Raw genomic sequence first — 507,758 nt, 5'->3', positions numbered from 1 at the left:
AAAAATCCTTTTTGCTATGCAGTAGAAGTACAGACTCACAGAGGAGAAAAGCTGCAAGTTACCCAGAGTCCACCCATTTCTCCTTAACTGGTACTTAAAGTCTCAGTAACTCACTCTGAGATCGTTGTTGTAGGATTTTCGGGCTGTTTGGCCGTGTTCTTAAGGTTTTTCTTCCTAATGTTTCACCAGTCTCTATGGTCGGCATCTTTGTTGACCTTTTGCAGGCTGTATTTTTCTGTGCTGGGTGTCAGGCTTTGTTGAGTTTTAGACTTTGAGATATTTATGAGTATACTTTGAGTTTTAGATATTGAGATATCACTCAGATATTTATGGTAGAAGGAATGAAAAACATTTCTTTATTTACAGTTGTTTGAAATTACAGACTCGTGCATGCTGCTTTCTTTACTGCACATATACTAGCAACCAACTCAACAGAGCAACAGCAAACAAACAATTGCCACCAACCGATGAAAGAGAAGGAAAAAAAAAACACTCAGCAGAGAGACAGAGATCTCTTTGAAATAAAAAGCTAGATTAATGAATGGTTAGTGCTGGATAGACTGACAATCACACAACAATCAGCCCAGCCCAGAAAGGTCCATCTGAGTCACACGAACTGCAGACTCAAGGCAAGATTACAAATAAAACTCCAGCACAAATCACCTTTGCCATGCAACTGAATGTAAACAGTAACCCCACTGCAATTACCCCCTTCCCCAACAGTACTTGAAAGGAGAATGTAACACATGGATTTGTGAAACATTTAGACACCTGTGCTTTATGGCTCTTGTTTGAAATTGTACAGCCTGATGAACCACAACCCTTGCTGTATTTAGCATGGCTCTAACTGGGCTATTTTCTTAAGAAGTCACAAAATAGCTTGATTATGTCTGAGCTCACTTTTAAGCCTCTTACTTTTCCAAATATACTGGAAGCACGAAGGTGTCCGATTCGACATAATCTCTTAACCCACAAATATATAATGCGGCTCTCTTTTAGAGCAGTGACCTGGGAGACGTGGGAAATCCATGTTTCTAATGGAAGTCTCTAAGAAAACCTGTAGATGTCTGGGTGGCAGGGTTAGAAATTTAAGAGGCTGATGATATATAAACTAGTTTAAATCAATGGCATAGTTATATTTTTAGTAGCTGTATTAAAAACGGCACATCAGCAGCTTCAACTTTTCACTCTCATAAAGTGCAACTTCAGATCAAACTACATGTACACTTCTCTCTTGAACCGCACGAGTTCAAGCAGCGCAGTTTTTTGTTATATGCAGATTTTAAAAATTAAATAAATATTTCAACCAACCAATCAAACAATGTTCACTACATGCTGTGCTGCTATTCGTCTTCAGAAAGCGGCCTGAGAAACTAGAGTCTTGAACTTCTCAAGGCCCTTGTTATTGGTGGTCCATCGTTCCAATGGTGGTGGCCTGGCTGGCCTCCTCTCCTTGTATGGCGGCTCCATGTGGCAGCTGGGAAAGGTGCTGGGCATGCTAGGAGGCTGGTGCAGGTTGTGGGGGGGGAGGTCCCCCATGGTCCACTAGAGGCGGAAGAGAGAGCACACCTCTGTTTCTCCCCTCTGATAGAGTATAGAATAGTAATCAATGATCATAATGCAGTAGTTAATAAACTAATCTGTTCTGTGTGTGTGTGTGTGTGTGTGTGTGTGTGTGTGTGTGTGTGTGTGTGTGTGTGTGTGAGAGAGAGAGAGAGAGAGAGAGAGAGAGAGAGAGAGAATCAGCAGTTTATGCCTTGTAGTTATGTTTTGGGGAGCATAACCATTATACACAGACTGTGAACTATACGGGGTCGCGTGTCCCTAACCCCAGTGTCGTTGAAGGGAGAAATGTATTGAAATTGCTCCTTCTGCAGAATAAGGAAAAAGAAGAAGACCTCCTTCTTTTACATGCACCTTTAATTTTGAATCATCTCCTTCCCTACATGATTTCTTGTTTTAAACTTTAGGGTGATCCAAACCTTGCAACAACAACAAAAAAGTGATCTAGTTAACCAAAGAGCCAGATTACTCTGTCATAGCTGCATTTTAATCTTCTCAATTATGCTTCAGCTTGTCTCATCAGCATCCAGGACAGAAACCAGCACCAGATCTAATTAGGGGAAATAATTGCATCTTACATTGCTCCAGACTGTTTTGTGTTTTGCTTAAATGATAATGCAGTCATTAGCATGCTTACTTGGATCTGAGAGGGCATGCAGATGTTTGGCTAATAGGCTGTAATGATCTTGGCAGCCACAAGATGTCAGCCTTTCAAGAGCCATGTGGAAGATGGCGAGAGCAAGCGAGAGAGCGAGAGAGAGAGCTGTCAAACTCAGGAAGGTCACAAACACACACACACACATACAGTACATTCATAAAAATATCCATGACACTTAACAACAAGAAGTAAAATTCCACGAAAAGTACCATTAGAAACCATATTACCAACTAGAGATTGAATAAGAGAACATGTAAAAATAGAAGCCGGAAATAGAAGCCATTTAAAACATCATTAAAATAAAACACAGGTGACAGAGACAATCCCTGGAAAAGACCCTGATGTTGGGAAAATGTGAAGGCAACAGGAGAAAGGGACGACAAAGGACGTGATGGTTGGACAGTGTCATCGAAGCTACCAACATGAATTTGACCCAACTCCGTGAGGCAGTGGAAGACAGGAGGGCCTGGCGTGCTCTGGTCCATGGGGTCACGAAGAGTCGGACATGACTTAACAACTATAAAAAAAACCAACAACACAGACAAGCAGAAGAAACAAAGTACTGGTAAAATCCAAACAAATAAAAAGTGTCTGCTGCTGGCTGGCCATCAAGAATGGGGCTAGATCAGCCCCGCCCCACCCCCAGTGGAGACTTCCAAACTTAGAGTACAGCCACTGGGAAGGCCTTTCCTTGCGTTCCTTCCAAACGCACATTAGACGTTGGCAGAGGAGGCAAAATGGTCCTGCTGAAAGGTCTGAGCACCTGAGCAAATTCATATGGAAGCAGATGGTCCCTCAGAGAATCAAAATATTTTAGGCCATTATAGGGCATAGAGCAGCAACTTTGCACAAAGCCCAGAAAAAAATGGCAGACGGCTGTAATCGTTGTAGGTTACGAGTCATGCCCTTGCTACAATTAGCCTAACCATCTCGTTGCAGCCTTCTAGATCGGCTTAAATTTCTAAACAGTCTTCAAATGTGATCCCCACATAGAAAGTTTTTTCAGTGATCCAAATAAGATGTCACCAAATTGTGTGTCACCATGTCCAGATTAGATAGGTCTATGTATGTGCAGAGTTTATTTATGTATTTAAAACATTTTAACTCACATTTTTCTTTAAAAAGGACCTAACAATTACAATTAAAAAACAGTGTTTAAGTTAGTAACAATGAGTATATTATACTAAAAAGGATCAATGAATACAATACCAAAAAACATAAGCAACACCAAAAGACATTCAATGCAGTAAGGTACGACAATCCATATTAAAAGCCCCCCCTCCTCAGCAGTCATTTACTCACGGAAAGCTTGCATGATGAAAAAGGTCTTTGCCTGCTTTTAGAAGGACACCAAAGATGGAGCCAGCCTGGCCTCTTGTGGGAGGGAGTTCCAGAGTCTGGGAGCAGCAGCTGAGAAGGCTCTTTCCTGTGTCCCCACCAAGCGCACCTCTGAAGGCAGCAAAACTGAGAGTAAGGCCTATCCTAATGATCTTAACACTTGAGCCGGCTCATAAAGGGAGTTGCGGTCCTTGAGACAGCTTGGGGCCAAGCCATTTAGGGCTTCACAGGTTAGAACTTGCACTTCGAAATTGATCAGCACCCAGTGGAGTTGCTGCAACCGGTGTGTGTGTATGTGTGTGTGTGTGTATGTGTGTAATCCCTGTGTTCAGCCCCAGTTAACAATCTGGCTGCTGTGTTTTAGACCCACTGGAATTTAATGGTTGTTGTGGGTTTTTTGGGCTCTTTGGCCATGTTCTGAAGGTTGTTCTTCCTGACGTTTCGCCAGTCTCTGTAGCCGGCATCTTCAGAGGATTGGAGTAGGAACTCACACTTTCTCACACTTTTCCCTAAGCAGCCACAACATAGAGTGCATTACAGTAATGCAGCTGGGAATGTACAGTCGTGCCCCGCTTTATGATTACCCCATTTAATGACAAATCCGCTTAACGGTGAGGTTTCTGCGATCGCTTTTGTGATTGCAAAACGATGGCTTGAATGGGGTTTTTCCACTTTGCGATGATCGGTTCCCTGCTTCGGGAACCGATTTTCGCTTTACGACAATCAAAAACAGTTTCAAAATGGCCGCCGGCTGAAGAAAATGGCCCCCCACTGTGCTTAGGGATGGATTCCTCGCTGCACAAAATCCAGGAGTACCTCCAGGCTGCACACTTGGGTTTTCAGGGGCAATGCAACTCCATCCATGACAGACTGCATACAATTGGTGCACCAGCCTCATTTGACAAGAAATACTTCTCATCAGCTGCTGAAACTTGGTGTCCAGGTCTAGGGACGTATCCAGGTTTTGCAGCAAATGATACATTAATACATGTCAAGGGGAATCACAGCCTATTCCAAAGTAAACTGAAACTTGATTCCATGGTCTGTCTTTCTCAAAAGCACCTCTAAATTCAAATTTACTTTGTTTGCCCCTATCTGCTTCATTAGACATATCAGGCATGAACTGAAATCATTAACAGCTTCCTAAGGCTGTCATGGAAAAAACAGAGTTGCATGTCTTTTAAGGGGATCAATCAATTTTTTTTGGCCAACATCCCAGTAGCTTCACAAATATGTTGAACAGAAGCTTATGGGACATTATAAAAGTAATGGCTACTGTGTCAATGACTGACCTCCAGCAACGTCATCATTTGCTCATTCCATCATTCCAAGCTCTTCAGAAACTCAGAGTGTTTGATTCTGCGTTGGAAAATGTGCTAATTGGGTAAAATACAGTGGTGCCCTGTATAGCGAGGTTAATCCGTTCCGGATTAACCTTCGCTATACGAAAACATCGCTGTGCGGGGCAGGAAAACCTATTGGAACGCATTAAACTCCAATAAGTGTGTAAACTTACCCCCTCCAGCGATGTTTTCGCTCCGGCGGCCATTTTGGAGCCGCTGATCAGCTGATCGGCGGCTCCAAAATGGCCGCCGCATGACCCGAAATGGCCCCTATCAGCGTTTTCGCGCCCTCCCCTTGCTTACGGAGGTCGCGAAAACGCTGCGGGGGGGCATTTCGGGTCATGCGACGGCCATTTTGGAGCCGCCGATCAGCTGTTCGGCGGCTCCAAAATGGCCGCCGGAGCCCCAATCGTCGCAAAGCGAGTGCGGCGATTGGGGCTGATCCGTATAGCGATCCCCCAAAAGGGATCGGTATACGGATTTTTCGTTAAACGGTGCACTCGTTAAGCGAGGCACCACTGTACATGGAACTTTCTCCATTCCAGAAATCAACAAGGCGTTTGACAGAATTGCCATCAAAGTGCTACACAAATCCTGAGTTGTTATAGGAAAACCATTTATCTCCTGCAGCAGGCATTTCTAATCAGTTCTCCAACCTTGCTGAATTTCAGAGGTCCAATAAATTTAACCCTTACAAGTTGTGGTCTTTTTATGACAACAGGATCATCCCATGCTTGGTTACAGTCATATGATAGAATATGATATGATACGATACGATACGATTCGATTGATCGATTGATCAATTGATCGATCGATAGATAAGATAGATATAACCATGGCTATTTAAAAACATTGGAGGGAAGTTCATATAATTGAGCAGCTTCCAAGTAACTTGGCATGGTAAAATTGGACCACTCTTAGGGAAGGCCCAAGACATTCTGTGACCTGGAGTGCAGCCCAATATAGTAGCCATTTCTCATTCCATGTACAGAAGATGCTTAGACTGGCAGTTGAATTTATCACACCAGATAAAGCATGCTGGGAGTAGGGCAGGGTTGAGGTGGCATTCAAACTGCAGAAGCCTTTGTGTGCTGCAGGGTCAGAAGACCTGCTGTCATAAGATTGAATCCACGCAATGGAGTGAGCTCCCGTCACTTGTCCCAGCTCCTGCCAACCTAGCAGTTCGAAAGCATGTAAAAATGCCATTAGATAAATAGGTGCCACCTCGATGGGAGGGTAACGGCGTTCTGTGTCTAGTCGTTCTGGCCACGTGACTACAGAAACTGTCTTCGGACAAACACTGGCTCTATGGCTTGGAGAGGGGATGAGCACTGCGCCCTAGAGTCAGACACGACTGGACTAAATGTCAAGGGGAACCTTTACCTTTACCTTACCTGTAGCATAAAGGAACATCTCAAGAAAAGTCAGGAGACTGTCCTGGTACTATCTTATTGTGCCTTATGGTGGGGCCAGCTGCGACCATTCTTGGATATGAATGGTGAGTTACCAAGCTCATGTTCAAGAAGGTTCTTGGACCATTGCATGTTTCATACAAGAAAAGAATTCTGCAAAGGGCATCAGCACAATTCCCTAGAACACTCTGATGCAACGATCAGCTGTTGTTCACAGTTGCTTTTGCTGAGACACTTAAAACTCTTTCAATATTGAATTACTATGCAATCTTGGCTGGATCACTGATTTAATTTGTTTCTTGTTTGTTTTGTTTTATTCCATTTCATTTGTTTTACTTATGATTTTATTTGTTGTTTTGCTTATGGTTTATTCCATTTGATATGTTGTAAACTGCCCAGAATAGTGCTTTGTACTAATGGGGTGATAAATAAATAAATAAATAAATAAATAAATAAATAAATAAATAAATAAATAAATAAATAAATAAATAAATAAATAAATAAATAAATAAATAAATAAATAAATAAATAAATAAATAAATAGGACATGAGTCCACTCACACCTGGGAAGGGCAACCATAAATGGCTATCTCTAGAGTTCTAACTACTGCACATTTATTAGACAGTGAGGCTTATTGAGCTCAGTTGAAATCAATAGGGATGGGATTTTTGGAATTAAAAGGACTTCAACACCCGTACTTCAGTGAGAATTCCCTATACTGAATTATGGGAGTGAACGCCCTCAAAGTAGCAGGAGGCAGAACAGCCTCCTTACCTCCATGACATTCCTGCACCTTCTTCTTCTTCCATTCCTTAGAAAAGCCCCCACTGTGGGAGTCACAAGATTCTCTGAGACTCACAAAGGGGCATGGGACAATGTGTTCTGACTGGGGTTGCCTCCATATAGGCTCTCATAGTGCAGGGTGCTCTCTTGACCAGTGGAAGAAGGCAGTGGCACAGGAGCGGCATGGAGGTGAGGTGGCTCCTCCATTCAGTTTGAGGGTTTCCACTATCTATAGGGTGCTTGTTGAATTATGGGAGTGGAAATCCTGAAAATCTGAAAATCCCACCCCTGTGTGTAAAGATGGTAGAGATACACAGCTGCAGTGCAGAAACACAGTGGGGGTGGGAGAAGTAGACAGTTCAATTGAGACAAACAGCAATTGGTTCCAAGCAAAACAGAAAGCCTAGATCATGAATTTATATGACTATCCAGTGCTTGGAATGTTTCTTTTAAAAGCAGTTTGTCACAGTTCCTACAAAAGCAGTTCATAACATCATAATTACAGCTGAAAAGTTTTGGTTCATTTCTAAGGTTGTAAAAAGTAACTTGATTCTTTTAGTTACTTTCAAAAATCTTAATGATGCAGGTCACTGGAATGTGGTATCTAACATGCTCTAGCCACCCAGGGACCTTTGGGTAGTGTGGGTGGCATATAAATTAAATAAATAAATAAATAAAAATAAAATGCTCTAGTGGTTTGTAAGCATAGCACTCCCATATAGCACATACCACCACAATATACCTGTGCATTTTACTGGTGTAAGCACACATGATTTGAGGCTTACTGTCCCATTTAGTGACATCAAAGATCCTCATACAAAGAATGGAAGGAAAATCTTTAGAACCTGGAATTTTACAGTTTTAATGTGAAAAAAGCCTGGTATTAAAGCAGAGGCTTCATGAACTTTGATAAAAGTTTATGTGCACTAGGAGACATTAGGGAACACAAGAAAAGGATATGCTTTATTTAAAGCTGGTACCACTGTTGGCATCCCCACCCTTAGCACAACTTTGACAGTTTTGCAAGACCTGTCAGGAACAGGGTTTCCATTTTATGAAATGATATTCATTGTGAAAACATTGATAAACATGTTGTAAGAAGTAAACATGCTGGCCAAAATCCTGTTTCTTAGCATAGTAAATCACACTAAAGGAAGCCCACTGAATCAATGAGGATTTGGTGAGTCAGCTATTCTGTAGGTTCTTTGAAAACTGCTGATTAGCATAGGCCCATTTGAGTCAACGAAACATATGGAGGAGTTAACTCACAAGATCCCATTGATTCAAGGGGCCCACTCTAGTGCAATCTGCTACATTAAGCAACAAGAATTTGGCCATTGTAAAAGAATGTTTCTATCTCTTGAGTTGAACTGTAAAAATGTTATTTGAGAATTTCAAGTATTGGGGAAAGAAATGGCTGGTAGATATGAGATTAGGACTAGCTGAATGTTTTCTTCTGTCTTATGTTAAAATAAGACAAAAATATTCATGTTGCTGTCCATCCCATCATTCTCTCAGCGCCGACAGAACAGGAAATAGCACAAAGTACAGCATGAGCCAGAATTCAGACTGTGTGAATATTTCTCCTTTATCTTTTAGTGAGGCGATACCCCTCAGACAATTAGTTAAACCACAAAAAGGAGTGATGTTAATCCCTTGCTGAATTACAATTATAATATAGGTCCTTAAACCTTCATCATGAACTGCTTACATCCAAGCTTCTAGATCACCATGATCTATGGTAGCTCGATCGTGAATAACAAAAGAAGGACTTCACATTGGTTTTGAACGAATCCCAAATAGTGGGTTGAATCAGAGTTATTTATATAAATTTGGTGGCCCCAAATCAAAGTAAGCAGCCGTGTTCTGGATATGACTGGAATTACCCAGATTACAGTGTGAAAAATCAATATTTGGAGTGTGAAAATTCACTGTATTAAAAATGAAAAATGTATTTAAACACAGGGAAAGGGAAAAAGAAATTAACAGTACCATAAGGCAGAGGCTGAGGTGACATCAGATAATGAAAATGGAGGAGACTGGTAGCTTCGCTTTTACTCCAAGAATACCAAACACTTCTTGCACTCCCCAGTCACTCAGTGTGTGAGTAGGGTTCCCAAGTGAGATGACCTAAGGCAGTGATGGCAAACCATTTTGGGCCCAAGTGCCCAAACTGGAGAGGGGGCAAAAAAACTAGTGGGTGATGGGTGGTGGTGAAACTGGAAGTAGCGGTGGTGGTGGAGGAACCAGAAGTGGCGGTGGAAGAAGGGATCCAGGGCACGGAGGTGCCTCAAGACCCTACTCTGGATCCGCTGCCAGCACCAGCTGCTCTAGATCCTGGCCCACCACCTGCTGAAATGCCTGCACTGCAGCTACAGCCGCCTCCCGAGGTTTGCCTGCAGGGGGGAGTAGCGATCCGGTGACTTATGGCTTGTGTGCCCGCAGAAAGGGCTCTGTGTGCCTGCTGTGGCACACGTGCCATAGGTTCGCCATCACTGACCTAGGGCTTACATATTCTCTCGTACACCACATTTTAATATATATATTTTCCCACATTTGGCTTAGCTCCTCAGTAAGGGTAGGGTAAGTGTTGCAGATTCATTTGGTTTTTTTTTTCCAGGCCTGGCTGTATATGTGTGGACATGTGTTCTGTACGTACATGATTTGGATGTTTGTGTGGGCTTTGTGTGTTTTTCTTAAGTTTCGGCATGCTATGGACTCTGTGCCTCCTCTTTTCACACAGCCACACAACCTTTAGGCTCTTGTCTTCTGGTGCGGTTTGAGCTTCCCCAAAACCTTCTGCACCTCATACTTATCATTGTCCTCTTCTAGAACCTCTTCTGCTTTCCTCTTATTTTGCTTCGCCCCCATTGTGCCTGCCAGTTTTGCAGTTTTAAAAGGAGCATTATTCAATTCCATCAAGTATGATTAAAAAAACAAACAAACAGAACCCTAAGATTATATAACTGCCTCATATTATACAGCACAACTACCTCACACAGTATGGCGAGATTCTGTGAAGCATCAGCATGATAGTATGCTGTCTGGCCCTGAGCTCCCACTTCCCCTGCAGCTAAGCAATACTGCTCTAGGGCAAGAGTCATCAACCCCCAGTCCACAGTCCGGTGCAGGTCCATGGGCTTGCTGGAACTGGGGCGCGGATACGGATCTCCACTACCCCACATGCACGCATGGTGGGTGTGTCGCACGCGTGGTGGAAATATCAGCTCACGCAGGGGGTGTTGCGCCCACAGGGGTCTGTGTCACGCTTGCACAGGGGTGTCACACCTGTGGGGGAGCGTCATGCTCGCATGCTTGCATGCGAGCGTCATGTGCCCCCGTGAGTGTGACATGTCCACCATGAGTGTGACACACCCACCGCGTGAGCGTGGGGGTGCCCCGCCCCCCAGCACATGGGGCTCGCTCCCTGCAGCCAGTCTGCAGCCCCAAAAGGGTTGGGGGTCCACTGCTCTAGGGAACAACAAATGGTTCTGATGTTAATGGCACACTTCCCCAGTGCAGTCCAATACCAAATTGCATTGGGAAACAGATTCCTCCCTTACCTGTCCTGAAACATTTCTGTCTGCTACTATGTGAGGAGAGGCCCTTGTTCCACCCCCAGGTTATGGAAAGGATGTCATTCTGGCATGAAGCAGCAGCAGCAGCAGAGAGAGAGAGAGAGAGAGAGAGAAAGAGAGGGAGAGGGAGAGAGAACAAGCAAACTTTGAAGGTGGCTTTCCTCCAAACTGAAATGCTGTGTATATGTAATTTGGCAGGGTGAGTCCTTCCTTCTACTATGGTACCAATTTGCTAAGTTTCACAGTACCATGCGAAACTGCCCACCCCCCTTATAACTGCTTGTACAGCCCCATTCAGACAAATGAGGTGTGTTTCAAATGCAGTGGACCCTTGACTTACAGACGGCTTGACTTACAGACTTTTTGAGTTACAGACTTCTCTGGCCGCAAAATTTAGGTTTGACTTGCAGACTGAGATTTGACTTACGGACCAGAAAAAAACCAAAATGGAACAAAAACTGCCTGTTACGGGATTAATCGGTTTTCAATGCACTGTAGGTCAATGGAGACTTGACCTACAGACTTTTTGACTTGAGAACCGCCTTCCAATATGGATTAAGTTCTCAAGTCAAGACCCCACTGTAGTGAATCTGGGTCTTGGTCTGGCTGTATCTGGAGGGAGCCCAGGCATCAGCTATGGCAATCAAGTCCACACAAGAGGATCCAGATCAGTCCCTGAATCAAATATGGGGACCCATGCACCTTTTATTAGGATGCCTAGTAAGGAAGCCTGAAATGTAGTCTCCTCATAAACAGGTGCTTTTTTCCTATGTACATTCTTCCTCCACATGACAGTGTTTGGAGCAAGGCCTCAGAATGACTGAGCTGCTGAACCCTCCCCCAGATGCCTGCAAGATGAAGGAAAAGAAAGTACAGCACATTATATATTATATTTTGCCAAATTGGGGGCCTCCTTGCGGCAACCATTCAAATGCTCCTGAAAAGCATGACAAATTAGAGAAAATTAAAGTCTCTTCTTCCTTTTCCCTCCCTTCTCCGTAGCAATACAATCTTAAATACGGTGGCTCAGTTAAACAGATTACATACTCAAATGTCTTATCCTTTCAGCTATACATTTGATTCACAGTGAGTTCATTTAAAGGGTTGAAATGTGACGAATTGGGCCTGAAAGCGAGAAGTTTGGTAATGTATTTGAGAGCCAGCTTGAAATGTCATTGTTTTTCTAACCTCTGACCTCTTCTTGTTGTTGTTGTTGTTTATTTTACATTTCCTTGTGAAGGACACAGATAACAAGATTGAATCAAATGCCTCACTTTATTACAACTTATAGGTCAGTGGTATTGCAATGATTCTGTTTTCCCCCATAATACATTCCCTCCCTTTTATAAGGAAGAATGTCACCACGTTTTTTAAAAACTAGCTGTACTCTTGGATATGTTTTAAATGCTGTTAAAGTTATATATGTCCATTGACATACATCTTTCTTTCTTTAAAGTTAAATGATGAGGGAAAGTGTGTGAAACCAGTAATGACAACAAATACTGCAAAGCTACTGGGCTTAGGTTTATCAGACCTAGAGTACATCCTGTTTTTGGCACTTGGGTACAATTCTTGACCATACTATATGAAAAATAATGAAGATAATACAGTGGACCCTCTACTTAAGGAATTAATCCGTATTGGAATGGTGGCTGCAAGTCGAAAAGTCTGTAAGTTGAATCTCCATTGACCTACAATGCACTGAAAACCGATTAATCCCATAACCAGTGGTTTTTATTCTCTTTTTATTCCATTTTGTTTTTTTTCTGGTCTGTAAGTCAATTCTCTGGCTGCAAGTCGAATCTAAATTTTGCAGCCAGGGAAGTCTGTAACTCAAAAAGTCTGTAAGTCGAGCCGTCTGTAAGTCGAGGGTCCACTGTACCTCTAACCATGTTCTAAATGTCCCTTCTTCCTGACCGAGTAGTCTAGGACTATCACATGCTTGTTCTTTTTGTGGAAGAGAGACTGCTAATTTTGAAATCTCTGTTCATAATGATTGAAAATATACTATATCAACAGTGTAATAAGTAGGAAAACAGCTATGGAGAGAGTGAGCATCCTTGTCTGGTTTTGAAAGCCAAAATACCTCTCTCATCCAAACTTAATTTAAAACTAATGCTTGAAAGGAACAAAAAACCCCCACATGTTTTTGTTTCCACTTGGGAGAATCAATAGGGAGTATTCCTATTCTTCATTCCTTGGAGAAATATGATTTAAGATTGTTGACATTTCTGTTAGATCAGATCAGAGTATTGGAATTACTGCACAGAGTAATGAAGGGCTATCATGTTCATCAGGCTTTCAGTGATGACCTGTTTTCCTCCATATTTGATAATAAAGATGAGTGGATGTGCTGTGGCTTCAACAAGCAGACTGATGATTTATTTCTTTTGCACTACAGATGCTACCTACATCTGTCCACAATTTCAAAAACTGGAAATTCTGTAAATCTGCACGGTAACACAACATGTAGCAAGTGATGCAACAGGTTATTTCTTAAATATTGTAACAAGTAACCACAATGGTTCATTTTTTTAAAAAAATCTTATAGTAAAAAATTAATTACCTTTGAAAAATAGTCTTCCACATTCTAGGTTATCTTATCCTTAGACCCTCTGGGTAATTTAGTTCTTGTCATTAATAAAGTTGTTATTGAATTAATATTTGTGCAATGTCTTTCAAGTGTTCCAGGTTAAGGTCAGTTCTGTCATGAGACAGGCTGAGGCAGCCATCTTGGTCAGCTGGTCTTGAGTGTTGTGAAATCATAATTATTAGTTGTTTAATTCATGAATAATATAGTATGTAAAGCCATGTGTGTTAATTCTGACTTAGGTTCCAAAATATGTTTGCCAGCTGTCACTATTCTGCATCCTGGTTGTTTGTTTGGCTTCAGGCAGCAAAATCTGTTGGACCTGACTTGTTCAAAGTCCAGTGCTTGTATTATCACAGAAACTTTTCAGTAGCCCTAAAGGCTAGGCTCATGTTGGTGCTTTTCCCATATTTATTTATTTCACATGGCAGATGTGGGAGCCTACTGGTGATTTTAGACATGGCTTTTATGCTCGTGTCACTTTGTTCTTTTGGCAGTTTTTCATGCAGCCTTGCCATGAGATCATTGCCAATTTATGTACTGATATATGCCTGACACTTGTCACTCAGTGCATCAAGGACTCTGCAAATCTTATCAACATATGAACACATAGGGTAGATGACAAGTTCATATGGAAGCATCTGGAAGTCCTTCACAGAAGCTTCCTCTTCTCATATCTCTGTTTTGTATTAAGTCTCTTCTCAGCTGCTTTTGATTTGTGTCTATTGTTCTGTTATGATTTTAGCAGTCATATTTGATATATTTTTTAAAAATTGACTCTATCCCATAGTTTCCCTTTACAGGAAAATTGTATTTTTGCCTTTGGAAGTTGCAGTGCATTATGGGTGTGGCAAGAGCACAGCATCTTTGATGAGGCTTTGGAAGCAGAGGTAGTGTGATTCATTTTATTGTGGAGTGTGTTATTTCATAGCCGCCACCGCACCACACATATATACCCCATTGATTTCTAATGGGAAAGGGAACGGGTATGAGCAGTACTGTCAAAAACGCTGTGTTTTAGAAGATGGTACTGTTTAAAATCTTCAGTTATCAGTCCTGGGTAAGGGTAAAACATTAAACGTCAAAGCATTAACCGAACTTATGTAAAATTGGGAGATGCAATCAAGGATAGAGTCCGTTCCTCTGTTTTATGGATAGTATTTTCATTTGAAAGCAGCTCACCTTCTCTGGAGAACTTCTCAACTATAATAATGGGAAGAAGGAGAGAAGGAAGAATGGTTTTTCCTCCACTTACATGAGCACATCTTCTCCTCTCTGGAATGAATGGGAAAATAGGAGTTTAAACCAGGGCTTAAAAAGTCCCCCCCCCCCCCGGTTGGACTACAGCTTTCAGATTCCCCAGTTACTATTGTTGGAGTTTTTTGCAACCTCGCATTCTGCCTTTAGCAGGTTTGGCTGGGAGGGACCTTTCTGGGCTGGGGGTGACTGTCAATCTATCCAGCACTAACCAATGGTTCCCTCCCTGCCTCTGAATTTAAAGAAAACCCAGCCTCTTTGTTCAGTGCTTTCCCCCTTTCTGTTGACAGCCGTTCTGTCCCTTCAGCGCTGCCTGGGGACCGTACTGCAATGGATGCAGGAGAACGGGCTGAGGCTGAACCCGGACAAGATGGAGGTACTAAGGGTGGGTGCCCCCACAGTCGGGAACTTGGGAAACTCCCTCTCTTTTGGGGGGGTGACCCTTCCCGCCAAGGATGGGGTCCGCAGCTTGGGAATCCATCTTGACCCAGCGCTCACTATGGAATTCCAGGTGACGTCGGTGGTCCGAACCGCCTTTTACCATCTCAGGCGGGTGGCCCAGCTGCGGCCCTATCCTGATGTTGGGGCGCTCACCACTTTGGTGCACGCACTCGTAATCTCAAGATTAGACTACTGTAATGCGCTCTACGTGGGGCTACCTTTGAGGCTGCTGCGGAAACTTCAGGTGGTGCAGAACGCGGCGGCCAGACTCCTTAGTGGGGTGAGAAAATTCCAACATATCTCGCCCACTCTGGCCGCATTGCACTGGCTGCCCATCTGATTCCGCATCGACTTCAAGGTGTTGATGCTCACGTACAAAGCCCTAAACGGTTTAGGGCCTCGATATTTGGCGGAACGCCTTCTACCACCAAGTTCTACCCGTGTCACTCGGGTAGTGACACGGGTAGAACTTGGTGGGTATTTTTAAAAAGCTGGGTATTTTTAAAAAGCAATTAAAGACAATGATGTTTCGGCAGGCCTTCCCCCCACCCCCCCTTAGCTAATCCTGATTTTCCTTTTTTCTTTTTCTTAGTTTATAATTTCATGGTTGAAAGTTTTTTTCTTTGTAAATTCGTTTTTAGTTATTGTTGTACCCCTGTTGTGAGCCGCCTAGAGTGGTCTATTGACTAGATAGGCGGGATATAAATTAAATAAATAAATAAATAAATAAATTGTCTGATGGAAGAAGAGAGTCTGTTGAGGACTGTTGCTGAAAGCAGTTGTGTTTGTGCCAGTGTGCTCCTTGATCTGTTTGTAAGTATTGAAAATGGTTTTTATTCTTTGTACTGTTAATATCTCAAAGTGAGTTAATGAGACTGTTAAGTGCCAGTTAATGAGAAAAAGGGGTGGACTAATCTGGGGAATTTGGAGCTATTCTGCTCTGTGACTCCCTGCACTTTGTCTGCACAGCTAGAGGAATTTAACGAAAAATTCAAAACTCTGCAAGATGTATAGTCTGTGGCCATGATAGTTTACAGATGCTGGTCACAGTAGATTGCAAGTGTCACTTCCCCAACCTCTGCAGGGAGCAACAGAAAGGTATAGAGAGCCCATTACAAGGGCAATTGAAGGAGTGGTTTGCTAGCACTGGGACTGGAACTCTTCATCTGAAAGAGCCCTCAGGGCTAAGAAATTGAGATAGGATTAAATCTGCCTGCTGAGAGCAGCCAATGGGCTTTGAAGCTAGCCCTCTCATTTCCAAAACCCTAGGCCTCCTCTGGCTTCTGTTTCTACTAAGGAGGGATGGAAAACACAGTTAACAATGCATCTCTCTCTCTCTTTTTTTCCAGAAAGCAAGCAAACATCCCGGTTGGCTGTCTATAGTTGTCTAACAATAATGTCATAAATAACGAATGGTTCTGTGGGGGTGTGGAGGAAGCTTTTTATCAGATAAGAGGCATTCCAGTGAAACCGCTCAGTACTAAACGTTAACATGGATTAAATGGTGGGAACAGCAACAACCGCTGCTGGCAAACAAACGGCAGGTGAAACCAGCTCTGTTCGGTTTGCCCTTGCTTTGAAAAGCGATGGTGCCCTTGCTTTGAAAATTAAGATATTTGTCACCGGGGGTGCTATAACTATCCGGACGTGTGAAAGAAGCTCATGTCTGAGTCACAGTGGTATAATGCACAATGAATAGTTCAAAGGCAGCTGAAGAAATGTATTAGGGAGGGGAACTCGGTGGTTTTTCTCTCCTTTGTCTCTTTCCCATATGGAATTATATTCCACCTTTTCTTTGTCAAAATCTATTCAAAGTAAATGGGGATTGTTCATCAATTGAGGAAAGTTACTGTTGTTGCTTTTTCACCTGGAATTGTTTGCCTGTGTGGGACAGAAAGGCCTGGAACAGCAAGAAAAGATGAACTGGTTTGTGATTTTATATATATAACTACAAATTCAGATTTCTCAGCATCATATTACAAAAGGCGTCTGCCTTCTGCTCGAGGAGTCCGAAATGTACATTTCTACTGGGATTGGCTACTGGCCCATCTACTTTGACAGGTTCAGTACATTTGAGTGTTTAGTTTATGATGATGATTTTAACTGTTTGTAGAATTAATGTTTGATGTCACTGGATTTTAATTGCTCTGTTCTGTTTTGGATTGGTTTGTCATGTTGTTTTCAAGGTCAGAAACATTCAGAAATGGTTTATTATAGTCTTCTGATGTTCCCTACTAACAAGAGTTAACTTGAGTGTCATTACTATTGTTTATGAAAACTCATCCACCAGTATCCTCTTCCACTACTGCTGCCACCTTGTAGCAAATCTCCAGGTGTTTTGCTTGCCCCATCACCATTATAACTATCTATTCTATTCTGCTGATGTGATTGTTAATCCTAAAATGGGTGAAATGGAACAAAAGGTGCCCAGTGTTCATGCTGGCTTCCATTAAGAAACAGAGACTAGAGATTATTTGGCTACTGGCGTGTACAAAAGAATTTGGTACACGCCAGTAGCCAAATAATCTCCAGTCTCTGTTTCTTAATGGAAGCCAACATGACAGCAATACAGCCAGTAGCTGTATTGTAGAATACAGCAAGACCTTTGTGTGTGTGGATCATAGAAATTTATTATTTTATTTATTTACTTGATTTTTATACCACCCATCTGGCAGTCAAGACCACTCTGGACAGTTTACAACAATATAAACAAAAACAATGACAAAACAACAAGATATAGAACAGCTATCAAATAAAATGTAAGAAGAACACTGTAAAACATCATAAAGTAAAATCAAATTATGACGAAATAGAATAAAAACAAAAACAAAAGTAAAAACATGGCAGTAGGTTGGATGTTTAAGTATTAAGGTACTATTGTATCATGTTGCTATAAGATCTGAGAAGGCCTGTCTGAATAGCCAGGTTTTTAATAGCTTTTTAAAGGTTCCCAGTGAGGGGGCCAGGCGAATTTCAGGCAGGAATCTGTTCCATAGTTGCAGAATGACTGCCAAGAAGGCCTGGTTTCTGTAGTCACTTTTCAGGCCTCTCTCAGGGTCAGAACTTTCAACCACCCTGCCTGCCACAATCTTACTGGATGGACAGATCTAATCGGAAGGAGGCACTCTGCCAGGTATCAAGGTCCTAAACTGTTTAGGGCCTTGTAGGTTAGCACCATCACCTTGAAATTGGTACGGAAGTGAACAGGTAACGAGTGTAAGGCGGCTGAGGTGGGGGAGATGTGTTGGTGTTTTCTGATCCCACTCAGCAACCTGTCTGCTGAGTTCTGGACCTATTGAAGTCTCAGTAACAGCCCCAAGGGCAGCCTCACATAGAGAGCACTGCAGTAGTCTAATCTCGAGACTACCAGTGTATGAAGTAGTGTGGTGAAGGACCCAGTGTCAAGTGAGGGCTGCAGCTGGGCAACCCGGAATGGACCTGATCGAGGGCATTCATTTCCGCCAGAAGTGCCTGAAGCCGATCGGCCACCACCCTCTCCAATAACTTGCTGATGAAAGGAATCTTGGCAACTGGTCGATAGTTGGTAACATCATCAGCTGTTAAGTTGGGCTTTTTCAGAATCAGCTTAATTGTATCCTTGAGGGCAAGGGATACCCTGCCCTGAAGGAGAGACCCATTGATAATAGTTTCTGCCCATTCTGTTGTCAACGATCTAGCCATTTTCAGAGCCAGGCCACGCAAGGGTCTAGTGAAGAGGTGGTGGCCCTACAGTGGTCAAGCACCCTGTGAACCTCAACTGACGTCACGGGTTCAAACTGTGTCAAAGTCACCAGGCAAAGACAATGAGCTGGATGTCTTGGCTCAATCTATTGATGAAGAGGAGAGATCCAGGTCTTGGCAGATGGTCTCCACTTTGTGTTTTAAAAAAAGATGCAAATTGGTCACAGGAGATGCTACTTGGAGACCTATTACTGTGACCAACTCCAGATAAATCATGTACTATGTGAAAGAGTTCAACTTGATGGTCTTGGGCTTCACTTATCTGGAGTGTGAAGTAGGATCTCCTTGTAGTCTTTACTTTGTCTAGATAGATGCTAGATGCAATTCTTGCGGCTTTTAAATTGGCTATCATCGGGGCCCGCCTCCAAATGTTCTCTAGCCTCCCTAGCCTTTATTTCGCATCAACACCCACAGCTGCTGGTTGTATCCAGTGGCTGATCCAGTGGAGGGGGTGTTTAGGAGCAATCATGTCAGCTGCCCTGGTGGTGGCAGTATACCATTCATCCACCAGAGCTTTCACAGGTGAGCCAACTAAGTCTGCCGGTATTCCCTGCATTGCATCGTAGAAGCCAACAGGATCCAATATCCTCTGGGGGTGGACCATCTTAATGGGTCCCTGCTCCTCGTGGAGGGTGCATGCCACTGAGAGGTTCCCATGACAAGGGAATTGAAATCAAGCTGGTTACCTTCAAATCACACTCTCCATGACCAGTTGAGAACACCAGATCCAGAGTGTGATCCACCATGTGGGTGGGGCTGTTAACGAATTGGGACATATCCAAGGAAACCATGGTTTCCAAGAACTCAGGAGCTGGACCTGTGATCCCAGAATGGACATTGAAGTCACCCAGGACAATTAGTCTGGGGGACCTCAGTGCCGTCGCTGAGATGAAGTCCGCGAGCTCCGAAAAGAAGAGGGCTGGGTCATGGGGAGCGTGGTAAATCATCACCATTCCAACTCTGTCCCTGGCCCCACCGACATGTGGAGGGCCTCAAGGCCCGGGATACTCAAGACAGAGAGCCTGACAACCTCTAAGGTATTTTTATAGATAATGGCAACTCCCCTTCCCCAACCCTTCAGTCTACCCTGGTGTTGTATGGAATATCCGGATGGGCAAATTAAAGAGAGGGCTCTCTTTAATTTGTCCATACTGTCTTCTGTGCCCACCCAGGTCTCAGTGATACAAGCCAGATGTGCTGTTTCATCCATGATCAAGTCCTGGATTAGTTGGGCTTTGTTTAAAGCAGATCTGGCATTTGACAACATCAAGGTTAGAGTGGAAGGTTGGCTGAGCAAATTACCTCGATTCTGGCCACTGATATCAGAGCTAGAACAAGGGAAAGCCTTCAAACATCTGACCCCCCCATTCACAGAAAGCAGTCAACTGTTCTAAAAATAAATGGGTTTGTCATCACAGCACTTTATTGTCCTGATGCATCACCTATATTTTGGATAAGAAAGTATTGTTAGTACAGAATATGGAGAAACAAAATGGTTCCCCACAATGGTAGGTGTTGGAGAAGATTATAAATACTGGTTGTACAGCAAGAATAAAAGGTCCAGTTATATCAAATGTTGAAGAAAAGTTTTTCTGTACCCATATGTCGGTGTATATGCCCTGTTGTGCTAAATTGTTGAATAAAAATCTAGAAATATTGAATATCTGTCCAATCTGTTTTCAGAACATATACAGAAAGCTGGACTAGATTCTTTCTTTCTTTCTTTCTTTCTTTCTTTCTTTCTTTCTTTCTTTCTTTCTTTCTTTCTTTCTTTCTTTCTTTCTTTCTTTCTTTCTTTCTTTCTTTCTTTCTTTCTTTCTTTCTTTCTTTCTTTCTTTCTTTCTTTCTTTCTTTCTTTCTTTCTATCCTGCCTATCTGGTCAAACGACCAGTCTAGGCAGATTCTGATGAAAGTGGAGTAAATATTGGTAGAGAAAAAATGAATAATTTAAGATCTGCATATGATAACATATTACAGGCAGAAAGCAGAAATGACTTGAATCAATTCCCGAGAAAGGATAGAAGAGAAAGTATAACTTCAGCTGAACATTAAGACAACGAAGATCAGGACTACAGTAGAGCTGTACAAATTTCATGTTGACAATGAAGAAACAGAATTGTTAAGGTCTTTTTATACATTGATTCAATCAAGCCAAATGGAGTCTGGTGGCAAGAAAAAATAAGAAGACTAAGAACTGAGAGGGCAGCTATGAAGGAAATAGAGAAGATACTGAAAAATAAAGATGTGCCACTGGAGTTCAAAGTTAAGATCAGGAACATAATTGCAAATTACTGTGTACAGATGGAAAGCAGGAGAGTGAAGAAAGTCAACGGAGGGGGGGGGAAGTCTATGCATTAGAAATGTGGTGCTGGAGAAGAGCTTTGTGGATTCCTTGGACCACCAGAAAGACAAACAAGTGGGTGCTAAATAAAGTTAAGCTCAAACCCTTCTTTAATGGCAAAATTAATGCAGCTGAGGCTACTGTGAGGTGGGTGCAACACGAGAAGACAAGGCTTGCTAGAAAAGACAATAATGCTACACAAAGTTGACCATGTGGCATGAATTTTCCCCAGTATCTTGAGATGTCTTGAATTCCTTCATCAGTTACTACCGTTCTCTGACTCTTTTTTACCGTACATTTTATTCTAACCAAAAGCATGGAATTGAGAGATTCCTTAGTGTGATCATTTCGATTTATCTCAGTTTTCTTTAATTGTAACATTGCACATTCAGCTCTTGCAGTTACTATGATTATTTCCAAATGAGCACCTATACATATATGCTTGTCTTATATAAATACGGTGGTGCCCCACATAGCGACAATAATCCATTCCAAAAAAATCGTCGCTATCCGGATTCGTCGCTATGTGGGGCAAAAAAGCCCATAGGAATGCATTAAAACACGTTTAATGTGTTCCTATTGGCTGTAAACTCACCGCTATGCGGAAATCCTCCATGCGGCCGCCATTTTCGCTGCCCAGTAAGTGAGGAAAGGGCACGAAAATGCTGCGGGCGGCCATTTTCTTCACCCAGTGGCCATTTTGGAACTGCCGATCAGCTGTTCTTAAAACATTGTTATGCGATAAGTGAAACGCTTACCGATCATCACAAAGCGATGTTTTGCCATTTAAAACATTGTTATACGATCGAAAAAAACGATTGCAAAAAAGCAGTCACTATGCGGATTCGTTGTTAACCGAGGCGCTTGTTAAGCGAGGCACCACTGTATGATGTACAGAGGTATTGTCTAAACCCAGTTGCTTTGAATGGACATTGTGCTGAGTTTTTTTCCTGGGTTTTCTTTCTTTTTGTCTCCCCCACCACATGGCCTGAAGGTGGGGCCTAGAGGTTGGGGCTTTCTGCTTTAAATGAGCATGTCCCAGGACCCTGGGCCTTTTTCCCTAGGACGCTGGGCTGAGGTTGAAGGCCAGGTATGTTTGAATGGACATTTTGCTGAGTGTTTTTTCCTGGGTTTTCTTTCTTTTTGTCTCCCCCACCACATGGCCTGGAGGTGGGGCCTAGGGGTTGGGGATTTCTGCTTTAAATGAGCGTGTCCCAGGACCCAGGAAATTCTCAAATTCTCTGATTCTATCTCTGGCCCTAATATGGTAAATAGGAAAGCCAATTAGATTTGCATATACCTGGGAGGCAGGAAAGTTCTAAGGGTTGGATCATAGGTAAAGGTAAAGGTTCCCCTTGACAATTTTTGTCCAGTCGTGTTCGACTCTAGGGGGTGGTGCTCATCCCCGTTTCCAAGCCATAGAGCCAGCGTTTTGTCTGAAGACAATCTTCCATAGTCACATGGCCAGTGCGACTTAGATACGGAACACTGTTACCTTCCCACCGAGGTGGTCCCTATTAATCTACTTGCATTTACATGATTTCGAACCACTAGGTTGGCGGGAGCTGGGACAAAGTGACTCCGTTGCATGGATTCGATCTTACGACTGCTGGTCTTCTGACCCTGCAGCACAGGCTTCTGTGGTTCAGCCCACAGCGCCACCACGTCCCTGGTTGGATCATACTTCAGCACTATTAAAGAGCAGGCTGGGAAGGCGGGGCTTATCAGCCATGGAAGGCAGCCCATCAAGGAGAAGGAAAACTCCGATTTCAAATCTCCGCTGCCTTGCGGCTATATCCACACATGGAAAAGGCTTCAGGAGTTAACCTAGAGGCAAAATCCGGAGCTGGAAGTCCCGAAGGCAGTTCGTGTTGTTCTGCCAACTCCTGCGACGTTGCTGGAACCAGTTGTATTGGCTCTTGCCTTTCCATTGGACCATTTCAGCAACGTGGAGAGGGGGATCTGCTGCTTGGGTAACAGTCTATCCTCCATATTCCTTTACCCAGGCTTCATGCTCTGGAGAGAACACTCCTCAATTCAGAGCATGTTACCATATGCTCCCAAAACTGAAGGATGCCTATGATGATGAGTTCCTTTATTTAGATAATGCATCTCCTCTCTTTTTGGGCACCTTAGAATGGGCTGGAAGTTCATTAAAACAGCGGTCCCCAACCTTTTTGGAACAGCAGACCAGTTGGGGCAGGCTCCGTGTGCAGGGGGCAGGGCATCCCTGTGCTCACGGGTGGTCATGTTGCACTCATGGGTGGGCATGTGCCATACAAGCATGACATGTCCCCATGCGAGCATGACATGCCCACCCATGTGGGTGGGCAGATATCCGTCTCCGCGGCCCAGTCCTGGGAAGCCCATGGACCGTTACTGGGCTGCGGACCAGGAGTTGGGGACTCCTGCATTAATAGATAGCTTTGTCTGCTGACTCCTGTGTGAGTCTCAAGATACAAGCACAGACCTCTTGAATGTATTCTCCCACGTAGACATGAACAAGGCCTTTGACAACATCCTTTCCTATATGCACCCCAGCTATTCACTGAAATGCCTTGACTACAGTAGAGTAGTCATCTACACTACATTGTTATAGGATCTTCATAGCAATTTTAATTGATAGGGCTGCATCACACAGAATCCTGGATTTCCTTAGACTGGTTAGTGTGACATTGCAAAAGAGCCTGCTCTGGCCCCTTCTCATCCACCATCCTCCAAGAGAAGCTAGGGTGGGATTGAAGCCACCCATCAGGTCTTGTTAGCCAGTTTCCAGGCAGTGCAGGTGCTAAGCCACACCTGTGGCTAGCTGGAAGACAGGGATGGAGATAGAAAAGCAGAAACTATTGTTAGAAAGGGAAGGGATTCTAAGGAAGAAGAGAAGGGGAGAGCAGTTAGAGAGGCCTTTTCTCTGAGGGGCTGAAGTGGAGAGGATCATAATTGAGTCATGCTGCCAATGCCTGTAGGAACAATTCCAATTTGGGGAATGGCTTTCCCCACTTGCCCAGGGCAACAGAGCTGGGAGGAAACACAGACACAGAGAAGAACATACATCCTTGTGAGTGGCTGGTAAGAAGGTGGTCAAGGAAGCCTGATTCAAATTTCTGTAGCCAGTGCAAGAAGAACAGGAGTCACTCTCATGAGGCAGCAAGTAACACCCAGAGTTCAGGGAGATCTGGGAGGGAAGTTTGGGACCCACTGGGGCCAAGAATAAAGCCACTCTGTTGGATCTTCACTTTGTTGCATATCTGCAACCCATTAAGGGAGACAGAGAGAGTGGGGCAAGTGCCCAGTAGCAGTAAGAGGCTGATCCTGCCAGTACGTATGGCCATTCTGCCATGTGTCAACCAGCTGGCCTGAATCCAATGTTGATTTACCATCAAATGGAGTTAGATCATCTCCTAACTTACAGTCTTCCTGGGCAATATTTACAATTGCCTCTGACTGTTTCCTGCTTCTGCTATTTGGCAGAGAATTCTAAATGGAATTCTGAACTCTAAATTCTAAATCCCAGGGTTCCATAGGCTGGAGCTACAGCCTGGGGCAGAAATCAGTAGTCGAGGTCCATAAGGCAGGGGGAAAATATTTCTTCTGCATTCATATGAGGACAGGAGGGACTGAAAGAACTCTCTGACTGCCTGTGTTTCAGTTTGCAGGGGAAAATATGGCAGAGGCACATCACAAACATCCTCACATTAAGAGGTACAGACCTGAGACCTCCAGTGCTTCCTTGAAGTTACACTGAGGTAGTTAGGCACAAGGAAAGACAAATACCAGGAATTTTCTTTTACATGGTTCTAATATTGCCTTATATTTTAATATTGTCTTTTAAGAAAAGGCAATAATGCTAGGAAAAGTTGAAAGCAGCAGGAAAAGAGAAAGCCCAAATATGAGATGGATCTTTTGGATCCACAAAAGAAGCCTCACTTTAAAGTTTATAAGAGCGGAGCAGAGCTGCTGAGTTTATAAGAGTGGAACAGTGTGGTTGAGGGCAGGATGTTTTGGAGAAAGTTCATTCATAGGCTCACCATACATTGGAGGCAATGTATTGACTCCCGCTGTTCATCAGGCAACAGTGAGAAAAGCTGTTCCTGCAGACTTTCTCCCTCTTCCACCATCAGGACCAGTGCAAGTCTACTCTCCCGATGTTCATCTGGTCACCCTTCTTTGTAGCACCATGACAGCAAGAGAGTTAAGCATGGAAACAGTTCAGCAATTAAAAATAATAATAATAAATAAAATAAAAAATTTACATTTTTGTGTTTTGAAGGGAAGCCCTACCCTCTTCTGTGGCGTATCAGTAATAAAAAAAGGTTAACCATTCACTCTTGTGCAGAAGATCTTTGGTTCTACATTGAAAAGCACCATATTTGATTAGGGACATAAAGGTGATTCGGGAGGTGTGGTGCCGAAACGCACAGACCAGATGAGCCAGGCTGAAAGGAGAGGGAGAGGGGGAAATAACCTTGCAGACAGTGAATTTTTAGGGAGCAGAATTAAAGCCTGCCCAGTTATTGCTAAGTACTTAACTAAATTGCTACAGAAAAGTTAATAGGCCGAGAAGAAGGGTGCATTAGAGATAGGTAAAAAGGTCTTTAAAGCGCAGTTATAGGCACAGCCATTCACTTTGTACTGGCTTTAGGGTAATCTGCATTGTACTTAGACACGTTGATTTATGAACTAATTAGCTCTGTACAAGAAAAACACTTCTAGAATCTGTCTCTCCTAACCAGCCTCCAAACCACCTAAACAACTGGAAAATGGGTTTTACATGCTGGAAGATAAAATTCAATATATATTTATGAGGCCATTCAAAATGTAGAGTCCTTCAAGAGCAAGTTTCTGGGAAGCAGAAATATCCATGTATCAAAACCCAAAGATGTCAGAATCCCAGGCTGCTAAGAACAAATTTATGCTCCAGGTGCCAGATTTTATAAATTAATTTTGGAGGCTTGATATAGCAGAAATTATATAGGCATTAATAAAGGTAACGAAAAAGGGGGGGCAAGGTGTCAAATACTTTATAACTCTCTAGTTTCTTTGAAAAATAACACAGGGATGTTACTGCATTTCTTTTTAGCAGTAATATTTAATGTTGCGTTCACTCAAAAACTGGTAAACTCTAAATTGCATCGACCTCAGAGATAATGGAACCGTAGAAAGACCTGTGCAAGCCAGCTTTGCAAATATTAATTCCCTGCACGTGAGCTTAATTAGTACGCCTGTTTTATTATTATCTTTCTATGTTTAATCCCTAGAAACAGAGTGTTATTGCTACCGAATGGATCCATAATGAGAAGGTAAAAGAATTGGTCCTAGCTACCTAACGAACAAAGCAATCTATTGAAATACCGGTCTTGGCCATATATAGTAGTTTTAGAAATGGGGGAGAAATATCCCCCAAGACCTGTGAGGATGCAGGGACAGGATCACCATTTCCTGTTGCTCCCACCACCCAGAGTATGATGAACATTAAGGGAACCGTTGTCCATCTCTGTAGCAAGAAGTGGGAATGGATGGTGACATCCATAGCCCTGTTCAGGTTATTGTAATGATCCAGGCTAATCTCGTAAAGAAACCTTATATGTGGCCAAAAGGACACCTTGTAAATGTCAGGAGTGAAAAGTGAACACTCACTTTATGCCAGGGATGGTCCTCTGGGTACTATGGGATTGAAATTCCTTCATCCTTCACTGGGGGTTCTGCTAGCTAAGACTTATGGGAAACAGAGTCCAGAAACAAATGGAAGGCTACATTTTGTTACACCTTGTTACACACTTCTGGTGAATGTGGATTAAGAAACCCAAGGAGAAAAGATGCTGACAGGGCAATCCTACGTGTGCTTGTTCACAAGTACATCCCATGCATTGAAAGAAATTTACTTCTGGGTAAATGTGTATGTGGTTGCAGTATCCACAGTTTCTAAATGTAACTAGTACAGTCATGTGTTGCACAATCATATGGTGATATCTGCCTTTTTTCCTTTTGATTGTCTTGTCAAGGTGTGAAATTTTGTATGAAAAGTAAGACCCATTTATCCACAGGGGATCAGTTCCACGATCTACCGTGGATACCTGAAACTGTGGATATATGAAGCATATATATAATACAAGGAGGAAGAACAAAGGCCACAAGATGGCACGTATATAAGGATGTAGTACATGAGAAAATGAAACTGTGGATACCAGTCCCACAGATACAGGGGTCTTACTGTATAGAGTGTTAAAATAATAAAATGTGTGTAGAAAAAGTAGTCCTCAAAGTGAAAGTGCTTTTCAAATTGAGGCTTGAAGAATAGTTTACTGTAGTCATGGCAAAACAATTAACTGGCTATCCAGCTGAGCAAGTTCACTGTACAATAACAATCTTGAAAATTGTTACAATGTGTAAATATGGAAATAGAGTTTGTAGGTCCTATAGTGACAATATTCTGGCATTCCAAGGCCTTGGTGTTTCAACATCCTGGTGTGACAGAGCCTTTATTCCTCCAGGCTCTACAGAATTTTACTCAAAGCAATGCCATTATTGCCATATTTACTCAAAGCAATGACATTGCAGCTTGCTAGTTCTTAAGTTACAAACTCTTGGAGTTATAAACACAGTGGAGACAATTGAGATTCCTATTGAATTTATTTTTTTTTTTGGATCTCCAGGCCCCTAGAAAGAGATTGTTTACAAGTGTATGTGTGGGGAGGTGAGGTGTGAATTTCTGAAAGGAATTATAAATATAGGGAGAAAAGACATTTCTGTTTAAGTATTTGTGCCTATGTTTTTTCTCATAACTGTAAGGCTGTTTTCAATACATTTTGTCACTCTTTGAACTATTTTATAAGTATATAAATAAGTATATAAACAATGTACAAATAAAGCTTGTACAACTTGGACAAGCGGATGTTGCCTGAAATTATTGAAACACTGAACAGTTTTATACCTTGATACCCAAATGCATGTTGATATGATTGGAAATGACTGTCTGGTTTCATTATGAAATCAACCTTTTTGGGGGGATCAATGCCAGCTGTGAGAAACACAGGCTTCTGATTTTTCCTTGAAGGTCTATAAAGTTCTATAGGGATCTTAGGGACATGGTCAGGCATCAGAATACTTGACCTTACAGTCTTCTTTGTTTAAAAATGCTGGTGGGAGAGTGGAGGTATAATGGTCTTGCTTTGCCATAATAACAGTAATTGCCGCCAAGTCGATTCAGATTTATGGTGACCCTTTTCAGAGTTTTTCAGGTAGACAGTATTCAGAGGTGGCTTAACATTGCCTTCTTCTGGGCACTCTGTGGACTGTGCAGCTCATCCAGGGACATGCAGGCTGGTTGTCTTCCTGGGAAGTATTGTAGGGAATCAAGCTCCTAATGTTTGGCTCCCAGCCAGCTACCTAAAATGCTGAGCTATCCAGCTAGCTTTACAATTATACATATATTGTAATTATACATAAAACACTTCAAGTAAGTCTTTAACTTGTTTCTGAAATACTTGCCATAATATTCCTATTAAATGCCTATTCTCCACCAGTTGCATCCTAATGTTGTTGTTGTTTAGTCGCTTAGTCGTGTCCGACTCTTCGTGACCCCATGGACCAGAGCACGCCAGGCATGCCAGGGCATTCCAAGCCTGGCGCGCCTGGCATCCTTATACCTTTGCCAATTATCTTTGCATCCCAAGTAGCAGTTAGTTAGCAGTCGCCCCTTTGAAACTTTTCCTCTGTTGCGATTCTTTAGGATTTCCTCTTTGACTTCCATAGTTTGATAGTTGCTATACAGATTGTTTTGCCTGCAGTCATCAAAGACATTAGTATGGCAGAAGCCTATTCAATGAAGCCAACAAATGGAAATTGTTAGAGGCTTGCAACCTTACTCTTGCTAAAGAGTAAATATCTCTAGTTATAGCCACTTGTTAACAGTCTGGAATCTTAGGTAATAATTTGAAGCTGGTGATTTTTTAAAACATGTCTGCCTGATTTCAGTTGCTCAATAAATGTATGCCAAAAGTCAGATATAGCCATGCCATTGAGTGTAACTGAAAATGGAGACTGCTTATACCCTGTGATGAAAATCCATGTGGACTCTGTGAACTGGCGCATTAGAGAAGCTGCTATCCTAATGCTAGGGTGTGTTGGAGAGAGAATCATTGGCTTTTCTCAACAAAAATATAAGTTTTGAATTTTCAGGGTCTTAAGACAGGACAACACATCTCTTGATTTTGAAATCCCTATACTGTATTTCTGAGCTTCTGATCCATTGGTGAATTTTAGAAGCATATAAAATAACACATACATTTGAACAAGGCACACAAGATGAGATGCATATATGTGGAAAAAGTGCTTGGACACAATTCAGTCAACAAGGCATAAAATATATACAGATTTCCAAATGATAAAGAGCATGAGGTCTCCCGGCCTGATATAGAGAAGAATGGGATGGAAATGCCAGTGTGATTCTGAGGAACACAATGAAAATGAAATGTGCTATAGTGCTCTAATCCATCCAGAGTAAACAGGCCAGTAAACATGTAGTACTCTTTGTGTTATCTCCAAGGAGAAAAGCCAACTTCGGGAATCAGAGCTATGAACACAAACATATCATAGGTGCCCAAGGAATGAAGAGTCAAACACTTACTTTGTGTCCATGACTTTTTCCCTTAAACATACCGTAGGTCTTGAAAATGGTGCACAGCAAATTTTTTTCTACAATTAGTTTGCTGACATTTTTTTCATCTTTCTGAATAGTTCCTCTATTTGGAACCAAAGGCACAGATATGGCTGGAATCTGTCTCTAATTCTTCCAATAACCCTGATGAAGTGAGAGCTACTTTTGATGCCTAAACCCTGCCCTGGGTAGATGTCTTAGGGATTATGTAGATACAAATGGGATGTTCACATTTCATTTTCATAGATCACTCTTCTGACAGAATTCTTAGTTCTCTAATGAAAGAACAGTAAAAAATTACATCTGAAGAACAAAATGGTCATTATTTTTACTTTAGAATTTTCCCTAATTTCCCTCAGCAAGTCTGAATGTTACCATAATTACATATCATAGAATAATGGCCTATTTCAGTAGCAATTATTGGGATGTTAATAAAATTATCAGTTAATTTTGAATGTTACTTCTCTTGAATTTGCCATCGACTTTTTTCTTTCATTCACCCAGATTACAGGGCAAAGCCAAGATGGAATTAAAGCATTAATTATAAACTAACCTATTCGTTTCATGTCAGAGAAATAGAGGAATACCATGCCTGCTTATTTGAAGCTCTTTTTAAAAAAAGGATGGCCATAAGAACTGCAATGTGAAACTTTTATTAGAAGCAGCAGCCAAATTCGAATTGTTAGTTCAACTAAAGCTATTTTTGTTACCAAAGGGTAAATCAAATTGCTGGTTCTAACTAGAAAAGATCTATTGAATCAAGAGGAGGCTGTTAAGTCAACATTCATGGGAATCCCACTGATTCAATGGATCTATTCTAATTGGAACTAGCAATTGGATTTAGCATTTAGTAACTAAAGGACAGCATACTGGCAACTGCTTACAATACTGTACTTGGGATGTCTCATCTATGAGTCTTCATCTAAATATAAAATGAGTAATAGCTATGTAGTTTTGTCTATCTTCCACAAGGGTCAAACACAGAGTAAGAGAAAATTACAATGTAGACACAGAGAAGCATTTAAGGAACATGGCGCTGAGAAAACTGCGCACAATTTTCTTGTTGAGGTCAATCAGAGTCGTTCACTTTATACCACATTCAGTATGTACTGAGCTTCCTTTCGTAAATTTATTCAAATGCTCCACAAACATACAGTTTGCTATCTCGTAGGCTCACAATCCACCTTTTCAGAGATACAAGTGCATATTACTTAGGAAAAAAAATATTTTAGAACAATTGCAGCACTGATTATTTTTCATAGGAATTAAAGTAATGCAAAGATTTATTAAAATTAAGGCTAGCTATACAGTACTTTTTTTCCCCAAACGGAAGGGGAAAAAACCCTGCTAAATGCTTGCAAGACATTGAAAGTCTCTATAGTTGATTGATCCTGGTTAGAACCTGAAATGGTGACCCCCAAATAGTTGTGTAGCAGGTAAATGTTTTTTCCGTAACTGGAAATAGATACATAGTTGTAAAGGCTGCCTTTTGCTAGTAAATTTCTTGAAATTCCTTTGTGTATATCTGTTTTTCTTTTGTGGCTGCAGAAAACTCTTCTTTCATTAGGACCGGGATTCCAAGTTAACTGAATGTATATGCTTGCTCAGAATCCGTGTCATCAACAGATGCCACTATAGTGATTATTACTTCATTTTCAGAAACACCATCTGTTAATTTCATTAAGAATACTCGCAATGACTTCCAAGTGTATTTTTCTCACTTTGCCTCATTCCCAAATTCTTTAACGACAAGAAGAAAAATACCGTTGTAAGATTCTCAGACTTTGTAAGACGCCTTTCACTTAAAGCGTTAACATACTGAGGAAAATAGAAAAGAACAAGAAAAAAAATCGGTCACTTTAAAATGTGGCCCTTTGTTAGACAAAACATTGATAAGGTCTTTCCTTATTGTAAATAATGTGGTGAAAAAACACATTTGGCCGATGAATAAAGGGAAAAGGAGTATTTTACAACCTTATAGCACCATCTTTTGGAAAATGTAAGCCCATAAGATATAAGTTTTAAGACTGTCATGGTAGTGCTTGACTAGCATAGACACACACTAGGGTAGCCAGAAAGAGTCAAAACATAGATGCTTGCCAACATCTTTATTCCTAGCCCAGACGTTAGAGCAGATGCAAAGTCTATGAGATTTTACATTATGTTGGAACATCGTGGTGTGACATACTACTGTAAAACCTGAGCAGAAGAACTTGTTCATGGCTGGCGAAGGACAGATAAAGATATTAAATAATTGGGAACAGCTAGCCAGGTGAAGGAGCAAAAACAATGCCAAGCGAACATCGCTAGAGGGAAGAAAACTCTGCTGGGGAGGGCAAGAATTCTTTTATTGATATGATATGTGTAACCTGTTTATGCTTTAGTTTTAATACATTTTGTTAAAGTATATTTTAAGACATGTTATAGATGGGACTTAATAAAGAGTTTGTTGCTGAGGTATTTTTCTATCTTAGAAAGTAATGTAACTTAGAGAATAACTTTTTATAACATCAAAAAGATATCTAACATTTTGTAATACATTAGCTACAGTTTTTCCAAGTAACATATTCAGTTTGAACATTTTAAGTTTTATTATTCATGCATTGACTTTCATATATTCATCTTTGGTTTTTAGAGTTTATTAAGTTGAGGACTTTAAAGTTTTTCTCTAGTTTTTAAGCTCTTGAACATTTATTCAGGCAAACATCCATATATTCTCTTGGATCTGCTTGCTTATGCTTGTTGAATAAAAAGAATGAATAGAAACCTTTTGGACGTTCAATCTATTTTCACTCATGGACTTAAAAAATAGGTAAAGGATATTCAGAAGAACTATAAAGAGAGAATTATAAAGGGTGCTAGATACCTTTCAGGGTCACACTGGGATTTCTTTTTTGAAGTCAATGCCAGCTGTGAGAACACTGGCTCCTTTTTTTCCCTGGAGGTCTCTAATTCCAAAGGACTCTGAGACAGGAGTGCAGGCCACAATTCATCAGGCTGATATGATTGGACTTGTTTTCCTAATTGTTTTGGTAACATCTGCATTATTGAGCTCCTGCAATTTTCTGTCTTCACAGTAGACATCATGGAAAATGCCGCCATTTTGAAAATTTTCAGCTGTTTGTATTACTGAACTGATCATGGCTACAGAGTCCTTCAATTCTATTTCTTGAAAGATCTTATTGGAATCTCAATATATTTTTTCACGAACACTAGGCAATACCCAAATTTAAGTGCTTTCAAGCAGCTCGCCATTTAGGGCACCATTATTTCTCTTAAATTTTTCAGTTTCCATCTTTTCTTTAAAAAAATTGCTTAATTGTTTTCTTAATTAGAATGAACAATTTTGGTTAATTTTCAAAATGACCTGATTGACCAGGGGCAGTTCAAGGTCTTCCACCACTAGAGATGAGAACCAAACCACTGTCCTGTTACATTGTGTGGAAGGCAGAGGTGCCACCGTGCCGCGTTGCCTCCTATGAGGCACAGAACTGGAAGGCTCCCTGAATGTGACCAAAAGACGTCCAGGCCTTGTTGTCCAATTCTGCCTTGCTTCATTCAGCTCTAACGGTATTGGGTAGCTTCTTCTGCCTTGTTTGGCTAATGGAAGGATTTGCCACATGACAACATGGTTCCAAAAGGGGAGACAGATTTTGACCTTTGTTCAAATATATAACTTTTCCACGCTTTAAAAATGTATGAAGCTTAGTATGAATAGTGCTTGAAAGGTTGTATAATGTCCACAGCTTTTATAAGACCTAGTCGGAGACAATGACTACTACAATGGCCATATGTTCCCAGAGGAGCTGTGGCCGGCCCTCTCCCTTGCAGCCTTTAAGAGGATGCTCAAAATAAGGTTGTTTACTGAAGCCTTTGAGAGCATCCTCTGTAAGCCATCTTGATGTTGCCTATTTGCAATCGCTTCAGTTCTTTTATTTATTTATTAGATGGTTGTTTTATTTGTTTATATGTGGGGAACATCTTTCTTAGTATATGAATTGAGGTTTACTTCATGTCTATTTTACTTTATTTATTTATTTATTTATTTATTTATTTATTTATTTATTTATTTATTTATTTATTTATTTGATTTATACCCCGCCTATCTGGTCTACTCGACCACTCTACGCGGCTTCCAGTATAGGATAAAACAATAAAACACAAAAACATTACATAATCATTTGATACAGTTACAATAAAATAGAGTTAGAATAAAATAAGAAGGAATAGAAAAGAAATCAGGTATTGACTGGAGGGAAGGCCTGGACGTACAACCATGTTTTTAATTGCGTTTTAAAGATTCCCAGCATAGGGGCCGCATGAATCTCTGAAGGGAGGTTGTTCCAGAGGCGAGGAGCCACCGCCGAGAAGGCCCGGTTTCGTGTCTTCTCCTTCCGGGCCTCTCTCGGCATCAGGCTCCTCAGCCTCTCCTCCTTACTCGCACGGGTGATCCGGGTAGACCTTGGTGGGAGCAGGTGTTTGGATGTAAACTGCCCAGAGAAGTGCCTAGCACTAATCAGGCAGTACACAAGTTAAATAAATAAATAAATAAATAAATAAATAAATAAATGAATGAATGAATGAATGAATGAATGAATGAATGAATGAATGAATGAATGAATGAATAAATAAATAAATAAATAAATAAATGAGAATAAAGGAATGAATGAATGAATAAATAAATGAGAATAAAGGAATGAATGGACAAATTGAGAAGTGTGTATGTGTGCATGTGTTTTTGAAATTTCTGTTGAATTAGGGTTTGCACTCCAACCTTTCCAACTTGCATAGCACTTGCTCCATCACAAAGTTGGCTTAACATGGATCAAACCTGATTGTTTTCTTCAAGCTCATTCAATAACTGCTCTTTAAAGAATCTGACATCAAAGTGGTTACTACAGATAACAAATATTCCTAATCTTGCCATTTTTCACATATGAATTTCCTAAAACAGCCTATTCACATTTTTTCTTTGCTAATGGAATCTTCTAGAATCATATACTACAGGATATTTGAAGTATGTGTAGTCCTATATCTTCTCTAACCACTTGTGCCATTATGTCTCCAATTACATTCTGTATTGCTGTGTAGGCAGATAACTTGCATTACCTTGAATGCATTTGCTAATTTCTGCCACCTTATCTTCTATGAGAGTACAATATTTAAATAAATTTTGAAATTAGCCAGTGTTTACTTTCTCTTGAGTGTAATATGTTCCCTGCATACCTGGGCTTTGATGATTAAAAACTAAATAACACCCATAACTGATTTTAAATAATATTTATTGCCTTCAAGAATTGTAATATTCACCAAAGGGGACACAGATGTCACTGGTAAGAGTTTCTTTCATTTGCTGAGCATGTTTTAGAAACTCTCTTGACTTTTCATGTGCTGTCTTCCAGTCAAAACATCTTGAAGTAAAGGCACCATATTTTTACATTTTTGGCTTGAAACTGAGATGGAGAATCAGCTGACGAAGAATGGTCTGGCTGTTCACATATATGGAACCCTTCTTGCGTCATAAATTATAGCCCTCACATTTTAGGATATGAAAGAGGTTTGATCTGTTGAATTGTTTCACCCCTTTGGAGAAGTCCCTTGGAATACCAAATTCAAAAACTTGACTTTTCCTATAGTTACTGTTTTCTCTCATCTGTGTTCCTCAGATTTTATTCTTCATGAACTGGTAATTACTATGACCTTTATTCACAAGATCATGGCTGTTAAGATGCTGATTCTGAAGCCTGGCTAAAGTAACATTCACCTATCAACAGAACACCAAACACTGTGTAATATCATGTGGCAGGCTCAAAGCATTACCACGAGGTTACACATACCTATCTGGAAAACCCATTCATTTCTAAATCTTTTTTGCCCGCTGAAATGTTTCCAACTTAATAAATGCTGAAAAATACTTGGATCTCCCCAAACATTATATAAACAATTCTTTCTGTGTGCCTTAACATAGGACCAGTTGAGATTCTACATATGGAACAATTGAATGCATACCTTAAATCAGTGGTTCTTAACCTTTGTTACTTGGATGCTTTTGAACTGCAACTCCCAGAAACCCCAGCCAGCACAGTTGGTGGTGAAGGCTTCTGGGAGTTGCAGTCCAAAACTCCTGAGTAACCCAAGGTTAAGAACCAGTGCCTTAAATCAATAGTACTGTTTTTGCTGTTCCACTCATAGCCATTACAAATACTTGCTGTATAGCAAGAATAAAAGGTCCAGTTATATCAAATGTTGAAGAAAAGTTTTTTCTGTACCCATATGTTGATGTTCATGCCCTGTTGTGCTAATTTTTTAAATAAAAATGTAGAAATGAGATCAGTTGAATATCTGTTCAATCTGTACACATACAATATCACACGGAGAGCCAGACTAGATTCAGATGAAGGAAGAGTGAAACTTGGTGGAAGAAACATCAATAATGTGAAGATGACATCAGACTTCATGTCATACAAGCACTGGAACTATGGAAAATTGCAAAGGAACAAGATATAAAAATGCTACGAAAGGAATTAAAAGTTCTTATGTTGTTGACAGCTTGTAAGGTGACAGATAAATGCTGGAACACAGCAGAGCTTTTAAGAGTGAATGTTTGGTATCTGGAGCTCTAACAAATTACCATGGCAGAAAAATGGATCCATCCACTTCAATTAGATAAAGGTAACAATCCCTTCATGGGTTGCTGCCTTGTCATGGTGAAGGGGCTTGAGTAATTCAGAGAAGCTACACTCTATGCAGTGCAGGGACACCCAAGACAGACAGGTCATAGTGGAGAGTTCTGACTAAACGCGATCCACCTGGATACTCCAGTATCTTTGCCAACTAAACACCATGGACAGAAACAAAAGGCTGGAAGATGAGCCCCTCAGGTTGGAAGGCGTCCAACATGCTACTGAGGAAGAGTGGAGGACAAGGACAAGTAGCTCCAGAGCTAATGAAGTGGTTGGGCCAAAGCCAAAAGGATGCTCAGCTGCAGACGTGCCTTGAAGTGAAAGGAAAGTCCAATGCTGCAAAGAAGAATACTGCATAGGAACCTGGAATGTAATATCTATGAACCTTGATAAGCTGGGTGTGGTCAAACAGAAGACAGCAAGAATAAACATTGACATCCTGTGCGTCATTGAACTAAAATGGATGGGAATGGGCGAATTCAATTCAGTCGATTATCATATCTTCTACTGTGGGCAAAATTCCCATAGAAGAAATGGTGTAGCCCTCATAGTCAACAAAAGAGTGGGAAAAGCTGTACTGGGATACAATCTCAAAAATGACAGAATGATTTCAATACGAATTCAAGGAAGACCTTCCAACATTACAGTAATCCAAGTTTATGCAGAAACCACCAATGCCGAAGAGGCTGAAACTGACCAATTCTGTGAAGACTTACAACACCTTCTAGAACTTACAAGAAAGAAAGATTTTCTTCTCATTATAGGGGACTGGAATGCTAAAGTAGAGAGTCAAGAGATAAAAAGAACAACAGGTAGGTTTGGCCGTGGAGTTCAAAACAAAGCAGGGCAAAGGCTAATAGAGTCTTGTCAAGAGAACAAGCTGGTCATCACAAACAATCTTTTCCACAACACAAGAGGAGACTCTACACATGGACATCACCAGATGGGCAACACCAAAATCAGATTGATTATGTTCTCTGCAGCCAAAGATGGAGAAGCTCTATACAGTCAACAAAAACAAGACCTGGAGCTGATTGTGGCTCTGATCATCAGCTTCTTATAGCAAAATTCAAGCTTAAACTGAAGAGAGTAGGAAAAACCACTGAGTTAGTCAGGTATAATCTAAACCAAATCCCGTATGAATATAAAGTGGTAGTGAAGATCAGATTCAAGGAACTAGATTTGGTGGACAGAGTGCCTGAAGAGCTATGGATGGAGGTTCGTAACATTGTACAGGAAGCAGCAGCAAAAACCATCCCAAAGAAAAGGAAATGCAAGAAAGCAATGTGGCTGTCCAATGAGGCCTTACAAATAGCAGAGAAGAGAAACAAACTGCAAGGGAGATAGGGAAAGTTACAGAAAATTGAATGCAGACTTCCAAAGAATAGCAAGAAGAGACAAGAGGCCTTCTTAAATGAACATTGTGAAGAAATAGAGAAAAATAATAGAAAGGGAAAAACCAAAAATCGGTTTAAGGAAATTGGAGATATTAAAAGAACATTTAGTACAAAAATGGACTTGATAAAGGACAAAAATGGTAGGGACCTAACAGAAGCAGAAGACTTCAAGAAGAGGTGGCAAGAATACACAGAGGTTGTTGTGTGTTTTTTGGGCTCTTTGGCCATGTTCTGAAGGTTGTTCTTCCTAACGTTTTGCCAGTTTCTGTGACTGGCATCTTCAGAGAACTGGTGAAACGTTAGGAAGAACAACCTTCAGAACACGGCCAAAGAGCCCGAAAAACCTACAACAACCATTAGATCCTGGTCGTGGAAGCCTTCGCGAATACGATACATAGAGGAATTATACCAGAAAGATCTGGATGTCCCAGACAACCCAGATAGTGTGGTTGCTGACCTTGAGCCAGACATCCTGGAGAGTGAAGTCATGTGGGCCTTAGAAAGCATGACTAAAAACAAAGCCAGTGGAGGTGATGGCATTCCAGTTGAACTATTCAAAATCTTAAAAGATGATGCTGTTAAGGTGCTACACTCAATATGCCAGCAAGTTTGGAAAACCCAACAGTGGCCAGAGGATTGGAAAAGATCAGCCTACATCCCAATCCCAATGAAGGGCAGTGCCAAAGAATGCTCCAACTACCATCCAATTGCAATTATTTCACATGCTAGCAAGGTTATGCTCAAAATCCTACAAGACAGGAAGCAACAGATAGAACTGGATATGAAAGAACTGATTGGTTCAAAATTGGGAGAGGAGTAGAAAAAGGCTGTATATTGTCTAACAGTCGTGCCCCACTTTACGATTTCCCTGCATTATGATGAAACCGCATTACAATGACGTTTTTGCGATCGCAAAAATAAATAAAATGGCTCCCCACTGTTTTCTGGGATGGATTCCTCGCTGCACAGGCACCGAAAATTGGCACCCTATGGAGGATCTTCGCTGGATGGTGAGTTTCCATCCCATTGGAACAAATTGAAGGGGTTTCAATGCGTTTCAGTGGGCTTTTTATTTTCGCATTACGACATTTTCATTCTACAGTGATTTTGCTGGAACGAATTAACGTCGTAATGCGAGGCACCACTGTACTTATTTAACTTATATGCAGAATACATCATGCGAAAGTACAGACTGGAGGAATCCCACGCCCGAATTAAGATTGCCGGAAGAAATATCAACAACCTCCGATATGCAGATGATACCACTCTGATGGCAGAAAGTAAGGAGGAATTAAAGAACCTCTTAATGAGGGTGAAAGAAGAGGGTGCAAAAAAAAAAATGCTCTGAAGCTCAACATCAAAAAAGCCAAGATCATGGCCACTAGCCCCATCACCTCCTGACAAATAGAAGGGGAAGATATGGAGGAAGTGACAGATTTTACTTTCTTGGGCTCCATGATCACTGCAGATGGTGAGAGCAGCCATGAAATTAAAAGACGCCTGCTTGCAATGACAAACCTAGATGGCATCTTAAAAAGCAGAGACATCACCTTGCTGTCAAATGTCTGCATAGTGAAAGCTATGGTTGTTCCACTAGCGGTGTATGGAAGTGAGAGCTGGACCATAAAGAAAGCTAACCACCGAATAATTGATGCTTTTGAATTGTGGTGCCGGAGGAGACTCTTGAGAGTCCCCTGGACTGCAAAGAAAACAAACCTATCCATTCTGAAGGAAATCAACTATGAGTGCTCACTGGAAGGACAGATCCTGAAGCGGAGGCTCCAATACTTTGTCCATCTGATGAGAACAGAAGACTCCCTGGAAAAGACCCTGATGTTGGGAAAGTATGAAGGCAAGAGAAGGGGATGACAGAGGATGAGATGGTTGGACAGTGTCATCGAAGCTACCAACATGAATTTGACCCAACTCCGGGAGGCAGTGGAAGACAGGAGGGCCTGGCGTGCTCTGGTCCATGGGGTCATGAAGAGTCGGACACGATTTAACAACTAAACAACAACAACATAATATATTTCTACAGAATATGGCATGATCTTATTTTGTATGCAAATCAGGGCCCTACACAGTAACATTTATCAAAGAGTTCACTCAGATTACAGAAAAGAGATTAAATTGTCATTATAAAGCTATAGGCACACAACATTCAAACTGCCAATATAGTCCACTTACTGTTCTTTTAAAACAGAAAAATAAGAGAAAAGCAAAACTTTAGAGGCATTGCCCTCTGTAAATAAGTATATCTCTGAGGAGAGTATAAAATTAGGGATAGAAAACATTGAACACCTGGACTTGATCCCAGTGTTAGCTTCCAAACTCATCTTGGAGCAAAGGATTGCTCAGATAAGCTCTGAATGTAAATTAGAATCAAATTCATAAATGTTAACAGCAGCAAAATTTAAATGGAACTGAAAGGCTAATTTGCTTAGAACACATCAATTTTATATTTCTGTGTTGGACTACTAAGAGCCAAATTTAGTCATGACACAGATGAAAAATTATGATGCCACAAAAAATGATAGAATGTAGAATTTTGCCATTGTAGTGTGTTGGGGGGGGAATGTATTCCAGGTGCCTACATGTTGTTTAAAATGCTTTGCAAAAATGCTGCATGTCTTCAACAAGGTGAATGAATATACTGGGCTAAACTGAGTTTCAAGAAAGGTCGATCCATGGAGCCAATGGGATTTACGTAGCTGCTGACATAACAGGTCTAACTGATATTGTAAATCTGCTCTAGTGAGACCAAAGTGTTCCTGGAAAGGAAGCTATGAATTTGTATTATCCTCAATTCTGTGCTGATTTTTGGCTGATTTGTAACAGGAATGATATCACAGTGGACCTTGGAAGTAACTAGTTAACATGATTGATAGCAATAAATTACTTGTGGGATAACTAGAATTAACTACATGGGATTTTTAGAAGCTGCATAATAAATGCTAAGTTGCTTTTTGATGTAACAAGTAACATATTATTCTTACTTACAACAATAACCACAAATACATTTTAAACATGCTAGTTCATCATTTTAAAACACTTTGATACAAAGTATTTCAAGTTTTATACCTTTGTCTTACCGTTTGGGAGTGGTAAGACAAGTATTGCTTTGTTTCTTGACTTTTGTAGCATTTTGAAGGTGCAATATTAGCATTAGCCACTAGAGAGAACCAGAAAATAATCCCCTGAAGTTTTCTGGTTTGCTTATAATGATGCAACACAGCAAACTGATTGACAGGAACAATATTTGATTACCCCAAAGTAATGAGGAATGCTCACTGGAAGGACAGATCCTGAAGCTGAGGCTCCAATACTTTGGCCATCTCATGAGAAGAGAAGACTCCCTGGAAAGGACCCTGATTCTGGGGAAGTGTGAGGGCAAGAGGAGAAGGGGACGACAGAGGATGAGATGGTTGGATAGTGTCATCGAAGCGACCAACATGAATTTGATCAAACTCCGGAAGGCAGTGGAAGACAGAAGGGTCTGGCATGCTCTGGTCCATGGGGTCACAAAGAGTCAGACATGACTTAATGACTAAACAACAACAATGAGGAATGGAGTGGATTCATGTCAAAAGATAATATTCCATGCTGTGGCCCACAATATTGCCTCAACAAGACCCTTACTTCAATATCCTATAATAGCTATATGTTGAAAATGTATTGCTGCTTATGGTATATAAGCCAAAATCCTGTTGTGTATCAGAGTAAATTGAATGAGAAAAGACCCATGGAATAAATGGAGATTTAGTGAGCCAACTCTTCCGTAAATTCTACTGATTCAAATGACCCTACTCTAACTATGACTTACTATGCTAAAGTAAGTTGCAGTTAGAGTAAGTCCATTTGACTCCATGGACCTTCTATTTATGTAACAAATTTATGTAACAAATTGATTCAATGAGCCTGTACTCGTGTGATTTTCTATGCTCAGCGACTGGATTTTGGCCATAACATAGTGCTTTTATATAGCCTTACTGTAAAGCATTGTTTATAGTGGACAAGAGCACACATGAATTTGCTATCAGTGCTATTTTCTATGGCTCCTGTTGCGTCAGGAGTCACCTCATTCAATGTAAAACAAATACATTCTGTGGTTCACATATGTACATGTGACATCTGTAATAAATTTTATTGCACCTTTTGACCTTAAGCATGCAATATTCGAAAATCTATGTCATGGTTTTGATTGGGGCAAAAAAAACCCCAACAACAACTGATGCAGAAGCTGCTAAAACAAATTCCAACTCTTGCTTTAGCATGAATGAAAATGTTTTATTTCGGTAGATTCCATGTTAAGCCCCAATTACTATTCATAGTTAGGGAAGGCATTAATTAGGTTTGAGCTGCTTTCATACCAGTTTGCAATTGGGTTGATCTGGGGTAAAAATTTGGAATTCACCCCAAAATAGATACAGAATTTGGAGATGGATGAAAAGGCTTACCTTATTTTGAAAGGAATACTTACCACAACAGGAAGTACAGGAATACCTCTCTCTCATTCTCTGTTTCTTGATAGGTTAAGTAACAGTGTATCAAATGGATTATTATGAAGGTAAAGAAATGGAGCCTCAGGCACCATGATGGTAAGTGATTCCTTCCCCCAACATATTGTAAGTTGAAATGCAGTTTCTGAAAAGCTATACCTGAACGTGTCACTCCATTTTTTCACCCATGGCTGGGAAAAGGCAACCTGTTTTCAATTCAGTCCTAAATATTAAATTCTTCAAAATTCTTCAGGTCCAGTTTATGAATGTGGGATATTGTGCTTCTTTATCTATGATTCAAAATGCCAGGAAATGGCCCAATATTGCTGCACAATATTGTTGCCAGCTGGAAAAAAGATGCCAAGCTTTACATAGCAAAGGGCATCCTGAATGTTGACAATACCAATGGCAATAGTCAAGATGGTCTACAGGACACCCTCTTGCCATTTACAGAGAGACACCAAGCAGAGTAAACTCCTGGAAGCAGACTTCTTTTTTCATCAGTTAACCACATCTCAACCAAACACAAAACATTTCTCAGGGCTGTTTTTCAACAAGTTTGCCACTACAGGAAGTTTTAAAGTTATAATTTATTGCCCCTGTTTTTCAGAATTGTTTTGTAAAATGCTGATTTACTCTGCCGCACGAGAACATAGAGCTGTATTATTTATGGCTTCCAGTGGGGATTCCCTCCTACAGAATCACATTCGCCAAATTTCATGCTCATTGGGAAAAGCAGTGCTAGCGTTTAAGCAATTAGGGGCATTGGGCACACAATGCCCAACTCCCCAGTTGGAATGAGACTTTTTGATACAGTAGGAAGAACAACAGGAGGGCAAAACTGGAAAACGTGCAGGAGCTTAGAGACAGGATGACCCAGCCTAAAGCAAAAGTTAGCAAATGTGCTGAGAGAATGACTCCAATGACCAGGCTATTAACTCATATACTGAATTTTGAAAGCATTGTGTAGGAATGCAAACATTGTGTGGGAGACAATGAGGTGGTTCACACATAGTGGCTAAAGTATTCCCTAGATTCTTCACTCAGGTATAGTTGGAATATAATTAAACACAGAGGAGAGCTCTGAGTGTAGTGTGGATGTAAGTAAAGAGGCAGTTTCTCATAAATTAGAAGTTTTAAAGAAGAGGCTATGACCTCCACCATTACGCCAGGGATACTATGATGGTGGATTTCTTATATTCATAAAAAGACTAGATGGTCATTGAGGTCTCTTCCATTTCTGTCAGTTATCCATTTCCAAGGCTACCTACAAATCTGCCTTCGAAGCAACATGATAATGTCTACCACATCAGACTATACTATAAATTTGCAGCAATATCTACAGTGCCGGGAGAGTATATATGAGAAAAACATGTAATCTCCAAGTTTCACACTGTCAATGTTAAGTTATTGATGGTCTTCAAGCCAAACAGATGGAACAAATGATTAAATAATCAAGTTGTGAGCGCACACACACACACATACATATTGTGGAGAGAGCAGGGGAGAAATATGCTCCCAGCATTTAAAATATTGTTTTAAACTACACTGTAAAAATACAATCCCAAGGCATAAACAGGAGCCAAGTATCTGATATTTATTTGGGTGCTGTTTGTAGTTAGGGTATCCACCTCATGACTGATAGAAATGTATTTCACTTTATATATATTTTGTATATTGGTCAACCTCCAAAAAAGACAAGTCAAGCATGCCACAAGTCTGAGGGCAGATATATGGCTTCAAGGTGAAGGAGGAAGGGGGGGGGGAAGAAAAAGACCTTCATACCAAACAGCATCCTGCTCAGTTTTAATGGCAATTACCTATGAGAAGGTGTTGTTACAAAAACACATGCCTAGCATATCTTGGGTATATGCCACTAACAGAGAGCTTCTTTGCACTGCAGCTTAAGTAAAATGTCTTCGGTCTTCAGGGAATTAATAAAAGGGCTCCACCATAATAAGAAGGTGGGCTGTGGCAGGACGACTTTGGCTCAGGGTAAAAATGATAATAAACAGTAACAACTTGCATTAGTTACCTTGCAATTTATGATTTAATACATATCCGATCTCTGTAGATTATGTTGGTTTTGTTATTACTGTTGCACTTCTTAAAATCAACACAATAATTTTATTTTTTTTAAAAAAGCAAGCTGGCATGTATTGTGCTTATCAATACTTCCACTGATAAGCACGAAACCCAAACCAACCAAGCCCCTCCCAAAGCAATCAAGATGGTGATGATATGAAATTCTCTGTCATTTGCCATTGGCTTGCCAATTCCTCTATAACCCAGCGTTCACAATGTACCTCCTGAGTATTTCTGCAAACTTTTGAGTACATAACGACGGCTGAAGTGCATCTTTCTGATAATTACACAGCCTGTGTTTTTGGGGTCCGTGTTAATACATTTGCAGGCAGCTTCAATTCCACATTTTAATATTAGAAATCCACTTTAATTATAAGTAATCCTTGGTGCCATGTGTCCGTCAGCTGTATTTGCATCTCCCCTCCTTAGTGAAGCCGCAATATCATTTTCTGTTTATTATCATGAGTGCGCTTCTGGAGTAAATCTACGGTTTCATGTGAGTTGGGGCTGGCAGTAAGCCAGCACTTTAATTTATCTTCCCCTTATCTTATTGCTCTATGCCCAAAGAACCTGGTGGTTCGCATAACAAGCAGTCCATCAGCTGCGCCGCTGTGAAGGAACTCTACAAATGTCATCGTTTGCTGCTGCTGTCATTCTTCATATCTGCTTTCTGAGAAACAAAACCAATAAGGCAGGCTTCTCCCCTGATGATTGTCCCTGTATTGTATTTGCCAGCCAAATTATTATTCTCTTGAGATAGGGGCAAGTCTATCGCACAAGGTTCAAAGACTACCGAGTCCCTGATTCAAAGTCTACAAAGCCTGGAGAGAACAAAATAACTGGTTTCCCCTGGGTTTTCTGTCTGTGCTGATTAATGGTTTTCCATTGAAGGCTATTATATAGGTAAAATATTTGCATTATGTGTGATAGAATGTATGCTCCTAAGCAAATTCACCCTACGTTGCCATCTTTTGATTCTTTCTTGTCTTTGAAACATTGCTGCAGTTGGTGTTTTTGCCTCTACATTTTGCTCTGTTTCTTACTGTCACAGGCAGTAATTGGGCTAATCAGAGGCAAAAAGAAGAATTTATTACACCTTGGGCATTACTTTAAAACAAACTTTATTTGCTGGAGCAGCATTTTCCCTGTACATGCCGCTATATATTTTGACACTTTCCCTAAATACTAACTCCAGCTTTATTAAAAATGAAAACACGCAGCTGTGATGTTGTGCATGCAGTAGGGGCTGTTCATACACTGTCTTAGAAAGATCAACATTTGACATTTATATAAATATTTCTATTCAAAGGGACTTCCAATGCAGGACAGTTATAACAGGGTGTGCAGCCAGTTCATTACTGTGGAGCCCTGGATATTTTACAATCAATTTAGGGGGGAAAAGCTTCTCTTAGACTTTCCCAATCAATTGCACACTTGAAAATTGTTCCTTGCACATAGCTGCATTTTCATAATAAATGCAGATTGCTTTACTATAACAGTTCCCTAAATTTGTTTTAGTAGCCTTCCATAATCTGACAAATTAGTAAGTAAGTCTTCCCCAAGTATAACTTTGTGAGAAATTATATAGAAAAGAATGGTGCTGGGAAAGTGGGGTAAAACTGTCTTTAGAAGTCTTACAAGATTGTCAGAGGGTGGTACATTTTAGCCCCTGCATCTCTTTGTCTAATGGGTTCAACTTGCATCCTTGCTGGATGAGAAGTTTTCCTACTTTGGGCACATCATGAGAAGGCAAGATTCTCTGGAAAAGAAAATAATGCTGAAAAAGGTGAAAAGCAGCAGGGAAAAAAAGGAAGACCAAATATGAGATTCTCTAAAGGAATCCACAGCTTGAGTTTACAAGAGCTGAGCAGAGCAGAGCAGCTAAGGACAGGACATTTTGGATGGCACTCATTCATAGGGTTGTCATAAACTGGAAGCGATTTGTGGCACATAATATCATCCTTTCTGGATGTGATTAGACCAATTCGTATCCCAATCAATCAAACAATTCAGTGTCAGACTGTACCACAGATATGTGGCATGCATAATTATGCTTGGATTTTTCCCCAGACTAGATTACCACCAACCCAAAAGCTTTCCAATGCCTTTATTTTCAGCATGACTATATTTGACTCATGCACAGAAGACTTGTCGTGGGATAGACCCCAGCATTGAAGCAGTGCATTGAAGCAACTTTCTAACCAGCACTTTTGTTGTTGTTTAGTTGTTTAGTCGTGTCCGACTTTTCGTGACCCCATGGACCAAAGCATGCCAGACCCTCCTGTCTTCCACTGCCTCCCGGAGTTGGGTCAAATTCATGTTGGTAGCTTCAGTGACACTGTCCAACCATCTCGTCCTCTGTTGTCCCCTTCTCTTCTTGCCCTCAAACTTTCCCATCAGGGTCTTTTCCAGAGAGCCTTCTCTTCTCATGAGATGGCCAAAGTATTGGAGCCTCCGCTTCAGGATCTGTCCTTCCAGTGAGCACCCAGGATTGATTTCCTTTAGAATGGATAGGTTTGTTCTCCTTGGAATCCAGCACCAGGCCAATAGAATATGGCAACCTATGCTTTCATACAAATTGACAAAGAAAGAGCACCAAGGAAAGAATTCCAATTTCCCTAAAGCTGGCAGCACCATGGTCACCATGGAACATTCTACACAGAAGCCCTTCTAGTTTCTGATCACATTTAAGAAATTAAAAAGAAAAGAAGAAAAAATAAATGCATTTTTAAAAGTTCAGCTATATAATGTACATATGTGAGACAAGTTGTTTTACCCTCCTTCATAAATGTAACCATGCTACCAAACTCTCTAATTTGATAGTTTCTCTCTCCTATTTTCAACTGCCAGGTGATAATGTTTCTCATTCAGAGATATGAACCTGGAAAGCAACTTTGCACAGACAGGCAACATTCCAATGGCTACCATCCGGTCTTTATTGTGTGTGTAACACTCCCTTGCATGCATGGTTGCACTCCCACCCATTTGCAAAAGGAAATCTCTATTAACTGTTGTGCAAGCAGAAGTCCTGTTGCTCCGAATGGCAGGTCCGGGGAGACGGGCATACCTGGCTTGTACAAAGGTAAGCCAGAGACTGAATGGCACTCATAGCCACAGAACAGTTGTGCTCCATTTGCTCAAGAGGATTCAGGCCCTTTCTATAGTCAAATATATTGGGCATTTTTCATAACTTCTACAAACCAGATTGTGGAAGGTCTTTCACAGAATGTAGTGACCCTGCGGATGATTATCAACAATCCACTAACTGCCATTTGCCGGTTGGTTCAAATCATGTTCTCTTTTGCTAATTTAGGAATGCCATCTCTTATGGATTAGGCATTCACTAAATAAATAATCATTGCAAAATGTATTAAAAAGAGGTTTAAGAAATAAAGTTTATAAGCTTCTTATGCTTTCATCTTCTCATTTTGCCTGGTCTTCAAATAAACTTTTGCCAAACAGACTGTGGCTACTAGTGTTGTGCCGGCCACAATCTGTCGTACCTGGAAAATTATTGAGGCTTTCTTCCACTAGCTCTGCAAAACAAGGCCAGTTTCATCAAACCATAGGGAGACAAAGAGGTCATAGTTAAAGTGAAACATTAACACAGTACAAGTGAATGTTGAAAAGAGCTTGGCAAAGTTAATTGTGGGGGTTACAGTCACCAGAACCAACAATTCTGAGAACTAGAGTAAAAAAGAATATCTTGCCAAGCTCTGCTTTAAAGTATCTACAATAGAAAGGGCCATATGAAGCCTTTGTTTGTTGATCTCTAGCACTGACAATCAGCACAATCACGGCACAAAACTGTTAATTACAGAAGCTACCTGGATCTATCTTGGGTAACTGTGTGCATAAATACATTTGACTATGCAAAGCTTGCTTTAAAATAACCTTCTGAGAATGTAGACAGTGAGTGCTAGTCACCTGTGCAAATATTTGACAGACTCTTGATATTTAACATCAGCACTTGACATCCAGAGGTTGTGCAATAGCAGTTGACATACTGGATATCTCATAATTGGCATGCCACATCAGTATGTAACAGATATCACTCACGTCTTTGGCAGTATTGGAGAGCTGGCATCCAGGAGCTATCAATGGCTGGCAGTTTTAGATACCCAACAATAAATCATGTCCTAAGCTTCTGTTAAAGGCACCAGCCTCTGTTCTCCTGCCAGCACCTTTAATATCTGCTGCGAGGTGAGTAGTAAGCAGAGATGAGGCCTTCATGATTGTGGCACCCTGCATTTGGGAAGTTCACCCCCAGGGCTTTTCCCAATAACTTCTTGGTTACCTTTTGGCACCAGTTAAAGACCCCTTTTAAAAAGTTCTGATCTTTTAAGAGGAGAGCACTTATTTGATTCATTAACAATTGTTTGTACTGCAATTTATGCTTATTAGCCATTCTGGAAATGTCTCTGCAAGAGCAAATGAAAAGCAATTCACAGTATCTGATAGTGGGCACAGGGACCAGTATCCTGTTCTATTATGCGACTATGGAAGAAAAAAATGCAGAAACTTTCCCCTGACTTTTACAGGTTTCCCTTTGCATGGCCAGTCTCACACTGCTTGCATGATGGGCTCGGTGACAGGGACCACTGGAGCAAGAAAATATTTATGTGGTTGTCTTTCTGCTCTGAATAGGGCATTGCCCATTAGCAGTTATTACAACACTTTCTCATAGATGGTTTAATAAAACACATAGACATATTTTACATTAACTTCATTTGTCCAGACCAATAAGCAGTGGAATATGAGAACTGTATAGCAAATTTTGATTTTGAAAGTCAGCTGCTGATTTTAGAAGTAAAGTGCTGACATTAAAATAGTTGTAGATTCTGAAATGGTTCAAAATGTTGTTTCAGCACACAGCACAGTATCTAGTCCACCTCTTCCACTGATTGAACAGCTTTCCTTGGTGAAAGGAGAGGGAGCAACTCCCCCCCCCCGGGTGGCCTTCAAATCTGATCAGGATGTTTAAGGAATGGTGGGGGTACCACAAAGGAAAGGTGGGGAAAGTTTCATTGCAAAAGTAAAATTCATTAGTGTAGTGTTGGATCTCACCAATATATCTTAGTGAATAAATTAGACAAGTAGATATTATAATACATTTTTTTTACTAATGCAATCTTATAGGTATGTAGTCATAGGTAAGTCTCACTGAATTCAGTGCGATCCACATCTGCAATCTAGTAGGGATGGGAAGCAGTTACTTGGGCAGCCAACTCTTAACTTTCCTAACTAGAACGATCACATGTTGACCATCCTGGAGAATAGGGTTGCAGTGTGACTTGAAGGTATTAAATGGATCTTGACCAGTACCTGCTGGTCTGAAAATATCTGACCTCGGCTTGTCACTTCTAAGTACTACTTGTGCCTCCCACCAACATTGTCCGTCTACTTTGAGAGCCTCTGGTAGTTTAACCTAAAGATTTACATATGTTTCATTCCATCTGCACCATCTGAAGCTTCGGTTTTTTTTTCACCCATCTCCTACAATATTGTTAAGAAATTGCAGTACTAATTCCTGAAATAGTTTACGCAGGAATTTTTATTCTCTTAAATCTTCCAGTGTTAAAGCAACAAGAAAACATTTAGAATGTCCTTTGGTGGAATCTTATTACACTTGCTATAATATGTAAACTGATATTCTTTGATGCCAGCACGTTGCCCATACAGAGAAATCTCTGCACAATTAAATGCAAAGGAAAAGAAAGAAAAGGGAAAAAAAAGAGGATGAACTAAAAATCAACTTCCCCCCTTATCTGATTAAGATTAACGTACATTACTAAATTGTCTGTTAACACAAATTGGCAATAATACAAAAAATCTACGTCTTACGTTAGTCAAGAAAAATAACTTCATTTGAATACAAAAGGATAAATACACTCCCTTTTTTGTCCTATAGCCACTCTTGTACAATAGATGAGCACTGCACTGACTTGGTGCAGTACTGCTAACATATACAAGGGTATGACTGGCTTGAAATTTATTGAGGAGGGACTGGTACACGTGTGCGTTACTAACATCAGACAAAGAAATCGTTCAACCAACAAGGGTTTACAGAGCAACGTTCACTAAAGCACAGTTGGAAGGGGACTGAGGGGCAGAAGCAAGCCAATATGGCAGCTTTGAAACAGATTTCCTTATACCCACAATGCACTGACAGCAAAGAATGCCTCTATTTGGTTGGTCCACACACTGGGAAGAGGTACAGTTGCGCACCAGATTGAAGGAGCCAAGGTTTGGTGGTTTTCGGTCTTTGTGTTTTGTTTTGTTTTGTTTTTGTATTCCTGTCCAGGGGGCGGCGACCAAAACCTTTTCGATCCTGTGAAAGCTTTTGCAGCTGAGGTTGTGAGTAATAGTGATAGTATTGGCAGCTGCTTGCTGAAGCTTGAGCCAGAAAGTAACAGTCTTGACTTGCTGGGTTGTCCACAACGGATAGGTATGGCTTAGTTCTGTTAGGCCTTTTTCAGTCTATATATGTGTGGAGATTTTTACATTCCCCCTTTATTATTTTGTAAAGAACTGGTAGCATTTGCTGGCTACTTCTGTTGTCATTGCTTCCTTTCTTGCTTTTCCTGTAGTACATTCCTTTGAGAACAGTTGAAGTCAATGCCTCCAATGCGGTGTGGCCTAGAATATGAAAAAGCCACTGAGTCCGAATGGAGCAGCCAGTGGTAATAGAAGTATCAGGTGTGATAATGTTAATGCTCCTTGCCCGGAGTTGCAACCTTCTGGATCCATTTCACATCGCCGCTTCTCGCACAGTACACCAGTGTATGCTGGTGGGCACAGGCAGCGTATGTTCTTCTCGCACGTTCCCCCATTCTGGCATATCTGAAGTTCGTTGTCACATACGTTTGCTGCAAGATGGAGCGGGAAGGAAAGAGGAAAGCATAATCAGTGTCAACAAATTGGTTATAAAAGGCAATGAAGGAGAACTAGTTCCACCGGTGATGGGCAGTATCCTGTTGGCGCTCATGTCAGATATGTGTAACTTGCCATGACTAACCGAAACTAATTGATGCGGGGTCAAAGCTACATCTCAGTCACATGCCTAGTTACTTGCTTGACAGGGCAACTGAGATGTACCCTGGCACTTTGTCCATTAGCCACGTCAAGTAACACAAACTTTACACAAACACCAATAGGATTCCATCCACTGCATTCCCTTGGAAGCAATTTCATAAAAGCCAGAGCTTGGAGAATTTACCTGTTTAGACCAGTGGTTCTTAACCTTTGTTACTCAGGTGTTTTTGAACTGCAGCTCCCAGAAGCCAGCAGAGCTGATGGTGAAGGCTTCTGGGAGTTGTAGTCCAAAAACATCTGAGTAACAAAGATTAAGAACCAGTGATTTAGACCATGGTTCATAGAATCATATGACCACGGTGATGTGGTAACACAGTGCTATGACTGTACAGTATAGATACAAGTACTACTCTGCACGGCACTGGCCACACTGACTGGAATTATGTGATCCAAAAAAGTTACTTTTCCAAACTCTGAAAATATATGCGGTTACTCATCAGCAAATAGACCAAAGGCTGCAGCAACAGAATAGGCCAACCAGTCTGGCCATTTCCCTGTACAACTTCGTCTCCCTCAAAAGTGTTAGTTTTAAAATATATAGACCAATTTAGAGCTGAATACCTTTATCCATATGGTGAAAACAAACAAACAAAAACACACAGACAAGAGAAAATCTGGCTGCACAACTAAGTGATCAGATGAGTGCTTTGTTACACAACCATCTGTACTCAGAAATATCGGTGGTAATTAATCCACACATAGAGCTAGCAGTTGCACCCTCCATTACCTTCCCATGTTCAAGTCACCAGGATTATGACCACAGACATAGAAGTGGGGGACAAAGATTACAATATACTAACCATAAAAGGTCTGTGGATGGGTAGTGAATATATGAAAGAGTTTCTGAGAATGCGTCTAGCCACCCTTGCCCTTGTATGCTACTGGGCACCACTTTCCCACCTAACATACAACCAGCACAAGTCTGAAGACACCCTAATGTACAGGAACTCAAGAAGGTGCAGAGGGAGATCCGCTCAATAATGTTAGATATGTGCTTGGCAGGAGCCTGTAGAGTGTAGGGCTAACTAGGTTTCTGTGCTCAGATATCTTTTAATGACCATCCAGTATCCACAGGTACTCATGTATATGGATCACCTGAACTGGGTACTGAACACCTAGGCTAAGGCACCTCAATGGTCTCTTTGATATTACAGGGCACCTGAGGCATGAAGTAGCACATGAGGTGGCAGCTTCCCAGAAAAAATCACTCCTAAATTCAGGAAGAACCAGATGTATTGTCTGCACAGTCCATGATCTTCTGAAATGTTCTGTATCACCTGTATCTTCTAAGAAGAAACCAATCTAGATTGAAGATTTTTCACTTGTGCATTGTGGAGATCAGGTACGGTGAAACACCTGTTCCCTTAACCAAGTCACACAGTCAGAAAAATCATACTATGGTATTTCTGGAACTAAAATATTTTTGTAGGAAGCAAATCATTTTACGCATTTCCTTATGTTGGGGTGGGGAACATGTGGCCCTCTGCTACTCCCATCAGGCACAGCGAAAGGTGAGAGATGATAGGAGTTCTAATCCTGAAGCATCTGTGTGTGTGTGTGTGTGTGTGTGTGTGTGTGTGTGTGTGTGTGTGTGTGTGTGTGTGCGCGTGCGTGCGTGCGTGCATGTGTGCGTGCGTGCATGTGTGCGTGCGGTCATATGTCTCTTACTTATGCCACTAGCTCTTTAGGAGCAGGATACTAGTTCACTTGTCTAGCTGACAAGGCTGATATTCCAGATGTAGAAAGACTGTGACTGCACCACACTGTTTTGGGAGAGCTGCACTAAATGAATGTTCGGAAGGTGTAGAGAAAGCCTGGACAGTGGGATGTGTCCTGAGATCACAGTGCCAGTCTCAGGGTGGAATCCCAACTAACCATGGTGGCTGAGGGCCAGCTGAGCTGACAGCACAGCAGCTGAAACTTGGCTGAGTACAAACCCCTCCTAATCTAGGGATACTGGAGATCACTTAAAACTATCCTCACCGTAGCCAAACTTTGTGCCAGCATAGAAGCTAAGTCCCTTGGGCTGGCAGAGATTTGGATTTGGTGTAACCTAGGTCCTCCCTCAGCCTGCCCCTTCTTAGTCCCCTTTTTGGCTCTTCTTCTGGATGATTCCTCTGGATGATCTTTAAGATCAGAACAGCACAAGGGCGGGTGCCAACAGAAGAGGCTTCTGCCCATTTCAAACCTACGATAGCAGATGCATCTTTGAATTAAGCCAGCGCTGCAGCACTGGAAACAGTGAACATCGCCCATAGAAGGCACTTTCATGAAATAAGGCAAACATTCCTTAACAACAGTAACGCTTTCTGAAGATTTCCCTATAGCGGCTCCCATTCCTTTGGCTAAATGGTTCTCTCTTTGATAGGTCAAGTGTTCTGAGCACCCGTATGATTTCCCAGCAGAGGCAGCTCATGGACAGAGCTGGTGGGGCACCTCAGCCTGGAATCTGAAGGAGGTTCCTGCTCCTGTCTTGGTCATGAGCCACTTACAAATCCAGATATTGCTTGCATTACAATGATTGCTTTGAATTTCAGCTGAAAGCTTTTAGCTGCAGCCCAGTGTACTCTGTTTAGGAGTATGCCCCACTTAGCACAGTGAAACTTAAATTCTGAGAGGAAACACGCACAGGGTTTTGCTATCAATACTGTTCCCAGTTAAACTGACACAAGTGTCATTAGAATATGTTGTGATTTATACTTGTTTAATTTGTTGTTGATTTAAAGGATCACAGTAATTTTACATGGGTATGTGGGTATGTACAGATGTAATGTTCCTGATTACAGACATGATCAAGCATGGAATCAGTGTGTCTGTATAGAGTGGCTATGTATAATTATTATTAAACTGGAGTTCTTAATTATTTCAATCACATTAAAGGCAGAACTTGTACATAACATAAGACATTATTGCCTGACATTCAAGACATTTTTCTGGAAACATAAAGATATTAAGAGATTAGAGATCTTTAGGTTGAGAAATCTTATGTGCAAAAGACAAATTAAAAGCATAAGTGGGATACAGCACAGCAAAATGAACATGCAGATGGATGACTTGTGACTAAGCAGATCTAGAAAGAAATGGCACAACTTTGTTTTTTAAAAAAGATCACTTCTACATTATATACAGTATATGTATATTTTAAATATACAAAGGACCCAGATGAAAATTTATGGCTAAAATCATGTGGCACAGTTAAGCAAATGGTGGACCTTTTGGAAGCAAATTGCAGTTAGTTAAGAAATCCCTGCGGGCCTTATCTGTTACAGGCTGAGTCACAAGACTTGGCATGCAACAGACAGTGCCTATGGATATTTCTTAACCTACGGCAATTTGCATGGAAAACTTACACCATTTTTCATAACTGTGCACCAGGATTTCAGCCATGGAGAAGTACAACAGAGAATTTCAGAAGATCTATCAAGAACCACTTAGAATATAAATTAATTAAAACTATACCACCTTAATCTTTAGATGTATTTCAATATATTTCCTTATTCTTTTAAATCACTGTTTCCCAACCTGTAGGTCATGACTCCCACGGGGATCACAGAGTGTTTTCTTGGAGTGTGTGTGTCATGGATTGCCTTATATGTGTTGTCACCCTTGTTAAATAATTTCTTCCTTGACCTTTCAGAGCAGGGTATTAAAGTTAGCATATTATGAGAAACAGGCCCTTGGGGGGGGGGAGAGAGAGAAGGAAGCTCCTACTTTATGAGAAGACATGATGTTACCTCATTAAATATGCTTTTTAATGCAAATATAGTGGAGGTGGGGTCGCAGGTTACTTGGCTAACATAGAAGGGGGGGTAACAACTCAAAAAAGGTTGGGAACCACTGTTTTAAATGTTGCCCACTCTTCCTCCTCTACATCCGTTGCCCTACCCATCTCCAGTCCTTTATTCTTTATAAGACTAAATCCAAAATTAGTCCAAACATGAGTGCACCCACCGAAGTCGAGGGAAACTAAAATTATTTATGACTAAAACATACCATTCTTTTAATGGATCTGCTTCAGATAGGGCTAATGTGGGATTCAGTTTATAGTCTGAAACAGGCTAAATATTTAAAAACCTCAACCAAAAAGCTCCCGTATTCTTCTTTCTCAGAGGGAAGGCACAGGGGTTGTAGGTAGAATGTCCTGGATTTAGTCCCTTCCAGTTTTAGTTAGAACCTTAGGCAACAGACCTCAGAAGGATGCCGGAGAACTGCTACAGTCAGAAAGAACCAGTTTCTGACATTGTTCTTTCATTCATCTTTTTTCTTGCAGCTACCTCCATCACATTCACTTCCCATGCTCTCCTTATTCCACCTTTTCTATTCCCTTCATTTTATTCCTTCTCTTGTTATCTCTCTCAATCTGGTACCACTTTCTCTTTCCCAAACTTAATATAACAGCAATACTAACCCTTTTGTTGCAGATGTGAACACACCGAAGATTAGATGGAAGATCGAACAATAGGCAGCCAGGGAGGACTTGTTCTGATAATTGCAAATTTGCAAATGGAGGTCTTTATGAACAATTTTGATGAGAGGATATTAGCACTCATTCATTACAGCGGTGGCGGGGGGGGTGTGTGAATACAAATACCATAGCAAAATTACCAGAGTTTGTAGGCTGATGGATAAGACCAAATACTTAGAAGTGATTTACATATTACCACATGAGTGACACGAAATTCAGAAGTTGGACAATGATTGAATGTTAGGTAATGAAAGATTCAAGGAATGGACTGGGGTTGGTAGAAAGGACCTCCTTTATAGACATAACTGAAGAAAAACAGTGCCCTGAAAGTATCCTTGACATTCAATGCTTTGGAACCAAGGTCTAGATTATTACTATTGTATTTGTGAAATGAGTTGTATTAGCATAGTACACATTTTAAAGATGTCACTCTGTCTGACAACAATTCAGTAGAACTGGGAGATGTTATGAAAGCTATCCATTTATCCCTCTAGATAATTCTGCCTTTGTACATATCTAAGACAGTTCCTCACAAAAATCTGCTATTTACAAAACAGATCTTAATAATACACATTCTACAGACCCATAGCTTAACTGTGCATACAAGTGCCGCTATTATCCACAGCCCCTAACTCAAAAATGTTCTACTTAAAAACTGCCAATTCTAACCACAGGTTATGTATCCATATTTAATGGAAGTTCCTTAAAGACTAGCAGCTTAATCATGATGAGTGAACCTTATTTAAATGACCAGAGGTTGCACAGCAGCTATGCCTGGTGAACCTGCTTCTCTTACAATTGTCTAGAAAAGCATGGCCTTTGTTTCTGACGTATAGTTGACTTCTAACTCTGGGAATGCAAATGAGTCGCATAATAATGTACTTCCACTTCCTCTCCATCATGCCGTGCCATAATTAATATGAGGGCAACCAACAGGCACCACATAAACATGTTCCTCCTTCGTCACCTTCCTCTGTGATAACTTTCACAGTGCTAATGTATTTTTTATGACCCATTGACACAACATTGAAATGCATCCACAGTTCCTGATCTGTAAATGTCACAACTGCATATTAAGTTGTAATAAATGTTGCTTGCTCAGGGAATTATGATGATGATGACCATATGTCTGCATTTTAGTCTTCTTTAATATAGCACACAAGATGAGCCTAATTGGGCATATTTATGTGGCAAATATAAACCAAGAGGAATAATAAACCATAAAGAAAATCTGATGAGATTTTCAAGACTGGGAGATTTTTTTTGCAAATAATAACAGAAATAAACAGAGCATAATAACAAAACAAGCCGGTTCAGATATTTATAATTTCTGAAGCCCACATTTACTTGTCTGGAACTCTTCAAGTGGATTCAAACCCATCACATAACAATTATACAGATACAAAAGCCCTGTTTCAGTTAAATATCAGTTTGCTGTCCTCAGCAGCCATCTGGAGGTTTCTCTACTTCCTGTTTTAAATACTGGGGCAGCAGCGAGAGGAAGCGTCTGTGCCACCCATACTGATCAGTGCTCGATTTAAATAGCTGAGTTGAAATCTGTAATTAATTAAATTCCCCTCAAAAACAAAACAAAACAAAACCCTAAGTAAGATCTTGTGCCTGTTTAGGCCCTGGAAAATAAATTAGAATTTCCCCCAAGTTTGCCCATTTTCATGGCTAATACATTTTATTTCAGTTTTTTTTTAAGTTTCAAATAATGTTTAACTTGTATTTTCTCTTTCAAGGAAGAAAGGCAACTCCAGACGGCCTGCAGCCATCATGGGCTGAACTAGTCCAGAACTATCCAGAAATTAGTGAAAAATCCAAATGAGAAGTGGCAACAGTTTTCCATTTGTGGGTGCTGGTGGTAGGGGGCCCATACCCTGCTTCAGTGAAAAATTTCTCATGGGCTACAAGAAGGGGGAAACAATGCTCTTAGTAGGGGAAGGGAGGCAGGGGCTCAAATAGCCTTGGCTTTCCTATATCCCATGGGTCATGTTTTGCTGAACTGTTCTAAGGAGTACATGAGCCTTGTCTATGGGGTTTCAGAGCCCCACTATCCCATAATAATAGAAAATTTTAAGAAACCTGTTATCAAAATTTTGGGAGATGCATCTTAATCATTGGTGCAGTTATTTATACATTTGCTGGTATGATGACAATTGTCATGATGTCCCACAAGAAAGCAACTTTCTGACAAAGAGCCCCTGCTAGAAAGGTGGAGGCTGTACGTGTGAGCCCAAACACGGAAGACATTACGTGTATAACCTCCATAGTTACAAGAGAGTTTCCGCTATAGTTTCTTTTGCATGAGAGAAGTGATGACAAAGAGGAGATAAGGCTACCATATTCACTCAGTCTTTTCCTGAGCCTGAATTCTATACTTTGTACATTTCCAAATGATTACACTGATTTAAGTACAAACCACTTTATGCCTAAGTGGAAAAGCTTCATAAGCTATATCCTTTTTGAGGCTCTGCCTTGAAGTGAGGCAGCTTTCTGAGCTTTTAAGGCATGCTTGGCGGACTGTATAGCTTTGAGGTGGGGCAAGGAATAGTTTAAATAGCCAAAATAAAACACTTGGAGGAGGAAGTAAAACAAATTGTAGGCATTAGGTATCTATGACTGATAGAAGGTAAATATACAGGCAAAACATTTATGTTTTGTTGCTGCTATATGGTGATGACCTATACTTTTAACTGATAAAGCTTGTTTTTGAGTTTAAACAGCAAGTCTCCATATGGAAACTAAACATTTAAACACACACACATGTGCACACATATGTACATGTTTCTATTGTAATCTTTGCAGTATTTTGGTTAAACTGGTCTGTCAATTATATCCTCCAATGAAATGCATTCCTTCCTACATGACTGAACTTATACCATCTCTAAATAAGAAGGGACACAAGTGACATTTGAATAAATAGGCAAGTTTTCTGAGGATTTTCCACTGTGAAATGTTCATGACAGACCAGCAGAGATGAAAGGTCATACCATAAAGACCAAGAAGACCATCCACATAAAATCTCTAACAGCTGTACAACAGTACAACGCTGCACTGCAAAATGTTTTTTTTTAAGGTAGCTACCTAGTTGTATCTTCTGGATCCCCACTAAAGAAGCTTTGCAGCATTTTTTGAGTACCAGAAGAAGTTACTCTGTAGCCATACGTCACCACTAAATGCTATAACTTCAGGCTTGTCTGTCAGATCTCATTGAATTCTTGTAAGAATGGAAGACCTTTGGGGGATAGAAAGCAACCATCTTTGTCTCAGGCTTGATTGGCTTAATTGTCTCGATAAACATCCTCATAGTCTTTGCTATAATTTTCTCTACTTCCTTTCCTCTGCTAGCATCATCTCTATTTCTTGTGTTATTCTGTAATCTTCCACTGCTCCTTCCACTTGATCCTGGAACTGATATGCCACTGAAGATTTTAGGAACTGCTGTTATCTGCCTTGTAATTTTTTAAAAAATTAACAGAATTAAAAGGCTACACTGGTTCTGAATATCACTGTTCATCAACAAAATGAAAAAATGTTCTGGCTCTCATTCCTATAGGGACCTTCTTATTGATATCCCAACCTGCCAAAGTAAGTTGAGCCTGACAGGAAAGGTGCTAATCTTTCCAACTAGATCTCTGCCTTATTACCATCGGTACCAAACCATCTGTGTTAATTTGCAGAGTTCCATTCATAGTCAGTAAATGGCTGCAGCAATGGGAAGAACCCACTGAAATTCTGGAGTGATTCTCCCTCATCAGCGTGATGCTTGGTCCTATTAACCATCTGGAGAATGATACAGCTGAAATAACCTGGGCAAGAGTAAGTACAGACATGACAGAAATACTGCCTAGAAGCATCTGTTCATACATAGCGGGGGACAGAGATCATGGTTGACACTTGTTATAGTCACAGAAACTGTCTTGCACTAATCTAGAATACTTGGTATAATTGTGATCATGAATTAAGGATGGGCTCCTCAAGCCTATTTCTGTTACACATTAATTTCACATGTGTTGCGGTGGTTGAAGGATGGCTTTTAAAGTTTTATGTCCTTTAATAAGCAGAAAGAAAGAAAGAAAGAAAGAAAGAAAGAAAGAAAGAAAGAAAGAAAGAAAGAAAGAAAGAAAGAAAGAAAGAAAGAAAGAAAGAAAGAAAGAAAGAAAGGCTGGCCCATGTGTTCCTTGCAAGAACTTTTATAGTTCTAGCAAGGAATACATGGGGGAAGCCATTTTTTTAAAAAGTATAATCTTCCTGAGGCTGACAGCACACCATTGTGTTCTGTTACTTTACTTCCACAAGGGAATTTGTAGACCTGTTTTGAATATACCAGCCATGCTGCCAGCTGGTCTTTCTGATCTGTGTGGTGTGGACTGGGTTTATTAACTTCAGAATGTGGAAAGACCAAATTCTTCAGACAGACATAACCACAAATGAAAATGGAGGTCCTAGTCTGTCATGACTATATCCTGTCTTTCAGCAGACAATGTCTGTCATCTTATGATGCAGAACATGCTGTGGAAGCAGCTGTTCTTAGCCATCAAACATCTATAATATCTGGTGTGTGGCTTGTACTGTTGCATTCACGGATCACTTGACATTAATAGACTGAAAGAACACACAAACATGGTGAGAAATTTCTCAATTTTTTTTTACTCCCCAAACACATTTCAGTTGCTAACAGAGAATTAATACTCTTGAGTAAAGCTAGACTTTTCCCCAAAGTGGTAGTCAAGAGAATGGCAAAATTTTCTGAGGGTCAAGATCTCCTTTAAAAACACACACACAAATAGAACTTTATCCACAAAGAACCATTCATTTCCTATTTATAGTGTTATTAATAAATGCAGATTTAGGAGAGAGGGAGAGAACGAGAACAAAAGAAACTCCACCTTGACCACTGTTCCATTAGGGACATTTAGCAGTGGAACAGCCTGCAGACTATGAAATAATGGTGTGGTGGCGGCAGGGAGAGATGTATAAAGGGAAGTATAAACTCATATTCAGCATTCCACAAAATGATGACTGAGGACTCTGCCTCAATAGAAATCATAATCTCACATCATAGAGTCATTTTGACAGGCCTGATAGAGGATAACATGAGATTGCTTTCTAAAATGGACCAAATTGAAAATAAATCCAGGATTAGTCATTTTAGAATTACTGGCGTTCCAGAGGAGATAGAGTCTTTCAATCTCTCTTCATCAGGGGAAACCAAGTAACTAAGCTTGTAGAATTGTCTGATTTAGATCAAGCATTTTCAGGAAGAAGATTCTTAAGGGTAAGAAGGAATCCTCCGCTCCATCCTGTTATAAGCTCTTGTGATTCCTTTGGATAGCAGGCCACTCATAATAAAGTTCCCCAAAGCATCCAGAGTTACTTGAGGGGGTAGAAACAATTGAATTGGAGAAGACAGTGGAAAGCCATAAATGTAACAATCGGTTTCAGAGACATGAGGCCAATAATGAAAAGCTGAAGCAGCTATGCACGTTTTTGTAGAGATCTTAAAAAAGAAGAGAGGATTGCTGTTTTCAAATGGGATAACAGGCTTCCATAATGAAGGAGACTCATTTTTTCCTCTACAGCTTCAGGTTGGATTACATATATATAAAACTCAGCAAGGTGTCGGCTGTAACTATAATGATGGGCATAGTGGGGGTGGGGGGTGGGGGTTGGGTTAAAGCAAAGATTTCATTTGCTGCTTCTCCTGCACCTAGAAGCATTTAAAAACAAGAGGAAGGGGAGTGTGTTTTGCTTGGTGCAGTAAGTTTGCACAGAGGGCTTCTTGGCAGCCCTGGCCCTACTTTTTGGCAAAGTGAGGTGGCTGCCTCAGGTAGCAAATGTCAGGGCAAGGAGATGGTCAGGCTGGTTGACAGAGCTAGATGCAGGGGGCTGCCTGCCTTTTGCTCCCTAAGCTAGCCTGCTGTCCTCAGCTACAGCAGACATGTTAGGAATAGTACAAGTGAGGTGAGAACATATAAGGTAACAGAGAGAAAATATTCACTGTGTCTTCTAAATGGGCGAAAAACTTGGTATCCTTATTATTTATAACATTGCTGCTAGCCCACTCCCTTATAGTGGGCATTTGCTCAGGAACAGTTCTAAAAAAATTGCTTCCATCAGCATGGTAGCATGCAACTCAGCACTGGATATGCAAGCTGATCCCTTTGATTATTGTGAAATTATTCAGTATGGGAATAGCCAGTCCTTTCCTCGGGAACAGTGAGGTGGCCATGTCAAATAACAAATCTGGGATGTCATGAAAAGGCAGCACATTCTTATTTGTTATTTTTTAGGTGCCAGAATCACTTGGCGAAGTATAAATCCTACATAGGGGTGGAAAAGTAACTTGTTAAATTCCCTGTTTCCACTGACTTTGAATATGACATCTCTAATAGGCTTTCAGTGGCCTTTCCCTTTGAGAAGCAAAACTTAGTCACAAGCACAAAAAAACTTCCTAGTTTTAAAGAAAGATGCACACAACCCACATAGTTGTTGTGGATTTTTCGGGCTCTTTGGCCATGTTTTGAAGGTTGTTCTTCCCGACGTTTCACCAGTTTCTGTGGCCGGGATCTTCAGAGGACTGGAGTAGGAACTCTGTCCATGCTCTGTTGCTGTTTGTTGAATAGTTGAGTATTTGTAGCTGTGGGAACAGCTTTTGTCCTTTTTTTGGAGATAGGGTGATCAGTGTGTTTTTGTTGTGGATGTGGCAACTTCGACCCAAAGGAAAAACTAAATCAGTGAATGGAGCATGGAAAGACCATGAATATGAACAATAACTTTTCAGGTGAAAAACCCCTCAGAAGAGTGAAGCAGTATAAATGCTTGCCGTGTAGAAAGTTCTTCAGCCAAAGCAGTCAACTTAGTACACATCAAAAAACTCACACAGGGGAGAAACCATATAAAATGCATGGAATGTGGAAAGAATTTCAATCTATTCTATTTCAAAATACTGAAGTACTGGACAACACCAGCAAGCATTATGTTAGACTGCACAGGGAAGCCATTGAAATCCATAAACATCAGCAGGGCTTCAACAAAAAAGAAGAAAACCTAAAACTTAACAATGCCTGGATCCCAGCACTGAAAAATACAGCCTGCAGAAGGTCAATGAACTCTACCCAGCCACAAGGACCTGGGATCATTGCACAAAAAAGACCAGCTAAAGACACCCATCAACCACAGTGACAGATAATCTCTCCCCTTATCACAACAATACATCCACAACAAAAACACACTGATCACCCTATCTCCAAAAAAGAACAAAAATTATTCCCACAGCTACAAATACTCAACTATCCAACAAACAGCAATAGAGCATGGACAGAGTTCCTACCCCAGTCCTCTGAAGATCCCGGCCACAGAAACTGGTGAAACATCAGGAAGAACAACCTTCAAAACACGGCCAAAGAGCCCGAAAAACCCACAATAACCATAAGATCCTGGCTGTGAAAGCCTTCGAGAACCCACATAGTGCTTCGGATTCTCAAATCAAGTGGCAGGGAATTCAGTTTCACACAATTCTGCAGTTGTACAACTTGTGTAATTTTGCATTCTTCTATTTTGTGGGGGAAATGGGCATTTTTGTGTACAATGTTATTCCCAGCAATGGGCGAAATTGATGAATCAGTTTTCCTCCTGGTCAGGAGAAGGCTATTGCAGTTCCTCATTCTCCCATACAAGCACAAGATGAGCAAAGATTTAAATACTACTGCATTTAAATACTTGGCTTGGGTGAGCATCCCTTTGTGGAGGAGGGAATGGGGTGGGATATGGGATTATACTGCAGGCCTGGGCCTATAGTATGATCATGGAGTACATAGCATCACAGCCAGCAGTGACAGGTTTCTCTGGGCCTTTGAAAATTATCCTGGACTCTGTAGTCATACACACTGGGATTGTTGTTAAAGAATGATATTTGCTCAATACTACACTTGTAAGTCTTATATCTTCCTTAAAGGACAAATTTGTTCTGGCTGGGCTCCACGTATATATTGCAGTATCTGTTTGGGGGCGGGATGGGGGGGGGACCTCAGCCTTACACATTTTAATAAGTAGATTAGAATGGATCCAAAGAAGTAGCCGAGTCTGTTATGTACATTTTCATGTGAGACACCTGCTGTGCATAGCAAAATGCTTAAGAAAATGCTTTGAACGGAATTATTCCACATTTGGCTAGCTCAAGGAGAACCCTTTGGATTTGGATTTCACACAATGAGAAAGATATTAGATTTCTCTCTGGATTATCCATGCCAATTAAAAACTTTAATTGCCTCTTCTCATTAGTTATGTTAGTACTGGAAAAAAAATCATTGAAAGTTGATTCTTTTCTTTTCCTTCGGTAGCTTAGCCAAAGTGACTTGATTATTTTGACAATTTGTACAGAAATCTATTCTTAGAAGTAACATTTCAAATTGTTAAACAGAAAATTATACAAAAATCTGGATTGCAATAGATATGTTAATAGGAACCCTAACAATAATGTCATGAGCAGCATGAAAATTACTTCAGGTGCTAGCAATTAGATTTTACAGGAGAAACCTGCAGCCAACCCTAGTATAACCATCAAGGAAAAGGACAAGATTGTGCATACATATATGTACATTGAAATATATATCGGGATACTAATGTCACACTTCTATATGATCATTGGGGGGGCATCTAGTTTTTAAACCTACTCCAGCTTTCCAAGGTGGTTGCTCCTCTTAGCTTTTGATTAGTTTTACGTTTATTGTTTTCTGAACTAAGATAAAATAGTCCACGTGCATGGTGTTCAGTATAAAAGTACATGTTCTGTGGTTTGTGACCTGTGACAAGGTGTTAAATGTATTGCAACCATGTATCTAGTTCTCCTCTGCCTTTGTCAACAAATGCTACTTACCCCTACGCCTGATTTTACCCGGCTGTGCATATTTCAGGGATGGCACAAGTTATTTTGGAGGTACAGTCAAAGGGAAAAATGGCACCCCCATCTAGTTTCTCAAACAGAAACCCAAGAGACTGGCAACAGAACTCTATTTCAACACTGACAATAGGGCAACATTTTGCATTGCACTGAATAGTTTAGGTGGTGCAGGCAGGCTGTGGGGCACACACAGCTTCAAGACTACTCCATGGCCCCCCCAGTCATCCTACAGCGGCTGCCTTGTTTTATGTAATGGTAAGACAGCCTGGCATTTCTTTGCCTCACTCCACATCATAGATTATGGCTGGCCAGACACAGGAAACCCAAAATATAACATTTTACTGGCCAGCTTTACTTGATGTTATAGAAAGAGAAGCGATGAACTAGTCCTGTCTCTGATGGCAACACTCTGTGGTACCAATGTCTACTTCTTCTAGTCCAAAATTCCTTGATTTAAATGGAGATGCTCAGATTAGGGATGGTCTGCTGTAGAGATATTTCAAAACTAGATCACATGAGATATCAAGCTGCTCAGCTGCAGCAGTTTTTTAATTGATGTCTTAAGTGATAGGTATAGATTAAAAAAGACAAACTTCCATGCATACACACACACACACACACACACACACACACACACAGTATATACACAAACATACATCAAGCCATTCACTTGCTTCTCACCATGTAATCTATAGCAATGTAACATGATAGGCATCGAAGTGAATGTGTTATGTATTTTGATATTTGCAGTCCATGCAGCAGATTCCCTCCAAGGGGGCTAATAAAATCCACACTTTTCTTAGCAGGTCCCCAACTCATGCAGAGAGAGTTTTAAATGGTACACCTTAGTTGGGGAACTGATTATGCCAATGTTAATGTGCATCCCAATGATACTATCTCTTTTATCCAAGTAAGGTACAATATAAAATACCTGCCATTTCTCTATGTCTGTACTTTTGTCATATTGATTTCTTATTATTAATCCCTAAATTAAGTTTTATTTATAAATTAGTGACAATTATGGGACAGGGGCAAGACGGTTATGTTTCAAGAAGCATGTATCTTCCCCTTTGATTTCTGCACAATTGGTTGAAATTGTGTTTTGGGAGGCAAATACATCAGGTTTTCCTTTTCTTACTCTGAACCAGCATTATGGGGAAAGATCAATTACCCAGTGATTCCATTATGCAGGCTCTGATTATATTTAGAGATGAAACAAATTTTCCACTTAGAATGTGCATATTGTACTCAGTGCATCTGAATGCTTGAGCAAATATATGAATTGCATCTCATAACTCTTGTGAAGTCTGATAAAATGCCAGCATTTGACAGTTCATTATTTGCCCTTCATCATGTCAACTGGACTAGCCATCAGAGGTGTATAAATTATAACCACCCAATAATAGATGGATAAAGCAAAAGCAGCAATAACTGTAGACGTACATGCAACCACCCAAGCAATGTACGTAGGTAATGCACTAATTATTTGGTTCCGCATACATGGAAAAATTACCTTGTTACGTAGGGTAAAATTACTTCAAATCTAAAAATTTATTTCCAGCACAATAAACTGCACAAACCATAATAAATTATAGAACTGCAAGGCAAGACATTTATCTAGTTTGACCTCAACCATAGCATTAATACCAAAATGGTTTAGCATCTTAATTTATATTATAATTCAGTTATGACAAGCCACACATAACAGGCATGTCAAGCCAGTTGTAACCACAAGAAATGACTTTACTGATACATACCTAGTATGTGCAACACCAAAAGATGAGAATCAAATCACATCTTTGACAAGCTAATCTCTGGAAGAACTTTGGCCCAAGAAGGTTCTGTCCTTCAGTAATACAACTCACTGTCTCAACCACCTCAGACTGGTGTAAGTCGTGTGTGCTTGGGTGAGATGCAAAAGTGTGTGGATGGGTTTGTACATGATTGGTTGTCCAACAGAGGCATTTCTTATAAAAGTTACTCAAAATTAAGTTTGTCAGGCTTCACTGGGCTCCTTCATCTATTAAAACAGTGGTCCCCAACCTTGGGCCTCCAGATATTATTGGACTTCAACTCCCAGAAATCCTGGCCAGCAGAGGTGGTGATGAAGGCTTCTGGGAGTTGTAGTCCAAGAACATCTGGAGGCCCAAGGTTGGGGACCACTGTATTAAAAGACTCACAAAGAAACAACAGTTTCTTCCTTATCACAGTGCTGTTGGAAGCTCCAAAGTATAGGGGCAGGGCTATTTGCACAGGTCCTTTCCACCTGGTTCTCACCTTCATTTTAGTTAGGTGATAACTGAATGGAAAAGGTCCACAGGAGTCTACAGTTCAAAATGTTACTATGGCAGTATGGGAAAACACCAGAAGGGAGGTAGTCCCGTGTTACTGCAATACATTTATAACAGACATTTTCAGACAAACAAATTCAAGGTTATGTCATAGAGAAGTGGCAACATCCAGCGGTGCATGACCAACTTTGCTTCCTAAATGTATCAAAAGTGAAAGTCAGAATTTGGTTTCAACACTCCTCCCTGCCCGCCCTGCACTAAATCAAGGCATACAGACACAGGTGTGTCCTTGGTTTTGAAGGTGAAGGAGATTCTGAAAGCATGAGTCTCCATCTTTTTGCACAGATTATTTGAGGATGGTTAGGGACTCCAGGAACCACAAAAATGGAGGCAATCACATGCATTAAAAATTGAGCCAGGCTTGGGCTGGCAAGCCTTGAAGAAATTAGAAAAAAAATGCAGGGGCCAGACAAAAATTACAATATCACCTCTATTAACCAGGCTAACAGGTGAAAGTAGATTTACAATCACAATGTTGCATATATGCCATTTTAAAAATATGTATATCTGCCTCATGTGGGGAAAAAGGTTCATACTTTATTGCTGAGCCGTCACACCAGTGTTATAAAATTCATGATGAAAATAAATAATCTCTTTATTGGAAATATCTCTCACACATACAGTAGTGCCTCTTTAAAATATGGTAGGATATGGAAGATTTACACATTTCCTTATATCTTCAGTGAAAGAGCTTTCATTAAGAAGCAAAGGGATTTTTCTTTTAATATAGAATCAACATCAGTGTTCTGCCTTCTCAAGCAATTACAGTCAAGTCTTAAGGTTATAATGTTCCAACACACACATTAATAGTACAAATTTGTTTCTAGTTTAGTCAGATCACATTAAAAGGATTATGGACTCTGATGTAAAAGACAGAATGATTTAGGTATTAAAATTTTACACAAAACAAAGATTACAGGTTCAGAAACGTGTCAGTGCAACTTGGAGAAATTCAGATTTCCCACTGAACTACATCAGGACATGTTTCTGTATTATTATTGTGAACTAATCATATTGATCATTTAAATCAAACTAAAGCTTAACCAGACAAGGTGACAGAGATGCAGAAACTGTTATCCCAACACTTCACAAATAGCAACCTCTCTCTCTCAGTCTCTCTCTGTGTAGATTTAGTAGGGGTACCATACTATAGTCTTGATCTAAATTCTTCCTGCTCCTGCCCCACTCATAGTTGGCATTTGCAAACATTTAATGCTCCCCACACATGTCCATCACCAACTCTTTTTTGGCCCTCACTCTACTTTCCAGCATTACAAGATTTAATTTGCCGTTATTTCAAGTATCAATGTCAAAGCCTTGAATTGTGAAAATAACCACTTGAATTGCATAGTTTCTAGTATTACAGCACAGTTATGTTCCCTGACTGGAGTTTTAAAATGTGAAGTGTGCATTTAAACACTCATGAAAGGAAATTAACAAACGAGGGATGCCTACTTTATCTTAGTATCTGTATGAGAATGTACAAAGGGAGTTATTTTATGGCAGTACTGGTGAAGATAAAGCCTCTGGTAGTAATTTACCTGGTAGGTGCCTGTTGCATAGCAACCAGCTATGGAGAAAAGGCCTCTAGCTGCCATTACTGGGACTGGGTTCGAAAAGAGGGAAAGATGCTGGGAAAAGAGGTACAAAAGAAGAAGAGACAAAGGAAAGCAGGCAGGAAGATATACGAAGGAGATGGGAGAGTAGAGGCAGATTTCTGATGAGGGCACAGAAGGGCAAATGCTTGGGAAACCCACCAGGACAGATGCCAAGATTATTTTATTTATTGACATGTCTATGTTATAAATGTAAGTACATAGCTCTGAAAGGAGTAGATTCAGGCTAGGACTCTGCAGTGGCTTTCACAATCTTGTCAATTGCTTCTGCACACACTTCTTGGTACTGTAATGTTCTGTTAGGGTCCTTCCTCCAAAAACATTTGGAGGAAGGAAGATGGCAGTCATCACAGTCACCCAGCCCAGAGGTTTGCTTTCAGTAATCTTCCTGTAAAAGAAAGTGGTGGTGGAGGAGTTGTGTCACTGCGACAACCTCATTGTGCCACAAACACAAGTGTTTGTTTCCTTTTAAAAAGCCTAGCTGCAAGGAAGGCACAATTTCTCCCTGCCATTTGTTTTCGTTCCTGCCTGTCTCCATTGTCTAGTCAGTATCCAGGTGATTCACTTATCCACAATCTGAAAATATTAAATATATTAAAATAAACACACACACACACACACACACACACACACACACACACACACACACACACACACACACACACACACACACACACACACACACACACACACACACACACACACACACACACACACACACACACACACACACACACGGCATTCGCAAAATAGCATTCCATGTTTTTCAACATCCATGAGTGGGGGGGCTTGGACCCAATCCCCCATCCCCTGTGGATACGGGGAGTCCTACTGTATTTTGAATACATTCCTTGGGGAGAAACCTGAACAGCAACAGTTGGGATGTATAAAATAAAAGACTTTGTGCTTTGCCCTAGTATTTGAAACTTGAAAAATGTGTATGGCCAATGTGTATGTCTTTTGGAAGATACGTTTTGACTTTTGGGTCAATAATTCTGGTGTGCTGACTGATACAAGCCTAATAAAGATGGCCCCCCTTCCCCTAAGTCTCCAGTGTACTGAAGTCAAATTCTGAAAAAGTTTGCATTAAATTGCTATATTTGGGTTGATATTCGGCATTCCAAGTTCTGAACATATAGCACAATTCTACTTACCTCAAAGTAAGTTCTGCTTAATTGAATGCCACTGGCTCTCTGGTAAGGGTGCATAAAATTACAACCTCAGTAATTTTGTCCTTATGGCTATATGAAATTTATACAACTCCAGGGCTATTACTAAGAACTTAGTAATTGATTGAACGGTCTCACCCTGAAATAGTGCTTTTGTTTTACTCTTTGTGTTTAGTCTTAGTCTGGGGTTTCTTGAGACTGAAGGATCCCTACTACTAGTCTGGGATGATGGTGGAGGAGGAAAGGCTACATATGATAAAACTAATTCTTTTGCTCCCTTAAAACCCATATTTTTAACAGGAAAAAAAAACCCAATCACCGACATTATAATTAATAAGAGTATTGGTTCAAGGACACTTTTTAATCTTTTAGATTAAAGAGAAGTTCATTTCAAATAGCAGAATGGATAATCATCATTATCTTAGAACCTGCGGAGCTGGAAGGGACCCTATGGATCATCAAGTCCAGCTCCTGTCGAGGAGGCACAGTGGGGAAACGAACTCCCAACCTCTAGCTCTGCAGCCAGATGCCTAAACCACTGAGCTACCCAGCAGTTCTCTGCCCAATGTACTCCAGTGCAACATCCTATTAACATAATACCCTGCTGAATCATCTCATATACAAATAACTGGATGCTGAAAAACAAACAAACCAGGACCTCTGTTTTCTGCCTGTCTGGGGTAAGTGGGAGAGTACACATGTTTGCATTCATAGTTGGAATTGTCTGTCTATATCTGCAAAAACCTCACTCTTTTGCTTCATATGTGTAATGTGAGGCACCACTCTACATACATTTCTGTTCAAAGCAATTAAGCTTTACTAGGTTTATAGGGTTTAACTCCAAGGTAGGTGTTAAGAGAGGTGTAGCCTTAAGTGGTTTTTCACACTGTCACCGACATTCCTTTATGACTGAAGTGACCTTGAAAAAGAATATAAATTCATAAAATAATGTGAAATACACACAATTGTATAACATTGATAAAATACATGCAATTGCATTCAGTTGCAATTCTATATCCACTTATTCTGAGTAGACACATACAAGATTGCATAATAACGAGCTTTCATGCTTCCAACAGCTTTGGTCACTTGGGATACTCTACATGTTTAATTCCTTGAACACATGTTGTACTTGTGTGCTTTAACTGTAGTCTGTAGCTTGGCTCACTTCCTTGAATTCCCTGCTCTGTGTTTTTTGCTCATGATTTCTCATGTCCTCTATATTAAAAAAGGAAATATTGTCTGCTTATTTATTTAAAACATTTTACCCTGCCTTTCTCCTAAAAAAAATGCAAGGTGGCTTACATAATTAAGAACAAAATATTACAAGCTAAAAACAGTTTTGTTGTTGTTGTTGTTGTTTAGTCGTTAAGTCGTGTCCAACTCTTTGTGACCCCATGGGCCAGAGCACACCAAGACAAAAACAGTAAGTTATTCAAATATTTAAAATGAATTAAATAGACATATTCAAAATGTGAGGTAAAAGCATTACTAAAACAGATTTAAAAGCAACAAAAATGCAAATCATTCCATTTTAAAACCTCTCTTAGACAGCTGACTACTAAGGAAAAGCCTGCCAGAAGAGGAATGTCTTCTGTGCATCTGATTTATATACTATACACGCATGGTTTTTAATTGTGGCATATCTGTAGTCTGGATTGTATATATTAAGACATGATAAATGTTGTGCAGAATTTGTGTTATTCAGTGGTAAAAAAGCTCTTGTGAAACAAAACTGGAGGTGAAAATAGACACTACAAACTGGAAAAGTTTCCTTTTTGGATTACAACTTCCATTGGGTATGCTGCACAGAGGAATCTGGGAATTTTTAATAAAAAAAGCAGAGATTCTTACATGTAGGCACGCCAAGTTTAGGTAATGCTGGTTCAGAGAAGACCTTATGGGACTTTTATAAGCACACTCATTATTTTATGTCCAGCTCTTGACTACCATTACAGTGTTCCATCCTGAACTGCTGTGAACAGGTTACTACAGTGGTTCCCTGTATGACGATGATAATCTGTTCCAGGAAAATCGCTGTTAAGCGAAATTGCTGTAATGCGAAAAACAATTCCTCATTGGAATGCATTGAACCTTGTTTAATGCATTCCAATGGGGAAATTACCTAGTCGTCCAGCAAAGATCGCCCATAGGGGAAGCCATTTTCTGAGCACTGATCAGCTGTTAAAATGGCTGCCCTACAAAGCATGAGTCCGGAAAACACAGGGCAGCCATTTGCAGAGCTGGAAAAATCATCGTTTTGCGAACAAACAGTTATAGCAATCTCAAAAAAGTCATCGTCATGCAATTTTGTTGTTCTGCGGGGTCATTGTCATGCAGGGCACCACTGTATAGATTATCTTGTTAATAAACTATTAGTAAGTAGCCAGGGAGATTAAGAAGGGCCAGTTCAACAATTATCATTTCTTCCCCTCTTATGTGTGATGGATATGTAGGAATTGTAGAGGACAGGTATGTTCTAGGACACATTCCCATTTCGCACTGAGACCGAACAAGCTGATGATGCTCCATATAAGCATATTGTGAATGCTAGTATATGTCTCAGTCAGAACCCTCTGCTGCATGCTGGGATTTTCAACAGAGGATTCTATGTGGAAAGGGATCTATGTGGGAAGGTACCATGGGTCTTTCCCTGGTTTTACAGCCTAATTCACAGTGGATAGGCCTGTGTGAGATTTGAGGAAGGGGTGGAGAGTAAAGGGTGGGGTATAACCTATTGGCTTAGTTTGTGTTACTCCTGGAAACCACTGGGTAGCAGCCGCCTTTTCCTTTCCCATCCTTAGCCTGGAAGAAAGGTCCTTTGCCTTCTGAAACCTCAAACGGTGTTTCTTTTGAGTTGACATTTTTAGAAGTCTCACTGTGTGACACATGCAACAATTTTTTTTTTAAAAAGTTTTTTAGTCTACCAAAAAAAACACACACATCCCTAGTGCCCTCTAGAGGGTGTGAGATACACCTTGGCCATGCACTGCCCCATAGCACCTCTGTCCCTGACTAATTTTGATTTATTTTGTGTTTATTTAAATAGGCTGCTATGGTGGGATCAGCAGGACTAGGCCTTTGCAATAGAAGACAAATATTTGGAATGTGGGTGTGGAGCAGGAGCAGATCCAACCCTCCACAGGCTATAGATGAGCATATGTGATCCTTGGACCTCTGGAGGTTGTCTACCTCATCTAGCCTGACACAGCTACACAGTAAAATGTCAAAGGTTTTCCTTTCAACTCTTTAAAACTCTCAACTGATTTTTTTTGAACCATGGTATTAGCTAGTCCCTTGTCCCTTATTTACCAGTTTCAGTACTGGGTTTATATATTGCCATAATTTCACCTCCCCCCCCCCCCGCCAGCTCCATTCAAAAACATTGGAGGGAGCAAGAGATTCATACACAGCTATAAGCTATAGATCAGCTCCAAAAGGGAAATAATGTCTAAGATAAAGCCTGCCCACCTGTCATTTCACCCTAGCCCAGCCTGCATTTGCACAAATGAGCAATGAATAATTCATTTCAATTAACAACATTATAAGCCTTCGCTTCAGTAGATTTGTCATCAAACATAGATTAAAATGGCAATTGCTATCAAGTGGTATGTTTTATTCCATGCACCTAATAGACATTTCTGTCTCTTCCTTTCTAAATTCACTTTACATGTTCATAGCAAGCTATTTCTAACTGATTACTAAATCGTGTATTCAAATATTTATTATCAAGCCATCAAGTATTAAACACTTCAAAATTATTCTGACTAAAGGAAACAAATAAGCTACTTGTTTAACATTTTATGCATTTCTTAATGAGTGTATGCTACCGATTGTCAGCAGCTCTCATGTAACTTTACTGAAAGGAGCTGATAAACCAAGACACGGTATGCCTTTCTCCTCAAACTGTGGGATCATCAAACAATTCTTACAACAATGACAAATCACTTAGGGATATAATGTCTACACAAGCAAACGTTTTTCCCATATGTAAACAGCCCTACAAACTATGTAATATGGCACAGGACTAAAATTCTTTTGGGAAAAGCCAGCAGTATTTTGGTATGCTACAATGTTCATTAGTTTATACACGCATGGAGATTGCTACTTCCCTTTAGGTAGTATAATACAAAGAGATGCTTATGTGATGACCAGGGAATAAGGCCATACCATAGGAGTTGGGGTGGGGAGTCCATCGGCCCTCACCAGAAGATAATAGGGATGTGAACATCACTGTGTCTTGCTGTAGCGAACAGCCCTGCCCTCACTTGTCTGTCACAGCTGAACAGTGGAGAAGGAGCCAATGTGAGGACGGAAGGCGGAGCCAAGGGGGGAGGGGGCTGGATATAAAGGCTGGTGTATGGAGTATGAGGAGAGATTCTGGTAGTGAGAGACAGTGTGAAACTTAAAAGTGAACTAAGAGTGAGTTAGAGATCTGTAAGAATGGTGAATGGAATAGAGAGTTAAAAGAGGTTTAAAATTATAGCAGTTCTGATTCAAATACTAGTGATTATCAGTCTGTGATTTACCTATTGAATATTAATCACATATTAACTTCCTTGATCTAATAAATGAGTTAAGTTTTAAAACTACACATGTCTCCATGATTAAATGGTATTAAAGTAGTAATACCTGGTGGCAGCGAAGAAAAAAGAAGAGCGAGAACCTCGTGAAGACCTGGGGGGATAGAGGCTTCAGAGGAAATCACCACACTTGCATTTCTCTGAACCCCACCTCTGTCCTTGCTTTGTATGACAGTGCAAGGCTATTTCTTCTCTCATACTGAAGTACATGCACACTTTCTTAGAATCTGAGTTCTGTACTTTATCAAATTACACACTTCCTTCATTGATTAAAGGGTATTTGTGAGCATTTTTTCTATGCTATACATTTCAGCTGTCCGCATTTTCATAAGCACACACAGTTTTGTGCATGCCTTACTTCTATATAATGCCATACTTTTTCTATAACTCTATACTTCAAATTCCCAAAATGGGATACAGTTTTCCTCACAATATGTTTCTGTAAATCTGAAGAGTCCACTTCTCTTCTGACCACTGAATCCAACAAAATTGTTTTTCGTCCCTACTGAATTGTCAATGTGTTGGCCATCTGGATATTTCTGCATCATCTGCCACAAGGAGGACCCTACATGGGAGAAGCAGCTAGTGTGTAGGTTTCTATGTGATGTAGTTTTTGAATGACTGGAAGTCACATGTGTGAAAGCTCATGTGACATGGGCTCAAAGAACAGACAATAACATTCTTGATATCAGAGGCAGGGCTGTTGATCACACAGAGGTAATAATACCACACCAGGCCTAGCCAATCCAAGCATCTCCTTACTTCCTGCCAATTATAGAAGATGATGTTGCCTTCAACATTCATTTGGTAAGTGCAGCCTTACTTGATCAGGTAAAAGTACCTCCCAAGTCGGAAGCAACTGAGCGAACCAGCCAGTGGGAGCCATTCCACACACAACAGACCAATATATAATAACTCCATTAGGTTTGTCTTCACTTAAAAGATTTAAGAGCATTCATCGGTTAACAAATTCACAAGCACAGCTTCAGGGCATCATCACATTTCTACAATGCTGAGTTTATTGTGCACGGTGTTGCAACAAGTGTCAGACAGTGTATGAAAACATCTTATGTGGCTACATTTTTGCTGATCTGGGTCACAAAAAAAAGGAGAACTACCCAAACCAGCTCTTTTTCTATGCTCATGAAAAAAAAATCCTTCAAACTGATATATGCCCAAATAAGCCATAGTCAGGTCTTTTTAAAAAGAGAGGTGTATTTGAAAACGACACAAATTTAATTAAAAACATAAAGTCATATTAGGGATTATTGTTCATAACACTGGTTAAAGAAACTACATAGGCACATTACCTGGATTCTCTAGTGATTTGTAACATTAATTCCTAAGGGTAACATTAATTCCCTGGTAACTTCCAGATCAAAAGAAACAATATATAAAAGAAATAATACTCAATGGCTGACACCTTTTCTAAGATGCCGAAGCAAGATAAAATAGGTGCTGTGTAGTTAAATCAGAATTTTCACCATGGGGTCATTGAGTTCCTCAATAGTTCAGGCGCACTGCGTTTCATGTCTCCCCAATTTACCTTAATTGGGATTGAACTGATATCAGTGAAATCCTCAACCTTGTGAGAATAATGCTTAAGGGGGAAAGGATGTGATTTGAAACACCGCTCAACAATAGACCTCTCTGCCATACATGGAACTGAAGTCACATAGGTTACAGGGCAAGTGTTTTACATACTCTATGCACTTCTGAGGACATCACATTCTTATGTAGCAGCTAAAATAATTATGAAAGCCAGGGTGGTGTGGTAGATGGAGTAATGGACTAAGTGTTAGATCAGGCTTGAAGTCCCTGTTTGTCCATGGAAATTCATTGGCAGTGATGAAATCACACCTTAAATATTCCACATACCTTGAAAAACCCATTCAGATCAGTGTAAGTTGGATGTGACTTGATAGCACATAACAAACAAAACAGCTGCTATTGTGTTGTGACTATGAGAACTGACCTGGTAAATGCTGGACATAATTTCCCCTCAGCCAAACACTTAATTATTGAGCAGCTTTAGACTTACTGCTATTTCTTAGTTTTGGCTACTGTCGAAGCAGTTGTGCAAGCCAATCCACCTAATGGTGTACAGACAAATGGATTCTATGGAACTGGGTTACATTTCATTGGGCAATGACTGGAAACCATTTGTATCAAGTGAAACGAGCAGGCAAAGCAGGAAATAATTCCAAGAATGCCCATTTCTCCCGTTTCCACAGAAAGCTACTTCCTCTTCTAGGATGGGCTCTGTAGGTATATTCTGGTCAGGTGGTTCACAATGTCAGAAGTGAGGATTCTGGAAAGCTCCCTACAGGGCAAGCTTCACATTTAGGCCAGATGGGCTCACTGAGAGAAGCTGAGTAATCTGGCCATGACTGATGCTTCATAAAATTGGACAGACAAATCTCTGGTTTAAGCCTAGCTTCCATGGAAGAAGCCTGTTAAGAAGTTATAGCACATTGTGGGAAGATGTACTCCTTCAGATGCTTTGGTACTGAAATGTCCATCATCCTGCATCATTGTGTTGGCTACTGCTATTGGCGCTAATGGCTACCAGGGCCACAGAAGGCTCAGTGGACATTGGAATCTACATCTCCTGGTCCCAGTTTGATACCCTTAACACAGCCAACAATAGTTCTTGACATGGATTTGTCTTCGTAACTCTCCCAAAGCAGTTTCTTAGATCTTACATGAACCAATAAGAACAATAAGTACAACTTGGATCTTGGTAAAGTAAGACTGAAGGTGTACTGATTTTCTACCAGAATGATCACTACAACATTGGGCTCTTTCTATAGACAACTGCTTCCACTGAGCAAGGATGCCCTGGCCTGTATAGAAGATGAAATTTCAAGCTGCATTAGAACAGGGTGACCACCAAGGATAACTTTTCTACATGAAAATGTTAGTCACAGGTACAACCTGCACCCCACCACACACAGAGAACTGATTGTAATGCACAACTTGCAGGAGTCCCAGTGCACCTCCATTTTTCTCCTGTTGTTAATTTTCTCACTTGAAAGGAGACAAATGCTCCCCTCCATTGCCCCTCAATAACACCAATCTCTCTGGTTCTCTCTTTATTAACTTGGTGTATGCTGCATGTCCCACTCTTTATCCTAATGGCTTAGACTCAGCTGCCACAGGGATTTATCTCAAGTATGTGCTTTGCATGCTCATGGAAGTCATCTCCAAGGAATCTTTATGGTACATTAGAGAGATGTTGCTGCTGTTGCTGGTCTTGTAATTTTCTCCACGACAATAATAAATTTCCCTGAGAAATAAATGATGGAACCATGAAAAGGAGTCTGTATTATAAAGGTACCTGGGATGGAACAATAGAGAAGTGAATAGAAGGTTTCTAGTTAGCCCAGGCGGAGTTTGAAGCCCTTAAATTTATGCTGATTTCAAGGTTGCTACATATTAAAATATACAGTATAGGAAGTTTCCACATTTGAGAAGTGGGGGGGGGGGGGAAGCCAGCTCAGATTTTAGCCCATCCAGGTCTGTTTGTGATCCTTTGGCAGCTTCCTTTGAAACCATAGGACTGACATTACACTAATCTGACTTGTTTTTCAGAGGGGGTGTAACTTAATTTCAGCAACAGGCATTGACTAACTAAAAATATAAACATGAACAAAAGCAAAAGAATATGTTTAAAATCAACAGAAAATGACATAATATGTGTTAAGCCCCTCCTCCATCCCACTGCCATTGTACATATAACTGTTGTTGTTGTTTAGTCGTTTAGTCATGTCCGACTCTTTGTGACCCCATGGACCAGAGCACGCCAGGCCCTCCTGTCTTCCACTGCCTACTGGAGTTGGGTTAAATTTATATTGGTTGCTTTGATGACACTGTCCAACCATCTCATCCTCTGTCGTCCCTTTCTCCTCCTGCCTTCACACTTTCCCAACATCAGCGTCTTTTCCAGGAAGTCTTCTCTTCTCATGAGATGGCCAAAGTACTGGAGCTTCAGCTTCAGGATCTGTCCTTCCAGTGAGCACTCAGGATTGATTTCCTTTAGAATGGATAGATTTGTTCTCCTTGCAGTCCAGGGGACTCTCAAGAGCCTCCTCCAAGACCACAATTCAAAAGCATCAGTTCTTCGACGGTCAGCTTTCTTTATGGTCCAGCTCTCACTTCCGTACATCACTACAGGGAAAACCATAGCTTTGACTATTCGGACTTTTGTTGGCAAGGTGATGTCTCTGCTTTTTAAGATGCTGTCGAGGTTTGTCATCACTTTCCTCCCAAGAAGCAGGCATCTTTTAATTTATATATATAACTACCTGTATGTAAATGTCCAGTAGATCCATATGGCAGTAGGCACCTCTCTTTGTATTTACCCAATTTTCCACCTCTCTTTGTATTTATCCAATTATCCAAGCTGCAAGGTAGGCTTAAGATATTTTGCTGCCTGAGGCCAAGTACAGAATGTAACTTCTTCCTTTTTAATGTACAAAAGCTGGCTGGACTGGCAGTTGATTCTTTCTTCCAAACAGAAGGTGGGGCAGTGCCCTGCACCACACTAGAAAGCAGAAGGCTAGCTTAGAGCGCAAAGGGTGGGCCACTTGGCAGATGACACTGTTCTCCAATGTCTTGCTGCCACATCCAAGCATCTGCTTCCTGATGTGACTGTCTCACTTTCTCATATAGCAGGCCTGGCCCTTTTGTACAGGAATGTGGGACTGTCAGGACAGATACTGTATAAACAGCATCCAACACAGTGTTACTGTTTAGTAGCTCCCAAAGCTCTAGGGTAGGTTCCTTAATCTGATCTCCCTCTAGCTGATTTCTACCTTCATCTAGTCCTATTTCTTTGGTGTAATACCAGCCAACCAATCAACCAACTAAGCAGCCACCAGCACCAAACAAACACAGTAAAAATATCCCAAATTCTAAATGGTCAATGCTACACAATACTGCACTCACTAAGATCACAATGTTTAGTTCACTACATTGAGTTGTACCAAGTAGACCAGATGAGTGCATGGGTGTGTCACCCTGGGTTGGTGCTACTGTGCCATCTACCTCCACAAGCAGTTTCATAGTACCTTTGTCTTAATTATTCAAGAGCAGTGAAAGAATGTGGGAAATAATATGGGTTTGGGGTACACTGATTTGATCATATGATGCAATGGGAAATATAATTTTACACAGTGTCCTACACTCCCAATCTGTATTTTTTCCTCAGATTCTTTCACTTTGGTTCAAATTGTATGATCCGAAATCCTGGAGCTGACACTGGAAAGTACACTTTGGTACACTATGGTAGATTTGGGGTGTATCCTAACTATGGAAGATGAAATGGGATTGACATGTGTCCTACATGATGAAGAAAAATGCGCATGATGATCACACACAACCCATAACCATTGAGAAGTACTTACAACCAAAGCACAAATGGAAACATATTTGCATAAATTACACAGCACCAGATAAATAAGTACATCAAATCAAAATTGGTTCCTGCTAATAGATAATTGGATATATTTTGTTCCATGAAATGTTTGTTCTGAATATCTCACTACTCCAGAGATATCCACTGCAAACCTATGAACGTTGACCAATCCTAATTGGGTAATTGCATTTTACCTACCTGGAAGTCCATTCTTGTTTTTTGGCTGGCTATCTTGTAATACAAAAACACTGTGATCATCAAGAACCTGGTCAAGCAGAACACTAGCATATAGGTAACATTTCCCATTGTCTTTACCATAGTTATGACATGGAGAGCTTTCTTTGGTTTCTGTCTCCTCTGCCTGCCTCCTCTCCCTCACTCAAACTGCTTTCCCCTTTCTTTTCCAGCACTTGTCACGGTAACCATTATGCCTACACTGAAGTTAACAGCAACTGCAGTTACTGAGTAACATTTACAAACGTGCTTTCAAGCATTATTTTCAAAACTGTTTAATGCTAACCATAATTTGCATGAATTTTTGTGCAGACAGAATTAATGCTGATTAAGGTGAAGAGGCTGGGAAACGTGACATCTGCATTGGGCTGTGTCTTGGTGGGTAACTTTTGGCTGATGGTAACTTTTCCAAAATACTCCAGTTTCAACAGTGAACAAGCACAACTATGTTACCTAGAAAAGAAAGATTGCTGATACAGATTTGCTTCATAGCTTTCACCCCAATGTTTTCATATTTCATTCTTGGTGTTGGGTTCATATGGACTGAAAATAATGCACAGTGAGCCAGTACAACCACAGCATGGTTTTACAGAGACAAAGCTAAAATTATGGATTCAAATTTCCAGTGCCCAGGAAAGAGCAGTGCAAGCTTTTTTTAAAAAGGCATATGCATAACTCAGTATCATCTTTAAGCTTTTCAGTATGCATCAAGAAACCTGGCCATTGGTGGTATACCTTGCCATAATTTAATTTATTATCGCTGGTGAGGCATAGATGTGAGTTATTTTCATTAAAGGTTTCTCCAAGCATGAGCTGAAAAGGATGGAGAAAGCAGTATGCAGCATATTGAAACAAATGGATCACACCACCAATTGGCTGCCTTCGTTTGAAGGATCTCATTAAGCTTCAAGCACATTGGAGTGTTGAAAGCTTGTAGAAAGGGTGCTCTTTTTGAAAGTGGCACTCACATACCAACATGAAGAAGTACAGGCAGCAAGTGGTAGAGGGAGGAGGGAGGGGTGAAGTAGGGAAATTACTTACATTGACAACCCTGGTTGTGCCAGTAATATCCCCGCAGACACTTATCACACTTAGGCCCTGTTGTTCCCTGCTTACACTCACAAATTCCTTTTTCATTACAGCGATCACGGACTGAGCCAATATGGCTACAATTACATTCTGCAGAAACAAGACAAGATGTATGAACTCAGGATAGGGAAGAAGAAGGTAAATCATTCATCACTGAACTATAACTATTAAGGAAGATCACCTAAAGATGACAGAAAAGGAAGGACTGCTTGAAAGTCTGCTTGTTAATCGAGTAACATGAAATAATTAATATAATATCAATCAGATTAATATTAATAGGGATATTAATTAAAAATTAATACACATTAATATTAGTCATTACTATATTATATTGATTATATTTCACAGCTGAGCCATGCCACTGATCTAAGATGTGGCACTACCAAAACAGAATGCCACAACATCCATCATCATCATCATCATCATCATCATCATCATCATCATCATCATCATCATCATCATCATCATCATCATCATCATCATCATCATCATCACTACTACTACTATTGCTATTACCTTTTAAAAAAAGAGAATAGCAAAGAAGAAGAGAGATATCATATATGGGTAGAATTCTGGAAGTGGGTTGCATTTTGTAATCTGGAATTAAATGTAGGTCTGAAAATGCAGGAAATGAGTGGAGATAAAGCAAAGGATGAAGTAATCAAAGCCTTCACAAGCAACTGTGGCAGAGCTTCCAATTCATGTTTTTAGATCTAGTAAACCATTTCTGAGTACTCTATACCTTGAAAACCCTGGAATGGCTTACTCTGGATCTGACTTGACTTGACAGCATGTAGTGATTATTAATGAATATCAGAAAAGCTTGGTATTTCAAGTAACATCAATAAGCTCTCAATTAAAATATCTTAAATTATTAAAATAGGCGTGTAAGACTCTGTACTTGATGCATCCTGCTGCATATTTTCTAAATGGACTCAAAATGCACACTAATTTCCAAGATGATCCCACTTTATGTTTGCGACCATTATCTTAATATATTCATGGCATTTTAGCAGTTGGAGTTTACAGGTTTTATTTCTTTGGGAGATAATAAGGCATTTTTAAAGTTATCCCATTTCATACAAGGCGAGAATGCACAGGGGGATCAGAGTCTCCCAGAACCATCCTTTACAGTGATTTGGACTTGAGCCTACCATTCTCATTTCATGTCAGAGATAAGAATATAGAGGTTGGTAAATGGTGCAACAAGGATATTTTGAAACTATGTTTTTTTAAAAAATATAAATAAGGTGCATTTTTAATATACTTGACCAATTATACTGAATTGACTTTCTCCCTGCCTTCTTTTTAGTCTCACAATTTCTTGGACAGCTTCGTGCAGGAAGGTGGGCCATTTGATAATTCCAAGTGAGGTCTTCAGTGACACTTCTTAATGCAGGGTGCTGGCATAGTCCTCATAGATGGCAACTATATTCTATATTCTATCTAGCCAGAGGCTGTTGAGGAACCTAACCTGGCCACAGCTGAAAACTGCTAGCTCTAACCCAAAATTGTCGTGCAGATAATTTTTTAATTTGGTGTGTCTCTCTGTTTTTAATGTAGGCTGGGATTGCCAAAAATGCTATGCTGTTGTTTACTTCTGAACATTATTTTCCTGCCTTGTTTATCTTTCTCTTAAAACGGGTCCTTCTTTGAGGACCTGGTTTTGATTGTAGATGCACATGCGCAGATGGAATGTTTGACTTTAGGTTGAAAGTACGGTCTCCCATACCCTCATGTCTCTTGTTATCAAATGAAAAATACTGCAAGCATTCCTTTTGAATCTGGACAGCATGCTGGGTGAACAGCTCTGTTTTTCTTCTAATCATCCCATCTGCAATTGTCTCCTGGAATTTCATTAAGAATCAATGAGATCAGAAAATGATAAAACAGGAGGAGAAAACTTGAAAATATATTAACATTGCAAATAGAAAAAAAGAGGCAGAATTTTAGGAGCAGGTGGGAAACTTAAGGGGGAAATGGTATGAATAGCAAATATCACACCTGTAACTCAGGTTTTCAAATCTTACAGATGTCCTCCAAAGAAAAGAGAAAGTTACAGTTCTATGTCTTACCTAACACTAAGTCCTATTGACTTTAGCAGAACTTTCATCCGAGTGGGCAATTATAGGAATACACATTAAGTCCTAATGGAGATAGGCTTGCCCAAATGTACACAGTAATTGTCCTTGTCATCACCACCATCATCATCAGGTTTTCAAAGACAAATGAATGTATTTCATATCAGATGTTACGTGTGGAGAAAAACTTGTTATAAAGATAGCATATGACTGGCATTTTAAGAAAACATCAGAATTCATGTCCTCCCTAAAGTCAACTATAGTTTGGCATTGCCTTTTAATAACATTTCACTAGCTATAATGCATTCCAATAAAGTAAGGTGAGCATGTGCCAAACAAATATTAAGGATTAGACATGCTATCCATGTAGGTAAAGGTAAAGGTTCCCCTTGACAATTTTTGTCCAGTCGTGTCCGACTCTAGGGGGCGGCGCTCATCCCGCTCTTCAAGCCATAGAGCCAGCGTTTGTCCAAAGACAATCTTTCCGTGGTCACATGGCCAGTGTGATTTAGACACGGAATGCTGTTTACCTTCCCACCGAGGTGGTCTCTATTTATCTACTCGCATTTGCATGCTTTTGAACCGCCAGGTTGGCGGGAGCTGGGACAAGCGACGGGTGCTCATTCCGTTGCGTGGATTCGATCTTATGACTGCCGGATCTTCTGACCCTGCAGCACAGGCTTCTGCGGTTTAGCCCACAGCGCCACCACGTCCCTTCTTATCCATGTAGACTGAAGTTGAAATCCTGTTGCGCGGTTACACAAATAATTTTACATGTGAATTGCCTAACATTCAGAAATCTCTAATGCACACCAAGTCACACAACTTGGTATATATTAGATCATGTCTACAGAGATCTTGTAACTTACAGCAATTTGCTTCCAAAAGTTACACTATTTGTGTAAGTGCTCCAAGAGATTTCAGCTAGTATTTCTAAATTGCAAGCAAAGGCAGAAGAAGGTCTGGTTTTACAGGCTTTCCAGTATGGCACAATAAATATATCTATACAAAAGGCTCCTTAGAGTTTCCTGTTTATAAAGATAACTCCTGGCATGATTCATGGTTCTCGCCTTGCAATCACCTTTCCCTGGCAGGGAATGGGTAATTCTGTTGTATCTTTTGATCATTCAATCAGCCTGGATGTAGAGAAAGTGCTGCTAAATGTTCAGATGGGGTTGCCTGCTGTGCCTGAACATTAGTCACTAGACTGAATTTTACTTCTTTTAATTAGAAGGCATAACCAGAACAGTCATCGAAGAAGAAAGACAGGCGGATATGTTGTACAGAGATTCTTTACTCTTTCAGAATATTTCCTAGAATTTAAAGGGAAAAGTGCCACCACTTAAAATCCGGGGGCTTAAAAAATGCATTCCCAAACTGTCCAGTGTTTGAATAATTTTGGAATACAGTATACTACTATGCAGAACAAGGACCTCATGTAAACCATTTTGGAAATTAGTGGAAGCCTGTGCTGTGACAGTAGAGTGAATTGATGGGATGTTACCCAATAAACATGATTTCAAAATGCTGGGTTAAAAGATGTACTCAACTTGATTATACATGTGGGATGGCTTATCTGCATGAAAACCACTTCTGGCATATTGGAAAAGTAGCAAATCAGGAAACAAAGGTTCCAGACTAGCTCTTTGCCTGAAATGCTCATTTCCTACTTGCAAGTACGTTTCTTTTTAACAGTGAGAGATAGTGTTCAAGCAAGGATGTCAAGATTCACAGTCTAGAGCACAGGTTCACAACCTGTGGGTCATGACCCCCAAGCAGATCACAAAGTGTTTTGTGGGAGATCATCATGTTATTTTTAGTTGCAATTATTTTTATAGAAATTTCACCACAAAGGTTTTTAACACTTAATTATTTCAATTGATTGACAAAACATATGTGCCAATCTTGTCACAGAGTCATGGCTGCTGCTGGACCAATGCGTGCCTTCTATTTCTATTCTTAGTGTGTTTCTTTACCCCATTAAAAATGCCTTTTTATGCAAATGTGGTAGTGGTGGGTCGCAGGTTACCTGGCTATTATAAAAGAGTGTCATGACTCAAAAAAGATTGGGAAACACCGGTCTCGAGAGTTTATAGTCTGAGCAGTGTGGTTGCACATGATTATTCCAAATCTGTTGATTGGTTCTTAATTTTTCTTCCCTGGGACAAGAAAGCAAAAACAGAGTAAGCCAAGCATATGCTTGGGTATTTCCCTATATTCTGGAAATGTTTCAGGGAGTAATGCATACAACCAGCTTCTCAACCACTGCTGTACATTCTGCTTCTGCTGCTCACACCTGTGATGAAAAGGAGCCTCAGCCAGCAAAAAGCTTTCCCTCAAGGATAGTTTCACATCTTGCTTTTGTCACTTCCTCAGTTACCTACTTGTCTGACAAAATGTTAGCATGAACTGGTGGAAAGCAGTGAGGCACATGAAATAATTCTTCCACTGAGGATAGGACAATGTGTGACTGTGATGTTGGGTGGGTGAGTGGGATGCTGCTATCTATTTCTATGAAAAGCCTGTGCACATGGAGGAGTAGGGCCACAGCTGCCTTCCTGCAGACGAAACCGGAAGCAGACGTGGGCTATAAGGCTGCTGTCATGGGTGGGTCCAGGGGAAGCTGATCACTTCAGTTTTATGAAGGCAGTGAATCAATGCCTGGTTTTACTGGGGATGAGGTTCAGCACCTTTGATAATTTCTATAAAGTTCAGATTAAAGCACAAATTCACTGCCCCTGAGAAACAGGAGTTACCAGCATCCAATGGGGAGGTCATGGTATTGGACTGAGCAGGTAGGGCACCTCCATCCTAAATTCTAGGTGACACTCCCCACTCATTAATCATGAGTTGTCTATGGCTGCAATGAATGGCATGTATTTATAGATCAGGGCAAACATGATTAATACATACAGAGGGAGTGTACTAAATTGTAAAAATATTTGAAGAAAATCTGTCAGCACTGATTTTAATATTGTCTTATTTCATGGCTCCATGAACTCTAGAGCGCCCAGCAGCCTCTATAATGAAATCTCCAGCCTCATGCATCGTATGTTGCTTTCTTGTAATTTCAATGGACAAAATCCTCTTGTGTAAATTGTGCCACCAGGAGCAGATCACTACTAATTAAAGAATCTTGTCTTTGATACCTCATTGCTTAAATGCATTTGCATTTGAATTGGTGGCTTTCTGCAGGACCCAGAACTGAAGTCCCTCCCCCCTTTGATTTGGGGTTATGTTTGAAGCCACCCAACTCATGTGCAATGAGTTTGTATTTAAGCAGTGAAAAACAAAAGAAGCTTTTAAACCAAAACGTTAATGAGGAAGGAGTCACATAATGCATACATTAACTCAGTTGGCTGAAAATTAGGGAGGGATAAATCCCTTTCTAGCCATTGACACCTAAAAATTGCCTTTGATGCTTGAACTGCAGAAAAAAAGTCAAGTGCTCCTTTTGTGTGACTAACATACCTAAGTTTGGGAGGAAGACAGAGGCCATGATTTCCAGATAGATTTGAGCTGTGGAGTCTATCAATTGGACACTGCCAGGAATACAGAAGGCACCAACCTGAAAACGTCAGTAAAGGCTATATTTTTCATCCCAAAGGAAAACTCTAGTCCTGGATTTGATGTTAGATACAGAGTAAATCCAGTGAAATCAACAGGAATTTAGTAATAGATAATTAACTTCTAATGATTTCAAAGAATCTGTTCTAAGTATGGCTAAGTCCAGCTCTAATCCTCTTTCCCCAAAGGGTTCAAAATCAGTTAAACTATATTCATATTAATGTGTCTACATTAGTAAGTTTAAGCCTGACCCTCTGTATCTAATTCCTTACAAACTACCTTAGTTTTACAGCTGAGGGAGTGATCTACAGTGTCAAAAGGAATCCATCATAATCTTTCCTGGGCAGATGACTACCATCCTGATTCACTGAGCTGCTGAATTCATGGAGTTCCCCCCTCTTCCTGTCAAAGAGCTAGTTTTTAGTATCTATATTTCTTTACTTCTTCTGCCAAAAGGAATGAATCTAATGGATCTCTAGAGCCAGGCCCATATCTTTGATATCAGAAAGACAATGTTCCTTGCTTGCATCAAACAGGAATGATCAAATGAGTGTTTGGTTTAAAAAAAAACACACACTTCTCTTTGGCATATGTGTTAATTGTTCTGATCTGGCCAATATGAATGGCTGTCTTGCCACATGTCTTAATGTAGACTGTATTTGCACAGCATAATTAAACTCAAAGGAATCAAACTTTTGATTTTACTTAGCACCAACTGACATCAAAAAGATAATGAGCAACCCATGGTGTGTGCATGAGAGGCTCCTGATGATGTATTTATGAAAGAAAATGTTTGAAAAGTTATGCACTGGACAACAAACTAGGTATTAGTGGATACCTCCCCCCACTGCCAAATTATTTGAAATTGTCAATTAATATTGCTCCATTGTGTTTCTAAGTTGCTACAACCATGTACCACTCTACAAGCAATATAAGGCATTGTGCTAGATAAGATGTGGCTCTAGTCTAGGTATTATATATAGGCAATACATGCAAAGACCTTAGCTGTGCAATTTAAAAAACCCTACAACACTAAACTTTTTCTGCAGCCCAAACTTTTAGAGACAATTTGATAGTTTCTGAGTAGAGTGAAGCTATATTTTTAATGTACTATATGATTTATTTACTTAAACATTTATGAATTGCCTTTTTGCCTGAAAGGGTTCCCAAGGCAATATACAACTCAAATATAGTAAAGTTTACTTTGTGAAATGCACAATGTTGCTTTCCAAACAATACTTGAAGACAATGCTCGAAGATGGGTAATTTACATCTCTTCGTATGTGGTGGAAGGAACTCCCATCTTTTCACTAATACAGCCAACAATTAGAGATGATGGGAGTTAGATTGTACCCACAATTGAAAGGTTGCATTTTCACCACCTCAGCTTTTGTATCATCAAATTTAGTACAGTCTCCAGGATTCAACAAAGGCATTATCCAACCCAGACTTTTGTTTTAAAAATCTGGATCACATGGTTACTTTGTGTGTTTTCTTAAATTTCACTTAGCTAATAGCATTCTGTTTCAAGAGAAGGATTGGCAAGCATGTACCAGGTAGACTTTAAGTGTAAAGATTCTTGGCTCAGCAAAGAACTAGAATAGATGATTGATGATGAGGATTTAATGGATATGTATGTGAGTTCTGTAGAACCTGTGACACTCTACCCCTTCCCCTAGGTATGGCAGTCTACTATGGAACATATGTCAGAATATTAACAGCACCAATAATGGTATACTTTCATCTGCTCTGTAGGAGAGATGAACAATTTCTGGAAATTTAAAACCACTAGGGCAAAATGGGATTTCCCAGGGGGAAAAAACAAAACAAAACAGAAATTTGGGAGAAAGGGAAAAATGTAGTATTTCTTTTTTTAAAAAATGCTGTGTACAGAATTAAAGATATTTTGTTACTTTGGAACATAAAATGTAATGGCAGAATTTTTATATTCAATATAAAAGGATACTTTATTCAGTCATTAATTTCAAAGTGATTGTTAAATGCTTGAAATATCTGCTGCAACTGGCACTACAAGCTGTTGAACTATATGAAATACAGCATATTTTAGTTTTTGCCATTTTCTGGGTAGTAGGCAAAAGAATAAAAATGAAATCAGAGAACAAAACAGCATTCTCTTATGTAAATTACACTGGCATAAGGGAAACTGTGTAAACTGCAAGTGATAGATTGCCATTTATTAGAGCCTCGTGGCGCAGTAGTTAAACTGCTGTACTGCAGCCAAAACTGTGCTCATGACCTGGGGTTCAATCCCAGGTAGCCAGCTCAAGATTGACTCAGCCTTCTGTCCTTCCAAGGTTAGTAAAATGAGTACCCAGATCGCAAGGGGAGGGGAATGTGTAGCCTGCACAATTAACTTGTAAACTGCCTAGAGAATGCTTGAAGCACCATTGGGCGGTATATAAGCAGCATGCTTTGCTTTGCATGCTTTTAATTAAAGAGTTCCTTGCTTTTATTCCTTGTTCTATAAACTTAATGTCATTGTGTATGAGTTGGGTAGCTTGGTGCAATGACCCAGAATCAAGGCAGGGACTCTTTCATCATCAGCAGTCTAATATATGCAAGAATTCAAAAGGGATACAATCTTTTGGCCACCCAACTTACATGCAATGAGCTGAAGTTCAAGCAATGAAGAATCAAGATAGGAAACTCTTTAATTAGCACCAATCTGTCACTGCCATTGATGCCACTCTTCTTACATTGGGATAACATGCAAAAAGAAGATTTTGACCTATATGTTTTGAATTCTCATCTATGGCATCCAGCAGAAACAGAAAGGACTCATTAAAAAGCAAAAAGCTGACAAAAATTAGGAGTCCCCTAACTTCCTTTTGAATGCTAGTTTAAAGATTTGAAACTTGTTCCAAACAGCGCCCCTCTCTCTTTTTGGGCTCTCACTATCAGGATCAGCAGTTTTTGCTCCTGAATTTCTGAAAACAGAAGCCAGAATCCTACTGGTGTCTACGTAAGTGTTGTGCAACTTGCTTCAGCTAATCGAGGTGAACTGACAAGATGCCAGGGTGCATCTGCCATGGGGTTGGTCTCAATCCCAACTACACTATTTAGATATGCCCCAGCATGTTGTCAGTTAATCACAACTAGCTGTGGCAAGTTAGGCAAATCTTAGGGAAACACCAGTAAGATTCTCTCCATAGACTATGACAAACTTCTCTATCCTTTTGCATGCCAGTCCATTTGTTGATTTGGTGTGTTGCCCAATACCGGCCGATTTTATTCTTATGCTTCTAAAAGACAGTGACTTCCGAGGTAGGTGAGAAGCAAGAGGAGCAAGGCTGCATTGTGCAAAAATCCTGCCTCCTTGCTTCAGGGAGAAGGTCAAATGCCTTATTTGGCAACATTGGAAAGTTTCTTTAAAAAAAGAGAGAGCAAGTCCTTTGAAATCATTCTTGCAAGTAATGGCCAAATACTTGGACATAATTTGTTTAAAATTATATTCAACATTTTAAATTACAGTCCTTCAAAAACCATTTTCTCCATTTTGCTTCCAGTTCACATAAAGCAAAGCAAAAAACAGCCCTGGGAAGAAATGGGAATAAAGACTCTTTGCTCCCTCCAACATTCCCCCCCCCATTTCTTCCCACTAGCCCTTCATACTGCTCTGCCAATGTCAGCTGCAAAGAACAAGCGGGGTGTTTCACAGACCACAAAGCAGGGCTGATAGGCTGAATGTGGTTTGGAGATCTACATGTGGGCAGGCTGGCCCTCAGGGTTACTTCAGGATGGATTCTGACCCTGATGAATCTTTTGTTAAGGACACTAAACTCTATGCTGAATGCACAAGTGTCCATTTGGACATTTGTGTACAGTAATAAGTCACATTAAACTGACAGCAAAAAAGATATGCATGCGTATGAAATTGTGTGCATGTGGGAGCACACAAATTAAATTTTGTTCATGAGTAAACAGGCAATCCAAAAACTTGTGTGGACTCTTCTCATGGGAGGATAAACATCTTCAGTGTGAATGAAAGGATCCCTCATGTGAGAGATAAAATAGATCACACTGAAGATAATAACCTTCTAAGCGCGAACCAGACTGCTCAAAATCCCCCTATATGGACAGGCTCATGGTCTCCTAGATGAGAATGATATTTATTCAAGATATTCTTTGGAATTCCCGTTGCCCTTTAGTTGGACTAGACTCCATGGTTTCCAGATTTTACAAAAGTCTGATATTTGTGGTTTGTTGATACCAATGTAAACCACAGAATCTATTGTGTGTTGAGCTCCTTGAACAAATGGGTTGCTTGTACAAAAGCTACTTTAATAGGAAAAGGTGGGACATGACTGGAAATTTTTACATTTCACTTCAGAGGTTTATATACTGTATATGAGTGGGAGAGAGATATTCATTGTTAGAATATCTTATTTATTTATGTTTAGGAGCTCACTGTTATGTTTGATAGTTTCCTATGGTCAATAAGATTTTGATTTTCCATATTATGATCCAGTCTGAAATTCCTTAATAAGGGGGTAAACATTAAGGAGTACTTTACTCTTGATGGGTGTTAACAAACTAATCACTACCTCTTATTTGTCATCTGATTAGATTGCCCTGATCTCTCATTAATTTGAGGGCCTCTGGCCCAACATGTATTTAATTTTCTGGCATTATTCTTATAATATATGCACTGAATTAAATCACAGATAAGTGCAGCGATGTGTGAATCATCAATTTGGTTATACAAAACATTCAGTGGAACTTCACAGTGGTGCTTCCAGAGCTGTATAAGCAGGATATCTACTGTTTTTATCTTTGTCTTGGCATTCACATGATTTCCTAGGAATAACAGTACTTGAACAATTAATATCAGAATTAATGCAATCAACAAGTATATATATTTATATAGTCCTTAGCCAGGGCAATCATAGCCACAGGTCATTCTTTTTCAATTATTCAAACTTGAGGATCATGATTCAAAAGAGACACATGTAAGGTGCACAGATCTCCTCCATGGACAAAGCTCCTTTTGGCTCAGTTGCTAAGAAGAAGGAAAATGGCGGAAATGGCCTGCTTATGTACTAGACCGTCTGAAAAAAGGCAGAGAAGGAAATGCCAGAATTAGAATGAAACTGACCTATGCATACATTTTCATCGTCCAGCTTTGCAGAAGCATTTCTGTAGTAGCCCAGCCTGCACAACTCACAGTGCTGCCCTCTAGTGTTGTGTTTACAGCTCACGCAAATGAATGTACTGAGCACATCGATGTAACTGCACCGGTTGGAGTGGCCGAAGCATTCACAGTCTTGCAAGGAAGAACAAAAATGTACACAAAGGGTATTCTGTAGCAGAGTCATAGCAATTCACATGCTCTTTTTCCCCTCTAAATATGAAGCATGAACAGATTATGAATGAGAAGCAGCACAGCATGTCTAGTAACGTTACGGCAGCATACATGGACAACAACAGATGTTTGACTGCTATGAAGGTGGTGTCTCTTTTCAGGCAGGTTAAAACAGTTAGACATCCATCACATAGCACTGAGGGTAGCTTTATAGTCAAGAGGTCTTATGGAACAGAAGCATGTGCAGTTGTAAACCTTTCATTGGTTTGCAGGTATGTGTCCAGTTGTACATTTCACAGAGTGCAGTGGGGCTCTCCTTTCAAAACAAATCCAGATGCACTCACTAGACACTGAAAATTTTTCCTGGACAATGTCATGTGTTTTATGTCCACCATGATGGGGCATATTTTGGATGAGATATTCCACTTCCCAAAACAATAAGGGCATGTTAATTGGCCCAGTTTTATGAGATGAGGCTCAGGAGGCTTCTTGGGCCAGAGTGCCTTCCGCTAACCATTTTTAGCAATGAACCCCTTCTAGATGAGAGACAGCAGGATCACAAGCCATCCACAGTTCACCTTAGATTCCTACCATGGCTGGGGTTATGTTCAATTCATGCTGTGTAAATGAGTACTTGTGCAAGCAAATCTATCTGCATTGCTAACCAGCCATCATGGTGCTCTGCTTCCTTCTGTCAGGGAAGTAGTCACATGTCCACCAGCATGTGCAACTGCACAATGGAAGGGAAGCAAAGAGGGGAAAAACACTGCCTGCCTGCCCCTATCACCCCTCGCCCCAGTTTTCCCCCACTAAAATTTTGGCCATTGAGTTTTATGTGGGGCTACCTTTGAAGAGTTTCTGGAAATCTTAGATAATTCAAACTATATACCATCTAGAATACTAATTTGGACCAGGCATTCAGTTTGTATCTTGTCCACACTTAAATAGTTGCACTGGATCTGTGCATCAAGTTATTCGTTATGGATACCATCTCCTTAGAAGTTGAATCATGTTACGTGCTCCAAATCCTTCATTCTGGTACACTTTTGTGTCTGAGAATCCATACTTGCAAATGGAGCCCATGTCTACTGCCCAATGAGCAATAACAAAGCAAAGAAAACTAATTGACTATGGGAGATATGCAAAGCTCATGCAGTGATGATCAGACAACTACTGGAATTACTTATAATACACAGTTTGACCTCCACTTTATTTTGAGCCTTAATTCAACTCATAGCAGCCGTATAAAATAAGAGCCATATAATACTTGGGAAAAAGGTACCTGAAAGATCACTACCATTAAGACAATCATTAGAAAGGTGGGTGAAAATGGGAATATGTACAGACCTTGAGAGAATTGTTTGGTACCTACTACAGTGTTTTGAGAGAACAGATGAGCTTCTTTTAATTTTTTTTCTGGCGCTAAATAGTTTTTTTTCATTCCTGTTGATTTTGGTTTTATAATGTTTTCATCCAATGATGTTTCTTAAATTTGTGTTTTCTATCTTTATTGGTTCTATTCCATTCTTAAAATATGGTTTATTATTGCCCTAGAGCAAAGAAGTAGTAGGATTTTTTTAAAAAAAGTTTTAAATAATGAACAAATGTGGGATATGATTTAGGATGTTCTTTAGTACAGTGGTCCCCAACCTTGGGCCTCCAGATGTTTTTAGACTACAACTCCCGGAAGCCTTCACCACCACCTCTGCTGGCCAGGATTTCTGGGAGTTGAAGTCCAAGAACATCTGGAGACCCAAGGTTGGGGACCACTGCTTTAGTACATAAGGTTCCCATCACATGTCCACACTGGCTGTTCTCACAAAATTTCCCATAATAAATAAGGTGCATCAATCAAGAGTAAATTCACTGAAAAGACCTGTTATATTCAGTTAACGCTTTATATACATGCAGCTATCTGGGTTAGACAATTTTAATCTTGGAGTACCTTGGGGATGCTTTCCTTCAACAAACCAAGTTCCTGATGCTTGAAAGTAAACTTACAACTTGGGAATTGGCTTAGCTATGGTGGGCTATGGTGAAATCAAAGATTATGGATGCAATTAATCAGAGAAGCATGGTCAACCGCTAGCAGGGTAAGGCATTCAAATAATAGTTTTATCATCTCTTGCTAACCAACACACCCCCAAAAAACCTGCAGATAACTGCCTATGTATATTTAAATGAAATGTGCAGGAAACAATATGATCCTGGATGCTCTGTAAATTCATAGTTTGAGCCATGAGTCTCAGATAATATTTGTTGTTTAGTCGTTAAGTCGTGTCTGACTCTTTGTGACCCCATAGACCAGAGCACGCCAGTCCCTCCCATCTTCCACTGCCTCCCGGAGTTTGGTCAAATTCATGTTGGTAGCTTCAATGACACTGTCCAACCATCTCGTCCTCTGTTGTCCCCTTCTCCTCTTGCCTTCACATTTTCCCAACATCAGGGTCTTTTCCAGGGAGTCTTCTCTTCTCATGAGATGGCCAAAGTATTGAAGCCTCAGCTTCAGGATCTGTCTTTCCAGTGAGTCCTCAGGGTTGATTTACTTCAGAATAGATACATTTGATTTCCTTGCAGTCAAGGGGACTCTCAAGATTCTCCTCCAGCACCATAATTCAAAAGTATCAGTTCTTTGGCAGTCAGCATTCTTCATGGTCCAGCTCTCGCTTCCATACATTACTACTGGAAAAACCATAGATTTGACTATGTGGACCTTTGTCGGCAAAGTGAGGTCTCTGCTTTTTAAGATGCTGTCTAGGTTTGTCATTGCTTTCCTCCCAAGAAGCAGGCGTCTTTTAATTTCATGGCTGCTCTCGCCATCTGCAGTCATCATGGAGCCCAAGAAAGTAAAATCTGTCATTGCCTCCATATCTTCCCCTTCTATTTGCCAGGAGGTGATGGGACCAGTGGCCATGATCTTAGTTTTTCTGATGTTGAGCTTCAGGCTATTTTTTGTGCTCTCCTCTTTCACCCTCATTAAGAGGTTCTTTAATTCCTCCTCACTTTCTGCCATCAGAGTGGTATCATCTGCATATCGGAGGTTGTTGATATTTCTTCCGGCAATCTTGATTCTGGCTTGGGATACATCCAGTCCAGCCTTTCACATGATGTATTCTGCATATAAGTTAAATAAGCAGGGAGACAATACACAGCCTTGTCATACTCCTTTCCCAATTTTGAACCAATCAGTTGTTCCATAGCCAGTTCTAACTGTTGCTTCCTTTCCCACATATAGATTTGTCAGGAGATAGACGTAAGGTGGTCAGGCACTCCCATTTCTTTAAGAACTTGCCATAGATTGCTGTGGTCCACACTGTCAAAGGTTTTTGCATAATCAATGAACCTGAAGTAGATGTTTTTCTGGAAACCTCTGGCTTTCTGCATAATCCAGCGCATGTTAGCAATTTGGTCTCTAGTTCCTCTGCCCCTTCGAAATCAAGCTTGTACTTCTGGGAGTTTTTGGTCCACATACTGCTGAAGCCTGCCTTGGAGGATTTTGAACATAACCTTGCTAGCGTGGGAAATGAGTGCAATTGTACGGTAGTTGGGGCATTTCTTTGGCACTGCCCTTCTTTGGGATTGGGATGAAGTCTGATCTTTTGCAATCTTCTGGCCACTGCTGAGTTTTCCAAACTTGTTGGCATATTGAGTGTAGCACCTTAACAGTGTCCTCTTTTAAGATTTTGAATATTTCAACTGGAATGTCATCACCTCCACTGGCCTTGTTGTTAGCCATGCTAAGGCCCACTTGACTTCACTCTCCAGGATGTCTGGCTCAAGGTTAGCAACCACACTACAGGGTACCTGGCTTGTCTGGAACATCCAGATCTTTCTGGTATAATTCCTCTGTGTATTCTTGCCACCTCTTCTTGATGTCTTCTGCTTCTGTGAGGTCCCTGCCATTTTTGTCCTTTATCTTGTCCATCTTTGCACAAAATGTTCCTTTAATATCTCCAATTTTCTTGAACAGATCTCTGGTTTTTCCCTTTCTATTATTTTCCTCTATTTCTTTGCAGTGTTCATTTAAGAAGGTCCTCTTGTCTCTCCTTGCTATTCTTTGTAAGTCTGCATTCAATTTTCTGTAACTTTCCCTATCTCCCTTGCATTTTGTTTCCCTTCTCTTCTCTGCTATTTGTAAGGCCTCGTTGGACAGCCACTTTGCTTTCTTGCATTTCCTTTTCTTTAAGATGGTTTTTGTTGCTGCCCCCTGTACAATGTTATGAGCATCCATCTATAGTTCTTCAGGCACTCTGTCCACTAAATCTAGTTCCTTAAATCTGTTCTTCACTTCCACTGTTTATTGAGATAATACTTACCTGGAAGGAAAGTGAGAATTCCTTACATTCCACACCATTCTGAGAGATTATAGTTACAGAAAGCAAATTTGGATGGAGACCACATCAGATGAATTCTTCCCTCATTTAATTGCTGCCAAGGCTCAGATGGCCTCATCTGAATGTAAAGAAATCACACACAAAATGTATACCCCCAGAATGGTATGGGAATAAGCTCAAGAGAGGCTCTACATATTAGATAAATGTGTACAGCTGACATCTTATGTCTAGTATATTAAACCCTTTCTTTAGCATTCTCTCCTTCCTTATATAAGTTCAGGATTGGGAAAACCTCATATTTATTCCTGCCTGTTATTTAAAATTTATTCTCACTTAAATTAAATCTCAGATTTTGTCTCAGGGATGGAAAGATGGGCCCATCAAATATTGTTGGACTGCCGTTCCCCTCAGCCCCAACCAGTGCACTCAATGGTGAAGGATGATGGGGGCTGGAGTCTAAAAGTATTTGCAGGAAGACCCTTTAGCTTCATATAATTAGATAAAACCAGATGATTTTATCGGTTTATACCCCCAATACACAGAAAACCATTGGTACCTGCCTTGCATTAAGGAAGAATTAACAATTCACACAGTTTATTCCATGAAATGGCCACCATAGACCACGTATCAGCTACTGAAGTTTCATGTCATGTGTTCAACTTGTACACCAATCATGGTAAGCCCATCAAGCCATGAGCTCATCACTGGTTAGCAACTGCCTGTTCTGTGCAAATGATGACGATGACAAATACTCTTGAAAATGGCCTACTGATAACAGCTATTCTCAGATCCATCAAGATGAAGCACCTGGAGAGAGGGGAAGGGAACAGAATGCAAGGCAGCTCCTCCCACCCCAAACTGCATTAGGTTGGCACTCCATAGAAAAATAAAGTCATTTTCATCAATTATTTAATTTCTTAATTGAAGCTTTATGAGTAAGAGGCACACTCCCTTTCCTTCCTTCTAGTTATGCCTTTGATCATCTGCTGTGCTGAATTTTTTAAAAAAATACATTTGCCTGTTAGCTGTTCAATAGCTGCTGGCCAAGTTCTTCTGGACACTGAAGTAATGCAAATAATACAGGAGGAGATTGAAGAGTTTTCAATGACAGCCTTCCACTTTGCTTTTACAATCATAAGAGAGTACATTAACAGTGCAGTTAAAGAGGAAAAAAACCCTCCACACAATGGATTATAATATATGAAGTCAAATACTAATTAACGGCATGATCTTTCAAAAGCCAAAGCTGCTTGGTAAATTATAGTACTCAATGTATCTTGGCCTGCTAGGTGACTCTGACTTTTCAAGTGCACAGCTCTAACTGTGATGAAAATACGGCATATCACTCGTCCATTTATTTCCACTTCAGGATGGTAGTACTTTTTCCGCTTTATCTGAAAAGATTCTTCCACAAGGGAGTCAAAGGATTCACGGTGGGTGAGGAAACTGCTGAATCAGGCCAATATGGAAATGTTTGCACATTGGGTTGACCATATTCCATTCAACTCACCCAAAGTGGGATGTCTCCTAAGAGAAACTGGCAGTGTCATCTTTGGAGATCATCCACATCAAGACATTTATACTCTTTTGTTTTAATGGCAAACTATATGGTGCATGCATGTATTTGACACAGCATGTAACAAGTACTTGCAAAGTCTCTTTTTTTCACTATTGCCTGGGTTTCACCATGCCCAGAATCTCCACTGAGGCTTCTTTTTGACTGAGCAAGATTTCCCAATTTTCTGTGAAAACAAGACCCTGGTCTTATCTTCCTCTTAAAATATTTTTTTTTTCCTTTTTGCCCATTACTTAGAACAGGAAACCACAATGTTGTAAGCATTTTAATGCCCTTTCCAGAGCAATGACAGTCTGTGCAGGAATTGTAACAATCCTATGCACCTTAGTGCTCCTGCAAAGCAATGATAAATCCTATACAGCTTGGTGTTTCTTCTGCCCTTCTCAGATGAATCTTGTGCAGAAAAGATGAATCTTGTGCAGGAAGGATGACAGTCTGGGCATGAAATGGAACTTAAGAATTTCTTCCAGGGAAAAAAGACCACAATAAGTTCTGTGAAATCCCACGAGTCTTCCTATGACACTTATCAGGCAGAGAAACCTTTCTATGGGGGCTGGGGAGAGTGATATTTTCATCAGCTCCTCCCTGAGGGTGAGATGCTGTGAGACTCACATCCCTAGTTTGACACAGCCTCTCAGTCTATGGCATGCAGACATTGTAGGCTCCTCTTCCTTTTGAGCCATGATCCATAAGGGAAAGACAAACTCGTCCTCTTGAAGCTGCTATCTGCCTCATAAACAAAGCTACCATTAGGGGCAAATAAAAAAATGGAGGGAGGCTCGTTAGTCTCCTGCCCCAATTCTACCCTCCCTCCGGGCAGATATTTTTCAAATAAAGACAAGGCATGTGAAATGCACACAACACAACACACACCACACACCACACACCACACACACACACACACACACACACACAGAATATATTCTCACATTTAGCCCTATCCAGTGTGATCTGAGGCAACTGCAGCTCTTTTCCCTCTTCTCTGTCTTGTTTTCCTTTGACTTGCCTTGGTGGGTGAGACTCTATGTGACCACACAGCTGGTCTAGGAGGGAACAGGTAGGGGGAGCTGTTGCTGCCTCTTCTCCTGTTGTTTCAAGAGGTTTAAATTAAAAAGCGTAAGATCTAGGTTGCAAGATGACATCTTGGACAGACTATGCCTTCAATCTAGTACTCCTGGGCATGGTCACTAATTTGACATTACAAACAGAACATTCTGATGGCCTACTCTGTTCCTAATTACCACAGACTCTGTGTGAAATCCAAAGCTAACATTACAAGGTGCTAATAAGAACTACAAGCAGAAAAACCACTACATTTGCCATAGCATACAGAGGAAGAACACCAACTTTCTGTACATGCAGGACATTCAGCTTATTCACACATATTTGGACTATACCAAGCCTTCCTATTTATGTACTGGATGAGGGCCAATAAAGAGAGACAAGATGGAAGTCCTCCTAACAGAAGATCAAGTACCTAAATGGATAGCATTGAACTAGTTCTGGAACTGATTGCACTATTTCTTAAAGGATAAATGACACATGTTTTTTTTGGTTCATTTGTTGCAGCAAAGGTTCCCACAGTAGCTCTACAGCTACTGTACTTTATCTGGAACAGAATTTCTGAACCTTTAAGAAACCCCCCACCCAAATAAATGACAGGTGAGTAGGTGTTATCCCTTCCCTCACTGCAATGCTGTGTTGGAGGAAGTTATACCTGTGGAACAGCTATTAGGTCCCAGAGCCCTTAAAGGTCACAATACATGGTCCAAGATAGAATACAGAAAAGCTGTTTATGATCCAAAAGAAATCCAGAACATACACCTAGGCTGTCATTGCCCCCACACCCATGGAGTCTGCATTTTGCTATACAGTGCAATGGAATGCAGTTTAAGGATTTCCTGTCATTCTGGCACGATTCATGCTAAGCCCACACTAAATCCTGTTGGGCAAATGCAAAAGCCATATTACAAATCATTTCCACTGCTTTGCCAACTAGCAACAATCTGTTTCATAATTTTAAATTAGGAGGTAATTAAAAGATGTTCTTTAAAAATAAAAAAGAGGTAGTATATTTTCAACATCCAGAATATCCTTATAGAGGCATCATACGTGACAAACACCACATGAAATTCTACAACCTCCGCTCATGTGAGAAAAAGGTACAAAAATGTAAATTCATAAACAGGGAAGAAAATGACATATAGATATGCTACTATTGGGACTATGTCATCAAAATAATGAGCATATTGGGTGCAATCCTGGCAAGAGCACAAGATCAGGTTCTACTGATATCAAAGTGAGAGATGTACAAAGCAGTCTTATGCATGTTCAACGAGAAGTTGAGTCCTGTTGTCTTCAGTGATACTGCCTCTCTGTGGAGCACGTTTGACATAAAAGTTGGTCTCCCACCAAAACTCACAGGATCTAAAAATATAAACCACTATGGTGGGATTTGGCTCTTTGGCTCAGAATGTCACATCCCAAAATAGAAGAGCTGTGTTTGGCTATAGGCAACAGAAAACACACCCCACAGAAGCAGGTACACGTGCGTTCTTATATTGATTGCAATAATATGAGAACATTTACTTCACTACAGCAACAAGAATGCACATATTGCAGGGATAGTTCACTAAACCGATTAGTAAGAATGTATACTGAAATGCAAAAGCTGGAAATACTTGAAAGAAAATGTGAAGAAACAACATTACAGGCCACGTGTACGGGTCACTTGGGATACAGTCCTGGCAGTTGAAACCCAATGCCGCCTTTTGCACTATGGCAGCAGCAGGTAGGGACCCATAGGTAGCTTCACAGAGTTTCTTAGCAGCTGAGGAGAAGCTCCTAAGGAACCCTGTGAAGGTAGGGCTTGGAAGGCATGAAAGACACAGTGAAGATGTTGTTAAAAGCTGGAACTGTCTCTACAATATGTGGCACTTCCACCATTCACTCTTGGTGATTAACAAGCACTTCAGCCCAATATCTAGCAGACTGCTTTTTGCCATCCTGTGCTCTAGAACTACTTCTGAAATTACCTTAGTGCATGCATAGCAAATATCTGGATCGCGGGTTGAATACAACCCATGTAAATTCTCCATCAGAACCTCCAGCTTCCTCCCTAGGATCAACTAACTCTCCTCAGGCAATTTTTAAAATCTTTCTCAGTTGATTAGATATTTTTCCCTCTGAAAAAGTCTCAGGTGTTGCTGCCTTGTATGGAATGGAAGCAACAATCAATATAGTCTGGATATGCAAGAAGAGCCGATAACCTGCTTGTTGCCATGGTTGTGTTCTCCCAGTTGTTGAAAAAAAAAGATTGTTTTTTGGAAGTGGCCACTTTTTGTGTCCCTCCCATGTGAACTGGAAGTTTTTGACCTTCCTGCAACAGCAGACCTGTAACATCAGAGAGTTTCCTGTATGACTGTTGGCCTGCAACACTGTGTTAGTGAAACTGGATGTCAAGGATTTGAGGATTATGTCTCTGCCAGGAATGGGGTGTGTGTGTCAGAGAAATGATGCCACTTTGAGCTATTAGTAATAAAGAGATTGTTTAAAAACAAATGTAATGAGGATATGATTGTGTTCTGACCAGCTACAATAATAGAAGACCAAGCTGGGAATGGATAAAATGAATTGGCTTCATATTTTGGACATTTAGTAGATCAGAGTATGTTTCATGACTTATCTTTACACAGGGCAACGTTTTTATTATTTAGTCAAATTTCACGGATGCATACACACACTCTTGATCTCTTAGAATATAGACTTCATAGAACCTTTATCCATGTAACATTTAGAGATGGGGTGTGTGAATTTAATTCCCATTTCGAGGGAAACTGGCCTAATTCATGTGGATCAGACAAAGTTACTGTTTGGACTACTCTAAATTTTGCAATGAAATACAAGGCTCAAACAATTCATAGGAAAAAGGTGTATATTAGGGAACCTGCAAACAAAATGCACATTTTAATGGAAATTGTGCACAAAATACAAATTGCATACAAAACTGTAAACAAAAATACATACTTTATAGGGGAAGTGTGTATGAGGTAAAAAAAAAGTTAATTACAGAAAATGGGATGAAACAGATGAACAATTAAATGCATGAGAAACCAATGTGGAAAAGAAAGTAAATAGAGTGATCCTTCCTCTCCCCCATGATTTTATGGCTCATTTGCAAATATGATGCAAAATTATTCCAATAACCTCTGCAAGGTGCAGATTTATAATGCTAGCTATCCCATTTTGTTGCCCCTTCTGATTCAAACAGTGCCCCACCATTGCCTAGACAACCAGGCACGTCACTTAACAACACAGCTGTGGTTGTGAACAAAATCAACGTTACCTTTTCTATCAATGTGTGGAATACTTACCCCCTTTCAATTTTGCCCTGAAATTCATTTTATTCACTGGTCTTTTATTGCTATTCTATAATTTATAATTTATTCATCACAAACAGAGTAGATCCAGTGAATCAATAGGGATTTGGTTAGTCAACTTCTTTGTAAGTTCCATTGATTCAATTGGCCTACTCTAGCTGTGAGTTACTACTGAATTTAAGTGATTTTCCACACCAGGGACATTGATGGGAAAAAGCTGTTTTAAAGAGAAAAATGTTGCATTGTATATAAAAAGAGAATCCCCCCTTATTTTGAACAAAGCACAAGGCTCATAGACAAAGCTCAAGTTTTTTTTTTCCTGATAAAAACACTTCACTGATTTTTTTCTCAAAAAAAAAAAAGCAAAAAGGCACAAATCTTTTTAAAAAAATCTTGAGTGGGGAGAAACTATTGGAATGTTTCATTCTTAGTTGTGACACCTCAGTACACCAAGTTTTAAACCCCTATGGTTGTTCATAGTTTGCTACCTGAAGATACCACCTCACTCTGCCTAATGGGAAGGTCAGCCCTAAGAGCAGTTACGCAATCTGAGCCTCAGAGATGTCAATATTGTGCAGTGCCTCCAGCCCACCAGCTCCATGTCTCCTTAATTCTCAGAGAGAACCCTTCAGTCCACTCTATCTGCTTCTGAAGGCCAAAGATGGCTACTATTCTCCACAGGGCCACATCTGATAGCAGGTATAATAAGTCTCTTGCAATACGATTGTTTTCCTCTTCTGGAGAAGTTGAATGAAGCAGCAGAATTAGGGCTTTGAAGTGTTCTCTCTGCTAAATCTCTGCTGTTCTAAAATATTTCAATATTTAAACTACATTAGCATTATTCTACAACAATTAAAAATATGTTGACCCACCATCTCCTTTTCATGCACACATCTCACCTTTCTCCCTGTATAATAAAAACTAGGAAAAAAAACTTTAGTTTCACTATCAAGTCAGCATTTCTGCTTTAGTCCTAATTTTCTGCAGTTTTGCGACACACAATATACTTCATTATCCACCCCCCCGGGGCAAAACGAAGGCCAGTTTTTTGGTTAATCAACCTGTGTGCAGCTTGGCAATTCTCATTACATAACTAAAGACATTTTGATGACAATACTATGTGTATGTGTATGCACATGCACACAGAGATACACATAGCAACTTTCCATTCTTATGCTTAAACGGGTAAAAAGACTCAGGCAAAAATGTATAAACAAATGGCAAATATATTTTCCCATCTATGAATGGCAGATGCTCAGCTGGTGCAGGCTGTATGGGAGCTGTCAAGGCAACTGTGCTATGCTTTCAAAGTGTCAGTATTGTTCCATTATTTTGGTAAAATATTGAAATCATTCCAGTGTGTATAGAATCCAATGAGTGCACATCATTCATGGGAAGGCTCAAAGCTAGAATTTTTACCCATTTGGTAGTGGGGGCAGCACGATGTTGTCCAGGGACAACATCTGAAGAATTCCAGATATTCAAATAGCTAGAGAAAAGTGGCAAAAAGGGGGCTACATATACCACTTAAGCCCCGTTGAAAAGAGTGGGATCTATAGAAGAATGTTGTACCCATGTAGTCCAATGTATTTTGTGAAGGAGAGCCAGATTGTGCCAGTATCTAAACTGGTTACCGAAAAGTTATGCTAGAGGGAACAATAAGTGCAAATTCTAACATTCAAATACAGTGCATGTGCAATGAATACAATGCAAAGAAATTGGGGGCGGGGGGTGTTCTACACAATCATAGATACCAAATCTATCATCTCTGACGTATCTGCCATAACTTTACTGGGAGATAATTCCCCATTTATAACATGAAGCCAATCACATTCCTAAAATGTTGAAAATCTTTTTTTTAAGTGTTGCAACATAATTTGGAGCATGTAAAAAACAAGATTGGAGGCTGCTCTTTTATTTTTAAAACATACCGTCTAGAAATTGTATTGATTTACTCCCTTTAAACTCATGTCCCTAGCAATATCCATTTGTGTGTGATTGTGTGTGTGTTTATGCATCTCTCACTGATGGGATAATCCTAGGCACACACCACAGTTATTCTGGATTCATACAGTGCAATCTTTTACACAACACAGGACAAATGCTAGGGAATCACTGTATGAATGCAAGAATGCCTACCTCTCTTGGGAATGGCAACTTGAACAGAAGAAACAGTAGACATAGCTAAATTTGGAGCAACTGAAAGAAAGTATTTGAAAGGTTATGCACTGAAACAAACCAGGTTTTGAACACTCTTTTAAAAGAGTATTTAAAATGTACATTATGGGGTCTTTGTCAACATTTTTATTGCCCAAAGTATACTTTAAGTTGCTATGACAAAGCATCTCTCCAGAAGCAATAATGGCAAATAATTATACTTCTATGTAATCAAGGCACACAAGTAGTAAAGAACATTTATAAGCAATATGAAACAAGGCTTTGAGATACTCTACTGAAAAGCAATATAAAAGCTCTTCAACAGGCTATATTCTTGAGACCATTTGATAGCTAAGGAATGACCACAACGTGTAGCTATATTTTTAATATACTGTATTAAATAGTAATTTGGAAAGTAACACAATATTGCTCCTTCAATAACATTTAAGGAGGATGCTTGTTGGTCTAGTGCAACATTTTAAAGGTAGGATCTCTAGTACACTGCACTTAACTAATGGCACTTTCTGTTAAAAGAAGAATTGACAAGGATTTACCATTTATAGTTTCAATCTACAAAATGCTGGCTTGGCAAGAAACTGGAGTAAAATTACTTATGCTGACAGCCCATCTGATTGACTGACTGAATTTATGGCAGTCTTGAAGAATCTCTCTCTCTCTCTCTCTCTCTCTCTCTCTCTCTCTCTCTCTCTCTCTCTCTCTCTCTCTCTCACACACACACACACACACACACACACACACACACACACACACACACACACACACACACACACACACACACACTTTTTGGCAGACTATTACAGAACTAAAGGTGGGAGGATAAAAATGAATGATGATATATGTTTCTTTACATATTTATTTATATATTTCCAGCCCATCCTATGTATGAAATTCTCATCCACAAAGAGGTTTAAAATAAATTGAAACATTGTTATAGAATTTAACAAAATTTAATGTGTATACATGATGGGGTGTGTGTGAAAGTGTACACAATATCTGGTACATCAGTGACACTTGGGTGTGAAATTCTTCATAGATTATGTGGACTTGTTCCATGGTATTCTCCTTGGTTTGTATTTGGACTATGCCACATCATAGAAAGTTTGAACTTCACAGCTTGCCTAAAGCATGATAGCCAATAAAATCAATCATGTGTTGCTACATTCGAACAATGAGCTCTAGAGGATCTGTTTCATGATGGGAAATAATTTCTACTTTGCACTGTTAACCATGTTAAGCAGTGGCATATTTTTTAAATTTAACCACCCAGAGTGGTAGAATATACCAGATGGGTGGGATATAAATCAAACAAATAAATAAATAAAATAAATCTTTTATTTATTAATTAAAATTCAGGAACTGGACGTTCTGCTCCTTAATGTCCAGCAAGACTCAACTTTTTTTGTGTTACTGTGTATTCTGATGTTTCTTAAGAACTGAGCACAGTCAAGGAATATCAACATTGTTTTCATTACAATGTAGTAATAATGTTTTCAATAGAACCAAACTGTTTGGTAATTCATATGAGGGGACCTAGCTGAGCATATGTTTTAATATCCTGTCTGTTCCATGTACAAATACGGCCAGCTTGTTATTATTCTACATTATGACATTTACGTGATGCTCAACCTCTTTTGTAATGACAATAAAGCTCAACTCTAGTTTCCTCAGTATTCACTGGGCGGTCATGTTTAAGATTCTTTGCCATTCATTTGTTCACCAATAAAATCTGCCTAAAATGCTGTGTGAGTCTTATTTCATCTGGTATCATCAGCTATCAGCTGCTTGTATGCAATAAATTAATGTGTTTTAGAATTCAGTACCAATCTTCCTGGAGGGCAATGGTACGACATACTTACGGTGAGCAAAACGTAGATCTGAATCTACCAGTAAATCTCTGGAATCTGCAATATACAAAGAAGGAATTCTGTTTCCCGCTGTTTATATATAGAAGCAGTGAACTTTGACCTGTCCTGCATCGGACTGCTTAAATATTGGAGAACCAGACATGGAATGTGTTCAGGGATTGTGAACTCTTTCTAGTTGTAGTACTTTGTACAAATTCCTTTTGCACTAAGCTCTGGAGTTGATCTTGGAGTACTAGTACCCACAAAGGGGGTCCTGCAAGTATGCTTCTGCCTGTTTCTCTGTGCTCTTCAAGGAACCTATAAAGGAACCTATGAAATATAACCTGGAACTCATGATTAAGATATTTCTAATGGTTAGTAATGTATGTATCTAGGGCAGTCTCAATTGCATCACTATGATCAAGGGCTAAGGCTGCAGCCTTTCCAGTCTTCCTCTTCAACAAATTGCTAATACATTTTGTTTCGTTTAGAAGCTATTTCCTGGATCCTCTTATGCTCATTTCCTCCTCCATCTGTATTCATCAGAGTTTAAAAGGAACATCCTGTGTATAAAGATAGCAAGCTGTAGACCCATACTGTTTGCTTTAAAAGTAGGAAAAATGAGAGGATTCCATGTCAAATTATGAACAGGTTTACATGATGCCGACTAGACTGGCCAGCTAATAGATTTGCACAAATGCTAACTCTGAAATCCTAGCATTTTAATACACACACTCATACTCATCTTGTTTTCCATTTTAAACCCACTCCACTTCTTTCAGAAATAATAATCATGCCATAGTCTGTCAATAAATTCTCTGTGTGAATGTCATTGGAATTTAGATGTGGAAGTAGTCCACTAGGGATTTCAGAGAGGAAGTCTGCTGTCAGTGGTGGAAGAAATGTAAAGCTTTAAGCATGCGCACACACACACACACACACACACACACACACACACACACACACACACACACACACACACACACACACACACAGAGAGAGAGAGAGAGAGAGAGAGAGAGAGAGAGAGAGAGAGAGAGAGAGAGAGAGAGAGAATATGGGAAACATCCTGCAATGTGACCTGACCTCCTGGAGGATGGGGAAAAAATGATAGAAGCAGGGTGGGAAAGAGAATAAGACTTTGTTGTTGTTGTTGAAAATGCTGTATTGTTCAAAGAAATTCCCTATGAAGATGGTTTTCCATCCATCCATATTAGTCTGTATCACTGCAACCTCAGCTCTGAATACCAACTAAAATAAAATTCATTTCAATTAAGAAAACAAAGCAGAAAAGAGAGACATTAAGAAATGATTTGATTGAGACAAAGGGAATTGCTGGCACTCAGAAACTCTTAAAAGTCCAAAATCAAAACTTAGTTATCATGCAAAGCCCGATGTCTATACAATTCCAGTCTTCTCTAGGGACTCATATTCAGTTTAAGCTACAAAAGTGCTTATAACTCTGGTGAGGAAGATCTGTACATGTTATATAAAGCCTTTTCATGCAAGATTCATTTTTATGATAATAATTCTCAGTCGTTTGTTTTGAACAGTATACTTCTTTTTCTGTCCCAAGAGAGGATTTTTTTTTTTTTTTGGTCCTTTAAGCCATCATCTGAGACTCTCTGAAAGCAGTTATACTTTATAGATCTGTAAGAATTTTACAGAATCCTACCTTGATTTGGGTTAGAAACCCCAAGGGAAGATATATTCGGCCATATCCTATCAAACTTTGGAGGAGCTGCATATGTCAGGGAAAAATCAGGATTTGTTATTTACATCTGGTGATCGATTTTTGTTTTGTTTTGTTTCTAAACAGATGTGTATGGAGAAAAACATAAAGCACAAACATCCATTAGTGGACTTTGTTTATGACAAACGTGAACAATACATCACTGTCACATTAAACAAGAACAAGCAATTGATGATTCCCAAAACACTGGACGGACATTTACATATTGTGTCTCCCTGTGTATCACATTTTCTCTTATCACTGAACAGTAATAATCTAATGTGTAAGGAGGAATGAACTCTGATTATCTGATTCTCCCCCATTCTATAGCTTCTACAGAGCAGAACTGTCTCCTTCTTCTCCAAAGAATACTGTTTGGGGAAAACAAATGGGTGCTTAAGATCACATGTGACTATTGCTCAGGATCACCTGCAGTTCACTGGTTATACACATGGTATGATATTGTGAGATTCAGTTACATGAGTGAATATACTTAGCAAGACATGCATGTGAAGGCCCCAAACTGAGGGAAAGTGACATTGATAACACTGAAAACATTGCTAGTCATTCTGTGATGTATGAGGAAGAAAATAATAATTACAAAAGCCTTTTAAAGACTTAACTTTTTACAATTTGATCTTGAATCTATCCATTTCTTTCAAATTTCCTGTCAACTCCTGAGATGACTTAGATTTGCACAATCATCTTTGTTAACATACGAAACACCCGTCTTGTTCAGATACATATTGCATAGGGGTGGGGCCCAGAAAAACCAAATTTAAAGGCACAGAGATCTGCCTTAATTGCTCATTGGTCTCCGATGAATGTTATCAGATCTGGTCTAAGGGGTGACTACATTGGCCACTTACCCTGTCATTTACATCCAGTTGGGTACTGATGAATCTGAATTAAATCCTGGTGACTACATGATGTAAACCTAAGTGTGTGGAAGCTCATTGTGGTATCATATTTTATGAGTGAGAAGCTGCCTCTTTTTTTTGCCCCCAGGGCTGCTTTAAACTTATTCTGATTAATTTGACGTAGTTTTTGTCTGCTTTCTGCCAGTGGGATTGCCTCATCTGAAGCAAAGAGGCCCTTGCAGAGGCATCAGCTCTCCCTTCCTGTTTGATCTCAGCATTGGAAGAGACTTTGCTAGAGCACTTATGAGATCAACAGTGAGGTGGAAACGGCCGATCAGCACTTATTAGCACCCTATTAAAACAGCTCCTGTTGTTTGAACTTTCTGCCTCTCCTGACTCCAGCCAATCTGGAGGGCCCAGGGAAACAGGATCTCCCTGAGGGTGAATCACAGTGGATTAAGCCATATTTCTCCCATAGTCACACCCTAAATGCGCATTGCTTAGACATTGGGAAGCAGCGGGTTACTGGGTAATTTTGTGAGGCTGGGTGTAGCGTTCTCCACCACCCTGGGGTACTGTTACCCTTGGGCTGTTGAAAAAAAAATAGTGTACATGTATTTAATTTTGCATTGGTTGTGTTTTAGCCATGCTGACATTTCCACAACAGGACACACTAACTTACTATTATATGTGCTTCTATACATACCTCTATGGTGGTTGGCAGAAATCTGTCCCCAAGTGAATGTCAGTGTGCACAGAATCTATCTGCATAAATATTTATGAATTTCAGTCCACTTCATCAGATTCAAGCATCAGAAACAGGCTGCATTTTCCAAATAAAATGTGTACGTTTTTAAGGTGCTACCTCTTTGGCTGGGTGATAGTTCAGTTGCACTGTTCATGCAATGGAATGTTGTGTGAAGGGTTTGGTTTTTTTTCTTGCTTGTGCAAGGTGGTTTTGAATATATCCTTGTGTAAGTTGAAGTCCCAGGTACTTAAATGGTGATCTCTATTTGTGGAGTTAGAAATAGGAGACCCTGCATTAGAATCCTAGTTGAGCTGTCCACGTGGGTGGTGCTGAACAGGATTTCAGTCTTCTGTTATTTTCATTGCAACCAACCTTGCACACTTCCTTGTCGTTATGTGCTTTCAAGGAGCAACTGATTTATAGTGACCATAAAAGGGCTTTCAAGATATGCCAAATATACTGTAAATAAGTTTACATGACTGAGTGGAGATTCAAACTCAGGCTTCCTGAATCCCAGTCCATAATTCTATCTATTAACTCACACTGGGCATCTCACACATCCCGAAAATCACTGCTTCTTTGTTAATCCAGAATTTAATATTTCTGTTCAGATGGTGCTCAAAATCCCACTGACTTCTTTTAAAATTAAGTTGAAATCCCATTGCTTTGTTACACATGCAGAAGGCAAGCATAATAACATTTCACTGCTACTAACTGACAATTAATTTGCTGCTGGGGTTCTTCATGGTATGCAAGCCTGCTGGCTTGACACACACTACAGAATTATAGTGGAAACTTGTTAACTGCTAGCGAAGAAATAAAGGAAGTTACACTATCTTCCTTACACAAAGCAATAAAATTCCAGCATTAATATGTTAACTTTACATAGTTGTGCTTTGTATCTGATATATCTCACAGCAGATGTAATTTTTTTTCTGACTCAGTGTCAGAGCTTTATTTCCTGAGATTCTGTATGCTGTATTACCTGCAAAAACATATGGCTGATGCAAATACACCTATTGGAAATCAATTGAGAAATTTTAGAGATAAATTGAAGTAACTTTTAATGCATTGTTAGCAACTACGTAAGGATTTTAAACATATCTTAACCTAGACTTTGGAAGGAAGCAGTCTTAATGGGAGTTGTTTTCCCCTAAGCCAAACTGTCATATACTTTTGAGATGGAAAATTCAACTCTTTATTCCCTGTCTGCCACAGTCACACTGAAATCAACCAATGTTCAGCACTACAGTTTTTAAAAGACTGTGCCGTAGATCTTAATAAAATCTATAGCATCATAGGTAGTTTGGCCCTTATATTTTACAAAGATTCTGTACAGTCTATTCAGGGTGAACAATACTGAATTTTCTTTGTATTTACAAATCACGGTCATGGAAGAATACCTACTCACCCAGGAAGACATAATGTCATATTTGGGACCACAAGCTATGTGGTTTGAATAGAAAGCTGGTTAGTTAAAGATGGCCCAGTTTTGCTCACTACAAGCAGATTTTGTAAGTGGGGCCTTTATTTTTCAAAGCTGTTTTGATTCTGATACATTAGTATAATAAAATTGTAAACAAAAATATTAAAGATTGCCTTTGATTCTAACAATGAAATAGCTTTTGCTGTTAGTCTGTAACTTGCCCTTCACTTTCTTCAGTATCTCAAAACAAAACCTTCACCTCCACAACAAAGCAAGTGAGGCTGTGGTAAGAGGCATCATAATTGTATTTGCATTTAATGGGTTGACTAATAAAGACAGACTATCAGGGATGGACCCACTGTTATGCAAAGTGAGGTAGCTACTTCAGGAGGTAGATTATATGTTTTTTTGCTTTTGCTTCATTTTATTTTTTTCCTGCTAGGAAGAGGGAGATGTGTTTTTGAGGTTTCCTGTTTCAAGTGACTGCCTGTGGGTACTATCTATTTTGACCTTGGGAGTGTGTGTGTGGGGGGGTGAGTCCCATTTGCTGCTCTGCCTCAGGCAGCAAACTATCTTTGTCAATCTTTCTGCCAGTGGGTCCACTAGAACAGTGGTCCCCAACCTTGGGCCTCCAGATGTTCTTGGACTACAACTCCCAGAAGTCTTCACCACCACCTCTGCTGGCCAGGATTTCTGGGAGTTGAAGTCCAAGAACATCCGGAGACCCAAGGTAGGGGACCACTGCTGTAGAAGATTAAAAATGATGTGGTCAGTTATTGCAGCAGTCTGTGTTCACTCAGAAGTATACCAACTAAGTCTAATGGAATTTGCTCTCCATAAAGCAAAAATAGGATATGTTGCCGTCTGGGTATGGCAATAAAATTCTAGATAGCTGCCTGGATAACTCAGTGGTTTAGGTATCTTGCTGTGGAGCCAGAGGTTGGCAGTTCGATTCCCCAGGGTGTTTCCTAGAAGAGTCAGTATGCGTGGCCTTGGGCGACAGTATCCAGGGTGCCCTCAGAGGAAGGTTATGATAAAACACTTCTGAGTATTTTCTACCTAGAAAACACTGAGAAGAGTTGTCATAAGTCAGAATTTACTTCACAGCACATCATCATCATCAAATGCAGAAAATGCAACATTTTCCCTGACTGCTAGAAAGTATGGTTAGAAGTGCAGCCACTGTGGGCTTACTTTTGAAGTGATATGCACAGAAGTTGCAATATTAGCTACATTTGACATTTAAGTTGTCGATCACATTTTCCCTTGTACTTTCCACAAATACCCATCACACTGAACAAAGACTTCTTTTCCTTTTTCCCCTTTTTTTGTTCCCAGTACATGGCCTGATGAATGAGGGGATTAAAGCTCTGTTTCCACTGAGCTCAGCCTTGAGTTCTTTCAAAGCCCAGTGACACCACCGTTTCAATTATTAGATTTTTCTCTAAAAAGATGTTCCCTCATTTGAGACACTAAGCTTTTTGTATTCTGCCCATTCTTGGCAGGATACCCTAGGAACATCACCCAGCCTTTGCACATTTGTCATTTTATTTCATGCCTAAATTGTGGGATAAAAAACTTCTGAGTCACCTAGAGATTCTTCTGGAGGCTGCGTGTGAAGCCTTTAGGTAACTGGAAAAGATGAGTCATTCTCACCAGGCTTCAATCAGAATCCTTTAATAGCCAGGGCATATAATAGCCACTCATTCATTTAGTGCAATTTGTTAAGAACTCCCTTTTTCTGAGCAGCAGGAAAATAACATAATAGTTCTGAGATCGCTGCAGGGGGATAGGTAAGGAGAAAGACACAGAATTCAAAAATGCAGCCTGTGAACTCAAAAATCTCTTTTTAAAAAAAGTGAGAGTGAGAGAACCATTAAAAAGTATAGGAATAGTTTATATAAGTGGTCTGGGATTATACATATTTGTGAAAGGTTCATGCTTTTAAAATTTATGATATTTATGCAACAGAATTCCTCCAAAAATTTCAAGTGAGCATCAATAAAGTTTCACACATCTCTATCATGGAAGTTATCAGACCACACACTTGCTCAGTTTTAACAGTCTGATACTGTTGCCTTTACTGGCTGGAAGTTTTATTTGGAGTCAAATGAGTAGGCAGAGTAAGGTGAGAACCTCAGGAGGCATATCTTGGAGGTGGGAGGGAGTGGCAGAAAGTTTTGGGGAGGACAGAGCTGTATATGTACAACAGAGTTTGTCTAGTGTCTCCAAGCAGCCACCTGCCCTCAAGTACAGCCAGCCAGCACTGAAGTATGATTTAACTGGTCTTCTTCCATATATTGAATGGCAGTAGAAGAGTCATAGAATCATAGAATAATTAAGTTGGAAGGGGTCTAGAAGGCCATCGAGTCCAACCCCTTGCTCAGCGCAGGAATACAAATCAAAGGATATCTGTCAGGTGGCTTGAATGCCTCCAGTGTTGCAGTGTTCACCATTTTGTTCGTTACCAAATGTCTTCAGCTGGCCCTGGTTTTATTTTATTCTTAATATGTTTAGTACTCTAGTGCGATTTACTAAGCTAAGCAATAGGGATTTGGTCATTGTTACAAAAGCTTAGCTTACAGTGCATACCATCACTATCGTTGCCACCTCTCTGGAATTTTCTTAAGATTGTTACATTTCTTCTTTTTCTTCCCCTCCCCTTGCTCCTTTTCCTTCTTCTGCTGTCTTATATACTGTCCCATAGTGTTAGAGCACTCTTTGGATTGTTTACAACATAATTATGCAAGGAACATTGCAATACCCCCCACCCCCCATGAGCTGGGCACTCATTTTACTGACCTTGGAAGAATGGAAGGCTGAGACAACCTTGAACTGCCTACCTGAGCTTGTTGGGATCAAACTCAGGTTGTGAACAGGGGCTTGATTGCAATACTGCAGTTTAACTACTGAACAATGGGACTCAGGGTTTTAGGTCAGGCCAGCACAACCTATGCCTCACATTAACTCATTATAGCAGGTGCTTATTTTTAGCCAACAGGAAAACTGGTTGTTCTAAGGATAATGGCAGATGATACAGTATATCCCGTGAAGAAAGGGCCACACATACAATGCATGACACTATGGTTGATATCCAGTAGTGGAATTTACATCATATAAGGCTGGCGATGTCATCAGCTATGGCAGTTTTTTGGAAATTAAAAATTTCCAGTGGCTCCCCAATGTTCTCTTGGGATTCCTTTCAATGTGGGGAGGCCATTGTGTGATGGGGATTTCTGAAAATTGCTACTGGCAGTAAAATAATCCCAGTGATGATAACTTTGATTTTGAAAATCAACAACTTCTCCCATGCCTCCCCACAGAAGAGAACCTAAGGGATATTTGGGGCTTTTGGGAGGGTGTGTGTGTGACCATAATATTGTTTCATTTTATGAAAACTGCTGGAGTTTTTATCAGTTATCATCAGCCTAGCATGGTGTATGTTCTGTTAGCTCAAGGAAATGGTGAATTTCACATCTCTTTTTAAAGTGACTTCCCAGCTCCTGATATAACTCTCCACTTTTGCAGCCTCTAAATTTACAGGGGCTCTTTCCACTCACTCTAAATTTTGACTACAGATCTCCCACATCTCACCTGAAATTTTCCATTCTGGAAAGATATAAAAGCAGAGATTCACCTACCTGAGCAAACAACACTACACATTTTCTGGAAGGACATCTGCCCTCCACATTCATCCGAAAGTATCTTCAGATTTTCAGCAGTTATTATCAAAAGAAAAAAAATGAGGTCTCTTATAAAATCAAACTGATAGCTTCACATCATTTCACTGAAGTAGAATTCCTGAAACTATAGAATTGATCTATTTACAGATAGAACATTCTGACTCCCCAACAGTCTACTGCTCACTGAAAATCAGCAGGTCAAAGAAGCTATTTCCTGAACTGGGCATGATCTTGTACATCTAGCCTCTTCCACTAATGAATGTAGGGAGATCATCCTTTAAAGGGTAGTGGCTCTGTAACTTTAACAGCTTGAATGGTCGACAAAATTAAATTCAATAAAAATGTAGTAATGGGGGAAAGCTTCACCCATAGATTAAATCTACAGTATATCTATGCACAAAACTAAAAAGGTGGCAACATATAGAGTAAGAGGTGACATCATGAAGTTTTCCTTCCAGTTTTGGTCTCGCAAATGATGGTGACTCTGGAGGCATCCACTATCATGGATTTTCCAAATTTTCACTGGAAAAAGTTCATGATAATTTCTGCAAATCTTTCAAAAAATGTGAAATTTTTAATATATGAAGTGAGAACTCATTCACGAGATGGCCTGAGTAATAACTTTAAAAGAGCATCAATTTAATGATAATCTCACAAAATCTCCACAGGAGATGGATAAGCAAAATCAGTTGATAAGCTATAAGCATTATCCACAACTGGTAGGATAGCTCACTTAGCTGGGTAACTGGCTGCAGGTCAGGAGTTCCATTCCCCACTGTATCTCCTGGGGGATGAGCCAGCCTGTGTGGCCTTGCACAAGCTGGACAGTCCCAGGATGTCCCCAGAAGAAGGGAATGGCAAACCACTTCTGAGTACTCTGTACCAACATAGCTTCTCCACTCTGGCCCCCTTGCATTGGTTACCTCTCTTTGCCATCTTCAAGATAGTGGTATTAATATATAAGATCCTTAACAGTTTGGGACCGAGATATCTGGCAGAATGCCTTCTTCCAATGGGATTTGCTCGCCCTACTCACATGTCCCAAGATGAACGGTTGAGAACATTGACCCTGAGGCCAGGAAAAAGACCAGGAATTGGGATTCTTTAGTGATTGCAACATGCCTTTGGAATAAACTCTTGCCTGATATTTGCCTGGCCCCTTTGTTGTCTATCTTTAAGAGATTGCTGAAAAGCCTGGCTATTCAGGCAGGCCTTCCAGAATATTCTGTCTACAGAACAGAGTACAGTACTTACCAACTCCAATTCCGCCATCTTGACTGTTTTTTGTTAAATGTTTATGTTTTATTTTTAAGTTATATTTAGTACATGTTTATTATTTTATTTTGTTGTTTATTTTGTTATAATTTAATGTTGCTGATTATTGTTCTTGTTTTATTGTGAATTGCCCAGAGTGGCCTATGAAGCCAGATGGGCAGTATACAAATCAAACCAACCGACCGACCGACCGACCGACCGACTGATTGACCAACCAACCGACCAACCAACTCCTGAGTACTCTATAGAATTGTTGTGTGTGTGTGTTTTTTATAGAAAAAACAATATTTTAAAAAAACTAGTACTCTGGTTGCCATAAACTGACCTGACAACATGTAATTATTATCTTTAACTTTATCACTTGCATATGAAAATGAAAGCACTAACATCAGCCATTAATAAAACGGGACACATACAAGGAACATTAAACAACACTGCAAATCATTTCAGGTTGTTAAATGCATGGTATGGCAATTTAGGTTAGATCTTTGCTGTCAAAAGGGTTACTGAATGAGAAGCATTAAGAGACTAGCAGCACTTTGTCTATATAAATGGAGGAAGGTAAGTGATTCTACATCCCCTCAGGTGAAACCCGACATCTCACACTTCACCAATTTTACAACTGCCATCTTGCCATTTTATTTGACAGAATGTAAAGCCTCAATGTCTGGTCAGGATGATTTTTGGACTTTTCAGTCCTTGCCCTCACAAGCTCCTACAATACTTGGGCTTGAAGAAGGACTCAAAGTTTGCCTGTTTTTTGCTATTTTAAAGGCATTACTCACCCATTTTGGCAGATGAGAGAACTGATCCTAACAACACCTAAGAAAAAAGCACTTGGGCTTGGAATACATGGTCCTTCTCTTACACGTCAAGAAAGGCACCCTATGTAGAAATTATTATTTTGCATACAGGTAATAATTTTAATGATGTGTCCTGAGAAGAGAAATGCCACAGCAACAGGCAGCATGAGGTACATTTCTCAGATGTGCATCATGCATGTAAATCAGGGGAAATATGTCTGCACTTCACAGCTTTCATACCAGAATATTCATCAACACACCTGGCTTGATAAATCTGGTAAGAGGAGGCAGATCTCACATTTGATATGTAATGTTTTTCTTCATGTAACTCAAATTTTGTTGTATCTGCTATGTGCAGTAGTAATGTACTGAAAATACACACTCTTTAAACAGTCTCTGCTTTAATAAATAATAAGTATAGGGCTAGCAAACAAAGAGACTTTTCCCTGTGGAAATCTACAGTGAGGTGATTTCCCACACCACTGTACAGTGAAGTAAGCTCTCCATTTTCACAGATCTTGACTCCTGCCAAAAAAAAAGGGGGGGGGTTCTTCCCATGCTGTAGCGCTCATAAGTGGAGTACTTTGGTTTGTCAACAGCAACAGTTTTGAGATAGATAGATAGATAGATAGATAGATAGATAGATAGATAGATAGATAGATAGATAGATAGATAGATAGATAGATAGATAGATAAATAAATAAATAAATATTTATATATATTTATAATTTATTTCTAAGGAGAAAGGCAGGGTAAAATATAAATATATATATTTTACCGCACCTTTCTCTTTAGAAGGACCCAAGAAGCTAAACACTTAGTGAACATTTATTATGCATTATTAAGCTAAAATAAGCTAAATGCATACATTTATTATAAACAAGGAAGAAAGGAAACTTTGAGTGTTATGTTAAAAATACTCAGACCTGGCTACACCTATTCTGGAGCTCAGAATATGATGCAACTGTGTTTATAGACCAGGAATGATGCATTTGCGCTCACAGATCAGTGAACCACTGGTCATACTGTAATCAGCGGGTGGCACTTTTCATAGCATAGTGGCAAACATTCTTACTCCTCATTTTTCCAGACTGGTCACCAGCTGCAATCCATGTTCTAGGGAGCCATATAATCTATTTTACAGAAAATAATCCTCTATTTTAAGGGATGTCAGGATGAAGTCCTCTATTTGAAACCTTCTTCTGCTTTGTGGGAGGAATGTTTCGCCCCTTCAACTCTTGCAGGACTTCAACTCTCCACGTCTCTCACCCATGGTGAAGATAGGAAACATCTTTAAAACTAAAACTCCAGAATATCCCAGCCAACATGGCCAATGGCAGTCCAAAAACGGCCTGAGGGCTGAGTACTTGCCATTCTTAATCTACTAAGGCCTATGTCCTCCACCCCACCACTCCATGCTAATCATGCAAGGTCTCCAATAAAATCCCCAAGATGATATGTAGATGTCAATTGACAGTTCCAACAACACATGACTGAGAAATCACATGCACTGCCAAACCATGCTGTCCACTATGCATTGCATTTCTATTTAAATTACAGTTACATTTTTATATTTGTGTCTATTCATATAAATTATCATAGACCATTTTGCCACATGGTTCTTTTTTTTTTTGTCCTGTGTGGTGATGCATTTCCTGTCTTATAGGGGTATAGTCTGTAAGTGGCCATCTTACCATGCTTTTCTGCAAATGGTTGTTGTGGGTTTTTTGGGCTCTTTGGCCGTGTTCCTTCAGAACACAGCCAAAGAGCCCGAAAAACCCACAACAACCATTAGATCCCGGCCGTGAAAGCCTTCGCGAATATACTTTTCTGCAAAGTTTCTTCTGCTCTAAGCTGAAGCCCCTGTAAATCCAAAAATGGCTAGGCAGATGGGTTTCCCAAAGGTCATTGTGGAAATAAATAAATGAACCAGTTGTTTTTGAAAGAGAAGATCTAGAGTGTTGCTAGGGTAACAAGGTACACAGGAAGACAGGGCTCATGTACCTTTAACTATCCTATAGCAGAGGGATTTCCAGCAGGTGTAAAACTGCTCACCTCCCTTTGACAACCTGCACCTGCTGAAATCTCTTCTCCACAACTATTAAAAGCACAGGAGTCTTTTGCATCTGGTCACACTAATTGCTGCTGCCCTTAGGCCTCTTCCAGGGAAAGAAAATGAACACTGTAGTTGCTAAGCAACTGCTGGTTTTCCCTTGCAGCTGTTCCAGGTCTAGTTATTGTGATCGCAGAGAAAACAACAGTAGGAAACTGTTCCCAGATATTGTCTTCAACCCACGAGAAATCTAATTATGAGGGCCCTGTAAATGCACATGAGAGGGGCTGCTGGATCTTCAGCCAGATGTCTGGGACCTTGAAGCCCTGCAACTCAGGAGCAGGAGCCTCCACCCTAGGGTGGCTTCCATGATGGCCAGTGTAACCTCTCACCAAAACCTTGAATGTTCAAAGAAAAGGGAGGGGAAGCTTATTCAAACTCAGGGGAAACTGAAGGCGTGAGAAACTGGATCTCAGTTCCTTCCTAATCCTCAACTTACTCTATTTGCTGGCATTACCAAATTCAAACTGGAAGTTGCCTAACAAAGACTCTCTCATCAAATTGCACGCATGGCCTGTGGATTTGAATTGTTTTAAGAATTGTCTCCTGTCTTTCTTCTTATGCTGCTCAGCAAAAATGGGTTTGAACACCCCCACCTTTGTTTGCCTGAAGGGACTATTTCTGGGCTTGGGAACATATGATCTGCTGGACTTCCAACTCCTACCTGTCATTGCTGAGAAATTATGGGGTTTGCAGTCCAACATGACCTTAGAGATACCCTTTCCCCATCCATGAATTAGAGTTCATGCATTACCCATAGGAGCTGCTTAGGCTTCACAGGTTGAGTGGCTGTGGACAGTGACTGTGGCAGTTGTAGAATTTTGGGAGCTGTAGACTTTAAAAAGCTAACTTTTCCCATTTGTCTCCATCTCCAAAAAGTGTCCTTATCTTACTATTTGATGAAGAAAAAAAATAGTGTGATGAACTGGTCTTAAACTCTGACTTCTCATGCTGTATCTTTCAGATCTTGTGTTTATCAAAAGATAAATCTCACTTTTTTATTTCTACTTAGTTCTTTGTCCACAATGGTCTAAAATTACAATTTTGTCCCAAGAAAAACTGCGCTCTCTTATAGTCCTGATTTTGAACAAAGTCTGAAAAGCACAGATCTAGACCGGTAGCCTTATCCTGGAGTCACTGAAAAGCCATGGACAGTAGCACGGTGCAGCCAAAGAGAGTGTTGCTGCTTCTGGTGGTGATGCTTCTGGAATTTAGCCATTGTACTATGGGCAGGGCAAAAACAGCACAGCACACCTCAGGGGAATGCTGTCCTCTTTTTTCCTGTAGTATATAATATGGATCATAGGGCAGAACAGTGCCAGGAGAGAGAGAGAGAGAGAGAGAGAGAGAGAGAGAGAGAGAGAGAGAGAGAGAGAGAGAGAGAGAGACTCCACTGCCTACAGCAGAGCTGGAGTCCCTGTGGCTTTTCAGACATTTTGGGGGCTCAAACTCCCAGTAGTACAAGCAGCAGTGAGAGATAATGGGAGTTTTATTGAGCAGCTAAAGGACTACCTTCTTTCCCATCCTTGGTATAGATCAGCATTTCTCAACCTCTTTTGAGTTGCGATTCCCTTTTGTAATAGCCAAATAACCTGTAACCCCCATCATATTTATATAAAAAGGTGGGACTCACACTGCTGAATGCGGGATAGAAATAAGGAAAAATTCTCCTGGTGGACACTGGCTGACACTGTAGCCCAGGGAGTGTGGTGAAATTCTCCCCTCTCTTACAGCCTATGATTTACTAACCTATAGGAAGGTGTGCAAATTCCAGAAAACTGGGGGCCACTCCTGCACTTTGGAGGGTCACACTTCTCCTTTCTTCCCTAGCCTCCCAAGTTTTTTAAATTGAAAAAAACCACACCATCCCACTATATCTGCCAGTGGTTGCAGAAAACAATCGAACCATTTTATTTTATTTTTGACTGTTCTCCAATTGTTCCAAAAATAGAGTGGAGGGCAAGCATGGTAAAATTTCCCTTATGTCTCCAGACAATATTTCCCCAGAAAAAAAGGAAAAAAAAACCGTAGTAGTAGTGATGTTACCACTATTACTGCAACTACTAATAGAAAAAAAAATATTTTGGGAGTAGGGATGCCGGGTGTCCACACTTTGGCCCTTGGACATAATCCATCAGCCGCACTTTGCACACCTCTGCTTGACAATGTGAAGAAAAAGGAGGAACCAGCCGGTCAACTGGCAAAAGACTCTCTCATTCTCTTTTATTGCACTGTACGGCTAGCTGGATTAATTTTCCAGAGGGCCCACTTTGTATGTATGTATGTATGTATGTATGTATGTATGTATGTATGTATGTATGTATGTATGTATGTATGTATGTATGTATGTATGTATGTATGTATGTATGTATGTATGTATGTATGCATGCATGCATGCATGCATGCATTTATTTATTTATTTATTTTCTACAATGTTCAAAAGGTCCCAATTTGCCTAAATTGTGGAATATCTGATGTTTTGGCCATTGTTAGGTATTGACATGCCTTACAGTTAAATAATGTCTAAACATTTCCTCTGAGACTTGAATTTTCATCCCAAATCATCTGAAAAATTTAAACTCCTAATCAAGCAGTCTGGTGTTGTCTTCCTTTGAGGCACAAGCTCGTGGTTAATATGAATTATTTCTGGATCATCCTCCTTTTGTTTTCTGAGCTGGGTGGAGCTTGATGATGAACTTATCTGCACTGTTATTCCAGTGGCCATGCTGGCAGATGGGTTTTGGGAATTATATTCCAAAGAAGTGACTACAGTACTGAACGCTCTGCATTCTGGCAGGCTTATTTCATTGTAGTAGCAAGCACCTGAGCTACACTGGCCAACACTGTCTAGGCAACCATTTAGTGTCTGACAGAGCCTCAGAATGAAATTAGGCCAGGGATTCAAAGGGGAGTTATGAATGTTTACCTCAAGTAAATCATACATTACAGACAGCGTATTATTAGAAGATGGAATTACTGTATCTAAGCACTGCAAACATCTGATTATCATAGCAAGGTCCTACCTGCCATTTCCAAACTAGTCTGTTTCACTTCGTATTTGGTGATTGGGAAGTGAACACAGTCTTTATCGGCAAGTATGAATGCCCAGTCATTATGGTTGTCCTGCACCAAATCTGTGGAACATGAATAGATTTCCTCTTCTAAAAAGGTGCTGCTCATAAAGAAATGTTAGTCTATAAAAAGGGGCCTTTCCTAAAAAAGAAAAAAAGAAAAAAACCCTAGAAAACAAGGTTTATTCTAAGGTGTGCTTGCACACCTCTGCCCCCCTCCGTGCAGGGCTCCTCCTCCTCTGTGCGTCCACAGTGACTGTTTTCAGCCCCTTTGGTTCTGGTCACGTGGGGTCCGGAGTTCTGAGTGTGAGGGGCAGAGCCCCACCCAGTGAGGCTGAAATTTAGATGGAATGTTGCTAGGAAAGTTTATTATTATAGGATAAAGATCACTTTTGAGTATCCCACTGCCTTTCTTTGTAAATTACTCAACCAAATTCAAGTTCTTTTCTTACTGACAAAGCTAATGCAGGAGAGGACGTTTTCTGTCGCTGCTCCCAGACTCTGGACCTCCCTCCCACGGGAAGCCAGGCTGGCCCCATCTTTGCTGTCCTTCTGCAGGCAGGCAAAGACCTTTCTCTTCAGGCAGATTTTCCCTTAATGACTCGTGGTCTGAGAGGGGTTTCTAAATGGACTTTTGTGCTCTGTTGTTTTAAATGTATTTTAATATTAGTTACCATTTTAATATAATACTTTTAAAAGTATTTTTAAAATATTTGTATACTTACTGTTTCTAACTTTTAAATACTGTTTTAATGTTATAAACCGCCTTGGTTCCTTTTGGGGGGAAAGGTGGTATAGAAATATTTTAAATCAATCAATCAATCAATCGATCGATCGATCGATCAAGCATCTTCACCTAGAAACATTCAAAAGGCTCATGTATGTTAATGTGTAAAGAGGCAGAAAGGGTAACCAAAGTGATCTAAAGGCTGGAGATCATCTATGGGAAAAGGATGTTTGAGTCCTTTTTAAACTCAGAAAAAAAGGCAAAGGAGGGAGGCATGAGGAAGATGCATAGTATTATGTACATTGTGGAGAAAGAGAGGGAGCACCTTTTCTTTCTCCCTTATAAAACCAGTAATTACAGTATGTTACTGGAACTGTCTGGCAGGAGAACTAAGACATCAAGGTGAGGCTCTTTTTCACATAGTGCATAGTTCAGCTATGGAATTTGCAACAACAGGTAGTGATGGCCTGGGGTCAGATGATACCTTATGTGAAATGCACATTCCCTAAGATTAACCCTATTATGATGCGATTTCCTTAGATGCATGTGCTTTAGCAAAGAGACATGCAAACTGACCCATACTTATCTTCCAATGACCAATCATAAAACAAAGCATGCTAAATAAAAGAACTGAAGGGGAGGAAAACCATGTGCTACAACAAATAGGTGTCTATTACCATTTAGCGGTCCTCCGTATAGAGCACTTTACCTTTCAAGACCGAAGGATGCCTAATGCCAGTGGTTCTTAACCTTTGTTACTTGGATGCTTTTGAACTGCAACTCCCAGAAACCCCAGTCAGGACAGCTGGTGGTGAAGGCTTCTGGGAGTTGCAGTCCAAAACTCCTGAGTAACCCAAGGTTAAGAACCACTGCCTAATGCAACCATTTAGGGGAAGACATCTTTAGACAAGGGAAAGAAAAGTTTCCTGGGGAATAATATTAACAGTTCTACTAGTCATGGAAGGGGTGTAAATCTTTGCTTATTTCATTGTCGCAGATGAAAACAAAATACATCATAAACTTCTCTCTGGTGAGTGATGTTACAAGAGGTTTTGTGCTGTGTGGGTTTTTTGCTTTTGCATTTTGCAAATAATTAATGGAAATGTATTCTGTATAAAAATGTTGTATTTCACACACAAACAAATTGTGCAAAAGACCAATGCAGTGGTGCCCCGCATGACGATGATAATCCATTCCATAGAAATCACTGTTTAGCGAAAACATCATCTTGTGAAAACCTTTTCCCCATTGGAATGCACTGAAACCATTTAATGTGTTCCAATGGGGAAAAATCGTTGTCATTTTGCGAAGATCACCCATAGGGAAGCCATTTTGCGAAGCGCCGATCAGCTGTTAAAATGGCTGCCCTGAGAAGCATCGGTCCTGAAAACACCCGTTTTGTGAAGCACCGATCAGTGTTAAAATCATCGTCTTGCAAGAAACGGTTTGCGATGCAGGGACCCAAACATTGTCCAGCGAAAATCGCCCATTGGAATCACTGTTTTGCGAATCGCTATAGCGATTGCCAAACCTCATCATCATGCGGATTCGTTGTTTTGCGAAGTTGTCGTCTAGCGAGGTACCACTGTGTTTTTAAAATGCACAAAATACTAGATTTTCTAAAGCAGATCCACAACACTGGGCTGGACACTTTTCACATATTCTGCATTCTTGCCCTTTTTAGGCAACTGTGTTTTATTAAACCTTTATTTGATTTATCGGAAGCACCTTTCTCTGAAGACCCTGTCCCTACACTCTTAGAAGATAAGAATCCATATTTCTCTGTAGCAGTTGCTAAATTTGTTGCTGATATCCAATCCTCCAAGATGACTGAACCCCCTCTTGCTATTTAAATATACTGTGTTTGTTTGTTTATTTTTGCTCTTGCTGCTCAAGGGAGGAATAAAAAGGTAAAGCAAATACCAGGGTTTTTTTTTTCCGGAGGAGTGGGGCTAATGCTGCTGCTGCTGACAGAAAGAAAGCCCTAAATGTTTTGCTCCAGAGAATTTCACTTTAATAACTAAAGGCAGCTGTTTGTTAGATATATACAGTATTGAGAAGAGGAAACTCACTGGAAGATAAAGTGATTCTAGGAAAAGTTGAATTTTGTAGGAAAAGAGAAATGTGAGATAGATTTACTCCATAAAGTTGTAAAGGAAGTGCTGCAAGTAAGCCAGAGTGCCTGTGTTTTTGTTTTTGACACACTGGGGGATACAATGATATCAAAATGAGAAGTTTTTCCTCCCCACTTCTTCTTCCTTTAAGAATTTACAGGGCTATTTCAGAGATCGCCATTATCACCGTTGCCTTCACTGAGCCAAAGGCATTTTGCTGCCTGAAGTGAAAGACAAGATGGCACCCTCACACCATTCCACATAAGGAAGCAGAGGTTTTTGCGTCAAGCGTTCTAGCCACATTCCTTCCTCCAAGAAATTGGCTCTGATGGCACATGGTGGTAGAGATAAATAAGCCTCTCTTCCTCATCTACGTGAGTTTTTTTTTTTTTTTTTTTTTTTTTTTGGTTAGGATTGTTCCCATAAAACAGTGCTGAACAGGTGGAGAGAAGTCATGAGCTTGTGATCAGGTAAGGATAAATTATCAAGCATGTAGCTGCAAGCCATCTGTCGAGAGAATGTCTAATTTGGCCTTCAGTTCAGCAATGGCAGCAAGTTAAGCTCAGTTCTGGTCCTGAAAACAACTGCAGTTTGAGTGTGTGCTCCAAGGCATCAGTGCTCTTGAATACTTAGAGCATACTGCCTGATTCTTCTCCTTGTGGCTCTAAATGGTAAGGCTTGAGTTTCTAGTTAAAGCAATTAATATGGTGGATACTGTTTGTTTGTTTGTTTTTTAAATTCAATTGCCCCATACATAAGGGGTACAGAGTAGGTTAAACACCTGACATGCAGTATGTCAAAGAACTCGGGTACACGGAATTTCTTGTGAATTATCTGCTACAGAGTTTGGACATGTTTCTTTTTTGGACTATAGCTTCTGGAATTGACTAGCCGCATGGCCAATAATTTTGATCCCAATTTATGCCACAGCCTTGCTATTGGACTGACAAAACAGACAGCTGTGCATAAGTGCCGACTTTCCTGCATTGCAAAAGAAAAAAACCCCTGCAATTTCTTAGTACACTGTAGGCTATTTTTTAAAAAATGCACCAACCTACATTTTTGAGCAGGCTTCCTTTCAGAGAACTAATTTGGAAATACAAAATAAAGGGTAGAAAAAAATTTCTTACTATTGCTTCACGCTAGATTTGGCTGGTGGCAAGAACGGTTTAGGTGGCTTGTGACTGGTGTATGTGTGTGTGTGGGGGGGCTATTTTATTGCTCCAACTCTGGGAGTGAGTTTGAATCAACCCCTGCCTCAATCTACAAACTGCTGCTACTATTTGAGCTGCCCTATGACACATGACCTTACCAGATTTTTCAGATATTTTTGCTTTTAAATAAAACAGGTACAAGGACGTGTCCTCAGCATGAGCCAGCAACTTTCCATGCTCAATTGTTTTCTCTGAAGGTTGTTCAACACCCAGCCACCCCAGTACTATGTGCATGCATGGCCATTTAAGATAAAAAGGAAATGAAGACATGAAGATTGTTTCTCGACCACACATGTTTACACAATTAATGCAAAGCCTTCTTTAGACAAGGGAAAGGACACTGGAAAGGGTTTCACCCACAGACACGAACAAATATACAAAAATATATGAAAGCAGTTGTTTCAAGGAAAGGATTCTTGCTTTCTACCCTGCCCCCCCCCGTAAACCTTAAATGTGAAACATAATGTTGTTTTGTTTAGTAGGCTTTGCTATAGTAGGCCCACTGAATCAGTAAGTATTTGGTAAGCCAACACTTTGGTACGTTTCATTGATTCAAATGAGCTTACTCAGGTTGTGACTTACTATGCTAAGCAATAGGATTTCAGCCAACAATTGGTAAGTGTTGTCCATCATCAGTCATGCAGTGAAAGGATTGTTACCCTTTATCACATGGTAAGCACGAAACTATATCACTAAACATTGTGAGAACAATGTTCTGAGATGATTCCTATAAGGTCTGGAGCACTGGAAGCTTACTCCACTTTGATTGATCATAAGTGCTTATTCTTCAGCAGCAAAATTCAGGCAAGGGCATGATTCTGCACAAACTGGCATTTCTGACTGCTACTGCAACTAGTCCTACTAATAATATTTTCTCTCAGATGACAATCATCATTTGTCCTGTTTACACAGAACAAGAACACTATCATTTTGGAAGAGCGAATGATGTCCGTTACAGTTAAAGCAGGCACAATAAGGGAGATCTGCATAGATGATCTTTTTAATTTACCTGCAGTGATGGGTTGGTTGGTTGTCCACTAGGTCAACAGCTACTTAAGGGGAGGAGAAACAGTATAACAGAAAGGGGTACAGCCTGCCTACCTGAGCTTGGTGGCTTGGATCCAATTTGTCTCCATAAAGCTTTTAACTTTCTTTATATTAAAAAAGGCATTCCTGTTCATAAATCTGTCAAAGCTAGTTTAAATACCAACATCTCTTGAGTTCAGATAATCAATACATGATTTGTTAAGTATGTATGGGTGTCATTTGTTCCTTTGCTGACTATGATAAGGAGTGGGGTTTCTATTTAATTCTTCCTGAATACTGAAGAGAGAGAGAGCTGCAGAGCTGGAAGGACTCCTATGGATTATGGAGTCTGGCCCTCCCAACCTCTGGCTCCACAGCCAGAGACCTAAACCAATCTGTATATACCGTATGCACTTAGTACAATTCTCCAGTATCCTAAGCTTGCAAGGAAACTGGTCACATAAAACTGCAGTGAAGCATTCTACTCTTTGACGATGTGCAGAATATACATCACATCTGAAACAGGCAATTAAAAGAAAAACAATCTGGCAAACAAGGTACTAGAATGGCTGCTGACTTTGACTGTGTTTTCTACTTCAGTATATTGTTTATTGTACTGCATATTGTTTCTAAACTCTGACTCCTGTTACTGACAGGCTTCAGAGGCGGTAATCATCAGTGCCACAAAGCTCTCTGTGCCTCGTGTCAATCCTATTTTCTGCCTAACTGTACTCTTTCGAGCAAAGTACTTAGCATAATTAGTGACACGATAGCGTCCTGGAATACAGATTACATGCCACAGTTTGCTATGAAACAGCTCAAATAAAACAAAATTTCCAAAGTAGGTCATCGTCTTCCCATGGGGGATGTATGGGAAACCAGAAGGAGAAGCAAAAATACTGAGTGACAATATACCTACCTGGCTTTCTTCTAGCACAAGAGTTTTGGCTACAGAGATGTGACAGGCAGTGACAGCATAGAGATGGAAGGCAGAGGATCAGATAAGGATCCTGCCCATGCAGGAAGAGAGCACTGCAAGGTATGACCATGGCTCTCCCTTGATCATATTTTGTAGAACAGAAGAGTGCACAAGTTGCATAACTGTGTCTTGTGTAGGCTAAAATACATACTGCAAAGAATGGAATAATGGTGTGGGGCAGATGGTAGGGGCAGAATTCCAGACTGTAGAATTTCTGCTATTACAGAAGGAGGTGCCTTATTTAGAAATATCACATTCTTGAGCAGACCCTTCCAGGAAAATACAGTCATGTAACTTGCTGGTACATTGGAAAGACAATTTTGGAATCCGTGATGTCCTAGTTTCCTAGGTTTTTCACATGGAATGGGAAAGATATGACAGCCCACCAACCGCTAAAATGATCCAGTGGAAAGTTCACCTCCTCACTCTGCACATGGTATAACAACCCTGCACATCTGAAATGGTTGACTGCAGAAAATGTGTAAAAGGAAGGCACACAAGGACAAGCTTTAACCTCTAGTGTTCAGTCTCAAAAGTACTGTTTGACACATTGTTTTTTTTTTTTTTGCTGTGATCATTTAAACTTGGTCATCATATGGTGCTTTGTAAGAGTAACTGATCATAAAAGGTCACAGTATTCTGAAATTGGTTTTGGGACTCATTAATTGCTAACCATCTCACCATTCTTTTACAGCCAGTGCTGAAAAAGTGTTGAAAAGATCAGCTTTGGAATCAAATCTGCTTGAAATGTTGAAAGATCTTATTACAACAGCAGGTACAGATGACCTTAATGGGGAAAGCTCTGTTTTAATTTTCCGACAGATAATCAGAAAGGATGTTTTTGTAAAAGAAAAACAAAATAACCACTCTTTGCATTATGCTGAAACATTAATGATGGCCTGCTTTAATATAAGATCCTTGAAGATCAAAGAGAATACAAAATTATACGTATATGTACACACATACATATACATATTTTATTCTTTCCTTGGCATGCTTTTGATCACCCGAATGTTATGGATGTTATATGAACGTCTATTGTAATGGGTATTCTTTTTATGTAGAATGTTTTGTTTTCATTTTTCTCCCCCCCTTTTTTTCTAATCCGAGCAATGATCCAGGTGTAGCAGAGCCAGTCTGTCCAATGCGGTGAGTGGTAAGCCAGCTAGTGAAAATTGATGCATAACCTGAGAATAATCTATTCTCAGATGAGACACCTCTCCCCTGAATGAACACAAACATTGCATTAGCATAAATAAAGGAAGGAATCACATAATCCATTAAAGCAGCTTGGTGTTATTAATTTTGCTTGGCATTCATGGGGATCCTGTCTGTCTGTCTGTCTGTCTGTCTGTCTGTCTGTCTGTCTGTCTGTCTCCTACCATGATTCACAGGACTACCTCGCTCTCTCTGTTAATATAAATGTGTATGCTTGTGTGTATGCATGCATATATCCCTGCACGCAGCATTGTGAGTTGCAGTAGGTCAGATTTGGCAAAACACGTCTTGTCTAAATCCAGGGAAGTATTACTGGAGGGAAACACTAGCAGTTCTTTTAGTCCTTCCAGTTTGGCAAGAAACAGCATGTTTGTTTTGATGGTCCCTGAGCATGCTTACTAATTGCACAAGCAATTACACAACTGGAACCTGGTTTCCCCACTCGTTCACAGTGTATGTGAGGGTGACTTGATCTGCTTCTATAGAATGACACCACTGAATCCTGGCCTCTGTACTGGAAAGAGGATTATACGTTTTTCATTTGAGATAACTGGTGAACAATATTCCCATTACTCCAACAAGTAAGCTGAGTAGAGTAACTGATGTATCTGCTATGGAAAAAAAAAGAGTGGCCGTATTTGAAGGGCAAATCTATTCCATATTCCCTCTTAAAGCAAAAGGTACCTCCAAGCAATCATGTAGGGCTGTTTCTTTCTCTTCCACTCCCTCCCTTTTTCTTTTAAAGGTATAAATAGGTAATGTGTGCAACTAGTCCACTTGCAAAGCTCATAATTTCATAGTCTTATTTGCATGGCCAGCATAATGTACTAAATCAAAAAACTGCCAAATTTGAAGAGGTACAAAAGAAAAAAAGCATCCTTTCAGATTACCTTTAATTAATCCAAGGATATTTGAGTTTCCCTATTAAGTGTTCAAAGGCCAACATCTGCTGATGCTCAGAGATGGCAAATGCAGTGAAGAAGGCTGTATGGGAGTGTAAAGTGAACAAAACAATCACAGACATGCATGCAAGACAGTATCGACAGTCTGTAGCACAAAAATTATATTTTTTTGCCATTTATCTATTTCTGTTCAGCTATGACAGTGGGTCTTTGTCAATGTGGAAACAATGGGATATTCCTCCTGGCTTTCTTTTGCTCCCTCCCAGTGCATTAAATAGCACATGCAAATTAATGGTCAGACCTTCAAAAGGATTACAATATTGTACATTGGCAAGTAGGCAAATATTGGAAAAAAAAACACAAGGGCAGAAAATAATGCATGATTAAAAATGGAAGTCTTTTATCTGGCATTTCACTCAATAAGCCTGCCAAAAATGGCTCCCGTCCCATTAAAAACAGTGAAAAAAAGTGGTGACGTACCACTACTTGCATTCATGCCAAGCCTAGTTTTGTGGGCATTTAACATGCTGTATGGTGCTTAAACAAATCAGCCCTAAACCTATTTATGAGCTGAAGAAAACTGACTTGATTTATAAACGGAAAAACCTGGCTGTACATTTTTAAGAAGCAATGCAGCTATTAAATTATTAGGGAATTGCTTTTCAGCCGGATGCCAGGTATTGCAAATCTTTTGTTGGTTATTAACACATGTGTAATACCTGTGGACTGCATGCAACCCAGGCACAGTAAAGCCAATTTCAATCCCACTGATATCAAGAATTTTTTAAAGCAAAGGAAGGCAGCTTGGATGGGTGTGGGAGGATTTTGTCTCTGCAGTACCTCCTGCAGGCCTCACTTCCTCTGCCCAAACCCATTGCCAATCAGAGGGGGAAATATGTATAAGCTGTTTGCCTGAGCTGAACACACAGTTGTTATTTATCACTGAGATGTGTGAGCAAACTATGAAAAGCCATTTAAATTTCAATGGATGTTTCCCTCAGTTGCCACTGAAAGTTCAGTGGTGTGTTTTGCCACTAAAATCTGGCACCATTCTCAGGGATGCTGGTGTATACGCTAAAATATCCAAGGCCTGTATGATTCCTGCCTCTGTGCTAAGGACAAAAAAAGTCTTACGTATATAAGGGAGTAAGCCAAGATAGTAACTGAACTTTGGGCAAATATACATAGAATTGCATCATATCAGGAAAGAAACTATATAACTCTCCAGTAGAAACCAGAGGCATTTTCAATCTTGCTTAAGAAAGGCTGGATCATGCACTCTGTGTTCATGGCTTGTCCATGTAATCCCTTTAAAGCCCAGTGGAACTCTGTTTCTTCCCTTCCTTCTTTGGTTTAAGGTCAGGCAGATGGCCAGAATATTATGGGAAGGAGGATGTCCATGCAATTTCTATATCCTCACATACACATTTATGTGCCATGCTATTTTTTAGAACTCTAGGAAAATCTACCGCACATAGAGTGAAAATGGGGAATTAAGAAGGGCATACAGAATTTTCAGTCTTCATAATATTCTAATGCATCGCTGTTACACTAAGGAAAGAAGGGAAGACATGGGGCTCCAATGAGCTCTGCAGGGATTATTCTGCTTGGAGCTGGCGCACTTGTATCATGGAAGATTGTTCGCCATTTCTAGCACAACCACTTGCATCCACTTTGTTGGGTTACCTGTGATTAGAATCAGTGTTTGAAGGATGCTACCCAAGTCTAGTTAACTGGGTCATATTTGATCATTTGGTTTATACTTGTCTATGTATCCTCTACTATAAACTTTGATTAGTTGGATTTTATATGTTTATTGGTTTTTCATTTACTATTTTATTCTATTTTATTATGCCAATAAAGGTATGATGATTATGATGATAATTATCGGTGATTGCACAAACTTTCAGCATTTGTTGTTATAATATTCTTCAGCATTCCATTGTTCCATATTTATTTAAAGACACATTGTCTTTCTTTAAAAAACTCATAGTGATTTGTACAACTGAACATGTCACTTTGGAATAAAAAAGATGATTATTTTGTATATGTAGAAAAAGCTTGTGATTGTGCCGAATGGGAGTATTTATTTGAGGATTGGTTTTTGTTTTTGTTTTTTTGCTTTGGGGCTTGGTTTATTTGGACAATCTATAAATCTAATCTATAACAAGAAATAGTTAATGGACCTTGAGCCTCTAAATGATGCTTCTCCTTGTTTTCATTTAAATTAGGAGCCAACTGAAATAGCTGTAAGGAACAATTACTAATTCTAAGGGATTATCAAATGATGGATGATAATAATGATATAGCAGTTTTCAGTATATGTCTAGACCAGACTTCAACTCTCAGAAGCCTCAATAGGCAAAGCAAGTGATCAGGGATTCTATGAGTTGTGGTCCAGTGACATCTTGGGGCCTAGGTTTGAGAACAACCTGTCTAGCTACAACTGCAACTGAACTTACTAAAATTACAGAGCAATATAGAAATGTTACAGGATATCAAGTAGATGATTCTAAAGCTGGGATTTGAAGGGTTTTCTCTCTTATGTTACAAGAGGAACCCGGACTAGTTAAACTACTAATTTTCCAGCTTCAAAAGTCACCCATCTGATTTTTAGATGCTACAAATTTTAGTAGGAATACTATGGGATTGAAAATAAGTAAGTCTCAACTGTAGCATGGACTGTCTCTTAGCCATTCTCCATTTGAAAGCATTAAAAACGAATATTCTATGGAAAAATAATGATCTTGCACACAATATACGGTACTATTATCTCAAAAAATATTAAAGTATTGGCAGTGAGTGATAAATATGTTTATTGGGGGAAAGCCTAGAATATAAGACAACACACAAGTTTATGCAAGGTACTGATTTAGACACCAAATATTTGACAGTACCTGTCAAGATGTACATATTCTCTGGAAAATTCTTTGCATAAGTGATTAGATGCTTCCTCAGGAACACTTTTAGGTTTATTAAAACTGGCAGACTACATTACATTTATTAATATGGATGTCATCTGAGGAAGGCAATATTAAAGGTCTGTGATTAAAGATGGGCATGAACCACTGGACGAACAGGTGTTCAGCAGTTCCCAGCCTTCTACAGCAGGCGCCACTCAGAGACAGTGACCCAGCTTTCCTGCCTCACCTCCTCTGAGCATGGCCTCTGAATGGGCACCCATCAGGGGAAGCAGGGCTGGGAAATGCTGAACATCTGTTTGTCCAAAGGATCAATTAGCATGAACTGCCAAAATGACAGTTCACACCCATCTCTATCTGGGAAACTGTTATATATTTAGACATGCAAATACATTGAGATTACTTCACATTGGATTGTCTTTAAATTCTATAAGAATTTGGTAAGAATAGGCAACTGGGTTTTTAAAAAATATATACAGTTCTTGGGGAATCTATATATCTATGGACGGGATCGCTATACAATGCCTGGATAAAATGTAGGAGACACAACTATCAAAGCAGATGTGTTCAGAAATATGAATCATACCTGTGAAAAGAGACCTATTTAGGTCTAGGAAACATTTTGAAGAGTGGAAATAGCTCAAAGAAGAAAGTTTTAATTAATATTTGGGAAGATACATGGAGGAAGGTAAACAAATATGCTTTTCTCTACGGGTATCTCTTCCAAAAGAAATGCATAAAGATTTAGATCTATATGTATATCCAGGGTACTCATGGAAATCATGAACACAGATATGTCATGTCAACAAGTGACAAAGGAAGTATGTGCTTTTTATGGTAGTGCTGGTTAAACGAAATGAGTAAATATTCTGAATGTACTGCCAATACGGAATTGAATGCTTATGGCTAAACCAGTTCTGGATTGTAAAGTATGTAGCTTCATAGATTTTAAAGGTTTAGGCTGCAATTCTACAACTACTTATCTGGGATTGTGCCATTTGAACCCAATGGGACTTCCTGGGCAAAATTCTGTTGGTGTAAATTTACACTGACATAACTCAGATTGGGCACCAGAAGTTAATAATTTAAATTAATGGAAAGCTTCCTATACCCTCTTTCAGATTCTGAGTGTCTCCAGCCTCCCCTCCCCCCTTGTCCTGAAGAAGGCTTTGGGAGCCTCTGGATTGCAGGAAGCCTTTAACAGTTAAAAAAAAAAAATCATTGGTAGCATTTTTTTTACCATTAAAAGCTCTCTCTTGCATCCTGAGGCTTTCAATACTTCCTCAAGGCAAAATGGAGCCCTAGGAAGTCCCAGAACCTAAAAAAGGGGTGGAGATAGGAAACTTTCCAGTAGTTCGTATTAAATGTTTCTAGCATCCAATGTCAGTTAAAATGGCATAAATTTAAGCATGGCCTTTGCCCAGCATTAACATTTAAATGATTGTACGCAGTTTCAAAATTTGTAAAATTTGTAAAATTTAAGAATGTGCATTTTAATTCTAAACATGTTTAAATGCAGACGTTTTATTATATAAGTTAACGGCCACAGGATTATTTTATGATAAATATTGGTAAAGGCATAAGTGAAAAGGAGAAATATTTCGGGTAATAAAATGTTGTTCTTTTGCTTGTATTGTACTCCAAACCTTTATTCATTTTCTCCTTTTGTACTTGTGCTGGTTTGCATATGTAAAAAAAACACACATCATTGAAATCCGGCTCTATACTCTTCTAATTTAAATAGTGTACTATTTGGAAAAAAACAGCTGTGTATGATTGGAATCTCATAATTCACAGTCACTTTTGCTGGGTGACCACAGAATCTGTGTTTGCCATTCAATGCAGTGATGTGAGGCATATAATCCATACGTCCCACTGAAGCTAAGTCTCGATGATGTGCAAATACAGGAGGAAAAATGTCAGCAATAGTTTGCCAATTGCCAGGAACCCATATTTTAGAGAAAACAGAAATAGATGATGGGAAAAAAATAGATGTCTGAAGAACAAGCAAAGCTGGCCTAATCGTGCTCTTTATTACTTACTACCGATGCTGGAAATACTGGGCATACCTGAAAAGAAAAAAGAGATTTTTGGTTAGGTATGCATTCATCTCAATATGACTCTCAAGTCCAGTACAATTTATATTTTTGTCCTGATAATGTACAGAGGTCTTTATTCATAAAGGGTAAATGGAAGGATCTAGATAAAGTCAAGCATTCTTTATGGCCCTGCTAAATTCAATGGCAGACTGAAGCTAATGCTGTTGAACTTCCATAGAAATCAATGGGTGCTTTAAAATGCTAAGTTTTTAACATGCTAAGTTTTTCCAAGTCCTTCATAGGTAAGATTTCATGAAGGCTTATTTCTAAAGATCCTGGTTTCTTGTAGCCTTTTTATCAGTCCTACATTTAATTAGATATACAAGGAAGGAAAAAAAAAATCTTGTTAATGCCTACAGACAGGGGAAAATATGTTGAAGTGAATATAGTAAAAATGCACCATCAACTACTTTGGCCAGCTGTTGAGAACAACTGCTTTTATTAAATCAACATAATCTACATGTCACTTTTTGTTTTGTATCCCTGATATCAGTGATGCGTGTGTGTCAGAGAAAGAGAGGGTTTTTTTTTTTAAAAAAGCTCTTTATTATCATCTTAAAACTTCAAAGCTCGAAGGGACCCTCCATCCTTCATTTTCCTTTCCTTAACTGGCATTTTGATGCTGAAAGACTGGACTGTTAGTGTAAGTGAAGTAAGTTCCTAAACTTGTAACTGCTTGCAGAAGTAATCAAACTACTTTGTTGTGAGAAATATCACACATGTTGATTTTATAAAGCATCAGTTGAGAAAAAATGTATCACCTGAGGACAGTTAGATATTCCACCTCCAATTTCTTCACACTGCCAGGTGATCTTATGACAGCAAGATAATGATGTCATGAAATAAAGCATTTTTTCCCCAAACTGATCTTATTTTTAAATAAGCCCATGAACTGTGAGAGGCTCCAACAGATGCTGATGTGTTAATACATGCCAGAAGCTGTAGGTGTTGGCAAATGTTACCTATGTCCAAACACTGAAAAGTCACTGGAAACGGCAAACAAATAGGCTTTCTTTTCATGAACCTTTATATTCTGTGTCAGAACTATTTGACTTTCTTTTTCTGTAATTCAGTAGTGATAACAGCAAATCTCCCAGTGTGGATTAAGAGCATAATTTTACTTGATTGATTTGGCCTCCAACGTATTCTATTCGAAGATACACAACTGTGTCTCTGAACTAGTTTGGTATTTTACACTAATTTTGAGATAAAATAAATTTTGAGATACCTCTTTTCAGCTTCCCATGGACTTGTTCAGTCTACAACATGAGACATTGCTTCCTAATGTTTATTTTATTGAAATGTGTTTCTGTCCACAGCCATAGTAAAATGTAGCATTATTTGGCACAGAAGGTTCAGGAATGGTTGGAAAGCGAAGACACAATATTTAATGTCATCATTAAATATACTTTCATGGTGGGACTGCAAAAACAAAACACAGACCTAATTGAGTATCACTGCATTAAAAGTTGTCTTAACTACTAACAGATCTTTGCAATGTGTTATAAAAACAAATGTATGTATACTTTTGCTAGGATGTCAAATATCCCAAATACTAGACAAGTATTATACGTACTACATTCAGTAGCTGCCTAGAATTGTTTAAATATTCTTATTTTGAATTATGAAAATTCTAAATGTACCTCAACCATTTTCATTGTCAGTATAAAAAAATTACACTGTATAGTGATGGTAAGAAGTAAGCCAAATGGAGACATGTACTTTAGCACATTAAAATTGTTGCTGTGTAGGTATTATCTGAAACACTTCCCTTTGGCAAAAAAGTAGCCTTATATTAGTTAAACCCCAAGTTTCTGCGAGTTTATTTACAATGCAAATACTGTATGGTCAGGGTATTTTTGTCCATAGAAAAATACTGTAGTGGTTTGCCTAGTCTAAAGGACAGAGTAACCCGTTTACAAATGAAAGCCTTCAAGGCCAGATCCAAATGTTATATAAATGGGAATGGAGTAGTCTCTGTTTGTGACTGGGGATGTAATAGCTGTATGTGTGTTCTTATAAGAGCTAATACTTACATGCCAATACTGACAAATAAAATCAAAGACAAGTCAATTTAAGAGGATGATATGGAAGCAGATAGTTGAATCCAACATTGCATAAGAAAATGTCTGCTTGCATGATACAATTTCTGTATGCTCGCCTTTCCTGCACCCCTTATGCCACCTGAAATCTTCCCCAGAGTGCCCTCCAACACTTCAAAACAGAATGGTTGGAGGATGAATCCATTCTGCTGGTGGATGATGAATCCACTCTGCTGGTGGATGCCTTTTGATTGGAGGCAAAACTGGATGTCTGCAATCAAGAGGTTTGTTTGTTTGTTTGTTTTTTAAGTTGCATTGATTAACAATTGTTGGCTTCTGGTTGAATTCAGATGCTCATACTTAGACTAAAATGAATCAAAGAGACCAAAGAAGAGCCCAGAGATGCTAGGGGGTGGGGTGGGGATCCACACTCTGGAAAATGTTGCTAATCTCTTAAGGGAAAATGCTGTGATCTCCAGACTTGTTAGCCATTTCCTGTAGTTTTCGGAAGTGTAGCTTTTTCATGACCTCATCCTAACGAATCCCGAGATTTGTAGTTTGGGGAAATACTTCAGTTTCTCTACTGTAGTTCAAGGGAGTACACCCTTTAGCAAAGAATTCTCAGTGAACTACAAATGTCATAGGATGGAAATAAGTCAGTTACAGTATCAAACCATGACAATGGCATAGTATTTATTTATTTATTTGATTTATTTGATTTATTTGATTTATTTGATTTATACCCCGCTCATCTGGTATATTCTATAGATATGTATTAGATAAAATGATCCCTTCATCTCTCTCAGTGTAAGAGGCAGAGGGTAGGCACAAATAAAGGAGTGAGGGTAAGCACACACAAAAAAAGAGGACACATTTTCTAGGAAAAATCTGTGCAATTGCCTAAAAGAAATGAGATGCGAGATCTTCCAAATCAAAAGCCAACAATGGAGAGGTAAGAGCAGAGCTGGTGTGTTTTCCTACCGAGCATCACTCAAGCTGAATTTTTTCTGAGGCTGTGAATTCTCTGTGTATGAGAATGGGGGGGGGGACAACAACAATCCAGCGAATTTCAAAACCTATCTTGAACACAGCTTTAAAGCATTCACTCTGTGATCCAAAGGTCCTTTTTTTCGTGAAAATTAATGCTCTTACAAAATGTTTTTCCCTTCTTTTTGAAGGTTCGTTTTTTTCCTTGCCTGGTAGGAATTTTATCATAATTTCATGCCCCCCCAGTACTTCATGGTTTGTTACTTGCTCTATTACTTTCACATTAAACTTGATAAGGTCCTGCTTCTTGTGATATTCATTTTGGAGGTTTGATTCCTCACAGCTGCTGCTTTGAAGTGTGAGATAACATTTGGAACAGGGCACATTGCTGCTGCTGTGTGTTTTTAAACTTTTCATTTAGCTGTGGCACATAACCCTGTTTCTTCAAAATAACTTTTCAGTGAATGGTTGTTTCCAAAGCCATCTCTCTCTCTCTTATTCTCTCTCTCGCTCTCTTTTAAACCGGGCAGAACTCCAGACTTCCGTTAAAAAAACAACGAATAACTTTGACTACAAAAAGTCTGGACAGCTTATATTCTGCTTGTTCCTTCTGACCACCCTCTGAAAAATTTAGAACAAAAGTCAAATGAGCAAGAATTCAAGTTGATGCAGACCTCATTTGCAAGCATGGCAGAATGGATTCTTGAATTTCTTGGTTTTGGTGCCCTTTCCTTCATAGCACACCCTGCTCCCCAGTCTGAACTGGGCTGTTCACAACACCTTTAGCTAGAAGAATAGGCATATAGGAAACCATCCAGCCATAAAGCGAAGCACTGGTAAGATTTCAACATGAGAGTAAGCACCAGCTTTAATGTCTCTCAATGAAATAGTCAGGACTTCAAAGGATTTAACATTGATTGCATCATGCCAATTGTTCTTCACTAGCTTATTAATAGTTGTTTTTGTTCTCCTGCTACAGCAAGATGCACGGAAGGAAGACTTCCACAAAATTCCCAGGGTCAATGGCACCCACAATGCACAAAGAGATATTTCTGGATGAGATTCCATTGTGTGTGAGAGGCACAATATACAAAATGTGAACCTAACAGATGTCCTTTCCCTTTTTTTCTGTGACCATACAACTCTTGAATCTGAAACAGCATCTAACTCTGACCACAGTCAAACAAAGAGGATGAGGAAGAGTAAAAAGAGTGACCCATGTATACTTACCTCTTGCATGAGCAGTTATGTATTAGGGACAGCCAGTTGCAACAACTTCTGCATCACTGGGTCTTATACTTTCAAGATCTCTAAGATCCTCAACATCATGAATGCTAAGCAACAGATAGAACCTCAAACCATGGCATTTCTGCACTTTGAAAGAGCACAAGCCTGTGTTATACATAAGCATAGCTCTGGTGCATCACTATGTGTGAAGTAGGGATGTAAATCTTCACTTATTTTATTCTTGCAGATGAGCATGAAAAAACATATTAAAACCATTTATCCTTGCTAGCAGAGATTATGTTAGGTTTTGTGTGTTTTTCCCATTTTGGGACTTTGCAAAAACTTCCCAGAAGTGGTTTTTGCACCAAAAAAGTTATATATATTTTTTTTTTACAAAAACCTTGCATTTTCCATTAAAAACTGTTTGTGTGTGAAAAAAAAAATTAATGTACAATTCGAGTTCTTTTGTTTCATGAAATGCAAGATTTCTTGTGCAACATGCAAGGGTGGCTTTGTTTTGTTTTGTTTTGTTTTAATAAAGCTGCTGCTGACCAAAAACATCCCTGGCTGTTTTGATCTCATGTAGCGTCAACAATTCTCAAAATGACCGACAGTTTTTTGAAGGGATTTCATGATGTATCAAGAAACATTTCTTGTCGAGGGCAGAAAAACTGTGAATTTCAATTACATCCTTAGTGTGAACCAGTGTTGAGCAGTGCTCAGAGTGTTGGCTCAGGATTGGTAAGAGCCAGGTTTACATCTCTGCTTTGTTGTGAATCTTACTAGAACTGGGGATGCATCACAGTCTCTTAGCCTAACCTATTTGACAAGGTTGCTGTGATGGAGAAAGAATGGGAAGTAAACAAAATCAATTGTTTGTTTATATGCTGATTTTCTCCCAGAGCTATAAAATGATTGCCATATTATAGGCTGTTAATATATGTTCCTCCCTTCCTTTATATGTCTAGCATTTGTGCACTGTAAAGAGGATATGAAAAATAAGAAGTTCAGATGACTTGAATTGTCATGTGATAGAACAAAGGGCAATACTATTATTATTGGTACATGTTACGGTGCACATAAATTAAAGCAAGAAGGAAAGCTACTGCACTGGTGGATGCACCAGTCATTCCCTACCTACTGCCTTCCAGATGTGATAGCTTACAATTCCCATCACCATAACTAGCATGAAATGGGAATGCTGGGAGTTATAACTCAGCACATTTGCAGCTAGCAACAGGCTGAGGGAAAGCTGCTATATACATAGTGATTTTGCAACAAGTCCCAGTAAATGCACTGGGGCTTATTTCTGGGCAGACATGCACAGGATGGTATTGAAAATCTGATGAAATGCTTCCTGTGAATGCATGCCATTATTTTTGGCTAATTATATAATAATGATCATCACCATTGTCTAAGAACGGCAGAGCTGGAAGGGACCTGATGGATTATTACTTTGAACAGACTTAAGATTCCAGGCTAAACTTTAAAACCTCAAGCCCTTGACCACAGAGGGACTTCCTTTCAAGCCAGCAGGACTGCACAGCCTGTAAGCATTTTAGTTTTCCACAAAGGTAGGATAACCCATGTTTGCTTTGAGTCTAAGCCACCTGTTCTATTGAGATCGTATCACTACCGTGGCACCACCGTTGTGCCCAAATACTCACAGATATTTGCTGTGCCCCTAGGAATGGGGAGGTAGGAGCCTGGGCTCCATGGCCGTCCCTGATAATTCTTCTTACATTTCCCACAGTCTGGGCCTGTTGTGTTGTGCTCACATTCACATAGCAATCTTTTGTTTTCTTCTCTGCAGCCAGTGGCATGAAGATTGCACTTGCACCTGACAAAAGAAAGGGAGAGAGAGGAAAGGGGGGGGGGAAGAGAGAACCAAGGTGTTATCACAAGTGAAGATCTCATTTCAACCTGTTTTGCTCCAACTGAAATTCTGCTTTTGGCAAGAAACATCTACATAACAACAACAACAAAATGCCCAAGTATGTTTTTCTTGTTGCTGTTTTAACTTACTTGGTTTAACAATAACAAGAACCACCCAGAACCATTTCAAATTGCTTTCATGCATCAATGCTGTGACGGCTGGATATTGCTGCCTGGTGTATACTAAATCAAAAAAGAAGTAACTGCATGAAAACTTTTAGGGTCTGATGCCTAAACCCTTCCCTCAAATCAACAAAGCCAGAATAATTCACATTGGTATATTATATTCCATGGACAAATCTATAGAGTAAACTGTCATTCCTGCTTTCTCAGAACCTTGGCAATTGGAAGGTACATACACACACACACACACACACACACACACACACATGTACCTTCAAATTTTTTTTGTGTGTGTGTGTGTGTGTGAGAGAGAGAAAGAGAGAGAGAGAGAGAGAAAGTATACAGGAGCTGGAGATTGCAAACAGAAAACTCAAACCTCACCCAGCTATCCTTGTTTTAGGGGTTAGCTGTATTAGTCTCTCACAGCAAAACAGAAAAGTCTGCTGGCATTTTAGATTAAGTGGGTGACTAGACGAGTATATTGTTCATTATTTGGTTCACTTTTGGTGTGGTTTGCATCATCCTATTTTCTGACAACTACATTTGTTTAAAGTAAGAGTGATCCAGCCTGCTTCCTTCTGGCATAGCATTAGGGCTACAGCTTATTTGGAGAGATTGGGATCACTCCTGATTACCTTGTTCCGCAGTTTGTGTGCTTGCTTAATTCATTCCCAAATAGAGCTGTGGGCAGCCTTCTCTTCACTTACCGCATTGTGACATATGCAATGGGCTGTGACAATAGAAAGGATGATGGAGAAACTCTCTCCTTTATTTTCCTCTTCTCAGTTTTTTTTTAAAAAAACTCCTAAATCATGCAACACTATTTCAGATATAAGGGAGTATCTGTGCTAGACTGATGTATTGCAGTAGTGTTATGCCACTTAGTAGATGAAACAAGAACAACAAAAGTGAAGTCACCATGGAATGTAGAATGACAACAGCAAAAGGTGGAGAAAGGGGTAGGAGCATCAATCATTGAAAAAAGGACAAATGGGAATGATCTGAAGTGTTGTCTGGATCCTTCTCATGGGAGAAGAAATGTCTATGTAAATGGAAGGATCACTGAAACATGAGATAAAATAGACTGCACCAAAGACAAGTCTTTAAAACATGGCCTGGATTGCTCCAAATTTCTTTGTCTAGTTGTGCCCTAATATATTTTATTCAACGTAAGATTTTGGATTGAAGCCCAGTTCCTCAGCTGAATTAGCTCATATGTGTGTGTTTTTTAATGAAGACATGCTTGGTGAAATGATATTGAACTAGAATGACCACTTACATATTGCCAAGATAGTTGCACAGATTTGCATTAATTCCCTTGCATGCCTCATCACTGCCTCAAGGTTCACAACACAGTATGAGGCAACAGCACAATCTGGGATTTGTACCATGTGATATTCCCCCCTCTATTATTTATTGAGGGTATGCACTCACAACTAAAAAAATTACAAAAAATTATAGTCTACTACAACATGAGTGAAATAATTATTTGTTACAATGACATCCCAATGTGACAACCTTAATGTAACTTGGTTATATGCTTGCTATTGGTAAAAAGAACTCATTAGAAATAACTGGTCATTGGTAGCTTGTCATTTCTCCATATATAATTTATGCCTGCTTTTGAAATTTACTTTTCTCTAAGCCAGCTTATCAGCAACAATTAAAACAAACAGAAAAATCCAAAGCATTTTTAAAAACGTATGTATAACCTTTCCAAACATGAAAAAGCCAAAACAAATTCAAAATACTATACTAATCTCCATCCCCCCTTCCTGCCCAACTTTTAAACTTTACACAAATTTACAGTTGCATGAACATAAATATACCATGCTTTTTTTTACAACCCTAGCTGTCTATATAGACAGAAAATTCTATTTTACAAAAAGCCAAACCAAGATATTTTGCTGCCTGAGGCAAAGCCAGAAACAGCACTTTCTGCCTGAGTTAGGTGCATGGCTTCTACATCCAGGCAAATTATTTTGGTACATGGGTTAGCAAAGCTGACAAAATCCTTTCTTTAGCTCTGAGATTTAAAAATGTGATACAAAGCTTGCTATCTTTTCAAGACCGCTACATATTCTTCTAACGGTAGTGATGCCACTGACATACAACCTAGGTTAAGATCTATTGAAGCTCACAGCTGTCTTATGTTGAAGAGGCCCCCACAGCACTGTATAGAACCTGAATTACTATTGTTGCTTTCCTCTGTTTCTGTGTTTAGAAATCCCCCCCCCCTTTATGGTCTCTTTCGAGATGAGGAACATTCCGTTAAAAAGCGTGCAGACAACACTTCAAAAGTCTTGAGTGTCAGAGGACGGGGTTAATGTAGAGAAAATCACCACAAAGCATAGCAAGTGAAGAAGAGGACACATTATTCCAAAACACATTCTTTATCCTAGTGCCCCATTCCTGAACCTGATGCCCTTCTGAAGTGTTGGACTATAATGCACACAATCCTCAGCCAACAGTGACGATGCTAGAGGGCATCAGACTGGAGAAGCCTGCCTTAAAACTTGTACAACAGTCTTGCAAATCAGCTCATTTGCTTTGGGAAAAGCACAGAGGTTTTATGAATCTTACTCATGTGCTCTTCTGGTGGCAATTCTACGTTGTTACAGGCACCTGAGGTAACAACCACAACAGGCAATTATATGAGGGGCTGTCATGCAAGGGCAAAGTGCAGTGCAAACGTGGTACCTTTCTGATACAGTTATATATTTCTGGAGGCTACTATAGGTGAAACAGCAGTACATAGTAAGAACACCACATTTTTTTAGCTGCAAAATAAGTTAAAGTTGGATTTTCCAAGGCAGCTAATCTTAAAAAAATAAGGATCATGTTTCCAAGGCATGTGAAATGTAATTTGCACTGAAGCATTTACACAACTACTTTCCCTATGAAATTCCACCACAAGGTGATCATGAAAAGTAGAAAAAAAAGATCAGATGAGTTTACTCTTTAACACTGAGTTGAGTTAGCAGAAAAATTTGAAAACTTCCGTAATAAAAAGAACTGCCTTTGATCTACTCTTTGTTCTGAAGGAAACATGAGGCTTTCCAGTTTTATCTTCTGTGTTCCACAACAAGGGATGCTAGAAGCTGGCAGCCGAATAACACCTGGAAGTCTACACATCCCCCTAAATCCCTGTCTGTGATAGTTTTGTCACTACTTCATTTCACATAATCATATTCTCCAAGGAAAAGAATTTCTATGAGAGCTTTGTGGATACCTTGGACTGCCAGAAAGACAAACAAATGGGTCCTAGACAAAATCAAGGTTGAATTTTCTCTGGAGGCAAAAATGATGAAATTGAGGTTGTCCTACTTTGGACATCATGAGAAGGCAGGATTTTCTGGAAAAGACAATAACACTGGGAAAGGTGGCAGGCAGCAGGAAAAGAGGAAGGCCAAATATGAGATGGATTGAATCCACAGGCTGGAGTTTACAAGAGTTAAACAGGACAGTTGAGGGCAGGATATTTTGAAGATTGCTCATTCATAGGTTTACCATACGTTGGGGTGAACTGATGACACAACAACAAGAACAAATGAAAATGCTTGTAGCTTGCAGCTCTGCAGATGTCTTGATGTGGCCATGTGCAATTTCACAGTATATCACCCTGTACATATGGACTTAAGCACTGATTTAATGGAGCTATTTCAACCAAACAGCATAGGATTGCCATTTCTGCTAACTTATTATACATATCTAAACTGCATTCCTATGACATTACAAGGTCTTCTCTCCCAAGGTTTTGGATTATGTACTAAACTCCTTCCATGAATTGAAAACCACTTTCTAAACATTCTTCAAGGAACTGAAAAGGCTTTCTAGATCAGGGAGTGTTTTTCATCAGCATTAAAGCACTGCGATTTCTTTCCAGTAGATGTCAGAAATGGTTTAAAATCACCACCAAGTAGATGCTGGAGAGGTGCCCAGATATTTAAGCAACTATGCTTGATTATTTTACTCATAGTTTAACATTGGGTGGTTAGACAGATTCTACTTCTGTGGGCATTTGTCACCTGTTCCATGGAATGATGAGTAATTAAGGCTAACCAGCACAAGGCATGGGCAAGATTATAATTTATTTAGTGCAAATGAAGAAGTGCCATTTCTGGCTTTCATTAAAGGATGATGTGACCTAGAGCAAATGGCAACCCAAACATACATCTCCACGGTAAAGCATTTTTCTAGTGGTTCTAAGGAATTTTTGAAGACAAACAGTAGCCAGGTAAGTGCAGTATACATCCCCTCTACAGCTGAAGCTCATGACAACCCATGACAAGCTGTTATTTAAGGAACTGCTCTTTCAAGCTGGAAATATTAAAAAGCAACTTTTATTTTTAATCAACATTGGCATGAAGAAAACTCCTCATCAATAGACTTATAAAATGGGCTCTGAAAAGCAGACAGTTTAATTACTCTACATTTATGGGGCTAAATGTCCTTAAAAAGACTTCATTTTCTTCACACACTTTAAAATATCCTGGACTGTCATTTGATTATAATTCTTTTTTTAAAAAAATTATTGGGATAAGAAAAGCTGAGTTTAATTGTTAAAAAAAATAGAAGCTCTGGAAAGGGGAGAGGTTCTACTCTAAGGTATTAAGAGAGTTGCCATGCCAGTGCCATCCCAAGACATTACATGTCATGAAGGCCAAATAGTGCCTGTCTTGCACTAGTCAGATACAGGTCCCTCCTTTCTCTGTTTTACCACATCCCCGTCTTAAATAAATTACTTCACTCTGTTGCATGGTGGTTTCAGCCTGTTAGAAGCAACTTCATACCACAGTCTTACCTTTTGCTGGAATTCTCACTTCACTCTAGTTTGACTGTTGCCACTTTATGCTGAATTTATGCATTTCTGGGACAGCTGAATACTCTACTGAATGTGTGTATTTATGGGACAGCTGAATACTCTACTGTGTAAGAGAATGTGACACAGTTGTCCCCTCCTGCTGAAAGAGCAGGTAAGGCGGGGGAAAACCCTCCCTTGACTTATGGGTTTTCCCTAATTATAGGCCATTCATGACTAAGATGGCTGAAACACAGCAGCATTGAAATTCATTGGATGATACTGATTATCTGAACCTACTTATATCAGGTTTTCCAGTACAATTGGAGAATGAGACAAGGCATGGACGGATTGATGGCCAAGGGCAGAGACTGAAAGGGTTGTGTGTGGTCCACTTAGTCCTCCTGGACCACTTGACAGTTTTTGAACCCTTGAAGCATGATATCCTTTTGAAATTACTTGAGGGACTGGGCACTGTGGAGCTGTATTGCTGTGAGTCCAATGTTTCCACATGGATCATACCCAGTAGATGGTGCTGGAGCATCCCTGTTTGACTCAGCTGGATGTAGCAGCAAAGAAATGAATGCAGTACTAGGCTACACCAACAGAAGTACAGTATCTAAATCCAGGGGAATAATGGTACCACTCTATTCTGCTTTTGTCGGACCTCATCTAGAGTACTGTGTTCAGTTCTTGGCATCACAAACCCAGGAAGCTAGAGTATGTCCAGGGGAAGATGCCAAAGATGATGAACGATCTATAAACCAAGCAAGCCCCATAAGAAATGATGGAGAGAGTTGGATATGTTTAGCCTGAAGAAAACTGAGAGGTAATATCTGAAAGGGTAATATCTAGCAGATGAAGCAAGACTGCCTTCTACTGCTCCATAGTGTAGGAACAGAGTCAAATGGATTCAGTTAAACAACAGGAAGACCATCTTGATGGTAAGAGCTGTTTTAGAACAGACAGGGAAGAAGATGGTGGAATCTTCTTTGTTTAAGGTTTTCAGAACTTGCATGGCTATGTGTGAGGGATACTGTGGACTTCCTGAACTTGTGGTGACTTCGATGTATCTTTTAGCTCTAGATTTCTATGATTTAATGAGCTCACAGTCTTTGGCATATGATGTTCTACAGACTTCTGGCTTACCTTTGATACTATTCACTATCTACATGAAACTAGTATATTTTAGTTATTTATTTAAAATATTTTTATCCTACCTTTCTCCTTAAAAAGAACCCAAGTTGGTTATTTGCAACTTTAGACTATCCACTATACCCAGTAACCATAACTATGAATAACCCTATAAAAATCTAGAATTAGTTTTAAAAAATTTGTTATGGATCATCTTTCTAAACGCAAAGAAGGGACGAAGCCTGGCATATCTTTGTCAGCAATTTATTCCAGAGATCAATTCCACAATCAAAAAGGGACAATTCCTCATTTTCACTTTTTTGCTCTCTCAACTTTTAACAACATGGATTGAGAGCAGTGGGTGAGATGGATAGTTAATTTCTGGGAGAGAAGGTCCTAAACCATTAAGGGCTTTACAGGTCATAGCCAGAACCACAAAATGAGGATGGAAAGTAACAGGGGGGCAATGAAGGCATGCCAAAACTGGAGAGACATGATCAAATGTACTAGTCCCAGTAATCAGTCTGGTGACCACATTTTCTTAAAGAAATGGGAGTGCCTGACCACTTTATCTGTCTCCTGAGAAACCTATATGTGGGACAGGAAGCAACAGTTAGAACTGGTCATGGAACAACTGAGTGGTTCAAAATTGGGAAAGGAGTACGGCAAGGCTGTATATTGTCCCCCAGCTTATTTAACTTATATGCAGAATACATCATGCGGAAGGCTGGACTGGAAGAAACCCAAGCCGGAATTAAGATTGCCGGAAGAAATATCAACAACCTCCGATATGCAGATGATACCACTCTGATGGCAGAAAGTGAGGAGGAATTAAAGAACCTTGTAATGAGAGTGAAAGAGGAGAGTGCAAAAAACGGTCTGAAACTCAACATCAAAAAAACTAAGATCATGGCCACTGGTCCCATCACCTCCTGGGAAATAGAAGGGGAAGATATGGAGGCAGTGTCAAATTTTATCTTCCTGGGCTCCATGATCACTGCAGATGGAGACAGCAGCCCTGAAATTAAAAGGCGCCTTCTTCTTGGGAGGAAAGCGATGACAAATCTGGACAGCATCTTGAAAAGCAGAGACATCACCTTGCCAACAAAAGTCCGAATAGTCAAAGCTATGGTTTTTCCTGTCGTGATGTATGGAAGTGAGAGCTGGACCATAAAGAAAGCAGACCGCCGAAGAATTGATGCCTTTGAATTGTGGTGCTGGAGGAGGCTCTTGAGAATCCCCTGGACTGCAAGGAGAACAAACCTATCAGTTCTAAAGGAAATCAACCCTGAGTGCTCACTGGAAGGACAGATCCTGAAGCTGAGGCTCCAGTACTTTGGCCATCTAATGAGAAGAAAAGACTCCCTGGAAAAGACCCTGATGTTGGGAAAGTGTGACGGCAAGAGGAGAAGGGGACGACCGAGGATGAGATGGCTGGACAGTGTCTGCGAAGCAACCAACATGAACCTGACACAACTCCGGGAGGCAGTAGAAGACAGGAGGGCCTGGCGTTCTCTGGTCCATGGGGTCACGAAGAGTCGGACACGACTAAACGACTAAACACGACCACATTTTGGACCTGCTGAAGTTTCCATACTGTTTTCAAGGGTAGCCCTAGGAAGAGCACATTGCAGTAGTCTATTTCTGAGATTATTAATGTATGAACCACTGTTGCTAGGCATTTCTTATCCAGGTAAGGGTACAACTGAGCAATTAACCAATGTTGATAAAAGGCACTCTTGGCCACAATAGATATTTGAGCCTCCATAGAGAGTACTGAGTCCAAGAGTAGAGCCCAACTATTGAACGAATCCCATTGAGGCCTGATCAATTTCCCTCCAACCATTCTGATGACCCTGCTTATAGCAGGATCTCCATCTTATCTGGATTCTGTTTTAGTTTATTGGTCCTTGTCCAATCCATTACTGAAGATAGGCAGCACTCAAAGACCTGTGCACCATCACCCACATATGTAGAAAAGGAGAGACAGAGCTGTGTGTCATCAGTGTACTGGTGACAGCAAGCTTCCAATCTCCATATGACTTCTCCCAGAGGCTTCATATAGATGTTAAAGAGCATTGGGGAGATGGTCAACCTCCATTGTACCTCATAACAGATGCCCCAGGAGATGGACAAAGGATCCCAAAGCTGTATCATCTGGGATCAGCCATCAAGGACTAGAACCACCCAAGTATGGAGCCCTCAGATCCTAAACTCTGTTTCAGTATCATGTCGTGGCCTAAACTCCAACTGAAGTGGATCCTGACTACCAACTTCTTCCAAGAATGCCTGCAACTGGTTAGCTACCACCCTCTCGATCAACTTGCCCAAGAAAGCAATATTAGGTTTGTAATTGATCAAATCATCTCTCACTAAATTAACTTTCTTAAGAATGGGTGCTATTATACTTTCATTTAAACAACAGGGCACAAGGCCTTCCTGGAGAGAAGCACTGTTGACATGAGAGACCCATTCAACTGTTGTGCTCTTGGCAGATTTAAATAGCCAAGATGGGAAAGGATGTAAAATAGAGATACTTTAGTAGTTTCACAGCGTGCAAGTGCCTCGCCTACATCCTCAGCCCTTACTAAATGAAACAGAAAACCCGACTAGACAGTACACTGGACATCGCAATCCGATCTACAGGGATAAGTAAGGAGTCAATGTCCTGAAAAACAAAATAAAAATGCAAACAAATAAGCAAACAGACCACTGCACTCACAGGAGTTAAAAATATAGTAGGGCATCCCCATCCACAGATCAATATTGTCTGATTAACTTACCCGCTGCCAGAAAATACTAAATAAATCTCCTCAGAAATATGGATTTATATGTTTTTGTAGAATAAATTTACCAAAACTGGCTATTAAAGGGAGTCAGAGACCATGCAATGTATAGCATTCAATACTTCCATGTTTTCCAGCATCTGCAGGGGGACTCAAAACCAATGCCCTGCAGATACAGTGGTCCTACTGTATGCAGGAATTCCATGCTAAAATCCTTCTTTGTTATCTGCTAACCTTCCATATGTACAGAATATTTGAATGGAAGAGAATTAAAATACAGCATTCCATAAAGGTGTCTTGTTTGCAAAGGCTTGAAAAGAATGTCCAAAATTGAAGGTGGGGAACAGTAGTCTTCCAGATGTTTTTGCTTTAAAACCTCCAGCAGATGACCCAATTTAGCCAACAGTCAGGGATTTGGGGTTACTGTCAAAAAATATCTGGAGGACCAAAGCTGCCCACCTCATTCTATATGCTTTGTAGGGGCTTTCAACAAGCTTTTGTTGAAATTGGAATACTGTGAACCTTAAAGTTCCTTATCACTTTTTCTTCTTCACTGAACCACACAGTTCTTGAATGTCTTTAATATGTGGCCTGATATTCTGTTCAGCTAGCATTCCCGTTTTTTCATCCCACAAGGCTTTTAAAGAGCAAATGCATTTGCTTAAAAAGAGGAAGAATTGAATGTATCTGCCTGTATGATTCCTATCACTGGAGAGCAAAATCAAAAACAAAAGAATGTTCAAAAGAATTTTCTAAGTCTTTTTTGGAATGCTTTGACATACAGTACTGTAGTTAGAATTCCAGTTAATACTAGAATTCCAGTTAATTCTAGTTTTACAAAGCACAATAGGAAAAAAAAATCCCAACAATAAAACAGGAAAGCCAATATTATCATGAGCTATACTCCAGAGTATAGGACATGCTTTGCATACTAGAAGCCCCAGGTCCGGCTCCCGACAGTTCTAGTAAAAAGACAGAAAGTCATACCACTGACCCTTCTAGGGAACAGATGATAGAGATAGCTGAACTGTCTAAAATGGGATAATGCAGGTCAGTATATTCTACTGACAGCACAATTTACTTCCTTCTGTATGTCTTTTTGTCAGGAAAGCTGGGTACTGGGGAAAAAAAGGATGAATTGGGTCTAGCTGATCGATATAGATAAAATGCACATTTTGGACCTTCATGGACCTTAATTGATTGCAAAGTACTAATGCTTACATATAAAGACCTAAACAGTTTAGGGCCTCGATAACTGGCAGAGCGCCTATCCCCATCTAGTTCTACTCAGGTCACTAAATCAAGCCAGACGGCTGAGGGGTTTAACCCTGAGAGAGGCCCGGAAGGAGAGAACAAAAAACTAGGCCTTCTCAGCGGTGGCCCCTCAACTTTGGAATACCTTACCACTGGAGATTCGACTAGCACCCTCGCTGGCAATTTTTAAAAACAAGTTGAAGACTTGGTTCTTCCGGCAGGTCTTCCCCCTTCCCATTACATAGCTTCTTTTCCATCTTGGATCCTGTTTTATTTATCAATTTTTGCTCTTTGATCAAAGTTATTTTAATGTTGTTTTTATCTTTATACTCTATAAGCTGCCCAGAGTAGATTCCAAATAAATAAATAAATAAATAAATAAATAAATAAATAAATAAATAAATAAATAAATAAATAAATAAATAAATAAATAGATAGATAGATAGATGGATGGATGGATGGATGGATGGATGGATGGATGGATGGATGGATGGATGCCAAGGAATGGCTCCAAATTATCTCATCGACTGTGCCAAAGAACAAGAGGGCACACCTTTTCTAATCCCAACATACAGAAGCTGACTAGATAGGCAGTTGCATCAGACTCCAATGGATAGTGACAGAACAGCATCCTGCGTTACACCTGAGGGAGAAGGGTGACTTGTGGAGTGTATCGACAGGGGAAAATGCAGAATTCTCTGTTCATGCTGGCTGTCTACTAAGGTGCTTTATATTTTCATATGAATGTGCACAACTCTGGTATGTATCTGAACAATCATTTTAGGGAAAGTTCTCTCCAGGCAGCTTGGAGCAATAGAAAGATAAAAATATGCTTCTGCTAAAATACTACCAATCTAAACAGCTGCTAAAACACTTCAGGAACTAGCGCAATACATCTGTAAGATTTAAACAGCTTTTTAAAAATCCCACACACTACTGGTTTACAACTAGTACAAATGCAAACCATTAAAATGGAAATGAGAAACCTCTGGCTCTCCAGATGTTTTGTGGACTCTAGTTCCCATCATCCCCATCCAGCAAGTCAAACAGACTGGGAGAGCTGCAGTCCAAACATTTTTCAAAGCCAGCTTTTAAGTGGCCAGTGGTTATCCATTGGGAAGGACTTTTAGAAATAAGGAGCCACTTGGCAAAAAGACCCTTCGGATCTGCTTGTATGCATTCTCCCATGTTCTTAAATTAAGTACAGCAGTCACAGCTGTCTATGTAAGCATCCATGTACTGGTGACAGTCTTTTACAGCCTTATATAGAGATGCAACCAGAAGGGGCCCCCATGTGATTTCGTACTATCAGTTATCTTCTTCCTTCAGTTTGTCATCCTTTGAGACAGATAACCATTAGGAGTCCAATCTTGCCTATTAACTTGTAATGCAATCTTAAAAATGCACCAGGTAAAGGGACTTTTGAATGGAAAGAAGCCTCTTCCTAGCAGAAATCCATGTACACTGGCATATCGCCTATGCTATGGTGACAGAACCTACTTCTGCTGGCTGGCGTCACAGAACAAAGCACAAAGGGATCTGCTAGCAGGGCTGTTTTCCTGGCTAAGGATCTCCTGGTGGTGAGGTAGAGAAAGGAAAAATAAATTAGTCAACTTATGCCAAATCCAGACCTAAGGATTTGACCACCAATGTGCCTGTATGGCCAAGATGGAGACAGCCCTAACTGATTTCCAACACCTCCAGATTAGGATGAGTTTGGATTCAGCACAGCCTCAGCTGGCCCAAAGCCACCTTGGTTCTGAAATGCTGCTCTTGTATTCCAACACGGCTTTCTTATTGGGTCTCTCTCAATTGCACTGGATTCCTTATTCCTTTTAAAGACCAATAAAGGATAAAGGCTAACGTTGAACTTTGTGAATATTGGTGGTGACTATGGTTCCTTTGACCTCAACAGCTTATTTCATCATCAAGAGTCTTAAGCATAAAGTACAATAACCCTTATCATTTGAGGAATATAAGCAAAGGAAAGCAATATATATGATTTTTCTTAAGGCAGGGATTACCGGGTAAAATAGCATTCTTTTGATGATGTTTCTGAGGGTTCAGTGTGCGGGAGATCATGCTGTTTGACCTTAGAATCCATGAAACATAGCAAGAGATTCGCACTCGAAGAGATAATAGAGGACAGCGATGGCATTTCGCGCTGCATACTGAGCAGCCTCGCCTTCTGAAGCACTGGCATGGGATTCTCTGTATCTTTATCAATCTAGTGAGATGCAATTGAACTACTCTAGTATATTCTGTGCATGTCACTGTGAGAGAATTCATTCTAAAGCTACCCCCAAAAAAGGACTTGTGCACTGGGAGCGAATGATGCATAATGAATGGATAAAAGCAGCCTATGGATGTTCAGTGCAGTTCAGAAATGTTCGTACAATGATGGGCTTAAGAATGGTAGGGGAATGCACACAACAAAAAGAAGAAGCTAAGAATTGTGCTTCTGAAATGCAGGTGGATGGAAAACACAAAAAGGTAAACATCTATCAGCTTATCTTGAGGAGGGAAAAAAAACCCCTCTAATGCAGAGCACGTGAAAATAATTTTACCGACTCCGCTCATTAAAAATGAAAGTTTAGGTTCAATTGTACTTTAGATACTTTCTGTCTTCAGTCCTTTTTTTAAAATGTAATCCCACTCTAACCTGTGGGTTATTTAATTTTTTTAAAAATTAAATGTGGGAAAGACTATGGAGTGCATCTTGATTCATACATGATGACCTGCAGTCAAAGTCCTGCTTCTGATTTATGCAGGCCTAAGAGTAAGGATCAAATTGCTGCTCATTAACGAGGAGCTGCTTGTGCTTCTGTGCATGTTCCTGATTGTGCAATCAGATGTATGCTCAGGAGCAGAACCAACACCTTGTTAGTAAGCAACAAATTGCTACTGTGACTGATGCAATTTCCTCTATGCAAGCACACATCAGCACTAGAGTTCTGACCACTAGGGTTGTATGTCTTCTCCCTGGACACTGGAGAAAATTAAAAACAACAAACACCTTATAGTAAATGGACAACAGCTGCTGATTCAGATTCATATAGTTGTCATTCTATTTCCCCTTCCAAACCATGGAAATAATAATTCTTTCTACTGTATAAGGGCAAGTCATGTAAAAGTTCCAAAAGTCAAAGTCAAATCAGATGTGCACCTCAGGCACCCAAATTAGCTGTTCCTCTATAGTCAACATCAAACACCAATCTAAATCCCAAATAGTGCATTAGCTATGGAGTTCAGACCAAGTGCCCATCAACACCCCACCTCACCCAGGCCCAGGCCCATATTTGAACAGCTTAAGTCACTTGGGGATATTGGTTGATATAGCATTGTTACTGGAAATCAAAGTAATATCTACAGCACAAGGAGCCATCCTTCAGCTGGTATGTCAGCTGCAATACTTCTGGGACAGAAATAGTCTGGCCACAGTGGTCTAGCAACTTCTTGACTGGACTATTGCTAGTGTTACTGTATAAAAAGTACACAAGAACAATCAGTGTAAATACCGCTGACAAGTTGCTAAAGTGTGTTGGCTACAAGTAAGACATTTCAGCAGTACTTGAACACTTGCACTGCATGAGTTTTGTCTATTTCCAGTTTTGTTGTCTAGAAAAGCCTAAGCAACCCAGTGTTCAATAACACACAGGACCACATTCTTGCATTGCCTGAAGCTATCTGAACCCCTGGTCTTCACCTGGGGCTCTCAACTGGATCCTCTGACATTTGATGACAGGCACTTACATGTTGCCCCTTCATGGATTGCTGACTTGTCATGACGAAGGGGCTTGAGTAATTCAGAGAAGCTACAGGCTATGCCATGCAGGGACACCCAAGATGGACAGGTCATAGTGGAAATTTCCGACTAAACACAATCCACCTGGAGCAAGAACTGGCAAGCCACTCCAGTATCTGTGCCAAGAAAACCCCATGATCAGAAACAAAAGGCTAAAAGATAGGACCCTAGAAGATGAGCCCCTCAGGTCAGAAGGCATCCAACATGCTACTGAGGAAGAGCGGAGGACAAGTACAAGTAGCTCCAGAGCTAATGAAGTGGTTGGGCCAAAGCCGAAAGGATGCTCATCTGTGGACGTGCCTGGAAGTGAAAGGAAAGTCTGATGTTGCAAAGAAAAATACTGCATAGATGGTTGGTTCTGTTCCTGAGCATATATCTGACTGCACAATTAGGAACATGCACAGTTCCTCATTAATGAGCAGCATTACTTTGACTACACAGATTACTTTGACCAAATTCCGGGAGGCAGTGGAAGACAGGAGGGCCTGGCGTGCTCTGGTCCATGGGGTCACAAAGAGTCGGACATGACTTAACGACTAAACGACAACAACTTGCTTGTGGACATCAGAGGCCTTTTTAGAGAAGTTACCTTGGTTGTTATCATAGCAGTGCTTCAGCAGTAGGCAACACATACTTTCTATTTGCCCAGAGGAGTGGACTTGCCTATTTGCCCCGTGGTTTATCTTTTTCAAAAATATTTGCTGGATGTTAGTTTTTACCATGGGTCTGTGGCCTTCTTGTTTTTATTGTATTTGTTTTTCATTTGAAAGCTCTCAGAATGTTGTCACTGAAGGTCAGATTATAGATAGACAGAAAAGAAATAAACACGTGAATGTACGAATAAATAAACTAACCCAGCAACACTTGGAGCTCATTTGACTGAGGCCTGCTACTTATTAAAGCAAAGCAAAGCAAAGCGTGCTGCTTATATACCGCACCATAGCGCTTCAAGCACTCTCTGGGCGGTTTACAATTTAATTATGTAGGCTACACATTGCCCCCCTCCCCAGCGAGCTGGGTACTCATTTTACTGACCTTGGAAGGATAGAAGGCTGAGTCAACCTTGAGCCGGCTACCTGGGATTTGAACCCCAGGCCGTGAGCACAGTTTTAGCTGCAGTACAGTGGTTTAACCACTGCGCCACGAGGCTCCTTGTTAGACTTGGCCTAACCAAAATATCACCAAATTAATATTATCTCAGAATTTAGTTCAGGTCAGGTACCTGCCTGAGTTTGAAATCTCAGCCTGCTCTTTCTGGCAAGTTATTCTGAACCACCAAGTCACCCTACCTCTTGGGCAAAGCGAAGCACCTATCTAAGTCAGGTATTCCTTTGGACAAAACCACCTTCGTCTCCAAATTCATCTCATCTTCTTGTGCAAAGCCAGAAGTCCAACTGAACACACTAAACGCCAGCACTGCATGGGAAGACAGTCTTTTCAGGTCAAAACTGAACTACCATGAAAAGTTGGATCGAATTTGCAAAACAGGAACCTATCTTTTTCTCTGTCCCCCAGCGCTGACTTTCTCCCAAACCCCTGTGGATCATTACTGTAAAACCAATTCTTCCTGCTTTCCCCACCACCTGAGACATCTGATTCTGTCCCCCTCCACTCTTTCCTCAGTTGGCAAGACAACCCACAGTCCCAGAGTGAATCTCTGAAGCATCTGGTGTCCCCCTTTCCCCCTCTTCCTCCCTTCTCTTGGCCACCCAGAGCCACCCATTCAATTTCCTCTCCTCCCCATCACTTTCTCCCTCCTCCTTCACTTCGCTCTGTCAAACTCCCACCACAGAAGGTAGCTCTTCTTCCTCCATTGCTTCTCCTGACCCTGCATGGCTCAAGTGTGGCCGTGGGCCACTCACTCACAGCTTTAGCCATGCCATGAAAGAAAACCGAGGCTGATAAGCAGCTATGCCTGTTTGTGCTCAGGGTGCCTTTGCCAGATTATAAAGAAACATTACAGCTTGGGTATGTGTTATAAGTAGAGCAACTGCTAACCTGAAGCAACAACACATTCCCTGGATAATTGCAAAGGTGGTATTTACGTCCCCTCTGCCCCAATCATGGAACTGTTCTGACAGGGCGAGATGCCTATCTAACGTCCAACATTCACTCCCTTGCTCTGTGGAAGCCCAGATGCCCACCCAAATCCCCAGTGCCATTCCTCTGTGAAAAAAAGATAAAAAGCTAGACATGTGTACTTCTTTCATGCCAATGAGAAGAGAGAAAAACAGTCAGAAAATATGGAGATATGAAAAAGAGAACATAAAGGCTCTTTACCAGCTGTTAACAAATTGAACTCAGGATAATGATGAACATGTTCCACAATTAGAGAACATCTTCAGACTAAAAATGGAATCCAGTTCACTTTGATAGCACTCTCTCTTCCCCTTCCCATCAAATTAGTAAGTGACAGAGAGAGAGAGAGAGAGAGAGAGAGAGAGAGAGAGAGAAGACTGGAGTAACTACAGGACAGTGGAACTCATGATGGTAAACAACGAAGAAGGCAGGCTCCACCTATCAGAGAAGACACAATCCTTCTGTTCCACTGCACACATCTAGCAAAACATCAGAGGCTTGGGGGACAACAGTAATCATTTGTGCCATCCTTACATGCAAGGGTGAGGAAGTTTACCATTTTCTGGATCTTTTCATAGATTACTTCCATTGGAAAGAATGATGTTTTGTGCAAAAAAAAAAAGAGAGAGCCTATTTTGTTCACAACTGCCTGTGTTTTTGCCCAAAACAGCACAATTCAGAAACTGAACAATCTGTCCAAATTGAGGATAATTGAGGCTTTATTTAAAAGTTGACGCACTGGATGGCTTGTTGACACCTTTCTTTATAAACAGCCACACCTTCTATGTTTTCTGTGCACATTTGTGTTTTGCTGTTCAAAAGGAAAGGACATTGCAGACATTTTATACACACTAATAATCTTAATCTTAGATAGAACTGCAGAGCCAGAAAGGACCCTCTGGATGATCGAGTCCATGGCTGTCAAGGAGGCACAGTGGGGAATCTGGCTCCACAGCCACAGACCTAAACCACTGAGCTATCCAGCACACCACAGGTAATGGAGATGGGATGATCTCTTTCTTTGTCTTGCTATTGACTGGAGGGGGGGACTGACAGGAATTTCCTATTCCTCTTTCAGGTGTCTCATTGTTTCGAGCCAAGCAAAACAGGAATTCAGTGAATATTTCTTCCACCTCTATTGGGACTGTCCTGATTAAAAATATGTAACCGAGCTAGCTCCCAGCAGGCAGATTATTTCTATGGGTCATCCCTGCCTTGCTACTTTTTTTACCCAAATCCTAAACCTGGCATTGATTAGTGGCAGTAGCAATTGCCTGTGTGAGAACTTACAGGAAAGAACTGCCAGGGTAAATGCTGTTGCCAATCTGCCAGCGGGTATGTGACAAAAGAAAAAGATAACATATGTTTGTGTGCACAAATTCTTCTCTGGTGTCTCTCACTGGAGTAGAGTGAAACAAACTATGAACATGATAACTGGGTAATTAATTGCTTTCCATAAAACAGGATACTGATTTCTGAATTGATCTCTTGATAAGGGACTGGTGTCTTCACAGAAAATAACAATTAAAACAAAATATGTATCATTGTAGATAGATAGATAGATAGATAGATAGATAGATAGATAGATAGATAGATAGATAGATAGATAGATAGATAGATAGATAGATAGATAGATAGATAGATAGATAGATAGATAGATAGATAGATAGATGGATAGATGGATAGACAGATGATAGGATGGGAAAACCCAATGTATATTCTGTATACAATACTTTGTTCTTTGTCTGAATGGAGGGCAAGGCTGGGACCAATCATCCATAATTATCCCCATTCCCATGTACTGGAAGGGCTAATTTTGCAGCCTTTCACGTGTGGTAGTCTACACCTCACATAACCCACTGGCCATGATAGCTGGGGATGATGCAAGAAGGCTCATCATCCCCAGAATGGGAGGGGACCACATTATCATACATCCAAACATGAGCTGTGATGCCTGTAAAGTGCAGTATACACAGTGTGGGACTAGGACTTGAAAGACCTGGATCTGAATCCCTGTTTGGTCATGGAAACTCACCAAAGGTGACCACGGCAAAACCATGCCTTAAAAGTCTTATAAGGTCCCCATAAGTCATAATATTGTGTTTAAGGTGGGATAAAAATATTTTAAATAAATAAATAAATAAACAAATAAACAAACAAACAAACATATGGGCACATAAGGTAATACAAACATTAACAACATGGGAAAGCAAGAAGTAATCTCAGTTTTCTCCCTATTAGTTCATACCCATTAAATCTACAGTGGTGCCTCGCTTAACAACGATAATCTGTTCCAGGAAAATCGCTGTTAAGCGAAAACATCGTAAAGCAAAATTAAAAACCCCATTGAAACGCACTGAAAACCGTTCAATGCATTCCAATGGGGTAAAAACTCGCCGTCCAGCGAAGATCCTCCATACGGTGGCCATTTTTTGCTGCCTGTATAGAGAGGAATCTGTCCCTAAGCACAGCGGGGAGCCATTTTAAGCACCCAGTGGCCATTTTGAAAACCCGACAATCAGCTGTTTTTGATTGTCGTAAAGCGAAAATTGGTTCCCAAAGAAGGGAACCGAACATCGCTAAGCAGAATTCCCTCACTTAGACCATCATTTTGCAGTCGCAATTGCGATCACAAAAAGATCTTTGTAAAGCGGATTCGTTGTAATGCGGGGCAATCGTAAAGTGGGGCACGTCTGTACTTCAAGAATTAAGCTGAGCAGTGAAAAGGCAAAAGAAAGCCATTGGCATGAATGTTAGATAAGGAGCGGATTTTTTTGTGGACAACTTAATACTGTTCAGTTCTCTTGAATTCTTAAAACATTCTAACAAGCGAGAATTCTTGCTGAGGGGGTTGTCATCTGTCAGCTAATACATCAGATAACAAAGCATGAGTCTCAAACACTTTCTCTGTTGGTCACTGTAAGCCATCTTGTCATGAAGAGACAGTGAAAGCAAAAACTGGCTCACCACATTGATGTGCATGTAGAACCTTGGCACTGTCAGCTTCCACAGCTCAGCTGATTCCCAGCATCCCACTCCCAGGGAGAAAACCTGTATGTGAAAATCTTGCTGATGGCAGGCACACTCTATTTTTTAATTTGCTGTGCCTTCCGCTTTCCATCTAATAACCACAGAGTTCATCTCTTCTTGTGGGGGAGGATAAATTTATTTTCTAGGCCACTCATCTTTGCTATACTCATTCTTTGGCAAAGGAAGCCTTTTAAAATGCTCCATCCATAATTATTAATTAAAAAAAAAAACAGTTACAGAACATGTAGAAAGTATCCTGGTATATCTGAGGAAGAGACAGAGGGGAAAATCATAGGTTTCTCAGCTCTTGCAGTTCCTATTTACATCTACGTAACTGACATTAAAAGATTGTAAATACCACTGAGGTAATTGCTAATAGCAAGTTGATTCACTTAGTGCTAACCAGCAGACGGGAGGTCACATTGTTCATGCTGACAAAAAAATAAAAAAATTCAAGGAAAGAAGAGAAAGAGTAAAGCCATTCTTTGGTACAATTCTCACAATAAGGCATACATTCCTCTCTTAAGACATCTCTAGAGATAGGCAACTGGGACAGACACAGATTTTCCCAATTCCAAGTGACCGCTTTGTTATATACTCTAGTTTCTGTCTCCTAAGCTGCCATACAAGTAAGGGCTCTTGAAACTTCATCTTGCAGCTTGAGTTACTCAACTGGCTCAGAAAAAATAACTCATATGTTTCCCCTAAGAGTAAATTAGATCATTACTTAGCTAATCTGAGGCAAGACTCAGAGGCTGTGCTCATTTCTATGTGGTACTGATAGGTTACATTTATATTGCAACTCACTGAGTCTAAAGGAACGTCTACACACAAAAGACTTTGTTGAAGTTCATAGCAGGCAGAGAAGGAGAGTGTCTGTGCCCCACTGTTTCTTTTTGTAAGACTGGGTCTCTAACAAAGCCACTGTTCTTTAACCTTTGTTCTGTAAATATATAGCCTCTGTCATTGTTGCTGACAGCAGATATCACTAACATTTCCTATGAATCTGGAACATAATTCATATGAAATGCTATGATTCATGGGAAACTTCTGCTAGGCACAACTGCCTATGATGGGTAGAGCTATAGGCAATGATAGGTGCAGCCAGAATCCGCAGTGAGCATAGTCTGTATTAGCCTCTGTCCACATGGGTTTCCATTTATCATTGGCTGAAATCTTCTTGCATTTTACTCTGTGCAAGTAGGATATCAACCTACTTGATGTCATCCTCCCAAGAATATAATATTTAATTTGAATTAACTGAAGCCTTACTAGCTCTCCTCCAACTTCTGGTTCTGAAACTTCCTAAAGCTTCCTTGCCTTTCAACCTGAGGAAGCCAGTGGAACTTGGGGATTGAGTGGGGGATATAAGTGACACTAGATTGCCACTGCTTGAATTGGGGCTGCTGCTGACAAGCTGGTGGCAATTTTTGGCTCTTAAAAGCTTCCTCCATCCCAAGGCTCCCTAAGGCTTCTACAAGTTGAAGGGAAGCCCTAGCGAGTCCCACAACCAGAACCAGAAGAAACAAAGCTTTCAATTAATTTAGATTAAATGTTAGTTTGAGGAATTATGATGTCATCCTAACTTGTACAGCTTATGTTATACCAAATCGACTGTGTTTTTTCTTCTCTTTATTTTTCCCCACTCCTCACAATCTTTGCCACTTTCTCTCCCTGTGACTCTCCATCAAGTTAAACTAATGTGCATTGGGATAGAGTAAGCCTGGATCAAATTTGTGTGTTATTGTTCTGTCAAGTTGTTACCTTATTTATGGTGGCCCTAATGTGTTTTCAGGGTATGTGAGATGGCCAAAGAAAGTTTTACCCAATCACTGCCACACACTACTGAGTTTTCATGGCTGAAAGAAGATTTGAACCCAGGACTCCTGAGTCCTACTCTGATGCTCCATCCTCTTCATCATTGTTGTTGTTGTTTAGTTGTTACATTGGGTCCGACTCTTCGTGACCCCATGGAACAGAGCACGCCAGGCTTCCCAGGTCTTCCACTGCCTCCTGGAGTTTGGTCAAATACCTAAAAGACTCTGGAAAGGTTAATTTTAAGTCAGAAATGTCCTGACAGCTTGCGTAATTAATTAGTTCATTCTTCTCAGTTCAGTAGACACTGTCTAGATAGTTGTTGTGGGTTTTTCGGGCTCTTTGGCTGTGTTCTGAAGGTTGTTCTTCCTAATGTTTTGCCAGTCCATGTGGCCAGCATCCTCTGAAGATGTGGGATTATATATAACAAATAAATACAGAATTGGGGAATATAAAAATTAAACTTTGTTCTATCTTTTTGTTCAAATTGAAATAACCACATCTCTTCCTTGCACTGTTATTTGCCCATGCCCAGACTACTTAACGTTGTATAAGTTTTGCCACCAAAATCTTTATGCCATACCTCTAAAGTAAAGACATCCTGGGTTAAAAATTTCCTAATTTTGGTTTATGATCAGATCATATGCATTTCCTAATCTGGAGGCACGTGAATCATAGTAGGGTTCAGATTCCAGTTCTCTTATATCTTTTTTCTGGTAAGACCTTTTGTTTGTCACCACATCCTTGAAGTTAGAAATTCTATGTACATTCTAACTGGAACAATTCCGTAGCCAGCCATCTTGATTAAACAGAGGATTTCTCATTACTGAGAGAAAAGCTGTGAAAATCTTAAGCCTTGTTTTTAGTTTGTTTCATTTTTTTCCAAAATACACTGGCATTTTTGTCCTGTCCTTGGCCCATATCAAGTTGTGAGACTTTATTTCTTCAGTTTGCAAGGGATTTTCCCCTGAACATACTTTAAAAGAAAGTATGTGTGTTTTGGGATGCATTTTTAATGTATACCTTGTTGTAGGCATTTCTCTACTGACTACAGTATGTTTTAACTCATCTATCTGTTGTCTATACATGCTCAGCTGTTTCCTACTGGGATCTATCACACAGTTACTAAGCTGCCACCAACCATTCCCTATAATAAGTCACACAGACCAGGGATGGATTTTTAAACAATAAAAGAATAAGGTTTATTTTAAATACAAACAGGGTAAATAAAACAATCAGGTGAATAGAATAAAGTAACGTGGCTTATTCTCACACACACAAGCATACAGTTTGGTTCACCTAGAACCTTTAACTTAAAGCACAGACCCTGAACCCATCAGTTCTGGCTAACCCACAGACACCTGAACTTATCAGGTTGGTACTCTGACACACAGTAGTACCCTGTCAGACACCCAGACTCCCACAACAGCTTCTTCTTCCCCAGCTGCTGCTTCGTCCCAACCCAGTGTCTCACAGTCTGTCTCAGCATCTCCCTCTCACCACACAGGCATCACATATTTATACAGTACAGCCCCTCCTCCTGATGTCCCGCCTTCCACTCCCCATAGGGTGGAACTTTCCCTCCAAACCCATGACAGACAGGTAACATCAGTGCTGTTATGTAACACCTCCCCTCTTTATAAGTTGTTTTGTAGGGGGAAAGCTAACGTGCTTTTCACCAAAAAACAACCTGTATAAAATACACAACAACAGTTATACATACCATATTATACTTACATAACCTTACACTCTAAGTTAACCATAGCAATTATGCATTTAAACATTTTACCATATACAGTACATCAATTTACCTTTATTCATACAAACCAAATTCTAAACCAGGTACATTTTACTTTTTGTCATCATTATATACACATAGTCCATGTTCTTTCGCCGTCTTCATTCTTCAGGTCTTCTTGATAAGGCGTCAGCAACACAGTTCACTGACCCTCTGACCACCTTCACTTCAAAGTCATAGTCCTGTAAGTTCAAAGCCCACCTCATAAGTTTGCTATTGTGGGTTTTCATCGTCTTTAACCATTGCAATGGTGAATGGTCAGTACACAGAATAAAATGTCTTCCCCAGATGTAAGGCTTGGCCTTCTGGACCGCGTAGACTATGGCCAAACACTCCTTCTCCACGGTTGCCAAATGTCTCTCACCTTTTTGAAGTTTCCTACTCAGGTAGGACACTGGATGTTGGTCACCATTCTCATCCTCCTGGTACAGAACTGCTCCTACCCCGGTGTTAGACGCATCGGTGTAGATGATGAACTCCCGGTCGAAGTCTGGAGCACGCAGGACAGGATAGTTGATTAACGCCTCCTTCAACCTCTGGAACGCCGCCTCACAGTCGCTGGTCCACGGGATGCGGTCATCAGCCTTCTTCCTCGTCAGATCGGTCAGCGGAGCCGCAACCTCGCTAAACCTCGGGATGAACTTTCTGTAGTAGCCCACCAACCCAAGAAATGATTTGACTTTTTTCTTGGTGTTGGGTCTGGGCCAATCACGAACAGCTTCTATTTTGGCCTCCAGGGGTTTTATCATTCCTCCCCCTACCATGTGACCCAAGTATTTTATTTCTGGGCTACCCAGCTGACACTTGCTGGCCTTTACTGTTAGCCCTGCTGCACTTAACCTCTGCAGCACTAACTCCAGGTGTATCAGGTGATCTTCCCAGGTATTACTGAAGATCCCTATGTCGTCAATGTAGGCCACTGTAAAGTCACTGAGCCCTACCAAGGTCTGGTCCATCAGCCTTTGGAATGTGGCTGGTGCATTTCTGAGACCAAAGCTCAGGACTCGAAACTCATAGAGACCAAAAGGGCTGCAAAAGGCAGTCTTTTCTTGATCCCTGGGATCAATTCTTAATTGCCAATATCCCTTTACCAGGTCCAATGATGAGATGAACCGACAACCCCCTATGGTTTCAATCAGGTTGTCTAGCCTGGGCATTGGGTAGGCATCAGGAGTGGTTACACGGTTTAATTTCCTGTAATCGACACAAAACCTAATGCTCCCATCAGGCTTGTCCACAAGGACTATCGGAGAGGACCAAGGACTAGAAGAGGGGACGATTATGTTCTCCCTCAGCATCTCGTCCAGCTCCTTCCGCACCTTGTCCCTATAGGGTCCCGTTACTCGGTATGGGGATACTGCCTGCGGGGGTGCATCCCCTGTGTGGATCCGATGCATCACTCCCTTCACTATCCCCGGCTTGTTGGAAAACACCCGTTGATATTTACTAAGCAGCATTTTTAGTTCTTGCTGCTGGTCTTGGGTGAGTGCAGGACTGATCTTTACCTCCTCTGGGTTGTATTTTACTTCCCCTCTACCCTCCCAGAAGGGTAATTCAGCTTCCTCACTCTCAGCTGCTTTTATAGCAAATAGAACCCTCTGTTCCCCTCTGTAGTAGGGTTTTAGGGCATTCACATGAACCACCCTCCTTGCTTGGTTCTCCTCCTGCTCTATTAGGTAGTTCAGGTCTGACATCTTGGAAATGACCCTATATGGTCCTGCCCATTTGAGCTGCAGTTTATTCTCTCTGCAGGGCCTAAGCCAAAGCACTTCCTCCCCTGGGTCAAAGTGCCTCTCTCTAGCTTTGTGGTCATACCATGTTTTCTGTCTGACCTTCTGAGCTTGCAGGTTTTCTGCTGCCAGCTCTAGATTTCTCCTTAGGTCATTCATCAAGGTGTCTATGTATGTCACAACGTCTTGTGGGTCATCCTGGGTGATCTGCTCCCAATTTTGTTTGATCAAATCAAGGGGCTCTTTCACCCCTAAGTGCGCAGCAGACATGTCAGAGTGACCCCTTTTTAAGATCATGGGGCGATACTTTTCAGGTACCACCAGCTGACTTCTGATCCCATCTCCCCCTTTTGAGATATTCCTCAGGGTCTCTCTATATAAAATCCCCTTTTCCTCCAGAAATCTCTCTGGGGTTTCAGGTGTTAGCTGGGCGTCAGTCACCTGTTCAAAACACTTTTGGAGAGTGGCGTCTGCCTTTTGCTCCTGTCCAAATCTGCTGTCTGTGGTTAAGGTTTCCACCACAGCTTCTGAACTCCCCTCTGCTTCCGTCTCTGGCTCATCATTACCCCCCTGAACTGTCTCTGTGGTGGCTTGTGAGCGTGTAATCACTAGCACCCGTTTCACATGTTCAGCCAGGTCATTTCCCACGAGCACGGCTGCTGGCAGAGTCGATAAAATCGCTAGCCGCCAATCTCCCCTCCAGCCTTGAAAGTTGACAGGTACCTCTGCTACTGGCAGAGAGATTACCTGCCCCTCAATCCCTGCCACCTTTATGCTCTCATTTGGGATTATAAACTCCCTGGGAATAATATCTGGATGGCACAGGGTTACCTGGGAACAAGTGTCCCGCAGCCCCCTATACTGACGGTCAAGTATTCCCACGTCCACCCCGGCTGTCTCAAACAACTGAGAATCTGTTTTTATCAGCAAGCAGCGCTTTACCTCCATAAGAGGACCATTTTCCTCAGCCTGATCAGCAGCGGTAGCTGTTCCAGACTGAGTAGCCATGGCAACAGGCTCCCTCAGTGACACTGAGCCTTGCTCTTTCTGGACACAGAACACAGCTTTTGGCTTGGTCCCACTAGAATTCTGAGGCACCATTCCTTTTAGCTGCTTTAATTTCTCACACTCTGAGATTAGATGACCCTTTCCCTGACAGAAATAACATTTTCTGGTGTATTTTGATTCTCTTTCATCTTGTCTTGGTTTTCCCTCCAAAATCTGAGGTCTTGGTTTCAGGTCTGAGGGCTTCCCTTCACCATGGGCCCCTCCCCCTTGCTGGCTTTTCCCTGGTCCCTGAGAGTACTTGCTGTAGGTTTCTTTGGGTTTACCTACAGATTTCCCCTCACCCAAGGGCTTTCTTATTTGGGAAATAAAATCTGCAATCTCTGCGGCTGCTGCCACAGATTTCGGTTTCCTTTCCCTCACCTGGAATTTCAATTCCCCATGCAGGACTGAATAGAACTGTTCCAGTGCTATCAAGTCTTTAAGCTGCTCATAGGTCTCTGTTCCCTCCTGCGACAGCCATTTCTCAAGCAGCCTCACCAATTGGGCCCCCACTTGGGTAAAAGTCTGTTCTGGCTTCTTGGTGAGGGACCTGAACCTTTGTCTCAGCTGCTCTGCATTTATCCCATGTCTTGCGAACACCAGTTTTTTAAACTCTGCAAAATCTTTCATCCGTTCCTCAGGCATCTCGGCATAAACCTCAGCCAGGCTACCACTGATTAAAGAACGCATGATGGTCATCTTCTCAGTTTCCCTCACTGAGAAGTCCACAAACGCTCTTTCCACTAAGGAAAAGAACACCTCAGGACAATCTCCCTTGTGGTACACAGGGAATTTCTTCAGGTCAGCCTTAGACAATTGGCCTCCCTCAGAATCCCTATTGTTATTATTGTTCTGGTTCATCAGTTCCAGTTTTCTTAATTCAAACGCCATTTTCTCTCTCTCCAATCTTTCTTCTCTTTCCAATCTCTCTATCTCAAATTGCCTTTGTTTCTCTCTTTCCCTTTGCTCCATTTCAAATTGCCTTTCCCTTTCCTCCCTTCTTTCTCTCTCTAATCTTTCCTCCATTTCCCTCACCCTCAGCTCATGCTGTTGGGCTAGGAGTATTTTTCTGAGTTCTGGGTCCTGCTCTCCTGTGCTGTCACCTTGCACTGAGCCAAATTCCTCCTCAGAACCTTGGTCAATCTGGGGGTCTTTCACTTCACTCATTTCTGCTACTTGGCTTCGAGTCAAGGGCATACCCCCCCTCAGAACAGGCTGCTTTAAAAAGTCAAGCCTCAAAATAAAACGACCACTTTTTTCCTTTTACCTCAGAACCAGCTCTCCCTAGAGATTGCTGCTGTTCTTCAGCACTAAAGTTGCAACAGTATCGAGTCAGAGCCTACCCCCCTCTGCTGGGCCTCTCAGCTGGCAAGCTAGCTCGCTGTTGCTACGCAGTTTTTCCTCAGCTTTTCCCGCCAAAACTAGGCTGCCTCAGAGCACCTTAATCTAAGTCTCCCCAGTTGGCACGTTCTTCTACTAGCGCACCTCCCCGTGAGGTACACCTAGAAGATTACCTACGCGCCTCAGACTGTCCCTGACTAGACCCCCCTTGCTCTGGGCACACCTGCCAAGGCTTTGCTGGACCGCTGGACAACTGGACCAGTCGTATCCCACACGCTGGACACCAATCAACGTGACAAACCCAGACCTACTGGGATCTATCACACAGTTACTAAGCTGCCACCAACCATTCCCTATAATAAGTCACACAGACCAGGGATGGATTTTTAAACAATAAAAGAATAAGGTTTATTTTAAATACAAACAGGGTAAATAAAACAATCAGGTGAATAGAATAAAGTAACGTGGCTTATTCTCACACACACAAGCATACAGTTTGGTTCACCTAGAACCTTTAACTTAAAGCACAGACCCTGAACCCATCAGTTCTGGCTAACCCACAGACACCTGAACTTATCAGGTTGGTACTCTGACACACAGTAGTACCCTGTCAGACACCCAGACTCCCACAACAGCTTCTTCTTCCCCAGCTGCTGCTTCGTCCCAACCCAGTGTCTCACAGTCTGTCTCAGCATCTCCCTCTCACCACACAGGCATCACATATTTATACAGTACAGCCCCTCCTCCTGATGTCCCGCCTTCCACTCCCCATAGGGTGGAACTTTCCCTCCAAACCCATGACAGACAGGTAACATCAGTGCTGTTATGTAACAATAACCACATCTCTTCCTTGCACTGTTATTTGCCCATGCCCAGACTACTTAACGTTGTATAAGTTTTGCCACCAAAATCTTTATGCCATACCTCTAAAGTAAAGACATCCTGGGTTAAAAATTTCCTAATTTTGGTTTATGATCAGATCATATGCATTTCCTAATCTGGAGGCACGTGAATCATAGTAGGGTTCAGATTCCAGTTCTCTTATATCTTTTTTCTGGTAAGACCTTTTGTTTGTCACCACATCCTTGAAGTTAGAAATTCTATGTACATTCTAACTGGAACAATTCCGTAGCCAGCCATCTTGATTAAACAGAGGATTTCTCATTACTGAGAGAAAAGCTGTGAAAATCTTAAGCCTTGTTTTTAGTTTGTTTCATTTTTTTCCAAAATACACTGGCATTTTTGTCCTGTCCTTGGCCCATATCAAGTTGTGAGACTTTATTTCTTCAGTTTGCAAGGGATTTTCCCCTGAACATACTTTAAAAGAAAGTATGTGTGTTTTGGGATGCATTTTTAATGTATACCTTGTTGTAGGCATTTCTCTACTGACTACAGTATGTTTTAACTCATCTATCTGTTGTCTATACATGCTCAGCTGTTTCCATTTTTTGAAGTGTTTTCTGTGTATTTATTTCTCCACTGTAAGCCTCGTCAAAGTGCATAATTCAGATGCAAGGTGTTCTTTGTCTTGGTCATAGCAGTACTCAGGGGGTGCAAAATGGATATATTTGTCACAAAACCTCAAGACAAAAAAATTCTTTTCCACTCCAAGAGATATCTGTTGAACTTAATACATCATTGTACTTATATCATGCTTTCATGTGCTACTGTGCAATCTGTTTAGTGGGGCCCACTTAGGGCACCATGCCTGAGGCTTCCATACTCCTGGAACAAACAATGCCTTCCTTGATAGCCCCAAGGGATATGGCTCTTCCCTTGGAAGCTGTTATAACTCTGGGAAATATGGAGCATGACAAGATATCTTATGTATCAAGAGCAAAAAGACAAGATAATGACTGTAATTCGCAAAGGCTTTCACGGCTGGGATCTAATGATTGTTGTGGGTTTTTCGGGCTCTTTGGTTATGTTCTGAAGGTTGTTCTTCTTAATGTTTTGCCAGTCTCTGTGGCCGGCATCTTCAGAGGACAGCACTCTGTGCTCCCTCTGAAGATGCCGGCCACAGAAGAGTGCTGTCCTCTGAAGATACCGGCCACAGAGACTGGCGAAACGTTAGGAAGAACAACCTTCAGAACACGGCCAAAGAGCCCGAAAAACCCACGACAACCATAATGACTGTAACATAGATTACTTCCCTACTGGACATACTGGATTTTCAAGGATCAAGGAAAAATTGTGGGTAAATGTACTCCCATGTACTACTGGGATGTACGACTCAATGTACTACTCAAAAAGAAAAGTAGCATCAGGAAAGGATGATTTTGAGTGGAGAAGCAGAAAACAAGAGGGGGTAATTAACAATTTCTTCACCATTTTTTCCTGCTCAAAATGACTCAATTTAGGGGTGAAGTTTCAGATCCGTTTAACACTGCAAATATATGTTTGGAATCTTTTGGTGAAATTTGGAGGAGCTATAGAAAGAAAACAACAACTGGTAGTATAGATGCAAAAATTTACATCACCCCACTTCCACTCTGCTTGAAATCACATTTCAAAATGTTGTTGTTCGTAGAAAGAAACAAAGTGAACAAATGAGTGAAAAAAATGCTACTGTGGTTAAATTACACATGGATATTAAGGCTTTAGTATGAAGAAATATGTTTCCTGAATAATACACACTGTTTTCTGTTTCTATAGCCCTGTAATACTATCTACCTGATTGACTGTCTGTCTACCCCTCAATATCTATCTATCTATCTATCTATCTATCTATCTATCTATCTATCTATCTATCTATCTATCTATCTATCTATCTATCTATCTATCTATCTATCTATCTATCTATCTATCTATCTATCTATCTATCCATCCATCCATCCATCCATCCATCCATCCATCCATCCATCCATCCATCCATCCATCCATCCATCCATCCATCCATCCATCCATCCATCTCTGTCTGTCTGTCTGTCTGTCTGTCTGTCTGTCTGTCTGTCTGTCTGTCTGTCTGTCTGTCTGTCTGTCTATCATCTATTTATCTATCTGTGGTTATTTAAGTTATTCTCTCTTTTCACTGTGCTGATGATAAAGGAGAAAGCAGCTGGAGGTGTGTAACACTTCTCCCGTCTCCAAGGATAACGGCTCTAATTGTACATTGATAAGATCTGTGTACTACTCCCAGATTTGGCCTTAGCAGGAATCCAGAATGGAATCTTGAAAGTGAGTTGTGGTAGAAGTATTTTCAGAGTGCTGTACTCCCAACTGCATGGCCCAATGGCATTTAACATTGCCTTGGGGGCAAGACCTAGAACATGTCCTAGAGTGGCTATAGAATATCTCTGGGTTGCATTTAGGTTTTCACCGAACACAATCCAAATAGGATGTGAAGGAAAAGACTAGTCAAGCTCTGTGTTCATACCAAGACTGAACATTAGAATTTATTCGAAATCCTACAATCCACCCTGAATTTGGGCAGGACAGACTAGGCCGGGAACAATAGAGTTCTGCTATTCTAGGTCAGGAACAAGAGAATACTGCTATTCTATTACAGCTTGTTCTGAACAGCTTCTGAAGGAGATATGCCAATCAACTGACTATAAGTGACTCATTTAAATGAAAAAGCATTAGGAAATGTTTAATAGATCACATGATATCATTTTGCTTAGCGAAGGATGACCTAAATGCATTGGGCAACATCTGTTTCCTTGCTTGACATTTATTGGGAAGAGAGATCAAAAGAGATGCAATTTATTTGGATTGAAAAGAGCTGAGCTGTGACTTTTGCCATTCAGACCCTCAAACTCTTCATGAATGCCCTGAGGACTCAGAGACAACGTTTTGTAAGAGTACTGCCAACATAATTTCTAAAAGCAAATGAGGAATAATATTTGACAAGAGACTAAGTGACAGAAAATATAGATTGCCACTGGTTAAGAACAGCTAGAACATGTGGTATATATCAAGATGTCTTGTAACTGAAAGAATCCTTGCAGAGGTGAAATTACAGTCACAATATTAGATCTCCACAGAAGCCATAAGGCATTTCCTGGAATGACATGTCAATTGAATTTCTGGGAAAATTAAAATCAACTTGCTAAGAATAATTAAAATTATTATATGTGTAAGATTTGTAAAAATTCCAAACCTTGCTACAAAGACAGTAAGAGGCCCAACCTCATAAGAAGACATGATAATCTCTCCCAGATGTACAACATCAATTTCTGGACTTCTTCATCTTCGTCTTCGTCTTCTTCGTCTTCTTCTTCTTCTTCTTCTTCTTCTTCTTCTTTACCATCTATGAAGGTTGTGTGCTTAGAGCCTGAGGAAGTGGATTTCATCCACGAAAGCTTGCTATTTTATTTTATTTTTTAGTGGTCCAATAAAAGGTATCACCTACTCTTGTATTTGTGTAATCTTCAGGACGACACTGGCTCTTCCCTTTTCCCTTTTCCATGTGTATGTGTGTGTATCCCACAAAACCCTTTTGAAGGGTGACATTTTTCTAAAGCAGAATCTGAGGAGAATGCTTGATGAAAACTTCTGAGGAATGTTGAAGGAAGCTACAAGAGAAGGGGAGGGGTCTTATTAACCTGTCAAACTACCATACATAGCTGATGGGTTGTGTTTAGCTCTGTGGATCACAATTTACACACAATTCCTTTAAATACAAGAGACAGGAAGAGAAGATCCTTCAAAATTTGAACAGGTCAGCATTTGCAATTAAAGATAAGTGTTTCACCAAAAATAAATGTAATGTTAGGACATTATGGGCATAGCTAAATTGTTCCTTAATTTACAAAGCAAGGACTAATGTTGGATAAGGTTTTTAAGCTTCTTAAATCTGTAAGTAGCTTTGTGTCTGGGGAAAATGTTAACCTGTACTGGACAATCCTCTCATATGTTCATCCTTGGAAATCATGTACAGAATGGAAGAATTGGTTAGTTATTCATTCATTCCTGTTCTAGCAGGATCCAGATTTTTATTTTAAATTAACATAATCCTATAAACACTGATGAACAGGGAGAGAAAAAGCATATATGTGTACGATGTCATACATGTGGGCTATCACAGGGCATTTTGGAGATGGTAGAGTAAAAAAAGTTGTATTTTCAATTCCTGGTTTGTAAGAAGGAGTGAGACAGAGAGACCCCTCTCTCGGGAGTGCCATCCCTCCTGCCGACCGCTGAGAAAGAGAGCCAGACCCCACCAGTTCCCCCACCCCAGAAGACGAGATCTCCTGGACAGGACCAGGGGAATTTGGAGGGAGATTTGAAAAGATTCATAATTACAGAACCCAGGACTATCTTGGCGGGCACGGGAGAAAAAAGGCAGGAGATAGTGGAGGCAGGGTTAGGGGATATAAAAAGGGGGAGAAGAAGAGTTACCAGTAGGCTGGGAATGGATCTGGGTAGAAGATTCATGGACAGGGAAGATACAGAAACTGCATGTCCCCAAGGAGGAAGCTGATGCCTGGAGGAGGAGTGAGTTAAACCTCCAACCATCATACTGGGGTGAACGAGAGACTAAGGAGTGGAGGAGGAAGTTGAGAGAGGAAAGAGAGAGAGTGGAAAGAGAATGAAGTGAGAGGTTAGAATGGAGAATTTGGGAGAACCTACAGAGAGAGTTCCTGGAGTCCTGTGGGAGATGGAGGAACCCCCTAGGGAGTGTGACTGGGTGGACATTCGAGAAGAAGACACTATCCCCCTACTGGTAGGAGAGGAGGGGCTACTACTGAACTCTGATACCTCACCGGAGTGGCCTGGACCCTGGAATAGCCAGGGTAAGAACCCTTTCAAAGTCGAGGACTGGAACCCTCAGTCAGACATGTTGTTGAAGGGGGAGAATGTTTGGAATGCTTTTGTTGACACTGGACTGTTATTAAATACCCCAATAAATGTTACCCCCATTTCTAAACCAAGGAGAGTGGGTGCATTCTTTGAAAAAGAGTTGGAGCAAATTACTGAACCCTCACATGGTTGTCTGTTGCTTCTAGAGTGAGAGGAGGTGGGAACAGAGCTCCTTGTAAAAAATCATTAGTTATAGCTACAATTCCTACTCCAACAGTTAATTACGGTTACAACTTATTTCTAATTAGTTAAAAAAAATCAGAAAGTAATCAGCCATTAGCTTTTTAAACAAAACACACACCTGAAACTATAAAAGGTGGGGAGATTTTTGACCGGGTGGTATCATACTCCAAATTTTGGGAGCTCTTCTCCTAGGCATAACCTAGTTATAAAAGTAGTTAAAATACAGTTATATTACATGAGGAATAAAGGTTTTTCTCATTATATGCATAGTGCAACTTAGCTGCATCTCTGTTACCAGAAAAAGGAATTAATTATAAATGACTCTCTGGAAAAGACCCTGATGTTGGGAAAGTGTTAGGGCAAGAGGAGAAGGGCATGACAGAGGACGAGATGGTTGGACAGTGTCATTGAAGCTACCAACATGAATTTGACCCAACTTCGGAAGGCAGTGGAAGACAGGAAGACCTGGCGTGCTCTGATCCATGGGGTCACAAAGAGTCGGACACGACTTAATGACTAAACAACAACAATTTCAGCAGCTCTGATGTGGGGGCCACTTCACTGTTTCTTGACAGCCTCAGCTGTTCCACATCAGCCAAACGCAGAGCTGGCAACGAATGTGATTCAATTTTCTGTGGGCGTAGATGCCAAATTCCCTTGAATAAAAATTTACTGAGTTCCTGTTGATATCCTTTGACATCCATGATACTTGTTTAATCTCTATTCCAAGGACAGCCTTTAGGGAAGCTGTTCAAGGATACAATTTTGAACACTGAAGTTCATAAACAAGGTTTATCGATTCCCGATGGGATTAATTGTAAGGGAATGATTGATTTAGTGACAAGCAAGTCATTTCAGGCCTCTGGTGTGATTTGTTCTCAGGACATTATTTCCCAAAGGTCAAACAGGAACTTTCTAAAATATTATAATAATTGCAGGAGACTTTTTGTCATTTTCATTTACTGCACTAGATTAGATTAGGCATCCTTCAGTCTTGAGAGATTATGGTAACATGCTCTGTATGGAGGACTTGGAACAGCATCTAGTGTGGCTGAAAAGGCCAATTTGAGAGTGCCAATCCCTTTCACACTGGAGACAAATACAATCTGCCCCCTGTCCAGCTCCCTGATTTTGCTGCTTTCGGGACTGCCTCTTTGCCTCGGCCTGCTGGACAAGGGTCTCTTCAAATTGGGAGAGGCCATGATGCACCACCTGCCTCCAGGCTGAATGCTCAGATGTCAAAGTTTCCCATCTGTTGAGGTCCGTTCCTAAAGCCTTCAGATCCCACTTGCAGATATCCTTGTATCATAGCTGTGGTCTCCCCCTCTGGGGCAATTTCCCTGCATAAATTCTCCATGCAGGAGATATTTTGGAATCCAACCCTCAGCCATTCTCACAACAGGCCCGAGCCAACGTAGACGTCACTGTTTCAGTAATGTATAAATGCTAAAAATTCCAGCTCGTTCTAGAACTACTCTATTTGGAACTTTGTCCTGCCAGGTGATACCAAAAATGCGACGGAGACAACACATATGGAATGTGTTCAGCTTCCTCTCCTGGGGTGCAGGAGAGGAAGCTATGGTATACTTTCAAAGGGTCCATGACTCATTGCAGTACAGGAGTGTGCTCAGGACACAGGCTCTATAGACCTGGATCTTGGTATTACTGCACTAATCAAATGAATATTTTATTAAATGTAGCACTGGAAGATGTAGGAGAGAGAGGATTGGATTCTGAAAGGTGGCATCACAACAAGCCTAGGTAATCGGCTTCATATTCTGGAGTTTACTTGTTCTTATAGAAAAAGGTAGATTGTCAACATATAATCTTTTTTTTCAAAGCTTTATTACTTGGCGATGCAGAATTCACCCTGGACAGGCTGCCTGCTTTTCCTCTAATGAGGGCAGTTTCATCAAAAACTGTTAGTGTTATTTTAAAAAGGTAAAGATAAAGGTTCCCCTTGACAGCTTTTGTCCAGTCGTTGTTACCTTATTTATGGCGGCCCTGCTGCGTTTTCAGGGTATGTGAGATGGCCAAAAAAAGGTTTACCCAATCACTTCCACACACTACTGAGTTTTCATGGCTGAAAGAGGATTTGAACCAAGGACTCCTGAGTCCTACTCTGATGCTCCATCCTCTTCATCATTGTTGTTGTTGTTTAGTTGTTACGTTGGGTCTGACTCTTCGTGACCCCATGGAACAGAGCACGCCAGGCTTCCCAGGTCTTCCACTGCCTCCTGGAGTTTGGTCAAATTCATGTTGGTCGCTTCGATGACACTGTCCAACCATCTTCATCATATTGGGCCTCTAATTTAGTGAGATTTAGTCAGTTTCCCTCCTACTCCCATCCTAGTGCTTCCCTTTAAAGAATAAAAGCTATTTCCTCTGATACATGAAAGCATGATAATGTAAAGGTAAAGGTAAAGGTTCCCCTTGACAATTTTTGTCCAGCTGTGTTCGACTCTAGGGGGCGGTGCTCATCCCCGTTTCCAAGCCATAGAGCCAGCGTTTTGTCCGAAGACAATCTTCCATGGTCACATAGCCAGTGCGACTTCGACACGGAACGCTGTTACCTTCCCACCGAGGTGGTCCCTATTTATCTACTTGCATTTGCATGCTTTCGAACCGCTAGGTTGGCGGGAGCTGGGACAAGTGATGGGTGCTCACTCCGTCATGTGGATTCGATCTTACGACTGCTTGGTCTTCTGACCCTGCAGCACAGGCTTCTGCGGTTTAGCCCACAGCGCCACCACGTCCCTTAGTGTTATTTTAAGGGTGATGCAAATAACAACTAGCCAAAATTGGCAAGAAGATAAAACCATGCCTTGAGTTAGCAAAGGATGACTTGATGAATGCTCTGAAAAGTGAGATATCCTTTTATAGATAGATCTTACACACTGAATACATTTGGAACCTTTAGCCAAACTTGATACGGGGGAAAGGGAGAGATCTGGGTAAGACTAGAGGAATTGTTGAGCTTCTGGTTAACAGCTAGTACAAGAATGGGCACACAATGAGCAGCCTGTTAGGGAAAAGGTGCTGATTTGATGTCCCTTTTGCTCTGTGTTTTGGCAACAGGACAACTAAATTTAGTTTTACACATTATGGTGACATGTATTCTCTTCCTATTTAACATACAGGATTTCTTAAACATGTAGCAGTGTTAGTTTCAGTATTTCAACAAAGAAAAAGAAGTGTCTTGTGATGCCTGAGAGAAAAACAGACTTTTTATTTCACTTATAACAATTCTTTCCAAAATAACACCAATACCTATAAATTAGCATATGCAAAGTTTATGCAAATTAGCAGCTCACTTTTGTGGTGATACATAGCCCCCACAGACACTACTTCTGTATCATGTCAAGTTTGGACCGAGGACCGGGAGGATGAGGCATGTCTGGGGAACCTTGACGCACACAAGAATAACAGCAGTGTGTGACTTTCGTCTCCTTGGAGTGTACAATTGCATTAGGGCTATAGAAAGTGTAATATATATATTTATTTGAGAAAGAAGGAGAGGAAGCACATAAATTGTAGGTATTTTATCACTGATCTTCAAAAAATTACTTCCCACGAATCTACAGGGATTTCCACTTAAATACTGATAGCATGGTGTGGCCCATATGTAGGATAAATGCTACAGTGCACAGAGAGGCCACAATTCCTAGAGCAGGTACATTCTGGTCTCAATTTTGAAAATTATGTTCAGGCTGAACTATTTGAATAGAAAGAAGCCAAAGTGGAATGGATAGCACTTCATAATACAGATATAGTACAGCAGGGTATGAAATTTGTTTGCGGAATAACTGTCCTTCTCACATGATTTCTCCATCTCCCTCCCTCCCTTTCCCTCTCTCTGTTCATAACTGCTGGATCAATTACACCCAAGCCCACTAGCCTCTGGAAGATCACAAGAAGAGTGTAAAGGGCAAGTCCTTTTCCATTTGTTACTCAGAGATAAACACACTGCCTTGGAACATGGAGGTTTGCTTTAAGTATCATGCAGAACAGCTATTTATAGATCTGTCTTCCCGCACAACTACCTCCGTGTGTGCTCAAATATGATAGGTGAGATCATGACAAATTATACCAAACAGGGACAGGAAGTCAGTAATACCACCTCATCTAATTAATTAGCTAACTAAGGGCCTGTCCACCCGGGCATACAACATATGGAATGCTAAGGGCATGGTTTGGATTAAAAAAAAAGTCCTGATCTTTTTTGTATTTCTACTTAGATTGATCCAGGCTTCCCCTTTAAGAGCTGCTGCGGTCCTTTCAGCCCAGTGGCAGGGCATGCATTCTTTTTGGCATGCAGATGATCAGGTGAAGTGCCCAGCTCTGCTCCCCTGCTGGCTCCAGGCACCCAACCAGCACCTCCGTCACCGAGGGCATCCCTTTCTGCAGAGGCTTCCACCTTCTGGGGACAGGCACCGTGAATAACATGCTGCAAGTGGGTGAGTGAAAGACTGAGTGAGTGCCAGTGACCTCAATGGTGGCAGCAGTGACTTTGCATCCAACATTCTGCCTTCCTGTTCCCCTCCTCCTTTCTTTTCCTCTGTTTTCTATTTCTTCCTTTCTTTCTCACTTCCTCCTATCTTTTTTATTTCCCCTTCTGTCTGTCCATCCCTCCTCTTCTCTCCAGGCAGTTTCACTTGCTGTTTCTATACTCTTTGCCTCCTCCTGGCTGCTCTTCCATCTTCTTCACTCCTGTCCAATTTCATTTCCAAGTCCTTCCCCATCCAAACAGTATCTATCCACTTTGCTCTCTCTTTTCTTGCTTCTTTCTGTGGTAGATCATTTTTCCTCCCTCTTCCCACTCCCTTTCCATCTTTTTTTTTTCTCTTCCCCTTCTTATTTGCTGTTTGTACTTTGGTAGGGCTACAAGGGGCTGTCTGCTGTTCAAACAGGAGAAGCAAGCCAAATCGCTCCTCCCCTCTGACCTCACTAGACACTTTGTAGCCCAATCCACCCCACACCCAAAACAGCCAATCTGGACAGATCCCAACTAACCATCATTCTTCTACTGCCCCTCTCCGAATGCATAACCTCAGGTAGGTTACAATGTAAATAAATACAAACACGGCTAAAAAAAACCACACACGCAAAAACACAACTGAACAAACGAAAAACAAGGACTAAATTGAAACAACTGAAAAACAATTTCAAAATAAAACAAAGCAGAAAATATGCAACTGGGGTGGGGTGGGGGGAGAGCACACAACAGGCCACCATTAAAAATCCACTACCCGTTATTAGCAAGCAAAAGCCTGACTAAACAAAAGAGTCTTTGTATGCTAGTGCAAGGAGAAAAGCTTAGTCACCCTCAAACAGGAGGTCCACAGCCTGAAAGCGGCATACAGTACTCATAATGCCAGAATTTCTCTAGTAGAGCAACAGAAAGCAACTGCAAGTAACTGGGTAGAAAGTTGTGCTTTCTCTTACCAAGCAGATGGTCTAGAACGCTCTCTCTTCAACTGGAGTGCTGAGTTTAGAATCTAAGTCAGGATGTTGTGCTTAGAATCTACACTTACTGTTCTGAAGTTCACCTCACCCCACAGACTGAACTATGTCAGAAGGAGAGCATGGGTAAGGCTATCAGCCTTGCTCCTTTTGCTATACCTTGTCACCTACCTTGGTAAAAGAACTTTTGCACTGTTTGGACAACTATGTTCTACACAACTTAGGATCCTGGTTTTCCTAAATCACACTGATGGCGAACTTCAGAACAGTAAGTGTAGATTCTAAGCACAACATCCTGACTTAGATTCTAAACTCAGCACTCCAGTTGAAGAGAGAGAGTTCTAGACCATCTGCTTGGTAAGAGAAAGCGCAACTTTCTACCCAGTTACTTGCAGTTGCTTTCTGTTGTTCTACTAGAGAAATTCTGGCATTGTGAGTATGCTTCTTCCCTGGCCATCAGTGTGATTTAGGAAAACCAGGATCCTAAGTTGTGTAGAACATAGCTTCCGTAAGTAAGTCCAACTCTCTGCTTCAGACATTGGGCAACACATGATGCATTGACTGTAGAGACTGGCAATGAGGATGTGCTTGGTGAGAGCACTTGGTGCTTCTCCCTCCAGGGAATTCTAATCATGAAGGAGGCAACTTCTAAATAGGGCTACGTGAATCTGGAAATAAGTTAGGTGACATGTCAAGACTTCATGTAGACAGAGGCCAGAGCCAGGCAGACTGAAGCTACTGCTTCAGTGAACAGGTATGAGTGGTAGCAGCTCTTGAGGGTGGAGCTCCAACTATTTCCATTAGCTGAAGGACACCTACGCCCTGCATATGAAAGTACAGGAGCTTTCCCTTGGGCTCAGGCTAAAAAGATCTTGAGCTGGTCCCAAGGCAGACATAACCCACAGAAAAAGAATACTTCCTTCAACCATCAGACCCTGCTCATAAGGGGGAAAGCCATAACCAATGCAGCTTGAAAGCCAAACTGAGGAATCTATGACAGAAATATAATCATGTGCTATCAAGTCAATTCTGACTTACGGAGACCCTTTTCAGGGTTTTCCAGGGAGAGAATACTCCCGGGGGCGAGGGAAGAACGAGCTGATACAGAAGGCACAGTTCAGTTCATATTGTGACTCCTCCGCTGAAAGACCCAGTGACAATACCAACAAATGCTCAAAAGAGAAACACAGATTAAAAACCACAGACCCAGAAAATTGAAAAGATAGGGAAAAACAAGTTACCTTTGTGGAGCTATGCAGCATCCCACAAGCTATATTTAAAATGTCTGGAAAAGGCACTTCACTGTAATCTCTATAAAAACCTGGTAGTGAATTGAACCAATGATTGCACCTTCGGTGACACAACATTGTGTCAGGTGATGAAGACACTGATTATGTTCTACCAAGGTTTATTTACAAATTTAAAACATACAAAAATTCCTGCATAGCTCTGTAGGTTTTTTGTCTAAGTATAAGCAGTTTCCCTTCTTGACTGCCATCTTTTCTGCTTTTTTAATGAACAACTCCCAGTCCTATTATATGTAAGAGCACTACACCTTGATGCCCTAAGATATAATATTTAATATTTTCTGCAGACCACAAGAAGGATGTGTGGGACACATTTTGCCCATCCCCTTGAACTTAATTGAACTGTTATCTACTTCTTTAAAATTCTTTAGTTTTATCCAGAAAAGCCTTCCTACTTTAGATCACAAGTGGGAAATCTTTGTTCCTCTAGATTTTTTTGTACTTCACAAACTAGAAGCCCAAACTAGCAAGCCACATGGTTAAAATGGAGCACAAACCATGGGCCAAACATTCTTCACCTTTGCTTCAGATGATTGTTCCCTTATGTAAGTTGAGCAGCTGTGATCACCTCAGTGAAAACTGAGGTATTTTTCTACATTTGAGAAAAGTCTTAAGGACTGTTGGTGGGGAGGAGGAAGAGATTTTTGTGAAAAAGTGAGTGAGGAATTCTGTAGGTAGAAGGAAGGAGGGCATTACGCACCTCCCCAAACCCATTACTCAGGTTCTGGGACAATTTTTTTTTTTTTGTTCCTTGATCATAAGTTCCTACCACTTGCAAATCTCTTTATGAATTTGACAAAGAGAACTCAAGATCTATAAAAATTGAGTGGAGGAAACACATTTGCACTTTTGAGCATCTAGTTCTGAAAGTGTGGAATTCATAACTATTGATATTTGTGATACTGGATTGGTACTTGACACTCCCTCCCTTTTATATATATATATAAAGATGCAAAAAATCTTACAGCAAAGGGAGGGAGTGTCAAGTACCAATCCAGTATCACAAATATCAATAGTTATGAATTCCACACTTTCAGAACTAGATGCTCAAAAGTGCAAATGATGATGTTATATATATACTGTATATAAGATCATCATCATCTAGCTACAGAGTTGGGAGGGACCCTATTGAGATCATTGAGTCCAGCCCATCAAGTTGGGTTGCTGCCTGACCCTAAGGATTACCATGTGAGGGGTGAAGACCTTGAGCCCCTGGAATGGACCGTGGTTGTGTACCCACACAATCAGCATGGGTGGAGGAGGGGGTTCCGTCCCAGTCCCTTTTTACCCCATCAACCGCGCGAGGGGACTGGGCGAGACACCCCTGTTGTGGGACAGCTTGTGCCGTGAGGAGTACCCCGCTGAGGCCGATGACAGACAGAGAACGGTTTGGTCCGGCCCCTCTGTGAGGAGTGACTTGATCTACAGATGTTAAGGTTAAAAGTTACAGAATATTGCCAGAGTTGAGTTTGATGGATCCATTTGAGACTGTTGAGTTGAATTTGTTTAATGATAAAAAGAAGAATGTTCAAACCACTGAGATGCCTCCGGCCATTTTTCTCGTGCAAACTCAGGGGCCGCCTGGGTCTGAAGCAGAACCCAGTCACAAAGATCTTAAAAACTCACATTGCTTGAGAAAGTGAAATTGACAGATTTACCCATATCTGCTGTCCACCTTGGTTCTGCTCTTTCACACTTATCTGTATTGGCTTTGCTCACAGTATTGGCCTTGCTCACAAGGACTTTCTATAATACTTGAATAGGTCTTAGGTTGTACGTTGTATGAGGACCTTAATGAAATACAGGCTAGCCCCTCTTCCAAAGTTACCATACAATGCAGAGAGGCCTGTGGTGACAGTGATGAAGAGGGGGAAGGGCTAACAGGTTTACCCCCACTCTCCTCCCCAAACACCTTTACCTAGCAATTCACAGAGTCCTAGTGACAGCATCAACTTGACAAAACAACATTTCTGTAACAACAAGAAGAGGTGTATTTGAAGAAATCAGTACAGTAGTAGGTTCAGAAGCACACAGCAGGGGATCCTGCTAACTCCTCCAGAACATTTGTTCATTTTCAGTTGGCAATGAGCCATTTCCATGCTCAGGACCCCCCAGAGCAGTTCTAAAAGTTATAATTATACCCTAACAATTTCTTAGTTACTTGCATTTAGCAGGATAGGAGAATCTCATATATTCATGATCAGAATGATTTAAGATTTTCTAGAGATTCTTAAATCTCTCTGCTGATTCTTGATGCATCCTACCAAGCTTTCGAGGAGAAAGTGGTGATGACAAAGTACTGTTCCCCATGATGCTTCCATTCATTCTTTCTGACAATTATCATCTCTTGCATGTTTTACATTTATATCCACAGCTAAGCATCACTGGAGGCTGAGGGCATGAATACTGTACTGCATTCTTATTCCCCCACCACTGAATGGCAGGGAGTTTATGCAGGTGACATGTTCATAACTGAAAAGCAAATCTGGAGGTTTGGCTAGTTGCTATTATTAATTTATGTGTTCATTCTCCTCCTCAGATATGCTGTTCATGTTCACACACATACACATTTTTCATAAAAGTTATTTTCTATTATAGTACTTTGGGCATATCATAGCACAAGATTCCTTGGAACAGACAATAAGAAAAAAGCAGCAGGAAAGGCGAAACACAAAATGTATGATGGCTTGACTCAATAAAGTCAATCGTGGGGCCTCAAGTTTTCAAGGCCTGAGAAGTACTATTAATGACAGGGCATTTTAGCGGCCACTCATTCATAGGGTCATTGGAAGCCAGAGGTGACTTGACATTACAAAACAGTAATGACTAAATGCATTTACAGTATTTATGAGGTACACTTATATTCGATTTTTCCTTCAGTGAGCTCAATATAGTGTACATGGATCTCCTTCCTTTTTATAACCACGACAACCCTTTGAGGTGGTCAGCTTAAGAAAGAGTGACTGACCTGAGTTCTCATGTTTAATTTCATGGTTCAGTGGGAAGTAAAAGCTGAATGTCTCAGGTCCTACTTCAAACTCCACACACTACACCACATCAGCTCCCCTTCCACAAAAATATTAAATTGTTTTACACTAAACCCAACTGCCCCATCCCCTACCCTGTTTCTGTCTTGTATTTGTGGAGATCAACACCTGACATTTTGCATAGTATGGAGAAAAGTCTTCTAATTTCTGCATATTGTTCTGAAGGCACAAGAATAACAAAAAGAAAAAGCTGTTAACTCTATAGCTTTAAGGCCAACTCTTCACTGAGCTATACGGTCTGGGCTGAAAAGGAAGGTCACTTCTGACCTCAAAGCCTTGAAGGGGACTAAATTCTTAAATATAAGGTAAAGGTAAAGGTTCCCCTTGACATTTAGTCCAGTTGTGTCCGACTCTAGGGGGCGGTGCTCATCCCTGTTTCCAAGCCATAGAGCTAGCGATTGTCTGTAGACAGTTTCCTTGGTCATGTGGCCAGCGCGACTAGACACGGAAGGCCAATTGTGTAGTCTGACCATACATTAAACAAAATGTGGTTTTAAAAAAGACACATTTGCAATCATAAGAAACCCTATCTGCGTCAGATGGAATGCAATTCAGATGTAAATTTATCACAACAATGGGAATCAGGGAGTTTAATGCAAGTGAGGATTCACAAGAATGGAGGATGGAAAACCGAAGTCATATTTCTAAACTGTTGTATTTCTAAACTGCCAAATGAGCAGTTTATAAATACAATACAATACAATAAACAAGATAAACAATCACACCTAAAATGACCAGTTAATTAATTCATGTCACAGTGAGTCCTAGGAAAATATCCAATCTGCCAAATTCAGCTAGCCCTATGTTAACAGGTGGAGAGAAATAAATGACATGCCAAGAAAAAACAGACGGAGCTGGTGAAGAAGGACAGAATGAATGCTGCCAGCAACTGGAGAGAAATACTGCAACTCTCTTCCAGGAATGGCAGCCAGAAACAAAGCTTGTTAAACTTAAAACAGCCAGTAATGATTGCATGGCATTAGACACACACACACACACACACACACACACACACACACACACACACACACACACACACACACACACACACACACACACACTTTTACAGTCACACAACTGAGCAGGATCATTCATCAGGTGTGCTAGTACAGAAAAGCACCATAAAAGCCAATCACCTATAAAAGTTAGTACCCATAAAATCTGTTTAACAAGCAGAAACAAGCTTGGAACTGCTGGCTTGGAAATACAGTGAGCTAAGAGAGTGGTAATCTGAGTTTCCCTTGTTTCTTGCAGTGAATATAAATGTTCAGAGTTTTATTTTATTTTTTGGAGGGGGCAGAAATTAGTAAACTGGCTGTTTGGCTGTATTACAAGCCACTTTGACAAGTGCAAACTTCCCTGTTTGTTGTGGCGGCAGTCAAGAGCCAGCACTTTGAATCTAGCTTTTTAAACAAAATCTGAGATATTTTCCTTCTGCATATTCTTATCACTAATTCCATTCCATTCTAAGCCCATATTAACGCATGACTTAAAAAAATCTAAAAGTTATATCTGCATACGTATTTCAATATTTTGGCCAATGTATATTTCCCCAAAACGTATATGTTAATATGTACATTAATATGTATTTTTCCTTTCAAAATATGTATTTAAAACTTCATTTTAATATACTTAAAACCAGTAAGAACTTTTAGAGCGAAAAAAATGAAGTTCTGAGGGATAACAAAGTTCCAGTCCACATATTAGACTGAAACATGAAGATCAGATCATTCTCTTTCAAGTTTAAGTGGGGCTAAATCCCTTAAACATTTCAGAATTTGGTTAGCATTGAAGATCAGAATCCAAGCAACTGAAACTGATGAGTTTATCTCAGTTTCTAAAACAGTCCACCAGTAAGTCTACCTTACAAAGACAATGAGATGCAAAGTATAACAATCTTTGTTTGCAGTCCCACTCACACTTAAGGTATATATGCATGCTTGATACCACTTTAACGATCATGGCTGTATCCTAGGACTCCCAGGAGCTGCAAGATTAATTATCTGGTGTAATTGAGAGAGGGAACACAGCTGCCAAAGTCTCCTCCTCACCAAATTACAAAATCCAGGATTTTCTAGAATGAAGCCATGGCGGTTAAAATCATGATGACTGAAGTCTTGTTGCTCTCTCTGTAACCTGCCATAGCTAATTGCAGCTAATTGTGCATCTTGGTGGCATAATCAGGTGAGCCCCCAAACCTTGCCAATTAGCTGCACTTAGCTGTTGCAAGTTATGCAAAGCTTATAGGCACACCAAGAGGATTCTAACATTGTTTTATTCTATGTATATCCTAGGTAAAGGTAAAGGTAAAGGTTCCCCTTGACAATTTTTTTGTCCAGTCGTGTTCAACTCTAGGGGGCGGCGCTCATCCCCGTTTCCAAGCCATAGAGCCAGCGTTTGTCCGAAGACAATCTTCCGTGGTCACATGGCCAGTGCGACTTAGACACGGAACGCTGTTACCTTCCCACCGGGGTGGTACCTATTTATCTATTTGCATTTGCATGCTTTCGAACCACTAGGTTGGCGGGAGCTGGGACAAGCGACGGGCGCTCACTCCGTCGTGTGGATTCGATCTTATGACTGCTTGGTCTTCTGACCCTGCAGCACAGGCTTCTGCGGTTTAGCCCGCAGCGCCACCACGTCCCTATGTATATCCTACCTTTTCTCTAATACTGGAACCCAAAGCAGTGAAGCAATATCAGACTGATACAACTGTGTAACACAGACACATCTTTACTAGAGAATAAGTCTCAGGATACTCCATGGCATTTACATGCTGTGAAGAAATATAAAGTTGTTTGCTAAGGATGGCTTTCTAACTTTCAGGAATACAGAAACAGATGGATCTGTTCCATTCTGTTTCACTTGTACATGTTTTAAAAGGTATGGTTCCTTTCTATTATTATGTGAATCTAGAAGTTATTTTCTTAACCCTCATGTATCAGGATGGGATATGCTAGTACCACAGGGTTGTATTTTACTGAAGAATCCATATGGATCTAGACCTACAATGTCAACTAGACTGATAATGTACAACATGGTCACTTAAGAATTTTAAACTATGTCATCAAGTTTCAGTAATTTGCTACATGCATTCTTTTTTAACTAGAAAAACAAAATTAAAATATCTCTTGAGCAAAGACTCACAGTCCCAATTTTTGCCCCTAAAAACCTACTGCATGCGTCCTTAAGAGTATGTTTTCATCCCAGCCAATGCAAAACATTTGAGATTTAAAAAATTTCCATGTCTTCCCTCTCTCGCAAAATATGATACCAAGAAGCAGAAGGTACATGCTCATCAAAGTGGCCCTAAATCATTGGGAACAGTGGAATTTTCAGTACGTTCAAATGACACAAGAGGTCTGTTCTGAACCCTAATCACAATGCTAATGTTACTGCTAATCCTCAATACAGAAAATGTCCCACAACTCATTCAATACAAGTTCTTTTTTTAAAAAAAATCAGTTTATGGGATTTAAATCCAGGTTTCCCCCCTAAAAATATGTAGTTAAATCCTTATTTCAGTAACCTTAAACTGCTAGAAAGTGCACCTTCTTTTATAGAATGAAATGGGAAATCTTTTGGTCAGCTGAGTTGAAGTCCACACATTTTTCTAAGCAGTATATTTCTCTATAGGAATTCATAAATATCACATTCAACAAGCTGTACTGCTTGGCAGGGTAAAATCAATAGTGTTGCTAAAGCTGTATTTCAGGAATCCTGCCTGCTATTCATATATCCTCTTTGATCAATCCTGGAGAGATTTCTAAGGAGTCTATCATAGTTGCAGGGGCGTGCACAGTTGTTATTATTGCCTCAAATACACACATTAATTTCTTCTGCCCCCCTAGGATATCTAGCATTTTGCAGTTTTATATCACTTTAAGCTACATTTGGTGAAAGCCTAAATTAGCTTCTAGTAACATGGGGACGTGGTGGCACTGTGCGTTAAACCGCAAAGGCTCTGGGCTGCAAGGTTGAAAGACCAGCAGTTCAAATTTACATGACAGAGTGAGCTCCCATCACTTGTCCCAGATACTGCCAACCTAACAGTTCGAAAGCATGTAAAAATTGCAAGTAGATAAATAGGTACCACCAGGAAGGTAACGGCATTCCCTGCCTAGTCACACTGGCCATGTGACCACGGAAACTGTCTATGGACAAACGCTGGCTCTACGGCTTGGAAATGGGAATGAGCACCGCTCCTAGAGTTGGACATTACTGGATAATTTGTCAAGGGAACTTTTACCTTAACATGATTAGCACTGCTATGCTACAAGTGTATATGGCTATCATAGGGACAGTAAACTGAATTCTTTTGTAGGAACCTGCAGTCTTGAGACCACTGTCCTTCTTTGACTCTTGTATTTTCCTTCTTTGACTCTTGTATTTTCTTTCCTACATGGAAATCCATACAGTTTTCCCAAAGTGCAAGCTCTTGTACATATATTTTTTCCAAATGTATGCCCTTTTGTATGCATTTCCCCTGGTGACATAAAGCGTCCTCATGCATTCTTCTCCAATGTATGCATTCTTACTTCCCACTGTATGAATGTATCCATCATTCTGTGTACTTTTCATCATTCCAAAATTCAAAGTAAACTGCACAACTGTGCTCATTTCTAAGGCAAGGTGCCTCTGTTTTGCAAAAAGCAATGGGAGGAGAAAATTCATATATTTGTCAAAAATCTCCACTCCAGCAGAATTCTTTGGAAGTTTAATTCATTCTAATTTGGTTAATCAAGGCATAACTTTGTTGCTGTGAAATCTGGAATTCCATGGACACCCCTCTCCTTGTGCCATATACAAGCTGCAATGTTCAATTGAACACTGGCTTTATTAAAGCCTGGATGACACAGTGGCTAAAACCCTGTTCAGCCAGGATTTGCAGCTAGAATAGGACCATTTCAATCAACAGAACTTACAAAGGAGCTGGCTCACCAAATCCCCCGATACTTCAATGGATCTACTCTAGCATGAATTACTATGCTAAACAAGAGGATTTTAGCCATGTTGTTTCTTACTGCAAAGGCAGTAAATTGTTGTTGTTGCTGCTGCTGTTGTGTGCTGTCAAGTCTGCTTCAACTTGTGTCGATCCTATGAATGGGTGACTGCTAAAATGTCCCATCCTCAACAGCCCTGCTCAGTTCTTCTAAACTCAAGGATGCGACTTCCTTTAGGGAATCAATCCATTTCATATTGTGTCTTCCTCTTTTCCTGCTAGGTAACAGTTCCCCTTGACAAATTGTCCAGTCATGTCTGATTCTAGGGGGCGGTGCTCATCCCAGTTTCCAAGCCGTAGAGACAGCATTTGTCTGTAGACAGTTTCCGTGGTCACATGGCCTGTGTGACTAGGCATGGAACGCCGTCACCTTCCCACCGTGGTGGTACCTATTTATCTACTTGCAATTTTTACATGCTTTCGAACTGTTAGGTTGGCAGTGGCTGGGATAACCGATGGGAGCTCACACTGTCATGTAAATTTGAACTGCTGGTCTTTCAACCTTGCAGCCCAGAAGGTTTGCAGTTTAACCCGCAGCGCTACTACATCCCAATCTTTTCATGCTACATCCAACCTTATTGTATTTTCTAAAGAATCTTGCCTTCTCATGATGTGCCCAAAGTGTGACCACCTCAGTTTCATCATTTTTGCCTCTAGAGATAATTCCAGTTTGATTTGCTCTAGGACACACTTCTTTGTCCATGTATACAGGGTCTCTGCATGGGATGGTTATAGGATTGAGTGTAACAAGTCTATTCTGGCATAAATAGAACCAACCTTAGCTCTGAAACATACCAATACATTTCCTCATCTTGTTCTTTTTTTTAAAAAAATTATTAATTAATTCAAAGGCAGATGGGAGTGGATTGCAATTTGCAACTTAGAAAATTACACTGTTCATTAAACGTGGATTCAAAGTATTTTTATTTGCTTATTTATGGCATCTTTTCTTTCTCTTTCTTTTTCAGTGGGTTGGGTAAGGTTGGTCCCTGCTGGTCTGCTGAATTTGATTCAATTGCTTTAAGACTCCCTCTTCCAGGAGGTCTAAACAACTTCATTTATATTTCAAATGCTTGAAATCAATATATCTTCCCCCTGCATTCAGGATCACCCTGCTAGCAGCAGACGCAGCAGGGCAACAACAACAGCAACAACACAACATTTTAAGGAATAGATTGTTATAAATAATGGATAACTGTCATAAAAGAAAACAGACTGCGAAATACTGCTGACAGATACAATGTGTATATTAAGGGACAGAAACTTTCTGACTTTTGCCTTGCCTAACTTCACTTTAGGGCAAAATAAAATCCTGTCACCTTCCCCCTGCCTCCCCCCCCCCCACACTTTTAAAATGTCATTCAGGCTTCCTACACAGACCCACACTCATGAATGAGAAATGCAAACACCACTTCTGCTTACAAAGAAAAATACTGGATATAATCTGAAAATAAGTAAACAAATGGGAATAACCTCCCCCAAACCCCATCCCAAGGATTAGAAAAGGCTTGTGTGAAGAACAGAAATTTGCATCTGAAAAACTGGGTTAGAGTAAGCATCTTATGCAGCAGTTGAAAAGCAGGACACTGGATAAAGACCAGTAAAACTACAAGAGTGGGTTGAACTTAAAGCTTCTGCAGTCCAGTAGAGTTTAATACAGTCTGGGGATAATGGGCCAAACAGGCTGTTGTCTGACTGAAGTCAATTAAGGATACAGTGAGGTATTCATTCTGCATGTCTGCCCAGGCTTTCTGAAGAGTTTGGACCATGATTGCATAGGCAAAATAAATGTTGTTTAGAATGCATTCTAGTTCTAGTTAGGCATCCTTCAGTCTCGAAAGACTGTGGTACCGTGCTCTGTATGGAGGACTTGGAGCAGCGTCTAGTGTGGCTGAGGAGGCCTATTCGAGAGTGACAATCCCTTCCACACTGAGGACAAATACAATCTGTCCCCTGTCCAGCTCCCTGCTTTTGCTGCTTTTGTGACTTCCTCTTTGCCTCAGCCTGCTGGGCAAGGGTCTCTTCAAATTGGGAGAGGCCGTGATGCAATGCCTGCCTCCAGGCTGAACGCTCAGATGTCAGGGTTTCCCATCTGTTGAGGTCCATTCCTAAGGCCTTCAGATCTCGCTTGCAGATATCCTTGTATCGCAGCTGTGGTCTCCCTCTGGGGCGGTTTCCCTGCACTAATTCTCCATACAGGAGATCCTTTGGAATCTGACCATCAGCCATTCTCACGACGTGCCCAAGCCAACATAGACGTCGCTGTTTCAGTAATGTGTTCATGCTGAAAATTCCAGCTCACATTTAAGAGTGTTTTCATTACGCAAACACAAACCCAGATTACTTTGCCAGAGAAACATGTGTTATAGGTGGAACACAAGCTAAAATAGGGTTCTGCTAGAGGGTTGTTTAAAGTAGTACACATGTTAAATTTGATCCTGTATGTCTTATTCATTTCTGCATATGTGCACCCCTGTTGCTGCTGATTGAGCCTTGGGATAACCATCAGAGGAGGTAGAAGAGGTTGCAGGAAGAAAGGAAGGAGAGAAGGTCCATCGGCAAAGATGTTTGTAAAAAGCCTGGCAGCTTCTATGCCTTTGAGAATGTTTTTGCTGGTCTCTGAGAGGCGAAGAGAAGGGGAGGACCTGAACAGCAGACAGTGATGGGTGACAGGAAGAGGGGAGCCAAGCACTTTGCTGGGGCTCTCAGGTAGCAGGGGTGTGTGCACATGCATGTGTGTGAGAGGCTGAGTGAGCGAGAGAGATTGGAGGGGTCTAAATGGGAGGATTAGATGGAGAAAAAGGTGGTGGTAAGCGGGGAGAAGCACATCACAACCAGAATGTGCCTTAGGATGCAGCCCATTTATCATTTATTACTGACCAGTTTCTATACTTTTTTTTTTTTTTGGAGGGGGAAGAGACTGAAATACACAGGGACTGCTGATGCTAACCATCTCCTAGGTGGGAACACAAAACAGAGTTTCAAACAGTCACGTAATTTTAAACCAAATCCATTTGGAAGAGTGCTTATGGGGGGGGGGCAAAAGTAGATGTAGATAAGCGCTTAGGTAAGAAAGGAAAACACTGTGGATCTCCTCTGTTTGCTCACTGCAACCCTGAGATGGCTGCCAAGATTATAGCTTTTGGTGGCAGAGGATCTGAACATGGGGAAGCACTTCTGGCCTGAAATCCCTGAGACGCGGCTAATGAACTTTGCATAAAAGCTGAGAACAGTGATTCTTGCACCTCTGATATTTGCACAGCAATATGAGAATTTAGGAGGCTTGGGCAGGGCTGAGAGAAATGGCAACATTCCCTCTTCTCCACAAATCTCCAAAGAAAATATCCCAGGTGAAGGAGCCATGTTGCAGAAAGAAAGCAATGGTGGCAATCTTAAAAAAGGAACACAGCTACTATGCTATATGCTTCCCTGGGCCAGAAATACTTTATAGTACAGTGGTGCCTCGCAAGACAAATGCCTCGCAGGACAGAAAACTCGCAAGACAAATGGTTTTGGCAATGGCGTTGATGACTTGCAAGATGAATGTTCCTATGGTCGTGCTTCGCAAGACAAATGTTTTCCGTTATTTGTTCCTCCCTCATGTTTGCTGATTTTTAAATATTTTTCTATGATATTTAAAAAGTTAAAGTTTTTTGACTGAAATTTTAAAAATCATCTGCACAATATGCATGGCTTTAAAGAGCATTTAATAAACCCTTTGTAAACCAAAATTGATTTTGTTCTGACTTTTTTTTTGCCCATAGGAACACATTACAGTGGTGCCTCGCAAGACGGGTGCTCTGTTTAACAACGAATCCGCATTACAACGAGGTTTTTGCGATAGGAAATGGTGGAATTTCGTTGCGTGATGATCGGTTCCCTGTTTTGGGAACCGATTTTCGCTTCCCGATGATCAGAACAGCTGATCGTCGGGGTTTCAAAATGGCCGCTGGGTGCTCAAAATGGCTCCCCGCTGTGTTTAGTAACCATTTTTCGCTGCACATGCACCCGAAAATGGCCACCCCTATGGAGGATCTTCGCTGGATGGTGAGTTCTTAGTCGATTGGAACGCATTAACCAGGTTTTATTTTTGCTTTACAGCGTTTTCGTTCTACAGCGATTTCACTGGAACGAATTAACGTCATAATGCGAGGCACCACTGTAATTAGATTTCAATGCATTCCTATGGGAAAACATGTTTCACAAGATGAATTTTTCGCAAGACAACATTAACCATGGAATGAATTAAATTCATCTTGTGACGCACCACTGTAGATACAAAATGGATAGCAGTAACCTTATTGGGGTAATCATTGAGTGCAACGAAAAGAATAGAAATGAACACTGGTGTCAAATATCCAAAATAAATGAGGAGTAAAGATCCATCCACAGAGATGGCACAAGCCGTTCTGGTAGTCTGTGTGAAGGGCAAAATGGCACCACCCCCATGTCATGCAGGCGGGGCAACAAGAGTGGTAGGTGACTTTTCCTTCAAAAGGGGTGAAGGGCAACATTCGAGAAAGCTAGCTGAGCCTGCACTGGGTAGGCTGCACAGTGGACAGAGTTCCGTCTCTCAGCACCTCCCAACACATTTACATAACCATCCAAAGATAGCACAAATCCCTAGTACTAAAGTTATGCCTCCAAATGTTACATTTTCACATTGAAAAAAAGGAGGAAAACTTAATTTTGCACCAGATTCCCTTAGATTGGCCTAGAAGATACCATATTCAGCTTAGGAAAGCATGGAGAACAAGGGGCAACATCTAGTCCCAGCAGGCCTTGAAGAATGCCTGTATGGCGTGATGTGACCAGATCCATTTGGGGATGTAACTTCTGGATTTCTCCTGCAAGAGTAGAAGAAGGACAGGTGGCGGGCCGTGTCACATTACTACAGGGATGAAGGAAAAAGATGCTTCCACTGACATTCCTCCCAGAAGCAAAGACTTTTTAGGGATTTAGGCTTCTAAATGCTGTGTCTATGTATATCCCAGTAGTAAGATGAAATAAAACAAGTTGAAAAACTGACAAGAAGATCCTGCAAACGTTCCATATGAAGCCCTCCCCCCTGGTGCTCCCACATCAAAGCGCCACTTTCAGAGGCTTCCCCGGGGACAGGGGAAAAGCACCATTTTTAAATTTCCAGCTCTTTTTCCCTGCCTAGCCCAGGGAAGCCTCTAAGACCCAGCGCCGATCAGCTGCGAAGCGGGAAGGGGGGGCAGGAGTGGAGAAGAGCACAAAATGGCTGCCGCCTCCCTGCTAGGTCCAAGCTCTCAGCTGTTTGGCGCTCTTTTTCCAGCTTTTCAGGGACTACCAAGGCACTGTGAGGAGCCGGGCTCAGTCTTCAGTACCTGGTAAGTGACTTTATTTTGACTTTTTTTGTTTGTTTCTGGCTCCCCCCCCATAGGAACACATTAATTAACTTTCAATGCATTCCTATGGGAAAACGTGCTTCGCAAGACGAAATGTTTGCTGGATGGCATTAACTGTGGAACGGATTAATTTTGTCTTGCGAGGCACCACTGTATTAAGTATGGAGACTATTGTTATTTACAGAAGGAACGTTATAAAATACCATGAAGTTTAGAGTAGGGATGTGAATATACACTGGTTTTATTGATGCTAAGTTTCTCAATTGCTCATGAGCATTCCTGTTCCATTCTTGCATGGGGCAACAGGACTCTGTTTTTGCCCTGTATGGGCATTTCTGTGCATTTTAATGCACATTTTAAAAGTACACATTTTTCTAATGCATGTATTTTCCTAATACAGTAGGATGCTGAAAAACTCTTGATTATAGTTGTTCCTATTTTAATAGAGAACATTATACACAGCATGGTCTCTGGCTCCCTCTAGTGGCCAGTTCTGGTAATGTAATCTTTAAAAATACATATTTCTAGGATTTATTTTTTACACACTACCTTTCTCCCAACAGAGGGGCCCAATGCAGTTTGCAACCAAGTTAAACAATGTAATCAACACAATGAAAAACATAGTGAACGATAATATTAAAAGCTACTGAACAAATAGTAACATATAAAAACACTTAAATCATATAGGGCTATCACTGGGCGGGGGGAAGTGTATGTACAGCATCTCTCCACAACAATTACTTGCCCAAATCAATTATAAAGGCTGCTTTTAAAATGTAGGTCTTTCCCTGCTATTGGAAGAACAAGAAGGGAGGGGAGCAATCTGGCTTCTTGGGGAGTGCATTACACAGCTGCTGAAAAGGCTCTCTCTTGCATCCTCTATTGCTAAAGATCTGCATCATCATTAGTACATTGCAATGACGTCAGCCGCTTGATGTCTGTGTGACTTGAAACTCTCCCATGCTTGCCTTTGTTTGTTTCCAACTCTACACTTGAATTGCATGTGTTTCCTTAAAATAAAAGGAAAGCCGTTGAAATAGATGACAGATGTGCCAATTTCCCCTGAGGCAAATGTACTCTAAATCTAGAATGGCGACAATGTGCTTGACAAAAGTCATCATGCAACTTGCTGTCACACTGTCACCTGCTCATACGCCTTGCTGTGCCCTGAGCAGCTGCCTCGGAGCCCAACTGGTGCAAGACAAGTCTCATGTATTTCTCTTGGGCCAGTCTTTCTCTTTCTGTTGATCTGGTTATAATTTCTCTGTTGCATCTCTGAGACAATCACACTTTGAAAAATATATGGATGAATACACACCACAGCATTTTTATTATATTCCTAAGATACCTGAAAGCATCTTCATTTCAAAGCACTGAATTTGAAACCTGCCTATCATGTCTGCATTCAGTATTAATGACATAAGTGGAATGCTTCTGAAAACAGCATTTTGCTTTGATAGAGGTTGACTAGTCTAGAACATACACTATTTTATTAGAGATAGCAACTGAGAAACTGTTTCACAAAAAGATTTAAATGGACTTATGCATGGTGAGAAGTCTCCAAATGGTTACAGCAGATACTGGTTCTTTCATAAAGAGAACTCTCCCAGTCCTGTTTGAACACTACAACCTACCCAGTTTGGCTTCAACAGCAGCCAGATTCTTCCAGGAGCAGCAGCAGAATGAGGAAAATATAGACTTCAAATGGTTGTTGTAGGTTTTTTGGGCTGTCTGGCTGTGTTCTTGAGGTTTTTATTACTAACGTCACAGTCTCTGTGGCCGGCATCTTCAGAGGACAGGAGTCAGAACTCTATTTGTGCTCTGGTCCTCTGAAGATGCCGGCCAGAGAGACTGGTGAAACGTTAGGAAGAAAAACCTCAAGAACACAGCCAGACAGCCTGAAAAACCTACAACACCCATAGGATCCCAGCCATGAAAACCTTCAAGAATACATAGACCTCAAAGTTCAAATACATCCTTGCAGTGAATTCCTGAGGATGGGGGTGATGGTTCTGCTTCTAAAGGACAAAGCTGGGGGGCGATTGAGGATGAGACAGTAAGCAGGTATGTGGGCAACAGATGCAGAACCAGTAGCCACAATGGCCACTTGGATATGTCACACCACATGGACATGGCCTGTTTCCATGCCTATGACACCATGCTCTGTGTGAGAGAGACATAAATTCTAAATGCATCTCTCAAGTCTAACTTCCGCTCGGGAGGGATGAGCAGCTGAGAACTAAACCTCCACATTGCTGATATGGTAAACAACTTTTAAAATGCATTTCTTCCTTCTGAAGACTCCTTTTTTCTGCATAAACCTTTGGAGGGAAAGATAAAGAATATGTACAGCTAGTTAGACTCTTTAAAGACTGTGTTGTTATAGAGTGGAATACTGCTTTCGTTGTTGAGTCTGATGAGCTGTTCGAGTTTATTAGCACCCTGCTTTTAAAGAAAGTTCCCAACAGCAATATTCAGTCCTAATTATTCTTCTCTATGCCAAAGAAGAAGGATAAGGCTTTTAAAATTCCTGCTTGGACAAGAAATAAAGCTTTAGATATAACTTCTGACAAACCATCAGATTGCAGCCTGGAGTGCTTGAAGAGGGAGGAGGTGGTAGTCCCACCAGCCCAAGCTGTAGATAACCAGGAAGCAATGGACGAACTGACACAGATTGTGAAGTACATGTCCTGTAAAATGAGTCAGGGGTTTGAGAAAGCAGCAACACGAGCCAGGTCTATTGAAACGAACATTTAAAAACTTCAAGATCAAGTTGTAGGAATGACACAGGAGTTGAAAATTGTCAAACAGAAAGTTAAAGAACTGGGAGACAGGGCAGAAGCAAATGAAATCAGAATATGCAGCTTGCATGAGAGAATCAGTGAAACACAAAAAGTTGATTTATCTGGAAGACAATTCCAGAAGGTCCAACATTAAAATACAGTGGTGCCTCGCTTAACGAGCGCACCGCAGAACGAGGAAATCGCATAGCAATTAGGTTTTAGCGATCGCATACCGATGGCCCCTATGGGCAAAAATCGCTTTGCGAAGATCGGTAAGCTTTTCGCTTACCAATCTTCGCAAAGTGATGCCGTGGATCAGCTGTTCGGCGGCTCCAAAATGGCTGCCGGCAGCCCCGAAATGGCCATGCGCAGCGTTTTCGCACCCTCCCCTCGCTTACCGAGGCCGCAAAATGGCTGCCGCAATGCAGCAACCTCGCGAAACGGTGAGTTTTGCAGCCTATTGGAACGCATTAAGTTTAATGCGTTCCAATGGGCTTTTACGTTCCGTACAGCGATGTTTCGCCATAGCGAAGGTTAATCCGGAATAGATTAACCTCGCTATGCGAGGCACCACTGTAATGAATTTTCAATTGCAACATGGACAAGACTGAAAAAAGAGATTATAACTTTTCTTCGAAGTGTTGTGTACCATAATGGTACACAACACTTTGATGAACAGGACATAGAAAGAGCTCATTTTGTTGGTAATCCTAAAAGCCTAAGACCAGTGGTGGCGAAGTTTTTTAATTATACAAAGAAAGAACAATTTATGAGAGAAATTGAACAAAAACAAGACCAGCTGGTCTACAGGGGCACTAAGCTGCAGATTTTCCAAGATTTAAGCAGTGATTCTTTGATTTGGAGAAAATCTATGAAGCCTGTTACAACAATAGTGATCAAAAATAATCTTAAATACCAATGGGGTCATCCTGTTTTTTTGAAAATTTGGAAAAACCAGGTTCTATTTAAAATCCACTCATGTGAAGAAGATAAAGACCTGTTGAAGGTGTGGAAACTCTGGAAGGAGGAAGAGGGAGGCCAGGAGTTAACCCTGACTTCAAGCAAAAAAACAGAAGGTTGAAGCAGAAAGGACCAGATTCCTGAAGGGCTAGAAGATGTACCAACTATTGTCTCCCCCTTCCAAGTATTTTAATTTATTTTTACTTCTACTTTTTCTCTCTCTTTCTTTCATTCATTTTTTTCATTGATTTTTTTCTCTTTATTTTTTCTAGGTTTTAGTCATAACTACACTAATTATATTAATTTTAGATATAAAAAGTAATAACAAAACTAAAATTACTAATAATTTTGAACTTTAATTATTTCTTTACTAATAATTATAGAGGAGAGAGGGGTGGAGAAGCGGGCCTCAATGTTATCAAATATTAAGAAGAAATGTGAAAATTTAGTAAAAAGAGCAGAGGTGAGGTTTTGATTGTAGTTCCGCCAAATGGTGTTGGCGTTCCTCCCCCCCACCTTGTGCCCTCGCTAATAGTTATGGCAGGGGAATATGGTGGGGTGGGAAAAAGATAAATGTTCAGAGGGTTGTTAGGGATAAAATACTGTATGTTGGGGTAATATTGAGATTAATGTTTAGTGTATTTTTGTTAGTTTGTTGGGGGAGGGGTTGCACATGGGGCCTGTTAGGAGGAGAAATCTTGAACTCAAATGGGAAAGAGAATAAGATTAGCCACTTTAAATGTGAAAGGCCTGGGATCAATAGTGAAAAGAAGAAGAATAGAAGCATAGTTGAAGAAAAATAAGGTGGACGTTGCCTTTCTGCAAGAGATTCATCAGTTAGAAGATGGAGTCAACAAACTTAAGATGAATAATATAGACATTTATGAAAAGAAAACTTTGGAACGTCTAAATCTAGATATGTGGCAATCATAATTTCTAAAAATTGTGAATTTATAGTGAAACAGGTAGTACACTATTGTAATGGTAGATTTATAATAATACCGGGTAAAATGGGTTTGGAAGAATATACTTTGGTTAATGTGTACACACCTAATAATAAACAAGGAGATTTTTTTATGACACAGTTATTAAAGAAATGGAGAAGGTGAAGAAGGGTTATGTTATTATGGCAGGGCATTTTAATATGGTTATGGATAAGATAAAGGATAACACTTTTTATGACTGGAATGATATTCTTCAAAGAAACACAATATTGAGCAAGAAGGTAAAAAAAATCACTTGAAGGATATTTAAAGGGTAATAAAAGATGATGAAAGAAAATATACTTATTTTTCAGCAATATATAATAATTACTCCAGAATAGATTTTATATTCACATCTCAAGATTTAATTTCTAAGACAGTTAATACTGAGATCAATTCTACAAAAATAACAGATCATGCTGTGATGTCAATGGAGATTGAGATTTAAAAAAGATTATAAAGACTCTATAAGATGGAGAATGGATATTACCATCTTCCAGTACCCAGAGGTAATAAAAAAGATAAAGAAAGAATGGTTAAAATTTTGGACATTAAATGAAGCAGGAGGTACAAAATCAGGCCTGTTGTGGGACATAATGAAAGCAATATCAAGAGGAATAACAATAAGGGAATCTTGTAAACTGAAAAAAAATTAAGGAGAAAAACATGAAAAAAACTGGAAGAAGACTTGAGAAATTTGGAAAACAAGTTTTTTTAAAGAAAGAGATAGAATATTGGCAGAAAGTCATGCAAAGAGAAAGGAACTAGAAAACCTGGAGACAGAGAAAGTCCAGAGAAATTTGATTTATATAATGAGGAATTTTTTTGAATTTAGCAATAAAAATTCAAAATTATTAGCTAGAATGTGCAAAAATGATTAAAAACAAATTGGGGTAATTAAAGATAGAACAGGTAAGAGGTGTAATATAATGAAAGATAAATTGAAGTTTTTATCAAGAATTTTATCAGAAATTATATAAAGGAAATAATGTACTGAAAGAAAATATAGAAAACTATATAAATGAGAATTTAAAAACCAAAATATTGGAATGTGATAAAAGAATATTAGAAGAAGAGATTAAAGAAGAAGAAATTGCTGAACTTTTTAATAAACTGAGAAATGGTAAAACACCAGGCCCTGATGGATTGGGTCCAGAATATTATAAACATTTTAGTTCCATTTTGATACCTAAACTAAAAATGTTTTATAATAAAATATTGGAAGGAGCGACAATGCCACTTTCTTGGAAACATTCATTAATGATTCTTATCCCAAAACCCAACAAAGATCTAACAGATCTGGGATCTTATAGGCCTATATCTCTAATAAATCAAGATGCTAAGATTTTTACTGCTATACTAGCAAATAGCCAACATTCAAGCTGTTTATAAAAGGTTGGGGATTTGGCAGAAGAATTATAGGAGTTATAGATCAATTATATTCAGATAATACTTCAGAAGTAATACTTAATGATGGTTTAACAGAGCAGCTTTTTCTAGGCTGAGGTACAAGACAAGGCTGTCCACTTTCATGAATATTGTTTTGTATGGTTATAGAACTGTTAGCTAATGCAATAAGAAATGATGATTTAATTAAAGGATTAGTTAAAAATGATACAATCAAGTTTAATTTATTTGCTCATGACTCATTATTGACCATTAAAAACCCATTAGAAAGTATGGATATTATTAAAAATCATTTACAAAAATTTGGGAAATAACAGGACTAATTATTAATTGGCAAAATCACAAATAATGATGCTTAATTATAACAGATATGAACAAGAAATGTTTGTAAACAAATATGGTTTTAAAATGTGTAATTATAGTAAACATTTAGGTGTAAACATAATTAAAGTGATTCAAAAATTAAAGGAGCAAAACATTAATAAATTAAAAAGTGATATTAAGAATAAATTGCAGGAGTATTCTAAATTGAAATTATCACGGTTTGGGAGAATCGCCATTATCAAAATAAAAATATTACCAAAAATTACTTTTTTGTTCAGGATGCTCCCAATTCAATTAGAAGAAGATTTTAAGTATTGGCAGGGATTAATTAATGGATTTTGTAATCAAGGTAAAAAAATCAAGAATAAATAAAAGATTGGTATAATGCTCAAAAAAATGGTGCTTTAGGTATTCCTAATATAAAAAAAATTATTTTATGGCAAATCAGTTAAGATTTATTGGAGATATTATATACAACAAAGGCAGGTTAATTTGGTGGGATATGGAATCCTCAGAAATTAATGGGAATATTGAAAAATATTTGTTTAATGTAGTCAAAAGAAATACAATAAATCAGGTGAACAACTCTTTTTTTAAGAATCATGCTAAATATCTGGAACAGAAATACAAAGAAGTTATATCCCTTTACTTCACCACTAAAATTAGTGACTGAAATAGATTCCCAGCAAACATGAAGGGTTTAGCTGATTTGTTTATGTACAAAAAAGTTGCCAGATTGAAGGATTGGATGATTAAAATGAAATTAAAGGATCAGATTACAGTTAATCTTCAAACTAATAACTAACATGGTATAATTATATCCAATTAGATAGTTGGACAAATGAGTGGTTGAAAACTAATGGGAAATGTACTAAATATGAACAATTTCTATCATCACATGAAGACATGCAGAAAGATCTTTTGAGGAAGGGAGTAGTAAGTAGAATTTATAATCTAATTTTGGAACAAAAGGAAAAAGAGACAAAAACAGATGGTTTGAAATCAATTTGGGAAAATGATTTAAAGACAGAAATTAAAACAGAGGATTGGACAAAAATTTGGAAGATAAAAGTTTTTTAAGATTAATGTTGGAAAGAATAAAGGATTTTTTAAAAAAAATTAGTTTAAGGTGGTATATGACTCAGGTGAAATTGAATATAATAAATTCAAACTAATCTAAGGCCTGTTGGAAATGTGAGGAGGAAATTGTCATGTATTATCATATGTGGCGGGAGTGTAAATGGATTCAGAAATTTTGGAAACATTTTTAAGGAAATATGTGATATATTTGGAAAAGATATCGAATTCAATTCTAGAATTGCTTTGTTATCAATTTTAGATAAGATAGAACTTGAATATTGCTCAAAGAAATTGATTTCCAATTTTATGACAAGTGGTAGAATATTAATAGCTAGATTCTGGAAAGATAAAAATGATATACAATTTGGTATAATGAAGTACGGTACATTGCTTTAAATGATAAATTGACTACTGAATTTAAGATGAAAAAAGGGGAAATAAGTTCAAATATTTTTATGCTATTTGGGGTAGATTTGTTGAATTTGTATTAGTGAAAGGAAAGAGGAACGCCTGTAAACAACAATCAATACAATTTTAGAAAGGAAGTTTGTATTAAAAGTATTGTTCCAAAGGGTCCCATGGGTATGGGGGAGCACTGTGGTTTAGACTGTATTAGTAAGTATTTTGTATTTTTGTATTTGCTTTGGATTTTTTTAAAAAAAGTCTAACATAACAGAAATCTTCAATTGCAACTGCGCACTACAAGGACAAATTTCCTTGTTACTGAACACAGTAAGTCTAAAACGAAAACTGAAGAATCTATCTTGGTCAGAACAACCTATCCAAGTATATCAAAACACACACATTTGAGAATGTCATCAGTTTTCAAGGCTGCTAATCTTTGCTTATTGCAGTCTCACAGATGAGAAAATACTCATGTCTCAGTATTTTTGAGCCCTACACATTTTCAAGCTTAACTTTTGAACAGGTCTTGCAACAAAGGTGGCATTTAGAGAGATTCAGAGATTATCACATCCCTATCTTAATAATCCAGCTTTGGAGCCAGAGATGGGTAGAAGAGCCAGCCTGTGCAGCCATGGGCAAGCTGCACAGTCCTAGGATGCCCCCAGAAGAAAGGAATGGTAAGCGACTTCTGAATATTCTCTACCTAGAAAACCCTGGAAAGGGTCACCATTAATCAGAATTGACTTGACAGCACGGAATTATTATTATTGCTTCACCCAAAATTCAAGTACAATTTGCAAGCCGAAGCCTGGCTCCCACATGCACCAGGACATGCAGCAACCTCCTTATGAAAAATCTTCAGATGAGACAGCTTGTGCAAAGTGAATGGAGTCAGGTATGGTTCACATTTCCATTTACACCACTGCATTTCTTAACTGGAAGTGTGAATCAATATGATCACGAAACATTATATTTTAGAGAATGTGGTGTCACATGACTTTGAAACATGTGATGGACATCTGGTTGATAGGTTTAAACACAGATGCATTGGTCTTTTTCCCCCCATTCCCCTGATTAAAAGAGATGCCATCTAACGGGGGACACGAGAAGGAGTTACAATATATCTCTCGTGACTTTAGCAAACACACTTTAGCGTCTCTGTACCTGTATCATCCCAGATTGCTGAATAACAAAAATGAACTAAATCAGGTTTCTCAGATATAAAAGTCGGAAGCAATCAACAATCCTGCCACCATCCTGCCACTGGTAGCTTACATTAAAAATATATAGTGTTTTGGCAACTGCAGCGGTGCTGCAGTTCAGTAAAACTAAGAGAATTAAAGGGAAGAGATTCTGGTTTATTTTAATCCCCCCCATCCCCCTGAGAGCTTTCTGGGCCTCTTGACCAATGCTGAGATCTAATTGTGGGCCCAGCTTATCAGATTCAAAGCTGAAGCTGCATTGCTCCAATCCTTTCAGGGCTAAAGCCCTAGCCAAAAACAAACAAATAAAAAACAAAAACAAAACAAAAAAACACCCCCCTCTCTCTGCCTTCTTGAATGATTCTGTATGCTTTCAATGTTCAGCTGCGCTGTCATGAAACTCAGGTGTGTTTCCTTCCAAATCAAAAGGGAGTTGTCATCACATGTGCAGCCCTTGGTGTTTTTGTTCAGGATGAGGAAATAAGGCTAGTTTTACTACAAATAAGACAACCCCCCCCGTAAACACACAATACAAAAAGCTTGTATTTGAGTGCAGTCCCACTGACAATTTGAACTGATTCTTTTTCCAACATTTTAAAATCAGTTCAGGTCACATGCTACATAAATTGGTAGCTGCATTCACTTTAACTGAAATTAAATCACTCTAGTTGTGGTAATTAAAACCAGTTTTTGGCATCTACATTTGTGACACTGACTCATTTCCTTTCTGTTTAATGAGCATGCTTTTTGTAAGCTTTTTGACTTTTTAAAAAAATAAATGATACTTTGCTTTGTAATGTTTTATTTTAAATAAAATTTTACTTGTAAAAAAAGTGATACTGTGAATTGTCAATAAGGCACGGAAAGGAGCAAATGGGGAGAATGTTTATAATATAGATGTATGGAGGATGTTTATGATATAGAATGTATTGAATAAGCGATGCGTGGTAAGCTCTCAACCAAAGCCCACCATGTTTGTGGTAAAAGCACACTAACTGATGCATCGCTAAACATTCAGATAAGATTTTTTTTAAAAAAAGGAAAGGAAAAAGCACCGTTCACAGCCACCAAACAATACTGAATTAAATCGATTTAAATGTGAAGTATCTTAAAAAGGCCCTGCTGGCTAATTAAAAAATTAACCTTGCTTTGCAGCCCAAATAAATTGATTTCACCTATGCGTTGTGTGCAAACGATTTAATAAACTGATTTAAATAACACTTACATTGATTTAACTGTGGCTCTTAATGCCAGTGGAACTGCACCCTTTGTCTACAAGCACTGCACCTTGCCCCAGGGAGGGGCACCCAGGTTTCTGCTGTTTGATTCATGCAGGGAGACAGCATATTAACAGTGCTGATCTGACAAGTGCGCTAGCCAAGTACAGCCATTCTGGGCCTAGAAACATATGCAATCAATCCTTGGGCCAGTATAAAAAGACAATGTTGCACCAATCTGAAATTGTATCTGTGCATACCCTATCATAACTAAGCATCGTTTGTAAATGCCAAAGCATGTAAAACTAACTGTGTCTTTTGTCAGGGCATCAAAGTAATATGTTAATGATCAGCATCATCATAGTTACTAGAGTTATCTAGTGTTTTATCCATCACATTTGGGGTTTTGTTTGTTTTGTTATCATTAATGTTTTGGAATTTTGTTGTATGTTAATTATGATTGCTTTTTCCTGCCTCTGTAATGTATGATCACCAAAAAGATGGGATGTAATTTTTGCTGTCTGTAAGCAAACCAATCAGTTTTTGAGCAGAGCTTGGAATCGCCACAGGAATCTCTGCTATCCAGGACATGGAGAATTCATCCTCTTTAGAATTTCATCAACTTTCTATGTTTCCCATCTACAGAGACAAGTGGCAGGATAGAGTCCATTTTCCCAAAATGAATCAGCCCAAAGGTTCAGTCTCTCATCGACAACTCTTTGAATCCCATGCTAGCTGGAGGACATGCCATAAAGGGGGCATCTGGTAACCTAGAAGAGTATCTACTTCATCCAATTACAGCAGTTTGATATCACTTGCCATGCACCCATCCTACAAAATCCTGGGAATTATAGTTAGGCAAAGTGCTTAGCATTCTCTGATAGAGTGCTCCTGTTCCCTCCCTTGAATTGCAGCAAAGAATTATAAGTAGCTCAGCGAACTACAAAATCTAGTATTTCTTTAACACTGATGGCATCAAAGTGGCATCAGGCTGTTGTTAACTGTATAGTGTAGATTGATTCCTTGAGTCGAGCTGATTTTTAAGCTATGAAGCAAAGGGGAAAGCATTTGAGGTATACGTAAGATGTGCAGATTGGGATCAACAGCTATAGCAGCAGATAAAACCCTGCTGGATTTTGATGCCTCTTGATCCCTACTAACCTTGGAACTAGAATACCACTTGCAGTGAAGAGACTAAGGTTAGCACAGCAAATGTTCATAGCTCCCTCCTCTGTCCTTCAGCAAGGACGGCATTTGGCCCTCTGCTATGGAAGTCCCCAGTTTGATAACTTTACTGACTCACAGACTGAAGCAAACTCATTTCCCAAGGGAACAAGAGCTTGCTAAGTGAGAAGCAGGAGCACATCTTGCTTTCAATTTGGAGTTGAGATTGGGGGGATGAAGTGGGGAGGAGCTATGGAAGAAAAACAAGCAGGATAGAGAATACCTACAGCTTATGGGCAACCAGCTAGCCTTCCTTGCTTCAGGTGACTGCAGCGGCAGCTTATGTCTGAGGCCAAGTTCCTATTGTGGCGTCATGCTCATGCAACTCATTGCCCAAGTGGCAGCACTTTCGTGGCCCCCACATTCACACAAGTGGTTCTGCCACCTGAATAAGTTGTGTAAGTGCTTGCGCATCAGCTGAGTGTGTGTAAGTCTGATCCCTAACATAGCCACCCAGAGTGGTAAAATATACCAGATGGGTGGGATATAAATCAAATAAATCAAATCAAATCAAATCAAATCAAATCAAATCAAATCAAATCAATCAATCAATCAATCAATCAATCAATCAATCAATAAATTGTGCAATAGAGTTGGGCAAGGGAACTTCCCAGCTTGCAGTATTTGTGGGTGGATCACTTCCACAACCCAGCATAGCAATACAAGGGGAGATACATCCTGCGTGAATACTAATTAGGATCTTGCTGGTGACCCAAGGCTCAAAGAAGGTGGGAGAAAAGAACAAGCCTCTCCTTTAAAGCTTGATTAGCACAGCTTTTCGCTCAAGCAACTGAATTCTACAGCCTGAGTATCCCACTGGTAATTTCCTAATGCATTACTTGTCACTCACAAGTCTGTCTAGCAATGTTCATTAGGAAGGTATGTGACAGCATCCACTAATGTATGTCTGGGGCAAGAGAATCGATTCCACCTCCCTTCCCTTGCAAAGGAGAGATCTTTAATAGTAATACTGTAGGGGAGATTACAAGATGGAAAGTGCTCACGGATGGAGTCTACTGTAATATATTAACGGGCAGGAAAATGTCACAGATGTATCACTTACTGTACATATTATCCATTTTTTTCTATGGGGTAGAAGGTAGCTACTATAGGGGAAGAAGAGAGTCCAATTATATTTGTGGATGAGAAAAGTCCTGGGGAGTGTAAAAACCGGCTCATTTATTCACAGGCTATTCAAAGTCAATGAATACAAGTCAAGTCTTAATGACTGAGCAGCAATTTGGGGTAGCCTAGAATTGCTGCAACACAGGATGTATCCTTGAAGTCAAGATCATGCTGTCATGCAAAATACATGGCTGACATGGGAAAAATGGAAAAAAGTGGGAGAGGTATGGGCAATCTTTAAAACAATAATGTACATATTTTTTCCTTGGAGGGGGGGATTTCTTCCTTCCCCTTCCAGATGACGATGGAACAGTGTTCTTTATTCAAGGCAATGCTGGCTAAATTTTTTCTACAAAATTTCCAGCATCAAACAGATGGTTATCCTATTAGCAACCATTTGCATTTAACATATTTTGTAATGATTTATGTGCCACATGTTCCTGAACACATCAAAAGCAGTCAGGGGCAAAGAACTGCTCAAGTGTGAAAGCACACATCTCAGGGTACATATGCTTGTGGTAACCAAATCTGTGTCTCTTTGCATAATGTGCTGCAGAAGATAGCGACAGCAATTAAATCTGAACCTCAGACCCTCCTGTCTCCACTACACCACTACCATAGCTAATTAGACTTGGGTCAGGACTGCAAATATAAGCCTGGATTTATAATTGTACCAATATGGGGAGTATCTCAATGGCAGAAGTAAGCGCTGTCTCAGCAGACAAATTTGTCTGTTTTCATTCTGAGCATCATTCTTTTTTTTTCCCAAGCAGAAGTTCATTTTTTCCTCCTTCTGTAGCAGTTTGGATTTTTCACTTAAAATATAGATGCATTTCTGTATCTATGTCTTTTTCTATACACACTAAAATTCATACACATGGAAATTCATATGCATTTTGAATGTAATATTCTATATACAGTTTCTTTCCTCCAGTGTGTTATGATTTTTTTGTATTAGCAGGAAACTGTATACACAATTAGTATGTTTGGAACATATTTTTCATCGGACAACTGCATGGCAAAATTTAGAGAAATGTGGAAGACTCAAGGATAAGTTTTAGAACATGTTTCATTTCAAGAACTGCAAATTATGTTAATTTCTCTCTCATCCCAACAGGGATTTAAATTAACATCTGTGTCAATTTTAGTGCATTCCTTGTGCCATCCAGGTTCCTCTCAGGGCTTGTTCATTGGGGTCAGGGTCTGACTCTGAAGTCCACAGAAGAATGTACAATATGAAATTCTGCAGGTCCAGAGCAGAGCCAAGGTGGCCTGCCAACAGAGGTGCCTGTGCTACTTTCCCCTACCGCACAAGAGCCTCCCCCCCAGATGAGCTTCCTCATCTTCCGGTGCCCAGGGGGCCCTGCCAAGAGAAGTAATCTATGTTAGCATGAACTATGCACTTCCTATAGACCAGTGGTCCCAATCACTTGCGTACTCCCTGACAGTCCATTTCCAAAAAATGTAATGTCCATATTAGCAAAATGTCTGTAATTAATATGATACCTGTTATTTCAAGTCATAACTGTAAATAAATAGTCCCATAATGGGATTAAAAATCAATGGAATAATGTGAATAGACAGTGCATATATATTTACATTAGAGATGGGCATATACAGTGGTGCCTCGCTTGACAAGGGTAATCCATTCCAGCAAAATCGCTGTAGAATGAAATCATCATCAAGCGAAAGTAAAAATCCCATTGAAATGCATTGAAAACCGGTTCAATGCGGTCCAATGGGCGAAATACCTCAGTGTCCAGCGAAGATCCTCCATAGGGTGGCCATTTTCTGGAGCCTGTAATGTGAGGAATCTGTCCTAAAACACAGCGGGGAGCCATTTTGAAGACCCTACAATCAGCTGTAAAGATCGTCGTTAAGCGAAAAATTGGTTCCTGAAGCAGGGAACCGATAATCATAAAGCGTTTTTTCCTTATTAAAACATAGTTTTGCGATCGCAAAAGTGATCACAAAAACTTCATTGTAAAGCAATTTCCTTGTCTAACGAGGTATGTTATGGAAAAGTAAGGCCCCATAGTGAACAAATTTTACTTATAATCAATAGGGCTTTCTGACTAACAAAGGCTGCTGAAATTGCTTACAGTTGCTATTGCAAAGGATATTTTGGGAAATTGCTTGACTAACAGAGAAAGGGGAACTGAACTTAGACACAGAATAGGAGACAGGATGTTTGTTACAGCAGATATGTTCTGGGTGGTCTGAGCAAGGGTGAAAATAGGAAGCTAAGTAAACATTGCTGCTGTCTGCTGACCTAGTATAACCTAATGTACTAAAAACATACAGTTTGGAAATAACATTTGCTGATTGTTGAGAATTATACTTACAGTAATCATAAACATAATAGAAAGGATGATCAGGGGGAGGGTTTTGATTCGGGTGGTGAAAGGGGTGGAATAAAGGGAAATTAATTAGTTAGACTGTGAACTCATTGGCCAACTGGTTGATGAGGCAGATAGAAAATTGTGGTATATAAATCAATGCTGCTACCTCATTTATTCGGAAGTTCTTGGGGGAATTTCCAACTTGAACTTCCCCGCTGCTGCAGTGAAATATAAATAAAGCTGCTTCCTGCTTTTACCTCAGAATTTGGCTATGAGTTATTATTTACTCTTAGGTAGATTTTTCTACACATAGCAGGTAATCGTCATGCGGGGCACAACTGCTGGATTGGCAGTCCATGACACTGTCCTTTGGACAAAGAGGTGTTTGGCACTTCCCAGTCCCACCTCCTTAAGTGGGCAATCACTCAGAGGCACTGCCCAGAGGAGGAGGGACGGGGAAGCCAGGGTGCTGCCTCTGAGTGGACATCTCCTGGAAGAGGCAGAACTGGAAACCACTGAACACCTGTTCATTAAAAGGGCAAACCAGCATGAACTGCCGAACTGGTGGTTTGTGCCCATCTCTAATTTACATTCAAAATTCAAAAAAATGCAATGAATTCAAGTAAATACAGCAGAAGATCAACAAGAATTCAGTCACTGAACACTGCTCAAAGAACTGACTAAAATGTTTGCTTATATATACACTGGTACCGGTGCAATAGCATTAGAAGTGCGTGAGAGTGAAAGCTGAATCTGTGAAGCATCTGCTGCTGACAATGCACACTGTAGTGGCATGTTTGCAACATATTGTTTAAGGATGGACTCCCACCATTCAGCAAAATAACAAAGTGAGGGAATGGGGCTTTTCCCGAAGTTAAATAATGAAGAAAACCTGCTCCACCACTTGTCATTAATTCCACAACTTTTGATGTGTATCTTGTCTTACATTATTGTTGTATATACCTTTCCCCATCATTCAGGTTTCTTTTCACATATCCCTAAATGTCCTGGTCCGTACCTTGGGGGGTACATGTACCTCAGGTTGGGAATCACTGCTATAAAGAGTCTGAGAGCTAAGTATCAGCGAGTAAGCCTAGGATTTGAAACTTTCATCTGTTACAATCACAATGAAAGGTCACAGAAGGTACATGGGGGCCTTTGGAAACATTTGTAAAATTGGATACTGCTTTTTGGTGAGCAGTTTACTCACTGAAACCCCATGCTGCTTTTTTGGGGGGGGCGGGGGTGATACACTGAATTTATATACCTGGTCCAAATTAAATAGTAATAATACTCATGAACCGTCAAGTCAACTCTGAATTATGATTACTCTTTTTAGCGTTTTTCAGGTAGAGAGTACTCAGAAGTGGTTTACCATTCCCTTCTTCTTCTGGGGGCGTCCTAGGACTGTGCAGCTTGCCCAAGGCCACACAGCCCAAGGCTGCTCTACTCAAGAAAGGCACAGCGGGGGAACCAAACTCCCAACCTCTGGCTCCGCAGCCTGATAAATAGGCTACCCAGCCAACTCTCCAAAGTAAATATTGTGCCTTTAAATAGAGTAGCCCCTGGAAACTTCACTACTCATTGAGTGTTTTTGAAAATAAACTCATTTTAAAGCCATTCTGTAAATATTAAATATCCTCAGCTGTGGTTAAAGTGTTATGCTACCCACTTTATAAATTGTTATTATTCACCACAATATGCACATTGAGAATATAAAGCTTTGGTCCCGCTTGGTCTCAATATTGTTACCAATCTTCCATCTTCAGGGATTAGCACGTAAGCAGCCTGGGTCCAAGCTCTCTCAAGGGCTGCATGTCCCTTTATGAGCCTGCCCAGGTGTTAAAGTAATCAGAGGAGGCTTTTCTCTCAGTCCCACCACCCGCACAGATGCGCTGGGTGGGGACACAGGACAGGGCCTTCTCTGTTGCTGCTCATAGACTCTGGAACTCCCTCCCACAGGAGGCCAGGCTGGCCCCATCTTTGCTGCCCTTCTGGAAGCAGACAAAGATCTTTCCCTTCAGGCAGGATTTCCCTTAGTGACTGGCTGTCTGAGAGGGGTTTTTTTTAAAAGGATTATTATGCCTTGTTGATTTTAAATTGTTTTTAGTATTGACTTTATTTACTGTTTTCAATACAATATTTCTCTGGTTTTAAAAAAATATTTCTGTACTTACTGTTTTTAAATTTCTTTCTTTTTTTTGGAGAACCTCTTATAAGGTTCGTTATAGGACTTATACAATCCTGATTCAGCCTACAGTATATTTCTTTCACACTGTGTTTACAGTTGTGGCCAAAATATTGTTAAGAATGCCTGGTCTAGGAAATAGCAATGGGTTCTTCACCAAAGATAGGTCAATCGACCAGTCAATCAATGTGTACATATTAAACAATTTTTTTTAAAAAAATCAACTTATAGTCTGGTGCCTCTGGAGCAAATCCCCCTTTACATTTACATTTTAAATAGAATGTATATACCTGAAACTACACTGGCCATTTCTTACAATATCAACCTATTATCTTTCAACAAACACATAAGTTGAACTACTTGAAATGGCTCCTGAAGTGAGACATCTACAATGATTCCAAAGCAAGTAACATGTTAGAGAACATTTTTAATAGTGACAAAAGTGACTAATACTGCCATCCTAATAGTGTATGCAGGCAGCCTCATAGCTCAGTGAGTTACATTACTAGCTGCAGAGCCAGAGGGTGGGAGTTCAGTTCCCCAGTGTGAATCTGAGAAGAGCCAATTTGTGTTGCCTTGGGCAAACTGCACAGCCTCAGGATGTCCAAGAGGAAGGGAAAGGTAAACTACTTCTGAATGCTCTCTACCTAGAAAACCCTTTAAATAGGGTTGTCGTAAGTTTGAAATGACATGACAGCATACATTTATTATTAATATAGGAGCACCCCATATCCACAGGGGATCAGGTCCAAGAACCCCACACATCCTGAAAACCATAGATAATAGTGGGCCCTATACACAGCATGGTCTCTGGCTCCCTTTAATGGCCAGTTCTGATAATTACATTGTGGAAATATGTGTTTCTGACTTTTCTTTTAATATTTTTAATACAGTGGTGCCTCACATTACGACATTAATTCGTTCCATGAAATCGCTGTAGAACGAAAACGTTGTTATGCGAAAAAAAAACAATTGAAACGCATTAAAACCCGTTTAATGTGTTCCAAAGGGCTGTAAACTCACCGTCCAGCGACGATCCTCCATAGGGTTGCCATTTTCACTGCCTGTGCAGCAAGGAATCCGTCCCAGAAAACAGTGGGGGGCCATTTTGTTTACCCAGTGGGCATTTTGAAACAGCTGATCAGCTGTTGGAAAATCGTCGTTTTGTGAAGAATCGGTTCCCGAAGCAGGGAACTGATCGTCACAAAGTGAAATTCTGCCATAGGAAACATTGTTTTGCGATCGCAAAAGCAATTGCAAAAAGTTCGACGTAATGCGGTTTCGTCGTTAAATGGGGCAATCGTAAAGCGAGGCACCACTGTACTTTCAGACTGTGGATAAATAAAATTGCAGAGAAACAGCCAATATCAATCTTGTGGATACAGGGGTTCTACCATAAAGTATGCTAATGACTTCATATTAGAATCCTGTATCCTCTTTTCAAGTGGCAATAAAATGTTGCATGGAAACTAACTCTTAGTTGTTCTAAAATGAGTTGGTCAAATGTTTGTTGTTTAAGTGACACACTATTAATTTATTAGTAGTCCTATTTCCCCATTTGGCATATGCTTAACTAAAATCTCAGATTAACATTTGGAATGCTAAAATAAATAATATTTTAGGTACCGTATTTTTCGCACCATAAGACACACTTTTTTCCCACAAAACAGGCGGGTGGAAAGTCTGTGCGTCTTATGGAGCGAAGAAAACAGATTATATTTTCCTGTTTTCTTCTCCTACTTGTTTCCTGTTTTCTTCTCCTACTTGTTTAATTTCACAATTCCCCCAAAGCAAGATTGTAAATTGATAACTGATAGTTGGATGTTAATTCATTCTTATTCTCTGTTGGAGTTTATGAGGATTATATTGTACAATACTGATACAATTTGCAGGTTCAGTTAATATAAGGATTAGGTCTCTGTGTTCACACAGATGTTACATTTTTGCCTTCCCAAAGTTAAAATATGTTCCATTTGCTTAACTGACCAACCAGTTAGTATCTAGGTGGCTGGATGCACCAAATTATGCAGTAACATATATTGTGCAACACAGAAAATCGGCACACCATACAACTGTAAAAGTGGGGGGAGAGCAAACAAAAATTTATAACTTTGAAACTGGACCCTGGATCATGTTAAATTTGGCACAGATGTAGCTTTGTTCTGTACCATATTTGGAAACATTTGGATAAACAGTTTTCAAGTTATGATTTTTTAAAAATGAAAGTTGTCCTGTAATGAACATCTTGGCAATCTTTTCTGTCTGCAGATTTTAAAAAATCAGATATTCTGCAAAGACCCAACTTGCTTATCTTGAAAAACAATGGGTCTTCTCTGCCACTTAAAAAAAAAAGAGAATAAATCCAAATTTCAGGCTGGTGGTCAAAGTGAATTTGAAACAAGCTATTTCAAAATGTGGAAGCTTTTACTTTCTGGCTGTTTTATAAGCAGGAAGGTTCAAAACATTAAAAATGTTGCAATTTAGAGAGTCAAGTACTTTTGATCCTGCCAGTCAGGCCCAAAATACAGTGATGCTTCGCAAGACGAAAATAATTCGTTCCACGAGTTGTTTTGTATTGCGAAAATTTCATCTTGTGAAGCACAATTTCCCATAGGAATGCTTTGAAATTTAATTAATGTGTTCCTATTCGTCTTGCGAATCATGGCAATAGAAAAATTTGTCTTGCGAGTCACAAAAATCGTAAAACACTTTTGTCTTGAGAGTTTTTCATCTTGCGAGGCATTCATCTTGCGAGGCATCACTGTAAATGACTCTCAAGAGGAGATTTTTTAACTCCTTTCTAGCCAACCAGACATTAAAAAGAGTTTCTATTTCTGATGTGAAAATATTTTAAAATATTTTTTAAAAATAATAAATATTCAGAAGCACACACACTTCAACTGTGAAATTACTGTTTTTTGCTTTATGGCTGGGGATGGTCTTACTTCATGTAAGCAGACCATCTTGACTGCTGCCATTGATGTTGCTAACATTCAGGCTGCCCTTTGCTATGGAAAGCTTGGCACCTTTTTTCCTACTGGCAATGCAGACATAATATTGTGCAGCAACATGAGGCCATTACCTGGGTTTTTGAATCGTGGATACAGAAGAACATTCGTAAATGAAGAATTGAATTTTAGAAAGCAAGGTGATGGTTTCAGTGCTGGATTTATGCATAATTTAAATAAATAGTAGTTTATAGAAAATAACACTAAAGAAGAGGTAAATTTAATGTTACATTTGATGTCATGAAACAGATAAATGTTTTAGACAGAATGTGATTTTTTTTCCTTCAGTCATATCATAACTGATAGATATGTGCACATGTACTGAGATCTCTCTCTCTCTCTCTCCATTATCTTCATCCTTTCCCTTAGAATAATGCACATTTTGGGAGTGGTACTATGGGCTTCCTAAATCTGACACACCTCTGAGCTTCGGCACATGTTAATCTGGCCGGCGGTGATGGATCCATCTGGGCTGCTAGGGCCCTGCTGCCACTGCTCAATTACACGATTAGGTCCCATATGGGGAGAAAGACAGCATATGAACAAATGAAGTAGGCTGTCCTTCTCAGCTCACTCTCAAAAGCCAATGGGAGAACCATTTCGTATTTGCTCTTGGATAACCAATATAACATAAATTTTTCATGACTCTTGGGATGTTCTCAAGAAGTACTCTATCTCCCGCTTTCCAACACACAATGCAACTTCAATCAATTACAATACAAACCAAGGGCTGCTTGTCTTTGAAGCTCTCTTGATATCCATAAACAATATTTATATTTAATGAAGACAGCATAACTTGGTACTGAAGAACAGGTCTATTATTCCATTTAGTTAAACAAAGTGAACAGATACATATCTTAGTGGGACCCTTTGATGGCTGCATTGCCCTCAACAAGCCATTCCAAGTAGGTTGATTGCTTTTGTCTGCAGAATTACTGGCAATGTTAACTGGGACCTATTATTGTTATCATCAGCATCAGCATTACTACCATGGTAGGAGTCTCATTTTACCTTGCTTTCAAACTTCAGCTGACATCTTGCAAACTTATTTTGTCATGATTCATCAAATGTACTATTATTTTGTTGGTTTTCCATGTTTTTTAAAAATTAAAATGTCTCTGCAGCCAAAGATGGAGAGCTCTATACAGATGGAGAGCTCTATGCCAGAGGTTCTAAACCTTTGTTACTCTGATGTTTTTGAACTGCAACTCCCAGAAACCCGAGCCAGCACAGTTGGTGGTGAAGGCTTCTGGGAGTTGCAGTCCAAAACTCCTGAGTAACCCAAGGTTAAGAACCAGTGCTCTATACTGCCAAAGATAGAGAAGCTCTATACAGTCAGCAAAAACAAGACCTGGAGCTGACTGCAGCTCTGATCATCAGCTTCTCATAGCAAAATTCAAGCTTAAACTGAAGAGGGTAGGAAACCCACTGGGCCACTCAGGTATAATCTAAACCAAATCCCTTATGAATACACAGTGGAAGTGAAGAACAGATTTAAGGAACTAGATTTGGTGGACAGAGTGCCCGAAGAATGTTGGATAGAGGCTCGTAACATTGTACAGGAGGCAGCAACAAAAACCATCCCAAAGAAAAGGAAATGCAAGAAAGCAAAGTGACTGTCCAACAAAGCCTTAGAAATAGCAGAGAGGAGTAGGGAAACAAAATGCAAGGGAGATAGGGAAAGCTACAGAAAATTGAATACAGACTTCCAAAGAACAGCAAGGAGAGACAAGAGGGCCTTCTTAAATGAACAATGCAAAGAAATAAAAGAAAATAACAGAAAATTAAAAACCAGAGATCTGTTCAGGAAAATTGGAGATATGAGAGGAACATTTTATGCAAAGATGAACATGATAAAGGACAAAAATGGGAGGGACCTAACAGAAGCAGAAGATATCAAGAAGAGGTGGCAAGAATACATAGAGGAATTATATCAGAAAGATTTGGATATCCCGGACAACGCAGACAATGTAGTTGCTGACCTTGAGCCAGACATCCTGGAGAGTGAAGTCAAGTGGGCCTTAGAAAGCCTGGCTAACAACAAGGCCAGTGGAGGTGACGACATTCCAGTTGAACTATTTAAAATCTTAAAAGGTGAGGTTGTTAAGGTGCTACATTCAATATGTCAGCAAGTTTGGAAAACTCAACAGTGGCCAGATGATTGGAAAAGATCAGTCTACATCCCAATTCCAAAGAAAGGCAGTACTAAAGAATGCTCCAACTACCATACAATTGCACTCATTTCACACGCTAGCAAGGTTATGCTCAAAATCCTCCAAGGTAGGCTTCAGCAGTATGTGGACCGAGAACTCCAAGAAGTACAATTTAGATTCCGAAGGGGCAGAGGAAATAGAGACCAAATTGCTAACATGTGCTGGATTATGGAGAAAGCCAGAGAGTTCCAGAAAAATATCTACTTCTGCTTCATTGACTATGCAAAAGCCTTTGACTGTGTGGACCACAGCAAACTATGGCAAGTCCTTAAAGAAATAGGAGTGCCTGACCACCTTGTCTATCTCCTGAGAAACCTATATGTGGAACAGGACGCAACAGTTAGAACTGGATATGGAACAACTGATTGGTTCAAAATTGGGAAAGGAGTACGACAAGGCTGTATATTGTCCCCCGGCTTATTTAAATTATATGCAGAATACATCATGTGAAAGGCTGGATTGGAGGAATTCCAAACCGGAATTAAGATTGCTGGAAGAAATATCAACAACCTCTGATATGCAGATGATACCACTCTGATGGCAGAAAGTGAGGAGGAATTAAAGAACCTTGTAATAAGGGTGAAAGAGGAGAGTGCAAAAAACGGCCTAAAACTCAACATCAAAAAACCTAAGATCATGGCCACTGGTCCCATCACCTCCTGGGAAATTGAAGGGGAAGATATGGAGGCAGTAATAGATTTTACTTTCTTGGGCTCCATGATCACTGCAGATGGAGACAGCAGCCACAAAATTAAAAGACCCCTGCTTCTTGGGAGGAAAGCGATGACAAACCTTGACAGCATCTTAAAAAGCAGAGACATCACCTTGTCGACAAAAGTCCGCATAGTCACAGCTATGGTATTTCCAGTAGCGATGTATGGAAATGAGAGCTGGACGATAAAGATGTTAGGAAAGTGTGACAGCAAGAGGAGAAGGGGATGACAGAGGAGGAGATAGCTGGACAGTGTCTGCAAAGTAACCAACATGAAATTGACACAACTACGGGAGGCAGTGGAAGATAGGAGGGCCTGGAGTGCTCTGGTCCATGGGGTCACGAAGAGTCAGACACGACTAAACGACGATGACAAAAATTAAAAAATATGTACTCCAAAAACAAAGGACATTGAATTGTGAATTTAGTACAGAAGCTGTTCACTCCCATTCCCCTGATGAAGTCTGCAATTTAACTGGAATAACTGTTAGATGCAGTCACTCCAAACAAAAATCTCAAAGGAATCAAAGAAGCTTATGTAAGTTTTCACATATATAAAGGAAACTTCAGGGGCTGTAACTAAATGCTTCAAACCAAGACAACGCTCTGGTCTTCCCATAACAGTTTGAAGTAGCTGTACTGTATTGTCATTAGGAGACTCTAGGATTTGCATTCTAACATAAAGATGAACATTCTTGATAAACGCAAAACAATAGAGCAGTCCTTGTTATTATGTTAATTAGCACTTCATTAAAGACAGGGACATGAAACACATTGAGGAAGGAGAGGAATTGTGGCTGCTTCTCTCACCCCCAACAGCCTGCTCATTTGTGTAAAGCAGGCCTATGTCTGTTTGTAAATAGGGGCCTTTTACGCTCAGTGGTCAGGACGATGTACAACACACATGTGTTGGAGTAAAGGGGACATGGCTGCAGAATATATCCCGGTTAGCTTTTCATAGCCATGACCCTATTGCTTTTTTGTCACATGCAGAAGTGAAGTCATAGAGGTTGCCATGGCTGACGGACAAACTGCAAATCACACGATAGCTACATGTCCAATCATCTCATTGAAAAACAGAGATTTTCATTTACAGTATACAAAAAGTTATGGGGTTCCCCTTGTGTACGTTGTGAAAAAAAGAAGCGGATGTAATAGGCATTGCTTTAAAAATGACAGACGTCCTGCTTGAACTAAAATTAAACTAAAAAGTTTCTCTTTTTCTTGTCCTGTTTGAGGATACAGTGGTGCACCGCATAGCGAGGTTAATCCGTTCCGGATTAACAGTCGCTATGGCGAAACATCGCTATACGGAAAGTAAAAATCCATTGGAACGCATTAAACTTCGTTTAATGCATTCCAGTGGGGCCCAAACTCACTGTTCAGCGAAGTTTCTCCATAGCACCACCATTTTTGCGCCCTCGGTAAACGAGGGCAGGGCGCGAAAACGCTGCGCGTGGCCATTTTGGGCGTCCGGTGGCCATTCTGGAACCGCTGTTTAAAAAATCGCTATGCAAAAATTGGTAAGCAAAACGCTTACCAATCGTCGCAAAGCGATTTTTGTCCATTGGAAACATCGGTATGAGATTGCATTAGCGATTTCAGAATCCGCATCGCTATCCGGATTCATCGTTAAACGGTGCACTCGTTATGCGAGGCACCACTGTATTATCAAACCATTTGACACTGGAAAATACATGAAATATATCTAAAGCCAGCAAACTGTTCCTTCAACCATTTGTCCATCAAGGACTTCCGTTGTTTTATTTTTACAAATCACCTCATAAGCTATGAAATGAGGAAATAAGCAGCTGTTAAAGATCTCCTGAACAGTGAGCATTTAGGTAAAGGTAAAGGTTCCCCTTTGCAGTGTCAGATTTTACTTTCTTGGGCTCCATGATCACTGCAGATGGTGACAGCAGCCACAAAATTAAAAGACCCCTGCTTCTTGGGAGGAAAGCGATGACAAACCTAGACAGCATCTTAAAAAGCCGAGACATCACCTTGCTGACAAAGGTCCGCATAGTCAAAGCTATGGTTTTTCCAGTAGCGATGTATGGAAATGAGAGCTGGACGATAAAGAAGGATGACCACCGAAGAATTGATGCTTTTGAATTGTGGTGCTGGAGGAGACCCTTGAGAGTCCCCTGGACTGCAAAGAGAAGAAACCTATTCATTTTGAAGGAAATCAACCCTGAGTGCTCACTGGAAGGACAGAACCTGAAGCTGAGCTCCAATCCTTTGGCTATCTCATGAGAAGAGAAGACTCCCTGGAAAAGACCCTGGTGTCGGCAAAGTGTGAAGGCAAGAGGAGAAGGGAACGTCAGAGGACGAGATGGTTGGACAGTGTCATTGAAGCTACCAACATGAACAATGGGAGGCAGTGGAAGACAGGAGGGCCTGGAGTGCTCTGGTCCATGGGGTCACGAAGAGTCAGACACAAATTAACGACTAAACAACAACAAAAATGTTTTTCTTGACATTTACTCCAGTCGTGTCTGACTCTAGGGTGGGGTGCTCATCCCGCCTCCAAGCCGTAGAGCCAGCGTTTGTCCGTAGACAGTTTCCATGGTCACATGGCTAGCGCGAGAAGACACGGAATGCCGTTACCTTGCCACCGAGGTGGTACCTATTTATCTACTCACATTTACATGTTTTCGAACTGCTAGGTTGGCGGGAGCTGGGACAAAGCGACGGGAGCTCACTCCGTCGCGTGGATTCGATCTTATGACTGCTGGTCTCCTGACCTTGCAGCACAGAGGCTTCTGCAGTTTAACCTGCAGTGCTACCATGTTCCATGCAAGCATTTTGAGTCATGGTTAAATCAGAGGCATGCTGACTGAAGGGAAAAAAACATTGGGAACGCTGATTTCCCCACTCTCCGCAAGGGTAATATATTCAGACTCGGAGGTAGATTAAATTTAAAACTGATAATGTGAGGGACAAAAACTGAGCCGCTGTTATTGCCAGGACACAGTTGAAAAGCCCTAGGGCTCAAATGCAGAAGATTCCAGCGGAGGAGAATGTAAAAATAAAATGAAAGGCTTAGTGGTATGTATTGTAAAGGGACTCACAGATATTTTAAGTTTCAGAACAAAGCAGTGGTACGTCTATTGAAGAGCTGAGCAAATGGTCCCTGGACTTTATCTTAAGAGTCCCTTATGAGCTCACAGGAGCAAAATGTCATCCACAGCAATAGAAGTTTCATCATCTGAACCTTAAACATCCAAATTCTCTCAAGTAACCACATAGCCATAGGAAATAATAACAGAAACAATCCTGAATGTGGCTTGAGACATCAGAGAGCGGAAGGAAAAAAAGGAGGACAAGTGATTTGCTTTTTCGGCTCTTTATTTTTCTTTCTAATGCCTCATTTCTCAAGTCCCCTCCCCACCCCGTGCTCCTTTGGAAAATATGGGAAACCGAAAAAGGTAATCACTTCCTACGTCTTTCACCCTGGCTGGGTTTATGCTTAACATTAAACCATGGTTTAACATTCTGAGGATGAGCTGGAAGGAGCATTGTATCTGAGTGCTCCTCTCACTTACTTCCTCCAGCATGGTTGCAAGCTCAGAAGCCTCTGCTTAAATTCTGTATGAACAGAGATCTGCCATGTCATCCCAACCCAGTAAATTTGTGGTTTTATTTTCACTACAATTAGAGAAAGTGATTTGACCAAACTCCAGGAGGCAGTGGAAGACAGGAGGGCCTGGCATGCTCTGGTCCATGGGGTCACAAAGAGTCTGACACGACTTAATGACTAAACAACAACAAGAGAAAACAGGGCAACTTCAAATTGCAATTTACAAAGGAGATTTCCCGCCATTAGCCAGGGTTTAGAGTCTGGACAACACATTCGAATGTGCTAATCCAAAATGGAAATACCAAATGCTGATCTCCTATTGGTGGTGCCAGAGAAACAGAGTAGAACTGGAACCACATGATTATGTTGCTTGTCACAAATTAGTCTCATAAGTTTTAACATTTGATTTCAACATTGAGTGCTGCATGAAATCAAGAATATAATATTCTGAATATTTATAAATTTATGATTTGAATTTAAATAGGAATGCAAATACCCTATTACACTTTCTCTCTCTCTCTCTCTCTCTCTCTCTTTTTTTGGCAACCCTTCATACAATCCCAGTCCAGAGTGTTTTGTAAACTCCAACAATGACTTTTTAGGAGAGCCCAAGCAACAACAATGGGAAGGAGAAGGGTAAAAAGCTCTACTGTGTACGTGGTAGAAGAAAAGATGCTTTTTAAAAAACCTCATCCCATATAGTTTTAATCTTGAGCTTCACTATACTGATATACTGTTTTACATATCTTACTGCTACTGAGTGATTAATGAAATCTGAATACAATGGTGGGAATTTTGTCGGGTGGGTTCTACCTGCTGAATTCAAAACAATGCAAATCTTCTGACTGAAGACTTATTTTTCCAAGTTTGTCTCATTACATGTGAGCTGTGCAGACTCCAATGTCAGAAAAAAATAAGTTTTTAGTCAGTGGGAAATCCACTTCTGCAGGTGGAGGTGCATGACAGGATTTTGGCTATTATTGGTCAAATTATCTTCATTTAGATTCCACTGTAATTAGCAGGAAAAAATACACATGAATTTAAATTATACTGATTGCAATGAAAATTAAACGAATCAAGCAATGTTTGTAGAAAATATTATAAAACAATTTAATGTGAAAGTATCCCTACAAAAAATGCAAAACTATTACAATGTACCCCATTCCATTTTCCTGACCCTATTTCAATTCATATTACTGAATATTCAGAAAACAAGATTCAGGTATTTTAAATAGTTGGTTTTACTGTGATTATTAGTTATAAAAATGCTTTAGATACTTCTCGGGGCGTATGGCTTAAGTGGAAGCATATTTGTCCAAAACAGCTAAATAGCTAATTTATTATTTTATTTTAAAATAACTTACAATATATTAGCATTTTAATGAAATCCATTACAGTGGTGCCTCGCTTAACGATTTTAATTGGTTCCAAAAGAAAAATCGCTATGTGAAAACATTGTTAAGCGAAACACCATTTCCCATAGAGATGCACTGAAAACCAGATAATCCGTTCCAATTGGAATGGATTACCGTCCTTAACCGAAAATTGCCATAGGAAAAAACGTTAAGCAAAACGCAGTTCCTCCATTGAAATGCAATGAAGCCTATTTCAATGGCAGAAAAAAATTCACAAAAAAATCAAAAAGACTCGGAACAAAGCCAAATTAAGTTAATGAAGGTTTTATTAGGTGCACTAACGATTCCAAGCATTTTAAACATTTTTTAAACATTTTAGAATATTTTAAAAATAGTGAAAACGGGGCCGTAAAAAAAACGTTAAGCGAAACAAGGGGACTTAAAACCAAAAACGTTAAGCGAAGTATGGTCCCGAAATCGTTAAGCGAAAACCACCCATAGGGAAAATCGTTAAACGAAGCGCAAGATCGCTCTGAAAAAATCATTAAGCGAATTTTTCGTTATACAAAGCAATCGTTAAGCGAGGCACCACTGTACTTCTCTTTGGATCAAAATCATTTGACGGTGTACAAAAGTGCCAACCTAAACACAGGTACACATGCTTAATTAATACACGATAAATAAAAGATTTCCAACATTTAAAACGTGTTCATGTCATCAAATATGAAAATAAAATTTAGTTCTTCAGGATGAGTCATTGAATAATAATGCACTAAACAGAATTCATTCACTCTCTCCACTCTTAATTTAACTACTCTTTCAGACCTATTTTAAAACTGCAGCAGCAGTAGTAGCAAATTACAGCTTTGTTATTTTTCTGATGATTAATAGTACCTCAAACCTAAACCTCTTAAATAACAACTAAGAATCAACCTCTGAAGTAACAAAGGCTTAATCTGCTACATTTACAAGTTATTGTACAGATGAAAATAGACAAAGCAGGGTTTGAGAAATGCTGGGGAAACACCCAGGGAAAGGATAGTAACTGAAGGTTTCCTGCTAACATTTCCTGCTTAAAACAAATAAAAAGGATTGCTTACTGCCTTACTGGGGTTCTGTTTAACACGTAGCTATTTACCACTAGGTTTCAGTGGCAAAGTATGACAAGAAATGTTGTAAAATCATTTTTGTCGGGGACAATGAAGGACACTGGGGATTGCTGAATAGGGCTTGGGGACAAGTTTGTTCCCTGCTCTACAGTCAATCCTTTAAAGGAAGCCAAGGCAATTAAGAACCCAAAAGAGTTGTGATCAGTGTAGCAAAGCTTGAAGGAGTAAGTGGAAGATCCTGCTCAGGTATACATCTAGGTCTCTTCAGTCCCAGATAGTCTTGGACTACAACTCCCAGAAATCTTGGCCAGAATAGCTACTGGTGAAGGCTTCTGCAAGTTTTAGTCAAATAACATCTTGGAACCCAAGGTTGGGCCTAGTGAATTCTGAGGGAACTCTAATGAGATTAGTTTCTCACATCTATTCCTGAATCTTTCTGAGAAAGAGATGTATCTATTAACATGTAGCATAATGACATAATTGCAACATACAATTAGGCTCATGAAATCCTTAATCCTGCAAAAGCAGGACAGAAGTTTCTGGTTCCATAAAATATGCACCCAAATATGAATATTTTGTTTTTAAAAAATCACAAAAATAAAATACGGTTTACAAATGGAAACGTGAAAGTTAAATGAACTGGAAATAGACTGATCCATCTGTCCCTGTCCATGGCTTAGAGTAACAAGCCAACTTCAAACATGGTTTATGATCTTGGCATATTCCCCGGCTTACACTGTAGTTGACTGAACAAACTTGAGAAATATGTACCAAACAAACTGTATTACAAGAAGAGTAAACTGCTGCAAGAGTTTTCATTCCTGCATGAGAGCAAAAGGATTAGAATAATAGGAGCGGTAGTAGCTTAAAAAATATCCCTGTTTTTTTCCCAAACCTTTTCTACTTTACATTTCTTAAAATGTGTATTGTATAGAAAATGTTGGCTAGTATCTGTGCAATATTTATAGGCATGGAGAGTTCCAACTGTAGAAACTGCTGGGGTAATCTCATGAGACACCAGTTATGTGTGACCAGACACATGACTAGAACCTCAATAGACTGCTGAGACAGCTTCCACAACAGGAGTTGTGAATGTATAAATATGGAACAGGATACTGGCCATGTATTTTCTGCAGAATGTTGAGGAAGGGGTGCATACCGTCCCACCAACTCCCCCCCCTCCACATTTCTGTGACTTCTTCATAGAACGGTACTATTATACAAAAAAAAAAAAAGACACAAAAGGTCTCATAATCTATTCTGATGACAGAAAACTTGAATTTTTTTAATTCTCGTGTATGGCAGTGAAATATGTGAAGATTTACATCCCCTATTCCTGAATAGCGCTTGTGTTTTCAGGAATAGGTGCAGTGTGGCAAAGTGTACCTATGTTTCTGAAAGCAGCATTTATAGAACATTTTTTACTACTGCCATCGAACCAAATAGCTAGAGAACACTTTTGAATTAATCAAGGGCATTCAGACTGTAAAAATGCCTTTTCTTCAAAATGGCACAATAGGAAAGGCTTTAATGAGGCCTATTCACATTGCCTAGTGTTTAAAATTCTCCCTATAGTTAGTAAGGAACAGAGTGGTCAAAACCTTCCCAACCTTCTTACCAAGCAAGACTTTATTTATGCATTAGTGGACCTTTTTAGACACTACAGCCATCTTGCTTCAGAAGTTAATTAACACAAGTGCCATAATTTAATACAGTTAATGCTACTTGATGCCCTTTAATGTACCTTCCATTAGTGATATTATTGTAGTATTACCCTGTAAATTAAAACAAGATCAAGATGAAGGAAGGCTCTCTTTAATTAACGTGCTGGCACACGGAACATGTCCGTTATTCACCTGAGAAAATTGCCATGATTTAGTTAAACAGGCCCTGCATAAGTCAGAATTAGTTCGTGGGATTATTAGGTTTCTCAAATAGCAGCAGAACAATAGGGCTGCCAAAAATGCTAACAGCCACGTTTCCTCGCTCCCACCTTCATTATCTTAATATGCACACATCGCAAGGTAGAAAATGGAAGTTGAATAAACAACATGTAATGGGAGAACTGAACTGTTTATCATAAGAACGCAGGGCTTCATCTCTGCCCTAATATACATTAGACTCATTTCACAGCAAAATGCAGCTGAATGAGAAAACACAATATATATTAAATGGATGGGTTAGCCAGCTTTAATTCACTGGAACAGGTTCTCTGTAACAGTCTTCAATGAGGTTGCTTTCATACCAGAATCTCTCATTTATTTGTTGTACATCTTCAAAGGCCGCAGGAAGCAAATAGCATAATTTGCAAATTTTCTATGTTGTTCCTGGATTGTTTGATTGTTATTGGGCTTTCAGATGAATTTTGCAGACAGAAGCCTTTCACAGATACTGAGTACTGCTGAATTTCAAACACAGCTAATTCAATTGCCACTTCCTTTTATACACTGAGCTGTTTTGTTGTGCTTTTTCAGGCTTTTATTCTGGATGCCCGTTTGATGCCATGGCCAATTCCACCCTCTGACAGGTGATTATCAAACTTCTTCCTCGTAATCAAATTGAACCTCCAGCCATCTTTGCATTCTGAAGACAGGCCATAACCTGTTAAGACATACACTTAACAACAGCTAGCCATAACTACTGTGTGTGGTTTTAAGCCAGCTGAAGAGCCCAAGTGGATAAGAAAGCCATTCTTGTTCATCTTGCAGGGCAGCCTTCTGTCCCTGGGGATGTTTAAGAAGCAACCAGAGATCCACTTGGGACCTTGTTTGAAGAGGTAGGAGAAGCAGGAAAGCTATCTTCATGACGGGTTATTTGCTGAAGAGGAAATATGCACCACAAATGTGCAACTGCACATAAAACTAGTATGAGTTGAACCATAGTTCATGTGTGGATTGCGTCTTCAGACACACTGCTTAATGATGGTTTTTAAAAAATCACAAACAAATACTGTAGTATTATATTTGCACCGAAACAAGTTGACCAAACCCTTCCTGGCTGTGACTACCTTGACGAATACTTGGGGATCTGCTCTGCAATTAGTACAGGCAAATTCAAAGTTTTTTTTTAAAATGATCACATGGTGCAAAGGCCAAAGGGCCAACCCTTTTGGCTTCTGATTTGGAGGTTTTTTCCCTGCTGCTAGAGGCTTCTACTTTTAAAAAGCTGAAAAGATTCAAACAGTGTTTTCCCTGTGTGAATATTTGTTTTGTTCCATAAAAGGATGAGGTGTGTGACACTGGATGAAGTTATTGTGGTGTATTAAGCTGGGGTAAATTGTTTGAGGATAGTGGGAACACATCCACCCTCCACAATCTTTCTCCCTAATAATCTCCAAGTGTTTTTTTTTTAATTTTTAAAACTAGGTTTAGCGCTATTATCATCTTATCACGGCACTGGGATATTTGTTTAGCACTAAATCACCTCTGAACAGAAAGGAAAGCCAAAGGTCACCACATGGGCAATATCAAAAGAATGGGGTGGTGGACTGTGGGCATGTATCAAAACTATCCAGGGTCTTTGCGTGATTGCCTAAACTGAATATTGTGGACCCTTGACTTATGGAATTAATCCGTATTGGAATGGTGGCTGCAGGTCGAAAAGTCTATAGGTCAAGGCTCCATTGACCTACAATGCATTGAAAACCGATTAATCTGTCACCGGCCATTTTCGTTCTGTTTTTGTTCCATTTTGGTTTTTTTCCTCGGTCTGTAGGTCAATTCTCCGGCTGCAAGTCAAACCTACATTTTACATACTTGGAAAATATCTAATTGGAGCTGTCTCTAAGTCGAGGGTCCACTGTACAACCATAAAAGAGACTGCAAATCAAGCCACAACAAAGCCAAATCATTCCAATTCAGCTTATCAGTGTAGTCATACCCTTACTACATCAACCATTTAAAACTGGAAAGGACATAAGATGCTGGCACTGCTGCCTTTTTGAGAAGCTCAGATGTTTGTTTCATCTTCTGCTCCCAGGTGTGAGACAGGTGTCGAGAATGGTAGCCCTCTCGCTGGAGTGCTGTCTTATTGGGGAGAAGAAGAAGCCAGAGAGTGGAGGAGAAAGCTAAGAGAAGAAAAAGAGAGAGTAGAGAGAGAAAGGAAGGAGAGGCTGGAATGGAGGGTAAGCGAAATGAGGATGAAGGAGTACAGGGAGGACCCTGGAAAGACACACACACCCGTTGGATATTCCGTGTGGTTGGATGGCTGGGACAACGACACTGTACCCCTGCTGGAAGGTGAAGTGAGACAGGCGGTGAACCTGAATTTATCTATAGATTGGTCGGTCCATGGAACGCAGGTGAAGGGAACCCGTTCCTTGATGAAGAGTGGAAGCCCCTGGCTGACCCATTGTTAGAAGGAGAAAAACTCTGGAATGATTTTGTTGACACCTGTTATTTGTTGAACACACCAATAAACATCACACATGTTTTCTAAATTTAAAAAATCTCCTGATTTATTTGAATGAAGAAAGGAGCCTCAAGCTGAACCCTCAGACCAGGTTCAATTATAGTCTGTTTTACAATAGGTTGTTTAAAGCTTTATAGACGTTGGAAGTTTTTGCAAGTTAGTGGGCAAATCCTGTAGATTTGTATGATGAACCCTGTGATCAGAGCTGGGAATGTTAATTTTCTGGACAATACTTCTCAGAACCCCCCACCCACTTACCGCTCCTAGTATTCTGGCAACCCCTGAGGTCATGAGAAAAGCTTTGGGAAGGAAACTGGTACTGGCAACAGCACCATTCTCCCCATGCAGCAGGATGGGCAGAAGGGAAGGGAAGCAAATAGGCTTTTAATTGGATTATAGTGGAGCAGCTCTTCATGCACTTTGATCCTGATGCTAACCATACAGCTCATAGCTATGAGGGTGGGGGGTGGGAAATCAAACATGTTGATTACATACAACCATACATTTCATATAATAAGTACTAGGGCTGGCCCAAGATATTTTGCTTCCTGAAGTGAAGAATAACGTGGCAGCTACTCCCATTCTAGATTAGAAAAGACAAGTGGATTGGTAGCTAAATCCTTGTTCAAAACTGGGAACAGACATCCTCTACAACAGGGGTCCCCAAACCCTGGTCCACAGCCCGGTGCCAGTCCGTGGGCTTCGTAGGACCGGGCCGCGGAGACAGATCTCCAGCTCCCCGCATGCACGCATGGTGGGTGTGGTGTGCTCACACACATACGTGACACACCCATCTGCAAACATGCCACGCCCACGCACAGACCCCACCCCCAACCTGTCTGCGGTTCCAAAAAGGTTGGGGACCACTGTTCTACAACACCTGAAACAGCAGGCTAGATGAAAACATACACACCAGGTTGTTCAGCCCATACCTCTCTTGCAACACCTTACCGTCATCTTCCACCATCTGATGCTTGAAGGGACTGCATCACTTTGCCTAACATTAAGACCAGCCCTAACATGTTGTAAGACTAGCCAAATACTGCATGATCAAGGTTCTCGATCAGAGGAAGATCCTACGGAAGATCCACCAAATGTATGACTCATTGGGGCTGGGGACATCAGTTACCAAATGTGGGACACTTATGTGAAGGGGAACATATGAAAATGCATTCTGTGGAAACAGATTAAACTTCTCAGGTCTTTTCTTCTTCATCTTGAATTCTGATGTGTGAATGCTGAGTCTTTAGTTTGTAGAAAGAAAAAAGAGAGTTGGAACTTTTTGTTATCTAGGAATTAACACAACAATACAAATGGAAAAGCAGGCAATGCTTTTATTGGACCACTGAAAATCTTAAGTAGCTAGCTAGCCTTCGATGGTAATCCATCTTCCTCAGGCTTTGGGGGTTCAGGGGTTGGAAACCTCCCCAAGCAGCATCTTGGAGCATCTCTTCAAACAAAGACCTAGTTATCTTAACTTTTTCAGTGGTCCAATAAAGGTATTGCCTGCTTCTGCATTTGTATCTACACTTTTTTGGAGGGACTACACAGCCTTTTACTGATATTGTTCTGATTGGATAAACAAATCCAGGAGGACCAGACATAGTGATTGGGCAGCTGACTAAAAGGAGCGGGGAAACTCCAGATCTTCAGAGCAGATATTGGGCAGGAATATAAAGCCTGTCACCCCTTGTGAGGAATGGTAGAGGTATGACAGCCTGCTCTTCTTTAAAGCAGTGAGAGGAGCTAGGAGTAAAAGACATTCATTGCCTACTTGTGGAAGAATATATTAAGCTCTTATCAGTGAATGGGAGGTAAGGATCCATATGAGTTGTAAAGGGGAAAAAATAACCTTACAAGAGGTGTTTATCAGCACCAGCCAAGTGGAGAAAGAAAGGAACTCCTGTGAATTTAATCTACTAGGATAGGATTACATGGCAGATAACCCCTTTGTAGTATGTGTGTCCGATTACCAGAAGGTTTGGCCAACAAGCAACACCATCAGATAAATTCCCTGTGCTGTCACATTTAATTTTTAGAGCCAATTTGCTACAGGATTATTGTGAGGGTTTTTTTCCCTCCCTTTTGAAGCCAGCTGGATTTGGAAAAAAAAATGTTTGCAACAGTCTCTCTCCCCTCCCCCACCTCTCATTTTCCTAATCATCATTAGGAAACAGCATACTCAGCAGGGAAAACAAACTCTCTTTGGATTTAAGAGCTGGGACATTTGAAAACTGCAGAGAAACAGCTTAAACAATTGTTATTTCTCAGAACTACGCACCTGCTCTATGTATATGTGCTGTATCTGGATTATTAAAGGGTAAAATTCTCATTGTTAACTGAAACTTTAAAAAAATGTTAAAATGGGAAGTTTGGAACTTAAACATAGGGTGGCGGCGGCTTGAAGTGTACCTCCAGGAATGGCTCTGAACTCTGTAAAGCATCCATTTTCCTGCCTCTTTAATAATACTTCTGGAGGGCAAAAATCAGAATATATGCTTTAACATATATTGTTAGATTTCCCCAGTTGGACAGGAACAAATAGAAAGGGAGAGGAAAATGCACTGTTGCCCTGCCAGCTATAAAGGAGATCTCTAAACAACACTAACATTCAAAAGGCAGATAATAGTTATTCATTTAAATAACAATTATAAATCCAGTCACATTTTACTACTGTTTAGACATTTTAAATTATTAGCTGCTAATGTGTGTTAAAGAAAAGGCATGAAGAATGCTAACAATGGCACAAGCTATTTTCCTTCCAATCTGAATTATTTCTTCTTATTAAGAACACAATTTCATTGGGAAACAGTGTTGATAGCTTTAGACCTAACTCATTTCTGTCTTATGTTTCTCTGGTAAACAGATAAGTGGGGAAAACAAATATATCTAGAATACATGGTTAACATGTAAACATTAAGTGTCTCCCCCCCCCCCATACTTAGAAGAACATTAAAGAACATCTTCATTTCTTTCGGTTATTTATTCCTGCAATTCTTTTAAATGTCGGCTCAGTTTATCTCAGGCAGTTATTCTCATGTCTCTTTTCTATAAAATCCATCCTGAGGGTATGTAGAGTTACATCAATGCCCAGGGTTCTGATGGCATGCAAATTCAGGGTTGAGATTGAGATAAGTGCTCAGGTCAGCCAATACTGGAGGATAACTTCCCAGCTGTCCTGGTTCTAATAAACTAGACTGTTGCTTTAGGTGTGGAGAGGAACACCATCCAGTTACTGAGTCTGAAGAAAGTTTCAAATACTTGCCCATGCAGCTTCTGCATAAAGACCAGAAAAGGAGCACCATCTTGTCCTTCCCTTTACTTTCACTGTGTTGGTGAGGACAGCCCCCCCCCAATAGTGTCTGTTAGAGAAGCACCTATGTTAGGAGTGAGCCCTGAGGCTATATAAAGACACGTATTAAGGCTAAACTGTCAAGAGAATGGAACAGAATCATAAAATCAATTATTGATTGCTGATGCCAACACTTACTAGACAATCTGCATTCTTTGAGCACGGTGAGGGTTTCCCCCCATCCTTTTCATTTGTTTCTATATAATCAGCTATTAATAATGCACACAAGCCTTTCCTTAAGCTGGTCAGTGATTGAGATCCCGCCCTTTACATTTTAAAGGAGAAGCAATTATAGATGGCATCATGGTTTCAGAAGGGAGGTTGGTATACATCCCAGAAAGAAGCATCCCAGCATCCAGCAAGAGGATCTGTACAAATAGCTCCTGAAACTACACTGGTTGGTGGTGGGCAGACGACCTAGGATAGTAGCAGAAGAGTGGAATCTGACTGCTTAGCCAACACATTAATACTTCACAGTGTGGACAAGGATAGAGTTGCCTTCTCATGCATTGGGTAATAAAAGCTAATTTCGTAGCTCTGTAAACCCTCTCTTGTCTTGCAGGCAAGGACAATGGACTGCTACATTATTTACCTCATTAATGACAAAGGTGAGGATTTTTCTGAAGTAGAGTTCTCATATTGGCAAGAGCAATATTTTGCACAAAACTGTACAAATACAAGGAACAAATCTGGACAATTTGAGCAAATGATTAAGAAATGTGAAAACGAAGAATTACCATGTCTTCGCTTAAGAATATGAAGCACTGGATGGGTTGTCTGAGTCTTTTTAAAGAAACAGGTGGCCCTTCTGTGCTTCCACTATATGTGTGTGTGTGTGTGTGTGTGTGTGTGTGTGTGTGTGTCTAAGATGTATCTGTCTTGCTCTTTGCTGGAAACAAGGTCTGTGAAGGAATCCAGGGAAAAGCCCTGAATAACACCAAAAGGGTAATTAATGAAGAAGAACAGACAAATTCTGGTATCAGAAAGCTGGTGGGAGAAGTGAGTTAAAATGGTGAGAGAGGTGATAGATAGGATACCATCTGGACTGGGCACAGATACACAGAAACTCACAGGCAAAGTTTCATTTCAAGGTTAAGTTGTAAATTGTCCTAACTGCACCCTGATTTAAACAGGCATGTGAGGAAGGATGTCTTCTAGCAATTTTGATAGAGGATTTACTGTGATTGGCTAAAGATGGTCATATGAGAATCTGTACAACAAGGTTCAGGGGTACCTATTATCTAGAGATTCAGTAGAACAAGACTGCAACTCTACACTAGTAGAAAAAACCCCACTAATTAGGTCCTCAGTTATACCTATTCTCTTTCAACTGTATTGGCACTGATTTGAAACTATTTTTTTCTCTATTTGAAATTGTGACTTGTCTTATTGGTGGTTCGGAAGCTCAGTTCCAAATTCAGTTCCTCAGGCTAGAATTGGCTGTGCCTGCTCTGGTTTTATACTACCACACAGGGTTGGTATTCATCGCACAGGGACTTGTAGTTCATGAAATGAGGGGACACAGAGGGGATAGTCTGGGCTTCTGGGACTCAGTGTATTTTGCTTGTGTTCTCATGGGGCATTTCATAAGGGCTCAGAGAGGATGGACTTTGTCCCCCCGAGGTTTCCTGGTGGAAGCTCTACCACGTGATTTCCACCCCAAGCACATGGGTAAAAGTCCTTGGCAAGGACTCTTTAAATTGGTTGTTGTGGGTTTTTTGAGCTCTTTGGCCGTGTTTTGAAGGTTGTTCTTCCTAATGTTTCGCCAGTCTCTGTGGCCGGCATCAAACTTTGGCTAGATTTAAGTTATCACACCTGCATCCATGAGTATCTTTAAATTCCTTGGCAAGGTGTATCACCATATCAAGACAGCCTATTTCAAAAACTCTTTTCAAAGTGAACTCCCACTGTGCACCAATAAAACATGCTGGCATCAAACATAGCCATAATCAGCCAAGTTACGCTTAAACCAAGAGAGCAGCCCAAAATTGAACTCAGAAAAGTCAAATGGTACTGTGTTCCAGTAATGATGTAATGTAAATCTCCTGTACAAATCTCATTGAAACTAAATTGCATAAGCAGCCTAAGTTACTCTCTTACTGTTGCCTCAAAGGAGCCACTGGGGCGACTTCACCTTGCCTCCAAATAACACCATGTCTCCTCCCTTCCAGAAAAACATATCATTTGGGGACCATCTTGATATGCTCTCTGTTTTTCACTTAATGCTTTGGGGAGGTTCTATGCTTCTGTTCTATGCATAGATAAAACAACTCCACCTATCAACTATCTAAAGAAAACACCAGCAGCAACAACAACAACTATATTTTTAGAAGAAGCATTTTTCCATGACTGGCATTGAATAGAACAAATCCCCAGCTTCACTCAATTGCTAGAGGAAACAATTTGTTTCTTGGGTTGGCTTTTCAAATAGGGTGTGTTTGGGTGGATGGAATCTGTTAAGGTGAAAACAATTCAACATTAACAAATTTGACAATAAATCAGTAGTAAATGAAAATAGCTGCTTGCCACATTAATTTCCGTGGATATTAACATAATACCATAAGTCTGGAACCTGTGACCCTCCAATTTCTACCAGCACTAGCTTACCAAACCACGGGTGGATGTAACAGTTCATGAACAGCTGGAAAAAGAAATCTCCCTAACTCCAGCCTAAACTCAGATTCAGACTTTGGCTAGATTTAAGTTATCACACCTGCATCTATGAGTATCTGCAAAAGGTCATAAACTGGTCAACATTTCAAACAACAATGGCACTGTCATGCTGTAGGAAGAAAAGATAGAAGGCTAAAATCACACCTTAAAAAGCATATGTATGTATACATAGTTTCTGATTTTCTCTTACCTTCCAACTACTCTTATGTCTGAGATTGCATAAAAGAAGCGTGTCAGGTGTTGTGGATCCACATATATTTCCCCTGTTGCTGGCCTGAGCAGTCTTATTCTCAAGTCTGTGACAGTAAAGAAGTCTCTTAGGTTCTTGGTTGTGTCGAGCTGCCCATACAGAGAAGCCATATTGTGAAGCCGAGCCCCTGCAAAAAGTGCAAATCTATCCTTGATCTCAAAGTGAAGGATTTTACTGTTTGCCATGTACCCCGTTGAATATTCTTCTGTGCAAATGATTTCTAGGACAGTTTGTTGGGTTAAGTCCCTCACTGTTTTTGGTTCCATGTTGAAAGCATTTAAACAGTCTGTAGCGTAATACTGGTAGGGCTGCCACGTCCGACCATAGTCCAGGGACTTCTCCAGGATCATTAGATCTGGACGGCCAGATTCAAACGTGATGACGATGTTGTCCGTTAGTTCAATGGTTTTGTTCCAGTAAAGGGTGATGTTCACCTGGAGAGGCTTTGGGTATTCCTTCCAAGTGGTAGACTGCCAAAACGTTGAGGGATGTCGTCCTTCAGCATCAAACATCAGTTCCGGTGGATGTGCCAACTCATCTATAGCTGAATCACACTCATTGCACATGTAGGGATTCCCCTAGAAAGAAGGGGGGGGGGGAGAGACAGGAATTAGAAATATAGCACCTATGTTAATTTGTACATGTCCATCAAGCTAGATGGCAAACATACACATTATCTGTACACAGGTTCCCCCACAAAGACACAACATAGTTCTATTTGAAGTACTGTAATGATATCTGCACCTACAAATATGTACAACTTAACAAATGCAGTGTCTGTGCAAATCTGCAACTTGATTGCTCATTTTTATTGGTTAGGCAACAAAAGATAATTTTTTTCATTATCATTAAAAAATTACGAGGCTACTCTATCACTGACAGTAAGAAATCAAGGGTGCAAGTCATCTGAATTTCAGACCACTGACCTCAACTGGCAAGTTAGGCTTTGCTTTGCTTAGACAGTGGCACCTGTACCAAGGGAATAGATACTGGATGATTATTTACTGAATCTGGACCCTACTTTTCTGTACACCTGGAAAAAGAATTCAAAGTGGCTAACAATGTAACACAAATAATTCAAAACAAAATCTTTATTGAAAGCTGATTCGAAAGCCGCTCAATTAAAAAAAATATTAAAATTATGTTGGCCTTTGATATTCAAAATCTATTTTCATGACACTCCTAGCATTATACCTGTTAATTTACACAGTATCTTGTGAATAGTTTATGCAGCTCCCTTCCTATTGTTTTGGAGTGGAATCCTGAAATGAATGGCTTGATTTGTTTATTAGCACAAGAATTCTCTTGCTTTGTCTTTTGATTAAATAAAACCCCACACAGTTTGTATGCTTAGCAGATGTTAATGTTTGTCTCTGTGGGTTTTAAGAGGAAGAAAATAGTTTATTTACCCTAAATAAATTGCCAGTAATCAATTCTGAAAACCCTAAGAACAATGAGCCAGCATGTAATGGCTTGACAGCTTCTAATTCTTTTTTAGAAAGTGCTTAGCACTACAGTCCTCCCTTCCTTGTCTTCTTCGAAAATGCCAACATAGAGTACAGTTCATAAAAATGGTTCCTTCCAGGGCAAATGAGTTCAAATCAGCCACATAGTCTGTGCATTCCTCTCTAAAACAATACCCATTACAGTGTCTTGATTCCTCCTTGTCCCCTTGGCCTCCGATATTTCATGTTTAACTGTGTGCCTGTTTAGTGATGTCTTTCTTTAAAGACATTTACACTGTTCGACACAAATCATTCAGTTGCGCTGCGCACTGCAAGCTCAGGGGCTTGATCCAGACATCTGCTACCCTATTAGCTACAGGCTAGCCAAGTATTTGATGTCAGACTTATTTCTCCCTTTCCTCCTCTCTTTCTTCCCCTAGTGGACGTTGGTGCCAATTTATCAAGACAAGATAATCCACCACTTGATTAGGTGGGTAGGTGATGACAACTGTTCTGGCTGGACAGCTGCTGAGGTGGCGGCTGGAGATATGAACTGCGTGTTTATATATAATATTGCCAATAAATGGGGCAGCTTTTGCTGCAGCTTTCCCTCTGCGTCAAGGTGAAAGTGAAATTACACTTCTCTTGACCTTTTCTATGCATTAACTCCAGTGCTGCTACCTTTGCCTCTCCTACAAAAGGCTATCTTGTGTGGAGGCAGAAATATTGGCTAGAAATCAGAGATTCATGGCAATGGCTGTGTAGTAGTAATATCTGCCATGAATAAATCCACTTTTAAATATATATATATTTTACAATGCAATTTAAACGTGACAATATTAAAGTGATTCTTATACACGACAACTAAGTAAAAATAGGGATAGGCATGAAATCCATAGATATGGGTGTAGCCCAGCCCTTCTACCTGTTTTTCCGTTTCTCAAAGGTTAATCCGAGCTGTCATTTCTCTATTCCCAATGTCTAGATGATCTCCAACAGTTTTGCCAGCTTGAATCTCCATTTTGAGTCTTTGTCAAGGGAGAGTGAACCATTTCTTAGAGCTGCTCCACTAAACATGGATAAATATTATTTGTAATGAGTTCGTGTGTAAAAAAATGTTTCTTGAGAGTAAGATCAACACCCACGACTCTAAGACTGCTACACAGAATTCTCCATGTCACTTCAATCTTCCTGAAAAGTTTAGTCTCTGTTGGTATCCTTTCCTTCTCAAAACATCTTGTAAATGTTTACAGAAGTTAAGCCTTGAAGTGGCCCATGCATTCTTGCAGCCCATGCTGAGACAGCCTGACTATGTTATTCCAGAAGCATTACAATAGACATGAAATCATGCTTAATCATCTGAATATGAGTTTGATATCTGGCAGCCCAAATCCAGATGGGTTGCTTATGATAACATCCTGTTGCTTTTAAATGCTGTTTTAAGTTGTTAAGCAGAATACAAATACTGCTCCAATTGTCAGGGCATCTCCCAACCACTGCAAGGAACAAAGTATAGTAGGATCCACATATCTGCTGGGGATTGGTTTCATGCCCCCCCATGGACACTGAAAACTGTGGATAATAGTGAATGCTATATCTATATAGCCTGTTTTATTTATTGATTTTTTAATTTTTATACCGCCCATCTGGCTGCCAAGGCCACTCTGGGCAGTTTACAAAAACAGAATTAAACAATAACATAAAAAACAAAATAATCAGCAACAATCAAACAAAATATAAAAGCTATTAAAACAAAGTACACTAAGAAATCACATTAATAAAAGCATAATAAAGAGAAATAAAAAGTTGTAAAAGTTGTGTGACAGATTTGAAACACTTTATAAAAACCAGGAAAAAAACACAGAAGGCGTGGATTTCTCTCTGCTTGAGAAATGCAAAGGGTGGAGAAAATGGATTTGCGCAGGCGCGCGCGCACACATGCACACAAAGCCATTTTCTCCACCCTTTGCCATTTCTCAAGCTGAGAGAAATCTGCTTGTGTGTGTGTGTGTGTGTGTGTGTGTGTGTGTGTGTGTCTGTGTGTGTGTCTGTCTGTGTGTGTGTGTGTGTGTGTGTGTGTGTGTGTGTGTGAATTTCCAGCTCCCACTAGCATGGGGGGTAACTCTGCACATGCTTCTGGCTCCTGGACCTGGAAATGCACTCTGCACAAGCCCGAGAGTCAGGGGTGCATAGAGTCGGGGCAGAAGGGGGGTATAAAAGTGCCTCCTCTTCCCCGGCTTTAGGAGGAAGGAGGGACTGGATCGGCTCCTATTTCCCTGGCTCTGAACAGCCCCCCCCAAATCCCCAGACCAGCCTCCCCTCCAGTGGAGGAAAGCAGGCAAGCAAGTGCACTCACTCCACACCTCTCATGTCCATTTCCATCCATCCCTCTCTCGCACCTTCCTTCTTGCCTTATTCAGCTCAGGTGGAAGCAATAAACAAGCTTGATGCAGCCACCCGTCCCTCTCAGGCAAGCCCTAGATTGACTGCCCAGGGCTGTAGCAGCCCTAAACAATCAAGGCGGCTTATCTCTGATCTCTGAAAGAACCAGGTGCTGTGCCACAACCACGAAAGTAAAAGGGAGAGGTGGCTTGTTCGGCTGCAGGAGGTGGGGGTGGGGGTGGAAATACAAAAGCCGGATATTTTAAAGTTTTTTAGTTTTGCCTGCCGGACGGAGGACATTATCCTGAAAAAAGGAGGACATGTCCTCCTTTTGCCAGATGTCTGGCAACCCTAATCTGGTGGCCTATTATGTTAATAAATAAGACAGGGGGTCCTACTGTATAGGAAACTAGAGGGTTCCTGCCGTATATGTCAGAGGTCAGCTGCTGATAGGATTTTTAGGAAAACACTACTGGACCTCTGTTTTGGCAGTTAGAGTTTGATTCTGGATATTGGCCATGTGGTGAGCATACTTGTCATTTGGCAAATGGGCTGATTTCCTCAAAGTCAAGTCACACTCATATATGAATGGGGAGAGTGAATTGTGCCATGTTAGGAAAAAAATTACTCAGGGACGTGGTGGCACTGTGGGCTAAACTGCGCTGTGGGCTAAACCGCAGAAGCCTGTGCTGCAGGGTCAGAAGACCAAGCAGTCGTAAGATCGAATCCACGCGACGGAGTGAGCTCCCGTCGCTTGTCCCAGCTCCCGCCAACCTAGCGGTTCAAAATCATGCAAATGCAAGTAGATAAACAGGGACCACCTCGGTGGGAAGGTAACAGCGTTCCGTGTCTAAGTCGCACTGGCCATGTGACCACGGAAGATTGTCTTCGGACAAACGCTGGCTCTATGGCCTGGAAACGGGGATGAGCATCGCCCCCTAGAGTCGAACACGACTGGACAAAAATTGTCAAGGGGAACCTTTACCTTTTACCTAGGAAAAATTTTTGAACTTGGAAAAGGTGGACAAGTCCTTGTGACTAGACTTCCCAGACCTCCCAGAGAAGCATACACAGGGGAATTATGGGAAATGTGTTTAAAGAAAGTATATCTTCCAAGTTCTGAGAACAGTCTTGCGAGCAGCAACATGGATCAGATGTAACAGAATTATATTATAACACTAAGGAATGGACCCAATCTTGGTTGCCTTGCTAGATGCCAGAAACAGACAGGGCTAATGTGTCCTTGTGGAAGTGGCTGGATGTTTAATTATTCTCTGACATTGTTACTGGTGGCCTTCTTCAACGACACTTGGCTGATACAGAACTTGAGGGTAGTGCTTTATATACTTGTTCTGATCTTACTTAGTTGAAATTATCTTGAAGGGTGGTGTTGGGCTTAAAGACTAAGATTTATGAGGTACCTCACAGTTCATTGTTGTCTTCAATAGTTTTTAACATTAACATGAAGCAGTTGAGAGACAGCGCATGAGTTCTAGAGTTGGATGTCATCACCCAGCACAATCTCCCTTTTTTAAAGTGATGCTGTGGAAAATCCCAAACCACTGCCTGGAGACGTCTAGCTTTTAGACTACCACTCAGAGTCATCAATCAGTAAATTTGTTTCTTGTACAGTAGTCTGGAGAACTTATAATTCCAAGCTCTGGTCAGGATGTAGCAAAAGACTTGCTGTAATTGGCAACAGCATCCATGCCTTCCTTTTCCCCCCCTGTTTAGACACTCTTCACTTTATCCTCACAGTAACCCTGTGAGGTAGGGCCAGTGGAGGAAGGGTGGCTGGCTAAGGGTCAGCCAGAGATTTTCAGTGGGGAATGCAACCTGGACCTCCATAAGGTACAACTAATGGAAAATGCAGTGGCTAAAGTACTCTCAGGCCATATGCTAACTGCCATTTAACCCACTACATCAACTTCTAATTTGTTTCTGAGATTAATTCGGAACTATAATTATGACCAGCACCAGACAGGTGCAGGAAATGTGAAAATATTGATCACAAGAAATGACACATATTGACTATTTTTTTGTGGCAACCCAACATTCTGCTCCCCCCCAATACAGTACTAGTGAAACAGCTGCCCAGTGGTATTTGGCTGATATATGTTACTGCAGTGGTCCCCCGCCTTGGGCCTCCAGATGTTCTTGGACTTCAACTCCCAGAAATCCTGGCCAGTAGAGGTGGTGATGAAGGCTTCTGGGAGTTGCAGTCCAAGAACATCTGGAGGCCCAAGGTTGGGGATCACTGTGTTACTGTTTTAATGATTTATCTCTGCTTTGAAGTTCATCTTTCTGTATTAGTTTCTCATATTTTTTTTCTGATACCGCTCCCCCACCTCCCATGGTTCTTCAATGCTATTTTTGATGCATTTCTGTGTAGAAAAGTGGAGGAATATAAATGAAAATGATAATTCTTAATAGAAAAGAACAGTGATGGCCTCTTTCTGTCAAAATCCCGAAGTCAGCATTTCTTAAAAACATTTTGTTTCCTGTGCAGCAAGGACTCCAAACCCCTGCATAACTGGGAAGTCAAATATTTGTCACTGAAGGGTTAAATTTTGTTCTACTGATTGTGAGCTGAGAATCTTCTGCTCTAATCTAATTACCAAAAGTTCATTTTTACATCTAGGTGGGAGAATGATTCTCTACATAATTAATCTTCTCCCTTTCCACCCTGTATAATTACTATTATATTTCTTTCTATCTCCTAACCTTAGGGCTTCTAAGCTTTTCAATCACACCCACTGTGTGATCCTAGTCTCCAGTAATGGCTTCTCCCTAGTCACTAGATGTCACAAGATGGATGTTCATATCTACTGCAAGAAAATCAACTAGTCTCACCAAACTGGATAGGTTTTCTCCTACTTAGGGCATATCTTGTTAATATACTTCATGCAGATTCTTGTTCAGCTGCTCTGAAAGGTTTTCCAGCTGGAGGATAAGTATATATACTTAAACACTTGTATCATTTAAATAGATACATAAATAGGAAATTTAAAATCTCCATTCTTCTGTTCATGTTATGTCTGCACTAGTGTTGATACAGCAGCAATACTGTAGTATGATATTTTGCCCTAAATCCAACTATAGTCTGAAGCAGAACATAAATGCTAAATCAATTGCTGAATCGTGCATCAATACTTATGTAAATCCCACTGATTCTATGGACCTACTCTAATTGGAATGACCAACTGGATTTAGGCCTTTGCCTCCATTTAAAGAACAAGCAGAAAGAGCCTTCTTGCCAGAAGTGGGAGGAGGGCTGTTATGCCTCTTTACCTCTAGAAAAGAAATACTGTACATATCTTTTGGCAAAAGCTCGTTTTCAGGGTTTAAGTGTTAAGCCCTTTTAATATTCAGCAGGAAACTCACAGCACAATCCCATGTGTTTACTCAAATGCAAGTTTTGCTGGGTTCAATGGAACTCAACTCTCAGGTAAATGTCTAGGATGAGAACTACATCTTACTGTGGGACTTATTTCTGACTAAACATATCTAGGCTTAGACAGTAAATCCTTCTTGATACATGAGACTTAGAACTCTTTGTGATATAGCAGAACATAGTCTACAGAAGTGTGTTGTTGTTTTAATAATATTATCACCAATAACAAATGATTGTTGCTACTGTTATAAATACTCTTCCTGTTTCTAAGCATTGCTGGTGCAGGGGGTGGCCGTGCTTAAAAACTAAGAGCCATGTCCTAAAGATTTATAAGTAAGGTGACACACTGGAAAAAAACACTGATTTTTTAATTTTAGAAAACAAATCATCATGACCACCAACATCTCTACTACTAATACTAGTAATAGCAGTAGTAGCAGTACCAATGTACAAATAAATGAAAATTACAACCCTTGCAAACACTGTTCAGCAGCAGTAAATGACACAAACCCAGTGCACATAACATACATGACTGCAAGACCCATGTGCCTTTTTCTCAACAGCAAAATGCTGCAGTTTAGTGTATGGAAAATATTATCAGCAGCACTTAAGAAGATCTTCCAGGAAAGATACACAGATTGCTCACAGCAAACAAGTAAGAAATAAATATTTGTTGCACATAAATGACTATTTAAAACCCCCAAAAAACTATACCCAGCTATCTGGGAGCAGGCCATGTTGAAGTGAAGGGGAGGTACTTGAGAATAACCAATTTTAGGATTGCAGTGTAACAAAAAAAATTCCCCATAAACTCTCTTATATATCCCATTTTGTTGTCATGAGCTATCAGGCCGGAACCAACTAACAGTGACACTAATAGGGTTTTCAAGATAAATGAGATACAGTACTGTATTTAAGTACGTAGTGTTTTTACCAGTTCCACTTCCTTAGTCGGTTCCCATGGCTGTGTGGAGATTAGAATCCTCGTCTCCATATTCCTAGTCCATTGCTCTATCCATTACACTACACTGGGTACCCCTTTATAGATCCTAAGCATGTATCAACATTAAGTGCAAGTGAAGAAAGATTATTTGAAAAATGACATTTTACTTTTCTTCTTAGCAGATTTTGAACATATAATTGTAATGGAAGAACATATTTGCTTAATATGTGCCTAGCCAATCAGGACAGTGTCATCGAAGTTACCAACATGAATTTGACCAAACTCCGGGAGGCAGTGGAAGACAGGAGGGCCTGACATGCTCTGGTTCATGGGGTCACGAAGAGTCGGACACGACTTAACGACTAAACAACAACAAACTAATCAGGACACAATCCAACCAAAGTGGAACACCTTTATGGTTGTCAACGATATCAAATCTCCCTCATTCTGGCTGGAGTGCACCCTTGTTTTTTCCTGCATATTCAACAGGACTATTTCTACTCACCACCAGAGATGGGGGAAATTGCTTTTTTTAAAAAAACAAAATTTCCCAGCATACCTCAGCCATGCTGGCCACTGCCAATGCTGGTTGGGCTATGCTAGCAACTGTAGTTCAAAAACTAACCTTTCCCATCTCTGCAAATTCTACACGTTCAGCTCAATTCAGAGAAGTGAAAAATTATATGCCTTACAAGCTAGATTACTAGTGTGCACTAAAAGCACAATTTAACATATCCAGGTACTGCACCTTTGTTGGCTTTCTCCCACCTACATTGAATGCAAACATAAAATGTCGCCTGCTCGGCTGGGATTCATGCATCTTGGATATATGTAAATGTGCACTTTAAAGAAAGAGGTCAGGATTATACAAATCACACCTTGTCTTGAAATTAAACTAGCAAATGAAAGCCGCTTCAGAGTCCTCACACACATATGTACGAAAAGCAAGCAGGCAAGCAAAGGGGAGGAAAGCTACTTTATCTGGAGGTCAGGAATATCAACATGTAGAAAAATCAAAGCTACTGAACAGCAAGCAGCAGACATTTATATTAAGTTGCTCTGACAGCCAGCTTTGGTCTCCTAAAGCACAGCCAAGAAACCCTGAATGTGGATGTGTTGTGATTCTTGAGTTGAAAACCAAAACTACTCAAGATACTCCATACAGGTCCCTTGATGATGGCAGACAGCATGTTTTATGAAGTGGAATGGCTAGTCTAAATTGCATGCCACTGTGTCTCCTTGAAACACAGCCTGCTCCCTAGGAGAGAGCAGCCAGGAGCTGCTAAAGAATATTATCCAGTTGATTGGGAAGAGATGGGCTGACCTTTCCAATTGGTCTCTAAGCAGGAGAGATGGAATCCTAAGGAATTTAGCTGCCAGATATGACACCCCATCCACCTGGTCTAGAGTAGCATTCGGTAAAAGGGTGAAAGGGGGGTCAGCAGGAGTGGGCACAGCATAATTTGAGAGCATGGGCGGACAACACATGACACAGAGTGGGAAAGGAACACATTTTCACTCAGTGGTTCTTGCCCCATGAGCAAAAAAAAAACATCCTCCTCATATAGCAGGACACAGATGTTTTGTATCTAGGGCGGGGTGTATACCCTATAACGTATAAAGGTAAATTTTACCAGCAGTTGTGTCCTCCGATCAAACCATGAACTTTGTTTTTCTTCAAAAGCTAGAAAGAAGTACAAGATACAGTGCTGGCCAGAACATTTAGAATGCTCCATGTTTTTTGTGGAAAAATAAGGTCCCATTTCCTATATAATTGTGGAAGGACAAGGCAGTGGCTATTTACAGGAAAAAATGGAGACAAGAATCAGTACAGGCTAGCTTCCCCCCCCCCCCCGTGTGTAGATTCCAACAAAAGAAAAATGAGCTGACAGAAAAGTCTTACCTATCTGTAATTTACAATTCAAGCCTTGTCAGGGTCTGAACACCTGCAGATGAGGTTTGACAAGGCCCTACATATAACACCCTTTGCTGGGCTTCCTGTCATACAAAACACACACACACCCCAAGCAACATATCAAGTTCAGCTGGTGGTATCATCATCAAAGGTGACGTGCTGACAAGTGCCATGGCAACTTTCCGGCTGCCGTTTAAATTTGTGACAACAGGACTATCATTTTAATGACCAAGATGGGCCCCAGGCATTGCCTTACAATGCCAGATGTGCATAATAGCTTCACCTGGACATTATCTGGATACTGCAGCACATCTGCTGTAAGGATGCAACTTTCGCAGCTTTTCTTCTTGCCCAGAAACCAAAACAAAAAGAAAAAAAATCTTCCTCCCCCATGTAATAAGATTTCTATATGTGACATTTTGAGTTTGCTCACCCTAGGAAAACTCACCCATGAGAAACCTTGTACAATTCCTTGGATGTTTTATGGTCTTCACATGGATTGACTACAGTTCGGTGAAAAATTGCATCCTTTCTGCTCAAGATTCTTTGCAAAGGGCACTGAGATATACAGAAGTTGTATATCTTGCACAAAAGAACCAGGGAAATAATTAGGTGGGGGTGGATTAAAGTAAAACATGAAAAATGAAAATGAAGGGTTCATTTTAACAGGAAGATTATACTGTTATGGGGAAAACCTGTTGCAAACTCCCCATTTCATTGACAATAACACCATTATTATCTTTTTTTGCTCCTTTTAATGAAAAAATCCATTAAAAAGCATGATTTCTGAAATAGTGAAAAAAAAATCCACTGAAAATACACCACAAGAATTTTAGCCCCCAAAATGTAATGAAGGATGGAAGGAAGGAAGAAACCAAACAAACCAAAACATAAGTACTGTATATATTACAAACAACCCAGTGTGACATAGCCATTAAAGGTGTCAGACTAGGATGGAGAGGACATTTCACATTTTTTCTGCAACTTACATTTGAACCCATAAACAAGTTCAAAGAACTGCTAAATAGCTCAGTGGCTTAAGTAGGGAGTTTGATTCCTTACTGTGCCTTCTGGACTTGATAATCCTTCCAGCTCTGCAGTTCTAAGGTGGTGGTGGTTGTTATTATCTGGCCTTTCTCACCAGATTACTCATAAACATGATCAAACACACTCATAAACGCAAACATAGGTTGCAGAAAAAATATGACGTGTCATTGAAATCCTCTCCCTACAACCAAGAAAGCTGGGATGTGGTAAACTAGTCTCTGAACATCTAGCACAGCTTGAAAACCTTATTAAGCTCACCACAATTCTAAAGAAACGTGACCACACACTACAAAAATGTTACACAAAAACCCCTTGTTTGCCAGTTGTTAATTATTTGCTAAAGGGTCTACATTATGTCTCAATTTTCATCACCTCATTTTTTCTACCGGAGACCTTGTATTTTGTGTAGAAAACCAGGTATTTTGCTGATGCTTGTACATTTCACACAGTTTTTGAAAATGTCACCCGCTGATGGAATAAGCGTTGGTCTTTTTCCTGTCTTGCAGGAGCAAAACATCTCAAAGCAGTTGTTTTTTGACAATGTGTCTTGGTATGTTGAGCAAGGCCTTTTTTATGTCAAGGACAAAAATATTTGTAAATATTCATCACATCCTTACTTGTGACATATTACTTCCAAGCTTTGAGATGACAGATACAATGAGTCGTTGGGGTGCAAATCAGAAATATACCAAATATGTGTGTATATTTTCATGCAGGGCTTGCCTAAGTCATTTTGCTAGTGCAAGGCATAAGATGGCACCCTTTCCCATAACTCTACATTCAGAAGCCGACTGGACTGGCAGATGAATTTTATTGTACTACCCTCTACTGTGCTTGAAAGCAGCAAGCTGGCTTGGCAGGAAAAGAGTGTGCACTCAGAGCTCTTTCCGCCAACACTTTGTCATCTCGCAAACACCACTGAATGTGATGGCTACTCACTATCCACTCAAATAAATGCCAAGGTGTAGCAGTACTAACAAGGTGCATCCCATAAACAAATCAATGCATGGAAACATGGGATGACTCCTGGAACTTATAGCCTAGGCTGGCGATCTCGGCCTTTGCTTGCTAAATCAGGGACTTTCCCAATAGTGCTGGCTTTGAAGTCCTAGGAGAACTGGACAAGGCAAGCCATAGCTCCTGGTCCAACAACACGTAAGATGTCCACAACAAGTACAAGAGCATGGAAGTGGATCAGCAAGGAATGGCTGATCCTGCTACCTGAGGCAGCTATCTTAGTTTCATGCACAGACAAGGCCTGGCTTGGATCAGGGGTTATGGCTTGCCTTGTCCAATCGTCCTAGGGCGGTGGTTCCCAACCTTGGGTGCCCAGATGTTCTTGAACTACAACTCTCATAAATACTGTCCGGTGCTGGAGGCTTCTAGGAGTTTTAGTCCAAAAACATCTGGGAACCCAAGATTGGAGACCATTGTCCTGGGGCATCAAAGACAGCACTGTTGGGAAAGCCTGACTTGTCTCTGTGTTCAATATGGGTTTTAAAATGCAGCTTTAGCTTATGCAGAGACCAAGGCTAATCCAAATGACAGTTCTGCCCTTCATCAGAATCCACAGTCATTTCATCACCACAACATTACTGAAATTGGGGGTGTAAGCAAATCACTCCAAACAAGCTTCCTGCCTAAATGACTACTGATAAAACAAAAGAAATCAATCAAAGCATTCTGTTCAGTTTTGTTGAGCTAAATGCTGTTTTGGAGGTTAATGATCTGATGATGATTGAGAGGAGAAGAATGAAAGGATTAAAGGCACAAAAATGTAGGCAGAAATCCCAGTGCACTTTCTGAACACAGGGCAATGCAAAAACATAAACTGAGTGAAACAATTCCTAAATAGGAGAAAGACTATGTGTCTTTCTGGGAAACAAGGATTAGGTGCCTCATGCGATGTGTGCTTCTAAGGATATGTTCTTGAACTGGGCCATGGTGTTCTATGGAAAGAATCCATGTGTTAGGAAGCTGGTTGCTATGACCTGCAATGTGAATTTCAGGACAAAAAGCTCAGATTGTCAAACTATTCATTCAATCTACTTACTCTAATGGTTTCTACGATGTGTGCTGTGGAAAGGTGCGTGAAAGGGGTTAATGATTTATTAGCTCTGTATGGAAGAGTGACTCCCAAGCTTGTGGAAAGCTTGACTTGTGTTATTAGCTGAAGTTTCTGGACATTGTGCCCCTAAGCACCTAATGTCTAAGACTCAAAGTGAAAGAGTAACTGGTTGATTGGTCCAGGGGGAGGGATGTGCATGTTCACTGATGGCATTTTCAATCATTTGGCTGAAAAAGTAGTGAATTTACTTTTAAATGCTAAGTCATTAATATTAAAGTATACTTTCCAAGCAGAAATAACTACTGTATCTACACAATCTGTGTACTGTAAATAAGAGAGAATTTTATTTCACATCGCACCCACTTCACACGTACATTTCTTGTCATTCAGCTGGGGAAGTAATTCACTTGTTGTCTTTTTTTTTCAAATAAGTGCCAAAGTAAGCAGAGCTGACTAATTTCCCATCCTTCATAGAGAATTCAACCTGAGCATTCTTATGAGGGACATCAGCTTCCCTTGGCAGGCAATGGGCCATGTAACCCCTGCCTTCTCAGTGTGAGCATCAACAAGAGGCCAGGGCAGACCTCTCTCCTTATGCTCTTCAGCTGCTTATTCCTGTGCACATGCCAAGAGGCAAACAGCATCGAGCAGCTTGGAAGCATAAAGGAAAGGGCTGTGCCAAAGCATCTGTAGCTGTTCTCACTAGGGAGGAGGTTAAAGACCTCTTTGCCCAGCTTTTGGCATGCATGGAAGTGAGTCTGCATTTGTTTTTTTAAAAAAGATAATCCCATTAAAAGAAAAAAGTGCACACTTGTCTTTCAGCATTCTAGACACCTGAAGCAGCCACAATGCAGAGGAGTCTTTCAGAATGCCTCAGCATGTCGAGAGACCCTAACTGCTGCACACGGATGAAGAAACCTCAACCACTCTGAACTAATATTGAGGGTGTGTTCAGTCATCTGTGTATAAGCAATCATATATCAGTGGTTCCCAACCTTTTTTTTACTTGCATACCACTTGGCAGCCCATTTCCATAAATTGTACCCTTCATATTAGCAAAATGTTTGTAATTAATACAATTCTGTTATTTTAAATGTATATGTTGTAACTGTAAGTAAGTATCCCAATAATGGAGTTAAAAAGTAATGGAATAATAAGGTGGACAGTACATATATATACTGTATATATATGTAATGTAATGTAAATATATATATATATATATTTTGGATGGATGTATATATATATATACACATTGAAAACTCAAAAGATGCAATGAATCCAGGCAAATACATCACAGAAGACCCAAAAGAGCACTGCTTACAGGACTGACGGAGGGGTCCAATTACCAGCACAACAGCACATAAGTGTTCATGAAGTGGAGGAAGGTGAAAGTTGAACTTGTGAGAGGTGCGCCACTGACCTTGTGCACTGTAGTGGTGTGTTTGCAACACATTGTTTTGGGAGGAAACAATGTGTTTGCAACACATTGCCACCATTCAACAAAATAACAAAGCTCTCCTCAAGATTAATGAAGAAAACCCACTCCACCACTATAATGTTCAATCATCTTCACAACCTTTACCTTCTGTCTTGTCTTATGCTATTGACATATATGCCTTTTTCTTCCTTTCTTCATTTTTTTCACACAAATGTCCTGGTTCGTACCCTTGAGGGTACACTTATCACAGGTTGGGAATCACTGATATATATAAAGGCTAATGGCCAATAGTTGGTCAACATGTATACCTTTTTTTTGGATGAATGTTATAAATGCCTAGAACAATATATATTTCCACTTTTTAATATAAAAAGAAATTTGCAATTACGAAATTTTGGATGTCCAGTGTAAACCTAAAAGCATTACTGACATCATGAAGATCCACTATACAGTGTAAGAGCAGGAACTTAGTAGGGGATGTTTTAAATTTAATTAGCTGCCCACCCTTAGTTACAAACAACACCAACAACTTATTGTGATATATAAATAGGTTAAAAATAAAAAGAGCCTAAGTTTAGCTTAGTTTAGATGCCACTTTTTGAAAATGGGCTACAGTATATTCAAAGAGGTTCACTGTTAAGTATTAACTTATTGGAACACTCCACCTTTTAAAAAGCACTTTACAAAATATATGAATAAATCAAGTGAAGACAAGGCAATTGAATATGTACAGAATACCCTTTGGATCCCTTCGAACTCTGGACTTATATGATAAATTCAGTACAATAATATATTGATCTAGACATAATATATTATGAGAATGAGGCAAAATCAAAATACACTATTGCATTCAGAGCCCACTAGATTTAATGGGGCAAGATAGTAATGACTTGGCTTAAGCCCTACTGATTTGATGACCACAGCTGGCCTTCAGACCAGAGACAGAGCACCCTTTCTCCTGTCAAAGAGCTGTTAAGAATGCTTCTAGTAAGAGTAGGCTCATCCCTACCCCAGTACAGTGGTGCCCCGTTAGACACTTACCCCGCATGACGTCAAAATCACTTGACGATGACATTTTTGTGATTGCTATTGCGATCGCAAAACGATGGTTCCAGTGGGGGAAATCCACTTTACGTTGATTAGGAGCCTGCTTCGCGAACCATTTGTTCGCAAAATGATGTTTTTTTCTGGCTCCACAAAATGGCTTCCCTCCGCAAAATGGCTTCCCTCCCTTCTCAAAATGGCTGCTTTCCAGACGGAAGCTTCGCATTACAGCAAATTAGAACAGCTGATCGGCGGTTCTCTATGGGTAATCTTCGCTGGACGATGAGGTATTTCCCCCATTGGAATGCATTGACCGGTTTTAAATGCATTCCAATGGGGATTTTTTTCACTTGACGATTTCGCTTAACAGCGATTTTGCTGGAACGCATTATCGTCGTCAAGTGGGGCACCACTGTAATTGGTTCTATTCATACACACTCTCCCTGTTAGGTTATTCATAATGCTGTGTCATTTAAGACTGATTTTAAGTTTTCAGGCAAACACATCTTTAGTTCTTTCCATTCCAACTTAGACGACATATGTGATTTTTGAGACATCATTTACACAAAAAAGGACTGAAACAAAATTTTGCTCGCAAAATATAAAGTTTCTAATATTAAAAAGATTATTCTTTACACACACATTCCTGCTTTTTTTGCATTTTGATAAAAAGCATCAAAAACCAATAATAATGCACAAAACCTCTCACAAAGTTGCCCAGAGGAAATAAAACTTTCAACTTTTTTTCATTCTTGCTGGCAAAAAATACACAATAGATGGCTGCAAGAGATGTCCCCTTTGCCAAAAATTTGCACATGTGAAAATGCATACATAGAAAAAAAGGATGCATTGAAAATGGGTGCAAAGTACTACTTAAACACAACTTACTCATCACAGGGAATGTGTTTAAACAGTGCATGTAGCAGATTGGGGGGAAAAAACCAAGAACATATACAAAAAATATAATGAAAGAAAGGGGCAATATTATTTGGTAAAAAATTCCCTCCAGACCAAATCGAACCAGGCATGAACCAGTTGTGGAGAGTGGGAGAGTGAGGGTACCTACAAGTGCAAACGCTGTAGATTCGTACATGCCTAATTAGGTTGCTACTTATCTGCACACCACAAAAAGCTTCACCTGCGGATCGCTCCAAATCAAGTTGTTATTCAAGGCACAAAAAGAGGCTGACTTCCCAAAGTGTTGATGAGGCAAAAATAATAACATCATAATGTTATTTGCAGCAACGTGCTAATTAATAGCAGCCTCAATCATTCCCAGAGGTATTGCGAAATAACACATATTATTTAGAGCATGGTGATGCTGAGTGGTGGTGGAGAAACAAAACCCCATAATTTTCCTTGCTAATTGTTGGCAAAGTATTTGGAGACCATTCTGTTCAATTATTCACAGATCTGTTAAATATTGTTCACCCCACCTACCCCAAAGGAACAAAGGCTTTTCCCTGTTTAGTCCAGCTGAAGAGCTGTTCCTTGGAAGTTTTTGACTAAGATCTATTCAAGGCTGCCTGCTGGTCACAGGATAATTAGCTCCAGTTGCTTACGCTCAAGTCTGTTAGATGTCACCGGCAGAGGAAAACGTGCTTTGTTTTGACAAGTAAGGGAACAAGTAAGGCTCCCCGCCCCCTTTGCATTCATTTCGGCATTAGATGCCTTAAGGAGGATCATCACAGGAGGACTAAAATATGTAATCAATCGTTTTAACAAAGATCCGGTTTATAAAGCTTTTCTGCCATGCAGACTTTCAATACATTTCCTGGGAATCAGGTCCATGGGGTTTCAGTGGGAAGGTTGACTAATGAAAAAAAGCCAGTTGGGGGGGGGATGACCTCTACAACTGGAAAAACCATCTCCTCCCAGATGAGTGAGGTTGGCCATTTATTATTCAATGAGGACAGAACACACCAAGAGACATGTCTTGAGAACGTCTTCTTTTGGTCTCTTTGTTTCGGTTCTCCAGCTGAGGTGCCTCTTATTTCCTTCATGTATACCAGTCCTGAGTCTCTGTATATTGCACATCAAAGGTGTGATGCTAACTCAAAAGACGTGCCTAGGAAGATATGTTTTTTGCCACTAGAAAACCCCTTCTTCCTGCAAAAAATGCTCTTATTCTAGCAGAATCCTCCTAGACCAGCTGTCCAGAGAAATGGCTGCTACGCTGGCAAAAAGTTAGGCCAAAGTGGGAACGGTCCAAAGTAATTCCCAGGATCTCTAAGCTAGATTCAGTCAGCTCTGCTGGCTTTTAGTGCTCTTGGCTAGTTAGGATTGTGCACTAATTCCCTATTTAATTTCCTCCATATGCCTTTTTCAAATACCTCTTGAAGTTCTCTGTGGTATTTGCAAGGAGGACAAATGGGCAAATGTAAGGGACACTTAGCCATCCAAAAGGAGATACAATTTCCCAACAGTCTCTATGAAGGAGTCAGCACAAATACTCGTAGTAGCACCCCTTCTTTCTCTCCCCCCCCCAGATAGATACTGTACCTAGATAGATAGGTTACAGCAACTATGGTGGTAATTTGGCCAGCGTTTTGCATCCTCCACAAAGCCCCAGAGTGGGCACGTAGAACACCTATCAGGACATTAGAAGTGATGGTGGTGAGTGCATCACTCCCCAGCATATATACTTTATGTACATCAACATCATCCAAATGTGTGAAAAGGACTTTAAAGGAAAGGAAGACATTTCTGGATTGTAACCTGATCGCTGCAGGAGTATACCTTCCATAAACCTTTACTTTGAGGTTTGAAGACTGCATCTGATCCCAGTACAATGATTCACATGCAGACACACCTGATCAATAAAATCTTGAAATTTGCTTGCTGGCCTTCATAAGCACTTGCCTGTTCTACAGAAAACAATCCTCAAAATTCTACTTAGATGATTTTTCACCCTTCCAAACAAATACTTCAAAAATAACAATAATTTCTGACTTGCGATAACATCGCCTGTTATGTTTTAGTGGTGGCAGCCCCTAAAAGTGTTTGGCAATGAAATCACACTGGAATAAGAGACCAAGAAAGACAACATGCAGAGGATGGGGAAAGGACTATGAAAACAGGATTCTTAATTAGTGGGCCAACAGGATGTCAACTTAACGATACCTCCCGGTACTCCTATTACCAGTACCACTGTTCCACGTAAGCTGGTAATTTTATTCCTCTGGAAATAACTACCGGTAAGTCACTGCCTTTGCTGAGACTGACGGGCTGCCCTCACTGACAAGGTTTCTCAGGATAGAAAATGTATTTCCATGTTCAGAGCATCCAAAGAGTATTCTAAGACTCTTTGAGTTCATGCAGATATACACACTTTACTTACATGCATACACATATAGCTACTGATGGAGAGACCAGTCTGCATGAGCTTTTTGTATACATTTACTTGTTTAAGTGTTCCATCCCACACCTATATGGACATTTCTATACTCTTTGTCCCCCTCCCAAACACAAAATGTACATGTTATGCACTTGGGGTCATTTTACAAAACAATGCAAAGTTTTGTGCACCTCAGAAGTTGAAATCACTTTCTAGTAACTACTTGAAGCTGAGGCAGGAAGGACTGGAATTCCCTCCGTGTATCGGTTGAGAAAGACCAGGTCAACTTGGGTTGCTTTAAAATGCGGACTCATGAAATGCTCGCACAACCCCATCCACACCCACATCCACTCTCACACAGTAGGAATAAGGAAATCTGTTAATTTTATTTTCTCCTATTTTTTTCCTATATTTACATTTTATAAACTTCAGGTTCTTTCCATTCTTAAAGGGCTTCTGAATTTTTGAAAATTCCTTGAAAACTAAATCAGATCAATTTATTTCCCATTTGCAATGGCCAAATTCAGTAGGTACATATACAGTGGTGGCTCGCTTAACGAGTGCACCGTTTAACGAAGAATCCGTATAGCGATCCCTTTTTGGGGATCGCTATACGGATCTGCCCCAATCGCCGCACTTGCTTTGCGACGATTGGGGCATCCGGCGGCCATTTTGGAGCCGCCGATCAGCTGATCGGCGGCTCCAAAATGGCAGCCGGACGCGAAAACATCGCTGGAGGGGTGAGTTTGGACACTTATTGGAACGCATTAAACTAAGTTTAATGCGTTCCAATAGGCTTTCCTTGCCTGTACAGCGATGTTTTCGCATAGCAAAGGGCACCACCACCATATGCGGGGCACCACTGTATTCCCAGCATGAGGACGAATATGTTGTACTGGTGGGTCTTAGATAAAATCAAGCCTGAATAATCTCTGAAGGCAAGCATGACAAAACTGAGGTTGTCATTCTTTTGGGCACATTGTAAGAAGGCAGAATTCCATAGAAGAAACAATATAGCTAGGAAAGGTGGTAAGCAGCAAGAAATGAGGAAGACCAAATATGAGATAGATTGACTCCCTAAAGGAATCACAGGTTTGAGTTTGCAAGAGCTGAGCAGAGCTGTTGACAGGCCATTTTGGGGATAAATCATTCATAGGGTTGCCATAAGTTGGAGTCGACTTGACGGCACATAACAAAAATTTATTACATACCATTTAATACGGAGAAGCTCTCAGGAAAAAAAGGGATGATCATTCTAATTAAGCACTAACATGGCTGATTCGAAGGGCTTCAAACTCAGTCTTTCAACTCAAGTCTTAAAACCCCAGATCTAGATTCAGTAAGGTAGAGGTCTGGGGGGCTACCGCAGTTCAACTCACATTGGCAATCCCCTTGCAAATTATAAATGCTTACATTTATTAAAAAATTGAAGCCCCCCCCTTGTGCCTCTAGTCACCAAAATATATTTTAGAAACTTTTAAACATTTTTAAAGTATGGCTTTCTGAGGAGTAGAGAGTCTCTCAAAACATGGCAAAACTATCCTCCATGTGCTGAGTGCAGGAGGGTTTTCTGTTGCCCTAATGTTGAAAAAGAGGCTTAAAATGTTTAGGGGAGATGCTGAGGTGCCAGGGGCTATATATGGGCTTCTGGAGGCTGCATGTACCTGAAAGACCATGTGTTGCCCATCCCCAATCTAGATGGAAGAACTTATCTGTTTCAGATTTTCTCGCATTAGAATGTTTCCACTCTCAAGTTCCTTCCATTTGAAATATGAAGAAAGATGTGACTTTAGGACATTATTTATACAAAAAAAGATCTGAAACAATATTCTCCTTTTCTTTCTCTCTCTCTCTCTCACTCACTCTCTCTCTCTCTCATTCTCTCTCTCTCTCTCTCTCTCTCTCTCTCTCTCTCTCTCTCTCTCACACACACACACACACACACACACACACACACACACACACACACACACACACACACACACACACACACACACACACACACAGAGAGAGAGAGAGAGAGAGAGAGAGAGAGAGAGAGACAGATGAGTGCTTGGCTAGCAACAGCCATATATTGCATTGCTGCTGTATAGTAATTGAGCTTTCCAGTGGAGTTTCCTGTTGGCAGCTATTCCAGTTTAATGGCCGATTATTTTGCTCTCTTCAACAAGGATTCTTTTACAGCATATCCCCTAGCTCAGGATTTGATTGAAACAGTTCCTTATTTCCCTTGTCTTTCTCCTTTGTACATATTACACCTAACCTTGAGAATATAACCTTTCAGCAGAATTAATACTTGAGCACTGTACTACAGATTACATGCAATAATAGATACCTGTCGAGTTCTCTGCATTACGGTGGGTTTCTTTTAAGACTTACAAAGACCATCAAGGTCAATTAGGTCATGATTCTGAGGAGCAAAAAGTAATTTCCCAGTCATCCAATAATAAGCTGCTGTCTGATGCAGTAGATCATCCAATAATAAGCTGTTGTCTGATGCACCCGACAGAAAATAGACATGAACTAGAGCACAAGAACATTTCTACAGTAAAGTCACTGGAAGCTTTTAAGCATAATTATAGAGTGATTGTTTTTACAGTTGCAATGATAGCTTGCATATATCTTTGAAATCCAGCCTACAACGAGTCCTTAATAATCTTGAGAATCTGGACTTTGCAGTTGATTCCTAAAAGCTGATATACTGGACATCTTGCTGAACATGCAGCATGTCTAACATATCTCCGAAATCGCTGGATTCTAATGTTCAGTGACACCATCATTACTTAAACAATAGGGGTCACCTGAAATGTTGCCTTTCTGGACTACCAGCCAGAAGCTTTAAGCCAGTATTGCCCCTGAACATCAAACAATGAATATTTCGGGTGTGTGAAATCTAAATGCAGAGCCAGCTCAGAAGTTCAGATAAACAATCAGAATAGCCACCTAACCCCCAATTATGCCTCACTCAGATCTAGGGGAATTCGTTCATCTCTGTTGTTAGGAAGTTATGTACCAAAGTTTATACAAAGTGTGTAACAGTCTGGAACTTACTATACTTTCTTTGAAGGAACACAGACTGATTCTGTGAAAGGTCAAATGAAAATTAAGCACCAACCACAGGCAAAGGAATAATATTTACAAAGTCAGTGTTTATTTTAGGAGAGTTATGCTCGAAAAGGTTTACAGTAAAAGACAGGCTCCGATGGCTTTTGTTTAGGGTTTTAAATGTTAAAGCTAACATTTTGTACTGGGTCTGAGCTGGTACAGCTGCTTATAGATGTGCGAGTTGTGGTTCATATCCAGAGTTCCTTGCAGCTTTATCATGGCGCAAACAATTCCTCAAGCACCAACCTCTGGAACTGACAACTATGCCACAAATAGAAAGACTGAACTTCAAGGCCCAAACATCTAAAGCAGGGATGTAGCTGCAAAATTGTTCTCACCCCCACAAGAGAGAGTGAGAGCTATTTTCTGCTGTTCTCAACAAGGGAATGAGAATAAGAATGATTTTTGTGTAAATAATGCAATAACACAAGTAACTTTATATTCCTTTTCCCAGATCCGATCACCAGTCAAAAAGGATGCCCAACAAGGAAAAAAACCACCACAGAGTTAACTTAAGCCCCTGGCTGAATTCGTTCATGGTTGTTGAGCTGTATTTGACTCCATGTATCACCAGTTACCGACTCTCAATGTAGGAGCTGTTAATTTATCCAAGTAAATCTTAATTCAAATCTCTAAGGATCTCTCTGTGATGAAACATTCTTTCATCATTTTCTGAACACAGCGGAAAACTCTCAGTTAGTAACAAGACTGGAGGAAATGAGTAGAGAACGAAGGGGGGTTGTATGTTTGTTTTTAATTTGCATTTTGGTAAGCCTTATTTCCATATTCCATGTGTATCTGGTTAGTATATATTTGTCATGCTTTAAATTCTCTCTGCTCTAGTTTCTTTGGAGCTGCAGGTAGTTTTTAATTTGCTTTCCTGTAATGCAGCGGTCCCCAACCTTTTTGGAACTGCGGACTGTTTGGGGGATGCAGGCTCTGTGCGCGGACCAGTTGGGGGGCGGGGGCACCCCCGTGCTAGGGGCGTGTCATTCTTGCGGAGGGGCATGTCACACTCGCAAGGTGCCCACCCGCAAGCGCAACATGCCCACTCACTCTAAAAATCTGCCTGGCTTCTAATTTCAGCCCAACCGGGAGCGGGAGCAGCAGCAGCGGCACCTACTTGGCTCCCAGAAGCACCTGCTTCAGAGTTGTCTCCCGGATCCTGGATGGCACAGGAGAAACTCCGCCGCTGACCCTCCCTGGCTCGTAGAAGCTGGGTCCCACCTGCCCCCTCCGAAGTGCCCACACGTCCAGAAGAGGAGCCCTCTCCCTGCCCAGCAGTCTTCTCCCTCCCAAAGTGGCAGAGCTCACGGGTCAGGGGTTTGGGACCACCGGGGCTTCTGGTTTTAGTTCTCTCTCCCCACCCCCACCCTGCCACTCTTAACGGGTCACCTGGTGTGGTGCTCTGAAGCGCTCCGGCAATTTGCCAGGGAGGGAGGGAAGGAGGGGATGAAGCGGAGCCCTTACCTTGAGTGCCTTGTTGGACCACCTCTCCGGGCACCAGTGCCGCCGCTGCTGCTGTCGCCTCATCCTCTCTGAGGCTGAGGTGAAGGAGGGGCCCTGCTCACAACCTGGCTGTGCGCTTCTTCCTCCTGTCCGGCACTCCTCCGCTCCCTGCCCAGATGTGTCATGGGAGGGGGTGATGTCAAAAGAACAGCCTTCTCACGTGCCCTCCCCTCCCCCGGTTTCTGTTCGCAGCCTGCCAATGGTCTGTCGCTCATTCCCCCCCCTCTTCCTTTCCTTTTCCTTTCCTGCTGCTACTTGAAGAGCAAGGGGAAACGAATGTTCCGTCTGAGAGAACAAAGCAGCCAGTAGCAGGCACCGCCAGCCCGCCCACCAGCCAATGGGGAGCTGCAAAAGTGCGACATACCCACCCGCGAGTGCAACATGCCCACCTGTGAGTGTGACACACCCTTCCGCAAGTGCGACACACACCCCCGTGCATGGGTGGAGATCCTTGTCCGTGGCCCAGTTGAAGAAAGCCCATGGATCAGCACCGGGCCGCGGACCGGGGGTTGGGGACCCTTGATCTAAACAAACCACACAGGGAGTGCCCCCAGATCACTTTACACCTAAACCTGTGGAGGATGTTCTCCCCTTAATGGAGCTCCCAATGGGAAATAAATTAGTTCTGGCCCGTTCCCCACTGCTGATTTATTTAACTGGAAACAAGATCTTCCACAACATCGAAGTACCTGGACTTGATCCAATGGATCATTACTACTTACCACTCTTCTGAGCAGCCTCCTAAACAAAGATGAGAAATGCCAGGCTCTTGCTAAGATCTACGCCTGGTATACTACTCATAGGGTTGAACAAATAGCCGATGGCAATGGAACAGTTGATTGGCTTGAAGCAGCAGCCCTCATAACCCGAGTTATTGATCCCAATCCTAATAAGCTTGCTGGGGTCCGACTGCTGAGAGCAGCAAGAAATGCTGTAATTCATGGCCTCAAACTAGGAGTGCCAAAGGCTGTGAAACCTTCACAGAGTATATGATATTGTTAGAAAAACCCCACGGAATCCCAAAATAAATTCCTGACAAGGCTCAAGGATGATTTTTGCCGGTACACCTACCTTGATCCGGATTTGGAATCCACAGGTAGCTGTGCTACAGGTGCAGCTCCAAAAGCACTCAGTCATGTGTGACTGAAGCCACTGAACTGCCCGAGTCCTGCAGCTGGTCTGGTCAGACAGCTATGCATCAGCTGTAGCACAGCTACACAAAAGCACTTTGCACATGTGTCTCTGCTGTCTGTCTACTCATTGTCTAAGATACAAGGGTGCTTCTGAGGAGAGATATCTGCTCAAAAAAAATGCTACGTACAACAACTCTGAATCAAGTTTCTTTATTAGACAAAGTAGCTCAGGGCCATGCTCCTAGGGAAGGATATTGCAGGAAAAAGATAGGGACACAAACTCTGTTTTCATTGATGATGATGGGAAGGGTGGGAAGAAATGCATGGTTTGCCAATCATGAGCTGTGTGAATGGGATGACTCACGAGGCTGAGGGGGCTGGGAAGACACTGGCATGGATACAGGCTGGTGCCCTAATCATCAGTCAAGAGGTAGAGGGTGGGCAAGATATCACTGGGATGGATACAAGCTGGCCCCACCAATCATGTGCCAAGAGGCAAGGGTGGGAGGGATTCAAATTGCCCCCCCTCCAATCATGAACCAGGAGGTAAGGGGCAGGTGGATTGACAGTGGTAGGGATTCAAGCTGGCCCTCCAATCATAAGCCACAAATTGAGTATTGTAGAAGAGACCCAAGCTGCCCAAACATGAGTAAAAACAGAAGGGAGAGTCCAAGTGCAAACTCAACATTACCCAACCAGGAAGGAGAGTAGGAAGATGGACATGAAAGGGCCAGGCCTTGAACTTTGTAGAGTAGTGCAGAATTGTGTAGAGTTGTGGTCAGATGGATAACAGACTATAGGATCCCTGGAAAGCACAGCCTAAGAATTCTTGCCTGAAATATAACTTTATATAGCTCTAGTCACTAACCTTGCCACTAACCATGACCTAGGGCAGGGGGAAAAGGGAGTAATGTGAGGCCATCCTATAGATCAATAAACATAAGTTTTCTTTGGCTGCCTCCTGTGGTTCTTTCAGACAGTGGGGTGAGTGGACGTTTAAATAAGAGAAAGGCAGATGTCATGGGGGCACTCTGACTACACCAGGTACACTAGGAGGGGCTTAGCCTTCTATGGCGCAAACTGGTGTTGCAATGGGTTTCATGGCAGCTGCAGAAAGGACTTGCATTTTGGGGAAATAGCACACTTTACCTTTAACAGGCATCTCCCTCTTAACTGTGAGAGTCTGATTCAGCCAGCCTAAGACCAGCCTGGCTAGTTAGGATTGTGTCCTAAGTCAGGATGAGAAAAAGAAAGATTTATTTTAGTGCTAACATTTTCTGAATTTGGACCAGGTTTCTGTGACATAAATAGTGCCTCGAATGGCAGTTAGTTCTCCAACATCTTCTAATATTCCATTCTTGACTCTTGACCTAAAAAGGAGTAGGTAAATAGCTTCACGTCATTAACTAAGATAGTTAATGGATGCTCATTTGGAGATACTACTTACCATTTATGGGCTTATAAGAAAAACAAAAACAAAACAGCCCGACAGCAGCCCATGCAGAAATATTTATGATCCACAGGACAAGATTTTTATTTCACTCTTGCAAGCAGCCTTAAGTTGGGCTTAAGAGTGTGAGAGATATTTAAATAACTATTGACATAACGCTGAGGACATAATGAGTGAAGGTGTGACATGACCTCTGAGGTCACATGATTGCTGGAGCAACAGTGTTCTAAGTTCTTGACAGTTGGTCTTTGCCCACTTGCTGCTTTCCTGCCTCAACAGCCATTGGGAGCACAGTGAATTAGAGAGACCTTGGCTTTTCAAAATTACTTACATTTGCCTTTCATCTGGGCTTAACTGTGGACTTTCTCAGTCATTCAGGTTCATAGTTTGTAGAGATGTACTCTGTATCAACGGACAAGATTGCTTCCTGTTTTGTCTATAGCTCTGGAAACTACATTAAGGTGTTGCCTGGGTAGTGTAGGTTTAAGGTGGTGAGGTCTGGCAGGGCAGTTGATGTGGTACTTTTGAGAGGTTGCAATTGTTTTTTAATGGAGATAAATGGGTTTGTTAGGGGGCAGCCAAATGTAAGCTGGATTTCAATAACAGACTTCCCACACAGATGGGAAAGAGTAGCATTTGTGGGGAGCGTTTTCTGGGTACCCCCTTTCTGGTGGAGCCATGGTTGTAGTTGTTGGAAATGAAACAAAAATTTTCATTTCTGAAGCATTTGCCTACTCTGCATGATTAATCTGTGTATTTCATCCCTAGCATTCATTAGATTGTATTCGGTTAATCTCCTTCCTTAGTAACCATAATTAGAAAAAAAGGTTTTGTTTATGTTGTTCAGAAATGAACAACAGACCTCTTTACATATTGTTTCCGAGTCTGAAGAGTTCCAAAGATTATTGTGTCTGAAATATTTACCTATTTAATGTGTTAATATGCCAGGATCTATTAAATTGTTCAGCTTAATAGTTCTCTTTATGGGTTGATTTCTCATGTATTTATTTCCATATTCATAGTGCTAATTACTTGCTCAAAATTTAAAGAGATCGTGGTTTATAAATGTTAATACATATCACATAACTATCTTCTAGGTAAAACAACCTATCTTATGGTTAGGCACTGACCAGGTAAGAAATCAACACTCAATTTAGATTCATTTATTTTTTTACTACCTTCCCTTCTCATACAGGCCAAGACACCGACCAGGTAGGAGATCAAACCTAATTTTGGTTTCTTTTTTGCATTTTTACCACCTTCCCTCCTTATGCAGGTGAAGACATTGACCAGGTAAGGAATCAAAACCAATTTCTATTCATTTTTTCTGTTTTAACCACCTTCCCTCCTTATACAGCCCAAGATGCCGACCAGGTAAGAGATCAAAACTGGTTTTGGTTTATTTTTTCCAGTTTTACTGCCTTCCCTCCTGTGCTGTGATTTTTTTGTGTTTTGATGTTGTTGTTTTTCCCAGCCCCATCAGGTTCGGGCTGGCGGTGTGTATGTGGAGGGTGTTTTGGTGTTTTTTTTTTTCCGAGCCCCATGGCGTTACACTGGGGCTGGCTGTGTGTGTTTGCATGTGGGTTCTGTTTTTTCCCTCAGCCCCATCACATTCTGCTGGGACTGGCTGTGTGTGTGTGTGTGTGTGTGTGGTTGTTTTTGAGTGCTTTTTTCCAACCCCATTGCGTTCCGCTGGGGCTGGCTGTGTTTGAGGACATTGGGTCAACAACCTCAGATATGCAGATGATACCACTCTGATGGCAGAAAGTAAGGAGGAATTAAAGAACCTCTTAATGAGTGTGAGAGCACAAAATATGGTCTAAAGCTCAACATCAAAAAAACTAAGATCATGGCCACTTGTCCCTTCACCTCTTGGCAAATAAAAGGGGAAGATATGCAGTGACAGATTTTTGGGCTCCATGATCACTGCAGATGGTGACAGCAGCCACAAAATTAAAAGATGCCTGCTTCTTGGGAGGAAATCGATGACAAACCTAGACAGCATCTTAAAAAGCAGAGACATCACCTTGCTGACAAAGTTCCACATAGTCAAAGCTGTGGTTATTCCAGTCGCAATGTATGGAAGTGAGAACTGGACCATAAAGAAGGCTGACCACCAAAGAATTGATGCTTTTGAATTGTGGCACTGGAGGAGGCTCTTGAGAGTCCCCTGGACTGCAAAGAGAACAAACCTATCCATTCTGAAGGAAATCAACCCTGAGTGCTCACTGGAAGGACAGATCCTGAAGCTGAGGCTCCAATCCTTTGGCCATCTCATGAGAAGACTCCCTGGGAAAAGAGATGTTGGGAAAGTGTGACGGCAAGAGGAGAAGGGTTGGACAGTGTCATTGAAGCTGCCAACATGAATTTGACCAAACTCTGCAAGGCAGTGAAAGACAGGAGGGCCTGGTGTGCTCTGGTCCATGGGGTCATGAAGAGTCGGACATGACTTAACGACTAAACAACAAAATAGGTTGTTGGCAGAAGAGCAAAGTAAATGTTTGGGAGGAACACATGGTCCTATCCAGACCTGCCCTCTTCCATATACACTTCACACATTTTGTCTCCATCTCACTCCTTAGCCAAATATTCACATCCCCTCCACTCAGTCCCTACATCTGAATTCATCCACTATCACATGACCTGCCCTCCCCACACCTCCCTCCCTCCAGCAGCCGACAGAATATGTCCCTTCTCCTCGTACCCACAATCCCCCATCATTGTTCTTCGTATGCACATACCGAGACATACTATTACTTAAAAAAAAAAAAAACACCAAACCTCTAGACCCACCCAACTCCCCTCTCATACATGCACACTCCATCTTTTTCCCAGCCATATGGCTCCCCTACAGGAGATCCTCCTGTCCCAATCCCACTCAATGCCACATGACGACTCCTTTGCCCTACATGGACAAAAAGCATCCCACTATGCACTCCCCTCATCACTTCCATGCCCCACATGCCCGACAGCCCTAACCAATCCCTCACACAATTTATAACATGCCCCCCACAACCCACCCCTTAACAGAGGGGTTAAGATCAGTTAAGTGTGTTTGTTCCTAGCTAACTCAAACACCTGAGTCCATCTCGGTATTTCTGGAGCTGGTGGGCAATGTATATCTCTGCTGGCATGGATTCATACGCTGGCTTGGAACTATTTTTCCCACATCTCCTGATCTGACATGGGCAGTCAGAGGCACCAATTGGTGCTTCCTACAAAGCTGTGCTGGGGCTGGATGCTGGTGCAATTATAAGATCATTCTGCCCCCAGCCAGCCCTTTTTCCTTTGAGTTAACCTGCCCACCCTGGATCCAGTGTCACTGAGATGGTCACTTTGGGGCCGGATAGGAATTAAGGGTCCGTCTCACCTGACTGGCATATAAAAGGTGGGTGGATGTATTTTTGCCTATCCCACACTTTTTAGCCATGGAATTCTGAGAGCTATTCTAGGTTTGAGTCACATTTAAATAGGTCAAACTGTCAGATAGTGCGGAAGAGAAGGTGAGTTTCAGTGAGCTCCCAAAAAGCACATGGGGTCCTACTGTACCCAGCATCACAGCAACCAGGATCTAGTGTTTCCCTTGCTGGGGTGAGGGGTGAATAAGGTATAGTCCCATCCATTGCATGTCTTAGTTCTAGACAATTGGATGGAGGGCAGACAGGGAGGTTTTTCTTCCCAGTCTGTGGCCAGCTGGGTACGAGGTATTCAGGGGACAGCTCTGACCAGGGGCTTGGGACTCACCAGTTTAGGATTGGAGAGGGGGTAAGAGATATCCCTAGAGCTTGCCCCAGGGATCCACATGATGTCCAGGCCCCTCTGCAGGATGAGAGTGATTGGAGGTTAAAAGCAATAAAATGTGGCCCTAGTTAACTCCAACACCTGTGTCTGTCTCTTTATTTTGGGAGTGGGTGGACAGAGATTAAATAACAGTGGTGGAGGAAAACACTGAATATTAATTTCATGAACTTTAAAATATCATGTGAATAAATCTACAGTGTTTTGGAAATTCATAGTATTACTGTATATTCCAAAGTGTCAATAGTCAACAAGGGACCACAGCGGAATATTTTAACTACAAAAATTCTCAAATGCTTTCCAGACAGTTTACATGTCTCCTCTACATTTTCTCTTTTGCATTCTTTTTCAACACCTCCATAGTTCATCCCAAAAGCAGTCATGACTGCCACTAGCAAAGTTCCATCTCCCACCCCTCCAAATGTAGGATATCCACAAGAATAATCACAGTCCTGACACTATACTGATTTCCTACTGATTCTTCCTCTTATCACACAAGAGGTGAATTACTGAGACAGGGTTCACATGATCAGCATGGCTAACTTATCAAGAAAACATCAAACTAGCGACATTCCCATTTGGACATAAGAAAAAAAGCTCTCCTCTTTCTCTTGACCCTGAAGGATAGAGATCCAAGAGTTGGACCCTTACAAATTTTAAACAGACGTTTCCAAGAGCTGCAGTTGGAGATGGTATTTGTAGCAATCTGTGACAGATTGTTACCGCTGGTCATACAGGTAAAAGGTGAAATCAATGGAAGAAGGTGTGCAGGAAGAATAATCAATTATTGGTCCGGATACAGCACAATATCATTGTTTAGAGTTGTTGCATGCATGGTCAGAATGGCCACAATGACATCCAACCTCTAATAGGAAAGGGATTAGAAGACCACTGTCTCTTAATTGGACATGTTGGAGTAAGATGTTCCTTGCTTAAAAATTGAATTTCCTTTTTTTCCTTTTTCAGTCTGCATTTGGTTAGGCAGAAGGCGATGGGTGATTCAGAAGTCATATACTGGGGAATGGAAAGGAATAGTGGAGTATTGGAAGGTAGAGCTCTTTGTGGTACATGGTGGGTCCTACATACAACTAAACTACATCAGGGCCTGAAGACAGAATTCTACTCACACTGAAGCAAAACTTGTCCCTTTCCGTTTTTGGTGCTACATATGTTCAACTACTGGGTAACAAATAGGTAAAGGGTGACAAATAACTATATTTTGAAATATGTTGTGTTCTGCCTAGATGGAAGGAAAAAAAATATAAAATGGGCTTTGTTCTGTTCTACTAGATACCAAGATTCCTTTCCTTTTTGTTTGTTCCTTGTTGGCCGTGGCAAACAAGCAGGAAAGGAAAAGGAAGACAGAGGGAGGGAATGAGCAACAGACCGTCAAGACAGACGGGTGGACAGGCGTGAGCTCTCCATGGCAGGCTGCGAAAGGAGACGGGGGAGGGGAGCATGCGCAAGAAGGCTGTTCTCTCAGCATCACCCCCTCCCGTGACACGTCTGAGCAGGGAGCGGAGAAGCGCCAGGCGGAAGGAAAGAGAAGCACATGGCTAGGTTGCGAGCAGGGCACCTCCTTCACCTCAGCTGCAGAGAGGACAAGGCAACAGCAGCAGCAGCCTCAGGTGACCCACAAGGAGTGGGGGGAAGAGAGAGAGACCTAAAAGCAGAAGCCCTGGTGGTGCCAAACCCCTGAGGGAAAAGACTGCCAGGCAGGGAGAGGAGTCCCCTTCTGGATGCGTGGGCACTTTGGGCGGGGAGGTGGGACCCAGCCCCTACGAGAGGCCCCTACTTATTTGATTTGTATCCCGCCCATCTGATCAAATAGACCACTCTGAGCGGCTTAGAATCTTCAACTTATCAATAATAACCTGACCTTTGAAAGGTATGCTTTTGTAATGTAGGAGCAGTCAGAAGCAACACAACAAACCCATGTAACATATACTGTTAAGCGTATCAACTGACAACCAGCTAGAATGGAGGTCTGGTGGGATGCTCAATGTTGGCATGAACAATACATTATTGCGACCACATCCAAGACTGCATCACCAAAATGATTTCCAGCATAGAACACCACCTTATTACCATATTACCAAAAGAAAAATCTATGGACTGAGAGACTGTAACTCTGTGGGAGGGAATCTGTTTTGCATGCAGAAGATCCTAGATCATGGGAGGGAAGAAATGTCAAATCAGGCTTTCATTAAAAGTGTGTGTCTACAGGTGGCAATGGCTATGAAGGCAGGTGCAGAGGGCTGACCTGGATGTTTTTCTTTTGTCAAAAATGACTTCTTTTTACAAAAACTGATACTCTCAGAATTTACTTTAATTCCTTCCTCCTCAAGTGTTCTCTCCTCTCTCTGAAAAACATGTCAGTTTTTTTCTCTCTAAATGGAATTCCCATAATTTCTCCATTTCTCTAAAGAGTGTCATTTAATCATGCACCAAGCTTACATGTGCCTCCATTACCAGTTTTAGTCTCTGGTATATTTAGTCAGGTCTGGAAAACACATCAGCAAGCCAGCCAATACTGAGATACGCTATGATGCCCCTTATCTGAAATAAGGAACAACATATCATCCCTCATCATTTCATGTACCTTCAAACCTGCTTTGTCAGTAACCCCAAATGAAATGTGAGCATTGTCAAACTATACTGAAATAAAGTATTTGCTTGTCTACAAATAAAAATTGCTTTATTTTCAGATTGTTATATGAATCACAGCACAACTCAGAAACTTAAGAAAGATAACCAGTACATAGCAACATAGAATGTATATTTTTTCTTTTTTCAAATTAAAAGAAAATTATAATGTTAGATATGTTCAAGCTCTATGGGCCATATTTGATATTCTGATACCAGCCACATCCCTGGGGGAACACACCCCACTCATGGAAAACCAGTGTTCTCATGAATATATTTCTCTTTTAAAGGAAAAGAAAGGGGCATCAAGTCACAAAATATGGTGAGTGTGATATGTTCATTGTATTGTTTTATATAAAGATGATTTCTGAGTTTTAAAGTTTTTGCCTAGTGAGACATCAGAGTTGTCATGAAGCAGATTGTGACATGTCGGAATCCATCGTATCAGCTGGTGATAACACTATATAGTCATCTGAAAGCATTTGTATTCAGTGAGACCAATCAACTCAAAGCCCTGGGAGAAAGAAAAAAACTTTATGCCATCCATGAAATAAATTCGTATCTGGAAGATATATATTCATCCCAAGGAAGTAGACCACACACATGCTCCACTTCTGTTTTCCAGACATTTTTTAAACCTGCTTGTCCGAATGTGATATTGGATATAAATTACACAAAAACAATGAGCAGAGAGGCAACTGATCCTTCATGATGCTCATTAACAACTGCTTATGGCAGACTAATGCCAGTCTTAATGTATTAATTTTTCTGGTACGGTTCTTGCTTACACTGGAAAATTGGCTACAGGGAACACATAAATTTTTGTATTACAACAGCTTCACCAGTTTCCAGTCTGTTTCCTGAACCAATTCAAAATGCTGCTAATTACCTATAAAACCCTACACGGCTTGGGTCCAGGTTATTTGAAAGGTCATATGACCCCACATAAGTCTTCTTAGTTCTTAAGATTTTCTAGGGAGACCTGTCTCTTAGTTCTACCATATTCCCAAGAGGGAGGGCCTTCTCAGTGGCTGCTTCCATGCTGTGGAATGAGCTGCTCTGAGAAGACAGGGTGACCCCCTCCCTCTGGTCCTTTCTACATCAGGCAAAGACATTTCTTTACTGGCAGGCTTTCAAGCAGTAAGTGACCCAGGACTGCTTATTCATTCACAGATTTTTATATGTTTTAAAAATGTTTTTAAAAAATTAATCTTGTTTTTAACTTTGATATATGTTTAGTTGTTTTTTAATATGAGATTTATAACTGTTGATTGTTGTATAGTTTTAGTTATTATGAGCTGCCTTGGGTCTCCTATGAGGAAAAAGGTGGCATACAAATAATATAAACTTCAGAAAAATCTGCAGGACTTTTTTTTTGCAGGGGGGCTGCATTAACAGGTATTAACATTCCTGTATATTATGTGTAGTAGTACAACACAGAGGCTGAAACCCAGTAGTAAGTCACAAATGGAGCAGGCCCATTAAATCAGTGGGAGTTTGAGGAGTTGGCTCCTCCATAAGTTCCACTGATTCAATGGGCCTACTCTGGTTGTAACTTACTACTGATTTTCAGTTAGTAAGTTTCATTAATGTTTGTCTAATTAAAATGAAAAAAAGGGGGGGATGGGAAATGCAGAGTGAAGTGTCTACCTCAGGCCGAAAAGGAATTAAGTCCTTCAAAATACCCCTGGTTTATGAATGTGGGATATTCTGCTTCTGCACTCATGATTCAAAAAGTCAGAAAATGGCCATATATTGCTGCACAATGTCATGCCTGCACTGCCAGCAGGAAAAGGGATGCCAAGCTTTATATCTGAAGGGCAGCCAGAATGTTGACAACACCAATAGCAGATGATCTACATCAGCGATCCCCAACCCCCGGTCCCTGGCCTGAACCAGATTGGGCTGCCAAGAGAGACCTCCTCCTGCCCCCCCGTGTGCAAAAGCAAAGCAAAGCGTGCTGCTTATATACCGCCCCATAGCGCTTCAAGCACTCTCTGGGCGGTTTACAAGTTAGTTATGCAGGCTACACATTGCCCCCCCCCAGTGAGCTGGGTACTCATTTTACTGACCTCAGAAGGATAAAAGGCTGAATCAACCTTGAGCCGGCTACCTGGGATTGAACCCCAGGTCGTGAGCACAGTTTTAGCTGTAGTACAGCGGTTTAACTACTGTGCCATGCTTGTTTGCACCTGCGTGTGCGCTCCGGCTTGCCCGCACGAGCACAGCACCGCCATTTGCACATGTGCATATGCGCATGGGGCCCCACATGAGCATGCACCACCATTTGTGCATGTGCACAAGTGGTTGTGCACATGCACAAATGGCAGCGCATGCTTATGTGGGGCCCCCCACATGCGCAAATGGCAGCGGGCACTCATGCGGGTGCATGCACACCCATGCAAGAGAGCACTATGTGTTTATTCGCACATACGCAAGAGCGCGGGGGGGGTGCTCTGCCTTCCCCAGCCGCTCCATGGACTGGAAAAGGTTGGGGAACACTGATCTACATGATATCCTCTTCTGCTCACTACTAGAGATGGGGGAATATCTTCATTTACGAAGATGAATCCTGCCGGCACAGGGGGCCGGCCTGATTGTCCTCCATCCCCAAGAACCTGCTGCAAAATGCAATAGAATAAGTGCCACAGCAAGGCCTCCCTGCTCACCTGGATACTCCGTGGCTGAATGGGCACATTCATCATCCTGCTCCCTTGGCTGGAGTGGCCAGACAAGCAGGGAGGCAGGACTGCAGCAGCCAGGCTACTGCTGTGATTGGTGCGCTCATGATGACGATGGCCATGCACAACACGCATCATGCGGTAGGTACACCAGTGGGTTCTGGGGGCAGGAGGTAATCCGACTGGCCACCAGTGCCAACAGGGTTCATTTTTGTAGATGAAGACGAATCCCCCATCTCTGCTCACTGCCATTCACAAAGTGACACCATACAAGGGAACATTCCAGAAGCTGACTCCTTTTTTCAACAGTTAACCACTTCTCACCTATTATCTCTCAACTTGCAGAAATGGTAATGACACCATCTTTTCAATGTAACTGATCTGTTTTAAATTTGCAGACAGAAAAGTTTGCTGGTGTCTGCAAGGAAGAGGTAAAGCAGCTTTACTTTTTAAAAAATAGTAACTTGAAAACCATTTGCCCAAATAACTCCAAATTTGGCATACAGCAAGAGCATATATATAGGTTGGGGCATCCCCCCATTTTTTTGAGTTGCAATGCAGTCTTGAAGGCTTTCACAGCTGGGGTCCAATGGTTGTTGTAGGTTTGTCTCAGAACACAGAGTTCTAACTACTAGTTCTGAAGATGCCAGCCACAGAGACTGGAGAAACGTTAGGAAGAAAAACCTCCAGCCTGAAAAACCTACAACACCCATTTTTGAGTTGCCTTATGGAATGCTGGTTTATGTGCTGCATAATACAGTGGACCCTTGACTTATAGAACTAATCTGTATTGGAACTGTGGCCGTAGGTCAAAAATTCCGTAGTTCGAGGGTCCATTTCCCATAGGAATGGATTGAAAACCATGTAATTCATTCCAACCAAAGAAAAAAAAATCCGGGGCTTCCAAAGCTGCACCCGTTGCCCTCTGTCCCCACTGTCCTCTGCCTCCCATCCCCGTGGGGACAGGAGGCAGAGGGCACCGGGGACAGGAGACAAGAGGGGAGCAGGTGCAGCTTTGGAAGCCCCGAAAGCTGAAAGCTGGCAGCAGGCGCAGAGCGGCTTTCGGCTTTCTGGCCTCCAAAGCTGCAAGCCGAAGGCCGCTCTAAGCCACTCTGCGTCCGCTGTCAGCTTTCGGCTTTTGGGGCTTAGAAAGCTGGACCCACTGGCCTCTTCCCTCCTGTCCCTGGTGCCCTCTGCCTCCTGTCCTCTGCCTCCTGTCCTCCACAGGAGGCAGAGGGCACCGGGGACATGAGGCAAGAGGGCAGCGGGGGCTACTTTGAATTTCCCGCCCTTTCCCCCGCCTTTCGTAGGTCGAAGCTCCGGCCGCAAGTCGAACTAAAATTTTGTGGGTGGAGCTTTTCGTACCTCAGAATTTCTGTAAGTAGGGACCTTCGTTAAAGGGACGTGGTGGCACTGTGGGCTAAACCGCAGAAGCCTGTACTGCAGGGTCAGAAGACCAGCAGTCGTAAGATCGAATCCACGCGACGGAGTGAGTGCCCGTCGCTTGTCCCAGCTCCCGCCAACCTAGCGGTTCGAAAGCATGCAAATGCAAGTAGATAAATAGGGACCACCTCGGTGGGAAGGTAACAGCGTTCTGTGTCTAAGTCGCACTGGCCATGTGACCACGGAAGATTGTCTTTGGACAAAACGCTGGCTCTATGGCTTGGAAACGGGGACGAGCACTGCCCCCTAGAGTCGAACACGACTGGACAAAAATTGTCAAGGGGAACCTTTAACTTTACCTAGGGACCTTCGTTAAGTCAAGGGTCCACTATATTGCAACAATAATATATGGACCAGAGCACAGAGTTAGGCTCAATCTGAACAACGAATGACCGGGCTATAGCTAGAAACATATTTGTATAGCCATGGTTCGATTTTATCAGAAGTGAACAAAGCATAACCTTAAAACTTCATGCCGCCCCCTACCTTGTTCCTAATGGGGAAAAGAAGGTGAACAGCTGCTCTTGGAAACAACCAAGAGCCATTCTAAATATAAGTTGCAGGTCTCCCCTGCATTATTTAAACACCGAGTCCTCAAAACAAGAAGCCGATTTCCAGACACTCCCAGTTTCATCTTTTGTCTGTGATTTTTTGGGGGTCTATTTTTTTTTTCACAGTAAGCTTACTGCTGCTCACTTCAGAGAGCTGGCAGTGTCCAAAATAGGAGCTTACTGCCATCCATCTCAGTCAGCTGAAAACTTAGAAATAAATGGAGGCAATGTGACATGTTCTTTGGCCCTGAAAAAATTCACAGCAATACTAGGAAGGCTGTTGTGATGGACTAGAGTACTGCTTGTTCGTAAGATCTGACACCTTATTGTGATGATCTCCATTCCCACCCCTATTCATCTGCACTGCTCAGGACATTTTGCAAAAACAGACTGTAGTCCAGTATCCCATAGACTTGAGGGAGGAAAACTAAAGTATAGGTAACTGAACTAATTTGACCACGGCTGAGCTGGCAACCAAATTGCCAAACCACTTCAGCCTTTCTTCACAACTGGCATTTATTCTTCTCATCCATTAATTCTACCTTTGATCCCATCTGGGAGAGACCATGCACAGCTGGAGGAAAAAACAAAGGATATTTTAAAGGCTCTTCCCCTCACACACACTAAGGGAACAGCACTGCTGGGACCCTGCAACGGTAGGCATAATTCCCTGTTCTCTGGCATATTATTGATTCTTGAACCTGAAGGTTTTATGCAAAACCCATATTCTTACCATATTCATAATTTTATCTCAGATTTTTAACAAGCATTACTCCTGACAATATCTGACCTCCCCTATTGGTACCAGAGTCTTCCTTGCAGTTTTTAATAAGCTGTAGAGCTGGTGGATTAGTCCTGAATGTCAAGCACCACAATTAGAATTGCTGATGTTATGCAAAAAGAGGGTGCTTTCCCATCCAATTTTTTTTTTAAAGTCTGTCTTAATGCAAAAGAACTTGGCACTCAGCTATTTTGTGTTTGATCACATCTATTATGGCATTTCTTGGCTTAGAGAACCTTTGAGTATCTGTGGGCCTGAACCATTTGGGGCTGATGACTCCCCTCGAGGGGAAATGAAAAGCTTGTTGAATTAGGCCCCCTGGGACTAGTTAGGCAGGAGAAGAAAAAGACAAACTGAAATGAAGGCAGAGAAAGTGGGTTAAAGGCTGTAGTGGTTTTCTTGCCCTATTTGTCCACCCTTGTTCCATGTAGTCAGCAGTTTCAGATCTTCAAGACACCATCTACTTTGGTTCATTTAATCACTGCCTCTCTTTCATATACTGTTCCATGGCCTTCTCTCAACAATGTGCTGAGACATTGGTCCATAACCTATAGCTCTGGTTGTGAGTTCAGGGGTTCCACTAACCCAGTTTTGTGGAGAACTGGCTACTGGACACTGGCTCATCTCATACAACCTAGGAGAACTTTGTTTGACCTTAGTGAAGGGTGAAGCCCCACTAACTGAACCTACACTCTGAGGGGGTACTCTTAGAGCTTGGTTACAGCCTAAGGGAGCTTAATCTTCTCTTGTACCTTTCAATTTCAATGTGTAAATCACTACAACTGGCTCAGACTTTAAGTTAAGGAAAAATGGACAAGTTCTGGCCTTTCAGATCTTATTGGGAGTACAACTCCCATCAGTCCCAGCCAGCACAGGATGGAATTGTCAGAGCTGTGCTCCAAATACATCTGGAAGGCCACAAGTTGCAGATCTGTAGTGCATTTTTCTGTAGGTGTATTTTTTTCATGTGTAAGATGCCCCCATGTATAAGACGCCCCCCTCCATTTGACCTTTTTGAGCCTGAGTGCCAAAATCAGCAGGCACCTTCCAGGCTGGCATGTCCTATGGAGGCTGGCCAGGGGATGCCTTTCCCCCTTCCCCAAATATAGGCAGGGCCTTTGCCCGGGCTTCCTGCACTGTGCTCCATCCCGCTCACTCGCTCTCCCGTGGTGCCAGAGTTGTATTCAATGCGCAGCAGTGATTTCACACTGAGGGCTGGCCAGGCGCCTCCTCCTTCTCCTGTCACTGCCTGATCACCTCCTCAAGTACCACTACAAGTGGTGGACAAGGCAGCGGTGTGAGCTTGAGCTGAGCCCCAGCAGTGAGCAGCATCACACCCTGCACTGGGCTGGCATGAGCAGCAGCATTGGAATGGCTTGCATGAGAGGGCTCTGCGTGCCAGCTGTGGCACACGTGCCATACGTTCGGCTTACTTCCATGCATAAGATGACTCTCAATTTTTACTCTTAACTATTTCAGGAAAAAAGTAGTGTCTTATACATGGAAAAATATGGTAAGTCTAAGTCCTCTGCATACCAACGGAAACGTAGCAACATGGAATATGTCTAAAAATTGTAATTGTACAGAAAATACTATTCATTCATATAAATCAGACTTCTTTATTTGCTGTATTTTGTTTATGTGACAGTTTGCGTGCCACTTGATTTTTCTATTTAAAAATCCCCCCTGAATTAAAATATAATTACTGAAATCCTATTCACATCATAAGCTCATGTCTGTTCCTCGCTGGTAAACAAACATCCACGGCCATGATTCTTGCAGAGGCATCTGCATATTGGCTTTGTGTGTGTGCATGTGTGCCCTCTGAGAACAATGGCAATGGAGGTTTGTTTATCAGGGAGGAATAGATGGAAAGCTATGCTTTAGCTTAAGCTACAAACACCTGTTCAGCAAAATCATCATCATAATCATGAAGGCGGGGATTTTTATGACCTAAGAATATCAGAAATATGCTAGCATTTATGACCTTAAAATTGTTTAAATATGACTAATTAAACCAAAAATATGACTTTACAATTTTTCTGAAATTAGCAACCAGATTTTAGAAATCTGTGCTTATACACACACACATACAATTTAAAAGGTTTGTTTCTCTTCACTTCCAGTGCAAAACTGCTAATACTGAATGAATAAAATGAACATTTTGAGTAAAATGTTCATATCTGGATTAGTTTTCACCAACAGCAGAATTGCATTGGATGATCATGTGCATCTTGAGGTTATCAAACTCAAAACTCCTTCTGTTGTCCGCCAGCATGCTCTTGTATTTGGAGAAACTCTGTTCAACATCACAAGAGGTTATAGGAACAAATTTGAAAAAAAGCCAACTCATCTGGAGAAAATTCTGGGTCAAAGTAATCAATTTTTCCTTCAAGTCGATTTAGAATGTTATTTGCAAAGTGTTAAATAACTCAGATTAGATTGCAGCACTCTCTGCAGTGTGTTACTATTTTGTTTACAGCCACTTTCCCCTTTGCTCGCTTTAAATCATCCTGTTTGTTTAACAATATTCAATACTAAGTTCCATACCTACAGCTTCAAAGCAGGTGATTGCCTTTGATAATCCACTGAATTTAGATTTTATAAGATGTCAAGTTTCCAGCCAAGTTTTCAGAAAAGAAATCTTGCACAATCTTTATGGAGGCAGATGCAAAACAGTCTTTTAAGTATCCACTAGAAGGAATCATAATTTGTGGAATAATGCATAGCTGCAATCAGCCAAGTCCATCCATCCAGCTCCAATGCATTGTGACAGGTTGGGGAGGGACAACCAAAATAGGAGCAATTTCTTTGAACTTTTGTACTTGATGCAGAGCTTTAATGAACATTTTCCCCATTTGATATAATTTTATCTACATTAGAATAGTTGCTTTGAATCTCGTGTGTCACTGTGTAAACCCTGCAGAAGGCATGTGATATGGATCATTTTCAGATAAAAACAGTTAAGTCCTTTGGCTGCCTTAGTCATGTATGGAGTAGCTTCTATTATAAAGGGGAGGATGTTTCCCCTTCTTACACCTTCCAGGCAGAGTAATTCCATAGAATTGTCCAAGAGCACAGAGATAGTGGAATTGTTACTTTTTGTAGAGTTTCACATGTTAGAAGAAATACTTCATCACATTTCTGAGTGCCAGTAATTACATTAGCTACAAATTTTCCACTTACATCACTTGTTTCATCTAATGAAACCCATATCAGCAGATTTTATCTTTCCTAACATATCCTTACAAAATTCTGACTGGGTATTTGATGAACCTGCAGTTGAAGAAGCTCTCCCTCTCTCTCTCGAGGGTTGTCATAGACCAAAATATGACTAAAATATAACATTTATTACAAAATTAAGTAGAAATATGATGTAAAACTTTTAAAAGATCAAAATATGACATTCCAGGCAAAACAGAAATGACATAATTCTCACCAGAGTACTCATGAACAGGTTTTAGTTTACTTATAAATTCAAATAAGGTTGAAGAAAAAAAAATTGACATGTCATAGAAATCATCGCCCTAATCATTATAGTACAGGATAATAAACCAATATAATAATCAATGTGAACTCCATTTTGGCAGCCTCCATACTGATGCCAATACCACTGTAGTATTAGAAATATTCATATATGTATCCTTGTATATAATAGCCACTGCACATATTTTTAGAATAATTTGGGATCGACAGGTTTTCCACCTGTAATTGTAGTTCTTTGAGTGGCCCTTTATGATTCACAGTCTGGGGTAATCCGTCCACGTGCAGAGTCTCATCGGAAGATTTTAGAGCTTCTGCGGTACCAAAAAAACACTTTAGTGCAGACCCCTCCCCCTCGGTATATGTACTTTGGTGCCAAGACTCTTTCTTCAGTTAGGTCAACCACCACATAAAACAAGCAGGGCGTGACAGTGGGGAGGTCGGGTTCAGGATGTGTGGATCACAGAGGTTCACTCAAAGAGCTACAATTACAGGTGGGTAACCTGTCATTCTTCTTCATGGTCTTTGTGAATCGCACTCTGGGTGACTAACAAGCTGTCTTACCTGGAGGACGGTGTCACACCAAGGTAGAGGATAACACAGCACGCCCAAAAGCAGCATCAGATTTCTGCTGAACATCCAATCTATGATTAATATGGTGGCTGTGACCACGTGGCAGAGGTGCAGATGTCCAGAAGGGGAACACCGTGAAGAAATGCCATAGATGTCGCCACTGCCCTGGTTGAATGTGGGTGAATAGTTTGTGGTGCTGGGAGTTGAGCAAGCTGGTAAGCTAAGTGAATGGCGGAAGCAACTCATTTGGATATCCTCTGTGAGGTAACTTCAAGATCTTTAGCAGGAAGTTGGTACCTGACAAAAACTCAAGCTTGAATGTCTGAAGGGTTGCAAGCGGGCTAAGTAGAAAGCGAGAGCCCTTCTCAGATCCAAAGTATGAAGGATTTTTTCCTGAGGAGTAAATGGAGACCGGGGGAAAGGACGGATGAACCAACAGTTGGGACAGATGAAACTGGGATACAACTTTAGGCAAAAAGGAAATATCTACAAACAGTTTGACCTTATCTAGATAAAATTGGAGATAACGGTAGTCAGATCTCAAGGCTACCAGTTCACTAGCATGATGTGCTGACGTAATAGCAATAAGGAACACTATCTTAAAGGTGAGCAGTCTGAGATCAGTTGATGCAAGGGGCTCAAATGGAGGCCTTGTAAGTCATTGTAGGACTACTGTCAGGGACCATTGAGGTGGTGGTGGACTCATGTCAGGATACATGTGTGACAGTGGGAATGGTGGAAACAGGTGACTTGGGCCAACGGCCTATGAATGCGTCTCCGCGGGAATGCTTGCCGACTCCTGTGCAGGAACAGTAGTGTTTGCAGTTCCGGCTTGTTTGGGAGGCAAAGAGGTCGACGGTGGATGTGCCCCAACATGTGCATAGGAGAAGGAAGATGGATTGGTCTAGTTCCCACTCGTGGACTTGGGATTCTTTGCGGCTGAGAAGATCCTCCAGATTGTTGTCTTGACCGGCTATTTGTATTGCCATGAGGCAGATGTGATGGGATAGGTACTATTTCCACAGGCTGACAGCGAGATAAAGGAGGCTTGGGAAGTGAGTGCCCCCATGTTTGAGAATGTAATACATTGTGGTAGTGTTGTCTGGGGCAATTTGAACCATTTTGCTGGTAAGATGGTTTCTGAAAGCTTTGCAAGCTTTTATCACTGTTAGAAGTTCCAGCTCGTTTTTCTCTTTGTGACCATTGAGCATGGATCTGTAGGGATTTGCAATGAGCACCACTGCCAGTGAGGCCGGCATCTGTGGCAACTTGTATTTGTGGACGTGGTTGTTGGAGGGGCCATCCCATTGTAACATTTTGAATAGAGTGCCACCATGTAAGCTGGGCAGCAAGTTCTGGAGTGACTCGTAACAGGGTATGTGGTGGGTCTGTTATTGGGTTGAACAAGGCTAGGAACTATGATTTAGGCAACCTCATTTTGAGGTGCGCATGTTGAACTACAAGGGTCATTGATGCCATAGTGCCTAGGACACGCTGAACTGTCAATGCAGGCACAAGTGCCTGAGGGGTGAAGGTGCGTAGCAAGGACACAAACTTGAGATGTTTGTCTGTTGGGAGAAATGCTCGGACATGTTTGGAGTCTATAAGTGCTCCTGTGTAGTGAACCAGTCTTCAACATGCGCATCCTCAGCGACGCCAGCAGTTCTGAGCCAAGAAAATCGGCAAAGCACCACAGAGGTTGCCATTGATTTAGCTGTGGCACTGACAATATGTCTGGCAGACAGCATCTGCTGTTTGGCAACCGAGAGTCCTTCTTGTTGAAAGGTTTGTGCCAGCACTTTTTTAATCTTCAGGGAGTGCATCAATAAAGGTGGACATGTTGTCCCTGAGGAAATGTTGATAGGCACCCATGGCTCCCTGGTAGGTGGCAACCCTCATGGTAAAAGCGGCAGAAGAATATAGCCATCTGCCCATGGAGTCAATATGCTTGCGGTCTTTATTAGGTGGTATGAGAACTTGTTGGTGTTGAGAGTGGGATTGGGAAGCTTCGACAAAGATTGAATTGGGAGCTGGCTATTTTTGTAAAAAGACTTCGCCCGGGTCATGCACTCAATAAAGATTGTCGATGTGCTTTGACACCAAGTGAGATGACGCTGGTTTCATACAAGAACACCGTGAATCAACTGATTGTCGATCAATATCAACATCGAGAGGCTGCTCCTCAAAGTATTGGTGTCGATGCTGAGCTGCTGATGTCGAGGGTACATCAGTGGGGTCAATACTGAGGGTCGTCGACAGGTATCAACATCAAAGGTGCGTCCATGGACAACCGTCGATATCAAGGATCATTGATATCAATGGAGTTGGTATCAAAGTGGTGTTGAAATGGAGGCTGCTGTTGGTATTAAGAGAGCTGTCGAGGTGGTAAGGGCATTGACGGACCACACTGGATGACAGTGGAATAGACAGACACCAGTGACGCTGAACAGAATGAACGGTCCCTCTCATCCTGATGGTTGGGAAAGTAATAGCTTGTCAGTGCCATGAATGCGCCTTGAGCCGAAGAGTATGGATAGGCTTTTCTGGATTTCTTAGGTGCTGGCTGGTAATAGGTGCCAGATAATCCAGGGTGATCATGATAATAAGATTGTTTTGACACCAAAGGCTCTCGTGCGTGAGATTCTTGCTGTGGCACTGCCACTAAACCAGAGAAAATAACTGGCCGATATTGCTTGGCAGCCCTTTCGGTTGGGCACCGATCGAGGCAAATGGCAACCTGATGATGGTGCTGAGCGTGATCTGACTCCACGCGTGAAGGCAAGTGGACGCTCTTATGGGATTGGTGCCCTGATGGTGTGTCAGAGGCCGAGGTGGTAGGCCTGCTGGACAGAGTAAGGCACAGTGTCAGGTTGCATTTCAGCTCCATGGCTATCAGGCAAAGCAACCAGGGAGGACTCACTGGGAGAGGCCGACTGCTGAGGGCTAGCAGGAGAGGATGTAAGCTGGTCAACTCACTGCTCCCATTCTGGTTACTGCGATGGCAATGGCTGGTGGGGTGGAAGTCCTTCTTCATCTGAGAGTGAACCCGCACATATGAGATCTCTAAACTCCAGTGGCTGTGGAGTCGGGGAAATAACCTTGGAGGATTTGGCCTTGGAAGATTTATGTTTCTTTGGTGGCGAGGGCTCAGGAGCCAAAGACGCGTCAGTGGACGGTTTTCACTTGGTGGTTGTTTTCGATGTTGAAGGTTTCGACATTGAGTGTTTGAGTTTGTGCAGCCTTGTGGTGGTCGATGTTGAGGGTGCAGTATGATCAGAGCGGGATGGAGTGGGCAGAAGGACGTTGTTTTGTCACTTTGGAAATGGCTAGTTTGTGAGGTGGATTTACAAGAGGGTTGAGCCATACATTTTGCGGTTTGGAGAGATTGCTCTCAGAGCTGAAGCTTGAGTCTGGACAGATGATTGCGGAGAACTCCGGGTTTAAAGTTTTTGCAGTGAGGGCACAAGGAAGTTTGATGAGCCTCACTAAGACAAAAAAGACATTTAGCATGGCTGTCTGAAAGTGGGATTTTGTTTTTGCAGACCACATAGCATTTAAATGGGCCTGAAGAGGCCATGAAATGAAAGAAAAATGGGGAAGGGTGGGGCTTCGGCTCTAAGACAGGAGCGATATTTTCTTTCCTTTTTTTGTAGGATTAATAAGTAAAATAATAACAATGAAAGAGTTAAAAGAATCAGGAACTGTTTTTCTTTTGCTTTTAAATACTCACAGGGGAAACAAACAAGGCGCTCAACCCAGCGGGTGAAAGAAACTGAAGGGAGAGTCTTGGTTCAAAGTTACATTTACCGAGGGGGAGGGGTCTGCGCTAATGTGGTTTTTTTGCTACCGCAGAAGGTCTAGAATATTCCGACAAGGCTCCGTGCATGCGTTGATTACCCAGAGTGTGATTCACAGAGGCCACAAAGAAGATATTAAATTACTTTGCCTTCATTTGCAAAATAATGAAGCCAAAATAAAGATTCCTTCAATGAATCACACTGAAGTACAGAACATCTGATGAGATTCTTCTAGAAACAGCATTAAGAAATTGTACAGGCTGTAAGATAAATAGTTTCTTATTAGTACACATGAATGAATGAATGAATGAATGAATGAATGAATGAATGAATGAATGAATGAATGAATCTTTTCTTTCTAACATTTTCCATCAAAAAAAAAACACACAAACAAACAAAAAACAAAAACAACAAAAAATGGATATGTGTGAGGTTTTGATTTCAGACTCTGGCTTCGGAGGATGTACATGATTTCATGGAGCTCCTCCTTTCACTGAAGTAAACAAAGAAACTCTTGCATGCACCTGCTCCAGTATCTGTCTTGCAGCACATACAAACACTTTGCCTTCCTGATTTTCAATTTATGAAATGTCCCATTATTTCTAGTCCAATATTATCTAAGACAAGGAAAAAGGGTCATTTACTTGTTAGGGCTGACAGGTAAAGGAACAGAAAGACAGCTGGTTTCTGTCAGTTGTAAGTGCACAGAATGCAATATGTTAGACTAACAAGAATGGAGGACAATGTAGATCAATATTTTCTCCTCTAAGGAATCCATTTCTTGGTCAGAGGTGCACCTGTAAATGCTAACTATGAACATCTTATAAGAACAACTAGTGGGTTCTTTTCTGAAATGGAACAGCACACATTTCTCATGACATGGACACTTTCAGTCTTGTCCAAAAAAAAAAAAAAAAAAAAAAAAGCAGAGATGGGGGGATTGCTGGCCATTCTTACACTTGAAGAAAACATGCAGCAAGTGTTTGCTTTGTAAATTTAATAATGATTAAAAGCAGGAGACTTTTAGATTGAGAGTCTAACTAAATTAGCTTGTCCTTTTTCCCCCAAACCAGGTTCAGCCAATCAAGAGACCAATTTCAGAAAGTAAAACTCATGTGGTCCTAAAGACCAACAAGATAGCTATCTGAAGCCAAAGGAAATTTACTGAACCATGTATCTGATGAAAACTCTACACAAACTAGGGTATTACCTTGATTCCCATTATGTAGCTACACAGCTGTGTCCGTGAACTACTATTTTAACAGATGTGCATAATCCCTCTGTATTATCTCTCCGCAGCATCATATATTTCTGCCTGCTAGCCTATGTAGAAACAATTCAGTTATTGTATATGACTTGTTTATTAATGCTGGGTATATTGGTCACTGCCTATAGACAGAGAGAGAAAGAGAGAAGAGTGCAAAATTTCTGCATCGATTTTTGTTATGATTGTGTCTCACCCTCACCTACCATGTGAGCAATAACAACCAGATGGTTGGCCACACACTTTCCTGCTTTTGAGAACTAGATATGAACAGCACGTGCTGAGAAAGAATCATGTAAGATTTCACAGGTGTCTAATCTGTCTGCTGAATGCTGAATGAGACGAACCTGTAAGATAGTTCTATATTGATGTTTCTCTTCTTATTTTACCATGGCCACCCAGTACAATTTTAGAACTTTAGTTTACTGTACTGGGAACACAAATACTGATAATGCAGTTCTAGAACAAATTGATACACTGGGGTCCAAACAGACCAAGATAAGATCTGCCTAATGATAAGCGATCTTGGTGGGACAGGCTGAACCAAAGTTACATGATTTGCTCTCGACCCCATGAGGCTTAGGTGGTCTGAAGATTTATACGGTAATGTTGAAGCCAAGTGACGGGGTGCATTCGAATATGATTTGAAGCACTGCAGAAGTGGTTGATGTGCCTAGCCTAAGGTGCTCATCCTTCTTCATCCCTGTCCGGGGAAAGTAGAGAGGTACAATATGTCATGTTCCATTATCACTTCTATCAAAAAGCAGTGAGCTGTTGCAGCAGAAGTAATAGATGTGATAAAGGGAGGAAAGTCTCAGAAAGATAAAGGAATAAGTGATCTTAAAAATGACAGTTTGTAACAGCAATCTTGTACCCAATTACCTGGGAGTAATTCCCTGTACTGAATGGGATTGCCTTCTGTATAGATATATATAGGATAATCTGGTGTATGAGTATCTGCCATTCTGATAATGAATTCACTACTGCCAGAATCAGTCCTAACTACCATATACGTAACAGCTCTTTATATCAACATCCCTCAGCAACTTCAACTCTGACAACATGTACCTCCAGATCAATAAATGGCTATGGCCATTCATGTAGCACCACAGTATGCAGGGACATGGATACAAAAATCTGACATCAGAAAGGATACAGTGTTAAAACCAGTTTCAAAACATGTCAGCCTCCCAGTAGATTCTGCTACTGATCTGAAAGGGACTGTTGCAGAAAATGAAAATTACAAAGGGGGACTGGAGAGGGAGACAGCCGAGGTAAGCTCCACACACATCTAAAGATGTGAAAACACACACAAAGGTTCTTAATTGATTATATAATTTATTCTAATATCAGAACAACTTCACAATTGTTAGTATGACAATAGAACCAATTACCCCAGGAGATGGTGAGTGCTCCGGTACTGGAGGCATTCAAGAGAAAATTGGACAACCATCTGCCAGACTTGCTTTGACTTGAACTCTTGCATTCAGCAGGGGGTCAGACTCTATGGTCTCAAAGGCCCCTTCCAACTCAATTATTCTACGATTACATGTTACATGAGGTTCCTCAGAACATAGTGGTTAAACTTCAGTTTTGCAGCCCAAACTTGCAAACCAATGGCAGTGGCTTTCTTTATTGAGTCGTATTTTAGGTCATTCTCTGTTCCTAGTGCATGCTTCCCATCCTACCAATATTGTTTTTTTTCCCAGTATGTTCTGCTCAGGTCTTAAAAACAAATAGCTGTGTCTTCCTTTATTGAGTAAATCTGTCTCATGTTAGGTCTTCCTTGCTTCCTCCTGCACCCACCATCACTTTCCCTAGCAATATTGTCTTTTTCAATTATTTCTGCATTCTCATTAAATGTGCAACATAGGACAGCCTCATTTTTGCTCTAGTAAGAGTTCAGGCTTGAATTGATGGAGCACCCACGTATCTGCCTTTCTGGTGGTCTGTCACCAGAGTAGACCTTGTCTAGAGGGGCGGGGTAGAAATTGAATGAATGAATGAATAAATAAATAAATAAATAAATAAATAAATAAATAAATAAATAAATAAATAAATAAATCTGCAAGGCTTTCCTCCAACACCACATTTCAATCAATTGACCCCCTCCCCATCTTTCTTCACTGGCATCCTTTTTTTCCTGCTGGCAATGTGGATATGATATTGTGTAGCAATACACGGACATTTCCTGGTGTTCTGAATCATGAATCGAAAAGCACAATATTCTTAATTCAGGAACTGGATGTATTTTAAAAGAAGTGAACTGAATACAATTCATAAATAACCACTGTATAGGTAGGTATGCAGAAGGAGAATATGCAGATTTAACAAGAGTGATATAAATGCCATCTATTGATGAATGCTGGACAAAAAGCAATGTAAGGAAGAGTACACCATAAAAAGAAATACTAAAGAAAACTATCTTCAGGCACAACAGATACAATGAATTTATATGATGTAAGAACTGAGCTTAACAGAGGAACCCGGTCAGCATGCACACAGATATATGTGGTTCAATTCCCTACATTAAAAAAAATAAAAGGCAGTTTTGGGGACAGTGTATGCAGAATACAAGATATGTAAAAAGAAGGTCTGTGAACAGGTTTCCTCCTGATCTAGCAAATTGTTTCAAAGATTTATAAAACATGTATTGGTCCCACCATATGCGTCGTGTATTATTTCTTGCAGCTCTTCTAAGATATTGCACTTGAAGATGTGAAACATTGCTCAAATAATTATCTGAATCTCATGTGCATCAGCCAAGACAGCCAGTGCAGTGCAGTGCACAGAGTATTGGACTAAGGCTCAGAAGATCTCAGTTCACATCCCCACTAGGCCATGGAAACTTGGGAGAGGGGGTGTGGCAATGGCAAACCACTTCTTGAACATCTCAGATATCTCAAAGCCCCCTATTAGGATCACCATAAGTAGGAAGTGACTTGATAACACATAGCAATAACATCAAAGGAAATTAGTTCCCTGGAATTCATATAGCATAGTATATAACATGCTCCATTGATGGAGGCTGGTATCCATGCTGCACTACTGAAATCTGGGGCTTCTGAAACAAATCTGATGCTGAAGAGGCTTCCAGGGCTGAGTCAGTTGTTATGTGTGAATGGATGAGTATGCAAGTGTGGGAAGCAACAGTGGCTCTGACACAAAGAAGTGATAATTGTAGGTGTTAACACTAAAAGATAAAAATACTAAACTGATAATGTCACTGAAAGGAGAGCATGAAGAACCCAAGGCACCAAAAAGGAATGGATTAAATTTTAAAGCCTTAGCAATGATTCTCCTTGACATTTGTCTTCTTTCTTCATAGTCATGCTTTTAAAGCCTTTGTACCACTAAGCCTCCTTATCAAAATCTAGAAGGAAAGATAGGTGTTGTCAAGAGAAGTTAAGATCAGTTGTTGTGGGTTTTTTGGGCTCTTTGGCCTTGTTCTGAAGTTTGTTCTTCCTAAAGTTTCACAATTCTCTGTGGCCGGCATCTTCAGAGGACAGCACTCTGTGCTCTGGTGTAGTTGGTTTAGGAGTGGAGTATTTATGGCTGTGAGATGGCCTTTTGTCTTTTTCTGTAGATGGGTGATTAGTGTGTCTTGTTGTGGGTGTATTGTTGTGATAAGGAGAGATTATCTGTCACTGTGGTTGATGGGTGTCATTAGCTGGTCTTTTGTGTGTATTGATCCCCAGTCCTTGTGGCTGGGTAGAGTTCGTTGACCTTTTGCACACTGTATTTTTGAGAGCTGGGAGCCAATTTTTGTTGAGGTTCAAGCTTTCCTCTTTTTGTTGAAGTTCTGCTGGTGCTTGTGGATTTCAATGGCTACCCTGTGCAGTCTGACGTAATGATTGCTGGTGTTGTCCAGTATTTCGGTATTTTGAAATAGAATTTCATGTCCAGTTTGTTTTTGGGCATGTTAAGATCCACCAAATCCTGTCCATAACACAATAACTACAATCCAACAACCTTAACTGAGCCCTTTCACCAAAAATTGCATGAGTTGACTGGTGAGGAAAAGAGAGAAAGGGACTGAATTTAGCTCCCAATTTGCATTCCCTCTCTCCCTGTCAAACACACCAGATAAATAATCAACCAACTAAACACAGGTTGCTTTTCTAGCTTCTCAGGGGAAAGAGAAGCCAGAGCTTGGCTTGGATGTTACAACAAGAAAACCATGGACTGAAAGTTTGTGGTTGAAGCAGAAACAGGCAGAGCATTCCACTACCTCATTCATGAGAAACGAAAAACTTTCAAGAAAGTATGTAGCTTTTCACATTTTGATTTCACATGTCAAACAGGGTACAAAAATAAAGAATCTTTCATGTAATGGGCTGATTTGAAGTGTCATTAGGCACTGAGGACAGAGACAGGTACAAGGGTGTTTCCTGAGTATGTTATTTTTTGAAGTGTTGTGTACTAGCTGGAGATCTTTCGGTGTGCTCAAAGCTAATAGTGTGGAAAAAGGTAAAAGAGCGTGCAAGGCAGTCAGTATGATAAAGAAGATTTATGGCTTTCCAGTTAAAGAAGAACTAGCGGCCTGACAGTTACATTTACAGCTATAATGTTTCTCTAGCGTGAAACTACTCAAACGACCTGAAGACTAAAGAGTGAGACACAGTGAGAGAGGAGTGGTAGGCCTCTGCATTATGTAAGTCATGCACCTGAGAGAAAGACACAAGGGGCTTGGTCAGTTTCTGAGGGGACATATTTTGGCTTCCAGAACAAATAGTCGTCACTACAAAAATTCCATTTTTTTCAATGTAGACTCTCTCTCTCTCTCTCTCTCTCTCTCTCTCTCTCTGTGTGTGTGTGTGAAAATGAGTAATCGGTTTCGAGCTGATGAAGCATGTCTGTTGTCATGCTCAACGTCCATATTGCTGAGATGTGTCAAGTCAAATCAAATTTACATTGAAAAAAAAAAATTAAAACTCTGAACCAGAAGCCGATTCTATTAGGGAATGAAAACATATGCTTCAGCACTTTAGGATCTGGCATACTAAAATATAGCACATGGAAAAAATCTAGGAAGGTTTGTTGGATGAATGGTTAACACAAATTTTCCAGGACTGCTCAAGGATGGTCCCCTATCCATAATGTATTTTACTGACTAAATTGGAAACCTAAAAAGTAATGCTGATCAGGGAATAGTTAAAAAAACAGAATGGATAAAAAACAGAAAATTCTAAAAGCTGGCTCATGAATATACTCTGCTACTTGAGAGCTAGTCTTCTACTGCAAAATAACAATCAGTATTCCAAACACAATGTGTTTTTGCATTTATGTAGCCCTTTCTTTTTAAATCATCCCGTTGCCATAATTTCAAGCATGATGCAAAGATTATCTGCCTTTTATTTGCAATATTGAACATGATCTCCTTTTATTATATGAAAAAAGATGAGAAGAATTTTATTTTGTTTCGTGTTTTATAAGAATTTTCCAAAATTTCTTCACATGTATAATGCAAAGAAATTGAAAGCTCTAAGAAATTCAAACCTGGAAGAAAATGAAATTGACATCTTTCTGTGTACCAAACTGGGTCTTTTGGTAACATTTAGGATCTGAATCACTGTGAATCAAAGTACATTTATGCCAAATTAGAGTTGATACCAGGCTTTAATACAAGTATTGTAGGCAGGTACTATTTATTCTTCTTCATGCTGAGAACAGCAGAGAGCACTCTCTTGCACTCCCACCCTGGATTCAAACCTGTCTACTCCAACAATATTTATTTTAATATGGTAAGTCATAATTTGAATAGGCTCATTTGAGTCAATAAACCAGTGGGGATTTGGTGAATCAATTCCTACAACAGATTTGAATCACCAAATTCCAATTGATTCAATGGGCCTACTCTAGTGCAAATTTAAAACACCAGGAAATAGGATTTTGGCCACAGAATGAATGTATTTAAAATGAACACCATGAATTTATTCCTCATTGACATCTACAGGTTATATTATAAGCACTGAATTTCTCAGAACGATTGATTTGAACAACAAACATTGACTGCAAGTGCATAAACTTATCACTTTTCTTATCTCTAATTAAAATAGAGTTTAGCAGAATAAGGCATTTAATTATAATTAAACTTATTTTCATACTTTGCTTGTTATTCTTGCTGACTCTTCCCTTCCCATTCTATGCCCTTGTTCACATACCACTTCAGCAGTATGGGAAATACCACAGCATGTCTCTTTTTAACTCTTGTGGCATACAACTTCAGCCTCTTTGATTCTGCTCTGATTGAGGACATGCATATGTCCAGAGCAGGGAATGTTGTACAAACTACCAAACCAAACACTGCAGAGAGAGGGGTAAGTTTTTAATTTGATTGCCAAAGGTACACATTTTCAAAAACATTTCTACCACTCCTTTGCATCACAAAGGACTTTAAAAATAAAATAAAATAACAAAGTCTGTCTCAGAGCATGGGGGGGGGGGGGCAAGGTGGTGACGTAAAGGGGATTCTGTGTTTGCCAGAGTATTACTTCTAGAATTAGAGGAGCTCTTAAACACTGTGGCATTTTTCATGAATGGCCCCTACAGAAGACCAAAAGGGTGCACATAATTTATGAATGTGTTGATGCAATTTCAGATTTAAATGCTCTTCCACCGAGACTTGAACACAACATTCCCACTTGCCCTTCCTGACCCTCAGTGTGCTCAGAATTGATGAAATGCAAGCAACAATTTTCCCCACAGAAACCACAAGGTAAATGTAACAAGTAATCAATCTTCTGAGCAGCAATCAGGCAACCACTTAACAAACACGCTACACAAACATAATAATTAATCTCGGCACTGACCTGAATAGCAATTAATATAATCAGCCTCCATTGGCATGTTCGTTGTATGCTGGTTTTGTTTCCTAACTTGTCAAAGTTAGGACGTTGTGCTCTGTATAAATATGCCCGCTGGCACTGGGGAATGCTAATTTCAGGTGGAGTAGGTGACACCAATGTACAAACAGCAACGGGGCATTCATGCTTTCGTGTTCGGAGGAAAGGAAAACACGGTGTCTGTGTCGGAGTAGAACAAGAAAGACAAGTGCTCTCGAACTAAAAACGAAAAGAATGTCAACTTCTAACCACACATGACAGACAGGTCCTTGTGGCCTTTGAATAGTAAATGAGAGTAATGGTAGAAAAAAGCTATTTCAGTGGCCTCGGGTACAGCTCAGCCGGATACACTTGCCATTGTTTTCTTAATTAAAAACACTCTGCCACATGAAAAGCCAAAGGCTCTATTTGGCCCCCCCCCTTCCAGTGTGAAATTAAGCAATCTGGGTTGAATAACCACCCCACTGAAGCTGGAACTAAGTGTTAGGTTCAACAAAGGGTGGTTGCCAAGTACAACAGTCTGTTGTCAAGATCTCTCTGCTCTTCCCAGAACATTTCGATGCACTGAGCTGTGACACGACATTTCTCATATGGGGTGTGTCTCCAACTGACCTCATTAGCTGCCATGGCTCTGGCAGGTGAAACACACAGAGAGATGTCAAATGTTCCACATACTCATCAAAGGCATGGAAGTAGGACTTGGAGTAATGATTAAAACTTGGGAAATGACCTGTACCTTAAAGCAGAGATCAAAACTGAAACACAGAATGAGAAAAAGTTGCATTGATTCGAATGCTGGGCTGGGAGTGGCACAATGAGATCCATTTTCAAGCTTTGCTTTTTCCAGGCCATGTTTCAGACCAGAAATGTGGGGGTGAGGGGAGAGTGAGGGAGGGAAAAAGGAAGGGAAATATTTCCTTCCTTCCTTCCTTCCTTCCTTCCTAATGAAGCTTGTCAGCTTCATTTAACATGGAAAAAATACTGAGCACTATATCAATCTTAAATCAATCTTAAATCAATAACAATAACTGATCAAATGTGAATTCATCAAGTCTTCAAACCATGGGGAAAAAGTTCTTCTGGAGGCCTGAAATTGTCTATGCTATTTTTTTTTACAACTAAATGTGTGTTGCATTAAGTCCCAACACACTCATCTGGCAACATGCAAGCCAAGAATATGAAAACTGTTTTCCCTCCAGGGGGTGTAGAGAAAATTGTTCTATAGCAGTATAGCATCATTCCCCACCCCACCCCCAACCTAAGGTATATAAGCACAGATAAAAGATGTGATCTGCTGCTGGGACGTCTTACAATAGAAGGGCACCTAATTACATCTTGAAGTGAAGAACATGTCTAAGCTAAGGGGGAGGGGAAGAAAAAGGATGTTCCACCACATGGTAAAAAAAAACTGCCTTATGCATATACAGAAAGTTGTTGGCAAATTAAAATCACAGGGAACCACATCCCTCTGGATAAATATTAAATGAGTGAATAATTAAGTTTCACAATTTCTCATTTAGGCAAGCTTCAAGACCAGGATTCAGCTGAGAACTCTCATTCCTTTGGGTCCTCCATTTCGACATTCAAAGGCCTAAATCTCAGAACACCATCTTTAGTCCCAGTAGAGGAGGAGGATATTTTGAAATGGACAGGCAGCCCCTAAGGGATCCTGGGGGGAAGCTAACAAGTGCTTAGAAGTACAATAAAAATGGGAGTGCTTCTGAGGAAATCTTTTTTTAAACAGAAATACAAGCAAACTTTCTGGAACAAACTTCTGATAGGGCAGGCATGGCTCAAAGGTCAGGGCAAATCTATGGGCCCAAAAAAATATACATTTCAGAGGGTGTAAGAGATATTATTTATAACAAGCACAATTTTTGCCCAGTATCAAAACCAATTTTTAAACTATAATAAAAGCAGGCTTATGAATGCTATCTTGCCACGATGAAGAAAATACTGAGTACCACAGACCAAATGAACAACAATAAAAAAGCAACAGCCCTTGTAAACCTTTTCAACACATTTTTCTGGGTATTATAATTATCTACAAATGTTGTGGGTTTTTTCCCTTCCCACGTTATTTTTCTCAAAGAATCTCATTATGACTTACTGTTTCTATTCTTGTGTGCTGCCTCAATAGCCATCACATGCAACTGATAGGCAGCCTTAAGATGTGGTGAAAAAATACAAGTTGAACATGCATACACGTGTGCACATGGGCATACACACATGTGCGCACACACAAACATCTGTATGTGTTCAAAAATATATGTTTTAAAAATGCTACAGAACACCAGGGGGGAGGTCTATAAATAATAAATATTTATCATATTCCCCAGATCTCAGAAAGAGGACATGATCTGTGCCACCTAATGGGTTTTATGGTGACGTAAACTGTGGCAGAATGACCAAGTATTCTCATATTCTCCTTCCTTCCTTCTTCTTTTTTTTCATTTATATACCCCCCCTCCTTTTAGTAGGAAAATTACTCTGGATGGTTTGCAATTTACCTTACCAGTTTCATTTTTTTAAATTCTAAACATGAGATTTCCCAGTTTCTATACTATGTAAAAGAGCTGCCAATTGTTGAACCAAAAGAGACATGGTTTGTGTAGCAAAATGAGGAACAGTCAAATAAAGCTTGTTAGTCTTTAAAGTTTCTGCTGTTTTTGCTGCCAACAGACAGACTGGTTACCTGTCCAGATTATAGACATGTGAGGCACACATTAATTTATCAGAAAGTGACTGAAGAACAACAGAACTGGGCAGGTAGGATAGAGAGTTAAGAGCTGAAGGTATGCTTATTTCAATAAAATTATTTCTGCAATATAATACCTATTTGAGTTTTGAAAGGAGGAGGCAGTCACCCATTACCCCTTTGTAAATTCTACCTAACATGAAGTTTTTCCAAGTTATGATGTTGAAACTAAAGCAAGACTGATTAAAAAATATTTTGGGGGCAGGTGTTATAAGATGCAGAAGAAAATCTTTAAATAAGTGTATCTGCAGCCATAATGTGTACTCAATGTGAGTGTGCTATCACGCTCAAGAGTCAGAATAGAACACTTATCTGGTGGGTGGGATTTCTTTCATCCCTCAAAAGAAGTAAGATTGTCAATAAATATTGCTTTTCCAGATTTCAGACCAGAATTAATGGAACTATCTTCACCATATGGTAGGATGATCCAGTTTTCTTACAACATGCACACTCTGGCAACTTGATAAACTGTTTTCTGCATTTGCTAAATTGACCAATTTAGCAAGTGATTTCATCATGTAAGGATGTAACAAATGTTTGCAGATTTTCGTACCCTTAGACAAGAAAAGAGAATATCTCAACACATTAAGACAGCTTGTTAAAAAAAGTGTGAATTGCTGTGACTTGGGTGTTTTTTCCTTCAGGAGATAAAAGGCATCAGCTGGTTTTGTGGGGGGGGGGAATTGCAGGGGTCCAAAAGCAGTGTTAGCAAGTCAATGAAACAAAACCTTGAGTTTTGTGCAAAAATCTTGTTCTTTTGTATTAAAATACAAGCTTTTTACATAAAACATGATTCTGTACATTTTTCTGAAGAAAACTGTTGTAATTGTACTTTTTTTGGGGGGGGGAAGCCTTTGATTTATAATCATTATTATTATTTGTTTTGGTTCTCACCTGTGGGAGAACACAGCCCTATTGTCATGCCTACCATGGAAAACTACCACCAACAGTATGAAGGGAGACGCTAGATTGTAAATCCCAGATTACCCCAGCCAGCATGGCCACTAGATACTGTGGTGAAGTCTGGAAACTGATGTCTACGATTTTGACTCTCAGAGCCCATTAGAAGCTAAGCACCGATGCCTCTACAAATTTCAGGTCTGGTTCTTCATGAGCTCAGCATCAATTGATTTTGTAATAGCCACCTTTTCTCTTCTGCCTTCCAACATATCTGGCACCAATTTTGTCCATTAGGCCCTAAAACACTGTAGCCACAATGACTGGGGCTCCTGGACTTTGCTACACTTGCATTACCGAAGGCAGTGAAGGCCCTTAGAGCAGAATGGAGACTTGCTATCATTGCCACCACTGAGCAAATATTGTGGAATAAATTGAGATAGTGAAACAGCTTTAAAAGGGGCGGAGATGTGTAGATAAGAGGAGGGAATCAAATGTCGCTGTACTCCCAGTGATCTCATCAGGAGTATAGCAGGTAGGGGTGGAAAATATTTTTCCATTAACCAGGATTTTGTACAAATGTATGTAATGCATAGAATGTGAACACATTAATCAAAATATGTGTAGCTATTGGTCTTCTGTATTAAGATTCTCCACACTCCCTTGTTCTTCTTCTTTTTGCAATGTATACAAGTATACGTGCACAATGAAAAATGCATATATCTGGAAAAACATGCCCATACACCCTTTACCCAATTGGGGGGGGGGAATAAATAAATAAATTGTATACACTGAGGAGAGTGCATATCAAAAACCCCATGAATTTGGATTTGGGGGGAGTATGCCTCACAACCCAATACACAGTTTGATTAGAAAAAAATGCTACTAGGAATTAAGGGGAATGCAATGAAAACAAATATAAAAGAGTTTCTCATCCTTAGTGATGGAGAACACATTTTAATACCCAGGGTGGGGAACTGAGAGGTAACACATTGGGTGGGATGGTAAGGTGTGCTCTGTTGCACTAATCACCACTTAACAAGTGACCACCTGCATTTAGTTGTTCTGCAGCTAATACAGAATGTTTACGGTTGCCAACACAATGAACAATATCAATTATAATTGGACAGGAAAGAAAGAATGGGAGAGCCTAAGCAAAGACGATCAATCTTGCTCCCCTACGGAGCTGTTACTCATTACAGCACTGAATAAGCCCTCCTTGCTTTGGTCACAAGAAAGTCTTCTCTTATGAGCCCAGCATTCTTTCTGCTTTTCATCTTCATTCCTTCTCTTTAATAGGTGCTTTTAAAAAAACAGCTGATGCTTTCTCCCTACTTTCCAACCATTTCTAAGCCTCCCATGGTGTTCTTGCTGGCAAAAGAGATGAAAGAAACAGGACATAAGAAATAAGAAGCTTAAGGATCTATGCAAAAGCTAGCAAGCTGACTCAAAACTACAGAGAGCCAGTGCCTAAAGCTTTCAGTGTAAACTTCAGAAACATCTATAGTAACTCTTGGTAAAGTGATAAACTTGACTGAGAGAACGATTGGCTTCGGACATTTTGACATGAAGGGAGACGAAAACACACTCCCCCATGTTGTTGTTTTCTTCAGTACGGCTGGATGACTTCCGATATAAATGATTTATAAATGACATTCAACGGGGGGGGGGGGAGGATTTACATGGCAAGTGCATGACAGCACAGCGTGTGGCTTTCCTTCCCCCTGAAACTGACAGCGCGACCGGAGGGAACATGATATCACCATTCATCCTCAATATATGCACTGTCAGATGCACAACCCCAAGCCTCGTCCCAATTAAACGAAGGTGCTTGGATTTAACCAATTTAATTTCACTGACTTTGGTGAGGACCTGATCTGTTGATGTCCAAGCACTTCTACTTAATGTGGCTGTAGATACAGCTATTTGTAAAGCAGGAAGTTGTGCTTATCCTTTTCTTAGCCATACACAGAGGATTATACAAGGCAGGCTTTGAATCACTGTAAAATACCTCACAATACTTTGAAGGGGGGGGAACCCAACAAGTGTCACTCCTGTGCATACAGCTTGCCTCCCCCCCCATATGCCATTCTACTAATCCAGTGTTTTCCAAACCCGTGAGACTGAAGGAATCTTGTTTTTCTCTGAATTTAGTACCAATTGAACACTGGATTGAGTACATTCTTTTTACACCTCAAAAGGTATAAGCACTGGTTTAATCTTACCTGAGAATGAAAAAAAACACTGCAGTCATAATTCTGTATTTTTCTTTTAAGCAATTGTGTTAACACGTCTATGTAACCCATAATTCCCATTTGGGTGTCTCCTCCCTGCGTGTCCTATGTTGGCTACTCTTTTATGTCTTGATCTTCGTTGTGTCAGGTTGACACAAAGCTTGAAAGTAACTCTTTGAAAGGAGTTACTATTACTTAACTTCTTTTCTGAGAGCCAGTGTATTACAGTGGACAGAATTCTAGACTAGGATTCAGGAGACCTCAGTTTAAATCCCTGCTAACCAGGGAAACCTCCAACTGGTAAAATGACTTCTTAACACCTCACATGCATCAGAAACTTTACTGTAGGCACTTTACTGGAACCGACTTGAGCACACATAATAACTAATTTCTCAATAACTAAGGTGTTATTAAATTACAATTAAAAATGATAAAGAGATAATGCCACTCCTTTAGAGAAGTCACTGTAATAGTTATAGTGACTTTTAAATATGTTTTAATATAAACAAAATCAGACAAATATTAAAAACACATGACAAAAACCTATCCATAGAAATCATGATCCCCCATGCACTGGGACCATGTTTCTCCCTCTTTGGAGTCCCATTCCCTTTCCAAAATTGTAGTGATTCGTGCAAAGTATATGTCCTTTATCAATATATAATCAATGAATTTTCCCCATATATCTATAAATACATTCTTACCTATCAACCTCTTAACTTTAACATGATGTATTATCATTAGAAGCTGTATCCCAAACCTCTCTATACCATTCATTTAACTGAAAATTATACTGTACATTGTTTTCCAATTCCCAGCTATAATTAATCCTGCTATTTTTAATAAATTAGAAATCAATTCTTTAGTTTTCCAGTTACATTATTCTCTAACAAACCTTGATAAGAGCAATATATCTGTGAAGATTCTCAGTTATCCAGGTGTAGTTATCTGGACGCTGAGTGATTCTTGGGTCAAATTCTCCAACAATGTTTGGTTCTGCTTCATTTCCTATTTTCATTTATTTTACTCTTTGACTCTGACTTGAAAAACTAGATTATTTTCCCTATCTATAAAAAAAATCTATAGTGGGTTAGGAATCCTTATAAAATTATGAGGAAATCTCCCAATGAACATAACAAATTAAATAGTGATTTAGCAGAAACCTGAATGGGCACCAGTGACAAACTGTCACTTCGCATCCTTGCTTTCAAAAACCTGAGGATCTTCATTATACTTATTGTATCCTCACGTATTCTCTTTGAGCACAAGCTGAGAGCCACAACTTTTTATTCAGATCCCAACATTCCTCATCTGGTGAATCTGAATCCTGATGTTTTTGAAGAAGAAAAGTGCTGAGGAATTAGTGCCGTGAAACAATAATGAAAACAATAATGAAAATAAATCCCATTAGGGGGAAAATCCATTTGAGAAATGAATAAAGAGACAACGCTAAATCTCCAGAAAGCACAGCTAACTTTATATATCTGAATACTGAAAAATCAATTATCCTACAAAACATAGATCTATTTATATCAGTTCACTAACAGAAGCTCTAGCTATGAACTTCTATCTGTCAGACCACCCACAGCAGATTCCCAGAAACAAACTGAACTGGGTGTACAATGAGTGGTAGCCACCACGATTTTCATTAATAGTCAGTAGGAATAGATGTATGAAAAGATTGTGTGTGTGTGTGTGTGTGTGTGTGTGTGTGTGTGTGTGTGTGTGTGTGTGTGTGTGTGTGTGAAATTATACATTAGAAACCATCAGTTCTTTGAAATGGTAATTGCACAAGTGCTAAAAGTCTGTAATTGCCATAGCAAGACGTTTCCACACCTCTTGTTTTCAAATTAGTTTTGTTATTTTTAACTGCTCTTCTAACCTAAACTGGGCTTTGTTTGCAAATGCAAATGCACACCAATATCAAATAAGTTAGGGCTAGTGTCTTTATAAAAGGAAGGTGTTTAAGAAAACACAAGGTGGCAAGTTATGCTCTAGGACCGTGATGGGTAATGTGCGACCTTCTAGATGGATGGCAGACTGCAACTCCCACCAACCTTACTCAGTTTAGCTGAAGGTAAGAGATGTCAAGGATTGTAGCCTCACAACACCTAGTGGGCCACAAGTTTCCCATCCCATCTCTAAGACCAGGAATATTTCAGGGTTCCTACACAGTACTAAAATGGCAGCAGTTATTAGACAGCAGTGGTAGAGAAGAGCTGACCTTCCAATCAAAGCTGGTACCTATGATTTGCCTTTAGAAGTATAAGGGTGTGTGTGAAGAGTACTGGCCATCTCAGGTTTCGATAAATGAACTTATATGATGTTCGAAGGTAGAATAATATTTCCCGATAAGCGTTTGTTCCTGGTGAGTCATTTTCCAAAATCTATGTTGCATTTGAGATGCATTTAATTTTTCAATGCAAAATATAAATGCTTTTTACACACTTGAACATCGCAGTAAGATAGGGTTCCACAGAAACTCTGGCTTATCCAAACTTAGCCATCATTATGCTGCCTCCCAGGGCCCTACTAGCTTGGCACCTCATCAGATAAGGGATTTTTTCCTCTGGTTCGGTGGGAGTGAAACCAGGCAAAGGGCTGGTTGCCAATGACAGGGTTTCACCTTTACAAGATCAATGAAACAAGCAGGGTGGGTGGGATACCGCATCCATGGGAAAGCTTCACCAAAAAGGGGGGGCAGAGACTTGGAAGGGACATTTCATTCTACTGCACACCAAGCACAGCACGCCCAATACTGATCAGGTTCTGATAGGTACTTGGAAACAAAAAATGAAGATCTCTTTTAGCTGTATAGTAAATTGCATTTGATAACAGAAATCCTGTTGCGCAGTTAAAGGTGAAGCTTTCAGAAACTAACTGCTGTAAGTTAAGAAATTTCCGCAGATATTATCTGTTGCATACTGAGTTGCAGGACTCCGCATGCAAGAAACAGTGCCTGCAGAATCTTCTTAGCTAATGGCAATTTACGACTAAAAGTTACATCTTTTACATAACTGAGCAACAGGAGTTTGGCCAATGAAATATGTCATTTATAACCCTAGAACTGCACAGCTGAAAGGGACCTACAGATCATCAAGTCCAGACTGTGTCAAGGAGGCATTGTGGGGAATCGAACTCCCAGCCTCTGACTCTGCAACCAGATATCCACACCACTGAGATTTCTCAAATCTGAACAATCTGAAGACCCTCGGCTGCTGAGAGCACAATGATGGGAGTGTATCAGGAATACACACAAGTATACAAGTCATGAGGGACATTATATGTAGGAACCACGATGGTGGACTCTGTAAAATGAACAGATAACCTCTGCCAGACAAATAGCACTGCAGAGATGTGCTTCAGTTAGTAAAACCCATCCAAGAACCTGGTGGCAGCATTTTTTTCGCCTGTTGTAAATTTTCAACATTGAGATGCATCTCATCCCTTAGGCTGCACAAAATGCAGATTTCTAGATGATATCAGCTACAGATGGTAGCTGTGACTGATGGGAGTTACAGTCCAACAACATCTGGAGGGCTGCCCTTTGACCACCCCTGCTGTAATCCTACCCATAATTACCTGAGAGCAAGCTCCACTGGAAACAATGAGTTTTATTTCTGAGTAGGGATTATAGGATTGCATTGCTAATGAAGTCCATGCTAAAGAGCAAATGCACACAGGAAGAGAGTAGGAGTAAATATTTAATTTCCCTTTACCTGAAATCTCTAGAGCATCTTGAATAGGCATCATAGCAGCCTTAAGTACCTCAATTAAGTGGAAAGTGCTTTGTCAAGCCATTGCAGGAGGTTTCAAAGCCCCCAAACCAAACCTTTTAGTTGTGGCTGTATTAGAACCCCGCAAATGCATAAAATATGAACTAGTGAACCTGTCCGTTTTAATTAAGATTTGTAGGTACATATTAAAGGATAGAGAAACACCCAGTATATTGTACTGGATAGAACAATAGACTAGGACTCGGGAAGCCTGGTTTCAAATCCTCACTCAGGTATGAACACTCACAGGGGATGTGGAACTATTAAAGCCACTCCTTAAATATCTCACTTACCTTGAAAGCCCTAATAGGGTTGCTATAAGTTGTTTCAACTTGATAGCACATAACAAGAATTAAAGAATGGACCAAGTGTAGTGTGCCCTTCTTACTTCGAGTGCAGCAAGGTTATCCCTTTGCCAAATAATTTTTGCCTTGGATGGACCAAAAAATGGAGTTCCCAACAATCTTGGAATGGATTCTTTAGAGCAAACCTGGGATCATTGGGATCTGAAATTATTCATGCTGTCTGTAATGTATTTCTCCCCTTTTCATTTAGCTTTCAGCCTTTATGCATTCCATTCTTTTTCCCTTTAAATGTTTCTTTGTAACTTTGAGATCTAGAAATAACCTCTACTTTTCTTTCAAGTAAGAGTTCAACCTTGAAGGACTGACAAAAAAAAATCATCTAAGGGCCTGTGGTGCTTTAGAGTTTTCACAAGACTGAGAGAAAGTTCAATAATTTAAAAAAATGAATGTAGGAAAGGAACATGTTGGTAAGTACAAGAGGGTAAAGCCCTTCTCCCTGAAATGCTAGATGTCATTGGGCAGGGAGTTTTTGACATAGCAAGTACTCGGTCAGGTAGTGGCTCTTGATGCATTCTAAGTCTGAGAAATTTATTAAAAACTTTTTTCAGATGCAGAATCAAACAAGCCCCATCATCAGCAACAGAGTATTATGGCTGCACTCAGACATCATGATAACCAAGGATATACAAACAAAGATACCACAAACTCTAGAGAAAGAATTGGTGGCAAACATTAGTAAAGGCAACGAAAGCATCACTTCTTCCATTGTTCCCTTTTGTATCCCAGACCTAGCTGTTCTGCCAACTCTCCTGTGCAAGAGCACATTAGCAATTCATCCAAAGAGCAAATGTCATTATACATAGGAAGCCAGGGGAATTATTTTGCATTTGATTTCCTGGTTCTGATAGCATTATTATTGATTCAAATATTCTCTAGCTTGACACAGGTTAGACACAACAGATCACTCTATTTTTGAACTGTCAGTCATCATAATCCTGGGCTACCCAAATGCGGATAGGTTCAGAAAGTACCAAATAAAGAGGTCAGACTCTCAACTCACTAGCTCCCCAACTTCAACAAAGGCCCACTTATTCAAGCAGAATTCCTGAAGGTGCTAAGGAAAGCCAATCATTGCACATTTTCCTCAATACAATACATGATGGGAAAACTAGGGCAAGCCAGTATGTTTTCATACTACCAATACAGTAATAATAAAAATCTTTCAAATAAGATTGAGTATATTCCTTGGAAACAGAACAGAAACCCTATGAGGTACCATCAAACCTCACAGTACTGGAGAAAGCAGTCTTTCTCAATAAGTGCCCAACCTGGGAGGAGAGGGAAACTACATCAGCCCAGAGATGCAGAAAAACTGTAACCGAAGCACTCCTTGAGAATGTAATTTCCCAGTGAACTAACATGACAGTTGCCCTGGAAAAGTTACATTTCCCAGGGTTTTGGTTGTTCAGGAAGATTCTCAGAGAACAAAGGAAAAGTCAAAAGCAAGAGACAACACACAGAGAAAGTCTCTGTTATGACCCTGAAAAAATAGATCCCTTGATTCTTGGCTTACCAGAAAAAGAGAAGGATGTGCAGAGCACTGGGAAACAAAAGGTTTCTCCCATGTAGGTGCCACCAGCACAGAGGCCCAGATCTTGTTACATTCGCTGTGTACTCTTGATGTCCGACCTTTATGAGATGCAACAATGTAGGTGTTCTGAGATTTTGAGCAAGGTCAGCAATACTTACTATAATTCTAGCTTCTTTCTGGCTGGTTAAGCAGCATAACTCCCTCTACTGACTGATTGACTGACTGACTGACTGATTGATTGATTGACTGATTGATTTTTTCAGTCCAAACATTTCCTGACTATTCTGGGCCTCAGGTGGAAATAAGATGCTAATGAGTTGCATTACATTTATGACAATTTGATCTTTTTTTCCTGTTTGATGGGATAGGGGCCAGGGAAGCCTTCTTGATCCAATGGACCCTCCCATTAGTGGCAAGCAATGCATTCTGTTTTTCAAGGATCAATCAAACTTTGTTCTCAGAAGCAGGCTATGCAGCATTCATTCTTCCTTTCCTCTACAGTCGACCCTCGACTTACAGACGGCTCGACTTACAGACTTTTCGAGTTACAGACTTCTCTGGCCACAAAATTTAGGTTCGACTTGCAGCCAGAGAATCGACTTACAGACCAGGAAAAAAACAAAATGGAACAAAAACGGAACAAAAACGGCCGGTTACGGGATTAATCGGTTTTCAATGCATTGTAGGTCAATGGAGACTCGACCTACAGACTTTTTGACCTGCAGCCACCATTCCAATACGGATTAATTCTGTAAGTAGAGGGTCCACTGTATTTCAAATTCTTAACTCCATTTTTGAGGCTCACCTCTTTGTAACTACACATTAACAGCAAATTCATTAACCGCAGTATCCAGGGAACGTGACATTACAAGTGCCCCTGTAAAATTACATTTCCCAGTGCCATTAGTATCTTGGAAACTTCTCAAGGAATACAGGGAAAGTGAAGAGGTTGCAGGAGGAATCAAAGGCCTGGTTTCCACAGCAGAAATGATGAATCCAGTTAGCAACATCAGGAAGGGTGCTGTGCAGGGGTCACTCATAACTGCCAGCTCCACTCCAGTTGTTCTGCAATGATTAAGAGTCAGTTCTGTCTTGAGGCAGAAGTGCTCTTGAGTGCAAATATTCATTTTATTTTATTTACACCCCATAATTCTGTCAAATATTAGCACACAAACACTATAAATAGAAGCAAATGTGACAAACACAGGGAAATTACTCTTGTGAAATTTTCAAATGAAATACTTCCACTCTTTGAATCCAAAACCTTATGCTTCTTAGGCTTTTTCAGTCTTTTTGTGAAAAGCAAACCGCTCCCATGCAGATTTTTAAATAACCGAGGGAAATATCTTATAATTTTATTGTGGGCGCTTAAGAGTTCACATGTTTGCCATGTGCCAGTATAATTGAGTGCCAATTTGAATCTAATGGCTTAGGTTTGCAACGGAGCCCAGGTTTCTGTTTATAAATTTAAGTGGCAAGGATGAAGGCTGCCAGTGAATGCATGAAAGGGAACTGACTCGTGCGCAGAATGTTTTCTAAGATGCGACAAGCACATTTCTTTTCCAATAAGAGATGTAATATATCAGTTGCTGAAACTGATTATCCCAGAAAGTTCCCCTCCTTGTGGAGTTTGAAACTGTCCGTGCTGTGTTTCATTTACAACATATATCACTAGGTGAGCCTTGCTTCAACCTTCAGGACATTTGGTTGCCATTGGAGTGTTCTGGGGAAACTTACCATGATTTAGCCAAGTAGGCAGATAATAAAAAAAAATATTTTAGACTGAAGACACTGTCACTCCATGAAAATTTCCATTCCTTGTGCAAAAAAACCCAAAACCAAACCATGAAAAGGGCTCAAACTAAGTATGTTGCTAAATATATCAAAGCAACTGTTTAAATGTGCCACTGTCAAATAAAAGGCCAGACCCAAAAGCTTATTCCAGAAGGCTATAAAACAAATTCTGATCACCTTTGTTCTACCAAAATAAAGATCTGAAAATTTTGGGTGCTGTTTCATTTATTAACCAACAATGACTACGCCATAGGCATCCTTCAGTCTCAAGAGACTATGGTAACATGCTCTGTATCGAGAAGTGTCCTCTCCAGAGCATGAAGCCTGGGTAAAGTAGTATGGAGGATAGGCTGTTACCCAAGCAGCAAATCTCCACGTTGCTGAAATGGTCCAATGGAAAGGCAAGAGCCAATACAACTGGTTCCAGCAACGTCGCAGGAGTTGGCAGAACAACACAAACTGCCTCCGGGACTCCAGCTCTGGATTTTGCTTCTAGGTTAACTCCTGAAGCCTTTTCCATGAGTGGATATAGCCACACGGCTGTGGAGGTTTGCATTTGGAGTTTTCCTTCTCCTAGATGGGCTGCCTTCCATGGATGACAAGCCCCACCTACCCGGCCTGCTCTCTAATAGTGCGGAAGTATGATCGGACCCTTAAAACTTTCCTGCCTCCCAGGTGTATGCAATGCTAATTGGCTTGCAACAATGACTAACATACAGTGAAAGAACCGTATTCTAACTTGGAATGCGTGAAATTATTCCTTTTTGTTATTTCTTCTGTATTAGGTTGGTGGCAATGGAATACATTTGCAGAACTGATCTAACTACTATAGAACCCTCACAAATCTTTAAGCCACTCAAGTCAACCCTATAACCTCTTACTTGAGAAAGTAAGACTGAATTCAGGAGGGGTTTATTTTTTAATGAGCACAATGGGCTTTACACAAGCCATTGAGGTGGTGCTGGGTAGGGGAAGGAATGGTGGTGGGGGTAGAACATGCCCGCGTAGGAGAAGAGAGGTTAGATATCTTACATCTATCCCCTCTTCTAGTCCTACCTCCAACCAAATGGTATCAGGCGACCATATCAGCAAACCCTCGAGCCACACGGTGCTGTTGATGAACGCCAGGTCAGTACAAAACAAAACTGCCCTCATCCATGATGTAATTCTGGATGAGGGGGCTGACCTGGCGTGCATTACTGAGACCTGGGTGGGAGAGGAAGGTGGTGTCCCCCTCTCCCAGCTGTGTCCTCCTGGGTACTCAGTCCAGCACCAGTGTCGCTCAGAGGGTCGGGGAGGGGGAGTTGCTATAGTCTATAGGAGTTCTATCTCCTTGACCAGGCTTCCTATCCCTTTGAGAGGAGGTCTTGAGGGCCTGTATTGTGTGTTGGGCTCACGAGACAGATTAGGGATTCTGTTGGTGTACAGCCCACCCTGCTGCGTACCAACAGTCTCCCTACCTGAGCTGACGGAGGCAGTCTCAGACCTGGTGTTGAGGACTCCCAGGCTGCTGGTGCTGGGGGACCTCAACATCCATGCTGAGGCTGCCTTGACTGGGGCAGCTCAGGACTTCATGGCCGCCATGACAACCATGGGGCTGTCTCAATGTGTCATCGGCCCGACACATGAGAAGGGCCACACCTTGGACCTGGTTTTCACAACGGGACTGGAAGGTGGTGGTTTGGATGTGGAGGGGCTGGTCGTGACCCCATTGTCATGGTCAGACCACTTCCTGGTCAAATTCAGTCTATTAGCTTCTTCTTCCCTCTGCAAGGGTGGGGGATCGATTAAGATGATCCGCCCCCGGAGACTAATGGATCCGGATGTTTTCCTGAATGCTCTGGGGGAGTATCCGTCTGATATGGTTGGCGCTCCTGTCGAAGCTCAGGTCACCCTATGGAATAGGGAGATGACCCGGGCGGTTGACACGATTGCGCCTAAGCGCCCTCTCCCTGCTCGCCGAGCCCAGACAGCTCCCTGGTATACTTCTGAACTGCGGGCGATGAAGCAAGAGGGGAGACGGCTAGAGCGCAGGTGGAGGAAGTCCCGCTGGGAATCCGATCGAACACGACTTAGAGCCCATTATCGGGCCTATTTCGTGGCAATACGGCTGGCGAAATGGCAATATTTCTCCAGCCGTATTGCTTCCTCAGAATGTCGTCCAGCAGAGCTGTTTCGGGTGGTCCGGGATCTTCTTCAACCGGGAAACCCGGTGGAGGTCCCGGACTGCTCATCAGCTCGCTGTGATGAGTTTGCTATTCATTTTGAGGAAAAAATCGCTCAGATTCGCAGTGGGCTGGACTCCACTGTTACTGCAAAATCGGAAGATGTGTCCAGTGTGCCGTGCTTAGGTCAAACTTTAATGGATGAGTTTCAATTGTTGAGACCCGAGGATGTGGACAGGGTGCTTGGATCTGTCCGTTCTACCACCACGCCGCTCGACCCTTGCCCATCTTGGCTAATTGGAAGATCTGCCAGGGGGGTTCGCACTTGGGTCCAGGAGGCCGTGAACGCCTCTCTGAGAGAGGGAGTGGTCCCTACCGCCTTGAAAGAGGCGGTAATTCGACCACTCCTTAAAAAGCCTAACCTGGACCCAAGGCTGGTGGTCAACTACCGACCAGTGGCGAACCTCCCTTATTTGGGCAAGGTGTTGGAGCGGGTTGTGGCCGGGCAACTCCAGGCGCTGCTGGATGAAACGGATTTTCTGGATCCATTTCAATCGGGTTTCAGGCCGGGTTTTGGTACAGAGACAGCCTTGGTCGCCCTGTATGATGACCTTTGCCGGGAGAGAGACAGGGGGAGTGTGACCCTGTTGATACTCCTGGACCTCTCAGCGGCTTTCGACACCATCGACCATGGTGTCCTTCTGGATAGGCTGGCTGGGTTAGGAGTTGGGGGCACTGTTTTACGGTGGTTCCGCTCCTTCCTAGCTGACCGTATCCAGAGGGTGGTGCTGGGGGACAGTTGCTCTGCCCCATGGCATTTATGTCATGGGGTTCCTCAGGGCTCGATACTGTCCCCCATGCTGTTTAACATCTACATGAAACTGCTGGGAGAGGTCATCAGGAGGTTTGGGCTGAGGAGTCAGCAATATGCTGACGACACTCAGCTCTACCTCTCGTTTTCCACCAATCCAGGTGAGGCGGTTTCTGTGCTGAACTCGTGTCTGGACCTGATAATGGACTGGATGAGGGTTAATAAATTGAAACTCAATCCAGACAAGACGGAAGTGCTGTTAGTGGGTGCTTCGCCGGACAGGTTGGAGGGCCACTTCCCTGTCCTGAATGGGGTTACACTCCCCCTAAGGGACAGGGTCCGCAGCTTGGGGGTGCTCCTGGACCCCAGTCTAACACTGGAAGCCCAGGTGGACTCGGTGGCCAGGGGCGCCTTCCTCCAGCTGCGGAAACTATACCAGCTACGGCCCTACCTGGACGAGCGGAGTCTCATGACAGTTACACATGCACTGGTAACATCTCGTATTGATTATTGCAATGCGCTCTACGTGGGGCTGCCTTTGAAGACGGTCCGGCGACTGCAACTGGTCCAGAATCGAGCTGCGCGGCTGGTGAGTGGTGGGGCCGCCAGAGAGCACATCAAGCCGATTCTGTATAATTTACACTGGTTACCAGTTGCTGTCCGGGCCAAATTCAAAGTGCTTGTTTTGACATATAAAGCCCTAAACAGCTTGGGCCCTGGATACTTGAAGGACCGCCTCCTTCCATATGAGCCTACCAGGCTGTTAAGATCTAGCCAGGGGGCCCTTTTGAAAGAGCCATCCCTCAAAGAGGTAAGAGGGATGGCTTGTAGACAAAGGGCCTTCTCGGCAGCTGCCCCCAGACTATGGAACGCCCTCCCAACTGAAATTCGCCTGGCGCCGACACTGATGATATTTCGGCGCCAGGTCAAAACCTTCCTGTTCCAGAAGGCTTTTAATTGAAATAACATTAACTGTGGGTCTTAATGATGGCAATTTAAATTGTATTTTTTAATTGTATTTTAACTGTATTTTAATCATTTTATTTTATTGCATTGAATTTTAATTGTTGTAAGCCGCCCAGAGACCTTTGGGTAGAGTGGGCGGCATATAAATTAAATAAATAAATAAATAAAAAGTAAAAAGCAAATAATCAGAAAAAGTTGCCACCCTTGGCATGTCTTGACTAAAATTTTTGCCTTCTTATATTCTATACTACTAGACCAGTTATAAAACTGAATTTGCAGACAAAGCTGATCAATATAAAGAGTGAAATTCTAAAAAGATGTAGAAGAGATTTGTTCTATGGAACCAATGTCTTAATGGTGGAGTAGCAGGCAAACAAAATTCTAGGGATTAAGTTGCTGAGTTGCAACTAAATCAATACAGCCTTTGCTTGTCACTTATTGTATAAAAATGATCCCATTAGAGGCAAATTTGAAGAACCGTGTGCTGCTCACACAAATATTAATGAAGATCAGGTTTCCATAATATACCACCCAATTATAGAGGCAAACTATATTTAAATACTTTGTCTTAAGACTATTTGGGAAATGGATCTGTGAAGGAGGTCAGAAGGAGAGTGTGCCGTCTCACAAGACAGAGGGCATAGTGGGAGGATTGGAACAAGAAAGTGCTGGTTTAAAGTTGGACCCAAAGGAAAACATGACTAAAGAGGGGGAGAGAGAGGGCGTCGAAAGAAAGGGGAAAGTGGAAATATGTCTGGTAGAGGAGAGTGGGAGTCGGAAGAGGGAGGAGCGAGAACCGTCAGTTTGGGAAGAGAGCCTAAGTAGCCAAGGTGAGCGGTGGTTTGAGGTAGAACTGGACATGAGGAAGTGCAAAAGAGAACTGGAGAGGCTAAGAGAGTATGAGACAATAAAAACCCAAGAGTTACTAAGGTACTTCCCAAACCTGAAGTTAGGGGGATTGCTCTCGGATCCCCCACTCAAGGAATCAGGAGAAACATATTTCCTAAGGGGAAAGAGAGAGGACGACATGTGATATGACCGGATTCAAGGTTCAACGCTCCCCCACCTGGGGAGTGAGAAGCACACCCCTCCGGAAACCCACCGACGAGGAGAAGTTTGGCCCAGCACCCCTGTGAGTTCAACAGACTTTGGGCAGGAGTTTGTATTGGACCGTTATTGCCAGTTAAGTGTTTTTGATCCAATTTATTTATTTATTTATTTATTTATTTATTTATTTATTTATTTATTTATTTAATTTAATTTAATTTTTACCCCGCCCCTCTAGACCATGTCTACTCGAGGCGGCTTACAAAATAAAACAGAACAGTATAAAAATATATAAAATCATAAAATTACAATTACAATTTCAATTTAAAACAATTAATTTAAAGAGAGGATTACCAAGATGGAATAGCAAAGAAAAGAAAAAAGGAGAAACAGTGCTGATCCTTATGTAAATAATAAAGAAAAAGATGTTAGAGTTAAGAAGACGTCTCCTGAGGTATTTCTTGTGTAAAATGAGGAGTTGCAAAAATCTGAACCCGATCACAGGATCTTAATCTTGTAATATTAGAAGAGACATGCAAAGGCCAAAATTTGGGCTTTAACCCTGTCCAATCCTTTCTGCCCAGGTAAAAGAACATAATTTGAAGCTAGTCCTGTATTAGCACATGGGGTCAAGTTAGGAGGATTCTATAAGAAATGGCCACACAGTGGAGGGGTTGTCTACAGTTTCTTACCTATCAAAAATAATCATGTGCTGTCAAGTCAATTCTGACTTATGGAGACTCTTTACAGGAATTTTCAGGTACAGTATACTCAGAAGTGTCTTATCATTCCTTCCTTCTGGGAGTGCCCTGATGCTATGCAGCTTGCCCAAGGCTACACAGCCTGGCTCTACTCGCAGCAGTCACAATGGGAAATCAAACTCCCAACCTCTGGGTCTGCAGCCAGGTACCTAAAGCTCCTGAATTATCCATCCAGCTTCTTACTTATTATAGAACAACGTAAATAGAACACCATTTAAAATAAGCAGGTTAAACTTCAAGCTATGAGGAAAACTGGTACTGCTGACCCTGTTCTAAAAAGAAATTATGTCATGTAATCTGTCCTTATATCATTAATGTTTGTTGCTATGTGTCTAGAAGTTGCCAGGAGGAACAAGAATTTGAATGGATTGGGCTTACAAACATTGTAGAGTAAGAGTGTGGAATACTGCCTTCACCAAATACCCAACATAACTAACAACTATAAATAGATTAAACAACTGAACAATGTGTTCAATTATTTTATTGTTGATTATGTTTGAGAATGATCCTCTTAATTTCACCTTGCGGTAGATTTTTTTTTTTTGATAGCTCTACCATGTCACATGTGTAATCCACTGTCCTGTCTTCTAAACCCTGACAGATCTTTTTTGAGTCTGGGAATGCCCCCAGGTTTATGTGCTGTCCACTACATATTTCTTTGGTGGGTTTAAAATATATTAAATTTTATTATTAAAAAAACAGGATATACTTCTGAATAGATATTTGGTCTAAATCAAACATCGTACTATTGTTGTTTAGTCATTAAGTCATGTCCGACTCTTCGTGACCCCATGGACCAGAGCACGCCAGGCCCTCCTGTCTTCCACTGCCTCCTGGAGTTAGGTCAAATTCATGTTGGTCGCTTCGATGACACTGTCCAACCATCTCATCATCTGACGTCCCCTTCTCCTCTTGCCTTCACACTTTCTAAACATCAGAGTCTTTTCCAGGGAGTCTTCTCATGAGATGGCCAAAGGATTGGAGGCTCAGCTTCAGGATCTGTCCTTCCAGTGAGCAGTCAGGGTTCATTTTCTTAAGAATAGATAGGTTTGTTCTCCTTGCAGTCCAAGGGACTCTCAAGAGTCTCCTCCAGCACCACAATTCAAAAGCATCAATTCTTCAGCAGTCAGCCTTCTTTATGGTCCAGTTCTCACTTCAATACATTGTTACTGGAAAAACCATACCTTTGACTATGCAGACCTTTGTCGGCAAGGTGATGTCTCTGCTTTTTAAGATGCTGTCGAGGTTTGTCATCACTTTCCTCCCAAGAAGCAGGTGCCTTTTAATTTCGTGGTTGCTATCACCATCAGCAATGATCATGGAATCCAAGAAAGTAAAATCTGTCACAAACTCCATATCTTCCCCTTCTATTTGCCAGGAGGTGATGGGACCAGTGGCCATGATCCTGGTTTTTTTGATGTTGAGCTTCAGACCATTTTTTGCACTCTCCTCTTTCACCCTCATTAAGTGGTTCTTTAATTCCTCCTCACTTTCTGCCATTAGAGTGGTATCATCTGCATATCCGGCAATCTTAATTCCAACCTCGTATTCTTCCAATCCAGCCTTTTGCATGATGTATTCTGCATATAAGTTAAATAAGCAGGGAAACAATATAGAGCCTTGTTATACTCCTTTCCCAATTTTGAATCAATCAGTTGTTCCATATCCAGTTCTAACTCTTGCTTCCTGTCCCACATATAGATTTCTCAGGAGGTAGATAAGGTGGTCAGACACTCCCATTTCTTTAAGACCTTGCCATAGTTTGCTGTGGTCCACACAGTCAAAGGCTTTTACGTAGTCAATGAAGAAGAAGTAGATGTTTTTTCTGGAACTCTCTGGCTTTCTCCATAATCCAGCAAGGTTAGCAAATTGGTCTCTAGTTCCTCTGCCCCTTCGAAATCCAGCTTGTACTTCTGGGAGTTCTCAGTCCACATACTGCTGAAGCCTACCTTGGAGGATTTTGAGCATAATTTTACTAGTGTGTGAATTGAGTGCAATTGTATGGTAGTTGGAGCATTCTTTGGCACTGCCCGTCTTTGGGATTGTGATGTAGACTGATCTTTCCCAGTCCTCTGGGCACTGTTGAGTTTTCCATACTTGCTGGCATATTAAGTGTAGCACCTTAACAGCATCATCTTTTAAGATTTTAAATAGTTCCATTGGAATGCCATCACCTCCACTGGCCTTGTTGTTAGCCCTGCTTTCTAAGGCCCACCTTAACCTCACCCTCCAGGATGTCTGGCTCAAGGTCAGAAAACAAACTATCTGGGTTGTCCGGGACATCCAGATCTTTCTGGTATAATTCCTCTGTGTATTCTTGCCAGCTCTTCTTGATGTCTTCTGCTTCTGTGAGGTCCCTGCCATTTTTGTCCTTTATCATGTCCATCTTTGCACAAAATGTTCCTTTTATATCTCCAGATTTCTTGAACCGATCTCTGGTTTATCCCTTTCTATTACTTTCCTCTATTTCTCTGCACTGTTCATTTAAGAAGGCCCTCTTGTCTCTCCTTGCTATTCTTTGTAAGTCTGCATTCAATTTTCTGTAACTTTCCCTATCTCCCTTGCATTTTGTTTCCCTTTTCTGCTATTTGTAAGGCCTTGTTGGACAACCACTTTGCTTTCTTGCATTTTCCTTTTTGGGGGGGATGGTTTTTGTTGCTGCCTCCTGTACAATGTTACGAGCCTCCATCCATAGTTCTTCAGGCACTCTGTCCATCAAATCTAGTTCCTTAAATCTGTTCTTCACTTCCACTGTGTATTCATAAGGGATTTACACCCAAGTACAGTGGTGCCTCGCATAGCGATGATAATCCGTTCCGAAAAAATCGTCGCTATTCCGATTCGTCGCTATGTGGGGAAAAAACCCCACAGGAACACATTAAAACACGTTTAATGTGTTCCTATGGGGAAAAAACTCACCGCTATGCAGAAATCCTCCATCCAGCTGCCATTTTAGCTGCCTGATAAGCAAGGAAAGGGTGCAAAAACACTACAGGAGGCCTTTTTGTTTACCCAGCGGCCATTTTGGAGCCACTGATCAGCTGTTTTTAAAACATCGTTATGCGATAACCGGTAAGCAAAACGTTTATTGCAAAGCGATGTTTACCCATTGAAAGCATTGTTATGCGATCACTTTTGCGATCGCAAAAACCTCATCGCTATGCAGATTCGTTGTTAAACAGTGCGGTCGTTAAGCGAGGCACCACTGTATTTAATTGATTCTCTTTTGGATGCACATCTTAATGTAAAAGCAAAGTATGCTGCTTATATACCGCCCCATAGTGCTTCGAGCACTCTCTGGGTGGTTTACAAGTTAATTATGCAGGCTACACATTCCCCCCCCCCCCCAGCAAGCTGGGTACACATTTTACCGACCTTGGAAGGATAGAAGGCTGAGTCAACCTTGAGCCGGCTACCTGGGATTGAACTCCAGGTCATCAGCAGAGTTTTGGCTGCAGCACAGCAGTTTAACCACTGCGCCACGAGTGAAGGGTTTGAGTTGAACTGGCAAGTTGAACCGTCAGGAGCTAGATTCTGTTGCAAGTCTAGACTCCACGCAGAGTGACCTAAGGTGGAATGGTCAATATTGAGACACCAGAGTATGATTCACCCTCTTCTTCAAGATTAATGGTCACTTCACCAAAAGAGCTTCCAGTGTGCTGAAATCCTTGAAGGACACCTACTGGGTAATGCCGTAGAGGAAGGTGAAAGTGGCAGAAAATCTTTCACAGGCAATAACAGTGGCCCTCTTGTCAGTATTGCTCAGTAAACCACTTCTGAACATTTAATACCGTAAAAGCTTTATGATAAAAGACCAGGGGATAGTTGTGGAAAATCAGACTCCCAGGGCACTCAATCAGCTATTGGGAATAGGATAAAAATAAGGACAAATGAGGCAACTAGATTCAAGTCAGAAGCTGCTGGTGTGCATAGTCACAAAAGAAAAGTCTGAAGCCAAATGCTTTTAATTAGAATATAGAATGTGAGAAGTATGAATCAAGGAAAGCTCAAAACCATTTTAAAAATGAAATGTTTCAACAGCCCAATACCTGTTGTGAGTAACCTACAGTGGACTAGAATAGGACATCATTGTTCACACAATTGTAAAGTGTTTTACTCTGAAAAAGACAAGCTCAGAAGCAAGTGTGTCATTCTAATACTGAGGTGAGATATAGCATAAGCAGTTAGGGCCTTAAATTCAACATCTAACTGAATCACATCAATCAGACTTCATAAAAACTTATCAACACAGCCATCCTTCAAGTCTATGCTCCAATGACAGATGCTGAATAAGAAGAAATAGAAAACATTTATGTAGGTGTCCAGGAGGAGACTGATTATATCCCACAACTGGATGTGCCAATAGTCACAGGTAACTAGAATGCAAAAGGTGGAAACAAGGCAAAATCAAACATAATTGGAAAATTTAGCCTAGGAATTAGAAACAAAGCAGGTGAACGACTCACAGAATTTTGTGAAGCCAATGTGCTTATTGCAAATATATAAGACAACTGAAGAAACGTATTTGTGGGCATCACCATATGGTCAATATAGAAAACAAAAAGATTATATAACCAGAAACAGAAGATAGAGAACCTCTATTCTCTCTGCAAAAACATGCTAGCAGCAGACTGCAGTACTGGCCATGAATTTTAGTCTTAAGATTTAGAGTAAAGCTGAAGAGCACTAGAACAATTGGGCATTGTAGAACCCAGCCTGATGAAAAATCTTGTTGGACTAGAAAGCAACATTGTGTCTGTTTTTGAGATTTTAATGACACACAACATTTAATCGACTGTTACTAAATTTTAAATATGTTCCTTAAAAAAACACTTAAAGAAACACTGCAACCCGTACTAAAACAACAGTTTCATTTCTGGTACCAGCCATTGTGGCTTCTGCAAAAAAATAATAACTGCTAAATATATTTCATTTTTGCAAAATAGTTCACACTCTTCAGAGCCCTCTCCCATGCATTACACCAGCATGGAGTGTGTTTTCCTTTTCAAATCCAGAAAACAAATGCAAAATGGAGAGATAATGGCTGCTTCAAGGCCAAATGCTACTGACAATGCTTAGCACCCCCACCCCAGATCTGCCTGGTGATCTAAAAATACCAGGTCGCACAGATTTGACTTTTTATCTAGATTAACTCATTCATGGTCAGTCCTGGATATGAGCTTCCTCCATGTCAAGGCTGAGACACAGAACTCTCCACGCCTATAAATTCAGAGTCCTCATCAACCTTCACCAGCCAAGCCACTATTGAAGGATGATGGGAACAACACTGTCAACATTGGTCTGTTTTACTCTGAAAAGACACTGAAAAGCACCGCCAACAATTTCAGTATGGAGACTGACTTGGTCGCCCTGTACAATGACCTTTGCCGGGACAGAGACGGGGGAGTGTGACCCTGTTGATACTCCTGGACCTCTCAGTGGCTTTCGACACCATTGACCATGGTGTCCTTCTGAATAGGCTGGCTGGGTTGGGGGTTGGGGGCACCGCTTTATGGTGATTCCGCTCCTTCCTGGCTGACCATGTCCAGATGGTGGTGCTGGGGGACAGTTGCTCTGTCCCATGGCGCTTATGCTATGGGGTTCCTCAGGGCTCGATACTGTCCCCCCTGCTATTTAACATCTATATGAAACCGCTGGGAGAGGTCATCAGGAGGTTTGGGCTGAGGAGTCAGCAATATGCTGACGATACTCAGCTCTACCACTTGTTTTCCACCAGTCCAGGTGAGGCAGTTTCTGTACTGAACTCATGTCTGGAATTGATAATGGACAGGATGAGGGCTAATAAATTGAAACTCAATCCAGACAAGATGGAAGTGCTGTTAGTGGGTGCTTCACCGGACAGGCTGGAGGGCCAGTTCCCTGCCCTGAATGGGGTTACACTCCCCCTAAGGGACAGGGCCCACAGCCTGGGGGTGCTCCTGGATCCTAATCTAACACTGGAAGCCCAGGTGGACTCGGTGGCCAGAGGCACCTTCCTTCAGCTGCGGAAATTATACCAGCTACAGCCCTACATGGACCAGTGGAGTCTCATGACAGTTACACATGCACTGGTAACATTTTGCATAGATAACTGCAATGCATTCTACGTGGGGCTGCCTTTGAAGATAGTCCAGTGACTGCAACTGGTCCAGAATCCAGCTGTGTGGCTGGTGAGTGATGGGGCCGCTAGGGAACATATCAAGCCGATTCTGTTTAAATTACATTGGCTACCAGTTGCTGCCCGAGCCCAATTCAAAGTGCTTGTTTTGACATATAAAGCCCTAAACGGCTTGGGCCTTGGGTACCTGAAGGACCACTTTCTTCCATATGAACCTACCCGGCAGTTAAGATCTAACCAGGGGGCCCTTTTGAAAGAGCCATCCCTCAAGGAGGTAAGAGGGATGGCTTGTAGACAAAGGGCCTTTTCGGCAGCTGCCCCCATACTATGAAATGCCCTCCCGACTGACATTCGTCTGGCGCCAACGCTGATGGCATTTCGGCACCAGGTCAAAACCTTCCTGTTTCAGAAGGCTTTTGATTGAAATAATATCAACTGTGTGTCCTGATGGCAATTTTTAGAGTATGTATTTTAATTGCATTTTAATAGTTTTGCCCTTTTATTGTATTTTAAATGTTGTAAGCTGCCCAGAGACAGGCATGGGTGGCATATAAGTTAAATAAATAAATAAATGAACATCTGGAATACCACAGGTTTTTAAACCCTATCATAAACAGACATAAACAATTGTGACTTTAAATCGGTGTCCGAGCTCGGCTCCACCACTCCTTAAGGCAAATACGCTTCCCTTCCTAAGACTTAAAACTGCATGTGTACAGTACCTCGATGTGAGAATGTAAAGACTGACATGGCAGCTCAGAACTGGGAGTTCATCCCATCCAGCATTATGTCTGCGACCCTGGTAAGGCACAGACCTTGGAAAGCTTCTGAGCAGGTCATGATGAATAGCTATGCCCTGTTGTTTAATCCATGCATAACGAGACTGCAATATTATTGTCATGCAACTAACACAGATCCATTTATCGTACAATGACCTTGTCAACAGTGTGGACTGTCACACAGTTCCTTTCCTGGGACCAATGAGATGCTTTTCTTTTTTGAACTGCAGCCACACTACACCACACGACAAAGAGCTTTGGAAATGGTAACGTAGGTAGAAATGCTTCCCAACGTCCAAAATGGTCTGACCTGATTTGCACCAGACTAATATTTAAATCAGAGCAAAAGTAAGATTTCCTCCCTTCAAATTCTGTACTTTTCTGAATACTGTAGTGAATTTCCCACATTTAAAAATGCAGTCCTGTAACAAATTATTTTTTAAAAAATATATTTTAGCATAAAATATGTTCAGAAATAAATAAATGAGAAAAAATAGTGAAAATACATAAACTGGGTAGAATACTTCTGTTTCTTGCATAAAATTACAAATTTTCATGTGGATTTCTTTAAAGCCACAGATAAAGGCTGGAATGTGACAGAAAAGGCTAAAGAAATTAATGCATACAAAAGTAATATGCTCTACGTGGGGCTGCCTTTGAGACTGACATGGAAACTCCAGATGGTGCAGAATACAGCGGCCAGACTTCTTACAGGGGTGAAAAGGTACCAACATATTTCCCCCACGGTGGCTGCCTTGCATTGGCTGCCCATTCATTTCCGTGTTGATTTCAAAGCCCTAATGATGACATACAAAGCCCTAAACAGTTTAGGACCTCGATATCTGGCAGAGCGCCTCCTCCCACCCAGTTTGGCCAGAGTCACTCATTCCAGCCAGGCTGGGTAGCTGAGGGGCCTAACACTGAGGGAGGTCCAGAAGGAAAGAATGAGGAACCGGGCCTTCTCGGCAGTGGCCCCTCACCTCTGGAACAACTTGCCCATGGAAATCTGCCTGGCTCCCTCTCTGGGTGTCTTCAGAAGCAAAGTCAAGACCTGGCTATTTGGGCAGGCTTTCCCTCCTGCTGTATCTTAAATTCACATTTTGTCATCTTTGATTTATAGTGTATGTTTATTGGTTTAACTGTTTTTAAATTTGTAATGCCGCCCACAGTAGACCTTTGGTCTAGATGGGCAGGGTAGAAATATAAATAAATAAATAAATAAATAAATAAATAAATAAATAAATAAATAAATAAATAAATAAATAAATAAATAAATAAATAAATAAATAAATGCCGTATATGCTGCCGTACAAGGCGACGGGCCATATTAATGACCCCCCCAAAATGCGGCGCCGGGAAGAGGCTTTGGGGGGGTGGCGGTAGGAGGAGGGGGAGGAGGAGGAAGAGGGAAAGTGGGAGGGGGCAGACGCACAAGCGCACAGCTTCCCTCCCTTCACCTCCCTGCCTCGCTGCCTTCCTCCCTCCCCGGGGGCGACAGGAGAAGGAGGAAGAGGAAGAGGGAAAGTGGGGGGGCGGATGCGCGAGTGCGCAGCTTCCCTCCCTTCACCTCCCTGCCTCACCGCCTGCCTTCCTCCCCAGCCAGCGCGCCCCGCATCACTCTATCGGCAGCGGCGGCGGCTCCTTCTTCCTGATACCCGGCGTACAAGATGTACGCCGGGAGGCATGTTTTGGGGGGCATGTTTTGGAGGCATGTTTTGGGGGGCCCAAAACTCATCTTGTACGCCGGCATATATGGTAAATAAATAAATAAATAAATAAATAAATAAATAAATAAATAAATAAATAAATAAAGAAAGAAAGAAAGAAAGAAAGAAAGAAAGAAAGAAAGAAAGAAAGAAAGAAAGAAAGTCTAGAAACACACTGATCTGTGCTTCCTCAATTAAAGTACCAAGGTATCCTCTTTACAGGGGAAAAAAATCAAACATTTATGGGTCTCGGCCAGGTTTCTGGCTTGTCACACTGTTAAGACTGTGGTGAGGGAGCAACACTGGAGCATGAAGACTGCATTCTGTGAAACATCACAGAGTTAACAGAAGGCATTCAGTTGCCTCATAAAGATGACAAATGCGAATCTTCTAAAGCTGATACCAAATTCAGATTCCAAAAGACACTGGGCAAAATCCATCACTAGCCCTATCTTGCACAGAATCGCCAAAATGTGTGGGGTTGTCCCCATAAATCAATTACTTTCAATCAATGAAAGCTCAATGACTTCATTGGGTCCATGTTTCAGAACCTCAGTTATTCTGTTAAACAGGCTTTGCTCTGACTATTTATTTATTTATTTATTTATTTATTTATTTATTTATTTATTTATTTCATTTCATTTCATTTCATTTCATTTCATTTCATTTCATTTCATTTCATTTCTATCCCGCATATCTGGTCAGGTCAGGACCACTCTAGGCGGCTAACAATCATACAAATACAATTAAAATTATATACACAATTTAAACAATAAAGCAATACACAGAGTGAGAAAAGCAGTAAAAGAAAAAAAAGAGAAGCGTCAGGAGTTATTTGAGGATGTCTCTGCAGATGAAGATCACTGAGGCATTCTGTTACATTGTATGCAAATGCTCCACTGAGATATTTATGCTCCTCTCATATTTATATTCTGATTTTGGTTTGGAAAAAAATTAGCAGGTAATCAGTAGTGGCTATTGAATACAAACATTTCAGGAAAAAAAAGAAACTGCTTTTCGCTAATCAATCTAAAGAAAAAAAAGAAAAAAAAGGCTTTCTACCACCTTGTTCCGTGCTCTGTTAAAGGTGTGTGCATTTTTTGTATCTACACTGGACAAGGGGGAAACAGGGGCCTTCCAAAAAATGCTGAATTTCTGCTACCATTACTACAACCTAATGTACGAAATGATGATCGATGATGGCAATTACAATCAAATACCAGCTTGAGAGAGACAGGTTCCCCACCCCTGATCTACGAGTACACTGTGCAACTTCAGAACCTATGCTGAATGTGGGATCCTATGACATTCCCCATTTATTTGTCATGAATGGAAGTATCCAGTTCTTGCACTTAGGACAATAAGCCAGAAGTGGAATTTGATGAAATCTCAAAGGTTAGAATGTGGCTGTGCAAACCTCCAGGAAGCATGACATCTACTCTCTCTTCATAGTAGTTATTCTTCATCTCTGTTACCTGGGTCTTGCCCATGTCTTTCCTAAATAAATTTCCTTTCTAACATTTTCAGTATTTCATTCATCAAACTCCAATGCAAAATGTTTTACAAAATGAGCGGATACAATCACCAGGTTTTTCAAATTCCAATGTTTCCTTCGGAAATATTTTTTGTAGTTGGTGGCAGGGGAAATCTATCCCAGATTTCTCTGTCTTTTTCCTAAACTTTTATCTTTTGGACAGAGGACTAGTACTTTTAGTGACAGTCGCACAAGTTCCTGCAATGATCAGCCTAAGGCTAAGACTCCATGAAAATGAATACATAACACTTCTTCAAAGCAACTTGCTTTGATGTTCCTGTGTTCTTAGAAGGATTACATGATTTCCTTTGCTGCAGTCCACACTGAAAACAATGTACTGTATCCGCAATAACACCTATGGTCTTCATAAAATAGCAGTAGAGTATTCTGGCCATTCTGATTTTTGATACAGGGCATGATCAAAAGGAGTGGACAGCTCTGCCTTCTGCACACACAATTTTCCTTCTACACACTTTGCTTTCAGCACCTTCCCACTCCAAGTCCTGTCATGAACTACTTTGATTGCTTTTGAAACTCTGCACAAAGTTCACTTTGCTGGATTGCAGCCACAGTCTATTGCAATCATCTCTGCTGTAGCTGTGTGAGGCCTTTGAAAGTCACGCTACAGAGTACTATTCCTACAAAAAGCTCTTTGATATTATTTTGTGGTATGCCACTAGAAATATAAAAAACTTCAAAAAGTGTCCAAATTAATAAATCCCGGGGGGAGGGGTAGAATTCATCCTGGCTAGCAAAATGTCCACACTTCAGCATTGGAAGACACTTTTTTTTCCTACCATGGAAATGACATTGCTGTACATTGCTGTCTCGAACGAGGCTGCAGAATTTCCGAGAAATACTACTGAGAACATTTAAAATTGACATTTAATGGCCTTTTAGGATTTCTCTCTTTAAACAAGGAATGAAAACACTACTAAATGGCAAACGGTACAGAAATATGTCAGGACTGGAGTATCCTCACTTCTTCTGATAATGTGGAACATAAGTGTGGGCAGACAGACACTCCCAATCCAATCTGAGTACTCTGTACAATCAATCCCTTTGCTATAAGATAGGAGAATTTAAAGTGAGTCTCCACAGACAAGAGATTCTCTGTTCTCCTCGGCCTCAGTTTCAAATATCAATGAGACAGCATGGGGCTTAGCAGCATACGGACTTGACATGGACATCTTTCAGACACACAGATTCATAGGCAACAGGGACATACGTCTCCTCTAATGTCCCTCTACTGTGTGCTATCCAAGCAGGTTTGCTCAGTTTTACCATGGTGGAGTTAAAACTACTTTGCCCTTGGGATGTGACAAGGATTCAGTAATCCCCCCCACCATCTCATCCATTTTTGCCATGTGTCTGGGAACAGGGCGGCAGGGGTAGAATCCCTCTGGGACCCCAAAGGAGACTGAGAGATTTGCTGAAGCAGCCGTAGGAAGAAACACTGAACAATATTTTTGCCCTCTTTCTCACCAATTTCCTGCATAGGGTTAAGTTTAACAGCCCAGTGCAGCCCATGTCATGAATATCATCCTTTGCAGGATTTTTGCATCTTTTTTTCCTGCTTCTGTCCTTTTCAGACTCTCAGCCTAGTCATTTTCAAATGGCCCTGTTAGCCTGCAACAGACTGTTGTCCTGTGGAGAAAGACAACCGTTCCTGCACAGCACCAAAGGAATTCCACAAAAGATTTAATGTGGAGAAACTGAGGACATTTTCCTAATCCAGAAATCCTGGAGAGAAGGTATAAAATCCCATAGAAAGTTTATTTATTTATTTATTTAATTTATATGCCGCCCACTCTACCCAAAGTTGTGGTACTGATAAGCATTTAGATCAGCCTATCCCGGAATAAGGACATGAGAGAAGTATTATGAGATAAACATGGGGCACACTTCGTTAAATAATCATTATTGCCCACCATAAAAGGGGGGTCCTTTCACAGTGTGGAATAAGGTTTTGCACAGAGGTCTCAACAGACCCCTTACCAAACAAATGGATGAGTCTCTAGCTCCAAGTTCTCGCAGCTGTGAAGACAGCGAGAGCCCGGCCAGCCCAAATTTGACCACCCACGGACCTCGAGCCACCTTCTCCTTATTGATTGTTGGTCTGGGTGTGGCCCCAGCACATCTTCCCCCCCCCAGCACTGTAATCGCACAATCCACAGCGCTGGGAGGTCAGCTGAGCTATACATGAGCTGTGATTGCAAGGGGACTCACAGAAACCTGTTCTATCCACACTACCCACCTGTCTGACTGGATATTTCCACCTCTCAAAATGCCCTCAAACCTTGACTAGTATGGGATAGGCGAAAAATCCCCACATCCAAAAGCCAATCAGGATGTGGGTCAAAAATTCCTATCCAACCCCAAAAGGCAACTAGAGAAACTCACACTAGTTCATAGGGGAGGCGGGCAGGTTGCCAGCAAGGAAGAGGCGGAAGGGGAGGGGAAACATCTCTTAAATACCTAACTCCTTCCCCCTCCTTTCCTGGGTCACTCATGTGAGACTTCCCACGTCTCACGATATCCTGGGAAGGAGGCGACGGCGGCCCACACTGACAAAGCAGGGCTCGCCAGCAGACCAAACATTCTCAATCTTTTCTTTTTTTCTTTTTCTTTTCTTTTTTCTTTTTTCTTTCTTTCTTTCTTCTTCTTCTTCTTCTTTTTTTTTTTTTTGGCCACAGCCTTTTTAGGAACTCTTCTCAAGTTCCAGGACCCCAATCAAACAAGGATACAACACAAACACATGGACAGAAAATCACTTTCTCACATTTTCCCATCTGTGGCCCCCTTCAAATATGCGAGGGCTCCCCAGGGAGTTATATTGTCCCTGCTGAGAATGGCTCATTTAGATTCCCATCCTTATTTTGCTTTACATCCTATCCTATCTCTTTGATGTCCTGCCTATCTAGCTATGGGGTGGTTCCAGAGGACAGTGTTTCAAAGAAATGTGTAACAACAATAAAACATACAATATAAAGTAATACAGATAATGAAAAAAATAGGATATTTTAATTATTCACAGAAGCAGAATTATACTGGGAAAGCTTGCAAAAATAGATGCATCTTCAACAGGCATTTAAAAGTAAGGACAACTTTGTAAACTGAAGTGGACTCTTTTTTAGATTTTTAGTATTCCTTTATTTAACGCATTAGCAGAGATGGACAAAATAGAAGACTTCAAGCCCATGCCAAACTATGAAACGGCAGACTCCTCAATCACAATGAAGTGGAAACAGCTAATGTTATTGTTTACGTGCTGCAGAACAGAACAGATGTGCACAGAGGTGAAAGGGAAATCCAATGCTGCACAATGTACATGGAATGTGAGAAGTAAGAATCAAGGTGAACAGGAAACCGTAAAGCAAGGAATAGAACATATATATGTTGGAGTACCTGGTGTCAGTGAAGTAAAATTGACTGGAACGGCATATTTTCAATCAGACAACTACAAAAATGTTTTATTCTGGAAATGATTGAGAGGGAATGGAGAGGCTGTAATATTGAGACAAGATGTAGCACAGGCAGTTAGGAACTATAATGCAAAAAGTGATAAAATAATATCCACCATACTTTAGGGAAAATATAACTATCATTCAAGTCTATGCTCCAACTGCAGATGCTGAAGAAGATGAAGCATCCAGGAAGTTAATGAATCCTTTTGGGGGGGGGGGATTATAATGTATAGTGAATGTATATGAAAAGGTGTTTTCCATATTTGTTGGCATATTCTTGTTAAGATTTTGACAGTTTTAGTCTCTATGGCTTGAAATAGTTCTATTGGAATTCCACCTACCCCTGCTGATGTATTTCTTCACAGTGTTTTCAGAATAGCTTTCACTTCACTTTCTAGAACTGCAGGTTCATCATTACAGGACTCCTCTTCAAATGAAACTGTAATTGTTAATCTTTTGTCTATAGGTCTTCAGTATACTTTCCCCACCTTCTTTTTATTTAATAGTGTGCTTCCCTGCTGGTTTGATTTCTTGGGTCTTCTCATAGATACTTCTCATTTTCCACCTTTTGATGTTCTCTTCTATATGTTTGCACTGGCTGTTATAATTATTCTCTATGTCTCTACGTGACAATCACTGAAAACGTGTATTCAGGATTCTGACCCTACTTTTGTCACCTTTTATATTTCACCTGTCCTTCACAATTTTAAGTGTTTCTTCTGTCATCTATTTAGGTTTTGATTTTCTTCTTACCACAGGAATTGTCTTTTTGCATTATTCCATAATAATATTTCTGGTTTCAATCCATAGTTCAATGGTTATCGTTTGGGAACAGCATGAGAATGAAGATTTGCCGGAAATAACAATGCTGAGAAAACCTGAAGGCAGCAGAAAAAGAGCATGACAAAATATGAGATGGACTGACTACATAAAAGAAGCCACCGTTTGAGTTTACAAGAGCTGAGAAAGGCTGTTGAGGATAGGAGACATTTTGGTGATCTCTGATTCATAGGAGGAATCCTAAGTCAAAGGCAACTTGATGGCATGTAACAACAACTACAGAACCTATTTTTGTATTAGTTTGTGTGTCTGTGTGTGTGTGTGTATGCGCACGTGCGTGCATGTGCGTGTGTGTGTGTACGTGTGCATGCTTTGGAATGGACCAAAAGTTATAATTTGGTATGTTTTCATTAAATGCCACCATTTAATCTTAATGAATCTTCAAAACGTTATTGTCATATTATTGTTATATTTAAAAATATTGGCAAAATTCTTATTCATTACGTCCACTAGTGTGACACAATCAATGCAAATCTCAGCTGCGAATTGCTGCAAATTAACAGATAAGAGTAGGCATTTATTGTTGCCCATTGGGCCATGTGCTACCTTTTCCTTCATGACAATTAGTTGCTGAGTTTTATGTCAAGTACATCATACCAGCATAAAAAATACAAAAACAAAACAGGAATTTGGCTGTTAAATAAAAAAGAAGTAAGAATACTGGAATGATGCCTGATATAAGGGGAAGAGCATTCTTTAAAGTGGATGCCATCATCATGATCATCATCATCATCTTAGAACTGCAGACCTGGGAAGCATGCTATGGATCGTTAAGGGAGTAGGCAATCTCTCAGGCACACATGTCAAAAGTTCCTTAGAATTTTACATACTTACAATAAAATCTTAAGAGTATTTCCCAAGGGTTTACATCTTCAATTTATAACTGGCATGATACCAAGTTTATGTGTGTTGGTTTCTTCAGACACTCATTAGACAATGAGAACGAAGGAAGTCCTATTGTGGCAGTGCTATCTTTAAGGATAAGACAACACAGCGATGAATGCAGCTGCTCCCCTTGAGCATTCCTTATCACCTGATTATGGAGAGCTGATGAATATTGACTGTTGCATTTTAAGAGAAGAGAGATAACTCATTAGTAAACACAGGAATGTCTGTCTAATTACTTGAAACATGTCTCTGCTAGTACCTTTTTATAGCACCTGGAGGGGATAAATATGCCCACAGTTTTAATTAATTTTATTTCTTTCGTTGCACCTGTATGGTTGGAAGAAATGGCATTTTAATGTAAGTACAATCAAGCCCTTCTTCAGGAGTCAGAAACATGGTTTGGCAATAACCACAAATGAAGCATTTCTGTTGGTTTAATTAAAGGGCTGGCAGGGTGTTATTTTGGGATGGGGTAGGGTATGTGGATAAAGCTTTACAATTGTAATTATTCTAACTCAAAGCAGGAGGCAAGCTCTCTTGTCTCAGTTCAGAAAACGCTGCATTCTTCTACACTATGATTTTAATTAAGAAGATAGCAAAGCAGTGTTTATATACTTAGCATACAGAATAAAAACACAGCGAATACTGCCTTCCTGGTTGCATCAAATGAATCACAGAGAACTAATAGAACCCAGTGGGCAAAATCCTGTGTGTGCCAGCGTAACATTAAGTTACACAAGGGTACATTTGTCAGGCATTAAACTCGGCAGTAAGGAGCTGTGCCAGTCAACTGTACAATCAGTCATGCATCCACAACACAATCAATTGTGCAATGCACTGGCAGAACTATACACCAGTGCACAGTTCAACTGTGGCTAATACTTCTGCCTCAGTGCTAGCACAACTACCACAGGCAAAGCCTTGAGGTGCATGCAGTTGCACAACAGATTTGAGCCAGTGCCTGCACAATTTAGGAGAGCACATTTGTGTGAATATTCCCCACTCCCAGAGGAACAAACGGCAATACACCCCAATAAAGTTGGCTCCATAAAGCATCAGTGATTCTTAGACCACTTTGAAACACATATTTTAAAGAAAGATACTACAGAAGCTATCTGTGAAAGTCAAGTCTGAAGTCAAAATTCCTCAGCTCTCAGCTTTATCTTTCCTCACGGCTACAAAGGTCACTAACTGAACATACTCACTATCTCAAAAAAAAAAAAAACCACCACCACAATTGAAAAATACTGCTTTTGGAAATAGTTATGTGTGGGAGCAGGACGATGCAAACTATCCCCATTTAACTCTCCATTTGAGGTCAGAGATTGGTTGTGCTTGAAATGCAAACTTCTAGCATTTCTCATACTACATCATCCATAGGAAAATAGAAGCCACTAGTTATCAGTTTATCAACCATGGAAGTTGATAAGTATGGTCACTGTTATATCTACGGTTGTGGAAATAAGGCTGAGGAATATGTTCTCTACTGTTTTACTAAAGAAATACATTTGAAAATGGTATGCAAAATTAATGTCTCTGTATAGAACCAGAGGTTTATGGATGTCTCTTTCTCTGGGGCATGTGGAGATGATATCCTATGGTTTCAGACAGACTGACTTCCCTCATCAGATAGTTTTTAGACATGTTAGCCGCTCAGAGTGGTATTGACCTACCAGATGGGCGGGATACAACTCAAATAAATAAATAAATAAATAAATAAATAAATAAATAAATAAATAAATGTTGGAACCAATATACTCATGGATTTTCAGTGCACCTGAAAAAACAGCAGACTGGGGAAGGCAGTTTTAAAGTGACTTTTTAAAAAATGTTTTTGAAGGCGCTAATAACATATTTATCACTAAGGGACATTGGTGACAATTCACATGCCATTCACTGTAAATTCCACTATTTATCTAAAAATAAATTATTTTATTAATAAAGCAGCAACATTAATTCAATAAATTAAATGTTTTCAGTTTCAAACATTAAAAACAAAGAATAATTGTCAGTTTCTTATACAGGTATTTGATACTGAAAAATGAATCTTTCTATCCCACATTCTGCTCTCATTGATCAGATATAAGATTCAGGCAAATAATAAGCAGTCACATAGTAGCATACTTTTGATATCTAAATTTCAAGTTGAGTATCAATCCTTGGGCAGTATCCAACCCAGGACTGCAATTCATGGAGCAGAAGAATTGAGAGGAAAGGGAAGAGGGAATTTCCCCCTTCCTACTACAAGACACCCAGAAATCTACCTTTGGAGAAATGAGAAGCTCTTCAGACCCCTTTTTCAGATGTCACAGGTAGATGCAGTAGAATGGGAGAAAGCCAGCCACACTGGGGCTACAGCATGAACATGACACAGGGTTTAGAAACTTATGCACTATTTATATTAAAATTACAGTGTGCTTGTTCTATCTAAAAACATCAGACACTCAAAGGGGTTTACAAGATCCAAGCAGCAGAAACAGAAGCATTAAAATCCAGTAGAATGAAAAGTGAAAAGAAACAAAAAACTATTAGATAAAATTAAGCAACACTAGAATTAAATGCTTGTCCAATTAGAAATGTGTTCACTTGGCAGTGGAATGTCAGTAAAGATAAGCAGCACCACATTTTATGTCACCAAAACAACTCAACTCCCACCCAAGATGAAGGAACTCAGGGAAACACTAAGATTCGCAGACACATAGAAGCATAAACAATAGGAAACAAAAGAGTAGAGAGGATGACTGTACAGCATCAATGGAAAAAGTCACTTTTACTAAGAGTTGCTATAAATCTCAGAGGCTTTCTTGATCTAAGCAGTCATCCTAAGAGCTCTGAAGTGGACAAGCAGAAAATTGCTCAGTCATACCTTGATGCATTTATCCATTTATTATTATTTATTATGCATTTACTTCTAATTTATTCCTGTGCCTATTTCTTAGAGGGCTGTGAGGCTTTGATTTTTTTTGTACTGAAATCCGTCCACAAAAGTTTGTGCTTTCTTCCTGAATGTGGGTGTTGGTTTCTGTATTTTACCCAACATATACATTTATTTATGAATTTTACCTAAACCATGTCATTTTAATTCTTTGACTAAACTGTGTAATTTTTAAAACAACTTTATATATTTAACTACATTTTGAACTCTGCACAGTTTTGTGCACTTTGTATCTTTGAAATGACATAGGCAAATTCGTGAGGTGAGGAGTATCTACTTTCACCGTGTCATCTTGGAAGAAATGAAAAAGTTGCTTTTGCTTACACTCAGGTTTAACCCAGTTCTTTTCCATTTCTACTTTGAAGATATAGATTCAATCAGCCGACCTGATTCCGTACCTTCAAGGTCTCCTGGGCATATTTGCTCAGGAGGAGGTGGCCTCCATACTCTGGGTAACTTTCTTGCTTGAGAATAGAGAACTCTGAATGTGGGGATGAGCTGGCCAACATTTATGTGTTTCAAGCTCAAAGCAGAGTAATAGCTGGTGGAGAACAAATCAGATTGCAAACACACACAGACACACACAAAAGCATTTTGTTGAAACTCTCATTCGTTACATCTGTCCCAAATTCTGCTTGGAACACCTATGTGAAGAATGCACCATTTCAAAGTTTGGTCACAGTGCTGGAGAGATACACAAATGAATAAAACATTTCATCTCATTTGGACCAATGAAGCCAGTAATAATACGAATACAGCTCTACAGACAGGGCTATTTGGAAAGGCTCACAGAGAAAGAAAAGAGCCATGATAAAGTGAATCTTGAGGAGTCCCCAAAATGAGATTTTTTTTTAAAAAAAAAATCCCCTCATATACTCCATATTAGACCCAGATCCCTTTGAGTTTTGAGCTGTCAGGAAAACGACTACAGTAGTTTTGGCCCTCACTAGTGTTGCCCTACTCCCATTCACCACAATATAGTGAGCTACAGAAAGAAGTGGCAAGGCCTCAAGGACTGTCATGTATACTCTCTGGTACCAGCCGGAGAAATATAGTGAGCTATGGGAAATATAGTTCTTATGGTTCCTGGTGAATGCAGGAATTTTGGATATAATGAGACATAAATGTTCCATGGACTCTACTGAAACTCAAATGTTTACAAGCGCAACACTGCAACGTCTATTATAGCAGTGGTCCCCCAACTTTTTCCAAACCGTGGACTGCTTGGGAGTGCGGGGACTGTGCACGGAGGTTGGGGGGACCCCCCATTCACTGGTGGGTGCAGCACGCTTCCCATCAGGCTAAAAATGTTGTGTGCCTCAAATTTGAGAATCAACTCTGAGCTTTGGAAGCACCCATATATTTTGTTTACGCACACTGCAAATAAGGCAGGGCCTTAAAAATGACTAGGCAGAAGTACCGAGATTGCTCATTTTTTATTTAAAGTTGTGTTGCAGCTCTTAGAATCTCTGATTACAAGATATATCCCAATTTTATTCTATGTTTGCATTTTGCAAGTTACATCATTATAATTTCATGCCGTATGAAGACCCCTATGACCTTCTTGGTAGCATGTTGGGCTTCAGCTTTAAAAATCTCTTCTCAATGGCACATTGATCAACTCCAGGTAGGGAAAGGTCTCTCTGCTTAAGTTTCTTATCTGTAAGATCACTATTTCTCAGGGGTATTTCTGACTGTTCTAAACAGTGAAAACAGCTATTTATGTTTGTTTATTTCTTAAATGCTTCAATTTTAAATATCAAATATTAAATTCATTAAAGCAAACATCTCATCACTATTACTATCATAAAATATGTGACGAACAAAGGGTTTAATACGAACTATCTTTCCTGCACAAACATGTTGAGAAACAGAATATTTATTAATTGTTGCATAAAGTTACAGGAAAAAAATTATATCAGCTTGAATCGTTTTTTCAATTTTCTGCTTAATAGATTTTTCCTTTTTAACAGTATTCCTCCATTTTATTTTTGTATGCTAATAAAAATGGAATAACCAATCAGAGCTTGGTAGTAACATTTTATAATCAGCTATAATACCTGTAATGCTCCAGATTTGAGGCAATCTGAACTTTTGACTGTGTCAGTCAAGACTCAATTAACTAATTCTGAGCTAAGTTTTTAACTACTTCCTGGTCAAACAAGCTTAAGAGAATCACACCTGCAAGAGGATTCTGTATCTGGTTTTAAAAATTAAGACACATTTTACAAAAAATTAAAAATAGAGATACTGAAATAATTCCTGAAATCATTTTAAAAATATATATTAAGAAGAATTCATAATCTAACTTGTTTAATTTGTGAAATTACTGTTTCAGGGACTGGGAAGCCTGAGATGCTGCTTTGGATGGGGGCCCCATGGGAGAAGGAAGGGCACAGAATCCAGGGTGCTCATGCTACACCTGAGGGCCCAATCTTCCGAACCGTGCCAAACCAGGGTAAGTGCCCACCTCTAAATATACTAGGTCAAGAATCTGGAAAATAGGGGATCATGGTTTCAGTTGCCTTTTTGAAACACAGGCCTGATAGTTCATGCTTGAGATAAAAAGGCCAGGAGATGGGGGGGGGAGAGAGAAAGTACCAATTAATTGGGAGGCTGTACCATCTGTGCCTTATTGCTGCGACAAAGGAAGCTCCAAGGCCAGAACTCACTACTTGATACCAAACTAATTAGCAGAGAATAATTTCAGCTGAAGAGAAGGAGAAAATTTACTCTTGCGAAATTACTCTTTTCTTTGAGAAGGTTCAGCCGGATTTGACGCCCGATTGGCACATCTCATCAAAAAGTCTAGAAAGTGGAATCCTGGGTATAAATAAAAGTGAGAGAAGTTGATTGGCTTAGCCTAGTATGTTGTAAGTAGGAGCCTGCTATAGTCATCTATTGCTTTGCTCCCTGACTTATACACTGTGTATGCTCTGGAAATATGCTGATGTTCTGTCAGCATGTACATATTGTTCTGGAAGTGTTTGTGCCTCAAACACTTGAATGCTTATTTGCTGCACAGTCTTTTGACTGCTTCTGTGACTGTTGAGATTGTTTCAAAACTTTACTCTTTTTGACATATTTCTTTCAACATATTTAATAATTAAAAAAATTCACAGCAGTTTGATTATTTTGTGGGTAAGAACATTGGTGGTACTAAAAGGTCTTGCCTTGATAATCTACTGGGTGCCTGTGTATTTTGTGGGTATTTTGGCATTCTTACCTTGCAGGGTTGGTGTGAGAGCCAAAAGTGCTAGCCTCGTGGTGTCTCCTTGGAACACAGAGCAGTCAGGGTGGCTGAAAGTGTTGGGGAAGGTACCGGGCAGGAAGATTTTCCTCAGCACATGTGGCTCTCCTAGAACCTACCCACACCAGGAAAGCCTAGCCAGTATGGCTCAGTGGTTAGTGTGGGCCTCTCCGACCCAGCATAATCTTGACATAATAGAATAAATTATGTCTGAATTTGAAGAAATTTCAAGTTCTTCACTAAGCTGAAGATAAATGTCTGAGGCTGAAAGGAGCATGTATACATTCATACTGAAGATTATTATGTAGCATTTCACCCCTTCTGTCCAAAAGTATTTTTAAAGTCAAATGAATCATATCTGAAAGGCTATTTGAGAAATTCAGTCACTGTGAATTTCTGAACTTGAGGAATTGTTGGAAACTTGATCTCTTTCTTCTGAACAAATCAACGCTCATTATCCACTTGCGTTAGCATTCTGTTACTGTTTCAAACCCTGCTTTCAGCTCAAAACTGTATTCAAACGAAGTTCTACAGCAGCACTTTGCAAGAAAATGTTTCAGCAATATTTCTGGCATATATCCAAAAATCTACTTCAAGGCAAATCTCTGTATGTTTTAGAAAAACACTCACCATCACAAATGAACACAGAAATGGGCTAGGATGGCATTAAGAGTGGACACCTGCAAAACTAATAGGCAGTGTGAATAGATTGGTTTATTTATTCCTGCACAGTATTTGTATACCCATAAACACACGTGCCCATACACAACCAATCTACTCATACTTGCCTGAAGGTTGTCTGAGCAAGCACGATTCCCAAAATCCCCAAAACGAAATCTATTAGTCTTAAAAGCCAGATGACTTGGCTTTTTGTTATACCTTTCATTCACATTTACTATCTTACATGATCCACAAGCCCAAGTTTGGGATGGGCACATTTGACAACGTTGCATCTATCTGTTTCTCATTTTTCCATTACATTACCTTTTTTGATTGTTTTTCATGGTCTCCATGAAAATCAGTACGAATGTAGTGTACATCTTCCATAATATACACAACCCTGGAAACATTCTCTCCAAGCGATCCTGTCTAACCCAATGTATTTCTCTATGGATTTTCAGCAAAGTATAAACTTTTTTGCACGCACTAATACATACCATGAATTAATTCACATTAAAAGGTAAGCCAAATTTGTCCCCAACTCTAGACTGGAGTAGTCTTTACCAGCATCACAGAGATTGAAATTAATCAGTGTGCCAGTTCTAGCCTTCTAGAGGTCAGGGTTTGGGAAAGTTAGACTACCACCCTTAAAACTCTTCAGGCACTATAAGCTGTAGTTCAAAATTTGCAGGGATTTTTTTTCTAGTTCTACTGTAAGCCAGAAAACTGTTTCTGGAGGATTCTCAAAGTGATACTGCTCTTTCTGCTGTTCTGTGCCATAAAGTTGCCTCTGAGTTATGGTGAACCTATGAATGAGTGATCTCCAAAATGCCCTATCCTCAATTACCCTCCTCAGCCCTTGCAAATTCAAGTCTGTGGATTCTTTTAGGGAATCAGTCCATCTTGCATTTGATCTTCCTCCTTTCTTGCTCCCTTTGTAAGTTATAGTACATATTCATAAAGTGCCAAACGAGTGCATGGTCAGAATTTACTGTACAGTACCTGTGTATTTGTGGAGTCGGCAGTCGTCATTTATATATTTTTAAACTGCCAGTTTTTCTTTGGAAAATCCAGATGGATTAGAAAAAAGCCCACATAAGGCTTATTATTGAGGCAGTTCACCATCAGGTGGAATTCTATAGAGTGTTCCATGACTTCACAGGAGCTGGGGCTTCTACATGTGAACGGTTTGCAGCCCATTTCCATGCTGCGATTGATGCCATCCACAGGGATCTTGACTCTGTTAGTAAAGCAATAAGTCATTCTGAGATGTTCAGCTCTCGTCTTGTCCAATTATACTCGATCAATTTCAGCCTGTGATGCCTGGTGACATGGACAAGCAAAGATCACCACCTCCAGGTCAGATCTATGGCCCTCTTGGCTTTTAAAATCAGCCAAGGAGGTGACAGTTGAATGAACTATCCTGATCATGAACTCCTCCCTGCAGGGGGGATAGATGCCCTCCTGCCTAAAGGAGACAATGATCTGGCCCATTCTTTAAAATACCAACTTGGTGACAGACTATTTAAATAACCCTGTTGCCAATAACACTCCCCAGTTCATGGACAAATGTACTGAGAGGGTGGTGGTTGACCAGTTGCAAGCATTCTTGCAGGACACCAATAGTCTTGATCCATTTCAATCAGGGTTAAGGCCACCCCATGGGACTGAGACAGGGTGCCCTGCTTGGTGACCTACTGTGACCCTGTTGGTTCTCGTGGATCTCTCAGTGGCCTTTGATACCATCGACCGTATCCTCCTGGACCAGCAGTTGAATTTGGGGATTGGGGGTACAGCACTACACTGGCTTCAATCGTTTCTCAAGGACTGGTGCCAGATGGTTCTGCTTGGGGATGCTGTTTCATCCCCACAGGTCCTACCATGTGGGGACCCATAGGGACTGATCATCTCCCTTTTGCTGTTCAACATTTATATGAGGCCGCTGGAGAAAGTCATCTAGAAATTTGGAGTGAGTCGTCATCAATATACTAATGGCATGCAACTGTATCTCTCCTTCTCATTCTTGGCAGGGGAAACTGTGCAGACCCTGGAGCAACATCTAGCTTCCATTCTGGACTGGGCAAAGGTTAATAGGCAGAGACTGAATCCTGAAAAGAAGGAGATCCTTCTTCAAGTTCATACTCTGGGTGTGCTCCTGGACCAGGCCCTCTTAAATGGAGAATCAGATCCTGGCTGTGGCCAGATCTGCTCTTTTTCAGGTTAGGAAAATCACCCACCTTCAGCCCTACCTCGACAAGAAATCCCTGATAACACTGGTTCATGTATTTGTAATCCTGAAGATTGGCTATTGCACTGCTCTCTATATGGGGTAACCCTTGAAGGTGGTTTGGAAGCTGCAGTAGGTCCAAAATGCAGCGGATAGGCTTGTATCAGGGGTATCAATAAATGTGGACTGGCTCCTGGGCCAAGTTCAAGGTGTTAATGTCAACATACAAAGTCCTGAACAGTTTAGGATTTTGGAACCTGTCAGAGTGCCTCTCCCTCAGATCTACAACCAGTCCCACTAGCACACACACACCCAGTTCGTGATGCTGCAGATGGCCACCTCAAGGGAGGCCTGGAAATCTACAAGTAGGAACTGGGCCACCTCAGTGGTGGCCACCTCACCGTGGAATACATTACTGATGGAGGTGCATCAGGCCCCCCACTCACCCTCTGAATGTTTAGAAGGCAAATAAAACATTGCTCTTCAGCCAGGCTTTTGAGAGTCTTCTCCCTGTTTAATTATTATTTCATGAATGTTTCTGTCATCACCATCTTGGGATTTGTGTATGATATTTGTTTATGTGGGTGGGCTAGAGGGATGGTCCTTCAGGTTTTCCTTTTGTTGTTTCCTTTTTTGTTTAAATTTTGCTGTAAGCTACCTAGAGTAGTGGCCTGCCACTAGATGAGCAGGATAGAAATTTAATAAACAAACAAATAATAAATGTAGTTTGGAAGAAAACAGTAGGAACCCTGAGAAAACCAATTTGGCTTATTTTCCACTCTGGAATTGGCATTTCCTTGATTTGAGAAAGGCTTATTTTGCCATCAGAACATTTTTTTTAAATTAATTGGTTCACTTGCTAGCAAAAAAAGAGCTCCCTTTTCGGAAGTACGTCAATACAGGCCGTTATAGGAAAATTTGCAACTTGTCAGCATGGCTGCCTTCAAGGTATCCTTTGGTTTGCAGGGGGGGGGGGGAGAATAATTGTGAGGTGTTTTGTTTCAAGTGATATGGTTGTTGACAGAGGGGTGGATGGGAGTGGTTGGAGAACAGGCTGAGGAACCAAAGTGCAGCCTGGAATTAAAGAATCCCTTCCTTCACGAGGGATATGCAAAAAAATAACAGTGGGATTTTTGCATATTGCAAGCCTGGCTCCAAACTCCTTAATGAGGCAAAGATGCCATTCATTTCAGTGGGAGTTTGGCTGAGAAATGAGGCAGGTGTTGGCCTTGTTGCAATGTTGCACATTGAGAGTTTGCAAGATGTGTCTATTTACTCCAGACAAATATGATGAAAGTGGAACTATTACCATATGTTTCGGAGCATGTTGGTCACATGGAGAACCCCCAGCATTAAAGTCTGGTTTATTAAAGTCATTCAGTTGTGCTCAGACCATTTGGGAACAGAACAGTTATGCACAATAATGTCAGGATTGTTATGTCCCTTCTTCCCCACTCCACCCTTTTTTTCCTTTCTTTTCTTTCTTTTCTTTCTTTTTGGAGGAGGGGGAGGATTAGGGGGTTATAGTGAGCTTTGGCACTGGGTTAAGAACTTATTGAGGAGCCAGCTGCTATTTTTATGTCCTCTTTTGCAACCAGGATTTTAGTGATGCACTTCTAGGGTTATTACCAGCTGTCCTAGTTACATCAAAATACATTGGACTGAAAGGGGAGATGCTCTTTTTACCCTCAAGTCTTCCAGAGCTGTAAAGGCAGAAGCTTCACAAAGAATCCGGTCTGACCCTCAGCATGTGAAATCTGCCATAAGCAACACTTACCCACAGGTGGCTAACTCAAACAGGCCAAACCAGGAAAGGATACATTTTTCATGTTTAAATTTAATGCCAGCCTTTGCTAGAACGATGGGTATTCTTTCTTTATCTCTGAAATATGAACAGCAGATAAATCTTTGGATCCCAATACACAGTGGTAGAAGGGCTGTTATCCCCATATTTCAAATAAATCTGGTATCCAAATGAACAATGTAATAATCAGGGACATTATGTGGATTTGTGAAACTCTCAGAAAGATGTCTGATCCATTAACTGTCCGATGAGATTATAAGAAAGGCTAAATGTAGCCCATTCCCCCTGCTCCCAATAATCTTTCTGTAGTATTCAGATTTCTCTCTTTTCTTCTCTCTTAAAGGAATGCAATATCTGTTTTTCTCCCGCTGACATATACATCTATCTTACCTCTTCTTTTCTGCATTCAGCACAGGCTGACCTGTGTTCCTTGGCATGTTTCTGTATTTCTACCAACCTACCCAGCAGGCATGTTGGGAGACTAAAACAACTCCTTAAAAAGGAAGGGGGTATAGGATGAAAACATGATGGTTACAGAGATTATCTTGTTTCTATATACATTTGTTTCCTTCATGTGCCACCCAGGGTACCTATTTTGAGAACAGAAGCCTTCCTCAATGGAGGTGTCCATTGAGAGCAGAGTTTTTATAGCTGCTACATCAACAGAATGGGATGACCTCCATAGGCAAGTTGGGGCAACAGAACAAAAAGCTGGTTAAGTGTGTACTGGTTTCTGCATTTGGTTTTGATTCTTCTGTTTGCTATTGTTTTAATTCCTTCTATTTCCATTGTTCCTGGCTTGCATCCCTGCTTCCATTTCGACTCAGGGAGGAGATGCTGCATTTACTTGTTTGCCGCTGTCATGTGCATAAAGATGGGATATAGGTATTTTTCCCCAAGCAACACAGAAAAGATAAGCAGATTCTTCCCCATTTACAGTTGGCCAAACTAGTCATCCATGGACATGTTCCTGGACATATGCAATACTCTAGTCATAGGACTCAACTGCCCTTAGTTAGAAACACACGAGTTACAATCTGTTGTTTTGCTGTTTTTAGTTAAAACTAGCTTCCCATAGTATAGTAAGGCCACATGCAACAAAAACAAAATATGCATAACATATGTGATTCTGAAACCTGCTAGTATTCCTCCTCCACCTCCATTCTGATTTTTGAAATAATAATTGGGAGTAAAAAGCACCATGTAAATTAATTAACAAGATTTAGGAAGAGAGAACCAACTTGATCCTGTGTTCCTTAACTTTCAGAACCACAGTTTTATTGAGCAGGATATATAAAATCCTTAACAGGATGTTGCTTTGAACAACCTAAATGACAGAAAGAGTTTCAGCTATTATTAAATGGTGCACAAATAATGCAGGAAGAGAATCACATGCATATGAATGAGAGCCTTATGGAAATGGAAAGTAGTCACCAATTATGGTCTAATTGGATGCACAGACTCACAAGGCTATACAGTACCTATTTCTGTTCTATAAATACATATTTTGAAATGTGTAATAAAAAAAGACCACATTATATCAATCTGCAGAGAACTGCACTGTTGCCTATAGAGCCAACTGCACGTAGATGTTAAGATTAATCTGTGTGAAGTCTGGGACAAAAATACGAGCTAGAAGACTATTTTGTTCTTGTTGTTTAGTATCCGACTTTTCGTGATCCCATGGACCAGAGCATGCCAGGCCCTCCTATCTTCCACTGCCTCCTGGAAGACAATGGGAGTGCTCTATTCCAAAACAAGCAATATTACCGTAATAAAAACAGAGTAATCCTGAGAATCCTCTGTCTCAAAACAGAGATAGCCAGAATGAGATGCAAATCAGTGCTTCACACCTGATGAATAATGCAAATGAGCCCTCTCCCAGCAAGGCAGTCAGCAGGAATCTTCTCCTGCTTCACCTCACATTTCTGGAAAATTTTAGCACCATGTGTCACAAGAAATTAGAGAACGGCATCACTGAGTAATCACAAAGACTCCAAGCTTCAACTTGGCCAAGCCAATCAGGTGCATTAAAATGCAAGGGCCAGAAAGGGTGGTTTACCTGGCATTTTATTGAAGTGAAAAGCTGGCTATTTCCTCCCTCTTCTAGCGAAAAGAGCTGTAAAATTTGCATTTTTTTCCCAAGAGACTTCCTTGCACCACATTCTTACTGTAAGACTTGAAAAAGGGGAAGGAAAAATTACAAAGCTTTCTTACCTACCTTAAATGGTGTGTGATTAACATACCTATGAGTCTGCCTTATCCCTTATGTCCCACCAAAAATCCTTCCATCAGCAGTAGGGAGGAATCAAAATGTTGCAAATTCAAATACAAATGAATCCACATCTCTCAGACAAACAAGTGGATTGGAATAGAGCTGTTCCCCCTGGATTTCCACACTTCACTAATAGCCTGAGGCAGTTCTCAGCTCAAACTGACATAATCATGATACCTTCTAATTTTAAAATGTCTACTATGAGCAAAGATCGGATTAGAAACGGTTATCTAAGGAAAAACTACAGTGAGAAATGCATGGCTTTTCATGCATTTTGTTAATTTATTAAACAAGTGTGGATTCATAAGAAGATTGAATAAAACAGATCATTTATGGGTCAATGTATATACATGCTCTGAAGTTCAGAAAGACATCAATGAATACATTGGTAATCAGAGCCTGAAATCTTGTTGGTGTAAATTCTGCAGCATAAATCTGATGATGTTATCAGCAATGTAATTTTTTTTGGAAATTAAACACTTCATCCTCCTTACCCAAGGCCCCATGTGATGATACCATCAGCCTAACCTTGCAAAATGTACATGAACAGGATTTCATCCGGTGCCTTCTAACCTCCTTAGGCTTTTAAAAAACATTTTTATTAGCTTTCGAAATTATATGCAACAGGTGATAGAGCTAGATATATTTGTGTATGTTCAAAGAAAAAGAAGAAAAGAGAAAGAAAAATACCCCACTTAGAAATGGGAAACACAAGCAATGCTAAAGACATAGTCAAAGCACTGAGGCATAACAATCCCTTCTCTATTGCCCTTCCATAAGAAGAGTGTTTCTCAACCTTGAGTCCACGGATATTCTTGGATTAAAACTCTCAGACGTTCTCAACACTAGCTGTGCTGGACAGGATTTCTTGGAGTTGTAGTCCAAGAATATCCGGGGACTAGAGATCGACATGAACCGCTGCTTCAGCAGTTCATGCCAGTTTGGCCCATTCAGAGGCAGCTCCCAGAGGGGGCTGCGCAGGGAAGCCGAGGTGCTGCTTCTCAGTGGGGGCCCGCCAGAGGCAGGTGGGACACCAAACCATGAAACACTTGTTTGGCCATATTGGCACAAACTGCTGACCCAGCGGATCATGCCCGTCTCTACTGGGGATCCAAGGCTGGGAACCACTGCACTGGAATACAAACAAAATATTACTGAGGAAGGTGTTCGGCAGAGATGCTTGTCTGCAGCAAAAGTCTGGATAACCAACTGGCACTGGCTATGTATTTCATGGTTGCATTTTCAATTTCTAAAAAACTTGTTTTTGATGTTTGGGGTTTTCTTTGTAAGGTATATTCTATTATTATGAGTTTCATTAGCTTTTTTTTTTTTTTTGGCAGAAAAGCAGAGCTGAAAATGACAACTCGTTACTCTGTTCTCATTCCACCACTGTTTTAAAACTGATAAGAGCAACAAAAATCTTGTTCATTTCAATCCCAGCATGATGTTATTAATATACTGAGTTAACGCCACCCCTAAATCTAGCAACACTGAGGTCACCATTTCACATTGCCCTGCCACCGTCCTCTTGACTCTGCGATTCTGACAGCGCGCAATCAGCTTTGATACTGTACCAGTTCTACTTGCACGTTCTGCTTGTTCTCTTTCCAAGTTCCCAAAACTGCTCGTGGCAGATCAGTATGTTGGCTAAAAACTCACAGGGAAAGGTTAATCTAGGTAATCAATACAAAAATGAGACCAAAAAGATTTTTATCAGGTGTCCTTTTAGGTGGAATCTCTAAAGAAGCTCTTTTATCATGAGCTTGCAAAGCAGTCATACTGAAAAGAGGCTTCAGTGCTCTGTTTCCTTTCCTTTTTTCTATGCTATAGCTGGCATTTGGGGACTGATAAGGTCTGAAAAACTTGTGTAATATGTGAAAAAGGATTCCAACACACCAATAAACTGATTTAATTCACATTTTCTTTTCATATCCCTTGCATCTCCCTCTCTCCTGTCTTTCCAATTAAACAGAGCTTGTGAGCTTATGAGGGGGTTAGTGCTCAGGACCCTGCCTTGTTTGCTTTTTGTATAATGGCACTCCATGGGATGATGATTGTAATGACAATAATAACAGTGTTACACCACTGATGTCAATAATAATGAACAACAATAATAGAGATAAGAAACTCATTCCTGTTTGTTTTTTTGTTTACTAAACTGTATTTAAACTCTATTTTCTGGTATCAACTGGACTCAAACACAATTTAGTACCAAATTCTTACATTTGCAATCCAATTTATGACTCCCAGAGTGACTTTAGAAATGTGCAAAATTTTAAAAAGTATATGGATTGTACTTTACTGCTTTGAATGTGTTTTAGTGTTGCCCAAGTTTGATCCTTTTCAGTATTTGTATACTCACTGTTGTTAGTTTTTGTATTGTATTTTAATTATGTAAGCCACTTTGGGTCATTTGAAGGAGAAAAGTGAATATATTTTGAATAATGAAAATAGTTAAATAAATTAAATAAAGATAAAAAGTTAATATATTTTGTGAATTCATGAATTTCAAAAATGTGCACATTTATGCTTTTGCTATGGAGAAAAGCCCTGCACGTACATGTATTTCTGTGAAAGAAAACAGCAATGAATTCACAGTTCATTGTGCACTATCTTTTGAATGAGCTTCAAAGTAGCTCTAATGATTGCAGGTTTCACCAATTTGCACATTATTAAATACAGTGGGGTCTTGACTTGAGAACTTAATCCGTATTGGAAGGCGGTTCTCAAGTCAAAATGTTCTCAAGTCAAATCTGCATTTCCCATAGGAATGCATTGAAAACCATTTGATCCGTATCTGCTCTTTTCCGTCCATAGAAACTAATGGGAAGCTGCTATTTCACGTTCGACCACTAGAGGGGGATATTTTGTTTCTTTTTTCTTAGGTCAAGAAAGGTTCAGGGAAGGCAGGGAAAATACAGTCCAGGCAGTACAGTACCAGGCAGTCCGAAGATTGTCTCCCAATCCACTCTCTAAACGCTGGGAGGAGTGAGGAAGCAGACAGGCACCCTTTTCGCTGGCCAACAGTTAACTGAAAGTTCAAATTTTGCACTTTCCCTGCCTCCCACGTGGTTTTTTTCAGTTCTTAACTCAAATCTAAGTACTTAAGTCAATATTTTCCTATGAGAGTGGTTCTTAAGTCAAAATGTTCTTAACTCAAGCCGTTCTTAAGTCAAGACCCCACTGTAAACTAATAGAAAAATATTCTTATTACTTAAAACTAATTAATGTTTGTTCACAAAATGACACCAAGCAACAGAAAAACATAGAACCTGACTCCTTTTTTCATCAGTCAACCACTTCTTACCCAAACACAAAACAATTGTCAGGGCTTTTTTAAAAAAACAAGTATGAAAAACAGTGAACACAAGAGGGGATCCTATAGACCATCTTGACTGCTGCCAGTGTTGTCCATATTCAGGCTGCCCTTTGCTTTGTAAAGCTTGGCATTCTTTTTCCTGCTGGCAACATGGACACAATATTGTGAAGCAATATCTGGCCATTTCCTGGCATTTAAGATCAAGGATAAAGAAGCACGATCCCACATTCATGAACTGAACTTTTTTTGTTTTGTTTTCTTTTTGAAGAATTGAATTTCTTGGCTTTTTAAAATAGAAGTTTAAGTATACTTACACTACACTCAAATTCCAACAGAAACCTTACTCATGTACAATTAGCCTATGCTATAGTACCCCAAAGGATGAGCACATGTACTACAGTTGCTTGTAGATGACAAAAGCAAGAACAGCTGGGATGTGGCTTCAATCCCTCTGCAAAAATATTTTGAAGGACTGATTTTGCAGTTAATGAAACGGTGAAGCAAAAGTGTGAGTGGGCGGAACACATACAATGGAAAAACACTGTATCATCTTGGTTAAACCAATGTTTGTTTGTTTAAAATATTTTTACCTCACCTTTCTCCTGCTTCTATGCTGCCATGACTGATTACCAAATGCAGACTGGAAAGCTATGTTCCAATTTCCAGTCTCCTTCTTTGAGTTAGGCAACTTGAGGAAGAAAAACTATATTGGACCAAAAGCTCTACAAACATGTTGTGCACATGTTTTCCAAAATATTTCCTATGCCATTTGAAATTTTAAAAAGGGGGACAGATGAGAGTTAGCAAAAATTGTCATTGGAAACCAAGGTCAAAATCATCCATACTATATGAAAGACAGGCAATGAAAAAAAGACAGATACAAAAACCAACTCATTTGAAATGTGATGTTGGAGGAGAGACATATGGATACTACAGATATCTAGGAAGGCAGAAAAGTGTGTGGTCAATCTATTGAAGCCTGAACTCTCACTAGAACAAGGTGGTCCCTATTTATCTACTTGCATTTGCATGCTTTCGAACTGCTAGGTTGGCGGGAGCTGGGACAAGCGACGGGCGCTCACTTCGTCATGTGGATTCGATCTTACGACTGCTGGTCTTCTGACCCTGCAGCACAGGCTTCTGCGGTTTAGCCCGCAGCGCCACCATGTCCCATGGTAAGTTATCTTACCATGCATATATAATGAAAATACAGAACTGACCAGAAAAGACAATGTTACTGGGGCAATGGGTGGCTGTAGGAAGGCAGGAACACCTTACATGAGACAAATTGTCTCAGTAAAGGACTCTGTCTCCATAACCTTTCATTGCCCTACAGCCTTCCTTGGCAGAAAGCTGCAGCAATGTATCTAAATTGTAACACAAAATCCCTTCACCCAAACTCCTCCAAATTTGGCACAGGGCAAAAGAAGACTGTCTTTGGTGTTGACCTAAACTCCTGTTTCAGAGTTATATTTTTTTTGACTGGGCTACCACCATATATAGAATTCTCTTGTAGCAAGTTGATTTGTTCTGCTGTACAATAACATTACCTACTGCACTTTCATCCAATAATAATTCTACTGAGTACACCAGAGCGCACATGATGGTCTATTTTGTAGCAGATACTAAAAACAATGTGTTGAATAGATGAATCTATTCTGAGCTGTGCCACATATATTCAAAAGATAATTCTGTTTCCATTTTACTATACAATGCTTTATGATAAATAACTTTTTAGCATATTGTCCCTCAATATTTATAGTTTACTGATTATTAGATTTATACCCCACTCTTCTCCTTTATTTTCTGTCAAAACACATGTTTGTAACCTTATTTTTATCTCAAAATACATATTCCTATCTCTTTTTGGCAGATCCAGAACTAGAAGTGAACTGGAACATTCTGAAAGATACCTTAGTCTGGGAAATGAGGAAATGTTAGTTCTTAATTAAAAAATCATGGACATCTCATTTCTCGGGTATCTAAAACTTCCTTTCTGAACATCTGGAAGCCAGCTGTGACAGTTACGCACATACTGATATGAAAATACAATTTTTCCAAGTCAATAATGGAGATGTCCTGGCCCTGTTCTTCTTTAGGAATGTGCTTTATTTATTAAGGCTTAAGGATGGAGGGAGAATATCTGGGTTGGTATACAGCCACATCAACTTGTTGTATATCCATGTTTTACTACTTGAAATATAGTTGCATCTTTAGGACAAGAACTCTTTGGTCAGGTTGCAATATCCAAACAAAGCAATATAATAAACCAACTGATACCAATCAGTGATCTAGTTGATTCTCCAGTTTTTGAGACCATTGACCATGGTTTTCTTTTAGATAGATTGTATGGCATGTGTGTGTGTGTGTGTGTGTGTGTGTGTGTGTGTGAGAGAGAGAGAGAGAGAGAGAGAGAGAGAGAGAGAGAGAGAGAGAGAGAGAGAGAGAGAGAGAGAGAGAAAGTGTAGTGATGTTTTTCTGGCCCACCGATACCTCAATTCCACTTAAACTGTATTCATAAGCGTTCCTCAATCTTTATAGCCTGAAAGCAGATAGCGCTGTAATGATGGGGGACATGGTGGTACATGTCTAAATCCACTCCCAATTTTTCCCCTCTACCTAGCAGTCCATTGGCCCTTTCAAGTATGAAGGTCTGAAGGGGCCCTTGTACGTAAATGCTTATAGCATGTCTATGAGAATGCCTGCCTTCTCAAGGAAACAAATTGAACTGAACAAGAATACAAGCTCTTCTTGGGACTAGTGAGCTGATATCCTGGGGACATTAGGGTGGGTCATTCCCATTATTCCCATCATAGTTAATACCCCACCTATTTTTACGTTATAACACCTGAACAGTGTTATGGTGCAAACTGATATTTGCATAGAGCTTCAGAGCTTCCAACAACTGGTGCTTCTGGATTATTACTCTTTTCTATAGGAATTCATTTTGGGGTTCCATACTGTTCCAGTCTATTTTTTATGTCTTCTAACATCTACAGGAATCTGCAGTAGGATGTTCTCCAGAGCTTTGATGCAAGCTGTCATCTGCACACCAATAACAACTAGATCTTCCCATGTGAACCAGCAGTGTTGATTTCAGCAACAGCCTGAGCTTCATTATGGGTTAGATGAATGTAAATAAAATGATTGCTCTGCACCAGTAAGACAAAACCAATATAAGCCGAGAGATGCACTGAGAACTCTGCCATCCAACACCCTGTTCTTCAGCCATGGTCAAATAATTGCTTAAAGTATTTATGTACAGCGGTGCCTCGCTAGACGATGATAATCCATTCCACTGAAAGCGCTGTTTAGTGAAATCATTGTCTAGCAAAAAGCATTTCCCTATTGGAATGCATTGAAACCTGTTTAATGCATTCCAATGGGGAAGAATCGTCGTTGTCTAGCGAAGATCGGCCATAGGAAAGCTGCTTTGCAAACTGCCGATCAGCTGTTTAAATTGCTGTCTTGCGAAGCTTAGGTCCCTAAAACATCTGTTTTGCGAGCACGGAGGGAGCTGTCAAAATTGTCGTCTAGCGAAAATTGGTTTGCGAACCAGGAACCAAACATTGTCCAGCGAAATTCCCCCATAGGAATCACTGTTTTGTGAATCGCTATAGTGGTCGCAAAAAGTCAATGTCTAGAGAAAAAACTGTCATGCAGGGTAACTGTCTAGCAAGGCACCACTGTATCACTTTTCTGCCTATCAGAGCCTTCAAAGCAATGCACACATATAAAATACAAGGAAATCAGGAGAAACGGAAAACAAAGCAATAACCTTTTGAAACTTTTTAATTTCATAATGGTGTCATTTGATAGCAAGGGCAGAAATGAGATTAATATCTCCTCTAACTTTGCAGCACTTGGGGCGGAATCTAGAAATGTAGCAACGTATCTCCCATGACCTCTCTGTTAAAACTCTTCTTCAAACAAGAACAAAAGCACAAATGGGAGACTGAGTCTGAAGATGTATAAAAATGTTGGCAATGCAGATTTTATTCTAATCTAAAAAGCTCAAGCTCGACGCATTTCGGCGCAAGCCTGCTCCTGAAGAAGGATGCCACCGAAATGCTTTTTAGATAAGGATAAAATCTGCATTGCCAATATTTTTATACATCTTCAGACTCAGTTTCCCATTTGTACTTTTGCCACCAGTAAATGTAACAGTTCCCTCTGCTTTGGTTCAAACAAGAACAGAAGCAATATTCATCAGTGGCCAAACAGATCATCTAGACCAGTATTTGCCAAGCTGATGGTCTTCAAAAGGATTGTATAACAACTCCTGCCAGTCTCAATGGGCACCTCAGGAAGTCAATTAGTTAGGGAAGAGGACAGAGTGTCTGATATGGCCAGGGTGAGACCAAATCCTCACTCAACACTGAGCCAGACCTACCTCAATCAAGCAATTATAATTACATTATAAATTACACATCATGATAAGAGGGGATTTCATAAAAGCTGAGAACAGCTGATTGTCATACCTCGAACATACGCCTCCCATAGTTTGCAAATTAGCTTGCCAATTCTCTCATTTTAAATATATAATTAACATATTTTTTAAAAATATGTTCTCAAAGACTGAAAGCAAGTGACTGACATTTGACAGAACAAACAAACCTTTTCTAACCAACAAGCTATCCAATAATAAACTCCAGGCTACCAGCGCAATTCTAGTTTTGCTGTTTTAACATATAACTTTCAAAATTGTGAGGGGTTGTTTTCACTGAAAAGGCAAGATACAGTTAAAAACAAAACTGGACGAAAAGAAACTAGGGACGGGTAAGCTACCAATCTAAGAGACAAAGAAACAATTAAGACCCATACTTTTGAAACAGGAATAAAAGTGTCAGTAACTTAGCCCGAATGAGTTATATATTCCAGACTCTTGGTTTCCAGCTGGGACTCCAAAATTGTATTTAATATGCTCTATAAAAGTGATATGAGGAAGATCTGTAAAACTATACATGCAAACACATACAACACACAATTCCAAAAAGAATTTAATTATTTTCACAAGCGAGTATAAGGCAGACATAGACCTCACTGTGAATATAGAATTTCCCACACCCTTGACAGAATAAATTATACCATAAGGAACCATTACTTAATAAAATAGACTGGGCTTGTCTGGATAGGTACATTTTTGCAAAAATACAAGTTTCATCAATAAACTGAATTAGGGGTTTCAAACAAGTTATGCGGTTTGTGTTAACATTAATATAACTAGGCAAGAGAATTTAGGCCTATATGTTGTGTAAATTGCATACAGTGGTACCTTGCTTGATGAGGATAATCTATTACAGCGAAATCGCTGTAGAGCGAAATCCTCGTCAAGCGAAATAAAAAAGCCCATTGAAATGCATTGAAAACCGGTTCAGTGTATTCCAATGGGCGAAATACCTCAGCGTCCGTGAAGATCCTCCATAAGGCGGCCATTTTCCGATGCCTGTGCAGCGAAAAATCCATCCTGAACATAGCGGGGAGCCATTTTGAACAGCCGGCAGCCATTTTGAAAAGCCGACGATCAGCTGTTTGGATCGTCATAATGCGAAGAATCGGTTCCCGAAGCAGAGAACCAATTGTTGCAAAGCGGATTTTGCCCATTAAAACATTGTTTTGCAATGACAATAGCGATCGCAAAAACGTTGTCGTCAAGCAGATTCGTCATCAAGTGGGGTAATCGTTAAGCGGGGCACCACTGTACTTCTTATCTTTTGTAAATTAAGCACCATGCTCATGGTACAGATGGGCACGAACTGCGGTTTTGGTGGTTCATGCTGGTTTGTTTTTCAGCAGAACAGATGTTTGGCGCTGCCCAGCCTTGCATCCTCTGGCAGGCACTTGCTCAGAGGAAACACCCTGGTTTCTCTGCCCCGCCTCCTCCAGGTACTGCTGCTGAGCAGGCACCTGCTGGAGGAGATAGGGCTGGGAAGCATGGAACGCCTGTTTGGCCAAAAAAGAAACTAGCAGTTTGTGCCCATCTCTAATCTTGACACACTAGCATGCAGGAAGATGGAAATAGCCACAGAACAAAAGGAACAAAATCCATGTGACCTTAATTCTTAGTTTATACCAGGAGTGGCACTCTGTATTTTCCCTCAACACGGTTACACCTTTGATCCATTTGAAAATATGGATTTTTCCCCTTACCGCTAGCTATTTAGATTTTATTTTTCTCCTTTGTCCTACCACATTTCAGTCCTTTGAAAATGTCAGACATCAGCAGCTCAATTGCCAATATCCAGCAGAAGCATGATTCCTACTACCAGGTGTCAAAAAGTAAAATAAAATGAAAATGAAACTGATTAATTCAGATGATGGCTTTCAAGAGTTTTACAGATAAAATTCAAATGTTAGAAAGTGCTACACTTCTGTGAACATGCTCTTTCATCATAAAGAGTCATTTTAAATGGCTTTTTAACAACCTAGTTGTAAAAAAAGGCTTTCCTTCTGCCTCTCAGCATAAAGAAACAAACATGCAATTAAAATGTACCTCTCCCCCCCCCCCTTTTTAAAAATAATCCATGTAGGTAAAGATGTCTAAAGAAATAGCAGAGGCACATTTTGGGGATGGGGAATTTATAACTGATAACATTGAGTACCAGATCATTAGTGGTGGTACTACTGCTAATGGATATTTCCGGTTTTCTACTTACTAACCATTTACATCTACAGTGTTCTGGTTTCAACATTTAAAAAAATCAGATGCCAGTTGTTGCCAATAAATGCTATACTAGCAGCTACTCAGCAATGAGCAGTATACATTGCCTCCAGCAACAAAGACAGGAAACTTCTCAGTATTAGTTGCTGTGAAATATGGATGAGAGGACACTACAGTACTCATAGCTTATTGTAGGCTTCCCAATGGCACCTGACTGGCTACTGTGGAGAACACAATGCTGGGGTAGGCAGACCTATGGCTTGATCCAAAATGGCTGTTGCTATATTCCTTTAAGCCGGACATATCCATTTAAGAAATGGCCAGGTTTTTTGTATCTTGAATTCCTCCTACAACCACTGCCAAGAACTATTTTTGTAGCCCTTTCCGCCACATCAAAAGCTACCAAATTCTACAAGGAAATATTTCTAGATTTCCCTGGTGTGGCTTTCATCTTCTCTCCAGAGAGTCCTCTCTTTTGTGGGAAGCCGGGAAACCTCTGAGGCTGAAGGCAATGTTTTGATGGGGAACCTGGCATGGTGAGTTTCAGAAAATCACGTAGAATGAGAAATTTTTCAAATACTCACCACATCCCTGCTCTAGGTCTCAGGAAGATACTCTGGCATTCTTCAGCACTATAAAGTTACCACTGTTGCCACCAAATTTCTGCTATCATGGCAGTGGTCCAAAGTTTTGCAGCAGAATAATCAGCACAAAGTGGACCGTCTGTGGCAGGTTCAGACTTAAATTAATGGGACTTCAGTTCACCAGGATCGGGCTATCCTATTGATTTCAATTATTTACGCATAACAACTACACTAGACTTAGGCTATCTTTACTTTGGTTGATTTGTAGCTGAGATAGTTTTGATACACCACCAATGCCTCCAGTTCCTGATTCAGCAAACTGCCCACACATGGATCTCCGTAGTTGGGGGAAGGTGGGTGTCTGGAAAAGTTTGGAGCAAGAAAAACAACTCTAGTTGCTGGGCAGACTTTTTATGGGTATTCCTTTGTCAATGTGTGGCTCTTCTCTCAGAAAATTAGTTAATCTTGCTCAGGTGTCGGCAAAACTGGGTTTCAGGCTATTCCCCAATGACCAAGAGTAACTATGCACATGACTGAAAGAAAGAGATTAATAACCCCCCAAAAGTACAAGAAACCATTCTCTTCATAGGGCATGCATGTTATTAAAATTCATTCAAAGGCTACTCTCCATAATTACATTCACACTGTCAAGACTTAAATATCAAGACGGTGTCACTGCCAAGCGCCTGTTCCCATGTGGATTTATTAAATTCTAGAGGAAAAAAAGTACTAAAAATATAACCTTAAGAAATGATGTGTTTATGGATATTTCTGCCTTGGGCTATTGCTGAACCTTTTGCTCTTAAGAGACTAACATTTTTATATCTCAAGCCTTCTTTGCCTCACTCTATTAGATAACGCATCCAGGATTACTGCCAATTTTTCAAAGCAAAATAGTGTGTGAAGATTGGGAACTTATGTTCCCATAGCTGAACCATTCAGCTGCTAACTTGATTTATTTGCAAGACATAAGAATTCCCATTCTTCCTTGCCTTTCTTTCAGAATTACACTTTTACATTAAACAAAGTGATACAAAAACTATTAAGAGGATGAACAATAATGACAAGAATGTATTTCTTTCCCCTATGTTTTTCCTACTACTGGGGCAAGAAAAACACATGGCAGTCCAATGGGGTTTCTGATCCCCTGTCCCAATCTGGATGTAGCAATCTGGATGTAGCACACAGAATGCATGCCGTAGTGTCAGGAGCCGTGGACACCAACCTCTGAAAGTAAAACTGGCAAATTAGTGATGTGCCACTTCTATTTATTTTTTATGCTTTTAAGCTTGCTGGCTAGCTCAGTGGTTTAGGTATCTGGCTGTAGAGTCAGAGGTTGGGAATTTGATTCCCCACTAGGCCTCCTGTGAGTAGAGCCAGTCTGTGTGGCCTTGGGTAAACTGCACAATCCCAGGATGCCCCCAGAAGGGAATGGTAAAACACTTCTGAGTACTCTCTACCTAGAAAATCCTTAAAAGGGTTGCCATAAGTCAGAACTTTGATGACACATTTATTACTATTACTATGCTTACAACCTATCTTTCGTCCAGTGAGCTTGGAGCAACTGCCACCCCCCATCATTACACTGCATAAGAGGACACGATGAGAGTAAGTGGCCCAAAGTCACACAAAGAGCTTCAATAAGTCCTGGACCTACTAATGAACCTCACTGGTTTTCTTACCGCAGATCCTGCCTCTAAAGGCATTCCTGACAAAAATTTAAAGCCCCATGCTAAAAAACAGTACGGTTTGGCTGGTTTGAAACCAACTCAGGGACCAAAATGAAGAGGATTTAGACTATTCGTACCTAACAAGTCCCACTGAGTTTAAAGGGCCTTATATAAACTAGATAAAGTTTAAATCCAATGCAATCATAACTAACAATAAAAGCAATGATGAAAGATGATTGCCAGTTTCTAGAAGATACTAAAACTGAGTACCAATTGAACAAGTGTCTGTAGTTTGCAGATGATAACTTTGCATCTAGCAGAGGAGAACATGGCCTCAAGATAAGATCATCATAGTGGACTGAGGCAGTGGGGATTGCTCTGTTGATCTCAATAAAGGGATTGCAATAGCATCAGACATTACTGGAGGTACCCAGGACTCAGGGAGGATCAAAAGTAGGAAGCACAGGGGGATAGTTTCCTCTGCTTTCTGGGTCCATTCAAGGCAACCCCACGCTCTTTAACATGAAATGATTATTTTCATTTAAAGAGAACCTGTCCTTTTCTGTCTCTAATGCACCGTTCATGATGTCGGTTTTCCACTCCTCTTCTCAAATGTAAGTACCAACAATAATAGTTGTTATCTGATGCTTTGAGAAGAAGTTGCAACGCTCCTCAGGTTTTGTTTTGAACTTTATTTTTAAGAAGTCATTCTTCAGGAAAGTTTGAAACAAAAAGTGTGTTCTGTCAGCCAAGGGGAGTGTATACTGCTATGTGGCACAGATACCATCAACTACCCACATCACATGAAGATAATAGAAAAATAAAGGATTATTATTTTCTACATGGACAAACACAGATTTCTGGATTAACATTCTCTGCCTCTGGCATAGAGGGATCATCCCCTTATTCATTATGCAAAGATCTTCTCCAGCACATGTGGTTTTTTTTCTTTAAAAAAGCATTTGATTTTACAAAACTCATCCAATTTCACCAAGCTGATTTCCAGATATTAAACTCCGATTTCACTCAAAACTATGCTTATGTGACTGAAGACAAAAATATCTAACTGCAGGCCTATTAATTTTTTTCTTTAAAAAGACCCCCTGCTTTCCAAGTCTTGCTTTTTAAAAAAAATCACAAATTTACAGTCAAATACATCATAGCATAAGCTTGTTAATAATTTACAAACATGCCTCTGAATGGATTAATGAATGACAGTCAAATCTGTTTTCCCCCGGAATGCAGGTCTTTAATCTGAATTCATGAAACATATATTCATGTATTTTTGTTGTTGTTCTTCCCTTTAGGGGGCAAAAGAAACAAGCCTCCCCCAGCAAGCCATAATTTAGGCTTAGTGATATTAGGAACATTTATGTTCTTTTAACAAGGCTAAAAGCCATGCCGCTTCAAACAGCATTGGGGAACTTCAATGCAAATACAGTATCTCAAACATATGATACATGTTCTTGTTTCTGCTCTTATTAACCAGTAAAAGAAACCAGCTTAACAAGGTTTTAAACCCTGGTGCTCTCCATGGTTCCCTCTACATTTCTCTCTCCACTTTTCTTTCCCACTGGCCTTTCTCTCTATCTATCCTGGTGTTCATTCTGATTTTCCATCTGCTCATTTGCCTCCCTTCTTCACTTTTCAGCCTCCAAGATCTTTCTCTTAACTATTTTAAGAGTTGGTGGGACCAATAGAGTGAAATGTGATGTACAGCCACCTCAATGAACTTAGAGGCAAGCAACATCTTGTTCAGTTTTACCCCTAGAGAAGGTTAATGAAGTCTGCCACCTAGTGGGTTGCACTGGTACTGCAGGCTACAGACTGATTTTAATTGAACAAAGGCCAGAATCCTATTAGTTAGTAACATCAGCATAAATGGAGAAGCAAACACTGCAGTTTAACAAGTTATAATTTGCATCCCTCAGTGCAGATTAGCTCACATGACTGGCGAATGACAATGGATACAAACAGTGACTTATTAACTAGCAGCAATTCATGGCCGTAATGTATGCCTTTGTACTTACAGCAAGATAAATAATATGACTTTTAATTAATTCATTAAAAAGAAACCTAAACTCTGGAGTGCACAGCCTTAGACCCCTTTCATGTGTTATATTTTCCATATTTTAGGCTTCACTGGAGACACATACACACACACGCACACACACATACATAGACATAAACAGACACACATTTTATTACTGTTGTCATCATTATTATTTATTTATTATTATTTATTTTATTTATATCCCGCCTATCTAGTCAATAGACCACTCTAGGCGGCTCACAACAGGGGTACAACAATGACTAGAAGAAAACTTTCAACCATAAAATTATAAACTAAGAAAAAAGGAAAATCAGGATTAGCTAAGGGGGGGTGGGAGGGAAGGCCTGCCGAAACATCATTGTCTTTAATTGCTTTTTGAAAATACCCAGCGAGGGGGCCGCGCGAATGTCCGGGGGAAGGTTGTTCCAGAGGCGAGGAGCCACCGCCGAGAAGGCCCGATTTCTTGTCTTCTCCTTCCGGGCCTCCCTCGGCGTTAGGCTCCTCAACCTCACCTCCTGGCTCGCGCGAGTGACACGGGTAGAACTTGGTGGTAGAAGGCGTTCCGCCAAATATCGAGGCCCTAAACCGTTTAGGGCTTTGTACGTGAGCATCAACACCTTGAAGTCGATGCGGAATCGGATGGGCAGCCAGTGCAATGCGGCCAGAGTGGGTGAGATATGTTGGAATTTTTTCACCCCACTAAGGAGTCTGGCCGCCGCGTTCTGCACCACCTGAAGTTTCCGCAGCAGCCTCAAAGGTAGCCCCACGTAGAGCGCATTACAGTAGTCTAATCTTGAGATTACGAGCGCTTTCAATAAAACAAAAACTTCTCCACATTTGATGGGCTCATTGTGTCTGATTAATCCAATATGAGATATATTTGTATATCACTTAAGTATCAAGTATTCTATGTACCACTCAGGCCTCCAGGAGTGCTCACTACTCTTCCTCTTCAACTGCTGCCACCAGTTATAATCAATATTTAAAAAAGGACAAGTGTTTCTTCCAAAACAAAACTTGTTTATTGATATAATAAAATAAAATGAGTAAATCACAGGTAGATAATCAAGTTGTAAATCACTGTTTCTCATTCACTGAATCACACAGACTTTTCCTCACTGACTATTTTGGCTCACAGGCCTCCAAACATGCTCATCACTAACTCTCAATCTCTCAATCTCTCCATCTAACCCTCTCACATCTCACACACCCCTTTTATATTTCAGCTCCTCCCCCTTCTGCACCACCCTCCGTCCCTTCATTGGCTGATGTTCCACTGCCCAGCTGTGACGGACAGGTGAGAGCAGAGCTGAATGTTACAATCACTAAGGGTGCACACAAGACAGAGTTGCGCAGGCGCGCAATGTACACATGTGCAAATGCCAGCACTTTGTTCTAGCGGCTGCACTTTTTTTGGCAGACCCCGCTCCGGTCAGAGCTGGCCGAAACAAGGCGGTCAGCAAATGCTGCATTATCTTGCAGGTCAGGGGTTTCTGTTGTATGACCAGCGGCACAATGGCGTGATCCAGCCTACCCTCCTTGTCACTTCAGACCCGAATATGTATGCAACTGTTCAACCTCGGCCACCGCCAGCCTCTCCAAATACTCATTGTGTCTTCAACAATACCATTAAACGAGGAAGATCAAAATATAAGACCAGTGAAATCAGCCACAACCAGAGGTAAGACAAAGCTTAAGCAATGCATAGCCCTCAGCTATAACAAGCACAACTTCAGAGAAACAAGGAAGGAGGGAGGGAGGGAGCCTGGCTTACATTTTAAAGAGCTTTCAAAAACAAAATGGGTGGTATACAATCTGAATTGGCTATTCTCCCTTGTGTGATAAAATATCAGCTAGCAACCTTCTCAACAAGATTCGTTTTTGATATTGCTGCAGTAGCACTATATTGATTTGTTGACCTGAAGTATCCATGCATATATTATTAGGGCATTTCCAAACAAAACCCTGTTTTCATTTTGCCTTGCAAACTAGTCTGACGAATGGGATCCGATGGTTTAATTATCTCAGTAAACATAATCATGGCACTGCTAACTACACCGGAGAGCCCTTTATTTCCCCAATTTCTCTTCCCCCCCCCCACCCAGCAAGGCAAGCCTCCTCATAATGAAGGGCATGCCGTATTAATGATGCTGAAAATCTCTACGGAAAACATTTGAGGTCCAACTCATAACATTATGCCAGAATTACACGCACAGAAGACTTTTTAATAATCTTTGTTTCTTAATTTAACTTTGATTGGTGCTGAAATCCATAGCGGCACTCAACGGCTCGCTTTTCCACTGCCATCAGCACTTCTGCTCCATAAATTGTACAAATGTACACAGCTTCTTCCATCAGTAGGCTCCTTCAAGCCTTATATATAACCTTTCCAGAAGAAAAAAAAAATTGGCTGCAGACAATTCCAGGATAATGTTACCACTTCTAAGGCACTTCAATGTTGTCCTAGGCTTGGACAGCCAGATCTACCCAAGCCTTATGAGCAAATCTTCTCTTTCAGCTGCAGTTTTAACCTTCAGAACCACAGTTGTTTATTTGGAAATACAAGGAAATACAAACAACCTGTAAGCAGCAACTCTGCTCTTTCTGCCTGCATATCGCCATCACCCTCCCACTCATTTCAACATAGCAACACCACATGGAGACAACTAGCAAAGCAATCCCCTTTTGGGAAACAACCAATATATAAATCTTCAAGCATAACTTTGTATCTACAGCACCCAAGGAGGGATGCCGAAGAGATTCTTTCGGTCAAAATATCACCTTGAAGGATTTCACATTACCTGATCCTGCAAGCACAGATTTGACCCAGTTCTAGTCCAGCACTCTTACAGAGTTCAGAATTCATGCTGACTACACATGCACACTTGTTAAAACACTGGATGAATATGAGCCTTGATGTCATCCAGAGTCTACAAAAGCTACTGTTTGGGTCCATAGCTCCCAGAATCTGCCAGCCAGCCTGCATCCCCAAAAAATTAATTTCCATAAAATCTGATAACAAAAGGGCAAAGATACATTTTGATGCATATGCACGGAAGAATGGATTGACTAAAAAATGGTGAGCAGAGGCCCCTTGATTCATTTCGCACACCATCCTAATAAACATGCATATGTTCTCTTCCTCACGTTCTTCGTTTCACATGGAGTGGGGTGGGAGGTAGAATTAGGCAGCCACTGTAGCAATCTAGGCTTGCTATAATTTCAAAACTAATTTTAGGCTTTTTAAATTAAATCAAAAGAAAACAGAACAGAACGTGGTGAAGAAGCAAGTCACTGAACAAGAGCAAAAGGGAAAGTGTGAGTTCTGCTCTTACAAAATAGTATACTGCAGAACTAAACATTTGGAGACACTCCCAGCTTAGCCGGCCACTAGTGTAAGAACAATACACTTATATGGGGCCTGTAATAAAATCCTGTCACTGATCTGCACCTCCAAATAGATTTTTTCCTGTTCAGGATTCCACCCCATCAGATATGTCTTTTAGGATAGCATCATCCAGGACTCTGGCCTGGACACAGAATTTTAGGCTGAAGACTCTGTGGTGCTAGCAAGAAGAAAAATGTGTCCCAGGTCCCACTCCTGAGCCAGTAAGGCCTGAAACTTGCAAACTTGAGGCTTCCATGCCTGCAACAACCTCCTGACTGGGAAGGCCCAACCTTCTCCAGAAGCTCTATAATCCTAGCAATTAAGAGGGCCAATGGCCGCACAAACCTTAAAACCTCCTTCCAAAATGTTTGATGCCCGTCTTCCCTCCCCAATATAGAATATCTGAAAGGCACTCAAACTGAAATCTTCCCAGAACCTTCTGCTCTGCAGTGACTAATGATACAGACATGTGGTCAGACTAGTCTAGTTAGTCCTGTAGGGAAATCCTGCCCGGTAGTAGGTCTCAATGATTTTGAAGAAGAAACCCTCCTAGCCCAACCTGGAAATGCTCAAGATTCAAATGTTTAAAAGTTTTATATGCAGGCAGTGGACACTAGCACTTCTCCAACCATGCACACAAAGCCCTATCTACATGCTGTGGCCTAGGCACAGGTCATCAGAGATTTACAATGTTCATCAGAAGCTCAATCTACTGGCAGGTTCTCCCGTGCCAATTCATATGCACTGAATGAGGGCTGTGAACAGCAACGCTTTTGCTATTTCTTCCACCAGCACAAGTTCCATTGTACCTGAGCTAATCCACTGTCAGTGGGTATGTGTCAGTTAAACCAGGACTGGCATATTCAACATTTAGGCAGTAATTAAGAAAGTTGATCCTAGCATCCAGTTGCTGATGATATACTGTTGTACACTCTACCTCTTTCTTCCAATTTTGAATTTCTATCTACAACGCCAAAGTCTTCCTTACAAATAAATTTCAAATGGAATGCATTTGACTCCATGTCATTTTTAACATATACATGTTGTATATATGCTACTTCCATAAATACACCTGAAGTATAGAGCAACTTTTGAAATTGTAAGGTTTAATTTTAAAAATCAGCAAGCATCTATTCCCCTTACCCTTTTCCTTACACCTGAGAGTTGAAAAGAATTATTGCTATCAAATTTTTTGACTGCATCTCTGAAGCCAAATCAATTTTTGAGATGTGAAATTGTAAGACCTCACACATGAATTATGCCAGCATTTTTGTCCACTGCTATTCATCATCAGTGGGTTATTCATCTTATAGCAGAGCAACATCAGTCACCCTTGAACTTTAAGAGATGTACTTTGGGTTCATTCAGTCGCTGTGAGAAAAAAAATCACAAACAACCCCAACAGCATTTGCAGGAACCTGTCTCAAATGACTTCAGAAATGAAAACAAATGTTAACATGAAAGGCGCTCTGAAGAAGACGGTTGCAAGGAAGCCGGAGGTGGTGGGATATTTTTCTAAGAACCTCAGCTCTTGCAAATGCTAATCTTTGTATACAAGAAGTCACCTGGCTGAAGGACTATACGTTCCTATCTGTCTTATATATGCCATTTCCATAGCAATGGTGCCAATGTGACATACCCCTACAATTAAATCTATCAAGTTAAATTGGAATTTGAACCCAATCAAGAGTTGAAGCAGGACCATTAGCCACCCAAACTGCTCCACTAAGAATACATCTTTCATGAAAAGAAAACAGTGAAAGTTTTGCCGTGGATTTCAACCAGATCCACGCATTATTGAATGACATCTATTATATGCCATGTGGCTTTTTTCTGCAGCATAAAACTTTGGCCTTGATCTGCAATGCTGAAGCTAAGGACATTTACTCTTTTTATCCTGAATTATCACATTCTTAAATCTATATCATAATATGACATTTAGGGTCTCTTCCAGCCTTACCATTCCACAGAAGGTCTCTGGTGGATTTCCACATGTTATATTAGGTGGATCCAGGTTTACTTTCACATATTTCATCATATCCATGGCTTCTGGTTGACAGGCTGTGTAATCCCAGAACTTTCCTTCATCTGTGTAAATCTGGGTTTTACACACATCATAGTGACCCCATACTGAAGGATAGTGCTGTATCACCGACGACACAGTAACCCAAAGGGTGTGAAGCGACAAGAATCTTGACAAATACATCTCTAAATCCTTGACAGGGCCTTGATAACTATAACCAGTTTATATTATACATCTATGTACACGTAAGCGGCTGATGTTATTGTAAAATGTGTTCCAGAATCCTATGAGCAAAATAATGATTCTTGTGGTTTTTTTTAAAGTTGAAAACTTTGGTGGAAGCCTATCATACTGAAGAGATGTTGTTCAAAGTAATCAGAAGGATGTTTGTTGCATTCAAAGGTGGATCTGAGGTCTTTTAGCATATATGAAAATATTGTTCACAAGCAGATGACAAGTTTAGCAGGGTTTCCGGTCATCAGCAGGGCTGTCAGTAATCCCGAGCAATCCTTCCCTTTCCCCACATGAGGGATAGCCAGACAGATGGATAAATCAGTTGGTAGAGCAAAATGATGAGCGTCTACAGCCTCTCTGACATCAATCATTCTTTCCTTCTGGCACCAGCACCCTTTTAGAAACAATAAAAGTAAGAGTTATTGTCTAAGGATCAATGCATTAGAAAAGATATGATATGTTGACATTTCAAAAGCCTTGATATAATATAAGGTAAATTGGAATAATCTCAGTAACCTTTATCAGAGATGCTACGTGGGAATGAATCAGGCATCAGAATCACTGACTGCCAAAATTATTTTGACGTGAGAGATTTCACTCCTTTCTAACAAAGACATATGGAACATTCTCTGGGAGTACTGGGATTTCCCTCCCTTCCACCCACCTCTTTCCATTTGTTTGTTTCAAAAATATTATTTGCAAAATCTAAGAGCAAGCACTTAGAACTGTTCTCGTATTTCATAACCAGATCAGGGACATAAATCCCAGCCCGCCCAACGTGGTGGGTCTTTTATTTCAATGACAAAGGACTGACAACAACTTGAGTGCTTTTCATCTCTTGCAAAGACCTCGGAGAGCTCGAAATGCCTCGTGTACATCTTAGCTTTTGTTAGCTTAATAAGAGAGATATTATGAGCACACTTCTGTCTCTTTGGATATTTTTCTCATTAGTATTGGAAGAGCTCGGCTTCTTTTGTTTAATTGTGTTTAATGACAATGATAACAGTTGGCTCATTTACAGCTTATAATAATAAATCCCCTCTGTTTAGACTTTCTGAATTTTGATGATGTGATGATGATGATGATGCACCTATTTCCCTAACAGAAACTATCCTCCCAAAGTCCCTCTCTATTCACTGGAGCTGAACATAAAACATTGTGCTTTAGTTTCAATAATTTAAAAGCAACATCTGAAAGGAATGAGGAAGGGGACATAAACCTATGCCACATTTCCAGGGATGGGCACCTGACTTGACCCCCTTACGGTCCTTTTCAAACCTCCTGCAATGAATTCTCCCTCAGCCTCCTGGTATTCTAGTGCCTTTTTGTTTTGCTATAATGAAAGGATTGCCCACTGTTTTCTTCATAAGGACAAGGTGAGAACTGTTTCCAAGCTCTAAGGCATGGAACGATTCCTCACCCAGACCAACTTGTGACATCTCTTCCTTGGCTTTAGAGCAGTGGTTCCCAATCTTAATGTTTTTGGACTGCAGCTCCCAGAAACCCTGGTGGTGAAGCTGGTGGTGAAGGCTTCTGGGACTTGCAGTTCAAGAACACATGGGGACCTAAGGTTGGGAACTATCACTCTAGAATGGAACATACCGATGTTCAAAAATGGAAACATCACAGAACATTTCAGCCACATTGGTTCCTGGCCATGCTGGCTGTGGCATTCTGAGAAATATAATCCAAAAGAACAATAAAAATAGTTCTGCCTCTGTGAAGCCCTTCATGATAGACTGTGTTAACTCTATTACAAAACCTGGTCATCCAGGTATTCTGGCTCAGCAGTTCAGCGTCTGGAGATTACTGTCACCCCTGAGAATACAGTATTTAGTCATTCCTGGTCTATGCCCCAATCCTAAGAACACACACAGTCAAAAACATTTCTATATGCCAACTCATTTTTCTTTAATGACGGAGTCCAAGCAAGAGGATTCTGAGGGAACAAAAAAGTGATCCACTCCAGTGAGTATTTCAAGACAAAGAGCACAACCCTAGTCTTAACCAATATATTTATGATGATGGTGCCATCATATCTCACCACCTAACTAAATCTTCATTCTAGACAAGTTAAAATGTGTAAAAAATTGAAAGCTGTTCACTTCCATTTGCTCATTTGAAGATTGACCTTCTAATTACAGAATTATTTTCTGCAGGGCCACATATAAGGAAAGAAGGCACTGGTTTGGTTATTTCTATAGCATTTTCCCAAAACACTCATTATCTGAAAGAGGGGGACTAGAAGGAGGGGGGAGGGGGAGAGAGGAGGGGAGAGAACCTAGTCTTCAAAGTAATTTTGTAAACAAGTTCTTTCTACACAAATAAGGCACAGTCGTGAAACCAAACTTAGCTGCAGATCCCACACAGTGCCAACAGATGGTTGAGTTGTGTTTCCATAGCAAATTACAATAATTGCCTTATGGATGCAGTGCAATTTCCTATTATATTCATTTCATAAAATGGTTATCCTACAGCTGTTACATGCAAAGCATCGTATAAGAAACCGTATTGGCTAGTCCAAATTCGCTTTTAGCGATGCGCTTCCACAACACTCAAACTTCAAATTTCAATTTGTCACAAAATTAGATGCAACTTTAAGAAAAAACAATTAGAATATATGTCTTAAATTTACAACACCTTGTACAAGTTCTCTTTTCATCTTCTATATCCTTCATTTTCTCGAATTATCCCCAAATTATATTATGTGTTAATTCAGTAATTTAGACACAGTGTTCTATATACTCCAGATTTTGGAGGTTCTTCCACTGTGTCATCCAAAAGGCACATTTCAGAAAGACTACACGAATTTTAAAATGAGTTTTCACAGAGGAAATGATTCCTTTTCTTACATAATTTGATAAATAAATTAAATATGTGGTTACCAAAAAATCTACCTAAGATGTGGTGATAAAGGAATATTTTTTATGAATAGCCATGTTTCTTTTTCTTTTTTATGTGACTGTGGGAATAGCTGTATTTCCCTACAACTTACTCCTGAGTAAATGAATTTAAACACGCTACAGTATGTCTAATGTAATCTGAGATATTCTTCCTCCTCCAATCCCCAACGTCTTTCTTGTGTTCAGGAAATGAACAGAAGCAAATTACGATCAAGAATGCAAAAGGCTGAGATCAAATCCAAAACTGGATGTTACCTCACTAGTCACTGGGCTACACCCTGTCTCCTACATAATGAATTCTTATTAGAGCAAGTTAGAGCCCTGATGATGGTCATTACATTGAATTATAGACTACTGCATTGATCCAGTTCAGTCTGCTGAGGAGGGGGAAATGATGACAGCCACACAGGTGATTTGAGTATGAGACATATGCCAGAACATGCGACCGGCGTGCTTGACAAGGAGAAGCCAATTATAGCTTAAATTTTTGGCACCTGTCCAGTATGTGATTAATGGCTTTCCATTACCTTTCAGACATATTATTAATGTATTAAAAATGTCATGCTTTGGCAAGGGCTAACATAGCATAGCTTCCCTGGTTGTGAGCGATTAATGAGCTCTGGTTGACACAGAGGGCGATACGGACTAAATATCATATAATAAGGTTCATAGAGTTTGGGAGCACAGTCATATATCCCACATGAGATTTGTTGTGGTGTCGTAACACTCAGATCTTAATTATCAAAAATCACAACAAAGCAAACTTTTTAACATCCCAAAGAACTTGAGGACCACTGCTTCAATACCTGATTTTTAGCACAAATGGCCATTATTTCAGTGCGATTCAAGTTATCATAGTCAAATACAGTTTCCAACAGAGCACACCTAAGATTAAAAACTTTTTGGCAGTGGTATTGGTCAAAATCTTTAAAGAATACAAGCAACAGGAGGTAGGATTTCCCTGTATTTTTTTCCATTCCTATCCGATCCATCACTACAAAGGGTCAATAACTGAGATATTCCTAATATTGCAATCTTCTCTGACTTTATAACTTCTGCTTACCATTCAATTGAGAAATCTGCTCTGCTGAACTGAATTTATTGGCAGAATCTCATACACACAAACTGATATCTTCACTGACTGAAGAAGGAAAGGTGACTGCAATCCGCTGAGGGAAAAATAGATTATGCCAACTACAGTACATTCAGTAAAGCCGTAGCACATGGCAAGCAGGAGCTGTCCTTTGTTACTAGTGATAACTCATCACGCTCCAAGGATTGTGACCCTCAAATTTCTGCATGGGCCCTATCCTCTACAGTCATGGAGAAGAGGGATTCCCTGCCCACCAAGAAGTCACAGATCAAAATACCAACGGCTAACAAGGTTGTCTGACAGAGTTCTAAAAATGAAACAAAACTGGTGAAGCACTGGGTACACAGTGTAGACATAAGTAGTCCCTATTTTAAACATCTGTTTATCAAGCCCTAAACAAAGTGCTCCAAACGACTTCCCAAGGAGCAGTCCCTTCCTCGGCATCTAGATAGATGGCTGCCATCCAGGTTCACACGTTGCGTTCATTATGCTCAGCAAAACCTGACCCCCCCAAAGTGTATCCCAGCTGTAATTAATTATGATTAAAGACAACTGTCAATGCTGATTAGCATTTGCTGGCAAACGCTGCTTCTTGTAGTGGGCTCGGTTGCTGTGCATGGACGACCTTCTCCACCCACACTCACAACGATCATCCTCTCATTAGAAAAAAATTGTCACCAAGAAGCTGACAGGGTATTTTTATCAAGAAAACTCTCCAGGTGAGGACCGTCTCTCCTTCGCTACCTGAATTTTTAAAATAAATTAAAAACATACAATCCCAAACACCAGGACTAGACTTATTTACCTGGAAATGAGTGCCACCCTAAGCTTACAAGGAAGTAAGCTTAGGTTTGCAGCCTTTTGTTACACCCTAACACAGAAATCAGATAAAATTTAATCCTTTGGTTTCATGTGATAACACAAATACAGATAGATACACAGAAAATCTAATCATCCATAAACTGGGCTTATAAATAGTAATTTGAGAAATGCCATGTTATAGTATCCCGTACAGATTTTAAATTTTTCAACTCTTCACAATGTTTTGGTTATGTTTTCTTAAAATGTTCCATTAATATTCTTATAAATGTAGCCCAGAATGTGAAACAATAAGCCCAGTGCTGCCTGCATTACCCCCAGTCATCCAGAAACCAGATCTCTCTCCCCATTTAAAACCAAGCTGCTGCTTTTCAAAAATTAAAATGCTAGTTTGGCCACTTTTGCAAGCTAATAGGAGCACATAACAGGCTTTTATATTTTATCGTTTCAGGTGTGGATCAGAGGTAAGAAAAGGCAATTATTCACCTTGCCGCATCACACCGAAAACATGATACAGTGTGAAGTCCCTGCACTGAAAGCCAACCCACTGCTTTTCATAAATGTTAAATTAGTCTCCTGAACAAACAAAAATTAGAAGCATATGGGACATATGCTTTACGCCCTCAGGTTTGAAAGGCAGTAAGATCCATTTTGGAGAAGGGGAAAACCCAAAAGGATTTTGGTGGCAGAGGTATAATTTTTGTTTTTAAAAACCCAAAGAACTAATGATGCAGGTATTCCCCCCTCTAGAAAGTATAAAGAATATTGACATTCTCACTGGTATTAAGAGGGAAGAGTCCGATGAAAGGGTCCTAAAACAATTTAAGGCCATTTTACACCATTGTAGGTTTCTGTTTCCTACATCCTACATATGGAAAACAGTACAGGAATGTTTCACCTTTTACCTCCTTGTTACTATTTCCAAAACGGTGTGAAAAATGAACCACATGCTCTACTTCCAAAGCAATAATATTTCTAACTGTTCAGAGAATGTACAATAATAACCATCTCAACTACAAAACCTCCCTCTGTCTTTAAGTAGTTCCTCCAGAAATACCTTTCTTTTGCAATGGTTTGGCATAACACCGACATTATCACTTTTGGGGAAAGACTAGTGCATGCATATTATAAAAAAAAAAAGTTGAGCGAATGCAATCACAAACTCTGGCAGCCTTCCTGCACATGGCGTGGAAATTCTACTCAAATTAACAGACTTACCTATGAGTAATTCTCTGCAAAGGACCATCTCCTACGTCCTTTCCATACAGTTATGCAGAGAACAGTCAGCCTGAGAAGCTGAATAGCCCTGGTTTCTCTGAAACACTGCTATACCTTGAATAACTAATCTGAGACAGTTGTGGGTGAAATTTAGGCAGGAATATTGATCAAGGTGTAACTATTGAACTCTTACAAACTGCTGCTAAATATTATGGACAAATTCAAGCAATACCTTTTACAGAACTAGCATTTCTCTTTAAAATAACTGAATTAGCTCATACATATATACAAGCATACACCCCCCATACACACACACACACACACACACACACACATATATAAATAAAAAGATCTATATTAAGATAGATAGATAGATAGATAGATAGATATCTTTAATAGTATATTTCTACATACATTCACTAAGAAGTAAGCCTCATTGAGTTCACAGGGATTTACTCCTGGATAAATGGGCATACGATTGTGGCCTGAATATTCTTTTCCAAACACATTTAATAAATGGGCTGTGCGGGTGATTATATTTTTTTGGCCGCTAGTGAGCTGCTCTGCTTATTTGTTCATTTTCACATATTTGAAAAATAGAAAGCGGCAAAGGAAGAAAAGTATTCCTCAATCTAAGGCCACTACCCTTCTCTGTAAGGAAAGAAGACCCAGAAACTCAAAGAGTTCTATCTGTTGCTTACAACTTTACTTCACAGCTTCAATTGATGATTCAAGTTTTCTACAAGGGGAACTCAGTTTTTGCCCCAATATTGAACAAGTTGAAGGAAACCTCCTGTTCTTTTAGACCTGAAGCAGAAATACCTCCCTGGGTTTTTTTTTTTTTTTTTTGTGGTTGTTAGATTTTTATATCTACCCCTTTGCAGAAATCTTTAATCATATAACAGAAATTCTCCACTGGGATTCAGAATTAATTAGCAGTTGCCGCTCAGTTCTGCTCAAGGTTTTTCAGTACATTCCTTGTTTAACAAGCATGTTGTCTTATCATACTTCTTTTTAACATTTTTTATAATTTGTAAAAAAAAACCCTAAAGTTGAATCAGTTCCTTTTTCACTCTAAGTGCAAGTGAGGTCTCTCCCTTCCTTAAATCCAATTTTCCCCCCTTTAAAATAACTAAGCTATTCCATATCAGCAAAAGAGAACTGACTGAAGGCTTCCGTATGAACCAGAATTTAATCTGATGGTTCAGAGTTGGAAGACACTTTAGTAAAATATTACCGGTTGGAGATATATGCCACCAAGGAAGGGGCATCTCCAGCAACACTGCCTCAAAAGAAAAGATGCCTGTTTCTCCCACGGACAGAAAATTATTCAGTATGTTATAATAGGAAGTCCTCTTATAAACAAAGCCTCAGAAATCCGCTCCAGCACAATTTTCTTCTCGCAACCGTAGCGGGGTTGCGAATCCGGCGGTCTTCTCAGAGGAAGACCCCCCCGATGAACGGTAGAGGGCGCAGTTTCTATTTGAATCTAAGTTTGATCTCTTTTCCCTTACCTAAAATCTCTTAATTGGTTACTGGGAGGAGGGGTGGAGAAAAAGGCAATAAAACCACAATCATTCTACTTGCTACAAAGGTATCCCGTATACGACTGCGCTCCATAAACATAAAAGTATCGCTGGCAGCCCCCGTTCTAAAACATGCACGCAGAACATACAGAGATGGCCAACCCAACGCAGGTGCCTGGCGTTTCCTCTCTCTTCCCACCTTGACAATTTTCGAGATCTCTCTGCCCTCTTCCAGCGGGGCCGGATCATCCCTTCCAACCCGCCGGGCATCCACACTAGGTCCTCTTTTATGCGGTCATCAGACTGAAAATGGGATTGTGAAGAGGCCAACTGGTTGGGGAGAAGAAAAAAAGTCCTAGCCTTTCCCAGGTGTAAATATTTGCAGAGCAGCTTTAATTTTCCTAGGAAGGCAGACTCCCACTTGCCCGATCCCCGGGAAGGAAGAGAGAGAAAGAGAGAGAAGCGGGGGGGGGGAAGAGAAGAACACCTATTTGGGAAGTTCGTCGCCCCCTTTCCCTCTGCTTTGGGGAACCCCGACAGCATAGTTCAGGAAAGGAAGGTCAGAGAGATCAGCACCGTAACTCACCGTACGGGGCGATCGCCGTGCATGAGAGAGAGAGAGGGAGGCCGAACAAGTCACCCGCCGCCTGCACTTGGGACCCTCGGGCCAGTGCCGGGGCTTCTGTCCGTTCCTCGCTGGGCAGCCGGGGGTGGGTAGGTGGGTGGCTGGCTGGGTCCCCCGGTGGCCCCGCTTCGGCCGCTCCTGCCCAAGTGCGCCGCGGGTCTTGCCTCCTCTGCTGTCACGCGCGGGAGAGGAAACAAGGGACGGAGAGGGGAAAAGAAAGTTGCTGCTCAAGCCAAAAAAGAGAGGGGAGAATGAAAAAAAAAAGGGGGGGACTTGAGATCGGTGACCGGGCGAGGCGAAAGACGACGACGACTCCAAGCCACAAGAAAAAGACGACGACGACGACGACCAGGGAAACTCGGGCCGCTCCTCCGGCTCGGGGCTGCCTTGACGCGCGCCCGGTGGCTTGGCCACTCCTCTGGCGCTGCCCCTTTGGAGCTCAGCCCGGCTGGGCCGGCGACGGGGCGGGAAGCCGGAGCCGCTCGCCGTTCAGTCGCCGGGAGGCAGGGAGCCCGACGCGGGCACGGCTGCGGCAGCGGGGCGGGCGGCAGGGCTCGCTGGCTGGCCCTAGGCGGTCGCTTCGCGTCTCTTTCGCGGCCCCGGGCTCTGGCGGTCGCCTCACCGGCCAGCCGTCCCCCCCACCCCACCCCACCCGCCACTCCCTCCTCCTCCTGCCGCCGCCGCTTCGGCCGTCCAGTCCGCAGCCCCGCCTTCGCCTCGGCCCCCCGCGCGGGCTCTCCTTCCCGCGTCTTCCCCGCCGAGGGAGCGTCGCACTTGGCGGCCTCAAACTTTTCGCGGGGAAGGGGCGCGCGGCCGTCCCCGCTGCTGCCGCCGCTGCTGCTCTCGGTGCTGCTCTCGGTGCCGGCGGTGGTCGTGGCGGTGCTCCCGCGGCGGCTGGTGGCGGTGTGGGGGGACACCCCCCGCGTTCATTTTATTCTCGCCCGCCGACGTTGAAGGGACGCGGAAGGGACATCGATCACCGCAATTAGCCCGGGCGCCGCCGCCGCCGCCGCCGCCACCCAGCGCCTCGCCTTCGCCTCCCGGGGCCAACCGGGGCGCGTCGCGGCGCTCCAGTCAGAAATGTCACTGCACATCAGCGTCGACGGCGGCCAGACACCGGGGGGAAACACCTCGCCGGGGAGCGGCAGGCGGGCAGCCGCCGCCGCCGCCACCCTCCGCACACGCGTCCACGCATCCACACGCGCCCGCCCCGGTCCTGCTTTTTTGGGATGTGTGTGTGTGTGTGTGTGTGTGTGTGTGTATGCTGGGTTGCAAATTCTCCTTGGGCGGCGGCGGGGGCGGCGGCACCCCCTCGTCGCCGCGGCGGCCCCTGCAGTGGCCGACAGAAAACTTAAGGACAGGACGCGGTGGCTGGGGAAGGGAGGGAGGACAAACGGGAGAGCAAAGCGAGGCGCAGAAGGGGCGGCACAGACGTTTCACTTAAAAGCCATCTTCGCCCGCAACTGCCTGCAAGTAGGGAGATGGCAAACCTTATACCACCTCCAGCCCGGAGCGCGCCGAGCGGTCCTAACGCCGACGGGCTCTCGGCCTGCCTCGATCTCCCTGGTGCCGCCCGGCATCGTTCCGCTTAACGCACCCCCCCCCCCCCGCAACAGGCCCCTGTGCCGCCAGACACGGGGGGAAAGCACCTCGCCGTGCACGGATGCTGGAGGATCCCCTGTGAGACAATAATCCGATCCTAAACAGGTTGACTTGGGAATCGATTTTTCTCAGTGCTCCTAACGTCCAAGTTAAGGTGATGTTAAGACTGCAACTCCCCCTTCGGCGTGTAGGTTGCGTTCGATAATTATATCGCGTTTTAAGGTTAAAAGGAGCCCGTGGTTATTAAGCGGAGGCAGCAGAATGGGCAATTTGTGAATGACCCACGCGTCTCAAGTACAGTACCAAGTTATCCCTGCCTTAAACACGGAAGCCGTCGTCTGGAAGGAACGGCTTTCTTTGCTTCTTTGCCATTTCGACTTGTGGGCATCCCTTGAAACGCTTAACTCCGCTACATGCGATGCCAAGGGCGGCCAAAAATGCTTCCTTTCCCATTCAGGGTATAGAAGATGACCGGATTGACAGCTGACTTCAACTCTAGCAAATGGGTCGTGTCCAGTCCGACCTCCTCTCCCTGAAGCAGGATAGTTAAGGGGGCACAGGAGAAGCCATTACAACACACACAGAGAGAGACTGCCCTCGAAGGCAAAGAACCGTCTCCCGGGCCCCCAAGAGAATGGCTTGGTGAAACTCTGCCTGCTGAGCTGGTTGGGTCACTCTGCTCAGTGGCAGGGCCGGCCCTGCTGAAGCTCCGTGTTTTTGGCTGCTGAAATAACCTGCGGAATTGATGAATAACCGGACACAGCAGAGCGAAGGTTAAGGACTTTCTGGGCTCCAACCATTAGAGAAGGAGAAACATACACATAGTCTGACGTTTCACAGAAACCCTCAAAAGGTTTCACTATGGTTGTATCTTTCCATAGGGTAATATTACAATTAAACCACAGTAATAGACCAAGGACCCTCTGACCCTCTGTATCTATGCTCATAACTTATGGGGGGGGGAGCTCTATTAAAATCATTTGAACCTATATCTGAGTAAATATGCACAGGATTTTATCCAATGCCTTCATACTGAGCACAGGCTTTCTTCTTTGCTGCCGTAGACAAAGGATATTGTATTGCAGCCCAAATTTAAGTCCTATTGATTTCATGTATTCCCCCTTAACCCTCCTATGGAAACCAATAGGACTTAAAAGGGCTTAACATCGAGCGGATTGTAGCCTCAATTTATTGCTCTCTGTACTGCACTTTTGTACCAGATGATGCTCAAGACACAATAATAAAAATAATACAAATATGATTTAATTATGTATAATACAATAGTGAAACAATATGCTTTTTACATACTGCAAAAACATAGGGAAAGTAAAACAACAATAACATGACCACATGGGTAAGCCAAATGTTCCCCTCCAGATATTGTGCGATTGCAACTCCCAGGAGGCTGAGTCAGTCCAGCCGGTGGTGAGAGATGTTGGGAGATGTAGTTCATCTCCACCGGAGGGGGGGGGGGCTGCACTTTGCCTATGCATGTTGCCACCAATGTTTTTGCTGTTTCACTCTTCTTGTGCTCATTTTTTTAAAAGAACGTATTGGCTGAAATCCTGTTGGCCAGTAATTCAAACAGGGTAGCTTTGGGAAGCAAATTGATGTAAGTTAAGAAATCTCCATAGGCATTATCTGTTGCATGCTGAGTCACATGGTTTGAGATGCAACAGATAACGCCTGTGGAAATGTCTTCACTTACAGCAGTTCACATCTGAAAGTTATGCTGTTTGTATAACCGTACAATAGGATTTCAGCCATTGTATCGCTGTTGTATTATATTTAATTATGCAGTACTGTATTATATTTATTTATACGGTATTGGTGTTAGCCATCTTGGGCATCATCTGCTAGAAATTATGACAGAATTAGACTAATGCGTTAAGATAAATTACAGCATACTTACAAATCTGCTTAAGGTCAGGAACGTAACTAAGCAGAAATGGTTTTGCCTGCTGGTAGAAGAACATACTCAGAGATGGAGCTAAGTAGGTCTCTGGTCATTTCGATGTGAGAAGTTTGCATTTCGAGCACTTTCAGACATTCCTTGGAAGCCAGAAGCTCTAGATGTATGAGACTTTTTGTTGTCGTTTATTTATGGCTATTGCTTCCCGGACACCATCAGTACATGTTTGGGGGAGTCGTATTTCCAAAGAAGATGAATGTTTGTGTTTTGGACTGCAGCTCCCAGAATCCCACAGCCACCTAAATGGTGCCCCCCTAAAAAAAAATGTTTCCCATCTTAGCATTTGCTGGGGTTTGGATATGGATCCTATCCATATCCAAAGGAGTATCCCATTCCTTATTGGGGCTGTAGTCACAGAATCATGGGAAGGGCTTTGCTGGGTGTCTGAGAATGGCCAGAAAAAGCTTTGCTCTTCCCCTGAACCGTTGTGTAGTCTGGGCCCTGAGGGCAAGGGAGTCGCCAGCAGTGTCTTGCTGTGGAGGAGGCACACTTACATACGGTGATATTCCTGCCAAAAAACCTTGAACTGGCACTGTTTTCTATCCTGTTGTCTATGTATTCCAAACATTTTAAACAGCTTATTTAGCAGACCTTTGGCTGTGCATGTCTTTGTTCCTACCTAGTGCCTTGGACTCTCTGTTTACCTGACCCCCTGGTTCTCGCTTATATGTGGGGGATCTGTTAGGTAATTACATTGCTCTCCAGGGCTAGCCGAAGCCTTACATTTTGCACCTCATACCCTCTCCCCCCCCCCCAAAAAATAAGACCTAACTTGAAAATAAGCCCTAATATCATTTTTCAGGATGCTCATAATATAAGCCCTACCCCAAAAATAAGCCCCAGTTCAGTGAAACCCTGCTCTCCGCCATTGTGCAGCAACCAGAAGAAGATGACAAGACTGTATTTGAATAAATGTGGATTGTTGCACACGAAAAAATAAAATAAAATAAAACATTCTCTAAAAATAAGCCCTAATGCATTTTTGGAGCAAAAGTTAATATAAGACCATGTCTTATTTTCGGGGAAACATGGTACTGAGGTGGTAATGGTCATGCCACATTGACTCATGAAGAATTACATGTACAGCCTGATTCTATCTACTACAACAATTTATGCCACCCAACACTATTGCTTCACTTTATCTTATAAGACCTGCACTGTTGTTCAAGCTTGCTTGTCCCCCATGTGAAATGTTGCAAATTCTTCTTCATAATCTGAAACATTTCCTGGTATAAGTCCCACCATAATAAAACATGCCTACCTATTACTCTCTTTCCCCAAATTAAGACCTAACCTGAAAATAAGCCCTAGTATGATTTTTCAGGATGCTCATAATATAAGCCCTACAGAAGAAGATGACATGACTGCATTTGAAGAAATATAGATTGTTGTGCATTAAAAAAAATGAAGCATCCTCTGAAAATAAGCCCTAATACGTGTTTTGGAGCAAAAATTAATACAGGTATAAGACCCTGTCTTATTTGAGGGGAGAAACACAGTATATACATATTTATTGCAATATAGAAATCTGTGCTGCAGGGTCAGAAGACCAGCTGTCATAAGATCGAATCCACGCGACGGAGTGAGCTCCTGTCGCTTGTCCCAGCTCCTCGCCAACCTAGCAGTTCGAAAGCATGTAAATGCGAGTAGATAAATAGGTACCACCTTGGTGGGAAGGCAAAACGGCATTCCCTAGTCATGCTGGCCACGTGACAACGGAAACTGTCTTCGGACAAGCGCTGGTTGTACGGCTTGAAAAACAGGATGAACACCGCCCCCTAGAGTCGGACACGACTGGACTAAAAATGTCAAGGGGAACCTTTACCTTGTATACATGTATGTAATGGCAATATACTACTACTTTCTCTCCCCCTCCCCCATAGCAATATTATGGCATTATGGAAACTAAGTGAAATGAATGTTGTGGTTGTGTTGAGTTATTTGCTGCTATTAATATGGTTGTTGTGATTGTGTGCGTAGAAGGACAAGGACTGTTTGTTTGTTTGTTTGTTTGTTTTAGCAACTGGAAGGTAAGCAAAGCTTGGAAAATTCTTTTTTTCTCAATTTTCTCAGGGGCTTGTCCCAAACAACATCTGAAAGTGTATCACCCCCTAGCAGATATATGAAGTAAGTTTTGTTCTAACCAGAAATGACATCCCAAAGTACAATGCTTCAGTTTTACCAACTGATTTTGTGAGATTTTTATGGTTGTAGCCCCCAAGTTCATTTCAGCACCCCAACATCATAGATGTTGATTCACAGACCGCTTATATCAAAGCCAAGTCAGTGATAGATATACCATATTTTTCCATGTATAAAATGACAATTTTCCTAAAATAATTAGAGGAAAAATTGAGGTTCGTTTATACACGGTAGCAAGGAGGGGGGAGGGATCAATGTATTTTGATCCCTGCTTTCCCCCTCCACTTTCTTTGCAAAAAGTGGAGGGGGAAAGCAACTTTTTGCAAAGAAAGTGGAGGAGGAAAGCACTTTCTTGGCAACAAACTGGAGGGGGAATGCAGGAAACTCTTTTCCCCTCCACTTTCTTGTGAGGAAAATGCTTTCCCTCTCCACTTTCTTTGCAAAAAGTGGAGGGTGAAAGCAGGAATCAGAACACTTTGATCCCTGCCTTCCCTCTCCACTTTCTTGCAAAGATAGAAATTTTGGGTTAGAAAAGGGGGGCATCTTATACAAGGGGACAAGGGGGTGTCTTATACACAGAAAAATACAGTATGTGGTTCATTCTGCTATGATCTAAAAGAAAACACTTGAATTATTGATGGAGAATTTTTCCAGGTTCCATTCATTCTGAAGACTACTATTGTAGTGCTATTACAGCAGTGCCACTACTGTTAGTAGTACTAATAGGTATTAATTTTTCCAGTAGCAATAATACCACTTCCTCTGCCATGCTTGCCCTGAGGAACAGAAGCAGCATGCAAGGAGAATTATCTCATATTAGGCTTAAGTAATGCAGCCGAAATGGCAGCTTGTTTGGCTTTGCTTTTACTTTTTACGTGATGAATTATCAGGGTCGTGGGAATACAGGATCTTCTTCCCCTGTAAAATGGCTCGATGAATTATTGAGATACGAAAGCCTGGTGGTCTCACCAGTGCTTTGTTGTTTGTTGTTCCTGGTGCTATAAGTTCAGGACAGTAGTAGAAGCAGCAGAAGTGGTTGAAATGAAGGAAAGGATCTGCATCCCCAGCATTGAAACATGTCAACCTCAATTCAACACAGATGAAGAAAGAGAAGGCCATGGCGTGCCCCCAAGGGACCAAGCAGGACTGTCGGGTCTCTCATTGATTCTTCTTGCCTAACTCAGCTTCCAATTTGGCCAATCAATAAGCGATTATTTGGAGATTGATCCAGCCCTACAACTTTAGTGTCTTAAACAGCTTTATTAGTAGTTTCTAACAATAGAGGAGTGAGTGTGTGGAGGGGGGGGGAATGCAGTAAGAAGAGAAATGTCTTAATCTAGTGGATATAGCATTAAGAGCAGGGGAAATGCCTGGCATGTTAAGAACTAACAGGATATTTGCATATCTTCTATCATTTCACAGTTGGAAATGTATGATCCAACTATTTATATTCATTTCCCAGCTTTTTTTTAGATGACAAAACAGAAAGACGGCAAATCAATAAGAGAAACCTTTGTTTTCAGACCAAAGGATAGTTGGATTTTGTTAAATATACCAGTAAGTAAACGTCCCCGTTTCATTTTCTGTAATACAGTAGCTGTATCTTGCAACACTGAATTGTTATATGAAGTTAGCAAGCGAAATCTTAACAATGTCAGCCAGATGTCCTGAGAAATCCTGAAGATTTCTAACGATTGAGAAATGGGTGAAATTTTCACTTGCCATATTCACTTTATGCAGCACATATTAATGTTCCTAATGGAGCATGTGCAGAGTTACTGGAGAAATATGTCTAAGATCCTTTTAGTATAGTTAAGTGATGCCAAGTAGCTGTTTGGCAGGAAAGAACAGGGCATTGAAAGGTAACTTTCTTGGAGCACTGACCCCAGAATTCCCTCCAGCTATGCCAGAGATCCTGAGAGTTCTAATAAATGCATTCATTAATTCATTCACCAGGCTCATCTGAGAAAGATGCAGTAGATGGTAGAAATAAAATTCAGTTTCCCCATTGCTAATCTTTTTGAAAGCCCTTTGCTGGAACCATCCCATGGGGTCAAAGAAGGAAACTCCATGTACAACTTCCATTGTAGATGTGATTTTCCTGTTGGATTAGGGTAGAAGTCTGGAGGATACTCCCACCTGTCAGGGCACCAATGTACTGGATTACTTATTTCAGTGGTTCCCAGCCTTGGATCCACATATGTTCCTGTACCAACTCCCAGAAACCTTCACCACTAGCTGAGCTGGCCAGGATTTCTGGGAGTTATAGTCCAAGAACATCTGGGGACTCAAGGTTTGGAACTGCTGCCTTATTTGCATCACAGAATTTTGTAAACTCTGATAGCCACTATGAAGATGTCGGCTGAAGAGATTCACAAATGACTATTGAGAGATTGTGTTAAGTTAGAGGTAGATGAAGAGGACGTTGTGTCTGTCTTCTTTAAATAGATCTGTTTGACTGCTAACTTGAAGCATTCCTGCCATTTGAAAATACATGTCTAACCTGAAAATAAATTTTTAAAATTGTGAAAAACAGTCCCACAACATTTGCCATTCAACTACAGTACCAGATAGTTCATTCCTGGGAAAGAGGATGTCTGCTTTGTGGAGAGTGAAGATGTTTTACATTTTACCTTTTGTGTGGCAAGGTGTAAAAAAACATTGGCCAGCTCTGAGAGATGTGCAATTTTATTAGAAGTATCTGTTGGAGAGTAGGCATGCTCTCTAATATCGCAGAGTCCTTCTCTGTACAACCATGTTATGTTTTCCTGAACATGCTTTTTTTCTTACGAGACAATTGGCTTTTGTAGGCACATTGGAAACCCAGTTCTCCTGTCCCGAGCACACAACTGGGTAGCAGTTGGTTTCTACATATTGTTTCACTTTAGTGGCACTGATGAGATAGTTTTCTCACGCAAATACTGTAGGTGGAATATTTGATATTAGCCAATCAGGTCTTGATTCAGACCAAACTCACTCATGAAACTCATTGTGTGATTTTGGGTCAGCCACAATCTCTCACTCAGTTTTCTTCTTCCCAACCTCTTTATACTGGAGAATAAGAAACAGCCCCGTACATGGATGATGGCCATCAGATGACACCTCTAAGCTCTGAGACGAACAGGTAACAAACTATACAGTCTTTAGGCAGCCGAGGTCTGAGGGATAAATTATTCTTCCCACCAGTCTTTCTTTTACTGTTTTGTCCCATAAGAATGTCAGAAGCCAAAAGTCTAGCTAGCTGGCATTCACTTCCTGTAATGGCCATCTAGGCTGCTGGAGGTAAAACCAAGGCAAGACAAGGCAGCCATATCCCCTTCCCAGTTATGTTCCCCAGTGTACTGCCTCCAATACTAGAGACAATATTTTGGCACCTTAAAGACTAACACATTCATTTTGTGAACTTTCATAGTTTACAATCCACTTCCTCAGACACATGGTTTGGTAATGTTGGTTTTGTTGTCATGTGCTGTCAAAGCAATCTCCGAAGCGCTCTGTCCCTCACAGCCCTGTTCAGCTCCTGCATACACAAGAGTGTGGCTTCCTTTAGGGAATCAGCCCATCTCATATTTGGTTTTTTCCTGCTGCCTTCCCCCTTTCCCAGCATTATTATCTTTTCTGGGGAATCCTGCCCTCTCATGATGTGCTAATACATAGTTATAATGGCTAATACGCATGCCCACTAACTAGTTGGAGTGAATTATTCTCTGTCCAGTTACCTAATTCCTTTGCAAAGCCACTTAAGCTGACGGACATTTTATCTCCACGTGTTAGGCTAGCAAATATCATTGTTCGACCATATGCTGTGTGAAAAAGTGCTTCCTTTTATCTGCCCAAACCAAAATGCTCATTATTCATTTTCATTGGATGACAGTGAATCCATCATTAGGAAAGGGGAAGGAAATATTCTCCCCATTCACTACATCCATGCGTAGTGTTATATACCTTTATCATCATGTCCTTATACATTACTTATTTTTCCCCCAAGCCAAAATGTCCCAAATATTGTGAGCTTTTGTGTTGCCCAGGATTGGCACGCTCTGTGGATACCTGCTGCTTTGGAATAAAGAAGCCCCACATATACAAAGAGTTGCCCACCTGTGGTAGCTTACAGTGGAAAAGATTTTGATGGCATGTTTGCTTTTACATTCCTGAAGTTATTGCTGGTATGTTGATACCAGAAGGTGACCTATAGCTATATTGAGTTTAATGGTTCTGGATTTCACCCCCAGCAGGATGAAAACACATTCTTTGGTATGTCCCCCCCCCCCTTCATTGGAATGTGGAATTAACAGAGCCAACAATACATAATACCTGTTTAGCTGTTGTGGGAGTGTATAATGTTTTGGGCAGTAAGCTACGAGTCTGATGTGTGGCATTCTATTCTGAGCCAGTAAAGGGCAGTAGTAGCCAAATGTTTCAAGTAATGAAAAATAGCTAATTATTTGCCCAAACTTAAAATAATTGAAGCATTTATAGTTTGAATGGATAAGCAATTAAATTAGCCTGGCATCTTTCTCCACTTGAAGCATTTTTTGAAAAAGTACTCCACAACACTGAATTAAAAAAAAATTTAAATTACCACCTCTGCAACTTCATGTATGGACAGTTTTGCTTACCAAGAAGTTGGATATTGACTGTTCAGTGTGTTCTAAAATCTACAGCCCAAAAACTATTTAAACAGAATAACAGGAAGGCTAGTAACCAACCTGCAGAACAGAGTCTGAGTTTGCTTTTTCCTTTCCTCCCTCCCCATCTGTTTCTCCTTATGTGCCATGTCTTTTCAGATTATATGCCTGAAGGCATGGATTGCCTTCAACCTGATATTTTATGGACTACTATGGGACAGGTGGCTTGTGGGACAAGAGGAAATAAGGGGAGGGGGTATTTCACCCCCACCCCACCCCTGATCACAAGCCACTTATGTTCTAGGGATATTTTTGACTGCATAGTGGGCAAAATTCAATAGATAACATAAAATGTAAGACACAAGTGTGTTTGGTGGGTACATGGGAGAGGGCCTTCTCCGTGGCTGCTCCCAGGCTCTGGAGTTCCCTCCCACATGAGGCCAGGCTGGCCCCATCTTTGCTACCCTTCTGCAAGCAAGCTAAGACCTTTTTATTCAGGTAATATTTCCCTGAGCAACTGGCTGTCTAAACGGGGTTTTTCAATTGATTGTTGTACCACTGAATGTATTTTAGTGTTATTATTATTTTTTAGTATGGTATTTAATTGATTCATTTTAGTATTTGTATATTCACTGTTGTTGGCTTTAATATTGTCTTTTAATGCTGTAAACCACCTTGGGCCCTTTTAAGGAGAAAGGTGAGGTAAAAATATTTTGAATAAACAAACAAATAAATACATCTCCATGAACTTCATAACATAATAAATATTTATCAACTTTGTCGTAAACATCATCACCAATTTTGCCCATCAGTGGACCTTTGATATCTGTAGTTCACAGGTTGAAGGGAGGAGCTATTCATGTTCCCATTGCGATCAGTAGGACAAATATATTGTGACTAATTTATATCCCATGAGTTTAAATGGCACTTTAGTGTGGTCTTCTTCTTCTTCTTCTTCTTCTTCTTCTTCTTCTTCTTCTTCTTCTTCTTCTTCTTCTTCTTCTTCTTCTGCTGCTGCTGCTGCTGCTGCTGCTGCTGCTGCTGCTGCTGCTGCTGCTCTGCATTAAAAAATTCTAATATGGATTAATGACAAAAGGATATTAGTGTGGAGGAGACCAGTTTACTAAAAGGGTATTTAAGCCCCCACTTTAATTTTTTAATTATTATAGCAGTTCTAAATATTTGTATTGGCTTCTATTTTATGCTTCACAGAGACAATAATAAAGTCAAAAACGGGGGAAAAAACCCAACCTCTCGTTATCTCGAGTGCCTGCCCTGTAAAGAAGCATATTGGACCTCTTGCCTCAAGCAACAGTACAGCTTGCACATCACAAGGATTGCCAGGTGAGCAGCATGATGTTCCTCAAGATTGCAGGCCAAAGCCCAAGATTCAAGGTAGGTTCTTCTGATGGGTGGGTCCTTGTGATGTTTCAGGCAGGAATTGGGAGAGAAGCAAGCTGAACACAATACTTCAGAGTCCTGCTGTCATCTGATAATGGGTGGAGAAAGGTGGCGAGGTTTTAAATGCACCTCAGATATAAAAATGGATGTTCTATTCCTACAACACAACTTGCCTGGAGAATTTTTCTATCTGGAGACTTGAGGAAATGTAATAATTCTCTGTATCTTCAGCAGTATCTTGAACCCTAGCAAACTAATGCACCACCCACTTGCTGCCTGGGCGGGGGGGGGGGAACTACCTGTCCTCCCAGTGCTCATGCAAGAAACACTGAAAGCAGCAGCAACAAAAAAGCATTATTCAGGTACAGTATGTCTATTGCAAAAGACAGAGAAAAGAAACAGTTGTTCAGCTACTCAGTGGGGATGGAAAAAATTGTAAAAGAAAAGGCAGAAGTGCTTGGTTCTAACTGTAGCTCAATTTTTCCCCAAAAGACTGTCTATAACCCTCCAGGCAAATGTGAAAGACAAGCAGGTTTACAGATTGAGATTGATAATCAAATAGTTAAGGATTACTTTATTATTTTAAATGAATTCAGATCTCCAGGGCCAATGGGCTGCATCCAAAAATATTGAAGAAACTGACTGAAGAGATATCAGAACCACTGTTTATTATTTTCTTGAAATATAGTGGTGCCTCGACTTACAAACTTAATCTGTTCCAGAAAATTGTTGTAACTCAAAATGGTTGTAAATTGAAGCACCATTTCCCATAGGAATGCATTGAAACACGGTTAATCCATTCTGGCTAGGAAAAAAAAATCACCTAAAAAAGACAAAAAACCACCACTGCAAGACCCAACAGAAACGCAATTAATCCATTCTGGTCGAAGAAAAACAACAACCCAAAAAGCAAACAAACCCTGCAAGGCCCAGCAGAAATGGGAAAAAATACACCAAAAAGAAAGCAAACCCTGCAAAAGCCACTGGAAACATGAAAATTTTTTCCAAAGAACAAACAAAGACTGCAAGACCCATCACAGCACAGAAATATAACACCCCCAGCCCAAAACCAGGCTGCGAAACCCTCCAAGAACAGGCAGTTTTTAAAAAGCAGAAAGCAGCACCTTACCAGGCAGTCTGAATCCTTTTCCGAACACACACTTTCTAGCCGCTGGGGCAAAAGAGCTACAAAGAAGCAGCCTCTTTGCCACCAATGGTTAGCAGTTTGAATTCCCCGCCTATTTTCCTGCCTTTTTTCCAATTGTAACTCAAAGCTCTGGTCACAAGTTGATGCATAATTTTGTGACTGGAGCTGGTCGTAACTCAAATTGGTCGTAAGTCAGGACATCCGTAAGTCAAGGCACCACTGTAATGGGAAGTGGGTGAGCTGCCAGATGAAGGAAGGAGGGCTAATGTGTCCCTATCTTCAGAAAGGGCAAAAAGGATGAAATTGGGAACTCTAGACCAGTCAGAATGACATTAATCCCAGGGAAAATTCTACAGATTATGAAGTAGCCGCTCTACAGGCATCTTGAAACAGTATAGTAACAACCTCCCTGTAGATGTGGGAATGCTGTGGATGTAATATATCTTGACTACAGCAAGCCTTTGACAATGTGCCCCATTATATTCTGATTAACAAGCTAACTAGGTGTGGGCTGGATAGCACAAGTGTCAGGTGGATACACAGTTGGTTACAGAGTCATACTCAGAGAGTGCTTATTAACTTCATAAATTGGGAGGAGGTAACAGGAGGGTTATCACAAGGCTCAATTAGACTGGTGCTCTGCATCATTTTTATTAATGACTTGGATGAGGAAGTGTAGGGAATGCTTATCAAATTTGCAGATGAAACAAAATTGGATGGAATAGCTAATATTCTTGAAGATATAAACAAAATTCAAACATATTTTGATAAGCTCAAGCATGGGGCTGCATGAAATTTATCAGAGATAAGAGCAAAGTTCTACACCTAGGAAAGAGAAACCAAATGAACAATTACAAGATGGGGGTTACTTGGCTCAGTAGTACTACATATGAGAAAGATTTTGGAATTATTGTAGACCAGTGGTCCCCAACCTTGGGTAACCCAGGTGTTTTTGGACTGCAATTCCCAGGAGCCTTCACCACCAGCTGTGCCAGCCAGGATTTCTGGGAGTTGCAGTCCAAAACCATGGGTTACCAAAAGCTAAGAACTACTGTTGTAGACCACAAACTGAATATCAGCCAAAACTGCTATGTATCTAATCTTTGTAAATAGTTCAATGCAGGCACACCTGTGTGGTTCTACCATTAAATGCAGACATTGAGCTGAGTTTTTGTACTTTCCTGCAGATCTTTAAACTCCCCCCTCCTCAGGGAACAGAAGGCAATGGCATTACTACAATTAATTTTTCTTAAAACCAAACAGGTCTATGTAGTAACTCATCACAATCATCAGGATTCCTAGCTTGCGTTCATTTGTAAATTCAATATAACAGACTAACGGGAATAGAGTGGATTCTTTAAAAAACATGCTAAGAAGATTCTGTAATCAAAAACTTAATGAGCTGTGCATAATATGTCAATGTTGTTGTTTAGTCGTTTAGTCGTGTACAACTCTTCGTGATCCCATGAACGAGAGCATGCCAGACCCTCCTGTCTTCCACTGCCTCCTGGAGCTGGGTCAAATTCATGTTGGTAGCTTCAATAACACTGTCCAACCATCTTGTCCTCTGTCATCCCCTTGTCCTCCTGCCTTCACACTTTCCCAACATCAGGGTTTTTTCCAGGGAGTCTTCTCTTCTCATGAGATGGCCAAAGTATTGGAGCCTCAGCTTCAGGATCTGTCCTTCCAGTGAGCACTCAGGGTTGATTTCCTTCAGAATGGATAGGTTTCTTCTCCTTGCAGTCCAGGGGACTCTCAAGAGTCTCCTCCAGTATCACAATTCAAAAGCATCAATTCTTCAGCGGTCAGCCTTCTTTATGGTCCAGCTCTCACTTCCATACATCACTACTGGAAAAACCATAGCTTTGACTATGCGGTCCTTTGTTGGCAAGGTGATGTCTCTGCTTTTTAAGATGCTTTCTAGGTTTGTCATCACTTTCCTCCCAAGAAGCAGGCGTCTTTTAATTTTGTGGCTGCTGTCACCATCTGCAGCGATAATAGAGCCCAAGAAAGTAAAATCTGTCACTGCCTCCATATCTTCCCTTTCTATTTGCCAGGAGGTGACAGGACCAGTGGCCATGATCTTAGGTTTTTATGTTGAGCTTAAGACCATTTTTTTGCACTCTCTTCTTTCACCCTCATTAAGAGGTTCTTTAATTCCTCCTCACTTTCTGCCATCAGAGTGGTATCATCTGCATATCGGAGGCTGTTGATATTTCTTCCAGCAAACTTAATTCCAGTTGGGGATTCCTCCAGTCCAGCTTTTTGCATGATGTATTCTGCATATTATTTAAATAAGCAGGGGGATAATATACAGCCTTGTCGTACTCCTTTCCCAATTTTGAACCAATCAGTTATTCTTTATCCAGTTCTAACTGCTGCTTCCTGTCCCACGTATAGATTTCTCAGGAGATAGATAAGATGACCAGGCACTCCCATTTCTTTAAGGACTTGCCATAACTTGCTGTGGTCCACACACTCAAAGGCTTTTGCATAGTCAATGAAGTAGAAGTACAGTGGACCCTCGACTTACAAAGGTCCCTACTTACAGAAATTTCAAGGTATGAAAAGCTCCAGCCGCAAAATTTTAGTTCGACTTGCAGCCAGAGCTTCAACCTATGAAAGGCAGGGGAAAAGGCAGGAAATTCAAAGCCATCTCTTGTGGACAGGAGACAAGAGGGCAGCAGGTGTAGCTTTTGAAGCCCCACAAGCCCAAAACCGCTCTGACCTCTGTGCCGGCTTTCGGCTTCTGGGACTTCCAAAGCTGCACCTGCTGCCCTCTTGTCTCCTGTCCCCACGGGCAGAGGGTGCAGCTTTGGAAGCCCGGGATTTTTTTTTCTTTGGCTGGAATGGATTAAATGGTTTTCAGTGCATTCCTAAGGGAAATGAACCCTCGACCTAGGGACTTTTCGACCTGCAACCATCATTCCAATACAGATTAATCCCGTAAGTTGAGGGTCCACTGTAGATGTTTTTCTGGAACTCTCTGGCTTTCTCCATAATCCAGCACATGTTAGCAATTTGGTCTCTAGTTCCTCTGCCCCTTTGGAATCTAGCATGTACTTCTGGGAGTTCTTGGTCCACATACTGCTGAAGCCTACCTTGTAGGATTTTGAGCATAACCTTGCTAGTGTGTGAAATGATTGTACAGTAGTTGGAGCATTCTTTGGCACTGCCCTTCTTTGGGATTGGGATGTAGACTGATCTTTTCCAATCCTCTGGCCACTGCTGAGTTTTCCAAACTTGCTGGCATATTGAGTGTATCACCTTAACAGCATCATCTTTTAAGATTTTAAATAGTTCAATTGTAATGCCATCACCTCCACTGGCCATGTTGTTAGCCATGCTTTCTAAGGCCCACTTGACTTCACTCTCTAGGATATCTGGCTCAAGGTCAGCAACCACACTATCTGGCTTGTCCGGGACATCCAGATCTTTCTGGTACAATTCCACTGTGCATTCTTGCCACCTCTTCTTGATGTCTTCTGCTTCTGTTAGATCCCTGCCATTTTTGTCCTTTATCATGTCCATCGTTGCACAAAAGGTTCCTTTAATATATCCAATTTTCTTGAACAGATCTCTGGTTTTTTCCTTTCTATTATTTTCCTCTATATCTTTGCACTGTTCATTTAAGAAGGCCCTCTTGTCTCTCCTTGCTATTCTTTGGAAGTCTGCATTCAATTTTCTGTAACCTTCCCTATCTCTCTTGCATTTTGTTTCCCTTCTCTTCTCTGCTGTTTGTAAGGCCTCGTTGGACAGCCACTTTGCTTTCTTGCATTTCCTTTTCTTTGGGATGATTTTTGTTGCTGCCTCCTGTACAATGTTACGTGCCTCTATCCATAGTTCTTCAGGCACTCTGTCCACCAAATCTAGTTCCTTAAATCTGTTCTTCACTTCCACTGTGTATTCATAAGGGATTTGGTTTAGATTATACCTGAGTAGCCCAGTGGTTTTTCCTACTCTCTTCAGTTTAAGCTTGAGTTTTGCTATAAGAAGCTGATGATCAGAGCCACAGTCAGCTCCAGGTCTTGTTTTGCTGTCTGTATAGAGCTTCTCCATCTTTGGCTGCAGAGAACATAATCAATCTGATTTCTGTATTGCCCATCTGGTGATGTCCGTAGAGTCACTTCTGTATTGTTGGAAAAGAGTGCTTGTGATGACCAGCTTGTTCTCTTGACAAAACTCTATTAGCCTTTGCCCTGCTTTGTTTTGAACTCCAAGGCCAAATTTCCCTGTTGTTCCTTTTATCTCTTCCCTACTTTAGCATTCCAGTCCCCTAGAATGAGAAGAACATCTTTCTTTGGTGTCAGTTCTAGAAGGTGGTGTAAGTCTTCATAGAATTGGTCAATTTCAGCCTCATCAGCATTTGTGGTTGGTGCATAAACTAGGATTACTGTGATGTTGAAACATTTGTCTTAGATTCGTATTGAAATCATTCTATCATTTTTGAGATTATATCCCAGTACAGCTTTTCCCACTCTTTCGTTGATTATGAAGGCTACTCAGTTTCTTCTATGGGATCTTTGCCCACAGTAGTAGATATGATAATTGTCTGAATTGAATTTGCCCATTTCCATCCATTTTAGTTCACTGATGCCCAGGATGTCAATGTTCATTCTTGTCCTCTCCTGTTTGACCACATCCAGTTTACCAAGATCTTCATAGATCTTGCATTCCAGGTTTCTATGCAGTATTTTTCTTTGCAGCATCGAACTTTCCTTTCACTTCCCAGCGTGTCCACAGCTAAGCGCCCTTTCAGCTTTGGCCCAACCACTTCATTAGCTCTGGAGCTACTTGTACTTGTTCTCTGCTCTTCCTCAGTAGCATGTTGGATGCCTTCCAACCTGAGAGGCTCATCTTCCAGTGTCATATCTTTTAGCCTTTTGTTTCTGTTGACAGAATATGTCAATAGCAAAGTGATAAATGGATAAATGGGGGATCTCGAAAAACATCAATGGAAGCTGCTTTGTGAGAAGCAGCTATGGTGAGGAAATGCAAATCAGGAGGATAATGCTTCAGTACAATTGCCACTTGTTTGAATGATGCTAGAAGCATCTAGATTATTGTATTAAATAGGGTCTTTTCCAAGTGGCTTGTGTTAGATTTTCCTCTTGTGTTTGCAACATACATTTTCCAACGTCTGCAGTGTGGTTTCCCTAGAGGCAAGCAAGAGTATATTCCACCACCACCCCAGGTAAAGTGGCCAAATCTATGCAAAACTGAAGTACTTCAAAGTGGATGGGAATCCAAACAGCTAGTTTGAAAAGCTTAGGACTAAAAAGTAACTGCAGATGTATAGTGTAGGGGTAGGCAACCGTGGTCCTCCGGATGCTGTTGGACTGCAGCTCCCAAATATGGCTATGCTGGCTAGGGCTGATGTGAATTGCTGTCTGTCTCGGGGGAGGGGGGCTGTTTTTTTTTAACCATACTACCTCATCTGCAGGAGCTCGTTTTCAAGAAAACTCCCCTTCCCAATCTGATTACTAGAAATGTCAATGTTATCTCCTCTGAATTGTGTTGTTGCCAGGACATCTACTGTGCTCACAGCAATATGTGCACAGTTCTAATCTAAAATATGCATGAGAAATATTGGCTAAAAGTGTGATTAGGCAGGCATTTGTGGCACTCTTTGTCCACTGTGGGGATGGGCTGGTTAACTCCTTTTGCCAGCAATCAGATGACATAACTGCTAGACCAAACCAGCTTTTCTCCAAAGTGGTTCTAAAAACACCTTTCTTGGCCCCTATCAGTGGTTACTGATTTTTGTGGGCGGGTAGGGTCCCTCCATTTTGGGTCATTCCCAGCACATGTAATTTCTGGGATCAAATAAAAATATAGCTTGTGACTTAAAATTTCCCTTATGTTTTCAATTTTCCAATATTGTTCAGTGGCTTAAGAAGGCAACTTAGCCACTTAATGATATTGGGAAATCAAATACTTCCTCTGCTCCTCCATGGAGGGGTAAAGGATGGGAGCAAAATTTTAAAAACATCTATTAGGACAGCACTAAGTGATGATTCTATTTGAAAAAAAAAATTAAAACATTGAAATCTTCCTCCCAGAAGGGGAAAAGAGAAGGGAAGAAAGAGGGAGGTTTTCCTTGGTATTGTTGTTTTCTCAGGGAGTAAGTTAAATAGGCTTGCTTGATGTGCAAATACTATTTGAATGCAAGCATTGCACCAAATGGCATACCGGACCGCTACCTGACTTTAAGCAACCCTGTTTAGCCTGATCTAGTCTGCTCCATTTGGGCCATGTAGACAAGCCCTGTGTCTTTTTATTTATTTATTTATTTATTTATTTATTTATTTATTTATTTATTTATTTATTTATTTATTTATTTAGTTAGTTAGTTAGTTAGTTAGTTAGTTAGTTAGTTAGTTAGTTTTGTTTTGTTTTATTTTATTTTATTTTATTTTATTTTATTTTATTTTATTTCTATCCCGCCTATCTGATCGTATTAGACCACTCTAGGTGGCTTACAATAAAAACAACAATGTAATTTTAAGACATTACAGCTAAAACATAGATGAAGATAGTCTTATCTTTAAGACTTCAAAAACCATGAATGCAGCAGGGTCAAGGCAGATACGCTCCTGCGCAAAATTAAAAGCACAATAGCAGAAACAACTGGATGCCATTCAAATGGGGAGGTAGGTTTTTCATGGACTGAATTTAGGGATTTATCCTATAGGTCATATGTCTATAACTAGGATTAATAAGAAAGAGTGTTATATTTGAGTCTTGAAAAAGATGATGGCTAATATCCCGTTATCTAAAAGCAGGGTGGAAAAGAACATGCACAAATGCTTCCCCTGGCAAAGCAAGCTTCCTCACAGATGCTGGGAATTTGCAAGGGTATCTATTTAGCCATTCACGAATTACTGTAGGTTGCTTTTTTCAGGCCACAGGTTGGATATACTTTGGCTTTTGCTCTTTGAGCCGAGACATCTCAAATCTGCAATAGCTCCTTTAAAGAAAAATCGCACAACAATTGTCAATGAGTTAAGGCAAATTTGGCTAATTTTGCATTGCCCAGCAGTATGAGAGTTCAAACGATAAGCATTTCTCAGCGTGAATAACTTGAAATGTATTTCAAGATAAAGTCATTAAAAACTGTGGTTTCCAATACATTTTGCAGTTTCTTCATGCTGAGCAGTGCAGAAATGATGGTGGATTCTAACTCAGTCATTTTGTCACTGGACCATCCCAGAAATTGTGATTAGAGTCTGGTAATGAATAATACACACAGTGTCACAAGAACTGCTGGGTCTCAGCATATGTCTGCTCCAAAGTTATAGTGCCATATGCTAATTTTAAGTATTAATATTCTAAAATACATGCCGTGTGAGACCAAATATCTTATCAGTTAATTTCTTCTTTTTGTTATATATTATATCTCAAACTGTATCTGAAAGAATGGTGTGAGAACTGTGTAGTGTGCTTAGCCATTTATCTGCATTTGTACACTTTTACTCATTTTCTTTTCTTTTCTGTGTTCCATGATGGTCCTCATTGCTGACATTTAAGGATCATCCTGCAGAGGTATTTGTTCCTTCCCTTTTGTGCTGGTTAGTGCTTAATGGGCACATATCATGCAGAAAGTTCTGTCCATGCATACTTTTAAAACCTCATTTTTTTTCCTTTAAGAAATCAGAACCTCTTGAAGAAAGGCTCAAAAATTTCAAAAACCTTGAAGAAACATTTTAAAAATAATATTCTCTGTGGGACTTTTGTTGTTGCTGTGTCACTAGATTAATGTGAAACTGAAATCTTCTAAACCATTACAAGGGGAAATAAAACAAAATAAACTACAGGAACTGGTTTTTAAAAAGCAGGATTTTTGCCACTCTTTGTCATTGTCAGTACAGTGTTAAGCCTTGTGTCATTTGGATGATAAGAAAAAAATACTGATATTATTTGTTCACCATAGTATATAAATAGGGGAACATCTGGATGAGTCTTCAGAGTGTAAATTTGTTGGAGCAAGAGCCTGGGTTAGTATTATTATTTTTGCTTACTTTATTCTGCTTTGTTTCCACATATTGGAGGGGGGATCCCAGGGCCGCTCAATATTATTATGTTAGTGTGCAGCACAGTAAATCCATATTCTACAAAGCAATTTGAAAAACTGAGGCAGCCCAAACAAAAATTTATAACTTTAAAAATGCACTTTAGATCAACAGCAAATTTGGCACAGGTGTAGCAGATAGCCTGGGGAAGTTTGAACAACATTATTTGAATAATGACTTTTTAAAAGTAAAGTTGTTTCCTTCCCTGCTTCCATTACAGAAAAAAGAGACTCTGAAAAGTCCTCAGATTTAAAGTAGCTCATATAAATTAAAAAGACCAACCTTGATTATCTTGAAAGAGAATAATTGGTCCCACTTGCTCTTTTTTAAAAAAAAATTGAAAAGAATCCAGGTTACAGGGGCTGAAATATTGATCCTAAAAAAACAGTGACTTTGTCATAAACTGAGCATGCATGGAACAGGTTTACTGGCAAGAATGTTTCAAAGTAGATACATTGTTGCAGTATGATTTTTCAGGATGTTCGAAATATAAGCCCTACCCCCAAAATAAGTCCTAGTTAAGTGAAAGCCTGCCCTCCACCATTGTGCAGCATTGCGCAGCAACCAGAAGATGACATGACTGTAAAATAAAACATCCCCTGAAAATAAGTCCTAATGCATTTTTGAGCAAAAATTAATATATTAAAGGCCCTGTCTTATTTTTAGGGAAACATGGTACCACACTAAAAAAAGGTAAATAGAAGCAAAACAAAACAACATTCAAAGAAGTAAGGCCATTTAAAGCCCCCACTCAGACAGATGGTCACTGAGGCAAAGGTTTGCCTGAAGAGAAAGGTCTTCGCCTGCTTGTGGAAGGACAGCAAAGATGGGGCCAGCGATACACTCTCCAAAAGACCTACTTCTCATTTGTCACTATGGAATGATCCAGCTGTCTACATTTTTGACTCTCTCAGGAGGGGAGTATTGACAAAAAGGAAGGTTGTGCTGGGTCCTCCCTTTCCAAATTTATTATTGAAGCATTGCTATGGCCCCATAATGGCTTGCACTGCAAGGATCCTAAATGGAGACTATACTTCACAGAGCTCCTGTTTTTAAATAACGCTTCATATATAAGTTTTGGTGTGTGTGTGTGTTAAAATTGTAATTTTGTCCTTTGGTTTTTTAAAAATATATAATTACAAAACGGCTTTGGGGTGGTTTTGTCCTGTGGTGTTATCACAGGTGCTAGCTAATCATCACTTTCTCCAGACAATTTTACCTTGGTTCAAACTGAAATATATTCACAGAATTGATATATTCAGCATAATTTACATTTATACTGAATGGAGTGAAGCTACATCCAAACTAGCTCTGTTGCTCAGAACATAGCACATATATCTTTACTCAAATAATTGTTAAAATGCATTCCAGGTTGCCTGATTTGATTTTGAAGATTATAACAACATGTGGAGCGATTATTCTGATCTCTAAGCAGAACCCGTGTGGCATTTCTTCCAGTCTAATTAATTTTCCAGCCAGGTGGCATTAAGTGATTTGGGAATGGCTTGTCTGAAACCAGAGGTGTCTCTGGGCCTTTAAAATGTTGTTTCATGCAGCATTCACAGTCCCAGCTTTCCTGTGCTCTGTTATAAGTGCTTTCTTGCAAGTAGACTGTATGATCTTCACTGTCTTTTTGTTTATTATGCCCCCTTATCCATACTAATGCATTGGGTAGCTGAGTAGACAACTGATGCTGGAGTACCAGATGTTTAACTGGGAAGAGAAGAGAAGAGTAGGTACCCTAGACAAGCACTATCTTCTAAATGCCTGAAAGAACAATTCTGTTAGTAGTAGAGCTCCATTCTGGAATATATTCCAGTCATAGGCTGTCCATGAGAATAATCATGTATGTGAAAACATGATGCCAGGCAAAGGAAGCTTTCAGTCCTTGGGCTATGTGTGGCCCCCAAGATTACTGTATTATCTGTATCTTTGGTTGCTTTTATATCTGATTATTTTAAATAGCCTCAGATAAGAGGCTATTTAAAATAATTGCATACTGTCAAGTGAATTCTCAGCTTCCCCCAGGTATAGAGTATTCAGAAGTGGCTTACCAGTCCCTTCTTATGGGCAATGCTCTGGGACTCTGTAGCTTGCCCAGGACTGCAAGGGCTGGCTCTTCTCCTAGGAGGCACAGTGGGGAATTGAGCTTCTGACCTGTGGCTCTGCAGCCAGGTATGTAACACACTGAGCTACCATATCTAGCCAGCAAGAAGCTATTTACATGAACAGACTTCCGTTTATAAACCCTATTTTGTAGCTCACAAGAGTAATTTTGCAGGGAACTGAGTTCATGTTTGCAACGTGGAAAAGCATTGCTCTGAGGATTACTCCTGAATTGAGCCTGTTCTTTGGGTGGTTGGTGGAAAAGGTCTCACGTGATAGGAATTTTTCCTGACCCTCACCCACTTCGATCCATTTTACTCAGTGCCGTTAGCTCTCTCCCCCCCACAATTCTTGGGATACAGCTATCCTACTTATCTATGTAATAATGTAATTTATATCTTGCTTTTCAACTAAAAAGGAGGTGGTCAAGGCAGCAAATACAAAATAGAAACAAAATTTAATTAAAACATACAATTTGATTAGGAACACAATTAAAAACACAATAATAAAACCATAGCTAGCACCCAAGTGGGTAGATGCCCTTCAACTGCAAATCAGTTTATATTGTCTGGTGGTTAAACAGATAAAAAAATAAGGAGTAACCTCATGTGCCTTTTGAAGAGAATTCCTGAGTCTGGGTATGGCCATTTAGCCAGAACCTTCCACAGCCAATAAGAGCCTATTCAGGCATTCAGTATTAAGATCGTGTTAAGATGTGCCAGAGTAGTATAGGATAGAGTGCTGGACTATGGCTCAATATATCTGGATTCAAATCCTTTTTCAGCCATGGAAGTGGCAGGACAATGATAGACCACTACCTGAAGATCTCCTTGTAGGCATCCTTTAGTCTCGAAAGACTATGGTAATGTACTTTGAATAAAGGACTTAAAATAGCATCTAGTGTGGCTGAGAAGGCCAATTCAAGAGTGTCAATCCCTTCCACAGTAAAGACAAAAACAATCTGTCCCCTCTCCAGCTCCCTGATTTTGCTGCTTTCGGCACGGCCTCTTTGCCTCGGCCTTGAAGATCTCGTGTACCTTGAAAATCTAGTTAGTGTCACTACGTCAGACTTGACTTGAAGCATATAATAATTAACAATAACAAAGGTGTAAGAATGGGAACATGCTAGCTTCACCATTTCCATTTACTATCATGGAAAGCAATGGTTCTGAAGGGCAAAGCTCTTCTACAAATGGGCAGAGAGATTCTCCACATAAGAACTGGAACCCTGAAAATCAGTTTTCACTCTTCACATTGGGCGAATGAGGAAAGAGAAGAGCTAGAAGAGCTAATTGCAGAGGTCCAAGGTGCAATTAGATGACAAGCAAGGATCCTGTCTGACTGCATTGGACCAAAAAAGTACAACTTGGGCACAAATCTGGGTCTGGCTGGTTAGCTATCTCCTTTATGTCATATGGTTGCTTGGAAATAGCTTGCACCAGACTGTGCCACTAGTGGTATACCTGACAAGCCCCTCAGTTTGACTCTATCCTAAATACCTGAGGAGGGCCTATGTTTTCCTCACAGTGTGTGTTCCTAGGCATTTGCATTCTGGCTGAGCTCCTGACTGCTATTTCCCAACATTCTGGCTCATCACAACCAGATACCTATGGCTGAACCTCGACAGTAGCTCAAGGAGTTAATTTTCCCTTGGACTTAAAATTTAATATTCTGTCTGCTTGCCTGTCTATCAGATACAGAAAGACAGATCTTATTTGATTACTCTGCCACAATCCATTCTATTAAGCTTATTCCCGTATAATTATTATTGTTCACCACATTACCATACTATTGTTTAATATAGTTTCTATCATATGAGGATGGTTCTGTAACGTTATGAGAGAGCTGAAATTATGGAAGCATTTCCATTTCAATTTTTCCCCTCGTTTTGCCTTGCAACAAAAGATGCTGCCTTTTAAATACTATTCTTGCCATGTCCTTTCCAAATTTCCATTCATTTTTAAACCCACATTCTGAATTAAACAGTATTCCACTCATCCTGCATGACAATAGCATGATTGTACTCCAGAATACAGTAAACATGCATCAGATCCACTGCATTGATTCATAAGCTTTTATTTCTGAGAATGTTTTAGTGCTGTCCTGTTGTACAACTTTTTCCAATCTGCTGCAGCTTCTCCAATCTGGCGTCCTTCAGATATGTTGGACTGTGTCTCCCATCATGCTTTGCCAGCGTAAATAATGGCCCAGTGGTCCCCACTGCCAGTCTCCTGGTCCCCACATCATCCCATGTACAGCTAGGCTTGCAATTGAGTCTCTTTTTACACTCTGGCAACGGAACAGATTTCTCCACATGTTATGGTTAGGAAAAATTGAGGAGATGCAGGCCAGGTCATGTGGCACTTCCTTCCTTTCCATGCTACTCACCATTTGTTGCCAGACAACTACCACACTCTGCCTAATGGTTGGACCAGTCTCTGGATGTTCTCACTTTGATTCATCTTCTAAACAGATTTTGGGTCTAAGTGACTGCATGAGGAATCATCATGGGGATAGGGAAGGGAAGAGGGCTTGTATATAAAGAAACACTAGTGACGATTCCAATGCTGATGATATTGACCTAAATATCAAATAAATATTAAAAGCCTTGGACTACACACAAAAATATGTAATAGTAAAAAAATTTAATGCTCAAATAAATTTTTCTACAGAGGTAGCATCGCTGTACACTAGTGACTCCCAAAGGTCTAATACCAGAGGGGTGTTTGCATGTGTTTGTGAGAGAGAGTTAAAACCCAAGTCATACTATTCTCATTTCTGGAAAAGTGAAAATCTGCCATTATCAGAAACCTATCTAGGCATGCCTTCTGACTGAAAAAAAACACAAACCCACAGTCAGCTGAGGGCATCACGTTGAATAATCCTATTATATCTGATGCATAGAATAGATTTAGCTGCATCAAGGGACTGATGGAAAGGTGGAAAAACCAAAGCATTGAATCATGTAGAGATGTTACAGGTAACCTTACTTGTGAATATTCATGCTGGTGCAAATAATGTATTATTTGTTCACTTTATTTCTCATTGCCATATCTCAGCAATAATAGTTACAAACAACAAGTTACATATAATTAATTCCTTTCCTTATGAAGGAAAGGTATCACTAAATTACATAACAATTGTATGTTAATGAGGGATCATTAAAGTATGTTAATGAGGACTAGCGCTACTAATTTTTGCAGTGTAGCAGTAATTTTAGTTACCTTTTCAATCACTGGGGTATGGTCTAAATTCTGGAGGAGAAAGAAAAATCATAAGTGTGTCCTTATGTGGTGTCTTTATATTCTCCTGTGTGTGCCGAGGCAACAAAATGTTGTTGTCGTCGTTTTGACCTATATACCTCCACACAATGCTAGAACATTCTCTGAGCAGTTTAGAAGATAATTGTGCAAGGAAGACTTTTTCCCCCAGTGAGCTGGGTACTCATTTTACCAGAAGGATGGAAGGCTGAATCAACCACCATCTATTTGTTGGGATTGAACTCAAGTTGTGAACAGAAGCTTGACTGCAGGACTACAGTTTAACCACTGCACCATGGATAGAAGGACAATGGGTTTTGTAGCATTCAGTTTAGAAAAAGATAAAGATAAAGGTAACTGAAAAGTATAAAAGATTTTGGAAAAAAATACACAAGCATAGTTTTTTTTAAAAAAATGTAAATGCATTGAATTTGCAAGTTTGGTGTATGTGTGTGTCTAGAACTGTAACTTTAATTTCTTTTTAAAAGTAGTACTTCCAATTAGAGGAGACCACTGAAGCAATGCCCGAAATCAGTTGTATGTTGCAACTAGAATAAGACCATGGAAGCAATGGCAGTTTGGTGAACTCCAATGGGAAGTCCCTGGATTCAGTGGCCCTACTCTCTTTATGACTCGCCAATGAAGCTTATATAAGTATGGATTTAACAAGCCTCATTCATTGAGTATGTCTATTCTGGTTGCAACTGACAATTGGCCTTAACCCACAGCTATCCTAAAATAGTTTAATGTAATGTACGAGCAGCCAAATAAGCTCTAATAATGAAAAGCAGCCTAACATGCACACTCTGTAAAAGCTTTCACCTGAATGTGTTTACAAATGTCCATAGATAGATAGATAGATAGATAGATAGATAGATAGATAGATAGATAGATAGATAGATAGATAGATAGATAGATAGATAGATAGATAGATAGATAGATAGATAGATAGATAGAGACCTTTGTACAGAACATGTGAAGCTGCATGATTTCTGTGTGGGATGGAACTGAGGGAGATGAGACTGATGTGCATGCCGCATGCCCACCACCGTTTGAGCCCTACACATTTTGTAGTTGGTAGGGCACAAGAGATAGCAGCCAGCTGAGAGTGGAGCCAAGTGGACAACCTCATGCTAGATGCTGCGGCCTCTTTCCTCTTTCTCCCTCTCTCTGTCTCTAATCACACCAGTTTTGAAGCTGGGAATTCAATGAGGCTCCAGCCCTCCAATCTCAGGTAACAAGACAGGCCGGAGTGTCATGGCTAGTCATTGGCTGAGGCTGAGTTGGGGCAGGGTCCCACCATTTGCCTTGTGGGCCGGTGGCCCACTGGCTTTCAGATGTAATGCCTGAATAGGGCTAGGAGAAAAGGAGAATGAGAGAGAACTGAACTTCAAAGAAGTTGCATTCTGGCCATATTCTCTTCTTTGCTGTCACAGAACCGTAGCATCCATCCATCCATCCATCCATCTCCTTCTGCTTATAGCACTTAAACAGAGCAATCTAGCAGTTCTTCAGTGGATTTCAGGACACAACAGTGTGTTGGGCCACATGGCCATTTTGTCCTGAAAGTGTGTGACTGCAGTTTTCTCAGGCAGCTCAATATGCAGAAGACATTACTTGGGAAGGGAGGGAAAAGAAAATAGCAACGTGTTTATATTTGTTTCAAAATACATGTCTCTCTCCCCCGAGGACATCTGTGAAGAGTGTTACCATGTTTGCAAATTTCAAGATCTATATTTTCCCTTAGACCTATGCAAATATTATTAGTACTGTACATATGCAGGCTTCTGATTTTCATTCTTCCCAAATGTTGCAAAAAGGGCCTGACAGTTTTTATTAATGCATGCCTCCATAAGAGCTGTCAATAACTATTCATCAATGTGTCGTTACTGGCTAGTCGTTTTCAGTGTTTTGCAGTTCCCGTAATGGGTTGTGATAATGCTAGTTTAAAATAGCTATGGTTCCAGTCACTTCGCATCAGCCTGAGAAAAGACGACAGTCCATAGGAAGAAGGAGATGCTTAATAGGAAGAAAAAAAATTTAAACAGAACAGGTTCCAATTCAGGTGTATGTATCTGTGGAAAGTGAGATTCTGCTTGTATGGAGATCTGGAAATATAAAGTGACTTAAGGGACCTATTGGGGCTAAGAGTATAAAGTATTTCAGAAACGGAGGAGAAGAAGCAAGGAAGCAAGGAAGCAAGGAAGCAAGGAAGCAAGGAAGCAAGGAAGGAAGGAAGGAAGGAAGGAAGGAAGGTGATCATTTCTATTTTCTATTTTTATGTGTTGAAGCACTAAATCTAGAAACCCAGAAACCATGTTCCTTGTTATTAGGAATCGACAACAATTTTGTTACAGCTTGTCTAGCCAAATTCACTAATTTATTCATGTTTCGGGTGGAAATACGGTCCAAGGCTTTGGGTGCTTAGCTATTTAAATCTAAGTTTGAATCTCAGTATGTTCAGCCACATTTGCTAAAATAGGGTTGTCCCTCCTTTTGTGTGTGCAGAATTCCTCATTTTTAACACTTGTATGGCACAGACCTGTTTCTCTTTGTGCCAGAAATAGATGCAGTGAATTCAGAATCAACTTCAATTTCAAATCATTTTCGAAGAATGCACCCAGATTTGCAGAACACATATTCCAGCTTAGAAGTACCTGAGGTATCAAATAATTTAAATAAATAATTTAAAATAGTGGAGAAATCACAAGTGAAAGATTTTTCCCATTCCTACATGATCTGACTGTGAGCAGTATGCAGCGGTGGCAGCTGGTTTGAACCACCTATCTTGTACCTGTTTTGTACACAGAGCACTGTAGTGTACGAACCACTGAGCTACAAATTAGTTAGTTATTCTAAGGTTCAAGTCTTGCCTCTCATCATCCATTTGGTGACCTGATGAGCCAGTTTCAATCCACAGTAGTTTGTCACCAGCCACGAAATTAAAAGACGCCTGCTTCTTGGGAGGAAGGCAATGACAAACCTAGACAGCATCTTAAAAAGCAGAGACATCACCTTGCCAACAAAGGTCTGCATAGTCAAAGCTATGGTTTTTCCAGTAGCGATGTATGGAAGTGAGAGCTGGACCATAATGAAGGCTGACCGACGAAGAATGCATGCTTTTGAATTGTGGTGCTGAAGGAGACTTGAGAGTCCCCTGGACTGCAATGAGAACAAACTTATCCATTCTGAAGGAATTCAACCCAGAGTGCTCACTGGAAGGACAGATCCTGGAGCTGATGCTCCAATACTTTGGCCACCTCAGGAGAAGAGAAGACTCCCTGGAAAAGACCCTGATGTTGGGAAAGTGTGAAGGCAAGAGAAGAATTGGACGACAGAGGACGAGATGGTTGGACAGTGTTATTGAAGCAACCAACATGAATTTGACACAACCCCGGGAGGCAGTGGAGGATAGGAGGGCCTGGCGTGCTCTGGTCCATGGGGTCACAAAGAGTCGGACACGACTTAATGACTAAACAACGACGAAGGAACCTGTAGCCTGTGGGCTGCCTTTGCCCTCCAGGGACATGTTTGCAGCCCCCAAGGCCAATCTAGAGCTACCCAGTGAAAAGAATCACACCTTTCTTGTCAAAAGAGGCCTGTTTCCAAGGTATAAGCTGTGGGGGGGGGAGCTCTTCCAAGACACCCCTGCCCTAGCCCCAAATCTCAGAATAGAAAGCAGAAGAGGTTATCGGGGCACTTCCTGTTTTTTTTTTTAATGACTATTTCGCAGCTATTTTTGTATTCAATGCAGCCTGCAGCAGGAGGTGGGAGCAAGGACTTGGCTTGCAAACCAGGTGAGATCTCCCACTCTTTGACTTAAAGGGTTATTGTACAGACTTTTAACTCGATAATACATGGGCAACAATTTGAGCATGATAGAAACCTTAGGTATTTTTCTGTCTAGGAGTTCTTTCCTGCTAGGATCCTGCTTGGAAACCTGTAGATTGGGAGGGATGTGCAGACTATGGTAGGAAATATTAACTGCACAGCGCTGGTGCTTTACACATGACTACAAATTTGGCTTTGCTGTTTAAAAAAGTGGTTGCACACTTTCTCCTCTGTCTCCATAAACATGTGGGATTACTTGATGTGTCACCTTCATTATCTTCAAAGCTTCCTCAGTTATTTGTCTTCCATTTTTGGTGCAGAGAATTGCTGCCACAATGCCATGCCCTGAATGATTAACTAGCTTTGTTGGAGATCATGATCTCCTCCTCCTTCTCTAACCTCCTCCTCCTCCTCCATCAGAGTGGATAACTCTGTGCTATAATTATTGTAAGTGAGGGGCCCTTGTCTTTTTCAGTTTTTTGAGCAACAATCAACATTGACCAAGCTGTTCTGAAATTAAAGCTTGCACCAGAATCCTAGATCATATGCTGTTCCTTGAAAGGAACAAACTGTGACTATATTTCAAGATCCTATCCTTAATTTTATGACCAAACATTTCAGTCATATATATAGTGCTGAGCTGAAACACTGTAAAATTGACTCAGCATTTTAATAAAACTTTTAATCATCCCTATCATACTCAGATTTATAGAGTTGCAAAACACTAAGGTTACAAATTCAGCATTAAATTTTTACTGTAAGGTTGTGGAAGAGAAGGAGTAGGTGGGAATGCGGGAAGAAACAGATTTCTTTGGCAGCAAATGACAGATTAAGGGGGAGAAGAAGACTAGATGATGTAAGCTTAAGAGCCGTGTCTTAAATAGAATTCTCTGACAAGACTTCTGAGTGAGAGAGTGTTGTGTGTATATGATATGTGCTGTCAAATTGCATCTGACTTACAGCAACCCTTACATGTTTTTCAGTAAGTGAAATATTTGAGGGTTGGTTTTACCAGTGCTGTCCCCTCACTAATGAATTTCTATGGTCAAGTGGGATTCAAACCCAGGCCTCTTGTTCCCATGTCAGAGGGAACAGGAAAATTTGAGGGGGGTGGCAAATGATACTACAATTTCTGGTGAGAATAAAGTCTTTTGGCTATACTTTATCTCCTGTATTGGAGGGAGTGTGCCTCATGATGGCTAAGAAACCTAGCGCAGCTGAAATCAAGTCTTCCATAGTAGATGTGGAGGGACATAGCATATACTGGCATTGGTGTGACTTGCATGTCCTTCTCTGCACTTGCAAAGGAGTATGACAGTGCGAAAAGAAAGCACCAAACATTCTCTCAGGTTCACTCTGGTTCTTCCAACTCTACTTCATAGCTCATTGAGTGACTTCAAGTAACCCAGTCCTCCGTGTGACTAGGGGCTAGATTTTCCTGGGATTCTGTTCATTTAAGAGTGGATAGCTCTTTCTTTCCACATTATAGTTTTGGCATTCTATGATATTCCTTTAGTATTCACAGATGCTTTTGATTCCCCCCCCCCCATTTTAATCTGAGAGGGCTAGGATGGTAGCTAAATGCATACACATATGAAGCAGATGCTTTGTCTTTCACTATCAGTTACTTCTTTTCTCCATGCGTTATTGGGTGCAATGACTGCTAGGTAGCTGATTTTACTAATAGAGACTGACATCTGGCATCCAGTAACGAACCTTCAGTTTTCATTGAGTGCTACATCGACCTGTTTTGCATGGGCTGAACTATATCATGCTGGGCTAGTGTATTTGCCTGCAGTGTAGCATAGGACCAAGGCTGTAGTTCTTTGTGATTGTGGTTCTGTGTCCAGCTGATTCCAAGTAGCCTTTAAAAATATTGTTCCTTATAGATAGAGATCTTTTGCTTTGTGTTTTGGTAGTGTGTTTTTTTTAATAGTTCAGTGTACTCAAGGATTGCTACGAAGCCTTTGCTTATATGAACACTCCCAACAGCAAATTGAGCTTGATTCATGTTGAGAATCTAGTACATTGCTCTTGGTTCAAAGCACTAATCGGAGCCTTTATCTTTTCTTAAAGGATGCTTTCTAGACAGTTGTGCAACATTTTGTCCTTGGGGTTACTTGTAAGAAGCACACTAGTTCAAGAAACAAGGACACCATGTCTCTATTGAAAGGCATCTTCCTCGTCCTTAACACTTAAATAGCTAGGATATGATATGATCACATCTCCCATTTGTGCACGCCTTCAAGTCAAGCCCTTCAAGGTCAAGCAATGGCAAATCTATAAAGGAACACAAAGCTATACCCAGTCTAGCTAGAAAACTACTAACAAACACAATGCAACAGTAAGTCTGTGCTCAGTTGGGATGATGCCAACCCACAAAATGTCCCTCTTCATTACATGCAAAACTCCATAATGAAATCTTCTGGAAAGGAAAAGTCACTAGAATGATTCTATGCAAAGCACTGTATTCTCTGAGTAACTGGAAAACTTTTCTTCAAAATGTGTTTGCTATTTCCCCCCCTCTGTCTGAAAAAAAAAAAAAAGGCTTGGGCACCTGTTGAGAAGAAATAGATCTGATAGCTTTCCATCTGCTGCCTTGGCAATCAACCCTTTCATATTAGTTCCATTTACTGGCTACTGTTAAGAGCCCTATGTACTCATCTCTGTGGAATCTCGTGAGCTCAATGCCAGTGGAGAAGACAGCGCATTTGGGAGGCTGTTTGTATAGCAGAGGCATGCAACCAATATGCTGGCCTTTCCTCTCTCTTCCCGTTTGACTGTTAGGATTGATGACTGTTGATTAGGATTGATGACAACAACAAGCCTATTCAAGATCCATTGTTTTGATGGAAGTCGGCAAACTCCCCACCACTGCCACCACATGCACAGAGCTTGCACGTTAGTTTTTTTGGACGACACCTCCGGAATCCGTCAGTGATAGAACGTTTCAGAGCTGTAGTCCAAAACAGTAACTTTTTCAAGCACATGGTAGGAAATCAAAACACATTTTATACAGGCCAAGTAAATGTACATAATTACCAAAGTACATGTTCATATCCAGTGAACAATCACTTATAGGGCAATCCTTCAAAAGCAAGTGGGTGAAGGATTGCAGCCTTAGGCCACAATAACATCAGCATGCCAGCTTGTCTCTTCCAATTAATAAATCATCTTAGGATGCTGAACATGTGCAACCGGAATAAATTACAGAAGTATGTCAATGTGGTATACCTGAAAAGGCCTAAATTCAACACCATACTGGTACTGAGAGCTAGCCTGCATAACTTTTTTCTTTTGTCCTTGCAACCTTCTGCTTTCCGCCCAAGCCTGCTCTAGAAGGTTTCCTACCAGGTGTTGAGGGCATAAATGGGGTTGCTAAAGAGGGGAGGGAATGGGTCCTGGTGTCTCATCTGACAGAAGGAGTTCCACCAGTGAAACCACCTTCCTGGATCCTGGCTGTAACAAATATTTGATTTTTGCTCTGAAGAAAAACTGCTTTGATTTGCTGCAGGGTTGCGACTAATTTCACTTGAGATCCACCAGAACAGGATTTGATAGGAATGTGCACCATCTTTCTCAGATATTTCTGTCTTTTGGAGATCTAGAATAGGGCATACCACCATTCATGCTATTGGCATTAGCATGAAGGGCTTTTTAAAAATAAATGGCGGGCATTCTGGATCCTGCGTTGAACTGGAATCCTAGTGTGTGGGGAGGCAAGGGGGCGTTCACCTGTTTCACCCTGTTGCACTTGCATTCCAGGCCAGGCTCTGTTGCCTGCTATTTGAAGGACTGGGGTGGGGGAGAGTTTCCATCGGAGCAAACAGCAGCCTGTTTTCCAGCACAAACAGCAGGTGTGTGGCATAAGGAGGTGTGAATGGCATCTTGTGTAATTCACAAGGAAAATCGTCTCTTCTCCTGGGGCTTTGACTTGATGAAAGAAGAAAAGCAAATCTTTAATATCTGATATGATTACAGATAACCATGCAAGTAAATTCAAAGATTTAGTAGGTGGGTCTCTAAGTTTACATCAAATATTTCTATAAAATATGAAACCTGAGTCCTGGGGCAATTGAAATTGGGAAAAAGGGACTCCCAATGGCATTCCTTTTGCCCAGTTTATTCCTGTCAAGAAAGACTTGCCCCAGAGACTTCCAGTGCTCGTTACAGAAGGCCTTTTTAATTCTGCCATAGTAAGTTCTTATACTGTCTTTGATGGTAGATCAGGGTGAGGGTTGCTTCATAGGATCAACAACTTCTTGCTTTGCTTGCTAGCTTGACCAACTGTTTTCCCTTTGTTTACAATTCTGGTCAAGCCAGGCATATGCGGTTCCCACAGGTTTATAAGCCAGATCTATGACCAAACTTGGCCTCAAAATGTCTGTTATGTCTCAGTAGATATTTTCTTGCTCACTCTCCATGTCTTCAGATCTGATCTTTTGCAGTCTGTCAGAATCCAAGAGGTTCTTAACATCAGAGCCAGCTTGCAGGATCTGTCACCTTGAAGATGGCCCTCTACACATACATATTTTGAAAGCAGTTTTAAAAACAGGAAGCATTGGCAAGCTAGGTGTATTTTCTGGTTTAAAGCTCCTGTTCTGTCTCATGTTTTGAATGTGTTGCTAATGGAGAACCCTCATAAACTGGGAACAGGGGGAGCAACATGAAGCCTATGGGCTGCTTGGGGCCTCACAGTGCCCATGGAGCACCCCAGTTGCCTCAGAAAGCAGATTTTTAGTGTCATGAAGAGGAGCAAATTTGTTGGCTATTAATTTATTATCCTTTAATTTTTACTCCCAGTAAGAAGCCAAAGAGACTTGTAAAAATGTTTGCCTTGGATTAAAAAATGCATTTGTTGGCCTATTTACCTTGAATTGGAGGTGACTGCAAAATGCTTTAGGCTACTCCCCCATATTTGCACGGCACTATGCAGCCTACAGATACATTTGTTATTTCCATCTGGTACCTAGAAATGTGTACAACTAAAGGAATGTCCTACAATGAAGCAGGGACAGAGACAGTTAGAGGGAAGAAGGAAAACAGAAGGAAACACTGTTGTCTGAAGCAGCAGTATTTCCTAAAAAGTGGAGTGCCAGCCTTACATTGTTGTTGCAAAGTCTTCACCAGAATTACCTTCACATTTTATCCTAGAATCCTGAGGGCATCTTCGAAAAACAATGGGGCTATATAGTCCTCAGATTCCATGGATTCTTAATTACAGAATGAGTTGCCAAGATTTAGTTTTCTGACCTCCTTCAATAGGCTGGAACTTAGATAGATCAAGCACTTGCGTCATGTGACAACCAACAGTGTAAAATTCACCTTGACTGACTTGTTAAGTGGTAGGAGACATATTCTAGTCAAGATAGATGAAATCAGCTTTATCATCATGCCATAGATTTTGCAGGTAGCAGATCCTGGGTGAGTGCAATCTGATATGTTCTCCTCAGAAGTAAGCCCTTCTGAGTTCAAGGAGACTTGGTCCCAGGGAAGCCTGTATGAAGTCTATCTGCAGAAGTCTCCTGTATGTAATTAACACTTCTCAACTTCAGTTTTTCTGATAACTTTTCCCCCCATGAACACACAACTGAATGACTGCAAATCATCTCTTTCATGCACACGCAGCCCTGGGTGGATGAGAGCATTCCTGTTCTTTGGGAGAATCACTCTGCATGTGCATTCTTATGATACATACACATCCCGAGATGTGTTCTTTCCCAGCCAAGAACTCTGAGTGCAGCTTAAAGCACATGCTGCGTCTTGGATTGGAGTCAATCCTGCCTGCAAGATTGAAGTGACCCTATTTACTGAAATCCTGTGAAAATATATCAAGGCCATGATGCTAAAAGGAAGCAGGCAACTTGCAAAAGTATCCCTACTGTTTCACCTGTGTCCAAAGTCCGCACGAAATTGCATACATATATACCTATGTACCTATCCAATGCACAGAAGAGTTGAAACTGCAGAAATGATTTACAAAGACCCAGAAATTCATGCTATTGTTTCAGAATGAAATGAGTAGACTAGCTGAGAGCAACAGCAATTACAATCTCCAGCTGTGAAAAGAATGGGCGAGAAATTAACCTGGACCTCCTTTTGATTAACCAGCTTTCAAGGACTAACATAAGCGCTTTATTCTTTGGAAGGAAAAGCTTCCAAGTGGGATTGAGAGTTGCTTTTAACAGAGGTAATCTTCTAATATCTTCTTCTAATATGTTAGTCCTAACCAGGGGAAGACAAGAGTGGGTGAGGTAATCCCAACACAAAGTTGATTTAACCTTCATTACTCCTCAGCTTTGTGGTTTTAAGTTGGCTGAGCATGACGCTTCAACATAGCTTAGCTCCCATGATGCTAAATACGGTTGTGAATTCCTCAAGGTTTTCCCTACCCCATCTTTTACCCTAGTTGACCTGACAGCTGTTATTTTGGGTGGTAAAAGGAATAAAATCAACCTCTTTGGGACATTTTCACTAGGAAAAATACCCAGCGGTGAGAAAGAATCTCAGAAGTATGCATACAATTACTTAAAGTATGGTTCTCAAAACTGATTGTATTGCAGACTGGAGGTTTATAATAAAGAACAAGATAATACAGAAAAAACATGCAAAATTAAGATTTGGGGGAGAGACAATTACAGACACCCATGTGGGACATTTTGGAGATCACCCATTCATAGGGTCACCTATGTAGGATGTGACTTGACAGCACACAACAACAACAACAAATTTGTAAAGTATGAGGAAGTGGAATTCATGGCATCATAGGATGAAAGGGAGTTGAGGGAAAGGATAAGAAAATAGCCTAACACTGATGGGGGTAGCCCAATCCTCCCCAAATATTATGCCCCCCCCAAAAAGTAACAAAACAAAATAATGTGTAAACAATGGTTGTTGTAGGTTTTTCAGGCTGTTTGGCTGTGTTCTGGAGATTTTTTTTCTTAACATTTTGCCAGTCTTTGTGGCCGGCATCTTCAGAGGACAGGAGTTAGAACTCTGTCTGTGTTCATGTGAACTCATGTCTGTGAACACAGACAGAATTCTAACTCCTGTCCTCTAAAGATGCCGGCCACAGAGACTGATGAAATATTAGGAAGAAAAACCTTGAGAACACAGCCAAACAGCCTGAAAAACCTACAACAACCATCGGAACATGGCCGCAAAAGCCTTCAAGAATACATTATAATGTGTAAACATTTCTCACTATATGAAGAAAGTGACAGGTTACTAATAATTACTTGGTGATGCCTTATATTCTCATTACCTCAGAAAGTGGAATGTTACAGATGATGTTGTCACTTCTAACATGTTGCCTCCAAGTTCTGTCTCTGTTGACTGGCTTTAGGAGAGCTTCGCCACAGCAACAACAAATGCTATGTTAGGAAGTCCTAAATGAGCAAATATTTCTTATAAGACAGATGGACATTAGAAAGGAAGTAGTATGGAAGAAGTGAAAGCTCCTTGTGGAACGGGAAAACAGCATTGCGTGAAAAAGTGGAAGATGTGAATACCACAGGTTGGGAAATTCTTCATGCTTTACGGGCATGACTATTTCCTGTAGCTCCAGCCACAGTTCCAATGTATCACATAAATGAAATTCTGCATCCCTGGTCAGTTACCGGTTGACAAAGAGTTGCTTTTGTATTCTTTGGGAACGGCACGATTTTATTTTTTTGCTTATTTGTGATGTAGCTGTGTTGCATGGAAGGAAAACATGGCCTTCTGTTAGCTGGTTGCTAGTCCCTTGGGACACTTCTCACTATATTTGCCTTTCTAATTTTCTCTGACAGTAATGTCTGCATCTGCGGCTTGCCGCGTCTAACCACAGCAGGAGCACTGACCTGCTCCATCGATATCTGGTCAAAGTGTGTGATAATGAAGGTAAAGGAAGCTGTGCACCTGGGTGTCATTCTCTCACAGAACAGTGCTTCACCCTTATTAGTCATTGTTTTGGGTGCTAATAGCTATGCAGGCCTTCCTTGTGTGTGTTTTCGGTTTACGTTTCCTGCTGTTGTATGCCAGCTAACAAATAACAAAGCATGCAGATTCTCTTTAGTACCAAAAGCACAATCTTCATCTTTTTCTCTCATTAGGAAGAAGAAATAGGGAGGGAAATAAACTGAAAACCTCTACATATAGACATGGTTTCTCCAAAATGAGTTTCATTATCTTAAAGGTGCTACTCTGGTTAGTTCAAAAGAGGCATCGTTTTCCTCTGCCTGATATTCTAAAGCTTCTGTCTCACCTCCTTTTAGAAAGATTATTGGCAGCTAGAACCTGGGAGAACGGGATATTAATAGTGCAATCCAACTGGGGCAGGGAGGTAGGACAGAGATAAAAAGAGCAGTGGAGGGAGGCAATCTGATACAGAGGAACTGTGAAATGCTAAGACCTGCCAAGTTTAAGTCACCAGGATGGCTTGCTTGCTTTCTTATCCCCCACAGGAGCTGGACTGAGCAGGAATAAGTGTGCCAGATTTCTAACAGCAAAGACAGAAGATTGGGCAGGTTCACAGCTGAAAGCAGCAACAGGTTAATACCTCCATAGGCCTTGAAGCTGCTGTATCTGTAGACTCAACATGCTGACAGAACCTATTGTTTTTTTTGTCAACCGAAAGCAAAGTAATTTGCAGCTTCTGAGAAAGCTGTTAGATTATCACACACGCTTTGCTGTTAGAGACAGTTTGGCCCTCAGTGAGAGCTGATATGCTATCACCCCCCTCCCCGAATATGTCAGGAAAAGAGAGGCCGTTGTCCAGATGCCTTCATCTTGAACACTAATATACTTTCCTTCACATGCTTTGAGTCTCCTTTTCGCAATTACTCCCATCCATGGTGGGATGGAATTAGTGGCCACAGTTTCTGTGTGTGCACTGGGGACATTATCAGGGTTAGACCTGGTTCTTCAACAACAAACATTCACTCTCCTTGGGTGAGTATAGAAACCTGCTGTGTTGTATGTTTCCTGAGACATCTTCCCAGGGCGCATAGGATTGAATCTAGTTGATGATTATGATGAAAAGGGCATTGTTGTCGTGTTCTATGACACTTGGCAACTCTTCTGTCAAGGTCTGGGAACTGATTTGGTTTTTTGGAGTCAAGCAGGATGGGGGGGGGAAAGAAAGGTATATTGACCTACTTTTCAGCGTCTTGTACTTGGTTTGGGGGTTGTGACTTGATCAATATTTTGTTTGCATTTCTCCTACTTTCGCACCTTCCAAATGTTGTGCTTTTACTGCCTGTTTATGAAAAAATGTACAATTTTGTACATTGTGTGCAAAAATGTACACAATCTGAACAAAATCATCACTCATTTGCACCAGGCAAATACGGTAAGTTTGGCTGTTCCCAATATGAAGACTATGGTGTACCTGCCTATTGTCTAGCTGCTGAAGAGATGTGCTTATCAGAAGGGAGGGGTGGAAACCCTCATAGAACATCTTAAACATGGCCAAATACACAGAGATTCAAACCCAGACTTTGCCTTCCTACATATTTCTATTTTTTAGAAGCTTAAGTACTTTTGACACCATACGTGAAGGCATTTGTGAATGCTGGTGTATACAGAAAAAGAAACTGGATTCAATTTTCATCCATCCTAACTTGTGGGCTACATTCAGCTTTGTAGATCCTACACTCCTGTGATAGACCGAAGTACACCATGCCTATGACAACTTTTTCACAAAGATATAAGCTATGGAATGCATAATCCGAGGGTATTATGAATTCATTCCTAGATATCAGTTGGGAAGGATTAATTCCATCTTAAAAATTAATTTATTACAATTATCGTTCAAAGCCCTCCAATCAGTTAGTTACCGTTATATGTATGTACTTATTTTTAAATACAGTATTCTTTATTTACCCAGTTATCCATTTGGTACAATAATTACTTTTAAATCTAAATGCTGTAACAGAATGGCTTGTGGTAAATTCTCCTCTCATGTGCGATGGCATAATCTCAGCATCCCGAATGGACTATGAGGCGGCAGCATGAAGCACAAGTACAAGCCAGCACCTGAACTATGTGGCAGTCTTATTCCCACTATTTAACACGGCCAGAGAAAAAGTTGCAGTTATATTAAAAAGTTATCCTTGGTTCATTTCCACTTTTCATGTAATGAAGATATGTCTTTGGTAGTGAGGGAAAGGAATTAATTATGTCAGCTCTCTGTTCCTTATAACTAGTTAATTCCAAGAGCTGCAGCTGAGTGAAGGAATAAAAGATGGGCATGCCTGTTTGTAAAAAGGACTTAGATATACATTGTAGTTTCTAGAAAGTACAGCTACTTCAGTATGACTGTAGATAAAAATTAATGGAGGCAGATTTTATTTCCATCAAACATGCTACTGGAAATAGACTCATTCATGTATCATTAATGAAGAATAATATATGTGGATTGATTTTATGAAGTGGTACATGAGAGCTTACCTCTTAGCTCCCACTGTGAACGTACTCTAGTTTGATGTACATTTTTGGATGTGGCCTTCAAAATGTCATCAGCCCATCAACCCTCTCTGCACACTTCTTACCCTAAGAATTGTAAATGACTTGATCATAAGGACTGGAGGAGATAGAGATGATATTATGACTACAAAAGGAAAAGAATTACTTTGTTCCAAAGGGCCATAAATATCTTGTCAGTTTGAATACTGTCAGTTTTGCATTTGAATACACACACACACACACACACACACACACACACACACACACACACACACACACACACACACACACACACACACACACACGGATAGATATCACACACACACACACACACACACACACACACACACACACACACACAAATGGCTAGATATCACACACACACACACACACACACACACAAATGACTAGATATATAAAAAAGGAAAACCTTCCACAGGTGCACTTTCTGGAATTTTCACAGAGTACATGGTGTCAGAGCTTGCCATTTGGAAATATATTTTCCTAGGTCTTTTCCTCCTGCTAAATAGGTTTTAACGACACTTATTTTCTACTGGCTTCTCCTTCATTTTGCTTTATTTTCTATGACCATGGTTGGAACTGGCTTTTGTGCCAGGATAATTTGCCCCTCTCCTGACTTAGCAGCAGAGTTGAACTCCCTAGTGTAACATTAATGCTAATTCCCATCTGGCAACTTGTCCCTGATTCGTACAGAGCTAAACAAATTTTTGTCCTTTGCTTTTTCAAAATGCTAAGCCATGGAGTTAGTGTCATGACCCAGGATTCATGTTTGTGACCTGTTTTGCACATGCGCGTGTATAACATTGTCAGAGAGACTGAGATCTCAAAATTGGTTTCAGAGGTCACACACCAGACCCCACCTTCATTAAACTTCTTACTACGGTTTCTGCCAAATCTACCCAAAAATATCACTCTCAGTTATCTTGAGGTTTATGATTCAGAGTGTAGTAGTTTCCTCCGTATCGAGCCATGCATATTTTCTTGTTACCTTTTTCCATGGGAAATGAAGTATACTGTTTTCCTGAGCTTGTTTAAAAGAGCTGTTTCTCATACTGTTATACATTATACAATATTCAAATCCTGTACAGTATGCCGTCAGGGCAGAAATAAATGGTGTGATCGGGTCCACTTTGTAAAACTAGCAGTTCCCCCTTTTCTTCTCAAGTGACGACAGGAAACAATTTTTTTTAACCTAACCTTTAGTATGGGGAGGAGGGGAGAAGTATATTACAACTTCTGTGGGTCCAACAGGACTATTAAACATTGGTAAACTGTTCCACATGGTGTCAGAGTCATTTGTCATAGCAGCTTGTCTTAACACGGCACCATCCCAAATCTCTCAAGGTTGGCTGGCTTCTCATAGGGTTGCTCCGAACCACGCAGATGGTCCCAAAGCAGGGGTGTCTTGCTCAGTCCCCTTTGTGTTGGGTCACTCCAGTAGGGAATAGGCTCCGGACGCACTACCTTCTTCAAGGTACCCTTCCCCTTCGGGTATACATACACTGTCCATTCTAATACATCCAACTCTCCCACTTGTACTTCTATCCCTGTTGGAACTGGTCCCAGAATAGACTTCCCACCTATCTCATACCCTTTGTCTTCCTTCTTGGGTACATCAAAGACGTATGGCTTTTGCTCACTCCTTTCTCCTTCCCTCTCCTTCCTCTTTGCCTCTTCCTCCTCCTCCACTGCCGCTAAACTTCCAAATGAACCCCAGCTCCTTCCTATTCCCACCTTTTCCACTTTTCTGTTACTAAAAAACCTTCCACCACTGGTTGTCCTATTCCTGCCCTTTTCTTCACCTCTTGTTCAACAGTTTGAACTTCCCCCAAAGTCATATTTTGAATCCTAGCCTGTATATCACTTGACTCCTTGTTGATTCCTTCCACCTGAGACAATGGGGAGGACGGCTCACTTTCAGGTTTAATCTCCTTGATCAATTCTTCTACACAAATGGGTAGATAAACATGAGGCCCTCAGTTAAGTGGTGAACACATGACTAATTGTGGTTAATTTCACAACTGCCAATCATGATCCTGTTTCCAAATATGGAGTGGAATGGCTCAACAGGCCACTCCACATTTCTTCTGTGCAATCCCCAGCTTGCTGTTACTAAAGCCAGGGATCCCTCTGTTTGAAGCAACAGGGCTTTCAGCTAGCACAAGTGGTTAATGAATCCCCCCTTCTAGAAGTTTTGTGTGTGTCGGGGGGAAGGGAACTGTTAAGAATAAACAGGACACTGGCCATTATCTTATCCTAGTAACATTTGGTTATTTGTGTTTTAAATATTTTTAGCTATTAAAGAAACTTATGATCTACTTTTCCTTCCAGAAAATCAGCTGTTCAAAACCATTTCCAAAAGATAGGAGTGCAGATAAACAAGAATTGTTGAAAACATTTACAACAAGCTATGTGTTGTAAAGCTAAATGCCGTAAGCCACATGGGGCAGACAGAAACAGAAAAGAACCAAAACAAGCAGACAGTAAATAAAATCAGACAGCAGCAGAGGCAAATGCTTGTTTAAAGGGGAAGCACTTTAAACAAGCATCCCGTAGTGTTCATTTTCCATGCTGTCAGATAATAGATATGAGAATAAAAAACAAAACAAAAGAAAAAAAACAGTATAGTATGATGATGTCACAGAGCCTTCACCCAGAATTGGCTTTCAGAATGAAGATGGAGGACCTTAATGCTACTCAGTATGGATCAGGGAGAAGTCCTTTCCTCCCTCCCTGCCCCAAGTTCAACACAATACACTTTGGCTTTTTTCCCCATTAACAACATGATAGGCTGATTGTGATAATATCTTTTTGTTAGCAGTTTAACTTCTCTGCAATACTTGTAAATGCTGCTTTCATGCATTGTGCTGTCAATGGTCTGGCTTTTTTTTAAAAAAAATTGGACAGTATTTCAGACTAAAAAATTAGCAGAGAGAGAGAGAGTTCAGCAAGACATAGAGTGCTCCTTTCATGCCATAAAGCAGGTATGGGGAATTATGCTCTTCAGATCATGTTGGATTGCTGCATCCATCAGCCATAATGAGTGGCTCTTTTGGCTAGGACCGATAGGAGTTGCAGCATAACAAACTCTGGAGGACTGCACTTGCTATAATGATTCCCTTAATAAGGGCCAAACTGGAGGCTGCCCACAAACTGTTTTTAAAAGAAATTATGCGAGGAGGCATTCATTTTAGTTCCTTTCCAGTCTGTGTAGTGGGTCAGATTGATGCTTTTCAAGAAATTAACTCATAATAGGTATGACATCATTTTAATGGTTTTGTACAGAGTTTTGTTTGTGGGACATCTTAATCTCCAATTTGTTTTTCAGAACTGCCCTCCTTTTAAAAAACTTTTCTTAGAAGCTGGCAAACAGAAATGCAAATACTCAAGCACAAACTGTAGCATCTGTTCGCAATATCCATATTGACATTCACCATCCAAGGTGTGAAAGTTAAATGAGGCAGCAAAGAATGCATTATCATGTGTTATTTTCATTTATTATTTTAATACTCTTTTAAGATATGTAAACTTCCTTCAAGGGCATTGTATTGCTGATTCTATTTGTCAGGCAAATAATTTGTAACTAAGTTGTTACATCTTATTCTTAATCAGATGTATTTCAGGTATGTGGATTGTTTTCTGTGTTAAACGTTTCCATGCTTGTTTTGATGGTTGGCCTGGACCAAAACAACAGAGCTGAGGTCTACTGTAACATTCTAGTGCTTTCCTTGCAGCTGTCCAGGATTCCCACTTTGATCTCCCCTGGGGCAGCCCAAGATAATTGGTTATCTGTCTGTTGCATTTTGTACCCACTCATATCAAGGTGTGCGTTACCCCAAGCCAGCCATATTATTTTAAGGGAGAAAAGCTCACAAACCTCTTTTCTTGGCCCTGACTAAATAAATAAATAAATAAATAAATAAATAAATAAATAAATAAATAAATAAATAAATAAATAAATAAATAAATAAATAAATAAATAAATAAATAAACAAACAAACAAACAAACAAACAAACAAATAAACAAACAAACAAACAAACAAATAAATAAATAAATAAATAAATAAATAAATAAATAAATAAATAAATAAATAAATAAATAAATTAAAGAGCTGTATGGATTAGCTTTGCCTCTGTTACTACATGCTATCGTCATACCTCCTGTCCAGAGATGGGACTTTTTGCTTAACACAAATGTTTGTGTGCGGGGACACTAAAGAGGCCCTTGTGTTTAGTTCATTTAGATTCTTTCATGTTTCCATCTTTTGCTTGTCCTTTTTAAACCTTTTATCTGTCAAATCACCCAGGAAAGGTTTAATCCAATAGTGAGAGCTACTCTCAGCAGCCAATCAAAACATCTAGGGGTGGGGAGAGACAGAATTTTAAGTGGTGCAAGGATCTGCATTGGTTGGAACCCAGTGAATAATGTTCTTTGCTTCAGTCCTTCCTTGTGGGTGATTACCTGTCTGCTGCTGAGTACTAATGTGCCTTCTATCTTGATTTTGCTCTCTGATTGAGCCTGTGAAATATTTCTGCCTTTTTTCTGGATTTTCTTTGTGTGTGTGTGTGTGAGAGAGAGATACCCTGTCTAGTTTCTTAGGACCATGCTTGCTGCCATTGTTCATCTCTTTAGGATTTTTTTTAAAATGTCCCTGACCTGATTTCTTGGAAATCTCCTCTTCTCCCCCTTTCCTTTCTTGCATTATTTTTGCTGTCTGTTGCTGTGTGCTGGTGATGGACTCAAGGAAGAGAGCCTCGTGGTGCAGTGGTTAAAACGCTGTACTGCAGCTAAAACTGTGCTCACGACCTGGGGTTCAAATCCCAGGTAGCCGGCTCAAGGTTGACTCAGCCTTCCATCCTTCCGAGGTCGGTAAAATGAGTACCCAGCTTGCTGGGGGGGCAATGTGTAGCCTTTATAATTAAAATTGTAAACCGCCCGGAGAGTGCTTGTAGCGCTATGGGGCGGTATATAAGTCCAATAAATAAATAAATAAATAAATAAATAAATAAATAAATAAATAAATAAATAAATAAATATCTATGTTAGTGGGGACAGAAATCTCCTCATATTCTAGACATTTTGTTTTTGGGTGGAGGCTTTCTTCCTTTTCTTAGTTTTTGGAAGAGAGGGCAGTGCATGAGTTTTTAAATAATTTATTTCCCTCGTGTTTGGGTGTGTATGTGAAATAGCATTTTCTTTGTTAGATTGATTTTGAAAATTGTGTTATTTGGTTAATTTACTCTGGATTTCCTACCTTGACCCTGCTTTTTGAAGTAGCTTTAAAAGATTCTTTATGGCTTTTGAATTGATTCTCAATTACCAGCCTTGTCTCTGATTTTTTTTGTAGTACTTTAAGACTTTAGGACTTTTGGATGAGTGCAAGTAGAACACAAATGAGGAAAAATAAAATGAAAGAACCAGAAAGAGGTGGCCTCTTTCATGTATAACCAAAGGATCAATGCCTCAAAGGCATGAAAACAAATGAGGCACCCCTTTGAAAGAATTTATTTTCCCATGCATATCCCTACCAACCACATTGCTCCTGGAGAAGACACTTTGTAGCTGCCCATATATAATATATGTATGTAAAGCTGAATATTGCTGGATATATACAAAAAGTATATACCGTATTTTTTGCACCATAAGACGCACTTTTCCTCTCAAAACAAGTGGGGGGAGAAGTGTATGCGTCTTATGGAGCAAATACTGTCCCCTCCACGCCACCATCGCTGGCTTCCGAGGCCTCCGGAGGCCTCAGCAGGCCCCGTGGGGGCCTCCCCCCGGCACCATCGCTGGCTTCCGAGGCCTCCGGAGGCCTCAGCAGGCCCCATCGCTGGCTTCCGAGGCCTCCGGAGGCCTCAGCAGGCCCCATCGCTGGCTTCCGAGGCCTCCGGAGGCCTCAGCAGGCCCCGTGGGGGCCTCCCCCCGGCACCATCACTGGCTTCCGAGGCCTCCGGAGGCCTCAGCAGGCCCCGTGGGGGCCTCCCGCAGGCACCATCGCTGGCTTCCGAGGCCTCCGGAGGCCTCAGCAGGCCCCGTGGGGGCCTCCCCCAGGCACCATTGCTGGCTTCCGTGGCCTCCGGAGGCCTCAGCAGGCCCCGTGGGGGTCCCCCACCACCACCATCGCTGGCTTCTGAGGACCTCCAGGAGGCTTTCCACTGGTAAGGTGCTGCTTTTTACTTTTTTAAAAAATGTTCTGGGTGGGTTTTGTAGGGTAGATTTGGGCTGGGGGTATGTTTCTATGTTGCTTTGTGTTTTGGTAATTTTTTTTGCAGTCTCAGCATGGGACTTGCTCTGTTTATTTATTTTTACTTTATTTTTTGGTATTTAAAAATTAGTTGCTGCTTTTTACTTTTTAAAAATGTTCTGGGTGGGTTTTGGAGGGTAGATTTGAGCTGGGGGGTATGTTTCTATGTTGCTTTGTGTTTTGGTACTTTTTTTTGCAGTCCCAGCATGGGACTTGCTCTGTTTATTTATTTTTACTTTATTTTTTGGTATTTAAAAATTAGTTGCTGCTTTTTACTTTTTAAAAATGTTCTGGGTGGGTTTTGGAGGGTAGGTTTGAGCTGGGGGGTATGTTTCTATGTTGCTTTGTGGTTTGGTACTTTTTTTGAAGTCCCAGCATGGGACTTGCTCTATTTATTTTTACTTTATTTTTTGGTATTTAAAAATTAGTTGCTGCTTTTTACTTTTTAAAAATGTTCTGGGTGGGTTTTGGAGGGTAGGTTTGGGCTGGGGGGTATGTTTCTATGTTGCTTTGTTTTTTGGTGATTTTTTTTTTGGCAGTCCCAGTGTGGGACTTGCTCTGTTTATATATTTTTATTTTATTTTAATTTTCAGTATTTAAAAATTAAGTGCGTCTTAACGTCCGGTGCGTCTTATGGAGCGAAAAATACGGTATATACTTTTTGCCCATTGGAGAGGTTTGATGAGACTGTTGGTGGGTCTAGGGAATTGATCCCCAGAACTTGACTTTATTCACGTCATTTTGCTTGGTGTTGTACATAAGAACAAACTCTCCACATGATGTATGAATGCAGAGTTCTTTCATGCAGTGAAGGACTCTGATAAGGCAGTGGACTTTTGTCACAAGCAGCAGCTGGACGCATGTTCAGCAGTACATGGGGAGAGCTGTATCCCACACTTTGAAAACATGGATGGAGGACAAACATTACAACTATGAATTATGATGTATGAGAGGCCCTGAGTGACTCCAAAATAGTCTTCCCCACTTTTTTTTTACATGTAGGCCAAGTGAAGCTCAGTAAAGAGAGGCCATGTTGAATCATATTAGAACACTCATTGAAATTCATTTCATCTTGTTATCTTCTTTATTATAGCCATGTTTCCACTCTGTCATTAGCTGTTTCACCATGTAGTAACCTCACACACCTACTTGTGTGTTTTGCAGTTCTGATTTTCAGGCTAAATATACTAATAAAATATATGAAGGAATTTAGAATGAGCTTGACTGGGATATATTTCTCCTTAGATCATTGGAACTTCATTTATTCAGTCATGTATCCTCTTGTGGTTTTATGCCAACTCCTGTACTTAAAAAAAACAGGATAATTAATTATAATAGGTTCTAATGAGAGGAATTTGCCTTCTGTTAAAATGTCACTAGTTTTTATGTTTTTCTGATTCTTTATTTAAAGCTTCTCAGATTCACCTTCTCAGAGAACTAGCAATAACTTGCTAGAAATAAAACAGTAAAAACACAATGTTTGTGATGTCTGTTGTCTGTCAGAGGTAAAATATAGTTGCTGTATTTTGTACTGGTCTGGGACTTCAAGAGATTAAGGGCCTACATTAACTATTCATCCCTCTTTAGAGATGACAGTCCTTTGTTTGAAGGCGTCCTCTGTTTGAAATCTTGTTAACACCATTCCTGACATAAAGCTCAAGAACTATAAAAAGGGAAACCAGAGGAGGCCTTGAAGTTGCTCATTGTAAAGTGGAACCTGGAATGGGAAGGCCACCTGCTCCAGAGTTTGCAAACATTGCTTTATATTTACAAGTGCATCTCTTTAAAAGTTTATAATGCACTGGTGTTAATGTTGGCTCTCATTTGTGTTGAGAACACATTAATGACACTTCAATTTTTTTAAAAAATATTTAAAACATACCTTAAAATATATAAAAAAACCCATAGCCTTAGGGGACCAAAGATCTCTTACAGTGACCCTATAAAAATATTGTTTTTGGAATAATGAGCAAACATTATTTGTCATAACTCTAATCATGATGCATTGGAGTTAGACATCAAAATGAATAGTGCAAAAATAGAAAAGAGGAAAAAGCTATAGGTATACTCTGATGGTCATGAAAGACTTGTACTTTGCTGGTGATACTCTTACTTGCGAGGAGTCATTCCAAGTTTAGAGCTGGCCCTTGTGCTTTCACTCTAGGGTAAAATGCTTCATATTTTGACTAAATAGTCATATTAGTTTGATACACTTTAACTGGCATGAATCTCTTGTAAGGCATAGTGGGATGTGCAGCAGAATTCTCTACTAGAGACCTCTCAAGTATGTTAATTATTGCACTGATTTTCTGCATTTGGGCCAAATCCAGTTGCATAGTTACGCTGGCAGAATGGAAATTGAGTAACTTGCAACAACAAAGTTCTGCTAATTAACAAGTCTCTGCTTGGATGCCACGATGTGTGCCAGCCAGGTGGCTTAGCATGTAGCCAGGAATCCTGATGGGGATTCATTAAAAAATAGCAATTCGCTTCTGCAAGTATACCATTTTGCTTCCACCGGTATTAGCTACACACAGAATTTTGGCCAATGTGCTTCAGTCTTGGCATCAATTATATAAACTACAGATTTCTAGAATTGTAGAACCGGAACTGTTTTCCTGTGTTGGGATGCAGTAGCCTTCCAAAACAGGAATGCAGTAACAGGCATAATATCAACCCTTTGAAAATATTCTCTTCTGGACTACAACTGCCCTAATCTTCTAGCCAGCATTCATTCCTGTGGCTTCACTTCTTTCTATGAAAGCAGCTCTGCAAACCGATTTTAGCTGTTTTGCAAACAGAGCAAGGAATATTCACCATTGTAACATTTAGCCATGAATCTTGTGCTCACTTATTTACGAGATTCTATAGAATTGTGGATGACTTCATTCACTGTTAATCACACAGAAAGTCTTGTTTGTCACCAATCAATTGGCTGAAACAATGACAGTGTGTTTGCCCTTATAAAGATGATCCTGTAAAGACTATAAATGTACTTAAAAAAAAACTCTGAAAACTAGGCTAGCTTATTTTTAAAAACTTTGAAAAACCAGACTAGTTGATAGACTCAATGGACATTAGGCAGCATCCCTAAAATTTGGGCAAAACCAAGGTGAATAGGTAATAGGGAAAACCTAATGACACAGGGCATCATAGAAAGCTTGAATTATATCTGTTAACAGGCCAGTAGGTATATAGATGCAATACAGTAAATCTATTTTAACATGTGGTGGGGGAGTCAAATGCCCTCTACAGCTGATGCTAGTTGATAGCTTGGTTGCAACATGTTCTTCAAAGGGAGCTCCATATAGCCCGTGCTACTGTTGTCCAAACAGAGTGCAGTTCATGCATTTATCACGTTCACTTCACCAATTACTGAGGACTGGGCCAGCCATTGTCTTGCATGCATGAGCAGCATTTCCCAAAATATACCTACTAAACATGGACAACTGTGCTTTGCATAGTTATATAGATAATGATGGATAAACTGCCTTCTGGGAAAGCTTATCTGGCCTGATGGATCTTTATACTGACAAATCCCTCTAATCTTCTAAGGAACCCTACAGTTCCTTTGAACACCATTTGAAAACAAAGACCTATTCCCAAATGCATGTGACTAGTAATAGAATCTCAGTTCTTTTCTAAATGAATACACTTCCCATGCTTTCATATCCACTCACTCTCATGATTGCACATGTTTTAAAATGCCACTCAAACAGGGTAGCACACATTGGTTAGGGGGCTGGTTTCAATGACTTTACAGCCCCTGTAACTCTATTATTAAATAATTCTATGATCCTATGGATGGTAGCATGGCAATTAAAACCAATCAGTTTAATTGAGTCTTGGATGGAAGGTGTCAAAAAGAATCCATGACATTGAAGCCCATCACAGGTCTTCAAGCGGAGTGATCAGATTTTACTCACAACCTGAGTGAGTTCCATGTGTTTTGGCTTGTCATGCTCGCGGAGGGGTGTGTTGTGCTCACATGCATGTGCACGAGCACAACATGCCCACCTGCGAGCACGACACATCCACCCAGGAGCCCAACACACCCCTCTGTGAGCGCAACAAGCCCCTCTGCAAGCGCGACATGCCCACCCGCAAGTGCAACAAGCCCCTCTGCAAGCATGACACACCCACCGTCTCCACGGCCCAGTTCCACGAAGCCCACGGACCGGCACCAGGCTGCAGACTGGGGGTGGGGGACCCCTGCTATAAAACATCAGCTTGAGTTGCTGGCATTTGGGATGTGAAAATCTACTTGAGAAAATGCTTTAGTCTTACTGGAGCTCACTTGACTTTCCTTGAAATTTCCCAGATGTTTTGACCCAAGCAGGAATCTCCAAAGTCACTTTAGAATTTAAGTATTGGCAAAATTTGAATGTGGTAACATTGGAATTTGCTGCGGATAAAGCCAATTGTAAATGAAGATCAGATAAGATGTGATGTTAAGCAAACTGTTTAAAGTCCCTATGGAAGGAACTTTGTACTCTAATGTTAATATCTTCCAATGGGGAAATCACAGGTACCACATCAAGAAAGTCATTAGAATCCCTCCTTTTGCACTAATGTTCTAGCAAAAATTCCCTCTGCAACAGCAGCTTAAAAAAATTGTACAATTCCATGTGATCCGCTTAGCATGACGTCTATCTTGGCCTCAAGTTTTCAGGTGGATCACAGGTGAAAGTCCATCAAAAGTGTCAACATGTGACTTGCATATAGAACGTAAAGCCATGAAATAAAATACACAAGACAATAAATTCCATAATCTAGCAGTGTATTTGTTATATAAGAGGAATAGGCATGACTGCCCAATGCGGTGACATTGTCAGTGTACCAACTTAGGAAATAGAGTTTAAAATACATCCTCTTGAAAGGCTGAAATGTTTCTCTTTTGCTTTAGAATTTAGCTTGCCAATATAGCTGTTCTTGTACTCTAGTTCAGTGCATGATAAAACAATAATGACGTGGCATAACTCCAGGATTACCGTATGGTTCTAGCTCCTGATTTTGGAACGAGTTGGATTACCTGGTGGGATAGTGGCATGGTTTTAAAGAAATGTTTATTACTTTTCCCTTCTGCCTTGTGAATCTGCAGGATTGGGGCATGGAAGGGAGTGGGCTGTTTGCCAGGTTTCCAGTTGCTGGCAGGCATCACTAAAGTTTCCTTTCAAATGTGGATTGAAACTTACAGGGCGACAGCCAGATACAATTAGGCAAATTTCCTTTGCTCTCCCTGGGACTTAGGATCCCATTAACTCGTACACTTTATTTAACTTAACTTCCTCATCTGTGTAAACATTTGGATGCACTGGAAGGAACGTAAAAATGAAGCTAGGCAATACTGAACTTTGAAGGGTACCATTGATACTCTCTTGTCATCACTATTTGGGTGATTTAGGTTAAAGATGATCGTCAGATTTTAGGAAAGGTAGCTATGGTTGAGGAATTCATATGGTTGAGGTAGCCATATTAGACTATTCAGCAAAAGCAACCAAGACTCTTTTGGCTAAGCAAATATGTCAGAATAAATGTGTTAGCCTCAAATGATTTGTGATTTCTGAAGGATTCTGTCGTTGTGGTTTGGATAAAATGGCACGATGGGATCCAGACTTAGACGTGCTTAATGTATGCTCATTGAAACCAATGTAGTTGGAGTTAGTCCTCATTAATTTAAGTCTCATTGGCTGAAATCCATTTCCCCCCTGCAAATTCTGTAGTGGTGATTTTTGGTAATTAAAGATTTCCTCTTCACATCCTGCACCCCCCATGAGTTCTTAACCATGAAAGGAACTACCCAAGATCCTTGGGGCTAGAGAATGGGAGGAGGAAATGTCTGGGTTTTAAAAAACACATCAAAATTTGCCTCAGCTAATGATTTCGGCCATGGAACTTGCACAAACAGGATTTCAACGAATGATTCCAGCGAGTCTACTGCTTTATCTGTAATAAAGTCTGAATCTGTTATTTGTCTTTCTCAAGCCACCATTCAGGTTAGAAATTACCTCTCTGCAGGATTATATACTTTCCAGAGTGTTGTAACATAGTCTTTCCCTGATATTTTATTTATTTATTTATTTGATTTTTACCCTGTCCTTCTAGACCATGTCTACTTAAATGTGGCAAAAAATGAAAGAAAATACACATATTTAGGCAGCATTTTGATGGAATATAAATTTTTACATTGAAATTTTGAGAAGAAACATATATCTAAATAATAGTTTGAGAAGTTTTTTTAAAAAAGCTCTTCAGATTATTGTTGAGAATTGCAACAGAATTGTTGCAGAACATGACCCAGACCACATACTGACAATGTTGTGGTGTCATGTATTTGATAGTCGGTTGAATTGTCTTTATTTTATGGTTTCATTGCTGATTTTTGCTATTGTTTGTCTGTTTTTATTGTTTGTTAACCACCCAGAATAGTGCACAGCACTAATGGGGTGATATATAAGTTAATGAAATAAATAAATGAATCAATTCCTAATTGTGTTGCGCTTATTAAATATCAGTGCCCAGGGACTACCGGTGCATATTGGAGGTGATCCCTGGCAACAAAATAAAGAGAGGAGAAAATGCTTGTGAGCCTGTGATTCCACATCCCCATGTTTTTTTTTCACATGGAGAAGAGCCAGCTCATTACAGTACTTATCATATGCAAAGAAGATATATACAAGTTGTCATTAAACATCAACATTTAAATATGCCTGACTGTTGGCTTCATATACCTTTGGCAAAACATATTTAACACAAAGTAAAATGTATTTAACACAAAGTAACAAAACTTGCTTATGGATTGGTTTACATTTACTGGGCATGATGAAAGCATTAATCAAGCTTATACAGTTCTTAACGGCGTTCTGATTCATGTGAAGCAACGGATTGAAACCACATGGAAGCAGAGCCAGGAATAAATATGAAATATCATTTTAGTCCCGTGTTCACAATGCCGTGGTAAAGTTAATCACATTTGGCTCGAGTATGAGCAATGATGAACAGAAATATCCTAATAATTTCTTCATTTTGAGTTTTCTTTAGATAGCACATCTTTTATTGTGGCTTGTGGGTATTAATTCATTTTTTTCCTGTATCCTGAGCTTGCAAACATAATTGGGAGAATTGTGCAATGTACCAGGAAACCTGGCAACTTTGGACAAAAATAGGCAATTTGGCAGAAAAAAAATGTTTCTGCCAGTACAAGAGCCATATGAAGGGTATATGAACATTGCTTGCCACTTCAGCTGGTGAAAAGAATAATGTTTTAATTCATCATCTTTGTCTACACTGCAATTTCATAAATTCAAGCTGATTGGATTTACAATTGAATAATGCATGAACGCTGGTGTTGGGGCAATTTCCTCCACTTAACTAGAAAACAACACTGTGGTTTAAGGCAGGCCACGTGTTAGATTCTAGTTTTTGGTCCAACAGAGGGAGCTTATAGGCAGGGAGAGAAGAGGGCTTATGAGTTGGTTCAACTCTGCCATTAGGCAGGACACAAGCAGGATTTAAATACTTACGAAAAGGCAGAAAATGGCAAGTCATTTGATTTGCTGTTGTTCCTGCCTTCATCTTTCCCAGACACTGAGATGGGGAGAGGTGCTTTTAGAATTTTCTGTTTTGGATAACCAAAAGAACGTGATCACTGATCTGCTTTGTCACGAGCAGTTTGTTGGGGAGGCAGTTTCTGTTCCTCTCCAGGCAACAAAATATCTTGAGCACCAGCCCTGTTTAGAAGGAATGGCTGGTTGGGCTGCTGCCTCTGCTACACCCCCACACTCTTCAGCATATGCTACCTGAGACAGATATTTCACTATGTCCAACAAAAGAGCCAGTCTTCATGGACTGGAAAGAGGAAGGAACAGACCTGGTCTACTTTGAATCACATCCCCTTGAGATGGTCTCTCCTCTCTTAAGTGCAGTGGCCTCTACAGTGGACCCTCTACTTACAGAATTAATCCATATTGGAACAGTGGCTGCAAGTCGAAAAGTCTGTAGGTCGAGTCTCCATTGACTTACAATGAATTGAAAAACAATTAATCCCGTAACCAGCCGTTTTTGTTCAATTTTTGTTCCATTTTGGTTTTTTTCTGGTCTGTAGGTCGATTTTCAGGCTGCAAGTCGAATCTAAATTTTGCGGCCACAGAAGTCTGTAACTCGAAAAGTCTGTAAGTTGAGCCGTCTGTAAGTCGAGGGTCCACTGTACCTGCAGAATCTTAGCCTTGGCATACAGTAGTTCCCATTCCAATTATTCTATTATGGTTATGTCGCAACCTGATTATCTCACAAGTATAATTCACTATAATGTAAAAGTTGGGCATCATATATATTGATCTAATAGATGTGTTAACTTCAGCTTCCTCAGGTCTTTTTTTTGATGAGGGAATAATTTGAATTACATTTTCGCATATGGCAGGAGTTCCCCGAGGTAAGGCCTGGGAAACTAAAGGGGCCACAGATCCATTCTACACCAACATGATTTGAAATAACTTCAATTTTGCATAAAGAAGGAGATTCACAGTGGCAATTTATTGTTTTGGATATGCAGAATGGGATGGGAAGGAAGACAAGAGACCAATTAGTGGAAGGGCCGAAGGAGAGTTTAAGTCATGCACCCATTTATTATCTGTTTCCACTATGTGCATAAATTATCATTGCAGGTTTGACTTGACGTTCTGATGTCATGGGAAAGTCTCTGGAGCTTTGCTTTCCGGGTTTCTGTTCTCCACCAAGGAATACCTGCTAGGAATTCTGTCTTCTTGTACAAAATTATATGACTTGGCACAGAAGGCATTTTCAATATATCTTTCAAATGTCAGATATGAAGTGCATAAATAATGTGCATATCAATTTTATATTAACACTGCAATCCTGCATTGGGAAATTGCACATTGCTCCTACTATGTGTGAATAGTTCAGAGAGATGGCAGATGCTGAGAGCTCATTGACATGGTGCCCTAGGAAATCATGCACTTGAAACAGGCCATGCATTTTGTTATGCTGCAGCTGACAATGCTGCCTGTGATAACAAAGATACAAATAGGCATTACAGTGACTGAGATGATGCTTCTACCCATTGTTTAGGCATGACTATATTGTTTCAGCCCTATTCATTCATTCTGCAAAGCAAATCGGCAGCTCTCTTAGTTTTTAAAAGAGTCATACTAGTAATTCATAGTAAAAAAAATTAAATGCTTGCTTAATTTGTAAGTGAGGAATTATTTGCTCAAAGTCACGTTGGTTTGACTCAAAGAAGGCATATCTAGTAGTATTTCCACATATATCAGATGTGTCCAATAAGTGGGAAAAGACATATGGCCATGAAACACAGAATATGTTGAAGAAGGTGTACAATTCTCTTACTTTTCCAGATGATTTTTTAAAATAAACATTTAAAAAATAACACAGGACAGAGAAATTGCAGATGCTGGTGGACTGCAATCCCTGTCATCTCTGACCATTATCACAATGCTGGCCAGAGCTGAGTTGAAGCCTGCCAACATATTTAGGACAGAGCCACTCTCTGTTAACACCCTTCTTCTTCCTGCATGGCTAGACAGACATTTCTGCTGCAATTAGATTTTATCCTATATGCCTGAGAATTGTTTATCCTATGTCCAGATCCTGTACAGCCTCAGTAAGAGCCATAATGAAATGAGGATGTTTTGATGAAGTGTGGTAAATCCACATGGTCAGGATGTGCTCCAAAGATTCTAGTTTGTATGACATTGAAAGTCATAAAGGAGAATACATGAGAAGCTTGTTTTTGCTTTCTTCTATATTTGGGCCTAATCCACTTCTAAGCCAATCATGACTATAAATGTGATATTACGTAGGGTGACTATGGGTGGCCTTTGGCCCACAATCCACCTACCTTCCTTCCTCTCTCTTTTTAATACAAAAAGATCATCTCTGAATTGCCCAGAACTAGCAAATCTTTGGCTCTGTAAACAGAATGTCACCAGAGAATGAGCAAGCCTGTGAGCAGATCTCACTTGCAGCCTCTTATTGATTGTTATTGCGTGCAGATATATTCTCATAGGTTCAGATTCTTGCCCTTTGAGCAACAGCTGTGTCTGTAAATCAGGAGCGTGAGTTTTTAACATCTTTGTGTTGATGATTATTAATACAGTACTATTGTTTTCCAATGGTGTGCTTTGCTCCTGTATGCTTTGAGAACTTGTACCCTGAATAATCCAGATCTCCTTAGAATCATCATATGTAGGGACACCAAGGGTCATCTAGTTCAAGCTCTGGCCAATGTAGAAATCTACAGATGGTCCTTCAACATGTGAAACCTATTTTGAATGCTTACCAAATTTGGAGCCTATGCTAATAATCCAGTCTTTGTGGATTTTTTTTGCTGCCTTGCTTTTCAGTATTTCTCTGAAGTAGATTTGTAAAGAGGAATAGTTTGGGGAGTGATTTTCTGTGGATATGTTTAGATACTGTCAGAATTTGCTTCCAAAATTCACTCCTAAGTAATCCAGTCCTTGCTTGTTGAGTGGATTTCTGTCTTGAATGAAGGTGGAGTGCATGGATTTCTGCTTAGAGTGGACTCTTTCCTGCCCACTCTTTTATTCTAACGGTTATTTGATTCAACATCCTTCTCTGTGCAAGGAAAAATGATTTCTGAAACAGAAAAAAGAAATGTGTCTTTAAATGGCAAATTTTTACGGATGACAATTATGATAATCCTGCTGCTTACACACTTAGCTTTTCAGGCAGGTTTTATTTGGGTCTCCTTTTCTACAGTGGGTTGCAACTTATTGTTGTTGTTGTTGTTCATGACGGTGGTGGTGGTGATGCATGGCTGTGTAGATCATCCCAATGTTATACGCTCATGAGGTTAAAGTTGTTTGTTTCTCCCTGAAATGGTTAGTTAGTTGCCCCTGTATGTTAAATGAGCTGCTGGGAATTCAAAATGTGGATGTGTCATTGGGATTGCTTTTTGTCACCCTTTGGCTCTTCCTCTAGTGATCTTACTCTCTATACCAGTAGTCCCAGGAGGTACCAGCTACCACTGTCTAAAGCACCTCCATAAGTTAATAAAAGGGCAAATGCTGGGCTGTACATATAAGCATACTGTATATTCAAGAACTCTTCAATGTCACATCTACGTGCAGATATGTTCTCATGGGTTCAAATGAATATTCATTTTGGAGTGAACAAATCTGCCAGGATTTCATGTTGTTGTTATATGCTATCAAGTAGTATGTTACATGTTTTTGATTTATGACAACCATAGCCATTTTTTTTGGTAAATGAGATGTTCAAGGGCTGATTTCCCATTGCCACTCCCCCAGTGGGTTTCAGTGTCCACATGGGGTTTGAATCCAGGGTTGCTAAGCACTCATCCCACATGCCTAATATTTACTATTTCATCTTTATAATTAAATAATATTACAGTTAAATTATATATGCAGTATATGGCCATCTACTGTATATTAAACATGAATTGTTGACACATTGTGTGGGCTTAAATATGTAGTAATAAGGGCATGACATTGTGTTATTTTTTAGGGTTTTATTTTTTATTTAGTAGAGGCAGACTCAATTTTATGTAATGTTAAACCCACCACAGCCACAGATGGGTTTCAGATTAATCTGCGGGTCAAGTTATGTTGGTTGACTTGAAGTTGACTTGAGGGTCAAGTTACATTAAATATATAGTGGAGCTGTACCTCTGTTTTCACCCTCCAATAAAGTTGTGAGTAGAGATGGACATGAACCGGCAAAATGGCAGCTCATCTGGTTCTTTGAAGTTTACAAAACACAAACCATGAACTTCCCAAACTTTTGAAAAAAAACAACCACACATTGGTTCAATTTTTTGTTCAGATATTCAGGAGCTCTAGAAGGGCCCCCAACTACCTAGAGACACCAAAATTGAAGAGAAGCTTTCCCTGACTGTCCTCTACACCTCTTCCAAGAATGGTGAAATTTGAATTTCAGATGTCCGGGCGATATACTCTCAAAGCAGGTCACCCCACAAAAGTGTCATTTGGCAGCTGGCTTGGGGAAAATTCCAGCAGTGGTTCATGCCAGGGAACCTGACACAGAGTGTTGCTCATCAAGAGGTGGACTGGGGAGGGACACTATTCTTTCCCCAAACCCTGCAGACAATCCCACACTGGAGGTCTGAGCTGAGGTACAGATGTTGTTGTGTGGTCAGAGGGGTGGGAGGTGGAGGGAGAGACAGACTGCCTGACAGGGGAAACAATGTGTCACTGGAGATCTGAGCTAACCTGGTTCTGAGGTAGAAGGGTTACTCTGACTAGCAGAAGTGGCTCTGAGGTGAAAATGGCTCCTGTGAATCGGTCTTATAAATAAAAACAAGCAAGTCCCCCCAGAACCCTTTGAGCCACATGTTTGGCTGCCTGACCTGCCAGTCCATTAGTCTCCCAGGATTGCTTAATGTTTCTGATTTACAGGAGCAGGCAGGGGTGGGGCAAATGAAAATGGGCAAATGAACCAAAAACCACTAATTTACTAGAAATTAGTTCATTGGTCTGTTCATTTTGGTTTGTCACTTTTGACAAACCTGAACCAACCTGAGGCAACGAACCAGTAAATTTTTTTAATGAACTTCTGGGTTTGTTTTTTTGGTTCATGCCCATCTCTAGTTGTGAGTCCTTGATCTGGGTCATGACCACTATGCATGGAAGGAAAAATTTAAACTATCCGTTCCCAGCTGCTAGCTTAATGAAATTCAGCCATTAATTATGCCAGTGAATGCTGTGATCTATTCATAGGAACAGTGTTGGAGTAGGCAGCAACCTTATTGGATCATTAAAAGGTTGCATACAAGTCAAGCTTTTGAGTTCTACAAAGCTCTTCATCAGGCAGAGATCATATCAAACTGGATGGTATAAAACTGCTTGAAGCTTATGATTTATGTCATCTGTGCTGAGGAAGAGTTTTCATCTTATTAGTAATTTTCTAGTTATCCAGCTGGATCTAGAAGTTTGCACATGGTAGGGAAGCATGTTTATATCTCACCTCCCCTAGGAAATATGTTTATACATCACCTCCCCATGCACAGTAATCCCAATCTAGATCAGAGCCAATGTGTTTACTTTTAAAGGAAAATACAGTGAGTGTCAGCCAGAGAAGGAATTCTGAGTACTTCCTGTCCATGTAAAAAGCTTGAAGCTTGAGAAATGGCTCACTAGAGGGTCTCATGAATCCCCTCTGATAATACTAGGCCTCTGCCTTGCCTGTTTGGAATCAAGACTGTACAGAGAGTCCAGCTAGACTTTTTTGCACAAGATAAGAGTGTATTATAAAATATCCCTTTGGGCTTTTGTGCTCAGGTTCCAGAGTTTCATACTGTATGTGGTTTGGTGTCTACACAGGTACTAAGGCTGGAGGAGCCCTGCCCATCTAACAACTGCATCTTCCTTAAATGCTATAGGGTAAATGCCATTGCCTGAGGGCAGAGGACTTTACCTATAGAAGGTCTCACATCCAATCTCTGGCATTCCCATCAAAGGCTAGGAAAGATCTCTCTATGGATTTCTGTAGAGCTTTTGCTGAAACAGCTGGAGCTGAAACAAATGTAATGGCATTAAGAGCTTGATAAAAAGGTCCTTTAATGCAAAGCGTGCTGCTTATATACCACCCCATATTGCTTCAAGCACTCTCTGGGTGGTTTACAAGTTAATCATTCAGGCTACACATTGCCCCTGCGCCCAGCAAGCTGGGTACTCATTTTACCGACCTTGGAAGAATAGAAGGCTGAGCCAACCTTGAGCTGGCTACCTGGGATGGAACTCCAGGTCGCGAGCACAGTTTTGGCTGCAGTAGAGCGGTTGTGTGAGAGTGTGGTATTACAATACCCAGAAATCCCATGCTAGCCAGCAGATTTTGGAAGTTGCAGTCCAAAAAGTAACTTTTCTAAGTTCAGCCAAATAATCAGCTCGTGCAGCTTTGTCTCCTTGATGAACAAGTGAAAATGATGGGTAAGGAAGATCTGTGCCTTGTGTTGAAGAAGCTGGGTTATTTTCCCCAACCTGATGTTAGCTGTGCAACTGATGGAATGCGAAGATATACACAATTTTCCTTGCTTTTCATTCTTTGTTCAAAATTGTCTTTTCCATTTGCACTATAGCTGCTCCATTCTCTCTCTTCTACTTTCAAAGTAATTCCTTCCCCCCACACTCTCGTCCTTTTTATTTTGCTCCAGGGGAATCCTCTTAGTACAGAACGCTTTGGTTGTGCGGGATTGGATGGTCTTTTTCTGCCTTCCTTCATCCAGAGGTGATTTCTTTTAACACCTCCCCCTGTCTCACTTTTCTGTGCTATTAGCAATGCTCTTCAAAATATTTCACATCTTCTCTGGGTAGGTCTGGCAGCAGGATGAGGAGGAGAGAAGAACAGATTAGATTCAGCACTGCACATACAGAGTTCTCACTCCAGAATGAATTGTGGTGAAATGAATTTGGGTCGGGTTAGACCGAAAAGGTTTGCCTGTTCTCAGTGTTGGGAGTTTACAATGCAGTACAACGGCTGAAATTCAGAAGTAAATCACAACTTGAGTAGGATCACTGAAGCAGTGGAACTTACATAGATGTTGAATCACCAAATCCCTCCTGATTCAATTGGCCTGTTCTAGCTGTGACTTGCTAATGGAGTTCAGCATCTGCATGTGTGTATGTATGTGTGAGAGAGACCAAGAGTGAAAATGGCACATCTCTGAGGTATGGAAAAAATAAGTTCTCTTCTAAATGTCAGCATGTAGATATAAATGCTTACACATTTCACAGTTTGAGCCCATAGCAGTAGCTGGACACAAAGAGATCTCTGTAGGGCATGACAGAGCTGCCTTTTCTGATGTATCCTGATGCCCTACACAGGAATGGACAAAGATGTCAACATGGCAGTTCAAAGCATGTGTGGAAATAACTCTGTCCCTCCTTAGATGCATACTAGAGATGGACATGAACCTCTGTGGTGGTTCATACATGCAGCACTGCACATTCCCTTTCCCCACCTCCCCATCTGGATCCCCCACTCATCAGACAGCGAGTGCTCCTCTCCTCCTCCTCTTCAGCTGTTTTAGCTGTCTCTGGCAGAATCACAGGCTTCCCTGCCTCACCTCCTTGGCTGATCACCTACTCAGATAAGGAGGAAGGATAAGGAAACCTGTGCTCCTGCTGGGGACTGATCACAGAGTTGAAGAGGGGGAAGAGAGGAACGTGTAGCAGCTGGTGAGTGGATCATTGGCTGGGGAAGTGGGGAAAAGGAATGCAGCACCTGTGGTGCTGTGCATATGAACCACCACAAACCTCTGAAGCGAGGTTCATGCCCAGTTATACCAGCTACGGCCCTACCTGCATGAACGGAGTCTCATGACAGTTACACACACACTGGTAACATCCCGCATAGATTACTACAATGCGCTCTATGTGGGGCTGCCTTTGAAGATGGTCCGGGGACTGCAACTGGTCCAGAATCGAGCTGTGTGGCTGGTGAGTGGTGCGGCCACTAGGGGACATATCAAGCTGATTCTGTTTAAGCTACATTGGCTACCAGTTGCTGCCCGGGCTCAATTCAAAGTGCTTGTTTTGACATATAAAGCCCTAAACGGCTTGGGCCCTGGATACCTGAAGGACCGCCTCCTTGCATATGAGCCTACCCAGCAGTTAAGATCTAGCCAGGAGGCCCTTTTGAAAGAGCTGTCCCTTAAGGAGGTAAGAGGGATGGCTTGTAAACAAAGGACCTTTTTGGCAGCAGCCCCCAGACTATGGAATGCCCTCCCGACTGAGATTTGTCTGGCGCTGACAATGAGGATATTTCGGCACCAGCTCAAAAACTTCTTGTTCCAGAAGGCTTTTAATTGAAATAAGATTAGCTGTGGGTCCGATGGCAATTTTTAGAGTATATATTTTAATTGCATTTTAATTGTTCTGAATTTTTATTGTATTTTAAATGTTGCAAGCCGCCCAGAGACCTTTGGGTAGTGTGGGCAGCATATAAATAAATAAATAAATAAATAAATAAATAAATAAATAAATAAATAAATAAATAAATAAATAAATAAATAAATAAATAAATAAATAAATAAATAATCACTCTCTAAAATGCCTTAGCATGGTGGGCTTGAGCGTGTCAGGGAAACTGTGAGCAACCTGTTAGGAAGCTAGACACCATTACAAGCATGGACTCCTAGCAGTGTTACCCAAGTTGGCATGTTCATAGCTAAGCTACCAGACTAAGACACATCCACTCCCTTCAGGAGCAACAGCCACACAAGCAAATAAGAATGGATTGTTCCAATGGTTTTTTTCCTTCATTTTTAAAGAAAAAATCAATTTAATTTGTTTGCATTTTAAAAAACCCCAACAACCCCCAAATCAAAACAAGACAATAGTGCACCCCTCACCCCAGGGACCACCCATTAATGCACTACATAGATATATGCAGATATATTTTACAATGACGTTTCCTTCATCTTTTAAAAGTCCCCTTGTCCCTCACAGAAATACATATATTTCTGACCTGACTTTTGTCCTTTTACTTTATTCAATATGGCATCGTATGCCAATAGTGCCAATGGTGATGAAGGAGGAGAAAATTCTGGAGGGCAACTACTGGGCAGCACTGGTAGGTGAAGGATCTTTCAAGCTAACTTTTGTTAGTACTGCACAGAAGAAGGCAATGATAAACCGAAGCTGAACCTTTCTTACCAAGAAAACTCTATGATGAGACAGTTCAAAATGAAACAAGAGATGGTGCTGAAAGATGAGACTCCCAGTTGAAAAACACTACTGGAGAAGAGCAAAGGACCAGTACAAATAGCGCTGTCACCAATGATGCAAATAAACTAAAGTCCACATAAAAAAACGGATTGCATTACTAGATTCAATTGGCCATGAACCAGGCGAACTATGGACTGAAACCAGAGAAATTATTAGAGAATAATGCAAAAAGACTATGCATGTGGTAAAAAGGACAGAAAAGGTGTTCAGTCTCTATGCAGAACATATCATATGTTAAGATAGAGTAGATTCAGAAGAAACAGGAGTGAATATTGGTGGAAGAAACATCAGTAAGTTAAGATATGCAGATGACACCATCTTACTGGCAAAAAGCAGTAATGACTAGAAATGTCTTCTGATGAAAGTGGAAGAAGAAAGTGGCAAAGCAGGACTGCAGCTGAACATGAAGAAGAGAAAAATCATGACTACTAAAGAACTACACAACTTTAATGCTGGCAATGAAGAAGCCCTTGTTAAGGACTTTGTATACCTGGACTCAATAATCAATCCAAATGGTGACTGTAGCCAACAAGTCATAAAACTGAGACTCAGAATGGAAGTGACGAAGGAATTAGGAAAGATTATCAAGCATAAAGGTGTGTCACTGAAGACAAAGGTAAAGATCATCCACAATATTTTATTCCCAATTATTCTGTACAGGTGTGAAACTTGGATGATAAAGAAAGCTGAAAGGAAAAAAAAGAGATTCATTTGAAATATGATGCTAGAGAGTGCCAGGAAGTCAATCAAGAGGGACCTAGACCAAATCAAGCCTGAGCTTTCTCTAGAAGCAAAAATGACAAAAACTGAGGAAGTCCTACTTTTTGCACATCATGAGGAGGTAGGATTCTCTGGAAAAGACAATAATGGTAGAAAGGCAGAAGGCAGCAGGAAAAGAGGAAGACAAAAAATGGGACTGCTTGACTAAGGCAACATTTCAAAGAGAACTTGGACCAAAAGTGGCACTCCATTGTCTATAAGAAAGTAGAATTTTCATAAACTGGCTGTTTTGTTACATGTAATGTTCCTGGTAGAGAAAAGGGGAGGGTGCACAATCAATAATCCAATATTGCCTTGGTGAGCATCTCTTTGTGGACCAGACAGTGAAATGGTTTTAATCTGAAGCTGATTTTTGTTGGATGTTGAGGTGAAGTTATCTAAATAAATGTTGACATGCCTTCTGGAGGAAACTACTGCATCCCTCCCAAGAATAGGGAGAGTTTTCTAGTCTTTTTGTTGCTCTTGATATCTTTGTTCTTCAGTTCTTAAATTTGGTGCACCTTGAATTTTATCATTCATTTTAAAATTTGCACACATTTTCTTCTGCTTTTCTCATCATACTATGCATTTTAAACATTATTTTAAGGAGCCTACATGTTTTTGAGTGAACTTTCCCCTCATGCATGGATCTTTTTTGACGAAGAATGCCGCTTCAAATTTCAAATAATTATGTATTCCACAGCATGAAACTGTTTTTCATTTGTGTACTTCTATAAAAGTGCAAAACTAGGAATGTCTGTGTTAAAATGCAGAATATGCAAATTTCTCTGCCATCCAAATTCCCTGTATATTAAATGCTTCCACACTTGTTTCTTGAACACAGCATTCAAGCATGTGCTTCTGATTTTCTTCACTGAGAAAGGAGGATCCACTTTGGTTTAAATGCCAGGCATTCTATTTCTAAGGTGTAACAATAATAAATCCCACCCTGATTATCTGATAATCTGAGTACAAATTGCATTATAATTAAGCTCTCAGCTGATTAAAGAATTATTTGATTTATAGTTTGTCTTTTTAGTAGTCGCTAAATTTAAATATGTATCAATATTTCTCAAACCTCTATATGCGTACATTTTGAGATTTTGAAGCATATGGTAAATTATTATTTGGCATCCAAAAATGCAATTGATAGCCATTACATAGGGCCACGTGCCTGCATGAACACATATACACACGTGTGCGTATGTGCTCACACACACAGGCACACACAATACCCTTAGTACAATAGCACAGCAGAATCAAAATAATTTGATTACAGTCATATTGACTAAAAGTTTTTTTTCAAAATAGAGTGTTCAGTAGTCGAATGTTATCTAGGTATAGCCAATAAATAAATAAATAAATAAATAAATAAATAAATAAATAAATAAATAAATAAATAAATAAATAAATAAATAAATAAATAAATAAATAAATAAATAAAAATGGCACACACATCCCCAAGAAAACCTGCCCATACTGAGTGGGATATACCTTCAAAAGAGCATTTGTTTAGGAGACAGTGTAACCAAGGAAGTAACCAAGGAAAAAAAAGGTAGGGGTATATTGGCTGAATTTTTCAGCTTTTCTGCAGAAATTATTTTTAAAAGGAATTTCTTAGTTACAGTTCTAAGGCCCAAAAAGGAGTTTATGCAGATAGCTATAATTTACAAGGGGAGAAGGGGATGACAGAGGACAAGATAGCTGAACAGTGTCATCGAAGCTACCAACATGGCTTTGACCAAACTCCGGGAGGCGGTGGAAGACAGGAGGGCCTGGTGTGCTCTGGTCCAGTGGCCCCCAACCTTGGGCCTCCAGATGTTCTTGGACTACAACCCCCAGAAGCCTTCACCACCACCTCTGCTGGCCAGGATTTCTGGGAGTTGAAGTCCAAGAACATCTGGAGGCCCAAGGTTGGGGACCACCGCTCTAGTCCATGGGGTCACAAAGAGTCGGACATGACTGAACGACTAAACAACAACAACAACAAATAATAATAATTTACAAAGTAAATTACTTTTGTTTTGAATTTTTAAAAAGTACTTAATATGATTATTTTAGAAATCTGTGTGCACCTAATATATGCACCCAAATACAGCATGAAATTGTATTTGAACGATATGATATGCCTCCTCCACCACCATTCAGTGAAGCCAAACTCCCATAATGACAATAACTAGAAAGTAACATTTATGCCAGAAATAGAGTGAAGTTCCCTAGTCTACTTACTTCTTAATGTAATTGCCATTCTCCTCCAGAAGCCACTTCTGAATGATTTTTGGGAAACTCTGGGAGAAAGCAAAGGGAAACGGGAAACATTTGGCAACCGGGAAATGCTTTGATGATGATTCATTTAAAAGAGGGAAGGGGAAGCAATTATTACTGCACTCACGGTCAAAAATGTTTAATGAATTTTGTGGTAAAATAGATGAAATGCCTCCTCTCATTTTCATCATCTACTAACGGAGTGATGAAAAATGAGGTGTTATTTCTCTTTGTTAATGCCATCAAGCTGCATCTGACTGGCTGTGACCTCAATAGGGTTCTCAGAGCATGTAAGATATTTAATTAGTGATTTTACCATTACCATCCCCCAATGAGCTCCCATGGCTGACTGGGGATTTGAGTGCGAGTCTCCTGAGTCCAACTCCAACACGTCTATCCATTACATCACTGTAGCTCTCTATTTCTGTTGAGTTCTAAAAATAAGCTATTCTTCATGAATAGTTAAAATTAATTTGGAATACTGCTGCAGTAAAATGCTAATATAATGACTCCATCATTAAAGTAGGATCATATACAACTTTGTAAAATGTCATTTTCCCGCCAAATATGTGAGGGAAGAACCTTTTGCACAATATATTCTGTTCTCTTTATGTGCCCGTGTTGCAGCTTGCAAAATGTACGTGCTAATATGGATTGATAAAAGTGATAAGAGCATTAATATAACTAATAAAGGTCTTAGCCTACATCAGTTGAAAGAGAACATCTTTATCTTCAAAATCTCTGATTAGAACAGAGCATTTACCAACTGTTCATATGGGAACGGGCCAGGATTCATCATTTAAAGTAATACCTAATTAATCCTGCCTAGCAACAGATGTCAGCCCATTTCGCCACCTCCCATACATGAATTCAGTGTTTGCAGCATTTACTGTGAGATAAATACCCCATGTACTTTGGTGTACAGCATCTGGTAGGCTTCTTTAAAGAGATTTCCAAGAATTCCATTGAGGAAAGAAAAGTCTTCAGTGGATGACAGACGACCTAGTCAGCTCCAAGACATGCAAAGGAACACTAAATATCTACTATGCCTCAGAAAACACAACTGTCTTTTAAAATAGGTTCATTTTCTCAACCATGCTGGCTTGGGGACCAGCAGTTCTGTAACCATTTTGGATTGTGGGCTGGAATGGTGGAGAAAATGGAATGTGTCTCAGAAAATGGAAGACTGCTTTTGTAGGGAACTTTTGGATGTCTCTTTACGTAACTTCTGAAAATACTGAAGTGCTCACATAAGCAGGCATATAGTATTATGAGGAACACTGGCCATACAGATTACAAAGCTGGCCCCACTTTTAGTTGGAGTGAGGCACACCCCCCCCCAGAAAGTAGATTTGGGGAATTATAGAAGGGCAGCAAATGGTTTGTTAATGAATTTCTTAGTGTTTTTTACTATAAGGCATGTGGGAAGTGTCTGAGGGATTTTGTGCCTTCTGCCATCAATAAAACTTGGTTAGCTTTGACTATTTATTTATTTATTTATTTATTTATTTATTTATTTATTTATTTATTTATTTATTTATTTATTAAGTTATATGCCGGCCACACTACCCAAAGGTCTCTGGGCAGCTTGCAACATTTAAAATACAATAAAAAGGCAAAACAATTAAAATGCAATTAAAATATATACTCTAAAAATTGCCATCGGACCCACAGCTGATATTATTTCAGTTAAAAGCCTTCTGGAACAAGAAGGTTTTGACCTGGTGCTGAAATGTCATCAGTGTCAGCACAACACGAATCTCAGTCGGGAGGGCATTCCATAGTCTGGGGGCTGCTGTCGAAGAGGCCCTTTGTTTACAAGCCATCCCTCTTACCTCCTTGAGAGGTGTCTCTTTCAAAAGGGCCCCCTGGCTAGATCTTAACTGCTGGGTAGGCTCATATGGAAGGAGGCGGTCCTTCAGGTATCCAGGGCCCAAGCCGTTTAGGGCTTTATATGTCAAAACAAGCACTTTGAATTGGGCCCGGGCAGCAACTGGTAGCCAATGTAACTTAAACAGAATCAGCTTGATATGTCCCCTAGTGGCCCCACCACTCACCAGCCGCGTAGCTTGATTCTGGACCAGTTGCAGTCGCTGGACCATTTTTAAAGGCAGCCCCACGTAGAGCGCATCGCAGTAATCTATGTGAGATGTTACCAGTGTGTGTGTAAGTGTCATGAGACTCCGCTCGTCCAGGTAGGGCCGTAGCTGGTATAATCTCCACAGCTGAAGGTAGGCGCCTCTGGCCACTGAGTCCACCTGGGATTCCAATGTTAGATTGGGGTCCAGGAGCACCCCCAAGCTGTGGACCCTGCCCCTTAGGGGGAGTGTAACCCCATTCAGGGCAGGGAAATGGTCCTCCAGCCTGTCCGGTGAAGCGCCCACTAACAGCACTTCCATCTTGTCTGGATTGAGTTTCAATTTATTAACCCTCATGCAGTCCATTATCGGGTCCAGACATGAGTTCAGCACAGAAACTGCCTCACCTGGATTGGTGGAAAATGAGGGGTAGAGCTGAGTATTGCCAGCATATTGCTGACTCCTCAGCCCAAACCTCCTGATGACCTCTCCCAGCGGTTTCATGTAGATGTTGAACAGCATGGGGGACAGTATTGAGCCCTGAGGAACCCCATGACATACCTGCCATGGGGCAGAGCAACTGTCCCCCAGCACCACCCTCTGGACACGGTCAGCCAGGAAGGAGCAGAGCCACCATAGTGCGGTGCCCCCAACTCCCAACCCAGCCAGCCTATCCAGAAGGACACCATGGTCGATGGTGTTGAAAGCTGCTGAGAGGTCCACTCCCCCTGTCTCTCTCCTGGCAAAGGTCATCATACAGGGCAACCAAGGCAGCCTCCGTGCCAAAACCTGGCCTGAAACCTGATTGAAATGGATCCAGAAAGTCCGTTTCATCCAACAGTTTCTGGAGTTGCCCAGCCACAACCCACTTCAACACCTTGCCCAAATAAGGGAGATTCGCTACTGGTTGGTAGTTAACCACCATCCTTGGGTCCAGGTTAGGCTTTTTAAGGAGTAGTCGAATTACCACCTCTTTCAAGGTGGTAGGGATCACTCCCTCTCTCAAAGAGGCGTTCACATCCTCCTGGACTTAGGTGCGAAGCCCCCTGCCAGATTTTCCAATTAGCCAAGATGGGCAAGGGTCTAGCAGAGTGCTGGTAGAATGGACAGATCCAAGCACCCTGTCCACATCCTCAGATCTCAACAACTGAAACCTATCCATTAATACTTGACCTAAGCACGGCACACTGGAGTGGTGAAGGTGCTCCTTCCTGCTCTGTTTCAGTGATGAAAGGTGTCGAGCTGTTCCCAGTTTGGTCCTGTTGATAATGATGGTGGTGGATCATGACAAGGATGGCAGAAGCAGATGTTTAGTCAGTTCTGTCTGTGGGGAGGAAGAGCAAGAGAATGAGCAGCCTGACTAGACAGGGGAATCACAGTGGTTACACGCTATCTTATGCCACACAACAGTGATTGCATATTCTTTTTTAATAAGTGGCATGTCTACAGCACACTGGGTGCATTGTTCACATCAGTGTCTCTGTCATTTTATAAAATAAAACATTCAAGGAGCTTGCAGTTTAAACTAGACAAAGAACAGAAGGAAGAATGTCAAAGCTCATGAAGGGACAAAAAAAAAGAGAGAAGGAGCATCAGCAGAGAACAAAAGCAGCATGTACACATCTGTGAAAGACAGACTCATCATGTCTTTCTCCCCCTCTATTCCTGTCTTTTCCAACTCATTCCTGGCCTGCAGTGCTTAAGAAGTGAGTGAAAGCAATCAAAAAGGACTGCAGAAAAAGTTGTGGAATCCTTTTATAAATGAAAGGATAACCAGTTCATTGCAGCATCTGTATTTTGTATCATATCAGAACGGAGATGAGTACTCAACAAATTATTGTGGTACATTTTTAAGGGAAGGAAAAGAGTACAGTATTCCTTTTTTGAAAAATCTATCTTAGGCTTCTTGATATTACTGAATTTTTGATATAGGACAGCATATGTGACTCAGAGTTCGGTGTCTTATGAAATATGTCAAAACTATAGTAATGTTGGCAGGATATACTGTAACAAGGAATGGTCCAGCCTCTTCTCTCTGCTAATCATAGCTATCGTTTTCAGTTCCTGGTATAAATGAACAAGCAATGGATTCAAACGTCAATCAATGCAAGATGAAATCGAATAACTAAATCCTGAATGTGGGATAAACATTGCCACAATGTTCAGCTCTGTGACGTGAACATTTTGAAGAGCAGTAAAGTGGTCAGAGTGGTGGACTGAGAGTTCAAAAATCCAAATTCAAAAACCCACTGAGACTTCTTTCATGACTTTGGGTGAGACCAATGGTGCAGGCTTCTTGTGAGGATAAAATGGTGGGGAAGAGAGCCATAATGGGAAAAAAGTAGAATACAAGTGAAACAAACAATGCTCTACAACTGAGTGTTGTAAGGTTTTACAGTTTACATTAATTCATCATTATCATGTACTGTCAAGTCAATTCTAACTTATGGTGACCCTTTTCAGGGTATTCTAGTTAGTTTACCATTGGTGGTTTACCATTCCCTTCTTCTGGGGGCATCCTGGGACTGTGCACCTTGCCCAATGCTACACAAGCTGGATCATCTCCCGGAGGCATAGTGGGGAACTGAACTCCCAACCTCTGACTCTCAACTTCTGGTTTAGCCAGATACCTAAACCACTGATCTATCCAACCAGTTTTTATAGCAATTATTCTGTTATAATTATACCAGAAGAACATGCTCAGTAAGAACATGTCAATTCATGCTTCTCTAATACTTGTATGTGAGAATAAAGTGCTAGTTCTTTCTGCTAATGGGGACAGTGAAGTATTTCCTGGTGCAATTGGCATTGCTGAGACTAGCATTTTTGTGCAAATGGGGCACTATCGCACAAAACTACAAAAGCTGCTACTTCATTTCATGGACTTTTAAGAATGGATAGGCTGGTTGCCTCTTTTTGAACAATCCCACTGTGCTTGCTGTGTGTTCATTGTTCCTTCAAGGGAAAAGATGCTAGACATGCAGCCTCTGGTAGGAGAGGATGAAACACAAAATATCTCTTTTCAAGGAAATGTGAAGAAAAACATTGTGGATTAAATACGAAATAATATGGATATGTGAATATCATATTCCATTTTACATTTCATCATAAATGCTTGGCCGCCTAAGAATGCATGTCACTTCTTTCAAGGCATTTTATTAACAGTATCAAAATTCTCTAAGTGCCCACTGGATTTTCTCTAATACATGGTCTCTACCATTGTCTTGAAATTTCTTTAAAGTCAATTCAATGGCTATGATCCACCCTTCCTTCTCAAGGAATTTCAGTAGTCTATCTGAGCTTTCCTAAAATGTCTTGTTCACACCGAAACAGCCTCCTTTTATTTAGGTGATCCCCGACCAATTGGCCACCAGATGAGAGATGCATGTTGACTCTTGTGGTGAGAAAGCATGATGAGCGAATAAACCAGAAATAGAAACTTATGGACCCCACCTCATATTCTGTATTCGAGACAGAGCTTGGAACTACAGATTTGCAATAATACACAGAAATATTTACATCAGGTTAGCTTCAAATAGGTACAAACCCACTTTGAACACATGCCCTGTCACTGGGTGACCGGTGCTGAGAAGCTTTTCAGCTATTGACAGTATCAGGGTTACAGCTGAGAGTCCTTGCCTGTTCCATGGAGCCAAAACTTGAATATTGCCCCCACTTCCAGCCAAGAACACCAGCCAGCCAGTGCTGAGAGGCTTCCCAGCTACCTCAGTGTCCACTTGCTTTGCCTGGGGGCCATGGAAGCTACCCCCCCCCCCCAGTTTTAAACATTGTGGATTGGGTATACTTTTTAAACTACAGTAGGGCTTGCATCATGTGCATTGACAGGAGTTGTTGCAAATCCTTCCTGTTTTTTCTTCTTCTCCAAAATATGTGGTTTCAGCCAGTAGAAAATACCCTGTATATGCAATCTCATTTGGGAACACCTTTAAATAAAATGTGGAGTAATTTTATCTACATCAAAATCCACCCCCCCTTCAGTTCACTGCTCTGTGTTTCATAATGTGGTAGAACTGATACAGAAATTTGCATCTGTGTCAAGAGAGTGGTACCAGAAGTCTTAATTTGGAAAAGCACAAACCCGACAGTGAGGATTTTAAAAAGGACATTTACATAGAGCTACCCCAATTGACTCTAGCAGGCATTGAAGCAGTAATACAAAACAAGCTCAGTTAAAGTTAATACCTTCTTGAGTGACACATTTCCTGTTGTTGTTTAGTTGTTAAGTCGTGTCTGATTCTTTGTGACCCCATGGACCAGAGCACGCCAGGCCCTCCTGTCTTCCACTGCCTCTCGGAGTTGGGTCAAATTCATGTTGGTTGCTTTGATGACACTCTCCAACCATCTTGTCCTCTGTCGTCCCCTTTTCCGCTTGCCTTCACACTTTTCGAACATCAGGGTCTTTTCCAGGGAGTCTTCTCATGAGATGGGCAAAGTCTTGGAGCCTCAGCTTCAGGATCTGTCCTTCCATTGAGCACTTGGGGTTGATTTCCTTCAGAACGGATAGGTTTGTTCTCCTTGCAGTCCAGGGGACTCTCAAGAGCCTCCTCCAGCACCACTATTCAAAAGCATCAATTCTTCGGTGGTCAGCCTTCTTTATGGTCCAGCTCTCACTTCCATACATAGGCATCCTCAATTCTCTTTCAATTAGTTCATAGTTAGGTGACACAGTATTTAATCAGCACACAATGAGTCCAGCCAAAGACTGCTTCTTCTCTACATGTATGCAGAGTTCATGCATCTGATGAATTGGATTCTAGTCTACAAAAGCTGATAGGGCAGTAGTTGTTTTATTCTTTGTGGTGCTACAAGCCTCTTTGACTGTTCTTTTATTGTGATGTACAGGTTACTCCAGAGGTTAAATCTGGAGGTTAAACACGCCTGCTACTAACATGCATATTATATGAAAACACACTGTAATATCCCTTCCCACTTTTTATGGTCAAGGAGGATACTCACTGTGTGAGATGAGTGGAAACTGGCTTGCTGTAAGGCTGAGACATAAGCAATATGAATAAAGAAAATGAATTCCAATTCTTCTTTAACATAGAACAAATTCATTATTAAACAGGCATGTAGCAGCTATTGCATGCAAGAGAAACAAAACAACGTATTACAACAAGTAATGATGAGATCTACCAAGACAATCACACCAATTCACCAAGGTGAGAGAGTTATTACTATAAACTAAGTCTGTTTCTTAAATACATCCTGTATATTAGACTGACCCCCATAAGAAATTTTGGTAGACATTGGAGTAGAAATATTCTTAATTTATATCAAAGTATCTCTCTTTTTACTTATACAAGAGACTCTAAATTTGCCTACACATTTACATCAGATAGATTTAAGAGCCATCTAGGATTGTGAGAAACAGGATTTAGAAATTCCAAATTCTTACCATCTTGGTCAAAGCCTTTCCTGAAATTTCTCAGATATTTATTTATATAAAATATCTATCCTGCCCTACATCAAGAAAGCTTGGGTTTGGGTGTAATTAATTATTTTTTATTTTAAATCCTCTTTGAAACATTTAAAAAACTGTAAACTTGTAAGGAACAATACAACAGAATCAATACAAAGCTCACTCAATGTGAGAACCAAGACACAATCCACATTGAGAAATCAAAGCCAGTCAATCATTTGCTGCTAAAATGAGACCAATATGAACAGTAGTTGGGCTTTCAAGAGGAGGACATGTATAGAGTTTGCACTCATGGCATCACAGCTCCAAGGCAATGTAGCACAGAAGCAAAGAAGCTCCCCTCTTGTGCATCTCCTGTTTGGCCCCACCACTGAGAAGTTCTACCTGTGAGTAAAATTTCTCAGGACATTATTCTGAACAATATATTGGACTAAACTAACGTGGAACTCCTTCAGCCTCCCACGACATTGTCCTCACAGGGCGACCTTTCCAAGCCCTTCTCCTCTAAGCAAAATTACCTCATATCACTATGATGAAATTAAAGGGGGCAACCCAGTGCATTTTTCACAGAGCGAGAAGCTGCCATACAAATACGGTGAATAAAGAAACATAATTTAAGCAAACTTGGGTCCCCTCTGCCTTCAGAGGGGTGGGTTTCTGACATATGAAGGCATTCTTGTGCCACTGATAATCTTCTAAGAGCTAAGAGAGGTTACAGTGAGAAGAGAGACTTGCAGAACAGATCCTTGAATGTGAGGCTGACAAGCTTTATTTAGAAAGTCAGCATATGCACTGGCTGAATTCATATTTGAAATGTTCCCTGACTTGACAGGCGATCTACAGTACAGTGTATATTAAGGGAAGATACTTCTGGATCCGGAGCTTTCTTCCTCCGCTCGAGCTAGTCATTGCTGTAACACTCAACATTTTAAGACAGGCATTGATTTTGTTTTGCAGGAAGGCCTGATATTGCCTGTCTCTTGGCCTCTTTTGGGGAGACACACCACAGGCAGATAAATAATTGCATTTTAAAGGCTATTTGATTTACTTAGAATAAGAGTTTGTATTTGCAACATGCATCGGTTTACTTTGCCATGGAAGTTAACCAGGACTAGTAAGCAAATAGAGGCTAGAAAATGACTCTGCTTTATTATTTCCTTCTCAGCTTACACCTCTCAGATACACAGAAGTAAACACTAGTGGCATGTTAAAAGGATGCCATTACTTCCCTTAAAATGGCAAAGAGCAACCAAAGACACTTGACTATGAAACAGTGCTCCAAATACATTGTAGTTTAACCTTATAATTGCTGGTTTGTTAATGAACAGCAAACAGTAAGGACTGAGATATATTTCATTTCATTCATATACAATCTCATTATTGGACTGATTTTTTCACAAAAAAAGACAGAATTTTCCAGAAAAGACAGATCGCCATCTTGGAAAAAAAGAGGGTGAAATAATGCTCAATAGAATTTCAAATTTCTTGGTGACCTTCTTAGTACAGAATGTAGTGGTTTGTAAACAGAAGGTGCATCATCCAAAAAATTTGCACAGCAGGTGAGGCATCTCCCCTGCTTTGGTCATGAGCCACATATGGTTTGCCAGCCAAAGAACGAACTGCAAGGTGCCAAGCACACAAAAAGAATGGAATGAGGGCATTTCCCAGTTATGATTAGAGATAGGCACAAACTGGAAAACTGGTGGTTTGTGATGGTTCATGGTTTGTAGCCAACCACAAACCAAACACCACCACCAACCTCTAGAAAAATGGATGAGTTTGCCTTTTGTTTTTCTGGTTTGTGCCTGGGTGAGAACCTACCTGCTCCTGCCACCCCTGCCTCTGCCTGCATCGCCATCTCCTCTGCCACTGCCAAGAGGCAGCAGCGAGTTCTGGACAAGGAAGCCGGGCCTGCTGCCTCTGTGCATGCACCCACCTATCAGATGGGTGGTGTGTACCTGTTCAGAGGCAGTGGTCCACTCTAGGAAGCTGGGTCACTGCTTCTGAGCTCATGCCTGCCACCCAGCTGTTAAGCAGGCACATGCTCAGAGACTGCGGCTGGCTCCGGCCAGGGAAACCAGGCCTGTTGCCTCTGAGGATAGTGGCAGCAGCAACAGGAGCAGGTGGGGAGGCAATGGGAGCAGTGGGAAGGAGATGGGTGGGCATTTTTCCGAAACAAATGACATGCTCCGTGGGTGAGGGACTTTGCCGCACAGAGGCTCTTTGCTCTCCCCAACTGGAATAGCACGAAATGTGCTATTCACATCTCAGCCATCCAGGAGGGGGAAGGAGTGCCTTATTTAACAGGTGCTCCTCCTCCATTTGGCCTCTTTTGAGGCTTGCAGCTGCAGATGAAGGCTGCTCGTTCACACCTTACTTCGTGACTCAGTTGCCTTTTTTACTCAAGTGGACCCTCTGTGGACTTGGGGGCTTTCATCGGCACCCCCGAGCAGTTTGGCTTTGGGGATTAGATTCCCTTTCAGGCATTATATATATTTAATATATTTATTAATTATAATTAATTTATTAATTTATATATTTATTAATTCTAAAAAATAAAAGAAGGTACACTAAGCGAGGGGGGGCTTTAAGGGAGCAAGACTTCTAAGGGGCCAGCCCCCACTGGGGGCTGCAGCAGGCAGTCTTGTCAGGCTTGTGAGTGCAAGGGGCTAGGATAGAAGGGATGAGGCAGACCCCACCCAACTTTCAGTTCTTCCATCAGAATAAAAAAAAAGGATGGAGCTATTGCACATATCTGAGTATGATGAATGAATGAATGAATGAATGAATGAATGAATGAATGAATGAATGAATAAATAAATAAATAAATAAATAAATAAATAAAATTACTTAGAGTACAAATTAAATATAAAAGGAATTGGGGCATGTGTCGAGTTGCCCTCCCCACAAAAAACTGGAGGTCAACACCCAATCAAATTAAAAAAAACACCCTAAGTATAAGAAATGAAATAAAATAAAACTTACATTAATAATAGTGAAACAAGTGAGGGGGACACAGGAAAGTGGCTGCAAAAACATTACAGCAGGGCTGCATTGCCCTGGGGACCCTAGTTCTGCTTGGTTTAAGTTAATGGCTAACAAAGTGTGGCCATGGGTCCCAAGAAGAGCCAAGACAAAAGCAAAGATAAGCAGCCAGGCAAACACAAGGCAGCACCTATGGCTTCTCCACCCAGGTCATCTTCTGACGAGGAGAGTTGGCCAGTTTGGGAGGTGATTCAGGCCAAGATTTCAGCATGGAGGTGGAGCGTGGAGCACAGGCTAGGCCAGGGATCAGCAAAGAGTATCTGCGTCATTCTTCCAGAGACTCCAAGGGACATAAACGTGCAAATTGAAGGCTTTAGCTGATAATCTTATTTCCCGTATTGCTGTCTTAGAGGCTGATCGGCAAGGGCCATCACCATCATAGGGCTCACAGGCAACCCAGTCTAAATAAGTCAGATGAGACTTTCAGCTCCATGGGGCCAAGCAGATGCAGACCACAAACAAACATGTCAGTTGATCAGTATGATGCAGTGATGGCACCTGTCCAAGATAGTTAGGCAGTGTGTGCAGGACTGGATGCAGTGGTGGTACCAATGACAGGTGAGCTAGCAGTTGCACCAGACACCAGTCATGCCATGGTGGTCTGGCCTTGGTCTGGCATGGACCAAGTGCAAGAACCCACTACACCACAGCATTGTATGGAGAGCCTGTTGAGCTCAGGATTTCTGTCACAGATGTTGCTGGTTCAAGGGCTGGTGGCAGGGACCTGGAACACTCCCTATCTGCCAGTCACTTTTCCGGTGCCACTGGGCCTTACGTAAGGGGGTGTGTTTCTGGCCATATCCCTTGGTGCCTGACATGGGTTACAACTCTGTCCCATTGAAAACGTTACCATTTGGGAACTACACCATGTCCCTGGGGGGAATCATCTGATTCCAGCCACAAAAAGAATATCTGGTAAGGAACCTATGTGGATGCTCTTGAGTTGCTAAATAGAGAAGTGGATGTGAAAGATTTATAAAAGGAAGATGAAAGGGAAAAGGAGAGGCGCATGACGAATAATTTAGGATGAGAGTGCCCATTCATCCAAACATGCTTTGGGATGAGCTGCAGACAGGCCTTTGGTTGCAGTACATGACACCAGCGAGGCCAGCTTTGGGAGATAGATTTGATAGTGGGCACCTGATTTTCAGGGCAGGTTAACCTTACAGTGTAGCAACAGGGCAGGTAGTTCAACCTGCCTGCTCTGTTGGGAATTTAATTCCAGGGGTACCTGCAAGCAGAAACCGTGTCAATATTGCCATGAATGCTCAGTATGTGCTGGCCAGCATGCTGATTCCAACTGTTTTAGAGGGCGGGGACAAAGAGCCGGCTGGTGGTGGGAAGAGAGCAGACGGTAGGGGACCTCTCCCTGCAAAAGTGCCACAGCCCCATTAAAATGGCATTATTGGAAAAATGGCTGCAGCCTTATGCCAGGAAGGAGGATGGTGCATACCTTTTAGATGGTTTCAAGTTTGATTTTAGGATACCTGCAGTTGGGGAAACAAAGGGCACATGAGCTGATAACCTCAAATCAGTGAAGGGCATGGAACATGTAGTAAGGGAAAATATTGATAACAATGTGTGAGGACAGAATCTTGGGCCCCTTTGACAAGCCATCTGTTCCTCATCTCAGGGTATCTGCTTTGGGGGAAGTGCCTAAAAAAGCACAAGGGGAATTTAGGCTGATTCAACACCTTTCTTTCCTGGAGGGTGATTCGGTAAATTATGCCATACCTTTGGAGTTGTGCTCCATACGTTACACCTCGTTTGGCACAGCTGTACATATGGTTAGTGCATGTGGCTTTGGTCCTGAGATGATGAAATGTGACATCAGGTCTGCATTTCGCCTTCTGCCAGTACATCTGGCCGATTGTGACATGCTGGGTTTCTTCTTTGAAGGTGCATATTACATAGACAGAGCCCTCCCTGTGGGTTGTTCTATCTCCTGTGCTGAGTTTGAGTGTTTTAGTTCATTTTTGGAGTGGAACCTTAAGTGCAGGGCAGGACTTTCCTGCACAGCTCATTATTTGGATGATTTTTTGGTGTGTCAGGAGAAAGGATCAGGACAGTACCTGCTTCTTTTAGAAGCTTTACAGGACCATGGCCAAGGAGCTGGGATTGCCATTGGCAGAGGAGAAGACAGAAGGAAGTTTTGTTGTCATTTATTTATTTATTTATTTATTTATTTATTTATTTATTTATTTATTTATTTATTTATTTATTTATTTGATTTGATTTGATTTGATTTGATTTGATTTGATTTGATTTGATTTGATTTGATTTGATTTGTATCCCACCCATTTGGTCTATGCGACCACTCTGAGTGGCTTCCAATATAATATAAACAATTAAAATTACACAGAGTTACACAAATCTTCAAATGAAAACGGTCATCATTGGCATTCTTGGGATTAGAATTCGATACACAGGCACAGGCTTTACGCTTCTCACACAGCAAATTGTGGGAGCTACATGAGAGGATGAGAGTCCTTATTGATAGGAAGAAGGTTACGCTCAGGGAATTACAGGGAATAGTGGGGCACCTTAATTTTGCATGCTGGGTAGTTGCACCAGGCAGGGCCTTCTTGTGTAGACTGTGTGAAGTCATGAGAGGATTATGGCAACCACTACACAGAACCAGAGTAACGGGTGGTATGAGGCAGGGCTTGCTGGTTTGGAGCAAGTTTTTGTGTGATTTCAATGGAGTTTCATTTTGGAGGTCGGACATTTGCCTGCGCACAGACTTCCAAGTACAAACTGATGCTTCAGTTTCCCAGGGTTATGGGGTCTATTTCAGGGCTAGATGGTGTGCAAGCAAGTGGCTGGGGGCATGGCATAGAGACCTGACCTTCTTAGGATTCTTCCCCATTGTAGACACAATTTGGCTATGGTCAGAGGAGTGGGCTAACTCTGTGGTGAATTTTTAGTGGGACAACCAGGCTGTTGTTCACATCATTAACACACTTTCATCCCAATCTAAACAAGTCATGAGGTTAGTTAGGGCCTTCACATTGCACACCCTGCAATTTAACTTGACTTGATAACAGCATAGCTGACACCCTGTCACATCTGTAGATTGAGCAGTCCAGGGAGTTAGCTCCAAGAGCCAGAGCGTGTCACGAGAGACTTCCTCCAGAGGTCTGGCTAACTGGCAGGATGAAGCTGAGCATGCAATAGGGCTGGCATTGGTTCCAAGGACACGTAAAGGCTGTTTGGCTGTGAGCACAGAGTTTCCAGAATTTAGAGTTAGTGTGGGATTGCAGACTAGTTGGCCTGCCCTGATGGAACATCTGCAACAATTCACGATATATGGGGAGAGGAAGGGCTTATCGCCTAGTTCCATTCAGGGTAAGATGTCAGCTTTGGCCTTTTATCCAAAGGCTAGAGGTTACTCTGATCACACAGGTGATTATCGCATTTAAAAAATGACAGAAGGCTGGAGTAAGGAGAGAGTTGGGCTTCTGGATAATAGATCACCTTTTACTGTTCTAGTGCAGCTTGTCCAAGTTTAGTTGAATATCTATTTTCTGTTTATTAATCATGTAGGGGCACTGTTCATGGCAGCATTGCTGATGGCATTTTTCAGTGTCCTTTGAGTCAGTGAGGTTGTAGCTGCAGGGAAAGAGGATAGGGTGCAAGCAGCATTGCAGAAAGATGACATACAAGTGGTCAGAAGCAAGGTTTGTATGTGCATAAGCCGCTCCAAGATGGACCAAAGAGGAAAGGGAGCAGATATTGCACTGTGACAGTGTTCTGTCAAGGATATATGCCCTGTTCACACAGAGGAGAGCTACCTAGGATTAAGGGGCAAGTATCGGGGATAATTCTTTCGCCATAGTGATAATCACCTGCTTACTAAATATCATTATTGGAAAGTGACAGATCTAGCTCTGCAATGTATCGGTTTATATAGCTGGCATTTTGCGACACACTCATTCCAGATTGGAGCAGCCTCTATGGCGGCTGCACTGGGCTACAGCCCAGAGGACATCAAAAAGATGGGTTGTTGGTCCTCAAGTAAATTCCAACTGGATGTCCGTATACTGCCACAGGTGTAGGCTGGTTGCTAGCTGTTTTCTGTTTGTTTTGCAGGTACATGGGGCATTGGCAGGCAGAAACAGATTTTGATCATTGGACATAGTTTCATCGTTTGGGCTATGTGTTATGCAGACAGAATGGCCTGGGGACACAACTTAGGTTTTGGGGCTTCAGCGTGTGTAGAATGGAAAGGACGGAGAGGGATGCTGTGGGGTAAGTTTAGTAATACGGCTTTTAGATACTTTGTGGGTGCACCCCTTGATGTGCTGGTCATTCATCTGGGTGGGAATGACCTGGTCAAACAGAGCAGCAAGTCCTTAATAATTGACACCACGAGGGTCTTGCATGCATGGAAAACCACACATCCGCTCCCTCAAATTGTTTGGCCCACAATGGTCCCCAGGAAGGTGTGGAGGGCTGACTGTTCCCACATTGCATTAATAGGGCTCACAGGAGATCTCCGCTACCAGCATCATTCCACACTACAGCAGCCCCCCTTTCACGTTTTGAATTAGGCTACGAAGAGTCGGACACGACTAAACGACTAAACGAAAAAATGAGTTGATGAAGTCTTATGGTTAATAAAGTGTGGCCCTGTTTCATCCCATCATTTGAGTCTCACCTCTTTATTCTGGAGTGGAAGGGCAACGAAACACCAAAGGGAAAAAGTTTGACATTTCATTTTGCTTTGACAACATGGGATCTCTGAAACCAGCCCAGTTAGTCAGTTTTTCTGGTTCATGGTTGGGTTTGTAGCCATCTCTACTTACAATTACATTTAGCACAAATGGAGCCACAGGAGTGTTTTTTATTGTTGAGGCTTTTCTTTTTTTTAACACCACTGCAGCTACTTTAGGGCTAAAATCAGGTGTAGCAGTATTTTTTTTTAAAAAAAATCCCATCTGTTTCTCCTTCCCAGGAGAGTAGGCACTCAACCCTACAGATCAGCACAGAATTCCACTCTCCTGCATCATAGAAAGCTGCCAGAGAGCATAATGACCTCTCACTTTTTTAAAAAAAGAATTATTTTTAAGGATCTTTCAGGGCCAGACCACAACTTTCACTGTGGGAGATAACAAGTAGGGAGCAAGATGGTGCCCTTCTCCATAGATTGGCTGTTGGACTTTAAAACTGATAACAGGATCGTGTCCTCTACTACACATGCATCCTAGATAAGGGGTGCAGGAGAGCCTGTATAGTAGGCGTAGCTCTCTTCCAAGAGAAGGCAGTGAATGGGGGTCTCATGAAAAAAAGTTGGAGGATGGCAACCATTGCTTCCTCATCTGTAACCTTAGGGAGTTCCCTCATTCAACCCAATGGTAGGGCTGGTCCTGGGATTTTTGAATAATTCATTCTGTCACTTCTTATAAAGCTAGTTGCATGGATGCTACAAAACATAGAAAAGAATATGTGCCCATTAAGTCGCACAATGCACAATGTAAGAATAATTCTGAATTGGAATCAATTTCACTTCATGCCCATTGACAATGCTTGGGAAAGTCAGAGGGAAAATGTAGCATTGCTTCAAGAGACATCCATAGAACCCAAGTTGTTGGCTGCTTTGTGTATCAACTGATTAGAAGGACTTGCTTCTTATCATCTCTCTCTTGATGAACCTCTGCAGGAAGAAACATTGTGGAATTTCTCTGTTTCATTCTTTACAGGTATTAAGGAGATAATCTTGAAGCTACATGAAACCACCTGCTGTTTGGGCTTCTGGCTTTCCCCACTTTTCAAGCAGCTTTTGATTGCAGATTTTTTTGTTTTTCAATAGGACTTTCTAGGGTTCACCTGGGAGCTCTGCATATGAGCATAAATGCAAGGAGAAGACCGGGAAAGGAAGATTTCCACCAGCACAATTCGAAGGCCCTGGAGAACCTGGCCTTTTTTCTTGAGCCATGCTAATATAATTAACCACTCCTACTGTATCTCATTTTGTTCTATTATGTTCAAAAGCCTGAAGTAGCAGTGTTAATTTTAACCCAGGTAGAGTTCTGCTCTTGCATAGGCAATTCAAGAGCCCAGTTGATATTTTGGGAGTTAAATGTTCTCAGCTTGAATGAAAAATCATAATGCATTTCTAATAAATTTCTAACATCATGACAGCTATCTGAAGTTCAGATGTCATGAGTGAAAAGAAGTCAAAGCCACTGGAAAAAGAAGTTGGAGTTCTATGAGTGTTGCTATATTTTCCAAGGTATTTTGATGTCTTAAGAGCAAGTGGGAGCTTGGTTTATTCCATATGTAGAAGATGATTGGATTGGCATTTGGATCTTCAGCACTTCAGCTGGGCAACAGGTGTATGGCAGGGGATGTTCAGATCTGCCTTCCCGACTCTCATTTGTGGCAGCTGTTTCACCCTGCCTAATGGTGGAGCTGGCCCTTAGCTTCCACTTATGATGTGATCTCATCATAAATTACGAGGTCACATCAGCAGCTCATTTAGGCTAATATCATCTGGTGGGGATGGCAGTAATTTGCCAAGGTCTTGCAGGAGATCTTTCCCAACACTTGCTACCTGAGCCTTTTTAATAGGAAATGTTTGGTTTTTTCCTGATACATCTTACCGGGGCTGTAAGTAGGGTGGGCAACCAGGGCTTTGTTACAAAGTGCCAAATTTAGAGGCTATGCCCCTTCTTCAGCCATCTGTAGTGAAGATATCCCCAACCAGACTTCCACAATTGGCCCAGCAGGCTGGTCTACTGCCATAGAACATGACAATGATAGACGGAGCCTGTAGAGCATTGAGCAGGGGGTTGGATTCAATGACTTTAACTCAATTATTCTAGGATTCTAGAATACTGACTGCACATTTTATGAGTGTGAAAGCAGTAGAGCAAATTATGGAATGAACACTCTAAATTTCTGGAAACAATTCCAAATGGAACCCTCTAGGCAGGAAATATTCCACCTTCTCTCCTCTTAATACTTCTCCCCCAGGTCCCAAATATCTTATGCTCTGACTTTGCAACAGAATTGTTGTAGAGCCATTGCTGAGAGGAAATTGGCACATGACTATACACAGAAAGAAAAGAATATTGTGCCACATGTAGTGAGAGTAGTTGAGAGCAGATACTGGCATTCTTTTGGGTATGACTTCAGGAGTGGGGGATGATGTTACCTAGAAACATCTGTCAATATATGACAATTGTTCCTGATTATTTTACTCTTTCATCTCTTCTGACAGGATGCGGCAGCCCATATGGCCTGAACATAGATGAGTCACTTTCTATCCGGCCTTAATTCTGACCTCAAGTAATCATCATTAACGTTGCGTGAGACATAATTGAATATGTCCATATCAGACAATGGATTGCTAACATTTGTCCTAGAGGTACTTGAAACAGCTCAGCTGTAACGATATTGCCTGAAAAACATTTCCATGAGAGGAAATGACAAATCTAGGGATTAAAAAAAAGTATACACAAAGAGATTATGATTATGAGTATCAGATGTTATTGCTTGAGATAGCAGCAGGAAAGAAATGACAGCACAATACAAACAGCAAAGTGAGAAGCATTGAGAACCCTCTAGTTCTGTGTTATTGCGCAGCTAACCAAGCAAAAGCACAGCAACACAGTTTCTGAGTGATGAAGGAATTATTCTGATGAGTACGAGCAAATGCACGGCCAGACTTTGGGAGACAATTTGTGTCTTGACAAATAAACTGTCAAATAAAGAACACATCACAGTAAACTCCTGCATGGCAGGATTGCTTCACAGTCTCACTGAGCCAACATGCATGGCAGGAGGCTCTCAAAGAGATATGTCTTCAGGGAACTCAAATGTCTGTCATTTGTATTCTCATATTGATGATTCTTTTCCATATGTACTCAGTTCTCAAACTTTTAACCATTGGCAATATTTGTCAACCTACAGCTAGAGTCCTCTCTGTTTTATCTCATGTAGAAGGTGCACATTGTGTGCATAGTCTAATGTGCTCAGTCAGCATTCTGGCACAAATGCAGGCAAGCCTTTCAACAGCTGAGCTGTGGCCTGGGCCATTTCATATTGCAAGTCCCACTCATTGTTTGGGTAGAGGGTTAAAAATATTTTAAGGTAAAAAAAGGGCATTAAAAAAACTTTTTTATTTATATAATGCATGACAGTATGACACTTGGGTGATGTTAGTTTCCCCACCCCCATATACGGTGAGGTCCAGGTCAAATGGCCCTGCTGGCTCCCCCCACCCCCACCCCACCCCCGCTCTTGTAGGGCTTGAAGGATGGAATATAAATCGAATGGATAGATGGGGAAAAAATCTCCTCTTGGCATGAAAAAAAGGTAAAGGTAAAGGTTCCCCTTGACAATTTTTGTCCAGTCGTGTTCGACTCTAGGGGGCGGTGCTCATCCCCGTTTCCAAGCCATAGAGCCAGCGTTTTGTCCGAAGACAATCTTCCGTGGTCACATGGCCAGTGCGACTTAGACACGGAACGCTGTTACCTTCCCACCGAGGTGGTCCCTATTGATCTACTTGCATTTGCATGCTTTCGAACCGCTAGGTTGGCGGGAGCTGGGACAAGCGACGGGCGCTCACTACGTCACGTGGATTCAATCTTACGACTGCTGGTCTTCCGACCCTGCAGCACAGGCTTCTGCAGTTTAGCCCACAGCGCCACCACGTCCCTATAGCAATAGCACTACTGTAATTTCAGAGCTGTGCTGATACAGATCAAAAGTAGTATGGCATGGTAACAATGAGTAAACACTGGAGTAAAAAACATTTTACTTTTAGAAAGCACCTTTGAATACAGTCTCAGTTAAAAGCAGCAATGGAGAAAAAGATCTTTAAGGTTTATCTAGTTGCTCAAACTTTAAAAATAAGTTACACCTCTGTTGAAAGGGGTGTTTCTAAGTTTTGAGTCCACCACTGAGAGGCCTTGTCTTTCATGTGCCCCATGGTAACAAAAAATCAGAGCAGGCATTCAAGAAGGATGTCTAGGGTACATCTTATTGTCTGGGCAACATTATATTGATAAAGGTAGTCTTTCAATTAATCTGATCTCAAACCATTTTATGAGGAACCAGAGAGTGAATGATTGCAGTATTAGGATATAAGTAGAGCACCTTTAAGAATGGAAGCATCTCTTGGCTCTGAAAGCTGCAGAACATTCTGTGTTCTGAAACAAGTATCAAAAAAGATACATGAGATACTGGTCATCTTGATGATTACAAATGCAATACGAAACTATGGTGGAACTAGAAAAGCTGTGGAGGATCCGTAACAGGGACATAACAAGCACAGCTGGACAAGCACATTGTGAGCTAATAGCAGCTGTGATAAAAGGATGATTAGCATATATTTAAGGGCAATGGGTGTCCCAGTCTTTTCATTTGCAGTTGGGCAGTAGATTTCATCCACAGCAGTTGTGAACACAGTGATGATTGCAATCTGCAAGGGTACAGTAGAAGGATTACCAAAACTGATGAAGTAATGGGTCTTCAAGGTATGCTTCTGAGGCTGGAGCAACCACATATGTATTTTCTTGAAGCATATGGCTGATTGTGGATGGAAACTAGGTAAAATGCCATTTGGTTCAGTACAGTGGAAAACAAGAACACTGTAGAATACATAAAGAGTGCTATAGAAAGGCAGTTTCTCTAAATTACTAGTGTCTGTCCCTTGGCTGACAAGACCCATATTTCTTGTTGCAATAAAACATAGGAATATGGACTCTGGAGAACAAAAGGGATTGTAACTATATTTAATATGGCTATTTGCATATCCTAGATGATAAAAAGATCAAACGAGGTTTTCCTTGGATCAGTATAAAATGGATTTTTCAATATTGTAGTCATTAATTTTGTATTTTCCATAAAATACTCAGAAGTCAAACAGTTTATCTTCATGCCGAGGTCTTCCTAGAAATTAGCTGTTCCTCTGCTGGAAGGATTATTGTGAATACTGGGGCAATAGAAGCTTGTATCTTGTTGGAAATCTTTGCCACATGTGAAATCGTCCTATTATTGAAACTCAAATTACAAAAAATAATAGCTATAAATCAAAGTTATAGTAGCTCATGAAGAGGTGATGAAAGAGATAGAGTGGTTCAGATCTCTAACTTTTCTTTAGATTTCTTTTTCAAAAGGTTGTCCAGTCTTAAAGGCTCCAAGCCCATTAAAGCATAAATAAATCTCACAGAATTTGTTAACGGTGACAAATATTAAACCTTCACCTCTTTAGATGCAATGGTATGCTTCTAATGCTTGTGAAAAATACTCATGTCCTGAGCTCACCTGAGCGATCCACGTAAGTAGACTTCTATCTTTATTGTCTATGTGGATGCTGTTGGATATACCATAGTAGTAAAAGCGTCAGTCTCATGTACCCTTACCTGAGTAAACCTGCACAGAATTACACTGTAAGAGACAAGTAGATGTAATGTTCATTCAGCTAGGGATGTAAATCCTTGCTGATCTCATTCTTGTGCGGGAGAATAAGAAACTGCCTTTTTTTTCTCTCTTCACATGTGAAAGGGGCAGATATTTTCCACCAGATGTGACTACAACTTTTGCATTTGTGCAACCAATTTTGTGCAAACTGGTCAAAACTACATCCTCCCAGTAAGTGGTGGCCATGTTGCTTACTGCATGGCCTTTCAAAAATAAGAGCATCAGATGGGTTGTTAACAACTTTTCATCAATCACCCAGTCTATCTGTGCTTGATATGTGTGTTTTTATCTTCACAAAGGGAAACAAACTATAACCTATTTTGCACAGATTGCCATAAGCTAAAGGAAAAAAATGTGATTGTTGTTTCATATTGCAGGAGAGGCACCTTGCTTTGAAATTTTACCTCCAGCTGTTCTGTCATGTCAGGGCCATCGGCATTGTAGAGCAGTGGTTCCCAACCTTGGTCCTCCAGACATTCTTGGACTACAACTCCCATAAGCCTTCACCATCACCTCTGCTGGCCAAGATTTCTGGGAGCTGAAGTCCAAGAACATCTGGAGGCCCAATTTTGGGGACCATTGTTGTAGAGAACAAGCAATTTAGCAAATATTCTTCACATCCTTAATTAATTGTTTGCCGCCAAGTAAGTTTTTACTTATGATAACCTCTTTGCAGGGTTTTCTAGGTAGAGATTACTCAGAAGTGGTTTACCACATTCTCTTCTTCTAAAGGCATCCTGGGACTGTGCAGCTTGCCCAAGGCTACCCAGGCTAGCTCTTTGAGATGCACAGTGGGGAATTAAACTCCTAACCTCCGGCTTCATGGTCAGATACCTAAGTTGCTGAACTATCTGAAAGAATATAGAGAAATAGGATGGTTTCCTGTAGGAAAAGGTGTCAGATAAGGGTGCATTTTTTCTTCCTTTTTGTTCAATCTATAACATTCTATGGAAAGTTGGGTTATGTGCAGATGAAGGAGGAGTAAACATTAGTGGAAGAAACATCAGTAATTTAAGATATGCTGATGGCACCATCTTACTGGCAAAAATCAGCAATGATTAGAAATATCTTGTGATGAAAGTGAAAGAAGAAAGTGCCAAAGCAGGACTTCTTAACTTCTTGAATGTTAAGAAGACAAAAAACATGACTACTAAAGAACCACACAACTTTAATGCAGGCAAGGAAGAAATTGAAATAATCAAAGATTTTGTATACCTTGGTTGTATCATAAATCCAAATGGAGACTGCAGACTGCAAGAAATCAGCGAGACTCAGAAGGGAAGTGATGAAGGAATTAGAAAAGATCATTGAGTGCAAGGCTATGTTGCTGGAGACCAAGGTCAAGATCATCCACCCTGTTGTATTCCCAATTGCTCTGTACAGTTATGAAAGCTGGACATTGGAGAAAGCTGACAGGAAAAATTGATTTAATTGAAATATAGTGCAGGAAGACAAACAAATGGTCCTAGACCAAATCAAGACTGAGGTTTCTCTGGAGACAAAAATGTTGAAACTGAGGTTGTCCTACTCTGAACACATCATGAGAAGCCAACATTCCCCAGAAAAGACAATAATGCTAGGAAAAGTTGAAGGCAGCAGGAAAAGAGGAAGACTAAATATGAAATGGATTGACTGCATAAAGGAACAACAGTCTTGAATTTACAAGAGCTGAGCAGGGCTTTTGAGGACAGGACATTTTGGAGATTGTTCATTCATAGACAGCATTTATCAGCAATAACTTCACATCTTTATAATCAACATCTTTCTCAACAGCTTAGAAGTAAGTGTGAGGAGGCAGATGATGGCTCAGAGCTTTGGCACTGGGAAACATTTGAGACAGCATTTTCTCCTCTTGCTATTTCTGCAACCAAATTTTCCTCCTTTCAAAATCTGAGGCCACAGAGAAGTAGGTGAGAAGAGATGAGGAAGTTGCAAAGTCCTTAACCCAAAAGCCACATGTATGTTTAGCGGTTTGCTTTTGCCTAGACAAAATTCTGCTGAGAGTTTTAAAAAAATGTTTGTGTGGTTGTCTCTTCATCTAATTTATATAGATGTATATATATTTAAAGGCCATTTGGTATCCTCCCAATAAGTGGTGGCCTGGGATGGTTGCACAGCAATTTCCCTGGGTACACTCAGAATAATTTCCATGTGGAATCTTAACAAAAATTATGAAGCTATCAAGAGTGGCAGTGTTTAGTTTATGAAACCAATTTAATATTCCCCTGGACTCCATTTTCTTCTTGTAAAATGCAGAAGGGTTGATTCTCTAATAGTGGAATTGGCAGGAAACGTCTACCATGCATGAACTTCTTGCAATGCAGAGATGCTAGTATGGGCTTCAGACTTTTACTACTGATTTCTTTCTTTCTTTCTTTCTTTCTTTCTTTCTTTCTTTCTTTCTTTCTTTCTTTCTTTCTTTCTTTCTTTCTTTCTGAAAAATTATCAAATGAATCTGGCTAAATATAGCTTTCTATATGATGTAAAAGCTAATCCACCATTAAATGTCATGGCAAGTCAGGAATCTTATGGCGCCCCAAACAAGGTAATATAGGTGACAAGATGGGGGAGCAGAATAGATACAGGAGGTATATTATAGGTCTAAGTGGTTACTGTTTGTTGCGGACAGAATTAGACAGACTTTTTAATTGACTGTGGATGAAAAAAAACTAGCATGTCTGTATGAGCCTGTGTAGAGTCTATCTAGAGGCAGAGTTCAGTTAAAAAGCCTTTACTGTCCTAAAATATATACTGTAGCTATAATCAATGGACATTGGGTAGGTGGGGAATCATTCCACCTCTTTCTTTTCTGTTTAGTGTCAGGACAACAAAGATGAAGTCAGGAAAAAGAAAGAAACAAAGAAGCCTTCTCTCCAAACTGGCAGTGTTCTCCACCCCTGTCAGATGATAGCCTCAGATGTATACTCTTCCCGGGATTTATAAATCAAGGTTAAGGATCAAAAGCCAACTGAGAAAAACTATACATGGAAGAGCAATTGTGCAGCCCGTGGTTTTCTGGCCTAGCAATCCGTCTGTCATGTGACTGGTTACAAAACTGATTTCACAGGCAGTGTGAGACTACAAGTGCAAAAAGGAGCCTGCTGGGTGGGAGGGATGGTTACAGTATTGTTCTTTCACAATCACATAAGTCAATAGGATTCTGGCTAAGGTCAATACTTCAGCAATGTTACTGGCAAATAGTAACTGTTTTTGGAAGAAGGACCATCTAGATCCTAGTGCTGCATGGCAATAAGAAGCTTAGAGGTTTCCTAAGCTACCACTGGTCCCCAAATCCAGGATATCCCTCATGTAGATTCATGGGAACGGTAGCATTGGAAATTTGGAAAAATCTTGTTTTCTTTTGACATTTTCAGTAAAAGTATTAGAAATTAGGGTGTAAGAAGTTTAACTTGATCTGCTGTCTTGGTACTGGTTGTGTATCTTCTGGGACTTGAGAAAAAATAAACTTTGACCTTGTTGCTCACATAGCCAAATTTGTAAAGGTCAGATTACTACTACTACTACTACTGCTGCTGCTACTACTACTACTACTACTTTATTATTATTATTATTATTATTATTATTATTATTATTATTATTATTATTATTATTATTATTATTATTATTTTGAGCAGACCTTTATGGATACACAAAACTACATGCAAATTTTGTTTCAGAGTTTTGAATTGTTGGTTAAATTCTTCTAGCTGTGCAGCAGAATTGCAAGGAGTCACAGAGCAGAATAGCTTCAAGTTCCCGAGAGTAGTCCACCCCATTTCGCATTAATTGGCACTTAAAGTCTCAATAACTCACTTTGAGACATTAGCAAGAGAAAGAATAAACATGTTTTATTATTTACAGTTGAACAGACCAAATAGCAAACTGAATAAACATGACTGCTTTTAATAATAATATAATAATAATAATTTATTGTCATTGTAAGTATATACACAGTACTGTATACCCATACAATGAAATTCACAGACACCCAGAGACCAGACACATGCATACACATAAAATTCCCCAAACACTCCCCACCCACTAAAAAATCCCCCAACACTCCCCACCCACTAAAAGTCCCCACTAAAAATTCAAACATCTGTTAGCAACTGACCTCAACAGACTTTGGAGAGTGACAAACACAGAGCAGATAAAAAGGGCTGTATTTGAATTCAGAGGTGGGAAGGAAAAAATTGTTTACTGCTCGGTAGATTGACAGTCATCCTAGTCCACAATGGTCACTTACCAGTCACACTTCTGAAGGCAGTAAAAATTCCAACATATTTTAAAAACGTGTGAAAGGGTAAAATATGTACAATCGAAAAGTGCACACAAGTAACTTTAGTCAATGGAGGGAAAGCACAAGTTAGGTAAAAAGCTTAAATAAATGTGCATTTTAGTTAAAGTTTGTCACGGTGCACTCTAGAAAAAATGTTCAAAAATGTGTGGCAACAAAAACCAGTCTTACAACCAACATGAAGCAAAGATGAGAAAAAATGCAGGTAGAATTCAGAGAAATGCAATGAACTTGGGGGACTTTGACATCCCTGTTAGAAATGGTACAGAAGGTAAAAGTGATGACAAACACACACACACAAAAGAAAAAAATGGTTTTAAAAAAACTGAAATGAAAGAAAAAAAGACAGTTACATCATGGTTGAGCAATTTTTATTAAACATTGTAGCGTTCAGCCCTGCCCTCACCTGTCCGTCACAGCTGAGCAGTGGAACAGCAGCCAATGAGGGGACGGAAGGTGGTGCTAAAGGGGGAGGAGCTGGGATATAAAGGGTGTGTGTGATGTATGCAAAGGGGGATGGAAAAGATTGTGTGAGAAGAGAGTAATCACTGAACTCTCTAATATACAGACTCTGCTCTCACTGACTCATTAACACACTGCCTTCTCACTCAGATCTCTACACTCTCTCTCATCTCTCTTCTCACACAATCTCTTCCATCCCCCTTTGCATACATCACACACACCCTTTATATCCCAGCTCCTCCCCCTTTAGCACCACCTTCCGTCCCCTCATTGGCTGCTGTTCCACTGCTCAGCTGTGACGGCCAGGTGAGGGCAGGGCTGAACGCTACAACCATTTTGTAAAATATTGTGGAATTTGATGCTATTTTGTCAATGAATTATTGTGGTGATATGCCCTTTCACTGCATTCAAACTTTTTTTTCTTATTCATACTATTTTGCCTATCAGTGATACCTTGTTTAAGTGCTATGATAAACCCAAGAGAGATTGCTTGAAAATTATGTCAGAACTGCCTATTAGTTAAGTAGCTTTTGGTACCCCTTCTATAAAATCTGACAGCTATGAAGATGTCACTGTTAGGAAGTGTCAGTGATTGTGACATGAGCAGAGCGACATTTGTGTTGTGAGCTCCTCCTTGCCACTCAGCTTGTGGACTACATCTGTGCTGGAGTTCGATTCCTCACTGTACCTTCTTGACAGGAACTGGACTCAATGATCCATAGGGTGTCTTCCAGTTTTGCACTGCTAATATGATGATGATGCTATCTTCCATTGAGAGCTGGGAGTACAGAAAGTGAGGCAACTACTAGCTCTGAGTGGTTTCTGGTCTCCCTGTTATAAAGTCTAGTGAGCGGTGAGATTTCAGGGTTAGGTTTCCTTGTAATCACAGTGGGGGAAGGGAGCATGCCAGCCAGAGACAGCACAAACCAGTGCACAGTGGAAGAAAATAATAGTACCCCTCTTCCCTTCCATGCAGAGAAGCAAGCTAGACAATTCAGGTGAATTGGGCCCTACAGGCAAATGGCTACTCCACAAATGAAATCACAAGAGCCATCAAACCAAGAAAACAACACCGAACTGAAGAAGAAGAAAAAATAAAGTATTTCTGCCATAAATCAAACGGGTCGTGGACCGCATGGGGAAACTTTTGAAAAAACACAACCTACAAACAGTATTCAAGCCCACCACAAAAATACAACAAATGTTACGGTCAGCAAAGGACAGAAGGGACCCCCTCACCACTGCAGGACTATACAGGATACCTTGCAGTTGTGGCCAGGTATATATTGGAACCACAAAACGAAGCATCCACACCAGAATCAAAGAACATGGGAGATACTGCAGACTAAATCAACCAGAAAAATCTGCAGTAGCTGAACATGCCCTAAAACAAACTGGACATGAAATTCTATTTCAAAATACCAAAATACAGGACAACACCAGCAATCATTAGGGAAGCCATTGAAATCCACAAGCACCAGCAGAACTTCAACAAAAAAGAGGAAAGTTTGAAACTCAACAAAACTTGGCTCCTAGCTCTCAAAAGTACTGTACAGTGTGCAAAAGGTCAACGAACTCTACCCAGCCACAAGGAGCGGGGATCACTGCACACAAAAGACTAGCTAATGACACCCATCAACCACAGTGACAGATAATCTCTCCTTCTTATCACAACAATACACCCACAACAAGACACACTAATCACTCATCTACAGAAAAAGACAAAAGCCCATCTCACAGCCATAAATACTCCACTCCCAAGCCGACTACACCAGAGCACAGAGTGCTGTCCTCTGAAGATACCGGCCACAGAGACTGGCGAAACGTTAGGAAGAACAACCTTCAGAACATGGCCAAAGAGCCTGAAAAACCCACAACAACCATTAGTACCAGTTTTGTTTAGAGGGTGCAGGATGGACAGATGACCAGAGGACCAGAAAATGGCCAGAGGACTCTGGAGGGATGTGTTATGGGGAGAGCACTGTTTCTGCCACCTGAGCTCTCTTGTGATAGGATGAGTTCCACTGCCTTATCTCTCATTGGTCTTCATGAGGTAAGGCACATTTGCCCTACTATGCATGCATCAAGAGACACCCTTTAAGGACTGTTGGATGCATGAAGGAGTGATGGTACACTGAAGCCATATTCAGATATCCAGAGTGTGTTAAAAGTGAACACTCAAAGAGGAGAGCCTCCTCCATCCTAGATCTCCTCATGTGAAGAGCCATGGTCTTAAGAGAGTACTTTTCTCTATTTGTAGAAACTCTCCACATGAACCAAATTCATACAACATCATCATGGCAGATTGCAAGGGAAACATCCAAGTATACTGAAGCCTTCTTGTACAGAGAATGATCCCAAAGGAGTGAGGGGCTAAGCACACCCTCTCATTTGTTGATTTTATGGCATGCTGATTGCCTGACCAGAGTTTTGAGTGTTGATGGAAAATTGTTTTCATGATTTGATGGTATGAAGACAGTAGGCAAGAACTGAAAGATTTCTTTAGTTTAAAAACTGGCTATAGCCATGGTTAAGGAAATCTTTAAGATATGTTGAAGAAAGGAAAGGAAAGATTAAAAAATAAGCAAGGACTCATCTCAGTGCTTGAAGTCAGAATTGGGCACTCTGTTTCTTAAACTTAATAAGCATTTATTTTCAGTTAATCAACAGAGAAAGAAGCAGCTTATATTGAATGGAAGCCTGTATAAATGAATTATTTCTACACTAAGGATGCTTGAATACAGTTTATTTCTGAAAGAATAAATTTAGTACATCTGAATAATGGAGAGTTTGAGATTAATGTGAAAGGATAAAATTAATTGATTTGATTCTGTTGCTTAAAACTAAGGAATGTTATTTATTTCATTGAAAATGAAAGGAATGATTAATATTTGAGAAAATTGCCTGAAATTAAGCCTGATGTGATTGGAATTATTAAGTGTTTGATGAACTGAAATATTGTTTGATTATAGTGTGATAAGTTCATTCCCTTGGGTGCCTCCAAACAGAAGACTTAGCTCTGCCAATCATTACTCCTACATTGTAAGATAAAAGCAGAAGTCCCTCTGATTGTCCCCTGATTTCATTTTGGGGCATGTGCATCTCAGTATCTTCTACTTAGCTGCTACAAGTTCCATGTAAAGGAGAGTTATTCCCAGTGTGTTGCCTACAGTTCCTAGTTATATCCGCTCAGCTTTATCATTAGTAATTTATATAGTAATTTAATTATAGCCTCTTCTAAGCAATAATGTTTTCATTTTGTAAATGCAGGTACTGGGCAGACACACAGGCACAAGAACTAGAAACTTTGACTGAGTTAGATAACAAATCTGTCCTCCTGTTTAGCCCGGCATAGAGATGTAAAGAACACTTGCTACCTTCGTTTCTCCCACAGATTTAGGCTATCATCATTCATGAGGTACTCAATTGAGAGTTTTCAAGCCGTGTTAGATTCCTTTCCCTCATTTTTTCCCCCTTCAGTATCTCCATAATTTGAGCAGATTGTCCTGTGCCAAATCAGGTGCATTTCCTTTCACAAGCATCCTTTCTCAACAGTTCATACAGTGTGGCAGTAGCCACCATCATTTTGTTTGATTTGTTTTGTGTTGAAAGATTACTAGCACAATTTCCTTTAATTTGCCTAAAAATTCTCAGATTTTTCTTCTCTTCCCAAGAATGCCATATAACACCTCTCTTGGGAAGGTTTCTTTAGGCCCACAAGCTGATCTTACCTCTGCTTCCCAGCTACCATGACAACTTGCCTGTCTGCGGTTGGAGCTGTATCTTTGGTAGATGCCAGAATGGGGTTGATTGGGGGTTTAAGAGGGGTAGATAAAGGAAGGTTTTCATGACATTTCTCATCCAGGTATTCGGGGGAGCAAATGCTTTTCTCTCCCACTAAGTGTCATAAAGCCAGGGTTCTCAGGGCCGGAGGACTAGATCCTTTTACTTAGCAGGGATAAAGTCTTCATCTGCCTGCCCTTCAGGTTTTTCTGTTTTCTCTGAGCCTAGCAAAAATTCTTATAGTAGCTGAACGGAAAATGAATTTTCTCAGAAATAACATATTGTTTGTGAGCTCCCTTTGTTGTAATCCAAAGTATTTTGAGGAGATTGATCTTGAATGAGCAATTAAAATGCCTTAGCTTCATATAACTCCAGCTTCTTGGAAGCACAGGAATGAGGATTGTTAGAATGAACACCTGGAATTCAAAATTTACCACTGAACTACCGTTTTCATTGCAAACTATGAGAGGGAAATGATGGGAAGTAACACAAGTAGCTAGTTACTTGTGATACTTCTGCTCGTGTTATTCAACATCTTTATACATGATATGGATGAAAGGTATGCTCATCAAACTGGCAGAAGAAACCCGGCCTCAGGGAATAGCTAATAGTTCAAAAGGCAGAACCAGTATTCAGAATGACTTAACCTAGTGGTTCCCAAAATTTTTGGACTCCTGGGTCCCTTGATTTACTGGCCACTGGTCATGGCTCCCCTTGCTTGTAGGGACCCTCAGGGATCTGTCTATCACCAGGGGCAAGACCCTGACACCCACAAGCCCAAGCCCATCTCCTCCCCACAATTTCTCCAATGGCCCACTTACTTCCTGGTCCTGATGAGGGCAACGCATGAGGCCACCCAGCAAAGGCCTCCATCAGGGACTATAGACATGGGGAAAGGAGATGCAGGCACATGGCTTCCTCTTATATTGAGCTATGAACAACTCCTCTATAGCCTTCCCTCACTTTTCCTGCAGCACCCCTGACTGGGTTTGGCAGCACCCCATGGTACCATAATGCACAATTGGGGAACCCCTGACTTAACCTATTGGAGAACAGGCCAATGGAGGAACAAAATAAGTTTCAACAAGTGGAAATATAACATTCACGATTCTTTGTGGGTGTTGAGGCAATAATGAGAAGGAAGAAATGAAAGTGTGCTTTGCAGCATTTGTACCATAGGCCAATGGCCTGTAGCAGGTTTTTTTTTTAGGGCAACTATTAATAGCTACTTGTGACAAACTGAAAAAGAGAATGTGGGTGTATAAAAACTGGGACTGTCACAGAACTAGACAAATTCCGGAATTAAAAAGAAACCCCAAAAGAGGAAAATGCTCCTCCACCTGCTTCTCTTCCTCCTCCTCCTCTGGTATGTGAATGCAGGCCCAGCAGGGCTTTGGATAAGGTAATTTTTCTCATCTTTGGATCTTCCTCCATGCCTATCATCACTCTGCTTGCCATGTTATATATAGTGGTATTCCTAGCAGCTTAACTGCTAAATAGAGAAGTGGAGGGACCTACAGTTCAAAGCTATTATCAGGCAGGAAATAGTATTCCCACATTATGGAATAGATTACGTATTCGGTGGGTGACCCTCAGAACTGCTGGCAGCTTTGGAAGCTATTCTGGGCCATTCAGAATGACTACCTCCAATTGCATTCCACACCGAACCCACCCAGGACATTCTGGGATGTTTCTGTATAAATCAGAAGATGTGGAAGTCCAGAGACAGCTTCCTCTCAGTCTGAATAGCAAGGGTGGGGAAATCTTTATTTGTCAAGAGCTGTATTCCCTTGGGGAGGGGGGCGTTGTTATCAATATAAGGAACAGACAGATATGAGGAGGATTTTTCTAACAGTTGACATTAGCCAAAAGTTCAGAAGTGATATAATAAGGGTGAACTGTTCCATAAAGACAAACAAGCAAAAAAAGATCAGGAGAAGGTTTAGTATCTTTGTTAATCCCATATATTCTGTCTACTTCATCTAGATTTGTTCACAAAAGACTCAAACAAAGGGTGGGTGCACTTTTTGAATGGAAAGTACACTGTAAGCAAGCACAACTTGTCACATTGAACACTGTCATTTCTGGTCATATGGAGTGCATTTGTTAAGGCATGAGCCTCAGCTTCCATTTGTATGCCTTGGTGAAGCATGAACCTACAGGAGACAGTCTTCATTTTTTTGCTTTTAAAGCATTTTTTTTATTTCAAAGATGTTTTACCAGTTTGTTTTTGTTTTGTTATATTTTAGGGCTTAACCAGATAGACAGAAGTTCTGCTTAACTGATCTTGGTTGTTGCAGTTCATTGTAAAGGAAAACAGGGCTTACAGGGATCCACTGGGATCTGCTCTATAAAAATGCCCGTCTTTGAAAATGGCTTCTCTTGAAATCTTTGAGATCCTGGTCAAATGCACAAGCAAACACCCTCTTAGACATCCACTTCCCTGCTGGAGCTGTAGTTCTTGTTTTTTTGTTTGTTTGTTTTTTTAAATTTATGAGCTAATTAAAAACTTCTAACTGGGAGCTGTGATGCAGAAATAAAAGTGGCACAGCACTGAACCATCCCACCCCACCCAGCCCTGAAGAAACTCTGGAACAAAAGAAAGAATATTTTCAGAAGAATCAGGGAAAGGCAGGGGGAAAGGCATTGAACATATTGGCTGAAATCCTGTCGCCCAATTCTGCACTCAGTGTAACTCTTAAGAGATGAAGGAGAGCTCTAGGACATCAGATTAAGGGCCCAGCTAGCCCAGTATTTTAAGGTTTCCCCCCGGAGCAATGTCCATCAGTATGCTTCTGGAAAGACCCCACAGCATGACCTGAGGCATCTGAATTAAGCGAAAATGGATGTAGGGAAGGGCAAGAATTCTATTTCAATTTATTTCAATAGACAATATATCAAAATTTACAAATATCCATTTTTAGAGTGGAAAGAATGTGCGTTTTTTGTTCTTTCTTTCTTTTTAAAAAGCTTTCATAAGAGGCACAGAAACTAGCAGATTTATTCAATCGGTAAGTGGGATTTAACTGGTTTACATCAGAGATGGGAAGAAACCTTGGTTCAGAGGTTCATGCTGATTTGTACGCGTGGCACCACATGTGACATGTGTTCCCTTTCCTCACCTCCCTGGTCGGATCTCTCCACTTACCAGCCGGTACACACGCCTTTCCTCCCCCCTTTGGCTGTCTAGCCAGTCCACAGCAGGAGCATAGGCTTCCCTCCCCTGCCTCCTTGGCTGATCGCCCACTCAGACAAGGAGGCAGGACAGGCAAACTAATGATCCTGCCAGTGACTAGCTGAACAGCTGAAGTGGGGAGGAGAGAAGTGCACTCTGGCTGATGTGTGGGGTATTGGCTGGGGAAACAGGGGAAGGGAATGTTTGGTACCTGTGTGGACGTGCTTACAAACTGGCCTGACCCTCCAAACCAAGGTTCATGCCCATCTCTAGTGTTGATATGTTGAATTTGGTTGGTCCAGATGGTTAAGAATGTCATTCCAGTTTGTTTACCCCAAATTTGCTTGGGTATCTGCTGGGTTAAACTTCTACTCAGGGACTCCAAATGCTATGAAAGGGGCTGAGTATTTTTCTCTACAAAACCCATGGATAATAAATGGGCCAAGTATAAAATCATACAGTTTTTAAATTCTACCATAAGCAGTTCAAATACTAACAAAAGAGGTGGAAAAGCTTCTTAACTTGAATGTTACAGGAGCATTGTGGTACAGAGGTTAAACTGCAGTACTGCACCTAAGACGCTGCTCACAGCCTGCATTCAGTTCCTCAGCTAGCCTGATCAAGGCTGACTCAGACTTCATCCTTCTGAGGTTGGTAAGTTGAGTACCCAGCTAGCTGAGGGGTGGGTGGCTGGGTTAATGTGTAGCCTGCATAATTAAAGTGTAAACCATCCAGAGAGTCCTTTAAGTGCTGTTGGGTAGTATATAAAGCAGCACACTTTGAATATCCAGGTGAAATTATAGTCCTAATTAGAGCACAAAGCAACTTGTTGGCAGTTAGTTGTTTAAACTCTCCTCTTTCTACATTCCCATGTTCGAGGATCTGGGGAAATCATTCAAAGAAGTGACCCTTCTCTACTTGGCAAATTCATTGCACAGTGCTGTACATGAATTCTTAGCTTTGTAATAAGAAAAAAACACCTCATTTGCAGCTATCTCAGAAATGCATAAGGTTGATAAGCATTCTCGTAACTGGGATTGAATTTCACCAGCAGTTTAAGTCACTAATTAATACTCACTGCACATCTTTTGCCAGCGAATCTGAATAATGTTTGTGAATATCATTATGAGTAATCTGTTTTCCAGGGCTTTGGCAGCTACAGTTTTTATGTTGCGTGTGCTTCATTTTACTTAATCATCCATGCGATATCCCAAGCAATGTTTGACACAATAGAAGTGACACAAATTACATGTACACAAATTACAGAGGAGAAGTTTTCACTTTCTAACACTGGTATTTGAGATATATGATAGAAACAGCACATTACTGGTTGTTGTTTGCTGTCCAGCCATTTGTGGCTTTCACACATATAAAATACAGTGGTGCCTCGCTAGACAGTTAATCTGCATGACAGTTTTTTTGCTAGACATTGACTTTTTGTGATCACTATAGCGATTTGCAAAACAGTGATTCCTATGGGGGAATTTCGCTGGACAATGTTTGGTCCCTGCTTCGCAAACCGATTTTAACTAGATGACGATTTTGACAGCTCCCTCCGCGCTCACAAAACGGGTGTTTTTGGGACCTAAGCTTCGCAAGACAGCTATTTAAACAGCTGATCGGCAGTTCGCAAAGCAGCTTTCCTATGGTCGATCTTCACTAGACAATGATGATTCTTCCTCATTGGAACACATTAAACAGGTTTCAGTGCATTTATTGGGGAAATGCTTTTCGCTAGATGATGATGTCACTAAACAACAATTTCAGTGGAACGGATTATCATCGTCTAGCGAGGCACCACTGTATAACTCTTTTCAATGTCAGAGACCAGGGCTGCTGAAGTCTCTCATGGTTACATGTACATAATTTAACAACATGCTGCTTAACATAGCATTTAAAGTAAGATCTTGCGCTAATGACTGCATGAAAATCAACAATCTTAGAAAATGAACTTGAGTTGAGTTTAAAGAACACCAGAGGAAAAGACGATGGTATTGAAAGTAGGTCTCTGGGTGTTTTCTTCCAGACTGGCAACCAAGGTTTACAGTTAAAATGAATTGTCATTAAATCTCCTGCAAACAAATTAAGGCAGCTGGTTTAATGTTCACTGCTTTTTACAATCCCAAACATTTTTGCAAAGGTTAAGAACAGGTAGACAATGTGAGGCTTCCTTCTGAGTAAAGAGACAAAGGGTTGAACAGTCAATTCAACTGCTAATTACATTTATCTAGTTTGCAACTGAGTTCAATAGGACAAAAACGATTGTGTTAGAATATGTGGTGTTCATCCTGATAGTGCAGACCTAACTGGTGCTTTACTGCATTACTTCAGTGCTGTTCATTTTTTAAAAAGTGTTTTGCGTTGAACATTTTTGTTCCTTTTGATGACTCTCCTGTGAGCAGTGTCATCATTCCCCTATTTCATCAAGAGGCCAGAGCTCAGTGGCATGAACCTGAGCTTGAAAAGTTACTTTTTTGGACTCGCATTTCAAAAGTCCTCCAAATAGCCTAGCTGGAGAGCTCTGGAATCTGTTGTCTCAAAAAACAACTTTTAAAAGCACCAATATGGACTCATATTAGATTCTTGAGCCTTACATCTCAGATGGTTGCTTTTTTGATGGACCAGTGAACACTGACTCAGTAAACAAAGACACAAAGTAACCTACCTGTTCTGTGAAATATCAATGAAAGCAAAACAAAATGAGAAGAATTTCGTAGCACCTTAAAGACAAAGACATAGTGCTTAAAGTTACATGCTGGGACTGAAAAAAAAAATATCACCAAAAAACAGCAACAACACCACATAAACGTAACCCCCTAGCCCAAACCTACCCTCCAAACCCCACCCAGAACAACTTTTTTAAAAGGAAAAAGCAGCACCTTACCAGTCTGAAGCCTCTTCCTGGAGGCTTCCTGGAGGCTTCCAAAGCACCGGCACCGATCGCTTCTCTTTCCTTCTCCTCCCCCGTCCACGGAGCCTCTCTGACCCACGCGCTCCACCCAGGGACTTCGGCGGCGCTTACTCATGAGCAGACCCACACATTCGGCGGCGCTTATTCGTGAGTAGACCCATGCCAGGGATGGGCAGAGAGCGGACCGACTTCCCGCACCCAGCGGCAATCCGGAGCCGCACCGCTTCTCCTTCCTCCTCCTGCACCCCAGGAGTAGAAAAGTTCCCTGACCCTCTGCTCTAACCATTGGGGCGAAAGAGCTACAAAGAAGCAGCCTCTTCGCCACCAATGGTTTAAATTTCCTGCCCTTTTCCCCTGCCTTTTTCCATTCCTATGTTGAAGCTCCGTTCACAAGTCAATGCAAAATTTTGGGGATGGAGCTCTTCATAAGTCGAAATGTTCATAAGTAGAGACGTGGTGGTGAGCACATTTTTGGCTGCAGTACAACAGTTTAACCACTGCACCATGAGGCTATGGGATAAACTTTCCTGTGTACTCTTGTCCACTATGGGGATGGTTCTGCTAGTGCCAGCGCCAGCTTCTTTTTCTTCATTGCCAATATTGGACCATTAAAAAATTAAAACAAAACAAAATACAATACAATAAGCAAACAGTGAGCTTTTGATGGTAATTCATCTTCTTCTGCAAGAGGCATGGGGGGAGGGGAGGGTGCGGTAGTTTGGGATTTATCACCATTTATCATCATATTGTTGGGTTTTTTTTAAAGAGCTCCAATAAAGATATCACCTATTTCTGCATTTCATTGTCTTTGTTATTGCCAATGCCTCCTCCTCCTCTCTCCTTTTCCTTGTGGGAAGGAAGTTCTGCACCACTGCTTCTTATGGTGGAGTGGTAGCATAGAGGACTGGGACAGATGTATCTTTGCATTGCAAGCTTCAATGCTGGGCAGAGGGCTCCACATGGGAATGGATGTAATCCTGTTGGCCTAGGCACAATGTCAAGTTATTCCTGTGTAGGTGTTACATGGAAGCAAAAGGGAATTGCACAATCCAATTCTGCAATCAGTCACATGACTCCTATTGTAACCATTGTACAATATGTTAGTGGAAGTTCTTCCAGGATAGCACTCTTCTAGTCAATGCAGTCATAATATTGAGTTACGCTCCCATAGCTATAATACAGGCTTTCAGCCAATGTGGGCATTAGATGCTTTGTCTCCCATCTCATGCAATGGGAAAGCTGAGGTTGTCACTGCTGGCAAGACAAACATCCTGCTACTGATCAGCTAAGTAACAGATGTAGCATGACATAGTCTTTGACTCTCTCCAAGCCACAGGAGATGGAGTTGAAGTTCTTGATGAAGTCCTTCCCACCTTTTTTCCATTGGAATCTGAAGTTCATGACCAACACTAGAGATAGAGTGTCTGAGTGGGTGCAGCCATGTTGACAGCTGCTGCTTCCCAATGGTAATCTGAGTATGCACAGTGTGTTAAAAGATGGGGGGAAAGGGCTTCTTGCATTCACTAAAATTACTGTTGGGAAGCAATGCCTGTCACAATGATTATATCAGATCTGACATTGCTTCCTCCACACGGCTGCATCCATGAGCTGTTCCATGTAGAAGATTTTAGAGTTTCTGAAGATTCTGCAGCCATTTGAAAGCATTTTATTAAGTTGCACGTTTTATCCTATGGGAAAAAAAAAGAGGACTGGATACACTATCAGGTTTCTTTTATAAAATGATTAAATAAATTGTTGAAGACAACAAATTGGCTGAAGTTACTGTATCAAGATGTCTGGTAGAAATGAGTGGGGTGTGTATAAAAACTGATTTGCTTGGTTTTTTTCTTCAAAAAGTGGGTATTGTCTACTTTTCATTATCAAGATGACACTGCAGGGGGAAAAACATGTGTCTTCTCATCTTATTGTGTCGTATCCAGTCACCATTGCTGGCCTGACTAACTTCCATTGACAGAGCTGGGCAGGAAGAAAGGTGTTTATTTCTTACACTGAACAAACTTAAGAAACAAACACATTTATTATCTCTGCCCAGCTTTACATGAATATGAATTAAAACTCAAGAAGGATGAGGATGGGTTAATGCCTTCAGCTACCCTGACACCACCAAGAATATAGTACGTAAATAAAACCAGGTTGGAGCTCCCTTTCTTAAATATAATCACGGAATAAAAAAGATGTAGTGAGTGCCTGGTGTGTTGGGTTGTAGCAGTGAGCATCTATCTTTGAGAGTTAGGACTGAATTTAACTTGCTTTGTTAAATGAAGCGTGTTTTGGCACAGCCTCAATTCAGGCCTCCTGTCGAGTTGATATATCTCTCTTTACTCATGTGCAATTCACCAAACGCTTCCTGCCTTTGCTGAGGGAAGTCCAGCCTCAAATTGCATAGAGAGGATGATGAATACTCTGCCTCTGGAGGACACTTGGGTTTTTTTTGGAGGTCTTCAGAAGGTCAATGTATAGAAAATTGCACCAGTGATTTTTCTAATATTTTTCACCCCAACTTCAGGGCTCTGTAATCTCTAGAGAGATTCAGCAATTGCTTTCTTTGACTGTATTTTCCCCTTCAGAAAAAAAAGAGAGAGACTTTTAAATGACTATGCAAGGTTTAGTGTGGGGTGTATGAACAGACTTTAATTGCATATCATGTTGCATGATATGCTAGTAAGCTTCTCAGGTAAAGATTAATGTTAACTGTTGGGGGCATATGGAGTTCATAGATTTAAAGTAAATGGGTGTCAACCATTTTTAAACCTTTTAAAGATTGCCTGTTTGGAAATTAGATCCAGGAATTCAGATGGCTGGAGAAAAAAAAAGAACAGTGGCATGTGTGTGTGTGTGTGTGTGTGTGTGTGTGTGTGTGTGTGTGTGTGCGCGCGTGTGTGTGCGTGTGTGTGTGCCTGTGTGCGAGTGTGCGCGTGCATGTATGTCATTCCCCTCACAACATCAGTCATTTTTATTCAGTGTCTGGTGTTTAAAATAGTTCTGCAGTGGAGTTATCTAAACATATAATGTCTCCTTTCTACTTGGCAAAATTCTCCAGATCCTGTTGCTGGTCTTCCAGTGCTATGAGCCCCAGATAGTGTTTTCATGGGCGGGGATGTTGAGAATTGTACTTTAACATCTGTAGCAACAACTGTACAGCCATCCTGTACATTCTCCATCCTGGTTTTCCATACACTGAAAAAGAAACTAGAAAAGGAGGTTTTGTATAACTGAAACTGCCATTGCAGCTTGTGTGCTAGATCTGAAGAACAAGACCAATTGGAAGTGTCATTGGCTTGGTGGATAAGCAGTTAAGAAAGCAATTAATCACAGAACTAAATGTTGACAAATAGAAGCATCTACCCCACTTTTTATTTCCAATGCTTGTGTGGACAGCCAAAAGGCATGTAAAGACCAGTTGGATGTTCAGTGATGGGAGCAGCACTGGAGAAGCCTTGGGCCTGGCGACAAAATGGCAGATTTTCTGACTGACCTAGAAAGAAGTGGAACTCCTTGCCACAGGATGGGGTGATGACATCTCATCTAGATGCCTTTAAAGGGGGATTGGACAGATTTCTGATAGAAAAGTCAATTGCAGGTTACAAGCTGTGGTGGGGATATATAATCTCCAGGCTTCAAAGGAAGGTACCTTAAAATGCCAGATGCAGGGGAGGGGTATCAGGAGACAGGTATCTAGTGGTCTCATGTGCTCCCAGAAGGATCTGGTGGGGCCACTATGAGATACAGGAAGCTGGACTAGATGGGCCCTTGGCCTGGTCCAGAAGGGCTCTTCTTGTATTCTTATGTAAGGTGATGCAAATTTTGTTTGAGGAATATGGTAACTGGCTTCAAAAGGAGTTAGTGTGTCTGTAGGGGAGGGGGGTCATGCCTGATTGACAAGAAATAATAGGCAGGTAAGATCAGCAAGGAGTTAACATGGGTAGGGTCAAGGTGAGAAAAGAAGATTTACTGCTAAGTCATAAAACATGTTTTCAGCCAGCAGTGGATAGAACTGCTGATAGATAATGATGATAATAACTACGCTGCTGGTGGCATCTAAAATGTAATGAATGTTCCAATTGAAAGTATCACTTGCAGATATATTAAAATATACTTTTAAAGAAGGGTTTGCTTTTTATATATGTAGGAGCAGAAGCTCAGAATGTTACCATTATAAGAGACCCGCAGGGCCCAGATTGTAGCCCAAATGTTTCACTCATACATAGGTTGTATAAATATAGATCCAGAATAGACCTCAATGTAGTGTACAAAAATTAGAATTATATTTACATTAAAATTACTCTGGCATATAGCATGGAGTGAGGAAACAGATGGGCCACCTGTTACACCAAAAGGTGTTTGAGCCAGGGAGAAAGGCTGCATTGTTATTCCATATCAGCCATAAATAGGTTCGGGCTAGGTGTGAATGTTTCAGGCTTAGGTTTCCTGAGGGTCTTCTCTTCCAAGTGTCATGTTTAAAATACGGTTTCGTTTCTATCGGGTACCAAAACCATGATGTCTTCAGGATGATATATGATGCAGCTTCAGGTGAAACTATATGATACAGGGACATGCCAGTAGATGTGGAGTTTCCTTAAGCATAGATAGATACCCAATTCTCACAAAAGAATTTGTTTTTAAAGTTTGCATACTTACTGGTTTTAGCTTTTAAATATTGTCTTTTAATGATGTTAGCTGCCTGGGGACCTTTTTAAGGAGAAAGGCAGGATAAAAATATTTTCAATTAAACAAATAAATGAAAGATGCTTTATACACTTCTGTAGCTGGCAAATTTGTTTTATGATTAATCATTGCAAGATCATTGGGGTGTGTGTGTGTTTGATGAACACAAAAGTATGCTAGAATCATGCCTTAGTAACACTAAAATACTTTCAGCTTGTGTAGTTTGTGTAGTTTGACCCTTAGCGTTCATTGACTTGATGTCTTGGGATGACAATATGCATTTCTGTTCATTACAATGTGTTATGTAGACAAGTATGTTATTTCTGAAGCATTTAAGGGTTACTATTCTTATTTCTTCCAGGCATTAAACACACACACACACACAAAGATGAACAGAGATACAACTCTTCACCAGTTAGTTCGTCATGGTACTGAATTAGCACTTGGCAAGTTGTAATTATCATAAAGTAATCTTCTTGTCTTTTCTGAATTATGGGTTCATTTTTTTTCTCCCAATCAACAATTCTCCAGAAACCTTATATCTGTCTAATATGCTTTGTTGAAAATTGCCCCATGGAAAAACATCAGTACTCTTTTATAGTGTAGTCAATCTTATGATTATGTCACCAAGCACTGCTCCATATTCTCACCATTTTTGTAATGATATACCGTTCCATATTACTACGTGGTTATCATCATTCAGCTATCTAATTAATTGCTAGCTGGCCTCTGGGCATTTTGAGCTAGTCATAAATGAGCATAAAAATAGTTCTCACATTTAATGACCAAATCCACATATTATTCACAGTAATGATAGTCAGTAAAGTCAATTGCAACATATAGCTAATTGGAAGAAACACTCCAACACCCCTTCTTTTTCATTAAATAAAAATAACAAAGCTTTGTTGAGATACAGACAGTTTTAACTGGAATCAGACATCCAGTGATAACATTCTTGATCAGCTATCCAGCAGGGTGAAACAATTTGCCATAGGCAACAGATCTGGAAAATCATGACAATTGTCAGTTATTTTTGTATTATTAAAGCCACTATTATATCTGAACTCCCAAGATCTGGGAGATCTTTGTGGGGGCCAAAACATGACTTTTGGTTTTGTGTACCTTGAATTGGTAGGTGAGTGGAGAATGCAATTTCCATGGCTTGCCCTGGGCAGGAATCTCTCTTGGGCAATCTCCATTCCTCATTACGTTCCCTTAATGCAATTCTCACAGGATTAGTTCCATCAAAATTTTACAGTGCAGCTCTTCCCTTTAGGATGCAGTGCCCCACAAAGAACAGCCAATCAAGTCATGGGACTTTTGAGTCAAAATTGCCTCTAAAACCCCATCACACATTGAAAACACATTTCCACATATAAACTTTCTGCACAACACTTAGTACAATGAGCAGAATTTGCCTGAGAGAAGCGCTTGTGGGGTTGTTTGCTTATTTGCCGTAATACCTGATATTCTTACTTCCTGTTCATTCATTCAGTTTGTCTTGTCTTTATGTGTTCTTTGAGGTCTCCCCTCAACATCTCACATCTGCTAAATCCTTTACTAAATTTTCATTCTTCTCTCTTTGCTGCTTCTATGGTGTCCTCCTTCTCCTCTCCTTCTTCATATTTTTCTTCTTTTTCCTCCTCCCTTCCCCATCTTCTTTTATCCTCTTTCTGTTAAAAAAATCTCGAGGTCCCTTAATGTTGCAATATGCAAACATTTAAAGCTGATGTAAGTAAGCCACCCATAGACCTTTGGGTAGAGTGTGCAGCATATAAGTTAAATAAATAAATAAATAAATAAATAAATAAATAAATAAATAAATAAATAAATAAATGAATGAATAAATAAATAAATAAATAAATAAATAAATAAATAAATAAATAAATAAATAAATAAATAAATAAATTTTTTTTTTAAACAGAAACTCTGCCCTCCTCCTCCATCCATTTCTGTCCTATATGTTAATAAAAGATGGTAAATTCATTTCATAGGAACTGTATCACATATATGTGTTCTTCCTGGGCCAGCACTGAATGTTCATATGGGAGGCTTTTGAGGTGAGAAAGGAGATTTCAAGAGGTCTGAAATGTGTTGCCAAAGCCTCAGACTTTAGAAAAGAAAAGAAAAAGTTTTCTTCTTGCAGGGAATAGTGATCTAAGGCAACTGGAGACAAAATAGAGTACATGTGATAATTTATTTTCTTGTCTAGGAACTCCATACTCCTTAGCAAGTGATCATTTTGTTGTTGTTTATTTGTGTCTGACTTTTTGTGACCCCATGGACCAGAGCATGCCAGGCCCTCCTGTCTTCCACTGCCTCTCGGAGTTGGTCAAATTCATGTTGGTTGCTTTGATGACACTGTCCAACCATCTCATCCTCTGTCGTCCCTTTCTCCTCCTGCCTTCACACTTTTCTAACATCAGAGTCATACTAGCTGTCAAATTCTGGGAGTTGTAATTCAAGAAAGTAACTTTCCCCTTCTCTGATTACAGGTGTAATAGAAGAGTATCATAGGGTAACCCTCTTAGAAAAGAAGACACATGACTACACATGAAGCCAATAGAGAACATAAAGACTAGAAGCAAAGAGAACAACGGCCTAATTAATGCCCGTGCCTGTGTTTACAGTGATATATAAAAACAGACAACACAAATGTTTATTTATTTATTTTTATTTATTTATTTGATTTATATCCCGCCCATCTGATACATCTATACCACTCTGAGCGGCTCAGAGTGAATTCAGAATCTAGACAATCTAAGGTTATTTATAGATTACCTGATTTTGACTAAAATTGGGACAAATCCTTTCCCTCTTCAGGACAGGTGGGAAAGATGATAAGATCACAAGGAAACACAAAGGGAAACAGAAGACTACTGGTTTTGCATATGTCTGCTTATCATCACTTTATGGTTTCTTATTATCTTCTCTTATCTCATCTCATATCTTTTCTTACTTAGCAGCCAATTCTCCTTCAGTAACTTCTCAACCATGAGTACCAATTAGACACTGAAGAAAGAAATACATATCTACATATCATAAAAAGGTGGTATCTTCTTTGTTGTGTGCTTGCTTGTGATCTTCCCTAGCTTTACATGCCTTTCTCAGGAAGAAATTCATAATTCTGTATAATTAGCACTTGGCATGTGATTGGCTATATGTGCCAAAGCACTAACGTATTTTGACGATACAATGACATGTATCCAGGCTCTGAAAATAAACCATAAGTATTTCCTAAACCAGATATAAATTAAGTATATTTGGTGAGGTAATAGTGACAGAAGCATAAAACAGCTCTAATAGTATGGCTAGCCAGTATAGCAACTTTTATATTGACAAAAGAAAACAAACAAACAACATCAAATTCTTATGAGAGTATTGGATATTTGAAAATGAGATGTGAAAGAATTTGGCGCCCAGATTAATAACTGGGGTGAAGAAATTTCAGCACATCTCCCCCATTCTGGCTGCCCTTCATCGGCTACCGGTTCGTTTTCGCATTGACTTCAAAGTTATCATGATAACTGTGATGTTCACCTCCTTGAGGCACCTACGTTTGGTGCCCCCACAAAGGTTCCAGTTGTGTTTTCCTTTCACAGCCACCAGTGGATTACCTCAATCCACAAAATAAATGGCGGTTGATCAGACACTTGTATTATGAATGCGAACAAAACATATTTATTAAAGTGAAGCCAATTTAATAATCACAGAAGTTCTTCAGATGTACATACTATTCTGTTGCCATATAATTTTCGCCTTCTCTATCTATTTATCTTAACCAGTCTCTAACTCTATTAGTATCTGTTCCTTCTCTCTCTGACTAACTCTCAATCTGGCTGCCTCTTGACTGACTGACTCCTCCTCTCAGGCCCTGCCTTTTAACCTATCTCTTGGCTCCACCTCTCCACCACATTTGCCTAAAAGTAAAGGTAAAGGTTCCCCTTGACAATTTTTATCCAGTCGTGTTCGATTCTAAGGGGCGGTGCTCATCCCCGTTTCCAAGCCATAGAGCCAGCGTTTTGTCCGAAGACAATCTTCCGTGGTCACATGGCCAGTGCGACTTACACACGGAACGCTGTTACCTTCTCACTGAGGTGGTCCCTATTGATCTACTTGCATTTGCATGCTTTCGAACCGCTAGGTTGGCGGGAGCTGGGACAAGCGACGGGAGCTCACTCCATCGCGTGGATTCAATTTTACGACTGCTGGTCTTCTAACCCTGCAGCACAGGCTTCTGTGATTTAGCCCACAGCGCCACCACGTCCCTACATTTGCCTAGAACATTAATAATACATGACTTATTTTGCATAACAAGGGGTGAACGCCACAATAACACTCAAAGCCCTAAATGATTTAGGACCTCGGTATTTAGCAGAATGCCTGCTCCCAGCCAGATCTGTCCATAATACCCGTTTTTCACAGGCAGGGCAGTTGAGGGGCTTGACCCCGAAGGAGGCCCGGAGGGGAAGAACAAGAAGCTGGGTCTTTTTGACAGTTGCCCCATGCCTGTGCAACAATCTGCCCATGGAGATATGCCTGGCACCCTTGTTGGATGGCTTTAAAGGAGCATTGAAAACATGGGTCTTCCGTGAGGCTTTCCCTGAGTGTTAAGTTGCTGATATTTCTGCTTCCCTTTTATCAACCTTTTTGCCATCCTCTCGTCATCCTTTCTACCATCTTTACTGCCATCTGTTTTAATTTATCCTACTAGTTATTGTATCTGTTGAATGTTTGTATTATTTTATTCTTATTGTGTTTTAATATTGTGTTGTTTGTCTTCTTGTTGTTAGCTGCCTGGAGTGGCCTTGTTGCCAGATGGTGCGGGGTATGTATGTATGTATGTATGTAATTTCCTTTTGGTGAGAAAGCACTTTCTAAGTTCAAGATATAGCCCTCCCAGAAAAAGACCAAAATGGGCACATTTGTTTTCTGCCAGCCTAAGCATTGCCCTGTAAAAAAAATAATATTTAAATCATAGGGCATGAATCTTAGGCTGTTCTCAAGATCAGTTTAGCATATGAAAATCCATTGAATTGTTGGTTCTTGTTGACTTTCACTGGAGGAAGAAAAAAGAAACCTTATTGCAAACCTTAAAAATAAATTCTTCTAGTGACTGGTAATGAGGGCCACTCTTCAGCCAAAAAAAGACTGGTAGTATGAAAATAGACATGCTATTTGTTTCTGTAGGGATTGTTACCATAAACTCTTTTTCATGAGGGTTGCTTTGATGAAACGCATAAATGAATGTTTTGGCCTATTCACCTTCTATCCCTCAGAGTTCAGCACAGCATGCATTTCCTACTGTTGTCTATATATGTTTGGTTTGATTAAGTGCTGAGGTAAATATATGTTGTGGTTTCTCTGGTGGAATTGCAGTGCTGGCAGCCTCCTCTCACAAACTTTGGATTTCATCATCAACAGCCAACAATAGTTCAAGGGTAACTTACAATTTCTTCTTTTTTAGAGGAGAAAAGGAAGGAAAGATGACAAAAAAAGCAAAGAGAATGGCTAACATACACTATGGTAAATAGATGCTTTTATTCACATGCAAATTTGCTTATTCATATGGAGGACAGACTTTCCTCCCTTGAACATGCCTGAGAACAAAACCCTTTTCAGGCTACTGCTTCTTCTGAAGAGCAAACACAAGAGGTCTGTATGAGGAAGCTGAAGCTGAAGAGGTACTGGAAAATTGAAGCAAATATTTACACTTTTTTTTTCCATTGAGTTGTTCTGGCTTCGGTAAAAAGTCAGAAGAAGGGGATTAATTCCCTGATTTAGACAAAGAAAGATATAACATTTGCAGCCTTATTGATAAAGATAATTTTAAATTGTGTTTATTTATTAAAAAATTAAGCCACCCTTCATTGTATCATATTCAAGGCACTATTAAAGAGTAATAAAAGACCAAAATATATCACAGCAAACCATGTAATAAAAGTCTCAATAAAAATAAAATAAAATTCATGATGCTGAATATCTCAGACATTCAAATTCATGATGCTGAATATCTCAGACATTTATTTACATATTTCTTTACCATTTGGTTCAATGTTGCGGGGGGGGGGGAGTTGTCTCATTTAAAGGAAAGCTTTTCTCCCTTACATACTACCTTCTTCTCAGGGCTAATTCTGTAGTGAGGTAAAAAAATAACAGAAGACAAATGTATGACATCATATCCATTTTCCCCCTCAGCTAGCAAACTGTGAAGCCATTAACAGAGGAGTGTGACTTCACTCCAGGACCAAGGAGAATGAGCAGCTGGCCTCAGATAGAGAAAGCTCTAATTCAAACACATATATCTTCAGTAATAGCGGGGGAAATACAGAAAATTACTGTCAAAATAAATTGCATTTTGTATAAATGCCATCTCCTTTCATGTTTGCCCCAGCATGATAATCCTTCTTTATTTAGTGGTATTGCCCTTTTCTCTTTAGAGACCTTTTGCTAGAGCCTTCTTTTATATTTTATGTATCATTAAAATGACTTAAACGAGCAGAGGATGTGGCTCTGCTGACATTTATTTTTTAATTATTTACATAAATAAAGAGGTTTTCTTATTCTACACCTGCTGCAATTATCAAAATGTATTTCCTTCATTTATAATTTGAATTTCATGCCTGCAAGTCCAGGGGAAAAGTACAAGCTGAGGTGACAGTCCTTAGCAACTACTGAAAGCAGAGTAAGTGCCTTCATCGACAGGGCAGAGCGACGCCCTCAGAAATGTAGTTTTGAAAGGAGTAGCCATGTTAGTCTGTGCAAACAGATCAGACAAAAAACAACAACAATCCCCCAAACAAAATAAAACAAAAAAGGAAAGGGGGAAAAAAGACCCATTGTGGCACTTCAAAAACTAACTCCCCTCACAAATCTTTCATATTAAACCCAGTCAACATATGATATGATCAGGTAGAGGAAAAAAATTAAGGAGAGTGTATGCTTTACTTCAGATATAGACTTCCTTGTTTTTCAATATGTTATAAGCTCATAGATGGGTTTTGCAACAAGCTGTATTGTAGGATAGCATGTATCAATTATTTAGGTTTATGTTTTAGCTATTAACATTATTGCATTTTAGTAAATGTTTAGGCCCTTTTTGACAGTAAGCCACCTAGAGTAGTGGGTGGGCCACTAGATAGGTGGAATAAAAACAAACGAACATTGCTGTACTCTTGTGCTAGTAGAGCAAATCGACATTCTATAAGGCAATTCTAAAAATTGAGGTAGCCCAAACAAAAAACTATAATTTTAAAACGTGGCTTCAGATCAGCACTAAATTGGGCACATTTTTAGCAGACTGCCTGCTCTTGCACTGGGCCAAATGTGAGGCAGGTTTGGGCAAATGGCCTTTGATTTCTGATTTTTTAAAAGCAAAACTGCCCCCCGCAGTCAGAAATAGATGACCCTACATGTCCCCAGATATAAAATAGATCACAGTCAGAAACTAACAACATCTCAAGTTAGGTTCCTTTCCTTTCCTAATGCCCCACCCATGCTACACTTGCATTATTGTCTTTTTCAGTAAGTTTTGCTCAGGTCTTGCAAACTAACAGCTGTGGCTTCCTTTATGGAGATAATCGGTCTCATGTTAGATCTTCTATCTACTGTCCTGCCCCCTTTCCCAGTTACGTAAAGGGTCAATGCTCACCTGGCACCATGGTCCACTTCAGACAATACTTTTCTTGAGCAGGGGCTACATCTCCCAGGTACTTAATGGGTCCCCTGCCCTGGTCCTGTATTGGCTTGCTGCCTAACCTGTTGGGCCTTTGCATCTTGTGCCAGAAGCAGCCTCCACCCAGGTCATGTCTTTGAATCTGGACATGCTGTGTGACCCATAATGAAACCAGGCTGCATATTAAACATGAAGGAATCTTTGGGGTGTATCTTTGCTATGGAACATGAACATCTGATGCTCCCTTCCAAGGGTGCCTCACAAAAGATTCTGGAATTCTTATCCCTTGTCACCAGAGTAATAAATAGTATGCCAAACAAGCTGGGAGGGGAGCTTAGAAAAAAATTTTTTACTATAATACCCAGAGTGCCCTAGATAGAATAATCATAATTTGGGGAGTTAGGGTACAAAAAGTACCTTTTCCAGGATCTAAGTGGGCATCCTGTTAATCTTTAAAGAAAAAAAATTCCATTAACAAAAATAATAGGATGAACAATGTGGTTAGTATAGATAGCACAGATTTGCTTTCCAAAGCTCAAGGTTTTTGCGTGGAGCTCCTTGATTAATGACATCTTAATAACTCCTTGTATGCCTGAATACTACATTGCTGAGCTGATGAATTTCTAGATAGGCTGATTGATTGTATAGTGGGTATATGCATATGCTACTAGACTCAAATAAATTATCGATAGAAGGAAAGCCATTGTAAACTCTCTCATCTGGGGAAGGAAGACAGTCCATTCCTTCCTTCTGAGACTTTGTTTCGATACTGCTTTCATGAACTGCATCGCCTGTTGTGTCTTGCCTTGTGCCTTTGTAGTGGCGTTCCTCCTGCTGCTTTTCATGTAGCTGTCACACTGTACTGACAACCATAACAAACAACAAAAAGAAAGTTCCCTTTTTTGATATGTTGGCTGCAATAGAAGTTTTCACCCAAACTTCTGCCTCCTGAGGCACATCAAAGTGTGATAAAATGTATGTAGAGGCAATGTAATCTTGACAAATAAGAGTGAGTAATGAAGTTTAACAGCTTTGTTTGCCTGCAGTTGGACTGGAAACTACAGTTTTCACTTAGCCATTCTTCCATTAAATGAAAAAGCAGACCTCAGAAAAGTACCCTGAAAAGTGGCCATGCAAACTAGGGGATCATGAGATCTGGAGCTCAAACAGTAATTTTCCTAAGCTCCTTAAAAAGGAGGGTTGGATGTCTTGAGGAACGGGCAAGATGTGTCGGAGTGCAGATATAAATGAGCATAAGCAAATGGTAATGTTTGTTGTATGGTATGAAAAATGAGAAAAAAGAGCAGATGCTTATCCTGTCTTATATCACCAGAATGTAGAGTCATTTGTTGCACATGGTGTAACATATAGATCTAACATTTCTGAAACTATAATTTTTTTTTCCTGGAAAAAACAGGGAAAAATAATTTTTTTTCTGATAAATTTCAGAAAGTTTACATCTCTAATCAGTGGTAGTGCAACTACTGTGCATTTTTTTCAGGGGAAAAAAACCAACAGGAAAATGTTTTTTCCAGAAAAAAAATGGATTTTTTTTTGAAAATTTACATCTCTAAACATTCCATTGTTTACTGATGGAACTGAAGGTGATGATGGCCATCACTAGCACATGTTACTTCAGAAAGGAGATGAAGGACATTTGTAGGACACTTAGTCTAATAGTGGCTGCAAGTCAGGATGGCTATAGGCGACCTCCATTGAAATGTCTCTTTACACCAGATCCTGCCATCTGTTCTGTTGATAGCCTCCTCAGAGACATTTGGTTAACCCCTCTGGTAAAAGAGATGCTAAACTAGACATGTCTTTGTTCTGATCCATTAGATCTATTCTTAATAGTTCTATGACTCCACTCTGATAGTTGGTTGCCTCCCTGCAGATGGTTTTCTGACCTGCTGCTTGTATAGATGACATGTAAATGTCACATTTCTAGGAAATTCATCCTCATATGATCCAGCACGCTATGCAAATCTCTCAAGACTCTCATGATGTTATAAACTTAATTCATATTTTGATAAATATTAATTGTTGAGGATGAGCAAGGGAAGTATTATTTTGAACACTATTCCTGAATTCTTATTGTTTTAAGTGATGAATAAAATGGTAAAGTTACCACTGTTTTTTCTTGCTTGCAATTTTAATGTTGTGACATAGCAGATAAAAATGTCTCTCCATGTGCATATGTGTATGTGTTTGTGCACACAGGGACAGACTAGTAGCCATTGATAGACCTGTCTCAGATTAATGACAAATAGTTACAAGTATAAATATGTATTATATACACGTCCACATTTGCTACATATCTGCCTGTCATATGGAGCAAAATAAGAACACAGTAACACAGAGCAAAGTAAATGTGCAATCATTCTTGGTTCATACTGGTTTCGTATAAGTAACTATCGACTGTGTTAATTTTCTTTTTTTCTTTTTTAAATGGCCATCTTAGAAGCAGCCCGGCATCATTATGGACTGGGGTGTTTGTAGAGCAGTTCAGAAACTATTTTGTTGTTTTCCTCATCTGGTTCAGATCCCTCCCTTCAATTTGCAGCAGAAAGGAAAATTATATTCATCCAAATGGTAGATTTCCTTCCAATGCAAGTGGTGGCTCAGGAGGCCCGGCATGGATTAGGACTGAAAAGGGGGAAGAGTTAAAACCCTCCTGTATGCCATGAGGATTCAAATTGACAACTGTCTCTCACATATGAATGCACCTATTTTCTTCAAAAGGATAAACACTACCACAGATTTGTACACATTTTCCAGAATCTTACAGCCTGTCTAGATGTCTACGTTAGTGGTTATTTGAATGACTGGTGGTACAGTTTGGTTTGCTGTTGGAACCAGATTGTGTTGTTCACATGTATTTCTGCTTAGATCAACCCATTTTGCCCCTTTAAGAATTGTCCCGCTCCTTTCTAGTACAGGGCTAGGGGCTTCTGAGTTTTTTTGGGGGGGGGTTGTGGGTTTTTTTGGCACAGTTTGGCATGCTCTTAATTATCCTGTTGGCAGTCTGTGTGGATGGCTAATTTGCACTCAAATCTCAGAGGTGACAGCCCTGTGACATAATAGGTGAGTTGTGACATTAAAAGGAGGGGTTGGAGAAACCCCTCCTCTATTTTCATCTTCTTTTGTTTAATATTTCCCTAACTGACACAGCACAATTCTAATACCATGCTAGGCTGATGCATTCCTCTTTTGATAAGCTACTTACTTTATTTAACAACTACTACAACAACAAGATAACTACGAGAAAAGGTGGGGAAGATGGGCTGTGCCCTGGCTGAGGAGAAAGGCCTGAAAAGGAGGGGTTACCTCCCTTCTATCTTCCCAACATTCTCTCCCAAGTTCTCCCCTTGCTCCAGAACCACCATCACAAGCTTACCCTGCCACCACTGTCATCTGCTGCCTCCTCCTTATGCACAAGGAAACCAGGTACAGTTACACGCAAGTAAACCTGTGATTGAAAGATTCTTTGTGGACCCTTCTCGCAGGAGAATAAACATCTCCTGTGCAAATGGAACAATTGCTCAAGTGAGAGATAAAATAGATTGCACTGAAGGGAAGAGAACCTCTTAAATGTTAACCAGACCGCTCCAAATTCCCCTGTCTGGGCAGACTCTGAGAAATGTGGTCACTGCCTGTGCAAACGTCTTTTTGAAATGGAATGCAACTGCACAACAGCACAAGCACAAACCTTTACACCATAATAAACATGTGGGCTTTAAATCTGTAGCTTATAGTATGGGCTAGGAAAACAGAATAGGCTGGTAACTATTCAGGAACGAAGGCCAGAAGCTTCTCATTATAACACACGGATGCCAGCTTTGCATCTCCTCTCCAAAATCCTTCACTTTCATACAGTTTGGCAAGAAAACACTGCTTGTACACAGATGCACACTTCAGGGACAGGATGCTCTCTATAACTCATCAGGATTTGGCCTTTGTTGGCCTGTCTAAACGTTTGTGAAGGTTTCTGATATAGGTTGCTGTTTTGCCTGTTGTTGTTGTTGTTGTCCACAAGGAACTGGATTGAGACCAGCTAATTTGCTCTTGCAGCAGCAACAGCACTCAATTTTCCCCTTCAAAGTGTGCTTCCCTTGTTTATATTTCATGATTATTATATGTTTCTTTTTTCTTCGAGGCACCTACAGCCATCTGGAACAGTGCCCTGTGCACAGATACGAAGGAAAGATTTGCTATCAGAAATCAATCTTAAAACATACACACATGCACAAGAACACAAAATACCAGTGATCTCGCCTCCTCCACTCAAATAGTATTATCATCATGAAAACCAAAATATTTTTGCAATTCCAGAAAGCTCCAAAAACGACGCCATGTGAGAGCTGTCAGGAGGCTATAATCAAATTGTCAAAGAATTGCTCCCACTGTGGCAAAGTGAGAATGTTAGATTACATGTGTCAGCATGTGAAGATAAAGACTGCATGGTGAAGGCAGTGTTGAAGGCTTGATAGGGAATGGAGAGTTTATCGCTGTAAACTATAACCTGCTCCAGACAGTTCTGCTACCTCAGCATTCCTCTGTTTGCATTAAAAACCTTTATGATCAATAAAATGCCTCAGTTTTGCTTTTATTTGGGAAAATGCATTTAGAACTCTTGTGTCACCAGTGTCAGGCCAATTAAGATGAAGACTAATTGTTATTCCAGTGGTTTCAAAGTAATAAAGGATGCTGCATGTTCGTGACTTGTATGCTGGACATTTGTTCCCCTGCTTAAACTTGGTTTCTAGCCCAGAACACCACAACAACTTGGGCTGGGCAGTTAAAAAGAAAGTGGACATTAAGAGATAACTGTCAGTGGGGTGCAGAAAATAGCAGGAGAGGGGCATCTTTTCTATGCTTCTCATAATACTGCAACTTGGGGTTTGACTATAGAAACTCTGAGACAGGAAGAAAAAAAGAAATAGGGCTTCATATGGAACAGAATGAATTAAGAATGTTTGCTGTTGGAAGGTCTAGTGTAAGGTGCTGTGAGTTTAGAGACCTTAATTAGTCTTCTAATGGTTCACACTTCCTGAGGCAATGTGCAAACTGAAACAAATGCTGGCATTTGATATTCTTGCAGTGTAGATCTCCAGTTTTTTTAAAAAACAAATATTGGGCAAAATGTACAAATTGAGGGAAATGTACACAAAATGTGCATATTAGTGAAAATAATACACAGAAAATTTGCCGTATTGTGGGACAATGCTTGCAAAAATGTTTCCATGAGACCCAATTGTATAAAGGACAACTATTAGTTCACAGAAATATCCGTACATATTTCTATATTGACTTCATCAGTAAATTAGAATCCGAAATTGCCATGGGATGATAGAATTCCAAGACTGGAAGCTTGAGAAACCAAAATTGACTGATTACTTTAGCACTTAGACTGAAGCATGGTGGGAAGGTCTATCAATGTTTATGCATCAAGATGATAATACAGTGGTGCCTTGACTTATCCGTAAGTCAAAATGTTTGTAAGTCAAATCAGCATTTCCCATAGGAATGCATTGAACCCAATTAATCATTCCAGCTGCTTTTTGTTCTTATGTTGATGCATAGTTTGTAAGTCGAAGCATTAGTTCCCATAGGAACTAATGCAAAACCAGTTAATCCGTCATCTACCACATGGGGGGGATTTTTCTTCTTTTAACCTAAGATGAATTTAGGTTAAAAAAAAGGACAGGAAAGGAGGGAGGAGGGAACAATGGGGAAAAGAGGAAAGAAAGAAAAAAGGTCATCACTGGGGCACACAGACTCTTCAGACAAAGGTTTGTGCTTTTAGGAACAAAAAGAGAGAAGACAGAGAGAGAGAAGACAATGGGGGGGGGAGAGTTTAGAGTCTAAAACACATTTTAAACCCACACATGCTAAACCCACACATTTTAAACCCACACATTTTACATTTTAAACCAAACAACTTTTAAACAAAACACATTTTAAAACAAACCAAGCAACTTTTAAATAAAACACATTTTAAACCAAACCAAGCACCTTTTAAACCCACCCACCAACACCTTTTAAAACAAAAGAGAGGTCACTTAGCTTTAGAGCACAACAGCCAGACAGCAGCCAGACAGACCTTTGCAAAAAGTTTTCTGATTTTAAAACCAAAAGATTAAAATGCATTTTAGAGGCCAACAGCCAGACAGGCCTTTGCAAACAGTTTTCTGATTTTAACAGCAAAAGACTAAATTACATTTTAGAGGCCAACAGCCAGCCAGACCTTTGCAAAAAGTTTTCTGAATTTCCCACCTTCCCCGTGTTTTTTTCCGTCTGTAAGTCAAAGCTCCTTTCACAACTCAAACCAAAATTTTGCGAACGGAGCTGTTCGTAACTCGAAATGCTCGTAGGTTGGGACATTCGTAAGTCAAGGCACCACTGTATGTAATCTCTAGCTTTTTAATAATTACTGATGATGATGATTGCTCCCTATCACCCCCTCCTGTGCTTTAGGTTTGGGGGGATGTCTTTCTCTCGGTCTCACCACACTTACAGGTATGCTTGGTAAAGGGCATTTTTGGTGGCTGCTCCCAAGCTATGGAAATTCCTCCCATGAGAGATCAGGCTGCCCCCTCCCTTTTATCCTTTCGTTGGTTAGCAAACCTTCCTTTTTAAACTTTTAATGTGTAGACTACTGCTGAGGATGGGAATTTAAGAGGGAATTGGTTCATCTTTTTTAAAAAGATATGTTTTTGACTTGTTTTATCCAGATTTTAGCTCCTGATTTTTAATAATTACTGTGTTTAATTGTTTTTTTAAAAAAACTACAGTTTATGTATTTACAACTGTTTGTATGTGTGCCTCTACATCTTTTATAAACTGGCTTAAGTCTCTCTACAAGGAGAAAGGCAAGGCAGAAATTAATTAAATTAAAAAAAAACACAATGTATTTATTTAAAATATTTTTACCCTACTTTTCTGCTTGAAAGGATCCAAGATCATTAAAAGACAAAATTAAAGCTAACAATGATGAGTATACAGATACTAAAAAGAATCAAACAAATACCATAGTAAAAACATGTAACACCAAAACACATTCAAAACAGTAAGTACATATACAACCCTCAATAGACAACACTGACTCTGTAAATATCATACTTAAAACATGTAAAATTAAAATTCCTCCACACCTGCTTAACCCGAGCGACTGACTGACAATTCACCTAGACATTATTCAGAGTTAGGCCTGATTCCTACATACATGGACATCACCTCACATCTAAACATTGCCTTACTGTGCCCTGAAAGATGGTCGCATCAATGTGGGACCTGAAGCCTTGGGTATCTGACAGGATAAGGTGCAAAGAAAGCTCTACATTTCATGTGCTCATTTAAAATCATTCTCTTGATGTTACAGTCATCAAGTGAGGACTGTGCATGCATATTTCAATCCATAATTTGGTTGTGGTGATGGCAGGAAGTGCTCCCATGAAATTTTGGAGTGAGGTGCTCCCCTGCATGAATGCCCAATGTTTGAACCTTTCTGGAAAGAAAGTAAGAAAACTGTATGGCTAACATTAAGAATGATCCTCTATGAGATCTAGGTGTGACAACTGTGTATTAGATTTTCATGGTTGTGTTAAGGAAGATGACTGGACACATTAGACATGTAGAGACCAAGCCATTAGGGGATTCACTTTGGGTCTTGTTGAGAAAAATACAGGTAGCCAGTGCAGGTACTTATGCCACCATAGGGGAGGCTGCTACTTTTACACTACCTAAACCTTCCAGAGAATCATAAAGTGGAGGGGATGTCTAGGTTGGATGTCATTAAGTCAAGTGACAAGTCCTGCTTTGATCAGTTGGGTTGCAGTCTTCTTGCAAGATGGAACTTTTGAAGTGGTATGTGGTCACAGATGCAACCAGGGCTGCTGTAGATTGCGAAGCATTTTGGCACTCCAGAATTTATCACAATTTCTTCAAATATCACTGCCGTCCACAAATGCATGCTGCAGCGGTTCTTTGAGTAAGAAAAATAGCTCATTTACTCAGCATATGTCATAGCTGATAATATGACTTTTAGCTGTCTGAAGATTTATGTTCAAATTTTTCTTCTCTTGTTAAGAATGCTTGTTTTCTTTTCAATGCTTGATTTTCTTTTTATTTAAAAAATTTGCTTGTGAAACCAGTGACTTTCATTGGCCATGTACAGTATTACTTAAATGCATAAACTGTTGATGGTGCCTTTAAATGGCTTGGGATGTTTTTGACAAGCCCGAAACCTGGTAAGTGACTTCAATCTGTCCTTTGAAATTTCTGTTTACTAACAGCATGGGTATTTTGGGATGTCAATTAACATATATTTCCAGTTATTGTCTTGTCTTCCCCAGGATGTCTCAGCTGCAGTCCACTCGACAAAGATGTGCTTCATCTAAAGACATGATAAGCATCTTTCATTTTGCCTCATGCTAATCATTTCCATTATGTTGTCTTTATGTTGTACGACTTGCAGTTGTAATTCCCAATCTATGTCACAGCACCTATAACTGTAGCACAAGAGAACAAGCAAAAATGCATTATACAGGTTCTCAAACTTTTTCACTTACATTTTTGTAGGTTCCGAACAGAGTCAGTCTTTTGTTTTAGTGGCAGAAATTGCTTCATTTACCTCAAAGGATTTGTTTGGAGATCTTCTTTTTATTCTGCTCTGTGGGGTGCTAGACCATTGCCCCAAAGTTCTATCTCCATTGCACCATTTCTCATACATGGAGGAGGTTGTTCATTTCCACAGGAATCCATGCTATATTCCACAGGAATCCATGCTAAAGATAGCAGGAAACCTGCTATCTTTCAAAGAATTCTATGGCGGTGCTAGAGAGGTTTATTGAGTCTCTGCACTGTGTCTGACTGGAATGTTCAATCCTTGGTAGCCAGACACAGAACTACAGCCTGCTCTCAGAAGAGACCTCTTAGTGCATCTCCACTTTAGATATTGTTCACCTTTTTTGTGCCAGGAGCTGTTGGTGCACATGAAAAACATTTGGATTTATGTTAAGTTGAACTATGAAAAGACCAACTGAAACATGCAATGTCTCAAACAATTTAGTATTCTCAGACTCTAAATTGATCTTTCTATATAAACTCAACAGAAATAAGTGCAGAGTACTACACCTGGGAAAAAGAAACCAAGCACACAGTTGCAAGATGGGTAAATACCTGACTCAGCAATACTACGAGTGAGCAGGATCGTGGAATCATTGTAGATTGCAAGCTGAATATGAGCAAACAGTGTGATGTGACTACAAAAAAGGCAAATGTTATTTTACACTACATTAACAGAAGTATAGTCTCCAAATCCCGTAAGGTACTAGTTCCTCTCTATTCAGCATTGGTTAGGCCTCATCTTGAGAATTGTGTCTGCACTTCAAGAAGAATGCTGACAAATTAGAACAAGTTCAGAGGAAGACATCAAGGATTATCAGGGGGCTGGAAACAAAGTCTTATGAGGAAACACTGAAAGAACTGGGCATGTTTAGCCTTGAGAAAAGAAGACTGAGGGGAGATAGGATAGCATTTTTCAAATATTTGGAAGACTGTCATTTAGAGAAGGGCAGTATCTGTTCTCGATCAAACCAGAGTGCAGGACAATGGGCTCAAGTTATACGAAGTCAGATTTCAGATCAATGGAACCAATTACCTCAGGAGGTGGTGAGTGCTCCAACACTGGGGGCATTCAAGAAAAATTTAGACAACCTCCTGGCAGATATCCTTTGATTTGCATTCATGCATTGAGCGGGAGGGTTGACCTGATGGCCTTATAGGATCCTTTCAACTTCATTATTCTATTATTCTATTTCCCTGAGAAATATCAATTAGATCACATTTGCTAAAAAGAAATGAACAGCAGAAGAAAAAGCAAACAGAATATGAAAAAAAGAAATGTAAACGACACAGTATATTGTTACATAAGCACAAAAACTTATATCATAAAACTGATAAAGCAGTTTGTTAATATAATTTTTGAATAATGCTTAACATTTAAAAATCAAGCTCATTGAAACAAATCTAATATATCTTTGAGTCTGTTATTGAAAAAAAATTAGTATATAATATATACATTATTCTATAATGAAAGGGTGGGAGATCTGTGCCCTGCCCCAGATGTTTTGGGGAAAGAATTACTATCATCTATGCAAGTTAAAGCTGATGAGATTTGGTGTCAATTTCTAGGGTACCAATCCTCATGTAACATGATGAGAAAAGTCTATACTGTATAGCTAACTGACAGGGGGTGTGCTACATATTTAAGACAGATGAATCTGAAAGTTTCAGTGTTCTCAATATCTTATTTTTCAAGACTTAAGTTCATTTCATCCTGAGGCTTGAGGCCATTTTTTTCTACAAAACTATGCACATTTTAATGTGTATTTCTTCTAATATAGTATTTTATATGCAGTTTTGCCTAACTTATGTCCCCCCCCCCCCACGTAATTCTGTGGAAGCAATCTTCCTAATATAACACATTTTTCAATTATTTTTACAAATGTAGGCATTTTTTAAAAGACACTTTCCCCTAATTTAAGCATTTTTAGCAAGTATTCTATAGTCAACTTCGGAATCCATGCAAAATAACTATCCAGTTGTAAATACTCTTATTATTAAATACTCTAATGCATCTGTGCTGCCTTCCATCTGGGTCTGCTCGTGACATTATCGAAGCAGGATACTTTAACTCTCCCGCCCCCACAATTTAGATGTTTAACAGGCATAACTACAAGGGGGGAGCAAATGTCAGTTAGTCATGATCTAAATATGACAATGATTTTTGCTACCTAGGAGCTGTTCATATCAGGTTGCTCACTAATGTGTTTATTCCTTTGAAGTACTCTCTATCATTTGAAAAAGATGAACATGATGTAAAAGAAAGCAAATATAATAACAGTTGGTGGCAATACGCAAAGCATTTATCATGCCATTTAGTATTTTAAATAATTTGAAAACATAAAAACAATATAAAAGAGTGATTTCTTGCATCTTTGTCATAGCTAGCTCATTGGCAGCGAAATGCTCAGTCATCATTACAAAACCTTTCTACTCCTTGCACTGATTTCATGACTGTACTGATGGAACATGACAGGATGTTCAAAAGAATGCCAGAAATTGATGGCAAAAATTACAATGTGAGATTCTTATCTCTCTGGTGAGTAACAAAGTACTGAATTACACCTCCACAAGGCCACACAGAATCCAGTCTAGTTTTTTGTAGTTAATTCTTTTTTATGGCTTTCATTTGCAGCGAAAGATACATCAAGAATCTTTCACTGTGAAAGGTATTGTCTATCTGTTCATATGATTGCAGTAATCATTCATGAAAAAGTACTCATAAGTAGAATAGATCCATTGATATGTGAAAACGCTACTAGGTGAAATTGGACAGGATCACTATTTTCATCACATTTGGTGCTGTTTGGTTCAAATCAAATAACAGTGTCCACATGTATTTTGACTGAGAGTGCTCCGCCCTGCCCTTTTTTAAGAGTTGTCACCCTTTTGGAACAGTGCTAGGACATCAGCTTTTTTGGTGTGTGATTTAGAGCCCTTCTCATTATCCCATTGTGTAGTCTGTGTGGATGGTTAGACGGCACCAAAATAGAGCTGTGGGTGGTGTAATCTGAAGTACGGTAACAAGCCTGTTACATATTTGGTGGGTTGTGGAATTGAAAGGGATAACAGAGACCCCCTCTCCTGTATTTTCACATACTCTACCATTTTTATTTTTAAAAAATATTTTTTCCTATTGTTGCAGTGCTATTTTAGATAAATATGATACATTAGTGGCATTACAAAGAGTGTATCTTCTTACCTTTTTTTGGCTGCAGGATGGAAATCCAGTAGCCACAGGCACTTCTATACACACACACACACACACACACACACACACACACACACACACACACACACACACACACACACACACACACACACACACACACACACACACACACACACTTTATTTTATTTTAAATCAAAGCAGATAGCAGGTTCCAGATTTAGTCTGTTCTGTATTACACATAAGGCTACCATGCTGAATCTTCACTCAACCAAATATGTTGACGGAAAGGCTAAACAAACAAACAAACAAACAAACAAACAAACAAACAAACAAACAAACAAACAAACAAACAAATAAACAAATAAATAAATAATTGGGCTTCTTCCCACAGTGTTGGAAATTTATTTGGCAGATCAGATCTTTTTGAAACTGCCTGAACTGATGATGTTTAGTTAGATCACTCTGAAGATCAATTAGGCTCTCTTGAATTTCTGCCTCAACTTGAGTGGGTTGTGCTTCAAATGGATTAAATCTTCCTTCCATAGCCTTGTGTATCTTCTTGAGATGCTTCACATAAATGGTAAGGTTGTCATCCTTCTGTGCCTCTGCAATTATATTCAGGTGTGGAAATTGTTAAAATTCTCCATGTCATATATTGTGCAAATATACTTTGAGTCTCTTAAGGAAAGAAACAATGACTTCCTTAGTATCTACAAGGTTACTGTTTTTGCCCTGTAAGATCTTGTTTAGTAAACTAAGTTTTTTTAAAAAATTGGCTAGATAAAATATGTCTGCCTTAGCATTAACAAGTTTTCTTCACGCTTTTAATCAGACATGAAGGAACTATGGTGTCCAAGAGTGTAAAAAATGTTGAAGGCAGTTTCCATTGGAAAGCCATGTAACCTTAGTGTGTAGCACCAGGGTCTGGAAGTGTTTGTTATTTTCTTCACACAGCTGCTGGAAAAGAAAATCCCGAAGGGCGTGGGATTTAATGAAGTTTACAGCCTTTATTACAACTGAAAGTGAAATATTGAAGCATCCTCCCAAGTTCTTAGATACTAGGTGCTCCCTGTGAATGATTCAAGGAATATTAAAGACAGAAGGTATAACTCTTTTGAGATGGGTGATGAATCCTCTGTATTGACCAAACATAGAAGCAACATCATCAGTTGCAAAAGCAATTGTATTCTCAGTTAGAATATTGTTCTCACTTAAGTAACTTTTGACTTCAAAAACAGACAGTCCCTTAATATCCGTTTTAATCCTCCTGACAAATAACTCTTCCATCAGTTTGTTACTGTAGTGATCACTCCTAGTATGAATATTCAGCAGTGCATTTGCATGTACCAATGAGAGCTGTCAGGAGGCGGAGCCAGAGAAACTAGAAAGGAGGGGTGAGTCAGAGTCTAATTAGTTCAGTTAGACAAGAGTGTTGAGAAAATAGTTTGGGGTTTGAGGTAGAGAGAGTGTTTAAGGAGTGATTAGTCAAAGTGTGATCTGTATTAATTAAAATGGAAGAGGCTAAAGTAAAATACTGAAGCTTTGTGTAACTTTAAGAATGTGCTTAAGAACTAGTCCTAAAACAACTTGTAATGAACAAACTTGTTTCTGTTTAAAAGGTCCGTACTGAATGGACCTCAGTCTTTCATAGGAAATATAGGTTGATAAAGAGATCAAATGGTGGCAGTGTGTAAAGGGTGTGTTGGGATACCCTCGTGAGCTGTGGGTTTGGTGAAACAAGCAGGAGCCACGGGGTAATCATCATAATTGGTGTCCAGTGGCGGGATATGAAATAATCCAGTAAAGCCAATGTTTAAAAGTGATTTTTCTGGAGTCGTGGGTACCTTTTAGTCAGAGGTCTGTGGTAAAGAAGTGAGTGACCTGCTAGAGCTTTTGTGGAAAAGCTTAGTGGTGGGGCTTCTGAACCCACATCTGGGAGGAACTAAAGATAGGGAACTGACTCTAAAGGAAAATTTCTTTTTTGTTTACCTCAGGATTTGGGAGACCCAGTGGGTTAACGTGAAATCCAAGGCTCTGAGAGATAAGGGAGCAGTGCTGGATAAAAGTGGAAGCAGATCTGGGGTGATAGGAAAATCGAAGCAAAGGCTTGAAAAATAAAATTATTTTTGTGTCTGAAAACAAGAATACCTCAGTCATAGAGAGACAGTAACTAAAAGGTTGTTAGCTGGAGAACATCCAGAGAGAGCTGCTGAGTGAAGTGCAACAACGTAGTTACTGGAATTAACAGCAGAAAGACAGGTCCGTTTGAAAAGCAGTACAGACATTAAAGACTAATTCACTCAGACTTAAACATGCCACCCAAATGAACCTTGAAAGGGAGTCAAGAGACACAAAGTTTACCTCAGGAAGTGGAGGGAAATGGAGACCCTCTAGCTCCAGTGGAACAGGAGGAAACTGATGAAAATGCTTCAGAAAAACAAGATGTTCTAAGATTTTGAACAATGGAAGTTGAAACAGGAATTTAGGCTTAGAGAAAAAGCCATGGAAATAGATATTGAAATGAAAGAAAGGGCCAGAGAAAAGGAAATGGATTAAAGACAAAGAGAAATGGAATTTCAAATACAGATGAAACAATTTGAATTAGCTGTGCAGAATAACAACAACTTACTACTACTATACTACTACTACTATACTATACTATACTATACTATACTATACTATACTATACTATACTATACTACTACTACTACTACTACTACTACTACTACTACTACTACTACTGTGGCATTCGCCCTCGTGCCCCTTGCTTGACAGTCTCCAGACACAGAGCACATGAAGGCAAACTGCTACTCCTTTTATCCCACTGCCACCAGATGATCACTAAATCAACCTTAATTATGGAAGGATGAAGATGCAGGTCCAAATTTCACTTTCTTTTAAATAAAACTTGTTTATTGATTGCAGATGTTATTATTATTAATCATAGGAAAACTTCTATTATCATAAATCTCAAGCTTCTATTTGTTATTACAGTTCTTATTCACTCTTCACTCTAATCACACCTCAGATCTCCCAAATATCACACTCTATCTCTCCACTCTACTCTCTGTCTCTCTGACTCTGACTGACTCTTACTCTCTGACTCAGCCTCTTTATTACATTTCTCTCGGCTCCGCCTCTCAGCAACATTAGCCTGAAACATGAATATTCATAACTACTTAAAATAATAAGGGTGAATGCTACAACAACTTTAGTGAGGGAAATCTCTCAAAAATTGATCTAAATAAAATTCCCAAATATAGGAAAGGAGATTGCCCTGCATCTTTCCTGATTTCATTTGAGAGAACTGTTGATTAATTGTTTATGTATAATGTGTGGCTGAGAAACTTCTGTTATTATTCAATCTGCTTCACTTCAATAAATAAGTTCTGTTTCTCTTCACAAGACAAGTGTTCTGATATATATCATTGATATTGTGGATTGAAGTAATCCACTGGTGGCAGTGAGAAGAGAACGTGACATGAGCCTTTGTGAGGGAAAAACAATCAGGAGTCACAAGGGCAAACATCACAATTGGTGGCAGTGGTGACCTCTGCTTGTTTTTCCCTCACAGTTACCATTTCAGAATCTCACATAAGCCATGAGAAGATTGTCATTATCTTGTAAAGTTGTTTCATATAGTTGTAAAGAGAATTTCTTGGATTGGACTGAATTGACCAATCCCTCTTCAGTGTTATGTGCCATCTCATAGATTCTTCTGTCAACAATGGAATTATTCAAAGGAACTGACTGAATTGTTCTTTGGCACTCAAATTCATGACATCAGATATTATGGACATTGAAGGTAGGATAAATGACTCACCAATGTTGTGAACATTTCCAGTTTTAGCGATCGGTTTACTAATTTTGTATAATGCAACAAGACCCTTATCCAATTTTTGTGATGTTTGAATAAGAACTTGTATCAGTGTTGAAATTTCTCTTGAAATTCTCTCAATTTACTCTGTTTAGAGGAATGAGGCAAAGTGACCCCTTATCCCCAATTATATTTTCAATAGCAATAGAACCACTTGCTGCACAAATAAGAAAAAATGAAAATATTAAAGGCTTGGTGTTTAAAAATAGAAAACATAAAATAAACCTTTACACAGATGACGTGCTTCTATTTTTGGAGAACCCAATAAAAGCATAGAAACACTAAAACAAATATTACAAGAACATTGTTATTATATGTGCCTAAAAATTAATTATCAAAAATCCAAATTGTTATGTATAAATATCTCTATAGCAGAACAAAAGGAAATTAAAAAGAAGTCAAATCTGGACTTATGTTATTCAAGTTTCAAATATTTGGGAATCTGGATAAAAATGTGTAAACCAATTAATATATAGAAATTAAAAAAAATTGGAGGCGGGGCTTTGTTGCGGTGCTGCCAGTAGCTCCGGAGAAGAGCTCTCTCTGGAAAAACTGGAACCATCCAGTCAGGGATCCCCCTTTTGAAATGGGGATCGAAGGAGAGTCTAGGAGAAGTCTCTCTGAAGCAGATGGTGAGCAGCAGAAGGAGAAGAAAGGGATGCAAACCCGGACTTCTTCCCTCTGAAGAAATCACCCAGCATGGATTGGAGCGGGCGCCATATTTGGCATGGAGCCGTGAGTAACCCTTTATCGGGGAGAGGAGAGCAACCAATATAAGCTTAAAATATATAACAACTAAGCAAGCTGAAGCCTCTGATTTATGAAACAGCCCCATTAAGCTGAAAATAAGAATGAAAATATTTGGCTGAAAGAAGAAAAACAGTGGTGAGCCTATCTTATCAGTCTGCCTCAAAAGCAAAACTAACTTTCCTCCCCAAGTGAACTCTTAATATAGCAGGCTGATTTCAAAGCCGAGAGAGTGAGACGGAAAAATAAATCTTATGTTTCTGGAAAAGAATCCCAGACGGTTCTAATACCATTGGACAGGACTTAAGAGACTTGAGTTTCATGAATGCAGTTTGGCTGGGACATGTTTCTCTTTGCCTTTTCCTGGACTCTGTGAACTGTTAATAACAGAATCTGGTTGTTTTCTGGAGAAGAAAGAAGGAGCTGACGTGGTCGACTGGTCTGAGGAGCATCAAGGGGTTAATGGAAAGATCATAAGACGGGCTTCAAGGACAACTATTGGACAGTTTGAGACTAAGTGATTGTTGTTTGTTTGCCGGACTGCGAGTGAGACTGATAACAGAATCTTGCTAAACTTTGGAGAAGAAGAAATAATTGTGCCACGGTTCTATTTGATTTTGAATTTGCTGGGTTAAAAGTTGATTTTTATATTATGATATTTGGATAAAGATTGGAGGGAGATCTAAGGGGAGGTTTATGACTAGGGGTTTGGATTGTTGATACAATTGTGGAAATTGTTGAAGGATATATGAGGGGCAATCATTGTGGTTAAGGGCATAGTATTATTTATACAAACCCTATTCATTGGTAAGCCTGAGATGGCCTCCAAAAATTTAAGACAACAAATGGAGACTTGGTCTGTTCAATCCCAAAGTTTTGGAACAGTGGTACAAGAAATAGAAAAGGAATGGCAGATTACTATGCAAAAGATAATGATAACATGGTTTCAGCAAGTGAATGAAGGTCTTAGCAAAATAGAAGATCTGATGAAAGTGATGAAAGAGGGGACATTAGATGCCAAAAAAAAAAAAAAAACCCTTAAATGAAGCTGCACAAACTTTAGAACCGTCTTTATTGGGCATGACACCAGGTAACACAGATGGGATAGAGAGTTATCCAGTGACCAATGCAGCTTCCAAAATTAAAAAGCATTATGTTAAAAATCTCAAGAAAGAAACATTGAAACAAGAGAATCTTACTGTGAAAATATGGGAAGTGACAAAAATGGATATTCTGTCAGATGGGCTGAAAGACTGTTCAATTCAAAAGGAAACTGAACTATGGGATATAGCTGCAGTTACCAGATAGTGTTGGAGTAAGATAGAATTAAACTAAAATCAAATGATAAGATGAAAGCAGGAGGGTAATCAAACTGTGAAAAAGCAAAAAGTTGATATGTTATTGTAATATGAATTGATTGGATGATGGTATACTCTGTGTTCTCCTATCCCCCTAACCTTTTTTCCCCTCTTCCCTATTCCTCCCTACTTTTTGTATTCCCTACCCTGTCCTTAAATAAATATTTAAATAATAAAAAAGAAAAAAGAAATTACAAAAATTATTCAAACCATTAAAAGAAAAAAAAATCAGAAGTTGGACTAAATTGATTATATCAGTGTTAGGGAGTATGTTGTTATTTAGTCATTAAGTCGTGCCTGATTCTTCATGACCTCATGGACCAGAGCACACCAGGCCCACCTGTCTTCCACTGCCTCCCGGAGTTTGGTTAGGGAGTATAGCATTAGTTAAAGCACATATATTACCGACATTTTTATTTTTATTTCAAAATATACCACTACAACCTGAAATTTAAAAAAAGAATTATGGCAAAAAAACCTGAAAAGGTTTATTGGTGAAAAGGGGGGAAAAAATTAAGGTCCGTAAACAGTGTTAAATATGTTCAAAGCATAAAGGAAGGGATGGGGATACCACAATTAATAAAGTATTATGAAGCCTTTCAAATTACTCAAGTAATAAAGTTTATACGGACAGAAGAAATCCCAGATTGGGTTGAAGTGGAAAGAGATGAGGATATTGGTGTAGTTATACCGTGTTTCCCCCAAAATTAGATAGGGTCTTATATTAATTTTTGCTCCAAAAATGTGTGTCTGCATAAGCAATAATTGGGGAGGTAGCAGGCAGAGTTGCCTCTGTTCTGTTGTAAGAAGGTCATGAAAACAGCAGGTATCTCGTGCAAAGGGCCAAGTTTGAGTCTAATTTAAAAGATAGCAGACCAGTATTATAGCTAACTTCCCAGAGTATTCTTCTCAGTGTTTAATTCAGTGCCTGAAACCAATGGGAGGTGCCAAATTTTAATAAAGTTATCTATTTTTATTTCTCCCTTAAGGAGCCTAACATGTCTGGTCAGTCATCAGGTATCTTCATTAATGCTATTTTCCATATCCTATTTAGGTATCTTCAGGAGGAAAGTCCTTGAACGGTCTTCTGAATATGGGTTATTTTAGTTTGTGCTACAGTGGGGTCTCGACTTACAAACGGCTCGACATACGAACGTTTCGACTTACAAACCGCTCTCATAGGAATTATATGGACTCGACTTACGAACTTAGATTCGAGTTACGAACTCTTCCCCCCCCCCCTTTTTTAAAGCTAAGTCATCTTAGGTTAAAAGGAAAAAAAGAAAAAAATTATCCCCCTCTAGTGGCAGAAGGCGGAATAGCAGCTTCCCATTAGTTTCTATGGACGAAAAGAGCAGATACGGATTAAATGGTTTTCAATGCATTCCTATGGGAAATGCAGATTCGACTTAAGAACTTTTCGACCTGAGAACTGCCTTCCAATACGGATTAAGTTCGTAAGTCGAGACCCCACTGTACTCATTTGAGGATCTCCACCAATTCTTCATTGGATGAGTTCTCATTCCCCCCAGAAAATAATGAAAAGAATAATAAGGTTTTATTGGTTTTTTAGTGGTTTTTTTCCTTCATTTTATTACCTTGTGCTGAAATGGTTCCATCTTTGGACAGGAAATCCACATATGTTCTAATTAACCTTTTAGTCCACAATTTCTCCAACATTCATCTGGTATGTCCTTATTGATTTTATGAAGTTTTGTAGGGCATAAATGCTACCTATGAACTGTTTTAAACACCATTTCCCTAGATTTAACCAATCTACATAGTTTGGTACTCCATATCTTTGTCCATTTTTTTCTGATACAGTCATATTTAGATTTGTTTCCCAAATAGTTTTTTCCCCATATAACTCCCATATTCTTCATTTACAATGCTTTTATAAATTGTTGACTCCCCTATTTAAAATTAAAATCTTCTTCCATACAATAGTTTTCTAATGCTGAAAGTGCTCTAATAGGATCTGAGATATTATACAATTCATTTGCAAAAAATCTTTGTCTGAATTAGTTGAAACCAATTACTTATGTTTTGACTAGTTTTTTCTTCCAACTGTCCAATTAAATTAGTTTTCTCTGTATAAATATATCCAATTCCAATTCCCTCCAAGTTTAAGCTTCATATATTTCTCTAGAAATTTAAATTTATTTTCCAAAATTTCCGTAATTTCCAAAAAGGGACATGATGCAGATGCATGGAGAGTAAAGATTTTCATACATTTACACCATATTCAAATTGCTTCACAAGCAATTTATTGGACCACATAATTGTGCCTGAAAAGAATTTGGTGATTCTGGCTTAACCACTTAGCCTTTCAGCTGTTAGGTGTTGTGATTGTGAAATTTCGCAGGTTCCCAATGTAATTCTTATGTCTTTAGATTCCTTTTATTAAGAATAAAGCAGACTTCTTAAAATTCTCATCTGTCTTACCTTTTTGGCTACTCATTCCTTTCCACCTAACGTGACATAGCCATAGTCAAAATGAAAACCAGAACTGGGTTTAGATAAAGTATTTTTATTTTAATCCCTGTGGAGAAAAGAAACTTTGGGCCATTTTATACTTGTTTCTTGAATATAACCGACTTCTCCTCCCCCCCCCCTTCTTCAAAGTGGCTGCATATACCACTAGAGTAAAAAGACCTGATATTTATCTAATATTTAAGGGGAAATGAGCTAACAGAAAGAAAAAAAGTTCAGCAGGAAGCCAACATTTCAGAAAGGAAAAGAGCTTACACAAAAGGTGAAAGTCGCTTCTCCTCAGAGCTTAAAACTTGAGGAGGAAAATGATCTCACAGGTGGATCTAAGGTTTCACATAGGAACCTGGCAATTAAGGAGAAAGAAAAACTTAAATATGCATTCAGCTTTCCATGTCATTGGGGTGGGTGACATAAAGCCTCTGTGTAATATCTCCAAAAGGCCAGTTTTGCACCCCATCCAATGCAACTCCGAAACTGGCATAAATCTTACCACAAAAATTGGATGCTTATACTAGCACTGCTGAGTCCACACCTTTGCCATTAAAATACTAAGAGGGGAAGTTAGAATTTCATGGATAAGCACATCTAGATAACAGATGGCATACAATCACTACAAGAAGAATTAAAAGAACAAATGTTAAGAATCAGATCAAGATATAGAACTGAAAAGAATTTGGAGATCCAGAACTGAAGGTATAGCATTGTTTCGGATGGAAGAGAGCACAGAGTCCTGCAATGGATCTAGATGAGAGAAACTGAATATAAAATGCTGGAAATCTAAAACAGCTTTTGCTAGGTGGTTTCATCTCTGTTTTTATTTGCTTTCATGACTAACTGTTCAAACCATCCTAAACTATCTATCTATCTATCTATCTATCTATCTATCTATCTATCTATCTATCTATCTATCTATCTATCTATCTATCTATCTATCTATCTATCTATCTATCTATCTATCTATCTATCTATCTATCTATCTATCTACCTACCTACCTACCTACCTACCTACCTACCTACCTACCTACCTACCTACCTACCTACCTACCTACCTACCTACCTACCTACCTGCCTGCCTACCTACCTACCTGCCTACCTACCTACCTATCTAAAATGTAAATTTTGCTCTCATATATATATGTATGAGATTTGCTCATACACACACACACACACACACACACACACACACACACACACACACACACACACACACACACACACACACGTAGCTTGAACTCTTGTTATTCACTCTATCCCCCTTATTATTCACTCTATCCCTAAGTACCATGCCGCACTATTCAGTACAGTGATTTGGTTAGGCCAGTCGTTAAACTCCAGAGGCTGTCAAGTGTGGTCAGCCAACAAGTGATGACCTGCTTGGAGACAGCCATGATAGGCTAGGACAGTGGGGGGTTGCTCATCCCCCCTCCCTTTGACAGTTCAGGCTACAACTCATGATGTTAAGTCCCAGAAATCAATTTGACAAATTAGTCATGACTAACAAGTCCCATTGATTTTATTGATTTAGTCCCTCTGCTTGCGTTGATGGGGATAATGCATAACTAATGTGGGCTGTGATTCCTGACCCACTTACCTACAGTCTAGCAGCCTTGACATCAGTGGAGCTTACTTCTAACAAGATGAGCAGATGATTGTAATGTATGTCTGGATCCAATAACGAAATTTAACATTATAGTGACATTACACTGATACTGCTGGTGTTGCAATGGTAAATTCTGAAATGCAGACATTCCTTGTGACAGAAAGTATTGATCCCTATCAACAAACCTGTTCTCCTATTTTACTTTTTACCAAAAGGATATCTTTCACAAAGGTAATGGGTCTCAGTTCCCAACTGAAAACAAAACTATACTAAAATATTTTAGACTAAAGCTCTAGTAGCTCCTAACAATGTATTTTTGCCAAGAAAACCCAGCCATCTCCCAGTTCTTGGAACAGGATGCAGCTAAATTTAAATGGGAGAAGGGACCTCAAAGGGTGTGTACAAGGGAAGTCATCCCTGCCAATCAAAAGGTTGTGGCCTTGAGTCCTGACCCTTCTACACTATTGCACATTAGCACCGTATTGTAAGCAGATATAGAAACATAGTTATTTAGGACAGCATACCACTCAAAAATGATCTTTTCCTAATGTGAAAGTGACCTTACTCCAGGTTTAAGTGTGGTCCTAACATCTTAGGTCCTGGGTCCCAGGATGCTTTGCTGTTCCAACTGCAAAACAGAAGTCTTCAGCACAGGTTTGTGACTGAGCACCAACCATCTCCCTCTTTCTTTGTGGCATCCCAGTGCAAATGTTCCAAATGGTGTTCATGAGTGCTACAGTTTTCAAAACTTCAGAATACATGCTCTCAGTCTCTGGCCTTGGCTGTTTTGCTGGATGTTCCAGTGTACATGCTCGGAGAGCACCATGGCTGTTTAGTACTAGGCAGGGATTTCAAGCAGAGAGGAACCAAAAGAAAGGCAGATGAGTATGGGAAGATGGTTTAACCTTAACCTGCTGACATTTTTAGAGCACAAAAATTTAGTAGAGTGCTGAGTTGCTAACTTATGAGGAAGGTAAATCTCTATGGGACAAGCAGAGAACCCAAATGGCAGAAGTTGCATGAAAGCAAAAATAGAAAGATGACCAAAACAGAAGTAAAGAGGACTTTTGATCGGGGAAAACCCCCCCACAAAACTGACGTTTCCCTTCATTACTCTGTCCAGGCCAATGGAGGTTCATCCATGACTTGCCACGGACCTTTTGCTTCTAGTACAGAAAATCCATTTCTCTTGCCCATCTTCGCTGAAAAGAGATTTAAGCTCCACTGAAACATCACCAACATATTTTGTAATAGTATTTTTCACTCCATAAGATGCACCTGACCTTAAGACACACCTAATTTTTAGAGGAGGAAAACAGGAAAAAATATTCTGAATCAAATTGTGTAATAAAATATTTAATAAACTATAACAGAATAACATTTGAACCATGTAACGTGAACAGAAGTCAACAGTGGCATTAAGAACCATTACCACTATCATTAACAAATGCAGAGACTTAAAGGTGTACTTTAGTTTAGGTACCATAAATTTGTTTACCATAAATTTAAGTCAAGTACATATAGCCCATTATCAGCCAGTGATAAGACCTGTACCATACTACCTATATTTTACATTTCCTTTCATCCACCTCCTCCCCATGCTTACAGAAATGTCTCAATGACAGATGAGATTGTTGTGCAACTCTGCCCAGCTACAGCTCAAGCCTATATTAAATTAGAAATGGTTTGTCTGATTTGGCACTGCATTGAGAGGTCCCTTTTAGTTGTGTGGAGGATAAATAGTGGAATTAAACTAACAGCTAATTTACCTTATTTACTTTGGGTTATGCAAAAGAACAGCAACACAAAGCTTAACCTGATCTCATTCATCAGCAGTAGCACATGCTCAGCATAAGACCAAATTTCGATTTTCTGACATAATTGAACATTTATAGCATGCAAGGCACAACAGGTTAGGCCACACAAAGCCAGGAACAATGTTTTTGGCGAGCCAAAAAACCTAAATACAAACTATAATAGCTGAAATCAGGAAGCAGGTAATCCAGTTAGAAGTCACGAAGAATTTTGACTTTCTTAATTTTCAAACTACTGTATCAGCAAATGTAGTATGTGCTACAGGCAAGAACTCTGTTCCAAAAACACTAACCAAATATGCCCTGTCTCTAAGACTTTCTGGCCTTGTTCTGATTTAGATACATCAAAGAGATACCACAACCATAAGGACTTGGAAACAACTAAAAGTAAGACTGAATTTTGCTTTCCCATGTATGCAGGGTTAATTTGTGATCAGCAGCTAAGTTTGTGTTCTGGCTCATAAAGCACAGTTAGTTTCCTTGCTGCAACACCCTTTGGAAATACATTCTCTATTAGATGCCCAGAACTAGTTGAAAGTTTTTAAGTTGAATCCAAATTTCCCATAGGAATGCATTGAAAATTAATTAATGCATTCCTATGGGGAAAAAAGATCAGAAACTTAAAAAAAATTAAAATAAACTCACTTATCAGGTACTGTAGACTGAGCCTGGTTCCTCATAGTGCCTTGGTAGCCCCTCCCCCGAACAGCCAAAAAAGAGCACCAAACAGCCAAAAGCTGGCAGCCAGCAGGTTAAGGTTAAACCATCTTCCCATACTCATCTGCCTTTCTTTTGGTTCCTCTCTGCTTGAAATCCCTGCCTAGTACTAAACAGCCATGGTGCTCTCCGAGCATGTACACTGGAACATCCAGCAAAACAGCCAAGGCCAGAGACTGAGAGCATGTATTCTGAAGTTTTGAAAACTGTAGCACTCATGAATGGCAGCCATTTTGTGCTCTTCTCCACTCTTTCCCCCTCCCTCTCCCCACCTAACAACTGATTGGTGCTGGTCTGAAAGGCTTCCCATGCAGCTTTTAAAGCAAGTATGCATGTTTCTACACAAGCAGGTTTCAACTCAAACGGAGCACCTTTTCACCCAAGCACAGTTTAACCCCAAACAAGCAGCTTTTAAACTAAATTTTACATTTTAAAATGATACTACCAGGCAGTCCCAGGCAGTTCCAGGTCTCTCTCCCAACTCTCTAACCACTTGGACTAGTGAGGAAGCAGATAAGCAGCCTCTTTGCTAACTGAAAGTTTGAATTTCCTGCTTTTCCTGCCTTCCCTGCACATTAGGCATGTTAATATCTGTGCACTGGAGGATTGTGGGGCACCCCAAAACACTGAGGAGCTCTCTTCACCTCTGGCAGGACTGGGGCTGTGCAGCCCTGTTCTGAGTGGGAGGTGGAGCCGGGGGGTCACCATGCCTTGGGGGGCAGGACACAGAAGGGGGCAGGAGGTGCAGGGGCCACTCCAACTCATACTTACCTGGCAGGGGAGATACCATGATCATGAAAGTGGTTTTCCCAGCGTGAGGCTCATCCATTGCACCTTGGGTGTGCTGATCCCTGTGATTTCCCCAAATGTGGGAAAATCAACTGCATAATTTGTGGTAGTGGGGGGACTGTGTTTGTGGTTTCTCCTGGTCTTTCTAGAATCACTCTTTCCCCTTCAGTCCTTGGCTGTTTTCACTGCCCTCTGCTGTTTAAATTTGCTGCCATAGGCCTGTTGGCCCTGCTGGTTTTCCAGGCGGGCTCCAGAAGGCAGATCCTGGAAAGTCAGCAGTGCAGATGGCAGAGTGGTGAGGTCCAATGCGGCTGCCACGGCGAGCTGGTTCAGAGGCCTCCTAGCATGGAGGTGGGAGGCTTCTGGGTGGTGGCGGCTGAACCCTTTTTTTACAGTATTCGCTCCACGAGATGCACATACTTTCCCCCCACTTTTTTGGGGGGAAAAACCTGTGTCTTATGGAGTGAAAAATGTGGTAACTTGTCTACATATTTAGTTTTCAAGGGAACATTTGCTATTTTAATAACTTTGGTTTTAGGCATTTCAAGGCACTGATATTAGCATTAAATGCCAAACACAACTGGATTACATTCAGTATTCAGTTTACAATTTGCTCATTTCCAAGTAGGGACAATAACACCAAGAATCCATTAGCCAGCATGGTTTTACTGGTGGGCTGGGGGATTCTGGAAGATGTAATCCAAAGAAGTAACATTTCCAGCCTCTGCTTTATATTGACATCATTACTACATAGTGACTCTATAGAGGTAGGCTGGACTTTCTCCACAGCAGCTACCCATGTGTCTAATGCAGACACTAAATCAACATCTAATTCCAGTGAGTCACTGAGGGCAGTAAGCATATTGTGGAACTTCACAATATGACCAGACCTTGATGTGGTCTGAGCCTTTTAAGATGCTATTCAGACTGAACACAATACACAAGGATAAAAACATACAGACATGCAATATCAAGCAGCCCTAGACTGTAGAGCCAATGGTGAGTGATTATGGACATTGCAGTCCAACAACATCTGAAGTAATACAGCAATGTACTCTATTCTAAGAGAAAAATGTATACAGATTACCCTTTGCAGCTTTTCTAAGTAATAATAAAGAAATACATAAATAACAAAGTAGTAAAAATGCACAGTTTTGACGACAAGCAAAATATTGATATAAAAAAGATTAAACTTGATTACCCTAAAGCTAGGACAATACAGAATTATTCATTCTATGCTTTAAAAAATTCCTAATGGTATTTTGACTACTTTGATAGCACCTAACCCATGGGTGAAAATCTCCCTTTCTATGTTATCGGATTGCTTGTGAAACCACAGAACAGTTTTTACCAACTTAGCTACCTTGTGGAGAAATAGTACTAAGACATATGGCATTTTTCAAATATTTATCCGCAGAGATGCTCGTTAAGCAAAGAGGAGCAGGCGGGATACCCAAGAAGTAATACCAGTCTTTCATGCAGCCCCCATAAGTGTGTTTCTTTTAAGCAACTCCACATGCACACAAGTGCACATTCTCCCTCCCTCCCTCCATCACAGATAGACAATCAACCCTTTTTTGTCCAACCTCAAGCTGTCCACACATTCTCCCAGGAATGACACTTGTCTCTCATTCTTTACTGTCAGAGAGGTGTGACCGACACTCCTAAGCAAGAGTAACTGTCCTTTAATCAGCAGCCATTGCCGCTTCAGCAGAACAGCATCACCAGGGTGTTCCAATTAGGAAAGGACTTTCTTTGGATAGCTTTATCATACTGGTTATTTCAGGATCAACAAAACTGTCCAGCTATCTCTGCTCTGATCTCATTTACAGATGATAACTCCTCAAGCCAGCTTTGCTGATTTGTTCCTCAGGATCTGACCATACCTCTTTGTACCGTTGTGTTTCCTTTCTTTCAATTATGGAAGTTCAAGAGGTCACCCTGTTTCTCTTAAATGTATCCTCTGTCTCTATCAGCATTAAGAAGATCTGGGGTTTTTGCTGATGGTGTCATCAGCAAATTTCAGCATGGCATCATTTCTTTTATTTTCAAGGTCACTGGAGAAAGTGTGGGATGTAGCCTGAAACTCATCCTTTAGCACCTGGTCAGATCTGGCCACTTCAGATTTGGGAGTGAGGAAGTTTCAATTGGGCAGTGTTTAACAATCTACTTTAGAGGAAACAAGTCACTGTAGGGCTCCATCTGGCCAACCAGACATCATCATTGAGATGTTTTACTGGAGCTCATGGCAAAGCAGCTGTGGCTCATTCAGCCACCCTCAGTCTGGCCCTCTGCCTCCTCTATCACCTTTTATGTGATATAAATATAATTCTGCCTGCTAGCAGAGAGGAAGTGGGTAGCCAGCAGAGATAATAGGACAGAGGTGCCATGCCTCTTCTACTATACTGGGAGACTGGGATGTAGTTTTATACAGAGCGAGGAGATTTTCATTTTCAAAGCAAGTCATGCATTACTCATTCTTGGCAGCCGGGGCTGCCTGTTATTTTTGTTATTGCTCTGATTGTACATGGAATTGGGTGCAATGCACATTACTAAAGCACTGTATTTTCATCACCAGCAGGCTAGAAAAGTACAAGGAAATATTCCCCAGTTTCTTTCTAGTGAACAATTCTTATATTGCACCTTGGAAATATTTGCAAATATAGAAAAGACTAAAGCAATATAAAATAAACCCCAATGTCTCTTTGCAACTTACAATTCATAAGAAAATAAAACATTACAAAATGATTGGAAATATCATTTAAAAGTAACTTTTGAAAGTAAATCTATGATACTCAAGTCAGGGAAATAAATGACATTCCAATTGTTCAGATGGAGCTTCAGTTCAGTTCAGAGTGATCTGGATCTTCTCTGATTCGATCCAGACCCTGAATCTGAATCATGATTCAGAAATCCAAAGCTCCACAAGTCCTATTTATGCAGAAACCTGAATGGCTATAACATGTAGGGGTGGGGTTAGATTTGCTTCTGGTGTAATGCGCACTGGTTCAGCACCAGGGTAATATTACCATCGTATTCAGCACCACATTTTGTTCAAGGAGCAGCTCCCAGATCAAATACAAGGGTAGCCCAACATAAGTCACATTGTAGTAGTCTAATCAAGAATTTGGCAAGTTACCCTGTTTCAGAAATGAAAGAGCTGACATACCACCTGAAAATGGTCATAGATTCTTCTCTCCACTGGGATTACTTGGGCATCAAATGACAGTGACAAATCCAGGTACACCCCCCAAATGATGTATGCGTTCATTCTGACGGGTGGCTTCTTGTGCAAGCCACTTGGACTCTTAGTATGTGTAGAGAGAAAAAGCTCTGTATCCCACTTTTCGTTGGAAGCAAAAGCAAGGAAACTGGTGATGCTTGAAAATTCCACCTTGTTCTTTCTCATTGAATTGAAACCATCAATACTGAAAAGAACATAGGGTCTAGAAAAGTATTATTTCCATTCCTAATCCTGTCTCAGTATGTTTGGCCTTATTTAATTACATCCAGACACTGGGTCAGAATATTCAAGCCTCTCCTGATTCAGTAATTATATGAGAACACAATGGTGTGTCATTGGCATATTAATGACCCCTCACCTCAAATCCTCTAAGGACTGTTCCCAGCAG

General features: G+C 40.6%; 1 protein-coding gene and 1 non-coding gene across 10 annotated transcripts; one reads left to right on the top strand and one right to left on the bottom strand.

Moving 5' to 3' along the window:
- Positions 1-49,902: 49,902 nt before the first annotated feature.
- On the bottom strand, positions 49,903-364,569 carry NTNG1 (netrin G1). Of its 9 annotated transcripts, XM_078391824.1 has the most exons (9): positions 364,244-364,569; positions 355,802-356,492; positions 234,447-235,084; positions 141,412-141,584; positions 135,432-135,458; positions 108,253-108,318; positions 104,695-104,754; positions 81,248-81,385; positions 49,903-51,235 (listed from the first exon to the last, which is right to left on the bottom strand). In XM_078391824.1, the coding sequence occupies exons 2-9, from the start codon at positions 356,045-356,047 to the stop codon at positions 51,006-51,008; spliced, it is 1,578 nt and encodes a 525-aa protein (XP_078247950.1). In that variant the 5' UTR covers positions 356,048-356,492; positions 364,244-364,569; the 3' UTR covers positions 49,903-51,005. The 9 variants fall into 9 exon arrangements, with proteins under 9 accessions (XP_078247950.1, XP_020640317.2, XP_020640314.1 ...); XM_020784658.3 differs by lacking the exon at positions 81,248-81,385; XM_020784655.3 differs by lacking the exon at positions 104,695-104,754.
- A 139,531-nt stretch (positions 364,570-504,100) lies between these two features.
- LOC140707251 (U1 spliceosomal RNA) lies at positions 504,101-504,265 on the top strand. The gene has a single exon (XR_012087171.2). It is a non-coding gene; the product is annotated as a U1 spliceosomal RNA (small nuclear RNA).
- The last annotated feature ends 3,493 nt before the right edge of the window (positions 504,266-507,758 follow it).

Source organism: Pogona vitticeps, chromosome 4 (genome assembly GCF_051106095.1).
Source record: "Pogona vitticeps strain Pit_001003342236 chromosome 4, PviZW2.1, whole genome shotgun sequence".
Classification (NCBI taxonomy): Eukaryota; Metazoa; Chordata; class Lepidosauria; order Squamata; family Agamidae; genus Pogona; species Pogona vitticeps.
This window is presented reverse-complemented; position numbering and strand designations above follow the sequence as displayed.

Excerpts from the sequence above, each read along its gene's own strand:
- NTNG1 (XM_020784653.3), bottom strand. The coding sequence starts at position 356,047 with ATGTATTTGTCAAGATTCTTGTCGCTTCACACCCTTTGGGTTACTGTG. Across the intron at positions 235,085-355,801 it reads CAGAGACCTTCTGTGGAATG|GGGAATCCCTACATGTGCAA; the intron begins GTAAGGCTGGAA and ends CCTTCTTTCTAG. Across the intron at positions 135,459-141,411 it reads TAGGGGCACAGCAAATATCT|GTATGCCCAGTATTTCCAGC; the intron begins GTGAGTATTTGG and ends TTTTCTTTTCAG.